This window comes from Andrena cerasifolii, chromosome 4 (genome assembly GCF_050908995.1).
Source record: "Andrena cerasifolii isolate SP2316 chromosome 4, iyAndCera1_principal, whole genome shotgun sequence".
Classification (NCBI taxonomy): Eukaryota; Metazoa; Arthropoda; class Insecta; order Hymenoptera; family Andrenidae; genus Andrena; species Andrena cerasifolii.
The window spans coordinates 5,059,320-5,531,935 of record NC_135121.1 but is presented as its reverse complement, the minus strand read 5'-3'; the positions used below and the strand labels follow the sequence as shown (position 1 = coordinate 5,531,935).

The window sequence follows — 472,616 nt, the reverse complement described above, 5'->3', positions numbered from 1 at the left end:
CGGCAAGGAACACGTATTTTACAAGCGGGAATAAATTGATAATTATCATGATTTGCACTTACGTAAAGTGTTAATTATATCATAAAAGGTTCAAATTTTATGAACAAATAGCAAAATGAGCACTTTTAAACGTTTCCATATTTTTTAAAGTGAAGCCACTAATAGGGATAGGAATTTAACGTTTGTCCCTATTACTGCGTCCCCTCGGTAGTGATACTCCAGGGAGTGATCGGCATAACCGCAACCATTTGGGGCAAAACCGGATATAAACATAACCTAAACGTTTATCTATCTCTTTTTATCAGTATTTCTATCTCTTTCTTTTTTACAGTTTCTTTCTCTGTCTACTTTCGCTTTTCTCCAAAATCGCGACAACCAATCAGCGACGCTACACGTTGTTCCGATCACTCCCTGAAGGATAACTACCCCGCGGAACCCAATGGCTCCCTCTGTAACTGCTAAACCTAACCATAATTTCGTTTCTCAGAACGGGTTAACAGAAATTTAGATTTGCATATTTTGCTTTTGTAATGAAAAGGTAATATTGCAATTACATACAAACGCCTCTCGTAGAGAAAAAAAATGTTTTGAATGGTTCAAAGTTCGAAGACATAACGGGCACCGTACTGCGGACAACGCACTTTTCAGGGCACAGTAATTGGGACAAATACATGTATTTTTATTCCAATTAAATAAATATGAAAAAAAAAAACATTTTTAACCCGAAAATTGCCTTAATAAAGGAAAAGGTTCAAAAAACCAATATAAATTTTCACCAAGCAAAACTAAAGTAAGAGAAGTCAGTAATTAATTCCTTCGTGAGCCAGTCGGCGTCAAAGCACCGTTATCAGGACACATACCCTAACATCTTTTCACGAAAAAAAGGATAATAGGAACAACAATAAATAAAAGAACTACGCAAATAAACATTAACATATTTAAATATATGACTTTCTTATTGCCATATCATTAATAATATTAGATTATTGTATTATTATATTAGAAATTATATTCTAATTTAATTTTTGACAGTTCTTGCATTTCGTTACCATGGTAATGAGTTGTGCACAATCAGAATTTGTGGTGTGTCCGTAGTATTGCCAGTTTCGCGTTTAGAGCGTGAAATTCAAGGCGATTTATAAAATTATATTTTAATTTTAATTAAATAAAAAATTTTCATTCTCATTTGTTTTTTCCATAATTTTCTCTTTTCCTCCTTCTCTTTTTTCTGGAGCCCCTGTAACAGCCTGGGGCCCGGTTGCCCTGAACCCCCCTGTGGCCGGCTCTGGCAGAAAAGTTGTCAACCCCATGATGGCTAAACTACGATACGATTCCTGGTGGCGACCTACTCTTTCAGGTTCTGATTTTCGCCACCAGGTAGCGTATTGCAGCTTTGCCAATTCCAATATTGGCATCCAATAAATATAATTTAAACGAATTATATTTATTATTCTATATGCATTTCTTTTACTAACTTTTCAATATCCATTTTTTGTCAGTGAAACTTAATTTAATTTAATTTTTTTAATTAGAATTATAATTGTTAATAAATTGTCATTTCTTCATAACCTATACGAAAAATGTTTTATAGGTTTGCGACGTCCCGGTCCCAACACGGGATCGCGACATAGTGTCCGCCAGCGCCACCAGAGGTCTAATCTTCCTAGTTATTTTCATTCCAGATATACCTACGACATTTATGACACATTTACGGCATTTATGACATTTACGACATTTATGACATTTACGACATTTAAGACACGTGTCGTGTATAAAATACAAAATTCGTGTCTTTACCCACCACTGCTGTCTAGAGGATCACTAGTCGAAATGATTACAAAGAGCCCTCTACCGGTGTGAATGGCAGAAAATTAAATATGGCGGATATTTTGTTTGCGTGTGGCAACAATATCCTATTACCTTGTTTAGTTAATTTTCCAGTGTGATCGTACGTATTGTTCGTGGAAAGTTTGAGAAAAAATGAATGCTACGAGTCTTTACGTATCAACGTGTCGACTAGTTTTACAAGCGGACGTTGAAGATCCAAATTCATGGACAGATCTGTATAGGCTAGTTCCGTATTTACGACAAAGCCTTAGTTGTACTGTATGCTCGAATTTATTAATTGAACCTCATACACCGACTGAAACTAATTGTCAACATCATGTGTGCCGCGGTTGTAGAGGCGGGCGTAAAAAGCTTAAACCTTCTTGTGGCTGGTGCAAGGACTACGACAAATACGTGGAAAATGTCCAATTACGAATATTGTTGCAGTGTTATAAAAAACTATGTGAATACTTAACAAACACAAACATTTATCGAAGTTTAATACTGTCAGTGTCTTCCAATAAAACAGGTAATAGTGCATCGGCTATGGGTGTTACTAGCCTCATGGAACTTATACAAGAGGGTTCCGGATTCAAAGACGAATTTAAAAGTACCGCTGGTTTGTCAAAATCCGCGTATAGTATTTTACCATGTGTTTACACTAGCACTACTTCGACTCAGACACAAGGAAATGCTATGCAAAGCACTGAAGCGGCGGCGCAAAATTTATCTGGTATAGTATATTATTTTTATGTACATCGATGTAACCCATTGTTATATACCTGGTAATTGTGTTTCAGTAGAGCACGATGGTTAACCCCTTGTCTCACAGTAACGAGTGACGTTCGTGCTGCATATTAAACGCCGAAACTGAGAAACACGAGCGTGACTCGTAACGCAGTTACGGGCCAAACACGATAAACACAAGTGACTCGTAGTTGTCATAAGCGGTACATTTATCTCTCGTGCGTTGTTTGATTCGTGCAGTCGCTTGAATGCGTGCACGTAATTTAAGTCATTTCTGGTTCTGATCTAGTCGTCTACAATTTTTTCTTAAGGGGACCTTCCGGTCTAAAAGTCGATTTTTTTATTTATTTCATTTTTCGAATGTTCAACCTTTTTGGAATACGTGTTTAAAAGGATTTGTTGAAATTCGTAAAATTCCCGAAGTTATAGGCATTTGAGTAGCCACAAATGTATGGGCAACAACTGGCCACTCGGCGCCCAGGTAAAACTTTAAACGCGTTTTTCTCGAAACAGTGTTCTCAAAACGGTGGGACCTGTATCTCCAAAAGTTATTATCCGATTCGACTGAAACTTTTTTATTTTGAAGAATATACTTCTCGCTAGGGGGGATAACAGAAAAAAATACAAAAAATTGAAAATTTATAATTTTCTAAGGCGTTGAAAGGATGAAAAATATAGGGAAAAAGTGATTTCAAACTGCAAGTGTCGTTGTTTTCTAAAAAATGTCATTTTGTAATTTGTTCTGGATTCCCTCCTAGCCAGAAGTATATTCTTCAAAATAAAAAAAGGTTCAGTCAAATCGGATAATAACTTTTGGAGATACAGGTCCCACCTATTTGGATCAATTTTTTGACGCCTTGATTTTAATGACTCCCCAGTTCCGTCTGCAATGATTAATTATAAAACAAAAAATATATTTCAATAATATAAGACATCCTTAATACAATGCAAAAAGTCCCATTAAATTATATTTAGTAGTTTTCCTGTAATTAATTCCTAAAATCACCTATTTTTTTGGGCTCTAGATCGGAAGGTCCCCTTAATTAATATTCTTAATGGCATGGGTAGACTGAATGGAAGACACTTATGCATCGGGCGCTAACGTGCACTGGTGCCATGTAAAAATTCAAGTCAACTGTGGCGCTAAATGATAGGTAAAATTCTGAGGCAAGGGGTTAAATAAGAAAGTTTAAAAAAAATTTGCAATGTTCAGAGAGATATATATATATATATAAATATATTAATAAAAATCCACACTATTAAGATTTTTTTTGTATATTTCGGTCTTAATAATTTTTTTTTGACTATTTAATAAAATTATATCTTTGCACCCTAATACAGTTTCAGCCTCATAATGCAGATTCTGAACATTTCAATTTAGTTGACTTTAAAATGATATATATGTATATATACAGGGTGTCCCAAAATTCAGGGACTTTCTGGAACATGTAATATCGTGATGCAAGAAGATATCGAAAACTCGTTTACCGTTTTGGGATCCGGGGCTTCATTGTTGAAATATTAATAGTTGAATATTAGCGGTACAACTTCCGGGCCGCGCAGTTTGGCCACCTTATTCATGCATGCCAACTGGCTTGTCCTAATACAAGCGCAGCGCGCAGCCACGCTACCGCGGGAGCCCGGCCAGCGGACTCGCGCTCTGATTGGTCGGTTTTTTTTGTTAATATCTCGTTAACAAATCATCCGACGAGTCACCCCTTTTAAGGAACTCCAACATTTTTCGGACACCTTGTATATACAGGGTGTCCCATCTTAATCTCCTCAGGTAGATATCTCGAAAAATATAAATAGCGAAAAGGTTTCAGACGAAGGATATTCTTCCGAGCGGCCCCAGGGGCCGATTGACACGAGGTTTGAGGGGTAGCTTCAAGTATTTTTAAATTGTTAATTATTTTTCCAAATTATTTTTTTGAACTGCATACACATAGTCTTAACGGGGGTCCACCCTCCCCAAACCTTGTGTCGATCGGCCACTGGGGCCATTCGGAAGTACAGCCCAGACGAAAGTTGCAGGAATTGAGGGGTACATATCATGTTGGTATTTGTTTGACCTTGCGATGCCATTGAAAAGCCCTGTGATTACAGCGCTGTCCAAGCCAGAGCACGCGTGCTCTGTGGGGTTCTCCCACTCTTGTCCGCGTTGTCAGGAAAACCGCACGACGGTAAAAAGGCAACTATGACGCTACACATGACGTGTGTATTAGTGGTACATGTCGTTACAGGGAGCCAATGCTAGTACTACATATTCCTCGCGAATATTGCGCGCGGGGACGGAGCGGTTGGAAGGGGCAGTAGGCGCGTGAGGGGCCCCACTCGAGTCGGGGGATCGAGTCTAATAACATGTTCTACATATGTTAACAAATACCAGCATGATATTTCTCCCTCGATTCCTACAACTATCGTCTGAAACATTTTTCCGTATCATTTATTATTTTCAAGATATTTACCTGGGAAGATTAAAATGGGACAATTCTCCTTCACTAGAGTTTCTTCCCCTCTCTGAGTTTCGTGGCCTTCGACGCTCGAGACCAGCGGGGCCATACAATGTTGCGCATTAAGAAGTGACGAATTTGAAGTTCTACATTTCTCATCAGATCTTTGCGAAAGTGGCGTTAGTCGATTCCTTATGTCTTCCCGATGAAAATGGCCCCAAAAACGACACAATTCGGACCATAATTAAGGAAATTACAGGAAAAATTGATTTGCATAATGTAAAGCTGATTTCGTTAAAAACAGTCCGATTTACATGACATTTGGCATGACTTTCATCGGAAAAACATAAGGAATCCATTGTTGCCACTGCCATATCGATGCGATGAAGAATAAAGAAGTTCATTTTTCACATAAGCTGTGATTCATCGCTTGAGCGACTCGGCGAAACCCGAAACGGCACCGCACGATCGAACGTGAAATGTATTCACTACAGCATATTACGAAACTTTTTTATTCTTCATCGAATTGATATTGCAAAGATAGCAATGAATTCCTGGCGTTCTCCCCATTAAAATCATCTGCAGTTTCTTGTAAATCGGACTATTTTTAACGAAGTTAGCTTTACATTATGCAAATCAATTTTTCATGTAGTTTCCTTAATTATGGTCCGAATTATGTCGTTTTTGAGATCATTTTCATCGGGAAAGCATAAGGAATCGATTGACGCCACTTTCGCAAATATTTGATGAGAAATGTAGAACTTCAAATTCGTCACTTCTTAGTGCCCCGAGCGTAGAAGGTCCCGGAACTCGTCGAGCCGCGTTATTGCCGGCTGCATTGCCATTGAGGACTCTAGTGAGAGAATCACCCGGTACACTGCGTGACAAAAGTTTGTGAACGCACCTGATTTTGCGATTTCAGTATGGACCTGAAACTTTTTGCACAAACCAGCACCTCCAAGTTTTTCAGCGTCCCAAAAATACCGTTTGTACACGTTTGCGTGTTGAAATTCGAACATTACACGTTTTGATAAGGGAAAGAAGTTTTTGAGCCGTGACCAAAGTTTGTGAACACTTCCATAAATAACAATTTTATTGATAAAGTACAACAATTGTACTGTAATTAACAATATCAACGCTGATTTAATAATTAACAAGTCCTCCTTCCTTCATAGATAATGTCGAAAATATGACTTCTCATGGAATCAGTCAAACGTTGAAGTAGATTCGGCTCGAGGTCCTACCAAGCTGCCAAAATTGCAGTCTTAAGCTCTTCCAAACTTATATTGTTTATTATTTGCGTACACACGACGCATCAATATCGCCCGGACGGTCTCCATGGGATTACAATCCGGTGATAGGGTAGGCCACGCCAATTGAGAGTTTAAAGTTATCTGCGACACTAGCGGTCGGTACGCAAACTAATAGCCGACGCAGGTATACAATTTATTGCTGTCTACATATTGGCAAAGACTTTAAAACTCCCCCAAAAAATGGAATTTTCACAGTATCGATGAATTGTAAGCAGAAAAAATATTGTGTAGCAAATTGTAACGCTACAGTGAACAATGATCTGAATTTAAGTTTTCATAAATTGCTAAAAAGTGGAGCAAGTAAAATTGCCAGGAAAAATCTATTTGGAAATTTAGAAGTGGTGGATAAACGAGCAGAATGGTTGAGAAAGTTGAAAATCCCCAATAATAAGAAAGATGTACTAGTTTGCTCAAGACATTTTCGTGAAAATCCTACTTGTTACAACAGAATACCTACTATATGTTTACATGAATGATCAGTGCCAGCCCCATAGGAGCAAACTATTTTTTCAAAAGAAACACTTTCCTCTCCAGAGACATTACTATTTAAACGATTGCTTTTTAAACTCCTCGTGTGTGTGTGTAACAAGATATTCTCGAAAAAACGTTTTTGTAACCCTCTGTACAATTTTTAGCGGCAATTTTAAATTTTGGCATATTGTTTAAAACAACCAAATAAAGGCCCATACCGAAATTTAGCTTGCTGGGATTTTTTCCGTAGATTGGGCAGATTTCCGTCTAATTTCACTGGACTACACATTTTCCAGCCCAACGAATTGTCCCTATCAAATCTTCTCCTCGAAAACGAATAGCGTTCACAAACTTTTGCCACGGATCAAAAACTTTTTTGTCAATCAAAACGTATAATGTTCGAATTTTAACACGCAAACGTGCACAAAGAGTTTTTTGGGGACCAGTTTTTTGTGCAAAAAGTTTCAGGTACATACTGAAATTACAAAATCAGGGATGTTCACAAACCTTTGGCACGAAGTGTGTGTAAATGTATATGTATATGTGCACACATCATACCAAAAGAATTGTAAGTAAAATTTTTATTTAATATAAGCTATGGCAACAATATAATATTTGTCATATGATACATTGTATAAAGCCCTAAAATGTAAACAAGTAATTTTTGTCTCTCCTCGATGATTTAAGATAAAATAGTTCAAAACACATTATATGAGCTTAATTCTACAGGCATGTCTGTCGGAGTGAAAACTGTGAGGCTTCGGCCAGTTTCACTCACGAGGAAACATCCCGAAACCGAACATTCAAAAAATTCTGAAACTCTGTGAATATGGAGGGAAATTCCTCCTGAATATAACGCAATTTTTGTTTGCTGCCCAAATTCACTCTAAGAGGGTGTAATTGATCACTGAAAATCTAGTTATTTTCCGATTTTGTGTTATAACTCGTGAATTGTAAAATAATTTTTTTTTACCAAATGATAGATCTAGTTAAAAAGAATAACTTTTGTCTCGAAACTTTTTTTCTATCTCTTACGGTCTGCGAGTTATAACACAAAATCGGAAAATAGCCGAATTTTCAGGGGTTAATTTCACCCCCTGCGAGTGAATTTGGGCAGCAAACAAAAACTGCGCTGTAATCAGGAGGAAATTCCCTACATATTCACAAAGTTTCATAATTTTTTTAATTTTCGGGTTCGGGATCTTCCCTTGTCAGGCAGACAGGGAAACTAATTTCACAACTTCGATTTTACGATTCCCCGAGTTTTATGCCTTTCGATGTTCGAGAGTAGGGGATCTGGAAGACAATGTAAACAGTAAGCATTAACCAGTGTTGCGTATATTGCTACGGGTTAGCGGGCGTAGTGAAGCCACGGCAAGATTGCGTCGATGTCGCGGCGAGATCGGTACTTGTGGTGCCATGTTGGTAGCGGTGTCGTGGCGTGGTATCGACGGCGGAGAGGGCGTGGTGGTAGAGTTTTCTGCCGGGGGAGTATCCCACGAGGGCCTTCCGATTCCTCGACGAAAGTGGGCACCGATCGATTCCTTGTGTTTTCTCGATTAAAAGACACCAGATACTATGTACATCGGACAATAATAAACGAAATTACATAACAAATTAATTTACAAAATTTAAAGCCATTGAGACCGTCTTCCGGACGGTCTGGTGGGACGGAGATGAGGATTCGTCACCGACTTGTACCGGGCAGCGTTGTTGTGGGGTAATATCTTACCGTGTGAGGTGGTATATGGTGTATGCAGGGGGTAGTGGAGAGGGAACACGCCACGCATGCGCGTGATAACGTCGTGACGTCAAACCAATCAATGGAAAACTATTTTTAGATCGACTACCTATTTCCCAAAAATTTGATTTCTGAGGAAAAAGGTTTTGCAGTTTTTCAAAATGTTTCAGCCGATTTAAATTGTTTTTCAAACAGTTTTCCAAATATAGAAGATTTATTTTTCAACTCTTCTAATTGTTACACTATTTTGACTTAATGAACTTTTAAAACATTCATTTATTATATTTACATAATGTGTATTGTTAATGAACCTATGTCCTGTATACAATGGGTGTAAAAAGTTTGCGGCTAATCCATATGAGATAATGATTTAATAGGAACCACTTCTCAATAGTATAAGCTATATTACAATTAAGCTACACACAGGGTCATACACTATTAAAGCATCTATTAATTTGTGTTCGAATGCTTCTTCAAATAGTGTACTGACAGCTCCGTTTTTAAATATATACCGATTTTCCAGATCTTGATTTTCATTAATTGTAACTATATCAAGCATTATATTAACATTTTGTAAGCACCTTTTATAACCATTTCGTTTACTGCACCAACGAATATCTGCAGGTAATACCATCTTATTGCCACCTCTGGACAACAGTTGGTTTTCCAAATTAGAAGATCTAAATTCTTTGATAACATCATCATTTTGTTATCAAGTGTATTATCAGTTAAAGATTTAAATAATAAATTGCCACTGTGACTATTGCAAGTAAGATGCCACAAATTAACTCTTCTTCCCATGTTCTTCATGTTTGAGGCATTGCCAGTTACGACAGCATAAATTTTAATGTTATATTTATCGCGTGCAGTTTGGGAACACTCATTTACGACTTCGCTCAGAACCTCTCCAGTTTCTTTTATTCTGCTGAATTTCTAAAAGTCCATAAAATGATTTTGGCCGGTTGTAAGATGTACATGTCCACAACAGTTTCAATGTCAGCTGTTGAATTTTTCCAATTATCAATTAGTAGTACTCTCCATCATGTAGTTCATCTTTCCTTATAGAATTAACAAGTACATTATATTTTGTATCCAAAATTGTTGTGGATAATGTTTTCCTTGTAGGAGACTTATATACTGATGGTCCCAATTCATTGATAAACGCTTTGAAATATTTTGATTTTGTAACCGATTCCCGGTGTGGTTACGTATCGGACGGTGGAGGTGCCGATTGGCTATTTCCGGACGGTGGTCCCGGACTGCTGAATGAATGAGGCGGAGTGAACTGGTATGACCGGTTCAATGTACAAAATGCCCGGCCAGGTATGTGCTGGCTAACAGTGTCAGTGCGGCCTAATATAAACCTTAACCTACGGCTTAACCTAGAACGTCGCCGGTGGCGGGTCGTGGGCGCGGCACGGAGTTCAGATGCGAGCGGCGGGGTAGATTGAAGGTGTGGGGGAAGTAATCGTTCTCCACCAATGGCGCTGACTGGGCGGGAAAGCCCGATTGCCCAGTAGGTAAAACCCGCGGGAGATACGGAGAATATAGGATATGTCCTCCGGGGCAGCCCCTATCCCTAAAATTGACGGCGAATGTCTAGGACGAGTTCGCGTTCCTCTGGGAGCCGTGGAGGTAAGGGAAACCAAAAATACGCAGTGATACAGCTTGTTAGACACAAGAGATCGCTGTGAGAGGTACAACCGTTAGCCCGGGGCGTTCGAGGTAGACTGCGCTTGGGCCGCCGCGCTGGCCTATATGCGGCGCCGCGCTAACTTCGCCAGCGCGAGCGCCGCTCGGCGCGTGGCCCTCTCGTGGCCGCGCTCGGTAGCGGCGAGTCGCGTCAGGCGCGAGCGGTGGGGAAAAGATCGGCGTCCAACCGATATAAAGACTCCCCCAAACCAACGCGAATATCCGCTCCGCGCTGCGGATCAGATAAGGCTGCAGTTTCTTATACGTGGCGGATTATGGGCAGTGTTATCTGATCCGCGGCGGATCCGCTCCGCGCCGCGAAGTTTGCGTTGGTTTGGGGAGCCTTAATTTGTTACATCTCCCCCCTCCTTCGGAGGATGCGATTTTACCCCACCCTCTTACGGGTTCTCTTTCTTTTTGTGACTTATTCTAACTTACACCTAGGTCCTGTACACATTTACTTACCACCCGCCACCGTAAACCCACTATGTACAAATTTAACCTACCTTACGTCTAACTTATATAAAGTTATAAAGATGAGTCCTGCCAGAGTGGTCACCACTGTGAACGACACCGTAGCTCCGACCTCCAGCGCAGGTAGTGCCCCCGCACTGTGGCGGGTAGAGCGTTATCGGCGAAAGCCGTCCTGCCGGGATCGAGCTTATGCTGGCGGCTCTACCTCCTCGTAGTCCTCGCGGGGACGCTGACTAAACGAGCCGCCGCAATACGGGGTAGATCCAAGTTGTCCAGTGATTCCTAGCGGATGAAGGCAGGGTTTTTCCAAGTACGATTTCGGCAGAACATCTACGCCGCATTTCATTTGGCATTGGTTTGCGTCGATCGTTGAAATTTGCACACGCCATCTTGCCAGCCAAATGCTTGTATGGGTATTTAAACTCGAGGTAGAGCGCGCCCCAGTTCGGGCCAATACGGCTAATAGTTGTGAAGGACACCGTGCGGTACCCCCTAATAATCCTAATCGCGGTCAGCCGCTGCATCCTGCGTAGCAGAATGCCTCCGCGACGACTGAGTCCGACGTTGGCGGCCCAGATGGGCGCCAGCGGCGGTGGCCGCGATGGAAACACCGGTTCTCGTTCGATCACCGAAGTTAAACATCGTGGGGCGCGTACCGGGGAAAGATGGGTGACCGTTTTTCTCCTGGTGCGTCGCTTGCTGCTGGCAACCTTACGGGTAGGTTTCCTCCCCGGTTGCGAACGTATATAATTCGTGACCGTTACGGCCTGCCCAATAGCAAAAATTCCTTACGGTGATCATCCCATCGAGTCAAGACGTGGTCTTTCAGACCTCACTCTGCTTTCCGTCCACCCTGTGGCCTGCACGGTGGTCTCCTAGAAAGACATTAAATGCTCACTCCATCTTGCTTGGTTTCAATGCTGCTATAGAGGAAACTCTTAGGCGCAGCGCCGTCAGTTGTGGACCTTGAATAAACCAACACTATCTGCCCAGACGGGCGAGCCGTAGAAGGTCATATGCCGCACAACGCCTGCATACTGGCGGCGAACCCAACCCCCGGGCACCTTAAGGGCCAGGTCGTCGATGTGCGCAGTGAAGCGCTAAGAACTATCTAGGGTGAGGCCCAGATAGTTCATCCGGTGCCTCACCCGGATGGCAGACTCACCAACCATCGCCGTCGACCGGGTCAGCACCCCCTGCCGAGTGTAGCTGCAAAGCTACATAGCCTCGGTTTTGCGGGAGGCTATACGCAGATATCCGGTTATTCCAGAATCATTCCTCTTCCTTCTAGTACCCACACAAAGCTTCCTGTCCCCTTTCCCCTCTAAAATAGTAAAGGAGGGTGGTATAAAATAGCCAAATGTATGGTTCTGACATCTAAGATATTAGGACTTACGCAACGATACCTGTTTACGGAGCATTCCATGAGAAAATTGTAGAACCCCTATGTACAGTATAAATAAAAGAGTATAGAATTTTATTTCAAGAAGTCAATTGTGTAGGGTGTCGATGACGATCGCAAGAAGGTGTGCGGGAAATGATAAACAATGCAAGTGCTAATCACGGTAGTATAACATCATCACTGGGTTTACTGCAGCGCTCGCTGGCATATTTCGATACGAAAGGGGAAAAACGTGTTCGTGCTACTTGGCATTCAAACGATTAAATTGATGTTAAAGTCTCCTCTACATCTCCACCTACACGAAAATTATGCAGATCATATAACGTTTCCCTTCGAATCAAACAACTTTTGTACGAATAAATTTTTCGCATCTTCAACAGTCAACAAAATATTCCCGCGTATTTAGACAAAAGGGACACACTGTATCTATGTAGGTCCAGCACAATGAAGCTTCATTTAATTGGTAATTGTAAAAGTCAATGGTAGACAATGCTTAAATTAAATTTTTTAAGAGGAGTAAATATATTAAGAAGGCACAGTTATATAATAAAAAACTTTGTTGGTCTTCTGATTAAAATATTCTAGATTTCTTTGTGTGGGAACACTTAAAGAGTGGAGTGTATTCATTTACAGTAAACGATTTAGCGGACAATAGCGAATAGAGAATATATGCCTTATAATGTGAAATAAGTCAGGAATTTTTGAAAAAGTGCATAGTTGAGTGATATGAAGATATGAAACTGTGCTGAAATGGAAAGACAACAGATAGAATAATTCTTGTAAAAAATAAAAATAAAAATGTAATAAGGCATCGATAGAAGTAAGTTCATATTTTACAATAATTCGAAGAGAAAATCATAATGTATTCTGCAGGGCTTTTTTGCAGTTCTATGTTAATTTAATTTCTACTCCTCTTTGGTACTATACCATAGTACTCTATTAAATGCTCCCAAAATCTTTAACCCTTTTTCTTTGATACTCTGTTATCCACAAGCAAATTTTAGTCAAAAGATTTATATATTTATGAGTAATAGAAACACTTAGGTGTTGCCATTACATAAGCGCGTGCACGAATTACATATATTTAATAATTATGATACTTAATTACAAGTAAACAGGAAACAAAGAAAACATAATATTTTAATATATAAGTTGTATTTATGTATTATATAGAATCTCCTGCTATCCGTACTGTATCAAATGGATCTTCAATATACTCTGTGATGTATGCTGGATCTGGTAACAAAATAACAATAAAACGGAAAGCAGCTGCTACAGAAGATACAGAAGTAGGACAACAGGATATGGATGGAAATCAACACAGCTCTGTAGGAGGGGTAAAATGTATTCCATCTTCCCACTTTAAATATGGGACCCCTTCTCAGAAAAAATCTTCAAAGGGCAGCAAAGTAATTTCAGTAGATATTCGGTTAATCTTATGCCTTACAGGAAGTTTACATTGCACTGTAACTTTTATTTACATGCTAAAAGATGTGCATCCTCGTTAATGTTACTTGTAAGGTACAATCATATTTCTAGATTTGTTTAACAATTAACAATCTTTAATAATTCATAATTGATTAACATTCTATAACATTTTTCACTACTAATATTAGAAATAAAGAAATTTGAACATATATTTTGCAAGGTCCCATACTAAGATTGATGCAGATAAGACATTTTATACCGCTTTTACTGCATATTATATTATATAAGTAATGGTATAAATATGTAACAAATATTGCATTTGTATCTGCATTAATCTACAATCCTTATTTTTTTCTTAATCTCTCGTAATGATTAAAGATAATAGAACTTGTTCCATTTTGTGCAGTCTTCAGGCTTCAAGAAGCCGAGATCAAGCTCTGCTCGGAGTAAAAGAAAAGGATGTAGATGTGGTAATGCTACGGCGATACCAGGAAAATTAACTTGTTGTGGCCAACGCTGTCCCTGTTATGTTGAAAGTAAGCCTTGTGTGGAATGTAGATGCAGAGGCTGTAGAAATCCTCATACAGCAGATGGGTTAAAGGTAGAGTTTATAAGATTAAATAACTTGTATGACTGTGTTTAAAACTTTCTTTAAGTACTTAGTATAAATAACTATGTAGCATATTTTATATTTTAGATCCGGCCACATATACCTGAGTTACATAATTTACAGTTACAATTATCAGCTCCTTTGGACTGCGATACATTAAACTCAGATCCTTTAGGATCTGTACCACAATGCCTTTCAACTTCTCCCACAACAATTCAAGTATTAAATGTTTATTCAACTCCAAGATTAGACATTGATAATGTACCACAGAATCTACCTGCAGCCTTGTTAGTAGGAGAAGATGCTATGATTAGTACTGAAAGTGAAGCTGAAGATAGTGATATACAAATTGATGTGTGACAATTTAAAGAATATTGTCATATGTCAAATTTAATATAATAAGGTATGTAATATAAAGCACTCTACATCAATAAGATCAGTGGTGGATTTAAGGAAAAAGGCCCAGGTGGCAGACGTTCCACAGCGCCCATTTTTCTGAGAAATGAAAGGGTAGTTAACTGAAAGCAAGCTAAGTGTAGTAGCACAAAATAAATATAGTGTTTCGATAAAATCATAATTTTTTTTTGTTGGAAAATGGGGCCCTGAGGGGGCCTTCTGGGCTGGGGCCTAGGTGGCAATAACTGTTCATCGGCCGCCCGTTAAACCCGCCAATGAATAAGACGTTGATATAATAAATATTCTAAACTACATTTTTATACTTTCAGAATAATTTCTCTACTACTGAAATAAAAAGTTATGGTTTTTAACCTATAATTATATTAAAAAATAAATCTATTTTTATCACTCGTAAATTATTCGTATTGTGGCATTTTAAACAGTTTAAAGAAATAAGTTTGTGTAAGTATGAATCAATTTATTTCCAATGTAAAAGATTTGACTTCACATTTTATTTGTAGTCTAATTCAGAATTTATATCATTTTTAGAATTCATTACTATTCTGTATTATGTTCTCTTGTTTCTACTGTTCATAGTGAAGTTAAACTTTTATTACCTGAATCATGCAATTCTGTGTTACTGTACATAAAATGTCACCATGTCAATATGTGTACATATTGTATATTTATTATTATGCATTTAAAGTATCTTGAGACAGAGATAAAAGATTTTAACTGCTGATAAAAAGTGTTTGATAAAAGGAACTGCAAATTTGTAAGAAAAATATGTAGACAGGGATTAAATATTTGTCTTTTTATATGGAAGTATCCTTAGTTTCTTGACTGTCTGTATTGTGGATGATCCAACACCAATGGAACACATAATTGTCTTCTTTATCGTAAAAAGATGATTAAGTAGCCAAAATAAAAGTTGATTGGTTAAATATAATAGAGGAAGTGAAAAGTAAAGATAATTTGTTTGAAAAGTTTTTTTTAAAGTTCTCGACATGATATTTCTTGTAACTATTCTAGGATTTAACAATTTGTTCAAAGAAATTATCTTCAATATGGATTTCTCAGTTTATTTTGCTCAGAATATGCAAGTAATGTCATTTTAAAATTATTGCCACAAAAGAATAATATAAATTGTAATTTAATAAATTTCAAAATAAAATGTGTACTATGCATTACAGGCTGTTAATTTCGCCGAAACATGTTCACCCTGGTATATAATTTAGTGTGCATTTATTTAGTGGCAACTTAATAAAACACTTTCTTTATGCGGACAATATTTAGTCATCGATGGTCTGAGTCAGGTTGACCATGTTACATAACCCCTAATTTTGCGTAACAAATAACAATAGTTTAAAAAAATGTTAACTACCTGTTAACTGATTTGAGACAAAGGAATTTTACAAACCACTATCTGTACGCTACATTCATTTTGTAAAACTGTTCATTTCTGATCTTAAACATTTTTTTTTTGTTTATCCCAGCATAGAAAATAGATACGCTCCCTGTTTCTGGTAGAATACTCTGTATAAAATAGTGATTTAAAATATGATTTATGTATTTCACATACTGACTATGTAATACACTTATTACACGATTCTACCAAACATTTGCTTCACAAATGTTGTTTGTATATTACATTTACCATGTCTTAGTATTATCCAAGTCTTCAGTTAAGAACAAAATGAATTTCCGTTTCATACAATCATTTGATTACTAATATTTTAATTTAAAAGTAGACCTATAAGTACTAAATTCTAGTAAAAATATTACATATATTTAAAATTTATCTAAAATTTAGTACAGTAACTGAATCATAAGTTTTTCTTACTTATGTCTGCAGTTTCTTGGCATTAATATTTGTATTACGCTGTGTATCTATGAAACAAATATGTTTCGTTTATATTTATAATATATTTATTAGGGGTGTACGGGCACCTGAGATTGTGGACTCGGGACGGGTCGGAAAAATGCGGGTGGGAACGGGCAGGATGCCGATACTCTCGTATTGCTCGGGATCCCGAAACTGGATTCGGGTACTTGGCGGTCGGCTGGGCAAAAATCGAACGCGATCGTCTCAAAAGCCAGCTATTAACACGTTCAGCCCGGCTGATATCATAAGACACAAAACCGAGCGAACCTGCCGCCCGGCTGATGTCTTAAGACACAATGCGCATCCTTAACGACACTTGACTATTTCTCGCCTTGGGTGGTTTGAGTTTGGATATGGTTGATTTATATGAGTGAATCCTACTTCAGTATTGTTTTGGCTACCACCTAGTACCGTTCTGATTCAGTGATCGACACCAGAAATCAAATTAGAATATCAGAACGGTGACGTAGTAGCAATTTACCCTTAAACTCAACGGATGCAGCAGTAATTTCTTGAACGCTCCTTTAAATTGTCGTACTGCTGGGTTATTATTTGTTCTACCAAAGCTCAAACTGGGCTATAGAGTGCGCTACTAGTATTTCATAACAAGATGGCTGACACAGGCGATGCCTCTTCTGTCTTTCGAGTAAACCCCCCGCAACTATGCACTGTCCTTCAGGTCCATGGTTGGAGTGCACCCTTACTTTATAACTTTACGGTATGCGTACCTCCATTATTCTATAACCGAAGTATTATTCCCTAAAACCGTATTTCATCAATCTGCATTTGATACTGGAGTAAAATCTCGATAAAGAGACACAAGGAAGCAATTCAAATCTTGCTGGAATCCGGAGGCAGAAAGGTGGTAATCCTCTTAATATTAATAGCTGGCTCTCGCGCCGATCGCATCCGATTTTTGCCGAGCCGACCCGAGGTCGGACTGCCCGCTCATGCTTATAGCCCGACTAACTTTACTTCTCGGCTTTGCTCGGAATTGAGATCCTGATTTTTTTTTGGAAATTGTCAGATTCATCTGGATTAGGCAGTCATAATGAGCTGAGGCACATTTCGTGACCCTAGAGTTTATCGTTCAAAAGATTTTAGATGACGGACAAATACATAAACATATAAACTTTCTGCTTTACATATTAAGATTATTGGGATCCCGTCCAATTCCACCCGAATTTTTCTGACCTGTCCTGAGGCTCAGAAGCTCACGATCCACGCACACCTAATATTTATATATTACAGATACGTTTTTTACTGTTCTTTTAAATATTATTTTGTAAAACAGAGGTATCATTTGCAGGTACTGACAGAATAATATTTGTAGCTTCCGAATATGTTCTATATTATTCGAAACAAAAATGGATAATAATGTATGCAGTGAAATTTATATGTAATTTATGATGTGAATTCGTTTATGATACTGTAGCTATAAATTTTATTTTATGGCAAGGCAAGAGGTTACATCTACCTAGGGGCTCGAAAAAAGAGACAAGTCCAGGAATCATTACAGAAAAGGGTATGCGTGAAAATATAAAAAATTGTTCCAATTTTGGTCCGAGGTAACCGTCGGTTGACATTCTCGCAGAGAATCTCCTCCTGTATCGTAGGTAGTCCCTTGCGAAAATACCGTGAACGGGATGCTCTGTAGAAACCGAGAGTACTTAGTGTTCAACTTTCTGGGCCAGGAAATTATGGTCTATAAAATATGGTCTAATGTGTCTACCTTGAACATTTCACCTTTGTGTAGCAATATTTCTTCTTCTGATCCATCATATTTAGTAAGACGCACACATCGCTTTCGTTTCCGTTTCTTCGCGTCGCTATAATTCGAATTTGGACACCTCTCCCTGGCTTTCAATTCGTATTCATTAAATTTATCCCTAATTTCCTGAAGATACGTTTTCAGAGACTCAAGAAGATTCGTGGTAACAAGTATATCCATATTTTTTGACTGCAGGACCTTAGTTATTTTGTTCATTCTTTCAAGAATGTCTTTTCAAAGAATTGTCAGAAATATTGTTTCCAGGTTCTCCATTTTCTTGCTCAATCCTTCTGCTTCTCGCCTTGTGTTCAGTTCTTGGTCAATCCGTGATAGCCAGACCTGTGCAGCAGAATCTGACATCAGAACCGTAGTCGTCTGTGTCCACATATGGCTGCATTCTGAGGTGCAGAGTCTGATGTCATATCGGCAGCAGATTCTGCCGTCTGCTTGGCACAGCTAACAGCGCTCTGAGGGCCAGAATTACCAAACAATTTCCTACGCGTGACGTCACATGGCCGTCCCTACACACCAACACAAATGTATTCCCTGATAGCCATCTGCCTGCAGTCTGCCGGCAGATTGACAGCACGGTCTGCCAGGAGAGCGCACGATCTGCCGGCAGCTGCGATGCAGCCTACGTCCGCATTCAGCTACGGTTCTGCCGGCAGGGTCTGCTTGTCAGGGTCTGCCGGCAGATCGACGGCAGGTCCTGCTGCTCGCCTGACACATCCAACAGCGCCATCTGAAGGCCACAATTGCCAAAGAATTTCCTACGCGTGACGTCACATGGACCAACGTGCATCCCTACCCCACATGACCAACAAGCAGATTCTACAGCTTATTAAATAATTAATTCTACTTATTTCAAAAAGTATTTATTCTTTCTTTAATAATATACAGGATCAGTGATTACAATTGTTACAAAATAATATAAGCGCATATAAATCCAAAGAGGGACTTTCAACATTTACATTTACAAATCCACGTCCCGTAACCACTGGTACCTAGTAGGGGCGATATCAGGAAATTTCATTCAGTATTTTCGACTTCTTTTTTGTGTAGAATCATCATGTTCCGCGTTGTGTTAGCGCTGAAAACAAATACAATATTAGCATAAAATTAAACGTAACGTATGAATAAACAGAATACATGCGATATTTACTTCAGCTCCATCTCCACACAGTACACAGTCTAGGCGATCATACATGCTCCTGGGAACATTAACATTTATAAGAAAACATGTGTTAAATTATTATTTACGAAACAAGACGCTAAACATTCGCACTTCGCGCATAACCCTACTTTTCTGTCTTGCAGATAATGTGAATCTCGATTTCCGCGACGTAGATAATTGGAGATTATTCAATTCCATAATTACCTTTGCTTTCTGGATACTTCCAGATGATTTGTCTGGATATTGATTATCTATTAAATCTATTCCTATCTGTTAAATCTATTCTCCTTGCATGTAGCCATACTATTTTCACCGAAGTTGTTGCGACTGCTGAGCGATTGATGCAATAGCGTGCGGGGGCTGGCTTAAATAAAGGTGCATAGCACCATCCCCACCGTCTACCCCTCCTCTTATTCCTCATCTATATCTGCTGTGCATGTATTGAGGTATTCTATTCAACCGAGTAATGAATCTCTAATACAGCGCCATAGCTAGCCCATCTCACGTTCACGGATCGGTTGGACAGCCATTGCCGAGAAATGATATTGGTATCATTGTAAGATGGATTTCGTGGTGCACTAGGGTGTTGATCGGCAACACCTGACGTAGTGCGAGACGGGAGAGGCTTCGTAAATGGTCGTTTCCCATGTGTGAATGTTCGTCGTTCGGGTGCTCGGCTGGTATCACGAGTCCAAAGTTCCATATCGGCGGCCTTGGTTTGGGCTGCTTGGAGGGTTTTTGGATCAGTTGGCGACCAAATTCGGTACGTAGGTTGGTTATGTACGTTCGTATTGCTTCTGTCTCTTCTTCTTCCAGAGCGATGTTTCGTGATATCGGTCTTTGGTGTTTGTTTTGTCCTGCACACATCAGTTCGTTAAGGGAGTATGTATACCCGTATGAACCCTCGGAAAATGTGTACATTTTGTGGATTTTTTACAAGTCTTCTCCGCGTACCCATCCACTGGAACGAATGCCTTCTGCCGCTGGTCCAATACGACATGCTCCATGAGGCGCCTGGCCAAGAGCTTGTGGATCGTTCTTGTAATAACTGATGAGACCGTAATTAGTCGGAAGTCTCCGGGCTGCATGGCGTCCTTCTTTTTAGGGATCAGGGTTGTTCTTGATCTTAGGAGCCGTTCAGGCAGTTTACCACAGATCAACATGATATTGAAGATCCGGGTGAGAACCTGCAGTGGGACCGCATGAAGCTGTCTCGCCGTCACTCCATCTGAATCCGGTGCGGTGGTCATTTCCGGGAAAGCCTTCTTAACCTCGTTCCACCCAATTGGGCTCCACACATTACTTGTCGCCTCACACCAATGCCTGGTGTTTTATTGCATTCAGTCGTTATTACCAAAAGGGGACCATTGCCCCTTTGTTGGGCGTATTGGCGGCTACCTGGTCCTTCAAAATTGTTCTCAAGCAATCACAAGGATTCCTCCGCCAGGTGCGCTGTGTTCGGGCATACTCCGCTCTTCTCTGCTGGCACCTTGTAGGCGCCCTATCTGGTGCACTCCTCCCGTCCTTCTCTCGTACTTCTAGCGATACTGGGAATATCTCCTGGATGTAGATCTTCAGTTCTTGAAACACTCTCCTCCGACCATTGTTTAATATGGCGACATACCGAGTTCAGTTGTTCTGCGTGGAACTCCTCACCACTCAGAGGTTCCAGCGCTTCCAGTGTGAAATCTGAAGATTTTGGAAAAGTAGATGCTGGATTAAGGAACTTAATAAAATCTTCAAAATAATTTGATTCCACGCACTTAAAATCTATGTTACACGCTATTAAGAAATTAATCAATGTTCTTTTAATTATTTAAATTTCTTCATCATTCAATGTGTCAGTAGGCGATGTATTATTGTTTTTTCTTCTTTTAAATTTTAGTATCTTTAAATCTTTGCTAGAATATTCAATTCCTTTTGGTGTTTGTGTAGTATTCCTAACGTTCGAGTTTGTCTGCATTGCATTTCTGATTTTTAAACTTAAATCAGGACCTATACAATCAAATATTCGAGGCTTCGTTCTCGAGATATTAAGGATTGCATATAAGCGGTACAACTTCCGGGCCACGCAACTGCGAAACTTAAAGCCGAGTCAATTGAGCGCGCGGCAGCGCACGCTCCCAGGCACACATAGGAGGCGCACGTAGATACAGGTTCACACAGGGTTGCCAGAAGTAGGGACGCGACACGTCATAACCCGTCCCTGTTGTCCCTATTTCTGGCATCCCTAGGTTCACAGAACAGTAGAACCAGCTGCATTGTTAGCGGCACTAACCCATTTTCAGGGTTTGAACCAGCGTGGTCGGCTCTACTCTGTGTGTGGATCTTGCGTGTGCGTGCCAGGGATCACTGATCCGCATCAGCTGTTTGAATATGAAATACTTGGCAGCAGGCTCAGCCCACAAAACCATAGCTTAATGCGGACTCAGATGACACCGGTTCTGTCGCCATCTCTGCTCAACAGATTTGGCTGACTGGGGAGCTGAATGCGTACTACGCAGCGACATTCATTATATTCTTCAACTTAACTACTTTCGTATATACAGGTGGTTGATTGATTTCGGTTATTATTAGATCCCAGTAAACCAGCCTCTTGCTTTCTACAAATTCAATGAGAAAGAGAAAATTAAGGTTAGGTTGCAAAACAGTTTTACATCTGAACCGCCTTTGTACTATTTTTTTACTTTCTCTTTCTTTAATCCATATTTTGTATCTGTGTACAATAAAGACGCTTAATAATAATGATAATAATAATAAACTACAAAAAATTTACAACACTTTTTCCACCTGAAATCCTAACCGAGTACAATATTTCTGAAACTTGTCAATTTTCAAATATGTAAAAATAAAAATATCGATTTTTCCCGCCTCTGGGTAGATGTAATTAACCCCGCAAGGAAGGTCATTCATAAGAAAATCAACTGCTAATCATTTTTTGTGGTTAAAATATTTAAAATGTGTAGGTATGGTATATTGACACTGAATTAAACGTGGTAAAAATCAATTTTGGTAAAACTGTTATTTTAAAAATATGTTTTGGAAAGATAATCGGATCGTAAAAAATGATACCCTTATTACTACACGTAATCGTACTAAAAATTTCTAATGGTTGATTTTTACATGAATGCCCGCTCTTAAATAGCAGATTTATGATTTGTTCAATGTTTACAAAATGTTAATGTAACATAAAATCTACTTTTATTGAGGTACTTAAGTATAGTACTGCATTAAGTTATGAATTACATTATTTAGAATGAAAATTGTTAAAAATTCACATATGATTTTAGTTGTAGGAAGGTGTAGAATGTCTCATAATGTAGCTGTAATTAAACATTTGATCGTTCTCATATTAGTACAAAATGATGGATTAAATATGAAAAAAATATGTATACACCAGTGGTTCCCAACCGGTGGGTCGCGAAATGTTTTTTGGGGAGTCGCCACGTTTTTTTTTAATATTATTAAGTTAGAATTATAATCTGAAATACCTATTTTTAATGTGTTTTCTTTACCTTATTAAATTTACCTTACCTTATGGGGGGGGGGGCAGGTTATTTGAATATTATAAAGGGGGTCGCGACTCAAAAAATATTGGGAAACACTGGTATAGACTACAGTAAAAGTATGTTAAAGACTAATATAATAGTATATTTTCTCAACATATGTGTTGTTTATTATAAACTGTTCACATTTTTTAAGAAATAATTAAGGATATTTCAAAATGTTATACAAAATTTTAGAAATTCAAGATCCTACAAAAGTATTTGTTTTTCAAAATACAATAAGTATGTACTATACACTATCATGTACGTATAAAATAAACAAATATTGTTTTTCAAAATACAATAAGTATGTACTATAAACTATCATGTACGTATAAAATAAACAAATATTGTAATAAAGCTTGCTCAACATAAGATGAAATTAACGAAAATTACTTGTATTTTTATAATGTGGAGTTGTAAGACATATTTAACACATGCAATATTTATTATGTAATTTAATTGTGTTATAAAATATCCTATATAAAAGTTGTATTTATTTTTATTCACTGTATGTTACGCATACACTGCCTCAATTATTCGTTTCTTAAGAACACTGTGTACTTTAAAAATATAATAAATAAATTCTTTACATATTTATTAGCTTATTATAGTAGCGCTGCAAAATAAATACAAAACATAAAATGAATATATTGTACTTTATCCAAATAATAAACAAATATAATACTTATCGATATCTTAATTAAAAATAAATAATCATCAATTAGTAACAAAACACAGAAATGTATTATTCAAACTCAGCTGGGTTGAAGTAGTGAAATTATTTAAAAATCGGCGAATTCACACAGAATACTTTTATTCAAAAGATGCACACGAATGGTAACTAAACTCAACGCGTGTGTCAGGGAAAAAAACCCTAGCAACGTTTGCGAATAGGCCGTGCCTTGAACTCAACGACCACAGGTCTCGCGGTAAGCGGATGGGGTTAGGAGAAGCGATGGAGAAAAGAGGAAGTAACTCAGAGGTGCCGCTGTAACTCACGAAAGAGCGGCTTTTTGTAGGTTGGTTGAGTATGGAGCCTGAGGTGGAGAAGGAATGGATCCTTGAACATAGGTGTCGAGTTGCCAAATAAAAGGTTTTCCACAAGAAGTGCCGTCTTTAACCCGCCTAGGAGACGTCTTCTTCTCACGTTCTATCCTGTTCAGTAGAATGCGCTGACTCAACTGACTTAACCTTTTTTTTATAATTAAGTACTATATTTAAATTTTGCGATACCCTAGGGATAATACACCCCTGTAACTCGCATGTATTCTGTAATTGTTCAAAAATACATGTAGTGTTAATATACCTTAAGTTACGAAATCTAGGTATTATAATTAATTATAATACCACTCATAACTAATTAGGGTACGTGTCCCTATGATCGTGCCCTGTCTCTATTACCGTGCATTTATACTTAAAGAAGCCATACACAAAGCTCACATAAATAAATAAGGAAAGAAACAAGTTTTGGTTTATTTATTCAAATTCTTTACTATTGTCACGCGAAGAAGTTGGAGGCAGATACCAAAGGGCGAACGGTATAAGGCGATAGGTATAAGTATTGATTAATTTATAATCATGAAGTATATTTATTAAAAGAATCTGTAACTATTTTCAAACTCCTCGGACTTGTGCTAACATCACTTTTGCTTCCCTTTCCTTTTATATTTGTATGGTCTGATTCAAGCTTCGCGCGTCTACAGTTTACGCTACACGCCGGTAGGCGGGAGTCGCAACAATATCACCGCATGTGAAATTCAATCCACGATCTCTTTGGTTGCGATATGATTTTCGATTCGATCCCTGTCGTGAGAATCGATTTAAAAAATCGAAAATCGTGACACGAAAGATCGATCTTCGAAAGATCGACTTTAAATCGTCATCCCTATTTCCTCGCCACCCTGCGCTTGATAACATTTAAAGATGGCTGCGGTCAAGTTGGGATCTCACTTGAAAGAACTACGAATTCTTTTATGTCAAACATCGAAATCTAGCCAAGGTGCTAGGTAATAATAATATCCATTACATAAACATTAGCATCACAATAAGATAACAATTATTGGGAATCACCAACTATTAAATCCTAACCTATTTATACTTTTCCAGAGATTTTATCGAACAACACTATGTACCTCTTAAAAAAAGTAACCCTGAATTTCCAGTTTTAATTAGAGAATGTTCTTTAATCGAACCTTTTCTATATGCACGGTATGGTAAGTGTCATAGTAATTTAATGTATTTTATATAACTATTCATTATACTAACAAAAGACAGTGCCGAAGTGACACTATAAAGTAGTTTTACCAAAATATTGGATATGCATTTTTCGTTACAAGGTGAATGTCCGAATTTCTGTGCATTTCAGAGGTTACTCGCCATAAAGAAGGTGTAAAAAATTTGTGATCAAAATTTGCACAGTAATTAATTTAAAGAACTTTTACTGGAAAAACTATTTTCTGCCCAATTATCGAATACCAATAGTGACACTGTTCCTTAGCACAACCAGGTAGAACACGGACGAAAAATTATGAGTCTCTCATTATAAAAGTTTTTCGTTGCGTATGCTGCACTTTGATTAGCCCGAAGCTCATGCAACACTTGCGTAAATGTTCAAATAATTTAGAATTATTTTGTTGTAACTATAGTACAAACGTAATGCTTATAATAATAAGAAAAATACGAAATGGGGACATGAGTAGAAATTGGGACATTCACCTTAATGTTAACATACTTAAAACGTTGAAGCTTCTAAAGTTAGATCGAAGAACCTATTCGGTGTAATATTTTGGAAAGTATTAGGTATGGGAAAACAGTTCAAATAATAAAATGCGTGTTTTTGAATGACAAATTGATACTGGAAATATAATTGGTCGATAGTACAGGCAGCCGCCATAACATGTACAAAAGGGTTAAAGTAGAAGTTATCTTTAATTGATTTACAGGCAAAAAACCTTACGTAAGTAGGGGATTAAAATAAAAGTCATTTGAATTATTCAACAATTTCAAATAAAGGATTTTCATATTCAAATATATATTTTATAATTTTTATCTGTCTCTGTTTTATATTGGGTTCAATGAAATGTTTTTACATAATAGACTGAAAAAATAGACCGAACCGGTGTGCCGATAACATTTACTTTTAAGTTTTAAAGTATTTAAGAATATGCCTAATTAATGAAGTTTTAAAATATAGTCTTATACCTATGAATCGGTAAAGCAGAATTTGTGCCATATCTCAGGATTGTATATTTAGGGTGTTATTTTGCGCATTCAAGAAATTACTAATGATATACAGCATAATTTAATCGAAAATCTAGTAAAATATTATAATTTCTACAAACTACCTATATGTGACCAGTATTTTTCAAAGAATACTACACGAATAAGGGCAAAGTTAGGAGCGATGGGGCCGCAGTGATGGAGGGGGAAACACCTACAGGAGCGTTAGTAATGTGTACGTGACTGACGCAGGCGCAGTTCATGCACACATAACCACCACTCCTGTAGGTGTTTCCCCCTCCATTCACTGCGGCCCCATCGCTCCTAACTCTAAATAAGTGTAAACTATTTACAAGGAAAGTGAGCAGCAGTATACAGATTTTAATATATTATTTAAGCAGCTAAACTTTGCTGAAAGGTGCTTACATCATTGAATTTGGTGTTTGCAAACACAAGTTTGGTATTTAAATTTCCTTTCTATATCTAACAGTTATTAACATATTGAACCGAATAGATTTTACGATCTAACTTTGGGGACTATTTTTTCCTGCTCAATATGGACATTGGCAGATAAAAAATATTTCACATATTTTTGTAAGAATTCATTTGAAATTTTGATCGAAATTAACAATTATCGGTTCAGGACTGTATCTTATAAAGCTAATACACATTATTGTAATAATGTTAATTTAATGATGATAGATTTCTATAATATTAAAAATATGGAAGTATTAGTTCTGAATTATTTATTTACTTAGAAATAACATTACGTTTCAGAGTATGGCGTAGAGCATTGCGTTGCTCTACAAAATTTAAAATCCGAAGAAATACTTAAACGGGTTAAAGAACTTGCAACTAATAAACCTAAGTAATGTTTGTATCATTATGAATGTACTGTAATTTATTTAGTTACCAAATAAAAATAGTTATATAAAATTAAAATTACATGCTGTTGTAATTATCTGTACTGAGTGTCCCAGTATTGGTGGTACAGCCGAGGAGGGGGTAATTCAACTTAAAAAATAAGTCGAAAAAATAAAATGAATTTTTTCCATTTGGAGCTTCATTTTTTTAGGTTTTATGTTTTATATTCATTTATAAACCCACTCTAAGCAGCGATAGATAATAGCGCATAATAATGATAAGGAATACAAAATTACGTGTAATATAAATGCCATTTGTTGACATGTTAAGTGTACGTGTTAAGTGCACATGTAACCGAAGAATATTCAAAATCGCTTTAATTGTACACAAAACCTCAAATGAAAATTTTTTGTTCTATATTTTCAACTTATTTGTCATGTAGTATCACCCCCTCCTCGGTTGTATCACCAATATTGGGACACCCTGTATAACAGTCTCGAAAGGGTATCCACAGCGGTTAGAGTACCTTTTTCTGTAGGTCTTTGCTTGTTTACAGTGTTAAAACACCCCATCCCTCTTCAATGCTAAGCGGATAGAAAGACGAGAATGACAAATGATTTGGATAAGATTAAAGGAGTTAGCCTACAATACAAATTTTAAAATATCAAGTTTCTTTTATATATTCTCATAGTATGAATCTTCGAGAACACTTCTCGAAAGTTGTATTTAAAAATTGAAAGAATTGACAATGTTACAAAAATAAATGTTTATGTGATCAAAACACCTGCACTGACTTTGTTCTGTCCCGGTGCTGCCCCCAAACAGCATATTATATATAATAATATGTATTCGATTTGAAAATAAACAATGAGTATAGAAGGAAATGTGTTTACTAAAAGATTTATTTATAACAAGAATAATTCTCTCATAGAATATAGAGATTATATTTTATGTGAAGTTGAAAAACAAACAGGTTATGCATATTATACATATTTTTGTATTTTAGTGTTAGATTTATTTCTTATACAGGTATGTTACAGCCAAATATATATTATATAATATAATTATTTTATACATTTATATATTTAAAAAATTGTGTTATATGTATATGAAATATTAAAATAAAAAAAGTTCTGTTTATTAATTAATTGTTGTGTTTAACTTCTCTTCTAATGTATTAATACATATTAAATTTAAAACATTTGAAAAGAGATCATTTTTTGGCAAAGTGTGTATATCATTGAGCTCTAAACCATGGACATATGAATATAGGGGCGAGGGGAGTGATACGTACTTGGGGGGGGGGGGGGAGAGCACCTGCATCTGCCTGGATTTGATTGGTTGCATTCTACGCAGGCTCCGTATCGCTAATTATGAAAAAGTGTTTGCTACAGATTAGTACATACAAAGTCTAATTGTAAGTATATACTAACGAAGTGATTATTCACGAATATAAATTGTAAGAATAATGAAAATTGAAGAGAAATATGCATCTATAATTATTAAAATATATGAGGTGAATACCAACTGCATACCACACTACACTGCGTTCCATATAAGAGTGTACCGACGCCCCTACCGATTTGCGACCGATCTGCGCAGCTCCCATGGATCTGACATACGCGATTGGTCGTAGCACTTTCGCGATTGGTCGCAGCACTTTCCCTGCCGGTTTACTACCAATCAACAGTGTATCCCTGCGCGAAACGAGTATGCTCTAATATGGAACGCAGTGTACGAGACACGCTTCAAATATGGCTGCGACTATCCCTGCTTGCGACGCGACAAACGTTCATCATTACACATCACTGCGCTTGTGCTAGGGAAAAATAAAAAAACCAAAGCATCTGTTGTTACACGTCCTTAAGGGACCTTCTACACAGATCACCCCAAGCGGTTGTGGGCCGATCTGCCGGGTTCTTGCTCCTGTTAAGGTGCTAAAGCACGCCTTGACTATACTTACCAGGGAGAAGGAAGGGAAAAAGGGGTTTGAATAAGATTATACAGAGGAATTAGAGGAATAACAATAGTGTAGGATCACGGAAAAAAATGGAAAAGAAAGCCTCCGAACAGGACTCGAACCTGCGATCTCCAGATTTGCGCGCTGGCCAGCCGCCTTAACCACCTCGGCTACCGCCGACTACTCCCTGTCTTCGTTACTCCGTGCCCTCTTATGCTATGGGGGTTCGTGATCCCCACAATAGTGTGCAATGTATATTCTGATAAAAGGCAAATAATGGTCTCTGCTGACGCTCGAGTGCCGCTGAACCTATAGTAGGTCGTGTTCGCTCGCGTTGCTCCCGGGTAACGCAGGGAAGTCGGTGAACCTGGCCACTGGTAAATCTGGTCGCCCGTCTTCGCGGACGCGGTGGTCCGTATCGGCACGTCAGAGCACTCCCGGCGTGTGCCGTTTCTCGGTGTGTCGGAACGGAGATACACTTCGCACACATCTAACTATTGTTATACACACTATTTATAATTATTATTTAATAATGTTATTATATACATTTCATTTTCATCCTCAAATCCGAGACAGATGTTCAGACACTCTATTTCTGGTGACTTACCCAGTGTCTTACTTTTAGGAATTCTTGTTACTAATTACTGAGCCTTTGTGGATAACTATCTTTATAACGGCGATAAAAACTGTAATATTTACTTAAAAAGTGAAAACGATATTGAATTTTTTTTATCTGTTTGTGTGTAAGTGGTCCACATAATATGTTACTTTCAAATGTACAATAATTTTATATAATATTGTAAATAAATTATTTTAAAATACTTAATGTGCTCCCAGTTATCGTATTATTTTGTTTATATCAAATTTTCCAGTTTGGTAATAGTAAAAAAGATACTCGATTTTTAAACAATTTAAAGCTTTACATATTTATTATTCAGTCAGGTAATGATTGTATATACCGCCTCAATTGCAAAGGATAATTTTGTTTTATTAATCTTGAATTAAATCATTCTCTGTAGGTAACATTGGAAATATTATAAAAGTTATATGGCAAATTGGGTGGTAAAAAATTTTGCAGAGTTGTTGGCATTGCATTAAAGTATGTTGCATTTCTTTCTCGAAACACTGTATCTTGTATGGCACTAGACACATCGGGTTGGAAACTTTGAATTGCAGTAGTTGGAATAGTCTGTACAACAATTGGTTGAGTCGCTGATGCATGTGAGACAGCTTGTATGACCTGCACACATTAAGAAAATAGGTAATCAGATGGATTAATACAAATTATACTTACAAAATAACGGAATTATTACAATCATACACAATAAGTACATGTTGAAAATTGCAATTATACAAGGTGCCCAATCACAATCAATGGAATAAAATACCATTAATACTTAATGAAACAAGATAAATTCCATTATATATGACTATGAAAAATGTTGAAGTTAATATCCTCGGATGTAGTAAGTACAGAAACCCTATGTTGATGTTCAAAAAACATACCACGCACAGACGTAGCTTAGGCGCATATCCCGCGTTTAATAGACGGAGGGCCAGTGCACATTTTCTCTACGCCATTTTTAAATGAAAATAATTCTTACTTTATGAAACCATGTATTAGACTCAGAATCAGTGAATATTTTCTGTGCGTCATTTTTAATGAAAACCATTCTTATTTTATAAAATCCTGTATAGTGACGATAACACAAACCGTCGTCTGGCAGTCAGGCGTTAGAACAATGACGCGGGGACTTACCTTAAAAGTGCAAAAAAATCCAGTAAAGTTACGTTATTTTGTAATGACTGATTTTTTGGTGTGGTAATTACAAATAAACATAATGGTAAGTTATAAAAAAAAATGTTGCCAGACGTTTTTATTAAAATTTAAGGGATGCCAGACGTTCACAAAATTGCATTTTTTACAATGATCATTTACGTCATAGTTAAATGCAGTGTTACCGGGAAATACCCTCGCAGTGACAAGATAATAATGGAGGGGGAACACCTACAGCAGTGGCGGTATGTGTGCGTGAGACGCCATAATGGAAACGAACGAGCAGACGCCAGCGCCAAGCCAGCCAAGTCAAGTGAGGCCACGGCCAACCAGCGTCGAGAACCTATTTCTCGGCGATGCTAGTTGGCCGTAGCCTCACTTGGCTTGGCGCTGGTATCGACTCGTTTTCCATAGTTTCCCATCTTGGCGTTGATTGGTTTACATCATCGCGTCACCACGCGCATGCGTGGCATGTTCCCCCTCTACTACAAATTATCATCTTACCACTGCGAGGGTATTTCCCGGTAACACTTAACTCGGCAGGGGGCGCTACTGGGTAATATTTACCACAGAGGCGCTAATTGGGAAAATATGAAGACTGAGTTTTTGTTACAATTTTTTAACGAACTTTAATAAAGATTTTAAGATACTTCATAAATTTTGTTTGATTCTTAAAATACTGTACTTCAACATATAAATTACAAAGTTAAAAAAAAATATATTCTGAAACCGTGGTTTTTTACTTTTCAATTTTGGGTATTTTTGACCTGGTAGCGACAACCTGTGTTACCATATGGGTGCGCCTCTCGCCGGGTTAAACGGCTGTGGTAGCAAGTGCCATAGGAGGGTGGTGCACCGAACGACCACCAGAGTAGCGCCCGTTGCGATACCCTTTCAATACGCATGCTCCGCGATCACCCTTGCAAGGATTAAAAGCACGGAACCCACAGTTTGGGCCAGTCAACACCAGGGTTGCCGGGAATGTTCTTGATGAACAAGATTGTCAGTGGAAGGAGAACACGTCAATGTGCATCAGTGACGTCACGCACACATTACCACCACTCCTGTAGGTATTCCCCCTCCACTGACAATCTTGTCCATCAAGAACATTCCCGGCAAGCATGGTCAACACTGCTGTCCTGAAAGTGCTCCCCGAGTGGAAAAATGCGGGCATAGTCGCTGGAACAGGGCCGGTTTTCTGCTTTATTACAGTCACTCCCGGGTGCGGACGTCTAATAGACAGAGTCCTGACCTTACGTCAGTACAGCGTCGCGTAGTGTTGTTCGAAGTAACTTTCGGTATAGCAATTGTTCCGATCTTATAAATATATGACATATTAATCGTTATGTGTAATCTTGCATTTCATTTGTCGGCCCGAACCCAACAATCCACATTGCTATACTGTTCCCTTTTTTAAATTTAAGTTAGAACCCCTTTAACACTAATATATAATTGCTGGATGAACATCGCGGAAGTAGCACCTTGCCAGACTTAAGCAAAGTCTCGACCGGTGCGCATACCGACACTGTTCGTACCGACACGCGCGTGAAAACTCGATGCTTCTTTCAGGATTGTAAGACCCGATTCACCTTACGGAACGCGTGTAGCCGGACGATCGTATCATCCGCCAAATTAATATTAGGTGACTGTTTATCGTGACGATAGTATGACTTCAAGTGATTCTAAAGAAGTAGACTCTGATCCGCACGATGATCAGATAATGAGAACTGCTAAGAAACTTGCTCTGTTCGTGCTTGTGGTCCGAACCAGTGATGAGATCTCGGGCGCATGCGGGGCGATTTTAGCATTAGCACAGTACAAGCTTCGATAAAATGGGGTACCTTGGTCACCCATGGGGTACCTTGATCACGCGTTGCTTGCCCTCCTCCTCCCCAACATAGATACGGTACTGCAAAAGGAAACCCACCCGAGATCTCATCACTGGTCCGAACGATGACCCGATCAAGCAAACGAAGACAAGAAACGGTAGACAAGACATCGGAATTTGGGACGCGCCAAAATGCCTGATTGGCCCAGCATTCCTTGAAGAGGAGGACCCTTCCCTCTGCGATTTCGGTGGTGGAGGAGCAACTCTCTCCTTCTTGGCGACGTAGCGGCGGAAAAACCGGACATCTGGCTACCAAACCTCGCCAGGCTGATCGGCCAGAGCCGCCGGAGTCGCGGTTTATGACCGTATTGTCCCGCGAGTCAACGGTGGTCGATAGTATGTACCGGTTCGAAGTTACCGTATACCACCCGCTGACAGAGCAATCAACGAATTTTCTCAGAGCGAGGACGGATCAAGGTGTCCAAAAAAATGGCATGATGTCGACTGCCGCCTATTAGACATCTGGCAGGCAAATGTTCCCCAAAACGTTTTGAAAGTAAGCAATTGCCTGGTAATAAAGGATCGTTGAATTTCCGTCTCGCTCTAAGCCCCCTTTTGTTCCCGTAAGACGGAATAGACACATCAACGCTAGACTTAATCCATTACTTTAATACTTCCTCAACAATTATATACATTTCCAAACGTACATACCTGAACTAACACTTTATCAAACGATTGCAAAGTCAAATGTACATACCTTTTTGCTGTTGGCGTGGGGGCGGATGAGACTTTCATAGTGTGTACAAGACATTAATTCCGAGATATTTCTATGGCAACCATTTTAGTTGCTAAAAGGAATCTAAATTTAAGATTTAAACAAAAAATAACATTTACACTATGTTTCAGATCCCGCAAACGACAAATAAAATACTGACAATATTAAAAAAAAATCTTTCTATTCTGTAGAGAATAAAATTCCAAAAAATAATTATCTTCATAAATTATTAAAGAACATTTAAGAAGAAGGATGATGAAGATGTATGAATATATAAGGTGTAGTCTCAGACAGGAAAGGATGAGTGAATGGTTTAAAACAGAGTAAGACATGTCCTTTGAGTCCACAGCTTCAACATTTTTACAGCGGACTTACAATTAAGAGAATACTTAAACGCAGAGGAGTCATTGGGGTGAGACTAAGAAGAAGACAAATATTCAGACTGGCAAATGTGAATGATGCAATTCTGATTGTAGAGCAAAGGGGAAGTGGTGATTTTACAAGGAGAATTTGCTGTATTGCCATAGAAAATAGGTTAACCTTCAGAGGGCCGGGATTTTTTCATTGAAATTGTAAATTTTATTTACTTAAAATTTATGAATATATACCACCAAAATGGCCGGCAAAGTAGCCAAATTCTTAGGTGGCCACTATAGTGGCCAGCCCGGCCCTCTAGAGGTTAAGGGATGCGAGGGATAGATGAGAGAGTTGGAAAGGAAAAGAAGATGAGGCAGAAGGGGGATTGTGAAGAAGAGGGACAGGATAAGTGGAAGATGGTGAGGCGATAAAGATAGATAATAATAATCAACATGTAAATAGATTTGGCTTAGATCTAGATTCTAAGGAGAAGTGGTAAAAGATTGAAAAGTAAGAAAGTTCGTAATCTGCAAAGAATCGATAACGTTACATTCAGTTCTGCTTAATTTAGTAGACGATATTTGACTGCATTGATTAAAAGTGGACACCCTGTATAAAGAAAAATAATAGATAAGAGAATAATTACTTACTTGGACGGTTGAGGGTTCCGTATGAGAGGCTGTAAGGGGATCATCCAGAGTATTTGATTGGATTGTTTGTGACTGCTCCGATTGTTGTTGCTGTTGCAATTGCTGCTGTGATTGTGATTGCTGAGACTGCGACAAATGTTTAGTATGTGATGTGTTAATTCCATGCCTACGTTTCATATGCTTATTGTAGTTTGGCCAATTTGTGAAATGATGTTGACATTCTAGGCAACTATATGGACGTTCACCAGTGTGTTGTCTTCTATGCGTCTGAAATTAGACTTTATAATTAGACCTACATACAGGGTGTTCGATTACGGGTACGAGAAAATTTAAGGGGTGATTCTAGACACCAGAATGAAACGAAAATCAAGAATATAACGATTTTGCGGTTGAAGCTTCGTTTGTTAGTTATAAACATTTAAAGATATGCCTAAAAGCAGGCAATCCGCATGCAGCGCCGCACGCAGGACAAGTCCGGCGAGCAGTTGAGCAGTGGCAGTCAAAGCCACATATTATCTTCCTTATCACTTTGTCTAAAAGCCATTGCTTCCATTTTATCCACTGCAGTTAATTGTGTTTTCGAGACACATACGCGCAGAAATCACACCACACAAAAAAAATCAGATCTCCAAAACGAAAACAGTTGAATGAGTTTGTATGCTTGCTCAGTTGATGGATTACGTTCGAAGAATTCGATGAGCCTGACGTCTTGACTGATTTGTTGCGTGTTCAATGCGAGTAAGTTTGTGTTTTTTCCTTAAATTTTTTACACATTTTAATGCAGGCGATCTGATTTTTTTTTTCATTTTTTGTAGTGGTATGATTCTGTGTTTTGTGTGATTTTTGCGGTTATGTATCTCGATAACACAATGGGCTACAATGGATATAAGTAGGTAGGTCTGGTGTAATTCAATTTTACACCTATTTTACACCAATTTTACATTTCAATTCAAGTAGTAATTCAGCTTTAATTTTGGATTAAGTGTTGCAGCATTCTGTGGCCATGTCGAGTGTTATAAAGTTCGTCGCAGCTTCTCTGAGGGGAGAGACCCTGTGCGGCACTGGCTTTGACTGCCACTGCTCAACCCCTCTCAGGACTTGCACCGATGCACGCAGGTTTCCTGCTCTTAGGCATATCTTAAACGCTTATAACTAATAAACGAAGCCTCAACCGCAAAATCGTTATTCTTGATTTTCGTCTTATTACAGTGTCTAGAATCACCCCTCAAATTTTCTCCCACCTGTATGTGAACATCCTGTACATTGTAGGATGAACCACGGAACTTGTTCATCCTTAGTACTTTCATTCTTAATGTATCAATTGAAATTGTATTGGCATAGGTAGTATATTCATAAAAACCTTCACGAGGATAGCATTATAATTTTCATGCGCGTTTTTTCTGGAACCGCTGAAAGGCACCTTCGATTTTTTTAGTACAACCCCAGCATTTGTTACCTATCATTTAGGTGGCATTGAAACGGTATCACCAAGCTCCATAAAAGTATTGCTTTTCTGTGTTTGAATTGTAAGAATTTATAGTTCGCTATGAAGCCAAAGGATCCTGCTTCTTCCAGTCAGAAATATGTAGTTATGCGTGGTGGGAAGGATTTATTATCTGATCACGCGAATAGCAAGATAAGACCAGTTACAATTATAAGTGTACAAGAAGATAGATAGATGCTGAATCAGCATTAAATCCAGATATTTATATGATTATTCGTCATCTATATAAGTGCATTGAAGCTGACATCCGCATTCTGAACATACATATACTGAGGGATGAGTAAACGCCTTTTATTTTGAACATTTTGACTGAAATATTTTTTTATCAGATGGAGAAAAATTATTTCATACATATCGTTCGCTTCGTCTCACTTCCCGCTAAATGATAGGTAAACAATAATGGTACAGTGTTCCTCGGGTTACAGTATTGTCTCGTTAGCGGCTCGCCGGTCGGGACCGGCGTTGAGCCCTTATCGTGAACGGAGCCCTAATTGCGAGTGTTCGTTTCTCGCTTCTTTCAGGCCCCCGGGGGGGGGGGGGGGGTGGAACAATGCTTGCTCGGCGAGCGTGCGCGATGGTCGCAAGCACTTACCGTGAGCCAGGCCTGCGTCAAGATTTTACGAAGCGGTTTTCGTGCTCACGGTAAGCGCTTGCGACCATCGCGCACGTAAAGGACGGAGTGTCAGGCGTCCTAAAGACGGAGCGAGAAAAAACATCAACATGTCGTCTGTCTCGTTCCATCTCGCTCTCGCCATCGCCCGACAAGAGTGAGACAGAAGTGGTGGGGAAAAGTCCGTATCGTGTACACCAAACCGAGCCCATAACGAGACAATACCGTATCGAGAAAAACCTATCCACCCCACTATTTTGCTTCTTCGTTGCGAGTGACAACCTTCAGTCCCGGGTAGACCGCCCGCTGACAACCGACAGCAATAATGCCGGTGGGCCAGTTAAGATATCCAGTACGAAAAAACAAAATAATCATGTTATTTTATAAACGAACGCATTGTCACTGCATTGTTGAGGTTTTTCTTATGAAAAACAGTTCGAACACGAAGCAATTCAGTGCATTTTTAATAGAAGTAGTGCGTGTCGCAGGTCTCTCACCAGAAGTGTCCTCCCCGCTTAATGCGACGCTACTGTAATTCTAATCGCGCATTCATAATAAAAAATACACCGAATTGCTTCGTATTTGGACTCTTTCATAATCTCATCAATCCATCGGCAATACTCTCATCAAGGTGTAACGAGAAGTATGAAAATTTTCGTATTCAATACTGGAAGACTCAGCTCGCACACATGGCTTAACGCTTTTGTCTGTTTCGTTGTTGACCGAGGATCTCTCGCTGGTGCGATACTTCATTCGCTCCAGGTATATTTCGTTCAGTCTCTTTGTCAGACGGTTCGAGCGAAGACCCTGACAAGGCTGAATTTATTAGGTGCTAACTACTTCCTCTGCCTAGGATTATCGAGAATTTTCCGGACAGAAGTGGATAAATTGCGTGGTTCACCCTGTTATACTACTTGCTATGCGTTTAATATGGAACAAATTATTTAGTTAACTTACAGTTAATATTCCTTTAAAACGAAAGCATTTACCACAAAATTCGCATGTAAATGGCATTGCTCCAGTGTGTATTCTATGATGCTCTCTTAATGTCCCTTTTTCTCTAAACGTTCTTCCACACACTGCACACTGGTGCGGCTTGGCTCCAGTATGAACGGTTTCGTGTTTTTTTAATTGCAAAGGTGTCTTAAAGCTACAAATTACATTGAACATCTTAATATAGTCGCGCATGAAACATGTATTATATTACTCTCCTGATAAACATACGCTTTTGAACATTGTGTACAGTTGTATGGTTTATCTGCAGAGTGAGTTAGAAAGTGAGCTTCTAGGTTCCCTTTCTGAATAAAACTTTTGCCACACTGATCACATGTAAAATTTCTAACACCAGAATGGATACGTTTATGCGTGACTAAATTGGGTTTCGTCGAAAATCTGAAAAATTCTTCCTATTATTTGTGAATCTTTGTAATACATGGTTAGTGCAAGACATTTTTTATTATAAAATATAAGTATGATATTAACAGATCATTCGTTTTATAGATTCTGTCATATGAGTATAATGTTAATTAAGTAAGTAGAATTATTGAAAAATGAAAGGCATAATAGTGTACCTTTTATCACACTGATCGCATGGAAATCTATTTTTCATAGTATCTGGTAAATGGCATCGACTATGAATGTATAAAGCACTTTGTTGTCTAAATGCTTTTCCACAAGTTTGACATACGTGAGGCCGTTCTTCACTATGAATTGCTTTGTGAGAATCTAATACTTTCTTATGTACAAATGATTTTCCACAATCTTCGCAACTAAGTATATACATATACGTATACATACACATATACCCACGTGCAGCATGTAAGGCACGTTTACGTGCGTGTATGTTATATATTAAAATTTATTATTAAAAAGGTATATCAATTAATAATTAAGCTTTTTCAGTAAAAAGATTTATTTACCTGAACTTTGTTTTATTTTTATGTCGTTTAACATGGGTAAGGAAACCATAATATTTATCATAAACTTTAGAGCATAATACACACATATATTTTGCTTGTTGATTGTGAACAGTTTCATGATGTTCTTCTAATCCTTCTAAACTTGGTAGTTTATCATTACAATCCGTACAAAGCCAGGGATATCTATCAAAGTTCTCTTCATTTTTATGCCCAAATTTTAATGTTTCCGATGCTTGAGATTCTATGATTTCTAAATCTGAATCTGTACCTGTATTAAAAATGTTATATTTTAAATACTGTAACCATTATCTCATAACAAGTAAATTCAACCCCAAAGATAAGATTATTGTAATTTCTTCTAACTGCAACGCAGAATGTTGCTAGTTAATAATACCACATTTTGAATTCAAATCGTATGTGTGTACTAGATTATTATTTAATTTATTATTTGTACAGTGGTGCTCAGTTAATTTTCTAAGTTAAACCATCCCCACAGGGAATCGAGACCGATCTAATTTTGGTTATGGTCACGGTGAGTGAGATGACCGAAATGGCATTTACGGTCGTCTCAACCGGAATTGATGAGCGACAATCGGTAAAAAGTTTCCTCTCACTCGAAATTGGTGAGAAAACTTCTCTCAGAATCACGTCAACCGAAATTCTTGAGATAGGAATACGGACGTTTCAAATTGAGAGAATTTGTTAAGACCACGATCGCGACCTGTAAGTCGTGACTCCTGACTAAAATTTGTAGATTATTTTAATTATTTTTTATCACGTTTGTAACCTGACCTTAATCCTTTGCATTCCACGGCGACATAAATAGTATACATGAAGTAAATTTATAATAAAATTAATTGATTTTAATTATATTAAACTTTTAAAAATAAATTTATTTTAATTAGTTAATTTTTATAAATAAAATATTTATTTATAAATGAAGAAAGTTCATGAAAGATAAATTATAAGGCTCAAGAATTTCTTTTTGCGAAAACGGCACTCAATTTTGAGAAGAGTTTCTCTCAGAATTACGGTCTGAGTGTCGCTCATTTCATAATACGATCAGACATTCCTAACCGAAATGCAATCAGTCAGGCACTTCGGTTACTTCAGATTCTGGCAGTATCATGGTTAGAATTTCTCTTATCCCCCATTACGGTATATCAGAGGATATTGAGAGAAAAGTAACCATCAAGGTCATGAATTCTGGTAATTGATTTAGTCTCGACAACCTGCATCCCCACCCTTCATCACCCCGAGCTCAGCGAAACATAACAGATTGGCACGAAAACTTCAGAGACACATAAATTCACTTTCCACAATTTTCATCTCAGCTTTATGGAAATAGTACGAATTGATTAGCCATGTTCTCCCAACGAAAATGAGTCCAAACACGACATAAATCAGACCATTTTTAGGATTACAAGTTTAGGAGTGCGTGTAAAAATACACTAAACCGGGAGAAGTATGTAATACATGGTTAGGACCCACAAATTATTAAATTACTTTAATGATTCATATCCAATGCATTTTGAGTTCAGTATTTGTTTAATAAAGTGTTTGTTATACTGGTTATGAAACAGCATGCAAACAGTTTTTTTCATTTATCTTTACATATAAATGCAGGGTGTGCCAAAATTCAGGGACTTCCCGGAGAATGCAATATCCTCATGCAAAAAGACATCCTTTACCGTTTTGAGATCCGAGGCTTCATTCTCGGGATATTAACCGTTGAATATTGTCGGTGGAAGTTCCGGACCGCGCAGTTTAAAGACGAGTCAGCTGAACGCGCGGACGCGTACGCTGGCACGCGCGCACATGAGGCATGCGTAGATACAGACTCATACACACAGTAGAGCCGACCGCGCTTGTTCAAACCGTGAAAATGAACCAGCACGGTCGGCTCTCAACTGTGCGTGCGAACTTGTATCTACACGCGCCTCCTGCGTGTGCGTGCCAGCGTACGCTCCAGCGCGTTCAGTTGACTCGGCTTTAAACTGCGCGGCCCAGAAGTGCCACCGATAATATTCAACTGTTAATATCTCGAGAACGCAGCCTCGGACCCCAAAACGGTACAGGACTTTTCGATGTCTTTTTGCATCAGGATATTGCAGGTTCCGGGAAGTCCCCGAATTTTGGGACACCCTGTATGTTTGAGCTTCTTCTGAATTCACTCGGTTTATTGACCCTTGTAAAACGTAGAGTTTTGTCACATTTCTATCTGAAAAACAAGTCACTGGCTTCGGAGAGTGCAATATATACTACTATCGAGAGTCTGTATGAACTGGGCAACAGTGACGCTCATAAGGTAGACTTTTTTTCTCATAACTCACCTACCTACATTAAAAAACAAATTGTTGATATATTGTGAAATACTGTCCGTACCTTGTAACTACATTTATTATATTTACTACATACTTTTTTCTTCCTTCAAATATTCTGTATGTAACCAAAGTGTGATTACCCGTAATCTTAAAAATAGTCCGATTTTTGTCACGTTTGTGAACTGCGCCAATCAATTCGTACTATTTTCGTAAAAATAGGATGGAAATGATGGGAAGTGAAATTTTTGTCAGTGCACAGTACACGCGCGCTTCACCCGTTTGTAGGACCGGGCCTCAACCGCGGGTGCTCGAGGTAGTATGTCTATCTCGGTTACTCTCACTATATCTGTTCACTTTCCCTGTCAATCTGTTGTGAGGCCAATTCTTGGAATCGAGATGCTACCCTGCTCAGGAGGGTTTGAATGTGCGAACCCGACTGATTCAAATTTAACCGAGCACTACTATACCTATTACCGTACTGGACTATTAAATTGAGAAATATAGACACTAATTTGATACAACATATAACATGATATAAAATTAACAAAAAAAAAAGAATATTATGTATAGGTCTCATGAGCAAAACTGAAGGTGCTAGGCAAAAGAAAAGTTGTGAAATTGGTGGTGTCGAGCAGCCCCTGATTAGCCGGCGATTTCTTCACCTTCCTTCAAATTTCCGGTACCGGTACATCGGTTACTTACCCAAATACCATTGGGTGGTTGTCAGTAAAAGACAGTCCACGCGTAACTTCTTTTCCCAGCCCCTTCAATTTTGCTCGCAAGATCTGTAAAATACACATGTCTTCCGTGAGGCCCATATTTCTTGAATTATTGTTCGGGACACTCGACTTGCGTGTGTGTTTCTTTTAACTGGAAACGCTGGAATATCTCGTAGGCGGGTGAAGAAATAAAACAATTGGGTAGGTAATTCCTACCTATATAGACTAGGGGACTCCTCATCGATTTCAATGACCTTGCAATATGTTGTCAGGGTTATTATTCTGAGCAACTTTTTCCTGTGAATATAACCGTTGCTCGGCCTCAATTTCCGAGATATTCGCAACATATTGACAACATATTTCAAGGTCAATTAAATCAACGAGTAGTCCCCTATTCTAGATAATTATGAAAAATTATTATTATGTGCATTGTTTGGTTTGCAGGTCGACATTATGTGGTGTAAATAATTTTTTTGTATACGTAATTAGAGATTAAATTTTTCGTTAAATGGAATATTATACATTTTTATTCATTATACGGTTCAGCGGTCTGTCACATAAGGTCACTGAATGTAGTAGAAGGTCATAAATTTCTGTGGCAGCTATGCGTCAAAAGTTCGTCTACACAGAGTACCCGGAGATGTCACCTACGTACAAGTTCTTTGTATCGACCGCAGTAGTTTCATTAGGGCCCGCCTGTTTACAAGGGACGCTTCGATCGATTCGGACCATAACAAAAATGAGACGGCAGCCTTAAGGTGCGTTCCCACAACGCGAAACGCCTAAAATGGGAGTCGAATATCTCTTTGCGTTCTGGGACCCGGGTAAGAACCGAGCGCGGAACGGTTACGTTGCCAACCACAGCAAATGGTGCGGGTAACTGTAAGACTCTATGTGCGCGCAGACTCGCACCATGCACACTAATGCAGTTCCCTTAACCCATGCTATAGTTAGCAACAGAACATCTCTACGCTCGGCTCTAACCCGGCGCCCAGAATCACAAAGAGGTCCGAACGACTCCGCGTGCACTTCTGCCGTAGAGTGCTAACGAAGTACAGATTGAAGTTCATGGTAAAGTCAAAAGTATAGGTCCAGATGTGGAAAACTGGCATTAGGCGTGTTCAGTTCGGTGGTCGGCTCATTATCAGTTCTGGACGCACCGTTAAAAATCTATTAGGTACACATATCAGTTCCGTGACTGTTCAGTGCAGTCAGTGTTAATGGTGTCGTTTTTACTAAGGTATCCTCTCATCATTCGTCTTTCTTTTAGTTACTGGCACTGAAACAAGGAGACCATTGACACTGACCCTACCGTACCGCCAATCGTCATGGAACTGATATGTGTACCCATACCTTCAAGGAGGTGATTAGGAAGGTAAAATTTAGGAAAAAATGATCTATAAACACAGTGTCAAAAACGAACACTTAATGAGATATACGTTTTCAACGATTAACACTACTTACGTCGCCAAGTTAGAATAGATGTTCAAACTGACCACAGTTTTCTTCTATGCAAAGATCAATGCGGGCTAACAGTGATTAACAAATTGGTGGGAGTGTATATAATGTAATATTTTCACTGGCAGTTAATATTGCATCCACGGTTCGTCACGACTTTCAAAATTATAGGAGTAAACAGTTTGCTTTATTGCTCCCTAAAAATAAAAATCTAATGGTGACGTATCTGGTGACCCAGCTGCCCATTTTCTTGATAAATGAATAAATAAATAAATAAATCTACGTCTTTGAGGAATATATCAGTTCAGAATACGTTACTTGTTGTCATTTCTGGTTAATTCTCTGAAGATTTATAACATTAAAATATTGGTTTTTCACACCATATGTATGCAATATATTTCTTCATTTTATCTCCCTAATCGCCTTCTTTACGGAGACCAGTTAATAACCAGATAACTTTGAAGCAGAGTTCAGCATTAACTATATAAAAAATTGTTTAAGGGTGCATAGTACTTTTTTTGCCCGAAAATTAAGCATTCTTTACCAATATTTTTTCTGTGTGAAACTGAAAAGCTGGAAAGATGAGGTATTTAAAAGTATTGGAAAGATGAGGTATTTAAAAGTATTAAAAGAATTTTTATTTATAAAAGCACCCTCCCTCCCCTCGAAATAATTGCTCAAAATTGGTCCCTCGAGGAATGAGTAGAATTGCGGTGCTACAAATTCCGCCTTCTATGCTTATCTGAAACATGCAAACAAATCAAGACATTAAAATTTATTACATTTTGTTGTCGTTGACCGAGAGCCGATTCTCAAATTTCGCTTTTAAAACAAAATGGCGGACTGTCAAACTGTAGGTATCGATTTTCGACACTGAATCTGTAGGTTTGACAGTCCGCCATATTGTTTTAAATACGAAATTTAAGAATCGGCTCGGTCTACGACAACAAAATGTAATAAATTTTAAAGTCTTAATTTGTTTTTGTTTCAGATAAGCGTAGAAGGCGGAATTTATGCCACCAAAATTCTATTCATTCCGCGAGGGACCAACTTTGAGCGATTATAGCGCGAGGGTGTTTTTTTAAACAAAAATACATTTAATGCTTTCAAACAGTGATCTTTCATTTGCAATAAATTCCATCTTTCTAGCTTTTCATTTTCATATAGAAAAAAATTCATAAAGAATGCTTAATTTTCGGGCAAAAAAGTACTATGCCCATTTTTATGAAATTTTAAATATAACAGAAATATCTGGCACGTCGTTCATTCGATGAAGGTTTCGGCCTATTGCGTAATAAACTGTTGTCACGTGACTGCCAGACAGAGCATTTTGTCACATGATGAAATTCTGTAATGTATTTTATGCCAATGCGCATTTTTTATAAATCACTAAACTATGTGCAGTAGAAGATCTTAAATTTAGCAATGATAAGCGAGGTGTGGTAGGTCAGTGCGAAACACGTCTGGTTCATAAGCCGGTCTAAAATTCGAAGCCGCATATGTCCGTACATTTTTATCAGCTTTTGTTTTCCAAATATTTTTACTTTTACTTTATATTTATTTCATATGTTTTATATTTATTTTATATTTTTCATTTATGTAATATTTTTTATTTTTATTTCGCAAATATTTGATTATTTTCAACTATTGTTTATAAATATACAGGACGTTCCGTAACCGGAGGCACAAGCGGAAGGGTGGTGATTTTACATAAAAAAACAAGTCGAAAATACAGAATAAAACTTTGGGTATAGCGCTTCGTTTTTTTAGAAAATTTATTGCATTGTAGCCGAATACGCGTGCACCAAGTAATATTTGGGCGCCTGAGGGGCACGCTAAGGTAAGGGGAACGCTTCTCGCCTCTGTAAGCAAGAATCTACTGTAGCGCTGCCCAAGCAGGGTACACGTGTCGCGTAGACGTCTAATGCCTCCCTAGATAATTTAAACGCCCCTAGGGAGGCGGTAGCGTCCACTTTGAAAATCACTGGTCTACAGTAAGGCATTTCCCTTACCTCAGCGTGCCCCTACGACGCCTAAAACTGTACTTCAGCGTATGCATACCTGGCCGAAATGTACAATTAATTTTCTAGAAAACTAAGCGAGTTGTAACAAAATTTTATTCTAATTTTTTAGTTATTTTTTCATGTGGAATCACCATTCACCACCTTTTCGCTTATACTACTGGTTACGAAACACTCTGTATGTACTCACAACATCTATCAGTTCATTGTGTTCGGTGGAAGATTTAAAAACATGAAACTGAGGAAGTTCTTTGTATATACATATATAATCAGGTCCCACCTTAATGATTCAACGAAAACTACAAAGAAATGATTCATATAGTATCCCTCATGTAAGAGTTGACTGTTTGAATCTTTTATGCAATAAAGTACAGTAGATACAAATACTACTTGCATACCTGATTTTCTCACAACAATTTTCCATAAAGCATGATGCATTAATACACAGTATTTCTTTTAATACTTTACTACACATATAGATAATGTGTTAATTAGAAAGATTAATAATGTGTCATACGAAAATAGTGCAAAATAAACGAAAATTTTATGAAAGTATTTGTGCGTTTACGATTTTGATAATATACTTATATCCATTTAAATTTGTAATTACAAAATATGTTTTCAATATTTTGCAATCGTTCCTGTAGCATCAATGATACCTTGTAGACGTTTTCGCATGGATTACACAAATTGTTTTGTAGTGTTAAATTATGTTTCTGATCATTATTCGCAGTTACAAACACGCAAGAGTGAATATAAAGCTAATAATGTAAAACTAAAATATTTGTCTGTCTTTGCATTATTTTTGTATGACACAGTATTGTGATTTAACAGTAATACAGTAACTAAACAGTGTTTGTACACAGTAAAATATTAAAAAAGATATTTTGTGCAAATTATCATTTTTTTACGTAAAATTATTCCAAGAAAATTGCACATGCAAATACCTATTTCCTTCACTGAAACAGAATCTCAATACCTTCGCCAAAACGAGAGATATTCATTTTTTTATAATGAAATATAGGGTAAAAGAGTAAGTTACATATGCAAGTTGGGTCATTCCACGCCAAATCGATCACTTTTCTCCCTCGATGTCTCGGATTTTTTTTAAACTTGAATATGTTGTAGTCCTCGTGGAATTAGGGAGGGTTTAAGTCATCATTTTGGCGATTTCGAGTTTATTTAAAAAATACAGGGCCTTGAATTTTGCGATTTTTGCCTATTTTCGTGAAAATGGGTTGTACTTAAGAATTTTTATCTCGGAAACTATTTGTCGGATTTAGTTGATTCTTACTGCATTTTAATATGGAAGGATCGGCCTTTCTGGATACAATTTTTCCAGATCGAAAAATTAATTTTGCAACATTGAAAATTATAAACAAATTTTTATTTTGCAAATTCAGGCTCGAGGTCGCGATTTTAAAAATCCGAAAAAATACTATTATATTCCTTGAAGATTTTTCTACAAAATAAGCCTATCTCCATGGTGGTGCCGCTCCTATTAACATCGCAGTGGGGTGGTAAACACGGCGGTTCGCGCCAAATCAGGTACACGAACTCCACTATTGGGAAATACTGCGAGAGCGCCATCTACTAAATTAAGCTCTGTAATCGGGTCAATCGCGTTACAGGACTGGTGTCACACAAGTATTGAAACAGTGCAATAATGTTTTTGTCATTAAATAGTCTGTTAAATTTTACAAAATCGATCATCAAACAGTCGAAATTCCCAATACTGGCAATTACATGTGACAGCTAACCCGATTAGACTGCTTTAATTTTCGCCACCAAATTGCGTAGCGGAAATAAGAAAATGCCAATTACGGTCGACTGACCATGTTACCGTGCCATATTACTTCAATGAGCACTAAAAACAATATCGATGGATCCCGCACTCGTCTGAGTGGTGCAATTTATACCTGCAGAAGAACTTTATTAACCCACTCTTGGCCAATGACTTTTTTTTATAATAATCAGATTTTTAAGTATCAACTAGTCCTATCGTTGATTATTTGTTAAGAAATTGTCATCGCTCGATGGAAACCACGGGAAGGTGGTGGGCTGCTTCCATCAGCGAGGGGGATAAGGATGGGTCAAGAAGGATGGTATGGATAAGGATCATTTCGAAGGAGATGGGAGATTAAGGGTTGCGAATAAGAAATCGGCCGAAATTATTTCATTGTGCTGAACACAGTACTGTGTGGGTTACTAAAGTTCTTCTGCAGGTATAAATTGCACCATTCAGACGAGTACAGGATCCATCGATATTGTTTTTAGATCTCATTGAAGTACTATGGCATGGTAACGGTATGGTCAGTCGACCGTAATAACGGAGCGTTCGCGCTACTCCCGGTCCGCTTAACTGATTCGGCGCGAACCGCCGTATTTACCACCTCACTGCAACGTTAATACGAGCCGCACCAACCTGGAGATAGGCTTATTTTGTAGAAAAATCTTCAAGAAATATGATAGTATTTTTTCGGATTTTTAAAATCGCGACCTCGAGCCTGAATTTGCAAAATAAAAATTTGTTTATAATTTTCAATGTTGCAAAATTAATCTTTTGATCTGGAAAAATTGTATCCAGAAAGGCCGATCCTTCCATATTAAAATGCCGTAAGAATCAACTAAATCCGACAAATAGTTTCCGAGATAAAAATTCATAACTACAACCCATTCCCACGAAAATAGGCAAAAATCGCAAAATTCAAGGCCCTGTATTCTTTAAACAGACGCGAAATCGACAAAATGATGACTTAAACCCTCCCTAATTCCACGAGGACTACAACATATTCAAGTTTAAAAAAAATCCGAGACATCGAGTGAGAAAAGTTATCGATTCGGCGTGGAATGACCCAGTTATAATCTCTTATGGCCTTCCATCCAATGTATACATGGTGATAGAGATACAATGAAATTGTAAAATCAATTATGTTATTTGAGTCGTACCTCAATTCTCATTAATCCCAGTGCAGATTCTATGGAATCCCGAAATGGGATTTGGCATGCAACCCTGCGTCTTCTTGCTCCGATGCTGTCACTTAACTGACAACTTTACTACTTCCTTGTATCTTTACCACCAAGTATACTTGCTGTATTATCAAACATAACATTTCTTTATAATTACAATATTAATTATGTAATAAATTTGTGATTATTTAAAGCTGTGTTTTTACCTGTCATGTAATTATCCGGTACTTTAACATTAGCCTTTATGTTCATGTTATTATGTTCCTTTTGTAAGTCAGAATTTATGTACATGCTTATATCGCTCATTTTTTGGCTCTGACTCTTTCGTTTTAATCTTTTTTTAGTCTGTTTAAGTGATGATTTTTTCATTTGAATTTTACACTTCTTTTGTTTCACAGCGTCGTGCGATTCCTTAGCTTCGTATTTTTGTTCATTATTGCTCTTGTTCTCCTCGCCGAAGTAATTTTGAGGAATATGAGACTCGTGAATATAGTTATTTGATAACTGACAATCGATAATCTGCTCTCCGATATTTTCCTCTTTTGGAAATGCAACTGTCTTTTCAATGTAATTTATATTCGTTTCTAATGATTGTGGTTCAGATTTAGTATCTATAAGTAATTGCCTTAGAGATGTTTGTGCTTGATTAGTTTTCTCAAAAAATTCACTACACTGATTCAATAGAATACAACAATCTATACAAACTGTAAGAGGTAATCCATCAGTTATTAATACCTGCAAAAATGTTTTTAATTAAAGTGCCGTACATATTTACAAATACAGCGATATTAAATAACTAAGAATTCGTCGGAAAACTTTTCTACACGATACGCCATTAGTGTGTTTAATTTAAATTAAATATAAAAGGAAACTATGTTTTTACCTGAATCTGCAAACATTTGGCGATTTTAGCTTCTATAGCTAACTTTTGTCCCTCAGCATCATAAATTCCAATAACATTTTCTTTGGTTTCGGCGCAGAGCCGGCAAAGTTCCGACTCCGTCATTATTCACATATAAAATCTGAGAACACGGAACGCGGCACAGTACATTGTCACAAGAACTGTAAGTTTAATCACATCACCTTACATTTACATCGTAATGCGTGGTAAATGAAAATTGGCCACGGACGCCAAACAAGATAGCGGACATTTTGTTCCTTTAAACAAGTAAAGTGTAAACTACTTTCTAATGCACGTATAAAAAATTGTTCGTAGCGTATCCCTTTGTCTTCTAATATTTATTCAACAATGACGCCAGGGTGTTAAGAACCAATTAGTGCCAAGCTTTCCATAACATCATATCGGGATAAAAGCACACATTTATCTCTTCGTGTTGATAGAAATGCATACTGCTACGTATACGCATGCTTGGTAAGCCAGTGGACTTTAAGTTTGCGGCGTCACAGCATTGTATAGGTATTCGGCTAAAAAATATCGTTCCCCTACCGCAGATGCACGCTGGGGAAGGTCCCCCCTCCCAGTTGAGTTACGATTTTAAACGATGCGCAGACTGGATGCGCATCGAATCATTATGTCGTTGACTGTTCAATGTAGTGGATAAAAGCGAGAGAGAATACGAAGACAATATGGCAATTATTGTTTTTTGACAGGACACTCAAATTTTTTTATAAATTTATGAAATCGAGGGATGTAATCATTTAAACTTAGAAAATAAAAATTTCTTTTAGGAACACTTCATTAAAACGGTAATGATCATATATCCATGTAGGGATGTGAGTACCTTTCTTACGTTTGCCAGATCCAAGTTTTTTACGAGGTTCGAACCGATTCTAACGTCAATTTTTTACTGGTCTTGTCACCACTTAAAATTATGACTGATTTTATCATCAATTCTCGTGTTTCCACATCCTTGCGCGTTATAAGGTTATTATTCATCTCGCTTGTAACATTCAACGTTATTACTCAATCGAAATTGAATTACTTACACGCACCTCACAATAACATAAACAGTTCACCACTTCAGATACCTTATGTTATTTACACATCGAATTCTATAGATCAATGTATTTACATCCCACATAGCAAAAATACGTCTTAATCACGCATTGGTTAGGTCCGACACAGACGTTCAAAAAACGTTTTTAAGACGTTTATCGGTACTGGTTCAATTTAATATAAATGTAACGAAGTAAATGGTTTTTAAAATAAGATCAAACTCAACAACAAATTATTTCATTTATTTAATTCCAATTAGTTTTATTTGTATTATTATCTATGCAGGATATGTGCAGAATATAACCTGTATAAAACCTGTTTGCAAATATTCGTTCAAAAACATTTAAACAAATGCCTTTGTGTTTTTGATTTTCTATTGATTATGCGAACAAATGTTCATAAACATTTGTATGTAGTGTTGGTTAGGCTTCACATGTTCGATCTATCCTACAGTGGTTCACAGCCATAATCTTTAAAATCGCATAAATTTTTTAAAACTAATCCAAACGACTTCAGTTTTTTTTAGAAGCTAGAAGGATTAGTTTGCTAAGTGACGCGATTCTTCGTTTTGAAAAAAAATGCACTTGGTCGGAATAGCAAAAAAAAATAGAAAAGGTCGTTTTTTCAACTTTTTTTGTGAGCCTGTAATGAAAATTCAAAAAATCCGTTTGTAGATTGAAGTAAGTTGTATACGTGTCTAAAATTTCATGAAAATGGGTTAACGTTGCTCTGAGCTATAAACGCTTAAAGATCGCAGATTCCCGAAATCAGCGATTTTCGACCTTATTCTGCGATCTTTAAAGGTTTGTAGCTCAGAGCAACGTTAATCGATTTTAATGAAATTTTAGGCATGTATACAACTTACTTCAATCTACAAACGGGTTTTTTGAAATTTCATTACAGGCTCAAAAAAAAGTTTAAAAAACAACTTTTATTTTTTTTGCTATTCCTACCAAGTGCATTTTTTTTCAAAACGACGAATCACGTCACTTAGCAAACTAATCCTTCTAGCTTCTAAAAAAAAACTCAAGCCGTTTGGATTAATTTTACTTCGCCGATGGTCAGGTTAGGCTTCTAACGGTGAACTTCATTTCCAATTAAGCATTCATTTAGTGCGTTGTTTCGTGACGAAGAAATGACGAAGTATTACATTGTATACTATTATGCATTGTGATTCTTTTGCTAGAGTTCTTGAAGGCTGCATTCTGTAGCAAATTTCGTTAGATTTTTTTTATTTTATTTATAAGACATTCAGAGGCCTTTGTGTACTCTAGCGCGAGAATCACCCTGTATGGCCATTTAATCATAATATTTGTCATAAAATATTACAATTTTTATTATTTCATTAATTAAGATGTATCAATCAATGCAGTATTTATTTGTACAAGTTGATGAAAAAATTGTCAAGATGGCTGATGTTCACATTTTGTACATTTTGAACTGCAGGCCTGTAACATATATCATAATTAAAAAATTAAAGAAAAAACTTGGAAATTAAAAAATGAAGTGGTATTCGATCATACAATTGATTAACCATAATAATATTTCAATTATGAAATAACAAAATGAATGAAAACCTACTTGCACATTAAGTGAAAAATATCCTTTTCGATTCTGGAAAATTTCATCAATATTCTGGAATCTCATGGACACTAATCTGATGTGTGTAGGTACTGTCAATGGCTCCATCGATACCAGGAAGACCGATTGCTTCATTTCCTTCCTCAAGATCATTGCAAAATTGATGATTCTCCTTGCGTGCTTCCAGATCCCTTGGTAGTTTTATATAATCCAAAATTAAGCTGGCAAGTAAGCGACTTACACAAAAAATAATTCTGGATCAGCTTCTGCCCAGCAGCAGCTGTAAATATTTGTAAAAGAATTTCCTAAATACACACTCTTCAATTATGAATATTTCAGATGTTAAAAATAGAATATTATGATTCTAAATTACCTGAAAACTTGCAGTTACATATTACCGTAAGCATACAAGTAGTTGCAATTGCGGTGGAATGGACAAGCCATGGTTGTCAATTTTCGCAAGTCCTTCGTGGATCGTTCGTAAAATACCATAGAGTACGGGAGTGCTTGCCAAATCGATAACGCCTTTTGAATTCATCTTCATCGTAATGTTCAAAAGGACTTTGCCTGTCACGAATATAACCTCTAATAACAGGCCTATTGTCCGCTATATCATCGACATCGCTAATATCAATATCCTCAATATCGCTAATATTAATATTTTCAATATCAATATATTCAGGATCCATTAAATCTCTTTTCCTCCGAAGTTTCACTACACTTGTTTTTTCGCTCACTTTACACTCGCTTCTTTTACCAAGTAATGGTGTTGAATGGTGTATAAGATGGACTTAATAGCGAACTCGGTACCTTGCACTGAATCTGCACAGGTTCTATATAGTGATGGCTATACATCCCAATTGTATCGATATATCGTATCGATACATATTGATAGTCAAACTATCGATACATATTGATAGTCCAAGTATCGATACATATTGATAGTCAAAGTATCGATACAACCGATATATCGGAGATGAAATATCGATATCACCGGTACGTATCGGTCCATATTCGTGCCCTCCTTTCATATGAGTTTTTTTTTAAGGGACCATGCACAATATTAATTAATCAACAGACGCAGGACGCATCTGGAAGCTAATTCCCTTCCCTCTACACACATGCACACTGAGCGACCATGTTATAATTTAAACTATACGATACTTATGAAACGAATAGTCATTCAGCAATCGGTTGCTGTGGTGCGATTGTATTGATATCGATATTTATGGGTTAAGTATCGATACAGCAATATATCGTTACATTAAGTATCGATACAGCAGTATAACTTTACATTAAGTATTGATACAGCAGTATATCTTTACATTAAGTATCGATACAGCAATATATCGTTACATTAAGTATCGATACAAAGTATCGATGTATTGATTGGAAAGTATCGATATTTCGATGTATCGATACTATATCGCCATCACTAACTGGTGCCAGAAAATGACTTGGATTGGTTGTTTCTGATAGAACCGAAGATAGCTCTATAAGAATCAACCAATCCAAGTCATTTTTTGGCACCAGTGCAGAGTCAGTGCGAGTTACCGAATTCGCTATAAGGGCGGTATTTTCACTCGCTACTTATTCTTAAGCAAATGCTTAAGCATGCGGCATCCTCTACTAACCTAGTAGCTAGTAAAGGATGCCGAATGCTTAAGCATTTGCTTAAGAATAAGTAGCGACTGAGAATACCGCCCTAAGTCATCTAAAAGGTTGACTTGAAAATATAACCTCACTTTGCGAAAATAAGATCGTCTTAAGAAGTTCTTATTTGATCATATTTGACTGAGATTACATACGCACTTAAGCCATGCTTAAGAAGCGACTGAAAATTAACAAAGTAAATGCTTGAGTCGATGCTTATTTCCCGACTAATAACCTAGATGGGGTCTTAAGCAAATGCTCAAGGTGAACTTAAGAATAGGCAACGACTGAAAATACCGTCCTAACTCTTTCTCGCAAGTCCTTAGTTCCAGTCTCAATCGTATAAACAGGGTGTCCCAAAATAATGGGACAATCCGTAATATTATGGCAGACTGTCGCTTTTTTTGAAGGTCGTAAATCTCCACGATTCTCTGACACTTCTCTTGCACTGTAATACCGTGCAGGAGCCCAAAATTTGAATTGATGTTCAAGGATGAGGAGCAATGTGATGGGGGTGGTTGAGTAAGACACCGCACACAGTTTAACACGAAATCAACGAGTCATTCTATATCCTTAAACAGAAAATCAACGATAAGAAGATGAATGGAGATGTTCAGACATCTTCAAAACGAACAAGTGACAACTTTAAAATGCTCTACTCGCAAGCAGCGTTCGATGGTTATCGTTTGAATTCGACTAAATTGATTTCTGGACTGCATAAAATCTAACGAAGGACGACTACCGAATCCCCCGCAGGGGTGGAGTCTTAAAACTACGGTGGTAACAGAACTTAACTATTGATGGAGTTACAACAGAGAGGTGGTAAAATAAAACAGTCTATTGTTGGAGGCGTGTTAACATCGAGGATGGTTGTGAAGCGTGATAAAAGGCAGTTTCACCATTTTGAAGCTACGCTGCAAAGTACTTACGGTGACATCGGTACAGTAATCACCCGTTATGAGTCCGTTTTTTCCGCCCGTTGAGAGTCCGGCGACTATCCCCACCATTTCTTGGAAGCCTGCCGGACGAGAGTGAGAGAACCGGACAACGAGCGAGAGGACACGAAAGGGTCGACACAGCCACTGGCTGCGCGGAACCATGTCCGCAACCCACTATGAGTCCGCCGCCAGCCCCGTTCGACGGACTCATAACGGGCGATTACTGTACTTAATTTATGAGTTCAAGATGTGCGTTGGCGAAAATACAGACAAGTCGACGCGAGGCCACCCGAGTAGAACCCTTAACCCCTTGGAACCCCGGTTCCGGTTTAGGGGATGACTCTCACCTCGGTAATGAATGGCTGTAAAAGAGCCCAAAGCTTGAGTTGACGGAAGACAGACCGCGTATTTGCTAACATAAACGCGACGATACGCAGGCGACCCTTACGTGTCCTCGATGATTTGAAGCCTCACACTTTCTCTTCTCAACACGTAACATGCAAATTCTTCATGCAACAAGACATCGAAAAGTTCTTTACCGTTTTGGGATTCGAGGTTTGGTTCTCGAGATATTAACATTTGAGTATTAGCGGTCGAAATTCCGGACCGCGCAGTTTAAAGCCGAAACAGCTGACGCGGTGCAGTGACCCTGGCACGTACACGCAGGACGCACACTTATTGCAGATGCAGACACACACACAGAGTAAAACCGACCGCGTTGGTTCAAACCGTAAGAATGGGTTAGGCCCGGTGCAGACGAGCAGTTGGCAATCTCAGTTTGTTTTTACGTTTCAAGTAAGCACAGAAGGCGGAATTTATGGCACCACGATTTTACGGAAGGGAGGGAGGGTGCTTTTTTTTTAATAAAAATTCTTTTAATACTTTCAAACAGTGATCTCTCATTTGCAACAAACCCCATCTTTCTAGCGTTTCATTTTCATATAGAAAATAATTCATAAAGAATTGTGAGTCGCAGCTGCTGACAGTTGGCAGCGCGCGAGGTTTATATATATCATCATATCTTCTACAATTATTTACTAATCAGTGTGAAAATTGGCGAAAATCTTCCTTGTATGTTAAGGAAAAACTTTGTCGCTGCAAGTTACATGTACCTCAAAATTTCCTCGATACTTTTTAACGGCGAACGTTGAAAAACATGGGTTATGTCCAGTATTACTTTTTAATGAAATATTATTACATTTTTTAACATAAGGATTTTGTGCATACATTTTACGGCTTCGCTAAAGTTTTCTGAAGTTATGTTTTAAGTCTCATAACGATCCGTTAATATTTACTCAAGTTATCGCAATTTATGTTTAAAGAAATAATGATTTTGGACGACGAAAAATTTTTGGTTTATAATTTTTAGCTCGAATAGTAATGATTGGACAAACAAACTGTAAATAGGAAAAATGTGTGTCGTGACGAGCTTTACAACGCTATATTTTTAAAATTCAATTTAACATTTAATTTTCCAATCTATCTTAGCGTTTGGACAATAATTTTTCCCATTTTCGAGCGCTAGTCCCCTCATTGCATCCGACCCTTCAATTGTAGGCCCAACATTGAATATTCGTTGGCGAACTGTCGTAACTTTTTTGCCGTAGGCCCTATGTTGGGAATTTGTAGGCAAAAACACAAACTGTATCCCAACTAATACCCAACTGTTGCCTATTGTTCGCCAACCAAAAATGCTACTATATACCATCCCATTTTTTTGAAAATCGATAAAAATAAAGAAATCTGTAAAGTACCTACACAGTAGTACAAACTCCATGTTTCGAAGGCGTCGCTGCTTTGATGAGTGCAATGATGCACCTGCAAAGTGCAATCAGATAGATCGATTCTCCTCGACGTTCTGTTTATAAAAATATTAGGCAAAGGTTTAAGTTTTTTAATGAGACATATGCTCTACTTAAGATGGTCAAAAGATCAGTCACTGATAACCCGCATTACCTGAATCGTTTGTTTATGTTTTTCAGCAATACAGTATTCCACTAGGCAACATGAATGTTTAAACAATGCAGTTTAATTCAATTGTTTGTTTACTCTATGAATTAACTGACCCTCGTACAAATCTGTATAAATAGTGTAAAAGATACATCGTTTAATTAATAATGAAGATGGTTAGGTTTTGGGAAAGGTGCAGATCATAGATGATATCTGTGGTTAAGATTACATAATCTAATACTTATTAGGTACTACTTAAAGTAATTAATTTTGATAGCACCTTTTCATTTCGCCCCTTGTACGAACCACAAACATACACCAACGAGCCCAGAAAAAAAAACATATTTAACACGAAGCTAATTGATTTATACACATTTGCGAATATCTTGCCAGAATTTGCCTGCAACATCTGATAATTTCGCTTGATGCTGTCAAATATTAGTTCATCGATATGTTAATGATTGAAAGAAATCGTATTCGTCCAATCGGTGTGGTTACTTGGGTTTCCAGGTCACCTACATCACCTTTTAAAATTATTATGTCTAACGGTACTTGAAACGTTCTCCATTACCGGCGTCAAATCATTTTGGAAATATGAATTCAATATGTAGTTGCAGATGCTTGTAGACTTTTTACTAAATATTTTGGAACTTTCGAAAGTATACTTGTCGAATAATCAAAATATGTGTTAGTAAATGATAATACGTGATAACCGCTTGACGAAAAAATAAAAAAAAAAGTTTAAACGGATTATTTAGAACTGTATAACAATATTTTAACAAATATTTCCATTTCTTCTAAACTTTTTAGTAGATACATAGAAGCATGTACATAATCTGACATTTTAAATCCGTTTCGTCTATACAAGCAGGTCGAAGAGACATGTTTAAGAAACATTAATGCTTAACATTATTCTTTGCACTCATTTTTATATTTTAGTATAATAAATTATCTTTCTGTTAGCACTGGTCCACTAACTCTGCTGTACAAATAAAATGGTAAAACTAAATTTCATATTTACTTTTTGTACCAATTATTCATTAATAATTATTCATTGTATAATATACGGTTATGCATTCAAATACTTAAAGTGCGGAATTTAAGCTACCCAAAAATAGGGAAGATAATTTTGAACTCCCAAGACATGGTAATCCAAATAGTGTTAACCCTAAATAAATAAAAATCGAAAATCCTATTCCGTTCTCGCATGGAATTTAGGACATCCGTTTCTCTCTCTGAATCAACTGTTTTAGAAAATTATCTTTTCATAATTTTGCATAATGAAGAGAAATTAAATATTTTATATTCATCCCACTAATCCTTATATTTTGATAAATTGACACACATAATTAAATGTTACCTTCAAATAAGTACTATGCATTAGACTTGTTTGTAAAGAAATTAATAAATTATGTATATGAAAAAATCAGACGTAATTTTCAAATTAAATAAGCGAATAATTTTTCTAACAATTATAGTAATAAATAATTGTAGTATGAAACTAGTAAAAAATTTATTTATAACTAACATCTGTAAAACAGATCCAATAAAGTGTGCGCATGATTCTTTCGCGATAGAAGATTCTATTATACTATTATTTATTTATATTACTTAAATACATTTTCAAAATACACGAAGAAGGTAAAGATCATTTGAATGAAAAGTAGCATACGAAATTATTCGGGAGTTCCTTGAAAATATTTGTACACTTGTAAAAGTACTGTCACGATGTCCTCATTGTATATATACGTATATATATAGGAGAGCTTCTCAGGAAATCACCGCAGTTCTCTGGAGAACGTCTTTGGGTGAGCATTACGAAATACATACGATTCTGGAATGTTTGTAGTTACGTTAATACCGCAATATAATTTGGTGACACTTTACTAATTTACATTAATACTTTGTAAAAAGCAGAGATTTATGTTAATACTTTGTAAAAAAAAAATTGAACAGGTAGTTTTTACCACTTTTTTTTGTGCAACGAATTGTGATTTACACATAGAAAAATGCTATATTTTATGAGCAACAATAATTATAATCCTTGATCAATATTTACATGTAAACTTGCACTGATTGTTGAATGTAGTGTATGTACTTCTTCTACTATAGTCGCGTTTATTTATAATATTGTTTTGAAAATGAAAAAGGTATGAATTACATGAATCTTAAAGATGAAAAAGTAATTTATTAGACAATAATGCAAGATAAGACGTACACAAATAAATATAGACACTTGTAAAATGTGTTTAAAGAAAAAAAAAATACCAGCTACAAATCTGGATTACTTATAAAGATAAATGTGTAGAGAGAACTTATTTTTCTGTTCCATAAATTAAATAAGGCCAAACAAATGTATCCAGCACCTTTAACATCACAATTTTTAAACTATCTCTTTCATACGTATCTGAAAATTTTACACATGTTTATGTATTTAATTAATAAATATATCTCTATTAAAGTTTAGCATAAAGAAACATGATGCGACTCACACTCTTTGGAACACTTGTTGTTCTATCAAGCGCGCAGTTCCAACCAAGTGGAAGAATATTGGAACCGCCAGTTCCAGCACTTTGTGCACAAAGTAAGTTGAACAACTATACTTCATGTAAATATTTTGAGTGTAACTTATTAAATAATTTTATTTACCTTTGTAACATAGAATTCCGGTTTAAAAATATAGTTTCTTTCTGTAAGTAATGATTAGAATAATAATTCAAACATGACGTCCGGTTTTTAGATTTCTTTTTACACTCTTTAGTTTGTGTTTTTACGACATCTGATAATTATCTTTTGATATAATCAGTTACACTCGTATATAATATATATTTTTAATTTTTTTTTTTTAAATAAGAACAGCTATTATAATGTTTCGGTCGAAACATATTTAACTACAGAATTTCCATCTCGATAAACTATAAGAGGATTATTCTATAGATAAAGCTTAGTTTTGCAGTTATAAGCATTTTGATATTCCGTAAAACATGGGCCCGTAATGCCCATTAAAAGGGCAATCGGCTGACAGGCCCGTTTTTAAGTTGGCCTAATATGTATATTATATTTTCATTCATATCCTTTCCTTCTCACCTTTAAAGATACAAATGATAATCAATATATCTATCCGTGAAAACAGCTGGTATTCGCGAAATACCACCTTAGTAGGCGTTCCGGGCCCGTGTTTTACGGAACAGGTATACAAATGCTTATAACTGCAAAACTAAGCATTATCGGGTATATACGTATACCAACTTTTTTTTATTATTTTGGTGAGTAGAACCGATCTTGAAAAAATGTCCCACATTTATATAAACACCCTGTATATTATATTGATCTTGAAAAAATGTCCCACATTTATATAAACACCCTGTATATTATATTGATCTTGAAAAAATGTCCCACATTTATATAAACACCCTGTATATTATATTGATCTTGAAAAAAGGTCCCACATTTATATAAACACCCTGTATATTATATTGATCTTGAAAAAATTTCCCACATTTATATAAACACCCTGTATATTATATTGATCTTGAAAAAATGTCCCACATTTATATAAACACCCTGTATATTATATTGATCTTGAAAAAATTTCCCACATTTATATAAACACCCTGTATATTATATTGATTTTGAAAAAATGTCCCACATTTATATAAACACCCTGTATATTATATTGATCTTGAAAAAAGGTCCCACATTTATATAAACACCCTGTATATTATATTGATCTTGAAAAAATGTCCCACATTTATATAAACACCCTGTACATTATATCGAGGGGTAACAAAATATTTTCGATGACATTTGAATTATTTATATTCACATCAGTAAATTTCATTAATTTCTTCACAGCAAATCAATAAGGTTTTAAATAAATTTTCAAAAATTTTACTTGTACATATATTTGCAGTCCCAAATAAATCATAATCAGTTTTTCTTCTTAATTGATCAAGTGTTTAAAATCACTTGCTATGTGGTATTTCTCTATATTCTCTTCCATTGCTGTGTAATAATATTATCTATTCGTGTTTAGAATGCAATGGAGGATCGTTCGAACATTTGCTACAGCTCTTCTAGCTATTTGTTATAACTTTTCCACTCTTTTCTTCACGTTGCTTAACATATGAGTGAAATCTCCTTCCATCATTTGTTATGTTTCCAACAAACTTAATACTGAAATAACTCTGAAACTAACAGAGTTAAGACATAAGTATCTAGCACAGTAGAGGGTGAAAAATTACATCGATTGATGCATTAAAATGAATAGATTTCGATTGCAAGAAAGGGTGCAGTTGCACGTTTCAGATGCACCGATGCATAAAAGGGCACAAAATTAATTCAAGAATGTGCTCCGTCATAAATAATTGAATTTTACCTGATGACATTTTTTTTATTCCTAATCGTTTTAAAGATTGTCTCAGTTACATGGGGCAACCTGTATAAAGGGCGAGACACCCCCTTAGAATCACTTCGATAACTCCACAAATAATCATTTTAGCCAAATTAAACGAGATGGATGTTATATAATTCAATTGGGGCTACAAGGTGCATTATGCAATTTCTTGTTATCACTCGTGCTATTTAAGATTTCAAGGTCACTTTAATTTTTTAAGCGAATTTATACGTTTTTATTAGTATGTTTTTAAAGCTCTTGAGAAGCCGATTCATCCATACAGGGCGCATTAATCTTCAAATGACCTTGGACAAGAAAGTTCCATATTCAGTTGGTCCCGAGTATAAACATACAGCAAACAGGGGAGGAGAGAGAAAAAGTGGCAAGAATACTTTGCGAGTTACTCTTTCTCTCTTACACTTGCAACCGATGAAACGTGGAATTTTCTTGATAAAGGTCATTTATGTAAATGAAATTTGTATTCCCATAACTACAGAAATGGAGCAATAAAAACGTACCGATCCATTTGATAAAAATGAGGTGACCTTGATGTCTTGGAAGTTACAATTAATTAACAAAATTTGAATAGTTCTTTGTGTGAGATACAAAAAAAAACAACAAAGAACATACAAATACAATTATGTGAAGTATATAAAATATGTTATTTAATTTCCAAGCAAGAAGCGCAATACGTATTTATGAAATAGTAAAAACAATGAATTCTATGTATACACAGTAACAATTACATTATAAATTATTGTAGTCATCAAACGTAGGCATAACTGGAATGTCAATTTCTGTTTTTGGTTGTAATTTGTATTCTATTGGGCGGGAAGTGGTCAGGTGTATTTTTATCCGGTATACCACATAAATTATGGGGAACTTTCTTCTTCTTTCATCGAGAAAGTAGTTTGTGTACAATTAACATACATCGTTCGATGCCAACATTTAAATCGTGACTGAACTATCTAAAACTACAAGCGCCATTGATTTTGTAACTTTCACTTGAAAAGAGACGAAATACTTATTAGCTGCAAATGAAAATTAGACTTTCTACCAATCTTATACGTATTAGAATAAAGTAAAATAAGTCAAAAGTATTCAAGTGATAAATTGTCAAAAGTAAAAGTCAGGATACGTGATCAGACAGGTATTATATTTATGTAATATTTATTACAAAATTATAATAAGTTACCTTCCATTTAAATTTCAGATTGTAACAGCTGTAATAATAATCTTTGCAGCTATCAGGATATACAGGGTGGGCAAGGACGGGTGGATATAGAGTAATCCAAACGTGGACATAAGGTGATCCCTTGTATAAAAATAAATCGAGACAGTAGAATTAAAAAATTTTATGAGTCTTTATTTTCGAATAAATGGATTTTGAAAATCGGACACTTTTTGGAGTAACATTTCGGATGTGGCTGAAATTTGAGTAGTCTTTAGGGGTATATAAACATATCTCGAAGGATTTTTGACAATTTTGAAAAATGTCGATTTTAAAGCTGTTTGAAGGTAAGTGCTAACTTTTTTTCAATAAATTATAACTATGGAAGTAGTAAACGTATGGAAATGAGGTTTACGGCGATTTGTAGAAAAGACTTTGAAGTTTTGAGAAAAAATTATTTCAGTTTCAGAAACAAATTTGTTTAACCATTTTTGTGCAATTATTTTAAACAAATGCAGTTTTTTAACAACGGGCGCGATTTTAAAAATCTGAAAAAATAACAGAATATAGTTCTATCCTTCCCCTTCATGGTCTAATTGTCAAAAATATGGGCATTTTAAAATTGGCCTTGTAAAAATTGCCGAAAGTTGACGCTGCGTCGCCCAGCACCGGGTCGACTGGTAGGACCGTGCGGTACCCGCAGTGGCCAAGCGACTATACCTGATATTCTTATACAGGATTCTCGAAAATTGTAAGTATTTGAAAAAAACTGAAGGAGGAAAACTTTTACTGTTTTTCATATCCAACATAATACGGTATCTGAATTTTTGGTGTTCGCAATATTTTCCTTGAAACGGGGGTAACTTTTAGTTTTTTAAATGGAATGTTATATATTTGATTACCCAATATGACAGCGACTGTCAAGACAAATTCAACCATATGGTATGCTATGACCTTGAAGGCCACACAAGGTTAGGAATGAAGTAAATATATTCAACTATCGATCTGGTAGATAGGGTTTCCTTCTTTCATTCCTAACCTTGTGTGACCTTGAAGGTCATAGTGTATCATATAGTTGAATTTGTCTTGACTGTCGCTGTCATATTGGGTAATCAAATATATAGCATTCCATTCAAAAAACTAAGTCACCCTCGTTTCAAGTAAAATATTGCGAACACCAAAAATTGAGATACCGTATTATGTTGGATATAAAAAACAGTAAGAGTTTTCCTCCTTCAGTTTTTTTTTCAAATACTTACCAATTTCGAGAATCCTGTATAAGAATATCAGGTATAACCGCGGTGCTGGGCGACGCAGCGTCAACTTCCGACAATTTTTACAAGGCCAATTTTAAAATGCCCATATTTTTGACAAATAGACCATGAAGGGGAAGGGTAGAACTATATTCTGTGATTTTTTCAGATTTTTAAAATCGCGCCCGTTGTTAAAAAACTGCATTTGTTTAAAATAATTGCACAAAAATAGTTAAAAAAAATTGTTTCTAAAACTAAAATAATTTTTTCTCAAAACTTCAATGTCTTTTCTACAAATCGCCGTAAACCTCATCTCCATCCGTTTACTACTTCCATAGTTATAATTTATTGGAAAAAAGTTAGCGCTTATCTTCAAACCGCTGTAAAATCGACATTTTTCAAAATTGTCAAAAATCCTTCGAGATATGTTTATACACCCCTAAAGACTACTCAAATTTCAGCCACATCCGAAATGTTACTCCAAAAAGTGTCCGATTTCGCGTGGAATGTCCCGTTCGGTAAGTGTCACACATCGGTTCGGCTGAAAAACAGTCTTTAGGTTGAGCCTCGCCTTTGCGTTTGTCTTTTCTTCTCACTTTCCTTTTGCTTGCTGCATATACGCGTTTGCGCAATAAAGACGTTTAATAATAGTAATGAAACTTTGTACAATTGTTTGCTAGCCCAACCTAAGAACTATGCCATATTTGATCGGTGCTACTTTTTTATTTCAAACCACCGAGGTCGGATGGGCACACTTATTAATTCTGTGTCAGTTTCGTGCCGGCATGCCAGTAGGTAGGTAAGAAGAAGAGATCCTCGCCGCTTCTCTTCTTCTTACTACTGGTCACGCCGGCACGGAACTAATTAGTGTGCCCTGGCCTTATGGGAGAAACCAACTCCTTTTCCCGAATCACGCTGTTTATTTATGCATATGTAAATTACAAAAGATATCGCAAAATACTTCAAAGAAAAGTTATACAAATAAAAGTTTCTACAGACCTATAAATTGGTGGGAAAAATTTATAAAAAAAGTAGTTTTTTTTACAACAATTTAATTCGTATTCCTCTTCTAATTATGATAATTATATATTGCCATATATCGTTGGTTTTATAATAAACAAATGTCGTTACTCTTCTAAGAAGGAGGGGGGGGGGGGAATCGAATTTTCGTAAAACGTCCACTTTTTCATGAATTTATAGGTCGTTAGGAACAACATAATTTTTATTTGAAGCATTTTCGATGTGTTTTGTAATTTTAGAGTTATATATGCGCATAAATAAAAAGATTCGCTCGAATAGAAAGGGTGGCTTTTGCTCCAACCAAATACGACAAAGCTTTTAGTTTCGACTAGCGAACAATTATTGTGAAAAGTTTCATAAAAATCGATGTGTAACATTTACCGAGCGTTCCTTATAAGAGCCAATTCCATCTACAAATCGATTTTCTTGAATTCTACAATTTCGACTGATTTTTGCACAGGGATTCATTTCACCCGCAATTGTACCATATTTACCCTTGTATACTGCTAGTTCTTCGCCAGGTGTTTGCATATCGAACAAATTTTCAAAATCGATTTTCCTGAAAACGATGGCTCGTATTAAAAAAATTTTACTTCACATTTTCGTTTTATGGTTCTGCTACTGAACCAATCCAATGTCTCCTCTTTTGTATATTGGGTCAAAGGAGCTTACAAGTTGATTGCTCTAAATTCTTGCGAAACATTTCTTTTCGAAATTTTCAAAGCCACCGGTAGTTTTTTTTAATGTGTCGTATGATATCTGTAATATTAAAAAAGGGCTTTCAATTCGCGTCTTCTTTCATGCACAACCACTCACACGCCTCATTTTATACATTTTTCTACATTTTCCTTCCACGTTCATGTTCGTTCTAATTCCACACACTCCCATTGCCATGCGTTGCATTCATCCGGGGAAGAGAATTATCCGGCCAATTCAAAAGAAGCAATAATTCATTCTCAAGCAGTCTTGGGACTTTGGAGTCCGCAAATCTGCATTGCAAGCACTTCTGAAAGTTAAGCTGTTCCGGGTGATAAGTAGACATGGCGCTTCTGGTAATCTCAGGGAAAGTCCCCAAAGGGTCGTTGGTCTGCTCGTCCTTATATGTACACAGTGGCGGACGAAAGAAAGTTTACAACTTTTAAAATCGTATAACTTTTTTAAAATTGGTCCAAACGACATGAGTTTATTTTGAGAAGCTAGAAGGATTAGATTGCTAAGTGACGTGTTTCGTCTTTTTGAAGAAAAAAAATGCTATTGGTCGGAATAGCAAAAAATAGTAAATGTCGTTTTTTTTTAACTTTTTTGTGAGCCTGTAATGAAAATTCAAAAAACCGTTTGTAGATTGAAATAAGTTGTATATGTGCCTAAAATTTCATCAAAATCGGTTAACGTTGCTCTGAGCTGAGAATAAGGTCGAAAATCGTTATTTCGAGAATTTCGCGATTTTCGCGAATTTCGATTTGCGCCCTATACACGTTGAGATCTATGTATATTGATACATGTTGTAAGTATCAGTATCGCGATACAAATCATGAGCTGGTATCGCTGTATCAATGTACTGAACCGTTGATGTTTCAGCGTGTATGTTGTTGTCTCTTGTACCGCGCTTCATAGACAAACACTTGTGGATGTTTTAGGTGCAACGACTGAGAAATCAGTTTAGCACTGAATATTTTCTTCTTTATTTGTTATTGATACTATTTTTAGGAGAAGTATGATTTGAGAACCGGGAGGTAGGATTTAGGAGACTGGTTGCCGAAATCGTGCCTTTACAGTGTGTCACAAAAATATTAATAACAAATCAATTTGTTCTGAACAAAAGCTTAAACGTCCAATAGTATGTGCCTAAAACATCAAGCGACAATATCCAATGTTAACTTGCGTTCAAATTAGTACCAAATACGAAATATGATGTAAAATATATTAAGTGGTACGATATAGGCAACCTTGCCATAAAAGTGCTGCTAGAAAATTCCAGGAACCCGCGTTTTGAACTGAATTGATGTCTCATGATTCCGTCTCAACATGTACCTATTGCTTAATACTGGTCATAAGTCTCAGACATATGTGTCGATACAGATCTTATCCGCACTGTCGCGTGGCGTGAACATAGATTCGTCTTCAATACTCCTACATACATATTAACCCTAGTCAGGCGGTATAGGTGAAATTGTAACTTTTGCGTTTTTAAATTACGATAACTTTTTTCGAGAAGCCGTGGAGGGCTGATGTTTCGTGACATCTCTAGATTTTTTGTCTAGATTATATAGACCAAATTTCAGAAAAATATATCCACCCCATTCCGAGATAGGGGGTCGAGGGTTGCATCCATAATAATTGCGCCCTCATACATTCTGTATGAAGATAATGGAAGAAAAAAAGAATACTGATAAAGTTTTATCATTTAAAAGTCTTGTTTTCTAAAAAATGTCATTTTTGTAATTTGATCTGGTTTTCCCCTAGCCAGAATTATATTCTTCAAAATAAGAAAAGTTTTAGTCGAATTGGTTAATAACTTTTGGAGATACAGGTCCTACCGATTTGGATCAATTTTTTGACGCCTTGACTTTAACGACTCTCCAGTGCCGTCTGCAATGATTAATTATAAAACAAAAAATATATTTCTGTAGTTTAAGACATCTTTAATACAATGAAAAAAGTCCCATTATATTATATTTAATAGTTTTCCATTAATTAATTCCTAAATATCACCTATTTTGGGCTCTAGAACGGAAGGTCCCCTTAAGGGGGTATACCCGTTTGACCCTCGGAAAATGTATACATCTGGTGGATTTTTTTACAAGCCAACGGCTTGATGAAAATTTCCCGTTTTTTTACTATCTTTACATAGTATTATGAACTACTTAAAAAAAAAGTTTCAGTTAAAAAACTTTTATTTTTCCAAAGTTATGCACACATATCCGAAAGTCTTTCGATTTTAGACGGCTAAACAGTGGGCCTGAAAACAGCTGTATGTCGTGTCTGAAATCAAAAACAATAAAGTCTTCTTATAAAGTATGTCAATAGCTATCATCCATCGAGGCCGATTTTGAAAATTTTGAAAAATAAAGAAATGGTGAGAGTTACAAAGGTAAAGTTACATTTGTCTAAGAGAAGAGGCCAACTCTGTCTTTTTAAATAATAAACGGGGAATCGGAATAAAAAAAGCCCTCGTTGGACGATGTGGAATCTTATTACGATCCTGCATACAAAATTGGAAGTGAATTAGTTGAACGTAGCGTGAGTTTTTAGGCCCACCGTTTAGTCGTCTAAAATCGAGAGACTTTCGGATATGTATGCATAACTTCCGAAAAACAATAGTTTTTTAACTGAAACTTTTTTTTTAAGTAGTTCATAATACTATGTACAGATAGTCAAAAAACGGGAAATCTTCATCAAGCCGTTGACTTGTAAAAAAATCCACAAAATGTACACATTTTCCAAGGGTTCAAACGGGTATACCCCCTTCAACAAGCCTTGAACATAACCTACTTGCGTTATACGGTTTTGGTGCTGTATGTATAATAGGACTCCGGTATGTGTTGTATGTGGTACATAGGTGTTACATGGTATGTGAAATGGTTCCACATCAGTTCTGTAACGGTTCTTATAGATATAGGTTTTACAACAGTTACTTACATATAGGTCCTATGTCGGCAATCGTATGGGTTCTATAACGGTTCTGAATTTATGAGGGTTCTATCTCGGTTCTATACAGAATGGACCTGTTAAGTGTGTCTAATTCACGTATGTACATTCTGAGTAGAGATAATGTAAACGGATATAGGTGCTAAATTACTTAGGAATAGGTTAGGCGTACATGAAAGTTTCAATTTCAGGCTTTAAAGGATTATTATATTTACCATTACAATTAATTTAGGAAATGCATGGTAATATTACAACAAAATTCTTTTTGATAAATATATTACGGTCTTCGTTACCCTCAACAAGTCATCTCACAGTTAACACAAGTACTTACTACATACTTCAAGAAGATATGAAATTACTCTTTTGTCGCACCAAGCTTTAGGCCGGTATTCATAGTCGCTGCTTATTCTTAAGCAAATGCTTAAGCATTCGGCATCATTTACTAGCTACTAGGTTAGTAGAGGATGCCGCATGCCTAAGCATTTGCTTAAGAATAAGTAGCGAGTGAAAATACCGCCCTAAGTCATCTAAAAGGTTGACTTGAAAATATAACCTCACTTTGCGAAAATAAGATCGTCTTAAGAAGTTCTTATTTGATCATATTTGACTGAGATTACATACGCACTTAAGCCATGCTTAAGAAGCGACTGAAAATAGTAGCGACTATGAATGCCGGCCTTAACGCTTCGAGTAACGCTGGTGGGATTTTTATCCTGCAAACGATTTTGGCGTCTTTTCATGTCGATATTTCCTTGAACGCACCGAAATTATTCACTAAAAGTTCCCGAATGTTTACTTTCAAACCAAACCAAGCCCAGAGTCATGACTCCGATGAGTCATTTAGTAATGTTAATTATAATTTCTACGTTCTCCGTAAGATCTTCATGAAAGTATTACTAGCGGATTACCGAGATGCACTTGATGAAAATGGGGTTAAACTCGACCTCACTCGGACTGTTTTTAATCATATGTGATGTATAATTGGTCTACGGAATTTAGAAGTGATTCGACCTTTCAAAAGAGCCTGGATGAGTACATATTTAGTTTAGACTGGTTGTTATCGGAAAACCCTTACCCAGACCCAGCTGGTCGCTTGTGCAAAGTGCGCGATGCACACAGGCACCGCAAGAGAAAAAGCGCCTAAAAGACCTAAAAAATGTGAGATAAATTTTTATATTAAAAATTAATAGCATGCTATGATGCTACAAACTAGATCATAAGAAAGATCATATTGTAGGGTGGTTCTTATTTGCTGTTCGTTTTATTCGCAATTTATACGGAGAAGGTTTTCTTTGGAACGACGCTAAACATTTATGGCACGCGCAAGAAAATCGTCACGCGTCGGTCCTGCCTTTATCCGTCCATTGGCAGTACTCTCACGAAAGCCTAATAGAAAATGTAGGAATTTCAATTGTTATTAGCACTGGCATGTGTTCAAAAAGCGGAGCGAGATGGACAAAACTTTCCTGGCAGAAGCGATCACTTGGAATGGCCTGACCGACTTGGGGGGGCATTTCTCCAAACCCCGCGCCATTCAAAGTGTTAAGAAAGTGGTTTGACCTCGATTCCATACGTAGGGCGGAATCGCTTGCAAGATCACAATTTCCTTTCAATACTTGTCAACGATATTGTCGCGCAAACGATCACGCGAGGTGCAAATTTGGGGATCGTGGAAACTACAGGAATATGTGTAATCGTCAAGAAATCAAAAGACACTCGACACTGCGGCAGCGGCTGAATTTTTATCTCGGTTTTTTATACATAATTAATTTTCCGCACTAATTGTGAAGTGTAGAGGATAAAAACAATCTAGAACCTTTATAGAACCGATATAAAAACCGGAACCGAAGTCAGGAATTTCAATTCCTTATAAGTTCCTACTGCTTTCAATCTTTACTCACGACTAACACCTGACAGTCAAGAATGATAAGTCGTACATGTGACATCCACTGCAGACAATTAAAATTTTCATATTTCTCATTAGACTTTCATGCGAGAATTACTAATGGATTGGTGAAATTCTCCCGATGAATATATGTCCAGGCAGAACATGCAGTATTCATTCCCAAAGTGCTCGTCTTTCAAGTCCCCCAAACTGCAAATCGGTATTCCCACCAGTTTGTGGAATTGATCGAACCCGGCGTTCGATTTGTCAAAGATTAGCCCGTCATACTCGATTTGCTTACTTATGGGGATAAGGAATGAGACATACACACATGAAAATTAAAATTTGTTTGTATTTTTTGTTCTATGCCTCTGAAAATACTATTGTATGTAGGTACTGGGGGCATTTGTTCGATGGAACTGATGCGAAACAAGACTTCATTCGGACTATTTTTAATTTCGGTACACAACACTTTTTCACTCGCTTTCATTTCCTTTCAATATGGTCTTGAACAATATGTAGTTTAAAAATAAATTGCAAATAATCCGAATGAAATCTTGTTTAGTACCTATCCTTTTTATCGGAAGAATGTCACCAGTACGTGAACAGTATTTTCTGTATTAATAACTTCTTATTGCTGTCGGTTGCCGACTGTTCGTTTTAAGTAAAAAAATCAACCAATAATCTTGAGCGAGTCGCAATCGCAGGGCTCCGGCTCGACACTGGAATCAAACACGCTGTTCCTCGAATAAAGTCGCATACCCTTTTCCCAAATTGCTAATTGAGACCCCCGATCCGTTTGTAATTTAGGAGAGACTACATGTAATTAAAAATAGTTCGAATTACTTCGTACCTATTTGGACTATTCATCAGGAAAACTTCACCAATCTATCGTTAGAAGTCTCCTTAAGATTTGTAGGAAACGTTATAATTTTTTGTGGAGGATATCTTATCTGGTACACCGGTTTTATTGCACTCAACAGTCAAAGCGCCAACATCCCGTAGGACCTACGGTGTAAAACGTAGGCGAAGGGTTACTCATGCGGCATGCCGACTAATTGTTAATCAAACATTGCTAGGGATGATCCGCACGCATAGAGCGAGGAGTCGCAGCACGCTCTGTGTAGGGCTGACTGTACACCGACTTCCCTTGATTATCGGACAACAACTGCACTCAGAAAGAGAAAGAGCCGGTCCCTTCTTCAGGCGCTGTGCAAGGGAGATATACAGCGTCTAAAAAGGGCCGACTCTTTTACTATGTGCATGTGGTTGGTGTCCGAGAATCAAGGGAACCTAGTGCACATATGGGTGGATCATGCAACTTGATGTGAAGAAGGAGGGAGGGCCTAGTAGACCGGGCGTAAAAACTGAACGTTCAATGTCCAAATTTTAGTTGCGGGTCATCCAAACCCCGCCCAATTATTTGCGAATTGATATGCGAATTTACCACCTACTCCGTGGTGTCTAAATAGAAAAGAAAGTATGGAAAGAAAATTCTGTTTTTATATTAAATACCTTTAAACTTATTATATTAAACTCTTATAATATTAACACCGTCATATTCATTGTTTTTAGCTTCAAACAATTATTAACTCTATACCACCGCTGTACAGCATAGGGACCCCTCACGCGCCTGCTTCCCCTTCCAATCTTTCTGTCGATGTGACAAGTGTGTGAAGTAGCCGCGATGACGCCGCGACGTCAACCAATCAACGCCAAGGTGGGAAACGAACGGCGCCACCGTCAAGCCGAACCAACCTAGCCAAGCCAGGCCAACCAGCGTCGACAACCGATTCCGTGGCGACGCTGGTTGGCTGCAGCCTCTCTTGGCTTGACTAGTTGACTTTAGTGATCCTCTAGGGAGTAATCGGTATAACCGCATCCATTTTGGAGCAAAACCGGAAATAACATAACCTAAACGTTTATCTATCTCTTTCTATCAGTATTTCTGTTTCTTTCTTTTATACAGTTTCTTTCTCTGTTTACTTCCGATTTTGCTCCAAATCGTGGCAACCAACCAGCGACGATACACGTTGTTCCGATCACTGCCTAGAGGATCACTAGTTGCCTTGGCTTGACGGTGGCGCCATCGCGCGCATGCGTAGCGTTCCCCCACTGCTAATTGAGCTACTGGCGTACGGGATTTCCGCCCTTCCCTGCTCCCAGCAGAGCTTAAAGCTACCAGGCCGAGCGGATTTCCCATAGACATGTATAGACGGAGCAGAAGCTGGGACTATCGACGAGGGAAATGGTAGGCTTGGAGGGGAAAAGGCAGAAGTCAGATACAGGCACGTCGGGTTAGCTTCGGAAGCATTCGGCATGCATATTCACTACGTTACCCGATTTGCCTGTATCGCTCCCCTTACCGCGAATCTTACACCCTCCCCCCCCCCAGCTTACGCTCCGTCTATATATGTCTATGGGATTTCCCCACAACGCTGGCCATCACCTGCGTCACTATTCGGTGATCACTGGTCCCACGGGAGATATAGCTCGTGTCGTAGGTGGGAATCCCGTTTTCCGTAGCGTGCTCGGCAGGCAGGAGTGGGTTCATTACCTATTTTATTCGCGACAGTGTAGGCTGTGTAGGTCAAAAATTTCGACAGTGATAATATGAATTTATATAATTTTTTAATAGTTTCATGATAACTTAAACATTTATAACTTTTAATGTTTTAGGAGCTATTCATGAACGCTTTAATGGCAAGGGTTATTACTACTCATGGGCAGATCCAAGAACTAGTGGACAAGAAGTTGATTGGTTATCAGGAAGAAATTTTTGTAGGCAAAGGTGTATGGACCTGGTTTCTTTAGAAACTTCAGCAGAAAATGAGTTCATCAAAAGTCGCATTGTTCAAAGTATTACATTTTTTTTTGTATCTTAAGAAGATAATGTTTAAAGATCTATAATTAATATTTATAATTTCTAGATAATGTAAAATACATTTGGACATCCGGTCGCCTTTGCGATTTCAAAGGTTGTGATAGGCCTGATTTACAACCCCTTCATATTAACGGTTGGTTCTGGACTGCGGAATTACAAAAACTTGCGCCAGCTAATGATCGCTCTCAAAATGACTGGTCTGAAAGTGGAGGGTAAGTTTAATGTTTCTTTATAATATAAGTTAGGATTTACGTATAAGTAATAATGTCTTTTTTTAGTATTGGGAAACCTCAACCTGATAATCGTGAAGCTATTCAACAAGGAGGTGCCCCAGAAAATTGTTTAGCCCTACTTAATCAATTTTATAAAGATGGAGTAAATTGGCATGACGTTGCTTGTCATCACAAAAAGCCATGGATATGTGAAGAAAATGACTCTCTATTAAAATACGTTCATTTTACCAATCCAAACATTCGCATATAAACCAAATACAATATACAAAGGAAAGAAGCTGCAACACATTAACTTCTAACTAAACGTTTGTAGTCGTTTCCTAAATAATTGTTAATATTTTACATTGTTTCATTCAAGACTCAGGAGTATCATTTCTTGTATTGCAAAAGTAACAGAATATTTTATATCCGTTTTTTTTTTTATTATTTATTTCATATGTAATATATTTCAGAACATTGACTGAATAGTATTTAAAAATAATACGTTCAAACGAATTTGTTAAGTAATATGTTCTTTTAAATTGTATTAAAACAGATTTACCCTTCTATCTTCCCAGTTTCTCTTTGCCAAGTTTGATGTATGTCGCACGGATTCGTGAACTGTTAGCATTACTTTTGGTTTGAAGATCTAGATCAGGCATGTTCAACAGACGCGCCCGCGGGCATCATGACTCCTCTTCCCGGTAAACAGTCTCATGATGGTGTTCCTGTTAATGTAAAGACCGCGAGTCCGTTACAAGTTACAACTGCGTATTACACGCATTGTACAAACGTTCCGCTTCCACTATTCCAGTTGCTCTCCACTCGCGGTCGAACTTGTTTGGCTTTAAACGTGCCCGCCAAAAGGAGTGTTGAGCATGTCCGATCTAGATCATGAGTCTTTTTTGTTGTGTTAAAAGGCATTTATTCATACCTCTGTTCTTAAACAGAGACTTGAATAGAAGAACTCTTATATAGAGACTGATAGAATATTCTTTCTAACTTTTCGAAGTCACCCTTAATTTTTTTATGTGTATTCTAATTGGTAAAACAGATATAATAAACTGCATGAAGCCTAGTCAAATCATAGACATATAGAGACGAAGCAGAAGCTGGGACTATCGACGAGGGGAACGGTAAGCTTGGAGGGGAAAAGGCAGAGGTCAGATACAGGCACGTCGGGTTAACTTCGGTAGCATTCGGCATGCATATCCACTGCGTTATCCGATTTGCCTGTATCGCTCCCCTTACCGCGAATCTTACACCCCCCCCCCCCAGCTTACACTCCGTCTATATATGTCATTGAGTCAAATGGTCTGCAAAATGATAACCTTTGAGGGTAGAAACAGCAGGATGTGTTTCTTGCCACTAACTACAGGGCCTTGCAAATTGTTTCAGTCTAGTATTCTATCTATGTTATTCTATTATAGTCTATCTATTCAGCTTAATGTGCTTAAGATCTTAAAGTACTGATGCCCAAAGACCCCATACTATCCCTATGTTATTGACATCCGATACTCCAGAACACTCATTAACATCCTTGACTCCTATTGTTTTTAAAAGTTTGATGCATCTGACTCACCAACAACACTTATTTTATTTATATTTATTTTAGTATTTCAAAGATTATACTATTCACGATAAAGATATATGTGTTTTATACAAACATGTTCTGTTTGTGTTAATTTATAAGATGTAAAGTGTTGTCCCGTTAAGAGCATTAGTCTTCCTCTTTCTATTCGCTACTTACTTCTATAGTCGCCGCAATGAGTGCAAGAGACTGATTGTGAGAATCAACGTGAGGCCACGCAATAGCAACAAACTATAAATTCCGGTCAAGATAGCAGCAGCATCGTATTACTAAAAGAACACGGCAAAGATGAAAAGCGAGCGAATAGCATATCATTTCGTTAAGAGACCGCCTTGTCCTCCGGACAGCATGCTTATAACGGGACACCACTGTATAGTTTGAATGGTGATAAATATATTTTAAGATACAGTATTCACATATGTATTTTATTTTGTTCGCTTACTTTTTTTGTGTCACTGATAATTCATACTTTTTTTTTAATCTTTATTTTGTAGTTGAGTTACTTATTATGTTTGTACAAATACAAAGACATAAATCATGTAGTGCATAATATTGTAATGTATTGTGAAGAAAATACACATAGATCTTCTTATTTAGAAATTGTTATCAATTTTATTGGATAATCACTAATACATATTTACAAAAATAATCAATAGGTTATTTACTTTTTGCCTTCAACCATTATAATATGATAGCCAAATTTTGTTTTAATTGGTGGATCTGTATAAATTGGTGAGTTAAGAGATGAAACTGATAATGCAAATGCAGCTTCTTGAAACGGACCAACCATTGATCCTCTTGTCATCCATCCAAGATCACCCTTGAATAATTGTTAAGTATCAGTTAGGTTTGAATGAAATATTGCATTTGAAATATTTTTACCCCAGATCGTGCTTTATCCTCGCTATATGTAGCAGCAACTTCATTAAATTTTTGTCCAGCTTTCAATTTTTCCATAGCTTCCAAAACTTTTGACTGTTTCTCACATAAAATGTGCCTAACCTTTGTAGGTAAATGATAAAGTAATGTAGAAATGGTAAATAATTTTTATGAATTAGTTTCGTAAGATTATAATAAATATATATATATATATATATATCAAATATGTACTTTTACTGCGTTTCCTGCTTTCTTTTCCTCCTTTTTGTTGGTATTGTCTGAAGATTTGGATTTATTTCCCTTTGAGACATTTCCACTTTTTTTTGAAGACATGTTTATGTTTTGATAACTTTGCAAGGTTAAGTTAATGAGATATAATTTTTAACTCATATACAGTGTGTCTCACAGATTTTTGTACAGACTGTGGCTGAAAATAAGAGAAAAATATCATATAAATATAGCTTTACTAAAAAGATGTAACAAAGCTGTAAAATGATTGGCATAATTAACAATTGGTGAATATTGCGAACCCAGTATTCAATAGTATTGTTCTACTAGGATCCTTATTGTTGGTCTTCCGATGGCAGCTCGAACACTTTGCATATAGTTATCATTGGAATACTATGGAAATATGTAGGAAAAAAATTGTTCATTTTTTAAATGTTACCGTGCCATAACCCCGCTCAGCGTACATAAAAACAAAGTGGTGGGGACGAGTCTCCGGCACACAGCGAAAGTATAAACACTATTCGATCTATTCGTGTATTTTCGACTTCTTTATTGGTGTAACCTCTTTGTTATCGTTATTGCTATTGTTCTTGTATGTATATGCCTTACACTTCTTCGGTGACAGTTCATCTATAATTATTGTTGTTTTTGAATTATTTGTTGTATATGTATATCATTAATATAATTAATCCTCTCAGTAAGTACAACGAGCGAGGATTATATCCTTCGTTTTTAAGAGTCATAGAAAATCTTAGTAGATGTGTTTCTTATAATAAATTATATATTCAGAATTTACAATTTCAAATTTTTACATTTAATTTCCCATTTGTGGATTCCTTTTTATGTGAAAGGTTCTGTTGGAGGTGGCTAATGTTTAGGTTTAAAACATGATCATGCACACGTTTTCCATGAACATATACAGGGTGTCCCAGAATTAAAAGACAATCTGAAAAAATATTTCAACATATGTTCACAACGCTGGTAAGCCGTGGCGTTACTCGCTTGGCGCTGAAGTCGGTTTGTCTCCATTGTGTAGCGTCTTACGCACACATTACCACCACTCCTATAGGTGTTCCCCCTTACAAATAAGTTTGGCCAATAAAATACTTATTATTATTAACATCCCTGCATGTAGCCGAATACCCTGTATTGGTGGGAAACCTAGTGGAGGCGTGGCTTAGATTTCAGCGCTGTGGTGGTAAATTGGCAAACTATTGAAAGTAGGTCCGATTCCCACAACTCATTCCGAATAATAGCGAATTCGGTACCTTGCACTGACTCTGCACTGGTGCCAAAAAATTACTTGGATTGGTTGTTTCTGATAGAAACGAAGATAGCTCTATAAGAATCAACCAATCCAAGTCATTTTTTGGCACCAGTGCAGGGTCAGTGCGAGTTACCGAATTCGCTATAAGTATTTATTAATCAAATAAGTAGAACTTTAGTGTTCAAAAAAATTTAAAAACGCTCGTTTTTCACAACATGTCTATATAAACACTGATAATCATATGGACTTCGACGGATTTCGACCTACTATCAGTAGTTCAATTTTCTGTCACTAGTTGGCGAATCGAAATTCTTAGATTTCCCAATACAGGAAAGAAAAGAGCGCACATTACTTTTAAGAAGTGATTTCATCCAAAAGAACCCCGAGAAAGCAGAAGATACAAATTGCCTGATACTTCTATTGAAGTTCCCTACATGTCTACAAAGTTTTACAAAGTTTGGAATTTTTGGATTCCCGAAATTCTCTTGTGAGTTTTTTATTTGTTAAACTGTTTATAAATTTAAATGGAGGTGCGTTCCAATTCGCGCAGTGAGCGCATGAAATTGGTGGCATCGTATTGGTGGCATCGTACGAATCCCTAGAGTTTCTCTCACTTGCCACCAATACGATTCCATTTCCGATGCAGCGAGAGCGCAGCAAACGCCGAAACTCAGATTTGAAGTTCGCTGCATCGGTAGTGAAAGGATTCTGGGGAATTCTCTGCACCACCAATGAAGCGCAGTACTAAAGGTGCGTTTTGACGTGACACTGTATTACAGCCTGAATCAAATTTTACAACATCGTCACGGTTTATAGATGTCACGATGTTGTAACTTCTGAAGCTTATACTACACGCCGCTAGACGGGAGTCGCAACAGCATTACTGGCTCTTGTTTTAGTTCACTCATCACGTCACCTATGGCGCTGCAAAATGTCCAAGTAAATCCGGAAGAGATAACCTATCTATATAGAAAGTACGAAATATCTATAGTTAAGTTGCCGGTGCTTTGACTAGCTAACGGTCTCTTTGAACTTACATTTGAAGCCGAATTTGCATTAAAATAAAACGTCTGCGCACGCCGAGCAGAGCGGTTCAGTGTTCCACGGGCATCAACACAACTTCTAGGCTCGGAGCATCGTGTATACGCGTGTGTATCAGCGGATATCAGTAAACGCCGGGTGAATATAGTGAATGTATCCTAGCCATTCTAGATATTAATTAGTCATTGTTGAGAGTCTCGGTTATTTTACATAGTGATATTGTAAGCATTGGTAAGTAAATAATGTATAAAACTAATTACAAGTTAATATGTTAATACATATTGAAAAGTAGATTTTAATTACAAATGAAGTTGAAAGAAACGCCACATGCTTATTGTAGTTAATAATGTATTAAACCTGTTATTGGCGGGTTTAGGAAGTGTAATCAGTATACAGAAATGTTTCATGAAAAATTTAATGGTATGAACGTTAAAAATTTATAATGATGGAAACGTATCTGTTTCGAATTGCAATCAAATATGTAATTTCATGTAATTTCAACTTATATCTAATTGAACACAATTTTGCTTATATTAAATAAGATTTGTACACAAATTTTTATTATAAGTATTAGGGAAATTGTAAATTTGTCTTAATTAATGTATTTAAAGTATAACCTTTTACATTTGTGATTAATAATAACCGAGACTTTATGCTGCTAGTCTACATAATGCATGAAATATAACCATGGTACTTAAAGTATCGTAAGTTCTATTTTATACTTTTTTCAACACCTGCATGAAAATGGGTGTTTTTTTATGCCTACTGAGTGGGAGCAAAATGACCAATTTCAGATGTATTAGTGTTTTCTACTTTTCTCCCAAAAGAAAAAGACTTTACCCACATGCGTATTCATAATTTTTTACTTTGCTCCCAAGGAAACTGGAGTTTGGCGTTACCCTGCTGTATATAGATGCATTTGTTCGACTAATCGTTATTGATTATGTGTATTTTTTGCGAATTGCTCAGCAGGCTATCAAAAACACACCTTTCATGCAGGTGTTGAAAAAAGTATCGTGCGTGACAAGGGAGAGACGCGATTTCGACAAGCGTGAAGTTTGCTGCCCGAACACAGCGGTGTATTATTTTATCATATCATGCTGTAAGTAATGTGAGGTTTCTAATAAGATTGTAACAAGCAAAAGAATTTACAAAAACAAAATTGAAAATGTATTGCATCATTCTGAAAGTTTCCATGGTTTTTGTGGTGTTTCATTTCGGAGCCACATATTTGTAATGCGACTAGGTTTGCCAGCCGTAATATAAAATAAGGCAGGCTTTAGAATTAAGGGGATAGACACGTCACGTGACCTGGCCGATTTGGCAGGTCGGTATTACAGCAGGTTTTTTCTTCACTGAAATGGTATTACCCATAGATATGCCGCTGCCTGGTGCACGCGAGAGGGAGCTGTTTGCTATTCCGTATTTTATTCTGAATAAGGAAAGAAATTCTCAGCTGTTGCGTTGTATTTATAAAAATTTAAACGGATAATCGGCTGGTACTGCAAACGTAGAAAATTCATTGTACATTTTAATTACTTAAAATGTGCTTATGCTACAATATTCTACGTTAGCAATAAGGAATTATAAGTGAAAAGGAAAAATAGACGAGATGTCCCCAGAAAATGAAGTTTGTTAGTTTGAACATTTTTTTATTAGCAAAGCACCGAAACAGAACATGAAATACACTTATTACACGTCCTATGCAGAAAGCAGTTATGAACAAACATTATATATAAAATTTGTTGGATGTTGAATTGAACTAGTGAAAATGCGCTGGCTGGATGCGCGTGATTATTATGTGGTCGGCTCCTCGAAGTGACAGAAAATATAACCTAACTATAAGCTATATGACAATAAATGTTTAGTGGCTATTTCGTTCTTTTACGAAACATTTGTGAACTTTTTAGCATCCTCCCAAAACATTATTATTACGCAGCAACAGCATTTTTTGGAAATCCAGTATAGCAATTAGGTTATATTTTCTGTCACCTCGAGGACAGAAAAACCGCTTCTGGAAATGCGCAGGCTGGATGCGCGTGATTATTATGTTGTCACGTCCTGGGTAATGGAAGCTTTGTGAATAATGGCGGGAATATTTGAAATGACAATTTAACGGGTTCGTCACTGAGGGTAGCTCGTCAGGTCGAATACACGACCTCTAACGTCCACCACCCAGTGATTAATCTCGACTACCTTGTTAATCGAGGGAGGGATTTGTTAATTATCAAGTTTCTTTGGGAATAAACTGATTTATTTAGAATGGAACAATAAGATCGTTGGTTTTACCTAAGTTGTGTAAAATGAAGCGGATTACAATTTGTTTTTAACGATAAAAATCGAGATGAATATTATTGATTTATGCACTTACATTTATATATATAAAAAAAAGGTAAACGCGATTATAACAAACTGTGTTGACTATTGGAGTCCCATCGACTGCCCCAGCGATCCCTGCAGCCTTATTTATATAGTTTCGATCATGAGCGCCAATTATGGTGAAGTTCGCTTGGTGACAGTCAATCGATATTCAATCAGCGCGCCGCGACTGGCGATCCGAACACCCTTCGAACCACCCCGCGATACGTAGAATCATCTTCCACGTATAGCGGTTGCTATCCGAGGAAATACGGTATGAGTCGGCTTCTTATCATTTGCTAGCGAACAGTCCGCGCATTAGCGAAATGTAACTCGATCCAATTTGTAATTAAATGTGTATAGTAGTAGCATGAAATTAATATTGAAATTCATAACTCTATCGCGGACTGTTTGCTCAATTGTTCTAAAAATTGTCCCTAAATCTAGAACGTAGTTGATTTTGGCTATAAAACAAGAATAAGCGAAATACAACTATGTTTGCACCGCCATGAAATTCGACGACTCTCGTAACTAGGGAATGCGAACACCGTAGATATGACGATTGTAGACCGTTTGTTCCGCAACGGAAACGGGAGAACCTCGAAATTATAGGCAGTCGGAACCCCGCGAACCATCCGTCGAAAGATGCGAATATTTAACCCTCAGTATTATAGTGTAACCCCAGTGTTATACGAATTGAAAAAAAATCGTGCGCGCCATTTTGGGGCTTTTTCATGAACTTCGAAGCGTTACTTTAGTATTAGGCCGTGGTTACAGTGGACGCGTTTTCGCGCGAAATCCTGCAATGTCAATGACGAAGTGAAAATGGATCACACCGATGAATGTTATTGTTTATACAGAAACAAAATCGATCGTTCGGGCGAACACGCCTCCACTGTTACCACGGCCTTACCATACGTAACAAGTGTTCTTAGGGCCGAAACACATCTGTAGAAATTCGACTGTGATACACTGTCTTATATTGTCGATTTCAACTCTAAGTTTCGTCATTACTACTGAAAGTACCAGGTAAATGCTAATTTTCTTTCTCAGTTATTTCGGTTTTTCTTTTTGACTAAATTTGATGTCGAACATAATAATGTGTATAACACTAGTGCAACATTCTGGATAACTTTTACTTTTACCTTTACTTTTATACATGCTGTAACATTGGTGTTATATCCATATGTTTTCATTTATGAAGTGTGGGCAAAAATGCACCGATAAGCAATTTTTGCTAAGGAAAATAAAGAAATTATGGTACTAAGGGTTAAACTACCAAGGCGCTCGTCCGTCCGTTCATTCGGAACGGGGCGGGTGGATCCTCCTCGTTGGTACGAAAATTAGTAATGTTTCAGAGCGAGGTAAACCCCCGTGCCTCGGACAAGCATACTCCCCTCGCATCCGGGCCGCGCTAGGGAAGTGGAGGCCGCCGAAGGAGAATTCATAGTAGATACTGGCTCCGCGTTAAATTTGGAACAATTACGAGCCATCCATCCGCGATGCTCCAATAGAAAGCAACGATGTTATAGAAGTCGAGGTGTTGAAAGGAAAAGCCACTACAATTGGAACGACTTGTATGAAAATCAACGACAGTTGCGCATTGTTCTACGTGGTAAACACACCAAATTTACTTAAGGGAATTGCAGTTTTCATCAGAAGCTTCTATCTTCTTGAAGAGGAAGCCATCGTATCTTACCACCAACGCACGATTTCGATTTCACCAAGTCTTCTGCAATTCACGACAATTATAAAAAGACCCAAGAAACATTGCAGGCATATATCGCACGCCTCCTAGAATTGGAGAACGGAAACGAAATGGAAGAGGAAGATCCGGTTCGTCTCTCACCTGCTTCTGAAGAACAATTCGGCGAATTCGAAGAACATGATCTAGAAGACTACCAGAACGGCTAAGAACTATTCACGATTTCTTGAGACTCCAACATCTAGGTTCAGAGACGCGCACGTGGGTAGAAAAGTTGGTTACGGAGAATACAGACAGATTCTTCGTTTTCGAAGACCCTCTGGCGGAAACCAACGCAATACGACGGAAACCAGTGCATACGATTCCAATGACCGATTTAATACCTGTGTTCATACGGCAATACCTGGCAAAACGCGTCGACCTGCCTACAGATTTGACGAACATCAAAATATCATGTGTTTGGATCAACACCAGGAAAGTTTCGAAGATCTGAGACAAGCCCTCTGCGAGGAATATGTCTTACGACACCCTGATTATGATGAATCATTTATAATAACGGCAGATGCCTCCAATGTAGCAGTTAGAGCTCGAGTTTTCTAACCCCTATACTAGAACCGCCATCATTCGGCCCATCCATCAAAACTCAAGGTCCATTCAGCGTAATACGAAGTACGCATCGCTAAAAATACGTTCACTTTCGTTCAAGACGATTACGCTCACTTCAAATCTTCGAGTGTTGACAAGCCCCATTTGTAAAACCTTGAAAGCTATTCGACTCTATGAGGAAACAGCATTGTTCTCAGGAGACCTAACCACAAATCGTGTAATCATCACACAGAATGAGGATGGAACGGATTTCAGCGTCGTCGGAACGACAAATTTCTACCACGAACTGTGAGAAGAGGAGCTTAGAACGTCGTTATCAGCACTTAGAAACGCCGTAGAAAAAGAATACGTGGACACGATTCGAATAGCGACAGAAGGCGAAACTTTACACCGGATCGAGGCCGGAATCCTGAAAACCCACTTTGAGGAAATCTTTCAAATAACACCAGTGAAGATCGCAATTTGCACCGGCGAAATTCAAAAACCACCGGAAGACTAACGGGAAGACATCATCTCATCGTCGTGATGTGTTTTCCACTCGGTGCGTCGCAACGATTTGAGACTTCTTGCAGTTTAGAGCACACTTTTAAGGCTCCCCCAAACCAACGCGAATATCCGCTCCGCGCCGTGGATCAGATAAGGCAGCAGTTTCTTATACGTGGTGGTTTATGGGCAGTGTTATCTGATCCGCGCGGCGAAATTCACATTGGTTTGGGGGAGCCTTTATGGTCGACACCGCGCTTTGATATCACTTGATTGTTGTCTGATTTTCTAAAGAAGCGTTCACCTACAAGCATCCGCCGACACTTACCTTGGCGTCGATTAATTTGACGCCACAGCGTTATCACGCGCATGCGTGGCGTGTTCCCCCTCCACTACGACAGGGAAATTCCTGGTATCCCTGCTTACGACGCTTCTTTAGAAAACCAGACAATAGTAAGTGAATAATGATTAATAACATCATTGAGATCATTCATCCGTCATCTGATATCACTACTCAGAACACAGCAAAATTTATAAACGTGTATATTGCTGTGAGTTGTCTTGATGCCAGAATAGTTGGAGAATAATTAGCCTATAAGTTTCTTTTTAATTTGTTTTTTTTTTTTTACGTCAGGTTGAATACACGGAGCAAATAATGGCTCTTGCAAATATGTCTGGAATTCCCGATAAACACTGGCAACCACCGTTTGTGGCGCTTGAAACAACGTAAGTATATAAAATATAATTGTGTTTATGTAATTATAATGATTTTCTAAAGAAGGCGCGTGAAGGCCGTGGCCGCTAACTTGCAATGCTGCCGCTTCTTCGGCTCGGGAATGGTGCTTCTACCCGGTGGGTGCCCTATTCTCTGCGTTTTGGCCAATGTCTTTCGACTGCTTAGCGGAGTGTCTTTACCTATTCATTGTTTGGCGGGCTTATAGTGTTATCCACTTGGAGCAGGCGAAACCAATGTCCTTCCCATAGATATTAGATAGAGTGTCGAATCTTATTGGGGGATTGCGAACGATACGCATCGCAGAGATGAATGGTGCACAACTTGAGGAATACACCGGGTGCGTTCCGATTCGCGCATGAAGCGCATGATGCGCAGGAAGTTGCATAGAGATGTATGCCCTGTTGGCGCATGAAATTCCCTAGAATCCTCTGACTTCCGGTGCATGATTTGTGGGGCCATCTTGATTGAGAGTGAAAGTGGAGCGAGCGTGCCCTCGCTTCTTCCGTTTCCTGCATTAGAACGTTCTATTCGGTTTCGGCATGTACACGCGTCTGTACGTGTCTGTACGGTCTGTAATCCTTTATATCCGTTCTAATAATTATAATCGATGATACTCAGTACAGGGACGTAAAACCTCGCTTTTTTCATGTACCGTCTCCTGATACGGTTAGCTCATCTGTGTTTTCTACGTTTTGTTGTTTACATATTAACCATTCTTCTTTCACAGCTTTTTGAAAAAGCTTGCTAGAAACTTCTTTCACACAACCGAGAATGTTAGTTGTAATAGTACCATACGTGTTGTGGAAAAAAACTGGGGCATATCCATGAGTCCACAAAACTTTTGGCAACCTTTTAATCCAAGTCCTAACACTCTCATGGCAAATATGAAACGCCGATTAATTTCATAAGTATGTCCCACAAATGGGCAGGAAGGAATTGTTTGAATATCGCACTTCTCGCAAATCATTGCAACCTTAAATCCAAGTTCGCAGGCATTACTTGTTTCAAACTGTAGATTTCTATCACATACTTTGCACCTAACTACTGCAGATATTGCAGCAAATACAGTTATGAAATTTAGAGAACACTTTTCCAAGGAGAATAGTTGACAAGGGCAAAAAACTCCCTTTCAATGTATCTTTGTCGAGCACAAGAAATGTTATGAAGATATGACGACCGTCAAGGTGCGCTGGCGCGTACCATAGAAAGCTTGACTCAGCCTAGCGGAAGTAGTGGTACTACCTATGTGTAATCCCGGAGAATGAGACTTGAAATATAATTCAAATGAATTTTTGAACATCTTGGGCAGTGCAAGATGTACCACACAATCTGTACTGATAGTTGTACTTGTTTTTCATTTACCTCAAGAAATAATAAAAAAAAATTGTATACATGAAAATGTGCTTATTTCATTTGCTCGTGCAGCAGAGTTATTTTGTCGATTTACCTTATTTGACAAATTTCCAGAATCTTGTGAGAAAGAAGATGCTTCTCTTTTTAACCTACGCCGCACAACCTCCAAGCCTGTGCATCCCCATCATTTCTATACGTTCTGCATAAAGTCTATTAACAAATTTTAGCGACTTACCTTGTTAATTGTTGTGGAATAGGTTTCATTCAATAAATTGACACACATTTATTGATGAGTAACTGAATATAATTAATAAATAAGTATGAAAATTACAATGCACTCGTATTCTCTCTCGCATCGCACGAACCAACCGACCCGTTGCATAAGGTCGCCGATGATCCTTTTTCGTGTTTCTGTTCGGTTTGTAAAAAATCATTTGCTTGCGGGCTGTCGCAAATCCAACGTCGCGCGGATTCCAAGTGCCACATCAAAAACTGCGAAAAAAATGGAATGGATGTGAGGAAATCGAACGATTTCAGATCGCAATGCGAGGAATCGCCTTTGTCATTTGATGAAAAAATCGCGGGAATTCGTTTTGCTGTATTAGTTGCTGAGAAAAATATTTCGCATCAATCCGCAAAGGCGATTCTTAAATTCTTCCAAGACGTTGGGAAAGATCCTGATGTTTTGGAACATATGACGTGTGTTCGAACAAAGTGTTCTAATATTATATCGAACGTTCTGTGTCCTCGGGAAACAGAGCGTTTTACTCATGTTTTACAGAATTGTAAGTTTTCAGTATTTATTGATGAGACATCCGACTCTACCAATGAGAAATGGATGTCGTTTATTGCTCGGTATGTCGTACCCGAGACTTTGGATGTTCGAACGGAATTAGTAGAAATAATTAATCTTAACGCGCGAGAACGTACTGCCGATAAAATATTTACCTCATTTAGGAATTCCATGTGGAAAAAGCAAATTCCGTTCGAAAACATTCTTGCTTTGTCGCGTGATAACGCTTCTGTCACGACAGGGCGTCACTCGTCATTCGAGACCAAACTTGCAGAAATTCGGGGTGAAAAATTTTTCATCATGCCATGTCCTTGTCACTCCTCTGCATTCAGCATGCGCTACCATTCCCGAGGTCTGCGAGGAATTATTACGGGAAGTCGTAAACATTCATTTAAAGCAGTCCCAAACGCTCGGCCATTTTTCGCGATTTTCAGCAATGTTTTCAATCTACTGACCGCAAAATTTAAAAATTGTGTACTACGCGATGGTTATCGCGTTACTCATCCGTAGTTACACTTTTAGAAAATTGGGACAGTGTGTTGCACTTTCTACAAGAATTGATCGCAAGTGAGAAGACAAAGTCTGGGGAATATCTGCTTATCATCATGCAAAATCCAGAAGCGGAAGCATATCTTCTGTTTTTGAAATACGTTCTATAGTATTCCAATGACTTTAGTTTATTCTTTCAGTCGCAACTAACAAGAATCCATTTGCTTCAAAATACTGCCAAAACACTTTTGTACAATATTTTACGTAATTTCTTGAAACCGCAGCTTTTGAAGCACATGGATTCAGTAAAATTAATAGATTTTTCAAGAGGCGATAATCAAATCGCATTTAATAGTATTCATTTAGGCCCGGATCGTGACGCGTTTCTTTGTCAGTTAGTTGCAGAAGGCAAACCCGATGTTGTCCCAAACGTTCGAGAAAATTGTATTAAGTTTTTAAGTTATGTGTGTTTTGAGCCTCATTTGGCATTAGTAGATAATGACAGAGACACTTCCTTTAAAAGTGTTCTCTTTATTGCTCAGAAATTGGGCGGTTTCAACGAAGACGGTTTGCAAAAAGAATGGTCGACATTGCCCTTGAATTTTGTAAATGCAGACAAGCAGATGCTTCGTACATTAGCTTTTGATGATGTTTGGAAAATGGCGTTGTTGACGCGAAACGATTAAGGCGCATTTAAGAATCCGTGTTTGCAGGAATTATTAAATTTCATTAGAAGTCTTCCAAATTCAAACGCCGATGCTGAAAGATCGTTTTCCCTGCTTTCCGACATAAAGAACAAGAAACGAAACCGACTTTGTTCGACCATCGTCAATGCGATTTGCGTAACGAAATCGGTATTAAAGGCGCACGGGGAAACAGGCGCAGTGACAAACATCTATCTCTCATATCATCTGAGTATTTATATGCAATTTTTGCGAAGAAGGAAAAGAGTAGCTTACATTTACATGCCGTTCATCGCCTCGCGGATTTTCCTTCTACGTCGGGTAATGCAAATTGGTGATGTCAAGAATATTATCAATTTCATCCATTTTCTATTTCATTCGATTTTTGGACATCGCGAATATGTAAATAGTTGTTCGATTTACCTCACGCAATTCTTGTTCTATCCTTGCAATAAATTCGTTTGCTTGCTGTACATATGATTTATAGAGAGAACTACGAGATAATTGTACAAATAAATGTATATTCTTAATTATATTCATTTTATATGTAACAATTATCTCGAAATTCTGTCGCATGTATTATAGTAAATTCCTCTGCGTGCTTTCTATTCTCTGAAATGTAAACAATTATAGCATTATTTCAGTCTCACATCTCGTCAATATACCCAACCCAATTGATATAATTACGTGCTGCTTTCTTTTCTATTTTTGTAATATTTTTGTACATTTTAGTGTACAACATATATCGCGATGTTAGCTTTGCATAACCAATTGTTTACATTTCTCTTCCGATGGAAGAGACCACCACTTTCCCTAGTAGTTTCCATCCAGCGGTAGCATGCACGCTGCGCGTAATTAATTTGTAAATAGTGCGTGATTCTTTATCGCAACTTGATATAATTATCGAAAAATCTATCGAGAAATGTGATTACGTTAAGATTTTAGATTTTTAGATCATACTCTGAAAAAATATATTTTATCGAAGGTTGCTACAGCGTCCACGGTACTGGCCAAGAGTGGATTCTACTTTTAACAAAGTTCACCAATGTACAGTATCAAAATATTCACCTGTTAATAAAAAAATTCATTCTTAGGTTTGAAAAATAGAAATAGTTCAAATAAAATGTACAGAATTGTAAAATGAAAACAAGAAATTATGAATGTACATTTTTCTTTGTTAAAGAAGTTACAGAAGAATTTTTATTAACTCTTTTTATGTTGAATTTAGATCGTATATCTGAAAAATCGAAGAACCATAACGGGTAATTATCATTTTTCGCGATATAATCGGATCAAGAATATTAAGACAAGAATGTAAAATTTAAATATAACGTTTCATTGAAATCCATTTTGCGGGTCGAGCCAGTCAATCGGTACGGGAGAAGCCGTGGTGGGACACTTGTGATTGGCGGAGTAGTACGCATGCTTCCCGCATTATTTGAAATAGAAAGCTGAATGTCACTTTCACAAAATAAAACTTAAATGGAATAACATAACATTACATCATACTTATTTTATTTAGTAACTACATTAATAAATAAATGGGTAATTAAGATAAAAGTCTATTTATTCCGAATAAGAAATAATACAACTATTTACCGTACATAAAACTAACTTAAAGAACATACAACTAATAGGCATACAACTACAGGCAATCTAATGCCCTTTGAATGGTATTAAATTTGTGTAGAATTGTCTACACGTAGACATATTGCTTGTTGCTGACTTTGAAATGTAAAACAGTCTTGTTTTGACATATTTTTGTATAATGCATCTCATCAAATGAATGCGGTGATTTTCAAGTGCGTCCTGATTGTGGGCATGTTCAATAATGTTATGAAAAATTATTTCGCAAACCTAGAAATTAAGTAAATACCATTGCGGTAAGATGCATTTCGGAATATTTTCTTTCAAGTATTTCTCCACTACTTTCTTTTAATGCAAATCGAATCACTTTCTCAGATTTGTGGTAAACTGTATAAACATCGTCCGACGGATAACATAAACCACCTCGATTTTTAAATTTAATTAAATTGTACTTGTCAGTAGAGTTCGAAACTGTCAACGCATCGATACATGTTTCACAATAAAGTTTGGAACGTATTGTTATAGTTTCGGTTCGGCATAGTAGACGTTTAATACAAAAGTACAATAGAAGCAATAGAACATTAACAGAAACAGGGTAACAGATAAACCGAATTTAATCACAAACGCGCAAGAAATATGTATATGTCGATGCGTCTGCTTGTAATGGCGTCTGGCTATCGAATGACAGCTTGACAGGCGATCGATCCGATCGCCTTCTTCTCGCTGTCCTCTTGTTCTTGTTACGTATGTGGATTTTTTCCCATACGCCGCTCTCAACCACTTTTCGAGCTCGCGTCTGCGAAGGGAAAACGCCCTAAAATCCTTTTGCTTATCACATACCACTAAGGGGGGTCATGATCTCGACCATCTGGATCACGACCATGGGAACGGGAGTGACACGACGACGACCCCGAAGAATTTCCTTATATGGAAATTTCAAATGCATCCCCACTCATTTTTGGGACTATATAAACCCTTTGGTTTCTACCCTCTGCGGTTAAAAGCAGTACAGTTACGCGTAGAGTAACGTCATGTCACGCTCGTACCGAGTCGGTTGAATTCAGTAAGATCGAGCTAAAGTCTCCGTCGGAATCATAGTTGACCTCATAGAATCCGCGAGTTCGGTTTACATTCTATTGGGTACTTCGAAATAGCCGCTCGTACGCCCCGCATCGCCAGTGCGTCAACACCGAGCAAATTAGTGGTAATTTACACACATTTATTACACTATTTAACCGCGACATTCACATTTGTACTATAATCTTGAATACCCGAATGGTGTTCACTTCTAAATCGAGTTGATTCGTTAAAACCCATCTTTTACCCAGCGATCCTTATAAACTTAGTAGCGCTCACCCACTGATACAACTTTACCGCTCGAGTTGTATCGAATATAAATTAAGAGTTACGAGGCATTAATAACATTTCCCGCGACTCCCTGATCTAGCATCAGGTTAGTTTGCAACCTTTCATCCAGAACAAGGAATCTTTACCAACCTAGTGGCTTCCCGATTTCGCATCGGGTTCGTTCACGACGTTTCACCCTCCTGCGGCTCCCTGATTTCAAATCAGGTTCGTCCGCGCTTGACTCCATTCCTAGAGGCTCCCTGATTTCGCATCAGGTTCGTCCTCGCCGTCAATAATCCAAGCGGCTCCCTGATTTCGCATCAGGTTCGTCCGCGCACCTTACTAACAAATTCGTTAACCATATTCCTTGGGAAATACCCTTCTCGCCGGCCTCTCGCGTTGCCGCAGCCCCGGCTCGTAACATTCTTGTCACGAACACCAGCAGGCCCTGGATTCCAACCAAAGGGTGCTCGCAACAGTATCTTACAATAAAGCCTGCCATGTACGCAATAACACGTTCTGAAAACTCTGAAATACTTAAAATATCTGGTACATAATCGTGGATTTCAATAGCTTCAGAAGCCGCAGTCCAAGTTCGATCAACAGTGTCGCATAATCTGTATTCAATACATACACAATTACCAGTCTCAATTGCTCTTAATTCATCTCCAGTTGGCGGGACGGACGGTTACCGGTAGGACGGAGAAGGAGTTAGATGCCGACTCAGTCGGTAAGGCCAGGTTCGACGAATGATCAGAAGCGTGGTTCAATAAATAAGATGTGGGTGACGGGAAAGTGAATGACTCCTGTAGTTCAGTCGTGATGGCTTTTATTGCTCGACGTTGAACAGGCACGGTGTCGTCCGTACTGTTCTCTGGTTTGGTCCTGACTGTTGCTGTGTGGGCTCTCGGCGCGGATCTTTTGGGGACCGTCGTCTCTCGCGTCGCACAGGATGTTTATCCCATAACTTATCGACGACGGTCCTCGTCGCTTTCCGAGAACCCCCAAGATGCTATTGAAACGCTACGCATCGACGCCGAAATTCGAAACGTCGCCGATAACGTTACTGTCGCCGACGACCAAACTAACAGCCTGGTCGAATTGAGGCGGCGTGCTCGTTGCACGGGCCGCCACAAAGAATTGTTTATTTTTTCCTATACAATTCCGAGTCGCGGGTTCTCGGTCTCGATTGCGGCAGCGGCGCTTGCGACGAGCTGGGGGACGGAGGATGTGGAGGTAGTGAACGTTCTGCCCTGACGGTCTATAAGGCGCGTCGTGCGAGAGTCGTACAACAGAATTCCAATGTGCAATAGGGCTCTGAGCCTATTTCGGAAAGGAGACTGGTAATCGGCACAGTTGACTATGGTCGCCACGTGCACACCTCACGGATACAAAAAGAGCGTCTTGGATGTACGGTCCGGCGGTGTTTACACACTACTATGTACTGTACAAGAGCTGTCGACATTGCTCGCTGTGGCCTTTATATTAACAGACCGTACATTTTCGCTCGCGAGACGATTTGCGGTTTCGCAGCCGCCTAGCGGTCGCGGTCGGAACTCGGCTTAACCGATCTGCGCCGTATGCTCGCACGGCGCGTGACGTGGCTTCGTCACAAATTTTTTAAATGCCACCGAGAACTGACGTCCTGTCGGATTATTGTTGTGCCCTGCGGGACCGGATACAACTAAAAAATGTCTCAATGTGGTCCTGACCCACTTTATATGTGGGTATGTATTTGAGGAGAGAGCTGCTGCTACTTTCGCAAAGTTTGGAATACATGTTTTTCAAACTTTCGATGCAAATTAAAAACCCAATGAATCCCGTTTTCTTTGAACTATCAATTAAAAACTTACCGTTGATTAACTTTAAATTTTTTAAATAAATCTTAATTTCGTCTAATTTTTCAAAAATCAAATCCTTATTGCTAGCATTTAATGCCTTTTTATAATTAACTGTATTTGTATGTTTAAATATATTATAACCCCTAATATTTCGCGTATTAAAAATATCGAAAAGATCATTCACTTTTTCTATAAATTCTATTGTTGGTCCGCAGCTTAAAAATTCCTGTAATTTGAGGTCGTCTTTACAAACCTTTTTGCAGTTGCAACCGACTTACTGAATAACTGAGCAGCTAGCCGAACCTTCATCTTTTGCTTAATATAATTAATGTGCGCACTGCGTAACTTGTTCCCCAAATGCATACCGTCATGAACTTGAATATCATGCAATATTTTAAAAAATTTCCATGCTATTAATCCACCATTTCCCATCGCGAAACGTACCTGCACTTCCCAGAGTGTTTCAAATTAATTTTAGCATGTGGCACGGGTCTAAAAATACATAAATTTCTTCGGACGTAACTGGATGCTTAAACCACCACTTATAACTATCGAGATTCTTCTCCAACGCTTTCTTTTCAGTTTCAAGGTTATTAATGCTAGGTATCTGTACCGCGAATCCTCGAAATTGTCGAGTAAATTTTCGATGCTGTTAAAGACAGACTTACTAATACCGGGAGATACAATGATTTTAGTGACCAGTTTTCTTAAGGTCTCTGTACTTGGTAAGAGGAAAATATTGGAAAGGTATCGATAAACCTTTGGACTTTGCTTCAGCAATGAAAGCGCAAAAATTTTGTCATCTAAATTGTAATGTCTATTGAACTTAGATCGTCCCATGTTACGGACTTGTAATGCAAAAAAGTCTCGCACAGTTGATGGCAGACTTTCAATGCGTTCCGCAAAGCCACGTTTTAACAACATTTCGGTATGTTGCAAACGTTCCTTACATTCTATATGGCGTTTACGCATTTGTCGCCTTGTTTTCATCAAGGAGACAATTACGTTATACTGCCACACCTCTTCTGGAGAATGGCTGGACTTCCTATTTGCCCTGAACAATTTCAGCACAGATGCTAAATAGTATAAAGTAACACAATTTATGCATGAAAAAAAAACTGAATTTCCAACACCCAGAAAACTGTATAAAATTTAAGGTGGTTTTATCAACACCCCATGCTCCGGGTTATAATAAAAAACAAGCTGTTAGCACATGCTCAGCATAAAGAATATATATTAAAAGGAGGAATTGGGGAATACTAATAAACAGTACAAATAGCAGAAGTTTAAGGGAGTTTTTAGAAGAAATGGATTTTGGATGAAACAACCTTAAGAATAGTTTCTAATATAAAACGTCGCAGTACCTTTCCTTGTCCGCAATGATAGTCCAGAGGTACCAGCAACAGCATATCCAGTATCTGTAAAATTTATTGCAAATGATTAATTCGTTAACTCGAATCTGAAGGGAAGAACTAAAATCTTCGAGTTATAGAGGTTTCGACTTATCGAAGTTATGGGGTAAGAGAGACTTTTACGGCCGATTTCTTCGCCTCTAGATAAAAGTTATCTGGTGGATAGGTACAGTAGAGTGTGATTGACTCGCGTTCTCCTAGGCTAGTTACATCGGAAAAATATTAATATTAAGCTGCTGTTGCAGAATTAAACTGGTGAATGTTTAAAGAATGACCATTTATTAATTGATATTTATATCTATACAATTTTCACTTTGAAATAGCAGCTTAATATTGACATTTTTGCGTTGTAACTAACCTAGGGAAACGCGAGTGAATCATACTCTACTGTACCTATCCGCCAGATAACTTTTATCCAGAGGTGAAGAAATCGGCCATTACAGAGGCTTTGTACAAAATTAATAATTTGCTGATCGGAATGACATAAAGATAGAAAAAATTCAATTTGTACTACTACGCTACTATTCATTATTATTGAAAAATATCTGTTATTCTAACAGTTGAAACAAGGGAGACAGTATCGAATGTTTGTATTTTCTTACCAGTATGAACCTCCATACGTTCAGCTGCTTGCTGAAGCGTGTTAAACCCTAAGAGATACAGAAAAATGTATGAATACTTTTTTGTTCTATTGCTAGTCGATAATGTAACTATAAAAGCGCAGTGTCCTCCGACTATTAGTTCAGGAGATAGAAATTTAACTTTAAACCATTATTACTGCAAAATGAAGGCCCAAACGCGAAATCGTTATTCTTGATTTTCGTCTTATGTTTACCTCTAGAATCACCCCTTACAATATTTTCAGCACGTTTTAAGAAACGTACACCCTATATATTAAACATACCTGGAAGTTGAAGCGTTGGAACAGCAGTCTTACAAAGATTCCTTTGTAATTTGTAGATGCCTAAGAAGTGCGCATCGCAGATCTTCCTGTTACGAAGAGATTGGTGCATTAACAATGGATTGCCGCAAGCAGCAATCCATTTTAAGCACCTCTCTCGGTCTTTAACGATATCGGGAAATGCCCTCAGTAGTTTATTTCTCGATTCGCAACCTTTCACTTCGCACTTCTTAGACCCGGACATAATCTAAAACTCAAATTGATGCAATTAATAAAAAAACTTACAGTATCTCAAAGACGCTATATTACAAAAATTACTTATCTTATGTGATGACTGATCCACCTGCTTTTATACTTCCTCCTGTTTGCGCCAAACATTTAAAAATTACGACGGTCGTCATGGTAACCAATGGTAACATTTCACCAACGACGAAAGGTTGTATGCGTGCTCACTGATACACCTAGGTATGTGTGTGTGATGTACCCAGCGCCTCCTACCTACTAGGTGCTAACTAAACGGGAACTTCGGTCAATCACAAACGGCTTGGTCCCCCTGAATTTGGTTACCATCAGTAGCGTGGTAGTAAGCAAAGAGGATAAAATAGAGTGGAGCAGCCCATAAGAGCAGTGGGTGGAAACTTCAATGCTAAGTGACGGGAGCAGTGTTTGCAACGCCCTCTGAAATATGAAACCTTCAATTGGAACTAAAACTCAATATGGCGACCAAATACCGCGAAATTTGAACTTATATAAGTTTTGTGTACTTAAATGTATAGTAAAAAGTATATTAATCCTAACAAGAATTTATATAGAAAATAATGATAACACAGTAAATTAAGTTTCAATTTCATATTTTTATTTTCAAAACTTTTAACAAAATGTGACTGAATTGCATAATAATACCATTTTTTTCATTAGAATGGTAAGAAGTCAAACAATCTTCACCTAAATCGAATGCGCATTTTTTTTTATATTGTAAAATTGCTTCCTTGGATAAGTACGAAGTCACTCTCTCACCCGAATCTTTTCCCTTAAGCAACATATTTATGTGTCTGCACCAACAAATCACATATTCTATTGATACTGCAGTGATTAATTCATTTATTAATTGTTCTCTGTGAATTTCACAGGTAATGAATGAATAGTCAATGAGGAGTGGCAGTGGCAGTTTTAAATTGTTTATAAGGTGTTTCTTATAACAAAAAAAAAGGAATATTTTCTTGTAAAATATAATATGCCTCCTTCATAAAGTTGTTAATATTGGGAAAATTTGCAATACTTGAAATGCAGGCACAACAAGCTTTGTGTTTGATTTTCTGGATAATTTTCTTTAAAACTTTCGAACTATCCAGAGAAGTATCTGTATTATCGCATTCAGTATCATTGAACAACATATGCTGTTCATTTTCAACCTTCTCATTTTCTTCTACTGCAATGTTATGCGCAGATTAGGCGAAATCACGAAGTCAGAAGAGCACTTTACAATTGTCCGATTTACAATTACCTTTTACTGTTTTTGCAGATGTTAAACTATTTATCAATAAAGATTAGAATGAGGCTTCAAACTGTCTGCACGTGGGATTTATATTTCTTCTTCCATGACTTCTCACCATTCCGAAGAAATTTTCTATGCTGTTCTGGTTAACATGTCCCGGAAAAAATTCTTTGAAACCTTTCTCCTGTAATATCTGCCACAAATTCTGAAAGCCGTTCAGAGTTCGAATCCAATTTCGCAGAGAAGGAATGGATTTTGCTCTTTTTGTCACACGATCCACGAATTGCAGATTATTTTGCAGGCACGCAGCAGCCTCCTTCCAGAAAAGCATGTGCACACTTGTATCGTTAAAAGGGTCGGGTAATGTACAGTATTTCCTCGTTACGGGCTCGATTTGGTGTACACGATACGGACTTTTCGTTATCCCCACCACTTCTATCTCACTCTTGTCCGGCGAAGGCGAGAGCGAGATGGAACGAGAGCGAGCGAGGACAGTACGAGACAGACGACACGTTGATGTTTTGTCTCGCTCCGTCTTCTTGACGCCTGACACTCTGTTCTTTGCGTGCGCGACGGCCGTGCGTGATGGTCGCAAGCGGTTACCGTGAGCCGGGCCTGCGTCAAGATTTTGCGAAGCGGTTTTCGTGCTCACGGTAAGCTCTTGCGACCATCGCGCACGCTCGCCGCGCACGCAGTGTTCCATCTCGCTCACCCTTTCGACCAGAAAGAAGCGAGAAACGAACACTCGGAATTAGGGTTCTGTTCACGATACGGGCTCAACGCCGGTCCCGACCACTGAGCCGCTGACGAGGAAATACTGTAGATGCCAGTAGAGGGCACAAGGAAGTGAAGTTGGTTACAGCTCACATGGATCCGTGTAGCGCTCTAAATTTCTGTTTGGACATGTGTTTCTGATTATTTGTTGTCCTAATGACAACAAATAAAAATATGAAAAAATACCATTGCCTTTCTCGCTAACTTTAATAACACTATCAACTGATTTACCGTCGATTTTATTATAAAAGTTCCATTAATCCGGGTAACACCGGGTATTGCAGCTAGTATGAAATAATTCCATCCACGGAGTATAAGATTGAGCTATCACCCAATGTAATTTTGTGTCACGCCACTGACGAGGTATAGGATAGACTGTACAGCATTCGGTGCCCATATTTTTTGTCTCGCGGTTTTGGGGCTAATGAGCCTCATTATCACTTTCATGCCATATCCAACGTTAACGGCTAAAAATTAGCAACAACAGAAAGTAGATCAAAGCGCCACAGGCCAAAAATATTTTTTTTTCAAAATGGCAAATCTTTTCCAATTAAAATAGACAACGAACAGCATGCGATCGATAATTTCGGAAGTAAAAATTCATTTGTAATCTCTATTATCACGGAAATGAGCAAAAATTACAGACTTCGTTGATTTGTATTTTATTAAACAAATTCAAAACTGTCATAATGACTTAATCTTCCTTCACAATTAATTTCGCATGAACTACATCATTTTTTAGTTTCGCCAGAATTCTAGACCTCGACCGTAATAAAGTGACTGGTTCAGTGCGGAATATACTACATGTAATTAGGTGAAAGTTTGTGTTGCACTTATACTGCAGAAGTATTGTCAAAGTTGCCTTCGAAATGTATTGTGCACCATTTCTAGCATTTTAGAAAGCATTTTAATAAACTCATTTTATTGCAATTTTTGCAGAATGGGCGAGATAGTCATTGAACTTTATTGGAAGCACGTACCAATCACATGCCGGAATTTTGCTGAACTTTCAAGGCGTGGATACTACAATGGAACGAAGTTTCATAGGATCATTAGAGATTTTATGATACAAGGTACCGTGTTATTATATTGTTACATTATAAATATGTATAATTAAATTCTTGCTCCACAATTTATTCCGTGACTGTGTAGAGTTAGAAATTGAATTTTAATCTGTTTCGCAGTTCAGTTGGAAACGCAACTGCGAAATTTCTAAAAATTAATTCGTTTAAAAAAAAAATCTATATACGCCATTGTCTCAGCCAAGATCTTTACAATAATTTTCATTTCTTGTTTCTCCTGTAATCCTTTAGATATCTGTCTATGTACATTTTCCGATTCCCATTTTTTCATACAATTTGTCTGAAATGTATCTATTCTAGATCTGCATGAAACAGATCATTTATAACTTTGTACACACTATTTAGAGGTAAGCTTAGCGCTACGTAGCCTAGGCTGGTACTCAACAGACTCGCGTTAGGTTCCTACGTCTGGCGTAAACCCGAAGATCGCAGTCGCTTGTAGGAGAACAGATACATGCTTTCCCATTGCACCAGTATTCTGCGACCAATCGCGGGTAGGAGATCCCGCCTATAGTGATTTCCCCAGATTATTTCTGTCCTTGTCGAGTGACGCCTCTTATTATATCTCCTCTTTGTCTGTATGCTTAGTACGATATACTATCGATAATTTTCCACCACTAGTCCCAACCCCCTGTCAACTCCCGCTCCCCGAGCCCCCCCACCCCTCCCCAGAGCAGGTACTCGCGTCCGAATCGACCTCCCTGGAGTATTTCCCCATGCCCCTTCCCGAGTGAGTAGTAATTCCCACCATGCCGCATGCCTGCCTAGGCGCTTCTGTTCTTAACGTTCTCGCTCTCTCTTGCGCTACGCCATGAACGCGCGTAAGGCTTATTGAAGGGGGCCGATGTCCCCCCAATCACTGTTCGCGAAACAACTTCAGAGCGGCCAATATACCTGACCTCCACCTTAGTTTGTAAGTGTGACGTGAAGTTAACTGTAGTCAATATTTTTACATTAACATGTCACACATTCATCTTTTTATACTTTTTATAAGTTTGTCGTTATTTTCATTCAATGATTGATGTATAGCTAATTATTATTATAGGTGGTGACCCTACTGGAACAGGGAAAGGTGGTGTTTCTATTTATGGTGAATGCTTCGATGACGAAATACACGATGATCTAAAACACACAGGTATGCTCATTATACATACATACCTTTCTGTTTTCACCTGTCGTGGGCGGAACTTCTGTGGACTATTATTGCACAGAAAGAGGGCTTCTGGCAGGTCACGCAGTCCATCGCTGTGACGATTGGTTTGTGTCACCTAATTGGACACCCTCTTAAAGCCAGAGCACGCGTATTTTTATTATTGGCGGAATCGGCCACATCTACTTACTACAATGCACACAGACGGAGGTTCAGGCGGAGCTAGCGGCGGTCTGCACCGTCTGCCAGGGGCCTTCTTTCCGTGCAGTAATAATACCTGATTTCGAATAAATACCACTTCTCTCTTGGCTGAGGAACCTTCGTAATTCAACTTGGCACTCGTTTTCATGAGTCTCTATACAATCCATATATTCGTCAAAACCACTGTGGAATATGTGTACTAAATTTACTCCCAGCAAAAGCATTTCACATTCATTATGAATTTTACATCAAAACATTAAATTGGTATAGGTGCAGGAGTAGTGTCGATGGCTAATTCTGGACCAGATACTAACGGATCACAATTCTTTATTACATTGGCACCTACACAATGGCTGGATGGAAAACATACAATATTTGGTAAGTCAATTTTTGTTTATTTACATTTACAGTACTGGTTGTACAATTGAAACTGGCTCTGGACTGGTCTGTTGCAACTTTGGAATCGGGTGATCTACTTTGCCATTATGCTCTGCCCCGCGCGTGAGGATGGCTGAGAATGGCCGTTAGGGTATGCAATAGCAACGAGTCATAAAGTGCGGCCCCTTCTCACTCGTTCTCAGTGGCTCTCACAGATGGTATTATACATTTAATCGATGATGTACTACCGTTCGTTTGCGACAACTATTTCCCACCTTTCGGGTAACTTTTTAATTCCCTGCTCAAGCAATGTATTGTCTTCTGAACTAAAAAGGTGATCCAGTGTTGATTAATTGATTAATTAATTCGTCACAATTTGTTACCACATTTATAAAGTAGGTTTCCTTTCTTCAAAGCGTCAAGATCGACTTCTCATAGTATTCCTAGTATTTATATTCTCATAATATAGTTAATTCTTGGTCAAACATTTATTCATCTACGTACACTTACACACTTACACATTGACGGAACCGGGAGCACGCTGTGCAAGGGAGATGACACATGCATACGGAGCGCCTAGGATGGGCCGGTTCTTTCCCTAGATAAGTGCGGTTAGCTAGCAGGAATTAAATGAACTCGGAGTACATTTATCTAGTACGATAATCTAAAAGTTCATAACATTATCCTATTACCATCATAACAGTATATTTTCAATATGTGTAACAACAGGTTTAGTATAGATGAATGTTATGTAAAGCAGAAATTTGTCATACTATTCTTTTGTTAACAGGTAGAGTTCATACTGGTATGACAATAGTGAAGAGAATTGGTTTAGTTGAGACCGACAAGAACGACAGACCTGTTGACGATATAAAAATTGTGAAAGGATCTGTAAGGAATGCCTAATAAAATAAAAACCCTTATTATCTGTATTAAAAATAAAGAAAACTGACTATTACTTATATGTTTTTTATTTGTATTTTAGTGTGCTGCAGTGTAACTTACTGTAATATATGCATGTTTAATTACTTGCATTGCCACGTCCCGCGACTTAGACTGAATAAAACTTAACGTTAGCTCAACTTTTCTGAATTATTTAACCTTAGAATTTCGTACACTAGAGTAGGGTTGACTAACTGGTAGCCCGCGAGCCACCGGGAGCACCTCCGCCTTGCTGCCATGCTAAACAGCCCCCTCCATACCTACCAGACTCTGACGATTGCAGTTGAATTCCTCCATCTTTCCTTCTCTTTTCGACTGCGATCGTCAGAGTCTGTTAGATATGGAGGGGGCCTTTCAGCGTGGCAGCAAGGCGGTGTTGCCCCCGGTGGCTCGCGGGCCACTAGTTAGTCAACCCTGCTCTAGAGGTTTAATACCTCATAAGTAAAACATGTAAAACAGACTATAAAGAACTATCACCACTACTGTAAGCCATAAGAAGAGATCGAGAATGGATTCTACGGTCAACAACAGCGAGCAGGTGAACAGCTGATATAGAAGGTGACTGACAGCCAGCCGTACTCCATATCAGGAAGACCCAACCGAGACCAGCCGACTTCCATTATCGAGGAAGGGGCCCTATCTACCAGCTAAGCTGACACCCTCACGGATATACTCCCCTGCTCAACGCCAGAAGATCACCGTCACATCAAAACGTGCAAATCGAATAAAATAATGATTCTCTGTATTTTACTTAGATCGCTAGTAGATTAAATGTATGAAAACTATTACACCAAATAATATTGTAAACTATTCTTTACCGAATTTACCTAAAAGTCTACCACTGTTCAATTTATCAGGAGACAATCCTAGAGAAGGGATGGACGTAGTCCCTATAACAAGGGCCGTACCAGTCAGCCGGAACTCAGTAAGATCATTAGTAACAGTAAGACTTTAAAGTGTCAATAGCAGTGTTGAAAGTTTAATCAGTGAGTGGCGTAACTATCTTACCTTACACATTATCCCTTAAGCATTGGCATTTCACCTTTAAAATTATATTCTTTAATCGATGAGCATCTTCTACGAAAATTCACGATTTGCATCCGCCAAACGTTCCGTTTATAATTCTATAATTTCAGTCACTAATAAATTAAAAATGTATCTTACTTGAATCAGTCTCTACATCTGAGTTTATAAAAGCTCCACTGCTATGTCCAGCAATGCTGCCATCACTGCCTATGTATAAAATATCCATTATTAGTACATTTCTAATATCATAACGATACATCAATATAATGCGTAGTATGTATAAGAAATATCAATTCTACAATTCTATTGATGCAAAAGTATTAAGTATTTGTCTTGATTCGTTATTCATATTGTAACTTCAATTACACTTCACAGAATGAAAAACTATAAAAATGTTCACGTTCACTGCGTCTCATGTGGCGTCAGCATAAGCACAGTAGTAGTACCTTACGCGTCCGTGGCATCATTTCGCTTGGCTTGGCGCTGGCGTCGGTACACCCGTGACGTCACATCCGCTCTCCGCGTTGTCGCCATTTGGCTGGCTTCGCACTGGCGTCAGTTCATGCACACATTATCATCGCTTCCTGTAGGTGTTTCCCCTCCATCAATGTAGCTTAAGCCAGCCGCTTCCTGCTATTACCAGTCAGCCAGTTCCCTCACCATCAACACTGTCAACTATGTAGGAGCGAGAGCTCTGTGTGGCTGTGTAGAGTGTAGGAATCAAATAGATATGGGGGGGGGGGCATTTTCGTACGGCTCAGCAGAACAGGCATGTCAGAGAAGGGGCCGCCTGCGGCCCGCGGGTTGCCCAGCCCTGGTGTACTACGCAGCCACCCACCAGCCAACCTCAACCTCAACATGGGGCATTACCTCCGGCACCAAACACACTATTAATCTATGGGTAGGGTCCTCTCGGACTGACAAAAAACGTGCCAAAAAATCAGGACTTCAACTTTAAATAGCCGCTATTTTGTTTTAAATTAATATTTCGGAAATTCCCTCCGTCAATCAGAGGATACATCAATATACTAACGAATTTTTTTTGTTTTTTTATTTTACATAATCTGGTCCCGAATGGCAGTGTTCACCCCAAAACAACTTTTTAAAAAGGCTTCTTGGATATCGGTTGTAATTTTATTATAATCGTAAATATTTTTGTACAAAAAAATTACCAAATGTTCTTTAAATGTTGCTCTTTTATGTGCAAAAAGTTCTGTTAAAATATATATCTCCTCGATTTAAAAAAAATCACAAACATTCGCCTCTTTTCGACCTCCTGACTAGGTACAACCCGTTAAGATATCTTTCCTCAAAAAAAAATTCGTCGGTGACAAGAATCGAACCCAAACTTTCCGTTTACGAAGTAACTGCTATTCACACTTACCCAACACACTCATTTATAAATAGTTTTAATTTATAAGTATATATCGAGTATTAATTGTTTATAAAAAGTGTGCATTGACGCGAAATATTCTCCAGAATATAATCATTCCATCTCTAGACTCATTCCTTAAACATTTTCAAACAAATGTACGGTAATTGCATTACTATGCAAGTAAATTAATCTTGAAAATGAACATCTTTAAGATGCCGTGTGCCGTCTGGGTATGTATATTGCTGGAGAGAAAAAGAAGTAACAATATTGAAAGGTATGATAATATATAATATTTATTTATACAATACATATTAATAACATTGTAATATACATAAAGACAATACCCTCCTTTGCGTGCCGCAGTCGGGTAATTATAGTGTAAATATAGATATATGTTAAATAATATTGTTATTTTAATCGATTCTACTTATCTACCTGTACTTACATATTTGTTGTAACAATAGCACGTCTTAAAATATACGACAAATCATTAACCCAACATGTCACCTCACATGGCTGCCATTAATGTTTACAAACCAATAACTTGTAGGAACCTCAATATTTTTTACAACATTAATAATATCTGCAGCAGATAACTTGCTTATTTCTTTTTTTTTGGCGCAAAAGATTTATCTTCTATTTGCCATGTCTTATTTAATTCATGCAACATAGAAGGAATTGGCATGTAAATATGTTTAGGTTAAAGTAACCAGACATCCCGCATTGTGCTGGACAGTTCCGGATTTGAGCCTTTTGTCCCGCATTGAAAAGTGTCTCGCAAAGTGTCCCAGATTGGATATATAACATTTTACATTTTCGCAGTGGCATAAAGTTACTGTTTCCTCTACTTTTCTTTGTTGTGAAAAAAGAAAAATTTTTAATTTCGTTTCAATGTATCACTTTATAATCACAAGTATGTATTGTTAAATATATTGTAAATGCTTTAATAAACTACGGAAAAGATCTCCTCACGGATCTGTAAACCCCCTTTTTTTTGCTTGCTTGCTTCTCCCGCATTGGGACAGAAAATATCTAGTCACTTTAGTTTAGGTTATAAAAATTAAAGTTTATTTAAAATTTATGCTAAAGAAAATTCTATAATTTTCTTCTAAACCTTATAATATCATGTGATTAAAAATAATATTGTAACCAAACTATACTCACTTTAAAAAAAATTATTATCAAAATCACTACCTAAACATTACACACTTATTGTATAATTTGTAGCTTAACGCACTGCACATAATATATACTATTAGGCAGAGCAATGGCGGTCGGACCAAGGAAGATAAATATTGTGGAATGCTTTCTCTGTTTTACTACAGACTACAGATGTATAGTGCATGCCATTGAAACAGGGAGGGATAGTAGAAAGAAGACAGATAAAGTGACACAATATCTTCGATTTCTGCCGGACTGCTGTCGCCTCTACTTCTTCTCACTGACGTTCACTCTAGAGTTAGTATAGAGCTCAATGGTATATACGAATATTCAAGATGGCAACGAAATGGTCCAAGACTGGTGTAGCTAGAGCTATATAGCATTTCATCTAAACGTAGACCTACGCCCCTACCAACTTGCAACAGATCTGCGCAGCGCTTACGGATCTAACGGATAGATTCTAGGCCGATGTACACGTAGATCCTAGGGATTTGCTTTCCTTGCCGGTTTCTATCTCCCTACGCGGAACGAGTCTACTCTTAAATGGAATGCAGTATAGTTGCACTGTCCTCAGTCTAGTTCTAGCTTGCTCTAGCTGCAACTGAGTGTCGTATACACTTGATCTAGCCACAAAAGTGTCGTCATGTAGACGTACCTTTATTCTTACTACATAGAGAGAGACTAATGTGATGATCAAGCGAACAAGTGAAACGTATCTTTGTACCGAAATAAATTTCCTCGTGTTTACTAGGGAATAAATTAATGTTCCTCACAATTGTATGCACACTTTTAAGACTTATCCTGTGTATTAAATAAATAAATAAATAAATAAAAACATCAAAATTGGACAACGTCTATTGGGAAACATGGGAACATCAAAATTAGTCCACAATTCCACAGAAATGTAGAAGAATGTATTTCCCCTTATATTCGGCGTACAAATCGCATCTAATTAAGTATTTCTAAGCGTTACTGTATGTCGTATAACATTCTACGTCATTGTGACAGCATAACGGATGCTACAAATCGTCGTAATTCATTCACAATCGTGCTGTTACGGTTCCTTATCATTGTTATTACGACACTTTAGTGCTCACGATAACCTATAACCTTCGGGCAGATACTAGTTTCCGAATTTCCTATTCACAGTACGCCGAACGACGCTTTCGCGGAATACTCCATTCATTTGATTGAAAGTTCTACAAAAGTTCTCCCGAAAACTATGAAGAGCTTAATTAATTCTATTGACAACGCTGTTACGGAGACTCTATTTGGCTTATGCTATGCTTATCCACAACTCGAGTATCAACCAGCCCATAAAGTCGTTCTAATTCCAAACGTATGTATATAATTTTATTAATTTGTTTTTTATTTCATAGAGGACTTTAAAATCATTTCAACGTACTGTTTGTATTCATGTAAATGTATCAAAATATATTGTAATTTAGCTTGAAGCTCGAAAGAATAAGGCATCCGTTATATGCGGCGGTGGAGCTGGACACGAACCTTTTGCAGCAGGTAATCTCTTACTTTATGTATAATTTATATCATAATAGAGATTTAGAAATACGGACAATAAATTAAAGCCATTATACAGGATCTTCCAACAACTGTGTCCACCTGAATATCTCCGTTACTTTTAGAGATACGAAAAAACTTTATTTATAGAAGTTTTACCATTCCGTCGGGCCAATAACACACCAGTAATAATTCCTTTATAAGTGGAGGGTTCTAGGAGGGTTCAAGGTCATTTTTTTTTTTTAAATAGCATGCTACACTTTTCTATCCCTAATAGAATAGCGCATGTTTAGACAATTTCAAGGACTATATATATATATAGTACAAGGTCATTTCATGCTAAATAATGGAGTAAGAGGTCGACCTTTATGCCATAGGACGTGCTTGAAGTGTTGTCCGTCTGCGTGATCGATGGATCATTGAAGTCTACGACATCGCGGGATTTCGCGCGAAATCGCGTCCACCGTAATCACAAAAAGGGGACGCATTTTCTATTGCGAGATGAGAAGAAGACCGACTACCCACAGGCTGAAATGTCACAGGGGCAAGGGGACTCGCCCGCTCGCTCCACCCTATCCCCTCCAAGAAATCCTACTTTTAGGTTCTTAGCGGCTCTCCATATCCGTGGGCTGTCGTGACTTGTTTCGTTCGCGTTCTGCGTTACGCGGCGGACTTTGTTGCCAGGAATTGGGTGGAGCGAGCGGACGATTCCCCTTGTCCCTGTGACATTTCAGCTTGTGGGTAGTCGGTCTTCTTCTCATCTCGCAATAGTACAAGCGGTCGTTTCGCGCTTCTTTCTTGCGGAAGGCGAGAGCGAGTCTGAACAGATGCGAAGAACGGTATGAGACAAACGACGCGTTGATACTTTGTCTCGATCCGTCTTTCGGGCGACTAAGGCTGCACTGCCGTAGCACGTGCCTCGGCAATAGGGTGGTCCTTATTTTTCAACTTCCGATTTTTTTCGTCTTACCCCCCTAAATTGTGGCACTCGATGAGAAAATGATATGTGCAAAATTTCAAAACGATTGGACCACGGGAACCTGTGCCTCATTTGAGTTTAAAGTTTTGAAATGCTAGTGATTTCAGATATACTTACTTCCGAATGGCCCCAGTGGCCGATCGACACGAGGATTGAAGGGAAATGTGGGGAGGGGGTTTGGACCCTAAAACTAAAATTGTAGCTGCGGCTATTAGTTTCCGAAATATTAATAAAAAATTATCGTTAATTTTTTTTACAAATTATTTTTTTTAACTGCATACACGTAACCCTAACGAGAATCCATCCTGCCCCTCCAATTTCTTCTGCGGACAGTTGGACGCGCTCCCCTTATCTCCATGTGCCCCTAAATGGCACGTGCATTTAGCTGAAATTCAAAGGCAATTTTCTCGAGAACGAAGCGTGATATTAAAAAATTGTATTCTATAGTTTCGCCTCAGTTTAGCCTGTAGAATCACCCCCCTAGAGTATTGACTATCAATAGAGTTATAGGTATCCATCCGGTTTAATAGGATGGATCGTATCCGCAAATTTCTGGTTCAAATCTCCAAACTCACATCGGTTCGCTCCCATGCTTTACGCGCCCCCTGCGCTGATCTAGCCCCAACCAATACTAACACCCGGGACAAGTTGAAAAGTGGAATGCGTTGTGTCGGAATAAGTCAACAGAAGTACTAAAAGTTTTTTCTAATATCTCGGAAAGTAATGAATTCCCGAAGCAAGAATTTTGGATAGGGTCCACACACCCTCCCCACCCTCCCCCCCAAACCTCGTATCGATCGGCCACTGAAGGCATTCGGAAGTACAGCCAATATTTTTTATGTGAATTATATCAAGAGAAATTCGATGGACTGCAAATTTAGAATGCTCCGAATTGTCGTAACTGTCGTAACACAAAATGTTGCGGTACGGTGATGCGCATCTAAATGTTAAGGGGCCTCCAGCCACTGATATATGTTGCAGTGAAACGTTGATACATGCATCGATCCCCAGGTTTCATGATACATGTTATTACGTGTGTAGATCGATTTCCGTGTTTCAGCACCAGAAGCGGAAGCAAGATACATGTTTCATGAACCTGTATCGTGATGAACAAACGTATAATGTTGTTACGTTTCATATACTTTCAGGTTTCGTGGGAAATGGCATGTTGACTGCAGCTGTGTCAGGTTGTATATTTTCTGCGCCAACATCGCAAAATGTTAGCTACGCAATTGATCGTGTTTCTCTGCATAGTAAAGGTAATTATAATCACTTAACATTGACTTACATGTTTTTGAATGAAATAAAAATTATTACAAACTTTGATCCCTCCTTCGAATAGTCTCTCGTCTACGTTCTGTTGAAAATTTATTACATTTTACTTTTACTTGTAGATATACCTCAGTGATAACTGAAAAATTTGTCATGAAATCGCATTGAATTTGGTACCATAGACATTCATATTTTTAAACATGTGTAAGACTTACACATGTTTACCTATAATTATTACAAAGAATCCCTCGACTCAATTAACTCAATATTTGCCCCTGTATATAGCTGCAAACTATCCCCTCACAACTGGCAACAAATGGTAGTGCTATTAAAACATTAACTTTCATTAGCAATGGCGTTTTTCTACACTGAGGGATTTCCACCTTGTGCGCGGCTTTCGCGTCGTTTTACATAAATATTTTTGCATTTCGTAGTCTTTTTATTAGGCATTATGATTTATTTACAACAGAGTTTCCCAACCTTTTTTGGCTCATCACCCTCTTTTCAACGTTTTTTTTTTGTTCAGCGCCCCCTTCGCTGAGTTAGATTGAAAGTAAACAAAATAAAATAACTAGAAACTGAAATTTCAAGGCTAATTATTAAAATGTAAGTGTTTGTTTAAAAAATGTTTAGGCGACCAAATTTTCAAGTGCATTCTTACCACCCGCTTCCTCCTCAACGCCCCCTACTGCCCCTAAAAACAGCAGGGCCCTTCCAAACCTCCTCAGCGCCCACGTTGAGAAACACTGATTTACAATAACACAGTAGTAAACCACCCTGATAGCCAGATCTGGGCAGCAGAATCTGACGTCAGAACTGCAGCAGTCTGTGTCCGCATTTGGCTGCGTTCTGATGTGCAGAGCTTGAGGTGCAGTGCCTGATGTCAGATGGACAGCAGATCGACAGCAGATTTCGCCGTCTGCTAGGCACAGCAACAGCGCCATCTGAGGTCCAGAATTACCAAGCAATTGCCTACAGATGGCGCTGTTGCTGTGCCTAGCAGACGGCGAAATCTGCTGTCGATCTGCTGTCGATCTGCTGTCCATCTGACATCAGGCACTGCACCTCAGGCTCTGCACATCAGAACGCAGCCAAATGCAGATCTGGTTATCAGGGGCATTAATTGATTTTTAATTTGAACCACTTTTGATCGTTTAATATGTATATGTTTCATTAATTGCCTATATGAAATAAGGACTTATATGCTTATTACAGTGTTTCTCAACCTTTTTTGAGTCATGACCCCCTCTTATTATATTCAAGTACATAACTTGCGATCCTCCCCCCATATAAGGTAAGATCAATTTAATAAGGTAAAGAAAAGACATTAAAAATAGGTATTTCAGATTATAATTCTAACTTAATAATATTTAAAAAAAACAACCAAAACTGTGATGCGATCCACCGGTTGGGAACCACTGGCTCAATATATGTACTGTATATTTTCAGCTGGCATCTTAATGGTAATTCCGAATTATACTGGAGACTGCCTTAATTTTGGGATTGCAGTTGAAAAAGCGAAACAAGCGGGTTTAAAGGTAAAAGTAGAAGATAAGTAAATGCAAATAAAAGTGGTACGTGGCGACTTACATTTTTCGTATCAAACTGTAACACTTTCCGTGAAGGGAAGTTGCTGACCAGTGGAGTCAGCATTTCACCGAACGATGCCTCGCAAACCGACAAATTCGTGTAAATACGGAACGAATTTACGACACAAATCACACACTAACCTCTCAATACTCTGTAATTAAACCGTCGAAGCTGTGAGACTTATTGAAGGTCCGAAGACACAACGCATCCGAAGACGTAATCTCGGGTACAGTAGCTGGAAGTGGTATAACGGTGTCGTAAAATTGGTGAAGCGTTAAACTAAACATGTTCTGAGCATCGACACAAACGAATTGGCAGAAATATGGGACGATAATCACCCGAAGCCTCAGTTAGTGCCGCTGCTGAATACTTTAATCATTGACGACCTCGCTATACACTCTCCAGTCACTACATACAGGGTGTGTCACTACAGGTCAAAATAAGACAAAAATATAGAATACAATTTTTAAATATCGCCCTTCCTGTAGCGGAACACCATTCATGCTTATCTATGTATGCATGTATTAGAGAATACAGTGGAGCGATTTTTATTTATACTTCCCCGTTTTCCCAGTGCCTAACCCAGACCTAATCCAGACCTTTTTTTTTTTATGTGGAGAAATCCCTAACGGATACTCCGCCCCCCGGGGGAGGGATGGGATTATGTGGGGCTTGCACCCACTAAAACTCCACGGTGGTCTTCCTCGGGCGCGGAGTTCCGCGCACGAGGGGAGGGACTTTACGCGGGAGCAAACTAGCGATACATCCGCTTGCCCCCCCCCCCCAGCGCAAAGGCGAACTCCGCGCTCAACAACCCCGTGCGATGGCGGCGGGGCCCTCCCGAGACACCTTTTTTTTTTTTTAACGTGGAGAAATCCCTAACGGATACCCCTAACCCTCGGGGGAGGGTCAGGGGTTATGTGGGGCTTGCACCCACTAAAACTCCACGGTGGTCGTCCTCGGATGCGGAGTAGCGCGCCTGAGGAGGAGGACTTGATGCGGGAGCAAACTAGCGATACGTCCGCTTGCCCCCCCCTCACGCGCATGATGTTGATGCATACTCCGCACCGATTCCCCGACGACTCGGGGACTTCCCTGGGGTCCCGAGACACCTAACCTAGACCTAACTCACTTTCGCGTCTAAATCTCTCAGCTTTCCCAGTGCTTCGAAACTTGCTTTCGTGCCTAAACGTCCCTGCGTTCTTCACTACCTGTACAACCCCATACCTCGTCATCGTCTCCGACATCGTCATACAGGACGTGACACCGTTAATACTCTATGTAAAATGTGTGTGAGTGTAGTATGATTACATGATGTAAATTTAACATTTTAGATTACAGAATTAATTGTAGACGAAGATTGCAGTATACCGAGCAGTGAGCAGGGTGTTGCTGGTAAACGTGGACTACCAGGAATTTTGTTCGTTTTTAAAATAGCTGGCGCGCTTGCTGAAAGAGGACTGCCACTTGAAGAAATTTATGAAATTGCGCAGAATGTTGTAAAAAATATGGCCACTTATGCAGTTGGATTAACTGCATGTGCTATACCTGGTTAGTATTGAAATTTAATTTTAAAACTAAAGTTGCGAAAATCTTATGCGTAACCGTATATACCGGATTTTAAGAAAAGGGTCTAAGACTTTACGACCTTATTGGATCCAACTAGCGGAGTACAAAATACTTATCAAATACAGGTTCTAAATTCAATCCTTTCATATTCACGGGGAGTGTAGGAACCGGATTAGTGTGATTGGTAATTTTTCAATGTGGATGATAAGTTGTAGAAGTATTTCTATTGGTACGATCATACAAAACTGCGTGTCTGTCATTTCTACATGAGAATAATAGGCCCACATTGATAATGCCGTTGTGACCACGTTTCCGACGGGGGCCCGGTGAGATGGAGAAGGAGAGAGGTGCCGCTATATTGTCAGTCGATGCGGCAAGGTTCAACAAATGAGCAGTTCGTAGCTGAGTTTACCGTTCTGCAAGGATATCAGGAAACTTGGTTTTAAAGTCTCCTGGCGGGGGAACAGAATTTCGTACCGGTCATGCCACATAGGAGAACATGCTGGGGTGGGCCAAATTGAAATGCGCCTGGCGTACACCCCGGTCGGATGGTCCAGCCAGAGGTTGCCCGTCTGCTGGTTTAGCCCCGTTACGCGCGACCAAGTGCGTACGAACTCATATATCTCCGTGTACCTAGTGGTCGTCGACAACCTGGTCGCCAGCAACTTGTCGCAAGTGCCTAACGGAGCTTACGACTAAAGCCGGCTACGCACTGTCATCCAGTCGCCGGCGGCTTGGTCGACAAGAGAACAGAAATCTTTGTTGTGCGCCGCAATTCCGTGGGTAAGAACTCATATTTCTGAGTACCTCGTGGTTGTCGGCGCCCAGGTTCTTACCCACGGAGTTGCGGCGCACAACAAAGGTTTCTGCTCTCTTGTCGACCAAGTTGCCGGCAACTTGTCGCAAGTGCGTAACGGGGCTTAGACACCTCGTTGGTTGTCGCGATCACTTGGTCTCCCAAGCGTCGCTCATGATTTCGTGGTTGCCATGGACTCGCTGGTTGCTACAACTCTCGCTGGTGCGTAAGGACGTATATATTTCCGTATGCCTCGTGGTCGTCGGCGACCTGGTAAGTACAATGCGTAACTGGCCTAAGGACGCAGCCTCACTAACGGCAAGCATGTGAGCCAGAGCCGCGCGGAAGGGGAGCTCGAAAACCAACGATAATGTGGGCGTGCAACGGATAGGGAAAACTATAGTAGTGTGCGGTGCAGGCTCATACCCGTAGGATAGGCTTGAATGACTGGGATTTTTGGGGGCCCCAGTGTTCGCTGCCACTCGGGCACCCAAGTGGGCCAACCATTTTAGCTTATGGATACGAGTCGGCACATCACAGTACTGCTTACACTCTTATAGTTTTCCCTATCTCTGAAAAACACCACGGAAGTCGGGCTCCTTAATGGTGCGACTAGCCCTCGCTACAGTAGGCGATGCTTAAAGGAAGGTGTATCGTGGCCATAACAAACTTTCATTAAGCGTGTTTATATACATTGTTTGACAATGTTCGGAAACTGCTGTAGCCGAAACAAGAGTTTCACATAAAGGCAGGAAGCATGTTTCTGGTTTCCTGTATGGGACTTGGGTCCAATCAGGTGTCCACACATATCCATACATATTTCGCGACAAAATATTGTTCGTACGATGCCACGGACGAGTTAGCCCGCGACATAATATCGTAAATATCTCGGATATGTCTCGTCTGTGGCGGTTCCTTCTAGTTCTACTCACTCACACTACAGAGTTTGGGCATGCCTGATTTATATGAAAAGACTGAGAAATTAAGTATACGTGAAATGAATGAAAGAGAATGGCAAAGTAGATGGTATATGCAATTCTTATGTGGAATGTACACAATTGTATGGATAAGTGTAATATTAATATATGTTGCTTACCATATGTTTTAGGGCAGCCACCAATGTTCGAGCTTACAGAAGACGAGGTAGAATGTGGGATGGGGATTCATGGTGAAGCTGGTTATGAGAAAATTAAATTAAAATCATCGAATGAAGTGGTTTCGTTCATGTTGAAACATATTTGTGACTCATTATCTTTGCACAGTGGAGATGAAGTTGCAGCAATTATTAACAATTTTGGAGCGTTGAGTCAACTTGAGCAAGGAATTGTTGTTCATGATTTGATACATCAGCTTAGTAAGTTACAATGACAAAATATAAATGCTAAATTGTATATCATGATGTGATTTACAAAACTAGCTCAAGCTATATATAACTATTTAATTTTGATGCCCCTTTGTAATATGGTAGCATAGAGGTTTCGCTGGCTGTGTGGAAAAGATAAGGTACTTAATGCGGTTACGACTCGCGCTTTTACGCGTCAAAAACGTTTTCTGGGCAAACAATCCACTTGGAAGAATAATAGAAGTAAAAATACAAAGTTGACATTATTTAGCTGACTCCTCGTAGATAGTTTACCCGCTCTGGGTAGCCAGATCTGGGCAGCAGAATCTGACATCAGAACCGTAGTTGTCTGTGTTCGCAGATGGTTACATTCTGAGCTGCAGAGCCTGATGTCAGTGCCTGATGTCTGATCGCCAGCAAATCCGCAGCAGATTCTGCCGTGTGCTACGGTTCTGACGTCAGACTCTGCGCTCTCATCCCAGAGCCAGACCCTGCTACCAATCTGATGTCAGACTGGAGACAGATGGTTATCAGGGCGTTTAGTCTTATACTAAATGGAAGCAGAAAAAATAATTAATGTATTTGAAGAACCTTGTACTGAAATCTCTAACTATTGCTGTATGCACATAATCCTTCATAACTTTATGTTAATCCAGGGAATTTGAATATACACCCTGTGCGTATATATTCAGGAGTTTTGATGACGTCGTTGAATAGCGCCGGCATACATATCACGCTTTTGAAATTACCGGAATCTTATAAGGATACTTTCATCAGTTGTTTGGATGAACCTACCAATGCTCCGAAATGGCCAGGTTGTGCGTACAGTATTCCTTCAAAAATTGTACAGAGCACACAGAGCGTACAGAGCATTTCTGAACGTCTTTGTCAAGTAACACAAAATATAGAACATGCTGGATTAAAGATTGATGTCCAATACCAAAACATATTGAAAGAGTGTCTAAAAAGTGCTTGCGAAAGTATAATTGAAAAAGAAGGTTTTATTAATGACCTCGACAGAGGTTGTGGCGACGGTGATTGTGGTTCAACACTTACTAGACTTGCTAATGGTATGTGTAAACATGAATATAGTTCCTTAATATAAGAGATTTATGCATTTATGCATTTTTCGTTTTTTCTATTTTCATTTACAGTATCTAGAAATTACTAGCTTTCTAAACAATTTTCAACGTACCTAATAATTCTAATTGTTAATCCTATTTATGTTTGGTTCTGGAATATACATTCTAATCACCTACTTTAAATTCTGCTAAACTAATCACTCTTTCAAGGTACGCCTTCCTTTTTAACACTTTGAGCGGTGTGGGTTGTTTTCACGACGAGAATTTCCATTTCCTAACACAGGAAAACATTAAAAGTATTGCCCGAAATTCCTCAAACGTTGGCTTTAAAAACAAACAGAGCTCGGAGTTCGGTTTGTACTTTGCTATTTCAGCAACGTCTTGCTCGTTCAGCAATCGAGCCTTCGATAATTCATCTGAAATTCATCATTTGTATGTCCTCCATTAAATTTTGATTAAAGTATCGCTAATGGATTGACGAGATTCTGCTGATAAAAATGTGTCTACACCCGACGTCAACCGAACTATTTCTAATTATGCGTGATGTACAATTGGTTTACGGAATCCAAAAGTGATTCGAATTACACGTGATAAAAACTATAGGAATGATGCTAGTATTTGTACTCATTTTCATTGGAAAAACTTTTCCCATGCGTTTGCAGTACTAAAATAAAAATTTAGAAAAAAGTATAAAAATCAATATTTTCATTGGTGGATGACTCATCTCATTTTCGATGCTTTCCAGAATATATTCACGAAAAAACACGCCGAGCCCGTGCTCAGAGTTGAATTTTTTCGGCATGAAAGCACACCGACGCTGTTCAAACTGTTAAACTTCTAAAAGTGGGTAGAAAGTTCCAGGCGATACACGATTGGCACGTGGAACGTTCTAAATTGATTGTTCTTAAAAATCAAATAAAATAATTATCGGGGACCAAAAGTATATAACAGTGAGTGAACTCTTTCGATCAATCAGCTTACTAGAAAATTAAGCTTCTTTTTATTATTCTACATGTAGAATTGCTCTTGAAAACCCCCCAACTTCAATAATCGCTATAAACAATAAGAAGGAAAAATATTCTCTGTTATTGTTATACCAGTTAGCCTACATTAATTTTTATTTTGTAAAATTTAAAAAGAAGTAATGAATTCTCACTTTCAGATATTTTACAAAACATAAATAACTATTATTTCTCACATCCTTCGTCGGTTCTTTCCAAACTGGCACATACAGCTGAGGAACAAATGGGTGGAACATCGGGAGCATTGTATTGTTTATTTTTCACGACTGCTGCTGTAGAATTAATATCAGCCCAACAAGGAGAATACTGGTTAAATATATGGGCTCGAGCACTACGTGGTGGTTTACACTGCTTAATGAAATATGGGAAAGCCAATCCAGGAGACAGATCTATGGTATGAATCTTCTTCATGCTTTATTATCCCTTTCGCGACTAGCGCCGCTTACATCCGGCTTCCGCTAAGTGCTTCAGACTGGCTGGTGCCGGTTATATCCGGCATCCACTAAACGTCACAAAAAGATAGAAAACAAAAAGTATCACTCGTTCCAGAAACGCGACGCGTTTAGTGGAAGCCGGATATAATCGACGCTAGTCCCGAAAGGGTTAAACATATTATTAGAAGGAGAATGGGATCGATAGAAATGCCCTTTTGTGGTGATGCAAAAGAAAAACTTCGCATTAATTTTCAATGTTATAAACAACTTTGCGGACAATCTTTTTAACAAATGTACACCGCTCCAGAGGTGTAAATTCACGGCTGAAAGCCACGACAAATAATTTCTTTATACCCTATACATTAGTTTCGCGAGAGGTGTTGGGGGTGGATATGGGTCTCGTGGTAAATGGTCCCATGACCATGATTTTTTTTAACATCAAGAAGTGAGAGTTCACGCACATCGCTCGTCGTGGTAACAAATAGTGAATAGTGTATCAAAAAAAAAATTCTGGTAGCGAAGGAAGTTTGAAGAATGGCAACAAAGCAAGACAGTATGACGAAGCGTCTCGAATCGAACCGATTCTCTGGCAACCACTACTTAGGCAGCAGCGTTTCCAGTAGTAGGGGGCTTGTGTCATCATGGGTAGCTATAGATATAGCTGCCAACGTTACGGAAAGCTATATATATAGACTAATACGACTTGTGCACACCTTACAGCTCACCGCAACGTCGGCTATATACCCGTGACGACACGAGCCTCCTACTTTTGGTAACGCTGCTGGGCGGTGCGGAACCCGAGTCGTGGTTCCGTCACGAAATCAGCGGTAATTAGTACCCTGGCCGCCAGTAGGATTCGCACGTTTCTCACAGATCGAAACTGAGAGCAGCGAGCAGATAGGGCCTGCAACGCCCGTGGTTTTCGTTCCACATAGCCACCACGGTCTCATTGTGGTCGGGCAGCAGATGCTTAAGCTTCGTTCTCATTAATCAAGTCACCTGACTTTAAGTTGCTTGAATTCAAGTAACCTGACTTCGAGTTTGTGTTCAGTAGTGTCAGTTGTCTTCAACTTTTAAGATTACTTAAAGCAAGTAGATAGCTAAAATGGGGTAAAAGGATGTGGTGTTTGCTGAAATATGTGTAACAAGGAACGAAATTACGAATAAGTTTACATAAGTTTTTTGTACGCTTCAAATGACTTGGGAACTCTGTGTTTATTTATAATATTTTCCATTTTCATAGATTGACGTGATCAATGCAGTCTGCGAAACATATGAAAATATTTTGCATAAGGAATTCCGTGAAATTTGCTCTGCTATAAAAGCAGCAGCTTGGCAGGCATGCGAAGCTACAAAAACTATGAAACCCAAGTAAGTATAAAACCATATATCTGTATAACTATACAAGGTGTTGGGCAACAGCTAGAAAGTATTACAATGCATTTTACTACTTCGTCGACGCGGACATATGTATTGGGAAAAGGGGCTATGTGTAGTTGAAAGTAACCGGTCTACTTACATGTGATAACACTGTTGGGCAGATCATAGTTCTCCGTGCGGCCACAGGCAGGGTTGGCAGGAATACCCCTACTGTAGTAGAAGGGAAACATACGCGTAGTGGAGGGAGAACACCAACCTTGGCGTCGATTAGTTTGGCGCCACAGCGTCATCAGTCATCAGTCTCCACTACGGCGGGGAAATTCCTGGCATTCAGCGTTGCCAGAAGTAGAGGGGGGGGGGGGGGGTGGCCGTGTAGAGGGCTGCTGACGCAGTAGGGAGTAATAGAAGGAGAATCCTCGCATGGTGTGCACAAGTGGTATATATATATATTCCGTGACATCGGGTATATCTATAGCTACCCGTGATGACAGGAGCCCCCTACAGTAGTGGGTTCTCCCGGCAACGCTGCTGGCATCCGTGACCACAAGTGCCCGCCCGTGCGGGCACCTAAAGTCTGAACGCGGGCGTCTAGGCGCATATAGGTAATCCCGCCTTAAGTTAGAGCCAACTGAGCACGAACAGTTCTAACCATAACCTTTTAGTGGTAATAGATCGTTGCTATCCGCGGCCGCAGAAATCAACACACGCGTCAAGTGCGGGCCTTCCGAGCCGCAGTTCCGCGCCCGCTCGTCTCTGCTGAAGGGCGGCCTACAAGCGTATTCGGGAACTTCTTGATGGTCGGCGTTTCTCGAAGCTTCCTTTTCTGCATGCTATAACTTCTTAAAAAAAACATTTTCTCGTATTATAAAAGCAACAACAATATTTTGGATACTAATGTTAAGTGGATACCCTGTACAATGTACATTGGCTAATAAATGGGAATATGCTATAACTATAGCACCTAATATGTTTTTCTAATTCTATCGATTATTGAATATTTGTTCATTTTCACCTGATCATATATTATGATTCTGTTGCAGAGTCGGTCGAGCTAGCTACGTAAAACAAACTCAATATTTACAAAATGTAGATGCTGGGGCATATGCAGCCGCTACTTGGATTGGCGCTATTATAGATGTAATTAAGAATGCTAAAATCTAATGTTATTTAATAAATCAATACAGAACTACATATATAATGATTTGTAACGTTATGTTATAACGATACTGATACTAATAAAGATCTATTGAAGGTGTATGTTTATTTTATCTAACTTCAACTTTCTGGTGACTTGAACTGTATTAATACTATTAGAGCGAGTAAACCGTATCACAGTAAAATATGATGTAAATACAGGGTGTTCCTAAAAATCTGGGACATCTTTTCAGGATCAGTTCTACTTGCCAAAGTAATAAAAAAGTCGGTATATGCATATGTCTGATAATGTTTAGTTATGCAGTTATAAGCATTTTTATATTCCGTAAAACAGCAGCCCGGACAAACGATTGAAGGGCAGTTGGCTTACAAGCGCGTTTGTCAGTTGGTCTCGCGTTTAAAAAGCAAAAGCGAAATGATAATCAATATATCGTTCCGCAGAAACACAACGCAATGTCGTTCTCTATTAGCGCCGACAGTATGTGCTTCACGAAGTCACCGGATCCATAAATTTTTTTTAATTCGTTAACCTGCAATATAAAAATTATTTAAGATTGACAAATTAAATATATTTCGTTTCGAAGATATACCGAAAACGAATTTTGAAAAAATTTGAAACTACATATTTTCTACGTGGAGGATAGGTATACATAATTACAAAGGTTGTATTTTACTTACTCCCTTTTCGAAATCTTCTTCAATGCTTAGAGCATCCTCAAGGCTCGAGACATCCTCCAAACTGTTGAGGGAAGACTTTAAATGATATATTTTGAAAAGTGAGCCATTCCTTTCGTCTATTTGATCCCATCCGCTTTATATTTCACTCCATAAGAGTCTTCTATTTGTCGCTCGTGCGACAAAATGTTTGGACGCCCCTGTCTTAGATGGTAGGTATCATTGCACCCCCGCTCTAAGCAAGGCGCTAAGGACACAAGGGAAGGAACTGTGCATTGACACCAGGCATGCTGTTTGGTCAACTCAAGTTTTGCCACAAATCAATTAACGACGAGCTGACCACTCAGGAGGCAATAGATTCGCATTCAAGACTGAGGTACGTAAGATCAAAGTTTTCCTTCGACAAGATCACATAAAAAAAAGTAGTTAAACGTGTACAAACCACCTTCGAAATCGTTCGAAGTTATATCCTGATAGCCAGATCTGGGCAGCAGAATCTGACGTCAGAACTGCAGCAGTCTGTGTCCGCTTTTGGCTGCGTTCTGATGTGCAGAGCCTGAGGTGCAGTGCCTGATGTCAGATGGACAGCAGATCGACAGCAGATTTCGCCGTCTGCTAGGCACAGCAACAGCGCCATCTGAGATCCAGAATTACCAAGCAATTGCCTACAGATAGCGCTGTTGCTGTGCCTAGCAGACGGCGAAATCTGCTGTCGATCTGCTGTCGATCTGCTGTCCATCTGATATCAGGCACTGCACCTCAGGCTCTGCACATCAGAACGCAGCCAAATGCGGACACAGACTGCTGCAGTTCTGACGTCAGATTCTGCTGTCCAGATCTGGCTATCAGGGTATGTAATAAATGGATATTTGACATTGGCTTCGTTTTGTTTCCCTAAACGAGGGTGGTCCTTCGGATAGTCGGCATACAACTGCCTATAAAATCCGACCGCTTCTTGGCTCAATCACGGATACTTAACACATTCAGAATAGCACCTTCTTTGTAAATAATTTATTCTTTTACATATAAAAATTTTGTAGTCTCCTTCAAAATCCTCTCTGGCCGAGTTTATGGAGTATTTTATTTGTGATTTCTATGAAGAAAAACAGTGGTAAAAGCCTTCGGAAGATATGGCTCTGAATTGCTGCGCTGTGTTCTTTTGAATGCCTGCTACGTCATTAAAAATTTAATTATAATTCCTGGTTCAAAATTCAGATGACACATCTTTCCACAGAACGGTCAGAACAATAACTTCTTTCAAAGGGCGCAGCGTTCACGACACTGACCCTATTACAACTAAACTAGAAAATTACAAAATGATATGAACATTGTTGGCATGCACAGTAGGAAGGGGGCGGTAAGAGTTCTCATATTTTAGTAGTCACACCATGTAAGCACATGCTTGTTACCAATCCATTTATGATTCTCGTAAAGCATTGTATAAGCATCATACAAAATTTTCGATTGATGGCCTGTTTTGGATTCATTTTTAGCTCAGTACAAATCGTTTCATTGGGTTACAATAGAAATTATAAAGATTTCATTTTTTATACAGTTAGTATAGTAACGATTGTCTTACATTGTGTAGTGTATCCTGTGTTATTTGAGTACCTTCCGCGATGATACGTTGATGCCCTGATAATAAGCTCTGCCTATAATAGCTAATATGAAAGAGTGCGAAAATAACACTGAATAGATTGCACAATGTAAGATAATTGTTACTAGTATATATTAATTACGAAAATGTGATTTAAATGGTCGTCACATTATATACTTTCTGTAAGTAAAGCTAACATTAGTAAAAGAGTGATGATTTCTTCTTATCAATTTATTCTTTCTGCAAATAACTACTAGAGCCTGGCCATAAAAACCTATGATAGTTGTATTTAGAAAAAAATATACTATAATTCTGCTATAAGAAAACATATGTGTAAGAATCTTTTGGAAGGCAGGATTATCAACTCTAGTACTCCTATCTTATTTTATTATATTGTCCACTCTATCTCGCTCTTTCTCACCCACTCGCAATACTCACTGTATTTCTCGCTAATACCTTGCACTCGTCATTCTCGCTATTTATATTAGATATGTCAGCGGGCTCTAGGGATTCTCGCTTCGCCTCCCTTCTGGCCCGCTCGCTAGAACACGCGCCAGCATATCGTTGACCCGTATCGACTGTTTCGTCTAATTTCAGTTAATCGACGACAGCATCAACCACACTCACCCGCATACTTATGTACATGCTCTTACACCACATATGTTCTCACTTAGAAAAGAAAAACAACGGTCAGCTTCATACTTTCGAAGTGCATCCACCTAGAAAGATTTCATTTGATTCATCCTATGCCCTTCTAAAAACCACTTAACTGTAGTTTAACCCATTTTTTCTCTAAATACATATTATTGTATTCTTTAAATATTATTGACTATTGACCTGCGGAGCGAAGAAATATTTTGCACTTGTTCGCTCGGATGTTGGTTCTCTTAAAATTACATAATTTGGTTAATTATTTACATTTCAACAACGTAAAACGAATATTCCCCGAACACATCGTATAGTTTTCATATTTCACGACAATATAAGAAAATAAAAATCGACTCTTGTCAATCTTTTCGGGTATATGTAACGATGTGAAAAGACAAAACTATAAACAGGCAACAGGGCAATAAGAACGATATATTGGAAGTATTTAAATAAAAATTAATTACAAACGTGGAAAATTGATTAGAACGTTGAAAGTAACAAACCATATATTATATATTCTACAATAATTACATTTAAATATATAATAAATTCAATCAATGTGATTAAAGTTGAGATATACTATTATTTATATGTAGTACTGTATACATATATGCACCGTACATAAACAGTAGAGATATTTTGTACGGGGTAGAGGTAATATCGTGGTACACCTGCTTGCCAAACGATTCCTCATACAGAAATAAGCCTATAGTGCACAATGAAGGCCAATGTTAAGTGCTTAAGAGGCGTGCAGTGATTGCTCTACACCATTGGAAAGATCTCGCCAAGTAGAATTGATTGATACCATTGTTAACTTCGAAATCAGATAGGACCACCTCGAAAAATGGCCTCAAAGTTCGACATTTTGCGCTTTTGAACAGAAGAAATCGATAGTAAAATCCCATCTGGTCCGAGGGACCTCGGGTAGACACTTGAGGAAAAACCGAGAGATATAAGCGATACCGACTCCAGCAGATTGGGGCGGCAAATGTGCCTCATGACCTTTGTTCTTGACCCATTTTTGTAACACCTCAACCCCGATGTACCAGGGGAATCGTACCGTATCTAAGCGCATTACCGCTGGCCATTATCAACCAGAGATGGGCAAAAAATTATTTCAAATAAAAAATTGAGTACGACTAAAAGATGAAAATTGTATTCCAGACTCACGAATAAGACTAACCCGAGTCAATTTTTAATCGAAGCGCCATGATTGTGAATAATTCAATCATGGAGATTCAATCGTCGGCCATGATTGAATTACTTCAATCATGACTGACTGAACTATGTTCTCGTATTCACGGGTACTTTAGTCGATTGAAGCTCGACTAACTTTGGCAAGCCTCGACACTCCCGAGAGCCTTTGATCGAAGCCGCGCGAGGCCCGAGCCGAGCGACGTTGTATCGTTCACCGTTTAAAGTGGCGCCTGGGGTTGCTCGGCGATGTGTCATCGATTATACGGAAAGTGAATTTCTTTATTTTTCATCGTATCAATATGAAAGTGACACCAATGGATTCATTGCATTCTCCCGATTAAATGGACAGAAAATAATTTAAATCGGACTACTTTTAACGAAACGGAGCTTTCAATTCGACTCAAGGTCCCGATTTTATACATCCGAAAAAATACTACCATATTGGCTGAAGTGTTTTCTATAAAATAAGTCTATCTCTTGTTAGTAATTTGTATATTCAACGTCGCAGAATTGCAACGTTGCTATTAAGGCACGGTTATAAATATGTGTAATGTGCGCCACAGAACACCCTAGAAAGGATTTTAATGTGTAGACTGTGGACGGACGCGCAACGAGGGACCTCGTGCATCATGAAGCCGCGTACGCGAATGGTTGCGCGCATTGTCGAAATCAGCGGAAAAAATAGAGCCTTCCGATTGTTGAAAAGTCTTTGGGCTTGGATTATCAGGAAAGACCTACCCCCCACTGTTTTGCTTCCTCGCTGCGAGGAGGGCCTTTGGGCCCTAATAGGCCGCCCGTTGACAGCCGAGAGCAATAAAACCGACGGGCCAGATAAAATGTTCATGTTTTTGATAAGTGTTGATAAAAGTATTACCAATCGATTCCTTATGTATTCCCAATGAAAATGGCCCCAAAAATTATATAATTCGGACCATAATTAAGGAAATTACATGAAATATTTGTTTGCGGAATTGAAAGTCCGTTTCGTTGAAAGTAGTCCGATTTAAATTATTTTCTGTCCATTTAATCGGGAGAATGCAATGAATCCATTAGTGTCACTTTCATATTGATACGATGAAAAATAAAGAAATTCACTTTCCGTATAATCGATGACACATCGCCGAGCAACTCCAGGCGCCAGTTTAGACGGGTGAACGATACAATGTCGCTCGGCTCGGGCTTCGCGCGGCTTCGATTAAAGGCTCTCGCGAGTCTCGAGGCTCGCCAAAGTTAGTCGAGCTTCAATCGACTAAAGTACGCATGAATACGAGAACATTGTTCGGTTAGTCATGATTGAACTCCCATGATTGAAGTAATTCAATCATGGCCGACGATTGAATCCCCATGATTGAATTATTCACAATCATGGCGTTTCGATTAAAAATTGACTCAGGTTAGTCTTATTCATGACGAATAAGACCAAAGTTTCTTTTATTTGATACGTCATTTAAATAATTTGTTACTTAAATAATGCCCATATTTGTCATCGACCCTTATCCTAGATCAGGCCCGACCAACTGATAATTTGCGAGCTGGAGCGTTGCTCGTGACTCCCAGAGTCATGCGGGTGCCGAGTTCGGAGCCAATAATACTGCGGGCGTATGATGGGTGGGAAAAATGGTAATAACGTACGTGCAGTTTCGAACCCGTAGGTGTAAATAACTGACTCTTTTGGGGGCCCCAAGGAGGAAAACTTTGTCGCCTCCTTTATATTATGCTGGAGTCTCTACACTCACGGATTCTGGTTCCCGACAGCTATGCGGCTCTAAGCTTCCAAAATAGCAGCTCCCGGAGCTACAAGCTGGCCGGGCCAGTCCTAGACATATCAACAGAGGGGTAATCTTTCACTTCGTCATTCGATTGCAGTGAAACGTCAGCGGTCAATAATAGCTGACCCACCGCATCAAGGTAGTGCATGTGGCCGGCCAAGAGGCGCGACATACTCCACTCGGCCGGAGACTCGATCCGCTGAATCCTGGATCCAACCAGCGTTACCGGGAAATATCTTATCGTGTGAGGCGGTATACGTGCACGTGCCGGGGGCAGTGGAGGGGGAACATGCCACACATGCGCGTGATGACGCCGTGACGTCAAACCAATCAATGCCAAGGTGGGAAACAATGGGAAACGAACCGACGCCAGCGCCAAGCCAAGCCAAGCTAGCCACGGCCAACCAGCGTCACCGACAAATAGGTTGTTGACGCTGGTGACCTCACTTGGTTTGGCTAGCTTGGCTTGGCTTGGCGAACAATAATTAATAAGAAACAAGTGTTTTTATTTTGGCCCGTTTGCATATTTGGAGCGTGAAACTACCCCTCAAAGTTCATAAGCAGAGGTACAAAAGTGACTGACGACAAGAACATCATCTATACAGCAAGTTATGACGAAAATGAAATTTATATCAAGATTTATTCAACATATTGTTATAATATTCTTTTAACTAACAATAGGAACATTTGTACCTCTAGCTAATAGTTATTCCTCTTGAGGACTGTTGTAATCGTTTCAAAATTGACGCCTGATCAAATAAAAGTACGTGTCAGATATTATTGTGAGAACTACATTTTACATAATTTCATAAAAGTCAGTGATTATCACTTCAAGATATTCTCTTGTGAGCTCGAAAACGTTCGGATCAGATAAGAAAGGGTAGAAAGTGGCGGTTCTCAGAACCAAAACTGGCTCCACCGTCTAAGTCGATCCTTCTATCTACCCGACAATAACTGGTTGCATTTATCGAATTGTCGCCATGGATTTATCGCCTGACAGAATTGTCATAAGAGACATTTCGAGTAACTTTTAACGTAATAAAATAAAGAAATTTGAACTATTTGCCATGGTAACGTTTACAGTATTTTGACAGACCATATCTCCATTAAATGCAAGCTATTTCTGAATTTAATTTTCTCGAAATCACGCCTCTATCTAAAAAGATTTATTCTTACTTTCGTCTTATTTTTCCATGAGGAACCGCTCCGTGCCTGCTTATACCACGATTTGTCTCCTGTTGAGTATAAAACATTTTAACACCGGCAAACTTGTGGTTCACTTTAAACCTTTAGAACATCGAATTCATTCTTTAGTCATAAAGAAAATTCACTAATGTAACAAAAATATGATACGCATTAAATTACTGATGACTATTGATACAATTTGTTACAATTACAATATACTGGTGGATTTCATTCACGAGAAATGATACGTCTTACGTGTGATGTGTTAAGACTCATTGTGAGATATTGAAATCAGTCGTTTTGATAAATTAACCAATATCATTTGAAAAATTTGACTAATTTGAAAACTGACATTCGTTTCGCATATCTTTCTTATTTTTACATACTTATATCAAGAAAACTCATTGTTCCTTCGCATGCCTTTGCTATCAATTTAACGTTTGTTCAATAATTCAAACCGTTTATACGTTTATCGGTTACCAAAGAACATACATGTCTTATTGCAGGTTAAACATTTAATAAACCTCATGTAGCAGATAGACGCGCATATTATCACAGTGTGATCACATCAAACATAATATTCGTTGACATTCAGCGCGTCAGAATCGCATCCCTATACACAACTTTCTTGGGTCGAAATTAATGGTGTACGAACAGTGACAACTTCTCTTGCAGGGTGGTGTTTGCTATTTATTGTTGAAACGTTGCATTCTTGAAACGTACTCTTAGATGATAATGGTGTTATTGCACATGACGATGCGTTAGAAACGTCAACCTTCGACGGTTTAGAGTTATGGTCTATACAGGCATAAATTGTCCCTTCTTTTATGCATGGTTTACTACCTATATTTATTCCACTTCCATAACTCTGTATAGTACTTAAACTATGATCTCCACTTATCGTCGTCAACTTTGTATCAGTTGTTAATGTTGATAAAGTTGTTGGGCGAGTTAAACATAAGTCAGCATACGTTATCTCGCCCGATAACTGAAACAGACGAAAGAAACATTAGTTTATAGCATACTTCGATGAAAACTTGCTAATCGTTTATCTATAGCACTACAGTGAGTCATTCCATGCTAAATGGATCACATTCTATTCTTTATTCAAAACTTCTTATTTCGAATTTTTATTCTTCTCAGTTTTATTCGTCTCTTTAACGGAAAACAACTGGTCTTGCTAAAAGAAGTCCCTTTTAGTCAGAAAAATCGTGTTTACAATATGACAATTAGAAACATATATTTAGTTTTCAAATGTCGCTACAAGTCGTGTTTTAAAGAATTCGAAAAATATTTCCGGATTCCTGTTTGTACAAAACAAGGTTCTCTCCAGAGCGGTTACTACAAATTGATTTCATATTGAGCTGTTAAAGGCCTAAGTGCCCTCCGTTTTAGGTAATCGGCTTGTACGCTCGGTCTGCTGGTTGCTGACCCATACTGCTCGTATGCTATATTAGTGAAACATTTGAAAATGGCACCAACAAGTCTTATAGTCATCTTTCAGGAACAGGTCATTCCTCAGTGAAGCAATAATTATCGACTCGGTAGAAATAGGGCTGCCATCCGTCCGGATTTCCCCGGATTTGTCCTCTTTTTTAGGGCGTCGCGGGGGGATTTTCTGTAGTGATCCGGGTTTTTCGATGCTGCTTGCTCAAAAAGTCATAAATACTTTCCCTTTATTTCTTGATTGCGTTTACAGTCTATAATTTGCAGAATTTTTTGTTTTGGTATATCGTACCTAATATATAAAATAATTAAAGGTGTCCGGGTTTCAAGTGGAAATGTCCGGTGTTTTAATGCTCTCTGTTCTGGATTAATGATTTTACAGATGGCAGCCCTAGGTAGAAGGTACCTTTTTAGGAAATTATTTCTAGGTAATAACGAGAAATGCAGAACTTCAGATTCGTCACTTCTTAGTACGCAACATTGTGTGGCCTCCCTGGTCTTGAGCGTCGAAGGCCCCGAAACTTGGCGGGGCGCGTTATTGCCCGCGGCATTGCCTTTGAGGACTCTAGCGAGAGAATCACTCTGTATACCTAGCTCCAAATTCTAGCGGTGATAGTAATTCAGACTTTGAAATGTATTCGCTACAGACTCAAATGTATCATAATTTATGTCTGTTAGAATGGTAGACAATGCACGAAAACAAATACCCCAGACTGGCAGAATTAACTAAAATGTATGTAGGTATTCCTGCAACGTCTGCCAATTCTGAACGTGTGCTTTTATCAACTGGAAATAATGGTAATTCTAAACATAGCTGCCTATTACCAGAAAATGATAATTTATCGCTATTTTTGTACGAAAATAAAAATATTTTAATAAAAATAATAAGTTTAATTAGTAATTTTAGCCCGCACAAAGATAAAAAATACCCGAAGCATTGTACGTACCCGGATAATAATACGGGTAAAACATCCGGGGATATTTTTATTTCTCTCGGGTACTTTCCGAGTACTCATGTAGGTACTCAACGGGCCAGGTAGTAACAGCTTTAATGAAAAGTGTCCAGTCAAGAATAAACTACTAATTTTACACACAAAATGTTTTACATTCATTTCTTCTACTACCTTTTGGGGCATTCATTTATCAAAACTGCAGCAATACACCACGTCAGAGGAGTTACGTCCACCATCATAGACGTTGTGTTGCAATTAGTATGGTTTGCAGAATAACCTTTGATTTTATAAGATGTCGTAACAGAACTCGTATCGACAGTCGATCACAAAATTTTATTCTGCAATTTCGGTTTATGTTTGCATTCAGAATCGTCTTTTTCCCATCGCACTACAATTAACAATTACTAAGATACTCTGTATAGAAAAAGTTCTTAGAGAATAAGTGAAGAATGTAGATCAATGCTGTCCAAGATCGTGTAAAGTGCTCGCAAAGATATAGGGAGGTCGTAAATTAAGCAATCGAATAACGGCGGTCTTTGAGGCTCCGGCACCCAGGGCCGTACGCGGTATACTATTGGAGGAATATCAGTAGGAATTGAGTCTCAGGCCACATGCCCTGCCCCCCCCCCCCCCCCCGAGCAAGGGGTCGGAGGAACGCGGCGGAATACTGGGAGTCGCGATGAGGTAACCACATCAGCAACAACACCCACATTGGCACTTACGTCGGTGAAGTGGCAAGTGCCCAGTCGATACGGCTTAACCTGTACGTCTCTATCGAGCCGATCGGGAAGGCCAAAAGAAGGCAGAGGTCAAGCTCTGAAGTCAGAGCGGCGGACTTAAAGAAAGAAGAGAGCGGGAGAGGGTATGGTTGCCTCCCCGGGACGGCCCCATGGGAGGAGCAGGGGACATTTGTTGTCCCGGTTACGCCACCCAAGAGGAAAGTGCTGACAGGCCCGATGGACCCAGAGTCATCGCCAGCCAGGACGGCTCGACAACTCGGTAAGATCGCGGAGATTGTTAACAACTTGTTTATTCTCTGCAAAGAACTGGTGACCCTGACTAGCACTGAAGAGGAGGGTGTTCCGGGGTATGGCCAAGATTGAAGTGGCGGCCTCTCAAGACGTTGAAAAGACATTGATGGTGATGTCAGAAGCCAGAGCGGCACATGCCATTGACCGCTGGAAGAGTAGGGATGGTACTCCTAGCTCGCAGGGGCCGGAGAAAGGAGCGGCTACGACCATGGATGCGCCTGGGCTGCGGCCTACTACAAGGGGAGCGGGGTAGGATTCAGCGCAGCTTGAGTAGTAGCAGTAAGAAAGCAAACAAGAAGAGGAGTAGATATTCTGCGCAGGAGGAAGTTATGGCGCCTAAGAGGAGGTTATTCTCCGATGTTGCCGCCAGAGAGGGCCAAGCCCCAAGTGAAGGGCAGGGACCCGGTACGACGGGAGCGAGCATAGAGATGGAGGTGGAACCTAGGCCTGCCGGTGAGTCGGAATCAGCTGACTTCACCGTGGTCAGAAAATTTCTCTTTACAAATTATATTTAAATGTACAATTTAACTAATTAAATTCTGATAATTTGTATAGGTCAGATTCAAATGTAATCTGTCTCCAAATTCGCCTCGTTGGTAAGACGACGACTTTCTTCTCAATTCTGTCACGACACCAATACGACGTGCGTTACGAAAAGTAGCAAGTTTCATTTTTCTTATGAAAAAACAGCACGTTTCAGTTTGCCACGTAAAAAAGCACAGTCCATCGTTTCTGACGAATATTAGCACTTTGGTCTTCCGCCGCGAAAACTAACATATTTGACTGCTTAGCCGCGAAGAATAGCAAATTTCATACTTTGCAGCGAAAACTAGCACATTATCCTGGTTCGCCACGAAGAATAGCACGTTTTAGATTATACTGCAGAAACTATCACGTTTCGGAGCGTGGTTAGTTTAAATTGTTGAAGTGATTTTTGCATCGAAGAATTAAACACTTTTGAAAATATTGTTAAATAAATAATAACTTAATATAAACTTCAAAAGGAAACACGTATGAAAATTTGAATCTACGTAATTTAAGTACGGTATTTTAATGTTTAATAAATTACCGACCTAGTATTAAATAAAAATCGCGTGGCAAGATATTTAAGTTGACGCACACGATGTTTCGTAGCTAACCATCCAAATGTGCTACTTTTCGTCGCTACAAACGGAACACGCTACATTTCGTGGCAAACCGCTCAAACACGCTAGTTTTCGCAGCAAAAACCGAAACGTGATAGTTTTCGTAACAACGAAGACAAACGTGCTACTTTTCGTAACGCACTTCAAATAGACTTTGATCATGTATACATACTGTGTGCTCGAAAAAATACCATTGTCTTAACCACGAAAACAAAAAACCACCAATGAGATACAGTGGTCGATCAGTAAGCATCGTACACTATACTCACCAAGCAGTTATATTTGTCTTACATATTAATATAGTTGTACTTACCGGTAAAGTAGAGTAATTACTATAGTCATGTGAATATGGTTGGAATCCTTGTAGATTATTTACTCGTTGCACAGAAAGTGCAGATGTTGGAAGTCCATCGGGTGTATTTTGTGTAGCCAAAGGAGTGCCAGATATTGATCCCGTCAATTGATAGTCTGAACCTTTAATTCATAGTTTCTTTCATTACAGTATACATATAAACATAGAATTTTGAAAATTCAAAAATGTCAAAAGTATGTTATACCTTAAAAATATTTTATAAAAGCACACAAGATGTGATTGATATTTCCCTTAAATACGTCTTCACATTCAAAGATGGTGAAATCGCTTGTACACTACTTAGATACAGTTTTGTCTCGTTATTAGTCCGACGCATAGTGGCACATAATGGCATTCTTTATTCAAATCACCCCACAGGTCGTAATTTTTCAGTAAACTTAAATTTATTTTAAATTCTTCGCAATTAAATTCTCCACCTATCTGTCCGGCCGGAATTTTGAATTCCGTTGCTGTTTTTTTTTATATTTAGCAAAATATTTTTTTTAGTAACGAAGCACTTTTTGAAGATCAGTATCTGCGGGCTTTCTTGGCCGCCGCGACGCTTGAGGGATAGGCTGATCCTCTAACGAAACGGTATGCTATTCGGCTCGCGTTTGTTCTTTGCCGTCTTCTTTTAGTAAGATAATGCCGTCACTATCTCGACTGAAATTTATGGCTTGTCGTCGCGTGCCCTTTCGTTCATTCTCAGTGTCACGTACTTACTGGCCGCGGCGACTACAAAAGACATAGAGGGAATAGAAATGTACTTCTAACGAACCAGGGGACCTGGACTTATAACGGAACAATACTGTAGTTGATATTCGTTGAACGTGTAGCGAATGAATAAACTCGCAAGCGAGTAGTGAGTAAAGTATTTAGCTCCGTGTTATTGACGCTAAACATGCGAAATTTTATACGTTGTCTCACTCTGTTCTTCGTGTGCTTACAAAAGGAGGGTACGGGGGGCAAAACGCTTTTGGAATATCACTATGTATGTAGTGTGGGCGAGAAGATGTATTTTTCCCGCAAAACCTATTCACATGTGTGCCTACGTTCGCTTAAATGATGAGTCATTAATATTACAAAAAGTCAAGATCTTTATTTTTCATCGTATCGTTTGAAAGTGACACTAATGGATTTCTAGCATTCTCTCGATTAAAAGACACCAAATATGCATCATGTACTATTTTTAACGAAGTTGACTTTAAATTCTCCAAATTAATTTTGTATGTCATTGCGTTAATTGTAGCCCGAATTATGCTGGGTTTGGTACTATTCTCACTACGAAAATACAAGGAATCGATTGGTGTCAATTTCATGAAGATTCTATGAGAAATGCGGAGCATGACATTTTTCCCTTCTTAATGGTTAGCGCTTCATGGTTAGTAACACTTGTCTATTATGGTCCCATTGTTCTCGAGCCTTAACGCTTTTTGCAAAGGCCCCCACGTGCTAAGTAAGCAAAGAATGGTAGTACAGATAATTTTGTATCAGTTTAACGGGGGTAAAAATTATCAGCTTATTCGGGGACTAAGTAGCAGCGAGCAACCCGCCTGTCCCGTTGCTAAGGTTAGAATCGGCGAGGAGAACTGCAGTAGTACGTACGTGCTCGTAGGCTCGTAGCGTAAGTATATATGGCTGGGTTCCTTGTGGGGCGCCAGTGCAGAAAAGTTCCCGTAATAAAATTCAGGGGGCTCATGAAATTTTCAACACATTTGCTACTGCCGGCATTTGGTATGACTTGACGGTTCGATTTTACTGATAATGAAACATTTATTGCTAATAATACTTATTTTTTCACCGACACATAACATATTTAGAAAGTTAATACTATACAAATAACCCTGATAGCCAGATCTGGGCAGCAGAATCTGACGTCAGAACTGCAGCAGTCTGTGTCCGCATTTGGCTGCGTTCTGATGTGCAGAGCCTGAGGTGCAGTGCCTGATGTCAGATGGATAGCAGATCGACAGCAGATTTCGCCGTCTGCTAGGCACAGCAACAGCGCCATCTGTAGGTAATTGCATGGTAATTCTGGATCTCAGATGGCGCTGTTGCTGTGCCTAGCAGACGGCGAAATCTGCTGTCGATCTGCTGTCCATCTGACATCAGGCACTGCACCTCAGGCTCTGCACATCAGAACGCAGCCAAGTGCGGACACAGACTGCTGCAGTTCTGACGTCAGATTCTGCTGCCCAGATCTGGCTATCAGGGAAGTAACTCGGACACAAAGAAAAACAAATTTTAATTAACATATATAAAAGTTAGAAAGTTATATATGAATAAATATACACATATGTACACGCATGTGGTGTCCGCCATTGCACTTAGCGGTATTAACCCCTTGGCTTACAACATCGAGTGAGACCCGTGGTACGTCGATCGGGCGAAACGTAAACACCAAGGGTCAGGCTCGAGGTTAGTAAATACTACGACTCAACTTTTCGCCGATGTATTTTTATCTCAGTTATTCCTGGCTGCATATACATGTATTTACTTTGTTGCAACTGCGTAACGGGGCTAAAACGTGTGTGATTGACAACTTCGGACGCTGAACCGAACCGTAAAATGGCTCAGCGTCCGATACTGTATAATACTGTACTTTTTGTTTTATTCTTCCAAAACTTATGTACTATAGTTTGTAAAACAATCCTCTCTCCCTCTGTAATAGTTAAATAAATGTCCGTCTATTACAATCAGACCCCACCCGTCCCAAAGTAGAAAAGCCTTTTACCTATACACTGAATGATTAAATTATCTCGAGCCTTTTGCAACTCGTCACTCTTGATTTTCGTCTTATTTTTACGTGTGTGATCACTCCTAGAGTATTGACTATAGGTAGAGGAACACCCGGTACATTTATGAAGACGCCACTTGTAACATATTTGATTCAATTTTTACTATAAATAATTAGTATATCAGGTATTAGGATTAGGACTCCTTGTAATTTTACGTTTTATGTATTGCACATATAAACTGCGTATTCTATAAATTCTGAAGTATAGTAATTTCATACCTTTATTTATTGGCACAACATCTGGGTTTCTATCATCAGTATCGTAAAGATCTTCGGCACTAGGTGCGGTGCCTTTTTTCTTGGTTAAATCACTTGGCCTTTGAGTTCTTTTTTCACTCCTGATTTTCATAGCTGCCAAGATAGCGATGGTAACCAACAACAATGCGGTAACCACTCCGATCAAACCCCCCAATAGTGGAGTGATCTCGAATGGTATCGGAGTGCCTGTAGAAAAAAACACGTACTACTTTTATGCAAAAATATCATATTGCAATGAGTATTATATAAACTCTGAGTGGCGCAAGTGGGTTAGGCCACTTTGATCTATCGCATCTGCCAGCTTTGTCCAGCTTGCCCTACGCTTTGAATGCTGGCACTAAATGAAAAAAATGTTTGTATTGTGTGCTACTGTGTTGTCCGGTTGTGGGACCCCTCACGTGCCCGCTTCCCCTCTCAACCGCTCCGTCCGCATACAATATTCGCGAGAAATATGTAGTTGTAGCATTTGTTCGCTGTGGCGGCGTGTGTTACTAATGCACACGTCATGCGTGGCGTCATAGTCGCTTCTTTAGCGTTACGCGGTATCCCTGATAATGCGGGTGAGAATGGGAGAACTCCACAGAGAACGCATGTTTTTACTTGGACAGCGCTGGTCTACTAAATCATCATGAGAGTACAGTATTTCTTCGCGGAAAGCTTGTGGCTCGGGACCGGCGCGGCGATGAGCATGTAACGTAGAGCGGGGCACTATTCAGAGCGATCGTTTCTTGCTTCTTTCTTGCCAAAGTCGAAAGCGAGATGGAACGAAATGGGTAATAGATAGGTGTTTCGACTTAGCACCTTTGCCGCAGCGGTTTTTTTTTTACAATTTAGGTGTGGTTCCTCTGACTGTCGCGAGAGGCGCCCTGGTAAAAAAACCACGTGTAATGCCTCTACGAGCTATAGTGACTTAGGTGTGAGGTACCCATCGGGGTCTTAACCGATACCCTGCTGGGTACGGGCCGCTAAACGTGCCCCCCCCCCTACTACCTCTTGTAGGACTGTGTTTAAGGAAGACCAGGACAAACACGGGGCCTTAAAGATTAAGTGTTACAACTTCGATTTTAATAAAATAAAAAAGAAATTAAAGATACGGTTTATCATTATTAAAAGACACCAACTTAGCTTTACTACTGTATTTGTATTTAATTTGTGATGACAATAGCTCCGCGAGCCCAATAGGGCCCCGGTTTTGTCCTGATTCTTCCTAAACACAGTCCTGCAAGAGGTAGCAGGGGGCCACGTTTAGCCGGCCATACCCAGCAGGATATCGGTTAAGACCCCGCTGAGTGACCTCCTGCAAATCAAAAAACTTTTTAAAAAGACTCTTAATGATCCATATGTAGTGTCATTAATAATGAATATTTTTGGCGAAACAAATAGATTTTTTTAAACATTATGATGTTAATAAACATTGTGTCAAAGAACAAGTCTCAGCTTCAATTTAGTTGATTGTAATTAATTGCTTAAATGCTTCATTTTTGACAAAAACGACTGCCTAGTACCATTAACTTCTTAACGAAACCAAAATATTGAGGGATCCGCCGTAGAGGGGGAAATGAAGCACGCCACGCATGCGCGTGATTACGCCGTGACGTTAAACCAATCAACGCCAAGATGGGAGATGATGGGAAACGAACAACCGATTTCCGGCGACGCTGCATACAATAGGGTAGATGCCCCAATTACCGTGCCCTGTCTCTATTACCGTGCCTTTATACTTAAAGAAAAACAATCGGACAATCCTTTCAATGATTGCCAAAATATATCGATGCGAAAATACGCCAAAATTGCGCACAGGATGAAAATCCTCGGCGTAAATACACGCAGACGTCATTTGAAGTGTTAAATCTAAAAAATGGTACATGTATGTACACATTATAAAATCATACTTCGAATTTTTAATTATCTAAACTTCAAAATAACATTTTTGATTATTTATTTCAACCGCGATGCTTTTTAAAAATAAAAAAATATTTGTAACATTATTTACCAGTTTGCTTCTCCGCAGCTTTCAAAGTAAATCCTTCCAAAATTGTGGGCTCGCTTCTTCCTTTTGCGTTCACCGCATACAAAGCCATATTGAGAACTTTGCCTGATTCTAAATCATGAACTGTAAAGGCTACATTTTCTTTGGATATGATGCTGGCTTGAAGTTTTCCTGTGTGTTGATCGAAAAGTTCAAGCAGAAAATGCTGGGGCTGACCGCCGTCGAAACCAGCAGAACATTCCACTGAGAGTGACTCAGTTGTCTGGTTGGACAACGTACAATTGTATGGGGATTCAGGCTTTCCTATGAACATTAATGTTGGAATGTTTTTATCAATATCCACTCGTCACATGAGATAGAAATTAAGTACAGGGTGTTCCAAATGTTTCTGTATCTTCTGGTGACGATTAAATGCAGAACCTTTTTGCAAATTATGACCGAGGCAGCACATAGATATCTCGTTAACATCTTAAATATGTCTACATAAAACATTTCGAACACCTTAGGCATGTCCATTAAAGTCCTAAAGATATCCAAAATATTACAAATAAGTACGTTATTAAGACGTTCAGTTTGTCAAAGTTGGTACTAATTTGTTCAAACGAAACTCTTAAGAAAAACTTGTTAAGACTTTTATTAGTGCAGAGTTTTAAAAATTAGCCCTTCAAGGCAGTCAGGCCAGACCGAGCAGTCGCTTGTGCCAGAAAAGTTTTCATCACCCCAACCCACACTTTGTTCTTCAGAACAAACTCAACAATACATTGATAATACTTTCATGCATGTATAACGAGAAACGTAAAAATTTTAACTTTCGTTAGTGGGTGACTATCCTGACTTCTGTCCAGGATTCAAAGAGAATCTTGAGAGTATCAAGATCTCACCCGATCCCGCCCGAATTTTTTCCGACCCGTCCCGAAGCTCGGTTTCCTAGGCTTCAAGGTTCGAGACACTCCGCACACACTTATTTAAAACTGATTAAGAGTTTCAACACCCATCGAGACTTTTTTGGAATAAGATTCGAACCGATTCGAAACTTATGTCATAGATACGAAGCTATTTTGGACGGTCTTGAGCACATCACTAGGGATCACCACGATGTGTTTATGGGAGTTCCCGGTGCTTCCCCTTGCGTGCCGATAGTCGCCACCGTCGGGTTTAAGGCCTAGGCACACATATCAGTATCGTTTGCTTGCTTTACAACGGAGCAGTTTACACCTTATTCGTGTCGAAGATGCCAGTGTGGAACCCGTACCCGTACGGTAAAACTAAAAATTGGCTAGCAATGATATTTTGAGTTTTGCACTGACGGTGCGCTGCAAGCGTTTTTTATGTCCGCGAAGAGTGCTTGGGTCGAAGCTCTCGAATTACGTGCTTCGAGGGTCCTAGACATTAGTCATAAAGACAAACACAGCAATAGGCCATTCAGTAATAAAAACGCCAATTTCTATATTTCGTATTAGATCTTCATAGACGTATCGCCAATGGATTTCTGGTGTTTTTTTTTTTATGAAAATGACATCAAACGTGATATAATTCTGATCATTTTGAATGGTTGTAATGAGCCAGAACAGGCCTGCTGTAAAGCGAGGATATTTCTGAATAGTTGTCAGTGACATAATGGTCATAGGAACTTAAGGTAGTCGAAGAACTAAAAAATAATGATACATGGTTGACTATGGATGTTTGGAAAACCAAACGAAATAGAGCATATGACATATCATCTAAAGTGCTCACGACATTAGGAAAATAATCTGCAATGTACAAATTTTTCTAATAAAGACATCGAAGGCATCAATAAGCTATAACAAAAATATACTAAACTATCAGTCGCACAAAGGCAGTTCGATTAGCACCGCATTTGAACTTGAGCTGGTATTAATGCGGTACCGTCGAGCGGTTGTCTTTTTCTGATTGATGCCGCCATCCACGCTCAACTGGTTCCGAGGGGAATCCCGCCAGTTGGTGGGGATAGACATGATTATACAACGAACAAAATCTGGCGATCTTATAACGAGAATGTACTGTACTTTATTATCTCATTACGTACATACCTGCTGGGATAATATGAAACACGCAAGCATTCTTCTGTTGACCGGCAGTGTTACTTGCCCAGCAAAATACTGTCCCATAATCCATTTCCGTGACTGGTCGGTATATGAGAACGCTCTCAGTTTGACGCGTCGAATTTTTATATCGCGCTTGCGGTACATCTACCATTTCTTCAGTATTATTGAAAGTCCAGCGGAAGCTATCTGGTGGTGGATATGCTTCAACCCTGCATATTACTCGAGCATCTTCATAACGTGTTACTCCATAGATATGCTTCTGCTCTGATACGCATATAGGTTTGTCTGCGAACAATATACACATATGACTATTAAAACTTTATGCAACTTCCTAGAGACAATTTTGCTAGAGGAAACTGTTCAGATGATTAATGACTCTTTATACACACAGGATGTTCGGCATCAAATGGGAAGAAAATTGATAGGGTGATTTTCTGTGAGAAAATACAACAAAAATCAAGAGCAACGAAAATGCAGTGAACGCTTCGTTTTTAGTTATTACTTTTTTAAAATACAGGCCAGAATCGCCTAAAGCACGGCAATTCGGGGATCAACTGCGTACATAGGGTAGGCCAGTATGCGTGTTTACGGTTACCATAAAAAGACACTGATGTGTGGATAAATATAAACATAACGTAAAAGCTGTGACAATTTCTGCGACACTCCACGTCGCAACACGAACCAATGATACTGTTGAGGAATGTGTGGGCGCCATTCGATGGCAAAGTAATGCCAAGAAAGTAGTAGCAGAATAATAGTTTGTTTACTATATTGACACACATCCTTGTGGATAGAAAACGAACGAAACAACTTGAGGGGGAAACCCCACCCTGAAGCCACTAACAAAAAAGAAAGTTAGGAATTTTTTGTTCGTATAAATAAAAATATAGGCTTGGATTTTTATATAGTTTTAAAGCAATCTTTATTTTGCCAGAAAAAAGATTTGTTGTGAAACGCAAGGTTTTCTCAAAATTTTAATTATTTTGGGTAAAGTGACCAGAAGTCCCGCATCGCGCGGGACAGTCCCGGATTTGAGCCCTTTATCCCGCATTGAAAACTATCCTGCAAAGTGTCCCGGATTGAACATATAACCAGTGTTGGAGGAAAATACCCTAACGGAGTCCGGACTCTGATCGTAGGGAGGCGGAACGCATGCGCGCGATGACGCGGTGTCGTCCAACCAATCAACGCCAAGATGAGAAATGATGGGAAACGAAACGACGCCAGCGCCAAGTCAAGCTAACTAGCCAAGTCAAGTGAGGCCGCAACTAACCAGCGTTGACAACCGATTTCCCGGCGACGCTGGTTGGTTGCGGCCTCACTTGACTTGGCTAGTTAGCTTGACTTGGCGCTGGCGTCGTTTCGTTTCCTATCATTTCCCATCTTGGCGTTGATTGGTTGGACGACACCGCGTCATCGCGCGCATGCGTTCCGCCTCCCTATGATCTGTTTCCGAACTCCGGTAGGGTATTTTCCTCCAACACTGCATGTAACCTTTTACATTTTCGCAGTGACACAAAGTTACTGTTTCCTCTACTTCATACTAGATGGAGCTAATGCTGTTAATTGGCAATAACGGTTTTTCCTCGTCTCGTCATCAGTTGTTGGATAGAATTCTGAAGTGGGGAGAATGCTAATAGTATAGAATGCGCATGACAAAAGTATACTGTGCCCTGAGGAAAAAATGGCGGCCAGACTCTGATGTGCACATGTGAACAGGGCTGCTAGGAAATTCCTACTCGTAGTGGAGGGGGAACCAACCTTTGCGTCGATTGGTTTGTCGTCACGGCGTCATCACGCGCATGCGTGGCGTGTTCCCCCTCCACTACGAGTAGGAATTTCCTGGCAGGCTTGCATGTGAATTTGGTTATAGGAAATGGTGTCTTTACTTTAATCCACCAATGTCTACATCCTTCGAACCGATGCTGTAACGGAATCTCGCGTCTATTTTGCGTTCTCACTCTCGTTTGCTCAGTACAAGGAATCACACGTGTATTGCTCATCGTGATCATTATAAATTCAGCTCACTGTAATCGCTCGTATCACGTACCAGCAACGCTCATTTGGAGTGCATTTAGTGTGATAAAACGTAGCACGTGGTTCTCAAAACTCTCAACTTCTCATTGCATGGCAGAATTTACAACTCTGTCGTATTATCGTTGCTCAGTTCCGTCAATGTAATTGTACTCATTCATTTTAATAAATCGACGCAATCTCATTTACGTACTGTGTTGTGTGCACCTTTTCACCGTCGAATCCCACCTACCCGGCATCCAGCGCACTCAACGCTTAATCTCAAACAAAATGGAACAGTCTTTCTTTGGTTTTAATGGCTACCATTGTGGTATACTGCACGAGGAGAACACTTACATTAGAAGTGGGGTGTAACAAAGGAACGACGGCGAGAGTGACGCAGGTCGTTCGCGCCGCCATTCTGTGGCTCACAAGGGGAGGACACCATGAGGTAGACACCGATTTTTATGAACTTTGGCACGCTGGATCTATGTCGAAAATAAGTAAATAGATGTCCGAGCGTTTCTGCCAATGGGCCTTAATAATAGAGATATTTACATGTAAATTATTAAAAATTTCATAGTGGCCGTGGGGTTTTAATGGGTAAAAATCCCACACTACCCTGGCGGCCCGGGGGATTCCCCTCTGAAGGAGTCGGGGTGACTTTTTAAGATTTCCCCAAGTTAAAAAAGAATTATAAAAAAATTTATAAAGTTTTTTTAACGTGGAGACATCTTCAAAAGGTACCCCGACGTCTCCAGAGGGGAATCTTCCGTGGACGCCAGGGTAGTGTGGGATTTTTACCCACTATAAGTTATAAAATTTGATAAGTTGAATTTACGAGTATATCGCTTTCTGACATTCTATTTCGATTTCTGGTGTCAATCACTGAATCTGAACGGTACCAGGTGATAGCCAAAACAATAATGAAGAAGGATTTACTCACATAACCAAATCCAAACCAAAGCGTCTTGAGGACGCGCATTGTGTCTTATGACATTAGCCGGCTGGCAGGGTCGCCCGGTTTGTGTCTTATGACATCAGCCGTCCGGAACGTGTTAAGGAGCGCGACTTCCATGGTGTTTTCCAGAGCCGCGCGGAAGGGGAGCTCGAAGCCAATGATACCGCGGGTGTACAACGGACAGGGAAAACTGTAAGAGTGTAAGTAGTAGTGTGCGGTGTAGGCTCGTATCCATAGCCTGAAATAACTGTCCCTCTTGGAAGCCCCAATGGCAGCGAACACTGGGGCCCACAAGAATCCCAGCCAGTCAAGCCTATCTTATGAGTATGAGCCTGCACCGCGCACTACTACAGTTTTCCCTACCCGTTATTGTTGGCATTCGAGCGTTAAACATCATGGAGTTTGGGCACCTTAATGGGCTACCTGGTCCCGACTGTTCTATGGGGTCTGGGGGACGCATCACAGTCTGTCCAGTGGTTTTCGAGATTTTCCCGAACAAATAGTACACCCCCTACCGCGGACTTTATTTTGTACTATGTAAAGATACATATAAGAATCCCGGGCAACGCCGGGTACTTCAGGCTAGTTAATTATAATATGTAGCAATAAATTTAGTAATTATAAATTGTAATATACTTATTGCTTACTAATTAGCCTTAATTTAAGTGAAAATCTTACCAAATACCTAGTATTAAAAGTAGAAACTAAGGGCGAGCGGCGGTTATATGTATAGGGAAAAGTTGTTCAGAATGATAACCTTGACAACATATTTCAAGGTCATCAAAATCGATAAGGTGATTCCGAATAATTAATTACCCGGGTAGGCGTGTATCAAATATCGAAGTAGTTTTAATGTGCGATCCCGCGACGCGTAGCTGGATGAGTTTCACGCCGCCGTATTCGCCGAGCCACGCGGCGTTAGATCGCACATTTAGGTGCCCGAGTGGCACTCTGAGATAAAAGGAACAGTTCTCCCTTGAGCGCCTCAAGCTATTCTTTGGTACACGCGTTCCAAATCGAAAGTTAAAGTTAATTTTCTCGAAAACTAAGCGTATCGTGACAAAATTTTATTCTATATATTTGACTCATTTCTCAATGTAGAATTACCACCCCTCCGCGTGTATAGTGCGCCCCCGAGATACATAAAGCGACTTCGTAAACGCAGCAGAGGCTCGGGTCCTTAACGTCTCCGAGTGTTTCGGTAGCAAGTCAAATGCCCAATGACGTATTCAGTGTACTTTTTGTGTATAGGGTGATTCTCTCGCAGCGCCTGCCAAAAAGATTCCGCCTCGTACCCCGAAGCGAGGAAAACTCTCCGCGATGCCTCCCCAAATTTTACGGCTTTTGACCCTCGAAGGGGTTGGAATACCATTAAGAAGTGAGAAATGTCCAGGATTTCCGCATTTTTCATCTGATCTTTGCGAAAACGACGCCAATCTATTCCTTATGTTTCGCCGATGAAACTGGCACCAAGAACGACGTAATTGGGACCATAATGAAGGAAATTCCATGAAAAATTGATTTATATAATTTCAAATTGACTTCGTTAATAATAGTTCGATTTGCATGATGCTTGGTATGATTTTAATCGGAAGAACGCCAGGAATCCACTGGTGTCACTTCCAAATCGATACGATAAAGAAAAGAAGTTGCCACGGTGGACCGAACATTCATACCTGTTTCAGAAATAAAATAATTCTTTATTCTTTATCGTATCGATATGGGAATATCACCAATGGATGCCATATGTTTCATCGGCGAAACATAAGGAATAGATTGGCGTCGTTTTCGCAAAGATCAGATGAAAAATGCGGAAATCCTGGACATTTCTCACTTCTTAATGGTATTCCAACCCCTTTGAGGGTCAAAAGCCGTACAATTTGGTGAGGCATCGCGGAGAGTTTTCCTCGCCACGGAGTACCAAGCGGCATCCCTTTGGCAGGCGCTGCGAGAAAATCACCCTGTACTGTAACAAGTAACAAAGAACACATTTGGAGGCTTGTAGCCTCACTGGCAGGGGAGTCGAACTTCCTCATTCTGAGTGCCGCACGAGTCGGGCCCCCGGTCAGCCGGTTCCCCCACTTATTTTTCTCCAGGAGTTGCGCGGGACCCGGCAGGTAGAGAGTGCGGCACCCGGAGAATAAATTCATCAGAGTGAAGTAGGTGTGGAAGGGGCTGTTCTCCTACGGCTCTACGGAGCACGCGAAGAGGAGAAGGAGCCACTGCGGATCGCGAGCCGCTTTTGCGACACCCGTGCTCAATGGTGTCCATTACACACTCTTTGAGTGGTTTTCCCCTTAGTCGCTATATCTCGGGGACGTACTGTATCACCGGTTACGAAACACTCTACGAATACAGAAGATAACTGGAACATGAACAAAATGTGGTCATGCATATCAATTTTGTCTCCTGTTATACACTTAAACTGAGTTATTAAATGTTTCCAAAAATAACTTATAGAAGAATGTATTTATTTTGTGGAATATGCAGAGTGTTTCCAAAATCGCGGTGCAACCAGAAACTACGTGATTTTTCATGTAAAAGGATATAAATCCCATTTTTGTCATTTTCAAGAAAATTGATTTTGAAAACCGGTACGAAATGCGCACACCTAACTAAAAATCAGGAGAATTAATCAGTAAATATGCTACAACTGTAAATGTATTGAATCCTCGTCTAAAAATAGTTCGAAATTATGGAATAACTTTTTTTCATTAGGACTTTATTTTCGAGGAAATCAATTTTCGAAATCCATTAGGTGTGCGTGCACTGGATTAAGAATTGGTGCTATTTTCAAATCGATTTTCTCAAAAAACACCACCATGTTCGAAAGAAAAGTATGCCAGGTGCACTTGTTCTGTACTTACACTTGTATTCTGCCCAATTCTTAGTCAAGTGTATGCGTACTAAACAAGTTTTCAAAATTCGATTTTCTTGAAAAATGAGCGATATATGAAAAAATTTCATTCTATATTTTCGACGTTTTTTGCATGAGTAATCACCTCCATTTCGGGTAAACCACGATTTCGGAAACACCCAGTATATTAACTGATGAATAATTATTATAATATGTGTTCACATATTTCCATCAGTAGTTAATTATGAACAGAATAATTATATGGATACGTATTGCAACTTACACATAATCTTAAGTTCGACGTTATTGCTATAACCATCTCCCTCAACATTGCTGGCAATACAAGTATAATTCCCAGCTTGGGAACGATGGACTTCCCTCAAAGCTAAACCATACTGTTGCACTATGACACCATTCTTTGCATTATTCTGAATGACATTTCCCTGCAACAGTATACACATCAAACAGTTAAGAATGAACATACCAATCATCACAAATATTTAACGCAGGGATAAATTTGTCTAAAAATGTCTTTTAGATCGTTATATAATGGTTTTTCTTGAAACGGTTATGAAGAACCGTTATTCTAAATAATTGTTATGAGGAACAAAAATTTCTCAGCGTATCGTTATTACATTTGTTCTGGCATCTGTTCTACAGGGTGTCCTAAAATTGTGGAACAAACCGAAACATGTAAATTCCTCATGCAAAACGAAATCGAAATGTCCTTCACCATTTTGTAATCCGGAGCTCCGTTTTCAAGATATCAAGAGTTGAAATTCTGGTGTCCGAATCCGGGGTGCGGTGTTTAAATCCCAGTCAGCTGACAATAAGCGCGCGGTCGTATATACGCGCACTCAACGCAAGAAGCACGCGTCACTGTAAAAAATGCTATTGTTATAGCATCAGTGCATTAGAAGTGTCATTTATGTAATTCATGTGACTGCTTAATAAAAGTATAATAAAGTGTAAAACACTGAAAAAAAATACTGTGTGTTTTTAGTGTGAAGAATTATATAAGCTAGTGTAAACATATGCTGAATTCCATGGAGGTGCTTGCGGAGCAGTAGCGTCCACGATACCCGCGTGCGTAGGTTTACACGCATATGTACGGCTGCGCGCTCAGCTGACTGGGATTAAACCAACGCGCCCCGGAAGGCGGACCTCTGAATTTCAACTGTCGATATCTCGAAAACGAAGCTCCACATTGCAAAATGGTAAAGGACTTTTCAATTTCTCCTTGCATGAGGAATTTGCATGCTTTGGCTTATCTCATAATTTTGGGACATTCTGTAGAACAGTTATACAGGGTGTTCGGGATCAGGTGGGAATTTTACAACATGATTTCATACGAAAATGCAGGCGAAAATTAAGAATAACCAAATTATGGTGAAGGGTTGGTTATTTAGGTATTAAAGTATACGAGTTCAGGACATAAACGCCTGAGACACAGCTATAGCTAATAATAATTTTTCTTTAAACTTGTGAAAAAAAATTATTTTTTCGAAAATTGTTTCCGACAGATATATAAATCTTCATAAACGGCATAACATTTATTTTAGTGGTGTGTTTTAGTGCGGGTAAATTTCATCCTTTTTTTTACCTTTCAGTGTGAGTAAAATTGATTCCTTTTTAAATTGTTTTTACACGTTGTAGTGCGGAATTTATATATTTTTTTTTGTTGCGTGGTGTGATTCCCTGTTTTGTGTGATCTGTGCGCGTATGTGTACCAATAAAACAACGGACTACATTGGATACAGTGGAAGCAATGGATTTCGGCAAGTAGGCAAATTTAATGTAATTTATTTAGCAGAACCTTTTAATTTTTTATGACGTGTTGCAGAATCGTGTGGCTATATCGAGTGTTGTAAATTGCATCGCAGCTTCTCTGGGGTAAGTGACCCCATGCGACAGTGGCTTTGACTACCACCGCTCTACCCCTCTCCTGACATTTTCCGCGTGTACCCGTGCCTAGTGGTTAGCCGGGTTTCAGGCGGAATATACCAAATAAATAAACACTTATTATTTCAAAACGAATGCTCAACTGCAATTTCGTTATTCTTGATTTCCGTCTTATTTGGACGTCTAGAATCAGCACTCAAATTTTCTCTCACATGTAGCCGAACACACCATGTATTTCAAAAGTTTATGTACATTCTCACAATTCGTGTCACCTGAAGTGGAATTTATTCCTTCATATACGTATATACTTATTCAATCTGATCCACATTATTCCAAACTGTTTGTGCATACATATGTCGTGAACACGCGCGCAGATTATCTTCCTAATCTTGACGGAATTGTAAGGCCCAAGCAACCTTCGTGGTACGTGTCTGCTGGCAATTGTCAATTGCCAACTGAATATTGAGTGACTAGTTTAAAATGGTAGAGCTAGTTGTGCCGAATTTTAATAATAGACTTTTTACTAGTTAACGAAATACGATGAATAATTTAAATTGAATTATAATAGGAACGAACATGGTCCGAAAGATGACAATAAAAAAAAATCGAACTAGCTTGTCTTGAATGATAGACCGTATGGAAGTTGAAATGTTAATGACGAATGTTTCGACTCATTAAAGTCCTTCTGAATATCGCGACGAGATAAAACTCGAGCGGTAAAGTTGTATCGGCGGATACGTTCATCTATCGTTATATGGATTACCAGATGAAATAATGAGTTTCAATGATTTACTCGCTTGTATCAATGAATACCTATTCTGTATATTGAAATATCTGTCGTTTGAGTAAAAGTGTTTAGTGTCGCGATAAATACTTAAAAAGTTAAATTACCAATTATTGCACGGTGTTGACGCACTGGCGTTGCAGGGTCTTTAGACGAAATTGCCAAATAGAATTTTAACCGAACTTGCGGATTCTATAGGGTTAACTCTAGATTCGAAAGGGAACCTGAGCCCCATCCCTCTGGATACAACAACTGCTAACGAATCTGATACACCGTGACTTTACGCGTAACACATGTTAAGCATGTCTCCCACACGGGATTTATCCGTTACGCTTGGCAGATCAGGAACACATGCGTGCTATCGGTTTTGGCATCAATTAAACGTAGTACTCTTCGTATAAGTGAACCTCTCATAAATCTCACGTAACCGTAATAATATGTTAGACAGTAATAGTTCTTTTATTGAACGCGTATGTCCCGCGCGGCTGCCACTTAAGTGCCAATGCAAGGGGTTTACAAATGTAGTGTATTTTTCAAACCAAAAATGACTAAATTCTTACAAACTGCACTTTTGGGTTACCTTTCGAAATAAAGCAAGCGGATGTTATCGAAGCGTTCCTTGAAAATAAGAAATTGCATGTCGAAAAACCACGAATGAATTTTTGCTTCATTCTGAAACTTCAAATGTCACACATTAATAATTTAAATTTTAACTTACATTATGTTTCCATACTACTTTATAAGGACTGGGATTGGCATTCACTTTACATTCAAAATAGACATCATCGCCTTCTTCAATATCATCTGGATTCATGTTCGAGCCCAACTCCAGGTGTAACATTGGAGGAACTAGAAAAAAAGAAATCATTACATGAGTAATATAACTCACTAATACATATTAATTATTTACAAATATTTTTTAGCACTTCTTTCAGTCTTAATGTCATATTAAATTAATAACACATTTTAATTGATATATTAACAATGAGTATAGACAGCGATAGTAAATACGGCTAACCGTGACAAAGGCGAGAACCGAATTAATCTTCTACTAATTTGATTGCTTTTTCGGCCGTATCATTAAACACTTTTAATTTATTTATAGTTTCTAGGCCGTTATTGACATTATTACTATCCATTATTGTCCGTTAACTCAGAGACACCATTGACACAGACGGCACTGAACCGTTACGAAACTGATATGAATGGATCTGCCTTTAACCCGCAGGGACATGGACGGCGTACTCTGTATGCCACTGCGTCGAAAAAGTCTGATATTTTCTGTTTTGATGATCTTTCTTTACGTAGTGGTAATTTGCCATATGTGCGGATCTCTGTTTTTATCTCTGTCTCTAATTTTATTTGCATGCAAGTGCGCAACGCAGAAACAATAGACATAGTGCCCGTCACGGCCGCCAGGCGGCCAGCGGCCCAACGAGGATTCTCGCTGGCGAAATTACGAAGCGACCCATGTATACAGGCCGTGGCGAGCCGAATCAGGAACTCTCACGCCTTGATTGCTATACCGCTTTCGAAACCGTGCAACAAGACGGTCACTTTTTGAAACATCCTAAGCTGTGACAGTTCAGCCATCACTACTACTGTGTTGGGATGAACCGATACCGTCAAGGTATCGATATTTTTACTCATAACTTGTATCGAAAGACAGTATCGGCATATCTACTCAGAGTTGGGCTCGAATCAAAAGTATCGATACGTACTTGTAACAAACGAAAATTAGTACAGTTTTTTTTTTATTAATATATTTTATTTATGAAGACGTATTTTATTTTACTACTATTTAACGAGGAGAGCCCGTTGTAGCCTTTAGATACAACGAAGTATATAAAGTAAGTGCGCGAGGCAGTCTATAATAATTAATCTATATAACGAACGAGAAAAAAAATACAGTCGTTTCGCGGCGTGGAAACAAGAGGAATAGAACATGTAATAAAATGAATACATAAATGATAAAATGAGAGATACAGATGTGTTATGTTTAACATACTAAAGGAATGCAGAAAAGCGAAAGGAAAATTAGTATTTTATTAACAAACATTTACTTGACATATAAATCGACCAAAAAATAAATCTTTTGATATCGATACTAAAATTACTCGGTATCGAAACAGAAGTATTAAGTATTTACTCGTATTTACTTGGATCGGTTCATCCCTACTACTGCGTGCCCATTACAGTATTTCCTCGTTACAGGCTCGGTTTGGTGTACACGATACGGACTTTTCGCTATCCCCACCACTTCTGTCTTACAAAAGTCCGGCGAAGGCGAGAGAAAATGAAAATGACACCAAATATGGTATAATTCTGATTATTTTTAATGATTGTAATGGGCCAGAGCAGGTCTGCTGTAGAATACGGATACCTCTGAACAATACTCAGTAAAATCAGTGACGCGGACCTGACACGGAATTGACACGAACCTCACACGGAACTGATATGTGTGCCCCGACCATTAATCTTCACATTGATGTAGTACTACTGGTTTATGTTCGTAATTAATCAAAGTTAATGTAAAAGTTATTATATGTAGTATAGTTATTAAAGTTATTTTAGCGTACATTATTATTTACTATTAAAAAATAAAAATACTATAAAACAAGAAATAAGAAATCTGTGAAGCGCATGTAACGGAATAACACGAATTGAAATTACAGAAATGATTGAATCACAGCTGTAATACAATCAACGACAAGAGATAATTCTCCTAAGGTATTGTTGCGTAAATTTGTGTGGTTGTGTTCATCAATAATGCAGTAGAATATTTTATGCTTTACTTACAGAAAACGTTCAATTTCCATGTGTCCTCCGCCATATCCCGCTGAATTTTCGTATTTTCCGCCCGACAAGCAATTACCTTGTCATGACTGAGTGACGTTGGTTTCAATAATAGCGTCGAGCTCGTCATGTTGCCGTCCGGTGACACCTTTAAAAAGAAAAAGACAGATGTCCAAATGTAGAAACTCTAACAGGGAAGGAGGTACTGCGGTGATTGTCTGCCTACCACGCGGAAGGGCGGTACCAATGGCGTGATTATATACAATTCCATATAAGAGTAGACCTACGCCCCCACTGATTTGCAACCGATCTGCGCAGCTCCCACTACTGCCTACGCACGCGATTGGCCGTCGCGCGTTCTCTGCTGCTTTCTTACGAATCAACAGCCTCCCCAGAGTCATTGTTGCTGGGAACGAGTCTACTCTTAAGTGGAATTCAGTATACGTCGCGCGACCGCCACAGGGACGTGAGCTAAGTTGCAATGTCTCGCGGTCGCGTAGGAAGGAATCGCCCGGTATCGGTGATAAGGCGCCGCGCGAGCTCAAATCGGTAGAGACGGAGCTGACGGAGCTGACGGAGCAATAGATTAAGGGGAGAACCTGATGCTATCGGCAGAATTCCAAGTTTTTTGGGGGAATTTTTTTTAAGGAACCTGTGCGTACAATCTTTTTAAAACTTTCAGATTATATTATTATGTATTTCAAGAAGTGAACATACATTTTTTTATATAAAAATAGGTGCAAATGTTTTGCACCCCCGGTTCCCATTTTGCAAAATATCATAAATAATTGAATTGCTTTAATAATGCATACATTTAAACCGCAAGAAATAGAATACTGAAATACCTTTTCTGTACAGTTATTCAATTTTCTTCCATCCATGTACCAGGATAATTTAGCTGGTGGTCTTGAACCAATCGTTATGCAGTTTATATCATATATTCGATCAGCGCTGAGAGGCGCGTGATCATTGCTAAGTATCATCACGTTTAATGGTTTCACTGTAATGTAAAAAAGACAAGAAAATGCATTAATTATAGTAAAATATTTTTTAATTAAATCTTAATTTCTCTTCAAAATTACAATAGTATCTCTATTATTAATAATATAGATTCCCGAATATACCCTTGGAAACAAATAAATCAATCAGATTTGTTTACCATACTGTAACATTCCAAAAACAACCATCCAGAGTCATCTTCTATAATCATCTAACCCTCTTTCCTAACTTTACATATATATTTTATTATAAATAAATAAGTTAAAACACTGAAAGACGTTCCCGTACTCTATAAAAATAACTATATTTATTCATATTAAAATAATTTCAGAACATAATGTAATGTAGGTTAAGTACTAGAAAATAAGTGACGGCGAAGTAAATCACTGCACAAGCGCATACCACTGATTTTAGGTACACAGTCTGTCCGCGAAAATACGGGTTATGTGAGACTCACCGCGGCGTTGCGCTATATCCACTAAAGACCCCCTCTTTCGTTGCCTCCTCTCTGGCCCTCATAGCGGTACCCGGGACTTTTTTGTAGTACTGCGGGTACCGCTTCCGTTAATGGAGGAAATTCGCCATGCTGCCAATATGGCAGTCCTCTTAACGCTTCCGGCCAATTCTGCAATCGCAGCTAACCGTACCCCTTATGCTTTGTTAAAACTTACACTAGGAATAAATATTTATTAAAATAATACCCCGGTAAAACACCCCTTTAAAACGCGGCTGACGCAACCCCACTATGCCGAGGTCAATATCAGCGCTTCCTTTTCCTCGCTAATCTCCTCCTCTCCGTCGCTTTCTTAAGGGCCTCTTCTCTCAGGGCCCTCGACCTCTCCTCCCGCAGTGCGCGGTCCGCCTCCCTCTCCTTCTCTTGCCTGTCCGTCATCACCTTATTGGCCAACTCACGGAAACTGGCCCACTTCTCCTTAGAGGCTGTGACCATCTCCATGAGGGTGGTGACTTCCCGCGGGGCACCCAAGCCCCTGGCCAGATCTTCCCGATGCTGGGTATATGCGGGGCAGTCGAGTAGGACGTGTTTCGCATCGTTGATGTCGTTACCGCAATCCGCGCACGAGGCCCACCGGCGACTTCCCGATCCCTTTCCTGTATTTATTGAATACTCCATGGGCGCTCAAAATCTGCATAGTGTGGTACTCAGCCACAACCGTGGGCACAGTTGCAGTTGCAAAGGTCCTCACCGACGGGACCAGTCGCCTCACCCAGTTAGTCTATTCGATCTGGTCCCAGGTCGCCTGCCACTTCTCCATGGCCGCCACAAGGGCTCGGGCCTTATATTCGCGGACCCTAGCTTTTCTCTTCTCGGGATGTCCCCTCAAAGTGGGATCCGCCCTATCTCTGGCCTTCGCATCATGTACCGCCCGCCCCATCCAAGCCTTAATCAACAGTGGCACTCTTCCTTCTAAACCGCAGAGGAATTGGAAAGCGACGGTACGGCACGCCGTCGTTGTTCAGGTAAGGGCGGTCCTTTGGGCCGTCCTCAGAATCGCCCTATTCGCCTCCCAATCGAGGGAAGTCGCCCACACGGGAGCCGCATATAGGATTGCCGACTCCCAGACTGCATAATAGAGCCTCCTAGTCTGGTGGGATGGCTCCCTGGTGTTGGGGAGGAGCACCACCAGCGGCTCCGCCAGTCTGTCGGCCCTCGCCGCCACCTCCTCCAAATGAGGCCGGAATCTTCAGAGGTTGTCGAATAGGACACCCATGTACCTTTACGCGCCCGCCGTGGTAATCTCGGACCCCAGGACCTGTATTACAGAGACCTTCTCGATCCTCTTGCCAGTGAGAAATATGGCTTCGGTCTTCTCTGCTGCGAGGTACAGCTCAGTTTCCTCGAACCAGGCCCTGACCTTTCCCATCGCAACCGCCATCATCTGTTCCAGCTGGGGGAAATCCCTCGCCGAAAATAGCAACGCGAAATCATCGGCGTATGCCATGGCCCTCAGGAACCTGCTCGTGTTTAGTACAGTAAGGATGCTATCATAGACCACGGCTCCTATTTGATGATTTCCTTTCTGCCATTGCTGCTACTGGGTCCTTGGATCCTATTACTGTTACAACACCAACTACCTACCCGCTCAGAAGGGAGCGCAGAGGGTCGACCGCAAGGCTTCCCGAATCGTCTTCTAGACCGGTGAGTTTTTGCGATGAGTGTGACGCTATTGCAGTGACAAAGCGTGCGAGTCGGGTCTCTTCCGACACTCCTGAGTCTGCTCTGCCTGATTTAGAGATGGACTCGGTTTCAGCCAGCGTAATCGCAAACACCTTGTTAGAAATAGGTTTGAAGTTCTTTCGTGGAAGAGCCCGAGAGTTGGATATAAGAATTCCTTTAACTTGTCATACTTTGGTAGAATGTAAAAATAAATGTAACTTGAAATGTTGTTCTATTGTTCCTATCCGATCCCAGAATACGAGTAGTGTTAAGGTAGAAGAATAAGTGGAACTTGGAATATTTCAGCGAGATACTGGAACTGTTGGGTTTTTGATAATTTTTAAAGTCCTCTCTGCTTCAGCACCTTATTGAAATATACTAAGTTCCGATTCCTTGGTGAGGAATTCCACGTTACATCATTCAAGCATGTCTTCCACAAATAATGTTGTTGTTTATATAAATTTGTATGTTAAAATTTGTTTTGCGTTAAACAAACACGAATAGGACAGCAAGGTTAAAAGGCGCATGTGTTCTTGTTTTGTTGTGATCCTTCTTTCTCTGTCGTTGCACAGAATACGTTTCTAAACCGATCTTTAAATTGTAACCCTAATAGAATCATTTTTAAATCGCGGGTTTCGAATGACCTAGTTTTACCTGTGTTGAATTCTAATTCCTAGCACGCGCAGCTTTACAATCTGTTTCGAGACTTCACCGGTAACGTTGCATGTGACACTAAACTGGTAATGGGGTGGGTCCTAGGACCCCGCAAACCGGTGCCAGAAAAATGCATTGGGTGATAGATCTATCCTATACCTCGTCTGTGGTATATGTTTCGTCCAGTTGGCAAGAGAATAGACAAGCATCTCTATTCTGTGCGTAGACTGAAGGTTTGCTTCCTCCTCCGTTGGCGCTGTGATTGATTGTAGCACTGCGTCGGTAACCTCGTCGATAACGGTGCCGCCACGCCATCTGAGCTTAGAATATTACTTCCACTTCAATGGTTTTCAAGGTACTGCGAATTCTAAGCCCGCTACTGGTTTTTATACGTGAAAAATAAGTTACGGTTATTACTCCTAAGTATTTAGATTAGTGTTATTACCGTGGTGTAATATATTTGTGATAAACGTGTTGTAAATACAAGTATTCGTGTCGCTTAAATTCTAGCTTAACTACTATGTTAATCCAACGTCTAATCTAATACTACTCCGCGACCGGAGCTCCGCGCGATTCATTCCTCAAACAAGAGGCGACGCGAGCCACCGAGGACAGCCTGCTCCGAGATTAGCCATACATGTTCATCGAAACGGTTCGACGCTCTGTTTTTGGTAACTGCTAATATTCCTCCCGAGGAGTCCTAGTGTGTCGAGAGCTGACACGCCCAACGACTAGTGAGCTCCCTCCTCGGTCGTTACATCAGCAACGGCTTACATCTTGATGGACTATCTGACCGCAGTGACCCCCAGTGGTTAATTATAGCCTACACCTGAGTCGAGTTATTTGTTCATCCGGCAAGCATGTGTTCGCAACGCCACTGCCGCGAAACCGTTGAAAGTCGCAGTGGAAGCTACGACAAGAGAACCCAAAACCATCTAATTGTAAGGATTCGTAGCCGTAAGCAATAGCCAGTAAGGACTAGTAGACTTAAGTAATAACAATAAGGTTGCGAAGCCGTAAGACCCGTTAGATATAAGACCTTGTACAGACGAGCTATAAGAATAAATATTTGTGCAAACACCAGCTCACGAGTACACGCTCATGCGACGACCTCTAGACAACCCCAATATAAGGGCAATCCTCGTAGTCCTACCTGTGCCCCGCTATAAGCGGGTCACAAACTCTAGTAATTTATTTCTCGCTATTCTTATGTGGTTCTCCGGATCCTACAGTTCATACAAACACGTGGGCATGGTTGTGATGTTAGACACCACATTCTTTCCTGACTTCGTGGGAAATTAGCTGTTTTTTGTAGCTAACCGTCATCGCTACTCTAGTAATTAGAAAGTACTTGCAACTACTTTGGGAATTGGATTATTCCCCAATTTGAAAAATTCCAAAATTATGCGGATTCGTAAGTTGTCTCGAACATGTTCAGCCTTATTTAATTAACGCACATTTTTCTATAGAAACATATATGGAATGGAATGTGGCACATGAAATGAAAATAAACTTACGGTACATTTCGATAGCTACGGAGGCAGATACAGGTTGACTGATATTGTTGTTCGAGGCTTGGCATGTAAAAACTGCATGAAGATCAGCTCGTGAGAGTTGTCTGACTGTAAGAGTATTCCTTCGAAGAGCAGGGAATTCTCCTTGTTCATCTTTGGAATCGAGAAGCATTTCCCCACGCCACCATCTTACTTTTGGTTCGGGGCGACCTAAAGACAAATGAAAATCGGATTATAGTACAAAGTACTAAAAGTATTAATTTTGCATATCTCGGTATATGTTCCCCTTAAATGTTTAAAAAATAGTCCTCGAAAATAAAAATTACAAGTTTTTTCGCCTTCATAAATAAAAAGTGTTCGAGAAGGATTTAATCTTTCAAAATTTGAGAAAAATTTTTTTGTTTCAGTTTTTCGGACTTTTTTCGAAAACCGTGTGTTGCACGAGAAAAAGTAATAGAACATAAAATATGCTCCTTGTCTGGATATACAACCTTTGTTTGACATATTTTGTTATGCAATCAATAACTTCGAGGATATTATATAAAATCGACTTTGTGAGCTGTTAAGTAATTATTTAAATGTCCAAGTACCCAGGCGCACCTTCCTTTTCCCGTTATCCGATCGGGCTCAATCTTTACACAGATTTTTTTTATTATTTAGAACCATTCTGGGGGGTGCCACGAAGAAAATTCAAGAGTCGAAAATAAGAACCACCCTAATGCACAGTGTACAGAGAGCACAACAGTATTTTGAAAACACCTCATTTAAGATAAAAATTCATTCATTTCTTATTCTATGTAGTTGTACCCATTGTACCCAAGTCCTATATCTTTCTGTTAACACGCTGTACATAGTTATAAATAATGTAACATACCACCAGAGACTAGGCACTGCAATTTCATATCCCCGCCTTCTTCGTATGGACCTGCTACTGTTGGTATAGTTTTCCCATGTTCATCAATAATATTTGGTTTTTGTGGTGGTACTGTAATATAGGGAGAACACAAACTATTATTTGATTCACCTTTAATAGCGGTATTTTTACAGTTAAACACCCTGCCGGAAACATTGTAAGACAGAAAAAGGATTAAATTATTTACAATTAGTGCGGTGAGTGACAATGCGATAGTAACACTCAGCTGTTATCGAATTCTAGTGAGAAATATTGTATAACAATTTTTTTTTCGTGTTTCAGTATTCTCTTCAAATGATTCTATAAAATTGTCAACAACAAATTTACGTTTTTAATTTATTTTAAATAACCAGTAATAGTATTTGCTATATGTTTACACAACAGAAGAGATATCCTGCATTCAAAAAACCAAACTGGAATATAATAGATGTAAATCATTTCGTGCTCAGCAACCGAATGATAGAGCAGTGAATCGATAATGATGTTGAAAATGTTTGTCCTTCTTGCGTTGTTTATTACTGAGCTTGTTAATAAATTAATAAATTCAGAAACACTCCATTGAATTTTACAAACCATTTATTCTGATTGGATTTAACACAAAATGCACTTCACCCAGTCCCTTCCCAAAGAAATGTAACTTCCGAATACTTCAGATATATGTATTAATCTGTAGCGTTTCAAGACCATTACACTCATTTAATACGCCTTGCCCGTAAAGGCGAGATCCACTTGGTGCAACGTGCAACTGCGCACCGCGCACGCGAACGCTTGCGCATACATCGAAAGCAGTAGAACGTCCCGACCCGAACCCGAAAAGAATTTCCGTCCCGACCCGACTTGTAATTTCGGGTACACGCACACCCCTGACTTATATAGGTAATAAGTAGGCAAAGATCTTTCGCTTTTTAATCCACATGTTCATTCTATTCTATTTCTAAAATACGACTACTCGTTGCGGGTGCCGCCACATTCATTATGCAGAGTGTTTGAAAGTGTATATGATTTTATTACACTTGTTCTTTGGACATTGACTCTAGTTCAAGGGCACACTTTACTCTATTAAAAAATAACATAATAAACTTGTTTGTACACTGTGATCTAACGTTACTTAAATTACATTCCTAATCCTACTAATGAAAGCCAGAGCAGTGGTAGCCAAGCTATGGCGAATTGTGAGATCGCGTAACGCGATTGCTCATTCACAGCTGTAGCGAGAAGGCGGAAAAGATTCGTGGTCGCGGCCACCAGAACAGGAAATAACGTAATTAATCATCCGAAGTGAATAACAGGTGCGCGTATCGCTTTCGCGAATAATTAGTTGGTTCGCCCAGAGATAGTCCAGTTAGGCTCGCCGTCCGCGCATTGACGCGGACGGTGTACTCTCGTGCGAGCGCCTAAAACAGTGCGGATTACCTCACACCTGGCGTCGGGAGCATCCTCCCTCATCCCAAAGTCACCGGTGTGAAATCGCAACGACGTCCCATCGCTCGTCTACACCGAGCTTCGAGAGGCATTGGACGAAGCCCAACTGTGTTTCCGTGAATTGAAGAAATTTTTTCAGAAATTTTGATAACGGAAGTTTCCGGCGCTTATTGTACCATTAAAGTTTTGCGTGAAACATTTATTCTGCCTGTTGTACTTTGGGAGTTATACGCGGAAAAGTGGAAGTGCCAATTTGACTTTGAGGTTAGTTTTCACCCCTTTAAAAGGCGACAGGGCCCTAGTCTTCAGTCACTCTATAAACCCACAAAGTTGCGGTCCAATCGGTGAGTGCGGGTTCACGGTGTTCCCTTGTCAGTCCTCATGCACCACGGCAGAGAATAAAGGAAAACGGAATAGATTACCCGATTCGAAAGTTGATACTGGCCGGTCCCGAGACAGTTTGACTTTCGGAGATAGAACTGTATATGTTTTATTCCAGGTACGGCGACCGAACGAATAAAGGTTCGTTAAGACGACGAAGTACGAAATGAACTCCTGGCTCATCGAGAGTGAATCATTCTCGGAAAAAAAGCATGCAGAGATTGTGGGACAATAATATGAAGCGATGCAGTGAGTGAAAATGTTTTGGCCCGAAAACATGTGGAAGCCACTCGAAGGGTGAAAATTCTTTTGAGTTTTCAATTGAAATACAAGCATTACAGTAACAGGATTTGCAGTCAATTTCACGTATTTTATTTTATATACATTTCGGTGATATTGTTTTTGATACTGACCTATCACTGTCAAATGGATCCTTGAATTTCTAGTGGGGCTCTTAGCAAAATCTACTCGACACCTGTATTCACCTTCATCTCTTCCTTCGATGTGATTTATATTTAAGGTAGCTGGTTCTGTGGTTGTCCTGAACAACGCTCGATCGTTCAGATGGTCTTTATCGTTCCAATGAGAATCTTTCTCAGAATGCTTGTCCCTCATATCGTAACTGAAACAAAATATTTTGCATTGACATTTCGACACGTAATTGTATCCAATTTAAATCTTCATGTATTAGACAGTTTATCAATTTTCGATTATAGTTTCGTTAGTCTCATTTATTTGCAAAACCTTAAGTAGGATAAGTGACATATTTATAGTTTCATGAGGAAGAGTGAACGAAATACGTTGAGTGTGAACCAAATAAATAACAAGCGGAAGACTACAGATTTATCCCGTTAAGGAGACGACGCTCGGGGTACAAATCGTCCCTTTAACAAAATGATTTCTAATGCCTAGTACGGACTTGCTAATGGATGAGTGGCCCATGTGGTAAACGCATGCCCAACACGGCCCTGAAATGAAGGTCATGAGGCACATTTGCCGCCCATCCTGCTGAAGTATCGCTTACATCCCTCGTTTTTTCATAAGGTGCCTACCTGAGGTCCCTCAGGCCAGTTGGGATTTTACTACCGGCTTCTTTTGTTCAAAATTGCAAAATCTCGAACTTCGAGGCCATTTTTCGAGATGATTCCTCTTGGTGAGATCTTTCCAATTGTGTATAGCCATCGCTGTATGCACATAGGTCACTAATCCCCTCTAGGACTTAACATTGTCCATTATGGTTTGTCACTCTCTCGCTCATTCGGAGGTTTCGTCTCTATACCGGAAGAAACTGTACCAGGCGTCCGAAAAACGGAGCGAAACAAAGTATTAACCCTTTAGCGTGGTATGACGAGCAGGACTCGTCATAGAAAAACTGTCCGCAACGGTGGTATGACGAGCACCGCTCCTCAAGGGACGTGAAGCGGAGGCGTAGCGAGTAGGGCTTGGGACGAAGCTATTGGACACCCGAATTAGAGGCGTGTTGTGCTCCTCTCATATACATTCTGTAGGCCTTGGGAAGGAGATATTGCCGTGAAGAAGGCTTCTTCAAGAGAGTGGCCAATTGGGATGGATGCAAGTCCGATTGGTTAGATTAGGAGGTGTGACAATACTTCTTCAGGTCTGCTATGCAGTAACGCCTTACCAGCAGGGGTCAAGGATTCGACCAATGCAATACATCCCACAACTAGGTACTGTTCTGGACAGAGAGCCTCCACGCTGAAGGGTTAAACGAACTTTTTGGGTAGTGTACACTTTGTAGTTTTTACATATTAAGGTATTTCGAGTAGTGTATTTTCTAAATTAATTTTTGTTGACATTCTAAGAGTTTCCGAGGTCTCTTATGCTCCGTCGCTACATAACATAGACAGCACTGTCGGGGCGCCACCTATGTGCCAATCGCACCATAGGCTGTTATATAGTTAACTATATTTAGGAGCATAAGAGACCTCGGAGAGTCGGCGTTGGTCGTGGTGTCTAATTGTAAGGCGGCTGATCAATGCTTACGAAGGCTATTGTTCCGATTGGCGCAACAAATATTGTATGAGATTGCGAAAGATGGAAGCGCGGGAACGTGGTTCGAGATGAGATTCGGTCGCATGAAATAACGGCACAGAAGTTAGGTTATGAAACCTCGTCGAGTATATTGAACACTTGCACCGTACAATGAGTTGTGGTGAACTATTTACAGGAATATGGTGTGAACCATTTACACGAATTAGGTGTAATGAGATGCCACTGAGAAATTGCCACGTGCTGGCCGCATCGTTGCTTCTCCACTGTAATATTGGAGTGTGGCGGCAGGTGGTACTAATGCATTCCCAAACAAATATGTACTGTGTAACTCGGAAATAAAACATTTGCTCACCTATGTTTATAACTTTTTATCAATACGAGTAAAGCACACTAAAAGTATGAGACCTTTATTTAAGAATTCAGTGTAGAAGTAGATGATACTCGTATGTGATACATGCGTTATGGCCAAATAAATTGTAATTATAGATGCTTTTACTGCAATTTGCTATTAAAACTTCCGGGCACTTGGATTTAAGTTCGGACGTTTAACTCTTTGGCTGCCACGGAACTATATGAAAAGCTATATGTACTGCTGTACTCATAGTTCCGTCGCAGTAAGCGACCGAATGATATTATGATGGAGGTCATAGAACATACATATTGGCCCGTCAGAGCGGTTTCGCGAACAGCGATTGAGGAGAAATTGGTTCTTTCTATCTGAACCTTACACGTGCTCATGGATTTTCACTTCGATTTGCATGATTCCTGAAGGGTCTGGCGATGTAACGGGAATGCTGCTTGGACCGTCCTAACCTGTGGCGTAGCCCGAGCGACAGTGAGAACGTTAGAAAGAGGAGCGCCGCGGTTGGCCGGCGGCATGGTGGGAGTTACTTTTTACTCACTCTGACCGGCCAGTATACAGAGGTGCCTTGTTAGCTGGCCGGAGCCCGGGCCTATATCTAATCACCTATCGGGGCAGATAGAATTCCAAGAATTCGGGGAGCGATTCGGAAAAATTTAGTGCGAGTGAGATACCGATACCCGGCACAACTAGCAACGTCTTAAACCGGTAGGTTTTTACAACAAGAATGGGTGGAGATAGCGAGGGCCAGCTAACGGATCAGAAATCCGGCCAGCTAATGAGACATGTCCGTATCTGATCTCCACCATAGTGTATAATGCGATCGGTGTTTCGCTGTTTCATACTTAAGGAAACGTAGGTAATTGCTCACCTGTAGATAGGTGTTACATCGCTTTTGTACCAGACTACCAATATTGCCGAGTCATTTGGACGTGGCGGACGGATGTCACATGGCAATTCCGCTGTACCCTGAATAATCGCTCTTGCTGCTGCTGTTGGTCCTGCAACATCAAACACTGATCGGATGGTTGTCACATGTAATAATCAGGAAGGAGGTTAAAAGAATATAGCTGTAAATTTCTTTTATGTTTGTGCGTTAAAAAATAGCGCGGTTTGTAGGAACGGCGCAGGCCAGCGTCATCCGTGAGTAAACGAGAACAGAGCACGATTGCAACGTCGAGAAATGTTCGAGCAGGGTTCGGCGACCTTAAGTCACAGTGATGGAAGGGGAAATACCTACCGGAGTGGTGGTGAATGTGTGCGTGAACTGACGCCAGCGCCAAGCCAGCCAAGTGGCCCCAACGCGAAGCCAATCACGGCCAACCAGCGCCGCCGGGAAATACATTGTCGACGCTGGTTGGCCGTTGTTGGCTTCGCGTTGGCGTTACTTGGCTTGGCTCGGCGCTGGCGTCGCCACACACACATTACCATCACTTCTGTAGGTGTTTCCCCTTCCATCACTGTGGCTTTAGCCCGCCGAACCCTGTGTTCGAGAGACGTTGATTGACGCTCGATAGTGAACGAGGCCCAACGCGACTTTTGTATCACCACATCCATATATCTATATTAAATAGTTTGTAGTAATCAAAGTTCGACTGATATTGTCATATACACGACTGTTTTTTTTTTATATCTATTATACTCGATATACGATTTTGTGGTTCCAGACAATGAAATCGACCAAACAGTAAGGTCACAAGAAATACTTAATAGTATTCATAAAAAATTGTTTTCTTTGAATTTTAAGTCATTCTGCTTAAAACAGCCAGGAACTTTGGTAGGAACGTAGAAAATTATAAAATTAGAATATTGTTCTTTGTATAAATAGAACAACAATACTTGAAAAATGCATCATGCAGTGACCAGCGGGGCCATTACCATAAGGTGGGGGTAAGCATTTGTCCTACGTCCCGCGATTCTGGCATCACTGCACCCGATACATGTATATGTATATATTTATAAGTGTATATATGGGGACACATGGTTGGACCCCAGCCCCATACTACGAGAAACCAGAAGCATGCATCTCACCATTCAGTGAGCACGACACAGTAAACCCCTTGGTACATCTCAAGCAGTATGAAGTGTGAAACCCTTGATTCGGCCACTGAATCCAACAGCCAGTGCCAAATAACACAAACCAACATGTATAGCAGAAGGCTCGTACGTGGGGTATAAATTCTCTTTGATGGACAATTTTTGGATCGGGCCGAGTCACTTCGCACGCCTCGGAACGGCGTCGGCAAGTGTATACGCGGCCTAAGAACTACTTTTCACTCAATGTTTCATCAAAATCTGCGTGTATGGGTTCGATATATTCCTTTGTCAGCGCAAGAAGTATGTCTAGGTAATTATAATTAGTAATGTATCTTGCCATATTAACAAACCGACAGGTACTGATAGTTCATATTGAGTACAAACCAGTAGGAACAATAAGTAGTAAAATACGATGTTGGTAAATACAAGCGCAAACAAATAGAGGGGCATGCTTCTCGAAAATCAATTTAATTTATTTTTTCATGAAAAATCACACCCTACTTACTAATGATACATTTTGCGGGCATCCTGTATATGTCGATATCCTCATTTATCACCGTGCAACGCGTAGGTCTGTGTATTCGGTGGCTACTAGGAAGAGACTGGTGCATCAGGGACACCGTTTCTATTCTAACGTAATTCAGTCTCTAGAGCTTTTCGCAGAACAATGGCTAATAATTGTCGACTAATTGTACAAGAGGGCGCATGATGAACAGAGCAGATGGACCGACTGCCACACGAACACTGGAAGAGTAGAGATAAATGTAACCGCAGAGAAAACGAAGTTTTTAAAACGTGCGCCACCCTTTTGGTTATTATTCCAATTCTTCTGGAAAAGAAGTATTGAACAGAAAGAAAAAATAACTAAGTTTCTGAAAACTAATGTTTACTGCACACACGAAAAGAACACAATTTTCAGTTAATTATTAAGAATAAAGTGAACGAAGTGAATAAATGAAATTTTACGGAAGCTCTAATACGTGTGCTATGTGCATATCAGCTATAAAACTATTATATTATGCAATTTTAATTGTAAAAAATTAAGCGTGTACCGAGTTTAGTAAAAAGAAATGATAATTAACAATAAATATAACATTTTTGGGACTTTTTCGTTAAAACCTGTGACAATCATTGTTTCATTGTTTTATAACAATAAAAGTGGGTGAGGCGATAACCACACATGTGCAATTAAGGAATTTCTTTGTTTCTTTTATTTCGGATAATCCTGCCAGTAATTATCATAGCGATAGTCCAGGCCTTTTTTTAAGACGAGGTCGCATACAATGCGTATAAGAGGCAGGAGCGGACAAAAATTAAATAATTTTTTTCTATACTCTACATTTGTAGCAGAATAAATTACAGTAAACTTTTAGAACTTTACATTGTATACTTTTCCTAGAAAAAAATCATAAAAATCACCTATGCTTTGGCGCGATGTGAGACGAAACTACTCTTAAATACATTTCCTTCTCCCCAGAATTGCAAAATATTCTTAACCGTTACCTACCACGAAGCTGCCAGGTGCCGCATTTATTTCGTGTAAATATTCGCTATAATTCCGAGTTACCAACTTCATTGTTTATCTTGACACCATACCTATTATATTTTCGTTTAAAGTGCCACAGTCAGTGATCTACTGTATAATAGACTTTCAAATTTAAAATCTAATTATCTTGTAGTGCATGCCGTCTTAAATCGATATCGTGGATTACTATTTTCCGGGTCTGAATAAATTTTGCTAGGTGAAGCCTTATTGATGAGTTCACTAGCAGGTTCAGGACGACACGCACACCTCCTTTGTTTTTTCCTTCTCCGTTTCCCTTCCAACCCTTCCACTTCTAACTCCATTTCCTTACATTATATCACAGTTACAGGTCACTGGCTTTATAAATCGGGAACATACGTGACAAGCCAAGTACTTACAAACTTCTTTTCACGTATTATAACGTATGTTTCCTATGTAGAATCAATTAAAAAAAAAACTCAGATACTACATATAATACCAAACTGTAATATTACGTAATATACGTAATATAATAACATTGGCACTTTATACTATATCATCGCGCTAATATCAATGGCAGTCATAAAAGCTAGGTTTACATATTAAAAGAACTTTGTCTGTATCATAATTTTTACAGACACGAGAAGTTAGTGGTATACCAGGGTAGAGAGTTAAAGTTGTGATAAAGCAGAGGAAAGACGTCGATGTTGGGAGTTTTTATTTCCCTTTGGGGATACATTAGCTAGACGTGAAGAGCTTCTAAGAAAATACAACAACGTCGACAGCAATGTCAAGGGTGCTTTTGCTATTACGATATCCAGTAAACATAAATATTTATCAACATTACACCTGAGGTAGCCTTACATTTAGCTTTAGTGTACCTGCAACTGTCAAAGTACGGTTTCTCTTCATGCCTGAAGGTCTGCGCAAACAAAAGCCACTGTTGTCTCGTTTCCATCCTTTCTATTTTATCTTGCCTTGCACTTTCAGCCTGTCCCCTTTATAAATTTACCATCTAACCTCATAGCTACTTCCACTCCGTGATATTCCTTTCCCAAGTTGTATCTTTTCTTGCTTCAAGGTATCGAAGTGTCATTGCATCTTCAGGAAGTTCTGCTGAGCAGCCGGCATCTTACAATTAATCTCAAAGGGATTGAATCGATCGCATCCTTTGTCTTTTACCAATGCAGACCCAATACCACAAAGGTCAATTCTTTTCCTATGAATATAGGTTTGTGTTTTATTAGAAAACGCTTTGGACAGGAAGGAAGAATAAACTATTTCGTACGGAAATAAAATGAACTTTTCTAAATAACTTTTTGTTAACGAATTATTGTGTTTTTGATCTGAAATATCAAATAGTTACTACTAATTGGTGCTAGAATCCTGGAAACGAAACGTCAGAAACTTAATATTGTACTTGGCTAAATCGAACTTACAAAACGTAAATACTTACTTTGCAGGAATGGAATAAATTTACCTTGTCTATGTAGGAAATAGATTCCTACTCTTTGGAGTATGAACATTTTATATGGTTGTTGTGTATACCTACATACAGGGGTTTATTTTTTATTGCGGATGATTTAATACATGTAAAACAAAAGAAGATCTTCAAAGTCTGTCGATGATGTGCGCGGGTTACATAATCGCATGGGTTAATGAAAAGCTTAGAAGAAAATAGAACGTAGATAAATATTTAAAACATATCATTTTATCAACTACTGAACGCGTGGAACTCGAACTGAAACTTGAAGACGGACAACTTTTATTTAACTAATCGATAAATAATATTCTTCTCCGTAATAGAATTCTGTGTTTGCTTTCGGCCACAGGATTATATGCTGTACGAGGATTCCACTATCTCCATTTCTCCTCCATCTCGTAAAATCAAAATTACTGCCCCGCTCGATTCGTTTTCCAATAATTCTTCGCAATGAAGTTGGCTTCGCAAACACGTGCGAGCGATGCACCTTCTTTCCGATCTCAAGTAGCATCCGTGCGTGAGCGTAGCGCGTGTGATCGCTAACCTTTGCGGCCCTGTTGGGACACGTATGTCCCCAGTGAATTTTTGTGATCATCCGTGGGACAATACTTGCCACATATGTACGTTGTTTTATTCTTTTTAATTAATCTGACTATACACTACTATCTTTGATTGACAATCATGAGAATAAGCAACGCAGCAACGTGCTGGGTAAGTTTTATTTTGGTAGGGTGTCTGGCTGCAGAGTCGCAATGATAGAATGCTTTGCTTAAAAAAATTTTAATTTATTGTTTCTATTTATGTTAGTGAGCATAGAAAAGTGCCTATGCGTTTACGTTCTCGTCCTATCCAAATATTTTTGTCTAGCATGGTAATTCTTGAATTGTAAAAATGATTGCATCATAAAAAAAATTGTACAAATGGTTGGATCATCTGGATCAGGGTTGACTAATTGGTGGCCCAAGAGCTACCGGAGCACCTCCGCCTTGCTGCCACGCTGAACGGCCCCCCTCCATACCTACCAGACTCTGACGATTGCAGTTGAACTCCTCCTTCTTTCCTTCTCTTTTCGACTGCGATCGTCAGAGTCTGGTAGATATGGAGGGGGCCGTGCAGCGTGGCAGCAAAGCGGAGGTGCCCCCTGGTGGCTCGCGGACCACCAGTTAGTCAACCCTGATCTGGTTGATCAATTAAAATTCGCATTAGAATTTTTGCCTTAACATTCGCACAAATAAGATAAATGCCCATATCAAGGAAATAGATCCTTTCTTATAATCATTCGCTTAAACTAACCATACCACGGCATACCGATTATTGATCTTTAGCTTTTATAAAATTGAGTTCAATGTTCGGGGAGAAACCGCCCTCGAGATACAAACATTATTTAATTTCAATATAAACTGATGTGGGGGCTAGTACAGTGCTGTCTCAATGAATGATCAAGTCTCCTGGTTCCAAAAGTGACCATCCGCTATCCTCACTACTTCTTTTGTAGTTGGCGAGTGAGAGGATTAAGAATGAGTAAGCTGGCACCGTCATTTATTGCTTGTTGCTATCGCCGCGGCAGAGAGCAAAGGCAAACCGAATAGACTGCTATGTTTCGACAACTGATCACGGTCGGCCCCGAAGCTGGATCACTTGTGGGGACAAAACTGTACACAACTGAATCACAGTTTTTAGTCGTTGTAAGTATATTCACGTGTGTAAGGAACGACATGGCAGGGAGATTATGTTACTCTCGGGATTCTAGTTAATACATTTTTTGCGACTGGATGTTTGTCTGTTTGTCATTGCTTTCCTACATTTCCGTTTCCCTTGTTTATTTGTCTTCATATCCTGGACAATCACGTTATGCCCATACTAGTTCTGCATCCGCATCAAATCGTACGCATGTACCGCTGATTTTGTAATTTCGGCATCTTGCCAGGGGTGAGGTATGTGCCTGACTCGAGGTATGTGCTCAAGAAGTTGTAGATCGACCCAAATATCGTGACGAATACCATATCGGCCAAATGGATTTCGGATGTAAATTGGAGTCAGAATATATGGCCGCCAGTGTTCGCTCGAGTCCTGTGATAAATCGGCTTGAATGATTGCTTGGGCTATTGCCTACGTAGGCCGGCGTTCTTGCATCGCGTAAAATTCATTAAATATGGGGCTACGATATTGCAGGAGCACGAAGGAATTATTATAATTCCAATAATTCAAATGGTTCTGTTACAATTTTTAAAACTTTAAATGGCGCATGGTTTGGCGAAATATCGTTTCAAGCTGATCAGATTTTTCGAACGATCGCTTCTTTTTCGAGAGAATTTTAATTTCGTTCAGCTTGCCCCGTTTGAAAATTTAAATTCTTCTACTTTCCACTAAATCATCACGAGAGTACTACTTACGTGATGATATCCGAATCCTGAGTGTCCGAGTACTCGCATACACGCTGAATTTAGACCCGAGTATCGGACTACCTACTTGATTGATGTATATATGTCTATCCAAGTACCAAAGCATGCATTGAACCTAAAATTGACCGTATTACTCATGTCTAATGGAATTCTTCGTTGAAAAGTAGTAATATTCTGTACGTCTGTAGGTAACATTGTGATACGTTTGTGTTACCCTCGCGATGAGTCCGCTAAATACTACATATTAGTGTCGAACAGTCTCTTGTATAAAGTGGCTACAGTGTTGTCCTGTTATGGGGACGGGTCGTCCGCAGGGTTACCACCTTATCACCATATAAATCCCGGAGTGCCACACATTTCAACACGGAGATTCAAATATAAACCCGGAGATGGAGAAAGCAAAAAAAAAAAGTTTTGTTCTCGAATATCCGGAAAACAAATGCGTAATTCTTTTAAGTTCAAACAATCCAGAATTTGAAAGTATTTATTTGTTTAATTAATAACTTTTATTGTATATGAAGTTGATACCATTGTATAATACCACAAGTTCTTATTATCTCATTTTTTCTACGACCCGGAGATTTTTCCAGTAAACCCGGAGCCCGGAGATTTGCTTCAAAACCCGAAGCCTCCAGGCGAAAACCGGAGAGATGGCAACCGTGGTCGTCCGTTCCATTAAGCCAGCGTTGTCCAACTTGCCTCCTGGGAGACAAAAGCAAGAGCTTCCTTGTTTACGGAACTGTCGCGTTCTCCTTTTTAGCGCCGCGAGGTTTCCTTGGCGACAAGTCACGCTGCTCGAAAGGAAGGGGAAGCAGACGCGTGGGGGGCCCCTGCGCTAGACAGCGCTGCATTAAGTCGCGAATTCGTCTGAACATTCGCCCCGAACGAGCATCCCATGAACGCCGATTTGCTCGTGCGATGCTCGTTCGGGACTCATTCGAGGTTCGCGCAGATCGTTCAGAACAGTTCTAATGAGCACCGATCCGAATGAGAACAAAAATCATGAGTAGAAATACAGGGTCAGCGTTTTATCCTGCAACCCGCGCTTGCGGGAACAGGTGAATTGGCAACAGCGCCTCACGGACGCATTCCACTACAACCATGCACCGTCCCGGCGTTCGGAGAGCTGCCAGCGACCGCTGGACAGCACTGATGCCTGAGCTTCGAGAATTTTAGGATGGTCTCTTTCAAATTAACGTCGCAAAGAGCTATTCAGAATTTCCCAGGTCGGGTTGGAAAATTTCGGGCCTATTTTAACCATGATTGGAACGATTGAATATCTGCTGAAAAAGTTTTGCAGATTGACATTTTCTTATTCTGCAGATTAAGTCGAAAATGTGAAAACGACGGCTCATCCGCAAATGTCATATTACATCCGGGGTTACAAATTAGGTAGCGTTAGTAGTTTGTTAGATTCTTCGGTATCCCGAATTACCAACAGTATTCCAAATATGCTGCTCTTCCTCTTGTATTTTCACCCATGAGTGCACCAGTGGCGTTGAGTGGCTTCCCCAATGTATTTCTCCGACATATCATTTTTCATTTCGACGATATAAATGCACGTCAATTAAAAAAAACTTCGGCTTTTTTATTTCTGGCAAAAATTGGATCCGCTAGGAGGTACACAATTTGACAACTCCGGCGGCGCGTCGCTACGAAGATATACCAATAAAACCATGTTAAATAAATTATTATTGAATAAAAAAAGGTTTTCTTGTTGTCTGAATATACAGTAAAACGCCCTTAAAGTTTTGGAATGATTCTCTTTATATTTGATGAGAAAATAATTCTTAAAAATCACCATGTTTTCAGCGTCCTAAACCAGGTTGCCGCTTAATACTATTTCTGAACTTGGGGTCGTTTCACTAATATTATTGACAGGAGAAAGCAGTAATCCGCATTACAAACCACCGATACAAATAACTGAACGTACTTCGTTCATCTTATATTCGTATTGCTCGTATAATTTACATTTAAATGTAAATAAGGCAACGTATATTTTTATACATGGGTGATGTTCACGCTGGACGCGCGCCACTAATATACACATGTACACACGCACGCGCGCGCGTAATTGAGCGGCGTGTTTCTGAAATAAACCTATGTTTCTAGCAATGTACTTAGAAATTGTGGCAACCAATACTGCATACAGTATTTATTCTACCATTCGATTGGTATGTAAAATTTCTTCTCAGCATACTCGTTTGTGCAAATAGAGAGAACGAAGTAGACTGCTCCGCAGACGTGAATTTAAAATGTCCCTGCAGAGTTCGTTTTCTGTGGAAAGCTCCTTTATCTCGGGTGTCGTATACCTTTTACACTCTAATGTGGATTTTTCTAGAAGAGCAACCGCAATTGTCGAATCGTTCGCGTTTTACAAAACGAAGTATCCGTGGAGGTAGTAACAGTTAAAGTGTATCCGAGTGTGAAACGAGGAATCGTGTAACGGCGTGGCGTAGGCAAATAAAAGTGTCGACATAGCGAGACTTTATCGCCAGCGCGCCGTTGCTTCGGAGCTCGTTTAGTCAATTCAGCATTAATCTGTGGAAGGTAGATCGAGCTGTATGTACGTTCTTTCTTTAATCTTCGGCTTGAGATCGTTTTCCTTTCGCTATGTTGGCTATCAGGAACATACGCACCTATGCAGGTTTTCATTATATTTGTATACAATGTTCTTTCCTAGGAAGTCACCTTTGAATAATGATAATTCTATTGTGACAGAGCATAGTTCTACCCCCTATTCAGAATACTTAAGGTGGTCGTTTCACTGGGCCTTGAAGTGCGTGCGTACGCTCACACAAGCTCAAACAAACCGTTTCTACCAACTTTCGTCCTGGAATCGGCAAGTGTTTGCGGGTATAGTTGCCTCCAGTAGACACTCGTGCAGGGTGGTCAGGTGCGTTTGAACGCTAATAAGCACCGTACGTTGAAATAATAATGAATTTATGAATCGTGTACTGAGACAGACTCGAGAAATGATAGAAATTCTCCGTCACCGGCGCTGATGATGTATTCGCGCCATGTAGCACCAGAACCGGTGGAAGTCCAAGCTAGCCGATAATTGTAGGAAAGACATAGTTGCCGATACGTATTGAGAGTCGTATCGCGCTGTTGCCGCATTTCCCCTATAGGCTTGAATGAATCACGGCGAAGCGGCTGGAGAACAGAGATGGGCAAAGATAATATCCAGCTAAACTAAAATAAAAGATACTTTATGTTTATCCGTTATTCGAAGCTTCGAATAGCACGAGTTATCTTTATTCCAAACACCACGGATAAATAAATTTACTTGAAGTAAATTTCTGAGTGGCAGTATTTACTTGGAGCTGGTGTATTTGGTAACAGCCTTCGTTCCCTCACTGACGGCGTGCTTGGCGAGGATTTTCGAAAAGTATCACATCTGCTTCTATCTTCCACGCTGAACGCAATGCACTCCAAATTCCCTTTGATGTGCGGAAGAAAACCGACAACGGTCGGCTCAGGCCATGTGTCTTCGCCGGCATTCGCGATGCGGGTCGCATGCGCCGAGTCACCACGAATGACCCGTCCACATCAAAATATTCGTGCGCGCTCAGCCTCCTCAACGTATACTCATTCAGGTCTGGACCCGGCTTAATAGGCATGACTGCTGTATTCCAGCTGCGAGAAGCGCTCGGCTCGATCGCCGCCTGGCGGTCGCGTCGCGTAGTATCCATCGCAGCCGGCCGAATCATGATTTCTTTATGTACACAATTACACAAATTCGTTATATTTTACGCGATTAAACACAGCCAATGTCCGTTCTTGTTGTTCAAGGATGCTGTAGTTAAAATTTCGTAATGATTGGTTCAGTACTTTTTGAGATTTTTGTGTACATACAAACGTCCTTCTGCACTCTTAAAGCATTGGAGTGTCCATGCCCTGTGCCGTATTCCTTCAAGACTTCTCAATAGAAAGAACTGTGGCAACACCGCAGAGACAGAGAGAATAGAAAATATGGCAACTATGCATAATAAATTCGTCTACACAGAGTACCTAGCGATTTCACCTCTGTACAAGTTCTTTTTATCGACCGCAGTAGTTTCATAAGGATCCGTTTGTTTACTGGGGACGCTTCGATCGATTCGGACCATAACAGAAAGTAGACGGCAGCCTAAAAAATAGGGTAGATGCACCATTTGTGGCCACTTTTAGGTATTGTATCAGTTTTGGCCACTTCTTAAAAAATATAATATTTTTTCTTGTAAGCAATAAATATAACCTTATTTTTCTGGCGGTATACTAAACAAAATATTTATCATGTGAAATTCTCCACGTAATAATCATCTGCAAGCAGTTTAAAAATAAGATAATTATGCACATGACCAAAAACAGTGCAATGGCCACAAACGGTACACCTACCCTACTTCTCTTCGGCTTGGAACGGATTTTACTGGTACCGTTTGGTATTAATGTGTTACCATTAATTATGCTTTGCATACTCCGCCCATTACGAAACCTGTATTTATGAACGTTGTGTTGTGCAACTTATACATACTTATTGTAAGACGAGCTTAAAGTTTCCGGCGTTGCTCGTGTTATATATCTTTTTTCGGTGATGGGGAGGGAGTTTTTAATAAGATTTCTTAGCGAGCTCCTAGGGACTAAGAGGAATCTACCTACCTTTCATGCTCATAGGATCAGTGGTTGCAGAGAAATCGTGATGAGACACTGAGTGAGTGGTATTTCGATTTGATATATATAGATAGAATATTTATAAAATAAAATTATATCCTTCCTCTTGTCAAGACGAACATACTAATGTAACACACATGTGGGTACAGTTCATATTTTGTGAGAAAACGCAATTCAAAATATGCAACTTCAAATTTATATACTAGTAGTATAGTAAGTTATCCCAACTCGGGATAAAATTGATATTATGTACGTAGCATTTAGAACATTTAGCACACATGTTTAGAATCTATAGTGAGGGAAAAAATACGATTTTACGAGTTGATTTCGAAAGGTATAATGATTTTAATTATGTAACTGTACCAGACTTGAATTTACTGAAACTGTTCAATATTCATGAATATATAACGCTAACCGTTATTATGATAAAATTTATGATTCATGGATATAAAATACATTATTTATTATATTGTATTCAGATAGAAGAACTAAAATGTCCCAATAGCGAGAATCCAAATGATAGGCTGTCATTCCCTTCGAACTTACAATTAGTCTCCTTTATATATCTTTCCCCCCGAGTTTTTATATCACTTTCTCATCTTCCTCTCTTCACTTTTCCATTTATCTCCCCTCTATCAAACGGATGGTTCCTTCCTTTCTCACTCATTTCGTTTATTTCAATTTCTACCGGATCACTTTTGCGCGATGACATAATGAAACATTTTCTACTATCCTCTTTTTCATTTCGTTTCAGTACTTTCCTTCAATTTTCTTACTTTCCGTTTCATGCTTCATCGTCCTCTTTTCTTAAACTATCCCCGTTCTCCGTTTCTTCTCTTTATGCCTTAAAATGTGCTATTTCTTAACTGAACACCCAGATTTTATTTCTTATATTTTATTTCTTACAGTTTTTCGTTATCTCTACCCCTTCCTACGTACATTATTCGAATTTTTATTATCGCACTGAATGAATTCATCTGTCCCCTCTCATTTATACCAGACACGTTTTGAACAAATATTAACGTTAATATTTAAACAAATTATTCACATATTGCTCATAAAATTTATTTATACATATTACTCGCTCTTTCATTTGAAATCGTTTAATGTTTTGCTTTCTTAGTTACTTTCGTGCAGGGTGGTCTCGTAACTGATGACCCAAACTGAAGGGTAGTGATGCTGCATGAAAAAATAAGTCGAAAATACGTAATAAATTTATTTAGCAACTCGTATCGTTTCCGAGGAAAATGAATTTGAATATTCGCTGGGTACGCATGCGTCGATGTAGAAGTCTTTGTTCTCTGAGGGGTTCGTTGGGGTAAGGGGAAAGCTTGCCGCTGACCCTGGCAACGGGTACGCAGAAGTAAGGGAAACACATCTCGCTTATCATCGACCTAGAACCTAGAAGAATTATTCTCCTTTATCTCATTGTCAACTTCACAGGCGCCAAAAACTGTACTTTGGTGCACGCATACTCAATCAATATTCAAACTAAATTATTTCGAAAATGGACGTTTGAAGGACATTACCGAATCATCACATTTCCCCTTGTACCATCGATTACAAGACCCACCCTGCTGTTTAAGTAATCGCTATTCTTTTGTGAAATGTCTTTTTGCCTTAGGTCATTAAGCATAAAATAATATTCAATTGTCGTCTCAACAGCATTGTAGTCCTTGGGCAAAGCACCCTCAGGAATAGGATTACAATCATACTTTTTATTAGGGGGACCCTGTCGACTGCCCAGTGCGCCCATGCCTAAAGCCGGCACTGCTACGGCCATGCCTTCTGAAACAGAAAATCTCGGGTTGAGGGAATGCAGGAAGCAATAAAGCCATCAAATTTGGTTAGGGAGTCGGTCCCCGATCCTAAGGACGAAGCCTACATATTTGCCTTCCCAGGTGTATGCGTAACCGATGTAATTAATTAGGAAGCGTGCTTCGACCATCGTCCAAAAGCGGAGGGATATAGTTGTATTTATATATTAGGATATAGTTGTGTTAATATATTTTGCCCCGAATTTTTCGTTAAAGGGAAGGTTTTAATGTAAACGCATAAAAAGCTAGATTCGTGAAGTTGAATAGATTCGAATTTCTTGCTATGCAAGTACAACACATTCCTATTTTCCTAATAACTAGAAGAAGCTTAGACTGTTGTAGATAAATATGTTGCACTGTAAAATGTAATTGTTTCGCGTTCCCACGCTGAGAAGAAACCCGCATGTTTCATTCGAATCAATGGAAAATAATCGGGATAATATATCGGTGAAATTGCTTCAAATAATATGGTCAAATTGAGGAAGAGATACAAGACCTTCTTATTAGCAACGATTCAAAACTGAATACGCTCTAATATAGTGCGCTAATTTATGTCCGTGATAAGAGATCATACAGGAGATTGCAGAATATGTCCAGTCGGGCTTATTACTTGCACCTGGATGCGCATATAAAGGGCCATGCATGTGGCTTTGCAACATGGTGCATGCGCCTGTAGGTACCTACATACATGTAGTACATTTATGCACTACTACGCCCGATAGTGTGCGGTTAGCTACATACGTCATCGTTATCGGAATGAGCCAACGCGGAATAAAGCATTTCGGTTTTTAGGCATCGTTTTATGTTGCGAAACTCGAGGCGAACACCATCCATCCTACTTGCTCTTCATTTCAAAATTATTGGTTGCCCAATATGTTGAAATTGCTGTAAAAGTGTATACAATTTCTATGAACTTAGCGATATATGTGATATGGTCATTTAAACTTTTAATCGTATAGTTGTAGTTTAATTACATTTCACAAACGATATGTGGACGATATCATTGCTTGCCTTAGACCAGAGGATCTGCAAAGACTGTTGGATACCTTCAACAGTTTTCATGAAAGACTCCAATTCACTTTTGAAGTCAAAAGGGATGCTCGTCTAAACTTTCTTGACACAACAGTTATCAGATGAAATAATAGATTAATCACCGATTGGTACCATAAACCTAGTTGGTCTGGTAGATATATTAACTTCTTTTCTGCCCATCCCATGCAACATAAAGTAGGATTGGTAAAGGGATTAATAGATCGTGCCATCTTACTTTCTGATCCTGAATTTCGACCGGATAATTTACGTCTGATAAAAGATACGTTAAAACGCAACGGTTACCCCTGTATGATGGTCTCTGCGATTATTCGGGAACGCGTTTTTGAAATTTATCACCCGTTGATAGTTGAGAAACTTAAAGAGGAAAAAATAAAAAAAATGGGACCAGTTAGTTCGAAAAATACGGTGGCCATACCATTTTGTAATAACATCTCAAATGATATCAGAAGAATGTTTAGGAAAGTGGGAATACACGCTGTCTTCAAATTACCCTTCTATACTAAACAACTGTTTCGCCCAATTAAATACAAAATTACTGTGTTGAAAAATTCAAACCTCAATTATTCAATCCTATGTATGGGTTGTAAGCAGGTTTACATTGGGCAAACTCCCAGACTGGTTGAAAGACGAATTTGTGAACATAAAAGAAATATTTTTTCACCGCCTCACCAACACACTGCTCTAACGAAACACTCTCTCGAGTTTGATCATAGATTTGACTTTAACAATGTCACGGTTATTGATAAAGAAGCCAACCTTAATCAACGAATTCTATTAGAAACACTGCACATGATTAAACAACCCAGCGTAAATCTTAGGTATGAAACACCTAAAATACAAGACTATTACGCAACTTTACTTAAAAAGTAAGGCCCAATGACGCAGTCCCTCTAATAGAATTTTGGTTTTTCTGTTTCTCTATGATTGGACTATTATTACATATAATAACTTCTTAATTTATGTAACTGTTTGGTTTTTGACACCTACGAGGGATGTATTTATCAGCAAATAAATAATAATAAAGATATTAGGCATTGTTGGCGTGAATTAATAGAGTTTCGTCTTTTCAAAAACATTTTAAATTGGCAACGGTTATCGCTTCGGCGTCGTTCGGGTGCCCTTCGGCATACTGTTTGGATGTCCTTGCCTGATTTAACACTGTTTACCTTAGTCACCAGTCAGCGGACTCGAGAGTCGCATGTTCAACTACTTACAATGACTCGCATTAATATTCGGACACTTTTTAAAATCGCATAACTTTTTTAGAATTGATCCAAACGACTTCAGTTTTTTTTTTGAGAAACTAGAAGGATTAGTTTGCTAAATGACGTATTTGGTCGTTTTGAAAAAAAATGTATTTGGTTGGAATAGCGAAAAGAATAGTAAAGGTCAATTTTTAATTTTTTTTTGTGAGCCTGTAATGAAAATTAAAAAAAACCGTTTGTAGATTGCAGTAAGTTGTACACGTGCCTAAAATTTCATCAAAATCGGTTAACGTTGTTCCGAGCTACAAACGTTTAAAGATCGCAGAATAAGGTCGAGAATCGCTGATTTCGGGAATTTTCGGAATTTTCTTGCCGTAATCCAATGAAGGTATCAAATTTTGTAACAGAAGTGACGCAGGAGACTGTAGAATGCTTTTTCCAAATTAAGGACGTATGCAGCGTTTCTGCATTGCATACTGGCATGCCCTATATAGCTGGCAGGTAGGAGCATATGCAAACTTCCGGAAACTACCCGAAATATTCTCACTGAGGTCGTTACATCTGCACCTCTATTCACGGCTATCTCGAAATATCTTGGTAGAAGCGAATTTGAACTCGCTCTTAGCATTGGAATAGTTTCTATAATCAGGAGTAGTTCAGTCTTAAAATCAAGTATTATTTGAACTCTCGAATGTAGGTCTGGGTGCGCGTGCACAAGATGGCAGTGAATTCTCGGCACAGCGCTCCAACACGCGCCTGGTTGCAAAAATCGACTGTTTCAAATACTCGAAAGTGGTAAAAAAAAGTGGGGCTTGTCTGTTTATAAAAACTAGGTTTTTCGGGGTAAATTTGGAAAATTCGAAAACCGGTTTTTAAATAAAAAAAAACAGGTTTCTGATACTTGTTCTTTTGATTATTGTTTTAGTTAGTAAAAACAAAAACAGCGGAAGTTTTTTGTAAAAATTCGAAAACTGGTTTTATCCGGGATTTTTGAAATATTGGAATTCGAAAACCGGTTTTCGTCAAAAGGAGTCGTGCGCGGCGCGTGGTTGCACCAGTGGGAACTTCTTTTTGTGGTAAATCCGCCTATGTACCCTCAAAAAAGGTGCGCGGCGCGCAGCGATGGGACTGCAGCCTAACGGTGCATCCAGACCAAAAGTGCTGCGCCGTTAGGATATCCCGCCTTTACTATCTACATCACCCGCGCAGAGCAACGTCGCGTGGCACAGCGCGTTTGGTGTGGGTCAGCCTTAAGACAGCGTGCGCTACTTAGGAGTGATTTCAATGATGAATACAAATGAAGATTGTTTGAGTAGTGAATTCTTACAAAACTGATGTCTTGACACAGTATTTTTCCGGTTATACACTCCGAATACATATATCGGGTATGGTTTGATTTCTAGCATCATTTGTGAACTCACCTGAAATCAAAAGTAAAAAAATTACATTAGCATTAATCTGCTATTTATATTCACAAGGTAGTTTTATAACTACTATTCGCACTTGTGAACATATCTAACAGTCTTTCGTTGAATATGGTTGTGTACCGTGACACTGTAGCACTGACGAGGGCAGGATTGAGGAGAGTAATGAACGAAACCGGGTTAAAAACGTCGAGGACGAGAGAAAGACTCTAGGACTTTTTTTTATAAATAATGTCTATAAACCTTGACATTCTGAAGTTGTCCACCTCAACTTCATTGGTAAAAATGCCATTTTCGACTACCGCAGTAGTCCAGGTCCAGGTATCTTGCAACACGAGCACGGTGTTATAAACCGAGTAGCTGTCGAAAATTCGGATGGAGCTACGCTCGGACTTTTCAGCCACCACGTGCCGAAATAAGGCGGAGTTAACCAAGTGCACGCGTACCGGACAAATTTTTAAATTCGATTATCTCGGAAATGAATATTATCACCGAAAAAATTTTATTCTTCGACTTATTTTTGCATGTAAAATAATCTCCCGCCCGGTTGTACCACCCGTTTTGGCGCACCCTGTATACCGCCTGTACCGTATGTTTCGTCTTACCTCCTAACATCTCTGCGTCTAAGGCAGGTTCTACTATATAGTACTCAGGGGGCTGAAGTCTGAAAAATGTTGAGAAACACTCATCTAGCTCAGGTGTACACAAAGAGCCGAATTGGGAGCCGAAGAACTCTTTACGACGAGTTATAGTGCCCCCCTCCCCCCCCCACCCCACCCCGAGATATAGCGACTTCGTAAACGCAGCAGGGGCTCGGGTCTATAATGCCTCCGATTATTTCGGTGGCAAGTCAAACGCCTGGGTACGTATTCAGTGTACTTATTGGGTATCAGTTGTTTGAGGTCCTAGAAATACCGAAGCAGACAAATGCTTAATTCCACAAAATATTCATTATTCCTAATTCTACAAAAATCCTATAAGCAGTATTCCAAAAGTTTGATATTTATTCCTAAACGAAAAATCACATCTGCACTTGGAGCTGAAAATATAAACTTCTAATTCTTCTTAAAAAAGTTAAATGTGAAGACTGTAAAAAGCATGTTGGGTGTGTAGTACAAGAAAGCACATGCAGGGCCGCTTTTATAATTTTGCTGAAAAGAACAGGTCTACTTCCACGGTTGTGTGAAATATGTAGATATAGAGAACAAAATAGCTATTACCCCAGTAGCTTTTTACCTCGTTGGTGGTACGCTCAGGTACATGAATTTTACGGAAGACTGCCTCTACTTAGTTTCTATATTATGAATTTAATATTAAAAAATAAGTAGTTTATTTTGCAACCAGTCTAGTTTGCCTTGTGGTAAATGCGGCCCTGGGCACATGCAACCAAATAAGTACAGCCCTGTGACATGTAACAAAATGCACATTTGGCGGCTTGGTAGCCTCAATGGTATCCATTGCACAACACTGGAGTGGGTCTCCTCTTATTCGCTATATCTCTCCGAGGTACTATGCGACTATACCCGAAACCGTTCGGGTCTTGGCTCCGCTCGAAAAACCGAATCCTACTCGCTTCGAATTTCAAGCTACATATCCGAAAGTTTCCAGCTTCGAAGCAACTCTATCGTGGATATACAGGGTGTCCCACTAAGGAGTGGACAGCGCGATATCTCTTAAAGTATTGTCGATAAAAATATAAAAAAATAGGGAATTGCATGGTTCGAGGGGGCCCATTTATTAGCGCGAACGAATTTTGTTTTCGATTATTATTTTAAAAGATACGATGGTCAAGTTCGGTTTTTCAAATGGAACTATTTTTTTTGAAGACCTGAGTTGATAGTGCGTTCCAAGACAAATTCAATAAGCTTTAATGTATACACTTTATTTCCACTGGTTTTTAAGATATTGCGCTTGCAAATTTACTGATTTTCACTGCAAGAAACCCCTCTGGAATGGCAAAAACCGGGGGCGGTCTTACTGGCGCCACGGGTGGCACTGCCTGTTGAAATGGATACTTACCTGCCAAAGGTCTACGCCAGAAATGGCAGGCCCAAAGGCTGGACAATTCTTTTCTTTTGACACAATCTGCTCCCTATGGTTGAAATTTAGTCTAGCAACTTTCACTCCTCCTAACCTAACCAATCCAACTTGCATCCCTCCCAAAAGAACCGGCCATCCGAGCGTAGAAGCAAGTGCGAAATAAAAGTAACGATGCGCTTCTCGATACCGCAGATGTACCTACCTAAGTAGCATTTCTGACGGAAAAGAATTGTCCAGCTTTTGGGCCTGCGAACCCTGTCGTAGACCTTTGGCAGGTAGGTATCAGTTTCAACAGGCAATGCCACCCGTAGCGCCAGTAAGACCGATCCCGGTCCTTCCTATTCCAGAGGGTTTTCTTCCAGTGAAAATCAGTAATTTTGCAAGCGCAATATCTTAAAAACCAGTGGAAATAAAGTGTATACATTAAAGCTTATTGAATTTGTCTTGGAACGCACTATCAACTCAGGTCTTCAAAAAAAATAGTTCCATTTGAAAAACCGAACTTGACCATCGTATCTTTTAAAATAATAATCGAAAACAAAATTCGTTCGCGCTAATAAATGGGCCCCCTCGAACCATGCAATTCTCTATTTTTTTTATATTTTTGTCGACAATACTTTAAGAGATATCGCGCTGTCCACTCCTTAGTGGGACACCCTGTATTTTATTGAATATTATTACAACTGAATTTTGACATACCTACTATCGAGCAAATTGATTCATAATTAAAATATAAATAATACAGACAGTATACCTTGAAAAGCATACATTAATTAAAAACTTTGTCACTGAATTTGAATATTAGAGATCCATTTCTGTCGACTGATTGCGAGTAAAAAATCTAGTCACGTATGTACATATTAGCCAACCACGAAGTAGCAACTGAACACACGTCTACTAAAACCTGAGAGATGTGATACGTTTCATTGTAAACTGTATCTACATTAGCGTTGTTTTCTATTAGTAAATTTGATTAATTTCAGTTTGTTCTCTTGTTCGAACAATGCATCGATGGATTCATTGGAAAGCATTTTGTCACCTGACAAATACGTACATCCAGTAAACCCTGAATCTTTAAATCACCACAAAGCTAAAATGAAGTCCGAGTATTTAAGTACCTATGTAACTACATATTTTGCGATTCTAAATTCGTAAGCAATGAAAATTGCCAATAACGATGTACGTCGTTTTACAATTCGTATCAACTAAATGCATAATTAGGAGTTCATCCGCTCTTTCACAACAACTCACGGCCTTATCTCGGTTAGTCAGTTCAATACGCCGTGCAATCGTTTCGTATTTTCGTGCGAGGCAGGTCGAAATGAGGAAAGTTTTGCAGTGTAATAAGCGACATATCCAACCGTTCCTGTTTCTTGTTTCTCTTCCGTGCCGGGATTAACACTCCGGAGTAGCGCACGAGAAGTAATATCTAAAAGGAGTATGGCATTTAAGAAACAGAGACAGAATGTATAAAAATTCTGTCCTGTTCTAAATTCCAACGTTGCCTGTCGGTAGGTAGTTTGGGAGTGATTTTTTTGCGATGAAATTTCAAATTCAGTTAGATTTAATACATAGTGTGTTTACTACGTTTTTCCTCAAATCTCTTAATATTGAAAAGTAAATGAAGAAACTAATAAATTAATGTGGCACCTCAAAAGTATTATATTGATGATGGTACGACTAATTATATTATACTCACTTGTGCTAAGGAATTATTTTTCAAGGATTGATAAAGCTAAATCATTCTTTAATGTAGCATTAAATACATTAACATAATTAATATTAACATAATTCAGTTATAATAATTTATTTTAGTAAAACAAAAACTATTATCCAAATTGTAACAAAATTCTAGTACATAACAGAGGCCAAAAATTGACGAAATATAAAATAGCAAGAGTTTCGCTTAAAGTACCTACACCTAGTATTTTATGAAATACTTTTAAAATCCCAAGTCACATGCATTTCAACATAATGAAATTTCGATTAAATGTAATTACTTATAGGCACTATAATTATCATTTTGAGTGGCGTCGGCATATTTTCAATGTTTATTAACGGATGTGTTCTTGGCTGATGCGAGATATTCCTGACTGCAATTGCCAAAACCATACGAAGTATCGTCGTAGGAAAGCTGCGTAATAATATCTTTTGTAAATTAGCACTTATTAGGAGCGTGGACACGGCGATAACGTTTTTACGCTGTGTTTTTGTTTGTGTTCGCCTCGAAGCAGGGTGGCGAAGAAACTGGCTGCCAGCGGTAGCTATTTTAGAGTGGGGCCGGTTACCCACGTCCACGCATGCGCGCGATGACGTCGCGACCGTCGAACCAATCAACGCCAAGAAGAAACTCGCTGGAAAATTCGCCGACGCCAGCGCCAAGCCAAGCCAAGTGGCGTGAACGCGAACCTATCAACGCCAAGATGAGAAACGAAACGACGCCAGCGCCAAGCCAAGTGAGGCCACAGCCAACCAGCGTCGACAACCGATTCCCCAGCGACGCTGGTTGGCCGCGGCCTCACTTGGCTTCACGCCACTTGGCTTGGCTTGGCGCTGGCGTCGGCGAATTTTCCAGCGAATGACATCTTGGCGTTGATTGGTTCGACGGTCGCGAAGTCATCGCGCGCATGCGTGGGCGTGGGTAGCCGGCCCCACTCTAAAATAGCTACCGCTGGTAGCCAGCAAAGAGGATAAGATAGAGTAGAAGCAGAAATATGCGATGTAAGCGACACCTGTCTGTTCAGGCTCAATATTATTCAGTTTGCGGGTAGCAGAGTGGGAGGTGAAGAAGCCAAGCCAAACATGACACCTGTTTGTAGCCATTGGTAGCCATTTGTAGCTGTTTGTAGGGGGCTTGGGATATTCGTTGATTTAAAAGTGAAGAAAGTGTAAGAAATGATTCGTTGTCACGTTAAAGGATGTCATAGATCACAAGCCAAAGACAAAAATCAACACTTTTTCTCAGAACCTGCAAATTTATTGATGTACGTATAATGATTTCAAGCAATAACCTAACTTTCAATGTTATTAAATAATGAAGTTTACGGAATTAGTATCAATAAAGAAATCTCTTTTCACCTTCAATTACTTCCTTATACTTCTACTTTATGTATAATTTTAAAAATTAATTTAACTTTATTTATTATGTATTATTTATATATGTATATGTAATGTGATGTATGTAATATGTTTGTAATGTTCATAATGTAATTCACCATTAATAAATTTTAACATTATATCAAATTTACAGTTCTTTTCATTATTTCTGCTTTAATTAATGTTTAAAAAATTCATTCATTTCTAACTTTAAAATTTTTAAATGTTGCGTCTTTTATCAAAATTTCGAGGGCCTGAAACACCAGAGGGCGCTGAATCTCGTATATTACTTTTTAACACGGGCTCTTATGGGATGCTTCCACTCTATCTTATCCTCTTTGGTAGCCAGTTTCCTTGCCACCCTGCCTCGGAGTGGACCCAGAGTCACTCGGCGCGCCAATTACAAAAGAAGTACGTATCGAGGATAGTGACGGCATCTTTTTGAGACAACAGACGCAGCTGCTTTTCGATACAGAAGGGGCGGCTTCTTTTCGAGACAGCACTTTACCCCGCACCGATTTATTTCAAACTTTCTATATTTGTAAATTCATATGCGGGTCGTCGATTGTTGAATCCGATATGACGGATCATTTATTCCCTAGGAAATAAAAATTCCTCGCAAATAAAGATACCTATCTTTCAGATTTTAACAAATGCAGCCTAAACCTCCAATCACCAATATTTATTATAGCGAAGTTACTTTGTTATTAGATACCACTGTCAATACCCAAATGGAGTAATAACTGTTGGTTCTTGTATTCACGTGTAAATGATTATTTGCTACGCGGGAGTTAGACGATATATGGACAATTTGTCAACTCTTGCCGCGGCTTTAAACTCTCATTTCTCTCATTTAACACCAATATACATAACACCAGTTAGGGTGATGAATAGCGATAGATAATATTAATATGTAAATATAATTGTTATAGGGTAGGTGCAAACTGAATATTTGATGCACAAAAACGGATGAAATGCGTTCGAATTCAACAATAAGGTTGATATATTACTTGCTATCCGAAATATTTATTTATACAGTTCGAGTACTTCACCCGTCACTTAAACTTCTCTTCGAATTTAGTGTTATAATAATAATAATAATAATAATAATAATAATAATAATAATAAATCGTCTTTATTCCATACAAGATACAGAAGCAATAACAATTAGTATAGCACGTAATTAACGGAATGGGCGAGCCTCAGCGTAGCTGCTATTATGCCAGACCCGTCATGCTTTGAGAATAAACTTTCTCCGCGATTTCATTTGTATTATTTGAAACAGCATAAAATAATCCTCTTTTGTAGACTCTTTTGTTCAAATCAGGCAGTAGTTTGGGGGAGAAACGTAAATTGTCTGAATTCATTAGACAAAATAACTTTAAAAACTCATAAAACTTGCAGTATCTAATTACATATCGCGTATATAAAAGTGCGTCTGACAGAAAAACTCGATTTTTTGGAGCCAATTTGTGATTTGATATCCTTTCTCAATCAGAAGTTATAGCCGTAATCGTATATCGTAAAATGTGCACTTTCACCCCCTACCCCCTTGCTCCTAAAATCGGGTAAGAAAATTAACATTGAAAATCGATGACCCCCACATGAATCTATAAACATAAGAAATTTGGGAAAATCATTTGAACTTAATAAATCACAAACCATTGAATTATTTTCTCCATATCACCAGAATAGGAGGAAAACCTATTATGAGATAAACGATAGACATGAGCCACCAAATAATCCAACGGGACGTAATTGGTTTCGGGTTACATTATGAATATCTTCAAAAGCCTGCAGTAGATCGAGAGGTCGATATCTTATGTACGGGGTATTCGGCTACATGTGGGAGGAAATTTAATCTAGAATAACGAAATTGCGGTTGAACCTCCGTTTTGTAATTATAAACGTTTAGAGATTTGGCATACCCTGCGTGAAGCCGACAACCGCCTAACAACACCGGTGCACAAGGAAGGAGTCAAGTTAGGGGTAGAGCAGTGGCAGTCAAAGCCACAGATTAATAATGAATACTGATCTAGAAGCTATAGCATTGACGTTACACTTATCTAAGAAAAAGTTACAAACTACAGCATAGAGAACTGTCTAATTTATTCAACCAACTTCCTAAACCAGGAGTGTCGAACTTCTCCACTCCGTGAGTCGCACGAGTTGGACCCCCGGTCGACCGGTCCCCCCACTTATTTTTCTCCAGGCGTTGCACGAGACCTGGTAGGAAGAGAGTGCGGCATCTGGAGGAGAAATTCATCAGAGTGAAGTAGGTGTGGAGGGGGCCGTTCTCCTACCGCTCTACGGAGCAGGCGAAGAGGAGATGGAGCCACTGCGGCTCGCGAGCCGCTAGTTCGACACCCTTGTCCTAAACCGTTCATCATCCTGGGTGACTTTAACACCACTGACAATATCTAATTGGTCAGTTATTAATAAAACGCGTTATATTCCTCCTACATTAAAACCATTCTGCACATTTCAACTTGAGTGGCTGACAATAGTCTACAGCTACACTCCTGCGACTTGCTATAATGACATGCGCCCACGGAACTTTTTGATAGTGACCATTTCCCAATGTCAATCATAATTAATGTGAAACATAATATAAATAACGCAAATATACCCACGTCTAGCTGGAAATTCCAAAAAGTTAATTGGAAACAGTATCGACCATTAATCGACAATGAAATCTTCAGAAACTCCCCGAAAGATTAATACGCAGCTTATCAGTATATTGTTTCAAAAATGTGAAGAAACAGCCATAGAACCAACTACCTAAATTATATTTCGAACACGGAATAAGAATAAAGTACAGAAATGTATAAAAAAAAATTTACGTTGAACGATTTTACTAAAATGCACTAAAAATTAAAAAAGAATTATTTTCTTGTACTACAATTTCGATGGTGTTTTCTCACTTTAAATAAAATAGTGGTGCTGTATTAAACTGATTCATGTTCTGTTATGAAATATCCCGCGCCACGATTTTATTTAAAGTGGGAAAACATCATCGAAATTGTACTACAAGAAAAGAATTACTTTTTAATTTTTAGTGCATTTTTAGTAAAATCGTTTAACATACAATTTTTTTATTTTCTAGTTTTTAGTGTTTGTGGATTTTTTTATATCTTTTTAAATTTTTTTATTTTTGACTTTGTGTTTTAAAAAAATTTTATTGTCATCCGCGTTTACGCACGCATGCAAAGTTTCAAAACAATTTGATTGGTGGAAGTGGGTGAAAATTGAGTTGCCAGATTTGAAGCATCCACCAAACAAACAAACAAACATACATACACCAAACGTACAGAGGATCGAAGCTAAGTAAAATCATTTAAAAAAGGAATTCACCATGGCGCAAACTGGAATGCGAGAAAGCTTATTAACAGTATAAACATGCCTTTAATGTACACAAACGTTACAACATAGATATCGATAAGATAAAGTGCGAATTAGCCCGGTATCTAAATACGGGGTGTTTGGCAACAAAGAGTAAAAAATGAAGTGGCTGATTCTATGCGACAATATCAGACGAAAATCAAGAGTAACGAAATCTACTTCGTTTTCTAGTTATTAATGTTTAAAAACTCGGGTCAGAAGCGCCTGAAGTACGGCAATTCGGCGACTAGCGACTTGCGTTGTGTAGGTCAGTAGATCCGCGTACCGTCGCCGTCAAAAAATAAAGGCACATGGAGTATCAGCTTATCTCGTAAAAGCAGTGACAAATGCGACGTTACTTTTTTACGGCTACTATACACGACTCTACTGACCTACTTAACGTGACCCGCTGATCGCCGAACTGCCATGATTCCAACGTAGAGTTGGGCAAAATGTAATCTAATTACAAATCACGAATTGCAATTAAACTGTAATTGTGTAATTGATTACACATTATTTTCTGTAATCGTTCATTTAGACAGTTGACAAAACCAAATGGTCAACTACCTAAATTAACAATTACAGAAAATAATGTGTAATCAATTACAGTTTAATCGTAATTTGTAATTTGTAATTAGATTACATTTTGCCCAAATCTGTTCTAACGTGTCTGACCCGACTTTTTAAACAATAATAACTGAACAATGAAGCCTTTTCCGCGATTTCATTACTCTTGGTTCTCCTCATATATTCATTTCATTTTCTATCACTCGTTGTCAAATACCCCACATTACAGAGCGTCCCAGGATGCATCAACAAAATACTCCTACGTTTTTAGCAGGTCATTTTGAACGGCTGTCTTTACAAATTAATTAGTTTAATTAATTTAATTGAAGTGCACAGTACTGCTCAGTTAAGGGCTGGCGCTTTCTACCCGTTTAAGAGGGGATTGTGCCTTGTTGGACCGAAAAATATGTATTTCTTTGTGAATTTTTTCTACAAGAACGGTTCGACTAATTAATTTGAGGTTTGGCAGGCTGTTTTATTGTATCTTGAACTATTGTTCTGAATTTCTGTGTGACAGTGAATAAAAATATGGCAGATACAGAGAGAGCGTTGAAAAATAAGTGGTCCTGGCGTTGAAGAAAAGTATTGCAAGGGTTATCCGAAACACAAAAAGGAAAAGAGATTCTTAATCTATATGAATGTGGCTTTCTGTGTTAGTAGATGCATTCAAAAAAATAAAAAAATGTTAAAATGGCAGCCATTTGAAGAAGATGAAGCGCCCCGATTTGAGTCTGAAAAAGGTTTTGCCCCAAAGTCGGGAAAACTTCTTTAAATAAAAAAGGAACGGTAACAGATACGGCAATAAATCTACTATCACAGGTAGCCACATTCATGTAGATTAATCTCTGTTCCTTTTTGTGTTTCCGATAATCCTTACAGCACTTTCCCTCAACGCCAGGACCACCCTATTTTCAACGCCCTCAGTCAGCACTCTGTATCTGCCATGTTTTTTCTCACTGTCACACAAAAATTCAGAACAATAGCTCAAGATACAATAACACGGTATGCCGAAACTCAAATTAATTTGTCGAACCGTTTTGGACAAAAAATTCACAAATAATTACCTATTTCCGGCCCAACAAGGTGCAATCCTTCCTTAACGGCTTGCAGATCAACCCTGCCCTCCCTGAATTTTTCATTTACGCACATCAGACACCCATCACGCTCGAGCTCCCGACTTCCAAGAATCAAGAACGATAAGCTCAGCATTCGTAGTGAGTCATGCAGAACTGAAATTTGAAGTTGTCTATTCATCAAAACGGTACCACTGGGATCCTGAGAGTTTCTGATGAGAATGGGTCAAAACACAACGTTATAACTATTTTTAATGATCTGCACAATGTAGCAATTATTCCAGTACAGTATCGTTAAAAGTAGTCGAAGAACGCCGTGTTTTAAGTTTTAACTCATTTTCACCGGGAAACCCCAGGATTCCATTGGTAACACTTCTATAAAGGTGCAATGAAAAATATAAAAATTGAACATTTGAAGTAGCGAGTTTGTTGACACAGTGCGCATACGCAGCTGCTCTAACTCCGGACTTTGTAACGCACTGTGAATGTTTTGCCGGCTGCCAACCTCAAGTCGCACGAATTCGAGGGACCGATCGCACGATGATCAATGAAAAATTCAAATTTCATGTTTTTCCTTACATTTTTATAAGAGTGACATCAATGAACTGCTGAAGTTCTACTGATGAAAATGATACCAAATACGTTATTCGAACTATGTTAACGATAACCGATGGAATGATTTATACATTCTGTAAATTAGTTTCGCATCTTGCGGCATTAAATAATAGTCCAAGTAGCGCTGTCTTGAGACTTATTTTTGCCAAGGAAATCTCAGATATCCATTGGTATCACTTCCGTGAAGATGCGACGAAAAATAAAAAACCCTGAGAATTTCAGTACTACATGACTTATTCTGAGAGCTGGAACTATCGCTTCCGGCTCTCGGTCAGCGGCTGCACGTTGCCCTGTCTCACTCTGGATTCGGTTTCCTCGTGGAACGATTTCCCGTAAAATCCAGTCAAGCGTTGATAGATTCGTTGCCTTGCCCCGGTTAAGGGTTCACGAGGTCGTGACCGGACGCGAGCCCATAACCGGAAAGTACTGTATTGGTCTAAGTTAGTTGACTAGAGTTTGTTACTTTGAGGTCAGTACTTTGAGTACCGCAAGTTTTTGGATACAGTGTTGTCCCGTTATGGAGACGAGTCCTTCGTTTCGATAAGAGAACATTTCTATCCCTGCTACTTTTTTGCAGTGGCTGCGGTGTGTGAGAGACTCACAATGAACGAGAGGACACGCGACAGTGACAAACCATAAATTTGGTTCGAGATAGCAGCGGCATCGTATTACTAAAAGCAGGCGGCAAAGACGAAAGGCGAACCAAATAGAATACTGTTTCGCTAAGGGGGCGGTTTCTCCCTTGAGCGCCGTATCCGTAACGGGACAAAACTATACAGGCTAATTCTACCGCAACCCTCCTCAAAGAGATGCAGCCCAGCACATTGTGGCGAAAACGCGATGCCTTGCCGATTGTTATAGCTTTCGACCCTCGAAAGGGCAGGAACACCAAGAAAGACGTGAGAAATGTTAAGTTCCGCATTTCTGATCAGATCTTTGCGAAAACAACGCCAATCGATTCCTTATGTTTTTCCGATGAAAATCCTACCAAATTTCATGTAAATCGGACTATTATTAACGAAGTCAACTTGAAATGATATAAATCAATTTTTCATGGAATTTCCTTCATTATGGTCCGAATTGCGTCGTTCTTGGTGTCAGATTCATCGGTGAAATATAAGGAATCGATTGGCGTCGCTTTCGCAAAGATCTGATGCGAAATGTGAAACTTGAACATTTCTCACTTCTTAATTGGTATTCCTGCCCCTTCGATGGCCATAACACTGAAGAGGCATTGCGGGGTGTTGTTTTCACCGCAGGGTGCCGGGCGGTGTCTCAAGTTTGGAGTAAGGTATACTAATAATTGTTGTTGATCGCGGCTTCTAAAATTGTACAGGTTAAATTAGAGAAAAAGGATTTATGGGTAAAGTATCATATTTGCAGACACCTCGAAAAGCTGACATTAAGCAGAAAAAATGATTGATTTGGCTGTTTAAGGACTTTATTGGCAACGTGACGTTGCGGGCGATACGGAAATGGTAATGGGGCTCTAGAGCTGTGTTTCTCAAACTTTTTCTAGGCCACCGCCCCCTTAGCTCTATCAAGTTATTCCAACCGCCCCCTGCCATATACAGGATACCCTATTTTAATCTTTCCACGCAGTTATCTCCTAAAGATTAGGATCACATCCCCGAAACGCAATATTGTGTTTTACTATAGTTACGATTATTCCGAGCATTCTAAAGTAGCAGTTTGGCGAATATTATTCATATAATGGATACAAAAGCATAAAGCACATTTAGAGCATAAAACACCCTGCACACACTAAACCAATGAATTCCCTCAAAAACTAGAAATCCTCAAGGAAAAATAGAAAGGATAGGCGAAAGAATACACCGCGTGAAGGAACTATAAGCAAATCATTACCGGATACAAGTTTCCTGTTAGTCGGCTGCAAAGGGGTTATATTCCTTACAAATGATCAGCGGATAGAGTGACAGAGACGACTGATGGGAAAGTACACAGGAAGTTTTTTTAATTAATGAGCAACAATATAAATTTCTCAAAGGAAAGCAATAACGGGAAGGATAACGTGTTTTTCTCGCGGTAAAATGGTAGTGTACGGGTAGCTATTGAAAAATCATTAAAAACAAACGATGACATTACTCGTCAGAAATTACAGACCTAGCTCCTGCACACGCAGCTTCATCGCCAGATCGCATCGAGCATATTATGACATCGTTTTCCGCTGAAACGACGTAATCAAAAATAACTTTCTGAAAGTTCCTCCAAACGACATTAAATTTCAACGAAATGGCCCACCTGGAGTTACGATGAGACATTCACGTAGAACGACGCGAGTGGTATGTCAGTATGCGCCTATAATTTTGAAAATGGTGCCTATAATTTTATCATTACAGACAGAACGAAAGTATTTTCCTCTAATCTTACGAGCACAATATTTTTTCAGCGACAGCCGAGCCAGGGAGCAGGGGAGAAATTGACAAAGTAGCTCCATTACGTTGAATAACAATTTTCTTATTGCGAGCCTCTACAATTAACGCATTAGGGCCCTGGGATCACATATCACCGACGATTATTCAGAGGTATCACAGCACTCTACAGCAGGCCTGCTCTGGCCCGTGACAATTATTAAAAACTAGCTTTACTACTTCGCGGCTTCGTCCGAAATTTAGATTCTGATTTTACAAAAAAAAAATTATTTATTCTTTTTCATTTATTTTCTTTTTTTTTGTGAAACTATTCACATTCATTTGGATCAGCTAGGCATAATAAGCTGGAACACATTTGGTGACCCTAGAGTTTATCGTTCGAAAGTCTTTAGGCGACAGACAAACAGACAAACACTTTCTGCTTTTTATATTAAGACTAGCATCACCCGTCTCAGCTTCGCCCAAAATATTAGCGTGACTGATTCATAATCTGTGATCTGCAATCTGTAAACTAGAGAGCCCTCGGCCATTTATTCCCGCCGCGGTGCTGTTTCGCAAGCGAGAAGCGCTCGCCCGGTCGCCGCCATCTGGCGGTCGCGTCCCGATCTACTATTATTTAAAAATCAGTATTTTAAAAAAATAAAAACGTGAGAATCTTCCTCTCGCCAAGACGAATAAAGTGATGCAACACACTTGTGCGTACAGTTCATATTTACTGAGAAACCGCATTTCAAAGTATGCAACTTCAATTTTATATACTAGTATAGATAATCAGAGTTATATCGCGGTTGGTCTCATTTTCATCAGAAAACTACCCAGTAATCCATTGCTGACACTTCTATGAAGATCTAATGCAAAATATAGAAATTGGCATTTTCATTACTGAATGGTCTATTGCTGTTTTTGTCTTTATGATTTTAGGATCTAGATCAAGAGAAGCGCTGAGGTAAGGGGAACGTTTCTTCTCACAGGAAACGAGGACTCTCGGGCGCCAAAAATTGTACTTCGGTGGATGCGTATCTAGCTGAAATTCAGAGTCAATTTTCTAGAAAACTAAGTGAACTAGCATAAAATATTATTGTGAATTTTTTCCTTATCATGTTTTCCACCAATTAGCTCATGCGAAGAAAGTCATACGATGTTACTTAAAACAATTGCATTTTCCAGTTACAGTTTTGCACTTGTATAAAGGTTGTGGTCAACACTCTAAAGTAATAGTTTTTTTAAATGCAAGTATTTTATACAATTATATCACTATTTTTACAAAATTCTATCGAGATACAGGTATGCCATCCTTGTCGTTTTTGTTTGAGATTCCATTCCACTACTTGTCAATAATTTTACATTCACCTTGTTAATTTTATCAAACCAACCTGATAATGGATTCTTAGAACTCTTTATGACTGTGCTGAAACAAAGGCCGCGCGCTATAGCGCTATAACGTTTTCTCCAATTATGAAAGAGAAAGAAAAATGTTCCAATACTCCGGCTCTTCATTTATCTGAGGGATCCATTCCCGAAGGAGCCGTCAGTGTCGTCAGGAAGATCTTTCTCGAATTATTGCCGGGGACCTGGCTTCGTGGAGGTACTCGCACTAGGATTGACCGCATTGGGATCCGCACTCGAGTTCCATCAAATATAAATCGTGAATCCTAGCTTAGTGGCTGTCCCATTTTTCGATATCAAAGTCAATCCCAGTTTACAATCTGCGTATATGTAGCCATAGATCGAGAAACTTTCGAATTCTCAATACGATACATACATATATGTATGTATACTTTAGACGGAACCCAACGGGAAAGGAAAGATTTTCCTTTGTCAAAAGTTGTCGATATAGTCCAGTGAAATTAGGATCTGTCATCGTAATAAATCCCACCAAGTTAAATTTTGGAATGGGCCTTTATTTGGCCGTTTTAAACAATATGTCAACAGTCCCCATCTATCCGACCGCCGCTAAAATTTTTACAGAGGGTTGAAAAAACAACTTGTTTTTCGCGAATATCTCGTTATCTAGCAGTTTTGCGACAAAAATAGTTATTATACGATTTATAGCTTAGGAAATTATCTACAAAAAAGGTGATATGAGTTTTTTTCGTAGGAGTAATGAGCAGCTCTTTGCGACGTTACTTTTAAAGAGACTATCCCAAAAATTTCGAAGCTTGGGCAGCACTGCTTTCCAGCGGTCGCTGGCAGCTCTCCGAACGCCGCGACGGTGCATTGTTGTAGTGGAATGCGTACGTGAGGCGCTGTTGCCAATTCACCTGTTCGCGCGAGCGCGGGTTGCAAGATTAAATGATGACCCTGCACTAATGCGGATTGTTGCATACGTGTATACTGGAATATGTCATTGCCGAACTGTTACAGTTATCTCCCACGCCGATTTAACTTTGTGTAAGTTATTTTAATAACGTAGAAGAAAATATTCGTACTTAACAAGAGTAACAAATATGAAATATATATTTAAAAAAAAAAACAGAAACTTGAACCGGGGTTACCAAAATATTTGAACGAATATTTGTTCGAAAGCTTGTGTCTACCTGCTCTTGGTGCGAAAGTTCTCTTCACAAGAAAGCAGTAAACGTATTCTATTGACTTCCTAGAAAAGCAGGGGTGAAAATAGACCATTCCGATTGGCTCCTTTTTGAACCTCGCGAAAGTCGGGCGGAAATAGGTGCACACGTGAATCGCGGAAGGAAACCTTGGGTTTCTCCAAGTCCGTGCCTCCGGTGACTCGTAATCTCGAGCCTCATATTTAACAGCAACAATTTGAGCGCAAACCTAGTCCGCGGACATCTGGTATGCAGCATACAATATTGCCTGTCATAAACCGATTTCTAAAAAAGTGTCTTTCACGGCATGGCCGTACTTGATATTTACGGTACAACGGTGTGTTTGCACCTAATTATACGCAGGTAGGATGACCGAAAAGTATGCGTTCTAATGCGAATGAACGAGTGGCAAGTTGAACGACTAACTGGGATACCACACTCAACCGCACACCGCATTCTGCAAGAAGGGCAATATCCGTACCATATGTACTGTGGTTAATCGTTATGAGCCACTGACCTGCCAGCGAGAGTGACATTCTGCACGTGGTTGATGCGGAAACAAGAAGGGGACCCATTTTTGTACAAAATTCTGTGGACGCACGAAAGCACTTTTACAGTGTGTAGTTACAAAGATCCACATAGAAGAAGAAATTGGAGTTTCGAACATCGATGGAATGTCAACGTTTGGTCAGGAATATGCGGAAATGACATCGTGGAACCATTTTCGCTTCGGGAGAGATTAACGGCTGCAACGTGTTAACAACTGTTTCGGAACGAGTGGCCACTTGTTTTGGAAAATGTACCACTAGGCATAAAAACTATGCTCTTCCAACAAGATGGTGCACCGGCTCACATTGGACGAAATGTAGGGATATATTTAATTGTAAGTGAATATTATGAAGATCGTTAGATTGGATAATCAGGTCCAGTTTTGGCCGGTACCAGCTCCTGACCTCACACCCCTAGACTTCTCTTTGTGTTGGTATGTTAAGGGGGGATTCTCTTCTAAAAGCCCCAAAAGTAACTGATATTTAAGAATTTTTTTTTAAAACTGTTGGTCATATTGGATTAAACTCTTGGGATATAAGGAGGCATCTTTAAACTTGCAGAAAATATTTTTTTTATATAATATTTAGTAATTATTGTAGAATCTTGTCCACCTCTTCGGCGGTATAACCCTTGTTGGCGGGATGTGTAGCACCTACCACAGTCATCCGATTGCAAAAAAAATAAAGGTTTCTTAAAGTTCAACAGTTTACGCAGGGATTGGTCCACTTTAAAGAAAAAAATGAAAAATTGAAAGAGTTATAGCGTTTGATAGAAAATAAAGGATTTTTCCTTGCACAAACTTTTCATATTATTCTTTATATCGATGAAAGAAGTATTATAAATAAAAACTAAAATTAAAATTTTAGGTCCAGTCCCAGTGTGAATTACATACTTTTAAGAAAAATTTCTTCTTTTTGCAATCAGATGAATTTCGGACATAATTGTGTTCCGCTTTATAGAAGTATTAAAGAATGTTTGTTCACAAAAGTACAATGTCGTAAATGTATAATAGTAATATTTGTGTATTACTTCCCACAATATACTCAAGCTCTTGGAATTTTATCATTAAACTTGTATAACGCAGCGTCTGAGCCACTGTACGTGGGATACGTGTGCCCAGCTACGTGAGGTAGGGGGTCCAGTCATTTATGCAGCCAGCCTTTTAGGTTTTTCCATGCGAGGGTCCTTTTACCATTATGAAGAAAGTCATTACCTAACGCCGCGCCGGTAGTGTTATGAGCTGCCTACTTGTATTTACAGTGAGTTGATCGGTAACAAACTGGTTAAATTTGCTCATGACTCCAAGGCCATATCAAGGGGTATACTGTTTTCGTTGCAGTGGACACGCCACCGTGGATACACCACCGTGGACGCGTCACCCCGTATCCTACTGCTAAAAACAGATACATACTATATGTGGGAATGCGGTAGGCGGAGAGAGGCGCGCGTGTGTGCGATAGGCTTCGAGAGAGAAACAAAGGCTCGATGTCTCTGCGGAAAGGATCGCGGTAAGCGGTGAGGGAGAGAGAAGGGATGCGTGTTGCGTAGCAGACGAACAGGAGGAGGCAGTCGTCGTAAAGCATGCGCCAGAGGCGCCACTTGATTGTATCATTCTTTGTTCTTTTTTCTTATTAAATTATCCAATTCTTTGTACACATCTCGTTGAATTGGTTCTATCCACTCCCACATATAGTAGGACCCTGAAATGTGAGTCGGGGTCAATTCCAAAAACCTGTTATCACGAGTAATAGCCATTTTTGGTCATTAGTAATTATCCCGCAGCAGAGTATCTGAGGATTCTTTTGTCCTACTGATATTAATAATGTATTCTGTGTTAAGTTCCCTTTTCCTATAATAAAGGGCATTAACTTAATACTATTAAGTGAACCTGAGGGTCTTCATTTCACTTCATAACAGTGGTAACAGCAAGGGTTTGCTAGTAATCATTGAGAGTTGGAGGTGTTTGTATCGCGGAGTTATATTCAAAGAGAGAGAGTGAATTTAGAAATTACGATCAATTTTTTTTAAAAAACAGGCTTTTATTAAAATGTACTAAAAAGGAAAAAAAATGATACTGGCCTAAATGACTGCCTTAGAAGAATTACCTCATATGACTAAAAACAAAAGCGTGGGCGTAAATATTGAAATGCCCTTTTTATATGTATAATTATTTATAATGCTACACGTATTTTGATACATTAGTTTTCGCATTCTGCTAAAGCGTCTTTGTTGCAATAGTTTTTTCCACTTGTTTCCGAGTAATCTAATTCCTCAGTTCAAAGTCTATCTTGAGATCTAAACAGATTACAAGTCAAGACAAAATCATGCCGTTAGTTTTTGCATAATTTTTAATATCCAATATTTGCGCCTCACGCTTTTATTTTTAGACATATGAGAGAATTCTTCTATGGCAGTCATTTCGCCCAAAATCAAAACTGTTTTTTTTTTCCTTTTCAGTAGGTACTTACATTTTAATAAAAGATTGTTTCTAAAAAATTTTTTATATATTTATGCTTTTTAGTATTCGATAATTGTAATCTTCATTATCTACATTAAATTCTATAAAGCTTGTTAAAAAAATTTTAAAATAAATTATTTTATGTGTGGAAAGTTTCAAGTCTATCGGATGTGTGGAAGTGGATCAAAATTAGCTTACAAGATTTCACACCGACAAACTAACGAACTCACAAGTGAAGCTAAATAAAAGCTTATAAAATAGAAACCAGAAGTGCTGGTAAAATATTTCTGTTAGAGCACGACGAAAGTCAAATTATTGGCTCAAAACTTCGCAATACTTCCCAGAAACAAGGACGGGAGTTCAGCGTTGAAACAACGTAATCGCTATCCCCTCCCCTTCCTCTTCTGTTACCGCGGCGAATCAGCGAGATACATACATAGACTGAATGCCATCATATTTCGTTCCCTTCGTGGCAGACGACTCATTTTCAGCAACGCAGAGCGTTCTCGGTGGTGAGGGTTACCACCGCCTCAGTCCCTCTTACTGTATGCGATAAAGGTAACGAAGGCAAGCCGAGCACCAGAAGCTTCCCTGTCTCGAAAGAAGACGATCTTCGGTCCTGAATCGTCATCTTGTTTGCAAACAAATCTGTATTGGATGGGGAGGTATTTAGTCACTAGGTGAGATGAAAGTCAAGCTTTGTCAAACTCCGTATCACGATATGTAATACAGGGTGATTCTCTCGGTGCGCTTGATCAAAGAGATGCCGCCTGGTACCCCGTGGCGAGGAACCCCCCGTGGTGCTTTCCTAATTTTATGGATTTCGACCCTTGAAGGGGTTGGAGTACCTATTAAGAAGTGCGAAATGTCCCGTTTCCGTATTTCTCATCAGATCTTTGCGAAAGCGACGCCAATCGATTCCTTATATTTCACCGATGAAACTGACACCAAGAACGACGCAATTCGGACCATAATGAAGGAAATTCCATGAAAAATTGATTTATATCATTTCAAGTTGACTTCGTTAATAATAGTCCGATTTACATAAAATTTGGTAGGATTTTCATCGGAAAAGCATATGGCATCCATTGGTGGCATTTCCATATCGATACGATAAAGAATAAAGAATTGTTTTATTTCTGAAACAGGTATGAATCTTCGGTACACCGTGGCAAATCGGGGTCGATCCCCGCAGTCTAGCGTGAAATATCCATTACAGCGTATTAATAAATTCTTTTCTTCATCGTATCGAAAGGGAACTGACACCAATGGATTCCTGGCGTTCTCCCAATTAAAATCATAACAAACATCATGCAAATCGAACTATTATTAACGAAGTCAATTTAAAATGATATAAATCAATTTTTCATGGAATTTCCTTTATTATGGTCCGAATTACGTCGTTCTTGGTGTCAGTTTCATCGGCGAAACATAAGGAATCGATTGGCTTCGTTTTCGCAAAGATCACCTGAAAAATGCGGAAACCCTGGACATTTCTCACTTCTTAATGGTATTCCAACCCCTTCGGGGGTCAAAAGCCATAAAATTTGGTGAGGCATCGCGGAGGGTTGACCTCGCCACGGGGTATCAGGCGGCATCTCTTTGATCAAGCGTACCAAGAGAATCACCCTGTATGTTTAAAGATTCTGACCGTTCTGTGACTCAGGGCAAGTAATGCCCTGGCTGACTATGTATCATAAGACTGGTAATCCAACAGAAATAGCGATTTTATTTTTGCACATCTTTCTTGCATATATTTCTCGAATTTATTTTTCATGAAATTTTTTATGTTTCAAGTTGGCTAAATATATTTACACAACTCGAAGCTTGGATGATTGATTCGTTATGGTGATAAAAATTCCTGTATGTTAAGATGCAATCCAAGTGGTATATCTACCGACACCTAAACAATAATTTTTTTATTGTCTGGGAAGTACTGAACGGGTATATAAACGAGATAACTGAATTAATTGAAGGCAATATTTAACATGTGTATATTGACTTTCAACAGCATACACAGAATTGTTTGATATGAAGATATTTTAATGGCATATATCTTTTAGTTATGTCTTCACGCTTATTTCTGCTCCATAATTTATCATCGAACGTAATAACTGCGGAATCTAATTTTCCGCGCGAATTATTACTGTTTGCTGATTATTTCATAAAGCTTGTCGAGCGTATATATCATTATAGAATTAAATGTATTTTATGCACTTCGGTTAATCAGTAATCAAATAATTTAGTACTGTATTAAGGTCCAGCAAGTGGATGATTAACCATTTCCTTTTAAATTTTTAAATTAATTGCTCTTTTAAGCCGCTCGCCGTGTTTCTCATTAAGGTTACCTATGCTTACGTTGTACATAGGTACGTACCTATGTAGCTACATTACAGGGTGTTCCATTTAAAGTTTCTGACGCAATTATCTCCGAAACGATTATTATTGAAAAAAATGTTTCATCTAAAACTTACCTACTTTGTTTTGAGGGGGACATCTTGTGATTGTCACAAATCTTATCTAGGTGGACGTGAGTTCGAGATTTCAAGGTGACCTTTGTGTTTTTAAATGGAACTGTATATTTTTATTCAGATGGGCGTGTAGCCCGTTCCGTGACGAATTTATCGACCTATGTATACGTTGGTATTCCAAAGTCAATCATTGCCGTTCAAATGGTACCTTCGTTGAACTTCGCAGTGTACTTATGTGGACCGATAAGCAGAAACAACAAATATAGTCTATTAAAAAAGAAACAAAACGATGGAGAACAGGATAAAAATATAGATCAATCTAAAAACAGCGAATGGATAATAAAATTCTTCGTTATATCTTCAAAACTGAGAAGTGTATTACAAATAAAATACATTGAAGAGAAACATGTAGATTGCGCATAAATATTGATAGCAGATTTTATTATATTTGGAGTTTATACTGTTCCGTCTCGTTGTCTCGCTTGTACCATTTTATACAAACACAATTTCTATAAAACTTTATTTACAATTACATTAGTATAACGATTATTGCTGTATTGCTCTTCACATATTCAATGCAGATCTGTTCTGTTTTATCAATGTTAACCTCTGTCAGTAAAACACGATGTTCTCAAAACCATTACGATATGACTAGGCTCTGACCATGCATACTCCGTGCTCGTAACAATACACAGTGTTTTATAATTATAGATATATATATATATAAAGCAGAAAGCTTTTATATGTTTGTGTGTTTGTCTGTCGCCTAAAACCTTTTAAACGATAAACCCTGGGATCACGAAATGTGCCTCAGCTGAGTATGCCTGACTAATCCAGACGAATGTTACCATTTTCACAAAAAAGAACTAAAAAAAATTGTTTCTTTTCTAAGTTATGGATAAGAGCTTACCTGGCCAATAGAACTCACAAAAGCAAAAAAAGAAAAATCTTAATACACATGCATAGATTCGCTAACTAATCGTTATCAAAACTTTCAACTTTTTATTTGCCATGAATGGCCCATTCGATTCTGGGTGCCCCAAGACAAATACCGTCGGCGAGTTGCTCACTTCACACAGTTATCAATCCGTTACGTTTCGCTGAGCTCGAGGTGATGAAGGATGAAGCCAGTGGCGGATTTAAGAAAAAAGGCCCAGGTGGCAAATGTTTTGAGGGGCCCATTTTTTCGAGAAAATGAAGAGGTAGTTTACTAAAAGGGGGTAAGTGTACAGAAAAGTATAGAAAAAATAATGCTAGATAAAATCATAATTTCTTTTTGAAGACAGGGCCTTAGGGAAGGGCTTCTGAACAGGGGCCTATTTTTCGGGAAAATAAAGCGGTAGTTTACTAAAAGGGGGTAAGTGTACAGCAAAGTATAGAAAAAATAATGCTAGATAAAATCATAATTTCTTTTTGAAGACAGGGCCTTAGGGGAGGGCTTCTGAACAGGGGCCCAATTTCGGGAAAATAAAGCGGTAGTTTACTAAAAACCGGTTCAGTGTAATAATACAGAAAAAAATATACTTTGGATAAAATCATAATTTTTTTTAAGGATGGGGCCCTGTGTGGGCCTTCTGAGCAGAGGCCCACACAAGGCCAACTGTTCATCGGCCGCCCTGTTAAATCCGCCACTGGATGAATCTGAAGACGGTCACACGAAGAAAGTGGTGTGGATGATTTGTTCAAATTTAACCGGGCACCACTATACTGTATTTAAACATACAGTTCAGGATTTACGATCTGGATAATCCGTTTGAATGAAAAATACAGGATAATCTTTACGTCACATTAGTGGCTCTGTTAAAACAAAGTTATTATGGCAGAACCGCTTCATACTCGAATGTTCATATTTAATAAAAAAATGAATTTTTGCACGTAACTGAAGTTTAGGTATGCTCGATTGCGCTGACTAAGATTGAACACCCTGTATAACAATGAGATGCAAAGAAATGTATTGATTTCCTAAAGGTGGTATGCCGTTGACCGTAAGGAGACCTGATTTACATCAAAGACAGATTATGCAGCGTTGTTGGTAAGATGTTAAAGGTATTACAACGCTGGTTTATCATTTACATCATTTCTTACAACATTATATCACTCATATAAGTTGAAAAATTTTAAAGAAGTGTAATCATGAATTCCACAATCATTTAACGTAAACCTTATGTATTTCTATGAAAGCAATGTCAAGTACTTACAATTATTAAAAATCTAGAAGTACTAATCCTAACATATGTAAATGTCACGTTTGGAATATACATGATGCTTTTCTTATATACGTGCTTCAAAAACCAAGAAATCTTTGTTATCAAAATGAAAATAATTTTGGCAAAAAGCAGCATAAATTCTATGAACACAGGAACGCCTTTTCTGATGATTGATTCCATGTATATCAATATAATGAAGTTCGTGACTATAGATATGTATATCCGATTACGCTTAACATGTTTGGTGTTCCACCAAACACCTGTAGGAAAGCAATCACTCTACAGTGTTATACATACATCGATCGGCTTCATATTTTCATTCAGAGCACATACATTTTTAGGAATAATATTAGAAACATAAAATCATTGATAATATAAATAATTATGGTACACAGTATTAAATGTATTATAAATAACATTGTACGTAATATTAAACCATACCCATGCTTTCAAAAACTTTATGTGATTCAGATCACACGATTTAAGTCAAGTTGCAAGTACATACGTAGGCGTGTTCACTTCTATCTCAGAAATCTTAATATTCATATAAAGCAGAAAGTGTTTGTGTGTTTGTCTGTCACCTAAAAAATTTCGAACGCTAAACTCTGGGGTCACGAAATCTGAGCCTAGCTAATCCAGATGAATGTGACTATTTTCACAAAAAAATTATTTTTTTTTATAAAATCAGAATCTAAATTTTGGGCGAAGCCCAGTAGTAAAGCTAGTTGCTTATAATTAAAGAAAGAAAAGTTTGTCGGACATATGAGAACCGGAAAGAATTCACACTTCTTTTAATACTTTATAATTTTATAGGTATACATATATGTACGTATAATTTGTACTGTAAAAGAAATACGACCTATTAAGACATAAGTGAAAACAAGAAACAGAAAAGGCAACTACTACACCTATATGCATATGCATATCCGAATTCACGTACTCGTACTTCGCGCAAGTACTTTTCGGACTCCAGCAAGTCGATTAGCATAGAGATTGAGTCGTGGCTGTTTATGCAAATGTAGTACGGTAGTAAAGGTAGTAGCAGTAATTGACGTTGACGTCGTCAACGATGATGACGTCATTTCGACTTGAGACGCAATCCTGATACCCCTCCGCCTTTCCTTTCGTAAAATAGGACACGAATCAAATTGTTCTATTAAATTGGTTTAATCAATATTAGAAATATAATTTCTGAAGGAGAACGCCAGTGCGTGAATACGTGGTTAGACATATTCTACTCGTTGAAAGGAGAAAAAGTTTCGATGGAACCATATGTCGCACATACACTGTTTTCTAAAAAATGTGAAAATTTTCGAAAAATGGTTTCGACAGATACCTAAATATATGGATCACTTAATCCATGCCAAAACTTTATCAATTTTTTTTAGGAAACGGTGCGTTTGCGACATATGGTTCATTTTAGACTTTTTCTCCTTTCAGCGAGCAGAATATTTTAATGTAAAAAAGTTAACATTAATTTTCAATGTTGTAAACAATTTTGCGGTAAGTTTTTTTTATACATTTCGCTGATCCAGAGGTGTAGACTCACCTCTGAAAACAATGACCATCACTTTTTAAACACCCTGTATGTAAGAAGAATACAACCGTGTAGGTCATAAATTTTTTTAATTAAATTCCTCAATAAAATTAGCAATATAACAATAGGTATCTTCAGTGCACAGTTTTACGATTAACTATACTAACATGAAACTCGATATATAAAAGGTAGGTGAGACCGGGGCTAGTTGATTAATTTTTAACACTTCTAAAAATAAATAGACTATTGGTATTTTGTTCACTTGTTGCATACCAAAAGTTTACAAATTTCATTAGGTATACAGGCTTAATTTTGAAAATCTTTTTAATTGAGTCTAGGTTGTAGTTTCTATTGTATTTAGATTAGTGAGACGAATAAGTCAACATACCCCGGCTGTGGATTTAGTTAATAAATATGATGGGGTTAGTTGACTTGACATTTACTTTTCAGGTTTAATTAATTGTCTGTGAAAGGCGTATATATACGTTGCCAATTTCATCAATATAGTATAAGAAAGGCGTACATACAAACTCTCAGGTCTTCCAAATACACTATAACAAACAAGTACAAAATAATTACAGCATCTAACACCAGGTTAATTAAAAAAAAAAAACTGTTATTAACACTGTTATTTTTTTTTAATATTTTTTTTTACAAAGGGAAAGAATGGACGAGTGGGGGTGACTTCAAGGAAACCGATCCAAGGTTCCGCGAGTCTGTTTGGACCTTCTTATAGACCTATTCTCCCGCGTGTGTAAAGCCGCGTCCAGACCTGAATGCGTATACGCTGAGCAGACTGAGCGCACACGAATGACGCATGCAAAGGGGTCGAAAATGTTGAAAGTGCCATTGTGTCTTTCTTCACCAACTTCTGTGCTCAGCTTAGCCCACTCCGCAGTCGTAAAGATGGTGTGATTAGCTAAATAAACATACAGCTCAACCCTCCGAGTCATCCTGTTTACCAATACCGTCAAGGATCCAGTTCCTGATCACTTAAGAGTAACTACCGCGGGTTTTTAAGCGTCTAAAGGGAAAACTTAACCAAATTTAAAAGATTTTTTGTTATTTCAGTAAATGTATGGTCTATCTTTAATTTGGTATTAAAAAAAGTGCATACATATTAATAATTATTTTATAATTTAACTTTGAAAGTGAAAAATGCAAAGGGAGCAGTTTCTGATCACCTTCACATGTTTTACTATGAGCTACCAAATTTTGCGTATAAATTTCAAAATACTTCAAAATTCTTTAGTAATTTGTTAGAATAAATTTGTATCATAATGAGTTTATTATTTGCTTTATTTTCCTAAACTGATCAGGAATTGGGTTCTGATCAGGAACTGGGTCCTTGACGGTAGGGGGTGATTCTTCAGCGACGCCTGTCAAAGAGGTGCCACCTGGTACCCCGTGGCGATGACAAACCTCCGCAGTTCCTCATCGAATTTTATGGGTTTCGACCCTCGAAACGGTTGGAATACCATTAAAAAGTCAGAAATGTCCAAGAGTTCCGCATTTCTCACCAGATCTTTGCGAAAACGACGTCAATTGATTCCTTATGTTTCGCCGATGAAACTAACACCAAGAACGACGTAATTTGGACCATAATGAAGGAAATTCCATGAAAAATTGATTTATATCATTTCAAATTGACTTCGTTAATAATAGTTCGATTTGCATGATGTTTGGTATGATTTTAATCGGGAGAACGCCAGGAATCCATTGGTGTCAAGCTGAATTCGTTAAAAATAGTCTCGTGTGATTTTTTAACACAACAGCGAGTCGATCAGGCTGTATGAATTAAGAACAATGCAGAGTGCAGTGAAGAAAAGAAAGACAAATTATTCAGAAAAATTGAGCTTTAAAGTCTATCATATGGTAATTGCATTATATTGTTGAAAATGTAATTTTTAGATTTTTCACATAGATTCACATAGATCCATCCTCCATAATTAAAAAAAAAATTAATTTCTGTAGGCGGGTTTTGTCAAAATCACCGAAAGCAGGTAACTTTGAAGATTTGTATTTTTTAAACAATTTCGAATCTGCAAAAATGAGGACTTAACCCTCCCTAATTTCATATGGACCACCATATATTTCAATATCATGAAAATCCGAGACATCGAGGATTTTCGAAAAGTATCACATCTGCTTCTATCTTCCACGCTGAACGCAGTGCACTCCAAATTCCCTTTGATGTGCGGAAGAAAACCGACAAGGCATTCGTGAGTCGGGTCGCATGCACCGAGTCACCATGAATGATGCGTGCACACTAGCATATGCGTTCAGGCTCACCCCTTCTGACGTAGAAGCATGCGGTCCTGGCTACCGTTTCACCCGTCCACATCAGAACAATCGTGCGCGCTCAGCCTGCTCAGAGTATACTCATTCAGGTCTGGACCCGGCTTAAGATGTATCAATAACTATTGAAAATCAGGAACGATCGCCATGGGCTTCCATACCCTAAATAGAATTTCGAATTCCCCCTGTTTATATCTACGAAAATGCACATGCCGCAGGTATTGTATAATGAATTCTTTAGTGTCAAAAATGGAGATGGTATTTCCGATGGATTTTCGATGTCCCCACCCATACGGAATTTGAAAATGAGGATGGGAGATGAGTGTACAACGAGGTTCCATTGATCTGCTTATCAGGGTCGTATAAATCGGTGATAATCAATTTAGTAGCCCGAGATGGTACGTGTCTGTTGGTAGGTCCATTCGCAGGCATAGATCGTCAGAGGACAACATCAACGCCATTAGCATCGACATTAGCATTAGCATTAGCATTAACGTCGACACCGGCAGCAACGTCATCCTCCGTTCGTCCCCTCTGTTCGCCTGCTCGCGCTTACATACATCGATGCAAAACTGCTCACTCCTCGTTCAGACGTACATACCTCCCATAATTTATCTGTATTCGTAGATCCAAGGGAATCGCTCCCAAAACTTTGGAATATGAAATGTGATCGAACAAGATGAAATAGGCACAAAATCGATAGCAATGTATAAATGCGTTATTAAACTATCGCAATAAAACATATACTCATTAACAGCTTACTGAAATGTCTTTTTGCGTTACCCATAGCCGTGCAAAGATTATACTAGGTAGTTATACCTAGAGTTGTGGTCAATACATACACAGTAGTGCCCGGTTAAGAGGACTCTACTCAAAATCGACCGAAATTACACGAGACAGATTGTTTCCAAATTTTGCACATTAAGTAGGTCCATGAGTGAGACATCGATTACAGGTGTCAGTTTCTCTGTAGGGCTTCAGGTGCGAGTAGGGTGTCAAAGTGCGAAATACATCCGTGGTCATAACATTTAACCAAACAGAGACATCAAAACGTAACTTATACAAAAAGGTCTAAAAAATCAAGCTTCCTGACAGTATATACTTTCATATATTTTAATGATTGTTTAACGTAAATTTTACGTGTTTCTGTGTTTTTTTGCAATTCGAAAAAATTCACAAAGACTGCAATTCCCTAAAAAGTATCGTCTGATTTTGACAAAAAACTCTGTATAAACTATGTAAGCTTATTCTATGCACTTGCAGATGGCACGTGCCGAACCTTAGGAAGATTTCCCGTTTTCGAGTTATGGTCTCAAGAATGACCGACAGTTTCAGGCCATAGTTATGCCAGGGGAAAATTCCGAAGGCACAATCACCGATTTTGATGAAGTTTACGTAAAAATGTAGTTCTCGCAAAAATATTTGACAAGTATTTTTTTTTATCAGCCGACATTCACGCTAGGGTTGAAAACAGCCCTCAAAGTCGAGGGTGAGATACATATTTGGTCGAATATCTTGAAAAGTACTGGAGATAGAAGAACGGTATACATAGCAAAATTGTGTACTTTTTTATAAAGAATCCAGCTGCGTAACCAGATACCAGGAAACTTCATTTGTTTAAATAATACATTAAAAAACAACACTTTTTTGTTAATTTTTCTGGTCAAACAAATACATGTTAATACATTTCGCTGGACATAAATCGAATTATTTTTAGGATTGTGCACGACAGTGAACAATTAACTGTCAATAATTCTAAAAATAATCCCATTTATGCCATGTTTGAACTCATTTTCATAAAGATCGGATGAAATTATGGAAAGCGAAATTGTTATATACATTAGAATCTTTTCACTGCCATTGTCGATCTGTTACGATTCGCTTAAGGTGAATTTAGACTTTGCAATTTGGATATGCATCGCAGCCGATTCATTCATAGTGAATATGAATTCATCAAAAGTAGAGACTGCTTCTATTTTATTCACGGGCCACTTTGAATGAAATGCAGATGAAAGCATGGGCGTCCACAGCGGAGGGGCAGTTACCCCTTCCTGGCTTAAAAAAAAAACTTATTTTTAAAAACTAATCTTTATTAACTTCTTACTAAAAAAATTGAATTTTTTTAAATTTCAATTTTTAAAATTTAATTAAATTGACTTTACAAAATGGGTTCAAACATGCAACCAATCGTCGCCCTCTGGAAAACTTTCACTGTGGATGAATCATCTGCGATACACATTCAAAGTGTAATGTCTAAATTCATTTTTAGCTTGAAGCGATGAATGATGAGGGTGAAGACGGTTGCACAAAAAGGGCGGTGGGGGTGGTTCGTTTAACCGGGCAGATTTCATTAACATTTAACCGTTTTACCATTTTACCATTTCCGAAGGAAATTCAATTAGTTGAAACGCAATGAAATGTTTAATAAGGTACTGGATTTATTAAAGACAATTATTTGAATGTGAAAATTGTATGAAATTATCTTTTATTATAAGAATATTGATGCATCTAAAGAATATAATATCACGGGTTCGAATGTTTTTTTTATAGTTAATATTGAATGGCATGTACTTAGAAAATTGTCAATGCCAGTTGTCTGATAATTATTAAGAAAAGTATAAAGTCCGAGGAACATAAAGCAATGGTATCAAGGGAAGAAGACAGATGTGCTCTGGGCAATTGGAGCTTGCACCACCACCTTCGGCGTTTTCTATTCAGGAATTTCTTACAAAGAACTCTATCACTGTGGGCCATATTTCAACATGCTCTCTGAATTTAGCAACCTGTGATTTTTGTTTGTGGCATACGCTCGTAGCTCCTCTGAAAGAACATGTACCTACTCAAGCGATGACAGAAAATTAAAAGAGCGGTATTAAGGAAACGAAGAATAGACAGCTTTCCAAAGTAACAGAGGTAAAAGGATTACGTGGAAAATCATGTGTTTAATTTAATAATTACATCAGTACATTCTATTGTGAAAATTGCAAAGTATTTCTCAAATACGTCAGTAATTTTTTACTGATGTACTTTGTTTAAAAACGTTTGTGATAAATAATATGTAGGGGAAAGGCGGGTAATTCCGGCCACTTCTATTTCTTTAAATAAAAACCGCGTAACTTGACTCTGTACGGTACTGCCACCTGTTAATGATGCGGCGAACTAATATTCATGGTGTCCATGACGATAGCAGTCTTTTGTTTCAAACAAACCCAGGAGTGTTCATTTCGCACCGTAATCTTATAACAGTGGTCGATTGTTAAGCAAGGTAAGTTAGTACATGGAATAAATATGAATTATTAATATTAATCTCATTAAATAGAGGAATGTTTCTACTTTCAAACTCACATTTGGTTTTTGGTGATATGTAAATTCAATTCAGTGTATTACTTCAAATATCTGAACATGAGGTAATGCCGGGAAAAAGTGAGGGGTAATTCCAGGCAGCTTTTAACATTGCTTTTTTCTGGCGTAGTTGCCACGTACATATAAAAGAATTTAGAAGACGGCAGAATGGAACCAGGAAAATTTATCAAAGGCCCTTTTGCAAAGAATTCGGAAAAGGTGATGAAATGTGGTTCCGGTGCACAGTATGTGGTCAATGGGCACGTGAAGAATGTTCAGGATGGGATACCCTGAAGAATACACTTGTGATATATGTACTAATTCGTTTTAAAATAAAGAATAATACAATTTTTTATTAATTTAACAGTTTTCCTATCTCTTTTATAAAGAAAAATCATACCCCACTAGTGGGGTAATTCCTGCCAAATTACTATTTTTGTGTTATTGCTCCCAATTTTGTTACAACGTAAATTTATGCTTTCTCGGTCATACTAATACAAACTAGACACTTCCTAGCAATTAATATAAAACAAACTAACAAATGTGTAACTTGTTCAAATTTTATAGCATTTACTGCTTATGTGGCCGGAATTACCCCGCTTTCCCCTACACCGTTTGTTATTAACGATACATTGATTAGTTGTGATATATAATTATGTAATGTAGTAGTAGTAGTAGTAGTAGTAGTAGTAAACGTTTCTTCCTTTGCTTTCCGGCCTTAGAAAGGGTTGTACATTCATAAGTTTTACATTGCACTTCTTAGGGCGATATGTGCGATACAATACACTTGCGTAATTCATCTAGGTTAATATTTTAAAACAGCATTTTGCTGAATCTCGCCCATTACACCACAAAAAAACAACTAACTGTGTATTAAAGTAGTACTGTGTAGTAACACAATCTGCTAGTGTAATAAAGACGTATTAATATTATTATTATTATTTTAATAATAATGAGTGGACAACCCCGACTCATTGTCAGTCAGGCAAGTGTCCTCTCCTCTAGGCCCACCCGTGTCCCGCTATAAGCGGGTGACAAGCAGTAGCTATAAGCAGAGCTTTTTTGTAGGAAGCTAAAACCACATAAACGATTTTAAGGAACTATAATATTTTTATTTCTGCTCCCGTTACCATAACGAATATTCGAAGACTCCTGATTATTCGAATACTTAGAATTAGATTATTCGAATATTCGTTACACCCCTGGTACAGTAGTATGCTCTTAACTACACTATTACAAAATATTAGTCTCCTCTCGAAATTATTCTTGAATCGTCTTTGTCCTAATCCCCAAGCTGGTCTTACCGCGATCATTGACTTTTTGACTGCTTCCCTAATATTCCTACACCCTCCGTTTCTTTGGAAATGATACCCTAAGTATTTGAATTCTTTCACTTCTTCTAATTCTTTCTCCCCCATTCCTATTCGTCTTTCTTTTTTTACTCCTTCTATTCTTGAATACCAGCACTTATGACTTTCCTCATTCAGTATTAAGTCTTTTTTCTTTAGATAGTTCTTTTAGCCTCTCCAGCAGTTCCTTCAATTCCGTCCGAGAATGTCCCGGGCCCTTACGATGTTACAGCCCCTGAAATTCCTTTTAAATCCATTCAGCAGTTACTAAGAAAAGGGCCAATCAATTTGTAATGAAAAGTAGATTTTCAACTATGAATCTACCTTTCCCAAGTAAGAAACGAAGTATTGCAAAATCTCCGCGGGTCCCGAAAACTACGAATAGAAATTTTACAAAAATGTTTCGGTCCACTGTTTGCAGACATTTTTACGCCTCGTAGGATGTGTACTGTCTGCTGGGGGTTTGTGGGAATGTCAGGAATAGCGTCAATTTTTAATATTTTTCAGCGCACGACACGTAAAAATGTTTGTTAAATATTCTTCTACGCATACAGTATTAATAAATAATGTCATCTTGCAATTTAGAGCTGGCATCAGCTCTGAGGAAGTTGCATATTTCGGAGCCATATGCATAGTCGCCTAACCTCCGGAATAGATTTTCGGAGGGAAGTTCGCACCTGCTAGTGCATAGCAAGTCGAGCCAAAGTGCGACGTGGCGAGAGTCTGTCCTCTACAAACTCTCACTCTAAACAACTCACACGTATGCAAGGAAACACACACCTTTCAGCATTTCATCACATCTTAAAGTAGTTCTTGAGTTAGACGCTGCTCGTGCGCAGAGGGCGCTAAGTTCAGTCTTCAAATTATTGGTCGGTAAGAGCGTTTCGCTAGAGGCATAAACTCTCGTAAGATGTTCGGTCAATTTTACACATCGTCTGTGTCATAATTTATATTCTGTTACATCAACCAACACTATAATCTGTTATATCGACCAAGCGACATAGTCTATACATATTTAGAATAACACTGTCCAACACGATTTTTGTTCCGCAATATCCACTGGGTGATTCTCGTAGAGTTTTTCGCCCTGAACACGAATCCGCAAACCATTTGTCGCCATCACTCTAAGTTTTTGAGAAAAAAACAAATTTTCAACTTTGAACATCTTTTGTGTCGAAACGGTAATAGTTATTCGGTTGCTCGTTGCGTGAAATTATTCTATGAACCCTCCCGAATACAAGGATATAAGTTATTATTGCATTATGAACATTTGAATATGATTAAACAATGATCATGGGAAAAGAACACCTGAAATGCACCCATTTTTGCAGATATCTTTCAATTTATTTCCAAAACTAAGGGTGTAGGAGAAAATCTGACTGCTCCATGCGATGCAGCAGACATTTTTCCTTCGGAAAGCGTCAACAGAAGTGGTAAGTCACTTTTTGTTTTCAATACAGAAGCGAAATAGTTTGGCAAAATGTGCGGCGTCGACAGTGGTAGTCAGCGGCGGCGCGGGGTTCACTGACGCTCAGTGTCACAGACTTGCATAACGCGCGTGACTACCACTGTCGGCGCCGCACGTTTTGCCAAACTATTTCGCTTCTGTATAGAAAACAAAACGTGACTTACCACTTCTGTTAGTGGTTTCCGAAGGAAAAATTTCTGCTGCATCGCGTGGAGTAGCTAAATTTTTTCCTAGACCCTTAATTTTTAAAATATATAGCTAGATATCTGCTTTTTTGAAAATCGAATTTCTCAAAAATTGAGGGTGGTGGTGACGAACGGTTTGCGAAATCGTTTTCAGCGCACGAAAACTTATAAGAAGCGGATATTGAATGTTACAAAACAGAAAAAAGTTCCATTTTGTTGGACAGTGTAATTATATTCAACTGCAGTAGCGATAAGGTGTTTCGTCTAAATAAAAATATATTAAAGAGAACTCTTGATTTCGAATTTTAATTCTTTACCCAGCGCCACATAAACGATCCCACCATCCACGGGTAAGCCTCTCTGGCTTCGTGGAACTTTCTGAAATCCGTGACAACACCCCGCGTCGAAACATTCCAATAGGAACAATATCTTAAATATTATTATAGGTGAGCAGCCAAGAAACTTCATGGCTGCGCACTAAGAGCATTTTTCAGTAAAAAATTTTCAAAAAATCATGTTTTATTTGCTTATTTTCATCCAAGAACATCTCGAGAATGGTCAGATAAAACCAAGCTTTTGGTATATTTTCATCCAAGGACATCTCGAGAATAACCAGGTAAAATTCTAGAATGAAATTCCAAGCGGGTCAGGTTTTGCAGGCAGCTAAGCGACCCAAATTCCGAGTGGAGATAGCAGTCGCAGTATCTACAATAAACGGGAGTTAGAGAAAATGAAGTAGGTATCCGAAATTCAGGCTACATTTGAAGAGACAGAAGGATTGTTACATGCAGCAGGAATAACTGATTAACAGTACATTGCGTTAATAACCCTGTATAGGTAAACGCAAAATGAATTAAAGAGTTGTAAAAGACTTTAGGGAAAAGCGGGGTAAAATTAACCACTGCCTTTAAATTTTGTGTAATATATTATTTAGCAAGTTGGAATTTCATTTGAAATTATAGAAAAATACGAAAATTCCTAAAATTATTTTTAAAAAATTAATAATTGAGCTTATGAACCGCAACAGAAGCAAATAAAATATTGCTTCTTTGGTGGACTTTGTTATATAGCATTAAATTTACTACAAAGATGACATATGGCTAGACCTGTTGCTAAAGTTACATATAGGTATTTTCATTTTGTAATAAATACACATTTCCACACATTTTCATGTGAAGGTAATAAATACTAATTTCAGCATATTTTTATTTTTATTTTCACGATTTTATGTAAACAAGACTTACCTTAAGCAGAATATGAATGTGTAGTCTGTAGTTAAATCTTACTTAATTTTCAACTGTGATTTGTAGCTAAAGCTACAAGTGAGAAGTAGCTAAACCTCACTCAAATTAATTCCTGAAGATAGTTTCAGATTTAGGATTAAAAACAGCATTACTTTGTCACTAGTCATTTCAAAATTTTCAAAAACTGTAAATTCACCCATAAAATTGACACACCCTACTACGCATTATGTTTTTTGAAAAACAATTCCGTAAATCACGTTAAAATCCGACCGTCGAGTGGGAATACTTTTTTTCACATTAATTCCCTGAATTAATTTCACCTTCAAGAATTTATGTGTCCGTAGGAAAGTGGGGGGAAGTCAATTAATATTATGTCAGCGCAGTAATACAACTTTCATGAAAGATTTCACGGCTCGATATAATATGTTGTAACAATGAAATGAGCTGAACATAATTAAAAATGTTTAAAAAATCACTGTACGAGTATACGAATTTTGTACAGCAGCGTGAAAAATGCATGAATAAATTCATGAACGTTTCTTGAATATTAATTGCGACTTAATATTGCCATTTAAAATTTTAGCAACGATAGTAATGCATAAAACATAGAATACCTGAAAATATTACGTGGTACTGAAAATGTTGTTCGTTAATATACAGTATGTATAAAACTTTAATAATACAGGTTATACTATAACTGGTAGTTAGAATATAAATAAATTGAATCTGTCCAATACCTAATATTTAAATTATGTTTTTAACATTTTCTCGTTTCGTTATTAACAAACGATATATTTACGTACTCATGTTCTGGTGGGACACCCCATATAGTGAAAGCGTGTTTTTAGGCTGACAAGGGGAGGACACCATGAGGCACTCATCGATTTTGATGAGCCTTGGCACGATGAATCTATGTCGAAAATAAGTAAATAGATGTCCGAGCGTTTCTGCCAATGAGCCTTAATAATAGAGATATTTACATGTAAATTATTAAAAAATTAAGGGTTTTAGTGGGTAAAAGTCCCACATTACCCTGGCGCCCGCGGGAGATTCCTTTCTGGAGACGTCGGGGTGCCTTTTGAAGATGTCTCCACGTTAAAAAAAAAACTATAATTTTTTTTATAAATTATTTTTTTTATATTTTTTTTTTAACTTGGGGAAATCTTCAAAAAGCATCCCGACTCCTTCACAGAGGAATCTCCCGGAGGCGCCAAGGTAGTGTAGGATTTTTACCCACTAAAATCCCACGGCCACAATGAAATTTTTAATAATTTCCATTTAAATATCTCTATTATTAAGGCCCATTGGCAGAAACGCCTGGACACCTATTTACTTATTTTCGACATAGATTCATCGTGCCAAGGCTCATCAAAATCGATGGGTGCCTCATGGTGTCCTCCCCTTCTGAGGGATTTGCATTCGATTCTATTTGTAAAAACTCCTCAATCCATGACTTTAGCGTATTTTCACGTCAATATTCTCTGGATCTCATCGAAAGTTTAGGAAAGGAATTCCCGAATGTTTACTTTGAAAACAAACCTAACTCAGAGTTTGCTTTGTACTTCGCCGCCTCAGCGACCCTTTGTTGGGAGTTGAGTGGCGCAAGGTTTTGCAAAACGCCGTTTCAAGTCAGTCAGGTCTTTCCGAGCGATCGCTTTTGCCGAAAAAGTTTCGCCCAGCTTGCTCAGCGCTTTGAACACATACCAACACTAATGAAAATTTAAACTTCTATATTGTCTATTAAATCTTTATAAGATTACAAGGGCTTTCCGATGAAAAGCAGTTCAAACACAATCTTATTCAGGCTATCTTCAATTATACACGGGTATTTCGAATTCCGTGAACCAATTATACGGCATTATAAGCTTAAAAATATAACGAATAAGGTTGAGTTTAGATTCATTTTCATCTGGAGAATCTCAAGCGTATTTAATGAAAAATATAATTTTAACTTCCGTTGATACGTGACGTCAAAGCGAACTACAAAACGAACTCTCTCTTCTTCTTATTTCTATAAATTTTGCTATGTAGAATTAAGTCTGATTGAAAAACTAAGTATCAGTAAGGCTATAAAACTCAACATGAATTCGTAGTAACAGCAGAATTTGGAAGTAAAATATATTAATAATGTACACAGATATGACAGTAACTACATTTCACTGTAAAATACAGTTAACTATTTAATTGATAATATACATGGCATCAAGATGCTAATAAATTTTACTATATCTATTATGTGTGTTGCAGGAACATGCGTGCTTTCATTAGATACCTACTTTTATGTATTTAAGTGCCTGGGGAATGACGCTGGCAATCACTACTCTTCATCAAAGTCAAATATAATGAATTTAAAAAAAAACCATAACCGACTTCAAAAACATAAAAATGCCCTAAAAAGTGAAAAATAATTTTTTCCCTTATTTAATCTACGACCATGATTTTTTTAGGTCCACGTCAGATTTACACAGGGCAAATGATGAGGAGCCAACTTAAAAAATTCATAGTCGTAGATTAAATAACAGAAAAAATTATCTTTTACTTTCTATTGCATTTTTAAGTTTTTGAAGTTGGTTTTATTTTTTTTTATTTTTTACTTTTTAGTTACTTAAGTTACATAACTATATTTATTTAAAAAATATGAATAGGCCTACAAAAAGAGCTGCTCGTAAAAAAGGACCGTTGCTAGAAATGTAAGATTCCAAAAATAAGCGACTTGAAAAAGTGAGAATAAGGAAGTCTCAAATTCGTTACATGTGGTCCACAACTCAACATGCGGAAATACTCTAAAATGCGAGAATGCATGAAATAAAAATTACGTAACGAGGCAAAGTTCGAATTAACCAGCACTGGCAAAGTATTGAGCGAATATTGATGCAGTGTTAAATGGGACCACCGAGGCACGCGGTCCATTGAATAAAAAAAAAGATCATCAAAATCGATCCATATACTGAGGAGTTATGCGCGGACAAACATAAATAATGAGACGGAGTTTGAATTAACCAGTACTGGCAAAGTATTGGACCAATATTGATGCAGTGTAGGGTGGGACCACCGGGACAGCATATACTCAGGACTTATACGGGAACAAACATAAAAATAAAAAGCATACAGGTCGAATCTATAACCTCTTCGTTTCTGAAATCAGTTAAAAAGTATATTCCATTTTTATTCTTACTGAGGAATCTGTAGCACCATACTACTGTCAATGCTAAAGTAGCGCAAGAACTGTTGGTTGCTGCGCACACATATTTAACCACTATTTATTACTTCGGATTTGGCAGATATATGGAATACGCTTCAAGACTGGCTGAGTTTGTAATCAAAACTTTCCGTACCTTACAGTTATTACTGACAGAGGCTTCCGGGTGTAAGCCGCGTCCACTGCGAATTTTACCCCAACGTTTCGCCAGGATTGCAGCTAGCTTCCTCAGGGTTCAAATGACACACTGATACTGTCACGTGTCTGTTAGTTTGGAACTATATGTATCGACCCTGCTCAGGTCACGGAGCATTGATCACCAATCGCAGCTCTTTTTAATTCATCAGCTGAATAATTAAAATATTGGAAACAAAGAATCCCTGAGGATAATGAAGCATCGAAATAACATCAAAAGGTATGGTGGTAATCAAGTCAACGCTATCTCTAACACACTCCCCCTAATTTTTTAATTTTTCAGCTGACCAATTGGAAAAAAAGAACTGTAATTGATGATCAATGAGCCGTGACTTGAGCACGGTCAATACATACAGTTCACAACTACGCACTAAAGTATCAGTCTGTCATTTGACCCCTGAGGAAGCTAAATAGCTGCAATGCTGGCGAAACGCCGGGATAAAATTCCTAGTGGACACTCGACACGGCTTACACTCGGAAGCCTCAATCGGTAATAACTGTAGAAGCCCGGGCCGTGAAACCCTAAAATTCTGGTTTTCGTACCTTAAACCAAAGGACGACAATTCAGACGAAGGCGAAGAAGATGAATAAGGTAAGTGGTGTATCTAATGTATATGCAGACCTGACTGTCCAAGAGATAGTAATAAAATTGGCTCTAATCACATAGTTTATTAGCAGGTGGTACATTTCGAGTGCGGTATGAATTATTATTCTGTTCCTAGGACATGTCTCTGTATGAAATACTCTACCGTGCATCTGCACTACTCGTTCTTAACGTTATAGGGTAATTATGTGAGAGTTAAAGTAAACATTTACCAAATGGATAATCACAGAGTCACGTATCACCAAGAAAATAATTATTTTTTATTTTTCAATGCATTTTTAGTAAAATCGTTTATAAATTTCTTTATTTTCTATTTTTTAGTGTTTCTGCATTTTTTATATATATATATATATTTCTTAATTTTTTATTTTTTATTCTCATTTTGGACTTTTTTTTATAAAAAATTGTATTGTCATCACACCCACGCACGCCTGCAAAGTTTCAAGACAATTGGACAGGTGGAAGTGGGTGGGAATTGAGTTGCCTGATTTGAACCATAGATACACCAAACATCAGACGCCAAACACACAGAGGATCGAAACTAGAGTCGCTTAAAAATAGATACGCGCATAGAGACAAACACATTTCTAATGCATATTTGCTATTCGGATTTGGCCTGCTATAGGAACAATAGATGCGCGGAGTATTTTGGTGTCTTGCATAAAGAAATAAGAATATAATAGCCTCGCGCAAGCCATTTCGATAGCAGTGACGCTGCACCCTGCGCCCAAAAGCGAAGTGACTCCAACGAAAATGAACGATAAATTTCATACGAATGTCGCTTGGTGCGGCATGGCAGAGTTGTAAAACGGTGATTTATTTACAATGCGAACTAACTGATTTACAATCGCGGCGAGGGCCATGCAACCAACGGCGTTTCACAGCCGCGACCTGCCCGGCCTCCCATCCTCTCTGTTTTTTCCTTCGGTTCTAGCTGTTTACCTCTCTCTTCCTTCCCACTTATTTTGACAATCGATACGACGAGTCTCGATTTCACGCGCAATCATATTTCTAAAATATGAGCGCATGGAACTGAAAGTTATTTATTTACACAATAAAACTACTGTTTAACCCATCCCTGTGCAAATCCCAGCAGGTTCTAACATTGAAAATATGAGCAACATTTTTTTCCACTAGCAGCTTGTGCTACCAAAATGCTGCTTGGAAATAAGTATAAGAATCCTTGTTCAGCACGCATTCGTTTCTTTATTGCAATAAAAGAAACAGTTTTTCTTTATATAAATATATATATATATATATACTTAGAAAAACTGTTATATATATAAAAAAATATATATATATATATTCGTTTCTTGCCTTTAAGCCGAAAGGCAAAAAATAAACCTATTTACTACTATATTCGTTTCTTTATTACAATAAAAGAAACGAATATACTTATATCTTTCTTTTGGCTGACTTATCCCTACGCTTACATTATTGCTATATATATATATATAGAAGTCAGCCAGAAAAAAGGATGGCTAAGAGTACGAGTCAGGAGGAAGTAAGAAGTGAGGTTCTCAGGAGGAGTAATAGAGAGATAAGAAAACCAAGATACTTGCAGGATTATGTGTGAATGTTTTATTTGTCAGGAAAAAATGTACGTTCAGTTGTTGCGTTGTAAAGCAAAAGTAAGTTTATGTATTTTATTTTTTTTTGCGGCGCTAAACAGACATAGAGCGTGTTTGAATATTTTGTTCGGTGCTAAAAGATTAGGGTATGTATATTGCTTCTGAAAAGGAAGGATGTGGTATACGGCCCGGCGAGAGTAGCGCATGCGCGGCACACAGCCAGCAACATGGCGTAAGCGTATACGGACGGCACAGACTGCTCGTTTAGTTGCACTACAATTCTTTTAATAAATGTCGTTCCTAGTACACTGTGGTGCTTATTACTCGACCACAACATGGCGCATGACCACAACAAACTTCCGAATGCAGATAACAGTAAAGTAATTCAACGAGGTGATCCTAGTCCTATGAAGTGATACAAAAACTATTTTTTTCTTTCTATTTTGAGGTTAACCGGGAACAAGTGTAATTAAAAATAGCCCGATTAAGGTCGTGGTTTGATATAAGTATAAGCAATCATTTTCATCGGAGAAGCCTCGTCTATCCACGCCGACGCCACTCAATGTTAACATTTTTACAATTTCCAAAGATTTTTGTAACAATAATAAATAGCTTCCACTTCTTCAGTTACAGTATATTCTTTTGTGGAGAAGATGAAAAGCAGTAAATTCAGGTACAAATATCTTTTCTGTGTGTGTAACCCAAGGTGCACGAATGGTTATACTTTAAAATTGCGTAACGTTCGTATATGATAGCGTAAATGTATGCAAATCTATGGTGCTAAGCATAGTTTGTTTAACAATTACCATGCTCACTAGGTAATTTTAAACTTCCTGAATTTCTATTAGGAGTAATGATAGTTTAAAGCCATTTGTATCAAGCGAATGATACACAGTGTACTTACAAGGGGAGGACACCATGTGATAGACACCGATTTTGATGAGCCTTGGCACGTTGGATCTATGTCGAAAATAAGTAAATAGGTGTCCTAGCGTTTCTGCCAATGGGCCTTAATAATACAGATATTTACAAGGAAATTATTAAAAATTTCCTAGTGGCCGTGGGGTTTTAGTGGGTAGAAATCCCACACTACCCTGGCGCCCGCGGGAGATTCCCTTCTGGAGGCGTTGGGGTGCCTTTTGAAGATTTCCCCAAGTTAAAACAGAATTATAAAAAAAATTTATAAAGTTTTTTTTAACGTGGAGACATCTTCAAAAGACACCCCGACTCCTTCAGAGGGGAATCCCCCGGGGGGCGCCAGGGTAGTGTGGGGGTTTTTTACCCATTAAAACCCCACGGCCACTATGAAATTTTTAATAATTTCCATGTAAATATCTCTAAACGTTCTCATCGAAAAGTCGCGTAGCACATAATTCGGTGGTTCCCCTATGCTACCAAATTCAATCAGTGTAAACAGCATTGTGGGAAAACCCTCGTTGAACACATCTGTGATCGTCGCGTCGTGCCAAACACTATAAAAATGCAACAATATTCGAATCTGTATATTCCGAAGGCAAGAGTGTGTGGTTGTAGTTTCAAAAGCATTATTGCGAGATTACACCATCGGCAATTGTACTCGTAATTGGTAAGGGCAACAGTTAATATGTACATGGATTAATGAAGCATGGGTAAAGGGAAGCGCACACATCATGCCACTACCCGTTGCAAACCAGCACTTCGATTCGTCAAAGCGCTAATGCAGCGCATGCTTTTCGGAGCGGGTCCAGTGTTGCCGCTTCCGAGGCGAGGGCGCGGAGCTGCAGCACTCTTTGTCGTAGAGTCGCAAGATGCCAGACCAAGGTGCCCGTGGGGTTCAACTTACAACTAGTGCTTCTTTAAAACCTTTATTTAGAGCCGGGGATTTGCATAGTAGTGCTAGTGAATCGACTCATTCTCCCTTGTAAAATCGTGTATCGTTATTGTTTCCCGTATTTTGAAATACATACCGCAAACTGGGGAAACATTGGCAGTACGGGGTAACATTAGCAATTACTTAACATGAATAAGGCAAATGGAAGAGGACAAAAATTTTATGCATTTTCCCACTTGTAGTACAATTGCAAACAATACGATGTTATAATAGGATAGGTAGTTAAAGCAAGTGTTAATTAAAAACACGGTAAAATAAAAATGAAAAATATAAAAGAGAATGCATTGAACATAAAAAGAAACAAATTTAAGTGTCATCAGATAACATCAAGATGCCTCAAGTTTGATAAAATGTTCTTCACATCCAAAATATTTGTTTTCTTCCTAAGTTTGTATCAGATTTCTTGTCACAATCCTAGCCTTCCGTGCTAATACGATTTCAGTAACATAAAGCGCAAACAACACGTAAGGACACGGCCGTAAATTACGAATGCGGATGGAAGGTAGGTACATACACAGTACCTACAGCACTGCTCCGTTAAAAAAATTAGTCATGGGAACGTAGAACTCACTAAGCGGTTCAAAATTTCCGTTCTCTCTCGCTCTCTCTTCGTGCACAAAATAATAATTGATGCAATAAGGGGACTAGCGCTCCAAAATGGGAAAAAATATTGTCCACACGCTAAGAAAGATTGGAAAATTAAATGTTGTTAAACTAAATTTTAAAAAATACAGTGTTGTAAAGCTCACCACGATACACATTTTTCTATTTACAGTTTGTTTATCCAATCATTACTATTCGAGCTAAAAATTATAAACAAAAAATTTGTCATCGTCCAAAATCGTTATTTCTTTAAACATAAATTGCGATAACTTGAGTAAATATTAACGGGTCGTTATGAAACTTAAAACATAACTTCAGAAAACTCTGGCGAAGCTGTAAAATGTATGCGCAAAACCCTTATGTTGACAAATGTAATAATATTTAATTAAAAAGTAATAGTGGACATAACCCATGTTTTTCAACGTTCGCCGTTAAAAAGTACCGAGGCAATTTTGAGGTACGTATAACTTGCAGCGACAAACTTTTCCTTAATATACAAGGAAGATTTTCACCAATTTTCACACTGATTAATAAATAATTGTAGAAGATATGACGATACATATAAATCTCGCGCGCCACCAACAGTCAGCGGCCGCGTATAATGCGCTACTTATTGTTAGCAGTCTTAGCACTCGCGTTGACTGTTTGCCACATGGTGTCATCCCCTTGTCAGTTTGTAAAAACCAAGAAATAAATTTACCCCCCCCCCCCCCACACGCACACACACTTTCGCGACATTATAAAATACACAAAACTTTTTCTTGTATTATTTTGCATATAAAAGGTTGTACAAATATCTTTGTCAACTAAGTTTCGTAGATACCTACATCTTCATTCCCAGTTAGAAGATTTTCTTTCAGGATGTTATTCAAAATTATTTGTTCGACTTACCGAATACAGTAATTCTATTATTATGTTCAGACGATCTTGGGGCGAGTCACGTAGAAATTACAATATTTTAATTCTCAGAATACCGCATTATAACGTTCAATAAGGTTATTACCATAAATGCTTAACGACATCGGGAAACGTCAAACTCCATAAAGTAATCAGCCGTCCCCAGCAAACGGAATTACGATGGAAAGGCAGTAAATCACAGAAATCAATTCCCGAGAAGAAAGCGTTCAACTGCTCACTGAATGATCAGCCATAAAACTTTGGTGGGTTTTACCTCGTGCCTCGGACAAAAGAGTGAGACGACTGGACTGGCAGGTTCGAAGGGAGGGGAAGCACAGCGGGGCAGAGTGCTTGAACAGAGAGACGGGGAAGCACAACGAAGCTCTGAAAATAGAGAAACGTACACAACAGGATAAGGGAGAAAAGGAGGAGTAAAAAAAATCAGGAGCACGGAGACTGAGTGAAAAAGGGATACGAAAAAGGATTGTTACTACGTATATGGCATGCCAAGGAATTCCGCCGTTTGAGAATCAAAGGTTGACTACGAAGTGCCATACAAAGCGTTCGAAAAGAGGAGAAGGGAGAAGAATGCGCAAGGATCCGATCAGTTTGTTTGTTTGTCGATCGGCTGGTTGATCTCTTTTACCTTTTAGCAAAACACAATGATCGACCACTTCGGGGTACGTAGACCGTACGGCCGCCACCCACCCGGCGCACAGTGTTCGTAAAACTGTTATTTAGTAAACTGTTATTAAAACTTTATATTTAAACGTAAATTGAACGGTTTTAAGGATTTCTTGAGCCGTAGAATCTGATGCTGGTATTATTTTTTGTCTAGGACAACGAACTACCCTTATAAACAACTTTTATACTTTCGCTCAAATTTCGCTCTGCGAGGCCGTTACTCGACGGTGCACTCAATTACGTTCGGCGCTATAATTTCCGTAATTATTCGAATTTCTGCACGAAACGTTGTTGTAAATATTCACAAAGCATGGCATTTTCAGAATTAATAATAATTTTTAAAAAATCGATTTTTCAAGATTTCAATAGTCCTATACCCCCTTAAGGGGTGTTTTCACCCTGATGAACCAAGATGAAATTCTATTCAGGTTCCCTACAAACCTGCAAAGCTTACAAAATTCGGTAGCTTCGGATTGCCGAATTTCCCTTGTAAGTAGGGGGATAGAGAGCATGGGTATTTACATTGGAAACTTTCAGGTTCAAAGTGCAACCACCAATACGTTGCTGCGTGTTTTCTTTCCCTAATAACACCGGTCGTATATTTTTGTATCGCGTTGAGTACGTGTTTCTGGCAAAGCAGTTCAGCATTCACGCGTCAGTCATTCGCCCAACAAAAAACACTTGTCGGACCACAGCATTGTGATTCGAAACGCGAAGAAATGCGTGATTATTTTAGTCAGCGACTGTAATCGCCAAATTACAATTCTTCAGATACTTTTACTCGATTTTTCAACATAAATAAATAAAACAAATAATACAAAAATAGAAAAACAAACTTTTCAAGTTAAACGATTTTATTTAAGTTAGTCAAAACTGCACTAAAAACTAAAAAATAATTTATTTAAAATCGTGCGGCCGGATACTTCATAACAGTATAAGAATTAATTTCAGACAGAATCAAGCGTCGAAATGGGCGATGAAAAGCGATGGAGTATCCTGTCCCACGATTTTATTTAAATTAATTTTTAATTCCTGATGATTTTTTGATCGAATTAAATAAAATTGATTTACAACAAAAATTGTTTTTATATATTTTTCTATTACCTGTTGCTGAACACCATGTACAGGGTGGACCGTGACGGCTGGTACAATTGGAAGGGAGGTAATTCTACGTGCAAAGATCAGTTGAAAATGTGGAATAAAATTTTTTCGTGCAATGCGTCATTTCCGAGATAATCCAGTTTGAAAAATTTGTCGGGAACGCGTGCACTTGGTTAACTCCCGGATTTCATTATGTACACATGTAGATCCATCTCGCGGAGACGCATTATTTGCGTGTCTACCTACTCGCGCGCTCCGAGCGTGTCGACTTTTTATCGTACACCATCTCATTTAAAGTCATATAAGTTCGTCAATATTACGAATTTCTCACTACAGTATTACGATTTTCTCACTACTGTATTACGAGTTTCTCGATACCACTGTACATTCTTGCATATTCCACACACTTCACACTTTGAGAAAATTTGAAAATAAAGTTTTGATCTTTTTGAACCCTCGAAAGTAGACTGGCGGTCGACCATGAATACATTCGACAATTTCGCACTTTCGATAAGTCCCAGAGCATGCGTATACCGCCATCGCTCGTCGAATTCGAAAATGTACAGGAATTTACGGCTGAATTATTCTGAAATAAAATTATTAAAAATGCTCCACGATTTTATTTAAAGTGAAAAAACGCTATCGAAATTGTAGTACCAGAAAATAATTATTTTTTAGTTTTTAGTGCATTTGTGCTATTTCTTAAACACATACATATTAACAAAATACTTGAAAATATGTACACAATGAATTAAAATTGAAATAACACAATCAAATGGAAAAAAACAAAACCAAGAAAAAATGATATTTTAATGTTTTCACACAATTGTCTCTAGCTTCGGTATTTATTCATAGATTTTATTCAGTAGCAGCTTGTTTTCTTCGTAAAAGTGCAAACTCAACGTGAGAAATGAGAAACTGGGCCCATTGTTACAACTTCGATTTTTCCCATATGATTAAATGAATAGTCGATTTCAATTTCGGTCGAAAAAGTGACTTTTTTCACATATTTCCATCGATTTCACTGGAACTACTAAACCAATTTGACAAATTTGTGACGCACATTTGTTGGCGATTCAATTATCTTTAATTTGATATAATTTTCGACCAAATCGGAGATTCGCAACACGAGATATTTGCGATTAAGTGGGACCACCTTTTTGACAGACAGGTAAAAAGTTCACCTATCGATATCTCCAAAACGTATCCATAGAACAAATTTTGGACCTTAAAAAGGAGCCTTTTAAAATGGCTGTAAACTAGTGTTATCAAATATGTAGCCATATAGGTAGATACTTCAATTTTCTGTGTGATACAATTATGACAGTCCTTAATGATTTATTACTACAGTAGATTTAATAATTAATTGGTTTTAGTAAATTTCAGTAGCCTTATTAGATGATGTTCTGTGTATTTTTATGTTACCTGTAGATAAGGTTTTACCAGGAAGAAAAACTGTAATTTCGAAAATGATACAGAAATTGCAAAATCCGTGGAAAAATAATTTTGGTTTAAAATTAACAGGATCGCAAAGGACTATTTATTCCGTAAGAAAAATTGAAAAACAATTTTGGTACAGGAGTGTCTGGAGTTCCCTTAAACCGTTCAGAGTAGGTAATGGAACTGGAGTCTAAGAATAAAGATTGACAGGTGCCATAAAGACGTAACTTTCCCGATGCTTTTAAGCGGTAACAACCAATATCCGTCGCAGTGGTGTCGTTTCGTATCACAGTGCACGTGCGAAATGGATATTGTTTCTTCGTGACCGAAAGTTGAAAAGATAGAACGAAAGTTTTCCTCGCCCCTGCCGTCAGGTTCTCACAAGGTAATGGGGCTTTGGAGCGCGGTGACAGTTGGATGAGGAGGTGGGGACAAAAGCGGGGAAGACACTGCGCCCAGGTTCCTAAAGCGTGTCGGTAACAAATCATTCAGGAGGAAGCGACCTGCTGTCCAGTTCCTATTTTGCATCCCTTCGCAGACGATTTGATTTATACATATGTCGGCCTTGATTGCACTTGATTTTAGTCGGACGGTATCAGGTCGAGTACACTGCATCACTGTCAATTGTATTTAGCAGTGTATACCTGTAAACGGACTTACTGTAATCTGCATCATACAAATTAAATGGGGTTAATATAAATTCTGAATGTTGCACAATACAATCAAATAGTATATTATTACTTGTAAAAAAACAATACTCTCATAAATCAAGAAGATTATGTTTCAATAAAGAGTTTTACACGATATAATTAAATTCGCCTTTCGTGTACATGAGGCAACTTATTGAATCTGAAATTTCCAAACCATAACCGAGGACCTAACCCCGACCTGACCCAGACCTAACCGAGACCTTTTCTTTTGACGTGGAGAAATCCCTAACGGATACCGCACCCCCCGGGGGAGGGACGGGGTTATGTGGGGCTTGCACCCACTAAAACTCCACGGTGGTCTTCCTCGGGCGCGGAGTCGCGCGCACGAGGCGAGGGACTTTACGCGGGAGCAAACTAGCGATACATCCGCTTGCCCCCCTCAGCGCAAAGGCGAATTCCGCGCTCAACAACCACGCGCGACCTAACCCAGACCTAAACCAGACCCAGCCCAGACCTTTTTTTTTTTAAACCACCCAACCTCCCCTCCCCGGCATATCCGGTGGCGGAACTACCTAAGTAGTACTTCACGCACCGTGATGATAAAATGCGCCGGGGCCTCAAGTGGGGCTTAAGTCCCAGTTTCGCGACGGATCATCCACCGCTTTAACTCCACAACAGACAAACACACACATATACAAATACAGGCATAAACCTACACAGTAGGTCACCTTAAACCCCAAACGTTACCCAAAGAGTAATGCTATCTCTTCCATGGGGTCTCCCACCCCAAATTCCCCCCCTTCTAGAGTCCTCTCATGTCTCTGCTTGGCCCTCATAACCAAATTGCAGAAACAATGGAAGGCTACCCAATTCTCCGCCGAGGTTAGTGCCCTTTTCATGACCATCCCAGGAGAAACGTCACAGACCTAGCCCAGACCTAACCCAGTCCTGTGTAGAACAGTTTAATCACTTTGAAAGTAAAAAGAATTTGGTATACTCCTACATTATGCGCCTTCAAGAAATAAATACCATATTATATACACTCCTGCCCATAAGTATTCTGCTGGGCCTGTATAAAACGTGATACTTGATGCAGATTACGTGTTTTTCACCACTTTTATTACCTCATTTTGACCTAAATACGTACTCAGCATCCGAAACCATATGGGAATTAATAAAACGGATACTAAACATTTATTATTTAATTCAACTGATATACTTTCATTATAACGAATCTAAAATTGAAAAGAAAACATGGAATAACATTTGTGTACCTTAAGGTGATGTGGAAGTTGCTTATGAAATTTTATAATTGTAATGACAACTAAAAATCTTCTGTAAAAATCACCCACTTTTTACGTATGCGTCGCTGACTGTAACATGCATTTGACATGTTCCACAATACCGTATACATATGCGCATGTCGCCATACGTTTAGACGACTAATTGGATCGAAAATCCACGCGCGCAAGTGTACCTACGCTCTATAAGTTCGCCAGCATAGTGATGCCTACGTTCATGTATACGTTCGCACGTGATACTGAATTTACATGCACACAGTCATAGGAATACTCTTTGGTAGTAGCGGCACACGCATCTAGTCGCGTACTCGCAGGCAGACGGAACCGCTTACGAAGATACGTTTCCGTGTTAAACGGCTGGAGTACGTGATTTCATTTACGATACGAACTCGCGATCATTCTGCATCCGTTGGAAATATGGCGCCTCACGTTCGTCCCTTCGTCCGGTGGTGAATGGTTCTGCACTCCATAAAGCACGTGAAACCGGATCAACTAGGCATTTAGTACAGAGGAACTGGCCAGGAAGACCGCTTCGGGGATTTATGCGCCACCTCGAGATTCATGTTCCAATATACACGGGGAATCTTTCGATCAACTTATGAATTGATATTTTTCCCGGAGATAGATTTTCTTCAATATACTTGTCATTATTTCAGCTTCGCACGTAAATTATAAATTCCATTATCGTTAACGAGACTTTGCTGAACGCAACCGAAACTTACAGTTGTCCTCAAGTTTTATTCTTCACATCATATAGCTGGCAACAATCAATTCATTAATCCATTTAATTCGAGCAGTTTAAATATCTTCGTCGCTTTTAAGGGGGCTTCCTGGTCAAATCGCGCGAAAACTTAAGTGTCATTTATGATTTTTTCTAGAAAAAAGTATACAATGCATGGGTCTAAAACTTTTTGCGCTTTATTCTGCTACAAATGTAGAGTACAAAACAATTTTTTTATTTCATTTTTGCCCACCACTGCCACTGGTGTGCATTGCGTGCTGCATCGTTGTAAAAAAAAACAGGATCATCCAAAATTAAAAAACCATAGATATTCCTTAACCCGCCGGCGGCGGCGCGTGTGCACCGTATACGGAGGTCAGTTTTTGGTTGAAATAACCGTTTTACCGTGATGTATTCTACTCAGCACCCCTATGCATTATTCCAGCGGTCATTTTTGCATCATGCTACGTACTTGTCAGGTTCAAATTCAGTTTCGAACTGTCTCTGATTGAATGAAAACGGAAATATACCGCAAAGAGTTTCCCAGGTATCCGCTTCCGATTCCTTTGATTTTTGGATATGTTTTATAGGACCGAAAAAATAAGAAACAGGTGTCTTCTTATTTTGACCTGTTTGCATGCTTAGGGGGTGAAACCACCCCTCAAATTTACGAAATTTTCAAGTGTTCGTCTACGATTACTTTGGCCAAAAACCAAAGCAATCGGAGGCGGGCACCACATGTTCCTATGAAATTTAATTGCGCACAGGATACGCGACATACTTTCGTTTTTATTCAATCAGAGATACTTCCAAAATGAATTTGAACCTGACAAGTATATGGCATGATGCAAAAATATCCTCTACAATACATCACGGTAAAACGGTTTTTTCAGCCAAAACAGACCCTCGTGTACTGGGTACACGGCGCAACCGCCCACGTAAAACTTATAGCCGCGACCGCCGGCGGGTTAATTACACATGTGTGGTTATCGCGCTACCCTCGGGCAGTGTTAAGAAACAACTGGGCGGTGATTGCCATATGTTTAAACGATAGGATCCCGAAAGTTCGGTTTTTTCGTACAAAAATGTTTTGTAAAAAAGAGTTGACTGTATGAAAATTCGCAAGCGAGGGTAGCGCGGAAGCCAGTACAATTACGAGTAGAATCCCGTTTGAATTTCTAGATTCAGTCACGAATTGAATTTTTTATCGTGGCGATAAAAGTGCGTCAAAAATTCTTCCGAGAAAAACGTACTTAACGTTTGACGCCGAGCGCGTTCGTCTAGGGACGGGGACTTGTCCGTGCGCTCCCTATTTTTCATGTGTTTATTCGATTAAAACAGAAATTGATTTTTTTTAGATCAATAAATGTGTTATTAATTAAAAGAAAAAAGACATTTCTATCTATTATACCTGCGCCACATCCTCAAAAAAGGCCTCCATCTTCAAAAAACACCTAATTTTAAGACCGTCACACTGTTGGTCCCTCTGAAAATTGCGTTCAAAGTTAGGGTTGAAAAATCATTTTTGTGGAATATCTCGAGAACTATTAGAGATAGGGGAATAGTGTCAATGGACGAATTTTGTGTCTTTGAATGCGAAATATGACTGACTCACCAGATTTTCAAAAATCCACAAAAATGATTTTTCAACCCTAACTTTGAACGCAGTTTTCACCCCCCAAATATGAAAACGGGGGGAAATAAAAAACACGTATTTCTTATTTTTCGGTCCTCTATAACATATCCAAAAATCAAAATGATCGGAGGCGGACACCTAAAATACTCTCCTTGTTAGTGTGAGGGCATGGCGGCCCAGAGACAGCTATCACTGGGAGCTGCCTTCCCCCGCACGGTGAACCTGGAGGATACGATCGTGGGCAGGCTTCTCGAGTTTGCGGGAAGCCCCTGAAACTAGGACTGTCTGTACGGGCTCGGGCACAATGCTCCAATAGGACTGATGCCCAATAATAATAATAACATAATTGACGCATTGAGAGCATAAACGGACTAACCCACATAGAAAAAAAATTTCCTATTTTATACGATTCGTACAACCTACTGGAATACATTATTGCTACTAATTCAATTTCGCAAAAAAAATGTGGGTTAGTCCGTTTTTGCTTTCAATGCCTCAATTTTATTACGAAAAGGAAGAAAATATCAGAGAGCAGGGCACACACTAATGCAAATTTAAACTTTTGTATTGTTTATTACATCTTGGGGAGAGTACAACAAATAAATAGGCAGGACATTTCCGATGAAAATGAATCCAAATGCGATCTTGTATGGGCTGTTTTCAATTATACATAATTCGGATCACTTCTGAATTATGGAGACCAGTTGTATGGTATGTGTATATAATTAAAGACAATGCGACTGTGATCTAGTTTAGACTCATTTTCATCACGAGAATCCATCAGTAATAATTGTATGTATATTGATTAAATAATATAACAATTTGAATTTCCGTTAGCGGATGATTCGTAGGTGTGCAGGCTTTAAGGCAGGGGTTGAAAACAGTTATGATATCGGTTTCGGTTCTCGAAACAATTATGAGAACCGAAATAATCTTGAAACAGTTACGAGTGAAAACGGTACTGGCCTACAGTATTTCCTCGTTAGCGGCTCGCTGGTCGGGACCGGCGTTGAGCCCGTATCGTGAACAGAGCCCTAATTCCGAGTGTTCGTTTCTCGCTTCTTTCTGGCCGAAGGGGAGAGCGAGATGGAACACTGCGTGCGCGGCGAGCGTGCGCGATGGTCGCAAGCGCTTACCGAGAGGACGAAAACCGCTTCGCAAAATCTTGACGCAGGCCCGGCTCACGGTGAAGGACAGAGTGTCAGGCGTCCGAAAGACAGCGAGACAAAACATCAACGCGTCGTCTGTCTCGTACCGTCCTCGCTCGCTTTTAGTGCTTCTCGCTCGCTCTCGCCTTCGCCGGACAAGAGTGAGACAGAAGTGGTGGGGATAGCGAAAAGTCCGTATCGTGTACACCAAACCGAGCCCGTAACGAGGAAATACTGTATATCGGTTTCGATTCCGGTTCTACGGAACCGATATTATATCCATAACGGTTATATATCGGTTATACAGTAAACTCTCGCTATAGGCTGGGTTCGCCTGAACCGTGCGTAAGTGCCTTTTAAATTATTATTAAATACTAAATCTGTGAAGAATAAATTGATTCTCAAAAGTAGTTTGAAATAATTTTTTTTTAAGTTACGTTTAAGTTAAACCCTTATTAATGTGGGACGCCCCCTTAAGTGTCTAAAAATTTAAACAAAGTATAAATTGTGTATACATCGCATTTTCATTCTGTCATCGCACGTTTTAAAATACTTACGAACAACGTCGCATTTCTTTCGGCCCATTATGTCGATATGTTTTTAAATATCACTAATAACTATTATACACTACGCCTAATATTAATTTAACACTTAATTTAAAGTATTGCTAACACTAGCAGCAATAACTTTCCTAATATGTACAAACTTACCACTAATTTTATATTAATTATTTTTCTCTTTTCAATACTTAATTTACAGATGCTGTATTTCATTTCGGCTTTTCCTGCATTGATGGAGTTTTGAAAAGAGAGACGCCAGATAGAGAGACCCAGCCATAAAAAGACTTATAAACAAAACAAATTTCCATTAAAAAAATGTGACATTGATCGTAAATATTTTGGAACGTACTACGCATACCCGATGCGTAACAGATAGGATACATTACTGTTATAAAATCGATATAGAACCGTTACGGAACCTATATCGTCGGTGATACTGCAACACCGCGTATGAGCAGTTTGTAAATACCGCGGTTCTGCATTTTACCGATTTTACAGGAGGAAGAAAAAACTTAATATTTCAGCCATTTTAAGGGATTTCTTTGACTGAACTTTTTTGGGTCAGTTTTAGCACGCCTTATAATAAATATTAACATCAATTCATCATAAAAATGCTTAATTGCTGTGTAAAGTCACTTTCACGCACCAAACGTGCCGTCACTTCACCTGATTTCTCTGTAAATGCGCTGTTTTGTCACCATCTTGCTAAGAGAGACAGATTCACGGTATCCTTGAACCTGCTGGTTCTGTTGGTAAAAAGGCGGCTTCCTATTGGCTATTTCACATGGCGTGACTTTAAAAAAAAAGCGAAACAGCGCTTGGCAACCGTGGGCACGAAATCTCAATTTTGCTACTTTTGCAGATACGCGGTATTTACAAACTGCTCATACGCGGTGTGGCAGTATCACCGACGATATATAACCGTTACAGAACCGATATAACATCGGTTCTGCAGAACCGTAACCGAAATGGATATAGCCAGAAATTTCGGTTCCTTGTAACAGTTATTTAGAATATCGGTTCTTCATAACTGTTTCAGTCAGAACCGATATGTAACAGTTTGAAACAATTATTCTCGGAACCGTTTCAACCCCTGCTTTAAGGTCTCTGCTCACATGTCAGTTCCCTGCCAGTTAGTGGTAAAAATCGAGCGTAGTGTAAAAATGGAAATAAGTTGGAACTACTGTTTTTATTTACTGTCTAACCTATCTCTAACGTCCCTATCCCATACTTTAGATTCTCTAGAAATACGATACTTACCTATACATATGTCGAACCTGTTTTTGCGTGTATCTCGGAAACGAAAGTCGAGCGACCGCGGCGGTAACGTGTATAAGAAAAAGTTGTTCAGAATCGTGCCTCGACAACATATTTCAAGGTCACGAAAATCGGTGAGCTGTGCCCTCTTCTATACAATTACCGATTTTTTTGTACGGATACAGAACTGACAAGTACGAACTACTCCATTCCACACAAGCAAAGAATACATTTTACGATGACAGTGACGGCACGTAACTGATATGTATGCAGCGAACTTTATGTCCTCCACAGCACGCGATAGAGGGGTCCCTAAGGCGGCGAAGTGCAAAGCGAACTCCGAGCTCGGGTTGTTTTCAAACCAAACACTACGGGACCCTCGGACAATATTTCCGATAGTTTTAAAAAAGTGGTCGGAGCGTAATAACGTCAAAATCCCGTGCACAGGATGCAAATTCTAGGCCGTGAAAACATGCGGACATCACTGAAAGTGTTTAAGGAGGTTCGATACCGGAGCAAAAATAATGAGAAATCTTTGAAAAGTGTTTTCATCTAATGTCCAAAGTGTAGTCCGCATTGTGTTAAAATTTCAAGTCGATTGACAGCACGGTTTATAAAAAATTGAAATCAAAGTTGCGCTCTTATACACAGGCTGTTATGGGAGAAGCGATAAAATTTCTATAAAATGTTACACAGAGTCCTTAAAAATAGTGAGAAAGTCCTAAAAATGTTGCAATGAAAAGCTTAAGTATTTTTATGAAATTCTAAAAAAAAAAATTGGACATTTACCGTACGGTTTATTAGATAATTGAATAAATAGACAGCAATGTGCTCGTATTTTTGGAACTGCCTGAAGGTACTGTTTGAAACGTGGCAACGCTGTACGCCAGGTAGTCATCTATACAGTGTATACTTGTACAAAGGATACAGTAAAAATTTGTAAAAACACTACCAAGGTGTAAACATGTATTTAGTAATTTGTTGCGAACCAGTACGAACGCGCAAAGGGACGCCACAAGTGTAAAGTGGAAAGAGAAAAAAAGATGGACGCAAAGCGACGTTGCCGCATTTCGCTCGCATATTTTACGCTACTTTTAATGAAAATATTATATTTCTAACTGCATTAAACATACTTTTTGTTTAATTGAATTCCAAAACAAAATATGTAGTAATAATTTTATTAGGAATAGACATGTAAATAACATTTTTGTCTACATAATTTTTTTTATCTAAGATTGGTATCACTGCAGAGCTCCCATGTATAAGCATAAGCTTACCCCTCTCGCCGCCTGCCCCGCAAGTGGGGTATCGAACCTCCTTAACTGTGTGTATTGTCCAAATATTCTTGAAGCTTGGTTTGTATCACTGTTTTACCGTTTGTATGACCCGTCATTGGAGGCCGACAAGGGAGGTGTGCCATTGTTCTAGAATTCCAGTTTACAAAAGTCTTTAAATAATAAGTGTAACCTAATAAACAGAGTGGTCATCAGATAACAGCTACTAATTGACTAGATCTCCATAATAATTGTAATCTCCGTAAAACTCACATGCTTACTCAGGAAAAAAGGATTAAAAATATCGATTTAAAGAGTCAAGAAAGCGGCAAAGGAATCTCTGTTTGTATCACACATTTTTTTAGCCTAACTACTAAAATATGTAAATAAAATTTCTTCAAATGTTTTAGAAATCGAAATTAAGATTAACTTTTATAGTTCCAAATTTTGATGGAAACATAATTAAATATGAATTTATTTGAATACGTACAAATTGATTTTCTATTTGGATTTTTTTAAAATAATGTTTAGACTTTATTTCACGCCAAATTTGAACTTGATAATTTAAACATTGATATTGGTACATTTATTAAAAATAAATATTACACACAGTGGAATTACTACACAGTAGGAAAAGGATTCATATTGAGATTTGGTTGTTGCCGATACGCGATCTGGTGGCGAAAATTAAAAGCAGCTGTATCGGGATAGCCACATGTAATATACATTGTCAGTATCGTTTTAAATCATTTAAAATATTCATTCTTTTGATACGTTGGATATTTAACCAAAAAAAAAAAAAAAAAATGGTAGATTCATCGGGAGTTAGGTTTTCAAAGGAAACATGAAACCAAATGTATTGTTGCGTATATGGCCGTAATAGCAAAGCTTGTATTGACACTACTGGGCGCTGCCATTATTTTTACATTCTCTGAAATTGCAGACGTTTTGTAATTAGAAATTTGCAAATATGCACGGTGTCGTAGAGGAGAAGACTTATAATTTCCCAATGAATTGCTTTTTGGAAAATTCCATATGTATTTTTTGTTCGTACATGAGAGAATACTTAGTTTAGATATATCATTTCTATAATACAATACAAAAACGAAATTATACCTATACCCTTAGTTAGTATTAAATTGAATCAATTATTATTCTAGACTACCTGGCGCAAAATATCAATGATACAACAATGTGTTTGCACATTTCACTAAAAGGGGAGTTCGGCAATTCGGAAATTCAAGAAAGTCTCAAACTTTTGAGAAATGTAGGTCAAGTGATGCTAATAACGTAACTATTTTTTATTCAGCTGTAGGGCGATCCAAAGGGTGCAAATACCCCCTCGAAAAAATAGTGAATGTCTATGAAACTTTCAAAGATATAAAAAACAAGTTACATTCAAAGTTCTATGGTTATTTATGTCCTATTGATCGGCGATAAAGAATTTGTGAAAAACATTTTTTTCAAAATTTATCCCCACCTGCCTTTTTCGACGATTCTTCATCGCCATATTGTAGGATATCGAAAGCCATAAAATTTTGAATTGAACTTTTTTTCGATGTATTTTAGGGTTTCACAAATATTCAGGATAATATGAAAACTCACAATTTCTTTGAGGGGGTGTTTTCACCTTTAGAACTGTTTTATTGCCGAATCAAAAAATAGTTACGTTATTAGCATCACTTGGGCTCCATTTCAACAAAGTTGCAGATTTTTTCTTAATTTCCAGATGCCCAATTTCCCTCGTAAGACCAGCTTTACAGCTGCATTTTACAAAGTTTATTGTATTATTTTTCTCAAAAATCACAAACAATTCTTGAGGACTTCTTTTCATTAAATTTGATGTTTGCAGACAAAAGCTGCTGCAGCTATTCTATAACAAATAAAATGGGCTGCATTAATTAATTTTTCACCTTCTATAAAGTTCCCACTTGTTTGATGTCGATTTTGTAAATTCTAGCACTATTTAACGACAGAAACATTACTGCGCATCTTTTTCAAACCTCGTGTAACACCAGTCCTATCTAGACCTATCCTAACCCAATTACAGAGCTTTCTGAACTAGATGGCGCCCTCGCCGTATTTACCATTTGCCCGTGGTCTACACGTACAATTTAACAGTTGTGGATTCTCTATGTGTACATATTCAGGCGAACGTACTGAAGCAATAGATTAGATAAGGTGCGTTTACGAAACTTCGCGATGCAGTTTCTATCGAAAAAGTTGGAATAATAGGATAGCACAGAGACGTTAGGCCTGTATATCAGCCTAGTATCGGAGAATGGTTGTCAATGTTTCGAGGAGCAGGAGTTCGATGAACTGCGAACCCAGGTGTTACCTCGGAAATTTCGTTTCTCGTGCGAATGAATAAAATTATCTCTCCTCCGTTGGCTTTCTTGTATACCCCCAGTCGAGAACGTTCTACAATTGTGAAAGAACATTTTTCTTACGTCAATAAATCGTAAACATTATTTCGATCCGCAAACTAAACGAGGTCTGCCTTATTTTAAAATTCAGATATGAATGCTTAATTTGTTTTCCACGCTAAAGTTTCTCCAATAGAAACGCGTAATACCGAAACCTAATGAAGGTCTTACACAAAGACACAGGTGTTGCAATTGCATTTGGGATGACACTGCGTGGAAGTTATAGTACGCACCTAGTGCTACAAAACCATACGGAGTTTCGTCAAAATGGGTCTCGGTTTTCGAGAAATTTGAATTTAAAGTTTTGAGTTTAAAGTCGAGAAGTACGGGAATTCGAACCGAAAGATCAGTAGTCGCATACCTTACTGCTGCAGCTACAACGTTGCTTGACGACATGGCTTTCGTAACAGAACTGCTACTATCGTGTAAAACTTTAAACTCGAATTTCTTGAAAACGGAGGCCCATTTTGACGAAACTCCTTTTGTAACACTAGGCGTGTACTGCAACTTCCACCCAGTGTCATCCCAAAAGCAATTTCCACACTCGTGCCTTCTCCTTGTTAGTGCACAACTTACAGCCGGTGCATTAGCATTTTTAGCATTGGCTTGTCGTAGTTATAGAAATACATTTCAGTTTAATAAACACAAGTAGGTTTACAATAAAGTACTGATGAAAATAAGATAATTCTCTGTACTCTATCCTTTGACATCTAACAACTGACATACATTCTACAACTGTTTTTGTTACTACGAAAGGCATACATATATATATAAATATCAAATTTCCAGGTATCGTTTTGGTCAGTAGGTAGTCAGTGGACAACCAGTCGCAGCGAGTGATATGCGAATATCGCGCCGTCTGTATTGATGGTTCTCTCCGAGAGTGCGCCGCAGTCAAAAGTTTAAAGCACTGATATAAAAATTAGTTTCAACAAATTCTTCATTTACAAACTAATGTTAATGATTATTTTGATGCCATTACCACAAGCTAGGTAAATAGTTGAATGAATAGAATACTGTAAAGATAGTATCGTAAGTCAGGAAAGCAAGGAGGGAACTATTTCTACAATTTAGCATCTGCAATTGTAGGATTTCGCACCTCTATCTATGTTATCTGTGTAATTAAGAAAGATTAAGGGAGGGCATTCACCCGAAAAGCAAGTACCAGTAGTTCTGCAGATAGAAATTTAAAATGATTTAGTTTAGCATGTTTTTTCACACTGAATTTAATGGTGCAAAAATAAATTTTTGAAAGTAATTTCTCCATTTTTAAAAACAAATTTTCAGATCAAATAATCAGATCGAAACATCCATATCCTATATATTTCGTTACATTTTTAAAACAGTTGCAGTAATGAATTGCCGAAGTTCTCCCAATGAAGATCAGTCGAAGCCCGATGCTATTCGAACGATTTTCTGCAAATCAATTTTGCATTCCGTGTGATTAAAAATAGTCTAAATACCGCAGCGTTGGGCTGATTTGAATTAGAAAAATCTTAGGAATCGATTTAAACCATTTTTAGGAAGATGGGATTAAAAATAGGAATCTTGAAAATTTTAGTAGTTCATGACTCATGCCGGGTACCGAGCTTATCGCTCTTGGTTCTCAGGCGCAGAGGTCTGATGGGTCTCTGGTCTGCCTATAATTACTACTATATTTAGTACTATAATTTGTATTCTTTACGGTAGCATTAACACGTAGAGTGTTCAAAAAATGGCAATCTAAAAATCCATGAAGTTATTTAAAAGCATCTAAGAGTGCGTCCAGGTCTGAGCTGAGCCCCGAACGGAACATGCGCGTAATGCCTGTTTTCCGCATCTGGACTTATACTTCTTACTGCACTCGCTAGGACTTTGCGGGATTTCCAAACGCACGCTTCGAAATGTGTATGGGATACTCTACGTTTATGACCAACTTTTCTTGCTCCTTCTAACTACTTGACACCTGCAATAGCAAGGACGACAGGAATTCGTGGTGGTGTAAGCTTTACACTGTAATGTAGGCCTGTCCTTTAGGGTGCACATACCTCCTCAAGTACTGGGACCTGGGCAACAGCCGAGGGCTGAACTGTTACGTTGCAATATTAAATATTAAATGTTTATTTAAATATTAAATGTTCTTTCTTCAACATTTAATATTAAATCTTTTTTCTTCAACATTTAATATTAAATCTTCTTTCTTCAACGTTTAATATTAAATCTTCTTTCTTCAACGTTTAATATTAAATCTTCTTTCTTCAACGTTTAATAATAAATCTTCTTTCTTCAACGTTTAATATTAAATCTTCTTCTCTAAATATTAAATAACGGGGTTTACCACAATACAATACAGTAACTAGTAAGTATGTTAATAAAATGTGAATTGTAATTGGCCAGTAGCCCCACTTCTCGAAAACATGGGTCTAAATACACGGGCCTAGCACGGGCCTCCGAGGGTTAATATCACTTATATTAATACAACTTAAAGGCCGTGAATTTGCGGTTAAATTCAGCCACGTTTTATTAACATATCTAGACCAGAACCAAAGTTATAGATTTTTTTATCGCCGTCGGGTCGTTTTGTCCCACTGTGTGACGCCTCAAGTACCGAGTCTCGTTGCCTGGGGCGGCAAACATTCACGACATTTTCGACATCCATTGTCGGTGCCGCCGACGACGGCGTCCGGCGATGTGCACTCGACGACGCTCCTCGCGTTCCTGATCGTCGTTCTTCCACGACAACCGCTCCCAGCGTGAAATTCTGCGCGAGTGGAAAGCAAACGCGATATCGTTTCGAGATGAAATTCAAGTGGTGCTTCTTGGAAACCAAAGTAGGTATACAGGGTGGTCCACAAGTCGACCGCCCATGGTATTTGAGATACTTTTAATAATCGGGCGAAAGAATGTTCCAAACTTAAGTTTCTTTGCGTCTACTGGAGAATGCACTATCGTAGGGAAAAACTTCGGAAATATCTTTCTTCTATAAAACATTGCAGATGGTGAGATATAGTATGAGATATATTTTAATTGTTTGTATGGTTTTTAAAACATTCCTAATGTGTTTAAAACAAACAGTCATTTAGTGTATTTTACTCGTTTAGTGCTTATTACTCCTTCACCTTGTATGTTCCTCAGTATAGGGTAAACTATAAAATGATTGGCACCCTAAGCAGAAATCCGAATTGGAATGTCTATATTTTTTTGTGAAGTTTTTATATGGTCTTCATTTTCAGTTATTATCAATGATTATGGATTTCTCATTAAAATAAAGCGTCTTGAGTACCTATTAAGTCTTTTATTTTAAAAATATTCAATGAAAAACAAAAATAGGCATAAAAGTACAATCATTGGCACCCTAAAATTTGAGGTTATATAGAAAAACATATGTAGTTAGGAACGAAGTTTGAAGTGCTTAGACGGAATATTTCATTCACTATTAAACACCTATAACACTTAGTAAATCTGTATCTCAATCCATTACTTAGTTATAAAGCGACAAAATGTACTTAACTACCCCTTATCAAAATTTTAAGAAAACACCTCAAACTCAGCCCTTTGTCCCACTTTGTGGTGTTGCCAGATGAAAAATGTGTAGATCAACTACTGGACTTTGCAGTGTTGTAGTGAAAGAAAAATAAGAAATTGTAAGAAAGTACTTTCTACGCTTGTGCTTCTTAATATTTTACTTTTTAATCAGGAGTGCCAATGATTAGTGCAGTGCCAGTATTAGTACAGTTTACCCTAGTCACGTTCATTTATGTCTGCATTTCAATGTTTTAGATTTTTGTCTTATTATATACTACATATTGAGTGCTGGAAAGTTGGGGTGTAGAAAGAACATGGGTCTTATTAGTGGTAGTATAATCTCCTCTCTGATGCAATTACGAAGACAGAGCACACGCATTATTGTCATTGGCTGAAGAATCAGATCACAGAGGCATTGAGAACAAAAACGGACTAACCCACATTTCTGGAGAAATTGAGTTAGTAGCAATAATGTATTCCAATAATGTTTCCATTTTTATCAAGGCAGGTTAGTCCGTTTTTGCTCCCAATGCCTCATATAGCACCGCGTGACGAAGAGAGCGAACGGGACACATCAAAACCGAGTGGGATGGAACAAACTGCAAAGTGATGCCGCAGACGTCTCAAGCGTCACAGGCGGATTCACGTGGAGCGAGCGGGGTAATACCCCTCTTGCCCCCTGCTGTCTGCAAGCCGATTTTCCAGCTCTCAATAATACCATGAAAATATGGCAAGGGAAATACATTGTACGAGTTAATAAACGTAAGGTGACCCCAATTTTTTGTGGAAAGAAATATTTTTAAAGTCCCTCAAAGTAATTGACATCAAGCAGGACTTTTGGTGAAAATGAAATATGCTGCAGTTCACATGAAATTGCTAACGATTTGAGACGTTATTTTGCTGGGCTCGAAGTTGTTAACAAAATATAAATCGCTAAAGGATAGTTACTTTTAGGTTGACTTGTTTGTATGTTTGTCTGTCTCCTATAGACTTTTGAATGGTAAACTCTAGGGTCACCAAATGTGGTACAGCTCATTATGCCTAGCTAATCCAGATGAATGTGACTATTTTCATAAAAAAAAAAAATAAGTGAAAAAGAATAAATAAAAAAATTTCTTTTGTAAAACCAGAATCTAAATTTCGGACGAAGCCGAGTAGTAAAGCTAGTTAATTCATACATGCAAGTTCGTTCGCTATCCTTGGTGTTGTGCACCGTATATAAGACACTCGTCTCAGTTTTATCAATAACTGCATTATGAAAATATTAAATATGTTTATAAGAGAAGAAGTCTTTTCTTGACTCCTGTCGAACTGAATCTGTCGATTTTCTAGGCAAGAAGCTTTATATTGATTCCAAGACCTTACAAAGTGTGTTTTTATTGGTTCAGTTTTGGTGGAGATGGTTATAAAGGGATGGCCAAAGTTTCAGTCCCAGGTCAGTTTAAAAATTTATCCAAGGGCTGATATATTGACCGGATCGTAAAATAGGACCGTTGAAAAATGTAAGAAACTTTTGGCTTTAGCAAGAGACTCCCTGCGAGAAGAGGGAAGGCGTTGGTGGCTCTGTGCTCTCTGACAAGAACCAGACAAACCTACAACATTAGTTCACCGCATATAAAACTTTTACAACATACGCATGTTGGAACCTAACAATAGTTAACAATATCCGCTGTTTAAGGAAAAAATGAAATAAATATTATTATAATCAGACATGTACAATGTTCTGATGTAAAAAGACATCGAAAAGTCCTTTACCGTTTTGGGATCCGAGGCTTCGTTCACGAGATAGTAACGGTTGAATATTAGCGGTCGAATTCCCGGGCCGTGCAGTTTAAAACCTGTTCAGACCGTGAAAACGAGTTAGCGCGATCGTCTCTTGTGTGTGGGGGTCTATATCTACGCGTGCCTCCTGCGTGTGCGCGCGAGCAGTCATTGCTCCGTGCTCAGCTGTTTCGGCTTTAAACTGCGCGCTCCGGAACTTGGACCGCTAATATTCAATTGTTAATCCTCAAACACCATACTATTGTTTCCTAACGCTTCCACCACACTGGGTCCACGCGATCCAGAATTTTCTTTCCTCTATATATCAGCATTTGCTGCATCGATTTAAACAATTTTTTTTAATCAATTCGTGAGACAATAAGGAAATGGAATATATCAATAGTTTGGTAAAAAATCTTTTGATGCTCATGATATTTTGGAAAAAGACGTCCGTGTTCTGAAAGTCCGGTTTTTCCTTCTTTTAATCGCAGTTTTTTCTAAAAAAAAAGGTATGGGAATTTTATTATACATCGATCGAAAGGTTTTGGAAGGCTTTCGAGAGGTGAAGTCGAGTGATGTTTTACTTCTTCCGAACGAATATTCTCTGTGAAATTATACAGTGAAATGGTTGGAATAATAATTTACTTTATACAAACAATATAAATCACTATGAAATCATTCATTTACACGAAGAGCAGTCGCAACATATTTTCGCCACATATTCCCAACACATCGGCCGATCGCATTTTAAACACTTTCTATCGTTTGAAAAGTGTTCCACTTTACACAGCGTAGAAATACTGTCGGAACAACAAATCACTGCACAAACAATAATGTTCTGTAACAACTGTTAACTCCACTTTTCCGAAAATACTGACGTGGACACCTCACTAGGTCTGCGCGACCCGTAGACTACCCTTCTTCACGATGTCACTCGGCTTCTTCAGGTAAATTAGGGGTCTCATGGTGCGGAATCCGTAGAAGGGGTCCCAAAGTTTCTTCCCCCACCATTTACCGGTTAGTAGTGGCCACGAGTCTTCCAAACGGCCTGGGTCTCGGAGACCCAGTGTGGTTTTTGAGGGATAATATCTCGAGGACGAAGACACTTTTAGACGCATCTTTGAAACATATGTCTCCGGCCCTAAATTTCTGTAAGTATGTAGTTTCTTGCTGTACGCCAACTCTCATGTTACTGTGTAAATTACATTTTACAATCATAATTATTTGCGCACTAAAGGACTGTAAAATGAATATAAAGACATAGTATTACTGTCCAAATTTTCTTATTTATTTATCGTTTGACATGTGATAAATGTATTCCGAATATTTATATAAACAATGGCAACCACTGCGGTTACTTGATATTTCTAAAGTTAATAAATCGTATTATTACAGTACAGATGTATCATTTAATGAGGATCACTTAAGTTTAAAGTAAACACTATGCGACTTATCGTTCAGTAATATGATGCGATCAGTATAAACACGATCATTCGTGCAGTACTTCGTCGACACTCGGAATTTATGTGTTATTTGTGTCTCCGTGTAACTTTATCACTGAGTTTGTAAACATTTGAATACTCTAGTAGAGAGTGAATTTCCTGAGCTTACGAATTCAAATGGTTCAGGGTTCAAAGTCTATTTACACGTGTAATATATTTCTGGCTGGTAACTGGAACTGCAAATATATAGGTACACATATGTTCTACCTCTGTCCATCCATTATAAACCCGCGCTGTTTCTGTCAAGTGAATGTATCCGAAATATGAGTAGTGAGCTACAAGTGTCTCATGTGAAAATGCCTCATTGCGAATCTTCTCATATGAGATATGTACTTCTCTAGTCGAATACTGATATTTTCAACGCATTCGCAGATTTTCTACCTTTTTCATCTATTCTAGCCTAGCGCTGCCTCTGCTAAGCGAATGTGCCTGTAATACCAATGATGAATGGCAAAACTGTCTCATATGAAACGGTTCTGAGTTCACCTTCATACGTGTCATTAGAAAATGGCACTTTTTATTTATAACTGCAAGGTGTGTTTTTACAGGGTGTTCCCTGAATTTCTGTCAAAGCACGGTGAATACTTTAGTGAAAGCTTTGTTACCGCGGTGCAAAAGTATTGATTAGCTGTCGTCCACCTTTTGCCTGCACACAATGAAATGTGAAACCACTCAGGGAATTAATTTCCACGGTCAGTCATTACATGTCCCATTTCTCTCTAAGTTTGTTATACTTAACATGCGGTTATTCGAATTTCTGTATGCTCGATAGACCTAACTTAAGAAAACATCGAACACCGTTCATGCTTCTTTAACCCATTTTACACATAGTGATAGGCCGCATATTGCTTATAAGAGTCGATGAAGTTACATATCAATTACTTTTCATACTAAATTATTCATTATTATAATTTCAAACACCGCATATCTTAATCTCATCAATATGTCTCGAGTTTTCTTTATTGTTTTTCGGTTTTCCTGTTTGTGAAGAACTTTCTAAACGAATAGTTACCAACACATTCTGGCTGCGGATAGTATAGAGCCTGTCACACAAAGGGTACCCGTGAAATTTAGGAAAGGTGATATCTATAGCGAAGGCGGGTGTGGTAATTTAAAAATATAGGGTCTTTATCAATGCACATTTCTTTTAAAGGTGCGATCTCACGGCGCGCCTGTAAGCTCCTCAAGTCTGTTTGGCGAGCGCGAGGCGGCAAGCCATGGGTGTCCCTACGGCGTGGCTGGGCTCGCTGTTTCCCGCCATTTTAGCCAAGCCAGATAAGCTTTTCTTTGACTCGTGTCTCATTTATCGACAACGGACCGGAAGCCCAAGCACCATAAAAGTCCGCGCACACATATCAGTTCCGTGTCCGTGCGGTGTCCCTAATTTCACTGACAACTGTGTAGGAGGCCTGCTCTGGCTCGGCCAGTCCCAATTCAGCCGTTTCTGCAAGCCTGCTGTACACTTCTTTCAGTCAGTAAGTGACAAAAATATTCGGACACCCTTTAAAACAGAATAACATTTTTAAAATTGGTCCAAACGACGTGAGTTTTTTTTTAGAAGCTAGACGTATTAGATTACTAAGTGGGTTGCGTGTTTCGTCGTATTGAAAAAAAATCACAATTGGTCGGAATATCGAAGAAAATAATGACAAACATGCAATATTTCTTCACACATTATCGTGAAATTCTTTTCATATTGGCCTTTACAACAATTGTTTATTCTTCAAACGATAAATTTGGAAATTTATTCGTCTTAGGTATTTATATTTGTATGTTTGTTTTTTCTGTGTTTTTTACATAGGATGGCGTTTCAAGCATTTTGCTTATATTGCCCAACGAACATTAGTCATTCATTTTTCCCTCCTCTCTGCTTCGGATCCCAGCAGTAGCAGCGCACCGGGAGAAAGGTGGTGTCCCATCTTTCCCCAGTACACCGCCCCGTGATGCTTAACTTCGGTGATCTAACGAAAACCGGTGTTTTCCATCACGGCTACGGCCGCTGGTTTCGTAAAAGCTGGGGTCTTAGGTAAATTTATACATTTGGAAAGGAAAACAACCATCAGTTATTAGTATTATTATTTTTATAATAATGAGTAGACAACCCCGACGGTGTCGGCCAAGGGCTCCCTTCTAGGCCCACCCGCGTCCCATCATAAACGGATGACAAACAGTATAAGCAGACTTTCTGTAGGAAGCTAAAACCCCATTGACGATTTTGAAATAATACATGAAAAGTTCCCTTTTCATGTCTAATGCTGTTTATGGGATGAACCCAATGCTTCCTCTTCGCTCGTGTTTTACTACATCTTTTGTGTAAAATCCAAATAGATAACGCTTCAATCTCATTCATTTTTTCAGAGAAATATTTTGTCCAATAATGTATGGGGCGGGAGAAGATATATTCTATTGAAGAACAAATGATCGACACGTATCGCGATACGTGTTTCGCCCCGCGCCGTGTGGAAAAGTCCGCTCGTGTCCACGTTTCATCTGTCATCGACTTCAGACAAATAGTATCGTGTGGCCGACGTTTGCGGAGTAGACAAAATCAGTATCGCGATACGAGAATCATCGTGTGAATGCTTCCTGTGGAAGCTATAATGATCAATGGAAAATCGGTATCCATCATACACGTGTCCCGATACATGTACCGCCGTGTGAAAGAGCTCTAAGTTTGCACATTCTGTTGAAACGCACATCCAGCTCCATTTCCCTACCACCCAGCATTCGTGCATCCGATCACGCCCTGTACCTATACCGCACAAAATTCAAAACACAACTCTTTTCATTACAATCATTAAAAATGATCAGAATTATACCCTGTTTGGTATAATTTTCATTGCAAAAACTCCAGCATCCATTGGTGGTACTTGTATGGACATCTAATATTAATTATAGAAATTCCCATCTTCATTGCTGAGGGGCCTGCTGCTGTCCTTGTCTTTATGACTCTGGGGTCTAGGACCCCCGAAGCGCGTGGTTCCAGAGCTTCGACCGAGAACCTTTCACGGTTATAAACAAAAGGTCGTCCCTTCAGTGATTTCAGGACTCCGTCAGTGCAAATGCCCAAATATTGTTGGCAACCAAATTTTAGTTTCACTGAAGAGATTCGTGTTATACACTGACATTTGCTGACATCCCTGATACGGACAAGTGTGCGCTGCTCCATTCCAAAAGAAGCAACCGATGCCTTTCACGACCACGCAACAGACACGGAACTGTTATGTGTACGCAGAACTTAAGACTGCCTAATATCGTTTGTGTCGTTGCTAAATACGGATCATTCGAAATGTATGCAGCCAACGCTAAGAGATTTGGAGCGGTCTTCTTATGTTGCCACCCAAAAGGTCGAAAAATTACTGTTGCAAATGCCGGGCCTGGAAATTCTGTGTAGCTCTTTGCAACGTTAATTTGAAAGAGACCATCCCAAAATTATCGAAGCGCGGGCATCACTGCTGTCTCTCGGTCGCTGGCAGCTCTCCGAACGCCGGGGCGGTGCATGGAATGCGTCCGTGAGGCGCTGTTGCCATATTACCTGTTTGCGCGAGCGCGGGTTGCAGGATAAAACGTTGATCCTGTACATTAAGGTGGTCCTTAGCTATAGGGGTCGAAATTTTTTGGCGGGTTTTTTGTCTCATCCCTTAAAATGTGACATTTGGTGCGAAACTGGTTTCTACAGTTTGATTGGGCTTTGGGAACACGTGCCGCACTTCGATTGAATTTTTTAAATTTCGTCGCTGTCATATGCCATTTTGGCATATTTAGTGTAAACATCAATAGAACAAGTTCGCGTCGAATGCTAGGGAATGTTCGTGTAGCTCAGGGCTGCACAGGGAGCCGCTTTTAGCGCCTAGCTGCAAGCAACCCGCCTGCCCCGTTGCTAAGATTAGAATCGGTGAGGAGAACTGCAGTAGTGTATATAGCTGAGTTCAAGTCGTACAGAATGCACGTACACTACTGCAGTTCCCCCGACGGATTCTAACCTTAGCAACGGGATATGCGGGTTGCTCGCAGATCGGCGCTAAAAACGGCTCCCTGTGCACCCCTGGTGTAACTTATATATGAGCCGAACGTTCTTGAACGTTCTTCATACATTCAACATTTATAAAATGAAACGAGCATTCCAAAAAGTTCGGCGAATTTTTTACCGAGCATAGGTAAACGAATGCTCCTTCAGACTTGAATTTTGTCGAAGTGGGGGGCAAATGAGCATTCGTTCCTTTGGTCTAAGTGCACCTTAAGGGGACAAGCCTGTATAAACCGCTTATATTTGTATCAATTTTTAGGAATTGTTTGCAAAGCCATAAAATATACCAATATGCTAATCCTTTCGTAACTTTAAGGGTACTTTATTTAACATTGTAACAAGTAAAAAAATGTATAATAATAAAATTATAATAAATATAAAAGAAATAATTTTTTTTCAAAATTCAAAACGGCGCGGCGCCGGTTGTAGCGTCTCTGGTAGTTAGGTGGAACAGACCAATGATTTTATTTCATTTTATGTGCCAATTTTAAAAATGGCGGAATTTCAAACATTTTCGCCACAAATTCGCGTTTTATTTGTTTTGTTACGTATGTGGAATTTTCCCATACGCCGCTCTCAACCGTTTTTCGAGCTCGCGTGTGCGAAGGGACAAGCCCTAAAATCCTTTCAGTTATCACAACACCACTCATGGGGGTTATGATCTCACCCAGCTGGATCACGATCATGGGAACAGGAGTGACGCGACGACGACCCATACGAATTTCCTTATATGAAGATTTCTAACGAATCCCCACTCATTTTTGGGACAATATAAACCCTTTGGTTTCAACCCTCTTCGGTTCAAAGCTATACAGTCACGCGTAGAGTCACGTCCTGTCACGCTCGTACAGAGTTGGTTAAATCTAGTAAGATCGGGCTCGAGTCCCCTTCTGAATCAATAGTTAACCCTACAGAATCCGCGAGTTCGGTTTATATTCTATTTGGCACATTGAAATAGCCACTCTTACGCCCCGCATCGCCAGTGCGTCAACACCGAGCAAATTAGTGGTAACTTACACATTTTATTTAATTAATTAACCGCGACGCTTACATTTGTACAATAAATCGAGTAGATTCGTTAAACTCATCTTTTACCCAGCGATCCTTATAATATTAGTAGCACACACCCACCGATATAACTTTGCCGCTCGAGGTGGATCAAACTTTAATTAAGAGTTACGAAGCATCACTAACATTTCCCGCGACTCCCTGATTTCGCATCAGGTTCGTTGGCACCTCTCACCAAAACAAGGAATCTTCACCAACAAAGTGGCTCCCCGATTTCGCATCGGGTTCGTCCACGAAACCTCACCCACCTACGGCTCCCTGATTTCGTATCAGGTTCGTCCGCATCCTACAGCTTCCTGATTTCGCATCAGGTTCGTCTGTAAATCTACCAACCTCCTAATAGCTCCTCGACTTCGCGTCGAGTTCGTCTGTGAACTTCATCCTACCGACTCCCCGATTACGCATCGGGGAGTCACGACGTTTCACCCTCCTGCGGCTCCCTGATTTCGCATCAGGTTCGCCCGCGTTTGACGTCATTTCTAGAGGCTCGCTGATTTCGCATCAGGTTCGTCCTCGTTTTCAATAATCCTAGCGGCTCCCTGATTTCGCATCAGGTTCGTCCGGTTTCTAACAAACTCATAAACCGTATTCCTTGGGGAATACCCCTCTCGTCTGCCTCTCGCGTCGCCGCAGCCCCGGCTCGTAACAGTTTAAAAACAGTAGTTAAAATTAATAATTGGTTAAGCATTGCGGTTCGTTTTGCGAGGAATATTGTAAACTAAAAGTGTGCAAAATTTGAAGTTGATTGGTCAAATAGTTTTTGAGTTATCCTCGGCGCCAATTTTGAAATGTGGTTTCGAGAAAAATGCGTATAGAATGCGTTTTAGGTATGCGAGGCGCTCGGAGGCGCGCTGACTCACCAGGCTATATTATCAATACAGAGTTGATTGTCGGTGTATCACTTTGAGAATATATTTTTTAAATGTTTTAGAAACGATTTATGAAAAAAATTTTGTTTCTATTTTTCGTTCGATTTATACGGTTTTCTCCCCTTAACATATGTATCTGCCGCTATTATAAAGTAATAATGAATACTGCTTTTATACAATTATAGATTCTTACATCTATCACAATGTCATTTATATGTAACTTTATAGAATTTACTCAGAAGCTTTGAAATTTTCTAATAAACTTCTGAGGCTGCAGAAGTAATAATTGAATACAAAGTTAATTTCTCAATTTATGAAAGTAATTATACAAAAAAAATAGCCTAATGTTTATCAACACCGTGACTTTTAAAAAGAGCATTAAATAAAGTACAAAACATACAGTTTTCAAACATTATATCAATTTTTTATATCTGCCTAAATGACTGCCTTAGAAGAATTCCATCATATGACTAAAAATAACAGCATGGGGCGTGAGTATTGAAATGTCCTCTTTATATAAATATTTATGTCGCTCTACGTGTTTTGATACATTAGTTTTCGCATTCTCCTAAAGCGTCCTTGTCGCACGAGTTTTCTCCACTTGATTGCGTGCAGTCAAATTCCTCGAATCAAAGTCTATCCTGAGATCTAAGTAGATTAAAAGTCAATACAAAATCATGCCGTTCAGCAATTAGTGTTTGCATAACTTTTAATATTCAATATTTACGCCCCACGCTTTTATTTTTAGTCATATGAGGGAATTCTTCTAAGGCAGTCATCTAAGCAGGGAAAGCTTGTTTTAAAAAAAATTTACTATAAATTATTTTATGCTTTTTAGCCTTCAAGAATTTTAATCTTTATTATCTACATTAAATTCTATAAACGCTTGTTTTTAAGAAATTTTTTATTATAAATTATTTTATAGTTTTATGCTTTTTAGTACAAATATTATATTGTCATCGTTACTACGTACATGTGTAAAGTTTCAAGTTGATCGGATATATGGAAGAGGGTCAAAATTAGCTTATAAAATTTCACCCTAACAATACTAACGAACTCACAAGTGAAGCTAAATAAAATCTTGCAAAGTCTCTATCGTTTTCTTCCCTGTCTGACACGTAAAATTTAAAGTGCTCCGGTGACAACCAAAAACGCCTTGTGTCCTCTATTGGCATCTACATGACCTCACACTTTTAATAACAGCTCATAGATGGCGGGTGTATCGACGTATGATTAGAGTAGTATGCATGCGTGAGGAGGTGTTGCTGTGTTATCTGTTCTCGCGCGCGCGCGGGTTCCGCGTTAGTGGATGCCCCTGTATAGGAGTGGAACAAAGAGATGAAGTTTTAGACGACTTTACCTTCCATCTGCTATTTTTGTATGCAGATTGTAGGCTACTTAAAATGTTTATTTCTACTCAGAGTTCGATATTCTTATATAATTAAGATTGATAAACCTGAGGCCAAGACGGCGCAGGCGTTCAGTTTATTTTAATTTGATTTTAATTGATTTATCAACTGAAAAACTTGGTGCTATTATGATGTTGGTCAAAGAGGGTTATCGCACTAGACAAATAGCATCAAAAACCAAAATTCGAAGTCCACGATGTGTGGCACCATAACGAAATTTCGTAATATGGAGAATTTTACTTCAAAAAGAGGTCAGGAAGGCTGAAGAAGGCAACTGCTGCAGAGGATCGATACATCCAAACCTTGAGCAAACGCAACAGGCGAATGTCAGCACCAGAAATCGGAGCGGAACTGAATGAAAATAGAGCACACTCCATAGGAGTTACCGGAGTAAAAAGGCGATTACTGCGAGCAGGTTTGCAACGATGTGTGGCAGTGAGGAAAACACTATTAAGATCTTAAAATAAGAAGAAGACGCTGGGATGGATTAAACAACATTCGACTTGGACCATTTCAGATTGGGAACATGTTCTTTGGACGGATGAAGTCAAGTTGGAAGTTTCTGGCTACACGGCCACAATTCAGCATTCGTTGGAAGGCCAGCGAATCCTTTCGGAATGTATTGTGCCAACGGTTAAACATGGTGGTGGTTTGGTGGTTTGTGGTTGCTTCGGGGCTAATAGTGTGAGAGATATAATGAACGTGGAACGCATCATGCGAAAGGAACATTACCTGAATATTTTAAAAGAGAACACTATTCCATCAAAGAAACTTATTGGAAATAATGTTGCTTTTATGCAGGACAATGACCCAAAAACATAGTGCAAAAATGTGTATAAAAACTATGTATATAAAATGAATTAGAAGACAATAATGAAGTAAAGATTATGCAGTGACTCCGACAATCGCCTGATCGGAATCCAGTTGAGAAATTGTGGGACGAATTGAAGAGGAAAGACAGAACCAAGTGTCCAAAGTTTGATACACAGCTTTGGACATAATTAAAAACAACTTGGGAATAAATTCAAAAGAAAACTTTGAAACAACTTAGTGCCAGACAGCCACGATTGGTAGAAGCAGCTATATCACGATGAGGCGGATATATAGAGTCTACCGTGTCTCTTGATAGTCAAAGCGTGCTTTAGCACTTGGTCAGGGCAACAACCCTGCAAGTCGCTCCACGTGGGAGAAAATTTAAGAGGTGATTCGACATGAAAAAGTAAATTAAAGAAGTAGAATAAAATTTTGTCAGCACCCGCTTTGTTTTGTAGAAAAATGACATTCAATTTTGGCCAGGTACGCATGCACCGAAGTACGCTTCTCTCTTAAGCCGAATTTGCACGGTTCATTTTGGTTGAACAATGCGGTTGAATCAACAAAATTGGTACAACGAAACTGAATGTTTACACATTTGAATGAAATCGGCCAAACTCGTTCAATTAAAAATGGCTTGTGCATACCAGAATAATTCCTCTTTGTCAATGCCGCTTTTTTCTGATTTGATGACCTCGTTTAATTCTACTCGGAATATTTAAGTCAAATAAAAGTGATTTACTGTCTTGTCTCTCAATACACTGTCTTCGTATATTTCAATCTTGATATTCCAAAAGTCATTCATGGTTTCTGAACAAATCGAGAAATAACGGTGTCTGTTTTACTCTCCAGTTATACACCATTATAAAATCGGGACGTACTACAAAATATTTATGAAACAGTGCTGTTTCGAAAAGAACCTGCGTCTTCTGTCCCGGAAAGAACTCGTCGCTTTCTTCGCTACTTCTTTTGTAGTTGACGTGGAGAGTGAGAGATGCCAGAGACACCGTAATTTATGGTTTGTCGCTGTCACGTAATCCCTCGCTCGTTCTCAGTCCTCTCGCTCTCAGCCTGAATGAATAACCGCATTGAACAAAAGTAGAAACTCTATGGACTTCTTTCAATATTCAATTTAATTGGACACTTTGATTGACTGGCACACTGTTCACTTTGCCTTCAATTTTGTTGAATCAACCGCATTGATCACCTAAAGTGGACCGTGTAAAGTTCTGCGTTACTCTGTTTGGCCGGGGTTGAGTTATATAGGTAAGTAGGGCCGAAGGAAGGAAAATGAAGTTGCGACGTTTCGTCCCAGGCCTGCTACTGGACTTCATTGTTAAGGCTTACCTGCGCGGACATAAAGGACGGTGCATAATTGCGGGGGGTTGAAGCAAACCACGAAGGGAAATCGCTTGTTTCAGCCATCTTGAGCCGGTCAACTTGTGGTGCACTCTGTAGGCGAAGTTACTTATTAGTACTAGCGTGGCTTAACGTTTGGCGTGGATTGGCATAGACGCATATAGTAATTGTTCGTGGCGTCGGTTCTTGTGTAATTATGTATTTATAAATCCAATCGTCAAAAAGCCAATTTGCGTTGTGAAAGGATGTAAAACTGGGATTTCCACGAAAAGTTTGAGACAAGAGGACGTAGATGACAAGACTAGTTGACAGGCACAAAATGGCTGAGAGCCATTTTACCATCCCTCCCCGCGGAGATGTTCAACTCCCCGCGTCCATAAGTCTACTTTATGCACCGTCCTTTAGGACCATGCTTACCTAGCAGGATCTGCCTTAAACGCTGCGATGTTAAGAGATACGGGTATATATATATATATGAAGGAGTAGATGCATGGCCGGCTTTAAGACAGGGTAGGCAGGGCGACCGCCCGGGGCGCTAAATCTGTAGGGGCGCCGCTGTATGCGTTTATTCATTTATATCCGTTTAGATTCGTTAAGTAGAAAGCTGCTAATTGATTTTCGTGCCTTTGGAGGGGCGCCATGATAATCTTGCCTGGGGTGCCAATACGCTAAAGTCGGCCCTGAGTAGATGAGGGAGAACTTGCGAGAGAGTTGAATGGTCGAGAGGCCCTCTGGTGGCGGAGTCGGAGGTATCGCTACACCGTGTAGTAGCGAGAAGGGTTTCCCTTATCCCAGTGTGCCCCTCAGGCACCTAAAACTATACTACGGTGCACGCGTACTCGGCTAACATTCAAAGTCAGTTTGGTCGGAAAAGAAGCGCGATAACAAAAAATTTCATTCTTTATTTTCACCTTATTGATTCATATAAAATCACCAACCTGCTACCGTAAAGGTGATCATGAGTAGAGTCGAGGCTGGACACGCTCATGCTGTTCTGCCTTCGAGGGTTTTAGGACCACAGTTGCCAGGTAATTCCCTACGTATAAGGAAGACGTGACATCACATAGACCTATATACACTAATACGACTTGTTAAACAATTAGATTTTTCCTTCAATGAGTACCTACTCACACCTAAGACAGTCTTTCCATCACGTCCTCTCTAACAATCGTGTAAAGACAGGAAAGATATAACACAAGAGTACCTAGCTCAGTTCAACTATTTAGTTACGAAAACACAATTTAGTCTCATACGCTTCCATCACGATATTCGTCTTATTCTTCAGTTCTTATTATTTTGTTGCATTTGTTAACAAGAAATTAATATGGCTAGTACATCAAAGGATAACTATAATAATACGTATTTAAATACAGTGAGATTCTTTTATAGTGCTCCCACGGTTTTCCAAAGTGACTCTATTTTTAAATTTCGAATATCTATTTGCCTTTAATAATACAAAATAAAAAGTTGCGCGTTGTCGCTCATTTTTGCGATATTAAACTCAGGCTCTAGTATCTTCTAGTTATTCTTTTATCGCCTTCCTATTTTACAGATTCGTGTCTAAAAAACTTTATTACAGTAAGCAGAATGTAACTGTTTAATATTTTTACGTTTTACATTTGCAAGTCTTTTGAAGAAAGTTCATTAAATGAGAAACTAGAAAACGTGTATCCGTGACGTTCTAACTCTTTCGGGTGTCTGGAATGTACGTAACCCGGCGGGGTCATCGTTTCCTGCAGTGGCGTGGGGCAGCCAAGGTTTTCCAGGAAAACCTGATATTCAGTTGAAAGCGTTCATGTCCTCACCTAAGCCCTTTCTAAGCCCAATTTCATAGTATAAAAAGGCCCACGAATGCATACTCGAGGGCTCACTTCTATGTGGTTCAGTACGTTTACAATTCAAGACAAAGACTCAACAAGATCGAATTCCCTCCCCCTTTGAGCAAATAACACAATAGAATATACTTTGTTATTTTTTACTCGGAGTTCTGTATTAGAATCCTATAATTATTTGAATTTCCAGTGTGAATTATAACCCACATAGATACATGTTTACCGCTCGAGGTGTATCGCATTATAAAGCTATGAGACTGAACTAACATTCCTAGTGGCTCCCGGTGATACCAGACACCGGCTCGTCCACGACATCCATCTTCTTATAGGTAGTAGCTCGCGAGGATACCAGACACCGGTTCGTCCGCTACTAACAAAGTCTAAAAACAACAACCTCAAATCCGCGGCTTTGCATCCTCCAATCTCATTGCCCCCAGCTTCGGCTCGTAACAAGGGATCGCACAATGTGTCCACAAAGTGAAGAAGCCAACTTCAGAGAATCGTGGTCTTCATTCGTATCAACCTTTAGAAGGAACTGGGCTGAGTCTTGTCGAATTGAAAACAAAGGATATAGCCGGTTAAGTAGAATGCTATAATTGACGGGGTAATTTGACAAGAGAAACGGTGGCATAAAAAATGCTTCCCACGTATCCATCAACGTATCCCCAGCGTATCTACCCAAGTCGCCTTTGGAGTTTATGAAATATTTTACGGGTTTGTCACAAATATTTGTTTAGGTACTGTTTTGTCCAGATTTAATATTTAACCCAATCCGATTATAAAAGTACAGTTTCAAGATACTTGTCCCTCCAAGTGGACATTCAGAAAAGCATAAACTTTGAAAAACTGCAGGCTATTAATTAGTGATTATTACGTGGGGGTTCGATGGATCATGTGGCAATAGTGAGTATAGGTAAACAATTGTTTGACGATGAAGAATCTTCCGCTTCAACTGTGTTTATGACGTTAGTAGTGCCGATCCCAGTCTGCTGCAATGAATCGACGGATGATAACGTCATTATTTGGCAAAGTCCCCGAACATCATCGACACGCTTTTGTGGACCCATCAGATTTCAATTTACGCCAGAAGCGAATTCTGTAGTGGCAGCAGAAAAAGCAAACATCGGGGAGCAGATAGATGAGTCGCCTTCGATATATAACTTAGATCGAGTCAATATCAACTTCTTCTTACAATGGTCGACGGGAAGATATGCAACCCGTTGACAGAAACAACATCAACGCAAAAGTGTTATTTATGTGGACTTACATAAAAAATTGGAATAACCTCGAACTAGTTTATAGTGCAACGAGTTATAGTCTCTCTGCGTTGCAAGGATGGATTAGATGCTTTGTGTGTCTGCTACACGTTGCATATAAATTGCCTGTGAAGAAATGGCAAGCACGAGGTGAGGAACATAAAAATATTGTAGCTGCAACGAAGAAAAATATACAGAAAAGATTTGAGACTGAATTGAGTTGGATCATTGATAAGCCTAAACCCGGATTCGGTACCACAAATGACGGCAACAAGGTCTCTGCGAATATTACTGGCGTTGGCAACGATATTGTGGCGGTATGACGCATACGGATCGACCGGAGAGAAAAGGCCCGCGTGGATGTAAGCGCCCCCGCAGTGGCGGATTTAACAGGTCGGCTGATGAGCAGTTGCCGCCTGGGCCCTGCCCAGAAGGCCCCTCCCCAGGGCCTCATCTCCCAAAAATATTATGATTAGGTATAGGTATCAAAACAAAATATGAACTACAATTCGCTGTAAAAGCAGTAAAAGTTAAGTTAAAAGTTGATAATAATTTGCTGGGATATTACATTTTACTAATATATTGAAGAATTCTACATACATAGATACTCACCAGTTGAATGGAATAACCAGGATCGAAAGACATTGTTAAAAAGAAAGTGTAGCAATTTTCTACGTTACGGCACGAACATGGACATACACACAATTGGGTGCAATTCTTGCATCGTGCATAAAAATGGCACGTTTAAAATTAAAGGGCGTATAACGGTCACACATATATACATTAATCAACTAATTCTAAAGAAAAAAGTTTTTCAAAATAACAGACTCGCCTGATATTCAGGTCAGGCCTAATCTTTTTCACCATTCGCTTTTATTGTACATTAATTTTGTATTCTTGGTGTAATAAACACGTTTTAGTATAATTATTTATATTATTATTATTATTATTGTTATTATATGAAACTAGTGAAGATTTCTTGTATTGCACAGTACTTATTATAAAAATCGTTTGTTAATGCGACGAAGTAGGAGTCGTACATACGTACAAGCCGATTAGAGAAACATATCATGTAAAGAGCGTAAGAGGTTCCCGATAAAATAGCAGCGAAACTTTTTAATATTTTAGTTTTCATAAAAATGTTAAATCCACGACATAAGAAACGAAATTTTCAAGAGAAAAATCTGATACTTCCCATGTATTATTGTGCTCCGTTTTGCATGTAGCTCACAGTAATTTTATATATCGAGCACATATTATGTTCTATTAGCACAAACAGTCGACATAAGAAGTATACATTATCGCAACACTAATCCAGTTTTCATTAACAATAAGTCCGAAATGGAAATCTCTTGCAAGAATAGTAATCTTCATACAATGATGTTCGACAAAGAAATCTCTATCATACACTATATCCTTCATAAAGACAGCACATATTAATACAATTACAGAGATGCAAGCGAGAAGCATAAAAATTCATACGCTACGCCAAATAACGTTAAAAGACGAATTGTGCTTGGTAGCCTTAGTATGACCGAGCCATGACGAAGCTTCGCCGAATGGTGCCTGACTGTGAGTGAGTCTAGCCGGACGCAGACATAGAAAACTGACCCGACTGTTCGACACTTAACGACGCGAGTCACTTGTTTGTGGTTGAGCCATAACGAAGCGAGCGTACTGTATGTACTGCGAAGAGGTGAAATAAATATTTTGCAGCTCTTGCATTGTTCAATTACAAAACTCATAGAATTGACCATGGAAATAACAAAGTTATTGGTCATCCCAATAATAGAAATTTAGTTTGTAATACTTATAGAAATGAAGATAGTACCTGTCGAAGTTGATCCAGACACCGTAGCATATGAGATCGCCCGAATCTTCAGTACATATTGCGAAGGTAAAGGTCTTTGCAAACATATCAATTCTGTGTTAGTTCCGCGCCTGTGTGCCAGAGATCCTCTATAGCAGCGCTGTCCAAGATTGCGTGCATGCGCGTACTCCCGAGATTCTCCCACTCTCGCCCACGTTGCGAGGGATACCGCGCGACACTCAGAGTTAGGAGCGCTGGGGCCTAAGTGATGGAGGGGGAAACACCTACAGGAGCGGTGGTAATGTGTGCGCGAACTGACGCCAGCGCCAAGCCAGCCAAGTGGCGCCAACGTGAAGCTAACCACGGCCAATCAGCGTCGAGAATCTATTTCCCGGCGACGCTGGTTGGCCGTGGTTAGCTTCACGTTGGCGCCACTTGGCTGGCTTGGCGCTGGCGTCAGTTCGCGCACACATTACCACCGCTCCTGTAGGTGTTTCCCCCTCCATCACTTAGGCCCCATCGCTCCTAACTCTGGCGACACTGGCCCGTCGTGGCAACCTTCGTAGCATCGCGCGGTCTCCTTGACAACGGAAGGCACGCTGCGCGAAAGAAAGATTGGCGCGCGAGGGGTCCCTATGCTGAACAGCGCTGCTCTATAGTCTATCCCTTCGTCTTCTTACCACTCGCCCGCTGGTACGGAACTGATATGTGTACAGAGGCCTTTAGACAACAGATGAAACGATAGGAGACAGAAAATTTGCAAGAAGTACAGAAAAATGTGGTGTAAAGGACAAAGATATACGCTTAGTATGTATACATATATACGTGTATATGTAGATTCAAATGCAGAAGTGGAAAAAGCAGTTACAAACGTGAAATGTGAAATTACTGTAGATTGAAGAAGAAGATATCAGTATATAGGGGAAAAAATCTATTTACTAATCCTAATTGCAAACCAAACAAACGAACCAACCTCCTCGGTAAGGCCTAGCAGAAAATGTTCGCGGGCCCCCTGTAACAAAAATATATATAAATCATAAGAAATCATAGGAGAAGAAAAAGAAATTAACTACGTGATTTTAATAGCTGATATTCATATGTATTACAATATAATATGAAGGTGTAACATGTACTTGTGGTAGAGGAGGAATAGGTATCTTACAATTAGCTTTTACAGGGCTGTCAATCTAATCGAACAACGACCTAGAAACCGATATTCTCCATTGACATGTGTGTTCAATACGCTAAGCTTGCACCCGAAAGATTTGCGACAATGATAATCCGCTTTGTAGCTTAATAACTTATCCATAAAAAAATAAATTAATCTCAGTAAAACAAAACCATTTACCTGACTTGAGAGATGAAATCCAACCATAAACTCTCATATTTCCTGAATTTTATTCATTTTACTCACAAAAATCAACAACGGGGTCGAAAATATTGTTAAAAAACGGGCAAGGGTACTATTTAATTGTTATATTTAACTGTTGTTGTATTTAACTAAACAATTGTTGGCTTATCATTTGGCACTTCTACAACCGTATTTACTTTAGTTACAATCAATTTTTATATGAGGCATTGTGAGCAAAAACACTAACCCACATTTTTTGCGAAATTGAGTTAGTAGCAATAATGTATTCCAATAGGCTTTACTAATCATATAAAATGGGAAAAATTAATTTTTTTAATGTGGGTTAGTCCGTTTTTGGTCTCAATGCCTCATATGACCATGGCTGGACAAAGGGTATAGACGGCGGCGATAGTGATTACAGGGCGTGAAATAAAGTTTGCACCAAATGCGGCATTCGCCGTGATTAACGGACGTTGAATACGTAAAACGAGTGGTTTAGAAAATTGCAGTCAGTCTAGCTTCCTGGAATTGAAGTTCAAACGGAATGGGTATGAAATTTAGTATATAGTGCGACCATAGTGCATGGTTCTATTCACACCAATTCTTAGAACTGTTCGGAATTGTGGTTTTTCGTCACAGAAGTGGTCAGACTCGCATTTTCAGTATATTAAAGTCGAGACCGTCGCTCGATTTATTTAAACCGCCAGCCGAGAGTGATGATGAAATTGTGTAAAATTTAAATTCTCATATTTTGTATAAAATGTTTCTGAAAATACTTTTAACATGTTCTAGAAGTTTTTCAAATGACAATAAGACCAAACACGACCTGATTTGCACGATTTCGAGTCCAAGTCGTCTTCGATAGGGCGTTATACAGAGAAATTAAAGATATGAAATTCAAATTCGGTCGTAGATAAAGAAGTTTTTAATATGCTGTAGTGAAGACATATGACGTTCGACCGTGCGCGGTTTAATTTTCCTAGGGTTTCGCGAGTCGCTTATCGCGATGATTCACACCTTATGCGGAAAATGAAAACGTTTATTTTTCATCAAATCGATATGGTAGTTACACCAATAGATTCCTTACGCCTTTCCGACAAAAATCATACCAAATGTGGTGTAAATCGGGCTATTTTTAACGAAGTTAGCTTTACATTATGCAAATCAATTTTTCATGCAATTTCTTTAATTATGATCCGAATTATGTTGTTTTGGGGGCCATTTTCATCGGAAAAGCATAAGGAATCGATTGACGCCACTTTCGCAAAGATCTAATGAGAAATGCAGAACATCAAATGAGTCACTTCTTAAAGCGCAACATTGTATGGCCCCTCTGGCCTCAAGTGTCAAAGGCCCCGAAACCCAGCGAGGCGCGTTATTGCCGGCGGCATTGCTTTTGGGAACTCTAGCGAGAGAATCACCCTGTATTAGAACGCGCTTCTGGCGGCCTATGAGCAGATGTAGCCACAATTCTGAGGTGAGGCATGTAAGAGTGAGAGAAAATGAGAGTGAGTGAGATGGAACGAATATGAGCGACAAGCGGCGAGGATCTCGGCGTGACGAACACGCCGACTCCGGGAATCCGGAGTTGCGATACGTAGGGAATTAATGGCGGCGTAGGGAATACTTGACGTAGTACGGAGAGTAGTAGAAGGGGAATACCTACAGCAATGACGGTATATTTGTGTTGGTGACGCGGTGACGCACCACAATGCCCACAATTCATTGCATGGCGTGCACAAGCTGTATTAGTGTATATATGTCTATGTGACGTCACGTTTTTCCTACGCGTAGGGAATTGCCTGGCAACACTGACCCAGATCAACACCGAGCCGCACAGTGTTAAGCCGGATTCAGACCTGAATGCGTATACGTCGAGTAGGACTGAGAGCGCACAAATAACTCATGTGGGGAGGTCCAAATTGCCTCCTGCCTTTCTTCACGTGTTTCTATACTCAGCTCGCTCCGTATTCGTAAACATTACATCGATGGAAGAAGTTCTCATTGCAAGCGTGTATATACTCAAGAGCAATCTGGTTGGCATTTGAAGGGAGGACGACGCAAGCGGGACCACGCGGATTCAACTTTGCACAGTAGCATACGAAGTTAAAACGAACATACTTCAGGTACAGATCGCACAATATAACTTTGCCTCCGAGCGGCCACTGAGTAGGCCGTGAGTCAGCCGTGCGTGCAAGCAGAGTTCGGAGGGACTCGGCTGCACTGATGGAGGGGGAAACACCTACAGGAGCGGTGGTAATGTGTGCATGTGCTGCGCCTGCGTCAGTCACGACTACATGTACTGCGCCTGCGTCAGTCACGCACACATTACCACCGCTCCTGTAGGTGTTTCCCTCTCCATCAGTGGAGTCGAATCCCTTCGAACTCTGCGTGCAAGAATGGCCGACCGTCGGCGTTCTTTTAATTCGTTTCGAAAAACATACGATCGCACACGCATGGGTATCTCGCTAACCTGTTACTTTGTATGATATTCGTCCGTGTACGGTCGCATGTTTTTCGAAATGAATTCAAAGAACGCTGACGGTCAGACTCTCTCGCACGCACGGCCTATTCAGTGGCCGCTAGGAGGCAAAGTTACATTGCGCGATCTGTATTGGGAGAAGGGAAGTAACAGAAATGTTGCGAAACAAAGACCTCGGCCTCTTTCAGGATCAAAGAATCTTCATCTTTTTACATCAATTGATACCGTTGCTCGGTACAGGAATGGGTCTACTTCTCCGATTGCTGAGCAAATGTTCCGAAATGCAGATAGTTTATTGCGGGATCATATTCCATCCAAGTGATGAACGTCTTGCCGCGTAGGGTAAACTGCACTAATGCTGGCACTGCACTAATCATTGACACTCCCAATTTGGGGTATTCGATTCCGATTAGATTCTTTAGAAAATCGATTTTTTTTTTGTTATAAGATAGATCTTTTGAATCGATTCTTTGGTATTCGGTTTTTCCCAGAATCAATTCTTTGATGTAAGAATTAAAAATCGATTTTTTGCAATGGGGGGAATTATTTGTCACTAGTGAAAGGACCAATCAAACTGCTTGATGCGTAGGTTTTCCTGGTCTTATACGTTTCCGCCATTTATACACGATTCCCGCCAAATTTATATACGATCCTTATGTCCTGGATCTTACTTTACCATTCTTTCTTGTGGCGTGACATAGCGCACTGCACGTTTTACTAAATAAAACAAATTAATGCAGAAGATGGTACATTTTGAATTATAATTAATTATTGCATAAATATTTCTCTTTGGTGTGGATTCTTTGGTTTCAATTTTTGAGGGAGATCGATTCTTGTAATCCGGTTCTGAATGGATTCTTTGAAGTGAATCGAACACCCCTACTACAGATTACTTTTTTCCTAATTTCTTATTTTTCTTGCACTAAAACACTGCAAATTCCAGCAGTTGCACTACACATTTTACATCTGGCAACACCGCAAGTGAAGTCTTAAACTTAGCGGTGGTACAAAGGGCTGAATTTTAAGTGTTTTCTTAAAATGTTGATAAGGAGAACTACAATAGAAGAGAAACGTTCCGCAACGAGGGAGAATTAATGGCTTTCTTATGCAATTATTCTGAATCAGATGACTCTAACTAGATCTTAATTTTATTTTCTTTAGTCTGATCTCTTATTTATTTTTATCTTTAGTTATTAATGAAGAATGAATTATTAAAAAGTAAACAAATTTATGTTTAGTTTTTCAGTGCCAATAATTGAGACACTTCATGACATTAAATGTTGCCAATGATTGTACTTCTATGCCTATTTTTGTTTTTCATTGAATATTTTTAAATTAAAAGACTTAATAGGTAAGTACTTAAGATATTTTATTTTAATGAAAAATCCATAATCATCGATAATAACTGAAAATTAAAACCATATAAAATCTTCAGAGAAAAATATAGACATTACAATTAGGATTTCCGCTTAAGTGCCAATCATTGTACAGCTTACCCTAGAAACTTTTACAACACTGTATACATCTCTTTGGCATTCAGGTCGGGACCCGGCTTTACGTGCACGGCTGAGAACGCCCCCACGTGAGAATTTATTAAAATGAAAACGATATTTAAGTTCAAATCCTAATAAATGATTTTCGAAGCATTAATATTTACATAAGAGTAACTAAACGTAACTAATGCTCAAAAGTTGTTGCGAAGTATTTCTTTAGTACATCTTTACTTCATTGATTAGAATCAGTAATTGTCTTTAGGCAGTTAAATGTTTCCCTAACAATAGGAAATACTTTATTACCGACCACAAATGTAATTAATGATACGAAATAGCAATTGTTTCAAAATTATCTGAAACAGAGCTCTATCAGTACGTGAAAATAATTCCCCAAGTCGGTCACTTGATTGAAAAGCATAGCACAAGTTACACAATATCCCATAATTTATAGGTAACTGTAATAAGGGTCCACAATAAGAGAGCACCGAATACCTACTTAACCCATATACATTTTACCGTTTCTATATTATTCACATTCATTACGCTCTAGGTAGCGTACATGAAAGATTAAGTTTCTCCATCCATTCAGCTGGCCGCTTTGTTCGACTCACAATCAGCATTACGCTGGTTCATATGGAGGAGAATATTACTACCGTTACCACGCCAGTACTGCAGTAACTTACACGGCTAGAATCGATATATGATTCTCTATTAGGGGAGATTCTGGCTATATGTATACTAAGGCGACTGCAGCTTACCTCGAGCTATATTCTGTTGCCACCCTTTAATAAGATATGATACGTCCGCATGAAGGGATTCGGTTTCATTTTATCTGCTTTGTTAGAACAAATTCATTTCAACAGTTTCCCCACTAATTTCATTTCTTTGCTATACGTGGTAATAGTGTCCAGGGGAAGTAAGTACAGTGGTATCTCTTAAAATGCAAACGGATCAGGAGTCCGGGTTAGCGATTTGGGAGACTGGTATGCGATTTTAGTCGAGGACCGGCTTCTTTGATTTCAGTCTCGAGCCACGACCCTCAGATTGGAACACGCTTGAACTCGGCGCTCGATTTGTTTTTTTAGGACAAGCGACCGGCCACCGAGAGCGATAGGAATAAAGCCGGGTCGACATTTGTTGTAGCACCTCGCGCTGCTACCGCGACCTGTTACCTAGCTAACTGGTCATTGTAAAGCCGGGCCCACATGTGTTACCGCACCTCGCTCCGTTACCGAGACCTGTTGCCTATCTGACCGGTCGTGGTAAGAGGTGTAGACGATGTCGGACGATTCCGTGACATTCATCGGAACGGCCGAACCAAGTGACGAGTCACAGTATGTAGTGACAGAACGTCGTTAGGTAGGTAACACAGGTCGTGGTAACAGAGCGGGGTGCGATAACAAATGTGGACCCGGCTTAACTGCATACTGTGACCCGTTTACACTTGTTACCATGAGTGGTTAGCTAGGTAACAGGTCACGGTTACAGAGCGAAGTGCGGTAACAAATGTGGACCCGGCTTAAGTCATCCACAGATGAAAATTAAAATTTATCTATTTTATGTTTTACGCCTATGAAAATGCTATTAATATACTGGTAACATTTTTCCGATGAAAATAATATAAAAAAGACTTCACTTGGGCTATATTTAATGAATTTCTTTTTAATATGGGTTTCGACACATTTTATGTGTCGAAATTAAAAATAGTCCGAATGAAGTCTTTTCTGATATCACGTTCATCGGAAAAATGTCACGATTATGTTAACAGGTTGAATTTGAATAAGTGTAAAACAAAAAGGAAAAAAATTTTAATTTTCATCTGTGGATGATTTATTCGTATCACTCTCAGTTGCCAGTCGCTCATCTTAAGAAAACAAATCGAGCAACGAGCTCGACCGAGTTACAACCTGAAGGTGAAATCCCACGGCGCATGGCTTGGCGAGTATGGCGCGCGACTCGTCGAGCCACGCGCCGTGGGATTTCACCTTTAGGGTCGTGGCTTGAACAATTCCACCAACTGATTTGCAGTTTGGGAGACTTGAGGTCTGCACACACTTGTCATTTTCGTGTCAGCACCTTTCCGGCGTACTAGTGGTAAGAAGAAGAGGGCGTAGAGGGTCTCTTCTTCTTACCACTGGCAACGCCGGAACGGTACTGACACGAAAATAATACACTAGCGGCCAAAAAGTTACCACTTTTTCGATTTGTTCTATTTTTGTTATTTTTTAGCATACATTTGGGACTGTGGTATGTTTAATATGTATATTCCGATGGAGAATTTAAAGCTGTATAAAACCGAGTTAAAGTTGAATTGATTTAAGTGACAAACAGAAGTGTTACATGACATTGAACGGGGTAACATATTTTTGGGGCCGCCAAAGAATATATCACTTAGTAACTTTTTATGTTGTCCGAAAAGCAAAAGGTGCCCCCACAAAATATTAGATTTTTTTATTAATCTTCAAAAATGGTAACTGTTTGTTGGTTTTAAAAGTGTGTTATCTTGTTTAATGTTATGTAGAGTTTTTGTTTGTTAGTTAAATAAATTCAACTGTAACTTCGTTTTATACAGCTTTTAATTCTCTTTCGGAATATGTATATTAGGTACATACTGCAGTTTTGAGTTGATATTGAAAAGTAATAGAAGTAGGGTGGTTCGAAAAAGTGGTAACGTTTTTTCCGCTACTGTATGTGTGCGCAGACCTTTAGAGCAGGCCTGTCCAGGGATTTGCTCGCACGAGCAGCCGCGACAAGCCGCGGGTTGCTCTTGGCTCTCGGAGGCACCGAGCCAGGCCCAAGAGCGGAAGGTCTTCTTGGTGGGGGAATCTGTGAACGCCACTATCCCCACTCTTTTATGGCTGCCGCGCTTGCCGTCGCTCTTGCCTTCGCTCGCAACCACCCGCGGCTTCTCTTCGAGGGCAAGAGCAAAAGTTGGACTGGCCTGCTTTAGAGGGTGGGCGTTTTGCAAGTGATTACTGTTCGCTCCTTCATACAGCGTTCCCTGGCTTAAACGAAAGATTCTGGCCTCAGGTTGACGGTCTGGGTTAGGAAAAGACCTACCCCATCATTTTGCTTCTTTGGTGCGATCGACCCTTCAGTCTGGAGCCGCGCGTTTTGATAAATGTGCATGAAAGTATTACCAATGGAGTGTTAAGGCATTCTCAATAAAAGTGAGTCCATACACTAAGTAATTCGGTCTACTTTTAATGTGCGCAGTATGCGTCGTGGGTCAGTCATTGGAAGCATAATTTCCACTGAATCCGCGGACCAGTGTATATCTAATTCTGTATTCATAGTTAAAAATATTCCGAATTGCTTCGTGTTTGGGCAAATTTTCATCGGCAAAATCTCACCAATCCATTGATAATATATACTCTTACCAAGGTGTCATTGTAGGAGTATGAATTAGGAATATGAAACGCCGCATGCACGGTTTAACGCCCTCTTGATTGCCTTGCCGTTGATCGAGGGTCCCTCGCTACGTAGCCCATTATTTCACTCATCGTCAGACTTGGCTTATCTGGTACAATCTCGTTGTCGCGCGGCTGATTTGTTGTGCGTTTGATTCCCGTTATACAGGTACTCGTGTTAATATTCGAACATCACACTATCTCCGGATCCGTTGCTTTATATAAGAAATGATTATCTGAATATCGTGCTGCTTATGTTGTGAAAATGTGAACCATTTATTAGAGTTTGCAAATACGGAAACTATCATCTTTTAGTTATAATATTTATTCGTACAATAGCTTTTAAACAAATCCATATCACAATTTTCATATCACAAAAATATTCGGTCACTATCATTTCTAACCAGCTGTTTGACCTGATGTTTATATTCGTTATGTATAGTTACTCATTTTAATGTTCGGACATCATAGTAGTTTTAAGTTTATTAATTTATATCATCGCGAATTGTTAAAATATTCCCTCTGTCGTTTTGTGTTATGTTAAATTATTTATTGTAGATAGTAGAAACATAACAAATTTTAAACAAAATGATGTTCAGTTCACAGATTAGAAAAATACTCGGACGCATAATATATTCCTCGCTTTACTAATTCCAGTGAATCTCTTAGTCCAATGTGTACATTTGCAATGTGTATATACTAGTAAAATTACGATTGTATGTCAGTTTGAGACAGGAAATTCAGCAATAAACACCGACATCTCAAAATGCCACCAGAAGGAGGCTATACATCATTTTAATAAACGGCAACTTTTAATTTATAATTATGAAGCAGGACAACCTGCCGTGAAATTGCAAAGTTATTGATATGAAGGAAAGTACTGTAGCAGACATTGTTAGAAGATACACAGAAGAGGATCGGATCGAGTTTAATCTCCAAAAACGACGTCCACGAATTCCCGATTCCAGATACAAGCGGAATATTATAAGGAAAATCATGGAAAATCCAGGATTAAGTGAACCGCAATTAGCATCGGATATGTATGCCAGGAAAATGCTTCTCTAGCCAGAGTTAATTTCATTCCGAACAATGCTTACCATTGCGGAGCAGAATTTCAAGCCTTATTTAATTTAAATCATGTCATCTGCCAATGTCTAGAATATGAGGACAAAACAAACGCATAATTTTGTTAAGAGGGGCGGGGGGGGGGGGGGGGGTCACCTAGAACACATGGAAATCACAAGTTCATATTTAGCAGCTTTTTCTTTTAAATAATTAACTTAAAAGAAAATCTGGTTAATGGCATTTGTTATACATCTCTTGAAGATAAAAAAAAATCAAGAAAATGACTATTCATCCGATTAACTTGAACTTTGAGAGAATCTTGAGAGAATCTACAGACATTTTGTAACTAAATTTTCTGCTAAAAAAATCACAATTTTTCTTCTAACACTCACCATTTCCAGAAAAATATTTGTTTTGAAATACCCGTATGTACTTCTTTAATTTATGTCATGTAGCGAATGAACATTTTCCGTTTTTTATGCGAGGAAACACCAGTCGGAGATCCGCGCAACGCCGATTGGCGAGTGAATTGTAAATGACCCAAGGCGCAACGGCTCTAGGACCGCCATTTTGTTGAATAAAAATAAACAACATTTTTTTTAGCGCTGTTAACCCATTTCTAGCCGTTCCGTAATGTGTGTGTGGGTCGGGATCTATGCGGGCCTCCTGCGCGTGCGCGCTAGTGGTTACTGCTCCGCGTCAGCTGTTTCGGCTTAAACCGCCTGGCCTCCGCGGCCCGGAAGATTCACTGCTAATATTCAACTGTTAATATCTCGAGAACGAAGCGTCGGATTCCAAAACGGTAAAGGACTTTTCGATGTGTTCTTTCCGGATTGTCCCTCAATTCTGGGACACATGGTAATAAACCACATTTGGTTTAAGACAGGGGTTGAAAACAGTTATGATATCGGTTTGGATTCTTGAAACACTTATGAAAAATTCGTATCCTGAATGGTTGTTATAAGGCAGTCCTGAACGGCTGAAAACCACGCCTTCATGAGCAACAGTGCCGTGGTGGGGAGTGTTCGTGAGTGAGGAGTATGAGGCCCATTAAAGCTAGCAACCAGCTTTGTTCAGATTTATGATGTGTAGCGAGAAACTGGATGGGTACAGAAACTTGTTTTGCTATTTCCTGAACGTTTTTAACTTCCTCAACATATTTACAGAGCCACTGATACAGGTTTAAAAAATATTGACATACACCACGTATAGAATTATTATTTGACAATATTTTTTTAAAAAAAGAAGAACATAGGGGTAATAAATATATACAATAAACATATATCGTACTGGGAATTTCAGCAATAAGTTAAATGCTTTTCCTTTTATAACAGGCTAATTTAGAAACGATGAGTTGTTTACGAACGGCAGTTCACGAAAAACGTGAAAAGTCACGCCGGTATTGTAATCCCTAATCCATATTTTATGTATATAAATGCGACAAAATGCTGTTATTTCCTTGTAACGGTAAGATATCTAAAAATTACAATACTTTTTAGAAAAAAAGTTAACTGACGACGCCTCAATGACTCGTTGCATTTCACCTCATTTCGATTCAATACGTTCTGCTGGCCGAGAGTGCCGCTGAACGTCAGCAACCCCCTTACAGTTTACACCAGGGGTGTCGAACTAGCGACTCGCGAGCCGCAGTGGCTCCTTCTCCTCTTCGCATGCTCCATAGAGCCGTAGGAGAACGGCCCCCTCCACACCTACTTCACTGTGATGAATTTCTCCTGCGGGTGCCGCACTCTCTCCCTACCGGGTCTCGAGCAACGCCTGGAGAAAAATAAGTGGGGGAACCGGCTGACCGGGGGTCCGACTCGTGCGGCTCTGGGAGGGGCGAAGTTCGGCACTCCTGGTTACACGCATACTACGGCAGCTAGTGACCACAGGGTGGGGGAACTGCTCACGGCGTCGCTCTTCGCTTTGCTCACGAGCAATCGAGAGCGCTCTTGCCCGCCACAACCTAGCTGTGCAGGCCTGGTATACAGAATCGTATATAAAATATACTTCTAAGTTAATTCTCGTCTAATGTTCTGGATAATAATATAGTAGAGGTAATAAGGGCCAATGCAGCGAAAGTATTTGGCCATATTAACCTTTCCTTTCAAAGTTAACGAGCCATCTCTCCGTGCAAAAAGGAGAGATGGCGTAGTTATGATTAGGATTGCTAGCTTACTTTCAAATTGTGGGTGAGAGATGACTCATTTTCTAAACATTTATTCTATCAGTTAAATTTATAATATTTGTAGAATAATTTTTTACCAAATGATAGATCTAATTAAAAGAAGTAACTTTTGCCTAGAAACATTTTTTCTATCTCTTACAGTTCGCAAGTTATTATAACACAAAATCGGAAAATAGCCGAATTTTCATGGGTTAATTTCACCCCCCTCGAGTGAATTCAGGCAGCAAACAAAAAATGCGTTGTAATCAGAAGGAAATCCCCTATATATTCAGTTTCAGAATTTTTTGAATTTCCGGGTTCGGGATCTTCCCTTGTAAGAGAATTTAATCAATTACGACAGACGTATATACAAATTGAATTTAATAGCAGCGTCCGATGTCATGTTATACAAAGTAATGTAGACGTGAAAAAAATTGCACAAAAAATAAACTTTCATTATCAATTCGACGACATACTGCTGTTAAATTAAGTTTCGTGAACAATACTGGAGGAAGAGACCCAGCGGTAGACTGTTCAGCAAACCACCCGACGAAAATGTTGAAAGAAAGAAGTGTCTTATTAAGCGTCATCTGCGATATTTGGCGACAAAATCTCGCGAACCCGTAGAGAGTAACTGTACTGGTAATGGGCTTGATAGCTAAAAGTTTGAGTTCGCCCGAGCTGGAGCGAGGGTTGTAGAAACGTATAAGTGTGTGGATAGAGTACAATGTGTACCTAAGCGCCAAGTTGTCGTCGCGAGAGACAGCGAGACTGCCTGGAGGTTTCATAACACTTGGAAACAGGTGGCGTTCTTTCGTCTTATTGCCTCGACTAGGTGGTTCACACGAGTCAATGCCAAGTTCGATATGGAACCAAGGTGCGAGGCGTCGATATACTTGAAAAAGCGAACCTCCACCAATGATAATGCGTTAAAAGCGCTTAATAGCTTCTACCAACGACTAGCTATTATTTCTTACAGTTATTGCTATCACATTGTGCTTATTATTTTCACAATACGGAAACTATTTTTAAATGGAGATACGAAAACATTAAAAAAGACGAATATGGAATAAAATTTCAGAACAGACGTTGCTTCGGTGACACGTGAACTTTAGTTAATATCAAATTGCTGTTTTCCTGCTTTTAATGTTAAAAATAAATTAATAACAAAATTAAATTATTAACAAAAAATAACAATTTTTTATGTATTATTTAAACAAGTGGACTTTTTGAAAATCTGGTGAGTCAGTCATATTTCGCATTCAAAGACACAAAATTCGTCCATTGACACTATTCCTCTATCTCTAATAGTTCTCGAGATATTCCACAAAAATGATTTTTCAATCCTAACTTTGAACGCAGTGTTCATCCCCCAAATATGAATACGGGGAAAAATAAAAAAAAACACGTATTTCTTATTTTTCGGTCCTGTATAACATATCCAAAAATCAAAATGATCCGAGGCGGACACCTAAAATACTCTCCTTGTTGTTGGCTCGAGGGTGAATTCAAAAGTTGAGTGAAATGTTAGTGAAGCAAAACTGATTTTCATTATTTAGTGGGGATAAGTATGTGAAACAAAAGGTGTACTCCGTTGAAATACAAACTGTGCAGGAATTACCTGAGCGAATAATAACGGCATTCGATAAAACAGAAATGAATGGAGTGTGGGGTCAAGCCCTATGATCCGGAGCGGAGGTAGAGTTGCTTTGACTTGGGGTTCTAGGATTTGAATGCTGGTAGGAATTGCGTCTTTAAACTTAATACCTACTAGGAGCAATTGTTCGAGTCCGCTTAGAACCTTAGGTCGCTGTCGAGAGAGCTGGTTAAAACCCAAACCAGGAGTGTAGCTCGAGGTTCCGCCAGATTGAGAACTGCCTGCGTAGGAGCTGCTCGGGGCGCGCGACAGTACATAGCTGCGGTCGAATCTGCCTTAAAGGGCAGTTAGGCAACCCGGAAATTCAGAAAATGATGTACCTTTGTGTGCAGGTAGAGTAGTTCATCCGTAACACAACCCTATTTTTGTTAGTGCTATAGTGCGGTTTTAGGGGGTGAAATATCACCCCTTGGAAAAATGCAGATTTCTTTTTCGTGGAATATCTCGAGAAGTGTGAGAGATATCGAAAAGAAATTTAAACAAAAATTGCACCCTTCTTTTGTACCTACGAAACTGCGTAAAAATAATTATCGAAAAATCAACACTTTTCGAGTTACCCCCACTACCGACCCTTAAAATTAAGTTTTTTATTTTGTAAATATATACAGAAATACCTCGGGGTAACCTCTTTTCATAAATATGAATAGTTTATGTGTTATATTTTTTCTGTAAATAAATAAAACTACTATTGTCAAATTTGAAGTTCATTTCAGCAGTTTACATTAATAAAATGGTTGCACAAAGTAATACTTAAATTGTTATTTATATCAATTTTAGACAGCTTTTATTTATTTAAGCAAGACAGTATGTACCTATATTCTACAATTGCAAGAAAGATAAAACTCGTGCTATATAGTAGGTACTCGACCATTTAACTGGAATTTTTTATTTGGAGTGATTTTCAATCGTTCCAAAAAGAACGACGGGTATTGTTCAGCCCTTGGATATGTTTGGTTTGGATTTCGGATTTGGAAAAATTTATTGCGGACAATTTCAACTAATGTGCTCTTCCAAGAGACAGATGTCAATTTGCACTTACTTAATGAAAGAATTAAATTGCAGTCGCTAACCCACAACCAGCTTTTTTTCTCTCAGATTCAAAAACCTTTACCAATATGCTTGATTTAAAAGCCGACATCTAAAATCTATCAAAATCATGTAGATGCCTGTTACTTGAGAGTAGGTATACCTACTTGAAGTATTTCCGTTTTAAGCATTTCTACCTGTGAAGAATATCATTAATGCATCAATTACAAACCTTAATTTTCAATGTATCTACCGCTTTCTACTAGTACCTATAACTCTTCCAATGTAAAATTAAACAATAAAGCATGTACAAAAAGAGATTGTAAATGTTTCAATATTGCTTTGTGCAAACACTTTATTAATGAAAACTGCTATGGTGTTAGAATTAAGTTTAATATTAATAAGTTTAATGTAAATGAATTTTATTTGCGTATCTCACTAATAATATATATTATATTATTATAATTATTATAATATATATATATACTAATAATATATATATATATATTTATATACTTTCCTCGCCATAAATTTTGATTAACGAGACACATAAAGTGATAACTAACGATCAGTATTACTTTAAAAATGGCCAGATTAAATATTAAAAAAAAGAAAAAACACGTACTTGAAAAGGATGTATTTATATTACAATTTTAAATCAGTAAGAAAAGATTACTTTAGGGTATCGAAAAGTTATTTTCTTCACTATACATGTCTATTGTGTATCCATACTGCCAGGACATGGATGTGTGTATTCCAAATGCCATTCTTCATCATATATTCAAAATTTGTGTTAATATCTATTATATATTCTGAGATATTTAACGTGTCACAATCGCCCCCGGTCTACCCTACATATGTAACCCCTTAACATGTTGACACTTTTATGCATTCTTCTTTCCTTTTCACTACAAGCAGTAGCAGATATATTGAATTGACCAACGTCACACAGGATGTGCCGTAATTATTATTGAACGTTATAAATTTTTATTATTTGGATCTGTAAAGAATACCAATTAGGTAAGTTGATACCGTGTAGCTCCGAATACTCGTGGTGTTGGCACGATGTAACAGGGTCATGGGAATGTCCAGACACAATGCAACGAAACATTCGAGAATAAACTTTATAAAATGCTTATAAAATAATACCACGGGGAACAGTAAAAGGTAAAAGTTCAGTGTCTCAATTGGAAGGCTTGTGATTGTTTCACTTTTTTCCTTTGCAATTATGCAGAACTCTTTTAATGAGATACAAACGCAGGACTAAAAGTATTTAATATGAATATAATGAAACGTTTCTTCTCGTTCTCATGCATAAACTATGCCGCTCATCCATTAAGCATCGCTCGAGGAATTATCTTAAAGCCGAAGTCTGTAGTTTTTAGCATAACAGAAAATGAAATAAGTGATGTTAGAAAAGTAGAGGGGGAGTGTTGTGAGTACGTATAATAGAAACCGACAGTGCACAGCAAAAGAATCGTAAAGTATTTATGGCACAGAATATTTATATGCTAGCTTTGGCAACAATATTTCTATAGAAATAATTTATAAAAAATGTTACACTGCTGCTTGATAATTCGAATGAAGTATTATAATAATATCATGTCTTGTTATATAAAATACAAAAATTGGTAGCCATGTCTTCGAGTGTCGGCATTCCATTTCGCAAAAAGCTTGGTGAATCTTACCAACAAATACAACAGTATTCAAAAAACAGTTCAGTTTTCACATCATTTTAGGAAACTGAAAAACATACACCTACCATGTTCCATTTAGCATTTTGTTCTATTTGGTGCAGCATACAAATACACTTGCGGAAGCATGTATAATGCACGAAATGAAAGAGCGCAGCCAGAATGCGCGTTTAAAAGCAGAACATCTTTCTTAATTCAAATACACCGGCACTTGCTGTAATTTTATGCTCCTGCAAAGTAACTGCATATTCCTTTTTATTGGATTTATATTTCCGTCAAGTGAATTCGGGTTTGGGTTTCACACGATAGTTAAGTGAATCACAGATTTTCGGAGAAGTACGTTATTGCATTGCACGAAACATAAATTAGACATCTAAATGCGTAGAATACGAGATTTGATATCACAGACGTGCTTCCGTCATTTTATAAATTTCCAACAGTGTTTTAAAATTGAAAATAACATCCAGCATTATTCTTCGTTTTTTGTATGTTATATTTGACACTCTTGATTAATTTCGTATTTTTCCACGAATGTGACATGAATTGCGACGTAAGTAATTCATATCTCACATATAATTTGAGTTATCAGAAATAAATGCAATTTTGCGCAACTTCCCTGACACAAGCGATTCACCTAGCTTGGTCGACAAACTTAATTTTCAAAAATGATTAGAAGGAAAATAAAAAATAATATCTATATTGTAGAGATTTTGAGTATCACGTGAGGGTGTCCCTTGCAGGAATTTTCGCCCATCAACTCACCCAGCCAGGAAACGATACATGTATGCATATTTTTATTTTTGCCTTGCCTTCATTTTAAGGGGTAGTTCGATCCAGACACGCTGTAGTCCCATACGGGCCCTACTACTGAGATCAACTTGTCAATTCGTGGAGGCTATTATGATTTTAGGCAACATGAGAAAACAATTTTGGAGAGAATTAAAAAAAGCTACAAATATCGGTTCTTTCTTTTTTTGACTAATATTAGTTCCTTTATGTCCTTTGTTTCGGTATACAATTTGTTTGCTCCCGAGTGTTCTTTCTTGAGCTTCTATTTTTTTTTTGAGTCGGTAAGTAATAACGATCTGTTCTGACAAGGAAACATCGCGAAGCTGGAAATTCAAAAAATTCTGAAACTTTGTGAATATGTAGGGAATTTGCTTCTGATTGCAAAATCCCGTTATTTTCTGATTTTGTGTTATAACTCGTGAACTGTAAAATAATTTTTCACCAAATGATAGATCTAATTAAAAGAAGTAACTTTTGTCTTGAAACATTTTTTCTATCTCTTACAGTTCGCGAGTTATAACACAAAATCAGAAAATAACCGAATGTTCAGGGGTTAATTTCACCCCCTTCGAGTAAATTCAGGCAGCAAACAAAAATTGCGCCGTAATCAGGAGGAAATCTCCTACATATTCACAATGTTTCAGAATTTTATGATTTTCCGGGTTCGGGATCATCCCTTGTAAGTTCCTGCGCCAGAATATTGAGTTTTAAAAGATACTGAGCTCCCAGTTCCTTCAGATTTAACCGATAGTGATGTAAATATATATTACGAATGAATAATTTAAAATTTATTATCAATGCAAATTATTTAAAAAATGAATTGTATTTGTTTGTAATTGTTTCACGCTCGTGTTATTGATTTGTATTTAAATGTATTTATAAAATATATATTTAATTTGTTTTACTTTTATTATGTAGACAAATATGGTAATTGTGCATAAAAGTATACAGCTCACCGATTTCATTGACCTTGAAATATGTTACCGAGGGCATGATTCTGAATAACTTTATCCCATACATGTTACCGCCGCCGCTCGGCTTTAGTTATCGAGATATTCAAAAAATATTTTGTTATTGTTACCGTTCGAAACCGAGATGTTGATTGGTGATTTTGATTCCGAAACGTAAAGAGAAGGGGATAGAGGGATTAATCTTGCCCCGTTGCCTCCGGCGTAACCGTAATCATCCCTCGGGGCCGATCACGGCTTTTGGAATACTGTGCGGGGCAGGTGGATTGGCATTAAAGATCGGGGAGAAAAAGAAGGGGATATATGTTGTGCGTGCGTGTGTTTCGTCTTTGGGACCGTCAGTCAGACTCTCATCAGTAGTGCTATAGCTGACATTCCCTGCCCTAGACACACGGGGACTAAGTAGAAATGAACTTGGAACTTGCATATATATGAACGAGAGTGGACGATAGGACTTGCGAGAAGAGTAGACCTCTAGCGGTGCCGGCGGAAACTAACCGGCGTGACCCATGTGGTGGGACCGGGACGTCACAGTTATTTATTCGGAATCAGGTAGGTACACCTGCGTAGATCGTTTCCGAGATATCGGTATAGGTATGGAGTTAGATGGGGAGGGGGGCCTACGTGTGTGGAATAAAAAAAGTGGTACAAAAATTAATTCTTAAAAATTGTATGTTTGCAGTCCACACTATACATATACAAATTACAGCATACACAGCCACACAACGAAATATTTCACGAGTCTGTACTGTATTTGCAGTTATGTCCGAGCAATCTAGCAAATCTAACCCAGAACTTACTCAAATTAAAAAACCAAAGAAAGAAATTTAAAAAATATTTTTGCGAACAACTTGGAAACTATGCCCAAACGGTGGTGACATGTATAGAACAAAATTGTTCAGAATCTGTAATTTTATAACGTATTTAAATTTCACCAAAGTCGGCGAGGTGTGCCCTTTTATGCACATCAAAAATACATTTTAATGAATTATTTTATATTAAAAATTAAATTTGTTTTGTACAAATATGATTGGCATATCAATTATGCGTAAATAACGGTATCTTGATGGAATATTGATTTTTTTTCCTATACATATAGGTACTCGCCGCACTGTGCGTCGGCCGCCAGTGACCGTCACAGCAGTAACTGCGTTAATTGTAATTTGATTTCCCGTCACATTGCTAGGGAAATATCTCGACTGGCCTACCAAATTTTTAAACGCTTATAATTGCAAAACAGAGCCTCAACCGGAATTTCGTTATTCTTCATTTTCGCCAGATTATGACGTCTAGTATAACCCCTTAAATTTTCTCCCACATGCAGCTGAAGACCCTGTATACTTTGTGTTCGAGTTTAGCAAAAAGGTTGTCAATTTTCCCTAAAAATTCTGTGTAGTAAAAATTCCACATTTTGATCCACCATTTTATTTTATTTTAATACCTATATTTTCATTCGACTGAAATATAACTGCTATTGATCATTTTTCGATCATCCTATTTTCCTATGTTGCCCAAATTTAGAAGATGCGACAAAAAAGTAATAATTTGAGCCATTGGCGCATACCTGTACCTTTAAATGGGAGAATTTTTAATTACTAATAGTACAGTAGGATATATTTTGCTCATTTTGAAAAAGAACTGATGTCTTTTAATAATGATAAACCGTATCTTCAATTTCTGTTTTATTTTCTGTTAGGGCCCCGGTTTTGTCCTGGTCTTCTCTAAATACAGTCCTGCAAGAGGTAGTAGGGGGGCACGTTTAGCGGCCAAGTACTTAGCAGGGTGTCGGGTAAGACCCCGCTGAGGGACTTCACACCTAAGTCACTATATCTCAGATAGGCACTATACCAGCAAGGCGGAGGAGTCCCCGGTGGCTCGCGGGCCCCCAATCTGTGATGCCAGATCGGGGACGGGTTCCCTCGAGAATTTCCCCCACCTCGCGCATACTACGCCAGAGCAGCGTGTCCATGAGCTCGGCGCTTCGGAGTCCAACTCACGGACACACAGCTCCGGCGTAGTGTGCGCGAGGTGGGGGAAATTCTCGAGGGAACCCGTCCCCGATCTGGCATCACAGCCCCCAGTTAGTCAACCCTACAATATACTATATAAATGTAAAAACTTGATAGAAAAAAAGAATAATTTGAAATGGATAAAGCTATTAAACTATAATTCAGTGACACATAACTGTATACAGAAGCAAATATATGTACAGCAGTAGTATAATTATTACTATTTACAGCAATAATTATTATGTTATTGCTTGCTTTCATATATAAAATAATAATAATAGACAATAAACACACATATGCAAGTGATATACAGAAGTATTTTTCTCTGTCTTTACAATGATGCGCGCATGCATCCGCGTGCCCGGGGTGGCAGGCAAATCTCGGTATGGCGCCCCCGCAAACGTTTCCGACGCGCGCCTGGTCGTAAAAGTCGACCCTTTCAAGTGCTGCAAGGTGGTCGGAACTCGTAAAAATGACCTGTACGCGGCGGGAAATTGCAGCAGTGGGAACATCTTTTGCGCCAAAGTGGCCTGTGCATCAACACAAAACGTGCGCGGCGAGTAGTTGCATAGATAGGACCCCGCCTTAAGACCCTGTGCACACGAGCAGAACGTGTCATTTTGCAGCCGCTTCAATATGACGCTGAGTCTTGCGCGTCCAATCTTGATACGAGCGGCAAATGTTAATTTTCATTCCCCAGCAGTTTCAATCTAGCCATGGAGATGTTAGCACGTGCGGAAGAGAAAATGTAAATTAGTCGCTTGTATATTGTTTATAATATATTATGTATATGGATCCGAACGAAAAGTGGACGGTTCAATAGTGCACGTCTCCTTGAGGGGGACCTGGTTCAGGACGCGAGAACACCGTGATTTTTAAGAATTATTTTCTCAACAAGTATGAAGCGAATCGTTCTAAAACTTTAAGGGTGTTTTACTGAACCTATAATCAGACAACAAGAAAACTTTATTTTATTCAAGAATAATTCATTTAATATTGTTTTATTGGTACATCTTGGTGGCGCCGCCGGAGTTGTCAAATTGTGTACATCCAAGCAGATCCAATTAAAACTTAAAACAGACAAGCATTGTTTTATAATCTCATGAGTTTATAGCATTTATTTCTTTAGAATTACTTGTTCGATTAATATGTCAATACCATAACGGCATACTCCACTTTCCTGGAAAATTCGATAATTCAAACCCTTTACCGGTGCCCATGCTTGCGATCAACTTTGATTAATGATTGTACTTCGGTGAGCGCGTCACTCTGTTCATATGTTACATCTACATCGCATATTGTAATTCATTATTAATTGATGATGTTTAGTGTATTTTTTATATTGGTGAAATTGCATACAAAAATATTCTTAACACAGACTGGCGCAGGGTTTTTTTGAATTTCCCCTTCAAGGTGGTCAGGCCTTATTCGAAAGGAAAGGAAAGTTTTATTCAGTTCGCCCTGATCTTTGAACATGCCGACACTAATGAAAATTTAAACTTGTGTTTTGCCTGTCACATCTTCATCAGAGTACAATAAATAGATACGTGAGGCTTTTCCGATGAAATTGATTCCAATACGACTTTATTCGGGCTATCTTTAATAATAATTATAAATATACGTACATCATTCGAATTCCTTGTGAATTGCGTAAACCAGTGGTATGTTATGTAGAATTAAAAATAGTCTAAATCAGGCCGAGTTTAGGCTCATTTTCATGAATATATTAGTAACTGGTACTTTCATGTATATTGCTGTGCCTCAGTTCGTAAGCGTGAAATGTTTTTTTATTGTCTTACAACATATATGCGTGCGCATTCACATTACTTGCGTTACTCTCATCGTCCTCCTCAACCTCGTCTGTATCCTCGGATGTTGGTTTGATGTACGGAAAATTCTGATTTAAGAAGTCTGCTGGTGTTGAAGGCTGATCCATATACCGAACAAATCCCAAATACCAAATAATTGCTAGTACATGGGCGCAGCAGCCAACAGTCCTTGCGCCATTTCGGCACTGACAGTAATATGATACTACAGATTCGGGTGCAGACAATGCAGTATCAATTAAGATAAAAATGCAATATACTTTCTGTGCACTATGCCGAGATTGTAGTTTAGCTTTAATAAATATCGGTGATTGAATGTTAAGATTATAGGTCTGGAAGTTTGGAAGATAGTTTTCTCGTAGCACTCGAGAGTGACCATACACGATCTGTCCGGCTCTCTTATAGGTATGACTGCTGTATTCCACCTGCGAGAAGCGCTCGGCCCGGTCGCCGCCTGGCGGTCGCGTCGCGTAGTATCCATCGGAGCCAGCCGAGTCATGTATTCCTTTATGTACATAATTACACAGATTCATTATACTTTACGTGATTAATCATAGCCTATGTCCGTTCTTGTTGTTCAAGGATGCTGTAGTTACAATTTCGTAATGATTGGTTCAGAAGTTTTTGAGATTTTTGTGTACATACAAACAAACGCTGTAGCTTTATTATAATAGTATAGATAGTATAGATGATATATCGCTGAATTTGTATTTTTTTTCTGTTTAAGAATACAAACACAGCATATACGATTGTTAACAAAAAATACTTGTATATGTATATCAAGTTTTAAAAAATTAAAAATTTTCAAATTTAACGCGCGCCGTTTTCCCGTGGTCCAATCGGCCTGATTTTTTCCAGATCATTTTCCCAACTAGTACCACAATTCTGGGGGTGAGACCAAAAGAATCTCGAAAATAATTTTGGTCAAGAGTAGCTAAAGTCCACTATAATGTACATATTATTAAAGATTATCTTTCAATGCGTCTTTCTCTGCAATTTGTGTGTGAATTTGTGAATTTTAAGTGTGTTGACATGAAAAGTAAAAATGGGGGAAAATAAGGTGCAATTTTGTTATTTGATGCTCTTTCATTTCTGGATACGAAAAACGGGTAAACTTGCCGATGAACTGGGCATTCGACGATTTCGATGACCTTCACATATGTTGTCAATGTCGTCATTCTAAACAACATTTCCCTTTAAACTTTTTGGTGTTCGGCCTTAGTTTCTGAGATATTAATAAAAAACTTTCGGCATAATATATTGAATGCTCCTCACCGGTTTCAATGACGTTGACATATGTTGTCAGGCAGCATATAAAAAACTTTCGGCAAAACTTTCTTTTGTACAAACGGTATAAAAGATATGCGCCCTTTGCGGAGATGGTGCCGTGGAAGTACTGTTCGAAAGTTGTCAATCCAGAAGTGACAATGTTGATCTGGAAGATCTGGGTGGACCGTTCGGCCCTCATTCTTGAGTGAAGCATCAGATTTTCCTAACACAGACATACTCCACATGTCTCATATGAGCGTTGTAAGGCATTTTAAGACACTCGAATACAAGAATCGCTAGGATGTGTGTGCGTGACGATTTAACGGAAGAAGAATTTAATGAAAGACGGAGCGAAGCAAAATATCAACGCGGCGTCTGCCTCGTACCGTCGTCGCTCGTTTGCAGTGCCTCTCACCCGCTCGCGCCTTCGCCGGACAAGCGTGAGACAGAAGTGGTGGGGATAGCGAAGAGTCCTCATCGTGTACACAAAACCGAGCCCTCAGCAAGTAAGTACTGTATTTCTTTGCTTACCCACAAAAAATTGTCAGAGGTACACCACGTTTTTGTGCCGTTACACTGGTATTACACCTTAACTCAAAGCAGGAGTGTTTCTGGATTCATTGGTTGGAGTCGCCGGAAGGGGGCACTTTCGGTGCAATGTACTTTACTCGACCTAAGGATGTCGTTGTACAGGGATAAAGACACCACGGAATGTACGAAATACACAAAACGTAAACACTGGGCGTCATACTGGAATTGCACGCTATGTGAGCTCGCGGTCGCACTTGAAACGGCAACGGTCCGTGAAAATCGCGTGCGGCGAGGACTCGAATGCAATCGATCTTGTGTATCAGCGAAAATGTCTCTGCGTGATTAGTGCCTGTAGTGTCAAGCGGTTCGAAAACGAGAGGGAATTAGCGGTCGCGCCGAGCTCCCATAGAGTCGTTCGCGTCACAAAAAAAAGTTCAAGCGCGGCGCGACCTTGCCACCGATTTGATGATTGCCGCGGATCAACCGTCGCCGCAACGGCCTAAACAAGGATTGTTTTCGCATTATGTATGTACCTACATTTTGGATGAACTAGGCTTGTGTAAAGCCTATAGAAAGTTCAAGGAACCACCCGCAGTATCTCTTTGATACTTTCATGCTTTCAACTGCAGCAATAATAGTATAAGAACGTCTTGGACGGAGGGCACAGGAGAGACGTCCCTATTACGGTGCTTTGACGTGGACTTGCTCACGAATGAATTAATTACTGACTTCTCTTACTTTAATGAAGATTAAAGTAAAAGTGAAGATTACTTAGTGAAAATTGATGGGTTTTTTAAAAATCTTTTCTCGTAATTAAGGCACTCTTTTCGGGCTAAAATTGTTAATTTTGCTTTTTTTTTAAATTGAAATAAAAATACATGTTTTTGTCCCAATTGCTGTGCCCTGAAAAGTGCATTGCCCGTATTACTGTGCCCCCAATTACGGTGCCTTTTTGAATAGCGTTCGCTGGAATCGCTAGCGTCCCGTTTCTTTCTGAGAAAGGAAAATAAGGTTAGGCTTAGTACTTACAGAAGGAGGATTGCGGGGGACATTAATACGGACAGGCGTTAAAATCCTGTCCTTATTAGTGGCTTTAAAAAATACGAAAACGTTTTAAAAGTGCTCATTTTGTTATTTTTTCATAAAATTAGAAGATTTTATTATTATTATTATTATTAAATTAACGGGAGAACCCTTTAGATACAAAGTACAGAGCAAATTAGTACAAAGATAAAGTAAATATAACAAAAACATAAAATAACATAAAATAAAATGTAAAACAATAAAATAAAATAAAGTGAAATAAAATAAATAAAAACAAACAAAATTTATTATAACTACTGGATCCTGATAACTATTAACTTATTCACTTCTGCAATGTACGTGTTCCTTACCGTTTTCGATAAGGGCTTGGGTAAATTCATCGGTATCTTCATGTACATTTGCGATTTTTTTTACTATGGTTTAATTGTTTAAAATTGCAATCTTCCCGTTTGTAACACATACTATTAATAGTTTAACTTAATTAAAAACATTCTTTCCTTATTTATTTGTGCTAAGTAGTTTTATTGTACGGCTGCTTTAAATATAAAAACACATGATAGGAACAAGCACCGTAATAGGGACAACTACTCTAGTGCCTTTGCCTTTTTTTTATAGATTTATTACAGTAGAATAATTTCTATTAAAAACAAATTCCGGTTAAGAGAGAGAGAGAGCGTATATTGCACTTTTTATTTGGTAGTCGATCACACTTCCAGAAGAGTCTAAGGCAAATATGTATGCATGTATATCTATTCGAACTCCTATTTACTGCCGAGTCGTTCTAGCCGACCCCGCGTAAATTACAGTAACTCCTCGTTAACGGCTCGCTGGTCGGGACCGACCTTGAGCCCGTATCGTGAACGGAGCCCTAATTCCGAGTGTTCGTTTCTCGCCTCTTTCTGGCCGAAGGGGGGAGCGAGATGGAACACTGCGTGCGCGGCGGGCGTGCGCGATGGTCGCAAGCGCTTACCGTGAGCACGACACCGCTTCGCAAAATCTTGACGCAGACCCGACTGACGGTAACCGCTTACGACCATCGCGCACGCTCGTCGCGCACGCAAGGACAGAGTGTCAGGCGTCCGAAAGATGGAGCGAGACAAAACATCGACGCGTCGTCGGTCTCGTACCGTCCTCGCTCGCTTTCAGTGCCTCTCGCTCGCTCTCGTTCCATCTCACTCTCGCCTTCGCCGGACAAGAGTGAGGCAGAAGTGGTGGGGATAGCGAAAACTCCGTATCATGTACACCCAACCGAGCCCGTAACGAGGAAATACTGTACTGTGCAACAAAGTTAATTGGAAATTGAAACTTTGTTAGCGAAGAAGACATCGATTTTTGTGACGGGTCAAAACACTTTGACTACCGCAATCGTAACAATCAGACACATGTACATGTCGGCTTTTATAGGTTTGTTCGATTGTTAGTTTATGAATATCCGTTATTGAGTATTTTACAGAATTCATTTAAATGATAGCTAGCGTCTCGACGCACTATTGGGGCACAAATATTATTGACAGAATATGACGGTAAAAGTTTAATAACGTTCAAATAATCATTTGTGGATTGTTTTATATTAAAATGTATTCGAATTTAAGTTATTTACGAAATAGGTACATATAGTAAAGATAGGTAAAAGCTTGCGGCGGGTAAAAGTTCGCATCATGCGAATTTCATTATTTGAGTTGTGGCAGTGGCCAATGGTGATTGACAGTCAATTGTTAATCAAGGTAGAGTCACCAGTGTCGAATTGTGTATGTGTGCTTCGTTTTGTTATCGTGCAATGTGGTAGGTACTGAATTCGTTAGTTCTGATATAATATTCTCATTTTTAGGGATCAATATTATTTCTATAAATTGGTCAGTAAATATTTTAATTCATATGTCGTCTGAAAGAGCTTCTATTCAAAAGTGCTAATAGAAGTTTTCAATTCTCCTCACAGATAACAGGATTAATTAAACAATGGAAAAGTAGCTGTGGGGGTAAAAGTTCGCACAATGCAGTGGGGCAAGAGTTCAAATGCAAATTTTTGTCCCAAAATAATTTGACGGGTGTTTTAAATTCATTAAACTTATTTTATTCCCAGTATTTGCTAAATTATACTATAGAAAATAAATTTAAAATTAATTATCGATCACAACATGGAAATAAATTTGAGTTTATGATAATTGAGCCACGCTGATATCAGCTTTTCACTTTTTTTATTAATTCTTATTCCTCAATATTTTTCCAAAATACTTTTTTTATTAACTCTTTGATTAAAAAATCAGCTTGAAGTAAATGAAGCAATGAAAATAAAATCTGAACGCGAACGTGCAAAGAAATAATTAGAAAAATAAAAAAATCCCCAAAAATAACGGCTGCTTCTGAAAAAGTTGAAAAGTAACAAAACAAATCGGTTCCAAAAAGAGAAGAGCCCAAACATCAACGTCTACGGAAAGAATAATTTGTTCTGCGTGTGAAGAAAAATACTCATATCCTCCAGAAGACTGATGCCTGCGCAAACTACGAAGGTGGGGTTAATGTTATGTGCGATAACTGTTACCTTGATTAACAAAAAATTAATTGTAAACTATTAGTCGTTTTGCTATATTATATATTACCTATTGCATGTAGGAAAATAAAACACTTTTGTGGAAATGTCTCGTTCCGTTCCTTTACCCCGCAACATGCGAACTTTTGCCCCACATGTGGGGTAAAAGTTCGCATTTGACACTTTTTGGAAATATTTATTTTACATAAGTTGTGACAGGTAAATTTACACGAAGTCACTGCCTATCGAATAATAAGGGATAGTAGTTATTTTTCACAAAATGATATGACTACCAGTGTAATACCAAGGATTTTAAGGAAGTTTACACTTTAAGTGCGCACTCTTGCCCCACAATATTCTATACGCACACATAAAGTACAAAAGAAGTGTACTTATGTTAGCATCTGTAAGCAATGAGATCTGAGAATGAGCAACTGAACGTATATTGTACAAACAAATTAAAACTGAAATAACTGAACAATGTATTTCCAGTTAAATGTTATACATATAGATTCTTACCCGGGAAGAGACTCTCCAGATTTGCAGCATGGTGAAAAATAGTTGGCACCTTTTTGTCATCAGCAATCATCCATGTTGAAGGGGCGAAAAAAGTCTCTAAAGTCGGGGGTCGAAAATATATTTTCTGAAACTTTCTAAAAACTGAGCAGGGGGCTGGATTCATCTTTAAAAAAACTCACCCTACAACAAAGAATTTGTTCTGCCTCTAATAATTCTCGAGATATTCCAGAAAATATGTTTTCGACTGCCAACTTTAGGGGTTGTTTTCACCCCTTCAAAATGGTCCAATGGCGATAACGAAAAATGCGTGTCAAATATTTTTCACTATTCTGCAAATCTGCAGAGTCTCGTCAAAAGCGTTAAATTCAATAGGGATTTTTGAAAATTGTGTTAAAATTTCAATGATTTATGTACCTATTTAATCTCTCACCTGGGAACAAAAAAACTCATTAAACATCACTTTCAATACGATTGTTACAACAGGTAAAAATGTTCCTATTTTATTATTGAATTAATGATCTCCATTCGTTTTTATTTAATTCTTTATTTGTAGAATTGGAGCAAACTTTTAGTACACGCAAATTTTCATGCCCTCACTCATCAAAACCTTTTTTTTTGCCACCGTGGAATTCCTACATTCATTGAACCGAAAAAATGTAGAGGTATGTCGAGAGTCAGAAGTTCCAGACATGAATAGAATGAAAGTTCCGGGAGTTTGACGAATGGGTAGGTACTCTACGTGCGCGGGAATTGTGCTAGATTCTCAATTTATGAAATCCATAAAAAATGCATTCCTAATCATAAAAACCACGCAAACTTCCATTACATAATGCAGAATCTAATTAAATTCTCTGACATTCGGAACATTATACATATACCGGGGGGGGGGGGGCATTTAAATGGAAACACTTAAATATCTCCGTTATTTATGGTCGCATGAAAAAACTCCTGAGGACAAAGTTACACTATTTTATGGGGCATCGGTGAGCAACTTTTTTTTTAAGGATAATTTTTTTATGCCATTTTAAGGCCATCGATGTTTCTTTAAATGGAACCATATTTTTCCCGCCGCTCTTATAGTATAGGGTAAAATTACAAGTTCAACCACCTGCAACTATTCAAATAATAAAAAATTCGTTAATGTATTTGTTACGTACAGATAATATTTTCCTGCTCCCTCTTTCTCTCTCAAATCATTTTTGAGTTCACGTCGGGGAAGGGATAACGTCCTAGAAGCCCTTCTGTTATATCTCACAATAATGTGGGGAGCATGATCTCAACCAGTTGGATGGCAGATAGAAATAGGAGCATGAAATAGGAGCTTCTAAAGATCTCCTTATATGGACATTTTTAGTGAATCCCCCACTCGTCCGAAAACTATATTGGGATCTGACATCCGTGACCATGACATCTGGTGGTGAAAAGTAGAAGCGCTCGTAGAGTATATCAGTCCCCGTCCGTTCTTGTGCCGCTGCATTGGAGTTCGTTGTTCTTTTGTGTTAATACAAAGCTTAAAGTTTCCTACTTATTTATGTTGTTTATCGATATGGAGGTCGGAACTTTTTCTCCACGTTCTAAATCCAAAAACAGAATTAAATGTGCAGTCAGAGTAGAGTTTTTTAAAGCCAAATGAACGATTTGTACACATGGAAAATGTATTTGGTAATTTGGAGAAAATGGACCACTTAAAAGCATGGAAACTTTCATTAAAAATATGCGAGGTTACTCCAATTATGAGAGTGTGCTCGCAATCAGTATCACTGCTAATTTGAGGTTATGAACTAATCGGCAACAGTACAGCAAATTGGCTATTATGCACTTAAATTTCTCCCCTAAGCCTGCTTTACACAAATAAACAGAAACAACAGAACATTTCTGGACACTTTTACAGTAATGTCGTGTGGTTTCCCTTTCAGTCGTGAAGTTTGTGAGCAAAGTGCTGAAGAACTGACAACCTGACCCGTTCGCCTACTATGAAATTCCTTTAGGCAGGATTTGCACCTGCCCAATCATAAATGCTGTGCCTAGAAATTAACATATTTTATAAAAAAAAAAAAAACACCACATCACCGCATATACAACACGTGTAAGTTGTAACCTTATCGGCGCCATCTTGGTGGGGCCCGTCCCCATGTTAGTTCCCAATAAACACTCTGGTTTCAACCCATGCTGGTTCAGAATTGTACAGTTACGCGTAGAGTCACGTTGTATTAGATTCGTTAAGAGTTGATTGCACCCACTGAGATCGGGCTCAAGTCCACTTCCCAATCTACAGTTAACCCTATAGAACCTGCAAGTTCGGTGAAAATTCTATTTGGCCTGGTAATTTAACCTTTCAATTATTTATCGCGACAATGTACCTACATTTCTATTCAGAAGATTGATCTTACAATAAACAGAATAAAATTGATTAAATCGACCACTATAACCCGTTATTTTATCCGGCAATCCTTATAACCATAGTTGAATGTATGCACCAATATAACTTTACAGCTCGATTCGTATCAAACTTCTAATTTAGAGTTACGGGGTCTGATTAACATTTCCTGCGACTCCCTGATTCCGCATCACGTTCGTCCGCACGTGATTCCATTCCTTGAGGCTCCGTGATTTTACATTAGGTTCGTCCACGTTTACCATAATCCTAGCAGCGCCCTGACTTTGCGGTAGGTACGTCCGCGCCACTGATCGCGCTTGCGCTGATAAGTCATATTCTTTGGGAAATACACCCTCTTGCCGGCTTCTGACGCTGCTCGCTGCCCTGGCTCGTAAGAAGGGAAATCTCATTAATATGTTAAAAATATTTTCCTAAGAGTAGATCGAAAAATATCAAGAAAACGTCTTCAGTAGTAGTGTATGAGTCATCCGCGCCGCCCGCTTCGGTTCTTAAATGTCAGCCATCGACTCCTCGCTTTGAAGACGGCATGCATTTCCAAGGGGGATCACCCTACTTAGAGGGTATACCAACTTCCTTCTACGGAAAAGAAACTCTGTTCGGTACATCGAGAAATTTTTGTATGAAAAGAGACGCAACTCATAACTTTGACGAACTACTGTAAGTTGCAGCAATCTCTGCCAACGTTGTCGGGGCGTGCACCTATCTACGTGTGGTATGCCTCTGTCTGCCCCACGTAGGCGCACTTGCGGCTGTTATCATCCAGAAGTACTTCAACCACCTGGCCCTAATCCCAGCCCGAGTCTACAACTATCATTTTATTTCGATTCGTTCCACTGTTGACTTGAGCGTCGAGTGGTAAAGTTTTTCGATTTAGCGGGAGTACAAAAGCATAGAGGCAAGTGCATATACATGGAACGAACGTTTGAGACGCCCAAGGAAGCAGATATAAGTAAAAGTAGCACGAACGTACTACAGCATCGCTTGCAGATTTTAAGCGCGTACCGGGAGACACGGACCGCTGGGGCGGCTAGAGTTTCAAAGTTTCACGTGGCGAACAACTGAGGTTCAAATGCCTGGTCCACATACTTTGAGAGGAGTTCGGCTTCGTTCTATCATTTCCTGTATTTTTATGCGCAATAAAATACGGCTTGGATCGACATATTTATTCGCACGTAGAAAACATCTAATTAAATTTTTATCTACGGTTCGAGTGGCGCTGGAATGTTTTCACATCGAGGGAATTTCATCCTGTGCATGACTATGACGTATTGTCACGTCCATATTTTCTGGAAAGCATGAAAACTATTGTTTGAGGGCCCTCAAATGATTGCTTTGAAATCAAACCAAACTCGGACTTCGCTTTGTACTTTGCCGCCTCAGGGAGTCCTTGTTCGGGCAGCAGCCGAATCGTCGATGGGTCATCTAGTAATGATAATTTTAATTTCTACGCTTTCTATTAAATTTTTATGAAAGTGTTACCAACCAATCAGTGTGGTTTTCTTGATGAAAATGAGTCCAAATTCGGATTTACGTCAACTATTTTTAACTATATTAGATGCGTAAATAGCAGAGATTATAACTGTTATAACCTAGGCCCTGGTATATTTTAAAAGTTATGGCATAAGAATTAGTATCTCTCTTTAAATGATTTTGGTTATAAATACCACTATAAATTACTAAAACTTGTTTGGTCACCGGTAACCACTATCGATGACGGAAATCGTTTTTGGTTAATAATAACCATTATTGTCAACGGAAATATTTTTTTATTAATAATAACTATTACTGACAACGGAAATTGCTTTCAGTTGCGAATAACCATTATCGATGGCCAGATTTCTTTTGGTTACCGGTAACCAATACCGATGACGGGAGTTTTAGTTTGGTTACGTGCCACCAGAGATGGGCAAAATTTGTATATAAATAAAATTTCGAATAACGAATAAAAGATAAAAAAATCGTCATTCGTTCGTTAACTCGAGTTAACTTTATTCGACACAAGACGAATAATTTTTTCAACTTTTATATCGTTATTCGAAATTTTATTTAAATTAAAATTTTGCCCGTCTCTACTGTCGACCATGATCAAATTTTATTAATATTACTAATAATATGTATCTATGAACGATGTACAATGAATTATAGAATTTATGTTTTAATCAATAAAAACATCAGAAACCAAACAAATTTTAGTTAGTCATAACACATAAATCACAATATTTTTTAAACACTTAATTTTTCGAAAAATTTCTGCCAAATTTAACGACGACTGACTTTCATTTGAATAAAAATTATCCTTTTGGCAATGATTTTTTTCGAAAAATTTTAAAAATAATTATGTTTGGTTTCTGGTCTAGTCCATGCAGGTTATATTTGAATTCATTCTTATCGGAAAGATCTCATACGTTCGTTGGTAATCCACTCACGAACATCTAATAAAAAATATAAAAATTTAAATCCTCATTAGTGTCGACGTCAAGCGAACAGGCCTAACTGACTTCAGGCGGTACAGTGCGGTCTTGAAAAATGATCGGGTTTCCTGACTTGTGATCATCGCTGTCCCCACTACTCTTTTTGTATTTGGCAAGCCGAATAGACTCGTGGCTACGTATGGACAAGTAGACTTCTACTTGTGCTTGTATGCCAGGCCTGCGCAACTAGGCTGGGACGGGCAAGAGCGCTCTGGATTGCTCGTGAGGAAAGCGAAGAGTGACGCCGCACAATGCTCCGGATTCGTAAAAAGGTGAACTAAATTCATATCTCTGTTATTTATACGTTGCTCATTATAAATGGTATGGTTTTAGGGTTTTTTTCGAGCCGTAGAATCTGATTCTGGTATTATTTTATTTATAGGACGCCGAACTACATTTATAAACAACTTTTATGCTCTCGGTCGCATTTTCACTATGTAAAACATACACGGGCATCCCTATTTAATTTTTTACACTTGTTTTTTTTAATATTTCTGCAGCACAAATGTTTTATCAGTTGCATAAGAAAATGCTAAAAAGAATGTTCAAGTTGCAAAAAGCTTAAGTGAGGTCAAAGAATGTTTACGCAATGGATTATTGTATTGAATAAATAAGGGATGTAAACAAGAATTTCCATCTGTACATTTAAATTCATGTTTATGAGATTATATTTTAAGAAGGAAATAATATTCACAAAGTAATTTTGAGTCGTATTACATTGCGCTACATGTTTGAATCCGATAATGACATGTCAATTTCGAAGTCCGTTTCAATGTCTAATTCTTTCAAGAAATTCACTGGTAAAATTATTAAATTATCAGTCGTCCTTTATTAAGGTATGGCACTGTTAAGGAAATATTGCTCTAGTGTTAGGCATTACCTAAAAACTACTCTTGGAGACTACATAAAGCAATGAGGATTTTGAGGCCCGGGAAGTCAACTAATTAATGTCCGCATAGACTTTAAAATAATTGAAGTTTTTGCACTTCGTTTGAAACATATTTTCGTCACAACTAAACCTTGAATATCATGTCCTTAATATTTATCAATTACACCCACAATTTTAATTAGGGTAAACGACACAGTTATTGGCCGGGGGTAGAGAAGTTGGCCACTTCAAATTTCTGCAGCCCTAGCCTAATGAACCTGCGCGTTTCCGCATGAATGCACTTTGTTCAGAAAAGGCAGTCCTACCTTTCGTTTCAACCAACAATCGATGATTTCAGTACAAGCGTTCCGCCGTGAGGTCGTCGGAAAGGAAAGCGTGTAATTTCAACTCTCACAGAAGGTGAGGGCTTAGCGGGCATCTTTATAATTAATAATAAAATCTGTACTCTGCAATATGAAAACGTACCTACCTATTTTAGTGCAAAATTGATCTCGTTTTTGTTCAAGTAGAATTTAATTCTAAACTATTTTATTATTTAAGTGTTTTATAGATTTTTTATATACTTACTTATATTTGCCACTCGTCGGTATTCCTACGTTGAACTTAGTTTGGAAGACATAAATTTTATAAAAACTATTACTTTATAACTAAAAAAGCTGCTAAAAAGCATTAATGATAAGTCACACTCTATGAAGATAGTAAAAAATATTGATGATTTATAGTACAAAGAGTTCATTTTTTCATAGATTCCATTGGTTTGTATTATTAAGATTTACAATTACAATTTTAATACTTAATAAGTTTATTTTTATTAACGAGTCCCTTTCATGACTTATAACGTCCCATTTAAAAACACCTAAGTAGTTGTAAAAGGGACATTTCCCACTGATTTGAAAATCGAAGATTTTGTTATTTTCTATTAAAATTTATGAGTGCGTAATATACTTTTATCGAAGGAAAATGAACGCGCTATCGATTCATGTACTTGTTTTTAAATACCTATAATGTCATTGTCAGAAATGGACGCTAAACAAAAGTGTCCCTTTTATAGCACCTCTCCCCTACGTGTACCCTTTTCATATTACATGTACTTATCGGTGAAAAGACACTCTATAACTCTACACGGTTACATTTAAGTGAACTCTTATCTATATTTAAATATAGTGAGACAAAGTGTGACAATTTCAGAGAAAACGTGATCGTTTCGAAACAGGCATTTTTCCCCATCTTCAAACCTTTTCCAAACAATTTGGGGTGACTTATACCCATGGGCAACTCTTACCCGTGCCAAAATTTAGCCTACAGAACTAAGAATATATGGCTAAACCGATTTCCAGAGAGGTTGAAAAATTGAATTTAGTTCACCCTTTTATGAATCCGGACCACTGTGCGTGAGAGTCCGGCGCTGTCTGACAGTTGCACAACGCTCTCTGATAGTCACTCTCAGACGCAGTGTCCACTTGCAAGGAATACTCTCGGGAGCTTCCCGTGCGAGTTTTACTTTCAAATGGACACGTACCTTTAGGACAGTATGCCGTCAGCATCGCAAGAAGTGGCATTAAAGATTTGGTAGTCTGACCCCCTGGGGTGTTTTACATTCTCTTCTGAATTGCCTAAGAATGCCTCTCAGCGGCCGGTTGGCATCACGCGTTAAATTTTTACAAACTATTTTTTCAACTGTACAACATACACAGTGTAAAATACGAAGTATAGCTTCATGTACACAGCTCAAAATAAAAATTTTATAAGTGAATAAAAGAATAATAATATTTTTCACCTGTCTCTAAGTAGGCGAAATATACTATACGACTGGCGTTGGCGTGTTTTCACGTCCTGGAATTTTGCATCATGTACAAATTTGTTACGTGATTTCATGCCAATTTTAGAAAAGCGTTAAAAGTGTCCGGGCGTCCCCGAATGTTTACTATGACGCAAAGGAAGGTCGGAGTTCGCTTTGTGTAATACTTCACCGCCTCACGGACACCTCGCTCGCGTGCAGTGAAGAGCGATAAAGCTTGCGCGCGGATGAGTCAACCTCTAACGGAAGTTGAAATTTTTATATTTTTCATTAAATATGCACAAAAGTATTATCAATGGATTGCTGATATTCTCCGGATAAAAACGAGTGTAAACTCGACCTCATTCTAACTATTTTTAATTATCCCCACATAACACACATCTAAGTAGTTTACGCAATTCAGAAGCAATTCGAATGGTGTATAGTTAATTAAAAATTGCCCGAATAAAGTCTTATTTCCAATCATTTTCATCAGAAAAACCTCGCTTATCTATTTGTAGTACTTTTACGAAGTTAAACAGAAAATACATAAGTTTAGATTTTCCTGAGTCTCGGCATGTGATCAACGTGCGGGGCCAGCTGAACTGATCTTTCTCGGCATAAGCACGGACTGCTCCAAAATGTTTGATGGTTTTAATGGCAATTTTCAAAACCCTGCTCCAGTCGAAGTGTTAGTGTAGTGAGAAAGACAAGAATTTTATATCTTCATACATACATGAATTATTAAGTATTTCCTGCAACCTCATGCATTCACATTATTTGCATTAGCTCAAACTCGATAATGATAATTACCACCCATGCGCTGTAATATAGTAATGATTAAATGAACATTATGCACATAACTCTGATCTAGTAATTTTTACAACCAACGCTCGAGCAGGGATGAATCTAGCGTGCAAGTAGCAGGCAGGTGGCGTTCCAATAGTATATGAAAACTGAGTAAAAGCGGTCAATATAACAATTTATTCAGAACAGAAAAGCGAGAAGAAATATGGATAATTAGAAAATAAACGAATGATAAATTTCTTACGAGTTAGTGTGAACCAGGAGTGTCAAACTTTCCCACTCCAAGAGCAGCACGAGTCAGGCCCCCGGTCAGCCGATTCCCCCACTTATTTTTCTCCAGGCGTTGCACGAGACCCGGCAGGGAGAGAGTGCGGCAACCGGAGGAGAAATTCATCAGAGTGACGTAGGTGTGGAGGGGGCCGTTCTCCTACGGCTCTACGGAGCAGGCGAAGAGGAGAAGGAGCCACTGCGGCTCGCGAGCCGCTAGTTCGACACCCCTGGTGTAAACGGATGTGAAGAGTTGCGGTAATGGGGTAGCGTTTTAGAGGCTCCACTAAGGACGGAGAAAGTGAGCACGTGTAAACGAAGAAACCCCAGAATCAGGGTCATCTGAAGGTACTGTTCTTGGCAGAAGGGCCTGCTAGAATGGGCCCAAGAAGGCAATTTAAAGATACTGTGCATTGCTGAGAATATGTCTAGCGGGACAGCACGGGGGCAAGGGGTTATTTCGCTTGAACCGCCTGTGTCGCGTTCTCTTCTAGAAATCGTTTCATTAGGGCGGGAACCCCGTGCATAGCACGATTATCATTTAAGCATTATCGGGTTGTTATTATTACGAAATTAATATGCATGCTGATTTTTCCAAGTCGCCAAGAAACACATAGCCTGTGTCCACAGTCTCAGCGATATTTCGCACCTGAAATGGGAAACTCGCATACAAGCATCCTTTTATGTCATGCCGCTAGACACTCGAGCGATGTTGCTATGTCACCGTCAACTTGTATCCAGTTCTTCGGATACAAGTGGCCAACAGTGTTGGCAACTTGTGTCGAGCGATTGTTGCCCGGTCTATACGAGTGTTAAGGCATTGAGCTTTATACTAACTGGAGTGTGAACTACTGGGCAAAGAAGTAGAGGCGACAGCGGTCCGAGGGAAATGGAAGATGAGCAGTGAACCTATGTATGTACGTACATATGTTGTGCGCGGGTAAGTTCAATGGCATGCACTAATGCATCTATAGCCGGTTGTAAGACAGATATAGGGTAATTCTCTCGCTAGAGTTCTCAAAGGCAATGCCGCCAGCAATAACGCGCCTCGCCGAGTTTCGGGGTCTTCGACGCCCGAGACCAGGGGGGCCATGCAATGTTGCGCAACTAAGAAGTGACGAATCTTAGGTTCTGCAGTTCTGATTAGTTCTTTGCGAGAGTGGCGTTAATCGATTCCTTATGTCTTCCCGATGAAAATGGCCCAAAGACGACATAATTTGAACTAGGGGAGAGTAGAACTAGGGTAAAGAGTTTTGTTTTTCTTTCAGAAAATGATTTGTTTATTAAAGTATCTATAATTTTTTGGGTTGCCTTTGCAGCTAATTAACCAAAGTTCAATTATCTGTAAAGTAAATTTGATTAGAGTCAATACTTTTGTTTCGATTTAACTTTTCCTTTAGGTGTTTGTAATTCCCCTACTCTCCCCTAAATAAGCTCAACACCAGGCACATTTAGATACTTTGTTTGGGGCAGATTTGAACTGTATTATATTGGAATATATTATCACTACTTGATGACGGCAAAATATCTGTTGGGGATTTTGTGCTAATTAAGTCTCCGACGAAAGATAGCATAATATAGTATACAGGGTGTTACTCTACTGATAGTCAATAATCTAGGGGGTGTTTATACAGGCTAAAATAAGACGAAAATCAAGAGTGACGAAATTGCAGTAAAGGCTTCGTTTTCGAGAAAATTGATTTTGAATGTCAGCTAAATACGCGTGCAGCGTAGGCGCCTGAAGGGTACCCGGAGGTAAGCGGAACGCGTCACCTATCCGGAGGACGTAGACCAGTGACGATAGAACTGCTTATGTCTGATCTGGTTGTTATAAGCAAGGGTAGACGCCCGATACAAAACGTTATCGAATAAAGTATTCGAATTAAAAATTATTCATTATTCTAAAATAACTTCATTTTATTCATAACTTCTATTCGAATATCATTCGAAGCAGAATTTGTTGCGTTGATTTTTCGAAAGAATTTATTCGAAATATTATTTGAATAACACCCAAGTCTAGAGTGTACGAATCGCACAATCGCCGTTGTAATTACTCTGTTAAAGCTAACGGAGGTCACTTTGAACACCTCTTGGAAGAGAAATTGCACCATTTTATACTTACCATGAGTACACTGTGTCCCCTCGATTCTCGGACACCAACCGCTTCACGTATTGAAAGACCTAGCCCCTCACATAGCACCTCACTCCGGCCAGCTTTTTCACTGTGCGAGTGCAATTGCTGTCCGAGAACCAAGGGGTACATATGTATTGTAGGTAATACATGATAAATCAAAGTATGAAGGTGAACACGAGTAGCCACTGAAGCCATTGATGGTAACCCTACTAATATAATAAATGCGAAAGTGTGTTTGGATGTTTGGCTGTTTGTTACTCAATCACGTCGCAACTACGCAACGGATCTTTCTGAAATTTGGTATTCATGTAGTCTAGGGCCGAGAATAACACATAGGATACTTCTTATCCCGATTGATTGCGTAGTTCCTGTAGGAGAACAAGTGTATACATCAGGCCAGTCCGGGGATTTGCTCGCACGAGCAGTCACGAGTTGCTCTTGGCTCTCGGAGGCACCGAGCCAGGCCCAAGAGCGAAATATCTTCTTGATGGGAGAATCTGTGAACGCCACTATCCCCACTCTTTTACCGCTGCCTCGCTCCGTAGCCGTCGCTTTTGCCTTCGCTCGCAACCACCAGCGGCTTCTCTTCGAGGGCAAGAGCAAAAGTTGGACAGGCCTAGTATACACGTACTCACCAAAAGCCCGGCCAGACCTACGCGTTAAGACAGCGGTGACCAGCGGTGGGGCCCCTCACGCGCCTGCTTCCCCTTCCAATCTTTCTCTCACACAGCGTGCCTTCCGTTGTCAAGGAGACCGCGCGACGCTAAGAAGGCTACCATGACGGTCTAGCCGGGCTAGCGTCTTCGCGGACAGCGTCGCACGGTATCCCTGACAACGCGGACGAGAGTGGGAGAACCCCAATCTCCCGCGGGAGCGACCTTGAGCAGCGCTGCATTAAGACCTCGGCTCTAACCCACTACATCTGTCTCACTCCCGTCCCGCGAAGACGAGAGCGAAATGGAACGAAAGCGCGTCAGGGAGTGAAAGTAAGCGAGAAACGGTACGACGTGTTGATACTTTGTCTCGCTCTGTCTATCGGACGCCTGATATTCCATCCCTCGTGTGCGCGACGTGCGTGAACGACGGACGTGAGCGTTTACACGAAACCCCGACCCGGTCTCGCTCCATCTCGCCGCACTCTCGGCAAGGAAGAAGCGAGAAATTCTGTACACATTACTAAACGCCTAAACTATGTTCAAGGGCCATAACACTTTGTATGAAAACAGTATATGACCACCTATCCTACTAATCGTACTGATATAATAAATGCGAAAGTGTGTTTGGATGTTTGTGGGTATGTTACTCAATCACGTCATAACTACACAAAGGATCTTTCTGGAATTTTGTATACACGTAGTCTAGGATCGGGAATAACATATAGGATACTTTTTATCCAGATTTTTTTATCCGATCTGGACCAAATATTGCGTAATTTCTCTTTAAACCCTGTGGAACATATAGGCTACCATGAAATCTGGACATCCCTCTATTTCCTCCTATTTCACCTCCTTGATACTATGTGGTAATCAAAGTTTTACCCTTTGTACTTTAAGCAAGTAAACAACATAGTTGACCCATTTTTTGTCTAACGATTATGTTTACAGGTTTTATTCGAATAAGCCTGGTAACGAAGGATACGGTCGGCTAGTCATACCTAGAACGGGCGCGTCGACCTCTTATCTGACAATGAGTCGGCACGCACAACGATGTTTAGTGACTCATTGTGACAGTAACTTGCAAATGAACTCTAAGCATAACAGTAATACATTAAAACGAAAACTTCAAACCATTTGTTGATTTTTCTTTTTGACTTTTGGGAATATGATTTCACACAAAAAACCACTGTAAGGTTCAAGCATGTAGATTAGGGCGGAGCGGAAAATTTAAATTGGAATTTTCAGCTGGTCTGGGTGTAGGATAGTTTTCTTTTGATTAACCAAACATAACTGTACAAAAAAATTGGAAAAATATTCATATGTCTGCAGGTTCCTTTTTCTCCTAAAAATGAGTATAAGATTATATGATTGTTTAGGAGAAAAAGGAACCTGCAGACATGAATATTTTTCCAAAATTTGTTTACAGTTGTGTTTGGTTAATCAAAAGACAACTATTCCGCACCCAGGCCAACTGAAAATTCAAATTTAAATTTTTGCCTATATAGTATCGCTCCGCCCTAATGTAGATTACGTGGAAAGTGTATCTAAATTTATTGTGATTTCTTGAGCAAACCAAATTAAATTCATTACAGCATATAAAAGCAGTTGACAAACAAATTAGTTCATTTTTGGGAACCAGATTTGACTAATTTAGAAGCGTTTATATCGTAACCCTTTTAACTCGAGCAGTGTCGAGAACGTGACCCCGCTAGCAGGCCAACACTCCCGTCTGTCTCGAATTACCTTCCAATTTCGACTCATCACTTCGCTCCAATCGGTTGGCAGCTTTCGACTCTGCCGATTTCCTATTGGTCGCCAGTAGGCATGATTGAGAGTCTTCAACCACAAAGTAAATGTACTATTTTCGTCGTATAAAATGACTGTACGTTTTAACAAAGCAACTTCTTGCAAAGCCCGAATCTTCCGAAGTAAAATTAAAAAAAGCATGTCAATATGATTTTTTGTTCCGAAAACAAAAATGCACATATGAAACCAAGACCTGTCAAAATTGGCCAAAAATAGCAAGTGTGATTAGTAACTGGCACAATCTACTGTTACTTTTTTGTACGAGAGTTCGAAAACGCTCTGTATATGCCTACAAAAAAGAAAAACTGATTATTCACTGCCTCGATTTTTGAGTTTATAAATAAAAATTTCTGCAGCATTTCTTACATGTTTTTTTATTTTGAGTAAAGAAATGAAAGGTGGAAGAAAAGAGATTTTACTTTAATTTTATATTAGTTAATGTAAAAAGGTTCTCGTTACCTATTTAATTCCCTTGTGCCATCATATCAGTAAGAATTATTATCGAATTTGTAAATACTGGTGGAGTTGTTCGTTTTATCGCATTTCCCAAATAAACACACGATAATTGAAACACATGCAATGCCTTTGCTTCCTTTCTTTCATTCTCTTTCTCTATCTTCAGCTTGCGTGAATATTAAAACTTCTGGCATGGTCCTGACGGTTTCTTTCACAGCGACGGTACACTTTTATTCCGCGTACATATATCTCGGGTAGCCGGAGGGTGCTAAGATTTTCCTCGAGCTCGTCCTCGACCTCGTTTTCCGGATGTCATGAGTCTCAACGGAGTGCAGCGTCGTCAACATCGCCGGCTACGGCACCACCCCCTTTGGCATTCTTTCTCCTTCTCGTGTTGCTCATTTCCCTCTTTCTCGATCCATGCGTTCTCTTCCTCATAACCAGATTCCTTCCCTTTTCTCATTTACTCCATTCTTCCGAATTCCCCCATTTTCCTAACCCCTCTTCCTTCAAAGTCTGTACACGTTAAATATTTCACAGCTTTCTCGCCTCACTATATCTTCTTTTACTCGTAATTTCCCTTCCTCCTTCCGCGTATTTGCGTTTCTCGTTATGCCCCTGTCTACGCCTCTTCTTTCCCTATACTCATTTTCTTCTCCCCCGGATTGCTTCCCCTCTCTGTCTTTCGGCTTTATTCCTTCTATCTGTCTCCATCGAATAATTAAGGCCGTTGGCCGTGAGGTCGACGAGCAAACCGCTTCGACGTCACCCTCCCCCCCAACCCCATTTCTGCCCCCTTCATTCTTCTCTTCCGCAGCTAGGTGCGATTAATCTTAATTTTCGCCGAGCTATAATCTTTAATTAAATCGCCATTGATCCACGACTGCTAGACCCGACAATCAAGTGGCCCCGCCGAAATATAAAATATAAAACAGGCTACAGAAAGGCAATGAAGATGGAAGGTGCAAATCCAGGGTGAGCTAGCGGTCGGATACAAAGGAGAAATCAATTTCGTAGCTACAGGAACGATATCTAATTATCAATTTACGGATATAAATAGCAAGCAGTGTTAACAGCATCCACGTCAAATCCGGATCCCTCGCAAATTGCTGCCCCGAATGCTTAATAAATTCTCTTACCTTCACCGTTTGGGATAACATCAAGCTATGGGGTTTTTAAACTACGGAATTGTTTAGCACGAGCTAGCGCAGGTGGATTTCCTTGATATTTCCAGACACATTTCGATAAACAATTTGATGAGTTTATTATGCATCTAGGTAAGGACAGATTTGTATAGGCTAAGTACGCTGCAGCCTAGGGCGGCAATTTTGAGGGGTGGATAATTACGAAGGGCTGCATATTTTGGGGAGCGACAAATGTTAAGAGGCGACGAATTTTGGGGAGAGATAATTTTGAGGGGTGGAAAACTCTGAGGGGCATCTAATTTTGAGGAGCGGCAAATTTTGGGGATCGACATATTTGAGGGGTGGAACATTTTGAGGGACATTCAAATTTGGGGAGCAACAAATTTGGAGGAATGGCAAATTTTGGGGAGCGACAAATTTTGAGCGATAGAAATTGGAAAGTGTTTAAACACAGGGGCTTGAGACAATTTTAAAAATAATTCACTTCTTTCCATGTAGCGAATTAGCAAAACCTCGCATATGAGTAGCTATATTGAATTAATTTCGAAATTGTCTCAACTCTTTTCAATTAAAATATTTGATGATACGATATCGATACGATATCGATACGATAAAGAATAAAGTCTACAGTTTTTCTGAAACTGGCATGAATCCTTAGCCGACCGCAGCGAATCCAGGTCGGCAACCCATCGTCGAGGGTGAAATATTCATTACAGCGTATTAAGAAATTCTTTATTCTTCGTCGTATCGATATGGAAGTGATACCGATGGATTCTATTGGAATGGCCACCTTCAGGCCCCCCAAAAGACAGAAAGCCTTCGTGCTAGACTCCGATAGTGAAATTGAAGATGACACTTGCAGTTCGAGAAAACATTCCTTATACAAAGTTTTATGTATATACTATATAAGCTAATAAAGTTATTAACATTTAGTCCCATACGTGTGCTTCAACCTGTGTGAAAAATAGCCAGCCACAGGCGTTAGTTTGCGCATAAAGTGACCGGTCGACGATATGTTAAGCATTTGCGCCAACGTCGACCCGTCCACATTCTGCTCTTATGGCTTCTCTGTTATGTGTATGGAGGCTTCGATCCCACATGAATTTACTAAAATTGTAGATCGTCAAAGCGCGCGATACGTGGAAAGCGCACACGTAACTGATACAGTTTTTACCCTGAGCTGCGAACTATTTCAATAGTCGAAACCTCACAGTGAGACCCGAGACATGCGAGTACGAGATTTCTTCGATGAAATAATATCCTGACAGAACAATAAGCTAGCGTTTCCATCAGCAGCTTTGTAGTTTCAGGTAAGGAACAGAAATGCAAGGCGCAGTAAATCTTATGGGCAACGCGAATTTAATACCTAATCTAATTATAAGAGTCCAATTCAAAAGCCGCGTTCGTCTTTACCGCCAGATACCATCGGAAGGGATTGTAATTAAGGTTGATTCAAACGTATTCGCGGCGCAATGAAAGTCTCGCTCCTTGTATTCTAACTCAATTAAACAGTTAAGTAATCGCGGTACGGTGATAAGTCTTGAAAATTCAGCACCTCTCCATTTAGGGACAACTTTATGTCTGTGCTGGAAAACTCATGCATCTGTGAGATTGTACTTTATTTAAGAGGGTACCTGCCCGTTCTTCAACGCCATCTTCGGGAATTTATTTAACAGAAACTATAAGTTTATACTATCCGGCGTTTTTCCTGCATATCAAGGTAGGTTTGAGGTAATCCTCAGAATTTTTTTGATCCATTTTATTGCACATATACATAGATATAGTCGGTGGCACAAACTTCTTCAAAAAAATTATTTTCCGACGGGCGTTGGTGTGGGAACTGTTCTAGTCATCCAAAATGGAAAAAGTAAGGTTCATTCTCTTTATTATGTTTGTCGCTATGGGTGGAACCACGGAAAAGTCTCTGTATTGTATAAAATTAATATTTATCAGCAAAACTCGAACATTTTTTTCAAACTGCTGCACATTCTGCAAATTTTTATTTTTAGGTGTTCTCTGTGGTTCCAACCATAGCGACAAATATAATAAAGAAATGAACCTTAGTTTTTCCATTTTGGAGCACTAGAACAGTTCCCACACTAACGCCCGTCGGAAAAGAATTTTTTTAAAGAAGCTTGCGCCACCGACTATGTCTATGTATATGTGCGATAAAAAATTCTGAGCATTACTTCAAACTTACCTTAATATATAGGCAAAACGCCAGAGAGTATAACCTTATAGTTTTTATTAAATAAATTCTCAAAGATGGCGTTGAAAAACGGGCGGTTACACTAGAGTACCCCCTTAACTGTAATTATTCATAAAAGTTTATGAAAGGAACAACAACAGATAGAACTGTCATCAACGTGATCCTGTGACGGCCACGTATTTCTGTTATGTACCTTCAGATCGACCGTTTTGTTCGCCGAAGCCAAACAGTTATTGCACCTTAATAGCCTTTGTGATGAAGTAATTATTATAGTTTTCTGCATGTTCCGTCTTACGGGAACAAAGGGGGGCTCAGAGCGAGGCAGAAATTCAGCGACCCTTTATTACTAGGCAATTGCTTACCTTCGAGAACTCTTGGGGAGCATTTGCCTGCAAGATATCTAATAGGTGGCAATCGCTCTGGGTCCTCGCTCTGGGAAAATCCGTTGATTGCTCTGCCAGCGGGTGGTATACGGTAACTTCAAAACGGTACATACCATCGACCACTGCTGACTCGCGGGACAATACGTTCATAAACCGCGACCCTGGCGAGACGCTCCGGCCGAGCAACCTAGCGAGGTTTGGTAGCCAGATGCCCGGTTTTCCCTCCGCTACGTCACGAAGAAGGAGAGGATTCCTCCTCCATCACCGAAATCGCAGAGGGGAGGTTCCTCCTCTTCAAGGAAAGCTGAGCCAATCAGGCATTTTGGCGCCTCCCAAAATTCAGATGTCTTGTCCACCTTTGACATCGAAAAGGTGGACAAGGGCAGAAGTCAATGAGCTCGCGACTAGCAAGGTTCGGTGTTTTGAGCGGGTCAGCGTTCGGACCATCAGCACGAACAGAGCAAAACTTCTCTGATCATCGTACGGATCAGAATCTACATTTAAACATCAAAACAGTCACCCAATATTAATTTGGCGGCTGATAGATCGTCCGGCTACACGCGTACCTCCAGGTGAATCGGGCCTTACAACCTCGAAAGAAAAATTCCGATATTTTTCACGCGTGTGTCGTGCGAACACTGTACACATGCAGTAACAGGAATTTTAACGTCGCACAAAACAACAATATATCCATTCAAAAAGAAATCACAGATTACAACATTTCCCATTATATTCAGGCTGTCGTCTTTTGCCTCGCAGTCTACCTCTATCGGACGCGATGTGGTCATAAGGTAGGCTCTCACTACGTCTCGCCTCGGCGCAACTTATTTTCGCACTCACATCTAAGCTTGCGTCGACGTCGCCTCCGTTTTTCCGTGCCTGAAGTTATCTGAGCTTGCCTCGGTTCATCTGTTTGGTCAGTTGCTCAGACAACCTCTCTTCCCACGTGATGGCATTGCATCCACTCCCACTACGCCTCGCCTTGCCTCTCTTCCTCAAAATATTCTCGAGGAAGAATCCGCGGCTCGGAGTCGCGCCGAGGCGAGGCGCAGGGTGAGTCAAATTGTCAAACTACATAAGAAAAGCATAGGAAGAATAAAATGAGCCGAGGCGAGGCGTAGGGAGAGCCTACCTTAGAGTATCCGCCAATTAGAAAAGCTTAATAGATGGAGGAAAGACCATAAAATTGTAAGAACGTAATTTTTTAAAATTTTTAGAAACATCGGTGTAAGAACAAAGTTGAGAATGAAAATATTTTTATTATTTGTGTTGTTAAAATGAATGTCAGAACAAAACCAGAATTCAGCGAAGAGAGCCTATCCTTTGCGATTGAAACAGACGGAAAACGAAATGCGTACGTTTAATAGGTATGGAGATAAAAATTCATTTGCGAAGGCAGTTTTGGTAGAAATAGGCAAAACCTGTAAACTTAGAGGACTTGTATCTTTTAAACAATTTCGAAAATAAAAAAATAATGACTTAAACCTCCTTTAGTTTCATATGGACTACAATATGTTTCAATATCATCAAAATCCCTGATATCTAGGTACAAGAGTAATCGAGTTACCGTGGAATGGCCCGCACTGAAACTACCACAGAAAATGCATTCACGAATAACGAAAAAGTTGACATGTTTACCGAGCTTGTGTTTTAAAGCAAAAATTCTGTATTCGCAAGCCACAACGAGAGAAGTAGCCAAAGAATACAATATCAGTCAAACTTCAGTCAGATGAATCCTAAAACCGCAAAAGTTTCATGCGTATCGTCACGTAATTCTATTGGACACACTTTGTACCAAAGAGATGAGGCGCGACACATGCAGTTCTGTCAAATTCATTTCCATAAATGGAAAATTATGGAAACCTCGGAAAAATTTATGGATGGACGAGTACATATTTATGAACAAGGGTATGTTCAACAGGCAGAGTGAACACACCTGGGCCAAAGGGAACCGACATCTTACAGTTAGAAGAAACACCTACCAACAACCAAATTCGATTCAGTGTTAATGTCTGGTACGGCATTTTAGATGCTACCATTATTGTCAAGTGTGAACCGAATCACCTAGGGTGAACAATATAAGAGGGTAGAATGTTTGGGGAGGGGCGAGCGCCAGGGTTCTTGCTTCAGGCACTATACAACCTAGTTTCGTCCCTGCGTCGACAAGATGTTAAATGATACCGACGTATCCTACAATTTGTATTGCCTAATTTATTTAGCGACGTTCCTCTGCGAGTAAGTATATACGAATGAATTTGAAGTGCTATCAACACGAAGCTGCACCAGCACTTAATGCACGGGTCGTAATAGATTACTTAAGACAAACTTAAGACGAAAGGTGGTTTGGTACACTTAGTGCAATAACTTGGCCCCCATGCTCCACGGGTTTAAATCCTCTTGACATTCTTTATGAGGATACCTCAAGGCTAAAGTGTATTCTCATCCAATTGTTTCGGTAGAAGACTTGAAAGAATGAATTACAGTCTTCCCTGGATTATCGAGAAAGATTTGGAACCGGGGAATTCTCGATGAACCGGGGCAGGGGAAGTAGTTAGCACCTAATAAACTGACCCTTGTCAGGGCCCTCGCCCGAACCGTCGGACAAGGAGACTGATCGACGTAAACTGAGAGTGAGTGGAATAGCGCACCAACGGGAGACCCTTGGTCGACGGCAAATTGAGTCATTCAATTTTGAATATGAAACTTTTCATAATACTGGTTACACCTTGGTGAGAGCATTACCGATGGACTGGTGAGTTTATGTCGACGAAAATGTGTCTAAACACGAAGCAATTCGGTCTATTTTTTATTACGAAAACACGATTAGAATTCCAGTTCCCCGGTTTAAGGGAAAATCACGCTTCTGGTGATCAGCTCACAACATTTCTCCTCCAATTATCGAAGTAATTTGCCAATCCTCGTAATACCAAATAGGTACTAAACATCCAGGCAATTTCTCCTGAAAGTTGCATTTAAGCAATCTTTACAATTTGGTGAAGTCGTTGATATTCTCAACGTGGTGACGTTCACTAAAAATGGACCGAATTGCTTCGCGTTTGAACCCGTTTTCATCGAGAAACTTTAAAAAATCCATTGGTAATACTTTCATGAACATTTATCAAAAACATGCACATTTTATTTTTCTGTACTGGGTATATTTTATCTAGCCCAATGGTTTTATTGCTCTCGGCAGGTAATGGGCGGTCTACCCGGGACCGCAGGCCCCCGCTCGCAGCGAGGAAGGAAAACTGTGAGGTGGGTAGGTCTTTCCAGATAATTCAGGGAAAAAAGCATTCCAATAATCCGAGGAAGAATGTATTCGGCTTGCTTTTGCTCTCTGCCTTGGCGAAAGAGAGGGACTGAGTGAAAGACCATGCGACAGTGGCAAGCCATAAATTACGGTCGACACTACCCGCCGTGCGGCGTCGTCTATCGAAAAAAAACAGAATATGTACGTCTCTCTGACACTCCTCACTCACCATCGCAAATACAAAAGAACTAGCGAGGATAGCGACGGCTTCTTTTCAAAGCAGAAGACATGGGTTCTTTTCGAGACAGCACTGTATCTGATAATGATACACCGCAACAATGCATAATGCATTTAATGATTATTTCATACAATTCTTTCAGAAAGTAATTTTATCAATTTTTCAGTTTACATAACTTTCTTTTATAGCAATACCGCCGTACATGTCACAAGAAGGCATTTCAACCGAACTCATTGTCTCGCCAGTTCTCCTTCAACTACTGATTCTTATATACAGGGTGTCCCAAAATTATAGGACCAGCCGAAACATGCAAATTCTTCATGGAAAAGAAAATGGAAAAGTCCGTTACGATTTTACAATCTGGAGCTTTGCCACGTGGAGGGTTCTGGGCGCTAAGGAGAATTCTCGACGCAGCCTCCCCACTTCTTCCTCCGTGCCCGCCTTATTGTACTACCTCCGTCGGACAGTCACGCAAACTACGCGGAGATTCCCGATCTCACTCAACCACCAATACACCGATCCTCGACGGCTCGGAGCCGCGCCATTCCGGGACATGGTTGCGTCGCACCGCGACCCCACGACCTCCTGCAGCCAACAGTTCCGATGCCAGGAGTCCTGGCCCAGGACTGTCGAGGGCATCGCCCGGTGGTCAGGCGCCGTTAGGCACCTGGGTAGCCGAAATACGGTACCGGGGCCTGACGGTTTTCCCGGCAAGGGTTGGGTGATCGCATTTGGCATCCTGGTACCCGGCCCCATCAAGCTATGTAATGCCTACTCGAGGACCGGGACGTTCGGTCTATGTTGGAAGGTTGACGAGACTGACTCTCTTCCAAAAACTGCGCATGTCTGCGGATTCTGCCTCCACCTACAAACGCGTGATGGTTGTCCGCCTTGTAGAACACCTGTCCCTCGTTGGTCCCGATCTGGCCGACAGGCAGTATGGCTTCCAGCGGATTCGTTCGACGATCGACGCGATACCTATCTTCTGCACTCTGTCCGGGTCGGTTGTTTTTCGAAGTGGGATGGCTTTTGCGGTGTTATTAGACATTGCAAACCCCTTTATTTGCATCTCTTGAGGGGAATAGGTCGGGCGCTTAAATATCATTAAGCGCTCTCCTATCTGCATCGACTGATCGGAGACTATTTGCGGAGCAGAATTGTGGAATATCCCGAGTGGATCCCAACGGGAAACAGCCCCCCCCCCCTGCCATACTTAGGTAGGTCGCCGTGGAGTTTCAGTCGGCAGAAGTCCGACACCAGAAGTCTTCCCCTCAGAAGGCCAGGGTGTCCGATAAAGATTTCCTCAAGTTAAAAAGAAAAAGGCTCACCTACCGCCTAGGCCCTGGCCTCCACCGGAGGTTGTAGGAGGGGGGACGTCCTTGTTGGGGACATGCGGCAGAACAACGCCAGCTTGTTCTCGGTATGCGTACGTTGCCTCCTGGGAGCGGTGCTGGAGCTCTGGAGGGCTGGGCGGGTTACTGTCCAGCACCTCGAGACAAGGATGGTGGTACTGCCGCAGAGGTCGCTTCAGTGTTTCTGCTGCCTTCAGACAGGGCATGACAGGCAGCGGTGCCCCCCCCCCACACACACACAAGCGCGAAGGTGGCCGTAGGTTTTTAGAGAGTATAAGTCTCACACTATCCCAGCGCCTCCGCGCAAGCTTCGTCCTCTCTTAGAATCGTCGGGTATCATATGAAGCAACCTGCTATCGACGCTATCACCTTCGACGCACAAGACGCCATTACGGGGCGAACGTCTATCGATGCTTAGGTGTGAATGCCTTGCCGGATTTCATGGGATGCACTTTCCTCAGCTTTACCTTTCCTCTACCACTCCCCTAATCAACTTATCCTCCTTTCTCATGCTCTTCCCCCTACAAACCCCAATCCCATCTATCATATGCTTCATATTCAAAATTCAAGATTCATTCATGTTCCAGATTTCCAGCCTCAATTTTACACCTTCAATGTCCCGCTAGGTTTTTTTTTAATTTTCCTGCGTTTCGCAGAGGATACTCTAGTTAAAAACTAATACAAAAAGCCTGCTAATATTTCCGCGTCTAAGGCAGCGTCTGCTAGGTAAAGCCTTACTGATGAATCACTTAACAGGGCTTAGACGAAGCGCACACTTTTTTCTTTTTTCCTTGTCAGCTTAAGCTCACACCTCCTACTCGCTTATTCTCACTTGTAAATAAGCATTGAACCAATGTATAAACAGTGGGAGTAGTTCTAGCCTGTCACATTATGCTATATTAAAAATCACTCCTTCAAGTCGTGTAAGGCTTTCTGAGGAATCGCTTCTACAGTGAAAACGAAAAGTTAAATTTCTATACTGCCTGTTAAATTTGTATGGAAGTACTGTATCCTGTCACTATGAACTAGAGCTCTACAACGGGCGGGTATACCGTGAGTCACCCCGCCCGTTACCCGATCATCTTTTGACTCACCCGACACGGCCCGGCCCGCGTCGGGAAAGACGGATTAGCGTTCATTTCTACCCGCCCGACAAGCCCGAAACGCGATCGGGTGTTTCGGGCGGGTACGGGCGGGCTGAACAGCCGACGGGTCGTTCGGGATAGTGACGGGTTAGCGTTCATTTCGGCGATTCGAGTGCGGGCGGGTTGGGTACAACGAGAAACAATCGTGGGCCGGGCGGGCCAAACCCACCCGTTGCAGAGCTCTGCTATACACACGCTTTGGCCCTTGCGCTAAGCGCTCGTCGCTATCCCCACCATTTCTTGGAGCATTCGGGCAAGAGGCCGCGATCATTACGTCGCTGAGAGCTCGCTTTCGTCGCCTCTCGCTCGCTCTCGTTATTTCTCACTCGCGCCATCGGCGCCTCGAAACTGTCCCACTACTCGCTAATAGCTCGCCGTCAGCCCCGAGCCACAAGCGTATAGCGAGGAATACTGTATTATCAGGATAGGCGATGTTTTTTTAACGAAAATGAGTCCTAATTTTTTAATCAAGAAACGAGTCAATTTTTAATTATACATAATTTGGATTTCTTCTAAATTTCGTAGACAAATCATAGACCATGTTGCTTTAATTTTTTTTTTCATAAACAGTTCCATTTTCGTAAATATTGAACCTCAATATTATTTACTTTGTCTATGATAAGCGTTTTAAATCCCACGGTACCCGTCGGACCTACACAGACTATACTAGAGTGCGCGCGTATCGGACAGATATTGAAACTGAAGTTTCTCGAAAGTGAATCATCTTAGAGGAAAATTTTATTCCATATTTTTGAGTTGCCTTTCCATGTAGAATGATTATTTTTCTGATTATAACCATCAATTACATAGCACTATATACAACGTATTTATATTCTGCCGGAATAATAGCTACTGTAAACAGCAATGTATTAATACTTCACTTGTATTAATATCGATAACTATCAGTACAGATTACAACTTCGCTGGAAAATAGCGCAGAAAATTTCGCATTCATTCGCGCCTCATGTAACACAAAATCTTACGGGAGGTGTCAAGTGTCAGACTAGGGCGGACGATCCGCGCGACGGATTATTGACCGCGGCACGCCACGGTCCGTCCGCTCGGCTCGATTAGTCCGCCTGTAGCGTGAAACATTATTTATGAATGTGTATGAATGTGTTCAGACTTGCAAATTTTCCTTGCGGTCGTAGTAAAATTCGACGGTCGCTTCAGTATTAGAGTCGACTACTGTAAATCGGGTTTTTTGTCCATACCATCGCATAAGATGTACCAAGGTGTCAAAATTACATATTGGGATCCCAGAATAATTAAAAAATTGATACAGTATAACGGATGAAACTGTACCATAAACTGTCTCAACAGACTTTCATATTAAGGAACGAATCCATTGTAGTTTTCAAGGAACACAAATTAATCGACACGTGAAATTAATTGACAGTCATCATCCTGGTAGATCACCCTATACCTGGTATTTTCGGGCGAGTATGGAATTCAATGCTACGGCATGCAATAGTATGGGGATAGTCTAGTGCAACTGCCCGTTTTTCAACGCCATCTTCGGGAATTTATTTAACAAAAACTATAAGTTTATACTATCTGGCGTTTTGTCTGCATATTAAGGTATGTTTGAAATAATACTCAGAATTTTTTTGAACTTTTTTATCGCATATATACATAGTTATAGTCGGTGGGACAAGTGTCTTAAAAAAAATCCTTTTCCGACGGGCGTTGGTGTGGGAACTATTCTGGTCATCCAAAATGGAAAAACTAAGGTTCATTTTCTTTATTATGTTTGTCGCTATGGTTGGAATCTCGGACGAGTTTCTATCTGGCATAAAATTAATTCTACACAAAGAAAACAGCTGAATTTATCAGCAAAAATCGAACATTTTTTCAAAATGCCGCCATTCTACAAATTTTTAGTGTCAGGGGGCCTCTGTGGTTCCGACTATAGCGACAAACGTAATAAAAAAAAATAAACCTTAGTTTTTCCATTTTGGACGACTTAAGGCGCGAGGCGGGCATTCCGAACATTTTCTTTAATCATCTATAACTCGAAAACTAAGGTATATATATAGGACATATGTTCATATGACGTTTTTACTTATATTCATGTGTAGATTTACCCTCTGAAGTATTGACATGCATTTACGAATCATCCTGTATGGTAGTAGTAGCAGACATCATTTCAAGAATATAAGGTGCGAGCAATATGGTCAGCTGTCCGTAGCAGTCGAGCGCAAAGGCCGGTTACCTGAAACAGAGCGCACCGCGATTCTTAGAAGCTCGATGCGAAGGCAATCTAAAAGTCTTTATTCTGGAGGAAGTCTTATTTATAGAAAATGTATCAATATGGAGATATGTTTATTTTGATTTTTTAGAACCGTTGTTTATAATTTTCATATCCCCAAAAAAATAACTTTCCATGACGAATCCTTTTTAATTAAAATTAAGGAAGAACAATCATTTATCGCCACCATTTTCGTGAACAGGTAAAAATTACTAGCTTTGACGATCTGTATTTTATAAACAAATTCAAAACCAGTAAAATAATAACTTAAAGGTCCCGCAATTTCAGTTTCATAAAAATCCCAAATATCGACCGCAAAAATTGATCGACTTGGTGTATGTACTATAATTCCACATAAAAAATTAATAACGTTTTAATTTCAGCTGTATGCTTTTCAGATCTGTGTGTCTTATGGAAAGAAAACTTATGTTACTGTTTGTTAAAGGGACGTGAAATTTCCGTACAGTATGTCGTCCCGAACATTAATCATATTCCCGAAGGTGATCCGTTAACCCTTTGGCTGTGACACGCGCTTAAAGTTCTGGGCACACATATCAGTTCCGTGACGGTTCAGTGTCAGCGTGCGCAGCGGTGGTAAAAAGAAGAAGGGCGTAGAGGATCTCTTCTTCCTACCACTGACACACCGGCACGGAACTGATATGTGTGCCCAGATCTTTAGAGTGCTCGAAGCTCCTTATTGTTAGCAGAAGAATGATATACGTAGAAATCTTCTTAAGCCAATACTCAAATAAAGCTAACGATGTAGACTAAATAAAGAGGAGTAAACGTATTAGATTGAATGTAACCTATTCTTTGCAAATGAGCGATTTATTGGGGAGCATATATTGCGAGGCCACGGGAACCTGGCGATTTTTAAACTGCAATGAGTTGGTAAGACTGACATTTATACCGAAAGCGAACTGATTGCGTGCTTGCATAACTCGCGCCATTTAAGTGACAACAGTTCCTGGATTTTCGGAGGAGGAGACGTTTCATGGCCGGCACATTCTCCAGTTCTGTTAGGACGCGACTACTTCCTTTGGGGTTACCTTCAGGCTCGAGTGTACATTAACCCTTAACTGGTATACTGGGGTCGTGGCAGACCCCAAATAAAAAAGGAGCAACCACTATGAATATTTTCATCTTAGGTAATGTATAAACTAATAGAAGCGTAGAAAGTTAAACTATTATTATAAAATTAATTAGAAATTCAGTTTACCAACTTAGACAACTGAAAATTGTACATCGAACTTTGGGTGCTTGGGGTCACGAGCGACCCCAGGATACCAGTTAAGGGTTAAGAAACCTAGGAACATTAACGAATGCAAACCCGCTATTCAGGAAGGAATTGCAGTCATACCAGGCAACGTGATGCAAAAAGCAATGCGAAACCTGCGTGACAGACTGTAACAGTGTAGGACAACTGGCGGGGGACATTTGGTAGATGTGCCGTTTAAAAAATTAGCGAGATGATGTAATATTCTGTAATGAAATTCTACTTGCTATTGTTATATAACAAGAAATAAGTATTTAAGTTAGGTTTCATATTAATTTCATTTTGGACACTGTTAGGTGCCCTTGGCACACCCTGTACTTATAGTCTCTGTATATCATTTATTGGGGACAATTTTTTATGTTCCTTTTCTTTTAATATACGAAATAGTCACTCGTGTTTTACCTGAAAGCATTGGCATTTCATGATTAGGGTGACAGTACCTAATATCACCCATGTAATATCGCCACTCGTTATATCGCGCAAAGTAAGCACTAAAATTTACCGCTTATGCACTATGCACTAGTACCTAAACATATGTTGGCAGATATACTGTAATTGCAGCGTCATGTGATCAACAATTACAGAGAGTGAAGTATTTTAGGGAATCTTAATAGTGCAAAAATTTATTGGACTGCCACCATTTTACCTCACGTTCAGAGAAGGTAAGTCTTATAATTCTGTGAATGCAGGAATATCTAGTAGATATACCTAATTAATATTGTACTCGAGGAATGAAATCGATTAAAGTATTTTTCATCATAAAAATAGCGTTTTTCTTTTAGCAGTATGCGTGTTCTCAATACCGCCTACCGGAGAACAATGGTTTCGATGAAATGTTTGTTACAGGTGGGGTCACGAAATTTGCAGAGCAACCGGATTAAACTTTATTTATCCAATTTGTACATCCGAGCGTAAAAAATAAAATATTTTGAAAAACGTATTTTTGTAATAAAAATAAAATCAAAGATTGATTAAAAAACATTAATAGAGCAAGAAATAATAAAAGCACATGTGAAAATTTTTCGGGCTCACTTTACCCCGGTCTCCCCTACTCTTGGAATTCCTAAAATTTTCTTCCGGCGCTCTTTCCAATCTTAGAATCTTATTTTATCATAAATCTAACGTCGCGCATTTTTCCTTATTTTGACAAGAGAGTCCGATAACGCGTTAAGTATGTACAACCCCAAAGAACGACGCCGATGATAAATGACTACTTCGCAAGTGTTACAGCAATGCTTAAAAACACATTAAGGTCATTCTGCGCAGCTGCTTTGTAGCAATTCATTCCCTTCGCCGTCTCACCACCTTGTCTTTTCAATTTCGTGAAATCTCGAGTTTAATCGTACTATTCACACACCCATTAATATTGCGAGTAAAAGTCAGTGCTTAAATCAAATCAATTTTCCACGCACATAGTTTTGGCCGTAGCAAAAAAGAATTACTAAAAGCATTAAGTTCAACGATCTTAGTGATTTTTAGAAGAAAATCGTGAGCATGAAGCAAACGATTTTAGACTGCAGTGGTGGGCAATTTTTTTTCTAAATAAAATCGAATAGATTAAAAGATAATTTTTGGTTATCCTTCGCACTTGCGTTTCCGAAGAATTTATTCAACATAGACTATCTGTGAAATTTAAATTCAACGAGTTCCTTATTAATCTTCATAAGTTATTCGAAACTCCATGTAGCGAGATGATTTATTCGACGCTTTTATTCGTGACAAGTTATTCGGAATAGTTCAAAACCAGATATTACCTTTTTCGTTATTTCTTTTCGTTTGTCTCGAATAACTGTGACCCCTTTATCTGGCATTACCAGGTTGTAATATGTATAAATGAACAGTTCAAAAAGTATAAAGCTCAAGACTGTTGCTACAAATCCATGATTTTCGACAGGTAAAGAGATATGTATTAAAATGTAACAAGATGAGATCTTCGAAAATGTAACGATTTCTGTATTACGAAAATTAGAAAAAATAAATTATTCTCAAATAATTTTGCAATTTAGTCAACTCGTTGAAATAAAATAATAGATGTGTGAGGAAATCTGTATTTCTAGTTGATATAACAGAATCAGAAATTATTTGAGAAATTATTCTGCATAAAATGAATATTTCCTTTTAAAACGACTCTTCTCTCGCAGAATTTGTCTGATGCTCTATTTCTTTTTGGTGAATTTCCCATGGTGGCTTACGAAACAAAAATTCTATGGATTCATAGGAGATATATAACTTCTGAATTCTGATATTTTTAAATTGTTGATGTTTTGAACAATTTCGAATTTGACATGTTTGGAATTTTAAATAATACCAACTTATAAATCCTTGGATAAGTAATTTTTTACATTGTCATATTGTCCATCTGGTAATGGAGGGGGAACATGCCACGCAGGCGCGTGATGACGTTGTCATTTGACTGAACCTTGGCGTCGATTGGTTTGACGTCACGGGGTCATTACGCGCATGCGTGGCGTGTTCCCCTTCCACTACGAGTAGGAATTCCATACCAGGCCTGTATATATATGTAAATGCTTTTACAACAGCCACGAAATCTGCCGGCCGCCAGAAGAACTAGGACGAAAAAGTCACACATTCTGGACAGGAGTCGAAACACCTGTCTATTACTCCGTGGTCACACATTCCGAACAGGAGTCTGAACACCTGTCTATTACACCGTGGGTCGGGATATAGATAACGAATAAACTCTCTGAACCAAGCTCTGACGGATAAAAGCTACAAACGAATTCTCGCGCAACATCCATCTTCGAATAACGAACAAAAGATAAAGTATTTATTATCTAAAAGTTATTTAAATAATGTTTTATTTAGATAATGCCTAGCTCTGCTTTTCACGCCTGAAAATAAGACGAAAAGCATTGAAAACAACAGTTTTAAAATAATCCAGTGTTTTATAATGTTTTATGACAATTTGTGGTCATTTGCAGTGTACAATATAATTTTATTTGTACTAATTCATACCTCGCAATGAATGCGTATGCCCTTATCGGAAGACAATAAATGTAATGAGGTACAAGTAAGCGAATATAATTAAATATTTCGCAAAAGAATAGACAAGCGTAGTTATTTTAGGAGACAAAATGTCATGTCCTCCTAAACAGCCAAATTTATAATATGGTTACTTGGGACGTGGCTAATGTGAGAAGCATCTATTAGAGATTTAGTTGCCTTGAATTGTAACTAAATGTTAAGTTCAGGTTCTGAAAGATAATTAGTGAAGGTTTTCACACTCCGCACGCCACATGTCCTGTTACCACATTCCTCCCTCATTCTCGATAGCGAATGATAAATTATTAGATAATCCATGATGTGGGTACACGCAATTCGCCGTTTTAACAGAGTTGCAATCGTTGGGTTCACGTGTTCTGCAACGTTTTTGCACCGCAAACCTGCAATTCACATGCAATACGGTGGACAGCCGTTGTATCGCAGGAAATCTATCCAACGGAAAATATTTATAAGGTCATTTAGTTGAATTATTGTTAGTGTGTCATATCAACTGAACACGCAGGTTCACAATTATACGCATATTTGCATTTTAATATGCAAGTTTGTACTTAGAACTTCTGCTTTAATTAATAGTTAAAATATATTAATATGAATTCATTAAACTCCCAGTCGTATACATTGCTTGCACATTACATACTAATTAGTGCTATTAATACAGTTAGGATTCGACCTAATTATATTTCTTCGCATACAGCACACATTAGTTATTCGAGGTCAGGGTTACGTCTAATACAAAATGTCCCAAAATTCAGGTTCCCGGAACATGCAATATCTTGAGGTAAAAAGACGCCGAAAAGTCCTTTACCGTTTTGGGATACGAGGCTTCATTCTCAAGATATTAACAGTTGAATATTAGCAGTCAAACTTCCGAGCCGCGTAGTTTAGAGCCGAAACAGCTGAGCGCGGAGCAGTGACCCGTAGCACGCACACGCAGGAGTAACGCGTAGGCACAGATCCACACACACATTAGCCGACCGCGCTAGTTCAAACCGTGAAAATGAACCAGCGCGGTCGGCTTAACTGCGTGTACGAACCTATATCTACATACGATTCCTGCGTGTGCGGTCGAGGCTACGCTGCCGCGCGCTCAGCTGACTCGGCTTTAACCCTCCGGCGGGTGCGCTTCGTCGAATCTCATGTACGGACGCGCTGCGGCACTTTATGCCGCAAACAGAGAGCATCAATATAATTTAATAATAGCAAAATTTATTACATAAATGACAAGAACAGTAAAGTCAGAAGTTCTAGAATAAACAATAAAAACCAATAGTAAAAATAGTAAAATAAATAATGAGATCAGTCTTCCTTCATTGGGAGATGCAAGAAATTATTGCAATGAACTGTTTTATTACTATGCTTTGTGCATAGTAATAATAAAGTGAGAGATAAAGTGAGAGAAGATATTGTATTTCCTCGCCTTCGTGCCGCTTTGTAGCGCCGAACGTCGTTTATGATTTTCCGCCATTTCGGTCCCTCTCACTCATTCGCGGGCTTTCCCACTCTACGCGATGTCAGAATAAAGAGGTACCGAAAAGATTCTGCGATTTTATTCTAAGGTGATGCTCGATCAGGAATCCTTACCTTAGATCGAGACAGATCTGTATTTTTTTTCTGTGTGTTTCTAACACAGGATAGCGTTTCAAGCATTTCGCTTATATTGCCCAACGAACGATAGTCATTTTTCCTTTTTCCCTCCTCTCTCCTTCGGGTCCCAGCAGCAGCGACGCACCGGGAGACAGGTGGTCACCCATCATTCCCCAGTACGCCGCCCCGTGAGGCTTAACTTTGGTGATCTTACGGGAACCGGTGTTCCCATTTTTTTTTTTTTTTTTTTTTTTTTTGAAGATGTTTATTGTCATATTACAGGTACAATATATTCCTTTGGTATCAAAACCACTAAAAAATTACCGCACATGTAGTTTTGGTATATCTAATTGTTCAGTCGCATTTGAAGCTTTTAGATAGATTTTTAATCTTTGTAGTAACTTTGATAAAATTATTTGTCATTTATAACAGCTTAAAAAAATAAACTTAATTATTTACGAGGTCATAACTGGGCCGGTGCTTCCATCACGGCCATGGCCGCTAGTAAGACAGATCTGTATAGCGCGCTTGTAAGCTAAGTAATTGACCGGCCGCGATCTTCAGGGCATCGGCAGCAAAGGCGGTACATAAATAGAGAGAATGGACCGAACTGCGGATGATTTGATTGATGCAAGGGACCACGGAACACAATGAAAGATTCATTGCTACGAACAAACACAGCTTAGTTCTAAGAGTTTTCTACATGAAATTACCAGACGCTCTGCGGCACAGAATACCGCGATTCAGTACCTTCCACTTGAAAAATTCAATTACATCTGATACAGTACTTCAATAGCCACGATTTTGGTGTTATATGTTTCCTATAATAGTCAGCCAAGCATATCTCGATGCACACTGGCATACAACTAAGTATATAAAGGATATCTCTAAACACATAAAAATGCGGCATAAAAGACCGCGACGCGCCCGCCGGAGGGTTAAATGTTAAATTCTTTGATTGTTGAGTATCTCTACACGCTCTAATTTTTGTGTAGACTTTAACAATTTTTTGTGTCGCAGCGGTGCGTTTGCGGCATATGGTGTCTTGTGAATTTTTTTTTCTCATTGAATAGAGCACGTTGATATAAAAAAACTTTAACATTAATTTTCAGTGTTATAAACCATTTTGCAAATTTTTTTACAAATGTCCACCGATGTAGATATGTAGATTCACCCCTGAAGGCAATGATCATTATTTTTTATACACCCTGTACATATATATGTAACTTACACACAGGGTAGGGCGTTCACATGGGAACACCTAAATATCTCCCTTATTTATGGTCGTATGAAAAACTTCTTAGGACAAGCTTAAAAAAATTGTCAAGGTCTTTTTTATGAGATTTTAAGGTTATGAGTGTTTTTTTAGTGGAAACATATTTTTCCATATTCTTATAGCAGGTAAAATGAAAAAGTCAACCACCTACAACAATGTACCGTTCCGTTTATCTGCTCTCGAGATATTTACCTACATTTTTCGTACATGTTTCGAAGTTCCGTAACGGCGAAAGCCAGTACGTGTGAAAGCGCATTTAGGAGACGAGGAAATGCTGCAATCGGGCACAAAATGCTAGGGGCACGATAGTCCGGAATAGAATTGAGTTTCTTAGTTCGTTATGTCAGCTTGGGTTATAGGTATTAATCTTGGGTATGTTAAAGTTTTAGTCAAAAGAAGATCCTTTTAACTTAACCTATTCTGTTTAAGTTTGAAATTTTATAAAAGTTCGTTAACGATAGAGTATTATCTTAATTACATCAGACATTTTCGCTGTGCAGTTTGGCTTTTAATAGTAAAGGCTCTGAGAACACTGAAGAAATTCTATAAAAAATGTAACAATTATGTCGTAACATGCCTCCTTGTTGTGTATTTCAGCAGCTTATGCGATAATAATTTTTAATTTTACTGACGAAGGGTTTACGGTACACATATAAAAGAGTATTTTAATTTTCCTTTGCGTAACTGTGTAGTTAGGTATATCGACTGAATCGTTTAGATCAGTGTTTCTCAATGTGGGCGCTACCACCTACCCCTGGGGGCGTTTAAATGATCTAGGGGGCCATTAGGCATGAAAGGCGCGGGGTCGTTAGACAAAAGGGGGCAGAAAGAGGGGCGATTAGGATTTTGATAATATGAGGTTGCACATGATTACTCTACAAAATTCCTTAAGTGTGAAAAACGCAAATTTTCTTATATCAATTGAATATTTTTTATATCAATAATTTTCGGCGGGCAGCAACTTGAGAATGCTCAGAATAGTTGTAATTATCGTAACACACAATGTTACGTTGCGGAGATGGGATCCTAAACGTTAGAACAGTGCTTCCCAAACTTTTTTGAGTCGCGATCCGCTTTCATAATATTCAAGTAACCTGCGACCCCTCTCCCCCATATAAGGTAAGGTAAATTTAATAAGTTAAAGAAAATACATTCAGAATAGGTATTTCAAAATATAATTCTAACTTAATTATTACTGGCTGTAATATTAATACTTAAAAAAAGAAATCCGTGGCGACCCCCCAGAAAACACCTCGCAACCCACTTGGGGGTCGCTACCCACCGGTTGGGAATCCCTGCGTTAGGAGATAACTGCGTAGGAAGATTAAAGTGGTTCACCCTATATATGGCAGGGAGCGGTTGGAATAATTTGGTAGAACTAAGGCGACGGTGACCTGCAGAAGTTTGAGAAACACTGGTTTAGGCGAACTAATTCATATAACATGGCGTTACGTTAAAGCTGCATCACATATTTGCATTGCGTGTGTACAAAGCCGCATTACTTGCATGGTTCTAACCACCGTTTTGAATCGTGAATGAAAAATTAATTTTTACTTTTAATTTTCAAGAAATTTTCTTTACCCCAAAATATATATATATATATATATATATATATATATATATATATATTCATGTATTTACAAACAAATACTTTGAATTGACACATAGTGATCAAAAGTATTGTTTAGTACTTCAAATCGCTAAGATTTCTGCAATTTACTCTGATTTCCTCCTATTCTAATGTTAATAAATCTATACAATATATATATAATTGCTATTGCATAGGGGTTTCATTACAGTGATATTAATTATTATCAATACAAGTATAAAATAATACTACTTGTTTTTCACTAGTTTACCGAAGTAAAAAGCTGTAAAAATTCTTTTTTCTCGGAACCTTCTAATTGTAAGTTAGAATAAATTTAAATAATATTCTCATCGTAGAATATTATTTTAACGTTCAGGATATTTGAATTTTACTTTTATAGGTCAATTTTAGAAGGTCACATATGGTTATAATTATAAAGTTTAATTTATGTTTAAGCATATTTATATTAATCATTGTTTCGATTATTGATACACAGGGTGTATCGCTACATGTGGCAAACTGTTTATAGGGTGATTCTACAGGCCAAAATAAAACGAAAATATAGAATACAATTTTTTAATATTACCCTTCGTTTTCGAGAAAATTGACATTTAATTTGAAGCCAAATACGCATGCACCGAGGTACAGTTTTCAGTGCCTGAGGATCACGCTGAGGCAAGGGGAACTGCAACGCCTCAAAACTGTACCTCGGTGCGCGCGTATTTGGCTAAAATTCAAAGTCAATTTTCTCGAACACGAACTGCGGATCAGAAAATTTCATTCTATATTTTCGACTTAGTTCTTCATATAGAATCACCCCCTAAAATGATAACCACCTGCAGCCGAAGACCTGGTACATGTATACGTACATGTAGTATATGTATAATATTTTATGCAGGGTGTTCGGCTACACGTGGGAGTTTTAATGGGTGATTCTAGGCACCAGACTAACAAGGGGAGGACGGCATGTGATAGACGTCGATTTTGGTGAGCCTTGGCACGATGAATCTATGTCGAAAATAAGTAAATAGGTGTCCGAGCGTTTCATCCAATGGGCCTTAATAATTGAGATGTTTACATGTAAATTATTAAACATTTCATACTGCCGGTATAAAGCATAAAAGCTAAACTCCGTTTACGAATATGCCGTATAGTGTTCGGTAAAGGTCTAAACACACTTGTCAGTTCCGTGTCAGTACTGTTCCGCAGTGCCAGTGGTAAGAACGAGAGACCCTCTACGCCCCTCTTCTTCTTACCACCGGCACGCCGGAACGGTACTGACACGGAACTGATACGTGTGTTTAGACCTTGAGACGTCGGCGTGGCGTTGTTGCGGTCCGTGAGTTCTAGAACCCCCACCCGCGGGGTCAATATAAAATATATTTTTTTCACGTTTCATTGTTTCCACACTGTACCAAGAGTGAGAGAAATGGTAACGGTAGTAACGTTCATTATTAATTCTTTTAAATGTATAAATATAATTAAAGTTTTTTTTGAACGTGGGGAGATCTTCAAAAGACACCCCGACACCTCCAGAGGGGAATCCCGCGGGGATGACCGTGGGGTTTTAGTGGGTAAAAATCCCACAATGCCCTGGCGTCCAGGACAGACTTAACAATAATTTTTTAAGTAATTTGTTTTGTATATCGTGACATATTTAATGCAACTAATTGCAAACTAATACGAAAAATATGATATTATACGAGAAATACGAGGGCTGCGATGTATGAATTAATGCAATGGCATAACACATAATACATTGTTTCGTAAGTTTAACTCGCATATTTGTATATAGAATACAGTTACACTGCATAGATTATACATACGTATAACATAAAATATAAAATACGGAATACTGAAATCCTTCTATTTATAATGAGGAAAAGTTAAAAAAATTCTCTTTCAGCTAAAAAATAACGCTACCACAGAGTGTGAAATGGCACAGTAAACCGTATTCAGCAATAAACTGTATTGAAATGTGTAATTTGTTTCGACTTTGTAGAATTTCCAGGATACCAACGGAAGTAGGAAGAAAGCTGTTATTGTATGTCTACAATTTGTATAAACATGTCGAGAATAAATATAAAAAAGTCGGTTGCTCCTTGGATCGAACTCTTGTACAAACCTACAAACTAGCAAAGTATTAAAAAATCAGAACCGTCAGGTAGCCGAAGTTCCTGAACTTTTAATAATTTAGATTTAATGAAGGCGAACGACAGAAAAATACAGAAAAATTATTGTTTAACGAGATTTCATATATTCTCATTCATAATTTCTTTTCGTGAATGCAACACAGCGAGGATGTAATTTAATAAGGGATTGGGGGGATTAAGCACATATAAAACAGAAACGAAAGAGTAGCGCAAGTATCTAGAAATAGCGGAAAATATCTCTTACTTATTAGAGAGATGAATGTAATTATGCAAGAAAAAATTAATTACAAATCCGAGAAAGACCCAGCGTCAAATTCCAGTGTTTTTAAACTAGACGTTATTTAATTTCAACTTTTATTTCGTAAGAAACACGAGATGTCCACAATTTATGCGTTTCCGAAAACTAAATAGGAACTTCTTTTTAAAATGTACCTACTTAACATGCTTCAACGCTAGAATTATATTAAATTTGTTTATTATAAGTATGCACATAATGCTTTTACATTTTGAAACTGATTAGAAGTTTCATATCAACGGACAAAGTTGCAATAACGAATTTATTTGTTCTAAGATTTAATGACAAGAAAGGTAAAAATGGACTGACTTTATAATTTAGTAAATAGTTAAGACAAACACATGGGAAGCGTTTTAAATCAGAGTGATACGTTACTATAATTTTACTTTCGAAATAAGAGACCTGAGTCACCTGGCGCGGTGCGGACCTAACGCATATGTACGTAATCGCTAAGAGTTCGGTTAGGCCTACACGTTAAGAGCTCGGCGCTATCCCCACTACTTCTGTCTCACACTTGTCCTGTGACGGCGAGAGCGAGTCAGAAGGACTGAACGCGGGGGAGGAATGGTATGAGACAGATGACGCGTTGATACTTTGTGTCGCTACATCTTTCGGATGCTTGACACTCCATCCCTTAACCTTCATTCTGTGGACAGGGGTGCAAACACAATAATTTGAATTTGATAAAAATTTCATTGAAATCGCGGAATTTGAATGCAGTAGTAAGCTTCAAAGGCACCTGAGCGCTTAACCGTGTACAGTGGTGCATGTGCACCCCGATATTCCCGATATTTACATTCCTGTTGCCTAAAATATATGGTTTTTAATCATTTTTTGTTCAACGTAATGTCATTATCTCTAAAATAGTTTGATGCAGTTTGAGTTCGGTCTTCGCTTACGTTTCAAAGAAGTAAGATAGGTTTTTTATTGAATTAGTGGTAAGTGTTTGGTAAAATATAGTGTTTCTTTATTGTAAAGATGATGCTAATTAGTACAATAACATATGTTCAGAGTGTTTTTATTTATTTTCTCTCCACCAAACCCATCACCAGCAAGAAAAGTAAAGGATCTCAACGCAGATGCTACCTGTGCCCCCGGTCTAGTGTCATCAAGACCAGCATGAGCTGCTACATTTGTCAAAAACCAGCGTGTAAAAATCATAGCAACAATATTTGCGATAAATGCATGAACACCGAAATTCATGATGATCAGGAACAACTTTTAAATTTTTGTATTTTAAATTAAATGTTATAATTCTTTCTATACTTATCTTCTTAACAATTAATAAAATTTCCCAAATACTTACGCAGCCAAAGTTTCATCTGTACATTTGGGGCTGAAAATGCGTGGGGTGTAATTACACCCCTGTACATGGTTAACGTTAAACTATTAGTACCCAAAGTGAAGATTAAATGCGCGACTGGCGCCAATGCGCCAATGCTCAATAGCTGTATAGCTCAATGGACTGGCGTGTGCAACGAGCATGAGCGTTTAGACTCGCTCTCGTTCCATTGCGCGCTCGTATTCATCAACAAAGAAGCGAGAATCGATCATTCGGAATCGTGCCCCCTCTACGTTAAATGTTCACCGTCGGTCCCGAGCCGCAAGCTTTTAGCGAATAAATACTGTAACTAACTATTACCTACCTTAGTTAGACATAGTTTAGAGTAAGTTAATGTGCAGTTTTGGCATTAATAAATCTAGTACCTATACTAGTTAGCCTAACAAGAGGGTCCTTTCTTGTGAACCCTTACAACAGGGCTGCACAAGGAGCCGTTTTTAGCGCCTAGCTGCGAGCAACTAGCCGAGTGTCGAGCAGCCGAAATACATATACTTACGCTAAACGCCTACAAGCACGCACCTACACTACTGCAGTTCTCCTCACTGAGTCTACCTCTGGCAACGGGACAGTTCGACGCTCGGCTGGTTGCTCGCAGCTAGGTGCTAAACACGGCTCCTTGTGCAGCCCTGCCTTACAACCTCACGTGAGAAAGAACGGACTATGTACAAAGGATCACGCCAACTCTTATCCAGATAGCGTAGAAACGGTTATACTGTGGGTAATCAAGAAACCCACGACAAGATCGGCTTAATGATTGTTTATTACGATATAAAACTCTCCTCGTCATATCACCACAATACCTTTGAAAAAGAACCAACCAATAACTTTCAAACTCCGTAGGTGAGCCTTTGCTGTTGTTGGGGAACAGACGTTGGGTGATTGTCATGGTTAGCAGTGAACCCTCACTTTCTAAACTGAGTCGCGACATTTTCAAGACTCAGCGACCGGAAAATTGGACCCACCCTCGCACAATAGGGGTACTGTCTTGCGCCCCTGCCAGCGAAGGCGCGTTAAGGATGCGCTTGGGAGGAGGCTAAGAAAGTGCTAAGAAATTAAAATCTTAATCCAGAAGACAACTAACCTCCGCTAGCTATAGTCAGAGTAACAGAAAAGTGATAGGTCCAAACGTTCCGGACACGATTAAGAAATAGTCAGATGTACCTCATTCATTACTTTAGAGTAATTATACTGATGTAATTTAATATTCCAGTGTTGAACTCATTACTCAGTGATCCTCAGCCGAAACGACGGCACATGCTGTGCAATACTGATTTTCAGTGGCATCGGCAAAGTAGGTAAAGTTTATCCTGCCGCCTACAGCTGCTAAGGAGAAATTGCGCTCCATTTAAGATGACTTAGTAAAAGACGGTATTATTCAACCCAGTAATTCGCCATACGCTATGCTGGAAGTCAGATATATCAGGTCGAGGTCGATAATAGATGTATTTTGTTAATACATTTTTAACAAACAACATATGTCAAGGACAAGGTCTTTGGGGGTGGATCCCCAAACAGCATGTTTACCGATTGGAGGGTAATAAATATTTTTCAAAATTAGACTTTGAAAACGGACTTGATCACGAGAAAATGGTTGATAATTCTGTTAAATATCCTACACTGCTGGACGAAATTAAAGGATCACTCTGATTTCCCGAAAATTTTTGTCATTTTCAGATGGCTGTATCTCTGGGAAAAATGATCGCAAAAAATAGTTTTAAAAAAGTATTTTGACGCCAGCAGTTCCTAGTTTTTCAATCAAGGGCTGAAATTTTTTCATCCGTTATGATACTGTTTTATCAAAAAAAAAGGCAAAAAACAAGTTTCAAAAATTTCTGTCTAATTTGAACGTATGCACGGGCCACAACATTTTTCCGGGTAAATCCAATCGGGGGCTCTTTTAGAACAAACATTTCTCTTTAATTTTTTTAATTTTCGTTTTGTTGTATGATTTTTATTCAACGAGTTATTCGCGATGAAAGCGAAAAAGGCACTTTTCACTAAGAACGCCTTTAATTTGAACAAAAAGACACGGAATAATCGTTAACGAGTTAGGAGAACAAAACAAAGTGTTTTCAAGAGAAAACGTAACGTAAAACAAGTTACTCTTCAATTTTTCAGAACATATTGCATGTTTCGCAATTTAGGATATACGAGAATAAAAATGTGATCGGTTCGGACTTTTGCACAGTGTTCATGCGCACTTCCAACTCGAAAAGAACGTGGACACTTGAATGATTCCATAATTTTCCTTGATGTGGTATTATGTTTTAAAAAAATGAGAATGTACCATTTTTGGGGTCATTTTAAAATGGATTTTGGATGAAGAAAAAAATTCTCATCAAATCGGCAAGCAAAGGTTCTGAAACGAAAATTTCTTAGCTTTGCAAAACACTCGTGAAAATTCTACTACGATCATACGATCTCAAATTATAGGTGTTCAAAGTGAAAAAAGTAGTTTTTCTGTTTGATCGCGAATAACTCGTTCAATAACAATCATAGAACAAAACGATAAATCCAAATTAAAGAAAAATGTTTGTTCTACAAGAGCCCCTGATTGGATTTCAAATCAGACTTGATATTTGAAACATTGTTTTCCGCGTTTCATCTTGATAAAACACTATCATAATGAAAACAAAAATTCAGTCCTTATTTCAAAAGCTAGAAACTTTAAGGGTTAAAACACTTTTTTTAAAAATATTTTTTGCGACCATTTTTCGCGGAGATACAGGCATTTGGAAATTAAAACCTTTTGGATAGTTTGAATACCTGAGACTGCTATTTGGGTTGACTAATACGCCACGTGTCATCCAAAGATTTGTTAATGTAATTTTCCATGAACTCGTTACAGAGAATAAAATTTTACTGTACTTCGATGACACCCTAATAGCCACAAAAACTGTTGATAAATATCCTACAAGCTTCAATTTCGTTTAAATATGTGTTCGTTTCTATATCGCGAAATTACCTATTTAGGCTGTTTGATTGATGAAGACAGCATTAGACCCAACAAAGGAAATATTGAATCTGTGTTAAGTTATCCGATTCCTAAAAATAATAGGGTAGCACATCGTTTTGTCAGTTTAGCAAGCTATTTTCGAAGACTTATCAAAAACTTTTCATTTCTCGCGAAACACCTATACATATACCATTTTAATTTCATCCTGGACCTCAGGCACATGAAGCGTGTGAAATGTTGAAACAACATTTAGCTAGCGAATCGGTTTTAGCCATATATGTAGGATCCCCATTTAAGCACAGAACTTCGTTACGATGCCAGTTCTAGTGGTTTAGAAGTTCTTTCGCTGTAGAACCAATTCAATTTCTTCTCAGAATTTTCAGGCTTATATTTTATTTCAGTAAAAGGAGATCGACCTCGGAGGCTAAATGTCGTAGTTCTGAATTAGAATGTTTAGTGGTAATTAATGCAATTAAAAGATTCCACGTTAATTTATCCAGCATTGCTTTTAAAATTGTCACGGATTGCGACGGCTTCCGCTTAGCTTAGAACACATCAATTACTCCACGAAGCTACAGGTAGGCCTTATTCCTCCAAAAGTGTGATTATAAATTAGAACATAGAGCGAATTATAAGTTGAGCCACGTGGATGCTCCAAGTAGGTATAACAATATTTTAGTATTAAAATATATTTGTGTTTCCCAAACTTTTGTGAGTCGCGACGCTCTTTTATAATGTTCAAATAACTTGCAACCCCCCATCCATATTGTAGGGTAAAATAAATTTAACAAGGTAAAGAAAACACATTAAAAATAGGTATTTCAGAATGTAATTCTAACTTAATAGTATTTAATTATCTTAATACATATATTAAATATACTTAAAAATATTTAATATATTTAATCATCTCATTTAGGTCTGGGTAACCAGCTTTTTCTTTTTTTTCATTTACGAAAAATTTGTGTTACATCATTAATAGAATATGGCAATACAACCATATTAAAATAAATATGTGCTAAGAATCGTCAGCTAAGAAATAACCGTGCGACCCCCCAAACAATACTTCGCGACCCCTTGGGGGCCGCTACCCACAGATCGGGAACCGCTGACCTAGATTGGGTGATCTGGCGTTACTTGCCTAGGAAATGATGATCAGTATAGACCTGCGAGGAAGATGAGAAATGAGCATGTGAAGGTCTTATTGTTAGTTGAAGCATATCCACGCCAGTTTGTTAGAGAACTTGCGGGGCAAGTTGGTACAAGTGCTATGGCAGTATCAAACATTTGAAAGAAATCGGCGAAGTGAAAACACTCCAACTCCACTCCAAAACTGGGTTCCTCACGAATTGAACGTGGCACAGAAAAATCAGCGATACGAAATATGCAGTTCGCTACTCCAGCGCCACTATAACGAACCATTTCTCAACCGCTTGGTAACATATGTGATGGAAAATGGATTCTTTATGATAATCGACGCAGATCTGCTTAATGGTTGGATGTTAATGAACCACCGAGATCTTTTCCAAACCCGAATTTATATCCTAGAAAAGTAATGGTGACAGCTTCGTGCTCCGTGGCTGGTGTCAGGCATTACTATTTCCACCCAACACCCGTTTATGAAACTTACGCTAACGGCCGGGCGGGTGTTAATACCCGTTTGGAGGGCGCGGTGCGAATTTGAATTATTTTTCACTTCATTCAAATCTTAACTCAGGCGATGCTCTCTTATTCCCTTAGACACGATCTTCGCTTATTTTATTCTTTTGTTTGATATACGCATGAGTATTTAACTATTCAACTATTCATTTCATATTTCATATTCAGCTGTTACTGCAAAAACTAGTCATTTTAACGAAGAAAGTTGTTCATTCCTTTAAAAATAAGTGAAACATATGCAGATAATTTATCGGTATGTGCGTAGATTGATTCGGATTGTACTGTCAACGTCGTAACAAATAAAAATTTCACCTTCTTTATGTTGGAATTTTCAATATAAAATGTCTTGTTTGTATTATGAGACATTCTAAGTGCAAAGTAAAATTTATTTCATTATTACAGAATCTGCAGTTATAAGGATACTAGCTTTACTACTTGTCTTCGCCCGAAATTTAGCTTCTGATTTTATAAAAAAGAAAAAAAATTGTTTAGTTCTGTTTGTGAAAATGGTCACATTCATCTGGATTAGTCGGGCACAGTGTTCCCGGGAAATACCCTACCGGACTCCCATCGTAGGGAGGGGGAACGCATGCGCGCGATGACGCGGTGACGTCAAACCAATCAACGCCAAGATGGGAAACCAACGTTGCCGGGAAATCGGTTGTCGACACTGGTTGGCTGGCTTGGCTAGCTTGGGTTGACTCGACGGTGACGCCGTTTCGTTTCCCATCTTGGCGTTGATTGGTTTGACGTCACCGCGTCATCGCGCGCATGCGTTCCCCCTCCCTACGATGGGAGTCCGGACTCCGGTAGGGCATTTCCCGTGAACACTGGTCGGGCATAATGAGCAGAGGCACATTTCGTGATCCCAGAGTTTATCGTTCGAAAGTTTTTAGGCGACAGACAAACAGACAAACATATAGAAGCTTTCTGCTTTATATATTAAGATTAATGATTTTTCCTTTGCATTCAAACTTGAGAAATTCTGCCGGCTATGAACAGGAGACGATACGCTCAGCGACCAGCCGTTTAAATGTTAAAAAAGAACTTATGGCAGGAGGTGTGTGTGGGGATGATTCTTAACTGGACAGAATTTAGTGCGGACAATAAAATTAAATGCGATAAGATGGTTGTTTCTGAAATTAATATAATTACAACGAACTTAATGCGCACGTGGCCAGGGAAAAATATGTATGCAGTGAGAAACAATAGTATAAAGCATTAGCCTGTGACGGAGCTCACGAATATTAGCCGGTTTGGGCGGTTCCGCGAATAGCGATCGAGGGGAAATCGGCTCTCTCCATTTGACAATGAGCTTTAAGGTGCACTCCCACGGCGCTCGGCCCCGTGGTTCGGGGAGTTCCGCGCCGTGGGTTGGAATGATCAGCTTGTGCTAAATAGCGTAGTATGTGGTTGTGCGTTATGAAGGTGTGCGGAGGCCAATACGTAGCGCCCAGGCAAGTACATGCATGGTGGGAGTTTAGCTCCCACTTCCCTCTGATCGGCCAATATTCGTGAGCTCTAAAACAATAACATTAGAAAATGCGCCAAGAACATATAAATTAGTATTACTTTGTCTTATTTTATATATTGTAAAAAATGGGAACGTTTTTTAAACTTTATCGTATTGCTACTGAAGGGAGTTCTGCGGAGAAATAAAATAGGATATCAAACATTGGCAAACAGTATTTTGCAAGTAGACCCTGCTCACTAAATTTCGAAAATGCTAAGCCATCCTGTATGTTCAACATTTCCGGTAATTCCCCAGAAAGTGAAATACTATCTTTGTAATATATTTTCTCTTTTTTAATTAAGCATCTAGGTTAGAAGAGCCAATTACTACCCTGTTTCAGGACTTCCGGAGTTTTCGCTGGTAAAAATGACTTTTGTAACGTAACTGACCTTTCTTAAGAACTTACAGATAAATTTTGAAGTTACTTCTATCGATACAAATTTTCCCATGAAACAAATATCAAATCTTCTTTGATTATTATTACACATAAAAAAAAGTTCTGGACTCAGTTACGGTGTGTCAATAATCTGTGTGCTCCCTCCCTGAATACCGTGCTGTAATTACTGTGCTCTTTCCTTGAATACCGTGCCCCAATAACAGTGCAAAATAAAAATTTAATTTAATATACTCTAATAAATTTGAATAGCCATAATATTAATAATAATTTAATTAAAAGAAATAAATGTGAATAAATTTTTCATATTTATAGTTCTTTTTTTTAAACATATGACGGAGATGTGCTTGAGGTTATGTTTAACAGGCGGTAGGCGTCAGTGTAAGCAGCACAGTAACTAACGCATCGAGCGAAAACTAGCCCAGTTATTGTGCACAGTAAATAATACTACTTCCAAATTTGGTTCATTTACTGAATTTATTGAAAATAAAAACAAAAAATCAAATAGATAATCGCTGCTTTGTTTTTCCGTAATCTAAAAACGTTTTACTAATATAATTAACGTTTTGATATCTTGCCTAGAACGGTTTATTTTACTGAATATTGACCTTCATTCGTTTAATATTTTCTTAAGCTTTTTCATAAGTTTTACAGAAAACTTCGCGACTTCATTATCAAAAAATTGAAATAATTTTTATAGTATTTTAAGAATATCTGTGGGTTACATGTTTAATTTTAACAAATAATGAATTAAACTTCAATGAAAGAATTTAATATGCCTTATTCGATAAATATAAAATTAATTATGTTTAAAAATAAACTAGATGCCCAGTAATTGGGTACACCACAGTAATTTGATTATCTACCCTAGATAGCTTGGTACATACTCTCTACGTTTTTTGTGTGTCTTACTTATTTCTTACTTCCATACACTGTTTGTTTTGCTTTGCACCCCAACTAAAGCACTTAAGGTAGTTCCTAACCAACTATGTCAGTCAAATTAGAGTTGAGTAATAAACGATAAATATAAAGTAGTATGATAATATAGAAATAATAATAATAATTTTTAACATCATGTATATATATTTTAAAAAATTCAATTTTAACATAAATAATTGTAATACGAAAATAGAATATTAAATTGGCTAGCGTAGTGAATTGGAGCAGCAGATCTGACAACGTCGCATTCAATTGGAGCGTCTTTTATAACCAAAATATTAGGAAAAATGTGCATATGAATTTGAATCGTCGTTCGCTATTTAAATCTCTAAACATATCGATTGTGCGACGTTGCCACGTTGACAGCTCTACGTAGTTGCTAAAAAATTTGCACGTAAACCTATTTCTTATGGGCAATTAAGAAACGATGTGGTCAGTTTTGCAGAAATTAATAAATCCATTTCCTGACATTTCGATATACTTTTGCGCTAATTTTGGTACACTTCTTGAATATAGTTTTCCTGTTTTAGAAGAAACACTGAGACTATAACGCTCTTTTTTCAACTTTAATTAACAATTTCTCGATAACTATGTGGTAAATCGATTTTAAACTTTGTACAAGGGTTTCTTGTATTCCAAATTAGGTTTGAACGAGACGTTTCCATTCTTCCCCATGTATAATAGGCGTTCCGTTTTACCCCACGAAAAGTATTCCGTTTTGCCCAACGTGCAGTCATTTAGTAAACATTTAATATTTACACTTCAGCGCGAGGTAAATAATTTTTAATATACGTCAAAATGTAGCGTAAGGAATATAGAATCCAACGATGTACTTGCCGCTATTAATTTTCCAAATCCAAGTACCGAAAAGTGGTCGAAAGTCCAACGCAATATTGAAACGTCGATACCGGAAATTTTTCCAACTCTCTTAATGGAAAAATAACGCGTGCAGGGGTCTATGGTCTATCACAAAATGCTATGAGGACCCTTTGCTTCCATGTCACGCGATACCAACTCATTCGCAGCTCTTATCTAACAGAAACATTGGTGTTCCGTTTTACCCCACTTTCCCCTACGTCATTTAGCAAACTAATCTTTCTAGCTTCTAAAAAAAAAAATTAAGTCGTTTGGACCAATTCTAAAAAAGTTATGCGATTTTAAAAAGTGTCCGAATATTAATTCGAGTCACTGTAACTGCACGAATATAGACCTAACGTTAATAATAAGACGAAAGAGTCAGAATTCGTATTCTAAAATAGCAGGTGATCGCGGTGACGAATATTACTTTCGGAACTGAACTGCCAGAGACAAATAAAATCACTGCACCGTACTAACTGATAACTCATTGCCAAATATACTAAACAAAGTGTTATTTGACATTACTACATTACATTTCATCGTTTCGATGAAAACGTTATATTTTAACAAATTTAAAAAATAATTAAAACGAAAAGAGAAATTATAAAATCTATTATGCAATAAACAATATCTGCAAATATAATATTCGTCGCGTAGGGCATTCGTTACAGATGCATGAGGTATTAATATCAATACTGAGGTATTAACATCAGTATTTAATATTTAACACAAACAATTTCGATATCATTTTCAAGAGCTGGCGAGCTGTTTGAAAATTTCAGAAACACACTACACGCTACGTCAAAATGTTGCGCTTAAATGTAGCATATTACTGGCTGGGAGTTGGAAATTCCCGAGACCGATAGATACATACTTCATAACGTAACGCGATAGGAGGGTGCGTTTCATAAATACCGTTATTGGTGTGCAATAATTCGAATGTCGTCCGCAGGAACCATACGTTTCCTCTCTTTACAGCCATTTCCGTTCCAACGCTGGATCATTCTTTCTCTGTTTTTTTTTCGTGTCCATTCGTTTACTTACTTTATCTTTCCTCCATCCTACCCCATTACCCCAACCATCTGTTTCCCTTCATTCCGTATCCTCGGCCCTACCGTGCTTTTTCCTTCAACTTCCGCCCGTTTCGCGATTTACTTCTCGTTACTCTCTCGGGCCCCGAAAATTACTATGTCCTTTCAATACACGCACGCCAATTTCCCGGGAACGATCAGCTGGAACAAGCTCCGAAATATGACTACCTCTGCTCGAGTGTCCTATTTCCGCAGAATTCTCGGCGCGGGCACAAAGGTATTTGTGAATGTGAATTTCAGCTGACATTTCTCCTACAAAAGCTAAGTCAATCGATGGGCTGAGTGTATTTAAAGAACCGTGTAAAAGCCATTGTGGGGCATTCACTGGACAACTTGTGTACCGGTACATCAATTACGGTTACGTCATGCACTGTGGTGTAAACTTACGATTCGATACAGAATATTACAGAGAGTCGCGTAATTCTTATTTCTTATGCGTGTAGCGTTTATTTATCGTATGTAAAATTAGTAAGTGCATATTATATCTGCTGTCAAGGAGAGCGAACTAAATAATGAAAACAAGTGGTGTCGTGATGAAATAAATGAAGTAAATATTCTTTGCATTTAGGGGAGGCTGGGGTTAGATGTTACAGGGGCAGTAGGGTGGTCCTTATTTTCAACTTTAAAATTTGTATTGTCTGACCCTCTTAAAATCTCCTATTTGACAAAAAAAATATCTTTGTGTTTTTTATTTGTATATTTGGATATACAGGGTGTCCCACTAAGGAGTGGACAGCGCGATATCTCTTAAAGTATTGTCGATAAAAATATAAAAAAAATAGGGAATTGCATGGTTCGTGGGGGCCCATTTATTAGCGCGAACGAATTTTGTTTTCGATTATTATTTTAAAAGATACGATGGTCAAGTTCGGTTTTTCAAATGGAACTATTTTTTTTGAAGACCTGAGTTGATAGTGCGTTCCAAGACAAATTCAATAAGCTTTAATGTATACACTTTATTTCCACTGGTTTTTAAGATATTGCGCTTGCAAATTTACTGATTTTCACTGCAAGAAACCCCTCTGGAATGGCAAAAACCGGGGGCGGTCTTACTGCCGCCACGGGTGGCACTGCCTGTTGAAATGGATACTTACCTGCCAAAGGTCTACGCCAGAAATGGCAGGCCCAAAGGCTGGACAATTCTTTTCTTTTGACACAATCTGCTCCCTATGGTTGTAATTTAGTCTAGCAACTTCCACACCTCATAACCTAACCAATCCAACTTGCATCCCTCCCAAAGGAACCGGCCATCCGAGCGTAGAAGCAAGTGCGAAATAAAAGTAACGATGCGCTTCTCGACACCGCAGATGTACCTACCTAAGTAACATTTCTGACGGAAAAGAATTGTCCAGCTTTTGGGCCTGCGAACCCTGTCGTAGACCTTTGGCAGGTAGGTATCAGTTTCAACAGGCAATGCCACCCGTAGCGCCAGTAAGACCGACCCCGGTCCTTCCTATTCCAGAGGGTTTTCTTCCAGTGAAAATCAGTAAATTTGCAAGCGCAATATCTTAAAAACCAGTGGAAATAAAGTGTATACATTAAAGCTTATTGAATTTGTCTTGGAACGCACTATCAACTCAGGTCTTCAAAAAAAATAGTTCCATTTGAAAAACCGAACTTGACCATCGTATCTTTTAAAATAATAATCGAAAACAAAATTCGTTCGCGCTAATAAATGGGCCCCCTCGAACCATGCAATTCCATATTTTTTTTATATTTTTATCGACAATACTTTAAGAGATATCGCGCTGTCCACTCCTTAGTGGGACACCCTGTATAAAGGTCGCTCAAGGACTTTATATGTCGCATGTGCCACAAGTTTGGCAACTGCGACTTTCCATAATTGTCACTTGTCAATTTTAATGAAACGGTGCTCATATTTATATATCAGAATCCGAAATCTATGCATTTGCGTCTGCATCTGATTCGAGAAATTTAAATGTTGCAACGTGGATTGTACGGGCAGGGTGGCAATAGAAAGGAATACGCACCAATGACAAAACTATTTACATTTATTAAGATCTAACACTATGTACATGGAGACACGTGAACAACTTTGACACGAAGGCGATGATCCGCTTAGGAATCGTCCACACCAGGGAGCGATTGTTAAAACCTTGCGAACTAGCCTGTCAGAAGTCTAGCGATTCTGGTCCACTCGGGGAGCGCTATCTGTTAGTCACCTGTCAGGGTAGTCGTCCGCACAAGGGAGCGACTTTGTCAGAGCTGGGACTTGGACTGGTTAACTTTTGGGTCTTGGCTCCTTTTATCCCTGCGAGGGTGGTCTCGGAGCATGCGCATTGGCATGGAGTGCGGAGCGGGGATGCAGCCAGGGCCCGTAGTGCAGCAGCGCCACTCTGGTGGTCGCTTGACGCACCACCCTCCCGTGCTACCTGCTACAATGTGCATTTAAAGCCTTATGCCACAACACAATACAGTACACACTCGTTATAAACCCGTTTCGTCTATGCGATGTGTGCCCGAATTTTAATGTTATACATTAGAGCTATACTATTATATAAAGAGAGAGCCGATTTTTATGTTCGCGCAAAACTCAAGACCTATTGAACTGATTCAAATCCTCCTCAAATTTTAACACTTTACTCCAGGATACTCTAGGACGGACATAGGCTATGTAGCATGTCTAAAAAAGGCGTTATTAACATGGAACGAAGAAACCGCTGGAGGGAAAATAAATCTCCAAAATTTGGAGAGAATGCTATATTTTTCGAATCATTATTAAGAAATTCAGCTTTTTTTCTTCAAAATACTTAATTTCCTTAAAAGATATTAATTCTAACAAACATGGATCAATCAAGCTAATATCTCGGGCGAAGCCGAGCCGGGGCACGCTAGTTTCTTATAAACAATCATAGCTCAAACGAACGTGTCCAACATTCTTAACCAATTGAAGATTAGTACCAATTAGTAAACATGATTTTTATTCAGTAAATTACATTTCCATCCTGTTGATTGCACATCATTTCTGTTCCGAATCTTCCTACTTCTTTCTTGGGTCCAACGTTATTTTTTGCATGCTTCAAAAATCGTTTGGTAAGCTATGATCATAGTTTTCCATGGGTGGTGGAAGAGGAGCAAAAACGGCCACCTTGCGGAGGGAACAGACATCGGTGTTGGCTGTAAATTCAGGGGAAGAAAGCGGTGGCAAGAAGTCCGTTAGATAGAGAGCTATGTTCGCAGCACCAAACGAGGATGAGCGAAAACGGAATCTGCTCGTAATGGCGAGCTGGTTATAGATGGTACGAGCTTAATCGCGCCGCGTTCGTACACAATACTGGCAAAGTAGGACGAATGGTTCTCTGCGCTGGTCATCGCAAAACTCGCATAACAGTATCATACCTTTAAACTTTTTACGACGTCAAATGTATAGATCTGTTAAGCACTTTTTTTTTAAGGAGGTTCGATACCTCACTTGCGGGGCAGGCGGCGAGAAGAGTAAGCCTATGCTTATACATGGGAGCTCTGCAGTGATACCAATCTTAGATAAAAAAAAATTATGTAGACAAAAATGTTATTTACATGACTATTCCTAATAAAATTATTACTACATACAGTGTTGTCTCTCAAATTACACGCGTTTTCAGAGTCTCTATACGCGAGAAGCTATCACCGCTACTTCTTCTGTAGTCGCCGCACAGTCGACATACCGAGAATCAATTAATTTTCTTCGACTGAGCGACAGAATTTGGGTATCACATATCAAAGAAAAACTCGAGGAAACCGAACGCCGAACGAAAAAACAACTGCGCGTCGCCCCATACCACTCGAGCGCTCGAGGAGGAATCAAAGCAAGCCGAATAGGCTACTCGTCTCTCAAATTGCGTGCGCCCGGCCCCGACGCTCGCGTGTATAGAGAGACAGAACTGTATTTTGTTTTGGAATTCAATTAAACAAAAAGTATGTTTAATGCAGTTAGGAATATAATATTTTCATTAAAAGTAGCGTAAAATATGCGAGCGAAATGCGACAACGTCGCTTTGCGTCCATCTTTTTTTCTCTTTCCACTTTACACTTGTGGCGTCCCTTTGCGCGTTTGTACTGGTTCGCAACAAATTACTAAATACATGTTTACAGCTTGGTAAATTTTTTTTTTAGAATTTCATAGGAATACTTAAGCTTTTCATTGCAACATTTTTTAGGACTTTCTCACTATTTTTAAGGACTCTGTGTAACATTTTATAGAAATTTTATCCCTTCTCCCATAACAGCCTGTGTATAAGAGCGCAACTTTGATTTCAATTTTTTCATAAACTGAAATGCTGTCAATCGACTTGAAATTTTAACACAATGCGGGCTACACTTTGGACATTAGATCAAAACACTTTTCAAAGATTTCTCATTATTTTTGCTCCGGTATCGAACCTCCTTAAGAACTAATATACGGTTTTTAGTGTAGTAGTAGTAGTAGTTCATTATCCCCTCCCTTCCGGGGTTCGGGCCTTCTCCTTTTACAACTCCCTCTCACCTTACCATCTTAACCTATCTTATATAACTTAACCTATCTCACAACTATCTTATATTACTCCTTCTCTCTCCTCCTCCTTCCTTCGTTCGGCTTGCTCGCCTTGCCACTCTCGCCACGCCACAATCGCCTCACCGTAGAGCATATATTACTGGAGGTCTCATTGCCTTACGTCTCCTGTCCTCGAAACTGTCGCCAACATCACGCGAGAGAGAAAGACCTGTGCGAGCTGGGTCAAGTGGGAGGTGTACACCGGCGCATGCGCATTGCGAGCGATTGGGGGTCCCTCGTTCTACCCCTCTCGCTCGAACCATCGAGAAAGTATCTCTTTCTCTCTCGCACGATGTTGGCGGCAGTTTCGGGCTCTCAATGAGACCTCCATGTCTATATGCTCTAAGCGCCTCACCCGCTCGCCACACTCGCCCCGCTATACGGATTTTAATGTTTTTGTTTTGTTAAATCGTTACTATTTCCTTGCTGTATAGAATTATATTTTTCGTATTTGCAAAATATAATTAACAAGACTGGGAATTCAATTTTCTAGAAATGGCCTGTTCGCGTACCTGTTCGCATGCTGTTCCTGAACAGTTCGCAATTTAAAGTTAAAATGCTGATGTAAAAAAATTTAACACTAATTTTCAATGGTATAAACAATTTTGCAGCATACATTTTGTTACAAATCTCCGCTGATTCAGAGGTGTAAATTCACCCCTGAAAACAGTGACCATTACTTTTTTAAGACCCTGTACAGGCCCCGATCCGAACCGAGGCTCGGGTATCCGTAATTTCAGGTTCCCGTGCGCCCCTATTGATTATACATATTGTACATTTGGCTTTCGAAATTTAAAACGGATTCGAATTACGTGTAATTGACAATATTTCGAACGAGGTCACATTCGGATATATTTCAATGGAAACCCCATAACCACCCATTGGTGGAATTTTTATAAAGATATCACGAGCCGGGGGCTGAGGGCTAGAGAGACGGCTGCGAAGCTGAGGATCTCTGGTTGCTGTTAGATTTTGTTGGTCGCGGGCGACCCTGTGTCTGGGTAACACCGGTAGCCACCGGAAGGTCTGGGTTAGGATGTCTTGGACGAACCTAAGGCTAAACCGTAGGGAGCCACTAAGGAGATTGGTTGTCGTGAACGAACCTACGGCTAAACCGTAGGGAGCCACTATGGGGTTGGAAGTCGTGAACGAACCTACGGCTAAACCGTAGGGAGCCACTAAGAGGTTGGAAGTCGTGGACGAACCTGGTTAACACCGAGAGCCACTAAGATAGTTAGTTGAACCGCGTAACTTTAATATGTAGTGATACACTTCGAGCGGCAAAAGTGTATCGCTGTGGGTTATTACTACAGCTGAACATCAATGATTGATTTGGTTTTAACTGAAGACCTCAAAGATACAAAATGTCAGAGTATATTCAAATCGGTCGAAGGGCTTTACAAGTGGTGAAGTATTTAATGTCGCGGAAGCAAAGTTCACCTCTCGGTTTTCGCGCACTTAGAAATGCGGGGGTCGTATTTAGAGTATAAAAACTGACGTAAGTACCGTCTAACAGCAACTTTACCTACTATGCGGTAATTCGTGTAAATTGCTCAAAAGGGAATGGAACCCAATCTTGCTAAACCTCTTTCGAAACGTACTAAATTGGAAGTGGGCCCTTGAAAGTTGAGCATGCATTCGTACCCCTTTATATACTAGAAAATTGGGCCTCAAAGTGGTGGGTATATGCATGATCCCGGTTTTTCGTGGGGAAAATCTGGCTATGTCGTATCAGCGCGTGGACGATATCGACAGCTGCATCCAAGCGCGTGCATTCCACAATCCCGAAGAGGGTTGAAGTAAACGATAACGGGGAATCTCAGAACGTAACAAAGAGCTACTAGAAAATATAGAAATTCGAATTTCTATATTTTCTATGCAGCGACTGCTCGGAAAAGGCTGACCAATTTAAAACGGTGTTCTACCAAACCCTGCTTGGATGAGTGTTGTCTAAAGGTCTTATACCGAAAGAATATATTCAATTTTATAATGATATTTTAACTGAATCAAGTTTAACTTATTTAAATAAACACGTTTTTCATTGCATTAAAAAACCATTACCTTTTTATTTTTGCAGTAAAATCCTAGGCAATCTATGAAACCGATGCGCGTTACGAAAAGTAGCACTTTTCATTTTTTCTACACGCAGTTGTCCGAAAAAAAAAAATGTAACGTGCTACTCTTCGTAACGCGCGTCGAAACATGATATTTTTCGCCGCTAAAGGCAAACCGTGCTATTTTTTTGCAGCAAAGTACCGACATGTACTAACTTTCGCCGCAAAAGAGCATAACATGCTAAAACATACTACTTTTCGAGAACAAAATCGAAACGTTCTGTTTTTCGTGGTCAGAATGAGCAGAGTGCTAGTCTTCGTAAGACAAATGAAATGTGCTACTTTCCGTAACGCACGTCGATATGTGGTTACGACAGTTTATTGCGAGCAATAGCGAGTGACTTTTCAGGAGCGCACACAGGATGATAAAAACTGCTTGCTCAGTAGGCGACCCCTACCGGCAAACGCGGAATCTCAAAAGCAGTGTTGCCAGCAGTACGTTAAGAACGTACACAACAGTAGTATAGTTTTAATGCGCTATAGACTCAAAACAGTCGAGCGTAAAATTATAAGAAAAGCTACGAAAACATTTCACGACCATTATCTTTGCAGTTGCGCGCAGCCTTCCGACGTGACAGTTGCCTTAATACTAAACATAGCTAATTACATCATGTAACAATATCGCGGGAGGACAGGACAAGCGAATTCAGCGAATACCGCGGTGTTCGGGTTTACCCCGCGGCCGCAATTCCCCCACTCTCCCTTATATGTAGTACATAAATTGTAGATATATTTGATTATAGATACACAATAAACAATTGAGCTTTAAAACTTGAATTTGTCTTGGTTTACAGCTTCACAAGTCGAGAAATTAACAGCCGTACAAAGCCTCTGTAAGTCGAATTTTCGTTTGTTGAACTTCTCTTAGTCGAAAACTCGATAAACCTCTATAATTCGAAGATTTTTCCTCTTCCATACTATAGGAAGTATAGACTTCCTATAGTATCAGCAAATCAACGTGAGCTGAGAAATTCAGCGATGCTCTTGAGAACGTGGGTCAAAATAGACCCAGGTGCAACAGCTTAAGGGTTACGAAAAGTATACCTATCGTTCATATCGGTTGTTGCTGAATTTATGTCTTCGGTTCAAAGAATTGTGATGTAAGTACAGTTGAACCTCGATAACTCGAATCGCAATTTATATTTAGTTTCTTAAAACGATTTCCAGAGATCGAAATATGAATCGCTGTAAAAGAAGAATCATGTTTCCAACAAGAGGTTCCCAGGTGTCCGCCTCGGATTGCTTTGAATTTTGGATATGTTTTAGAGGGCCGAAAAATAAGATATACGTGTTTTTTTTATAGCGACTCGTTTTCATATTTAGGGGGTGATACCAACCCTCAAAGTTATAAGATTTTCAGGTGTTCATCTCCGATTGCTTTGGTTTTTGGATATGTTTTAGAGGACCGAAAAATAAGAAATACGTGTATCTTTATTTTGGCCTGCTTGAATGTTTAGGGGGTGAAACCACCACCCAAAGTTATGAGTTTTAGGTGATCATCTCCGATTGCTTTGGTTTTTGGATATGTTTTAGAGGACCGAAAAATAAGAAATACGTGTATCTTTATTTTGGCCTGCTTGAATGTTTAGGGGGTGAAACCACCACCCAAAGTTATGAGTTTTAGGTGATCATCTCCGATTGCTTTGATTTTTGGATAATTATAACGCAAATAAAATTTATATGAACTTTTACTCAACACAATTTTGTAACCCTTATGAACTTTGAGGGGTGGTTTCACCCCCTAAATATGAAAACGGGCCGCTATAAAAAAACACGTATATCTTATTTTTCTGCCCTCTAAAACATATCCAAAAACCAAAGCAATCGGAGGCGGACACCTGGGAACCTCTCCTTGCAATTGATAGAAAAAGAAAGAAAGGTGTGCACGGGTTGGAAGTGACTCAATGGGAGGAACTAATGGGTAATGGGTTATTTAAATTCTCAAAGTTGAAAATGATTAATATTGAAAGTCACAAAGTGCACTTTCCCATACTTGGTGAATGGAATTGATTAATGATTAATTACAATAATTAATGATTAATCCATAAACCCCTAATAAGAATTTGTGTAAATACCACTTATTTAAATTTCAGATACATGGTATAAAAATAAAAAAATATAAAGGTCATAATTTTATTTTCAAAAATGATCAAAATTATATCCACAGAGCGCTGTCATTTAACAGTACACACAAAGCATTGTATATGAAACGAATCGCATAAAAAAGCGATGTATGAATTTAAAATTAGATAGTTACTCTCTCGGTATGATGTTATTTCTTTGCTAGACAGACTTTTAGATGTTGGTGCATCTCTGCTTTATCAAGATGATACGAGGTCTTTGGTCTCCAGCAGCTGAATCTCCGTTTGCTTCCTGCATCGAGGATAAGTAGCTGCTCTCGTGTGATTTTTCTTCGATAACTAGGATGGGTACATGCATAGCAAGAACGTAGCGCAATGTACCTACACAAAAGCTTACAGGGTGGAACACGACGTTTGTTGTCAAAGATGAAGTCTTCTCTTTCCTCGGCATCTCTCTATTCTAACGCAGGGGACGCATAGGAGCTTCAAGTACAACAAAAGAATCAGGATTCGTAAGCCTTCAGTGGAGTAGAAAATCTTCAATATCTCAAATCGGTGTTCGACAGTCGAAGTCTTTCCAACGACCACTCATTATGAGTTTGACTGTTTATTCATAGTTAGGTACGTTCTATGTCATACGAGAAATCTGTACTACCCGCTGGTAACCCATATCAAATTTACTTTTACATGGCCATGAACGTTTCTTGTAAAAGTGTCTAGGAATACGTCATTTCATGCCGAATTTAGGCCGGCGCAACATTTGCGACCAAAGACCGCGCCTGGTCTAACGCACAGTATTTTATGGGAGCTATCAAGCTATCACACTAGAGCGGACGATCCGCGCGAGGAATTATTGACCGCGGTTCGTTCGCTCGGCACGATTTGCCCACCTATAGTGTGAATCGTTGTTTCATTTGAACGTGATGCGACTTTTTTTTCCTCGCCACAGACGCTTCATTATTAGAACCGATTGCTGTATTGTCAAGGTGTTTGATAAGAGCATGACATAAAGCATGGTAAGAAAGTGTTGAAGTACTCGATAACTGGGGGAGGAACTTTAAGCAGTAGAGAAATTGGAACAAAGGTGGGTAAGTATTTATTTGCGTTTAGACACATTTATTTAACCCTTAACTGGTATCCTGGGTCGCACATGACCCCAAGCACTCAAAGTTCGCTGCAAAATTTTTGGTTGTCTAAGTTTGTCAACTGAATTTCTAATTAATTTTATAATTAATAGTTTAACTTTCTACGTTCCTATTATTTTATACATTAACTAAGAACACAATATTCATAGAGGATGATCTAGTATCGACTTTACAAATTTCTGTGTCCTTTTTTATTTGGGGTCTGCCACGACCCCAGTATACCAGTCACGTTTGCCAAAAACAGTATACCAGTTAAGGGTTAAAAATAAAAATATATGGTACACTGCAGGTGTTAAAACGTTTAGGTACGTTGCACCTTCAAATCAAAATGCGGAACTGAGCTATATTCCGGAGTAGAAAAATAATTGCTAAATTTTTCTCTTAGAATCTGTCTTTGTGACATCGTACATTTGACAAGAACATTTATATCGTGTGAATTATTTGTCAGAGTACCTTCGAAACGATATCCATCTCTTCTTCTATATAACAAAATTATGCAACACACATGTAGCGTTTACAATTTCTATTACAAAGTCTGGTTGTACCAATTAACCCGAGAGTAGGCGCGCCAAATAATTTACGTTAGTAGGCGCACGTCGGTCATTTCGACCGATGGTAATGCAATTAGAAATAACTTAATAAAAGGACTAAAATAATATAAATAACGCATAACATTGTATTTTACTTACTACAGAATCGTTATACGTAAATAATTCTAATTTTTTATGATAAAATGATTAATCGTATTATAATATTATGAGTTGTGGAAAATTTATTTTTATACAAATGATGCATTGTAATTGATTTTAAAAATAAAATGTTATATAAAAAGTTGTGCGAATGCAAAATATAAAATTACATTGTCTATTTATCAATTTGAATTTATCACTTGATTTTTAATTTTCAATAATAGCAATTATCTAATATATTTTATATTTATATTTGTTTTTCATAAATTATACTTATGAATTTATGGTTTCATAAACGTATTAAATATTTATATTTTCCTCGGATTAGAAACTGCATCTTGAGAATAAAAAATAAATACTTACGTTTCCTTCACTCAAAGTACACGCCTCCTCTACATCTGATATCTCTATATCCGCAGAATCAATTTCCGAATCTGTATCGTGATCGGATTATATAACATAATCGGAATCTTCTGCGGAATCACTGATCTCGTCTTCAATGTTTTCAATCAATAAGAAATATCGGAAATTAGTGTTAGCCATGATTGCCACACAGTACGCGTCGTATGCGACAGACGAAATGAGACTAACGAAATGAGACTAACGTTAGCAGGCGCGCTATGGTCGAAAAGGCCTACGCGTAAAAATGTGTGATTTAAAACCTACACGAGTGCACTAAGTGTCGCTCCGTAACATAAATAAGTCAAGAACTCCTTCAAAGAGGAATAGCTCCGCGGAAAAAGTAAACAGTCGAACGCTATGGATCATGTTTCAAAACATATGAAATTGTCGGTCGAAAAGACCGACATGCGCCTACTCCCGGGTTAAGGTACATTCGGCAACCCGCAAATTCAGAAAATTATGCAACTCGGTGTGCAAATAGAGTAGTTCATCCGTAACGCAACCTTATTTTTCTGTTGGTGCCATAATGCAATTTTTGGGGGTGAAATCACCCCTTAAAAGAAATGTAGAATTTTCTTTTCTGTGGTATATTTCGAGAACGGTGGGATATATCGAAACGAAGTTTAAACAAAAGTTCCACCCTTTTTTCATATCTACAAAACCGCGTAAAAATAATTTTCGAACGAAACATTTTTTTCAAGTCACCCCCACCACCAACCCTTAAAATTAAGTTTCTGTATTTTGTAAATATATACCGAAATACCTCTGGATAATCTCTTTTCATACATATATATAGTTTGTGTTATATTATTATTTGCAAACAAATGAAGCCTCTGTTACTGAATTTGAAGTCCATTTTAGCAGTTTCCATTAATAAAATGGTTTCTTAAAGCCATATTTAAATTATTAGTTATATAAAGTTTAGATAGCTTTCCATTATTTAAGCAAGACGGTACGTACCTAAAATTGCATCCAAGGTAAAACTCATTAAAACTAATCAACGACGTGTATGAATCATTATGATAACAGCACAATCATACATGCATTAATTGAAGTGTAATCTTATTAGGCTATTTTGCGAATCACACGATAAATTAATAATGCGTGAAAATTTACAATGACTTTGCAAAATATATATGTTATCATTAAAATGACGCAGAATCGCATTGATACCGATAACCTTGTCGAACCTTCCAATTTGCATAATGCATATGTATATGAATTTTAAATGACTGCAAATCAATTTTACTCACCTATCCCACTAATGACATATATACAATATTACAGTTAAATATTATAATATTACATTGAAGTTATTAATATTAAATTTAATTACAACATTATACCAGTTTTCATGAATGAAGTGGTTGCTTAAAGTAATATTTACACATTTACAGTCTTTTTTGTACATGCTATATTGTTTGATTACACATTGGAAGAATTATACTAATGGAACGATAGATACATTGAAAATTACGGTTTGTAATTGGTACAATAATGATAATCTTCATAGAAATGATTAAAACAAAAATACTTGCCACACCATGCGCATCGCATAAAAGCCGGCTCCCCCAAAATACTACATTTGGGTATAAGCTGAATTCCTGAACCACGATTTCTTAATATTTTTCTTTCGTTATCTTTCCATTTGTTCTCATTAGGAGAACGTTTTTTTTTACCACTTGTTTCTGTCTCGCTTCGTATAAATCATTAATTTCTCTACATATCTGTTATCTCAATCTTGAAAACAATGTAAGATCTGTCACGTATTCTGAAGGAGCTGAGTGGCAGGGACCCCTTTTCCATTACGAATTTGTTTTGTCTCAGCGCACAGTGGGGAAATTTTGCGACTTTACGGCCAAAACTACAGAAATGAAATTTTTGAATTTTACAAATTTAATGTAAATGTCAATTGAAGAACTGTATCCATTTTCGTGGTCGAAACCTGAAAACTTATTTTTAATATATAAAATTCGGCACTTTTGCGTTCTAATATATGAGAAACTAAATTATCCGAAAAATAGCACTTACAAAAATTACGAACGATAAAGATTTTTTTATTATTTACATTTATACACTTTTTTCTTTGTTCGAGCGTGCCTCTACTACAGTGCAGCAGAGCATAGCAGAAGAGTTATCGCTTCTGACGACAAACAAACATACATGATACAAACAATCAAACAGAGGATCGAAGCTGAATAAAATCGTTTAAAAAAGAATAAAAAAGGTTTGTAGTGTACAACATGTGAACCAGTCTCGGTCACAGTTATGTCGTATGTTAGGCAAGACACACTGGATCGTGTTTAAAGAAATGCATATAATTACAAGATTATCAACTATTAGCAATTAATAATTGCATTTATAGAATCAAAATAGTCGAACGTAAAATAGGAATGAAAATCATTGCAGGATATTATGGGATTGATAACTATTTTATGTATTGAAAATTGATTCTTATATGAAAAGGTTATTTCTAAAACACTACTTTAAAAATTGTATAAATTACGTATTAAAAATCGAAATATAATTATTTTGAGGACAAAAAAATATCTTACGCACCACCAGGAATTGAATCCAAGCCTTGAAATTATTTTCAAATCTTTGGATAACACGATATAAGTGTTTGAAGGAACTTGAAAATCTGGATTAATTCTTTGCGATAATTCTAACCTCACATGAACATAAACATTTGCGAGTCTATACTAGCTTTGTATTAAAACATTTAACAGTAAAGTTGGTGGCTAAAAAAGATATTTCAATATGTTTAAATATTAGTAATTTGTAATTAAATATATAATGGTTTAAATGTCCGTATTTCTGCTCATGTAAAATAGCGATGTATGTATTGCCCCAAGCTCGTGCATCACTCGCGTAAATGTTTAAATAATTTAGAATTATTCTGTTGCAACTATAGTACAAACGTAACGCATATAATAATAAGAAAAATACGAAATGAGCAGAAATGGGGACATGAGCAGAGATTGGGACATTCACCTTATGACGAAGTGTTCGCGCCAGTCGTGAGACAAACGCGTACTTCTCGTACGATGCTATATCAATTGTCGGAAGAAAGAGAATGATCGTCCAACAGTGTAACATAAAGAATGAGTTCCTTAATGGAAAATTAACAGAAACAATATATATGAGGCAACCAAGCAGTTATGAAGTCAATAAATTTAAGGTCTGTAAATTAGAGAAAGGTCTACTTATATGGGTTCAAACAAGCCACAAAAGGATGAAACAAAACGTCACACGATATTTTACGAAAAGCAGATTGTAACAGAAGCGAAACAGATTCTTCTTTATATATAATGTTTAAAGATGGTAGACACAACTATCTTATAACATACGTTGATAATATTCTGATTGCGGAATGTACCTATAGCATGTTTAGGCAAGGCTTTTGATGTAACTAATCTCGGAAACATGAAATTCTATTTAGGTATACAAGTAGAAAGAGACAAACATGGAATTATAATATATAAAGTAGAAAGTTTATATGTTTGTGTGTTTCTCTGTCGCCTGAAAACTTTCGAACGGTAAACTGTGTGGTCACGAAATGTGCCTCAGCTCTTTATGCCTGGCCAATCCAGATACATCTGACTATTTTCACAAAAAGAAAATAAATTTTTGTTTTTTATAAAATTAGAATCTATATTCCGGGCGAAGCCGGATAGTAAAGCCAGTTTTCTACATTTATCAATAATCTATTCTATACTATTATAATAAAGCTACAGCGTTTGTTTGTATGTACACAAAAATCTCAAAACGTACTGAACTAATCATTACGAAATTTTAACTACAGCATCTTTGAACAACAAGAACGGGCATAGGCTGTGATTAATCACGTAAAATATAATGAATCTGCGTAATTATGTACATAAAGAAATCATGACTCGGCCGGCTGCGATGGATACTACGCGACGCGACCGCCAGGCGGCGACCGGGCCGAGCGCTTCTCGCAGGTGGAATACAGCAGTCATACCTATAAGAGAGCCGGACAGATCGTGTATGGTCACTCTCGAGTGCTACCAGTTTCCGATAACGAACATTTGAGAGTCGATTTTTATGTTCGGACGAAACGCAAAACCTATGAACCGATCTTCCTAAAATTATAACACGTTATTCGTGGATACTCTAGGACGGACATTAGGCTATTTGGTACTAAAAAACTCGTTATTAACATGTTATTTATATGTAAAAATTTCATGTGTAACAGCTGTTTTGCAGATCACACGTGACCCGTGTGTAATACGACAGTCGTTTCTACTTTGCGCGCGCATTCGCATATTCGGTCCGCGCGATATTCATGCCCATAGAGCAGCACCGCGATGGTCACCACCAGGTGGCGAAGCTTCTCGCGCGCTTTCTCGCGAGAGAACTGGATTGCCGCGGATATATATATCAGAATGATCGTCGGGGTAAAAATTACTTTTGTAGATTTATCCGTACCCTCTTTGGATATTACTATGTCCCATGTGTGATCAAATTTGTAAAGAAAATCCACCCGAGCTCGACGTATGCAACACACTATCTCAGAAAATCATCTTACCAAGAATGTTATTTTTTCCAAAATATTATGACGAAATTAAGCATTTTTAAAAATATTTAATTTCGTTAAAAGATATTAAGTTTATTAAATATGAATCACTCACTCTAATAACTCAGACGAAGCCGACACGGGGCATGCTAGTTTTATATAAGACAGGAACTTGATATATTCAGATTGATAAACTGTAAAGTTTTTGGTAACCTGTTAGATATAGGTAGGTTACGAGAAGATAACAAATAAAGCTGGCTATATGAAGAACACTGGACAATAACGATATTCAGAAATTAATAGGACCATTAATGTCTTGTTTACACATATGTAACTGCGAGCGTCACAATGTTAAGTAGAAAGATAAAAAATACAGCAAGAATAAATTAGGTCGAAGCAAAAAGAATGTCCAAATACTTGAACGATTCATTATAAATTAAAACTACGTGAGGAAAGCGAAAGAAAGACTATCCTAGTACGATACGCAGGCGGAAATTGGGCGCAAAATTTGACAGACAGAAAATCTAACAGCGGATATTTATTTAAATTTAATGGTTATAGTACGAGTTGGGCAAATAGAAAACAGACGTGCGTAGCCCTTTCTTCTGCAGAATCAGAATACATTTACGTACAATATCGCACTCGCGGAAACTTGTCAGGTAGAATGGCTTAGACCAGTGTTTCTCAAACTTTTTCAGGCCACCGTTCCATTAGTTCTATTAAATTATTCCAACCGCTCCCTGCCACATACAGGGTGTTGCATTTTATCTCCTAACATTTAGGATTCCATCGCCGCAGCGCAATATTCCATGTTGCGACAGCTACGCCTTTTCCCGGCATTTTAAACTTCCAGTCCGTTGAATATTATTGATATAATGGATATAAAAAATATTCTATTGATATAATAAAATCTGCGTGTACGTTTATAGATCTACACACTTAATGAACTCTATTGGGGAATTATGTGCAACCACATGTTATTAAAATCCTAATCGCCCCCATTTCCGTCCTTATGTCTAACGCCCTTATGCCTAATGCGCTAGATAATTTAAACGCCCCCTGGGGGCGGGGGTAGTACCCACTTTGAGAAACACTGGGCTTAGACGATATACATGATTTCGGTTTTACACAAACCGAACCTGTCGTTATATATAAAGACTACCAAAGCATCCATGCTGCGCGTAGAATAATTAAAAGGAATCACTTTTATATCTGTTCTTCGAAGTAATTTTTTATGCAATTTTTGTAAAGAAAATTAAGATAACTTTGGTAAGCAAACACCAAGTTGATATCTAATCGGGCCTGAGAGATATTAAGGAGTCCGTGAAAACACATTTAACCCCTTTCACCCGCTTGGGGTTGGAATTTCAAAAAATCCCTTCTTATCGAGCACTTACGTCGTAAAAGGAACACACTCTCTCCGAATTTCGTGTTTCTAGGGTCAGCGGGTTTGGTCTGGACATTGATGCATCAGTTGGGTGACACACCGGTGCGCACAGTGGCGAAAAGCGTGCCCCTTACTTTAGCGTGCTCGTCAGGCGCCTAAAACCGTACTTCGGTGCACGCGTACACGGTTAAAATTCAGCCAGTTTGCTTGAAAACGAAGCGCGATTTGATGAAATTTTATCCTATACTTTCGATTTATTTTTTCACATAGAATCACCACCCGTCCCACAGTGGCACGCCCTGTACGAAAACCTGGCCTTCAGTGAAGAATTTTTTCCCCTGATTTTTACTGATCTATGTATTGCATTTCATTTATGACTTATCAATTCAAGATTTTTCACTAATTTCAATTTTTACTGTACAATCCTCTTAGATATATGCGATCTCAAAGTTGCTAGTGTTATGATCAGTAACATTTAGACCAGAATTGAAAGTAACTTTTCCATTTAATGTCGTACTATAATCCTTTTTTTCTGTGCTGGTAGCTATCTGATTTGCTTTAAGTTAATATATATTCTGGTCTCATTGGTTTATTTCACTTTTTACAGCTATGATAGAGGAGAATACATGGCCTACATATATTTTGTCATCCCCAACGGAAATAGTTATGTATTAAGCGAGATGACGCGGCAATGTTTGTTGTAAAATAAAGTTTGAAGGTTCTTGAAGAAAGGCCCGTTACATTTTCTTGCGATAAATTATAATCTTATGAATTACTGTCATTTCTTTGCCGCCCGCATCGTTGATGGAGGGGTACATTTATAGCATAGGATCGAAATATCGTGTTTTCAGTTATCGTGTTTATGAAGCCGAAGAAGAAGAACAACAAGAAGAAAAAAACAGAAGAAAAATATTATAATTAATTAATTACAATATAATATTGTAATATAATACTATAATTAATTCATTACAATATTCTTCTTGAAAATGATGTTAATTACCTGCACCTAAGTATAAAAATGTGTAATGCAATCTATTTCATATTTATTATGCATTATTAATTAATTAATTACTAATGCGCGTGTTATAGGGAAGGCTGGCCAAAAGTAATATTTTTAAATCTAAGATAGATAGTTGGAATAAATTGCAGTACTATGACTCTAAAATGAAAATATAATTATATATCTAATTAATTAATTTAAAATACTTGCAGATATCACGAGGAGAAGATTATTATACTCTTAATTATAATATTCTTCTGCTTGTGATACCTTTATGTATTTTAAATTTGTATACTTATAGTTAATTATCATTATTTTTATATTGAATATTTAACATTATAAAAGTATTGCGAACATTGGTAAAATATCACTTTATATAGTAATCTAAGTACAACTATAATTATATTAACGCATGTAACACACTTGTGGTTGCTCATAATCTTCGTAGTTAATGCGACCTTAAATAAACATATTATAAAAAAGACCACTTATTCTAACTACGTTAGAAATTTTAAAATTTTTGAAACGTTAAAATGTTTAGAATTTAGTTTAAAACAAGTTCCATCAATAAACATTGATTCTGAAGTTAAAGTGGTAGGATTTTAAAGAAGCTATCCGAATGGTATGATACTTATAGAACTGTATTACTTATCCAATTTCCCTCGTATGTTTTCAAAGCGGATTTACTCGTTGAAGATACGTATTTTAATCTACAAATGTGAAACATTCATTTTGACAGTTTCTATAGTAATAACTTTGTTTTTTTTTGTGCACGATTCTTCTCATTATTTATTGCACGGGTTTATAATTCTAACAGGTATATAACATTTCTTTTATTTACGTTCAAATATTTCCTTGCGTTTAATACAAATTCCCCTACTCATTATATAAACTCACTAGCTTTACTACTCGGCTTCACCCGAAATTTAAATTCTGATTTTATAAAAAAAATTTATTTATTTTTATTTTGTGAAAAAAGTCGCATTCATCTGGATTAGCTAGGCATAACGAGCTCGGACACATTCCGTGACCACAGAGTTTACCGTTCGAAAGTTTTTAGGCGACAGACATACACACAAACACCTTCTGCTTTATTTATATATTAAGATTAATTTCCCCGCGGACCGATGTTTGCATTAATAATTCCATTGCAAATGAGATATATGAACACTTGATTCATCATTTTTATTGAAAATGCAATTAACTCACTACCAGTGCTCACCAATATAAGCTCCCGAGCTTATGCAGCTTCCCGCACTCTAGCTTTGTTGCAGGGTACATGAACGCTACTTGATGCAGTGTTGTATATGCCTAGTTTATATAAACCAAATACGTCGTCCAGAGAGGGCGAGAAATTCCTTTTTATCTGACAGTTTCATCCATATTAAGTAATTTAGCTTTTACCCAACACGAATGAAGGCAGTGAGAGCGACAACGGATTAACCCACATTAAATTTTTTTTCCCCAATTTTATATGATTATTAGAGCCAATTGGAATTCGTTATTGCTACTAACTCAATTAAAAAATAATGTGTGTGTTAGTCCGTTGTTGCTCTCACTGCCTCAATTCATATGTTCATTAAAGGAACAACCAAGTCAAAAATATCGCGCCGTATTACTGTAAATATGTGGTGGAGAAGTTCCCCTTTTTAGGCGCGACTTGGTGATGCATAAACTAAGTGCGCGTAAAATTATTAAGTACTATACGCACTCACTCTTAAAAAGTCAAAATTCTCGTTTATCAACCCATACCAATAAGTACATAAGTGCATTGAAATATTGCCATTAATTTTCCCGTTTGTCAGATGTATACGTTTCATAAAATCGTGACCTGCGAAACCGTTATGAGAAGTATGAGGAATTTCTTTTACGTGCACCTGTATACCAGTGCGTCTCATAACAGAATGAATATAAGCATTTCTGCTACAGAAGTATGTAAAATTCAGGAAAGTCTACTTGAAAAATTTCGAATATGTCATGAATTAAGATGCTGGTGACAATCATTGATTATCGATAGGGCAATGCATCTTCGATCGGCTGCTTCAATCTACAGCCTAGAGAGGTCAGCATAAAGATTTTGTGCGCGTCGAGCTTGCGCGTTACCAATCCCATGCGATTGAAATGCCCCCAGGAAGGAGAACCTCTCCACCACGTATTTGCGATAGTGTGGCACACAATCTATTTGCGCCCGAAATATATCGTGAAATCTGCATTTAATTTGTTTCAGTCACTCATGTCTTAAAAATTCAACCTCTGCGCATGTAATATGTATAAAAAGTAACGCTATAAGTACACAAAACTAATTTATGCAACAGTTTTACAGGATAAGGAGAAATGGACTAATGTAACAAGAAAACAGTATAAGTTACTAAATGTTGATAAATGGTATATATTATATATTAATATATATTATATATTATTATATTATATTATATTATATTATATTATATTATATTATATTATATTATATTATATTATATTATATTATATTATATTATATTATATTATATTATATTATATTATATTATATTATATTATATTATATTATATTATATTATATATTAATATATATATAATATATATATCAACATTTAGTAACTTATACTGTCTTCTTGTTACATTAGTCCATTTCTCCTTATCCTGTAAAACTGTTGCATAAATTAGTTTTGTGTACTTATAGCGTTACTTTTTATACATATTACATGCGCAGAGGTTGAATTTTTCTTTTATATATATAAAAGAAGAACGACGTTTTCATGACGTAGGCGCTCACTAAGGAAGGATGTTTGGAAATTCCGTCCCCAAGGGGGTGAAAAGGGGTAAAATGTATTTTCTTGGATTCCTTAATATCTTTTAGGCCCGATTAGATATACAACTTCGTTTTTACATACAAAGGTTTCCCACACAAATCCCTAAAAATCAATTTCAGGATTTTGCACTAATCAAACCCTAAGGGGGTGAAAAGGGGTAAACTGTGTTTTCATAATATCTCTTATTTTGACGGTGTTTAACGTTTCATTAAAATACGTGAAAGTCTAAATGGTTCAAATTGTTACACTGTACAAAGTTTAATTATTCAGAATGACATCTAAAACAAGAAACTTAACCTAGAAAAATAATCAATTGTTTATAAAAAAAAACGTGCATTGGCGTGATATATTCTACAGACTGTTATCATTATGAGCCATAGATTCATCCCACAAAATTTCATCAAAATCCCCCGGCACAGATGTAAGGATCTCCTTGCATAATGCCTAGCCCGGGATATAGCGACTAAACCGAGACCCACTCAGGTGGTATGCAATGGATACCATTGACGGTACAAGCCGCCAACTGTGTCCTTTGCTACTTGTTACAGGGCTGCACTTACCTACATCCGACCTATATTTTACAGTCTTCATATTTAAATTTTTATAATATAAATAAATAATGCAAAACTATTTAAGAAGATAAGAACTGTATATTTTCAGATCGAAGTGGAGATATGGTTCTTCATTTAAAAATAAATACCAAAGCCTTGGAATACGGCTTGTTCTAACTGTTAAGAAAGGTACCTTGATCGGGTGTACGTACACGAAACGTATACAGTGTCCTTGAATCCCGGTTTATAACATTTGTCTGGAGTCAGGTTTAGTGAAATATATGCTGTTTTAAGTCCATTATATTTTCTATTAGATCTTCATAATAGTAATAGCAATAGATGGAGGAGGCTTATCTGGTGTAAACCAGGCCAAATGCGACCTAAGTGACTTCTAAATTCTGTAGACCTCTGTCAACTTTCGTTAGTGAACGACTCGTCCGCATACTGGCTTTACCACACCTAACAGCAGGGGAGTGTGGGCGCCCTGAGAAGGCAAAGTACAAACCGAATTCTCCGTTCGGTTCCCAACCGAATATTATGGGACCTTCTGATAATACTTACGATGATTTTCATAAATCATGGACGTGAAATCGCACGAAAAGAGTGCACAAAGTGGGAAACCTTCAGCCGGAAAACATACTGACTTCACTGAAAGTGTTAATTTTGGATTTTCATGATCATGCTGCGCGAAGACGACTACTTTCTCCATCACCCAACGCGCCAACGGTCCCCTAAGTCAGGCCTGCACAATGGGCGCATTTGAGTTCACAAGCCGTTCTAGGATGCTCGCGGGCAAAGCTGCAAGTAACTGACGTTGGCATTGGTAATTAAAGAGTGAAGAACGTCTTACTCATCTTTACAGAGCTGCTGCCCGTTATTACATACAGGCAGAGAATTTGATTCCCTCGGACCGACCAAAGACTCATGGTGTTGGAGCCGACTCTTCCTAGACGTGATGCGCAAGGGAGATGCGCGTGAAATTATTCTGTTCACAGCCGCTCGAGAGTGCGGATCATAGCGGCTGCGAAGAGCGGTCTTAATCGGTATATGGTAACTACTGTACCGACATTTCAATTTTAATATGCGAAGTGCGTCTGAAGAAGAATCTCTCTTTAATTATACTTTTCCACTCTACTGCTACACGTATTCTATAAAGAAAGGCAGTCCTATAATTGAGAAAAACGGTGCAAAATCATGTAATGAAAAGTGAATATATTTGTTGCTTCTTAAATCATATATAGGGTGGACCAATAAGAGGTAGCACCATGAATATCTCCGGAACCATGGAAGACACACAAATTTTCAATAAATGTTATTTGGTATGAAAGGAGTAATTGTATGGTCGCAAAGATTTTTTGCGAGTGGTGTTACTTATGACATATGAAGACTGATTTCCTTGCGGCATGTCATATTTCTATATTGATTTGCTATAACAGCTGTTAAGACGAATATAACGACCTGGTGACACAAGAATAGGCAAGGTCATAGAAAATTGGTTACACGACTTTACTTGTTTTAGTTACAATGTTCGAAATGTCGATCATTGGCATCGATGCAGTCACAGATGATGTACAGGGACGGATTTGGCAAAATATCGTCACCGAATTATCCCAGTTTCGGGCCCAAGTATCATATATTAGCAAAAGCAAAATCTTTTTATAAAGATATGAATCAAAACCCTAACCTGAAGTTTTCTCCTGAATTTTTAAATAAGTTTAAAGAAACACATATGTATATGCGATAATACTTTTTGCATAAACGTAGAAGATATAGATGGGGATATAAGTATTATTACTGAGAGAAAGCGGGGCAGAATGCGCAGTGTACGAATACAAAAACAAAAAATTATTGAAGGAATGCGGGGGTTACCAAATTCCGTCATAATACCGCTCGTCACAGTCACTTCGATCCACACTCTCAAGCGTCTGTGGGTAGAATATTTTCACGCGCATTTCCCTTGCGCATAGCACCTAGGAGGGGCCGACTCCTACACCGTGTGTTTGCAGACGGTCCGAGGGTATCAAATTCCTTAACTGTACCTACATTCACAGCATTCCGTATCACAGACGACCGTTACGGTGCGTTCCCACGGCACGCGGCTCCCCGAATTCGGATTAGAGGCTCCCACAGACCAAGGCGAATATTCGCTGCGCAGAGCGGATCCGACGCGGATCAGATAAGGCTGCCCATAAGCAGCCACGTATAAAAAACTGCTGAACTGCGGCAGATCCGCTGCCGCCGCGAATACTCGTGTTGGTCTGTGGAAGCCTTTATCTTTATTCGGCGAATAAAGAATAAACTTTTTTATCTTTTATTCGTTATTCAATTTTTTAATCAAATCAAATTTTCGCCCACCTTCAAAATAAATAAATGTATTTATTCGAGGAGAATTTAATCGACGAATAAAAATAGTTTTCTTAATCGTGAGATCTTCCATTTTTAACGTCGGATTACATGTTTACCTGTATCTTTATTCGAAGCTCGAATAACTTTCGAAGGCGCGTTTTTCGATGGCCGAGGCTGTCGGACTCCAAGACTCCAGCATTTACACCAGACGTACTTAGTCGGGAGCAGAAAGGCTCATTTGGTTCTGGGACCCGGGTCAGAACGGAGCCCAGAACTAAGCCTCGCCAAGAGGGTCTCCGGCTCCGAGCGGCTCTTTGCGCACCTCTGCTTCACTGCGTTCAAACGCGACTTCAGTGAGAAAATCACTACCCTTACAAGAGGATGTGATCTCATACTGGAGAAATGATATCCTTCCCGGGAAATATGTACATAGATACCTCCAGAAATCGGAACACGGGACAGTGATACACTGGCCTCCATATTACTGGAAAATTAATTTTTCTAGTGATTGGATGTATATCCCGAGGAAGTTTTATTGCAATAGCAATCGAATGGTTCTTCCAAGAAGACATCACGAAAGAAGTACGCAACAGAACAGACAAAGATCAGTCATCGCAAATGGGGAAGATGACGCAAAGCTCGGCGCAGATGGCGCCACTAGCGCATGTACTGCGGTTTCGCATAAGTGCGCATGTGTGAATGGTTTGCGCGCGATTTTTTAATTTGTGGAATGCATGAAGTTGGCAGTTACATATTAATGTTTTATACCACACTGATGACAAATGGCACGTGTGCGGGTGGCATCACGGGTGGGATAATGTTGCAGTCATCTTCCCCATTCTCAAACGATATACACGGGTCATGTAAGCATTACAAAGCTTTCTATTTATACAGGGTGTCCAAAAATTATGAAACAAGCCAAAACATGCAACTTTCGCATGCAAAAAGAAATCGAAAAGTCATTTACTAATTTGCACTCTGGAACTTGCTTTTCGAGATATCAGCAATTGAAATTCAGGTATCCGACTCGGAAGTTGCGGGAAGCCCCGGAGGGCGCGCTGTTTAAATCTCAGTCAGCTGATTGTAAGCCAATAATAAGGTAGATAAGCTAACTCACAAAAACTGCTTTACTTTTATTGACATAATGCGCATTTGTATTTTTTATATGAATTACGCCGTAAGGGTATCCTTTTATAGGTAAACCTTTCCTCTAAAGATTCTGTGTCTCGAATAGTAAAGTCGTTTTAGATGTAAATATCAAGTAAATGCGAAATGAGAAATAGAAACAAAACCTCTCGAGCTTACACCCTATTTTGTGCGTGATATAAACATGTAACCTTCACTCTGTGGACAGGGGTGCAAACACAACCCGAGCTAATAAAAACATAAATAAAAAGTTACCGAATGCAAACTTTCCCAGGTATTCGCGTAGGAATGCTATCTATGAAATTTTTCACACAGAATTTGATAAGAATTTTATTGAAATAGCTGGATTTGAATGCAGTAGTAGGCTCCAAAGGCACCTGAGCGTTTAACCGTGTACAGGGGTGTATATGCACCCCGACATTCCCCATACAAAAGTCATTTTTTGTCATCAGCTGCGTATTTTAAATTAAATGTTATAATTCTTTCTACACTTATCTTCATAAAAATTAATAAAATTTCACAAATATTTACGCCACTAAAGTTTTTTCTGGACATTTGGGACTGAAAATGCGTGGGGTGTAATTACACCCCTGTACGCGGTTAACCCGGCGGGAGGCGCACCCCATATTGTAACACAGGTTGTCGCCAACGGGTCAAAAATACCCAAAATTAAAACGTAAAAAACCACGGTTTCAGAATATTTTTTTTTAACTTTCTAATTTTTATGTTAAAGTACAGTGTTTTAAAAATAAACAAAATTTATGAAATATCTTCAAATTTTTATTAAAGTTCTTTAAAAAATTGTAACGAAAACTCAAACAGTCTTCATATTTTCGCAACTAGCGCCTCTGTGGTAAATTTTGCCCAGTAGCGCCTCCCGCCGATTTAACGTTAAACTATTAGTACACAGAGTGAAGGTTAAAAGAATCAGGGATGATTGATGTAACTTTTTACCAGTATATTTTAGCTGATAATACAGTAGAGCGTCAATTATCCGAACTGCTTGAGGCCGAGATGGTTTGGAAATTCGAATTTTTCGGATAATTGAACAGTTCGCAGAATGAAGCATGTACGTATTTTACAGAGTTGCTAACTGTAGGAATTACACCTAAAATGACTTATTAAATACAGGAGTACTACTGCGTTAATTTATATTACGCAAAAGCCAATCAATCAATCGGTACCGCTACAGTGGTTCGAAGAAGTGATGGGGATGATGCAGCGATGTTGCAATACTGGTTCGGTTAATCAACGATTCGGACGCTCTACTGTAATCTAACAATGCAATTTTATATTTTTGCAGTTTTGTATTTTTCTAAAAGCGGATTTATTATAAAATATTTTACATTCATTTTATGTACATATTACATTTATTATAAAGTTTAAATCGATATTTATAAATAAATTCATTATGTTTCCTAAATCGTACCAATATGATTTGAGAACTCATGTGTTATATAGGTTATGAAGCTATATACACATGTATATGTAACTATATAATAACCACATTTTCTTCTTTATTTGTTATTGGTAATACTTTCAGAAGAGTTGCGATTTAGGAGACCGGTTGCCTAAAACATACCTTTTACAGTATCTCACAAAAAGATTAATAACAAATTCGTTTGTTCTGAGCAAAAGCTTCTGCATCTAATGATAAGTGCCTAAAAGATCAAGCTATAATATCCAACATTAACTTGCGCTCAAATTAATACCAAACAGGAAATATAACGTAAAATATCTTAATTGGTACGATACAGGCAACCCTCTCCAATTTCATACAATTTGCACACAGAGAAAATTGTATCATTAAAGATGATAGTAGGGACACGGATTCATGGGTACGGGAAACGACAAAGCTAGTCGTCGCGCAAATGAATGACTAGCGATGCTTGTTTCGAACAACTCCTTGCAGAGTGTATGTGCAGCTACTGTACGGGTACATGTTTTACCAAAGTACGACGCACGGCATACATAGACGCGGAATTTAATTAGTTGCATACTTGATGCCGGTGTACCTGCACATGATAGATTCAGCTTCACGCCAACTGCCGCGAAAGTTCAGACCTCCATTGCTCTCATTTCCGTTCCATAAAGAGCACTTGACTGTTTAAATCGTTCTTTAATTACCCAGGAAAAGCTTCGATTTTTGCCAACTTTTCTTCGTATATTGGTAAAGGCTATAGAAAGGGAGCTGAATTCAAAAGAACCTTTCCCCTCTTGAGTTGCAAAAAATGCCCGCTAGGTGGATTTGTATGGCGCGTGACGTCGCAAAGAAATCTTGAGCTTCCCTGCTTATTTACTTTAACATTCTACGGAACGACTACGACAAAAATTTTATATAGTAGCTCTGCGCTTGAGTTTACCTAGACCCGAGCCCTTCAGTTGGATCGAAATTGAAGTTGTACAAAGAACCAGTTTATATTCAAAGGCTAGATGAATCGCGGCCAGTACCTATTGATTCGCAATGCTTTCTTCCTTTACTTTACAACGTGAATAAAATTTTCTCAACGTTCGTTAACAGTGCATAGTGCTTTTAAAGAATTCATTTTGATACAATAACTGTTACGTAACCACGTATATACCGGATGTCCCAAAATACGTGGGAAATATTTTAGGGGTGACGCACATCTAAATAATAAAAAAAGTTCCTGTCAACATATGTCCTATTTGACTTTGTTTTCGAGTTATAGGAAATTTTGTATCGCAGTAATTTATTCGTTAGAGGGACGTAGTGTCGCTCAATTCCTCTCAACTGTTCACAAAGAGAACATCCGAGCAAGAGCTGGACATATGGAGAATACATAAGTTAGGCAGTCATTGGAAAGACGTTTGCAGGCTTTTATTCAGATGCGAGGTCATTCCGAACCTTAAGCTGATAGTTTGTTCAAAATCAAATTCGCTGTGGTTATATCAGGGTTGACTAACTGGTGGCTCGCGAGCCACCGGGGGTTCCTCCGCTTTGCTGCTACGCTGAACGGCCCCCCTCCATACCTACCAGACTCTGACGATCGCAGTGGACTTCTCCTTCTTTCCTTCTCTTTTCGACTGCGATTGTCAGAGTCTGGGAGGTATGGAGTGGGCCGTTCAGCGTGGCAACAAGGCGGAGGTGCCCCCGGTGGCCCGCGTGCCGCTAGTTAGTCAATCTTGGTTTATATGATCTCTTTTTTACTATTCAGATGTGCTGAAGTCACCCCCAAAATATTTCCCATTTATTCTGGGGCAAATGATTTTTCTCAATATACTTAAGGGGGGAGGCCACTGTAATGGTCTGAAAGGTAAGGGTGATTTCGGGAATTTTTTTCAACCAAACAACGCAAGTAAATCAATGTATTTCTTAGTATAGTTAATATGTATGTATCGAAGGGTAAGAAAAACTTTGTTTCAATCAAATTCATAAATCCGTTTTCTGTACACTCTTCGTCAAAATTTGCGCTGCGGCAAAATCGTGCTTGTCGCGTTGACAGTGCTCAGGCCATATCGTTAATCCGAATTCAAAAAGACAAAAATATTTAGAAACTAGAAGCCTACCTCTATTACGTGACGATCAAAAAAAGTCAAAATCGCAAAAAATTACAAAATGACGGACCACTGAAAAAAAGAATCATCACTGATAGCCAGATCTGGGCAGCAGAATCTGACATCAGAACCGTAGTCGTCTGTGTCCGCAGGTGGCTGCTTTCTGAGGTGCAGTGCCTGATGTCAGTGCCTGATGTCAGATCGGCAGCAGATCCGCAGCAGATTCTGCCGTCTGCTACGATTCTGACGTCAGACTCTGCGCTCTCATGCCATAGCCAGACCCTGCTACCAATCTGATGTCCGACTGGAGACAGATGGTTATCACGGATGTTTTCGGGGTACAACATTGGGGAAATGTTGATAAAAAAAATAGAAGCAGGTCGTTAATTGAAAAAAACTGATCGTCACGTAATAGTGACGGGTTTTCCGTACAATAAATGCCCTTGCTCATGTCAATTGGACGTACAGTTTTCTCTGTAGACTGTCAACGCGGTTGAAAAATGTCAGTCTGAGGAAAACGCGTTCAATGTTCCGCGCGGCTCAGTCGCGCGCTTGACACCGCTTCACGGAAAATACTATATCTCCGTCAATTTTGCGAATTTCTTCATAAAATTTGAAGAGAGCATTCCTGAAACGTACGTCTTTCAGAAAATGTAAAAAGAAAGAATCGATTTTTCCAATTTTTTACAGTGGTCTCCCCCCTTAAGGGGGAGCCCTATTTGGGACGCTAGGAATAAGGCGATTCTTGGGAATTTTTTTCTAAGAAACTGTTAAGCGGATCTTTTCCAAACTTTCAAGGTATTTTAATTCACATTCAAACAGTAAAAATTAATTTTTTCGTTACAAAGTGTTCGGTAGAAATGGAGATATATGAACACATTCGTTAGGGCTCGCGCGCCGGAGTTGCAAATTTGCGATAGTAATGGTGGCCCCAATTCTTCCCTGAAGTAAAAAAACCAAGGATTTTCTTATTTCTAGTATAATTACATTGTCGATGGACCTATAACTTTCATAAAAAAATTGAATTGAACAACTCTTTTTCCATAAATAGTACGAAATACCTTGGGGCAGAATTGTAACTTTTTCTTTTAAGTCCCACCAATTTGCCAACTTTTAAGTTTTTCTTTCGTTCCTTAGGTTGATCGACAATGTAATTATAATAGAATTAAGGAAGTCCTTGGTTTTTTTATTTCAGGGAAGAATTGAGACCACCATTACAATCGCAAATTTGCAGCTCCGGCGCGCGAGTCCTAAAGAACGTGTTCATATGTCTCCGTTTCTACCGAACACTTTGTAACGAAAAAATTAATTTTTACTGTTTGAATGTGAATTAAAATACCTTGAAAGTTTGGAAAAGATCCGCTTAACAGTTTCTTAGAAAAAAATTCCCAAGAATCACCTTATTCCTAGCGTCTTAAATAGGGCTCCCCCTAAAGGGTTATCTCTACTTTGACGGCCTGAAAGGGAGCACGACATTTGGGATTTTTCTAAAGAGAAACTTTATGCCTATATTTGTACATATTTAGGCAACATTTAAAAAAAAAACGGTACCTAAAACTTTAAACGCGTTTTTCTCAAAACAATGTTTTTCGAATTGGTTAGCATATCTCAAAAACCAATCACCCGATTTACTTCAAACTTGGTATATATCTTCAGTAGATGTCCCATTCTTGTTGTTACTAAAATTAAGTCGGTTTTTGCGAAATTAGACTTTTGCGACTTAAAAAACCAGCGATATTTTTTTGCAGAAAATACCAATCGCGGGTGGGAGATCCCGCCTTAAGGCTCGCATGGAGAGGGTTTATTTTCCCTCGATCGCTGTCCGCGAAACCGCTCAAACCGGCTAATATCTACGATCTCCATTATATTTTTACCCTTTCTACATTTCTTCAAAGCGAATATGAGTAGGTAAAGATCGAGGAAAGCTAATGTACACGCTAATTGACAGAAAGAACGAAAATTTCTGGGGAATCAGTACTCTTCGGAATGTGATACATTGGTTCCGGGCACTTCAACTAAAATGCTATGGAGGACAGAACATGAGATTCCCGTCAATAGAGAACATGGGTATTGCTTTATTAAATTTTTTACCATTTTTTCCTATGCGCATGTTGGGTTAAGTCGACTGAAAAGAGATGAACATATTCTTTGGAATTCTTGACTTGGGACAACGTCTGAGCAAGTCTTTATCAACAGCAGTATATGCAATAGTGACAAGGAGAACTATTGAAAAGGAAAAAGAAGAAACCAAATGAAGTTGAAAAATCATCATTTGAATTGGTGGTATCAGGGGACGGAACATGGAAGAAACGAGGTTTCAGTTCTCTGGTTGGAGATGCTACTGTGATCGGTAAATTCTCCAAAAAACTAATTCATGTGGTGTGAAATTCCAGTTATTGTCAAGCCTGTAATATCTGGACACACAAACTGAACAGTGAAAAATTCAATTCCCGGATGTCCTTACGATCCAAACAAAATTATGAAGTGAGACATACGTGTTACCTACTTTCGTTTGCAGAAAAGAAGGCGCCCGGACGCTAAGCCGGGCAAGGGGGCTACTTTGCTCACATTGGCTCCCACCGCCTGTATCCCGCTCGCTTACTTTGTATTGTTCGACGTTGTCGCGTCGGCTAATGCGAGCAAAGTAGCCCCCTTGCCCTGCTTAGCGTCCGGGCGCCTTCTTTTCTGCAAACGACAGTACGTTGGGTATGGAGACTCGAAAACTTGTAAAGCAGTCCCCGATACAAAGCCGCACGAAGAAGCAGTCATCATACAGAAAAAGGAGTGTGTGGGTCACCTCGAGACGCGAAACCTTAAAAACCCACAAAAGGCATTGGTGACGAAGGACCTGTTAAATTAACGGTAAAAATCATTGGCGATCAGACAATATACTATGGTTTAGCAATTAGGCGGCATTCAGGAAGATTCCCTGGCAGTCAGGATTTCAAGGAAGAAATATGACCATCGTATTTTCACAAAAGTCTATCTCAGATGAAAACCCACAGCACCAATTTTGTCCTCCCGGGGACAACTGGTCTAACAATAAGTGGCCCAGGCCGAAGCTGAAGGCAATCTCAGTTCTGTTAAACATAGTAAACCACCAGGGTGTAATAGATGTCTGAGACAGTTTGCCAATAAAAAAGCCCGTACATGAAAACTTAAACATCTGATAATTTATTAAAAAGATGTTTAGGAGGCAACGATCAAAACGGTAATGAAAAACACCAACATTCAGGCACCAAATTTGTGGAAATAGCATTCTGGCTGCTTGTATATCTAATGAAGGATTCCGACCTATTCTAACAAAAACTGTGAATTATGGGCATAGCTATAGGTTAGCAGGCCTATGGATTTGCGTCCAGAAGGGACCAGGAGCGGGTCGATCGTGGCGAGCGTTGAATGTACGCCGCTTCTGAAGAAAAAAGAAGTGCTCGTAGAACGGAACAATCGGCTCTACAAGACATGTACGAGAAAGAGGAAGGTTTTTTATATGGCCCCGGAATAGCTAAGTAGGCGTAAGTTACAAAATTTCATTATTATCGCTACGGAAATTGCATGAAAAACGTTAAACGCGGCTTTCTCGAAACTACGTTTTCCCAACTGTTTGATATAATTTTTCAGGTGCTAATAGGCCGATTAACTTCGAATTATACATGCATGTTCTATGCAGGGTGAACCGGTATGAATTATCATCTGGAATATCTCCGGAACCATGGAAGAGAAAAATGATTCGCCTAAAAGTTGTTTCGTAGGAAAGCGGCCATCGTATGATCATAATGACTTTTTACGGGTGGGTTCGGTTATGAGATGTGAAAGTCAGCCGTGCGTGTTTACGACATGCCTTATTTTTATATATGTTTGCTATAATAGCTCTTAGGACGAATACAAAGACCTATAACACAAGACCGCTGAAGGTCATGGAAAGTTGATTACATGAGCTTACTTCTTTTAGATGCGATGATCGAAATGTCGGTACCTAGTTGGCATCGATTCAGGTGCTCTTCTAATGATGTCAGAATTTATTGAGACATATACTGTGATTGGAAACGGTGTAGAACTGTAGAAGGTGGTAATTCGTATTGACCCACTCTATATACGTGTCCTGTATCATCTTTACTAGGATAAAAAAATATCAGCTATATTTTTATAACAGATTGAAGTAAAAAAGTTTGGATGAAACTGAAATATTATCCTTAAATGGACTACATTTTCTTCTTCGATTCTAATGAATGCGTGAGGGAGTAGGGTGGACCTTATTTTCAACCTGCGATTTCTTTTGCTCTCACCCCCTAATGTGGTTCCATTTCATAACAAAATAGTCCCTGAAAAAGATTATTGCAATCGGACAACTGGAAAGGGTGCCGACCAGGCTTTAAAGTTTAGAATATATCAGTGGTTTGAATTTGAAGAATTTCTCAAAAATGGTAAGCGCTATCAAAATTTTGTTGAAATAATATTAAAAGGGCATTCAATTTTCTACAATCACGGTATGTATAATTTTCTCCTGGTTCTAACCATTTTTTAGATAATAGCGCTTGAATATAGAGAGGTCCGCACTTCGCGCGTCCTACCTGCATGGGGTAACCTCTCTACATATATTCAAACGCTATTATCTAAAACATGGTTGTAAGTACAAGGAAGTTGTATATACCGTAATTGTAGAAAATTGAATGCTCTTTTAATATTATTTGAACAAAATTTCGATAGAGCTTACCATTTTTGAGAAATTCCTTAAATTCAAACTATTGATTAATTCTAACCTTTAAGGCCTGGTCGGCAGCCTTTCCTGTTGTCCGATTGCAATTATCTTTTCCACGGACTATTTTTTATCAAATGGCACCATTCTAGAGGGTGAGAGCCAAGAAGTACCAAAAAAAAATTCGACACGTATAAATAAAGGCCACTCTAGTGAGGGAGGGGTGACGAGGCAAGTCTACTATTGATACTAATACGCTCAGAGAATCGTTGTAGATAACAGATGATTGAAGGTTACCGTTTTTTATTAGGAGAGCTTCGTAAATGCTGTAAGGCGATAATATTTATACTCATACGACCGGTGATCGTCCGGGATGTGTCCGGGATAAACGTGCTCGTCAGTGTGAAGTCAGATGTTGCAATATGTACAACAAAATGCCGCTTCCAACTGAAGACCTAGGCTATAATAGGCATTATTAATATAATAACAAGTGTCCATGTATTTCGCATGTGACAAGTCATAGAAAAAACTGAACTTTCTCAGAGATAACGTGACTAGGTACTATGCAGTATGCTGTCTCCGCGTCAACGGTTCGTCGTTATAAAAATCTCTTGTATCATGCATGAACGATTTTGCATTAGGTCCGTGGACGGAGACCGGGAAGCCGGGAAAATATCGGAGGCTACAAATTATGACCGGGGGACGTCCGGGCAACGGACGATGATGAACATGGTACGGATGATGTATAAACTGTTACATATGTACAAAAACAGGGTAACCAAGTCGACACGGAACGGACACAGCACAGTTATTTATAAATGGACCTTAAACGCAACCAAATTCCCCGTATTGTATGCGATGTGGTACAAGAAATTATAATGTGTGCTGTCCTAATTCTCTCATAGGTGCATTAAATTTAAATAGTTCGGGAATACCTGGACACGTCTTGCTGCACAGTACCTTCTATAAATACTAACAAAGAATCGTACATCACCCGCAGTTTCTCAAGTGACAATAGGCCCAGTCAAGGTAGCATAGGATCATAATTATGGCAGGTGGTTGGAAAAGGATGAATTGCATGAAATGCCACTTGACGAAGAAATTTGTGTTGGATGCTCTCAACTAATGTGATATGGCTCCTAAAATATGCCGACCATACAATGCCGTTATACTAAAAATTAGGACAAACCAGGGAGTAATACAGTATGCTTAGTGTGTTTATTGCATTAAAGTAGCTGGATATCCTACGAGGGTGATTTGAAAACTACGTGGTCCAACAGAGAAGGAATGTATTAAGAAGTTGTTTCCTTTATTATTCAACATTAGAACCCGTTCAAGTCTCTACACTTGGTCCATTGCTGTTACAATGCCATGATCCCGGTCTGGTAAATGTTCCCGTCCTGATCTGCAAAATACTCCGACAGGAGAAATTGCTGTCCTGATCTAAAAATTTCAGTTTGTGCTCCAGCAGCGATGTTGTGTTTCTGGGGTGCTTGGCTGATTCTTTATTGATTATACGTGGTAACGTAGTCCACGGAGGTGAGGAACTTGAGTTTCTGGGTATGACTGACTCTAGTTTAGTGTTGGGAGAGCAGAGGCAACTGTTAATTTCGCAATAGAAAGGAGCCAAATTAGGTAAATTAGGTCTAACGTTGAGCAGCTGCGAAATTGTTTGAGACGATACAACGGTAGGCCGGGTTGTTTGGAGTGGATGCTATTTTAGTAGCGTATTCGAGACCCAGAAATTTATTTCATAAATCAAGCGGCATTACCGTGGCCTCAAGTAGAATGCCACGAATACGACAGGTATGATAGGCTCCTGTGGCAATTCGCAATGCTGCATTCTGTATAGGATTCATCGTATTAAGGAAGTAAGCTTCAGTCGAGTTATATTTAGTGCAATCATAGTCATTTTTTGCTCCAATTAGAGCACGATACGAATTTAGGAGTATTTCTCGGTGTGCTCTCTCCATTTTTTGTTGGCAAGAACTTTGAAGATGTTAAGCCTCGAAAACATTCTGCCTAGAGTTACCTTTTGTTCATAACTATAATTCCCTACATATCTACAAAATTTCAGATTTTTTTAATTTTCGGGTTCGGGATCTTCCCTTGTTAGTTCAGACATTGGTATTGATTTGATTACACGTGGTAAAATTCAACACTTAATTATATTTTACCATTCGTATGACAGTCACTTCTTGTTCCTCTACAGTATCTGCATTACAAATAGGTGAAGGTATTATTCAAAATATTGGTGAAGTGGTAGGAAAAATGGATGTTGAATAGTTTATCAGAAAAAGATAAAAAGGACATTTGAAAAAAATATCCATTAGACAGTGAATTTCCTATACAAGCACCAAAAGTTAATTTAGAGTGTCAACGTCATTTGACGAACATGCCGAAAAACAAGACCAATACTACTGTCCAACAAAAATGAACTTTTTTCTGTTCTGTAACATTCAATAGCCGTTTCTTACAGGTTTTCGTGTCCTGAAAAACGAATCCGTAAACCGTTTGTCGTCATCACCCTCAGTTTTTGAAAAATTCGATTTTGAAAAAAAAACCTGCAAATTTTCAACTTTGAACATCTTTTGTGTCGAAATGGTAATACTTATTTGGTTGCGCGTTACGTCAAATTATTCTATGAACCCTCCCGAATAGAAAGATATAATTTATTATTGCATTATGAACATATAAATATGTTTAAACATCGATCAAAGGGAAAAGGACACCCGAAATGCACCAATTTTTGCAGATATCTTGCTATATATTTTAGAAACTAAGGGTCTAGGATAAAATTTAACTACTCCACGCGATGCAGCAGACAATTTCCTTTCGAAAACCACTAACAGAAGTAGTAAGTCACGTTTTGTTTTCAATACAGTAGCGAAATAGTTTGGCAAAACGTGCGGCGCCAACAGTGGTAGTCACGCGCGTTTGTGCGATTGTGTTACGCTGAGCGGCAGTGGATCGCGCGCCGCCGTTGACTACCACTGTCAGCGCCGCACGTTTTGCCAAACTATTTCGCTTCTATATTGAAAACAAAATGTGTCTTACCACTTCTGTTGATGCTTTCCGATGGAAAAATATCTGCCGCGTCGCGTGGAGGAGTCAGATTTTCTCCTAGACACTTAGTTTTGGAAATAAAGTGAAAGTTATCTGCAAAAGTGGGTGAATTTCGGGTGTTCTTTTCCTTTTGAACGTTGTTTAAATATATTTAAATGTACATAAAGCACGAATAACTTATATTGTTGTATTCGGGAGGGTTTATAGAATAATTTAACGCTATAAGCAACTGAATAACTATTACTGTTAAGATACAAAAGATGTTCAAAGTTGAAAATTTGCAGTTTTTTTTCAAAATCGAATTTCTCGAAAACTGAGGGCGATGGCGACAAACGGTTTGCGGATTCGTTTTCAGCGCACAAAAATCTATCAGAAACGGCTATTGAATTTTACAGGCCAAAGTGGCTGTTGGACAGTGTACTTCGTTGATACTCAAAATTGTGTTGGATCAGCTATTAATGGGAATGAATAATCCGGATGAAGCAGTTGATTATATTGAATTAATGAAACATCTCTGGGATACAGTAAAAGTCTTATGTACCGTTTCTCATCAACAGTCTCTTGCTAGGAAATCTTTTACCACATCAACCTTGGATAAAGATATTAGACTAGCGTTAGACGCTAGCGTGTCAGATGAGTGGCTTTATGGCCACAAATTAACAGAGCAGGTTAAAAAAGCCAAAATAATTGAAAAAGCTACTGCTGTACTCAAAGCTTCCGAGAAACAAGCTATGAAAAACATGGCTCAAGGCATCTTGGCCACTTTTAGAGAAAACAATTCACGAATGTGAGGTACAGAGTCAAAGCGACCATGACACGACCATGAAGTAACTATGGTAATTTCTACAGCTGGTAAACTGCCTCATAATAAGTGGAGAAGTATAACGGATGATGAATTCTATCTGTTATTCATTCTTTTGGGCAAACATCCTGTTCAGGTCTTTTAATGAAAACAGAGGAGTTAAAAAGAAATAAATTAATTAATGTTGAAGGATGCTATGGAAGAATGTAGTGAGTGTAAAGATCAATTTATATCAACATGCTTCCTGGTCCCAAAGCCAAATGGTTCTAATAAATTTATAATTAATTTTAAGAAATGAAATGAATTTATAGAACCTATACATTTTCAATTGGAGGATTTAAAATCAGCTAAAAATTTATTATCTAGCAGTGCGTAGGTATATGCACACATGAGATTTAAAAGACCCATACTTTTTAGTCTGTGTGTAAAAGTTATAGAAAATATCTAAGATTTAGTTTTTAAAGAAAGTTGTGTGAGTTTACTTGTTTTCCTTTTGCACTATTTTACAAATCATCAAACCTGTAGTAACTTTGCTCTCAGGGATTTTTATCAATCATAAATCTAGATGATATTTTATATATTGGCAATACTTATGATTCTTGTAAAATAAATTTAGAAAATACTATCAAATTATTGACGAAACTTGGTTTTATAATAAATTATAAATAGAGTGTTTTAACGTCTAGTAGAAGATGTAAATATCTCGGGTTAATTCTAGATTCAGAGAAATACTCTATAGACTTGGCTGATGGGAAGAAAAATCAAATATGTAAATTGTTAAAATATCTTAAAAAAGATATATATACTTGCGGTTTTAATAGTAGCTTGCCCTGGAATTGAATATATTAAAATTTATTCCAAACAACCGGAAAGAGTAAAATGGCTAGCTTTACTTATAAATAACTAGCTTTACTACTCGGCTTCACCCGAAATTTAGATTCTGATTTTATATATAAAAAAAATTTGTTTATTTATTTATTTCGTGAAAATAATCACATTCCTCTGAATTAGGTAGGCATCATGAGCTGGGACACATTCCGTGCTCCACAGTTTACCGTTCGAAAGTCCTTAGGCGACATACAAACACACACACACACTTTCTGCTTAATATATTAAGATAATGACTTCGCAGGTCATATAAAGACTTTTTCCCATTATTTAATGTTGCATCAACCACTAGTATGGGTTATTAGTGATCTAGGGTCTGGTCTACAATTTTTTGTACAGTTTGGTATGTTTCACATAATCCAATAATCTTTGTATTGATCCTTTGTACTTTGAATTCACTTCCTTAGTGAAGATGTTGTGGAAGATTTTCGCAAGTGGGAAAAAAATGTGCTGATAGGTGTTAATTCAATAAAAGGTGGTCTCAATACAACTTAGGCTATGCCGCAACGTGAATAGTTCCTATGTCATAGAGACTGAAGGTAACTTTTCTGTGATGCACCATTATTATTATAAAGGTTTTCATATTTTTCAATCAAAATAATACCTACATGCACTAAAATCACCTAATGTGCCAGAAGTAAAAGTACCATATATTTATATTTGATTTTAACGCTTTGAACACTTTACGTTAACACGCTCCGAGCCACGTACGGCACCGGTGGCCCACGATATTTATCGGAGGTGGAACTTTCACTCAAAAGAGAAAGATATAGGGTAAGTGCACCTAATATCACCTAGCACCTCATATTGCCACTCGTAATATCTCGTGAAGAAAGTGCTGACATGTGTTGGTACTGAACTGAATTAGTAGCCAAGCATGTGTATACTACGGTTACAACGTCATTTCAGCAACGTCTAGCATAGCATAGGGGAAGTGTTTTAGTGATTATTGAAAGTGTTCAAATTTATTGGACCGTGATAATTTTAAATTACATTGGGAGAAGGTAAGCCTAAAAAGTCTATGAATGCATGAACTTACTATTTAATGGGGGTAACATTCAATAGCCGTTTCTTATAGGTTTTCGTGCCGTGAAAACGAATCCGCAAACCGTTTGTCGCCATCACCCTCAGTTTTTGAGAAATTCGATTTTGAAAAAAAACTGCAAATTTTCAACTTTGAACATCTTTTGTGACGAAATGGTAATACTTATTCGGTTGCTCGTCGCTTCAAATTATTCTATGAACCCTCCCGGATACAACGATATAAGTTATTATTGCATTATGAACATTTAAATATGTTTAAACATCGATCCAAGGGAAAAGGATACCCGAAATGCACCCATTTTTGAAGATATCTTTCAATTTATTTCCAAAACTAAGGGTCTAGGAGAAAATCTGACCATTCCACGCGATGCAGCAGACATTTTTCCTTCGGAAAGCATTAACAGAAGTGGTAAGTCGCATTTTGTTTTCAATACAGAAGCGAAAGAGTTTGGCAAAACGTGCGGCGTCGACAGTGGTAGTCAACGGCGGCGCGCGGTCCACTGCCGCTCAGCGTCACACGTGCTGCCCTTTTCTTCTTACAACGACGCAGCATGCGATGCATAGCAGGGGCAGGAGTGGGCAAAAATGAAATTAATTCTTTTTTCTATACTCTACATTTGTAGCAGAATAAAGTGCAAAAACATTTAGATCCGTAGATTGTATACATTTTTTTTTTTTAAAAATCATAAAACTCGCGTATATTTACGCGCGATTTGATCGGGAAGTGCCCTTAACAGAAACAGTTATTTGTACCTTGTCCAGTGTGCACTCAATACCGCGTACCAGTGGTTTCGGTGTGGTATTTTCTACAGAGGGCTACATGAAATTTGCGGAGCTGCAAAGCTGAACTTTGTTTGCCCAACACGTAATAATATAAATATTTTGAAACTGCATTTTTTTATTTTTATAATAAAGACATTTTTTAAACATAATCCCAATAAAAAAAAGTTCGGCACGAGCCGAATGCATCCGAAGTTAACCGACGTGCCCGTACTGAACCTCTGCCTTCCCCCCCTCCAATCCTACGTTTCCCTCGCCCAAAGTGGCAGCTTACACTCCGTCTGTATATGCCTATGTGCCCAAGCGTGTCAGTAAAGACTGTGTTCGGCAACAGCGCGATCCGGAAGAACGTAAGGACGGAAAGTCGCGAATGAAAGCAGTAGCTGTCCGACTGCAGAAGGAAGGGCGTCCATTCCGTTTAATAAATTCCTTTTTAATGCGTCAAACCAATACCGTCCTCAATTTTCATCTTTACAAGCTTCAGAAGTGGGATTACCAGTGAATGGAACGTTCAGAGGCGAAAGGCGTCGAGATAAAATGTACTTGGTTGAGTGCGTATTGATTTTAGTGGTTGGACGCAGCGGACAGTATTCACCTTCCGCTTAATTGCTGTGCAAATTGTTGAGCACTAAGTGTCAGAACCATTGTGAGTTTCTGCTGCAACGAAATTATTTGAAAGTAGCGGAGATGAAGAAGCCAAGTGATTTTAAGGCTGTTCAGCTCGAGGAGGTCTTGCAAAGGTTAGGCTTGCCGACCACTGGATGGAAGACTGGATTCCTTGCTCGATTCCAAGAGGCAGATCCTCGTGGGAAGTAGATGCAAACTGTTTGCAAGACAGCATATAGGCTACAAGTAATCGTGCGAACAAAGGTCGCGATCGGGTACCAAGTGATTACCTTTTCCTTCTGAGAGAACGGCAACTTCTAGAAAGATGATTATGACTAAGGGAACGTGACAATGAAATGTTGCGCTGTTCTTCAAGATCTGTTGCTAGTACGACCCGAAATGCAGTCGAGATCCATTGTAAATACAATTAGTGACTTACTTAGTGAATTTAGTGGAGGAGATGCTTCAGTCTGTAACTGGGATAAACAAGTTAAGTTACTTTGTTCGACGTATAATTTGGATGATGGAGCGTCGAGAATATTAATAGGCAATAAGATTGAGAGGTCAAGCACTGAAGTGGTTTCAATCTCGCCCTGAACACATTGAGTTCAGTACATCCCAATTCCTACAGGCGATGAAGAGAATGTTCGAACGAAGAGAGAACAAGGCAATGTTCAAAAGAAGATTTGAAAAATGAACGTGGAAGCAGAATGAAGCCTTTAGCCATTATTATCGCGACAAAATCGTGTTAGGCAACTGTGTATCATAGACGAAGACAAATTGGCTGAATACCTAATAGATGGTATCCCGGAAAGGCAGATGAGGAATCAGGCTCGAATTCAACGGTTTGGATCTACGACAGACCTGTTGGCAGCGTTTGAAAACGTAACGTTGGATGGTGGGAATAATCGACTATCTAGTGAATTGCCGTCGGGCAGTAAACCGGAAGCAAGGGAGAGCAGAATGCCTGTGAATCAAGATAGGACTATGGCTGCGAAGGAAGCGAACCCCGAGTAGCGGAAGACAACGAGATGCTACAATTGTAGTAAATATGGACACATGTCGAGAGATTGCGTGGCGGCTAAGCGAGAAAAGGATACATATATGCTTCAAACGCGGTGAGATGAGACACATTATAAGCGAATGTAAGAGCAGAAGGGATACGAGACAGGTAAATTGAGTACAGGATTCAGTAGAACAGGAGGATGAGTTCCAAAAAAATTATTTTTGAAATAGGTTCGCGTGAAAGAGAAAAATAAGTGGCAATTGCATGCGCGTGTCGATACTGACAGTCCCATCTCATCTATTAAGAAAAAATTCATTCCTCATTCTTTGTTGCGAAATTCTGACGGTAAATTCTATTGTGGTTTAAATAATAGTAGTTTAATTAAGTTAGGAGAAGTAACAGTTTACAGTATTGTCTCGTTAGCGGCTCGCCGGTCGGGACCGGCGTTGAGCCCCTATCGTGAACGGAGCCCTAATTCCGAGTGTTCGCTTCTCGCTTCTTTCTGGCCGAAGGGGGGAGCGAGATGGAACATTGCGTGCGCGGCGAGCGTGCGCGATGGTCGCAAGCGCTTACCGTGAGCCGGGCCTGCGTCAAGATATTGCGAAGCGGTTTTCGTGCTCATGGTAAGCGTTTGCGACCATCGCGCACGCCCGTCGCGCAAGCAAAGGACGGAGTGTCAGGCGTCCGAAAGACGGAGCGAAGCAAAATGTCAACGCGGCGTCTGTCTCGTACCGTCCTCGCTCGCTTTTAGTGCCTCACCACGCTCTCGTTCCACCTCGCTCTCGCCATCGCCCGACAAGAGTGAGACAAAAGTGGTGGGGATAGCGAAAACCCCGTATCGCGTACACCAAACCGAGCCAGTAACGAGACAATACTGTACATGCGGCTTAACGAACGGGTTTAGAATGATTTTTTAGTATATGTAGTACAGAATGCAACTATGGTAGCTCCGGTAGTTATCGGGAGATATATTTTGAAGGTATACGGATTGTCCTTGATCTCTTTCCTTCTTTGATAAATATTGATACGTGCGAAACAGAAAGTAAAGTCGTGTATGCATTGCACATCAATTTAGAGATACCTCAAGATAAGTAATTATCTTTTAGAAATGTGTTTACGACTGAATATTTACAACCTATTTAGGCGGCCGGAAGTACCTAAAGTCCAAACCGAAATGAAAATTATAGTTAAGGACATGAAACCATTTAATTTGTCAGCGCGGAGACTATATTATAAGGAAGGATATCAATTAGGAGCAATTTTTTATGGTTTACTGGAGAAAGGCGTAATTCTGGTAATTCGTACCAGCGAATTAGAATATGTTTCACCTATCCTATTGGTGAAAAAGAAAACCGAGAATATAGTAGAATGTGTATTGATTATCATGTCTTAAATAAGAACATTGTAAGGGATAATTATCACATACCATTGATCAAAGACCAACTATATGTACTTAATGGTAAAAAGTTTCATTCTTTTAGATTTAAAAGATTGTTTTTTTTCACATACCGCTGACAGAGGAGTCAACTAAATACCCGCATGTATCGTTATTTTTGTTCCTTTCACGACAATGACTGCCAGCTGTCTAAAGGTGAAGTTCCACGGCGTGTGGCTCGGCGAGCTTGGCGCAAGACTCGCAGAGTCCTGTGGCGTGGGATTGCTCATGGCTCATATATGACGTCACTTGGCCTGGATTGGCTTAGCGTTGGTATGATGTCACGACGTCACCAACCAAATATAAGTGTTCCCCTTCTCCTACACCGTACGATCAAAGAGAAGATATGTATGACGTCATATGGGCCAGCACACTGCTATTTATCCAGTACTATTGCGAGATGGGAAGAAAATAGACTACCCACGTGGTGAAATGTCACAGGGGCAAGGGGAATCGCCCGCTCGCTCCACCCTAACCCCTCCAAGAAATCCTACTTTTAGGTTCTTAGCGGTTGTCCATATCTGCGGGCTGTCATCATTTGTTTCGTTCGCGTTCTGCGTTACATGGCGGACTTTATTGCAAGGAATTGGGTGGAGCGAGCGGGTGATTCCCCTTGCCCCGTGACATTTCTGCTTTTGGTTAGCCGGTCTACATCTCATCTCGCAATAGTACTTACGCGTGGCAACCCTGCCTGGCCGAGCCGAGCCGAGACGCCGAGCCACGCGCCGTGGAACTTCACCTTAATGGAGTTTCCTGAAGTCACCATGAATGATTTAGAAATACTATTCACAGATACGTACCCAGGATGCTAATAGTGAGATACAAATATAATTTTCAAATATCATGATCAATTGGGTCACTTAGGAGTAGTGAAGCCAGTTAGTACAGTGTTGCAAAGTTGTTGGTTGCCAAGTTTGAGACAGAAAGTAGAAACACACATAAGAAATTGCGCGAAATGTATAACTTATGCGCCTACAACCCGGGAAAAGGAAGGTGTGTTACATTGTATCCCAACAGGCGACATGCTTTTCGACGCTTTGCATGTTGATCATTACGGGCCGGTAGATAAGCAACATTTCTTAAAGCGATACGTATTTCTCATAATTAATGCGTTCACAAAAATGTTATAAAGTGCCTAACAAATTATTTTGAAAGCTATAGTAGACCGCGCGTAATTACTGGTTCTCCTCAGCCAAATGGACAAGTAGAGCGAACAAACAGAATGTTGACGCCTATGTTAGGCAAAGCTACAGAAAATGAGAGTGGGAAATATTGGTATAAAGTACTTCCTCGGATAGAATATTGTACAAAACTAGCGTAAGCAACTGGAAATACTCCCAGTCGGTTACTTTCCGGTATGGACAAGCGTGGTCAACTAGATGGTAAGATAAAAGAATATCTCCAAGGACAGGTACAGAATAAAAGTCGAGACCTGGAAACGATGCGACATGAAGCGGCTAGTACGATCGTTGCGGCGCAGGAATATAATACGCGGTGTTTTAATAAGCGGCACAAAAATCCACGACAGTACCAAGAAGGAGATTACGTTATTGGCAGCACCAAAGAAACATCTTCCGACATTTAAAGGACCATACGAAATAAAGAAAGTCCTGAGAAACGACCGATATATCATTGCCGATATAGAGGGCTTTCAAAACACGCAGCGGCGATATCAGGGTGTTTGAAAAGCCAAAAACATGAGGCAATAGGTAATGCCTACATAGCAGCGTAAGAAGAAAATGAAGTAGGTACTACTTAGTTGTGTATCTTTTATTTAAATTTTAAGTAGTCATCGTTAAGGTAAAGCTGTGTATACTTATATTCTATTTTATTATTATTAACATTGATATTCTAATTATTTTCTCATTATTGACATTGATATTTTTATTTCCTTTATTATTACAACATGGTCATACAATTATGTGCGCAAATAGCCCGAGGACGGTTTATTACCAGGATAGTCGAACTGTAAGCAGTGGCGGATTTAAGAAAAAAGGCTCAGGTGGCAAACGTTCTGAGGGGCCCATTTTTGGGCGAAAATGAAGAGGTAGTTTACTAAAAATGGGCCAAGTATAGAAGTGCGAAAAAATGTAGTGTTTGAAACCTATACGTAATCACACTTTTTTTGGTCATGGGGCCCTGCGGGGGCCTTTTGCGCAGAGGCCTAGGCGGCAACTGCTCATCAGCCGCCCTGTTAAATTCGTCACTGACTTTAAGGTATACATGTGTACGGGGTGTGCGCGCGCGTGCGTGTGTCAATAAAGAATGCGTCCGGCATCAGTGGGATTGGGAAGAACAAGAGGACGAAGAGTCGCAAATGAAAGCAGTAGCTGTTCGACTGCGGAAAATAGAGGGATTCCATTTAATAAATACCTTTTTAATACGTTAAAGCAATATCACCTTCAATTTCCATCCTAAGAAAACTTTCGTATACTTTTTGTGACTGATGCAGTATAAAGAATGATGTATAAAGAAGTGAACGCAACGACATCCTGGAAAAACAAGCGAGCGAAACTTTTGCCGATGAAAGGGGGTGCTACTGTGTCAAGAAGAAAGGAATAAATTGAAACACGATAGCCCGATGCTGGAGTAACCGCGTGTAGTATAGGGTAAAGATAGAGTTCTGTAAGTAGCCTCCGTCGGAACTCGTGCCAAACAATTTGCAATGCTGAACCGAAAAGTTGTCGAGCTTTAGTACAAGGAGAGTTTCTCACGAGGCCAACAAATAGAATGAGTTTATCTTCACTGCGCTGAGGAATACGAAAGAGGACTTCCATCAAATAAACGAACCAGCTGGAAACTAAAGGAACGGAACAAGGGAAAGATTAACAAAATGGAAAGCGATCGAATAATAAACTGTACTCTTCTTAGGTACAAAAAGGATTGAATACTTTTCGTGTCCCTTTTTCTCGTTATATTTTTTGTTAGAAAAGCATGCGCATGTTCTGCACGAATTCACATGTGGCTGGATTAAAAACAGATCAATACGTTTTCTAGAACGTTTCAAACGTGTGATTAAATAAACGACGCATACGTGTAGGATATGTATAAATCGAGTGAGTGCAGTCGATTGATATGTAACACAGTAGAAATACGAGTTGAATGCACAAATACCCTGACTCTTGATATTAACCAGCAGTTTTCAAGTATCTTCAAGAAAAATTCTAAGACCTACATTCAGCCCCTCTAATGCTTAGAGATCTACTCTTTACATGAAGGTTATTCCATTTTTAGGAGACATGAAGCTTTTAGGCTTCTATACAAACAATTCGAAGTGAAATAGAAAAAAGTAATTCAAGGTAAAGAATTTGTACAAATTTTTTATTAAAACTTCACTTCCATGTATGCGCAGTCCAGGGTGGTTCTTATTTTTTAACTCCCGATTTTTTTGTCCAAACCCCCAAATTGCCACACTAGATGAGGAAATAATATGTGCAATACTTCTGAGTAATTGGACAATAGGAACCCCACTTGCTGCATTTAAGTTAAGGTTTTGAAATTTTAGTGATTTCTCGTTAATTTCGAACATAATTGTTTCGGCTATTTTGGAAATATGAAAAGCACAATTTCTTAAATGTATAATAGTAACATTTGGATAATACTTCCAACACTATACTCAAAATCTTTGAATTGAACTTATAATTAGCATATAAAGCAGCGTCTGAGTCACGGCCACTACGTGAGCCAGCTACCTGATGTGCAAAATCCAGTCATCTATTTAGCGACCCTTTCCGGGTTTTTCCTGTGAAGGCTCCCCTATTATAATAAAGAAAGCTGCTACCTGACCTTTGCTAGTAACAGCAAGCGTGTAATATTTAAAGAAAGAGTGAATCTAGAAAAATGAAAGCTATCTAAAAGTTGTGATAAAACATGTTTGCTGGATCATGACAAAAGTCAAATTATTGGCTCAAAATACCCTAGTAATGCACAAGTTTTACGTGTATTGTTAAACAATTTAAGAAAAGTAAAATTGGATCTTGGATCAAGTGTCGCGATAGTAATAAAAGAAATGGAAGTTTTTTGGGACAAAGCAAGTATCCCCTGAGGAGAACGTGCAGTAGTTTTAGAAAATTGTTTTAGTGTCAACGTATTTTATGGGACCAATGATAGATAGAGTGCTGATATCTTCGGAGAACTCATGGCAGGAACTTAGGGTACATGGAGTTTTGAAAGAAAGTGCACGAGTCTAAATAGTTCTGGCGACGTGAGATGGCTGGTGACCACGTTGGGTCTCTCAGCTAAGTGTTGAAGGATTGATGGTATGAATGGAGAGAGAGTTTAGAGGTGGCAAGCAACCTGACTACGTATTGTTAAAAAATAGGGACTCTGTTCCTTGAGGATCTGGCCACGGAATGGGGAAGGCGAGGATGCCTTCTGGTAAAAAGAATGTGATGAACCACACGGCACTTACCCCAGAATGTGCTGGACCGAGTTAGCGAGTTTTAACGGGAGATGTTGACACTAATTTTGGTTAATTTTTTACATCAGAAGCGGGATTTGATAGCCATTGCACTGGTTTAATTAACTGAACATTAGTGCAAAATCAGTGAGTTCAAAGAGAAACATATTTACAATAATAATTTTTTATCATTATAATATTATTACTAAGACATCGTATAAATATAATCATCAATACAATTATTATTGTAAATATGTGTAAATACGAATAAGAGAGAATGGAAATGAACGAGAAAAAGAGAGGAGGAGGTGGGTAAGGGACACGTATGTGTACATAATCAGAATATTTCATAAGTGGTCGGATGACGTCGTGGTTGTTCTTCTTTCCACCGATAGAATCTAATACGTTACAGAATAAAAATATTCATATTTCCATACTATACTGCCCGGAACCAGAATTGCCAGGATTGTCCCTACGCGTAGTGGCGGGAAAACACCTACAGCAGTGACAGTATATGTGTTTGTAATGACGCCGTGACAAACATTACCGCCGCTGCTGTAGGTGTTCCCCTCCACTGCGTGTAGGGACAAAGCTGGCAACTCTGCCCGGGGCATACAAGTCAGCGGACAGTAACCCACGCCTCCCCAGGCAAATAAAGTAACCCAGCGATGCCCTGATGGGTGGTCCGAGGACGCGAGCATCCATAGCGTTTTCTACGAGCTGCGCGCAAAGGGGTGCTCGAAGCTAACGAAGCGGCGGGTATGCAACGGATAGGGAAAACTCTGGTACTGTACGTGTAGACTCGTATCCTTAAGGTGAAGTGCTACGTCGCGTGGCTCGCAAGATGCGATGCGAACGGATATCGAATGCAAAGCGCTACTATGCGAGAATTCCCCCTCTACTCCCTAGTACGTCACTAAGTTCATGCACAAGTCGTATTAGTATATATAGCTGTATACACGCAAGGTTCCTCCTCCACTACTCCTTACTACGTCATATGCCCCGGTACGCCTGGCATCCCTGGTTCTCTCCATCTCGATCAAAAGATTCCAGGAAGTGGTGAGGATAGCGACGCGCGCTCAACGCATAGTTGAAATGCGCCCCTAGCAAGAGTTTACTGTACAGGCTAAACTTTTTATACATAATCGGTTATTAAGTTCTGTCACAAAACCGGCGTATAAAATTTTAAGTTGGTAGCACTTGCCATCGAGTTTTATTTATACTAATGTACGAGTCGTAAGGTATTCACAGCCACTAAAGTTTATTTCCTAAAACTAAAAATAATGATGGAGCGGAGCGTCAAAGAAGATAGAACAGCAGTAATTGCCTTGCATAAGTATGGGCATTCTCCTTGAATGATTTTTAAACTTTTACAAAATTTTCGAATTAACCAGCGGTATCTTTATCATACTCGTAAAAGGTATAACAGTAAAGGTAAAAGTCTCCGCTATCGATGATCGCAAAAGATCTGGCTGCTCCCGCTCTGTAAGGACTTCAGTTCAGGCTTATCGGAACAATGAAAGCACGAATTTGTCGTAATTCCGTTAGGAGACAAAAAATAATTGCCATGTAGATGGGAGTGTCCAAGGAATAAGGAATCTTTGAAAAAGTTGCTTAACAAAGAGTAATGAAGACCTTAAACTCCGTGCATACCGTAGGAAAAAGGGCCATCTTCTTACTGCTCTGAGAGTACTACTATTAGAAAGAGCGAAAGCGCTCATAATTCGGTATGCGAGAAACGAACATCGCCACATCCTGCTTTCAGATAAGAAAATTTGTAACGTAGAAGTATACTACAACCGGCAAAATGATAGGATATATACCAGAAGTAGTAGAAAAGTTACTAAAATTGTGCCCCGCGTCCAAAGAGGCAACAATTCTGCTTCGGTGATGATTTGGTTAGGAGTCTCATGGTACGGTCCTACTGAAGTGTATTTTTGTGAAAACAATGTTAAAATAGGTGCAAAAGTTTATCAAGAAACAGACTTTGAGAACATTGTCAAACCGTTAACGCAAAGAATGTTTAATAATGAACAATGGGTATTCCAGCATGATTCAGTACCTGCTCATAAAGCAAGAGTACCCAGGCATGGTTAGAACGAAATATGACCGATTTTATCCGACAAGAAGATTGGCCATCGTCCAGCCCCGATTTAAATCCTCTTGCCTATAAAATATGGGCCGTTTGGAAGGAGAAGATCTGCTGTGTTAGTCACAGAAATTTTGATAATTTAAAGAAGTCCATCATAGAATCTGTTGCAGATTTATATATAACTGTTATACGCGCAGCTATCGATGAAGGATCACAAAAATTAAGAGCTTGTGTAAAAGCAAAAGGAGGATATTTTGAATAATTTATATAAATGTGCATACTTTAGCAGAGGTAGAATATTTTCCAATAAATTTTTTCCCTAAATATTGTTTTTCTTCTGCTTATTGTCAATACTGAGCTGCCGTCGTGTTACTCTTGATGTTACTAATGCCATTAAAATGCCTTTCTTTCAATATGTCCATTGCGTTCGGGAACAGAAAAAAGTCATCGGTCGGCTAGATCCGGCGAATGGGGAGGATGCCATATTTCAATGCTCTTGCTCACATGGCGCTGTGAGGCAGTTTTTTTTCTAGTCAAAAAATAACTACATTGGATAATCAATTTTCTTAACCATTCTGCTTGTTTATCCACCAATTCTAAATTTCCAAATACATTTATTCTGCCAATTTTGCTTGTTTTACTTTTTGCCACCATATGAAAATTTATTTTGAGACCATTGTTCATTGTAGCGTTACAATTTGTTACGCAACATTTTTTCTGCATACAGTTCGTCGATACTGTGAAAATTCCATTTTTCGGAGTTTTAAAGTCTTTGCCAATATGTTGACGGCAATAAATTGTATACCTGCGTCGACCATTACTACAGTAAATCCCCGTTATGAGCCCGTTTTTACCTCCCGTTGACAGCCCGGCGACTATCCCCACCATTTCTTGGAAGCCTGCGGGCGAGAGTGAGAGAACCGGGCAACGAGCGAGAGGAAACGAAAGAGTCAGACAGAAAGTTGCCATCGGGTACGGAAGAGAGAATCATGTCCGTAACCCACTGTGAGCCCGCCGCCAGCTGCGTTCGTCGGGCTCACCACGGGGATTTACTGTATTAGTTCCCGTACCGACCGCTAGTGTCGCAGATAACTCTAAACTCCCAATATCAGTAAGAATAACAAATTTTGACTCTATGAATTTTTGTTCATTATGTACTGCTTGATATTTTTTCATGAATGTTTTGTGGAAATGTGATACATTGACTATAATTTACGGTATTTTATTTTATCCGGTGCCTGGAGATTTTATACATACGGCCTTTAACATGTTAACAATGTCGGACGGGGTTACGTCACTAAGCACAGGCGGGATTATTTGACTATTAGGCTATTAACCCCGAATATTATTTTTGTCCCTTTCTTATCTTGCATTGCTGTTATTGAAGTGTTAATTGCCTACATTTCTTGCAGGCATCAACGTGACAAATTACAAGCAAAAAAACTGAGAAAGGCAAAGTATCTGATACTCTCTTACGGGCAGTCCGAAGAGTTACAAGTGAAGGAAACAAGCGTTAATAGTGTCGCTGAAGACTTTTTAATTCCACAAAAAACGCTTGATCGCTTGTCAAAAAAGAAAAATTACCAACTGATGAAATTAAACTAGAACGTGTCGGTTGCTTCAACGAGCGAAAAGCTTTTTCTTAAGAACAAGAAACTCTCTTAGCTGATTACTTAAAACAAGCGGCGGATATCTACTACGGGTTAACGGCAAAAGGACTCAGAAAATTTGCATATGAATGTGCTATTTCTAGGGCTAACAATAGAATGGCAGGTCCAGATTAGTACACTCCTTTTATTAAAAGAAATAACAGTTTATATTGAAGATGCCCACAAGCTACAAGTTTGTCCAGGGCCACTTCGTTCAGCAAAACCAATGTAGCCATGTTTGTTTCTATTTGAAGACCGTACATAACTGACTGAATTTTGAAGCTTCAGATATTTGGAAGGTCGACAAGACTTTCCAGACGTGGTTTTAAACAAATAGAAAAACTTGTGTCAGCCGAAAGACGGACTCTTGCGACACTCACTGTTGTAGTATCAGCAAATGGAAACACAACTTCCCCTTCTTTTATTTTCCCTCGGGTAAACTACCGAGAGTACTTTATCAGAGATGCACCTGCCGGAAGCCTTGGGTGATGCCAACACATTTGGATGGACCAACGAAGAACATTTCATAAAATATATTAAACATTTCGCCCATCATACAAAATATTCTAAGGAAACACCCGTGCTCTTGCTGCTTGACAATCACGATTCTCACCTTTCAATAGCAGGCGTTGGATATTTGTAAAGAAAATAGCCTGACAGTTTATCGTTTCCTCCGCACTGTTCCTACAAATAGTAGCCATTTGCTAAGAGAGTTTACGGACCACTAAAAAGGTATTGCAATTCTGCTAGTGACAACTGGGTGGTAAATAATCCTGGCAAGACATTTTCCATTTTGTGACATCTTGTGACAACTCAATGTCGGAGGAAAGATTAAATAATATGGCTATTTTATATATAGAGAGCAAGTTACTTAAAATTATTTATTGTGACGAGATAGTTAATAAGTTTGCGAAACAAAAAGCAATAAAAAAATTTATTTAAATTTTTCACTTTTGTAATTTTACTTTTAAGTAAAGTTCTATAATTTTTGTTGTTTTATGTCTAATTACTAGTTTATTATACCTATAGTATCATTAATTATAACCATACTTTTTCGTATGTTCAACTATTAGTTCAAAACTTTGTGATTATAATTGTATTATTAATTATATTATGCATATACTTTATTCAAATTTTATTGAAATTAAAACATTATGAGTACATAATCTGTTTATGGGTTTAAAAATATGGTTAACGTGATTTTATTTTTCCTGTCTTTCCCTCTTTTGTAAGGGGCTCAATATTTTCTTTTGCGCCCGGGGCCTCAACCGACCTTAATCCGCCTCTGTAAGGGTTAACTCTACTTTGTTGAAGCTACGTGTTTGGGCTATGTATTGAATTTCTAATATATATTTTAATAGGGTCCACTAGGGTTTGTCGATTTTTAAAAACTGTTTTTTTTATGAATTTGTAAAATTCGAAAACCGGTTTTTAAATTAAAAAAAAAAGGTTTTATATACTAGAATTAATATGTGAAAATGAATTAATTATTTAATTAAAAGCTTTAACATTTTGACTTGAAATCCTCTCGGACACAAGCACATTGTAGTAGGTAACAGTTTAGGTACTGTCAAAACTAATCTTCATGAGTTCATATTTTCGGAAGAAACATACTAAATGAAATAAAAATTTATAATTTATATTTTGTACGGATTTTAGTTATTTAATTTTTTGTTTATGCAGTGTATTTTATTGTGTTATATTTTTGTAGATCCATAAACATTAAAAAAAAACTGAAAATGTTTAAAATAAGTACATATATATTTTTCTATTTTAATTACCTATATTCTTTTGTAAAAATTCCAAAACCGGTCTACCCGGTTTTTGGGAATAGTGGAATTTGAAAAACGTTTTTTTTTTCAAAAATCTCCGCCTCCGATTGCTTTGGTTTTCAGATATGTTTTGGAGGGCCGAAGAATAACAAATCCGCCTTTTTTACTTTGGCCCTTTTGCATATTTAGGAGGTGAAACCACCCGCTCAAAGCAAACCATTCAAAGTTCATAAGAAAACGTACAAAGGTTCCTATTGTTAGCTTAAATTCTATTGTAACTAATAACAATTGCCATAAATTAATATGTTGAAGCTACATCGGGAGAAACGTATTTCACACTTCATTATTGAGTAAAACAAAGAACTCATGTAGGTATAATGTATCTACGGTGATTAATCGATAACACCAATTTCCCGTTGCTAGTAGACAGTGGTATAGGTGCTGACAAATTCGAGTGCCTACATGATCCGAACAGCGCAAAGCACGATGTCCTGAGTAACTCGTAAAAAGTGACCTCTTTAAGTATGAAATGTCCGCCTCGACATCAGTATATGCACGACCAATTACACGTCTGCAGCTATTTTTACGTCAAACACGTACCTCCGTTATACGTGGGTATATTTCTTTTTCGTTCTGAAGCAACCAACATTTCCATGGAGTAGAAACATGTCCAAGTGATCTATAACATCAGAGCCACTCGTAAAGCGCAAAGGACACAGTGGTATGGCTCCGTGGAAAAATAGTTCAGCAGCTGAAATTGCCACGCTTGTGTAATAAAACGGTTGCCACTTACCCGTGTAATTTTTCTGAACGCAATGAGTACCGACGAGAAGAAAGCACGTTGGTTAACATTCTGTACCGCGGTGCTCGAGCCTTGAAATTATTGCAACCGTGCATCTAGCTCTCGAAGATAAATCGGAGAAAATAGTCCGAAAGTGTGGGGGTGTTGATTAGGCCACCGAACTGTATAGGATTATTTCCCAATAAAACAATAAAAGAGAACCAGTTCTGATGTGGAATCGATAAATATGAAAATTTAAAGTCTCTGAGTATTATCGCGTAACATTCAAATGAAATAGCCGCGCTGAATTCAGTGTTTATTATTTGGATATAATGTAGTTACAGTAACAGCTTGATTAATTATTAAGAGTATCTACATACATTTAGCGTAATCAAATTTTTACATTACCACTTGCCGTTTTATTGAAACGAATTTCTGTTCCAATAATTATAAAATAAAAATTTATTTATTTCATTAATAATTACAAGAAAGTTACTAAAACTTTTATTTGAGAGCAGAAACGGTCTAACTCGCATCGACAAAAAATTATTTTTCTATTTTATATAATTAGCACAGCCTATTGGAATACATTTTGCTACTAACTCAATTTCGCAAAAAATGCGGGTTAGTCCGCTTTTGCTCTCAATGCCTCATTTCATACTTTGATACTATTACTTGTTCGGAATTGATGAAAAAACAATATGTTGAGAACAAAAAAGAGCCTGAATTTAATATTTTCCTATAGTATTTTTGCTGAAAAAATATTTAAACTCGTCACTTTGAAGACTTCATTACTTTAGAACCATTGTTTAGAACATTATTGCATTATTGTGTTATGATCAAATATGAACGTAGGAAATCATATCAAAATGCTTCCGTTCCACACTGCACGTCTGTATTTATTTAAAAAAACAAATATTACACATTCAAATATTATACATTTATAATTATATGATACATTCTACGTACCTATCATTAAGGGGGTATTATCATTTGGTGGGTGGAAAAAATCGATTGTTTTCACATATTCTGAATGTTTAGATTTTTGAAAATATCTTCCGCAACAGTAAGCCCAGATCTCCTAAAATACCTGACATAAAGAACAGAAATTTTTTCAGAAAGCTGAGCGCAGAAACTACCGGTCTCGTGACAACCTCTGAAATGTTCCCTTCAATTCCAAAATTTCTCGGAGAATGCCTTTTAATGATTCGTTTTGCTACTATTGTACACAGTGTCCCAGTATTGATGGTATAACTGAGGAGCGGGTGATTTTACGTGAAAAAGAAAGTCGAAAATATAGAATAAATTTTTTCACGTGAGGTTTTATTTTTTGAGGCTTTGTGTCTTATTTTAATTTTATAAATCCACTCCAAGCAGACAGAGATAGATAATAGTGTTGGAACGCACGGTGTTGGGTCGCCGCCTGGTGGATTTCGACTGGAGCAGGGTTTTTGTCCGTGGAGCGCTGAAACACTCTGCTCGCGGTTGAATTAAATATTATATAGAAGAAACTCTAAATAAGCAACAACAATTTAACCTCGAACTCGAATAAATAGCTTTAATTAAACTCATTAACATAAACTTTAATAGAATCAACAAGACTTTTCAAGTTCCGAAAACGCGTCTGTCAGCTTTTACCACCAGTAATTGAATGAATTGTTCAAACGAACATTTAAACATATTTTGTTAACTACGTGCTGCCTTAGCTACCAAGAACCAGTAAAAATAACTATTTAATTATAAATAGATTCTCAATCGTTGTTACATTTGTTGCCTTCTATCGATTCCCTAATTAACAAACATTTAATGCCTCAGCAATGAATTCATATATGTAGAGAGAGGGATGAAGAGTAAAATTCAGGTAACTAAACAATCACCTCCAAGTAATAAATATTGATTTATTTCCAATGTTGAAGTTTGTCTATTGAAACATCTTCAACTACTTTCAAACATTTTAAACTCCCGCCAATTTCACCCCAATTCATTTCCCTACTACATTCAACCGTGTTGTACATTCAGTTCAAACTTCGCGCCCCCATAATTCATGGACTCACGGTGGGTGCGTTCCGATTCGCGCAGTAAGCGCATGAAATTGGTGGCATCGTACGATGCCCTAGAATTTCTCTCACTTGCCGCCAATACGATGCCACTTCCGATGCAGCGAGCGCGCAGCAAACGCCGAAACTCGAGACGTGAAGTAGTCACTGCGCGCTGGCTGCATCGGAAGTGAAAGGATTCTAGGGAATTCTCTGCAACACCAATGACGCGCAGTAACTAAAGGTGCGTTTTGACGTGACACTGAAGTCATGACATTCGCTGTAATACAGTGTCACGACAGCGAATGTCATGACTTCAGTGTCACGTCAAAACGCACCTTAAAACGGAACGGTTGTCTCTGCACTTCATGCGCAGTATGCGTGAATCGGAACGCACCCGGTTATACAACGACGGCAATGGGCACTGCCATCTCGCGACACTGCCATGCAACTGCATGTCAATGCAGTTGACGGGTTTGGGTAGAGCACTAAAGAGGTGAGTATGTGCATCCGCCATATTGGGTCCTCTGGAGAGAGAAGATTATTGAGTACCCGCCTTTTTGAGTATTGTCAAATCCGCTTTATAAACCAAATATAAACTTGAATGTAATAAAATACTCTAATAATGTGTCGTGCTACCACGCAACAATATCAACAACGCATATTTTGTTTATAAAGCGCATTTGACAATACTCAAAAAGGCGGGTACTCAATAATTTTCTCTCTCCAGAGGACCCAATATGGCGGATGCACGTACTCACCTCTTTAGTGCTCTAGTTTGGGGCATATGGTGACCGTACTGTGTACAGTAATGTAGTTCATGGCATAGAACGACACACGTGTGCTATTGATACCTTTTTTAGTTCTTTTCATATATGCATAATTATTATGTGTCACTGAAGAATCAACATTACGTATAATACTAATGTAGGAATGGTATGTAGCAAGCACCCGTTATGCGATGCGGTGTGTGGGCGAGACGTATATAGTTCGGCGTAGATGATTGAACCGGACCTGCGTGCGAGTGTGATTATGTCTCGTGACGACCAAGGTCACAAGGCAATAGCGTGGCGGCGAACAAAAGGAGGCAGTCCTCTACGAGCATGCACAGAGTGTAGTCGCGTTACTTTGATAGGGATTCTATATTTTTAACATATGTATATTGTTCTTTTTATTATTATAGTATTTTTAGATTTATTTCATCTTAGCATTCGCGGTACCGCGACTTCCCTACAAATTGGGGGCTCGTTTGGGGTCTAAAGCCGGGATTAGTGAAAGATCGGGATTTTTCGCGGGTGAAGGAATTGACACAGATGGAACCAAGTATTCTGTGAAGCCATTCAGTGTTTACGAAAAGCAAAAGTGAAAGAGATAAAGTGAGTGATAACTGGCGGTGCGAAAAGAATCAGGAACGTGACGTCGGTGAAGAGACAGGTAAAAGAGAAGAACCGAGAAGGCAAGTAAGCACGTAAGACGGGAGCAAGTACAAGAGACAGTGACTGGATTGTCGTAGAAACAGCAGCAGCAGGCAAGACAAAAATAGAAAAACTAAGAGAACTACATTTAAGCACGACCAACTTATGCACGATTTAAGCACGTGTCAACTGAGACGACACAACCGATTCCGACGAAGAGGAATCTGAATCACGGGAAGAAGATAAGGAAGATTTCTATCTATAGAGAATCAGAGAGAAATATGAAGAAACGTAGGGTGGAAACAGTGGCGCAGATAAACACGCTTGCGATACGAGACGTAGAAGAATCACTTTCATATTTCACAGGTGATGGCAGATTATCAGTACATAAGTGGATCGATGAATTCGAAGAAACAGGTGCGTTATTACAGTGAAAAGCGAATCATGAAAGGATCAGCCAAACAATTTGTGACGGCACAAAGAGGTATTACGTCCTGAACACGCTTGAAGACAAGATTGAAGGAAGAGTTTAAAACGATGGTGAACAGCGCACAGATACGTGCACAGCTGTCAAGACGACAACGAAAACCAAACGAGACAGGACGACAATATGTCTACATATGCAATAATAGAGATAGCCAGTGTGGGAAGCGTGGAAGAAAGCGCACTATAGTCTGTTTTTCAGGAGTATAGACCTGAGGCGCGTCCATCAGACGAAGCGTGGTTAAGGAGGAACCAATGGTACGCTACGCCGCACGCAATCCGTAGCGTACCATTGGTTTCTCCTTAACCACGCTCCGTCCAAGGGACCCGCCTCAGGTCTCAACTCTCGAAAATCAGACTATAATAGATCACACCATCAACGGAATACCGGATAAGGAGTATAATAAAATGATTCTATATCAGGAGTCTACAATAGAACAATTACAAAAACAATCAGGACGTCTACGACTGAATCGAGGGCAAACTACAATGCAGTACGCACACAAACGAAGAATCGGAGCCGAAGGGGATAGTAAGAAAAGAAAAATCAAATGTAGCGGGCAAAACATCGACATCGAGGTGAAGTATTGCCGTGAACGGGGTAAAGGCCCAAAGTGTTATAAATGCAACGACTTTGCACACATCGCGAAGCGCTATCTAAGTGCGGTGCAACACAGTACGAAAGTGAACTGTATAACAGGAAATAAGACAATTTGCGAGATTAAAATCAGAAATGTGAAGTGCGATGTGTTGATTGATGCAGGGAGGGAACTATCGTTAATGGACGAAAAGAAATACCGGGAGGTTGGCGGTCCTGCATTAAGAACGATTTTCACCCTTTTGCTCCTAGTACCGAATTTAGTCGACATCATGGACATAGGAATATAAGGACGAAGGAATAGTTGTGACTTTAGGCGAGGGGAGTGATACATATTTGGGGGGGAGAGCACCTACATCTGCCTGGATTTGATTGGTCGCATTCTACGCATGCTCCGTAACGCTAATAATGAAAAAGTGTTTGCTACAGATTAGTACATACAGACGTCTAATTGTAAGTATATACTAACGAAGTGATTATTCACGAATATAAATTGTAAAAATAATGAAAATTGAAGAAAAATATGCATGTATAATTATTAAAATATATGAGGTGAATGCGCACTGCATACCACACTACGAGAAACGCTTCAAATATGGCTGCCACTATCCCTGGTGCGACGCGACAAGCGTTCATCATTACACATCACTGCGCTTGTGCGAAGCAGCAGCCAATAGAAAGAAGGCGTGGGTTACCTCGTCACCCCTCCCGTAAGGATATCACCCCCCGCAACTATTCCTTCGTACCTATGTTCCTATGTCCATGGTCGACATGCATGCGGCGGCCTCTGGACCCGAGCGCCAACTATAGTAGGCATCCACGGCGATCCTAGCGCCGACTTTAGTCGGCATTCGGTACTTTACTCCATAATCGCAACAGTCCTTTCATTTCTGTGTTTCATATCATATCACGCGCAACGTAATTGCTCCACGCGCCGCTCTGAACTGGTGCCTAGGATTGCAAAGTGGTGTTGTGGTGCGATTAAGAAATTACGTGTATACTTGTTAGGAATTAGATTTAAGATTATTTCTGACTGCGAAGAATTAAGAAGACTTTATCGAAAAAGTATCTCACACCGAAAGTAGCGTGTTTGGCGTTAACTCTCGAAGAATTCAAATTTAGCATAGAACATCGGAATTTGATAGTCGCACCAAATTGTTTAAAGGTGGAACTAATACGCGGCGCGCATAAACACGGTCATTCCAGAGTGAAGAAGATAAAAAGAAGTATTGAGACAGAGTATTATATTCCACGGTTAGAAGAAAAACTTAAGAATTTCATTACCTGCATTATTTCAGATAAGAAGGCTGGTGAAAAAGAAGGAGAACTAATGCCGTTACCGAAAGGCGATAGGCCGCTCAGCACTTATATCGATCACGTAGAGATCCATGACTGCGACAGGCAAGGCGTATCGCTATATTTTTGTAGCAGTAGTTTTTCTAAGTTCTCGTGGTTATATCCAACTAAGACGCTTAGCGCGAAAGAAGTCCTATTAATATAATAAATGCGAAAGTGTGTTTGTCATCACACGTCATCACACATCAATCACGTCGCAACTACGCAACGGATCTTTCTGAAAGTTTGTATATACGTAGTCTAGGACCAGGGACAACATATAGTATACCTTTTATCCCGATTTTTAAATCGATCTGGACCAAATTTTGCAAAAGTACTCTCTCGAACCCTGCGGAAAATATAGGCTACCATGAAATCTGGACATCCCACCCCTTCCCCCTTGTTTCACCCTCTTGACACTCCGTGATAATCGAAGTTTTACCCGGGGAACGCCGGGCACTTTAAGCTAGTAGCCAATAAATTAAGCAGATAACAAAAGAATTTCGGAAATCCTGAGCGAGTTATTTCCGATCAAGGAACTGCATTTTCTTCCGCTGAGTTCCAAAATTGTGGTAACGACGAAGGAATCGAGGTACTGCAGTATCAGGGGAGAACGGTCAAGTGGAACGGACTATTAGAACACTAATACCAGTGTTTGCAAAATTATCCATGAATAATCTCGAACAATGGTGCATGTCGACAAACTACAACGGTGCCTTAATAGCACATATCAGCGGGGTATAGGTATGACGCAGTTTGAAGTTATATTCGACACACGAATGCGATATAAGCGAGGTCACGAAATTATTGCGCTGATGGAACAAGAATTCAAGCGTTCCAGGAGGGTCGTGGTGAATTGAGACTGCCGGCTTAAGAAAAACATGCAATCGAAAGTGTATACCAGCGAGGAAATATAAGGAAGGCGATTTAGTGTTTCTTAAAAAAAGACACTTTGGTCGAAGCTGAAATTAAAACACAAGTATTTAGAACCGCATAAAATGAGTATAGTTAAGCGTAATGATCGTTATGAAGTAGTTCCCGCAAGCGTGAGCGATTGTAAAGGACCTTCGATGACCAGTCCGGCAACAGACTGTGTATATGAAACTTTTTAATGGTGGTAGCGGAATCTAGCGATACCAGGACTGATTGGCAGTCTTAAGAGTTCGTGAGTCAGACATATTGAACTGTAACATTAAGTGGACAGATAGTGTTGGTAGAAAATGGTCGATTTAGCGACGCGCTGCGGCTCAGGGCTTCAGCTGTAGCGCAGCTTTGCCTGCAAGATGTTATGAGCATACCTACTAGCATCCTCTGTCAGGGGAATCGGCGTGGGAGGATGGTGAAGCATGGGACTTGGAAAAACCCTGCCCTCATCCGCTAGGAATCATGGGGCAAGTTGGATTTACCCGTGAGGGAAGCAGCTCATTTAGTCAGCGCTCCACGCCGCAGGGCGACGGGGGCGCTGTCCAACAGGGACCACGAGAAGGTAGAGCCGCCTGCATAAGCTCGATCCCAGCAGGTTGGCTTTCGCTGTTAGACCTCATCAACCACAGTGTCGAGACACTGCCTGCGCTGGGGGTCGAGGTCAAATTAAGTGGACAGAGTAATTTCTACATTTCCTGCGTGGGTCAAAGGACGAAGTAATTTGCAGATTCCAAATACGCGGGCGTATAAACAGATCTAAGCATTGGGCGACACATGCGTCGAAAGAGTAAATTCTGCTCTCACAATCAGATCGTAAAAATCCACCTTGTACACTGTGACCCGATGAATCATTTCGGCCGACCGCATATGCACGGTGGAGAAGTTCCACCCGTTCCAAGGTGGAGATTTCCTAGGCGCATTCTAAACAGAAAGATGAAGGACACAGAGAAAACGAGAAAGATGCGCAACGCGTGTAGCATGTGGTTGGAAGACGCCTAGGAGTGAACATCCTCCCCAATGTGCATACAGTGAGCCGCATTAAAATTCGGGCACTGTGGTACTTGGAAATATATTGTTGTGTATCTAGAATAATTCTGGAAATAAGGGATTCGTTGTTTTTTTCATGATTTAGTATACTTATTCTAGTTGCTAAAAACATAACATTTGTTTATTTAATTTATACACTTTTCTTGTTAATAAATGGTAAACGAAATAATGCCTAATTTTGACGTCGCAAAAATATTCGGATACTCTGTAAAGCATAATGCTTTAATGTAAAATATATATACTTAAACAAAATTACAACAATTTTAATATCTTTTGTATTCACTTAAACCTTACATTTTTGAAACCGCGATTTTCATAAATGGGAAAAATGAAATCTCAGAAATAAATTTCCAATTGACTCCAAATTTTGCACAATTGTACATCACATTTGTAAATATCGTACATCACATTTGTAATACCTTTTTTGATATTTTTGGAAGCCACGAAAAGTCTCAAATCTCAAGTTGTAATGAAGGTGTAGGTATAGGTATACCTTCATTTTTTAAAACGCCACCATTCTCACAAAACTCAATCTTATACTCTCCATGTCAAAAACAGATTTTTTTTATGTATTCTTGTACACAGCAGAATTAGTAGATTTAGATTTTTTTTCAAACCATTTGTATGGTTTCAAACATTTTTCATGAATTTTCTAACCTTACCCACTTCTTGACCGACCTCTAATTTTTACATTTTAGTGTTTAGCACAATATTTTGATATACTCATTAAGAGTCATTATCTTTTTCGTATATCTTTCTCACTTCGTTTTAACACACTTTCACTTTGACTGTTTACTCTCAAAAGATATTCCAAACATCTTCGTATTTCCAGTAGTGTATTTATTAGCATCGAAATTTATTGAACACTTTGGTCTACAGTTTGTGCATACATATTTCTCACTCTAAATTACAATCGTAGATGCCTACATCCAATTATTTACTTTTACATTTCAATTCAAATTTTGATTACACAGTTTTTCAGAAACATCATAATTACAAACCTATTCATTTTTTACATTGTTGTAATTTTACACCGACTTTGTAATAATTACTCGCGTCCAAATTAGACAATGATCGCTCGAAAGTTTCGTTTGTATAGTTATAATAGACTTTCAGGAACGTACTATATTGTACCTGAAAAATACCATTTTCTAAATTGCAGTGTAACGATAAAGGAAAATATAATACTTACGATTAATCGATCCGCGAGACTTGATCGGATACAAATTGTTAGTAATCGATTCGAAGGTTACCCCAGTAGGAAATCGAGATAACACAGAGTAACGTATGGCTGTGGGAACTCCCGGCAGATCGTAGATAGGTACATCGAATCGGCACAATTGACTGTGCGAACCACAACGGGGACGCGTGAGTGTGTAGACTGGTGGTCGGTTTTAATTGCGAATCAAGGGTAGGTACTTTCATCCGAACCGCCCAAAAAGGAAATGTTCATTTTAAATTATTTCGTTTCATCGTTGCGCATAACAAAGCGGTCTATCATGAGAATGAATTAAATGAATATGAAATGCTAAGACACAGTTTGGACTTCCATACCTAATTTAACATTTGACAAATAATGCCACTAATACTAATTTTGATTGATACATCAGTTTTTCTTTTTGTCGTTACGTTTAAAGCTACAACTGGCCTTTGTTAAGCCAATCAGCAATCTTCATATATGTTACACGGGCATGTAGGAAGCTAAAAATCATTAGTGTTTATGTTTTAAATTTTAAATAAATGTAGCTTTATTATTTCGTTACGTGCCTAACGATAAGTCTAAAGACTGTCTTCTCTTCACTTGTGTAATTCCATTTTCGTTGTTGAGAAGATACTTGGAGAAATTCGGTGGGATAACTCTGCAGCATGCTTTTACATTTGCACACAAACGTACTTTATTTGAAGATCAATTCCATCCTAAGTTAGTTTTTATGTTACGCAACTATTATAAACTAAGTCATTTCAAGGAATCCGTATTCGAAGTATAATCGTTTCGATACTTATCGTTTAATTAAACTTACATTTATTCTAACCTATAATTTATTAAAGTTACACGAGCACTTCGTGATTTTGTATGTGTTCTAGAAATTTTAAAACCGACTTCCAAAACTGATGTAGTTTTTTATGTTTAAAAAATGTAGGAAAATTCTATTAAAAGTCATAAAAATATCAAGCTTTCAGACCTCCGCTGTTTGCGAGATCTGATTATAAATGGAGGGAAAAAACTGCCACTCGGAACGGTGTTATAATTTTAAACGATAATCTCACTAATATCTTTGTGCTACCGCGTTGCATGCGGCCGCGTAATTCGATAACGTGGATTTAATGAGCAGCGGGGTTAAACTATTACACTAGCTACCGATGGAAATAAACTTCGCCCTAACAGTACCAATGCCTGGTGTTATAAATGACGTGTGACAATATATCATGAACTCGTCACTAGTTTTGAAAAAAAAGGTCGCAATCTTTTAGGGTTTGTGACACTTTTCAACATAATCAAGACAGTCTTATTAAATATATATTTTAAAATGAATTTTACTTTAAGTATAACAATAATCAAAAACGTATCATAAGAGTTGTCAAGGAGTACACCTTGTACAAAATTTTGCAAACGCCATTCTATGTTTGCGTAACTCAGCTGAATATTTATAGATACCAATTAAATACAGCGACCTGATAATTGTAACTAGAGACCAATTAGTAAACAGAATATTATGCATAAAATTTTTGAGAATATAATCACTTCCAAGTTATCTTATTTGTTTATGGACATTATAATCCCCGAGCCGCATGGGTTTGTCTCAGGAAGATAGTCTCAGAAGGATACTGTAAATCTATTATGCCAGTGGTTCTCAACCTGTGGGTCCCGAAATGTTTTCTGGGGGAGGGTTGGGGGGGCTTTTTAGTTAACTTTTCTTAGCACTTATTTATTTTAATATGGTTATATTGCCATACTCAATTAACCTTTAGAGGACCGGTATTTTGTCGCAAAAATAGTGGATTTCAGTTTCCAAAAAATGTTGTTATGTATATAACGTATATGTTGTGCAGAATTAGAGGACTTGCGCAGAGCCCCAAAAGGGGCTTTGCCTGTCCGGAACGGTAATTAAATTTTTAACATTTTTCAATTTAAAAAATACAGTATGTCTGGGGGGTTTTGATACTGCTGATTACGAATCTGTAGTCGGATTGTAAAAATATTTGTTGACCTACATAGCAGTTTTACTGACTTACAGGAATGAACACATAGGTACCAAAATTCAGAGAACTTTCTTTTATCGTTACCCATGTAGCTAACGACGTAGTCGTAGAAAGTTTTTCGGTCACCTTGTCTTTTTTTGTTTTCTTCTTTTTTGCATGTTTTTATTTATTATTTTTGGTATAAATTGATAGTGTTTGCGTGACAACAACAATATCAAATAATAATCTTAGAGAAACCGAAACTATAAAAAATTCTTAGTTTCAGAGATGGCGACACTATCATCAAAAATCTGTAGCGATCGACAGTCTATAATAGTGGGAGTGCCACGGAAGAGAAAGGGTCACCACCTTCATCAGAGAAGGAAAGAAAAAGGCCGGCCCGCCAATGGACTCGTCAGTAAGGCTTGTCTGGCGGGACCCTGACTTAGACACGCTGAGTGTCAGGAACTGGGACAGAACTCTTATATATATACTAACGAGGGTTAGCGAACAGAAGCGAGAAGATTTCGCGCCGCGTGGCCCTCTGGTGGAGCGTCGGTAACCGCTACGGGATCCCTACAAATCAAATGATGGTATCCGAAATGCATATGCCGGAATTCTGCATAGATAAGAATGTCCAGGAACTACTAATTACATGCCCTTGGTTTTATATTTCACTTGCCAGAGCCGACGCTTCCTAGCGGCGGAAGCAAAACTATTATTCTGCCCGACATTCGCACACATTTAACAGAACTTATAGTCGAACATATATGCAAACATAATCGAGCTCTAACACTCACATATGTATTTATACTTTAAATCATTTTTAAATAGTCTGCTTCCTCGAAGCCTCAAAAGGGGCTTTGCCGGTCCCCTAAAGGTTAATTATCTAACACTGATTTTGCATGAATGAAAAAAAGATAAAGCTGGCTACCCAGATGCAAGCACAACCATCACAATAAATAAGATAATTAAATATATGAAATATCTTTAAGTATATTTGACATATGTATTAAGATAATTAAATATTAAGTTAGAATTATATTCTTAAATACCTATTTTGAATGTGTTTTCTTTACCTTATTTAATTTACATTACCTTATATGGCGGGGAGGGGAGGGGGCAGGTTATTTGAATATTGATAAAGGGGATCGCGCCTCGAACAAGGTTGGGAAATACTGTAAATATGCTATCAATGCTACCTTGTGGATGCGATTGAAAAAGGTTTCCAGGTCGATGTCATTTACACGCATCTAATTGTAAGAAAAGCTTTTAATTCTGTTTACTTTTCGGTACTGTCCTTCAAATTCCCAAATCCTTAAGTACATGCGGCTCCATTCTATCTTGGTTATCCAGTTTTATTATTAGGAGATACCATGAACAGACAGGACGGTGCATAAAATTGACTTATGGCCGCGGGGAGGGACGGTACACTCTCAGCCATCTTGTGCCGGTCAAAATAGTGCTGTCATCTATATCCTCTTCTTTCAAACTTTTCGTGGAGGTTTACCATCCTTTCACAATGCAAACTGGCATTTTTACGATTGGATTTATAAATAATTACACAACAACGGACGCCGAAAATACTCACTATGTACGTCTATACCAAACGACGCCAATCCACGTCAGTTGCACGCCAATCTACGCCAAAAGTCAAGCCACGCTAGTACTAATAAGTAATCTTACCTACAGAGTGCACCACAAGTTGACCGTCTCAAGATGGCTGAAACAGGCGATTCCCCTTCCGTCTTTTGCCCCCCCCCCCCAAAAAAAAACACTGCACCTTCCTTTACGTCCATGGGAGGTACCAGGTTGTCAAATTCAACAATTATTTTTCATCCGATTTCTTGTTCGATTTGATGTACCATCAGGTTCTCATATTGGACCGTTGTTATTGAATCAATTTATCAGTAATCAAGAAGTTCTGGAACTCTCGGTTAGGAGCGATGGGGCCTAAGTGATGGAGGGGGAAACACCTACAGGAGCGGTGGTAATGTGTGCGCGAACTGACGCCAGCGCCAAGCCAGCCAAGTGGCCCCAATGCGAAGCCAGCCACTCCCAACCAGCTTCGCCGGGAAATAGATTGTCGACGCTGGTTGACCGTGGCTGAGTTCACGTTGGGGCCACTTGACTGGCTTGGCGCTGGCGTCAGTTCGCGCACACATTACTACCGCTCCTGTAGGTGTTTCCCCCTCCATCACTTAGGCCCCATCGCTCCTAACTCTGACCGTGAGCACGAAAACCGCTTCGCAAAATCTTGACGCAGGCCCGGCTCACGGTAAGCGCTTGCGACCATCGCGCACGCTTGCCGCGCACGCAGTGTTCCATCTCGCTCCCCCCTTCGGCCAGAAAGAAGCGACAAACGAACACTCGGAATTAAGGTTCCGTTCACGATACGCGCTCAACGCCGGTCCTGACCAGCAAGCCGCTACCGAGACAATACTGTACTTATAAATTATACGCCTTTTCTTTGCCAACTGCGATTATCAGCATTTGAAAGACGTTAATCCATAGCCGATTTATATATTAGTTATAAGAGATTAATCACTTTATTAAGTGTCCTCAAATTCTACAACTTTTTAGATTACATAGTCCTCCTAGAAAACTTAGGCACTACTCACTTCTATATATTGAGCATCATCGAACATTAATGGGGAAATACAATCCCATTACTCGTAGGTTGTGTATGAATGTGAACATTGTACTATTGCGAGATGAGAATAAACAAGACTACCTCCAAGCTGAAATGTCACAGGAGCCAGGGGGAATCACCCGCTCGCGTCAACGTATCCCCTCCAACACAGCTCGTCCAGTGACGAAGAACGCGGATATGGACAGCCGCTAAGAACCGAAAAGTAGGACTTCTTGGAGGGGATAAGGTGGAGCGAGCGGGCGAGTCCCCTTGCCCCTGTGGCATTTCAGCTTGGCGGTAGTCTTGTTTCTTCTTATCTCACAATAGTATGTAAACTGTTCGATTTCTTCGCCTGCGGATTTCATACATTTACATCTAGAGTTATTAATCATATTTGTAATCAGCTGCTATTTTCTTTATTTTGGTATTGTGTTTGTACCTGTACGTCCTTTATGCTTCTACTATGTTTACGTATTTCTTGTATAATTCTTCCTCTAATCTGCGCTTCATTTCTCAGAGTATATATGAATGTTTCTTGTATTTATCAAAAGGCTTCCGTTTAAATAAATATATCAATAAATAAAAATATTCAGTTGTCATGCTTTACGTGCCTCACCCTGCATATTCTTTCCGGACTAATATAATATGTATAACAACTATGATATCCTTAGCCTAATAATATACAATTCCGCATCATTCATTTGGGAGCTATTGTACTGTCATCGCTCGACGCACTCCATCACCTATTATATAATGTTTCTTCTTTGAATTATATTAATTTCTGTGTGTAAACATTTATAACTCCCCTTCATAAAATTGGAAATATGAAACCTCGAAACAAAATGGTAGAATTTCAATTTACGCGGATCCAAATTCAATAAATTAAATATTAAAACCATCCGCGTTAAACATCGAGGAGATAAATGCTTTAATATGGGATTATTCATTTAACAGACCGTGAATGAGAATTTCCTGACAAAGCCGATGAGTAGAATGTTAATATAATTAAATTCGCCGAGTTTTACTTCGCATGTGCATGACGAATAATTAATACAAACTGAGAGAACGAGAACTTCAAAACTCCTAAATTGAATGATGGTGTTTTTTTTTATTTCAGCACTCATGGGCCATTCCACGCCAACTCAATCACTTTTGTACCTCGTTATCAGAGATTTTGATTTTGAAATATAATAATATATCGTAGTCTATATGAAATTAGTGAGATTTAGGTCATTAATTTCTACATTCAAAATTGTTTAAAAATACAGGCATACAGTATTTACCGATTTTTACGAAAACTGCCTTCATTTATAAACTTTTAGCTGCGAAACCATTAAAAGATGCAATCTTCGGTTTTCTGGTGTTTTGATCACGAAGGATTAACGTCTCTAAATAAATTTATTTTATATTCCAAAAAAGATTTTCGCAACGCAAAAGTAATAGAAATATTTTTGTTTGGCAAATTTGGGTCCTGGTCAAGTGTTAAAAAATTTGAAACAATTATGCCCTTATTCGATGGTGCTTCTGTTAGAAATCGGTTAATTTACTCAGATCGCGTATATGTGATGAGATAATTGGGCAAATAAATGTATTACATTGCACAGTACTTTATGGTTTATACAATACTAGCTTTACTACTCAGCTTTGCCCGAAATTTAGATTCTGATTTTATAAAAAAATTTATTTATACTTTTTTGTGAAATTAGTCACATTCGGCATAGGGCGTGAAACAGGCAAAAGTGTTTTAAAGATATAAAAAAATTATAACATTTATTAAAAAGAGTATTAGGAATTAAAGTAGGTACACGTGTAATGTTAAGGAGTATAAATGAAAGGAAAAAAAAACACCCGTCTTCCGTTTTAAAGTTTCCGTTTTTTTGTGTTTCCATCTTTGCTTCTTACAAGCAACTGTCTTTTGGCAGCGCAAACCTTGAATTCCTTCCTCACAGCACGCATCACGCACTTCAAACCCGACAACAGTTCGGCACCGAGTGTTTATACTCGCAAGACAAAGAGGTTCCCTTCGGACACCATAAATTATATTTCGAGCCTCGTTCTCAAGATTACAGTGTAGCGTAGTTATCCTCGCCTGCGCCAGATGTCACAACGTTCAGAGTAAGACCCAGAAATTCTCTTCCCCACTTCCGTTTTTCCCGCTCGTCATATTTTTTCGTTGTGCGCTGGAAGAAATACGCGTGAGTGTAGCAAAGTGAAACATATTTGTTTTGTAGATTTAAAGAGGACTTTTATTGTTTTCGCAATGCCAAAAGGAAAGAGGGAAAATTCTGTCTTAGAGGACCTGCAGAAAAAAATTATCCAAATTCAGGATCAGTTTGTACAGTTTAAAACATCACGAGGGAGTGAACAGGAAAGCATTGAATCGTGAAACGAGCAGGAAGGATCAGGAGTCGAATAGTTGGGGATTGCAGATGGTAGTTTATTCAGAGGTAACGAGGAAAGTAAAGTGCTTGCACGAGAGGCAGGACATGGTTAGAAATATACCCTAACGAGCTTGCACCAAAGGCAGGACGAGTTAGAGGCATAGTCGTTCGACGAATTTTGTCGAAGCGCGGCCGTAGTATTCTGAATAGAAAAAAAACTAATGCGCTTGCACGAGAGCCAGGAGATGTTAGAAATATACCAGAATAGCTAGGCATTAGGAATAAGACAAGTAGAAATAAAACCAAACGCTGGCTGTCTAATAAAAATATTTTTCTTTAATGAGTCTTTTTCCTTTCCTGGTGATTTATCAATAGTGATAAAGGAAAATGTACCACCGACTATTGATGAAGTACAAGGGAGCCCTGGTAATCAGGAAAAGGAGGAGCAAGAAACACCTCTGGATGAAACAGTTCTAAAGGTATTGGTAAAACCCCTTAACTGTCTGATGGCCACAGGATAAAGCGCTATCCCTCATTAGATGTCCGATGGCACCACTGAGTATCAAAGGGTATTGAAATGGAAGACAAGGAGCAGTTAACTAATAAATATGTAAGGTAGAAAAGTCTGCACCCCCCAAGCATTAACCCGGAGATTTCTGAATCTGCAGTAAAAAGGGATACCCACATGATGGAGACGCAACAAGTAGCTCGGTCAGCCCGGATGTCATTAAGATCAGCCATCACAATGCTTCGCCAAGAGGAAATAAACATTGACAGTTTACTGTTTCTGGAGAGATTGAGTGACACAGCAAAATTAATTACACTGTGACGTAGTGTGTCGCGGCTGACCAGTGCACGGGCGGCCGCTAGGAGGCGCCGCTCACCCATCACGGAAACATCGGTAACTAATAAGCGCCGTCTACAGTTTCGCGTACCTAGGTTTTTCGTTGCTCAAAAGCGAGCATATAGGCCCCGCCGACATCGTCAATTGTTTCAGGTGGAGACGCGGTAGTCTCTATATTAAGTACAATAAAATGTATGGGTGCTGACCGGGCTCCACGATATTCGTGACAACCCCGATGCCGACCGAAACAGGCGCGCGACCGAGTCCACGGCAAAGAGCCAATCGGTGACGGACCGACGTGAAAGTTGTCACAACACAAATTCGCTTTAAACAGTGTCAGTCCAGTAAGAGCCTTTATTGCCTCTGGACTAAGCAAGCAAATTAAACATCTGCTACATAAGACAAAACCACATTCACTGCTTTGGCATAAAGCTAGAACCAAAAATAAATGCAAGCAAGGCCATCGATAAGATGGGCCAAAACATTAGGGCGCAAACATCAGAAAGAAGTCCAGCGTCAACCAGGGGAAAACAACATTTAAACTGAGAGAGCCTGCAAGGGGAGCAGCCATCCTCCAAACAAGCAGGCAATTCAAATACGCCAGAACAAGCCAGATCACGGGTATTTTTCAAGACTAAGCAACAGTTCTTCAATCTGAAGGCACAGGCCGAAAGGGGTTTCAGGGAAAAGAAGAACCTGAGATCAACCAAAATGTAAGTAAAATTGCAGACAAACTAAAAAATGACCTAGATGAATGGTAAAGAATCATAGACTGCAACAAATTTGACTATAAGATAGAGTTCTGTGCAAAAGTGGAACCGTAATATGTGTCTACAATTAAAATTGTCAACGCAGAGTTGTTATCGATAGGTCCGATAATGAGGATACAGAATGGGAGTTAGATAACTCTGCGTTTAATAAAATAGTAAGAACATTTGGTAGGCCGGAAATAGATTTATTTGCTACAAATTTAAATGCTAAGTGCCAGAATTTCGTTTCACGAAAACCACAACGCAGTACATTGGAGATAGAAGCGTTCATTATGAGCTGGTCAGGCTTCAAATTCTATGCATTTCCATCATTCGTGTTAATCCTACGAACGCTAGTAATTATCAGACAGGACGAGGCATCAGGTATCCTGGTTGTGCCCGACTGACCAAATCAGCCTTGGTACCTGTTATTCAGTTCAATGCTAGCAGGCCGTTAAAATTCGATCCCCAAATTACTGTTATCACCCTGCAGGTTAAAGCAACATCCCAGAGCCAAATACCTAAGTTTGATGGCAGGAAAAGTATTAGCGCGGCCTTTCGGAGAAAAAAGGTACCACCAGAAGCCATAGATATGTTACTAGCATCTTCGTCGCGCTCAACAGTAAAACAATACGAATTCGCACTAAAGCAACGGTGGCTACCTTGCAAAGCCAACGGATCAGACTTCTATAAACCACCATACAACAAAGTGTTACAATTCCTTATGATGAAATTCAGGGAAGGCTCGCCGTATGGCACATTAAACTCTTGTCGTTCGGCAATATTACTAATCTCAAGCTCGGGAATAGCCCTATTATTACTCGATTAAGACCGACAACCCTGAAGTATTCATCTACCTAGGACGTTAATACAGTTCCACACTATTTGAAAAATCTTTTTCCACTGGAAGACTTACCTCTAGCAGACTTTACGGAAAAATGGCGATGCTGTTAGTGCTGCCGCTGTGCATAGAACGCAAACGCTAGCTCGCATTGACATCAAGGGCATAACGAGATCCCCTGAGGGCCTGGCGATAAGAATTAGGGAGTTAGTTAAGACCTCGAATCCCGGACGTAACTAGCCGTTACTTAAGATGTTTGTGCAGAAGCACGCTGCTAAAATATCTACATGCAACTAAGGACATCGGAGCCAATATTGGCAAGCTGTTCATTACTACAAAAAGCCGTTTCAGGCAACCAGTAGTCAAACAATAAACAGATGGTTCAAGGTGGTCCTACAAAAGAACGGAATAGACATGCTATTTTCTCGGCGCATTCCACGAGGCATACGACTACATCGATAGCGTGCGCCAGGGTTGCCAACTCAATATCATATAAATCCCGATGTGTGTCACACATTTCAACTCGGTGATTTGAATATAAACCTGGAGATGGAAAAAAAAACAGACAAAGGTGTTTGTTCTTGAATATCTGAAAAACAAATGTGCCGTTCTTTTAAATATAAACAATTGAGAATGTAAAAATATCAGTTTTTATAATTCATAACTTTTATGTATATAAAATTGGTACCAAATAAATATCACAATTTCTTACTGTTTCATTTTGTTCCACAACCGGGAGATTTTTCCAGTAAAACTGGAGCTCGGAGATTTGCTTCAAATCCCGAAGTCTCCGGGCATAGACCGGAGAGGTGGCAATCCTGAGCGAACTCCAGAGGCGTAGACATAGGCACATCAGGAAGACGGCAGAATAGTCTAGGGGGTCCGAGATGTTCGCCAAAGTCTTTAATAGGCCGATAATTGCAAATAAAAAAGACTTCACAGAAGCAGTATTCCAAATGTAACAATACCAGTATCCTAACACACCTAGTAGTAAGGATTGTTCGTGTTATTTAAACCAAGATTGTTTACTGTAGAATAACTCATAAGCTAGAAACCAGCACAAGCAACAATATACAGATATACTTTTATTAATATGCAACTTAATTTTATATATATGTACAGGGTGTCCCAAAATTGCGGGACTTCCCGGAACATGTAATATCTTTTTGCAAAAAGAAATCGAGAAGTCCATTACCGTTTTGGGATCCAAGGATTCGTTCTACAGATATTAACAGTTGAATATTAGCGGTGCAATTTCCCGGGCGCGCAGTTTAAAGCCAAATCAGCTGAGCGCGCGGCAGCGTACGCTCGCACACACACGCAGAAGGCACACGTAGATACAGACCCACATACACAGTAAACCCGACCGCGCTAACCCATTTTCATGGTTTGAACCAGCGCGGTCAGCTCGACTGTTTGTATGGGTCTGTATCTACGCGTGCCTCCTGCGTGTGCGTGCGAGTGTACGCTGCCGTGCGCTCAGCTGACTCGGCTTTAAACTGCGCACCCCGGAACTTGGACCGCTAATATTCAACTGGTAATATCTGAAGAACGAAGCGTCGGATCCCAAAACGGTAAAGGACTTTTCGATGTCTTGTTGCATCAGGATATTGCTTGTTCAGGATTGGCCCTCAATTTTGAGGCCAGTTCACTTCAGGTAACTAGGTTTGATCGTTTAATTATATTTCGAACCTCGTTCTCAAGATTACAGTCTAAGTATTTACAGAGGTAGCAACTTTTTAAATTATATATTTAAACTATATAAATATATATATATATAATTTAAAAAGTTGCTACCAATGTAAATACCTCTGTAAATAATTTAAAAAGTTGCTACCTCTGTAAATACTTAGACTGTAATCTTGAGAACGAGGTTCGAAATATAATTAAACGATCAAACCTACTTACCCGAAGTGAAGTTCGATCGTAATAATATGAAGAGCCTCGTTCGAGGAGATTGCATCCCACCCGAGAAACTACAATTTCCTCTTATTTCCCATCCCCAAGAATCGGGTAAGCAATTTTTATAAAGATACTCTAAAGAAATGACGACGGCTAAAGACGGAACTGGGGAAGAGAATTTCTTGGTCTTACTCTGGACGTGGTGACATCTGACGCAGACGAAGGTAACTACTATATTACACTGTAATCTCTTCACATAAAGCTCTTGATAATTATAATGACAATCTATCTTCACTTTAGGTGAGTTCGTTTGGTGGTTTAATAGATATCAAAATGTAATTGGTACCAAAAAGTTAGAAAAAAAATCAGAATTGCTAACAGTATATATTCCTATACATTGTAACCATTTTTCAATATACGTTTGATATGTTTTTCAGGTTTTTGTAGATGCAGAAAATTCACAAAAGCTGCAATTTCCCTGAAAAGCATCGCCCGATTTTGACAAAAAACTCTATATAAGTAGTTTATTCTATGCCCTTTCCAAGGTCGAATATCTTGGAAATTACTAGAGCTAGAAGAACGGCATATATGGCAAAATTGCGTATTTTTTAACAAAGAATCCAGCCGCGTAAGCAAATTCCAGAAAACTCCATTTGTTTAAATGATATATTAAAAAATAACACTTTTTTTGTTAATTTTTCAGGTTAAAAGTTAATCTACTTTCCTGCACATTTGCGTGGGAAAAGTATACACCCCAGTACAAAATAGGGATTATATAAAAAATGTATTTTTGTATTATAAAAAAAGTTATATAGTTTAACTTTTCTTGCATTTTGTGCAGGAGTCCTTGAGTGCATATAATCAAACAGGTCGTAAGCATCCATGACATTGTAGTTAATTATATTACGGTGTGCAGTGCCATCTCGAAAAAAAACGCGTCGTCTATCTTGAAAAGGAGCCATCACCGTACCTCCGCCACATGTCGGTAATTGACCTCCGAATAGGCGAAACTGATATTGCAAAAAGTATAGGTCGCATATGGCGCTACTGGCACTTGACGCACTCGTGGTCGTAAGACGTTTATTAAGACTATTGGACCAGAATCGTTCGAAATGTTTGAAAAGTCCAACACGAGGTGTCTGACGTTCGTAAAAGTGATTATACGCATTCAAGGACTCCTTCTTGCTCCAAATGCAACAGAAAGTTCAACTAAAATAGCTTACTTATTTCAAGAGAGTAGGTGCTTACAGTAGCGGCAAAGCCGCGCTTATGGAATTATACATGTAAAACTTCAGAGCTCTTGGGGCACGTTTCACCGGTATCTGATCGAGCCCACCTTTTACATACAGGGTGTCCGCGGGAAGACTGAACAGCTGGATATCTCCTAACGTATTGGAGAAAAAAAAATTATATGGAATTGCATGGTTCCAGGGGACAAATTTATTAGCTGAGACGATTGTTTTCGATTATTATTTTAAAATATTCGATGGTCAAGTTCGGTTTTTTAAATAGAACTATTTTTTTAGAGGTCACTTGATAGTGCGGCCCAAGACAAATTCAATAACCTATAATGTATACACCTTATTTCCACTGGTTTTCGAGTAATCCCCCGTTATGAGTCCGTTTTTTCCGCCCGTTGAGAGTCCGGCGACTATCCCCACCATTTCTTGGAAGCCTGCGGACGAGGGTGAGAGAACCGGACAACGAGCGAGAGGACACGAAAGCGTCGACACGAAGTTGCCGTCGGGTACTTAAGAGAGAAAGCATGATACTTTGTCTCGCTCCGTCTTTCAGCTGGAGGGGCCTGTCACCCAATTAATAAGTAAAAAGACTTAATGAATCGTCAAATTTGGATCTTTATTACTTTCTATGATGCTTATATTATTTAGAACATTATATTTTTTTTGTTAATAGCTTAAATATTACAATTACAGCATTTTCTTTAACGCCTTTTTTCTCTTTCGCAAGGAAGTCATCGTTTTCACTCTCCTAATATCCGTTTAAAATTTTTGATCGTTTTATTCAAATTATGGAAGAAAAAATTAAGTACTGTTTTTTGTATCGTATAAATAACAGTTTCAGTTGTATGCTAATTTTTTTATGCATCATTTCACAAAATTTATTCGTTTCTTTACGTAAAGCAGCTTAGGGTGACGGTAATTGGGTCCTTTACCCTATCCATTTTTCCTAGCACCGAAAGTCGGAACAAAAAAATATCAAATACTCTTGTTGAATTTTACAAAGTCTCCGAGTCCCTTGGCCATAATGAATAAATATCCCCGTTATCTCGTCCAAGGTATATGTCTCGAATTCTCGAAATGTTAGCCTAGGGGCGCCAAGCTTCAAATCCGCCCCCTGCCTATGTCTATATAAGTTGAAAACTTAATAATGATTTTATATTCCCTAAGTAAAATTAGTGGGTATGGATAATTATCAAGAGTGAGTGCTACTATTCAGGAACTTGGATAGTTCAGAATACCATACATTTATATTGAATATAAGCCTAAAATCAATTATCCATCCTTATTAAATAATAATTGCTATTATTGGCTCGAATTTTCGCGTACCCATTGGTTCATCCAAATCGTTGGAACGAACTTTCTGCTTCAAATTTTATCAAATGGATAATCAAAAATTTATGTCTATACTGTTTTCGTATAATAGTTTGTGGGATATGAGAAATAAAAATTACCACAATAGGGACATGTCTCGTCAAAAGCGGGGAAAAGTTAGCGAAGAAATGGACGTAAGTATATAGATTTTGTTTATTTATGTTTATAAATATATCCGTATTTACGTAAAATTTTAATGCACTGTAATGCATTGTAATGCACGATTAGAATTTTATTATTAGTTTAAAACATTATAATGTTATCGCACCGCTCTTACATCACTATTAAAATAGTCTTTGAAACTATCTCTGATCCTACATGCTGCTATGCCAGAACGTTTATAGTATTTTGAAACATCGCGTTTATCTCGGTTGCGATGTCATGTCCGACTACATTGTAACCCTCATTGTCAATAACTATATTGTGTAGTAAACAGACACGCCTTTCTATAGTGTCGACGTGTTTAGGATATATTTGCAACTCTGTTTTTAAATATCTCCATTTAGCAACTAATATTTCAAATGTGCATTTCACACAACGCCGAGCTCTGGACAGTCTAAAATTGTAAATTCGTTCTTGGTCCGTAAGATTCCGTCTAGAGACTCTAGAGTATGGTTTTAGTAAAAGCGGCTTGAGTGGACAGGCTTCATCGCCTAACAAAACACAAGGTGCTGATATATCTGTACGTGTAAGCATTTCAGCGTTTGGTACATTGAAGTTATCGGTTTCTAAGTAATTACAGACGTTTGGTAAGGTACACGTCGATGGTAATAAATTTATAATTAGCGTCAGCTGTAGCTTGTAATACGACCGAAAAATATAGCTTATAATTATAGTATAGTGATCCTGAATTTTCAGGACATTTAATACAAATATTTTTTTCCGCCAAAGCATTCAACGCAGTTGTGAACATTCCATTTATCAAAAAAGTTATTGGTGACGGTTTCGTTAAGGGCTCGGTTCGGTGTACACGTTGTGGACTTTTCGCTATCCCCACCACTTCTGTCTCACTCTTGTCCGGCGAAGGCGAGAGCGAGATGGAACGAGAGCGCGTGAGAGGCACTGAAAGCGAGCGTGGACGGTGCGCGGCGGGCGTGCGCGATGGTCGCGAGCGCTTACCGTGAGCATGAAAAACCCAGAGTTAGGAGCGATGGGGCCGTAGTGAATGGAGGGGGAAACACCTACAGGGGTGGTGGTTATGTGTGCATGAACTGCGCCTGCGTCAGTCACGCACACATTACCACCGGTCCTGTAAGTGTTTCCCCCTCCATCACTGCGGCCCCATTGCTCGTAACTCTGTGAAAACTGCTTTCGCAAAATCTTGACGCTGGCCCGGCTCAAGTCTTTTTTGCGCCCGAGACGAACTTGTCAAATTGCGCCCTTTATTATAATACAATTATTTGAGATTATTTATAAGTTTACTCTGAAAAAATAGACAATTGCCTAGGGCGTAAGGTTGACAAGGGGCGCAAAATGGTAATTTCATTGTTGGCATTCTTGAAAATAAACTTTTAAATGAAATACTACAAATTGTACTGCAATTGTTTTAAACTACGAATAAAAATACGGAGTGAGGCCATCAATAATCTCAAGTAAATGTATTACAATAAAGGGCCTCAATTGGGGAAGTTCGCTTAGGGCGCAAAAAAGGCTCGTGCCGTGCCTGGCTATCTGACCGTGACGCGCATGCGTCGAGCAGTCACGATTCCATCTGAACGTCCACGCCCGTCGCGCACGCAAAGTATTCCATCTCGCTCCCCCCTTCGGCCAGAAAGAAGCGAAAAACGAACACTCGGGATTAGAGCTCTGTTCACGATACGGGCTCATCGCCGGTCCCGACCAACGAGCCCTCAACGAGGAAATACTGTATATTGTTCTCAAAAATAATTCCAACTCGAGAAACACGTGTCACTCACAATTTGTCGTATTGTTGTATGTGCCATTCTATATGAAAAGCTCAAAACACTAAATGATGTTCCAGTAGAAAGAAATTTGTGATAATAAAATAAATATCAGTAACCCTCAAACACTAGAGCTGTTCAAATACCTGAAAAAAGCAAGCCGAGCCTAACTCGGCTTGAACGCCCGCGCCGAGTCGAGTACCCGAAACAGCCGAGCGGTTTAAAAGAACCGGGCGGCTTGGATAGAACCAAGTAATACCTTGAATGTTTCAAGCGGCCTGACGGAACCGGGCGGCTCGAGCAGAACCAAGCGGAATGAATTATTTCAAGCGGGCCGAAAGAACCAGGGCGCGGCGCCCGAATGTATGTATGTACATTGTACATCGAGCAGATAGGTTAGGAAATAGATTGCATATACCTAACCCAATTATAATATAGACTGCGGAAGTTTATGTAAATGCATGTTTTTATAGGAATGGCTTAGACCAGGGTTGACTAACTGGTGGCTCGCGAGCCACCGGGGGCACCTCCGCCTTGCTGTCATGCTGAACGGCCCTCCTCCATACCGACCAAGCTGTGATTTCTTTCCTTCTCTTTTTGACTGTGATCGTCAGTCCGGTAGGTATGGAGGGGGGCCGTTCAGCGTGGCAGCAAGGCGAAGGTGTCCCCGGTAGCTCGCGAGCCACCAGTTAGTCAACCCTGGCTTAGACAAGCGGGACTTTAACAGAACTATGCTTCATCATTAAGAAGATATAAAAATATATTTTTGATATTGCACATTTTGCATATTCTGGATATACCTTGCACAGTCTGCATATTTTTCATATTTGTTGTATATACAGAATTTGTTTATAAATTAGCTTGCTGAACCTCGCCTTTAAAATTTAATAGTTTTATATGTAAAAGAGTTTAATAGTGTAATAGATACATATATATTTAAAAGATTAATAATTTAATAGTAGGCACAAAACAGCTTGATACGTATACTATATAATTATTTCATATAATAGCTTGTATAATGCACATATCATGCGAATGTGTAGATAATTATATTGATGCAACCAAATTATATGAATTTTCGAATCCCTTCGGAAGTGCTTATATTTACTGTTTTGATTTTGTATATACATCGCATACAATTTTTTTTATTTATTGAACAAAATCCAACAAAAAGTGAACTACAAATTTGAATAAATAAAATAAATAAACAAAAACTTTATTTTAATATTCGTAAAGATTAAACAGTCAAATGCTCCTTTTTTTTAGACCCCTAATTTACCTGAAGAAGCCGAGTAACATTGTGAAAACTGTAGTGTATGGGTCGCGCAGACCCAGTGTGGTGTCCACGTCAGTAATTTCGAAAAGTGGAGTTAACAGTTGCTACAGAACATTTTTGTTTGTACAGTGATTTGTTGTTCCAGCATTATTTCTACGCTGTGTAAAATAGAACACATACTTTTCAATCGATAAAAAGTGTTTAAAATGCGATCGGCCGATGTGTAGGGAATATGTGGCGAAAATATGTTGCGACTGCTTTTAGTGTAAATGAATGATTTCATAGTGATTTATACTTTTATTTTTAAAATAAATTATTATTCCAACCGTTTCATTGTATAATTTTACAGAGAACATTCGTTCGGAAGAAGTAAAAAATCACTCAGCTTCATCTCTCGAAATAATTATATTTTTTGAAATCATCATAATGACATATATCTATTTTCTTGAAGTATGACTCAAAACCTTTCGAGTGAGGTATAATAAAATTCCCGTACCTTTTTTTAGTAAAGACTGCGATTAAAAGAAGAAAAAACTGAATTTTCAGAACCCGGACGTCTTTTTTTCAAGATATCTTGAGCATTAAAAGATTTTTTACCAAACTATCGATATATTCCATTTCCTTATTGTCTGACTAATTGATTAAAAAAAATTGTTTAAACCGGTGCAACAAATCCGGATATATAGAGGAAAGAATATTCTGGTCGCGTGGACCCAGTGTGGTGGAAGCGTTAGGAAAATATATTGTGGTGTTTGAGAGGTAACATTATATTACAGTATTTATAACGAATATTATTATTTTGTTTTAGTTGAAGCAGTTAAACTGAGATGCAGTGGTTTACGCGACACATTTCGGAGAGAGTTACATAAAGTCTCATAAAGACGTTCAGGCGACGAGGGAGGAATACAAGTAAAATCATCTTGGCCGCATTTTTCCAGCATGCTGTTTGTAAAAGATCGATTGACACCAGAAAACTTAGCGGTCATATTCGGGGGTAGAATTATCAGAAAACTTTTGTCAAGTAATAGACGTGGAGGAAGACACAAAGCCGCCACAGAATATGACACGAACTGATGAATGTGAGACACGACAGTGGTGTTACGGAAGAGTGCGAGACAGAAGAATGCGAGGGTGCACAGAGTGAAGCCACACAGTCAAGAAGAAGTGCAGCAAATAATGCCTGGGTTCCTATTCAAAAACGCCAAAAGTGTATCAAATTAAATACTCTAGACAAACTATTAGACATGGAACAGAAAAAATTAGTATCTTATTGAAGACGCCGATTATCATTTTTTTTTAAAGTTTATTACCATACCTGAAGACAGTTAGAGAAGATAGAAACTTAATAGTATGGATGCGATTGCGGGATTTAGCTAGGACCATTGTAAACCCATAGCTAGTACCGAAATATAGTTATGCAGTGTGTACGCCCGTGTATTATTCTCTCCTTTGGGTGGCCAGCGAGAAAACACCCCGGCGCAACAGTATAGTATTCTTCATTCTCCTCTCTTGAAGAAAATGTTTCATTCTCTCGTTCCAATCTCTGATTTGTTATTAAGATACTTAATAAAGGATTGCCCAAGAAATAGCAACAATCAACCAAATCCATGTCCATTTCGTTCTGTAGCGATACCTCCGATTTCGCCACTAGAGGGCCTCTCGACCGTTCCGCTCTCTCGCAAGTTCTCCCTCATCTACTCCTTTATATACAGGATGCCCCAAAAATGCTGGAGTTCCTTGAGAGGGCTGACTCGAGAGGTGATTTGAAACATCTTTCTCCTTAGCGAAAATGTTCTCCGAGGCTTTGTTAACGAGATATTAACAAAAAACCCCAACCAATTAGAGCGCGAGTCTGCCTTATAAGCTCCCGCGGTAGCGTGGCTACGCGCTACGCTTGTATCACCAACAAGCAAGTCAGCATGCACCGAAGGAAATTGCGTAGAATAGCAAATGAAAAAGACGTAACAATTTACCTGCAGCTTGAAAACCTGCGTCACTAGCTCACTGTACCGATCCTGGTCATCGACGGACGCGCCTAGCACACAGCTGGTCCTAGGTATACGACCTAACCCAAGCACAGCGGGTATTCTACTATCCGAGCCATCTACTATCTACCGGATATCTACCCCAATGGTAGGGCCTGGTACAGTGATGCCAACCAAACGTAATACGACATTTACAGGGACAGGCGACCAAGCAAGATGCATTGACCTAACTATGTAGCTCCAAGTCAAGTGACTTTTGTTACTTCCCAATACTTAAAATATGATACATCAAAAGAAATGATCTGGAACTAGAGGATTATATTGTTATACGAGAATTACTGTGAAATGAAACATTTGAAAAATATTTTTAATGCAATATATTCACACTTGTAACGTTCGGAACCTATGTTCCTGGACGAGAAGGGATCTTTTGCCCCGTCGCCTCCAGTGTAACCATAATTCCTAAAATCTCGTTCTCATTAGTCCAGTTAGTTGACTTCAAATCGTTTGTATTCAAGTATATTAACTTCAAGTTTGTGTTCAGTAGCGTCAGATACCTTCAAGTTACTTTCAGGATTACTTGAAGCAAGTAGATATCTAAAATGGCGTCAAAGGACGTGGTCTCCTTCTTCTTTCATAAAATATCATATTTTTCATCCATTTGTAAAAATTTAGTAATCTTGTGATTACTCTACATATTCTTAGTCTTTGTTTTATGATTATAACCTCACTTTACAAAAACAATAGGCAGTATTACTTCAAGTGACTTCAAATTCACACTTGTACGTACGTTCACATTAGTCAAGTTGTATTTCAAGGTAGGTAAAGTTGGTTAAAGACTCTCTACTACTTCGCTTGAAACATCAAGTCAAGTGAATAACTGATTCACATTGGTAAAGTAGTTTCAAGTGAATCCAAGCGACTTGAAGTCAAGTAACTTCACTAATCTGAACGAGGCTTAAGGCCAGTTACACGCAATGGAGTACTGTACACTAGGCGTCAAAACGGCTTCCCCTCGGAAATTTGGCAACGTTGCATGTCACTACGCATAACTCAGCGGTTCTAGTAACATGCAACGTTGCCAAATTTCCGAAGGGAGGCCGATTCTGGCGCCTAGAGTACTGTGCGGGACAGGCGGATTGGACTGGCGTTTTGAGGATCGAGAAGGAAAAGGAGGGAGAAGAAAAGTGCGCGGCGCGTTTCTCTCGTTTTGGGACCGATCGTTAAAGGCTAGACTCATCATCCACTAGGCAGGGTTACAGCTGACGGACCCTGCCCTAAACGCATAGGGTCCAAGAAAAATAAACTTGGAACTTGTATACATATGAACCGGACTCGAACTTAGGACTTGCGAGAAAGAGTTCGAAAGTCTAGACCTCTGGTGGCGGCTGGCGAGTACTAACAGTCGCGATCCCGTAGTGGGGCTGGAACGTTACACACTCATAGGCCGGTATTCATAGTCGCTACTTATTCTTAAGCAAATGCTTAAGCATTCGGCATCCTTTCTAGCTACTAGGTTAGTAGAGAGTGCCGCATGCTTAAGCATTTGCTTGGAATAAGTAGTGACTATGAATACCGGTCATATTCACAGTATTATCTGAGCATCTATTATTAATCTAGCTATGTGGGGTGGAAGAACTATTTCAAAATGTAAGTTAAATGCTTTGCATTATCATGACTTATTTTCTGCGTTTACTGAATTTTCATATAACATTAAAAGAATGTATTGTACTTTGGAGCATACCGTATACATACTGTATAGGCATGCTGGTATTTCGTTGCGAAAAGCCTGTGGCTTGAAAGTAATATTTCCGAAGTACAATTTGAAAGTAGGGACAAATAAAATGCAAAGCAGAAACAAGATGGAATCTCGGATGTTGGAGATCTGTTGAAAGTCTTATCAACGGGGTGAAGCAGCATTGGAAAGCTCTCCAGTTCCTATAAACCCTGCATGTATACCTAGGTATACGAATCCGAGAGTTATCCACGACCGTATGGCAGCCGTAAACCCTCCAATCCGCTAGGGTGCGCGAAAGAAAGAAGAGGGTTGCACGAAAAAAGGTCGGTAACACTAGAAACCAGGGACACGTAATTCGTCGGCCTCGCCTCGATGCTTGTAACTACGGTGCGTGTGCATGCAAATTCCCGTGCACATAGTACCGCGTACACATGTGCAACCTCGATTCGGTTACACAAAGGGTCCCGTGATGCGTAACAGACTAGGGATACGTTCTCACTCAAGTAAAAACAAATCGAAGAATAGGCGTGACAAAGTCCTTCATTCCAGAATAAAGTCTACATGCGTATTGTAGTTTCTGGGCAGTACGTATCTATTTTATTTAATATCGACAGATTAGTTTTTCAATCTTGAATGCAATGTACAGAAAACTTTTTTTTTCTGTACACACATACCTGGAGTACGGGACCAACAAATTTTTAAGTCTTTATGTAAAGGAACTCAAAACACGTTTGTTACAGCTGTTTATTATTATTATTCTTTAGACTGTTAATTCGTAAATTTATCTTAAAAGCATTTGAGTATTTTTTAACGCGTATTCTTTATTCTATCTACTTGTTTGCGGGAAACTTAATTACCACACCTACTTTAACGTTTAGAAAACACACAAGTAACTTGTCCAATAAAATACTGTTTCCCTTTTCATAAATCCTACCTTACGCTCGTTGTTACAGCACGTGGCACTTTGTACTTGTACATAATCCAGAAGCAAGGAAATAAAATGCGTTATGGTATTAAAACCGACCTACCCGGAAACTTTTAAACAGTTGTTTTTATAAAATGTGTTCGTATGAAAAATAATTATGGAAAATGGATAAAGTATTAAAATTTATATTTTAGGTAATTTGCTTTCAAATAACTCCTTATTTAGAGTAGAAGGGTGATTCATTTTAATCGACTTCAATTATTTAATTTTTTTAATTCCCAGCGTCTAAATACTTTCAATTTATATGTTTTCAGGAGTGCATAATATTTCCAATTGATACTCAAACTCAGATCATTATCAAAATAAGGGTAGGGATTAAACTGGATGTTTAAGAGTTACCAAAAGTTTTTACCAATTTCTATTCTGTTTATTAAAAATTATTTGAAGAACATCTCAGTAATTACGGATTTTTGAACTCATACCTAAATAGTAATTTACTCAGCATTCAATACACTTTCGAATTGCGGGGTGAAATGTTACGTACTTCATTTAAAAAATTAAAGGAGACCTTCATATTTCGTTCAAAATGCAAAGTAGAAAAAACTGATTACTGTGTACTGTACTCCTCCCTTGATACCATACGACTTTTGTTTGAAACATTTTATCATATAATAAACAGTTTACGAATAATTTAATGTAGCCGAGTGTAGTGATTTACCCTTTATACACATACCTGATTCAAAGAAATATAATGATTTTATTCAGCTTTTATCCTGTTTCTCCATCTCTCTGAGCCGCCAGTTGGCATATTTCTCATAACACATTAAATTACTTTCTCCGTGTGGTTCACACCACCTAAAAATTCACTGTGAAGCAGGGAATGTTTCGGAATCAGATACAATGTTATTTTCGCGTTACGTACAGTTCACACGTCCCGTTATATCGTGGCAACATATTTCTTTTTTACTAATTTTAGATGACATTATTCGGATAACTGAACAGTGACGGATAATCAAGGTTCGACAGTAATACCTCGACTGTTGCATGCAACTTCGTGCTTGCAGAGAACATTTTCAAGCAAAAATATGTCTGTTGTTTGAAGTAGAGCTGTTACTTTTTGACCCGTCGAGTACCCGGCTACCCGGAACAACTTCAAGCCATTGAATGTGGTATTGTTGGATAATTTTTGGCTAACATCAAACAATACCACAGACAATAAAACATTCAATTGCTTGAAGTTGTTTCGGGTAGCCGGGTATCCGACGGATCAAAAAGTAACAGCTCTATACGATGTCATTTAAGAAGGAACCTGCCGACCGACGAGTTTAGGACCGGTTCTGCGCAGGTGGACGCTCATTGGTGCCGGGAGAAGCCACTATTGGCTGTACCCCCACCAACGCTTCTTCGGAGCCAATGAGCTCGTTCTACATGCGCGAAACGGGTTCCTTCTTAAATGAATTTTGGTGTAGTTTGAAGAGAAGAACTTCAAGTCAAAGAAGTACATACTTCAATGGTACAAAATTTGTACCCGTGACATATTTAAATTATTATTTATACAAACGCTACTCCGAAATACCGTAGAAAAGGATGGTAACTAGTGGTTGAATGCATCTACGCATTCTCTGATTGTTTTTGGTAATGGAATATGTAAAGACGTATCTGGAAAATATATAGGCATTAGGGCGGAGCGATACTATATAGGCGAAAATTTAAATTTGAATTTTTAGTTTGCCTGGGTGCGAGATAGTTGTCTTTTGATTAACCAAACAAAACTGTAAACAAAATTGGAAAAATATTCATTTCTGCAGGTTCCTTTTTCTCTTAAAAATGTAAAAATGTCTTTTGATTAACCAAACAGAACTGTAAAAAATTTTGGAAAAGTATTCATTTCTGCAGGTTCCTTTTTCTCTTAAAAATGTAAAAATTCACAATGTGAGTATTATTTTTTACATTTTTAAGAGAAAAAGGAACCTGCAGACATTTGATAACTATGATGAAACTTGAAGTCCATAGCTTAGAAACAGTTAAAGACTTACGAAAACATCTGTATAACTGTTAAAACCATTATTATTTAGCAGCTTTTAAACACTATATTTTCTTAAGGAACAGGCCGTAACATTCAGAATGAACTGCCAATATATGAGAATTGTTATTTATTTATTTATTTACTGCTTTAAACCAGATGTGGTTTATACATATAGCAAGTAGAGTATACATGTAGTTTATATAGTAGGATGGAACTTAAAAGTTAAAAGAAATTAAATATTGTTTTATAAGTCTTACCACCCTGATTTGTTCCTTTAGATATACGAACGCTATTTACAAAATTTTAGGGGAAGCATTTAAGTCAGTCGAAGATTATAGACATTATGAAAATTTAACATATAATGGTCACATTTTAATTTATACATTTACATTCACATTCACATTCACATTCACATTCACATTCACATTCACATTCACATTTACATTTACATTTACATTTACATTTACATTTACATTTACATTTACATTTACATTTACATTTACATTTACATTTACATTCACATTCACATTTACATTTACATTTACATTTACATTTACATTTACATTTACATTTACATTTACATTTACATTTACATTTACATTAAGTTTCGATGTATAATTGATAAATTGTAAAATTAATTATTCGCAGAGGCTCAGACATCAGACAATGTCTGTTCCCTGCTATCAGAGTACAATCTACTAATTGTTTTACTTAATTATACGTCAGATAGGGCACAAAGATACCTTTTCTCAGTTTCTATTTTTCTTAATAAACAAATGAATGTACTTGAAAAAATTTCTAGTGTTCCATGCCCTTCCAGTGAAAATCAGTAATTTTGCAAAGCGCAATATCTTAAAAACCAGTGGAAATAAAGTGTATACATTAAAGCTTATTGAATTTGTCTTGGAACGCACTATCAACTCAGGTGTTAAAAAAAATAGTTCCATTTGAAAAACCGAACTTGACCATCGTATCTTTTAAAATAATAATAAATAAAAAAAATCGTCTCGGCTAATAAATTGGTCCTCTCGAACCATTCAATTACATATTTTTAAAATTTTTTATCTCCAATACTTTAGAAGATATCGCGCTGTCCAGTCTTAGGTGGGACACCCTGTAGTATACAATATACAAAATAACAAGCTACCAGTGTACACAATAGCATTAATAAGAAAATTAAGAAAATTATAGATAAGTTGCAGACTTTCGTTATCAGGTTCATACCTATATGTAGAAAAGAACTAACACAAAGCGGTCTAAGGATCAGTTTTAACAAAATTATACGTTCCTCTCCATACTTTAGTCATCCCCAGATTACATGATTTATATATTAAGATTCTGTTCCGAAGTGACAAGCATTGCTCGAAATGAAATTTCAAGTTAATTAACTTTGGTAAGCATTTAAATTTATTACACTGATTCCAGCGACATCTATTAACAAATGTTATACAATCGATAAGAAGTTTACGACCAGGAGACCATGACTCGCTCGCATTTTTGTGGAAGAATCGAAAGTAATCTATACCTTTAATTAAACCTTGCTCTTTGATTAAGGCGTGTTGATGGACATTTTCCTTGATATTTAACGTCACTAAAAAATCAGCAAACGTAACCTTGATAGGTATCTGATGTAGGCATTACATTTGCCGCTTCCATTGCAAGCACATCTACCGTTTCATTCCCAATAAATCCAATATGAGCTGAAATCCAAATAAATTCAATGAATTTCTGGTTCTTACTGTCAGTCACAGAAGTGATACATTTAGTTTTAATTTGAATTTGATTATTAAGTTTGGAATGAAAAATCGGTTTTTGTAGCAATTTGGTTACTCTTTGAGAATGGGTAAAGATGAGTAAATTGGCGTTAGCATGAGAGCTGGTAGTATCTAATGCGCGATTAATAACACAGCACTCTGCCATAAAAATTTACATTTTTTTATGTAGACTAATTTGTTGCGCAATACAGTAGCGGCCTACTTATACTGTAAAATAGAATAATTTTTTTAAAATTGAACCAACGATTTGAGGTTTTTTCAGGAGTTAAGAAGAATTAGTTTACTAGATATAATGACAAAATTAGGTAGTTATTTCTAAATGTGTTTATAACAAAAAAGCTTATTTCCAAATGGTTTCATACAAAAGGGCTTATTTCCAAACATTTTTTTAAAAATAACTATTAAAATAATGTCGCTAAATTTAAAACGTTACCGCTATCAGATGGAATAAAATTTAATGTACGTGTAATAATAAAAAAAAACAAGATTTTTTAATAAACGTAGATACCACAGTTTTTTGCGGTTATTAAAAATTTGTTCTATGTGGAAATGTGCCCTTTTGAAAAATCACCCCTCAATTGTAGGAGGCAGCGCCCACCGATTAAGAGGTTTCTATTTTACTGCCATCTGTGTAGTTTACAATTACCGTATTTGAAGGGGCTGATATGATGACACGTGCCAATCTAGCATTAGGATCACATGAATTACATAACGAAACGCCCAAGTCAATATTGCAAGGCGGAATATTAAAACTCCATTATCCTTAGAAAATTATCAATTAAAAGAGAAGAGTTTTCCCATTAGAAAATAATATCTTAAGATCTGTATTGTCATCGAACAGAATTTTCTCTGTCTCGAAAATTTTGACTTACCTATGTTAGTAAGATATTAGTAAATGCTAGGTTGGCACGAAATATAGGGGAGAATTTTTTTGTATAATTCAAGACTTCTAATAGTTTGCAAAATGTGCCTTTTATAATGATATTTAAACTACAGTCGAACCTCGACAACTCGAATCTCAAGGGAAGGGAAAAAATGAAGAAAATTTTCGACTTATAGAGGTTTTAGAGTTATCGAGGTTCGACTATATCAAAATCGGAAAGTGATCAACAAATTGTTTGAGGTGCCGCATGTCACTTAAAAATGATTATTTTTATTGATTTTATGAATAGGTATCATTTTATCATACGATAGCACATCTTTTGAAAAGAAATTTACTGGTTAGATTTCCCGGCCGTGTGTCGTGTCTGACTGCTATTCAACAACTGAAGGAAGCAGCTACGATAAAGGAGTGACGATACATTGTATACATAAATGAAGAGGCAAATGTTTAAACTAAGCGTTCTGTATCTTTGTTTGGCGTGCGAGGGACGAGTATTACGCTAGAGGTCTGCGCAGCGAGATAAAAGACTAAAAAATTGTGTAAAAATATGTTTCAAAAGACAAAATATTAAAACTTCAACGCCCTGGGGCATCTCAAAATTTTGTTTGACAGAAACTAGTAGCTTTTGCAGGTTTACACTGAAAAATAAAAGGCATGTTTTTTTCACTATTAGAAAACAGTCACAATTTTGATTTTTTCGTTCCATCTTAATCAGTAGGCGTACATATTCTATATCCTAATGCAGTTCTTATTGTAGCGAACTAAATTCGATCAAAGTTTAAAAGAAAATTTTTATTTTTTGTACAATAACACTGTCCAACAAAATTTAACTTTTTTTCTGTTCTGTAACATTAAATAGCCGTCTCTTATAAATTATTGCGCGCTGAAAATGAATCCGCAAACCGTTTGCCACTATCACCATCAGTTTTCGAGAAAGCCGATATTAAAAAAATTGCAAATTTTCAACTTTGTACATCTTTTGTTTTCAAACAGTAAGTTATTCGGTTGCTTATTCCGTCAAATTGTTCTATGAACCCTCGCGAACACAACGCTATAAGTTATTGTAGAATTATAAACATTTAAATATGTTTAAACAACGATCAAAGGGAAAAGGACACCCGAAATATATAAATTTGGCAGATATTTCGAAAACTAAGGGTCTAGGATAAAATCTGACTACACCACGCGATGCAGCAGACATTTTTCCTTCGGAAACCATTAACAGAAGTGGTAAAACACTTTTTGTTTTCAATACAGAACCGAAAGAGTTTGGCAAAACGTGCGGCGCGGACAGTGGTAGTCAATGGCGTCGTCCACTGCCACTCAGCGTCACAGAATCGCGTAACGCGCGTGACCACCACTGTCCGCGCCGCACGTTTTGCCAAACTCTTTCGGTTCTGTATTGAAAACAAAAAGTGTTTTACCACTTCTGTTAATGGTTTCCGAAGGAAAAATGTCGGCTGCATCGCGTGGAGTATTCAGATTTTCTCCTAGACCCTTAGTTTTTGCAATATATAGAAAAATATCTGCAAAAATTGGTGCATTTCGGGTGTCATTCTCCCTTTGGTCATTGTTTAACCATATTTAAATGTTTATAACTTAATAATAACTTATATCGTTGTGTACGCGAGGGTTCATAGAATTATTTGACGCAACAAGCAACCAAATAACTATTACTGTTCCGACACAAAAAATGTTCAAAGTTGAAAATTTGCATTTTTTTTCAAAATCGAATTTCTCGAAAACTGAGGGTGATGGCTACAAACGGTTTGCGGATTCGTTTTCAACGCACAAAAGTCTATACGAAACGGCTATTGAATGTTGCAGACCAAAATGGCTGTTGGGAAGTGTAAATAGAGCAGGTGGAGTACATAACCGGTCGTGTAAGAATAGTAAAGATTAACATCAACGTTTCAGGTGCAACCCCTCATAAAACGCCAGACAGTTATTTCATTATGTAGGTATCCAGGAGTGAGAGACATTTTTTCCTCACTTTATTTGCATGAGCGTTAAAATTCATGTCAAAGCCAAAAATAATTAAATGAGAATTGTTTTAATAATGTTGCATAAAGTATAGAAGCATGTGCAAAGTGCGTTTTAGTACATTCTCTTAGTACATTATCTAATTAACTGAAATGCACGGAAACACAATTTTTAGAAACTGGTAAAGGTTCAGTATAAAACGGTTGCGAACAGATTAACCCTTTACAAAGGAACGCAAATACCGTTCATTATCTTCGCACAAACGATAAAAATCATTCCTCGTTAGAGAAGCTGGAATGCTAAATTTGCATTCGCGGGGCGGTAAAATAATGAAAAAATGTAGACCGGACGGGGACTTCTCGCAGTATTGCTCGTCTCGTGGAATAGCACAAAAGCATCGTGCGTCCTTCTTTAAAAAGAGAAGCACGAAAGGTCGACGTGATTTCGGTAGAATAATATTGCTATTGCGTTTAGGAAGTGCATCGATGGAGCATGATAAATGTTCGAATGCAACAATAGATACGTGTCACCTGATACAAATGAAACCACTGTACTCATTTAAATCCCTCTGCACAGAAGAACTATTGTTAAGAGAATATATTGCCCTATCAAATGAGTTTTGAGTTCGTCGACAGACATTGACGTGGTCGGACGTGTCTAGCAATAGCCGTGTTCACAAATGTTCCGCGAGTTGTAACCAGGAAATTTAACTGTGAACTGTGAAGCTGTCCACACATAATACACTGCTGAACAGTTATTATAAGTGCCTACCACCTGCCCTTGCAGTTAATATACACAAGTTTCAATCATTCAGATCTTTGAGTACAGGAGAATCCCAACTGGCTCAAGTGTTACCAAAGAATCTCATCGAACACCACAAGCAAAGAGATCCTATGGTGATGCCACTTCGTCAGAGGTATTTCCATCTAAAGAACAGGTCATTGTTGTCGAAGCTACAGACAAAGTAGCCTCTAGAATTAGTGTTAGTGGTATTAGATTCGTGTTTCGAATATTAAACAACCGCATATGCATGTTCCTAGCTAGTAAAGAGATAGCTGCAAATCTAACAAAGAACCATAAAGATATCACCATTAAAGACACTGTGCTGAATATTAGACCTCTAATTAGTAACCATAAGCGCATCATTATATCGAATCTTTGTCCTATTATACCTCGTGAAATTATTGCGACAGAATGAATTGAACGGAATATTAAAGCTACATGAAGAATAGTATTACTAAGAGCAGGCATGAATGATTCAGGATTCTCGCGCATTATGAGCTTGGGTCATCTTCACCAGGATGATACCTATTAATAAATTACCTGAGGCATTCCCAATTCAGTATGGTGATACAACCTATTGAATTTATATTTCTGCTGATAATACAACATGCTTTATTTATGAACAAGACGGTCATATTGCGCGCCAATGTCCAAAACGTGACACATCTGCCACTGAAGGAAGCGCAGCAAATGAGGAAATAGGTAGTACCTGTACCCGCTAATTCCGAACCTTCGCAATTGACTTCTCTACCAACGTATGTATACTATACCGCAAGCTGAAACAACAATTATGGATAATAATAACTTCCCAATGCCCAATAAGAGGCCTCCCTCTTCACGTTCAATAGCATCATCAACCTCAGCGAAAATGGCAGAACAGGACCCATCTAGCGGCTCTCGTGTAAGAAACCGAGGAAGAATGCAAGAATAGAAAAACAAGACATAAATTGAGGCAGTGAGAGCAACAACTGTCTAACCCACATTTTTTTCAAAATTGAGTTAGTAGCAATAACGTGTTACAATAGGCTCTACTAATCATATAAAATGTGAGGAAAAATTCATGTGGGCTGGTCCGTTGTCGCTCTCACTGCCTCAATAATTGTTCTGAAGAGGTACCTAGTCCAATCCAAACCTGTCGAAGAACTTATCGCGCCCATTAAAGAAATTATGCAATCGTCACCAGGAAAATACATATATGCTTACCTATGATCGACTTAAAAGTTTTCTCGAAAATTGATTTGGATCAAGTAACCCAATTCTGGTAGCAGAAGATTATACCGATGTTACCCAAGCTCTAATTGATATAATGACTGAAACATAGGTACCTCAAACTCACTGAAAGGTCGATTAAAAATAGATTCACGAGGATTATAAATAAGCTGAAGAAAGCAGCGAATACCCTAAAATACTGGAGAATCAGAACTTGATATATCTGATTAAATATTTCTCCTCCATTATGTTCAATATCCTTCAATGGATTATTAACGGTTTCTATATAAGACCCGAGAGACTTGATTGAAACTATTGATTACAAAAGACGAGGTCAGTGTACTATGTCTGCAAGGAACCAATTTTAAGAATAAAACCATTGGTAAAATTAGGGAATACCAAGGCTTTGCCAAAAACTGTGATACAACAAATCAAGTGGCGGATGCGCAATTTACGTCAGAAGCCATGTAGCGAATACCAAAACCCAACTTCAGGCTAATATTGAAGCAGTTGCTCTGCAGCTTCTGCTTTCAATAAAATTATGTTTCTTTATCATCTATCCACCAAATAACTACGCTTTCAACTAACTAAAACTAATGGCCCAATCTCCCATGTACCAAAGCCATTCATACTTCTAGGAGATTTCAATAGCCGCAACCGCTTATGGGCATCTGCCAAAAACGACTCACGTGGGGAAAAAAGTGCCACTATACTGGAAAATCCTGATATTACTCTTTCAAACACTAATCATCAATCATTTCACTCATTTGAGCACTTCCATCGGATCCTTCAGCGCCATTTACCTAACAATCAGCAGTACCAATATCGCGCACACTTTGGACTGGGTAGTCATAGATGATCCACATGACAGTGATCATTTCCCAATTACTATTGAAATAATTAATACCCCTAGTAAGTCCAGTTCAAATCAATTTGTTCCTAAATGGAAATTTAGTAAAGCTGTCTGGGCACAGTATAAACAGATGTTATCAACATATCTTCAAAGATCAAATATTTGCGGCGACTCTAGTTGAAACTATGGTTCAAATATTCTCCGATGCTATTATTAAAGCAGCTGATGTAACTATTGGAATAACATCGCCACCAAAAAACGGAAATTTGTGCCCTGGTGGAATAATCAATGCAAAAAAGCCTCACGGAAGTCGAAACATCCAGACCTCAATCGTAAGCAACCAGATATAATAACCAGAATAAGAACCGGACACACCAAACTGACTCAACATGTATTTTAAACAATAATCCCCCGGTATGTGTGCTGTCTGCAAAGTTCGTCTATCAATGAACTATACTATCAGTGAATGACAGAAATAGCCCCAAGGTAGAAGAAGTTGCTGTATTGAGGGTAACCGCACCGACATAGGTAGTTACATCCATGTCTTACCAAGAAAACATAATCAAGTTGTGTAAAAGCATCAGGATCCTCAACGACATACAGGAAACATGTGAAAAAAAGATTTTATTAAACTAATGTATAGTCGCTAATTACCTATGCCTGGGTTGACTAACTGGTGGCTCGCGAGCCACCGGGGGCAACCCCGCCTTGCTGCCACGCTGAACGGCCCCCTCCATACCTCCCAGACTCTGACAATCACAGTCAACAAGAGAAGGACAGAAGGAGGAATCGACTGCGATCGTCAGAGTCTGGGAGGTATGGAGGGGGACCGTTCAGCGTAGCAGCAAAGCGGAGGAACCCCCGGTGGCTCGCGAGCCATCAGTTAGTCAACCCTGACCTATGCAGTCGATGCGATGTTAAAACCTATAAGAAAGTAGAAAAAAAGATGTTTTTTTTCATTATATGTGGACAAAAATGGATGATTTTCTATTCTACAAGGTTCCATGTTAATTTCTAATCGATTAGTCCTTGTGGAAAACACTGTAAGTGCCAAAAATCAAATTTTTCAGGAGAGAGAAAAAACTTCCCTGACTTTAAATTATTTACGAAATTTGATTTTTTTTTCGATTGCTAAATGTGCTTAAGTATACGATAACCCAAATGCATCACAAAATTTTCTAGTTTTTGCATTAATATCGTTAAAATTTGTGAAAAAGGAATTGCATTTGTAGAAAATTCTGTGTGTGTGCCACCTCTAATTGTTAGTTGTAGAGAAAACTGAATGTGCCACCTCTTAGGCCTGGTGCAGACGAGCGGTTTGCGGCAGTTTACCACCGCGGCAATCTGCCGCGCGCGTTTTAGCAGATCATAAATTTATATGAAGCAGTTCACACGGGTCGCAAAGTTTTGCGGCTACTAGGCGGTATGTTTGCGTTCGTTTTGACGAACGCACGTATTGCTTCACCGCGAATGAACGCAGTGGCAAACTGCCGCAAACCGCTCGTCTGCACCGGGCCTTAGGGCGAATTCCACTTACGCCAAAATCGCCAGCGCGGTCGCGATATGTGAATCACAGGCGTTGCGGGTGCTTTGGGCGTCAGTGGAACGCACCCTTGTATAATCAATGAGTAGAAATACTTAAAATCTACTACCAAACATAAGAAAATGAGATCAGCTTCACAGACTCAAATTTTTTCCCGCACCCTCTGGGATTCCTAGGATCATTTTACCCTACTGGAGAGGGATCATATGACCCCAAACATCCAACTCACATTCAGTGGTTGAATATAACGTGAAATTATTACGTCAGGTAACGAAATATAGGGTAGACCGGGTCGAATCGAATCACTTTGTGTTTGATGGTAAAAAAATAATAATCACACATTAAAAAACTAATTTTTAATATATATTCGTGACCAGTACACCTTTGGCTTTAACATGAATATATAAAAATTAAAACTATACATAAATTTTTTTTTTATAAATAAAAAACGAAAAAGTGAGAAATATCCGATTCGTCCCGAAACTTGGGGCGAATCGGATAACCCAAGAATCTCTGATAAAACTGAAATTTTAATAACAAATCTTTGGAATTAACTTAGAAAATTATAATTCATTTACATATTGTCCCTTTTTTACCGCCTCTGTCAGCACAATAAAATTGAAACATTCGCACGCGTCCATCTCACTGAAAACGTATGCCAGCTCTAAACAATGACTTAAAACAATTGACGGGCTTTTGCGGTAGGTGCGGTGAACAGGGACGAGGTACTACGAACAATTGGAATGCTCCTTTCTATCGCGATGTAAGAAACATGGACTAAATTCTTATTTTGATCCGATTCGCCCTGTGATCCGATTCGACCCGGTCTACCCTACATTAAATTATTGTTGAATTGCCATTAAATCTGAGAAAAAAAAACACCTGTCACACTCAGCCGATTAGGACAAGAGTTACACAACACTGAAGAAGACCTTATTAATTTACCTTAGATAAAAGGCAGTAATTTTAGTTTTTTCTTGTTTATAACGCACACAGCGCTGGTATTTACATGGCACTTCAGGCGACGCTCGACGCCGTACGGACTGAACTTTTGTACATCGTTATTACGAAATAGCACCACTAATAGCCGCAAAACAGCCAGGAATCATTTTACCCCGGGGGATCGTTTTAGACACCTTTCTCCTGGTAAGAAGATGATTCGTAAACAGAGGGGACTTCTGTAATTCACTGTTCTACCACTATGGTGGCAGCACTTCGCATAGATAATATCAGGTACCACAATGGAGAAATTCGCTCTATTAATTACAATTAAATTAACCATTATTGCTAAGCGAAACGGTAATAGTAACTTTATGTTGTTAATAGTATTGCTTATGACGGTAAAAATTATGAAATTCTAGTTTACATAAAATGGAACCCACTGGAGCAGCTACTTCTGATGTAGTTTCAGTGCTGCACCTACATTTTATTAAGTTTACTGAAATTAACCATATTCACCGTTTAGGGCACAGCAAATTAAACTTGGGTGGTGTATATTTCCCAGGGAGTCGAGACCGATATAATTTCGGTTGCAGTCAAGGTCACGGTCAGTGAGATGACCGAAATGGCATTTACCTACGGTCGTCCCAACCGGAATTGGCGAGCGACAATCGGTCAACCGAAATTTAAGAGAGAATATCTCTCGTCAGAATTACGGTCAACCGAAATTCTTGAGAGACTGCATTACTGGCAACTGAAATTCTTGAGAGATAGAATTATGATCAATCAGAATTCATCAATTCATGAGAAATAAGGAGAAATGCGGTCGATTAAAATTTGACACAATTTTTTATATAGGTAGCTACTATCCCTGTCGCGATTTGCAAGTCGTAACAAAAATTATTTAGTTGATTATTTTAATTATTTTTTATCACGTTTGTAACCTGACCTCCAATCTTCTGCAATCCACGGCGAAAGACATAGAATATGTACGTGAAATAAGTTTATAATGAAATATAAAATTAATTAATTTAATTTATAAAAAAAATTTAAACACAATTTTTTTATCAATTTATTAAAGCTTATATATAATAATAAATAATTTTATAAATACTTTAAATATTTATATAAATGAAATATTATTTTTATATTATATCTAATACCACCTATTATTTTTATAAATAGTTTTTATTGTTAATATTTTATATTTGTCTGAATAAAATATTTATTTATAAATAAGCAGAGTTTATGACAGATAAATTATAAGGATTAAGAATTTGTTTTGGAGAGAAAAACACTCAATTTTTAGAAGTACTGTAAAAATTTTTCCAAAAGTAAAGGGTTAATGCTAATAAAACTGTAAAAGTCTGCTTTCAACATGCCAGTCACGAGAATGACAAACAATGTGAGCGACAGGAACAGCATACCTTACCTTCCCAGCCTATTCAGCTCCAAGTCAAACCGAACCCAAGATCCGACCGACCGACGTCTAACAGTTTCTCCGTTCCTCTCAGAATTACGGTCAGAGTTTCGCTCATTTCGGTTAGAAATACAGCTAAGATATCTATATATCAGAATGTCTCTCAACTCAGTTTCGCCCATCTCGCAATACGGTCAGAGATTCCTGACCGAAATGCAATCGGTCAGGCGCTTCGGTTACCTTTTACATCTTCTCACAATACGGTCAGAATTTCTCTCATGTCTCATTACGGATATAGGTCACTGAGGGATATATAACCGGGCACGAATTTCGGTTAAGGTGCCAATCCACGATGAGATTCTACATGCTACTTTTCTAGCATGAGACAAAAATCTCAACAACAACAAAATGTAAATAATGTTTATTTTTGTTTCATCGTGGATTTGCATCTTTACTGTTTCAGTCTCGACTCCCTGATATTTTCATACTGCACCGCACATTCTTCAGGAACAGTACAAAATAGATACAAATCTCTTTTTTTTTTATTAAAACAACTGCAGCATAGGATGCATCACACGAAAATATCAATACCACGCCAGTAGATTCTACATGTTTTTTTAAAAATATCTACTACGCCAGTAGATTCTGTTTTAGAGTACTATTTACTGACTATGAGTAATGTTGGTTATAAAATAATACTTCGAAGGAAAATATGTGCACCGAAATATATAACCCTATATATAGGGAATAAACTAAATTTAAGAAAGTCTAGGAATCCGCTTACCCTCCAGAAATCGGATTCCAGATTTTCAAATTTTTAATTTTATTATTAATATTTAATCCATGCCACTAATTAGAGTATATTTTATATTGTATCGATTATCCCTAAATCAAATTACTAAATTTAACCACTAGCTTTACTACTCGGTTTTGCCCCGAAATTTAGATTCTGATTTTATAAAAAAGTTTGACAAAAGGCCTAAAATTATTACAAAGTTTTCATGTAAGTGAAGTTCGAGAGGAAATTGATGAAAATAAGAATCACCGTATAATTGGCCACGTTTTAAGAGAAACACCCGGGGCGATTAGTACAAAAAAATAATGTAAATATATAGGCAGGTTATGCGTGTTGCCTGGCCGTCCAGTGAATTTGGTACAGAGTTTGTTCTTTAACTAATTTCAAACATTTAAAACTTCCGCTAATTTCACCCTCATTTCTTTCCCTACTATATTCAACCACATTCGATTAATCATCCTTTTTAAAAAAATGACCGCGAGGTAGCGCTGTCCGCGGTACTTACCTAGCCTATGGTAGATACAACTTTTTTTAAAGTTATATTTCTCAAAAATTTGAAGCTATTGATGTTTTTTAAAGTCTATATCTTTAATGTTTTATCGGCACTGCTGTGATAGTTGATGTCAAAACGAAATCAATGATTTACTGCAACATGACCTTCAGCTGAGCTGAGGAACAAAAATATCCGTTTGCACTAATTTCGAAAAAAATAATAAATTTTATTATTCGTTATCAATTTCGGAACGTACTTGCAGAGAATTCACTTCGAGGTAGTTTTTAAGATGAGAAGAATGAACAGCACAATATTGAAATTATTTACGGGGTGGTAGTTTGGCACTTATTAAAGATGCGAAACTACTTTTATCTTCATAAGTGCCATCGGAATACTTGCGTGTATACAATCTGTAATATTCCACATAGAAAGAAGTCAAAAGCGCATGGATTATCTTGAAATCTCCGACATGTTTTTGAAAAAAGGACTCATGTCACTCAAACATTTCCTTTCATTGTTTCCTACCACTAAACACAATGGAAACATTTAGAGTGATCAGTTAAATAGGGTAGCCTGCGTAATATTCATTTAACTTTGACTGCAAGTTTAATGTTATTTTCTTATTTAGCTTATTTAAGGCAGTGATGAGCAACCCGCGGCCCGCGGGCCGTATCTGGCCCGCCAGCCGCTGACCTACGGCCCGCATGAACATTGGCATACATATATCTTTTGAACTGTAAAAGATATTTGAATGATTTTTGCTTCAAAAAATAGGATAAAATTATCCCTTTCCTAATGTTGCATAATTTTATATTTTTTTACGTTTATTTAATTTTTTCATTTCTGTTAACTTAATTATGATAAAAAAATTGAAAACTGTTTATTTGGTACTTTATTTAATGCCCTTTTAAGTGGTTTCTGATACAATTGTTTAATCGTTCGTCATCGAGTCGCTTACGACGATCATTTTTAAAAATTTTCATACATATACCTGTTTATATTATAATATGTAGGTTTATATTACTGTGTATATATTACTAATAAACAGTACATCAAATTTAAAAAAACATTTTATTGTAAATCAATGTCAGGAATAACAAATTCAGCCCATAAATTAAAATTCTTGGATTAGTTATATTTATGTGTTTAATATTACCGCCCGCATAGTCTAGTAGGTTTCCACTTGTGGCCCACTTCGGACAAAAGGTTGCTCACCACTGATTTAAGGCTTTTGAAATAATAAAAAAGAATTTTTAAGTCTAAAATAATAAGGGAGCACATTTTATACGTTACCTATTACATAATAACTAAAATAGTAAATTTAAGTTTATGTCAAAATTAAAAAAAGTTTGCGGAAGCTTATACAATTTATAATCAGGGGCGGCCGCAGGGGTTCACGGCACGTGGGCTGTACTGGGGCCCCAGAAAAAGGAAAAAAATGAAGGAAACAGAAAATAAGAGAAGAAAAAGGGAAGAAAAATTTTGAACCTAATTTTTTAAACCGACTTGAATTTGATGCTCGAAACACAGAACTGACAATACTATGGACATACCACAACTGTGGTGTGGTAACGATACCATGGTATACGAGAACTGTCAAAAATGAAATTAGAATATATTTTCTAATATAATAATATAACAATCTAATATTATTAATGATATGCCAATAAAAAAGTCATAATATTTAAAAATGTTAATGTGTATTTTTTCGTTTTTCTTATTTGCTTTATTATTGTTATAATTAGCCTTTTTTCGCGAAAAAAATGTTATGCTTTTTCACCGTTGAGAAATTGTTTGGGAGGCCGAAATATTTCTTGCATCCGGGCCCCTTTATAGAGAAGGCCAGCCCTACTTATAATCGTGTAGGTATGATCGTTATTTGAATTCCCATCAGGTGGAACGCACCGAATTCAATTAAAAGAGAAAATTCGAACCGTAATAGAGTTGACTCTCATACTACCAAGTACATATACAGGTCGTTTCATAAGGAAAGGTACAAATTGTTTAGACCGGTAAAACTCGGTGAAAGAAACTAAGAAACTCTTATGGTTAGTGCAATATGTATGTTAGGAAATTTCCCGTTTCAGAGATATTGAATTTTAAACGATTAGAATAAGTAAGCGTAGAATACTTGATAATTTATAATGCCACGTGTTAGCTTATCCATGTATCTATACACTGTTCCATGTAAGAGCGTACCAACGCCCCCACCGATTTGCGACCGATCTGCGCAGCTCCCACGGATCTGACACACCCGATTGGTCGTAGCGCTCTCGCGATTGGTCGTAGCACTTTCCCTGCCGGTTTACTACCAATCACCAGTGTACCCCTGCGCGAAACTGGTACGCTCTAATGTGGAACGCAGTGTAGTTCCTTTCGCTTGATTTATTCTCATCGTAAATGGCACCTTTCATAAGATGTTATCATTTACACCAGTGCGCATTCAAATAACTGGTCATCACTTTGAGTATTTGGCATAAGAAAAGTGTAGTGCGTTACGTACAGTATGTGTAATTGAATAAATAATGCTTATTGTTTTATTGCTATATGCTAATTGCTTTATTGAATAAGTAAGCTTCGCTTGCCAACTGAAAATTTGAATTATCTCAGAAATGATTAATTTTCAAAAATATGTTTACTAATTGTAAGACTTGTCTTATTTATTTCAATGAGTTCTACCAACCTGTACATTTTGTAACTGTTCTTATGAAGCACCCTGTATATCTCGCGGCATATTTCATCTTCTGACGAACTTCGTACCGGAAATCATTACATTCATTGCTACGTAACAACCCGTCACGAACTTCGAAATTTCTACGAACTCGACGAGCTCATCGTGCAAATTGTAGGTTGGGGGAAACTTTCTCAAAGGGTTCCGAAATCTATTGGTCGTACGTTCAGATTCTTTGACTTCAGTGAATGATATGAATGATACGTGCAGTGGAATACCATCGAAACGAACCATTTATATTTTCATATTTTACACACGCACAGTATGATTTTACACAAATTAGCCACATTATTTACATGATAAGATCGTCAGGTTTGAAATCTGAATAAATGTAACATTCAAGCAATTTTATCTTGTATGATGACTGTAATTTAAAATATTTATTTTTCCACTGTGAACGGTCGATAAATCAAGGTATTTTTAAAGATTTTTTTCTCAGTAAATACAACATATAATGAAATAAATCTTTTTGGTTTTTATTACGCTACTCTTATGTTATACCAAAAAAAAATTTTAAAATATTTTTAATTGGTTTTACTTGTTTTTTACAAAGCGTCAATATGGCACCTAAACAAAAACGGTATGTTTGTGGCTAAGGTGATTTCCCGTTTCAGGCTTATCTGAAACAAAAAATTCGGAAAGGTTCTTAATCTGTATGACTGTCCCTATCGCCCGTAGATCAATTAACAATTTTTATCGGAAAATAACAGAGTTTTCTCGGGGAACATTCGAGAAAAGACCATTTTGGGGAACATATCTATCAACCCGGCGCCATTTTGTTATTTCGCAACAAAAATTGTTAATTGAGCTACAAGTTCATACAGATTAAGAATCTTTTCGAATTTTTTGTTTCAGATGAGCCTAAGCTAGGACATCACCTGCACCACGAACATACCGTTTTTGTTTAGGTGCTATATTGACGCTATGTAAAAAACAAGTAAAACAAATTAAAAATATACTTTTTAATTTTTTTGGTATAACATAAGAGTAGCTTAATAAATGTCAAATAGATTTATTTCATTACATGTTGTATTTGCTAAGATAAAGTCCATTTTAAATTGACACACATTTTGTGATACAACTCAACAAAAAATAAAACTATTAACCAACAACTTTGTAAAAGTAAAGCATAATAGTTGTAGTTTATAAAAAATCGCACCGTATATCTCTAGATTGTTATTACTAAATTTTACATAGGTTTATATGAAAAACGGGACTTTCAGCCCCACCCGACTCTACAACAGAAAACTGCAATAATGAATAGTTCCACCAATGTATGTACAGGGTCATCCATTAATACTGCAACCTACGCGCGCGCGAATAGACGAAATGACAACACCGCCTCACGAACGCACTCCACTACAACCATTCACCGGCCCGGCGTTCGGAGAGCTGTCAGCGAACGCTGGACAGCAGTGATGCCGGAGCTTCGAAAATTTTAGGATGGTCTCTTTCAAATTAACTTCGCAAAGAGCTATTTGAAATTTTCCGGCCCGGGTTGAAGAATTTGGGGCCTCTTTCATATAACTTTTGAACTATAAAAGATATCGGAATGCAATTTGCGCCGCAAAATGAGAAAAAATTATTCCCTCTTCATGATGCATAATTTAAAATATTTTATGTTTGCTTAGTTATTCATTTATCAATTTTTTAACCATTGTAGTGAAATGCGTCCGTGAGACAGTGTTGCCATTTTCGTCTGTTCGCACGCGCGTAGGTTGCAGTTTTAACGGATGAGACCCTGTACGTAACTACATTCGAAACTTATTAGAAACGTCTGCAAAAAGAAATTTTAAAACGCCATTAAGTACATACCATCTTGTATGTATATCTATAAGATGTTTAGAGTATGTTGTAAAATGTAAGATGTTCAGATCAAAAATATGTAGACACAAAGTGCATATTCCTAACTCGCCCTGTATCTACAACCGGGTCCAGACCTAAATGCGTATACGGCGATTAGGCTGAACGCGCACGAATATTCTGATGTAGACGTGTGAAACGGGTTCTACAATGAATTCCACTTAAGAGTAGACTCTTTCCGCGTAACGATGACTTTGAGGAGGCTGTTCATTGGTAGGAAACCGACAGGGAAAGCGCTTCGACCTGTGATGCCAGATCGGGGACGGGTTCCCTCGAGAATTTCCCCCACCTCGCGCACACTACGCCGGAACTGCGTATCCGTGAGTTAGACTCCGAAGCGCCGAGCTCACGGACACGCTGCTCCGGCGTAGTATTCGCGAGGTGGGGGAAATTCTCGAGGGAACCCGTCCCCGATCTGGCATCACAGGCTTCGACCAGTCACGTGCGCAGGCAGTAGTGGGAGTTGCGCTGATCAGTTGCAAATCGGTGGGGGGCATTGGTCTACTCTTATATGGAATAGTATATGCATAGACAGGATGAGCGTGAACGCATATGCTAGTGTGGATGTGTCATTCGTGGTTACTCGACGAATGCGGCCCGACTCGCAAATACCAGCGAAGGCACATGGCCTCAGCCGTCCCTTGTCGGTTTTCTTCCACACATTAAAGGGAGTTTGGAGTGCATTGCTACAGCCGACTCTAATACTAGCCGTGGTATACAACGTGGCAACACCGCTCATGTGAGGATCGGGAGTCCTATTTTCGATAGTAGAGTTTTGTACTCAGCATTATAATTAACGTTATTTTGTGATATAAAATTATACTAATATGCCGTATTTTTTTATTAATTATGTATAAGCAATACATAAATATCATAACTATAGTAAGTAGAAGTAATACTGTAGTACACTAATATTTATAAACGTGGTATATATTTTGTGGACTCTCGGGATAGTTTGGTGTTGTGATGCATTATATTTGAAATATTTACAGAGATTTGAATTGCGCTGTGGCATTGCGCTCGGCGTGGATGGTAGATGCAGATGAGATACTTTTCTCAAACCCTGCATGTCTGGGATTTTCATGAAATATATTCATTGCGGGCAATATTCATTGAAATATATTTTAGTTCATATGAAAATAGAGGGAGGGGGGGGGGAGTCATTATTTTTCTAGTTTCAAAATTGTTTAATGAACACAAATCTTCAAGATTCCCAGTTTTTGCCGATTTTTACGAAAACCGCCTTCACATATGTATTTTTATCGTCGCAACTATTAAATGTACCTATGGACTTCGATCTTTTTTTCGCTTTAATCACGAAGGATGGGTTTGGATTTTTATGCTACATTTTATATGTTAAACTTCGAAAGAATATTAAATTGTGATCTAAGAACTCTGAAGCTAAGAACACAACATTTACCACAGGCGTTTTTAACCGAGTTTCGTTATGTCCGAGCATTCCTCTAAAAAATGACCATTTTTGTCACAGTCGTCTATTCCGCAAAGATGTACACAGTGTTGTAAAAGTTTCTACCACGCGACAAGACGTTTATCGCTTGGAAGCAGTTTCAACCTCAGCGTCGAATAATTTTTTCAGCTTCCACATTAACTGCAGCTTTAACCTCATTCGACACATGATGACAAATATCATTTGTCATCTCTGGTTGGAAGGAATATGATCCCGCACTAAACAACCTGTATTTCGGAAAATTTGCTCAGCAATCGGAGAAATGGGCCCATTTCAGCACCGAGCAGCGGTATCAATTGATGTAAACAAAGATTCTTTGATCCTGAAAGAGACCGAGGTCCTTGTCTCGTAATATTTCTGTCACTCTCCTTCTCCCAGTACCCGAAGTATGTTCGTTTCAACCTGCTACCGATTTTACGACCTTGCTGCTGTGCAAAGTAGTCCAGTGGTGCGCGTGGTCCCGCCTGCCGCATCCTCCCCTCAAATTGGAAACAAATCCCGCATCTCTTGAGTACACACACGCTTGCAATTTCCTTCGAAAATAAGGTTTAGGAATGCAGAGCGAGCTGAGCACAGAACCACGTGAAGAAAGGCAGGTGGCAATTTGGACCCCTCCGCATGCGTTATTCGCGCGCTCAGCCTACTCGCTGTATGCGCATTCATTTGGGGACCCAGCTGTATGCGCGCGGGCTCAGCCACACTGAACGTATACGCGCGCAGGTCTGGTTCCGGCTATATCTGTATGATAAAACGTACATAGTGTCGTTTTACGGCCCCCCCCAAGCAGATGTATACCTATACCTAGATCCATCCACGCGAATGATGACACTGTCTATTCTAAACAGCAGGTGGCTGATGCGATCTTCGAGAAGAATGAAAGCAACTCGTTCGCGTTGAACCAACCACGCCGGAAACAGGTAGATGAGAGGTATATGGGTAAAAGTGGGAAACATGTACCTAAACTATTGTAAGACGTATCTTACGATCGAAATCTGAAAAGAAACAGTTTACAGGGGAACCAGTGGGAATTACACTTACCTTGAGCATGGACGACACTGAACAGGCCGATGAGAGCGGCGAGGACGTGACACTGCATTTTCCTGCTTCCGTTTCCGCTTTCAATCCGTCTTGTGCTCTCCTTGCACCCAGTTCCGTCTCACTTCTCACACAATTGCACAGATCTGTTGGTTCCTTCGTGCGCGGACAAAAGGATCCACTACGTTTTAATCGCGTTCCCTGTGTATCGCGTGCCTGTTAATCGACAGTATTTGTTTCGACGAGATCGTAACTCAATCGTTTAACGTCACGAAGGATCCTACATTCACTCATATCACCTGACGCTTGGCTAGTCGAAAGGTTTCACTGCTACTGTTCACGAATTGGTTGTGTCTGCCCACTATTCGACGAATGTTCACGGAATTAACAGTTAGTATTTGATAGTCATGTGGCTAAGTTCCCACTGAAAGTTGCTTCATTAGTCGTCACTCGTGATGCAAACTCCGTCATTCTGCAACATTAATAACATTATACTTGACTTTCGAATATGCAAAGTCACAGTTGAATTCCCGAGAAATTTAATAATTGCTTAAGGTGAATGTCCCAATTTCTGCTCATGTCTCCACTTCTGATTGTTTCATATTTTTCTTATTATTATATGCGTTACGTTTGGACTGTAGTTGCAACAAAATAATTCTAAACTATTTAAACATTTACGCGACTGCTGCACGAGCTTGGGGCAATACATACATCGCTATTTTTCATGAGCAGAAATAAAGACATTTAGAGCATTATATATTTAATTAAAAATTAATAATAGTTAACAATCTTGAAATCTCTTTCTTGAATAGTTTTTGAATTAGTTGATTTATTATTAAAGAATTAATCAATTACTCTGGAAATTTTTATCACAAACAAATTTTTTACACCTTCTTCATGACGAGTTATCTCTTAAACGAGCAGAAGTTGGGACATTCACCTTATTTCTTATTTCTCGAGAAATTTAAGTCTAGGAGAATTATTATAAATCTCAGTTATATTTGGAAATGGATTTTCGGATAGTTCAAGTTGTGTATTACTAGTTACTCGCGAACGTATAAACACATCTACAATTTATAATAAATGTTAACAGTGCATGTCGAAGTCAGATAATGCGTTTGGTGTTTTTGTGTTCGTTGCGATTTATGAGAGTGAGGAATCCGTTGAAAGATCGCTGACAGAAATGAATTAATATTGCTGAAAATTTATTCGTAGCATTAGAATCTCAGTAGAGAAGATTCTACATTATTAACTGCTGAAGGTGCTCTTAAGTTTCCATTTAAAAATTTAGAAGAACTAAATACTTACTGACAAGGGGAGGACACCATGTGATAGACATGATTTTGATGAGCCTTGGCACGATGGATTTATGTCGAAAATAAGTAAATAGGTGTCCGAGCGTTTCAGTCAATAGGCCTTAATAATAGAGATATTTACGTGTAAATTATTAAAAATTTCATAGTGTCCGTGGGGTTTTAGCCGGTAAAAATCCCACACTTCTGTAGCGCCCCGGGGGATTTCCCTTTGGAGGAGTCTAGGTGCCTTTTGAAGATATCTCCACGTTAAAAAAACAATTTATATTTTTTTTTATAATTTTTGTTTTAACTGTGCCTTTTGAACATACCTCCACGTTAAAAAAATATAATTTATAATTTTTAAATTTATATATTTTTTTACCATTTTTGTTTTAACTGTGCCTTTTGAAGATATCTCCACGTTAAAAAAAATTTATAAATTTTTTTATAATTTCTTTTTTAACTTAGCGAAATCTTCAATAGGCACCCCGACTCCCCCAGAGGGGAATCCCCCGGGGGCGCCAGGGTAGTGTGGGATTTTTACGGACTAAAACCCCACGCCACTATGAAATTTTTAATAATTTACATGTAAATATCTCTATTATTAAGGCCTATTAACCGAAACGTTGAGACACCTATTTACTTGTTTTTTATATAAATTCATCGTGCCAAGGCTAACCAAAATCGATGTCTATCACATGGTGTCCTCCCCTTGTCAGTTAAGTAATGAGTTTCTTATTGCTATTAAAGAAGAAATATCGAAACGAAGAGATAAGACCATGATTCTCCTGAAAGTAGTAAAAAACTTACAGATTTTCAAAATGTAGAATCACCATTAAGAAAACAATTTTGGGGTTAGCAATCGCAGATAACCTACAAGAATTTAGTGTCACCCAAGAAGACGATAAATTCCGAACTTCAACAAAGGAATTTCATATATTTTTCGTCCACTGGAAAAACGACACCTATTTTGCAACAACTTTTGGATGTTATACGTAGGCAACATCCACTCAAAACGAAATAAATTTTTCTACTAGCTACAGATTTTGTCACAGGAGAGTAGATTCGCTGATGCTACATAGATGCACCGTGCTTTTTAAAAAACTATTTTAAGACAAAAAGTAATTATTTGCCTTGCACTAATTTTGTATTAAATAAATAAAGCTAATTATATTTAATATCTGTTTTCTCATTTATACAATTGTTGTGTAAATTAGGCAGGAATAAAGTTTTCTTGATAAATATTATCAACATTATACGAAAAATATAAATTTTGAAATTTTTTACTCATTTTTCGAGAAACGAAAAATATCGAGAAATCAGGAACATTACAGTTGTGTGTTACATAATTTAAATGCTTTACACATTGTGAGATGATCAGACATTACAGCGGTCGCATGTATGTAAGCAATTTTCAACTATTTACACATAACTGTTTTTAAATGATTACATGAAAATGAAAGAAGGAGTAAATGATACATGAAATGTACCTAAATACGTGTTTCATTTTAACTACATTTTGTACAACTATACATTCTGAAACGCCGATAAAGTCTTCTCTATAGAAAACCCCGTTTGGCTAATGAAGGAAATTGTGAAATGTAAATATTTGAATTAGCTATTATGAAACCCCTCATATTGAATTTTTTACTGCTACTTCTTTTCTCATCTCTTGCTTTTGATATTACTTAATTTTTCCAACCAGTTTAATTCTGACAAAAAAATTCGTTCATTAAATATTACGGAAAATATGATCTTAACAAATATAGCGGTACGTTTGTGATATAGAATAACCTCGAACTAGTACTCAAGCTTTTATTACGTGTAAATAACAAGAAAGCTTTGGTTGCTGCTTTTACGAACTTTCCTTTTAATAGCATGCATCTGCAATGAATAAACTTTACTAAGAACGCAGAAATAAGGAATTTCTTAAATAATGGACGTACTCGCAATTATTGATAGCGCGTCCTGCTCCTTTTTTCTGAAGGTTCATTTAGAAAAGACGCATAATTTGATGCTTCTGATTAATACGATTTCAGAATTTCCAGTGAATCAAATTTATTTAAAACTATATTTGTAGGGTGATTGGTACGATACAATTATGAGCAATTTAATAATATTTAAATATTTTACGAATTGGGATCGTAACTTGTTCATTTTTTAAACAATTGTGAAGTATTTAAATAAATGTGCTCTGTAACAATGTAAGGTTACTCATCCAAGAGACATTACTTTCATATCTATCATTATGGAAACACCTTTAAGGAGTCAGTCCACTGTGGCGGTTTGAAAATTAAGCTTTTTTTAAAGATTTTTTTCTCCGTAGATACAACATATAATGCAATAAATATTTTTGGTATTTATTAATCGACTCTTATATTATACAAAAAAAATTTAAGATTTTTTTTAATTTGTTTTAAAACTTTAAACGCGATTATCTCAAAACGACATTTTTTCAAATGGTGCAGGTGATTGCAAAAAAAAAACTATTTGACCAATCAGTCTGAAATTTTTACACGTTATTCAGCACATCAGTGGTTATGACCGGGACAAGGATTATATTTACTGATAAAAAATTAACAAAATGGCGGACGTTTGAAGTTTAAGTGTCGAAATGCGGTGAATTTTTCAAGCATTTTGCCTTGTAAAAAGTATGAAATGGTTAATCAAAAAAGGTTTCCGTCGTCCCGGCCATAGCCACTGATGTGCTGAATAACGTGTAAAAATTTCAGACTGATTGGTCAAATAGTTCTTTGCAATCACTTGCACCAGTTGAAAAAATGTCGTTTTGAGATAATTGCGTTTTAAGCTTTAAAACAAATTAATTTTTTTTTTAATTTTTTTTTGTATAATATAAGAGTGGCTTAATAAATAAATACTAAAAAGATTTATTGCATTATATGTTGTATCTACGCTGAAAAAAATCTTTAAAAAGAGCTTAATTTTTCAAATCGTCACAGTAGATTAATAAATATCAAAAAGATTTATTGCATTATTTTGTTGTATCTACGCAGAAAAAAATCTTTAAAAAGAGCTTCATTTTTCAAATCGTCACAGTGTACTGACTCTTTAACTCGACGGGAGGCGCTACAGGGGAAAATTTACCACAGAGGCGCTAGTTTCGAAAATATGGAGACTGTTTCAGTTCTTGTTAAAATTGTTTAAAGAACTTTAATAAAGATTTTAAGAAATTTCATAAATTTTGTTTGACTCTTAAAACACTGTACTTTAACATAAAAATTACAAAGTTAAAAAATAATATTCTGAAACCGTGGTTTTTTACGTTTCAATTTTGGATATTTTTGACCCAGTAGCGACCACCAACATGCAAAATGTATCATCAGGTAAATCAGAAAATTAAAATATTTATATTGTAAACAACATTTTTTAAATTATACTTATTGCAATTAAGAATTTTAATCGAAACAATATATAGTGTTAAAGTGTATGACACGAAAAGGTAAAATACAGCTACCCAACGATGTCAGAAGTTCTGTAGGCTGAGAATTTAAAAATCACTTTTCTTTCGAAAAAGATTCGTGTAGATTCCAATAGTTATTCAAAGTGTGTTGAAAGTACAGACAACAATGCTTGTCACCTGCGGCCACCCGCCAAAGATTTTTCCAATCGTGGAAGAGGAAGTATCGATGAGAGATATAAGGCATGGCCTCGGTGGGAAGACCGATAGTGAAGAAAAGTTCGCCAGGTAAGTAAACCCAATGGAGTCAGGAAACTTGGGCATATCGTGAAGCAGACCGACGATCTCCGGCTGCGATCTTTCTGTTCGTAGGAACTTGCGGAACTCTGACTTGCGAACTTCCATAAGTGCGCAAAGAACAAGGAGTTGAAAGGTATTGTCTAAAGAAACAGATTTTTTTTCGGCAGACGACGGGTACGTGCGCGGATTGTCAGCGTATTGTGAAATTAGTGATCCTCTAGGGAGTGATCGGAACAACGTGTATCGTCGCTGATTGGTTGCCGCAATTTTGGAGCAAAAACGGAAGTAGACAGAGAAAGAAACTGTAAAAAAGAAAGAGACAGAAATACTGACAGAAAGAGAGAGAAATACTGATAGAAAGAGATATGTTTATTTCCAGTTTTGCTCCAAGATGGCTGCGGTTATACCAATCACTCCCTAGAGCAGGAGTGTCGAACTTCCCCACTCCGAGAGCCGCACGAGTCGGGCCCCCGGTGAGCCGGTTCCCCCACTTATTTTTCTCCAGGCGTTGCACGGGACCCGGCAGGGAGAGAGTAGGTGTGGAGGGGGCCGTTCTCCTACGGCTCTACGGAGCAGGCGAAGAGGGGAAGGAGCCACTGCGGCTCGCGAGCCGCTAGTTCGACACCCCTGCGCTAGAGGATCACTATGGTAAATACTGTGAGAGCGCCACCTACTTCAGTAAGCTCTGTAATCGGGTCAATCGCGTTACAGGACCGGTGTCGCACGAGTATTGAAATAGTGCAATAATGTTTTTGCCATTAAATAGTCTGTTAAATTTTACAAAATCGATCATGAAACAGTTGAAATTCCCAATACTGCCCTGTTACATGTGACAGCTAACCCGATTGTACTGCTTTAATTTTCGCCACCAGGTCGCGTAGCGACATTAAGAAAATCCCAATACCACTTGTCCACTCCTCAGTACACACGGCTCAAACGATTGTGGCCGATCGAGATTCGATTGTGGGATAGCTTACCATGGTCATGATCACGGTGTAATAGACAGGTGTTCCGACTCAGTACCTTTACCCCAGCGATTTTGTGTGCCGTTTTCTGTTTGGTTCTTCTCGTCGTCGCGAGAGGCGTCGTGATAAGAATATCCGTTATATAGGTGCAACTGGTACCGGAATTATCGAATACATAGATGGCATAATGGACAAAATTAAGTAGTTAAATATCTTAAAGAATCTGAAAGATTCAGCAGAAAAATTAAAAATGCCGCGGGTGTATTACTTTCAACAAGATAATGACCCAAAGCATTCAACATATATAGTTCAATGATGGTGGCTGTATAACATCCCAAAGGTGCTAAAAAGACCTCCCCAGTCACCTGATCCCAATCCCATCGAGAATGTCAGGGGAGAAATAAAATCCAGGATGGCAAATAACAATTTTACGAATACAGAAGATTTCAAACGAAAGTTGAGAGGAGAATGGGAAAAAATTCCTCCTTCTTTAATAAAACACCTAATTTTGTCTATGCTACGTCGCTTACAAGCCGTAATTGATGGCAGGGGATATGCGACGAAGTATTAATAAATGAAACAATATAGTATAGGTTTGTAAATAGTGTTTTAACAAAGTGTACGCTCAATTTTGTGTCACAAAAATACGTGTACTTTTACCATTTTTTTTTAAATATACAATAATAGTCCATTTTATTTAGATTTTTTTTTACGTATTATTTGGTAAAATATACGAATAAAATATATATTGTGTTTTCATTTTTGAATAAGTGTGTTTGTATTCATTTTCCCGCCAATTTTCGTCATCAACCTAGGTGTGCGCTCAATTTTGTGAGTAACTGTAGGTACTACTGAAGACTGCAGCGAAAACTATGAAATATTTTTACGCATTACTATGTTTATATATTTTTTGCGTATAATTGTTATGTAAATAAAATCTTTAAGAAGAATAAGGTTAGATCACCGAAGTTAAGCATCACGGGGCGGTGTACTGGGGAAAGATGGGTGACCGGGGAAGACCACCTTTTTCTCCCGGTGCGCTGCTGCTGCTGGGATCCGAAGGAGAGAGGAGGGAAAAAATGGAATGACTAAAAAAAAGTGTCCCTTGGGCAATATAAGCAAAATGCTCTTGAAACGCCACCCTGTGTAAAAACACAGAAAAAAAACAAAAATACAAATACAAGGTCGCCAATATATGTATGAACGATCTATCATGCTTCTGCGGAAATTTCATGAGTGATACCTATTAGCGAGAAGCATAAAAATTTATTATGATTTCTCTTGAAGTTTATTCTTGGCGCCATTTACGCTACAGCATCGAACAGAGCAGACCGCGAAGATTTATATAATTATGATAATGCAGACGTCTTCGCAGTGATGTTTTCCCTCAGTTTCCCTCACGAAATAGAAGTGTTCTAGCCTGGAACCTGGGGCTTGGCAGTGTCCTAAACCATGTTCATAAAATACTGTAGAACATTAGCGACAAAAAAAAAAGGCTAACCATGGTAAGCTATCCCACAGTCGAATCTCTATCCGCCACAATCCTCTGAACCGCGTGTACCACAAACAAAGCGCCAATGATAAGAACGAAATTCGATATGCGCTCGCCTCCCTTACCTTTGCTACGTTTTCCTTTTTCTTTCGCTTCCTTCGCGATTTTCATTCCATCATTTCTCTCGATAACACGGGATATAATGCCAAATATGCTAACGGCATATTGAATAGGTGAATCGACGTTCTGATAGATTTTATCGGCGATGATTGATGCACCTCTCTCAAGAACCTTACACTGCAACTCTATCGCTGTTATGCCATCACTTACAAATCAAATACCACTCTACCACGGCTTCCGTTGCTTCTTCCATCGCCTCCAACTTTCCTTTCGACCCGCGCCATTGTCGCCAACCATCCTAAATCCTCATCCTACCACCCGCGTTCCACTGGCACTCTGGGTCGCGGCAAGACATAATTGAATAAAACCGCCAAGTGATTAATTGCATGAACCTTCGCGGTGCTCTTCCTTGCCAACTAACTTCATTCCCAGCTTTAAAGGACATTCACAGCATCGTTTTACTTTTTACGTAATTTCAACAAACGCATCGGTTGTGATTCGATAGAACTTCGGCCCGGTTTATGGGAATTTCATTGTGACGTCTTCGCCATTACGAATATTCATGATTTCTTAAATATTAATTTATATACTTGGAGAGTTAGTTCGTCTCTACCGAAATTATACATTTTAAATGAGATTATTCTTTTTCAATTAGTTACAAAGAAATATATTGCAGCTGAGAGTTGGTCTTTGACACAATGTTTATTAAATCGTAAGCTTTAAACGAACATTTTTGACTCGCCAAAAATGTGCGTTATAGATGGCGCTACAGATTGATCATTGAAGAGGCTTTCTCAAAGAGAGTTTGTTGTTTCGCAACGATTTTAACGAAACGAAACGACATTCAGCGACCTGCTTGGAAATTCTACTTTAGAATACGTCTGGTTTTGCACTGAACCTATAAAAAAGCAAAATTATGAAAATCGCAGCTACGAAATGTCGATTTTTCTAAACACTGCATTTTTCGTTAGGTTTTAGTTTCTATTCATAGAGAGTAAGAGTTTTTATTAATTTCAATTTAGGTTCTAGCCGGAATTACATATTTTGTGAACATACTCGAATTTGATTTGAATCAGTCGGGACCTCCGTTGTCACTGCAAAACAAAAGAATCTTTTTGAAAAAGCCTCTTTAGTGATCAATCTGTAGCGCCATCTATAATGCACATTTTTGGCGAGTCAAGTGTGTTCTTTTAAAACTTATGATGTTCGTAAAATTTGTGTTAAGTAACAACACTCAGCTTCAATTTATTTCTTCCCAATTAAATAAAAAAGAAATGCTTCTTTTTCGACAAAAACGACAGCCTATGTATACCGTAAAGTGGAGGAACATCGTCAGGTTTTTGAAAAATTGTTGTTATAAAATTTAAAAATTAACATGTTTATATTTGCTTTAAGTATCCTATCAGAACATTGCATCTTTTGTGATTGTACTAAAAGTGTCAAAATGCATACAATTTTTGTCCTTTTCCTTCTTTAATGCATGTTAAAAACGTTATTGCACCGGGGTAACATTGGCACATCATATAGATAGCATTAACGGGTTAAGTTTTACTAATCTGAAGCCAGTAAGATACATTGACACTTAAATTTGATTATTTTATTTTATTTTTTACATCTTAATAGCATTGCATATAAATGGCATTAACAGGTTAAGTTCTACTAATCCGACGTAAAACAATGTAATCCCGGCGTATGCCAATGTTACCCCGTGCTGCCAACTTTCCCCCAGTTTACGGTACCTACCCTTAATGAATCATTCGTATGAAATAAATTAATTAATTATTATATTACCGTAAGATTGAATTCAAGAAAATCTTAATATATAAAGCAGAAAGCTTCTATAATTTTGTGTGTTTGTCTGTCACCTAAAAACTTTCGAACGATAAACTCTGGGATCAAGAAATCAGCCTCAGCTCAATATGTCTGACTAATCCAGATGAATGTGTCTATTTTCACACAAAACAATTTTTTTTTATAAAATCAGAATCTAAATTTCGGGCGAAGCCAAATAGTGAAGCTAGTATAATATAGTAGGCAAATATAAAAATAAAAACAATATAATAAAACATTAATGCTTTAAAGCAATAAAGTATTTTTTTAAAAATATTTTATTAAGAGTATTATAAATTTTTTATCAATTTTCTACATAGAATAGCAGTTTAGTATATTGACATTAATAAGAGGAGACGTTTTCAACGGAAAACTAGTTTCCCCGTAGTATTTTAAATCATCTTGCGTAGAAATAGAATTGAAACGTAATAGTCACGATACGCGAGTCTTAACAAATAGGAAAATTATTACATTACTCGGTTAAGTGACAATTTTTCTGGGTAGTACCGCTATAAATATATGAAATGTGATATATTTATAAAATGAATTTCGGAAAAATTGCACGATAACAAATAGTATATTTCTTATCTTTATTAAGTAAGACATTAGATAATCAGAAAGAATATAAAAGATACAGTAATTACTGGTACAGTTTTGTATTGATTTTGGGAAACCAGTACCATGAATTTCCTCACAAAGTTTTGATTCTAATTCGTCACTGTCGCCCTTCATAAGCAGAGAAAGACGCTCCGTATACTGAAATTTCTCTGCACACTGATTACACTGCCACGCATGTTATGCTTTTCATTTTACTTAAAGGGTAATGCCACTGTAGTGCCTGGAAAGACAGCCTGATTTTGAGATTTTTTTATGCGAGTATAGTGAATGGAATACAAAATCTGTTTGAAGGCCTTTATTGTACATACCTTGAAGTATGATCACAATTTTTTTAAAAATTTTTTTAATACAAAATGGCGGCGCCACAGTTCAACAAAAGAAGCTTTTTCTGAAAAACAGTGTTCCGCGGCCGGAAAGATTTCTCCTTCAATTTTTGACCTAGAACAAAAAACCGAACATTTTTGGGTTCTACATAAGATTATCTCGGGAAGTACACGGGGAAATTAAAAAATACTGGTTTTCGTAAGAATGGTGCGTGATTGAACAAAACGTTTCATTTTGAGGTAAAAAGGGACGTGAAAAATTGTTGAAACGTTTTGTTCAATCATACACCATTTTTACAGAAAGTAGTATTTTTTAATTTCCCTGTGTACTTCCCGAGATAATCTTATATAGAACTCAACAATTTTTGGTTTTTGTTCTAGGTCAAAAATTGAAGGAAAAATCTTTTCGGCCCCGGAACACTGTTTTTTCAAAAGAAGCTTCGTTTGTTGAACTGTGGCGCCCCCATTTTGTATTAAATTTTTTTTTAAAAAATTGTGATCATACTTCAAGGCATGTACAATAAAGGCCTTCAAACAGATTTTGTATTCCATTCACCATACTCGCATAAAAAATTCGCAAAATCAGACTACCTTTCCGGGCTCTATAGTGGCATTACCCCTTAATGTTTACCACGGCTACTGCCATGAAAGGAATAGTATGTTGACTGGGTGAATTCTATTTAAGTTTTGCAGATCTTACCATAACAAGACCTGTAAACTATCGTGTGCGTGATTACTCTCATCCACAAAAAACAGCAAATATGTGTCATCATTAAGTTCTCCATTATTATTATTGTTATTATTATTAAAGGTCTTTATTACTCAGCGTATCCAGGTTATATAGCATATGCCGACAGTTGATACATGCTTACGCAAAAGGCGAGGTACAGCCAATAGGCTTTTATTATACCTGACCTTATTCGTAGGTATACATATGTAGTCAGAATTTTCTATATTCAATGAATTCCGTGAAAACATTACGCCGAAGTAGTAAGTATAAACTTGTGAATTGAAGCTTTGCAGTTGTTCCTTGTTGCTATAACAAAAAATTGCGAATTAGGGAATGCGAAATGGCAGCTTAAATATTTCTCACAGTATTTGCAATATTTGCTCCCATTTCGAATTGTGTAGTAACACTACAGTCTCATTAAAAGTATTTGGGAAGATGAGACATGGAAAAAAGTTAAGCAAACAACAAATTTATAAAAAATCTCATTAAAAGTATTTGGGAAGATGAGACATGGAAAAAATTTAAGCAAAGAACAAATTTACAAAAAGTCTCATTAAAAGTATTTCGGAAGATGAGACATGAAAAAAAGTTAAGCAAAGAACAAATTTATAAAATTGTGTAGTAACACTACAGTCTCATTAAAAGTATTTGGGAAGATGAGACATGGAAAAAAGTTAAGCAAAGAATAAATTTACAAAAAGTCTCATTAAAAGTATTTGGGAAGATGAGACATGGAAAAAATTTGAGCAAAGAACAAATTTACAAAAAGTCAGATTAAAAGTATTTGGGAAGATGAGACATGGAAAAGGTTAAGCAAAGAACAAATTTGCAAAAAGTCTCATTAAAAGTATTTGGGAAGATGAGACATGGAAACAAGTTAAGCAAACAACAAATTTACAAAAAGTTTCATTAAAAGTATTTGGGAAGATGAGACATGGAAAAAATTTAAGCAAACAACAAATTTACAAAAAGTCTCATTAAAAGTATTTGGGAAGATGAGACATGAAAAAAAGTTAAGCAAAGAACAAATTTACAAAATTGTGTAGTAACACTACAGTCTCATTAAAAGTATTTGGGAAGATGAGACATGGAAACAAGTTAAGCAAACAACAAATTTACAAAAAGTCTCATTAAAAGTATTTGGGAAGATGAGACATGGAAAAAAGTTAAGCAAAGAACAAATTTACAAAAAGTCTCATTAAAAGTATTGAGGAATATGAGACATGGAAACGAGTTAAGCAAAGAACAAATTTACAAAAAGTCTCATTAAAAGTATTTGGGAAGATGAGACATGGAAAAAAGTTAGGCAAAGAACAAATTTGTAAATTTGTAAATTTTTTCTTTGCATAACTTTTTCCATGTCTCATCTTCCCAAATACTTTTAATGACACTGTAGTGTTACTACACAATTCGAAATGGAAGCAAATATTGCAAATACTGTGAGAAATATTTAAGCTGTCATTTCGCATTCCCTAATTCGCAATTTTTTGTTATAGAAACAAGGAATAACTGCAAAGCTTCAATTCACAAGTTTATACTTAGTACTTCGGCGTAATGTTTTCACGGAATTCATTGAATATAGAAAATTCTAACCACATATACTGATTCTGTAGAATTCAATCATAAAAAGAAACAAAATTCATCAGTCTCCGAAAATGCCAATATCGGTTAAGTGAAGCCAGAGAGTAATTTGTAATTTCTTAACAGATTTCTTGATAGCGTAAGTCCGGTATAGTTCGACCACCGGGAGAGTCCGGCCAGTGTTGATATTTTAAGACTAACGCAACAGAGGGCACTGTGTGTCATTGATACAGAAGAAATGGATGCGCTTGTTATTGATCTTGCATTGACCATTGTCACAAATCCATATTTAAATTATAAGAAACACTTAAGACTTTATGCGAGTCTGAAAGTTTTTAGACCAAGTTACAGTGCTGATGATATTTGAAAGACAGGTTAGTTTATTTAAACTATTCCGATATTGGGAGATATAATATGCATAAAACTACAGTGTCACCCCGACAATACGTATGTATTCGTTTTTAATTTATTTTGACAAGGTGGTCGATCACTCCCTTGATTACGGGATAGGCCGACCACATTAGTTAAATATACAGTGTGTCTGAAAAAGTGTAACTATCTCGAAAAATATCAATGGTACGAAAAATTGTTGTAGGATGTCAAGGGGGACATTAGTATGCTCGTATTTTTTTATTTCTTATTATTGTAACTACGATCGAAACGTTTTGTAAACACTACCTGCATGTGTCTTTTTTATTGTAAACCCATCTTCATACTCGGGGAGCGAAAATTCCATTCTTCAAGATAGTAATCTGTCGTTAAAAGACTGGGACGAAAACGAATGCGTGGGATGCGGAGAAAACTATTTCGAAATCTCGAAAAGCGAAAATTGGATTAAATGTGTGCGCCGCAGGCGTTGGTTTCATGATACTAAATGATTCAAGTACAAGAATCTTTGCGATTTACGTGGGAAACTAAAGAAGAAATAACATATCAATTAACTTCTTCGTGTATTATACTTTTCGAAAGCTACACTTTTTGTTATTTTTCAAATTATTTATATACCTATAGATTATCTATATAATATATATATATATATATATATATATATATATATAAATAATATATATAATAAATATATATATATATATTATACTATATAAGATAGATATCTATATATAAATAACTTATATACTAATATCATATTTAAGCATCTATGTATATATAAATTATTTATATTAAAAAGATAGGGATTCAATAATGAACTTATTGTAATATAAATGATTTATATTAATACGTTTATATTTATGAATAGGTGTATGAATAAATATATATTCCATTAAATAAATACATTTAACCTATATGGATATATAAATTATTTATATATCAGGAGATAATTATACAACAAGCAGCTTATTAATATATAAATGATTTATACATAAATAAAAATTTATCTACTGATATACCATTATCTATAAATAAATCTTTCGAACTTATTAGTATATTGATTATTTATGGGTTCATCGAATTAATAATTAATTTAGTTCAACATATTCCATAAATCTATCAATAATACTTTAAATAGATCAATATATATTTATATATATATTACATATATTATACTATATAAGATAGATATCTATATATAATTTATACGCTCTAACCCCGACATGCGGGTGAGACCGACCAGTTGCAGTGCCAATGCTTTGGTTGAAAATGAAAATAAATATTTGAATTTATCGCACCCTATAATTTACATATACTCTAAATTGTTTGAGCCTTGCTTTAATTTCTACAAAACGACAAAAATATAAAAAAAAAAACAAGAATGCTACAATTTCTTTTCCAAAAACTGGTCGAACTATCCCGGACTTACAATAATTAAACGTGAAAATTTCGTCGTATCCTGCAGTTATGTGAAACTATTAAAAAGATAAAAACTGAAAAGAAATCCTTCATTAAGAACTCCTTATAACCAAAGTTGCAAGCACCTCGCAAAATACATGTACAGTAGAGGTAGACTTGCGGAACACCTAAAATTTACAGGCTGACAATTCCAACGATCCGAAGTGCTTTGATTATTCGTATCATCGTGCACAATGGGAGGAATTAACGAAAATATGTCGTCCAATAAGTGGCGTAATCGTCACGACTCGGACGAGTATTGACAATGATTGCGAAGATCGCAGGGCACATTGCTAGAGCGAATACCATGTTTCGATATGATGCCGCCCACACTTCTAAAATCAACGAAAATCCGTCACGCAAGAACATCCTATTTTTATATTGGCAAGTGCCATTTCACCATTTAAATATCATCGAAAATTATTGGAAACAGTTCGCACGAGCAAATTATAGGAACTACGATCCTTATAAGTTTGAGAACATTAAGTAATCGAAAGAATACCTTCAAGAAAAATGGAACAATTAATCATGGAGGAGGTATAATGCAAAGCTAGTGTCGTTCGTTACTAAACTAAATGATCAGAGTATTCTATAGCAAGGGAGGATCAGCACATTATTACTATCAGTACAGCTGTGCTTTTTTCCTATCTGATACTGAATAAACGTCTGAGTTTCGTAACTGTACTATAATTTTGTCGCACCCAATTCCTATTTTTCCCCATAAATATAAAAGATAACCACAGTACACCCGTCTGCGTATGTATATTGTATTATAGCACTACGTGTGATGCTTGCATGAATTTCACTGAGTTCAGAAAACTCTAAATATAGGTATAATGAAAACTTAATGGCACTTAAGTGTTCGCATCAGCTTAGCGCTATTAGCGACCACTGTTACAATATGTTACAATATATTAGAGATCCCTATTTCACGTGTATTTAAATACACGTGTACACGTGTATTAAACGTATCTGTCCCTGAATCCGTGTATCTTTTAGTACACGGGTACCCGTGCACTATTTCACGTGTATTTAAATACACGTGAATTTAGATACTCGTGTATTTATAAATACACGTATATTAACGTATCCGTATTTTGATTCGTCTGATTTTTAATATCTATAGATATCCCAGAACTCTGGGGGATTGCGAAATTCATAAAAGAATTAATGTATTTAAATATATTTACTAGAATAATATGCGGAAAGTATGGTTTTGCAAATTTTCAGATTGTAACTAATAACACAATTAGAAAATTAACAAGATTTATTTAATCGATTACCTATTTTGATACAAAAAATTAAGGCATTACTGGTAATAAGCGAGCTTCTTTTTAGACGCAACGATAATCCTTAAAATTGAAAAACATCACTCGGTTTTATTACACTTATTGCTTAAGTGACCGCCATTGCCCATTCTCCCGTAGTTAATGCCCAATTCTGATCAAAATACACAAATACGTTGATACAAGTGTCTTTAAATACACGTGAAATAGTGCACGGGTACCCGTGTACTAAAAGCTACACGGATCGAGGTACGGATATATGTAATACACGTGTACCCGTGTACACGTGCCTTTTTACTACACGTACCATACCATGGTCTCTACAATATATTACACTGTTATCTTAACTTGTTAGCGCCTAGTATTTTGAATAAAATGTTTATTCGTATTAAAATATTTATTTGTATTTATCATTACCTTTATGTACGTGCAGCTCGTTTTGATTTCGCATCTTTTTTTATTTTATAATTATTATTATCTTCTATTTTTTGCGATTTATTTGCTTTCATGTACTTGGCGTAATTTTTTTACTTTTCTGAATTTTCTTATCCAGGAGTGTTCCTATTTAATCCGAGAGCTATCAAAGCATTCAAAATGATGGTGCACTCTTTGAAAGTTTCCGCGATTTTCATTGCAATATGCGAACGAACCTTTTTCCTCTTGAATCATCTATTTATTTTTTTCAACAAACTTATCGTTTTAACCGCGCTGGTAGAAATTGGTGCACGTGAATCGTCGATAGTTTTAGCGTTAGAATATTAGTGTATATCTCGTATAAACAACTTTATAAATATTAATTTGAAAAGGCACACACGTAAAGTAGTCGTTCAGCAATAATATTTTGCTTTTAACTGTAGTCAATTTCAGAATGATAACGCTAAAAATATTCACGCAATAATATAAACTGCAACATGATTCGAAACCCTCAAATTTCGTATTACAGTATATTGATTTATTGTTTTTCTAGAATCACCAAAATGATAAATAATAATATCATCTTAATTTTCACAGGTGTCCACTAAAAGTAAATGCATAATAATCTGTATATACTTCAATTTCATACTAGTATAAACCAGGGACCCTAACTTTTATAACCTAAATTTTAAAGGTTATGGTATAAGAATTAATATTTTTGTTTAAATGATTTTGGTTACGAATAACCATTATTGTCGACTGAAATATTTTTCGGTCACTAATAATCATTATTGACGACGAAAATAATTGTTGGTCACTAATAACTGTTATAGACGACGCAAATTGTTTTCGGTTACGAATAACCATTATCGATGACCAGAATTTTTTTTGGTTAGAAATAACCATTATCGTTGACGAGATTTTTTTTGGTTACGGTATAACCAATATCTGTTGCGGAAATTTTATTTTGGTTACGGCGTAACCAATACATGTTGCGGGATTTTTACTTTGGTTACGGCGTAACCAATATATGTTGCGGGATTTTTTTTTTTGGTTACGGTATAACCAATATATAATATATATTGCGGGAGTTTTATTTTGGTGACTTTAGGCGATCATCAATTTTTATAAATATTATTTTACGAATTATTATTATTATTATTCGTCTTTATTACTTGACACATCCAGAGAAGAAAATAATACATAAAGACAAGCGAAGTAAATGGCGAGGCTGCAGTACAATACTGTTAGAAGCCTAACCATAACTAAATAACTAACTAAATGACTAAAAAAAAAACTAACTGATATTAAGTAACTAGAAAGTTATTGTGACGCATTATGTAACCTTATATATCGCCGAGCTTTACATTTAAAATCAGGAAACGAATTTAAACCTCGAATATCAGGTGGGAGGGAATTATAGTAATGAGCCGAAATATAAGGAAAGGATGATTCAAATTTAGATGTCAAGTGTGTCGGTATGGAAAGGAGACTTTGGTGTCGAGTAGAACGAGAATTAGACCCATGGTAAGAAAGATTATTGCGAAGAATATTATAGAGATAAGGCGAATAATTTGTATTTATGAATGATATACAATGAATTATAGAATTTATATGTTTTAATCAATAAAAATACATATGTAATAATTATATATTTTATTAACTACTTAGGGCATAAAATCGGCGTTAAGTTTTACAAATAATAATTTGTGTAAATTCTCTTCTGATAAATTACAGCGCGCCGCGGCTCCTAATACCCGCAGTTCGCATTCCAGATATTCTATAGTTCAATAGTTATACCATAACCAAAAAAAAATTCCCGCAATAGATATTGGTTATACCATAACTAAAAAAAAAAATTCCCGCAATAGATATTGGTTATGCCGTAACCAAAAAAAAATTTCGTCAACGATAATGGTTATTCGTAACCAAAAAATAAATTCTGGTCATCGATAATGGTTATTCGTAACCGAAAACAATTTCCGTCGTCTATAACAGTTATTAGTGACCAAAAAATATTTCCGTCGTCAATAATGGTTATTAGAGACCGAAAAATATTTCCGTTGACAGTAACGGTTATCAGTAACCAAAAAAAAAATCTTAACATTTTTAAATCACTTGATTTTCCGGAAAATTTAAATAATATTTAATGAAGACTGACTTCCATTTAAATAAAAATTAACTTTTTCTCAATGACTTTTTTCGAATTTTTTTTTAAAAAACAACTGTTATTTCTAGTCTCTGATATAAACATAACACGTATGGGCAAGAATACAATTCGAATTTATGGAAAATTTAACTAATAAGGCTTAACTCGGCGGGAAGCTCTGGGTAAAATTTACCACAGAGGCGCTAGTTGCGAAAATATGAAGACTGTTTCACTTCTTGTTAAAATTTTTTAAAGAACTTTAATAAAAATTTTAAGATATTTCATAAATTCTCTTTGATTCTTAAAACACTGTACTTTAACATAAAAATTACAAAGTTAAAAAAATATATTCTGAAACCATGTTTTTTTACGTTTCAATTTTGGGTATTTTTGCCCCGGTAGCGACAACCCGCGTTACAATATGGGGTGCGCTTTCCGCCGGGTTAAGGCCAGCTAAGTTTTACCGTTTCATGGCACGGCTCGAGAATGTAAGAAGAGGTTTAGATTTGCCGGAATCTGGGAAGCAATAAATTTATTGGCTTTGATGAAATATCCACATCTTTCAGACAAGAACGCAGCTTGTCTCACTCAGGAAATACGAATTTACGCGGCCGGTTTCTGCCGGGAAAAATTTGTCACTAGAACTCCACAGTTCCCCGTATAAAATACGCCGCGTAAATGTGTTACGTGGAACTCGCGTTACTGAACTTCGCAACGATGTTTTACATATGTATTATATCTACAATTTTATCCGAGTTAAAAGCATCGCGTCGCGTCGCACTTGAATCACTTAACACGTTTTATAATTCCATAATGAGGACTTACACCGTGGATGTTCGTGCGCGCTCCCTTATTAAAGAGTCACTTGTCATTCAAATATATTCCAGGCGGGTTAGACGTGCTTTGACAGTTATTTAAATGCGGTACATAGAACTCCGATGTGTAAATGCACAGCGGAAGGAGTACTTTGTTCTTCTCCCTCGTCCCTCGATCTAGAAAATGTCGCCCGGTGGAACTCACAGTCACAAGTCACTTTCCCGGGTGCGAAAAACTTTATTAGACGCCGACATCACCGTCCTCCGCATTATCCCTTCAGTTCGTGTTCCACCAGAGAAAGTTACCGCACTGACTCGAATTTCCTAATACGCTAGCCACCCAGAGGGACTCGGCTCGTCGCGTATCAAGGAACATTGCACAGGTTATTTAACGGGGAGCGAAGCATCGCTTCTAAGAACTTATTAACGGAGAACGTTTATAACCGAGAATTGCTTTAAGTGGAATTTGTATTTAAACGTGCCAGTACACATATATTTGCAAAAATTAACTCTTTTCCCAGCAGAGTTGCCTTCGTTAATTTAAGCGTGTACTTTAGTTTATTAACCACTAATTAAATCTGCATTTCACCAAACGATGTTCAAATATAACGGTGCAAACATTTCAAAGTTACCAGTGATTTGTAGTGTAATAGTCAGTTTTGATTATAATTGCTGTAGATCTAATTATTCTTCTCAACACAAAGAGTTCTGCTACAACGTTTCCAAATATAGAATATTATAGTCGACATGAGACAACGCTTAATTATTTTAGCTGCAGAATTTAACATTTATTCGCGAATTAATTTTCGAATGACTGATTTAGAAAAGATAAAGTTTTATATAAAAAAAACAGAGGTAAGTTTTTTTATTTGCAGGTGATGACAGTGACTAATATGTGCAACAAAGTAATATGGGGAATTATACATATATTTAGGAACGCTAAATGGCACTCTTTTATTTAAATTCTATTAAGAAGTTGACATTTTTCATTGTAAGAAATCTTAAAAAGTTCCTTGAAACCAATCGACAAAATTCATGTGTTATATAGTTAGAATCATTCTGCAAACTGTATTTGTTCTACAAAAGTCTGAAAGTATGAAATGTATGATAGGAGTTTATGTAAAAGTATGTCCAATATTTCTTAACAAGTTACAAGAGACTAGTGAAACAATTCTTGTCACTCTAATATGTAGTTCTTTAAACTAGGGCTGGGACTATTCGAATAATTTAATATTCGAATATTTTACAAGTAGGGTAAAGTGCACTAATGCTGGCACTGCATTAATCATTGGCACTCCTGATTAAAAAGCCAAATATCAAGAAGTACAATTTTAGATAGTACTTTTTTACAATTTCTTATTTTTCTTTCACTACAACACTGCAGAGCCCAGTGATTGTACTACACATTTTACATCTGGCAACACCACAAAGTGGGACAAAGGGCCGAGTTTTAGGTGTTTCCTTAAAATTTTGATAAGGGGTAGGTAAACATATTTTGTCGCTTTATAACTAAGTAATGGATTGAAATACAGATTTACTAAGTGTTGTAGGACTTAATAGTGAATGAAATAGTCTGTTTAAACACTTTAAACTTCGTTTTTAACTACATATGTTTTTCTACATAACCTCAAATTTTAGGGTGCCAATGATTGTACTTTTATGCCTACTTTTGTTTTTTATTGAATATTTTTAAAATAAAAGACTTAACAGGTACTCAAGATGTTTTATTTTAATGAGAAATCCATAATCATTGGTAATAACTGAAAATTAAGACCATATAAAAACTTCGCCAAAAAATATAGACACTTCAATTGGGATTTCCACTTAGGGTGCCAATCATTATACAGTTTACCTTATTCGAATGCTACGAATAAACTTCGAATATTTGAGTATTCGAATGTTATTATTCGAATACTAATGTATTCGAATAGTATGGTGTGAAGTGGGTAAAAATTAGCTTACTAGATTTCACCCTGACAAATGAACCTAAAGAACTTGATTTATAATTCACACCATAGTATTCGAATACTGATTTCGAATACTCATTCGAATACTGATTTCGAATACTGATTCGAATACTGATTTCGAATACTGATTCGAATACTTAAATATTCGAATAGTATTCGAATACTTGGATATTCGAATACTTAAATATTCGAATAGTATTCGAATACTTGGATATTCGAATTATATTCGCCAAATAATTGAGCAACTGAAGTATTCGAATATTCGAATACCGAAAAATTCCACAAACAGTCCCAGCCCTACATAAAACCAGTTGTTGATTCGAAAACATGAGAGTACCTATAGCTTATTATTAATGTATTTTTGCTTTTATACAACTTTCATCTATTTACTGTTTCACAGTTTATTCTTTGGTCTCCTTTCGACTTATAACAAAGTCACAGAAACTAGGGGCAAACTTTAAAGGTATATAAAAATGCGCTCACAATCATTTGTAGCTAACTGCGAATACTTAAAAGGTTCGACAGTCCTCATTTATGAAATGAGAATTCATCAGAATGTTGTTCTAAGGTAAGAATCATGTAACGTCAAAATATGTACAGTTAGTAAAAAGAAGTATGTGGACACCTTTTAAAATCGCATAACTTTTTTAGAATTGGTCCAAACTACATGAGTTTTTTTTTAAGCTAGAAGGTTTACTTTGCTAAGTGACGTGTTTCGTCGTTTTGGAAAAAATGCAATTGGTCGGAATAGCAAAAAAAAAATAGTAAAGGTAATTTCTTAAATGTTTTTTTGTGAGCCTGTAATGAAAATTCAAAAAACTCGTTTGTAGATTGACGTAAGTTACACCTATACTTGCCTAAAATTTCATCAAAATCGGTTAACGTTGCTCTGAGGTCGAAAATCCCTGATTTCGGGAATTTCGAGATTTTCTCTTACTAACTGTACGTAGTTACTTCAACTGCGACCCCTAATTCTTTCGTTTACAGTTCCATAACAAAAAGGTGTTCCGCCTAATTAATAGGTTTTAGCTTTAATTTTTATATTTGGCATATCTATGGACTTTATGATTTTGACTCGCGATACCATTTCGAAAAGAGTGACCCAAAAAATAATCTTTTTTTGGTCCCACGATTTTGGAACTGAATTTTATGCGAAACGATACCTTATGATGAGACATCAATCACACGAAATTTTCAAGTTGAGATGACAATTAGTTTCTGAGATATGGGAGGTTAAAGAAGTGAAAATTCGTTAAAGCGTCTGCCCATATGCTTCTATGTACGGACTTTTATGTCAGTCCGATAATTTAAACAATTATTTCCAGGGGTTTTGCTGACTGCTAACAATGAATTTGAACTTAGATTTTCAAAACTCACAATGGCCGATTCATATGGTGAACGATATATTTTTAAAAAAAACCTCCACTACACAGACATTTATATTTCTTGATTTTGTTTTTTTTGTAAATTTTGAAAATCTTAGTTCAAATCCGTTTTTAGCAGTCAGAAAACCCCCTGGAAATAATTGTTTAAATTATCGGACTGACATCGAAGCGTATGGGTTGACGCGTTAACGAATTTTCACTTCTTCGACCTTCCATATCTCAGAAACTAATTGTCACCTCAACTCCAAAATTTGTTGTGATTGATGTCTCATCATAAGGTAGCATTTGGCACAAAATTCAGTTGCAAAATCGTGGGACCAAAAAAAGGCTAAAAAGGGCCTCATTTTTGGGCCACTTGATAGTTTTGTCCTGTACATATGTACGCCTCCTTCCAAACTGAATATGTTTAACTAATGAAGTACACACATTCTTCTTCAGATCAAACACTTACAAATTAACAAATTCACGTGTTTCGCAGCAAGAGTTCTATCTTGGCATCTGAAAACCCATCTCGAATCCGAACAAGTCAGTTACATCTTCAAAAGCGAGTGAAACAGTTGTATTGCAAAATCTTCCCTTGAATATTTTTATTATTCTTCTAGGTCAGTGCTTCCCAACCTTTTTTGAGTCGCCACCCCCTTCTATCATATTCAGAGAACCTGCGACCCCGCCCCTATGTAAGGTAAAGTAAATTTAATAAGTTAAAGAAAAAATAGGAAACTGAAAATAGGTATTTCAGAATATAATTCCAACTTAATAATACATATATCAAATACACTTAAAGATATTTAATGTATTCAATTATTTTGTTTTATAACTTTCCTTTTTTTCAATTTATGAAAAATCAGAGTTACAGCATTAATAGAATTCGACAATATAACCATATTAAAATAAATACGTGCTAAAAATCGCCAACTAAAAATAACCGCGGCGACCCGCTCGGAAAACACTTCGCGACCCCCTTGGGCGTCGCCACCCGCAAGTTGGGAATCACTGTTCTAGGTCCTGAAAAACCCGACTAATGCAAAACAAATAACGAAATCAACTGCAATCAGACGAAGTTACGTTAAAATCGCGATGTGTAATATGCAAAGCACAAACTTCGTAGTTAAATATTTCGCAAGTTATTTCATTTACGTAAGTGGTTAAACATAAGTGAAAAAGTTTTCGGTTCCCCATCTAACTATAAAGTTCCATTTCAATCGGCACGTAATACTTCATTCGCAACCCCGCCAGTAGTACCAACTGAAGCAGCTTTATTACCTACACACCGAATGAGTCAGATGCATTTTAAGTAGCAAACAGACCAAGTGCGTTGTAAACACTAAGTCACTCCTAAAGCAATAAATAAACAAGTGAACTTTGAACAACCAACTAACTTTTGACGACGGCAACTATTTGGGCAACTCAACGTCACCCCCGAAGATAAATTACTTCGGGGGTGTATTTCACTGATATTCACACATTCAGTCAGGCTGTACAATAATTTTGGCGTGCGGCGGGAAGAGTCCTCTTTCTGGGCGTAGATCGCGCAAGGTTTTATAGAACGCTTTACAAGAACCAATTGTGTAAAAAAAAAGTCCATGTACACGAACCCCTTAATGCGCTACTTAAAGACCGGATATTTCGTGAACACTCTGCATGCACATATCAAACGCTGCCATACCTCGCGATAACGTAATCTATAAGAACACATTTTTTTAAAGTGATATTCACTGCACTGTTACGCGAAAAAAAAAGAAAAAAAATAAAGCAGTCGACGGTCGATTAGTTTTATTCAAAATCTTAGGAACGTCACTTCCTTTTAACTGACTTCAAAAAGCAGGAGGTTAAAGATTTTATAGAGGTTGTGTATTTTTTTTATTTTTTGATGATCTTCTTCTTATTCGAAAGAATCCTACACTGTATCAACATTGACTGAATATTTTGCCAGTTCTGGTTAATAATAAGGACTATTGTCACCTAATTATTTTTATTTCATGTTGTGTCAATATATATTAAACTAAAAAGTTAAGAATAAAAAAATTAAAACCAACTTCAAAATAATAAAAATGCACTAAAAAGTGAAAAGTAATTTTTTCCCTTATTTAATCTACGACTCTGATATTTTTTAAGTCGACGTCAGATTTACACAGTGCAAACGATGAGGCGCCGACTTAAAAAATATAAGAGTATTAAAAAATTAAATACGGGAAAAATTACTTTTTACTTTTTAGTGAATTTTTATTATTTTGATGTCGGTTTTAATTCCTTTTTTAAACTGTTGTAATATATAGTAGGGTGGAAGCTATATCTCAGAGAATAATAATTAGTTAAAACTTAAGTTCCTTGCTCATTCCATAAAATAAGTACACTTATTTCATCCAAAATTAAAGTATGCATGAGCACCTAATATCGAAATACTACTGTAAAGAGAAAAACAGAAATGTCGACGGTATATCCAAATCTACAAGTTCCACGAAAGAATTCGGAAACACCTGCCAGTACTGTTTGCTCGTACAGGGAAAAACACAATTTTTTTTTCAAGTCCGCCGTGGCAAAACAATACAGATTAATTTGTCGATAAAAGTATCGTATCGGTGGAAATTCTTTGCACCACTAGATCCCCAATTACCGAACGGTCGACCGAGAAAAACTCGTTGAACTCGTTAAGCCGCAGTGCCAGACCTGTTACCTCCCCAAACGCAACAGTTCAACGTTGAATAAGATTCGTGTGACGATGAAATCACAACCAGGGGGTATCTGTAGCGTAACTCTAGTCACGTATAAACGAAGCTCTTCGATTCCGATAAAAGGAGCAAAAATTAGCATTGACGACGATGAGGCATGTAGGGCAATTGCGGCACGAAGAAACCCTTTGACGTCGTAGTTCACGTCGAACGGAGTAACAGCGTGCAAGGGTTAGGAATATATTTCGATGCAGCGAATCCTCAGCTAACGCCAGAATTGTTTTTCCACAAACGCACAAACGCCAGTTTTGTACCCAAACGTAGAAACAAGGAACACCGAAGACACGCAGATTCAATGCCTCCGAGTGTACGGTATCGAAAAGTTTTAACTACCGCCGCAAATGGGATGCTCATCATCGAGGGACTCGTTAAGTATGCACGGTGTGTACGGCACTCAGCATCGATCATGAAGCGAGAGATTAGAAGATTGATAAAATATTTTCGCCTGTAAAGATTTAATAATAATTCGCCGCGATTTACATAGAAAGTAGTCTTAATTTCAGACCCCAATATTCCCTTTTATCGGTGACCTGAATCTTTGTCTGTCCCCTCGGTATTAAGAGGGTATGTTAAAAGTGAAGGAACGCGCGGGTCGAAGTGAAATATGACGCGACACTTACTTCGGTATTTTTTTTTTTTTTTCAATGGCAATTGAAATTGAAGATTGCGAAAGGAAGAGTGGCTGAGATTGCCTCGAGGAAGGCAAACACAGAAACTAGGGGCAACTTTAAGCAGGGTCTTAAATCAAGTCACAACAGAATGGCGAGAGCGAACTTTGGAACTTGTTATATTTAATTTAATCACTGGCCACTAATTACAACCTTTTTCTATATCGCTTCCCCCGAAACGGACGCCGGCAGTGAGTGTCTTGAGAACAATCCGTTTCCAGCTGGGGACACGTTTAAACGGGGCTGTTTAGTCCCGATAACTCAAATGTACCGCGTGCACAATACGACACTCAAAAAGAACCGTACACACGAGTGAAAATAAGAGAGCGTCATGTACACTCCCTACGATCGCGGGTAGAACACTGGCGCGTCGTATCACTCGGTCCTTTAGTTCTCGGCGCTACCGAGGTGCGTCGTGACGCTTTCCAACCCCCCCACTCTCGGTTGCAGCCCTTCGTGGTCCTTGCTTGCCAACCTGCTGGCTCCCTCAAAACAGGAGGTAGGGCTACGTTTCACGGCTCTTCCAACTTGATGGACCTCGTATTTCCATTCTCAATAGCTGGGTTCAATAATTGTGCTGCTCACTGTGTGTATAGTCTTTTCGATGAAGCGCTCCCTCATTAGCGACAACCATTTACTACTTACCATGATGCCTACTCACCACTTTAGTGCCCGCAGGAATTAAGTGCTTAAATACATTTTGTACACTGCAGCAGTGCGATGTATTAAATGCTTTATATACTTATAGTATCTGACTATGCAGCATGAAGCAATGCGAGAGTTAGTATACTTATTGTAACAGCATTTACTCCCTTAGATAATGCGCGTCGACGGTTTGATAATATTTTCTATATTTTCCGTTATGAATTCAAGGAGGAGATACATTAAAAGTTACGTTATACCTCATTCAATAGAGTTATTATATAATTTTGTAGGCGAATACAATAGAAACACGTGGGGAGTTCATTCCTATAAATTGGTTTATTATATTAAACAGTAATCAACAGAATTGTATTTTACCACTGAACTAGCCGGTAATATTACTACTAGTAATGATACCGTAATCATGCTACATTTGAGCAAGGAATTTTATTAAGGATGAATTTCAGTGACAATCTTACAAGGAAACATATCGAACCCGAAAATCCTGATTGTAATGAAACTCCGTACGATTGTAGAGCATGTCGGAGTATGTAAGAAACGATTTTTTTTCTGCGGAAAAACAGTCTGAGGGGGTGAAATCAGCCCCCAAATTTTCAGCGATTTTTTGTTTTTCGAGTATAACTTTGTAACGGTGCGAGGTAGAAGAAAACCGTAAATGGACAAAATGTTCAGTGTTTGATGCTGTATAACGCGCTGCAAAATAAATGTTTGTACGTCCAACAATTTATAAATAAATTAAAATTTTCGTTATTTTACATATAATTTCTAACCGTGAGGGTTGGGGACGATCTTTTTCCGTGTAAAAGTTATAATTCGCAATGGTTTACTAAAATGTAAAAGGAAAAAATTTTGATTCATTTGTTTATTTGTTTCCGCCTTTGTCCATATTACTACCATCTGCCACTTGACAATCGAGGATTTTTTTTTATTTATAAATTGTTGGACGTACAAACATTTCTTTTGCAGCGCGTTATACGGCATCAAACACTGAACATTTTGTCCATTTACGGTTTTCTTCTGCCTCGCATCGTTACAAAATTATACGCGAAAAACGAAAAATCGCTGAAAATTTGGGGGCTGATTTCACCCCCTCAGAGTGTTTTTCCGCAGAAAAAAAATCGTTTCTTACATACTCCGACATGCTCTACAATCGTACGGAGTTTCATTACAATCAGAATTTTCGGGTTCGATATGTTTCCTTGTTAGCCAAAAGTTAATCTATTTGCAAGATATTAATAAGGCTTTTCAAGCAGTGGTGTATTTTTATCACAAATTCAGTTGAATTCGCTCTAACTTTTTATTTTACTTTGTCAATTTATTGAATATTTAATCTTTTATCATAAACTTTTTTTTGGAATGTACCTGAAATGCAACTAGTAGAAATGAAATAATCAAACTATAATTTTCTTTTCTGCGTACACGAAAAACTAAGTTTTGGTGTCATTTTGTTTCATTTTAAAAAAAACTATCGAATCAATTGTATCGGAATTTTTGTGATAATTTTCTTCAGTGTTTGATCTTTCTGTGCACAAGATTTCGAAAACATTGACCTATTATTTGGCCTTAATTTTGTAGTTATATTTCTCATTATTGCGTTTTCCCATAAGAATATATTAAATTGAAAGGTAAATAATTTAAAAACTACCGAATCAACATTTCTGAAATTTTGCAGAGGGTTTTACTATTGCATAAAGATTTATTACTCCCATTTTCAAAGATTTTTGCTTGTTTGTAATGTTACTGAAGTTCGTCCTTAAGTATTAAGTAACTATAGAAAAAAATCGGTATTAAAGTAGGGGGAGTTGGGACACTGATGCAAGGGGCACAATGAAGAATATTCTGTTGATGTCTAGAAACAGTTAAAAGTTCAAAACATGATTACAAGACACCCTATAAGCAGTGTAAGCTATCATTTTGATAGATGATATAAGATGATACCCTATAGATATCCAGATAATATTAATGTTTCATTGTGCCCCTTGCATCAAAGTGCCCCAGGCCCCCCCACACGTTTACAACCTACCTGTATGACTGCTATATGTATAAGGTGAACCGCGTAATGAGACCACCTCTATTATTTTCGTTACTAATGGACCGATCAAAATTTTATCATAAATTGTTTTCGACGTCACCGTTAACATTTTTATGTATAATCCTATACTTTCTTTAACCTATCAGCTAGCAGGCACTGTGACAAATCTGACGAGCTTAATAAAAAAAAAATGATTTCGTCTAATGTTACGATACAACGCTAAAAACATTCAGGCGAAAAGTGAATTTTCTAGTCTTAAGCTTCGAACATACTTAAATTCCCAGTAGGTATTCCAAATGCCCACATATAGTGTCTATGCAGTTTTGTAGACGAGGAAGATGTGAATGCATAAGTATCTTTCAATCACGTAATTGTCCCGCAGTAGCACTGATACCGCAGAAAACTGGTTCGCTCGTTCTCCTGATCTTACTGCCCTGGATTTTTTTGTGGGTCACATGTATCGGAATGTTCCAACAGCGGCGGAAAATACGCGGCAATGGAAATAATTTAGCATGAAAATGATGAAAAAATTTTGAATGGTACACTAACAACGAAAATAATGGAGATGCTCACGTTACGCGGTTCACCCTGTACATACACGAAGTTCACGCATTTGTAGCTAGAAGACGGTTTAGGTTTAAGAAGAAGCAATATCTGAACTACTGTCAGATGTACATTAGGCTGGGACTATTCGAATAATTTAGTATTCGAATATTTTACAAGTATTCGAATGCTACGAATACACTTCGAATATTTGAGTATTCGAATGCTACGAATACTCTTCGAATATTTGAGTATTCGAATGCTACGAATACACTTCGAATATTTGAGTATTCGAATGCTACGAATACACTTCGAATATTTGAGTATTCGAATGCTACGAATACTCTTCGAATATTTGAGTATTCGAATGCTACGAATACACTTCGAATATTTGAGTATTCGAATGCTACGAATACTCTTCGAATATTTGAGTATTCGAATGCTACAAATACACTTCGAATATTTGAGTATTCGAATGTTATATATATATGCACAAAAAGTTGTGTAACAGTATAATTATATTTAACTTGTTTTGTTTTGAAAATATTCGATATTTTTGAAAATGTCCCAAATGGGGATTGTCGCAGGTCGCATGAAAGAAAACTATAAGAAACTATTTATGCCATTTTTCCATACAATCCACATGTAACCCGACGCAATTCCAATTCTGTCCCATTCAACTTACAGACGCATTTCAAATTTGTTCGCTTGTTGTAAAGAAACGAAGCACAGAATATACACTTTCTGCTACACACAATATTGACTTATATATATTATTATTATTATTATTATTAAATTAACGGAAGAACCCTTTAGATACAAAGTATAGATCCAATTAGTACAAAGATAACGTAAATATAACAAAAACATAAAATAACATAAAATAAAATGTAAAACAATAAAATAAAATAAAGTGAAATAAAATAAATAAAAACAAACAAAACAGTCTGAGCCCTAAGACCTAATCACAGCACCAAAACTGCTTAAATTAATGTAAATTAAATTAAATTACTGAGGTAACAGTCTCCTAAGCAATTGGTTCCTGAACGAAGCGAAGGACACAGCGAACACGTGTACATAGAATGAAACTAACTAGCAGGCGTACCAAATATATTTTCGGCGCCGAGTGGTGTACGTAAAATTCCAAAATCCCCAAATGGTAGCTAATGGGTTAATTTATAAAACTGCTTAAAACATACCGTTGAAATCGGTGTGCTTACTTCGGTTACTTACAATTTGACAATAGGTATCTAACAAATAAGTATTCCCTTAAGCGTTAAGTGGGCCGTGAGTGGATCAGTTTAGATTTCTAGAAGAAAATCGAAACGTAACGATAGAAATTTATACCCAATGCTCAGAAAACTTATGCAGAAAATTAATAACGTACTTATATTGGGTACGTTCGTTAAAAAATCTAAAAATATGTGTGTGATATTTTATAATACTGCAAAAATTTCTGTTGGTTCGGGATAGCAAGCATTCCTAATTTAATTAAAAAAAGATAAAATAGGGTTGTATTTGGACTCATTTTCACTAGAAAAATCTCGCCTATGCATTGATAGTACTATTATGACGATTTAATAGGCAACAGAAATATTTAAATTTTCATTAGTGATGACAGTCATTCAAAGCGCAGGCCGTGCTGAACAAAGCTTTTCCGGTAGTAGGTGTCGATCGGAAAAGCTAAATCGATTTAAAGGGCCACTATTGAAAACCTAGCACCACTCAAAGTGTTAAGTATTGATCTTGATGTCCTTCAGGCTGGATACAGTGCTTCATTTGATCACTAATGACGCAATGACCTGTCAATGATCTGAACAGTTTAATTTGAAATATTTCAAGCTAAGTATCGGACGCGGTAGACTATGCCCGACGTACTGTATTTTTGATATAACCTCAAAAAAGGTGTCAGGTGTCTATTTGTGTCAGATGAAGTGATTCCAGTAGAAACTCAATACTGCCTCTTCGTTCAAAGTTCAAACTAATGGAACAATATAGCAATCAATGCAGATTGAATTCTGCTGCAACGAGATGAAGTACGATTGTGCTGAAACACCAGTCGTTGATTAGTTGCGAGATCATCCAGAAGCGGAGCAAGTTTCACATAAACTTCTAATAGTTATCACGAATACACGTCTCATCAAATGGAACATCAAAGCATATTTTCCATTAGGGTAGACCGGGGGCGATAGTAACAGGGGGGCGATTGTAACACGTTAAGTATCTCAAAACATATGATAGATATTAACACAAATTTTGGATAGCTATATGAAGAATGACAATTCGAATACACACATCCATATCCTAGCAGTATAAATACAGAATAGACATGCATAGTGGGGCGGAGCGATACTATATAGGCGGAAATTTAAATTTGAATTTTCAGTTGGCTTGGGTGCGGGATAGTTGTCTATTGATCAACCAAACACAATTGTAAAAAAAAATTGGAAAAATATTCATGTTTGCAGGTTCCCTTTTCTCCTAAAAATGATCATAAAATCATATAATCATATAATCATATAATCATATAATCATATAATCATATAATCATATAATCATATAATCATACAATCATACAATCATACAATCATACAATCATACAATCATACAATCATACAATCATACAATCATATAATCACATAATCACATAATCATATAATCATATAATCATATAATCATATAATCATATAATCATATAATCATATAATCATATAATCATATAATCATATAATCATATAATCATATAATCATATAATCATATAATCATATAATCATATAATCATATAATCATATAATCATATAATCATATAATCATATAATCATATAATCATATAATCATATAATCATATAATCATATAATCATATAATCATATAATCATATAATCATATAATCATATACTGGACAAAAGGAACCTGCAGACATGAATATTTTTCCAAAATTTTTTTACAGTTGTGTTTGGTTAATCAAAAGACAACTATCCCACACCCAGGTCAACTGAAGATTCAAACTTAAATTTTCGCCTATATAGTATGATAATATAATCATTTTTAGGAGAAAAGGAATCTGCAAACATGAATACTTTTTAATATTCGAATATTTTTAGTTGACTAACGAGGTTAGTTAACTAATTCCCTTTAATTGTTGTATTATGAAGTAAACTATGCTGCGATTCGCGATATTGAAGCATATGAATGACCAGCTTGCCATTTAATGTGTCGCCGTCACAAAAATTGGCGTGTTCTGTCAGTAAGAATGAAAGATTAAAAAGGCCGGCGAGAAGTAATTATTTTTGTTACGACTATTTTTTAATTATTGTCCACTAAGTACTGTTTGATGTTTTTTCATGAATATTTTGTGAAAACCTGATACATTGACTATAATTTACGGTATTTTATTTTATCCGGTGCGTGGAGGTTATGTACGTACAGCCCTTAACATATTAATAATGTCGGGCGGGGTTACTTGACTAAATAAGCATAGGAAGACCACTAAAAATTACATTTTTTATCCTCAAGCTGTAGTCGTGGCGAATAGTTTAGCTGCTCAAGTCCACTTCCCCCACCACAAATCCCTCGAAATTCACCCTTACCAGTTTTACATCCTATCCACCCTTCAAACTCTCAGGCCTTCCAAATAGACCATACCAAACAAACACAAAATAATTACAGTATCTCACACCATGGTAATTAATAAAAATAAATAACACTGTGAAGGAATGATAAAAATAAAAAAAAAATATTGGTCGTAGGATATATATGTACGCTTTTTGTATACTATATTGATGGAATTGACAGCGTATATATACGCTTTTCGTATATATTGATAGAGCTGTGACAGCGGATATATACGCCTGTCGCAGGTAAAGGGTTAAAACTGAAAAATAAATGTCAAGTCAACTAACCCCACAGCTGGGGTTTGTTGACGTATGCGTCTCACTACTTTAAATATAATAAGAACTACAACCTAGACTCAATTAAAACGATTTTCAAAATTAAGCCCGTATACCTAATGAAATTTGTAAACTTTTGGTATGCAACAAGTCAACAAAATACCAATGGTTGATTTATAAAAAATAGATATGTAAAAAATTAGTCAACTAGCCCCGGTCTCCCCTACCCTTAAGATATATTTCTGATTTACATTTTCCATATTAGTTTTAGCCGAATGGAGCATTCTGTCGAGGTGTTGGAAGATATGATTCTACCTTGTTTTTTGTTAACCTGAAGAAACGTTTTTACAGTTGATTTCTATTTGTACTTTGTTGTGTTGCTATTATTTAAATGCAATTGCGTTATCATTTAAAATGTTTAAAATTTGTACCGCTCCCTGTTTTTGCTCGGCTAAAGCCTTACGGATCATCCACCGCCACATTTTTTACTTTTATCCAATCCAGGGACCTATCATATCCGGAGTCTCGACGCCTGTGAACCGAGAGCGATAAGCTCCGCGCACGTGAGTGAGTCACGCTCTGCTGAAATTTTCAACTTTTCTATTTTATATTGCATCTTCATGAAAGCGGTACCAATGGGTTCCCAAGATTTTCTTGGCAAAAATGAGTCCAAACACTACAATATTCAGAATATTTTTTTTTAGTCACAGTCGAGTGGACTAACTTCCATCTTCTGCAAATCAATTCTGCATCTTATCTCTGATGAGGAGAACGTCAAGATTCTATTTGTGCCACTTGTATAAAGATGCAATGTAAAATTGAAATCTTGAAAATTTTAGCAGTGCTTATCGCTCTGACTTTTCGCCATCTGGTTCATAAAATCCAGGCGAGCGTTAAAATATTCGCTACCTCTTCCCAGTTTTTAGCTCGCGTTCGATTCCCACTACGCGAGCCCGTAATCGAGTAACACTGTGTCTGAAATATCACTGTTTGCTTCTGGACATATTTTTTAAATCATTCTGGGATTATTCTTTTTGCATACATTTACAACTGCACCACGAATTATTGCAGCTGCATTTGGATAGCATGCTGCGATGCTATTAAAATAAGTTGGGTTTCTATGTTTTTATTATTGACTGATACTTACTTGCACTTGTGTAGCGATACCTCCGCACTCGCCACAAGAGGGCATTTCAACCAACCACGGTCTCTCACAAGTTCTCATTCAACCACCAATTCCAATATATACCTGTTTCGTCCTTCCTCCTAACATCCCCTCGTCTATGTAGGGTCTGCTAGGTAAAGCCCTACTGATGAGTTCACTAGCAGGCCCAGAACGAAAAGCACACGTCCTTCATTTTCTCCTTTTCCGTCCTGCCCGCTACCTTTTATCTCCCAAACCAAACATTCCTTCTCCAGTGTGTTTCGTATACTTACAGTTGTCGGATGAGAAGTTGTCGTTTAACAGTTTCCCCCTTGCTTAAAATACATATTCTGTAAGGAATTCTGGATATAACCCTATTAAAGCAGGAACAAATTTTGCCAACACTTGAAGCATAACTGTTGATAGCAATAGCATTAGTCGACTCTAATATAGTAGAAGTGTGATGTGTAGTGGATTCTGTATCTTTTACTTTATTGAGTGTTTTTTGTTAGTATTTATTAGAAACTCGTGAAATATACATGTCGCGATTGAGTTATACTTATTGGTATGCGCTACTTCCTAAAGTAATACCAAGTACAAGTTATAAATCAGTTATCGCTGGCGCGGTATGGATGTATTGGTATACAGTACAGTTATTGACTGGGGTATAGTAGTTGACCACCTTAAATTTCAGCCGCCATAGTCTAATGAATCTGCGCGTTTCCGCATCAATGATGCACTTCGATCAGAGGAGGCAGTCCTACCTTTCGTTTCAACCAACAATCGATGATTTCAGTACAAGCGCTCCGCCGTGAGATCGTCGGAAAGGAAAACGTGTAATTTTAACTCTCAAAGAAGGTGAGGGCTTAGCGGGCATCTTTAAAGCGGCGACTTCTTTGCTGTTTGCCGTGAACGCCATTGATCATAATAGGTGACAAGGGCCCAATGTTAACATTCGTCATAGGTCCAGTCGTGTCGAACGTGATTATGTTGTGTTTTGGGGGGTGTTCAATAACTGATTCGACGAATGCACAATAATACAGTCATTGACCACTCGTAATTTTCGTGCTGTAAGACCGCGATGAAGATTGATTTAGATCTTTGGAGGCACGGGGCAATGCTTGTATATGGTTTCGGCTGTGCACCTCCGATCACTTCTGATTTTTCATTGATCCGGAGTTTGGTGCGATAATTCGGAGGTCAAAGACGTTTGACGAAAGAAAAAAAAATAAAAGACAAAAGCAAAAGAAAGAAAAGAAAGAGGCAAAGAGATGCAAAGAGAAGAAGAAGAAGAAGGAAAGAAAGAGCAGGTGAGAGAGAAATGTAAAGGTGAAATCAGACGGCTCGTGGCTCCGCGAACTGGCTCGGCTCGACTAGCTCGTCAAGGCGGCTTGGCAACCCTGGGCCATGACCAGGGTTGCCAGATCTTCGGCATTCAGCCGGAGTCTCAGGTTTTGAACAGAATAGAGAATATTAGCGAATTCGGCAGGCACGCACTTTCACTGGTCAAACATGCCATAAAAAAATTAAAAAATTATTAATTCATAATACTTTTATTATTATTACTTCTTTATAAGAAGTCATTATTATAATGAATTTTGGATGTCTTTTTTATTGGCACTGTTTTCTCTCACTCCTCCCCCCCCCCGGCCCGTCTGCAATCCTCAACGAAATTGAAATCTCCGGAAAAAGATCAAGCCTGATCTGGCAACCCTGTCCATGACCGATCAGGCGGCTCGTGGCTCCCCGAACTGGATCGGCTCGTCTAGCTCATCAAGGCGGCTTGGCAACCCTGGGCCATGACCAGGGTTGCCAGATCTTCGGCATTCAGCCGGAGTCTCAGGTTTTGAACAGAATAGAGAATATTAGCGAATTCGGCAGTCACGCACTTTCACTGGTCAAGCATGCCATAAAAAAATTTAAAAATTATTAATTCATAATACTTTTACTATTATTACTCCTTTATAAGAAGTCATTATTATAATGAATTTTAGATGTCTGTTTTCTTATTGGCACTGTTTTCCCTCACTCCTCCCCCCCTCCCCCGGTCCGTCTGCAATCCTCAAC

The 472,616-nt window shown here is 38.3% G+C and overlaps 8 protein-coding genes and 1 long non-coding RNA gene across 19 annotated transcripts; 5 read left to right on the top strand and 4 right to left on the bottom strand.

The window, feature by feature from the left end:
* The first annotated feature begins 1,834 nt into the window (after positions 1-1,834).
* Positions 1,835-17,785, top strand: Msl-2 (male-specific lethal 2). Of its 4 annotated transcripts, XR_013085266.1 has the most exons (6): positions 1,838-2,560; positions 13,294-13,529; positions 13,955-14,149; positions 14,246-14,561; positions 14,884-15,016; positions 17,749-17,785. XR_013085266.1 is itself a non-coding variant. In XM_076811561.1 (5 exons), the coding sequence occupies exons 1-4, from the start codon at positions 1,981-1,983 to the stop codon at positions 14,516-14,518; spliced, it is 1,248 nt and encodes a 415-aa protein (XP_076667676.1). In that variant the 5' UTR covers positions 1,835-1,980; the 3' UTR covers positions 14,519-14,561; positions 14,884-15,281. The 4 variants fall into 4 exon arrangements, 3 of the variants coding, with proteins under 3 accessions (XP_076667676.1, XP_076667675.1, XP_076667677.1); XM_076811561.1 differs by lacking the exon at positions 17,749-17,785 and having other exon boundaries at positions 1,835-2,560; positions 14,282-14,561; positions 14,884-15,281; XM_076811560.1 differs by lacking the exon at positions 17,749-17,785 and having other exon boundaries at positions 14,884-15,281.
* Positions 17,786-24,790: 7,005 nt separating this feature from the next.
* Positions 24,791-27,093, top strand: Nd-b8 (NADH dehydrogenase (ubiquinone) B8 subunit). Its single transcript, XM_076811575.1, has 3 exons — positions 24,791-24,938; positions 25,039-25,145; positions 26,929-27,093. Exons 1-3 carry the CDS (start codon positions 24,856-24,858, stop codon positions 27,021-27,023), a joined length of 285 nt encoding a protein of 94 aa, XP_076667690.1. The 5' UTR covers positions 24,791-24,855; the 3' UTR covers positions 27,024-27,093.
* Positions 27,094-29,874: 2,781 nt separating this feature from the next.
* On the bottom strand, positions 29,875-49,412 carry LOC143368624 (uncharacterized). Of its 3 annotated transcripts, XR_013085265.1 has the most exons (9): positions 48,771-49,412; positions 48,094-48,622; positions 38,396-38,663; positions 38,048-38,245; positions 37,701-37,868; positions 37,434-37,626; positions 34,363-34,629; positions 33,338-33,439; positions 30,078-30,215 (listed from the first exon to the last, which is right to left on the bottom strand). XR_013085265.1 is itself a non-coding variant. In XM_076811548.1 (8 exons), the coding sequence occupies exons 1-8, from the start codon at positions 48,891-48,893 to the stop codon at positions 29,982-29,984; spliced, it is 1,980 nt and encodes a 659-aa protein (XP_076667663.1). In that variant the 5' UTR covers positions 48,894-49,368; the 3' UTR covers positions 29,875-29,981. The 3 variants fall into 3 exon arrangements, 2 of the variants coding, with proteins under 2 accessions (XP_076667663.1, XP_076667664.1); XM_076811548.1 differs by lacking the exon at positions 33,338-33,439 and having other exon boundaries at positions 29,875-30,215; positions 48,771-49,368; XM_076811549.1 differs by lacking the exons at positions 33,338-33,439; positions 38,048-38,245 and having other exon boundaries at positions 29,875-30,215; positions 48,771-49,371.
* Positions 49,413-50,065: 653 nt separating this feature from the next.
* Positions 50,066-52,225, bottom strand: LOC143368635 (uncharacterized). Its single transcript, XR_013085267.1, has 3 exons — positions 51,799-52,225; positions 51,426-51,705; positions 50,066-51,292 (listed from the first exon to the last, which is right to left on the bottom strand). It is a non-coding gene; the product is annotated as an uncharacterized LOC143368635 (long non-coding RNA).
* Positions 52,226-57,587: 5,362 nt separating this feature from the next.
* LOC143367783 (L-selectin) lies at positions 57,588-75,088 on the top strand. Of its 2 annotated transcripts, none has more exons than XM_076809934.1 (5): positions 57,588-57,774; positions 58,434-58,550; positions 72,019-72,198; positions 72,270-72,435; positions 72,502-75,088. In XM_076809934.1, exons 2-5 carry the CDS (start codon positions 58,445-58,447, stop codon positions 72,704-72,706), a joined length of 657 nt encoding a protein of 218 aa, XP_076666049.1. In that variant the 5' UTR covers positions 57,588-57,774; positions 58,434-58,444; the 3' UTR covers positions 72,707-75,088. The 2 variants fall into 2 exon arrangements, with proteins under 2 accessions (XP_076666049.1, XP_076666048.1); XM_076809933.1 differs by having other exon boundaries at positions 58,429-58,550.
* LOC143367784 (peptidyl-prolyl cis-trans isomerase NIMA-interacting 4) lies at positions 74,613-75,576 on the bottom strand. The gene is made up of 4 exons (XM_076809935.1): positions 75,436-75,576; positions 75,137-75,332; positions 74,909-75,028; positions 74,613-74,846 (listed from the first exon to the last, which is right to left on the bottom strand). The coding sequence occupies exons 2-4, from the start codon at positions 75,236-75,238 to the stop codon at positions 74,688-74,690; spliced, it is 381 nt and encodes a 126-aa protein (XP_076666050.1). The 5' UTR covers positions 75,239-75,332; positions 75,436-75,576; the 3' UTR covers positions 74,613-74,687.
* A 1,890-nt stretch (positions 75,577-77,466) lies between these two features.
* Positions 77,467-99,955, top strand: Cypl (peptidyl-prolyl cis-trans isomerase-like 1 Cypl). Of its 3 annotated transcripts, XM_076811572.1 has the most exons (6): positions 83,228-83,319; positions 96,944-97,077; positions 98,132-98,221; positions 98,708-98,815; positions 99,606-99,706; positions 99,801-99,955. In XM_076811572.1, exons 1-6 carry the CDS (start codon positions 83,249-83,251, stop codon positions 99,813-99,815), a joined length of 519 nt encoding a protein of 172 aa, XP_076667687.1. In that variant the 5' UTR covers positions 83,228-83,248; the 3' UTR covers positions 99,816-99,955. The 3 variants fall into 3 exon arrangements, with proteins under 3 accessions (XP_076667688.1, XP_076667687.1, XP_076667686.1); XM_076811573.1 differs by lacking the exons at positions 83,228-83,319; positions 99,801-99,955 and adding an exon at positions 77,467-77,588 and having other exon boundaries at positions 99,606-99,773; XM_076811571.1 differs by lacking the exon at positions 99,801-99,955 and having other exon boundaries at positions 99,606-99,773.
* A 3,455-nt stretch (positions 99,956-103,410) lies between these two features.
* Positions 103,411-117,560, top strand: LOC143368622 (triokinase/FMN cyclase). Of its 2 annotated transcripts, none has more exons than XM_076811543.1 (11): positions 103,411-103,616; positions 104,469-104,658; positions 104,768-104,837; positions 106,965-107,075; positions 108,538-108,626; positions 110,013-110,229; positions 112,152-112,397; positions 113,042-113,455; positions 114,630-114,883; positions 116,167-116,294; positions 117,344-117,560. In XM_076811543.1, exons 1-11 carry the CDS (start codon positions 103,426-103,428, stop codon positions 117,462-117,464), a joined length of 2,031 nt encoding a protein of 676 aa, XP_076667658.1. In that variant the 5' UTR covers positions 103,411-103,425; the 3' UTR covers positions 117,465-117,560. The 2 variants fall into 2 exon arrangements, with proteins under 2 accessions (XP_076667658.1, XP_076667659.1); XM_076811544.1 differs by lacking the exon at positions 103,411-103,616 and adding an exon at positions 104,013-104,254.
* A 6,262-nt stretch (positions 117,561-123,822) lies between these two features.
* LOC143368617 (nephrin) lies at positions 123,823-462,616 on the bottom strand. 2 transcript variants are annotated; one of them, XM_076811531.1, is made up of 16 exons: positions 462,431-462,616; positions 436,351-436,819; positions 256,034-256,072; positions 159,185-159,314; positions 156,353-156,561; positions 154,098-154,208; positions 153,227-153,433; positions 148,726-148,880; positions 147,884-148,028; positions 145,803-145,933; positions 142,682-142,841; positions 136,553-136,852; positions 134,505-134,804; positions 132,473-132,697; positions 129,418-129,578; positions 123,823-125,517 (listed from the first exon to the last, which is right to left on the bottom strand). In XM_076811531.1, exons 2-16 carry the CDS (start codon positions 436,406-436,408, stop codon positions 125,143-125,145), a joined length of 2,706 nt encoding a protein of 901 aa, XP_076667646.1. In that variant the 5' UTR covers positions 436,409-436,819; positions 462,431-462,616; the 3' UTR covers positions 123,823-125,142. The 2 variants fall into 2 exon arrangements, with proteins under 2 accessions (XP_076667646.1, XP_076667647.1); XM_076811532.1 differs by lacking the exons at positions 256,034-256,072; positions 436,351-436,819; positions 462,431-462,616 and adding an exon at positions 160,856-160,928.
* Between the last annotated feature and the right edge of the window lie 10,000 nt (positions 462,617-472,616).

Coding starts and splice junctions, on each gene's coding strand:
- Msl-2 (XM_076811560.1), top strand. CDS start 1,981: ATGAATGCTACGAGTCTTTACGTATCAACGTGTCGACTAGTTTTACAA. Junction 2,561..13,293: donor GGCGGCGCAAAATTTATCTG/GTATAGTATATT, acceptor TGTATTATATAG/AATCTCCTGCTATCCGTACT. Junction 14,150..14,245: donor ATACAGCAGATGGGTTAAAG/GTAGAGTTTATA, acceptor TTTATATTTTAG/ATCCGGCCACATATACCTGA.
- Nd-b8 (XM_076811575.1), top strand. CDS start 24,856: ATGGCTGCGGTCAAGTTGGGATCTCACTTGAAAGAACTACGAATTCTT. Junction 24,939..25,038: donor AAATCTAGCCAAGGTGCTAG/GTAATAATAATA, acceptor ATACTTTTCCAG/AGATTTTATCGAACAACACT. Junction 25,146..26,928: donor TTTTCTATATGCACGGTATG/GTAAGTGTCATA, acceptor ATTACGTTTCAG/AGTATGGCGTAGAGCATTGC.
- LOC143368624 (XM_076811548.1), bottom strand. CDS start 48,893: ATGACGGAGTCGGAACTTTGCCGGCTCTGCGCCGAAACCAAAGAAAAT. Junction 38,664..48,093: donor ACCGGATAATTACATGACAG/GTAAAAACACAG, acceptor TTTTTAATACAG/GTACAGATTCAGATTTAGAA. Junction 34,630..37,433: donor GTTTTAAAGGAATATTAACT/GTAAGTTAACTA, acceptor GTCTAATTTCAG/ACGCATAGAAGACAACACAC.
- LOC143367783 (XM_076809934.1), top strand. CDS start 58,445: ATGATGCGACTCACACTCTTTGGAACACTTGTTGTTCTATCAAGCGCG. Junction 72,199..72,269: donor CAAAAGTCGCATTGTTCAAA/GTATTACATTTT, acceptor TATAATTTCTAG/ATAATGTAAAATACATTTGG. Junction 72,436..72,501: donor GACTGGTCTGAAAGTGGAGG/GTAAGTTTAATG, acceptor GTCTTTTTTTAG/TATTGGGAAACCTCAACCTG.
- LOC143367784 (XM_076809935.1), bottom strand. CDS start 75,238: ATGTCTTCAAAAAAAAGTGGAAATGTCTCAAAGGGAAATAAATCCAAA. Junction 75,029..75,136: donor AAGCAGGAAACGCAGTAAAA/GTACATATTTGA, acceptor TTACCTACAAAG/GTTAGGCACATTTTATGTGA. Junction 74,847..74,908: donor AGGATAAAGCACGATCTGGG/GTAAAAATATTT, acceptor CAATTATTCAAG/GGTGATCTTGGATGGATGAC.
- Cypl (XM_076811572.1), top strand. CDS start 83,249: ATGGCTCTTGCAAATATGTCTGGAATTCCCGATAAACACTGGCAACCA. Junction 83,320..96,943: donor TTTGTGGCGCTTGAAACAAC/GTAAGTATATAA, acceptor CAATTTTTGCAG/AATGGGCGAGATAGTCATTG. Junction 98,816..99,605: donor TGGAAAACATACAATATTTG/GTAAGTCAATTT, acceptor TTTTGTTAACAG/GTAGAGTTCATACTGGTATG.
- LOC143368622 (XM_076811543.1), top strand. CDS start 103,426: ATGGCGGTCGGACCAAGGAAGATAAATATTGTGGAATGCTTTCTCTGT. Junction 104,659..104,767: donor AAGTCGTTCTAATTCCAAAC/GTATGTATATAA, acceptor ATTGTAATTTAG/CTTGAAGCTCGAAAGAATAA. Junction 116,295..117,343: donor ACAAAAACTATGAAACCCAA/GTAAGTATAAAA, acceptor ATTCTGTTGCAG/AGTCGGTCGAGCTAGCTACG.
- LOC143368617 (XM_076811531.1), bottom strand. CDS start 436,408: ATGCAGTGTCACGTCCTCGCCGCTCTCATCGGCCTGTTCAGTGTCGTC. Junction 156,562..159,184: donor GATGTAACACCTATCTACAG/GTGAGCAATTAC, acceptor ATTTTGTTTCAG/TTACGATATGAGGGACAAGC. Junction 154,209..156,352: donor GATCCATTTGACAGTGATAG/GTCAGTATCAAA, acceptor CCTATATTACAG/TACCACCACAAAAACCAAAT.